At 41.5% G+C, this 576,716-nt stretch overlaps 5 protein-coding genes across 8 annotated transcripts; 2 read left to right on the forward strand and 3 right to left on the reverse strand.

Annotated features, from left to right (window-relative positions):
- Positions 1 to 32,213: 32,213 nt before the first annotated feature.
- ZIC5 (Zic family member 5) lies at positions 32,214 to 38,939 on the reverse strand. The gene is given in 4 exon segments (XM_056328690.1): positions 32,214 to 32,894; positions 37,588 to 38,467; positions 38,470 to 38,536; positions 38,538 to 38,939. Coding segments are annotated over 4 exon segments (1,737 nt in total). The 5' UTR covers positions 38,873 to 38,939; the 3' UTR covers positions 32,214 to 32,439.
- Positions 38,940 to 48,003: 9,064 nt separating this feature from the next.
- ZIC2 (Zic family member 2) lies at positions 48,004 to 52,775 on the forward strand. Its single transcript, XM_056328635.1, is given in 6 exon segments — positions 48,004 to 48,313; positions 48,316 to 48,623; positions 48,625 to 49,026; positions 49,028 to 49,097; positions 50,834 to 50,997; positions 51,196 to 52,775. Coding segments are annotated over 6 exon segments (1,434 nt in total). The 5' UTR covers positions 48,004 to 48,090; the 3' UTR covers positions 51,463 to 52,775.
- Positions 52,776 to 72,178: 19,403 nt separating this feature from the next.
- PCCA (propionyl-CoA carboxylase subunit alpha) lies at positions 72,179 to 381,842 on the forward strand. The gene is made up of 26 exons (XM_056329081.1): positions 72,179 to 72,312; positions 86,834 to 86,964; positions 88,771 to 89,519; positions 97,357 to 97,434; positions 101,021 to 101,068; positions 101,161 to 101,229; positions 136,188 to 136,301; positions 137,812 to 137,865; positions 171,241 to 171,372; positions 178,158 to 178,194; positions 184,144 to 184,222; positions 194,977 to 195,079; positions 199,764 to 199,858; positions 207,173 to 207,323; positions 217,767 to 217,910; positions 219,458 to 219,532; positions 224,707 to 224,775; positions 225,608 to 225,683; positions 237,146 to 237,256; positions 246,378 to 246,480; positions 269,930 to 270,032; positions 308,581 to 308,679; positions 322,227 to 322,280; positions 365,381 to 365,521; positions 377,989 to 378,066; positions 381,500 to 381,842. The coding sequence occupies exons 1-26, from the start codon at positions 72,179 to 72,181 to the stop codon at positions 381,566 to 381,568; spliced, it is 3,096 nt and encodes a 1,031-aa protein (XP_056185056.1). The 3' UTR covers positions 381,569 to 381,842.
- On the reverse strand, positions 381,669 to 413,625 carry GGACT (gamma-glutamylamine cyclotransferase). Its single transcript, XM_056329121.1, has 2 exons — positions 413,505 to 413,625; positions 381,669 to 385,412 (listed from the first exon to the last, which is right to left on the reverse strand). Exon 2 carries the CDS (start codon positions 385,393 to 385,395, stop codon positions 384,922 to 384,924), a length of 474 nt encoding a protein of 157 aa, XP_056185096.1. The 5' UTR covers positions 385,396 to 385,412; positions 413,505 to 413,625; the 3' UTR covers positions 381,669 to 384,921.
- A 2,442-nt stretch (positions 413,626 to 416,067) lies between these two features.
- On the reverse strand, positions 416,068 to 475,198 carry TMTC4 (transmembrane O-mannosyltransferase targeting cadherins 4). 4 transcript variants are annotated; one of them, XM_056329118.1, is made up of 18 exons: positions 475,097 to 475,198; positions 472,563 to 472,778; positions 467,525 to 467,640; positions 465,245 to 465,461; positions 461,250 to 461,337; positions 447,199 to 447,296; positions 445,090 to 445,182; positions 440,391 to 440,552; positions 439,414 to 439,616; positions 436,517 to 436,688; positions 436,301 to 436,432; positions 428,715 to 428,794; positions 428,435 to 428,542; positions 428,170 to 428,311; positions 427,393 to 427,507; positions 426,782 to 426,894; positions 420,154 to 420,223; positions 416,068 to 419,638 (listed from the first exon to the last, which is right to left on the reverse strand). In XM_056329118.1, the coding sequence occupies exons 2-18, from the start codon at positions 472,722 to 472,724 to the stop codon at positions 419,487 to 419,489; spliced, it is 2,223 nt and encodes a 740-aa protein (XP_056185093.1). In that variant the 5' UTR covers positions 472,725 to 472,778; positions 475,097 to 475,198; the 3' UTR covers positions 416,068 to 419,486. The 4 variants fall into 4 exon arrangements, 3 of the variants coding, with proteins under 3 accessions (XP_056185093.1, XP_056185094.1, XP_056185095.1); XM_056329119.1 differs by lacking the exon at positions 475,097 to 475,198 and adding an exon at positions 474,442 to 474,462; XM_056329120.1 differs by lacking the exons at positions 440,391 to 440,552; positions 475,097 to 475,198 and adding an exon at positions 474,442 to 474,462.
- Between the last annotated feature and the right edge of the window lie 101,518 nt (positions 475,199 to 576,716).

Here is a 576,716-nt window from a genome sequence, read left to right on the forward strand (position 1 = left end):
TATTAATGATAGGGAAGGGTTTGTAATTGCAGATCTTGCGTTTGGGATTGGGAACTGTAGCCCTGCTACAGCAAAGACCCCCCTGTGAGGTTTTCACATTGGAACTTAGGGGAAAAGTGAAAAAGTAATTACCAGAGCACAACACTGAAATGTTAAAGCACTTATTCTTTCTTTCAGCGTTCTGTTTTAAAGGGGGAAAACGGGCAAAATGGAAAATAAATTACTTTCAAATAAGTAGGTTAGCACCTGAATGCTGGTGCGCATTTTCCCGTCTTTTTTTTTTTTTTCCTTTTTTTTTTTTTTTCCCCTCCCCAAATTCTAGCAATTATTTAGCAGGTCATTTGCTTCTGAGCCTACCATCCAAGCAGCAGAACCGGGGAAAGGGAGGGCAGGGAGCCCTCGGGAACACAGGGGCACTCCGCCTGTGAGGTTTGAAGCAAATATCGCCAGGAAAGCTGTTCAAAGCTGCAGTTTGAAATTTAGAGGGATTTTTGTTGTTGTTGTTGTTGTTGTTGTTGTTGTTGAGATTGATATTAAATTTTTTTTTCGTTTCTTTTGGGTTTTGTTTTGAAATCGGGGCTTGAAAGGAAAAGATTGTTTTGGTTTCCTCTTCGACACAAGCATCAAACGATATTTTAGCAAGGGATGCATTTCACAACCACAAATCCCTTCCAGGAACGGCATGTTCCCTGCCGTATCGAGAAGTAACCCGACACTGAATTTTAACTCTGGTTAAGGGTCCCTCCTTGTTTCTTGGGCTGCTTCACTTCGCCTCTCAGCTTCACTCTTCCGAAAATCGGGATTTTTGCGTTAAAAACACGGATTTTTTGCGTTTCAAACACAGTGCTCCTTTCCTGACTTTCCTAATCCTTTCCTCCTGTGATTAACAGCAAAGGACGGGTTAGCTTTAATGGCACCTACTCGCGCGTATTGTTTTAATTGTGCTTTCAACGGAAAATAAATGTATCTGGTGGAAATTAGGCTTTGAAAACTTTCTTTTTACGAGCCAATAAAACGGAGTATCTGCTCCTCAGGCAGTAATTTCTGATGGGGGGGGGGGGGGCAAAAAAAAAAAAAAAAAGACAACCCAACTTGGAGCGCATTCCGTCTATCCCACCGCTCCAGCCCTCTCCCACCTTCACCTCCCTCGGGCTGAGCGTGCGGCAAAGCCCGAGGCAGGGCTACTTTTTAACCACTATTTAAAAATTTTAAAAACGTGGGGAGAAGGGCACGAATTGCCGGCGAGGGCAGCGCATCGGTGCCTGTTTCTCGCCGGGGCTGGGGAGCGGGGGCAGCCCGGCGGGGCGGGGGGGCGCTGCGGGCCGTGCCGGGGCGCTCCCCAGCCGCGCGCCGGCCGCAGGGGGGACCCCCCAGCCCGGGGAGCAGAATGCGGGGGACACCTCGCCCGGGGAGCAGAAGCTGCCAGCGGCCCCCGGGGAGGCGGGGTGGGGGTGGGGGTGTAGGGCGGCCCCGCGCCTTGCTGGGCTGCTGCCCGGGAGCGCCGGGCACCGAGGAGAAAGGGAAAGGGGAAGGGGAAGGAGGAGGGGGTGCCTTAATCCTTAACCACACCCGTTACATCGCACGCCACCAGAACGGTCTCCTCCAGCTGCCCTTACGCCCACAGCACCCCTTCGGCCAGGACCAGGGTGCCTGTGGAAAGGCCACCTGCCGAGGGGTGCGCACAGACACAGACACACAGACACACAGAGACACAGACAAAGAGACAGACACAGACACACAGACACAGACACACACAGACACACAGACACCCACACACACACACACACACACCCACCACCACCCCCCCCCACACACACACACCCCGTGAGCACCAGTGGTGCCTGCAAGAGCCAGTGAAGAAATTCGTGCCCTACGTTTCCATCACACCTTCCTCCCCCTCCCAGTCCCCGCGGGGTCTCCTCCTCCACTCCATGCACCCAGGCCTCCCTTCGCCCCCCAGCAGTGGGTGGGGAACAGGAGGGGCCTTTCCTCCCCACTGCCAGGGATGCAGGGAATGGGGTGCAGAGCCAAACTGTCCTGCATGTGCCACACAACAAGCAGGGGAGAGATCCGATACCCTCACTATGTTTGGGATTATTGATTCCCAAATTAAGTCTGAAGCTTCCAAATCCCTGCTAGTGAAGCCAGTACCATAAGGTGCTGCTCAGAATAACATCTTCAGAAATGCAAGGGACCCAACTCCTGAAGCTGTTGTAGATGCCAGCCTGCTGAAGCTGATCATCCTGGTGAGAACAGGGGTGCTGAATGCCTATGCTACCTTCTTGGCTTCTGTAATGTAGTGTGGCTCCTCGTGGCTTTGGGTCTTATGCTTATAATTTTATTCCTGTTTCTGCTAGCACTGCTAATGTTATTAAAGTTAACTATTTTATCAAACACACGCATTGGTTCAGAGTTTTCCAAAGTGAAGCTTGCTGAAGGTAAAAACCTTGTCCCTGTGTGAGACATGCCTGCAATAGCCTAGAATTTATGGGAGACACATTCACGCTGCTGGGAAGACCTGGTCTAGGCTTCCTGATACCTGACTTCATTCCTGGCTTGCTTTTGCAGTAGTCTCTAATATATGGCAGTGTTTGTGCAGGTCTGGTACACTATGGGATGCCACTGGAAATGCTTCATGTTAACTCTTCATGTCCTGTCCTGTGTAAAAAGGCAGCTCAGATACAATCAGTGGTGCATGTAGCGCTGCAAAATCTGACCATCGCTGACAGCCCTGCCTCCAGTTTTGTCTCCTAGAGGCCTGTGGCTGGATAATACAGAATTAAATACTTGCAAGTGAGGGAGAAACCAGCAGTGCAGAATGTGCAAGGACTTTCCAGTTACATAGCTGGTGTTGCTGTGCAACAGCACAGGTGGGAGCACAAAACCATTTCCACCCTCCTTCAATCATCAGCACATGGGCCATCAGTGAAGGGTTTGTATTTCACTTTTAAGGTACTGAAAGAAGGTCCCCCAGGTCCATGGTACGTGGTCAGAGTGCAGGGAAGAGCTGTGGGCTCTGCCCACAAGAAGCCTTGGGAGGACCTCACCCTGCAGAGGCTGCCAGTCCCCGCGGCAGTGCCGTGCCCCCACCTCTGCACTCATGTGACTGCTGGGCTGTTCACCAAAGCCCACCTGTTTGTTTGAAAGCGTTCAGGCATGTTCAGCTCCACATCATGATGCTCTACTCAGAGACCACTTAAAATAAATAGTAGGCAGAGACATCTATTGCTTTCTTTACAATCTGTTTTGAAAAAACAGTTCCTCCTGAAAGAAAAGGCCAGCCCTGTACTAACAGCAAAATCTCAGTTGGTGCAGTTCTAAGATTTGCAAGGAATTACAAAATCCAGAGGTGAACTGGATTAACCGACTTCACCATATGGATTAATTGGTGTCTAATATTTTGTTGAATATTAAGGACATGCCAAATTTGCAAGAAAAAGGCACACAGTAAGTTCATTAATAAATGTAAATATGTCTTTACATTGTAGCTATATTAGGCAATTCTTTCTTCAATCTTTAACTAGCATTTGTTAAAATAGGTGTGTCAGGGCAACATGTACATTGCACGTTTGCTGTCAAAGCCTAGGGAAATAAGTGTCTTTGTGTCTTAGTCTTCCTGAAGCACGCACGTTCCTGAGTGTAGGCAGACAGAGAAAATTGGAAGGCTGTCCCATTTCATGTGGAGGGGAGATGTAAAGATCTGTGCTCAGTTCCTGGCCTTGCTCCCCCCTTACTGACATCAGTTTATGTCAAGTTTACCAAAAAACCCTGCTGCTGTAACACTCGATTTGAGAGGCGGGGGGGAAAGGATAATAAACTTTTTTTTAATTGCTTCCCTGGCTATAAATTAGCATGCATCGGGCTAAATTTTTTTTCCATGAACAAAAGCACAATTGACGGCAAGGCTTAGGGAAAGTAGGGAGGGAGCTCTGAGCCCCAAGGCTCCCCTGCGTATTGAACCTGAGCAGGGGGAGGCCTTGTCTGTGCCCAGAAGTTGAAGGGCACTGAGAACTACAACAAAACAATAGGGATTTTTATGTTTCACTGACTGTTTTTGCAGCTGCATCTTCCCCCCTCCTCCTCTCCCCTCCATTATTTTATGTGAGAACCAAGTATGAAAATAGAAGCCATGGCTTTCCCTCCTGCCAAAGCTGATGTGCATAAAACCAGACCAGAAATCACCAGAGATCTAAGGTTAGTTATATGTCAGTGTTACAGGCAAAAGCAGAACTTGTTTTGTGCTTCTACATTGTATTTCATTTCTGTTATCACAGACATAAAGGCAGGGCTGAAGTCCACCAACTGCATTGCGAGTTCAGCAAGATCATCTTTACATCCCTGAGGCTCCTGATGGCATTTGAGGAAGAGCTGGCAGAAGCCACTGAGTTCTGCCTTTGCAGCTCCCCCTCCATGCATGCCTCCCATCTGGCCCTAGAATAGCTGGTAAAACCATCTCTTCCCATGGTAAAAGCTCATATACGGCGATTTTTCTCTGGAGCTATCTGTGGGAGCCCTTACGCTACTTCTCTGGTGCATCCAGTTACCAACCTGAACAAAAAGCTGACTACAATAAGAAGTACATGTGCATGGACCACAAGCTGCAGAGCAGATGTTAACAAAGATATAGCCTAAGAGGTGGGGAAATACTGGTTGGAGAGTGGCTGAGAAATGGCTGAGGGATGGGGGTGGAGAGGACAGATGCATGCCTGTCCTCTCATACTCCACAGTGGAGTCACCCCTTTTCTCAGCATCCATAGGCAGAAGCATAGGCAGAAATCAGTTTAATTTGCAGCAAAGTGTGAACATCTTCACTAGTAAAACAAACAAGATACCTAATTGACAATTAGTTGCACAATGAGGTAAGTCACTAAAGGAAAGGGATGACGTTTCTTTAGGGCAGGCTAGGTAAGCATCTGTCACAGGGCCTTTGTGAGGGAGGTGCACTAGATGAACCCTGAGGTCTTTTCTAGCATTTTTTTTATGCTGTAGTCATATTTTTTTAACGCTATAAAATGTACAGAGATGTAACAAAAAAGGGGAGAAAGAGGAATCTTAGAAAATTAACAAGGGAAGAACAGAAAACTTACTTTCCTGCTCTTATACTTTGTCAAGCTGTGCTTGCACCTTAGTCTCCTGCCTAAACATCTACACCAATGGACAGTTTCCCCCTTTGAAAAATACTTTTCTTTTTCCTTCTTCCTTTTCTTTTTTTTTTCTTTTCTCTCTTCTTTTTTTTCTTTTCCCTTTTTCTTTTCTTTTGCTTGCTTTGCTTTGCTTTCTCCCTCCCTCCCTTCTTCTCTCTTCCCTTCTCGCCTTCTTTCTTCATTTCCTTCTTCCTTTCTTCCTCTTCCTCTCTCTCTTCCTCTCTCTCTTTCTCTTTCTCTTTCTCTCTTTCTCTTTCTCTCTCTCTCTTTCCTTCCTTCCTTCCTTCTTTCCCGCCCTCTTTCTTTCAGTAAGGAAGGCCTACAATACTGCTATTTAGAGAGATGAAGAATTCTGTATTTTCACATGGAGCCTTCCTGAGTTCTTCAATGTTCTTCTTAACTCAGTGCACCATTGCCTCATGGACCAGGTTGTGGTAGGCTGGAAAACCCAGGGTACGGTCTTCTGAACAGGCAGGTACCCCACTTCACCCACCACACATTCCCTTGAGGAGATGGTCTGTCTCCTGAGGTACTTTCCCTTACATTTATAAGGAGCCATGTGTGACAGGCCCTCTCCCATGAGTGTGTCAAACCTCCCTCCAACCAGAAATCCCAGCAGATGCTGAAGGTGTGACTGGGTGGTTGTAACTCCCAAGGTGTGTTTCCTAACAGGTACCAATTTAATCTCCTGTATCAGTGATACAGCAACGAATCCAGAGCACTAACTCTTTCATGACAAGGCACACTCCTCCTGCTGCCATTCAGCTTCCAACAATGTTTATATCCTTTAAATTTATTTTTTTTAATTTGGTATCCTATTTTAAAATAAATGTACCCCAGATGCAATATCATTTCCAAGAGGCAAATCATTCTTTTCTCACTGTATTATAGAATGGAGCATTTGCAAAAATCCTTAAAACTCTCACTTTCAAATAAATTTCAGACTAATGTCCTGTTATGCAAGGCTCTTGGTTATTTTGTTGGTATTATTTTGGGTGGTTTTTAAATTGGTGTGTTCTCTGCTGTTACTATTAGAATTGTACATTGTTTGCAGATCTGTGAAATGCTTTAAAGGGATCAAGCGAAATGCTTTAAAGGCAGCAACTGAAATGACAAGCATTGTCCACATTGAAATTTATTTCATCCAAAACAGTGTCCTGAACATCCAGGTGGTAATAAGCATTTTTCAACCACGTACAAACTGTGAATTGTATTTGAAATTAAATCTCCGCATTAAAATCTGCATTGCTGAACCTCCCGCTGGCAGCCACCATTCTTCTGAAAAGGGACATCTTCCCTGGCACTGATGAGGTAGGAGTTCTCATGTGGCTATTACTGAATGGTTTCCTATTGCTCTTCGATATCAGGACTTTATAGCAACATATACCTAAAAACTACAAAGGCTGCAAGGTGTGTCAGGAATACAGAAGGGAGACGTCTCAGGTTTAGTAAGTATAGACAGTTTTGTCCTGACACACAAGGGTGGAAACCGTTTTACAAACCTCTATTAAAGCAGCATATTGCTGATGTCACAAATTATGTCATTTTTCAGCAAGCTGTTAGGTAGCAGCAGGATACTTAGAGGTCCCAATCTGAGTTCACAGCTTGAGGCCTCATCATCCATTGAAGTCAAGGAAATACTCCCGTCCCCTGGCCCTCTGTTTACAAATAATATATCAAGAATCAGGATGCCCACAAATGAACTTTCAGGCACTGAGCTAAAGGAAATATGGTTTTGTGTACATATTTATAGATATAGATATACATACACACACACATACCTAGATACTACAGATTCATCTGTATGTATGTGGGCATGCTTGCATTTCTGTGTAGCACAGCTGAAGTCTTGCAGTTCCTTGATATGCAGAACTGAGTCTTCATGACAATTCTGCACACAGAACCCCCACCAAAGTTAGAGATACCCACATAGAAAAGGGGTACAAAATACTCCCATTCATTTTCCTTCTTAAAATAGTGAGTTTTTTTTAATACCTAGTGCTTATGTAATATGAAAGAGCTCTGATTTAATAAGAGATTTATCTATAATAGAGTTCAGTGGATTGTGCGAAAAATAATAACAGGAATGTCTATACATGTACTCATTAGTACAGCAGAACAGCTTGTTGGAGCATCTCCTCATCTCTTAGATGAACCATATTTACACATATATGCGTCTTTCCTCCCACTTGAGTGGAATACACCATCATGTTCTTCTGAAAATGCACGTATACCTGGGTGACAACAGCTTACCTTAGTAAGACATAAATTACATAGTATGTGGCCCAAGATTGTGAAAGAGCCCAAGAGAAGGAATTAAATTCAAAGCTAACGGTGCCAAACTCATCAGTGGGTGCTTTTACCCCCACCTCCATGTATTAGTGGGAGCCAAAGACAGAGTGTCGAGGCACAGCTTTGAATTTCCTGAGTTTTGCCAGTGTGTTAACATCACTCCCTTAACAGAACGAGGATACTGGCAGGGAGATGGATTAGATGGCCAAACAAGGCATTTTTATCCCTGTGCTCTCTCCCTAAACTGATTCCAATATTTTGCTGCTTATTTACTGGCATAGTTGGCTGTAACTTCCTCTACTGGAAATGATATTACAGGGTTGGATTAGCTTCTCCTCTATAGTGTATCCCTGATTCAATTACCACTGCAGCTATCCCCCACTATCTGCACAATAAATGCTGTTGCTTACAGAAACATGATTACAGGATTAGAGTTATTGGGCCCTCGCCCAGACGAGCGCGGTGACATAGCATAGCACTGGCACCTCTGAAAGCTACACTGACCTCAGGCATCTCCACATCAAAGGCCACGGCCACAATCTGAGCTTCATTAGCTTTCAAGGCTGAAGTTACAGGAGCACTACTTCCTCAGCCACTAATGGGAAACACTCTCCTCCATTTGCTGTTGAGGTGTTAAAAGTTCCTCTTAACATCAGTTACTGAGCTACAGCTTCACTGGTATCCCAGTAAAATAAAAATGACTTGTGGAGTGGGAGCTGAGTTCAAATTGAAAGGCTCTGCTGGACATCCCTTGCCCAAGCAAAGGGCACTCACCGGCGCAGAGATGCTTCAGGAATGAGGACTACAGGAGGAGGTGGACCCCAAATCCCAGACCGGGAGCTACAGTGAAATTCCTGCAGCTCCTGAAGGGTTTCATATGGTTGTAGCCAACTGTTTAATGACTGAGGTAGCCGAAGGACGCTCTGGTTTTCATTTGTAGGATGTGATGCAGTTGATTATGCAAACAGGGAGAGCTTGGCAGCTAGCTGCAACTCGGAGCACGTGCATCATAGGGTCTGCACTCACCATGAGAAACCTGTGAATTGTGGTGATAACTCCTCTAGCCCCCCTGCTTGATCTGCACCTACAAGGAGGAGACTTGGGAGGTAACACTTAATCCCACAGAGAGAAAAGCTAGTCAGAGAGAGAACCACAAGGTGGCAAAGCACTGGGAAGGATCAAACTGAATTTTTGCTTCTAGCACACGCTTCCTATCTGGAAATGTCTCTTAAATTTTGGTGTACCTCCGTTCCTTTTTACGCAGCTGGAACATCTCTGTCTTGTCTATTTAGATGATTTTACGCAGCTGGAACATCAGTAATTCCTCTGTCTTGTCTATTTAGATGATGCATTGTGGGACACAGGTCACCTCTTACCATGTTTGCACAGTCCTAGCACAGTCATCTAGGGCTTGCAGTCATTACCTTAACTGAATAGTAATACATGAAGGATGAAGGTACATTATCAACTTGCACAGAGAAAACAGCTTAGTGGGGAGGTGGCATGGAAGAAGCCCCAAAGTTTCACGATTCTCTGTCCAGAAGGGAGGAAGAAATACTTGTTCCATGAAAATACTTGAGAATGGTAGGACATAGTCCACCATGGTGAGCACAAAGAACCAGGAACTGGCTTTATATGAGAAAGAAATGGCTGAAATAGATAATTTGTATTAAAGGACCTCAATAAGATTTAAAAAAAAAAATAAAAAGAGGAAGGTAGAAGAGAGGCAGAGGGTTTACAGTGAAGGGCTGGCTTTTCTTTCTTCAGTCCCACCAGCCTACTGTGGTGCTTTGCCTATGGGATTGTCATTTCTGGTTTTAAGCTGGTGCTGAATAGAAGTGGCTTGCCCACGGGCCTCCAGGCTGGGCCAGCTGGATAAGGTGGGCTGGTCAGGTGTTGCCAGGGATAAGGCTAAGGAATTACAAGGCCGATTTCTGGAGCTAAGCTGCTCCTTCTCTTCAGGAGGTAGGGAACTTCCCCAGGACTGAGGAGCTCCTTGCGGCTGGAAGATTTAGCAGGCTCAGACATTAGCAGGATCACATGTCAGCTCCGGAGTTTTCTCCGGCTTGCACGTTTGATGAAGCTCAGAAGCTTGCTTCAGCTGGCAAGGTTAGCTTAATCGCTTGGGTTTGTTCTGCCCTAAGCAGCCTGTTCATGTTGTCAGAGCTCATTTCAGTTTCCCAGGCTTTAGGCTGAGTTAGGAACTAAGGCACAATTAGAAACCAGAGTAAGAAGAATTCAGCTGATTTTAAGCTAAGCACCTTTTCACCACAAACAGAGATTTACAAAAAGGCATTTATTTCCTAGGAAGTTGTCATTGGATTTCCTTTTAAATTAAATTACCATCATTCAAAGAAATAGGAAGTTCCTCCTTGTGGGTACATTTTTCATGAATTACTGATTCTTTCCAGGCTTTCCCTTTGCCACATGCCCAGGGCAGTGACCCCTGGCTCAGGTACTGTGACAGCTCTCTGACCAGCCATGGTTTAAGTATTGCAGCAGCCACTGCTCTTACCACAGAAATCCAAGCCCTTCGCTTCACAAACTCGAGAAGTATGTGATGTTAATCAGAAGCACTCACTCCCTTCACTAAGATCAGGGGTGGTGTGTAGGCATAGACTGACCCAGGGAGGGTAAAGAGGGCTCTCCTCCCTGTCAGCACCAGGACCTGCAGCCCTTACCGTCATTTCATATGACACACACACAGCTCTAGAGTAATTTTAATTTTCATTATTTTCTTATCTATCACTTTGCGCCAGGGCAGCATGTGAAGTGTGGGTAGGGTAAGTGGACATGTCTTCAGTGTGACTCTCCTATTGTTGCTAATGATTATTGCTGTAACCATTTCAAGGTGCTCAAGGGTCTGTGGGAGCCTCCAAAGCCTAGAAAGGTCGACAGGAATTTCACATTGAGGGGGCCCCAGAAAATACAAAGTTTAAAAGATTCAGAAATGCAGATTTCTCAGATGGTCTTAAATAAGAAAATAAAATGGGGGAAGAAAACAGCTTCTCGCTTCCTCTGGCTTGCCAGCATGCTTTGATGGAAAACAGGGAGGTGATCTCGGGAACACTCACTCCAGCCTCCTGTTCATAAGTAGCAGGAAGGGCTGTCAAACCTGTCAAACTCCTTGAGCTCCTGGGGTTTACAGACTTCTTTCAGCTACCCCAAGCAAAACCACAATCCCATAAAGAAGCCTTTTCAGTAAAACCTTCTGCCATTTGCCTGAAGCCAACAAATCACTTGTTTTTTAAAAAAAAAACAAAAACACAAAACTATTTCTCATTTGGAAACATCCCTTCCCCCCATGCTCACTCTCTCCTGGTGCCCTGAGCAATGGCCTTGCAGCAGCAGTTTGCTGCAGAAACCTGCCACCGCAGGATATGTCAGAGCCCAAAATCTGCAGTCCTTATAGAGACCAAAGCCTCGCTGGTCCAAGAGTCTGGGTTCGGTAAGGACTACAGAAATGACCACCTGGCTTCAGTCAGAGCTCAAGGTCAGCATAGGATGGCTTGCATTCAGTCCTGTCCCTTGCCTCTTGGTGGACTTTTCTGAGCTACTTGGCTCCAGCTAGCTGCCAAGGTGTGCATCCCCCATTGTTTGCTGAGAGGTCCAGAAGAGACACCCAGGCTGCCTGGTCTTTGCCCTTCCTTTCATTCACCACACTGCCTCATCCTTTCCTGCAAGCTGCTGGGAAAACCAAAGCTCACAGATCATTACCACCAGACCCAGCCTTTTCACTCATGCTACACCTGCTGGCTGCTGGTCTCCACACTGACCTCCGTCCCTACCCCACCAGCATATGGCTGATGAAGAGCTGCGGTGCCACTGGTCCAAGACTCCAGTTGGCCATAGCGTGAACCTCTGCAGTTCTCAGGACTAGTGCTAGGTTACTGTGCCTAATACAGTGATGGGGGAAAAAAAAGTAGCCTCGAAAGAAGAGGGCAGATGCGAAGCAGCAGCCACTTTTGGAGGCATTATTGGATTTATTTGAATAGAGTTGCAGAGGCACATTCTGCCTTGAGTGATACGCCTGATGATAGGGTTGTCAGCTATTTTTCAACGTCATTCTGGGCTTGTCCCAACTGGCATATGTCTTTGGCAATTATCTGACTAGCTATATGTCAAATCATATTCTTTGATTTATAGGTGGCAGATCAGAGGACAAGACACCATCATTTTTTCATGTACTTGCTAAGAGTAACAGAATCATGCTCAAAGTCCATCATGGCAGAACCATAGCAACACCATAATAAATAAAACAGTGATTACTCAATGGGAGCAAAAAGTGGCAACTTCAAGATGCAATTTATTCACAATATGGGAGACGTGCTCTGGCAAGAATTAAGCAGTCATCAATACATGCATCATAAGGGCAGAAGTATAGCAGAAGCAAAAGTCTGTTGACAACACAGTAAACAACGATGTCATGAAGGCTGAAGAAAAACTTAAAACAGACCCTGAAATACAGGTTTTGGAAGCTGGCACTCAGCCTATGCTATGAGCTGAAGTCTTGTTTCATTTTGCTTCTATTTTGACTTAGCATACATAAATCCACCCATGACCACCTGATTCAATGCTTGAAAAGCCCAAACCATATTTAAGGTTTAGTTTTCCAAGATGTGTTCATGTGGAGCAAAGAGGGGTTTTTTTCTACATCCTTAGAAATAGCTAAAGACTATTCAGCAGAGGCTGCAGTGCTCATACTATGTGAAAAAGGAACAGTACATGGACAATATTAGCCTTGTTCTTCTCCAGCGTGCAAAATAGAAAACAAACATAGAGCTACTGACTCCATAAGCAGGCCCCTTAATAGATGCATGCAGAAATATAACAGAAAACATTAATTAATCTCCAGTTCCCTACCCAAGTTCCCATGAAATGGGACTTCTCCATGGCAAAGGGGCAGAATACATGTGCTTCAGGATAAGATTCATTCACAACCATAGATTTTATCCAGAAGTGGAGCATAGCCCTATATATTAAAAACCAGTCACAACTACTATACTTTTTGATTTTATATATGTACATATAGGAAAGAATATGAATGTAGCAAGAACAACTGACAAGAATATTTAAGATGCACTGACAAAAAACTGTTGCCTGTCTTGAATCTCTTTTCCCTTACGTTACATGCTTTTCTTATTTAAAAACAACCACTGCAGTTTGGGATGGATAATGGCCACCCAGCCAGGAATCCTGTCTCCAAGAGTGCAAGGATGACTAGTGAAAAGGATAAGGGCGTGCACTGACACTTCCCATGCACTTCTACAGCCCACTCACCTCCTCCATCTGTAAAGGACAGCAAGATACCGCAGCTCATTGCACTGTCTCAGACCCTGCACCAACAGTCATCCATATTTTGTAAGGAACAGAGTCCTTCCAAAAAGTGCGCAAAATTAACCATTAGGACAAACTGTTTATCTGTGACCTGAGCAAATAAGATGAGTAGCCACTCAGACACAATCACGTGGAAATCTGTGAAGTTTTTGGATGCTAAGTCACATTTTTTAGTATATCCAAAAAAGTTGGAAAAGGTTTCATAGTTAAGACAAAATGAGCAATGTCCTCAAAATTGTATTTATGAGAAAAAAATAATCCACCGCTTTGCCTCAGGTTCATGCATGTTGTACTAAAAACCGAGGGGTGACACAAAGTGAATTAGGGGGAGGCAGAACAGATCTCAGGACTGTTCACTTTGTCTGGGAAAGCACTGACAGGATACACAAAACGGATGCACACTTGAGGCAGCCATGCTGGCTCCTGCTCCACTGCAAAGAGAAACGTGTGCCACATGGAAGCAGAAAACATTGGCAGGAAAATAACTTTAATTTCCAAATTTGAAAAGAAGTATTGCAAGCAGGAGGAAAAAAGGGGAGGAGGGGAATAACATTCACCTGGACTCTCTCATTTCACTTTCAGGCTTTGACCCTATGTTTGAAAGTGATTGATTTGCAAAAGAAAGCTTAAAGGCAACTTCTGAATGGAAGACAGGGAAAAAGCATGTGTCCCTATTACCTGTGGGTGCTGGAAGGAGCGAGGACTCCTTGGAGGAAGGCAAAGCAGCTCTCCCATACCAGTTACTAGCACAGAGACCTGGCTGACATTATAGATTTATATGGCGTGCATACGTAGTTATATACATACATACTGGGAAAAGGCAGTGGAAGAAACCTCAGCTGTAACAGGCACCCTACAAATGCTCATCCTTATACATTTCTCCTGGTTTGAGCCTTGTGTCAGCTTAGGACCCAGGAGAAAGACAAAAAGGCATATTTACATCTAGCCAGCCCCATGAGAGAGTGATGAAACCTTACGAGACATTTTGTCTCATCTACAGCCTTCCATGCCTGTTGTCATTTGCCTCCTAAGCCTAATGGAAACCTGCCCTAGACAGTACGTTTGTTGTTATTGTTTTAATTTCCTTGTCTTCTATTTATTTCCCTTGCCTCTCCAGGGCTGTTCAGAGGTCCCATTACTTCCTGCTGACCAGGGAAGGCTATGAGAACAAATAGTTATAGTGGATTAAAATACACACCCTATCACAAGAAAAACAGAGGGAAGGGAGCAGGGGACTTGCTTAGCAAAGGGTGGTGGAAGTCGTGGGACAGAGAGCTGCCAGAAATGTTGAAGTGGTGTTTTATGTCAAGACTTGTTTTAGACTTGATCTCTGCGAGGAACAGAGCTTCTGAATTCTTCCCGTGGCGGTACTGCAACTTGAACCTGCATATATTGAACCAGTTCAGTGTTTCCTTTGGATGTCAAACAAAAGTTTGTTTGAAAAAATGCAAATGATAGTTCTTGGCAGTGTGGGTTCTCCTACCCATACTGGTGGAGGAGCCAGTCTCTGTTACAGCAGCAAGAGGCAAGCTTGCACACAGCATGCTTCCCCTCTGCAGCAAAGATGCTACTTTGACCACCATCTTCAAGGAAGACAACATTTTTGCTAAAACAATGGACATCACTAGCCCACCCACCCCACCCCCCATCTCTAGGGCAAATGAACCCTGTGGTCCATGCTTGACCCAGGCTACAGCAGATTGTATCAGATGTATTTGGAAACCTTCCTTTCTAGCATCTGTTAAAAAATTATTAGCAGGTGCTGAAAACTGTGGCCTCCAACCCAGAGACCTAGAGCCAAAATACCGGAGGGGAAAAAAGTCAGTTCTTGACAATCGCCTGACTCCAGGGTTGGACAAGCCAGAGAGACAATCTGCTGCTACAGGAGATGCCAGATCAGGGGAGGGAAGTGGTAGCACCTCATGCAAGTAATTTTTTTTCTTCCAAGCTACAAGTGGCAAGGGCCAATTCCTTGCCTCTGTGAAGTTATAAGCCCGGTGATCCCCTCTGGTTCCATAAAAGAGTTAGACCAGCTTGCAGCTGATCAAAAAAGATAGGCTACCCCTGCACCACCCAGAATAACAAACTGAAGTCATTTAACATTTGCTGTGTAAATGGCACACTGCTATGTATGTATATCCCGGTGAACACAGGAGAATAAATTCTTATGTGCCATGTAATTACACACACATTCATGTAAAAATGAACTGATATAAAATAAATATGCATATAGCTATGCCTATGCCTATTCCAGCCTCCACTACAGGGTTATTGCATTGCCAATGTGTTGACATAAAAATGCAGTTTTATGGATTACATCTAAATAGAAATGTGTGAAAAGGGATTTTGTTTTGGCTACAGCCCAGTCTCTTAATATAATTATAATTACTATTTTTACTACTACTGCTACTACTACTACCATAGTGAATTGGGAGCCCCCTTGGTTCTACCTATGGTACAAACAGCAAAAACTATGACCTAAAAACCAGGAGAGATGAAAGAGGGAAAGAAGACAATGTGATTTCTCCAAACTGGAGTAACAGGACAGGAGGTGGAGTAGGAATCACCTCTCTTCATTTCAAGCCCCTGAAGTGGCCTGGGCCTTCTCTGCCACAGTTTCATACACGGCTTTCTCAGGGAAGATGAGGGGGGAAAAAAGTACTTCACTGATGCAATGGGGAGAGTGACTTTTGTTATGATTAGGGTGGCTCTGCTCAGCATTTTGAAGAAGAGATGGAGGGAACCATCGGTGCAGGTTGTCCTGAGTGGTCAGGGCTGGTGGCCAGTGGCTGTCACCGTGGTGGCTGCTGCTGGACAGTCTCCCTGTGACACTGTGGGCCACTGTGGCGGCAACCATGTGACAGAGGTAGCAGCTTGTTCAGGTCACAGACACGCTGCTGAATGTGTGGAGGTGGGACCCGAGCAAGCATCTCTTTTTCCCCTTTCTTTTTTCACCTGCCTGCCTTCATTACAGCCATAGCATGAGTTGCCGTGCTCTCTTTCAGCCTGAAAATCAGGAGTACGGCTCTCCTGTTCACTCCTTGACAGTTCAACCATGTAGAAGAGTTTTTAAAAAATCTCTCCAAGGACAAAAAATGCACTTTTGAGTGCCATTTATGTGTTTCCCAGATCTCTTGTAATTTCATGCTGGGGTCTGCTGGGTGCTTTATAAGAAGCCTCTAGAAGTGCTGCTTTCCTTCTGATGCTGATCTTAAACAAGACAGGCACACAGGCCATGCAGCCAGGAAGCACCCCCACCATGGCCATTGCTTTATACCAGCCATGCTTGTTCACAGCTATTTTCTCCCAGCTCTGGGGCCCAAAAAATGAAATAAAATAAAATTAGAGCACACATACACCCACCAGAAAGAAACATTTTGAGAGGAAGGGGCAGAAAATGTGAGCCTACCCAGCAAACAGCAGTGGGCTCACGAGGACTAGGAAAGCTGTTTGCCAGGAGGCCAAATGTTTTGCCTGCAGCTCTGGGAAAAGAGATGTTATTTGGTGCTTGAAATTATCTAAAGAAAACAAAGGATGACTGCTACGTGCCTGCCCATGATAGTCCAGAGCACTGTGCTGTTTTCAGATATTTATGCCAACCAAATGGCAACAAAATACCAGAGCGTAGATCGGGGCAAGCTGGTTGTACACAGGCGTGCCTGCGGGACCAGCCTCCAACGGCTCGGCGTGCATTAGCTAGCACATTGAACCCCAAGGAAGGCAGGACATCATTCTGATTATCTCCGTTTTACAGGTGTTGAAAGGGAGGTTGGGGAGATCTGCCACCAAGGGGGTCTGTCAGAGCTGGGATTAGTGCTTATGGGTCCCAGCTCCCAGCCCCGTGCATAGACCATGCCTCTTGGAACAGACTGGGGGAGAAGATTTTTATTTTTCTGACACACGAGAGGAAAAAAACACCTTCCGGCTTCCATTAAGGGAATTATTTCTTCCTACCAATGCCATGTTGATTTGTCTTAAGGGCACTGTTAGGTTTAGCTGAGTTAGAAATCTATATTGTCAATTAAAATTTAATACTGTCCCAAAGAGACCCAAAAGAAGATAGGCTTTTGCAAGCAAGAATAACCAAGTTTGCACAATGGTGATCAGCAACAAGAAGCATCATTTAGGAAGGAGTGCTTTAAATGCTTTAGGTCTGTGTCCTGCTCTGCTCTAAAGCTAATGCTTTAGGTCTGTGTCCATGTAGGCACATATATCAAGCGATTTGCACACGTCCAACCAATAAAACCCGCTTTGGTCTCCACTACCCCCAAATATAGCTCTCATTTCAGACCTTCTCTTTGCTGCCATCCAGCATCAATCCTGATCTGAATCCCTTCGACGTCAGGAGGAGCGGGAACATTTCCTACCTCATTACTGCCTTTCAAAGGCAGCCACAACCACAGAAACCAGACCTCAGGGAAGGGGGCAGGAGGGGAGAAAACCTCTGCACACACAAGCAGAGCCCCACCTGCCAGTTAGCCTCTCTCCTTTGTGCTTTGAAGAGGCATCTCACCTCTAACAAGCGAAACAAGTTTGTTGTGGAGGCAGATGCAGTTAGTAATTCTGTCTGTGCTTCCCTCACCTCTGGGCTGACAATGCCGTGGGCCCAGCGCTCCCTCCCATGCTACAAAGAGAGTCAGTCCTGAACCAGACCGACTCCCTGGCATCCCTGGCTCCTTCCAAGCTCTGCATTTCCCAAACCATCTTTTAAAAATGTGGTGCTGGTGGCTGAAGAGATGGTTAGCCAGCAGCGACTGGACCATGGCAGAAATGCGAGTTTAGAACCTGGTAACACAGCTTTGGCTCAGAAAGGTAATAGAACCCATTATAATCTCTGCACTCAAAGGCAGACTTGAGGTTTAAATAATCTTTGATTGCAAGATAATGTCCTGAGTGTGTTTCAGCCTTACTGAAATTTAAGGTACGATCTGTTCCTGACCCTTCTCGCTATGGGAGATATTCTCCCATCGCCCTGCTTGCTACTTTAACACCGCCTCAGTTAGTTAACACCTGCTGGAGAGACAGCAGCATCTCTTGGCAAACAAAACCTGCACAGTCTCAGGAGTCAAAATCTGAATATGTATAGAGCACGGAAGTAATCATTAATGCATAGCACGTCCCCTCTGGTCATTTAAATAAATTATTGACACCAGCATCGCCAAGAAATGAACCAGGTGCCACCCCAGCCGTTGAGACCCTATAGGTAAATGTAAATTATCAGAGTGCTTTGAAATGCTGAAACCTTCTGAAAATAAAAGAACAATCACGCAGTGCTGGTGCTAAAGATGTGTGCGTGCACATACATGTCTGTGTATGTGCGTGTGCATGTATGCACACCTTAATGTTTGCACACCACAATGTTGTGGCCTTAATCATTTGTTTCAAATGGCAGATGAAGGATACCTATAACATCTATATGTGTATATCCAAGTTTTGTGCTTGCCATGCCAATTCCTACTGTCACGTAGTTTACAAATTGCTTCTGGAAAAGTGTAATCCTGGTTTTACCTCTGTATTTTAAAAATCATTTCCCCATGTATTATCTCTTTGCAGCTTTATACATTTATGCTGTACCCTCCAAATGCCTCGACTAGAATGCTATATCCCTGAACAGAAATATATTCCCCCCTGCTATTTTTCTGCAGGAGCCTGGTTCATTCAGCAACAAGGAAAAAATAAGAAGGATTGTTTTTAAATTCCCCGACGTGCAGAGCTCAGACAAGCCACAGATGCAAATGTAGAAAGCAAATCTAGTGTTGGCATTGGGGAACAGCTGGGTTCACCATGCTTGTAAGCAAGCACTTTTATTTAGGCATGGTTGTAAGCTGCCATTTTGATATAACCCCTGGTTTTCTGGACCGAGTACACTGAATCTGGCACGACACATCTACTATATCCCCCCGCAATACCTAGCCATCAATCAAGCACCCTCCGCTAGCACTGACCTGTGCTCGCTCCCAGAGCTGGCAGCCACGGACAAGCCTGCACATCCATGTCACCAACAGTCCACGCATCCATCCCTTTTGTCACTGGGGAGCACCAGGGCCCATGCCAGCCCAGCAAAAGACACTGCTGCCCTCTGCGAGTTGGGAGTTCGGCGTCAGCATGGGGGATCCCCAGCTGGAAGGTGTCACGCCACGTCAGAGCACGGGCACTGCCCCAGTGGTGCAAGGATAGAGATGGGGTCCTTTTCTCAGGAGGTGAAGGTGGCCCTCAAAAGAGAAGACAGAAGGCAGTATACAAGAGGTGCACATCCCCCTCCCCTGGGGAGGTGACAGGGGCTGCCTGGGGACTAGCGCAGGCTTTCTGCACATTTGTGGCCTTTCAGCATTACCCTTTCCAGCCCTGTATCTGGCCTGGCTCTGCCCTGCCCAGCCAGAGGATGGGACACATGTTCCTCCCCAGCTGGCCAGACCCATGGGTCCTCTGGGGAGAAGAGAAGCTGCAAGCAATGCTTTTGGCAGGGCAGCAGGTAACATAGGCTTGACCTGGGCAAGACAGCATGATTTGGCCCCATCTCTTCTGAAGCTCAGAGCAATTTTTAAAAATAAAATCTTTCACAGCCCCACTTTTAATTTTATTTAGATCAAATAATTGTAAGATTCTTAGTTCCTCAGCAGATAGGCAGCTGAAAAAGGGATGGAGCAGTGCCTTGACTCCTAGGAGACTTGGGATTCAGCTTCTGAAGTGGCAAAGTAATAAAAATAAAGTAAACACTACAAAACAGGACATTCACATAAAGCCACATCTGCTGTTAAAGGGGACCTTGCAGTTACCCTGGGCCCTGGGCTCTGCGCAGTGATAAGGGGTTGGTTGTGCCCTTGGACAGCTCAAGGGAGGAGGCAGCTGAATGCCAGCAGCATTGCCTTCCTTTCAAGGTTGGTTTTTCTTTCCCTATATCCTGGAAAAAAACCCTGTGGATTTTACCCTCCTAATGAGCATGATCTGAGGGTATTTGGATGAGATCCGTGTGTGTGTGGAGGGGAGCATTGGGAACCAGGTGTGTGTGTGTGCACGTTTTCTGAGTCTAGCGGGGGTTTAGTTGCAATTGCAGAAATGGTCTGTCTTTGGGGAGAACACAAAGCAGAACTGGAGCAGCCACGAGGCGGATAAATTCACGCTTTATGGTGGCTTACAAAACAATGAATGTAGTTCTATTTACATGGCTATAAAATGCTGCTAAATCCTTGGCTTGCCAGCTCATGAACATCTTGGGGAACTGGGGCTATTCACCTCCCTGCTTCGCTACCCCACTGGAAGAGGTCCATGCCCACAGTTCCTTTTTGTATTTGGGCTTAAGATCTTCCCATTCCCCCTGCCTTCTGTTTAAGAGCAGTGCGATGCAGGATTGCATGCACCCAGCCCAAAGCTTCACCTGCGAGCCCTGCCTGGCAGGCTCATACCCCTGGGAAGGTCCCAGGTGCCACCTGCAAGTGTCAGACCCCACCAGTACACTCCCAGTGACCAGGGCAGGTTAAGCTCAGTCCTGGGTTATATTTCTCTAAACTCTGCAGGATGCACTAAATGGCAAACGCATCTGGCACACAAACATTGCCAACTAGAGAATAGAAACCTAAGTCCTAATGAAGTAAATGGGGGGGGGGAAGACACTGGTAAAAACCTGGGCAGATTGCCCTGAGCCCTTGGTCGGGTGATGGCAGAGCATGAAATAATCCAAGGTTCCCAGGGACTGCATGATGAACAGTTTCAAGGGAGACTATTTTTTTCCCTGTGCTAGAGGAGAGGGGGAAAAAAGATCCAAGGGCTGTCCCTGGTGGTTAGGCACTCCTGGGCACGGCTGTTGCAGCCAGCGGCTGGTGCTGCCCTGGCTCACCACCAGCAAACATGCAATCTGAAAAGCTGCTCTGGGCAGAGCCTGCCTCTCTGCCCGGCAAGAAATGAGACCATAAAAACCGAAAGGAAGCCCCCTGTGAGGGGATCTGGGCTGGGGCAGAACCAAGGCAGCAAGCCCGTACCTTTGGTCTGCCCTGGCCCTCAGTGAGCCGGGGCTGGGACCAAGCCTGCGCCTACACCTGGGCTGGATTGGGTTGGTTTGTGTTTGGTTATGGTTTTAAAAGGGAAGTTTTATATCACCGTGGAGAGTCTGCATTTTTGTGGTATTCAAATATTCCTTAATTAGGTGTTGTCTCTTAGCAGAATGAAAAGAGGGCTTTTATTTCATTTCACTTTGCCATTTTAATTTACTCCCATTCGTGTTTAATAACTGGGTAGGGGAACATTAAACAGCTGCTGTAAAATATTTGGTAGCATGGCCCCAACTTTCAAACACTATCTGCCACCCAGGTGGGTGTCCAGGCAGCCCCTTCCAGCTTTGGGAGAGGGAAGAGCTGACTGCATTTGTCCCATTGAACCTCCTTTCCTCACCCATTTCCCACGGGAGGCAGCATTCCTTCTCCTTATTAAAGATAAAGGGTCAGCTGCGAGAGGGTGCAGCCCCCAATAAATGTATATTAACTCCCTGCCACGAGTAACAGCGCCAGCTTCAGAAGCTGACGGGTTGCTGGTCCGAGCGGGCATGCCGGGGGGGTCCAAGCAGGGTGGGCAGGGACAGGCAGGACAGGCACGGACAAGCAGGATGGGCAGGCACAAGCAGGACCGGGCAGGCACGGCCGTGGCCGGGCAGCACGGGTCTTGGGGCAGCGCGGGCTGAGCCCCCCCCCGGACACTGCCCGGGGCACCCCCTAGGACACCCCTCCGCGGGGCCTGGGGACGCCGCTGCGGCCGCGCCCCCGCTCACCCACTTCGGGGCTGGGAACCTGCCCCCGGCACCGTGAAGCGCCGCGGGCACGGGCAGGACTCGCTCCTGGCCACGGGCAGGTGCCGGTGCCGCTGCCCACCTCCGCCCCGCGGCGCCGCGCACACCGGGAGCGCGCCCGGACGGCTCTCCGGCAAAGTCAGCCGCTGGGCTGCAGCGGGGCTGGGCGCTGCGGGATGCTTCTTTCTCCCGCCCCCCACGAGCGATGTGGATCACCCACGGGATCCGACGTGCACCCAGCGCAGCCTTCCCCCCGGGCTGTGCAAAGCCCAGGGCTGCCCCACCATTTCCATCGCCACGCACTAAAAATAGCATCCCGCAAAACGTGCCGGCTCCGCGGCCCCACGGACGAAGCTGCCCCGGGGCGGGACAGGGCAGGAGCAGCCCCGATTTGGCCGCCCGTCCCGAGGCAGAGCCGGACACAGCTCCCCCAGCCTATGCGGGGGGAAGGGGGGGCTAGCAGAGTTCCTACCCCTAAAAATGCCTTTTTAACCCTAGGGGTCTGGGCTCTCCTCAGCTCCTCCCGCCGGCAAGAACAGAGCTGCTCCTCGCCTCCGCGCAACCTCCGCGGCCGCGCAGCCTCGTCCGCCGACACACACACACCCCACACACACCCCTAAATTCCCATTAATCGCGACTCCGTCGCCAAACACGCCCTGCTCGGCTTTTCGGGCGGCTGTTCTCGACCAGGCGAAATTGGCTATGTTCGATTTACTCGCTTAAGCGCTTTAATATTAAAAATAAGTAGAAATTAAGAGCGCGCCGCGTCCCAGCTGCTCCGCGCAAGTACAGCACCTCTCCCTCCTCCGAGTCTCAGCTGATTTATTTTTTTCCTCTCTATTTATGCGACTTCGGGAACCTCCTGAAACCTCCGGCACTTGCACGATTCCCGAGCGGTGTTTCCCAGTTTTTCCGGGGCCCCCCCCCGCGTGTTTTATCACCCGTGTCCGAACGGCCCCGCAGCCGCCGCGCCCCAGCTCTGGGCTGGCGGTGGGTGCACGGCGGTCCCCGCCCTGCCAAAGCCACCCGCACCCCCGCTTCAGCCCTTGCAGCTGTGGGGGCTCCGTGCCTCGCTCCCCCACGGCCCCGACGAGGGTCCCGACGGCGCGGTGAGGGGCGGCTCCGCCGCGGGTGACATCTGTGCCCTCCCCTACACCTGCCTTGGCCCGGTCCCGGGCTCTCGGTGCGACGAGGAGGGAAATGAAGGATCGCTCCCCCCCCCCCGCCTCCCGCCGGGAGGACACGGCCCAGGAAGTACCGGCGGGTTTCCGTGGGGAAGGGCCGGAGGGGAGGGGGAGCCCCTCGGCAGGTGAATAGCCGAAAGGTGAGAGTTCCTAAGGACCAGGAGTAGGGCTGTCGCCAGGGCCGAGAATCGGTACCCTCCCCATATAGGGCTCTATACAGCCCTACCCCCCCACTCGGCCTTGGGTTTTTCCGTGGATCCCTGTCCTGGTGCCCATCCGCGATGGCCACGCGTGGGGCGGATGACCCCGGCCGCTTGCAGGTGCGCTGCCGCCTCCAACGGGGGGGACTTCAGCCACCCCCGCCCTAGGCTGGGAGGGGAGCGGGCGGCGGGCGGCGGACAGCTACCCCCAAAAACTGTTCCCGTTCCCCAAAACGAAGCCCGCCTGGCGGGCGCTCCGCAGGGAGCCAGGCCAGCTGGGGGAGGAGGGGGGCTGCAAAACCCCTCTCCCTCCGGGGCTGCCCGGGGTCCCTGCCCCTCACCGCGCCGGCGGGCCCGGTCTGGGTGCGCGGCGGCAGAAAGGGGCTGGGGCTGTCACCTGGGGGCAGCCGTGGGGCGCCCCACGCGTGGAGTCGCCTCCCCGCGGGGGGCCGCGATGACGAGGCGCCGGCTGCGGGAAGAAGCGAAGGGGCCTGCTTGGTTGCGGGGGGCTTATTCCTCTCCTACCCACCCCGGCGGCGCGTTCACCTCACGTCCGAGGCGGCTTTCCCTGCCCACTCCGTCCCTGCCCGAAAGCCCCCGGCCGCCTCCGCGCCCGCGGAGCCCGGCCCCGCCGCTTCCCCCCCCAGCACACCGACGCACGCCCACGCACGCCCAGCTGCGGGCAGCCGATTCGCAGCTGCAGCCCTTGTTTCATGCCCTTCAAGCCACCGAGCTGCTCCCTTTTGTCCTGGCTGCGGATGACCCATTTCCTCCCTGTCCCCCCCTCGGCCCCGACCTCCGTCCCTCCCTCCCGTCCCTCCGCCCTCCGCCCGGCCGCACGCCCCGGGAGCCGCCGCGGGCCGCGTTCCGCCGCCGCCTCCCCGCGCCCGGCTGCTCGCAGCGGGGCCGGCGGCCCGGGGCGGAGGGGGTGGGGGGCGGACGGGGAACCGGCGCCTCGTCAGCGCCGTGTTTGTTTTCCTTTCCCCCCTGAACGCTAGATTAAGACGTGAAGATTACACTTTTATTGTGGCGGCCGAATAATACCACGAGTCAACACACACAGCAAACAAAAGTGCTTGTAGTACATGGCCAACCCCGCTGGGAACCGGGCTGCGGGCTGCTGCAAAAATCAAGCTCTTCAGTGCTAATTACAAATAAATGATGATGTGCTCACTAAGTAATTGATTTAATGAAGTTCCTATGAAACTATTAAAACCGGGTAGAGGTCAGGCTGGAGACGCCCCAGAGCGCCCATTGTGGGATGTTTAACTCCGCCAATCTCCTCGGAAAGACATCGGGGCTAATAGGTGAAGTCACAGCTGGTTCGGGCTGACTTTTGCAGCACCGGCGCTGGCCTCCCCAAACTCGCCCAGCGGCCCGCACCAAAGTTCGGGGAGGCGAGTCCCCTGGCACTCCCCCCGGCCCACTGCTCCCACCCTCAACCCCCCCTCCCAGCATCCCCTCTCTGGGGGAGGGGGGGGCTGCTCGCCCCCGCCCCCCCAGCCCGGAGCCCCCCGGCGTGGCGCGCCCCACCCCCCGTCCCCGGGCGCCCATCTCCATCCCGTCGGGGCTGCGCTGGGTACTCACTCGCTCGGCCCGGCCGCCTCGCTTGCACCTCAACCAGGCGCCTCCGCGGCTCTCCCCAGCCTAATTAAAGAGGGGGGAAGTGGAGCTCTGAACTTGTGTCTACCACTACAGGGCGGCTGTAATTCCACCACCACCCCCCCGGCCCCCACACCCCCCCACCCCCCCCTCACACTCACACACACACACTTCTTGAAGAAACTTAAGCTAGGATGCCAGGTAGGGTGCTTGGGAGATTTTGGCAAGGTGCCTGGAAGGGGATGTGTGCCCATTTTTTCCTTGAAGGGTTTTCTTGTTTGAAAGGCCATTTGGAGCGCTTTAGACAGGCTCGCCGTGTGAAAGGAGGAGGAAAGGGGCAACACAGACATAAAAAAAAAAAAAAAAAAAAAAAAAGAAGAAAATCCGGCTATTGGGTTTCCCAACCCCACACTCGGCTCTCCCCTCCTCGCCCTTCGGGCTGGGCAGAGCGGAGGTGGCCCCCCCGCCCCACCCCCACCCCATTTAGGACGGCCCCTAACGCGATCCGAGTTCTGGGCGCACTTTGGGGGCAGTAGGTCCCCGCTGACCCCCGGAAGGAACCGAGGGCACCTGCCCGGGGACCCCCCTGCGCCCCCTTGCTTTTAGCACCTGGTGCCTTCGGCGGGTTGCAAACGAGTCGGGGGGGGAAAGTGGAGCCGCCCCCCCAGTTTGCGCCCCCGCTGTTGGCATTTGCTGAGCGCGCAGGCGATGCCCCACCACGGGCACAGCCCCTCTCGGCCTCCAGCGCTTTCGGGGGGGGGGGGGGTGCTTCGGCGGCCGGGGCCGGGGCGTCCCCGTCCTCCCCGCGGCGGGGGGAGCAGCGAGACCCTAAATACGACAAGATGTATGCGGGGTGAGGTGCCCGCCGGTTTTTCCCACGGCTGCGTGTCGTCTCCGGGGCGCGGCTGCCGGGGGCTCTGCCCTGGCCGCCCCCCCGCCCGCACAGTCGGGGTGTCTCGCACGGGGCCGGGCGCGTTTGGGGGGGCAGCAGGTGCCTGCGTGCGGCCGGGGTACAGCCGGGAAGGTGCACGGCCACTCGCCACGGCTCCCCACGCAGCCACGCGTGGGCTCGCACACGGGGCGGCCACGGGACCTGAGGCGGCTGCTCCTGTTCGCTTGCAGGATTTTGGGGAGGGCTGCGCTTTTTTTTTTTCCTTTTTTTTTGTGGAAAACGATTAATTTGAAACAAATTAAGCTCGCCCGCCTCTTGTTTGGCAAACAGGCTGTTGGCAATGTGCAAACAAGCTTTCACCCCGGCGCGGTGCCCCCAGCCCGCTCCCTGCCGCCCGGCTCCAGCCCTGGCCGCCGCAGCCTCCCCCTGCCCCTGCCCCTGCCCCTGCCCCTGCCCCGCCGCCGTCCCCTCCGAGCCCTACAATACCGCTTGATTACTATCTCCCCGTTGCCCTTAATGCACGATCCGGGTTTCTCTTCAGCCTCGAAATAAGAAGTGACACATGCACCACTAAACCAACGTGTGGGGAAAGCTCGCGGTTGAGAGGGGCTATTGACGGGAGCGCTGCAAAGAGACAAAGCTGGGGGCTAGTGGAATCAGATGCAGCCCTTAATTAACACCATCTTAAATAGTCCAACAGGCACTGAAGACAAAGTTGAAGAAAGACTTTAAGGCTGAGTGCCCCTCGACAAGCTCTTTTTTTTTCCTCGTGTCATTCAATATTTAATGCACTGTGCTTGTAATGCTACTACTGGTGCTCCTTTCTCAGCAAGTACATTATTTTTTCACGGTGCCCATGGCCAGGGAAAACCCTTTAGGCAAAGAAAATCAAAATGTTTGTTGTTTTGGATGACTTATAACTCTTGTTTAACACAATCACTTTCAAGAAAGTATAACAGGCGCAGCCTCTAAAGCAAACAACGAAATCCTTGTGACAGAGTCGGACACAAAAAGCACATTGTGTTATGGACTATCCCTTTTCTCTCCTGCTAGATGGGTGCCTGTCTGAGGCTGAACACCACGATGCCATTTTACTTTTGAACTATTGTTTTTGAGTTATGCCATGTGGTCAAAAGGAGAAGAAGGGAGGTTGTTTCCAAGCTCATAAGACAAACGAGTTGCCTTTCACTGAACTACCCCAGAGCTCCTTTAAAACGAGGTTTAAATGTCACCTCCATGTTTTTAATGGACACAGGGCTTCAGGGGCGACCCTTCAAAGCGCCTTCGTAATAAACGACCCTTATTAAATATGTCTCTGCCTGGGAAAATCACTTGGCAGAGGAGAAAAAAGGGGGAGCGGGGGTGGGGGAAGGGGAGACACGGCTCAACCGAAGGAGCCCTGCCGCCCCCTGCTCCCGCCGGGGCCGGGCCGGAGCGGAGGAGCGGTCCCGCTGTGGGTGCCTGCTGCCGGGCGGGGCGGGGGGGCCGGAGGCGGGGGGATACACCCGCCTCCCTCCCCCCCCTCGTCCCAAACCCCCTTTTCTCCCTCCGGCCCCCCCCCCCCCCCCCAAAAAAAAATAAGAGGCTGAGTGAAAGGTTGGGGTGTTTTCCTCCTGACTTCTTTTTGTCCTTAGGAGAGCGGCGTCTGCGAGTCTGAGCTGGGAAGTTACTGATTTGCAGGCTGCATGTTAAGGCAGCCCATGTAAGTAATTTCTGCGGGCATCCCGGCAAAGGAGAACAAATCGTTGACAAAGGCGAGCCCTTTCAATTCAGCAGCGTCGTTAGGGAAACCAAAAAGTATTCTTCCTATAATAAGTTCCACTTCAAAGGATTTCTCATTCAACGGTGACTGCTTCGCACTTTTATTAAGTCCGGGCTTTTTCACTTGGCGGAATCATCTGTTTGGTTATTTTTCATCGTGTTTATTTTTCACCATTCACACAGTACTTGTATTAAATAAACAAAGAACAATCACTCTGCAAATAAAAGTGCCTAGGTGGGGAGGGAAAAAAAAAAAAAAAAGAAGGGGGCAGAGGAGGAGAAGAGCCGGAGATGGAGCTTCTTCCCCGCTTGTTTGTTTGTTTGTTTGTTTATCTGCTGAAGTTGGGGAGGGGGGGGTCCTAAAAAAGAGGAGGGGAGGGGGGATTGGGAGCGAGGCCAAAAAATATGAGACGTTCTGATGAAGTGAAAATTGACTGCGCTAACACGGCATGAAACTAAAGGTCAATGCAACTGTATCTTAATAGAGTGTCTCGAATCGAGGTGGACTATTTTAAATGCAGCTTGCTTTTGCTGCGCTCATTGCCATAGCAATCCTAACGCTCCATGTTGATGTACCATAAAAGCAGTAGTTTGAATTTCAAAGAACCTGCCTTTGAACTTCTCCCTGCCTGATTAGGCACTTGCGTGGTGTGTGTGTGAATGCGGGAGCGTGGTTGTGTGTGCCGGCGGGACGCGGGACGCGGGGGGAGCCGGGCAGCGCCCCGCCGGGGTTTGGGTGTCCGGGCCAGGGGGGAGCGTGTGTGTCCGTGTGTGAGTGTGACTGTGTGTGCTAGCACACTCTCTGTCCCCTCCTGCTCTGCTCTACCTGAAAATATTGGGGGGGAGACGGGGGGGGGGATTGCTGACAGTCTACCCTCCCCGGCGCTTCACAACTCCCTGGCGACATCTCTAGCAGCAGGAAACACGCAGGGGAAAACCCTGAAAATCCTTGCCTCTCCCCCACCACCCTCCGAAAAGTAAAGCAGCAGTCTGCCCCGGGCGGGAGCCCCCCCGCGCCCCGCACCCCCCACCTCCTGGCCGCAGCCCCGCGGCTCTCCGCCGGGAGCTCCCTCGCTTATCCAACGCCACCCCCACCCCCCCGCAATGCCATTTCCCACACTCCCGAAATTTCTTAGCCCCTTCAAACTTCGCTACCGCCGCTCCAGCCTTTAAAGGGCCGAGCGCCAGCAATAGTGTGTGGCGAGATGTCTCCCAGCCCCGACTACAAAGGTAGATGATTTAAACAGTGTTTGCTAGGACCACGTTTCGCCTAGGAAAAGATGAAGTCTTTGATGATGGCCAACTCGGTGTCAATAAGTGGCTTTCTTTGAGCCATATTCAGATGGGAACGTCTTGCTTGCCAATTGCCATAGAAATCCTAACACACCATGAAGATTGTCCAAGCGCCAAGCCTTCCGTTCTGGGCTAAATTACTTTGAAGTGGGGCAGGACGTGCACTGGTCAATGTTAACTCTATAGGGCGGGCAGGGAACACTAGGAGAGGGAGGCTGGGGGGGGAAAGCAGAAAATAAGAAGGGGAAACTTGTTTTAGACACTCTATACAAGGTTCTGCTCATTGTCAGATATCTTTTATCTTTTATATTTCCCATGAATGATTCATGTCTCGGTGGCTTTGTGTTGCCCTCCTTTTCACAAGAAACTTCATTAGAGAGCTATAAGTTTTCCCATTGATTGGAGCCCTCATTTATGAGTGTTTTTCTGCTTCGTATGTTGGTTATTGTCATTCTGCTTGAAACAACTCTTTGCAACCTGTTTCACCTTTACCACATTTAACAAAACTGACTTAAAAAACACTCTAACCTTTTGGTGAAACTGTTCTTGACATTTTGACCAGTCATTTTCGAGTACTGGTAAATTGGGGGGGGGGGGGGGGGCGCGGGGGCGGGAATCATCCTGGGCTACTTTTTAAAATTTTATTTTACTAAAAATGAAAAAGAGAAAGAAAAAAGAAAATACTCCTGAAGGATGCTGACACACGACTCTGCCAGGAATTTTTCCCATCAGCGGGTTTCACTCACTTTTCCTCTCTTGAAACGAGAAACGTGTGTCCTCGCTCAGCTCCTGAAAACTTTTTTTCCCTCCCTTCATTCCAGTGATCTCCTGGCGTTACTTCTCGCCTGACCTGACTCTATTTCAGAATAATCTTCTGGCATACAGTTTTGCCACTATGTCTTCTACTGAAGAGTAGTGCTATTTGAGTCATTGGTATCTGCAAGAGGAGACAACCAGGAAGATGCGCCCCCCCCCCCGGCAGAAATATTAACATTTTAATTGATTTGATACTTTGATTAGCTGTCCTTCAGAGAGATGAAGAATGTGCCTGTAAATGCCTGACTTCTTTCTGTGTTTTATCTAGCCATCAGTTTCTCCACCTATGTATCTGTCCCTCTCTTTCCCCTGTGCATGGCAAGCCAACAGCAGAGCACCTAATTGCTCCATGATGAGAAAGCAAGGCCCCAATTCTGCCCCCCCCCCCTCCCCACGCCGTTAGCCCGGATGAGTCCCAGAGGCAAACACCCACGGGAGCAAAGCCCGCAGCCGGGGGGGGCAGGGACGGCTCGGCCCGCAGCATCCTCCCTCCGAGTAGCTGCAAACCCAAACGTACGCCCGAAGGAGAACCGGGTTTACTCACGTGTTTCGCCGGGAAAAGCCGGGGTATCTCAGAGCCGCCCCCAAATCTCCCGGCGCTCCTCCTGCCGCGCTGTGAGGCTATGGCTGTGTCTGAGCCTACCTACTGACCCTGCGGGGGTGGGGGTGCTTTGGTCTGTCTCTGCCCCTCGTCTGTCAGTAAGGCACATGCAATACATAGAAATAATATTTTTATTCATTTGCATGATAATTTTCTTTTGCTTTTTATGGGGTTTACAGAGATGAAAAAATTTAAATTAGTATTATTTTATTTAGGAGGTATCATGTGTCATAAAACTGATGGGCAAGTGTGTGGCCCTGCGTGTAGCAAGTACATAAAAATAGTGATATATCCCCCCGAGCCATAGTTTATAAACCCTGCCATGTAGTAATGTATAGTGCAATCTGTTGTTGAAAAAAATGCATAAATTAAAAAGTTCGTTTATAAATCAGCACCAAAATATCTCTAATAAGATTACATTACATAAATTATTCTTTAAAAAGTCCATACCTTACTTTATTATTTTCTATTTATTCAAATGGTCTTTGAAAAACGAATAAAAAGCAAATCGAGTGAACTTTAAAAAATTATTTTCTATTCAAGTTTTCTGTTTGTTTTTTAAGTAACACCTGCTTCTTTAGATCCAACACAACAATATGAAGACAACGTTTAAAGGCTTCCAGAGTGACAGCACCATGCACTGTACTAATAATATAATATCTCTATGAACTATATATATATATATATCAGCACCAACACACCGCACGGAGGACATGCAGGAAGAGTCTGTTTCACATTACATCGTTCATTCAAGTAAGCTGAAAAATAGAATGTGGTTTGTTTTTTTTTTACAAACCACAGCATCATAAACAACAACCTATCACCAAAAATTAATAAGAGAATTCTTTGGTGTGCTCTGTACTCTTCCGGGGGTGGGGGGAGAAAGAAAAAAAAGATGATGTCAGAAAATAAATTAATTCGACTGTACAGAATAATCGCGTTCACATACACGTTATTAACAATGACAAGACGACATCCACCATTCACGGCACACAAAACACATTTCCACAAGCCCTGGGGGAGGGGAGGGGAGGGAGGCTGCCGCTTCTCCTCTCGGGGTCTCTGAGGAGGAATTAGTGCTCTTTAGTTTATTTGCGCCCTGCTACTGATGGACGGACGATGGGCCGGGGTGTCGTGTGTGTGTGTGTGTGTGTGTGTGTGTGTGTGTGTCCCGGCCCCACAGCCTCTGTGCCGCTGAAAGGGGGGGTGGGCGAGTGGGCACCCCGACCCCAGCCCGCTTCCCCACCCCGCCCCGTTTCTTTCCCAGCAGCTCTGGTCCCCTCCTCCCAGGTGACTCTGCCCGGCCACCACAGAGGGATGGTGAAAAGCAGGAGTGCACGCAGGCACTGACTGGCCTGGGGAGAGGAAATAAACCTTTTAGATACATAAAATCTCCCCCACGTACCTCCTTGCCCCCTTCCCCTCTGGCGCTTGCCGGGCCTGGGGGCCTGCTCCCCCTCCCCTCCAGCCACGAACTGGCTGCACACGGGGCTGGAGGGAGCAAGAGGCAAAGTCTTCCTCTGCGAGACGAACTTCAAAAAAAACCCCAACAAAACAACCAGAGTAATAATAATACCAACCCCAAGAAAAGAGAAATTCGCTGTCAGTTTTTGTGTGGGTTTTTGTTTGGTTTTTTGTTTGGTTTGTTTTAGGAAAAAACCAAAAGGTATCACAGTATTGCAGTTGTCAAATAGCAGCGGGTTTCTTTTATTCTCTGGCTATGTTTTAGGAGCCATACGCATACAAACCATGGAGGAGCGGCAAGGGAGTGCTGCATCTTTTGTCTTTCCTTCCCTAAATCGTTTTCTCATGGTTACAGCTAAGGGAGAAAGAAAGAAGGCTGGAGAGAAAATGCTGGGTGCAACCCAACGAGACACCACTCTCTTGGGAGAGACACCAACAATTACAAAGGAGCTGGATGGTCAAAGGGGCGGGAAAATGCATTTATTTCATTTTATTTTAAGGAATGTGTAACCTGTCCTCGACTGGCTGGAGCTTCAGCAGGTGCTGCTTTACAGTCAGGAGGCGGCTGAAAACCTGGGGCTTTACCCAGGCTGAAGAGGAGGCACTGGGGTGGCAGCTAAAGTATTTAAGAGCCACTCCAGGGAATGGCAGGTCTCTGCCAGCTCGCAGCCTTCCCCCAGCTCACTCGCTTGCCAAGAGCAGTACGGCATGGACGGGGTGGGAGCTGGGCATCCCCCTTGGCACTGTCCCTCCCTGCAAAGTGTGCGGCTTGGGTTGCTGAGATGGCCCAGCGTGGCGTTATTAATGCTTTTCCTTACCAAAAGAAAAAAAGAAAAAAAAAAAAAAAAGGTCCGAGTCCCTTTAATTAAATTAGTTACCGTACAAACACCATAGGGTTTCATACACGGAATAAATAGCGCGAGTCAAACCTGACGGCACTTCCAGGCCAGCCCCCCGTGCCAGGTGTCTGCCGCTGCAGCCTGGGCGAGCGCGGCGGGGCCTGGGCCGCCGGCAGCACGGCTCGGCTCGGCTCGGCTCGGCTCAGCACGGCACGGCACAGCTCGACACGGCACGTCTCTAGGGAGCCGTTCTGCCCCTCGACGTCCTGTGGGGCTCGTCCCCCTCGGAGGCCGGGGAGGTGTCGCGGCTGGAGGGGGTGCGGGGCCGGCGGGGGGCCCCCCCGGCCTGGCAGACGTACCACTCGCTGAGGTTGGTGACCGGCGGGGAGAGGGCGGCGGCGCGGCCGCGGGGCGGCTCGGCGGCCAGGTCGGCCTCGGGGGGCAGCGGGCCGTCGGGGGGGCCGGCCGCCGCGTAGCCCTGGGAGCCCAGCGGCGGGGAGGGCGGCGGGGACTTGCAGTGGATCTTCATGTGCTTCCGCAGGGAGCTGGGGTGGGTGTAGGACTTGTCGCAGCCGCGGATCTTGCAGTAGTAGGGCTTGTCGGAGGTGTGGACGTGGGAGTGCTTCTTGCGGTCGCTGCTGTTGGCGAACTTCCTCTCGCAACCGTCGAACTCGCACTTGAAGGGCTTCTCCCCTGCCGGGATACAGCAACGGCACCGTTACCGGCGGGCGGGGGCACGGCCCTGCCCGCCGCAGCCCCTCCGCGGTGCGGCCTGCGGGGGCGAGCAGCAGGGCAAAGTCCCCCCTTCCCTTCCTCTCCTCCCCGCTCCCATTCTTCCTCCCCCCTCACGACAGTCGTGACACGCCCGAGGCTTCCGACGTTTCCCCCGTTTCGCAAACAGCGCGATGCGGCTGGCAGCCCCGAGCCCGCAGCCCCGGGCTGGCGGCGGCAGGGCTCTGTTTGCCCTCTGCCGCGCTCCCCTCGCACACGAGAAACCTTCATTACCGCCCTAATGACCAAGCCCAAACAAAACCTCTCAATGCCTGTGCCTGCCAGGGCTGGCGTTTGCCGGCAGCCAGGCTCGCCTGGCACATCTCCTGCGTAATCCTTTCCCAATGGGGCACTATGCTGGGGGAATAATTAGCTTGGGGGAAATAAAAGTTAACACCTGTTTAAGTAACCCGATAGAAAGAGGGAGCACCCAGCAGCCCCGTACTGGGAACCTGCAGGCTGGGGGGACCAGCCCAGGCACTGGCGGTGACAGCAGCGAGCTGCTGTTACTGCAGCGGGTTACTTCGGGCTAATTTGGGACTAAAAATCTCCGGCCGATCTATTTTAAGAGCTTTACACGTTGCTTAACAGTTACGGGGGTTGTGAAAATTAGCCCGGGGCGCGTTTGCCTGGCGTAGCTTTCACACCCACCCACACCACCACCATCACCCTCCCGACTCCTGACATACCATACCCTGGGACATATATGTTCTGGTACATATCGCCGTGCCCCGGACCGACCCTTTCCCGTAGTTCCCGAATAAGGCTGAGCAAATGCCTACTGCTGAGAGACCGGGGCGCGGGGGGTGGTGGTGGAAAAAGAAGTGCCAGATCCCTGTGCTGCACGTACTGGAGCTTCTTACAGCAACTTTTTCTTTCCCTGCCATGCTACACGTGAGCCCGGCGCAGACAGACCTACACTGATAATATCACGACTATTGCGACTCGAGTTAAAAATGCTGTTGGTTTATGCATGGCTGATATATATTTTCAGATCTGTTCTGCTCTGAGCGCTCAGAAATAACAACCCAGCAGCTCTCTCGATGAACATTTTCTAATTTTCACCAGGCGATTTTTACTGCTCCTTCCGTTTGTAAAATCGTATCACGTTTAGCAAAATAATAATGGAAAAGAAAACTATTTTTTATTTTTTCAAACTAGCTATTTCTCGGCTGTTACTATAGAAATATGTGCCTCTGCATCCTGTTTACACGTCAACTTTTCCAATTTCAACCAGCTTACCTACCAGCGAAGTGGTAGCACTAGAAAGAGAAGGTTTATTCTTAAAGTTAAAAAAAAAAAAAGCAAGAAAATTTATCCCGTGGGTTTTAAGGGGAATTTTCACGTGCACGGAAACCCCCGCACGCTCCCACTTCCACCAAGCTAAATCTCAAGTCACTTCGTTTGTTCAATTTTATTTTTTTTTTCCTGGAGAAACAAAGCAAATCTACCGGGGGGTTGGAGGGTGGGGAGGGGTGGGGAGTTGGCCGGGTTATATCTGTATTACTCCAAGGATGCAGGCTCACAGGTCCTGCTGCCGGCAGTGGTCCGCAGAGCCCCAAGCGCAGCACTCCCGAGAGATGCTCCGACCCGCCGGCCCAAAATGTGTCCCCCCCCCCCGTAGTGGCTTTAGGGAAGTACCTTTCCTTGTGAGCTCACGCATGGGCACCCTGCCGGGGGCTGTGCACCCCTCGGGGGGGAGTGGAGGAGAGGGGGAACCCCTCTTCCCTAGCCCCTCCAAGGAGTGCACACCCCCGGGTAGCTCCTCCTCGCCAGCCTCCGGATCGCGACGATCCAATTCCACCCAAATCCAGGAGCGGGGAAGGTCCCGGACTGTCCCTGGCACGCTGACGAGGGCGTCACGTCAGAGTTTAACCATTTGTAGGTGGTTTCAACCCAAGGAAGGTGGCGAGTTGCCGGGCGCCGTCCCTTGACTCCTCTCGGCAGCAGCAGTGCCGGCGGCGGCACGGAGGGGCTTTGGGGTCACTTTTTTTGGGGGGGTGGGAATCCTCGGGGGGAAGTCTGGCGATCCTGAGCACCGTCTCCGGCGAGGGGGCAGTGTTTGGGGGGGGGGGGGGGTGTTGGGGTGGCACTCCCGTTCGGATGCACCAGGGGTGGGGACAGCGATTTGTCCCCAAAATGGGTCTTGGAGCTGCAGGGCATAGTGTGCAGCTCCCGGGGTGACGCTTTCGAGCAAAAAGGGGGGAAAAAATAATACAACAACCAAGCAAGCAAACGCCTCCTGAATTACCGACATACTCTTCTGCCTGCAGGATTACCAGGAACACGCAAAATCCCCTAATGATACGATCACAGTGTTATTATTTTCCCCCTCCCCCCAAAAATGCCCATAATAAACGAATAGTTTGTAAATCTCTCCTGCTCCCAGGCTGAACGTGAGTAAATTAAAGCTGAGGCGGCAAAATTACAATAATTAATCTGATAGGGATGGGCAGAAGGTTTGGAGTCCCTCATCCACCCGAGGGCTGTGCGTGGGGAAAGAGTCACGTCCCTTTGCCCTCCCGAGCTGTCAGTCGAGGTGGGCTGTTGCCCCCCACCCCCGAGGGCTGCTTTGTTGCAACGTCTCCTTCTAGGTGGAGATAGCCTTCATGCGTGGGGTCACCCGTGGGCACCCTCCCAGGGGATGCAGGTAGCCCTTGGCTGCAAGCTCCTCCAAGTCTCCTTTGCAAAGGGCCACGTCCCACACAGGGCCTGGGGGCAATCCTCGGCCGCAGCTCTGAGCTGCAAACTGTGCCCGATACATAATTAGGTTATTCTGGGGGGCTCCTTTTCCCGCTGAATCCCTCTGCTCGTGTCGTCGTCCCCGCCCCCCGTCCCCCTTCCCCCCCCCGAAGCCTCCCCCAGACTCGCTTTTTCCTCCCCTGGAAGCTGGAATGGAGGAGCTGAGGAGCCCAGAAAGGTCCGCGGTGAAGTTTTGTTTTCCAAATCAAGACAGATGGGGAAGGCTAGATAACAAAAACACGGGCCTCCAGCATTTAACTCATTCCGCGGTGCCATTAACACAACAACAACCACCCCCAAAAATGTGTCAAACACCCCCCCCCACCACCCGGCAGGAGAAATCACCCCCCCGCCCCCGACTCTGGGCGCAGAGAGCTGGGCATCCTCAGGTCTCCGTAGCTACATATGGGTTCATGCCTGACATATTCTGGAGATAAAAATCTATAATCCTTTCCGCCATGGGCCATTTGGTTTTACATCGGAACAACACGTTGCACGGTCGCCGCTTTTCTCTTCCCGAGCAGCACACAATAAATCAAGAAAGCAATTACGGCAACTCCGCTTCCTTAAGCGTCCTCCGAGGAATAGTATTTGTCTATCACTATAAATCCCGGCTTCGTTCCTTTTCGGCAGAGTTTTTACCCAGCTCGAAATGCGTGTTTCGGGGGTGGCGAGGAAGGAGGAGAAAGGGAAAAGGAAAAAAGAAAAAAAATAGAGAAAAAAAAAAGCCTCAAAGGCTCAAACACACCCCGACCCCCTCCGGGAGCCCCGCCTGTCCCTCGGGGCATCCCCCGGGGGTGCGGCTCCCTCCTCCCGCAGCTCTCGCTCCGTTGGGCAGCGGGGGCTGCTTTGAAGTTTCCTCCTCAGACCCCCGGAGAGAGGGATGCGTCCTGCGGCAAGCGCCTTCCCCCCCGCCCTCCGCCCCGGCTCCGCGTCTCCGCCGCAGGCGGAAGCAGCCCGGGCAGTACCGGCAGCCTCGGGAGCGGGGTCAGTACCGGTAGCCAGCGGCGCCAAGGGCAGCCCCGGTAGCACTGGCAGTCCTGGCTGTCCCGATAGCAGCGGCGGCGCCGGCAGCATCGGTAGCCCCGGCAGGGGGGCACACCCGGTAGCATCGGTAGTCCCGGTAGTAGGTGCAACCCCGTAGCGGGGGAAGCCCCAGCAGCGCCGGTCGCAGGGGCAGCCCCGGTAGCGGGGGCAGCCCCGGTAGCTCCGGCAGTACCGGCAGCCCGAGCGCCGCCGCCGCCCGCAGCGCAGGGGAACTGCGCCCCCACGAGCCCCCGCGGCCCCATCTCCGCCGGGCCGAGTGTCCCCCGCCAGTCTCCGGCCCCGGCGGCAGAACCGGCAAGAGAAGCAGAACCGCCGTCCTTCGGGGGGGGGGGGGGGCGCCGCGCAGTTCTCCCTGGCTGCGGGGTGAGCCCCCCGGGGTGCCCCGGGCAGGGGGCGGCGGCAGCTGGGGGGGGCGGCGGCAGCTGGGGCGGGCGGGCGGGCGGGCGGGCGCTCGTTCTCTCCTCGCTCCTCCGCCGGGGCTGCTGCTGATCGCTCCCCCGGCTCTGCGCTATTCGTTACCCGGTGTATTTATCCGGTGGTGCCGGGATGTGGGGAGGGGGTGGGGAGGGAGTTGCCCAAGGTACGGGGTGGGGGACAGGACACGTGTGTGCAGGGCAGAGGGGCCGGGTGCGTGTGCGTGGCTGTGTGTGCGTGGCCCGTGTGCTGCCGAATTACTTATTCATGAAAAAGTCACATGTCCGGCGGTGCGTAGGAGAGGAGGAAAAGAGGGGGAAAGAGGGAGGAAAAAAAAAAAAGAAAGAAAAGAAAAAGAAAGAAGAAAATCCTCACGGCGGCGGGGGAGGGGAGGGAGGGGGGGGGCACCCACCTGTATGAGTCCGTTTGTGGATCTTGAGGTTTTCGGAGCGGGCGAAGACCTTCCCGCAGCCGGGGAAGGGGCAGGGGAAGGGTTTCTCTCCCGTGTGCACTCGGATGTGGTTGATGAGTTTGTATTTCGCTTTGAAGGGCTTGCCTTCCCGGGGACACTCCTCCCAGTAGCACACGTGGCTGCTCTGCTCGGGCCCGCCGACGTGCTCCACGGTGACATGGCTCACCAGCTCCTGCATCGTGCTGAAAGTTTTGGAGCAAGGCTTCCTACCGCCCGGTGGCGGAGGCGGAGGCGGAGGAGGCGGCTCCCGGTCGATCCACTTGCAGATCAGCTCTTGCTTGATGGGCTGCCGCATGTACCGCAGGAAGGCCCCGGCCGCCGCCGCCGCCGCCCCGACGTGGGCATGGTGGTGATGGTGGTGATGGTGGTGGTGTGGATGGGGGTGGTGCGGGTGCCCGTGGCCGGCCGCCGCCGCCGCCAGGTTGAGGTTGACGGAGCCGTAGCCTTGCAGCGCCGAGGAGGAGGCGGCGGCGGCCCCGTAGTGCGCCTCGGCGCGCCCGTAGAGCTCCCCGGCGCCGGCCGACAGCCCCAGGCGCATCTGCCCGTTGAGCGGCGGGTGGCGGCCGGCGGGTGCGCCCTGCTCACCGGGCGGCGGCGGCGGGAAGGCGGCGTGCGCCCCGTCGGCCGTGCCGTAGTTGCCGGCGGACGAGATGAAGACGCCGTGGGGCGGCGGGTGCGGGAGGTGGGGGGAGCCGGCGGGCGGGTGCTGCTCGCCCAGCGCCCCGTGTACGGCGGCGGCGGCGGGCAGCTCCCGCCGCAGGAGGAAGTCCCGGCCCGCCGCCCCCCCCGACGGGTAGCCCGGGAGGGCGGCGGCGGGCGGCGCGTAGGCGGCGACGGTGGTGGCGGCGGCGGCGGTGGCGGCGGCGGCGGCGGTGGTGGCGGCGGGCGCAGCGAAGGCGGCGGCGGCGGCGGTGAGCGCCTCGGGCGTGAGCTTGAGGGCGGCGGGCTGCGCCATGTGCTCGGGTCCGAGCGGCGTGAGGGCGCCGCCGGGGTCGCCGCCCGCGTCCCCGGGGTGGAGGTGGGCCCCGTGGTGGGGGTGGACGTGGTGGTTCCCCAGCCCCGGGAAGCCTGTCATGTTCTGGTGAGGATGGGGCTGAGCCGCTGCCAAATCCGCTAATCTCAGTGTCGGGTTCCTCTTGCTCAAAGGGGGCTCCATAACGACACAGCCAAGCCCATCTACGCTCGCTGTTGTTATTTTTTTCCCTCTACCCGCCTTCAAAAACATGTATATATTAAGCGGCTCTTTAACTTCTTTTGTCTGCGCTCCTAACTCCGCGCATCCCCGGCCCCGCTCTGGCCGCCCGCGATTGGCAGAGCCCTCACCACACTTCAGCGGCGCGGTGGGAAATACGGCTCGGACACGGCACCGGAGGGATTGGACAGATCCCGATGATTGGCAGCGGCTGGGGCCGCGCGATTGGCTCCCTTTCAGGCCGCCGGCGCAGCGGGGATCCGCCCCCGCCGCCCCCCCCCCCCCACTTTCCCCCGCACCGCCCCCCGAAGTTGCACTTGCAAAACTTCGCGCGGGGCCCGACGGGGCGCACGGGCCCCCCCCGGGCCGGCAGCGGCCGGCAGCTGCCGCCCCCCCAGCGCTAGACGGGGCGCCCGGCTCGGAGGCGCTACGCCACAGTGTTTACGTTTGCGGGGCCGCGGGATTTCTCTCCTCGCCTCCGAGCAGCCCACGCGCGGCGCCGCTGCCGGGCTGTGCGCTCGGTTTCCTTCCTTTCTCTCTTATCTTCTTTTGTTTTTTTTTTTCTTTCTTTTCCTTCCGAGGTCCATCATTCATTCGTCGGTGAGGCGGGAAAGCGCGCCCTGATGCAACGCGCCCTGCCCCACACCCACGCGAGGCCCAGGCTGTGTGTACTCACGCCCGAGGCCGGCGGCTGAAGGCGACACTAGGGGAAGGCAGCCAACGTTTTCCTGAAAAGAAGGCGGCGGCGTAGGGAGGGTTGGGATTCCTTTCCTTTAGAAAATAAATGTGTAAGCAGCCGGGGTGGGGAAGAGCAGCACATGTTAAGAAGTTTTGAGAGCCTGCGCTCGCCGCACCCCTGGGGGCTTCCTCCTCCCGAGGTGCCCCCAGACCCTTCCCGGGGCGCCCCGTCCAGAAAGCCACACGCCCCCACCCCTTCGGGGGGGCCGCCAGCATCCTCTAACTCAGCCCTAATTCAGGAACGGTAAACGAGGGATGGAATCGCCGCGGTTACACCGCCCCGGAGCATCAACGCCCCCCGACGCTTTGGGATGACGGGGAGGGAGGGGGGCGGTGGGCTGGGAAACGGGGAGGTCTCCGGCTGGGAGGTGTCTGCCAGGAGCTGCTGCCCTCGACGAAAAAGCAGGAAAAGTGGGGGCTCTTCTAAAAAGAGGACAGAGGTGGGGGACGGGCGGGGGCAGCGATGGGACCGCCCCCGGGGTGCGAGCTGTGCTGATCCTCGAAAGTGAAGCGCTTCGTGGAGCGCCAAAACTGCCCCTTCCGCACAAAGGAGGATGTTGCCGTTTGGGGGTGCCGAAAAGGCAGGGCCGGGGGTTTCCCTGCCAAGCAAAAAGGCGTGGGGGGGAAGAGCACTGCCATGACTTTTCTCTGGGACTGCGGGAGCAGAGGCGGCTTTTATTGATATGTCATCTGCTTTCCTTAGGCTGCTGGTACTCCTGGGAACGCCCGGCGCTCCCGTGCTCCTTGGAAAGCGCAGGCAGGCTGCCTGCCCTTCCCTGCCTGCCGGGCAGCAAGGGACGCTCTCCGCCACGCCAGGAGAGGAAATGGGGCGGGGGATGCCAGCGGACCCCCCGCACACACCTCCCGGCCCTCCCCGGCCACCTAATCCCCTTGGCCAAGCCACATATGCTCGTCCCCGCCGCCGCCCTTCACCGAGCCATGTCCAAAGGAAGCCCCGTGCCGGCCCGGCATTTCCTGGGCCAGGCTCCAGCCCTCCCCCCTGCCCCCCGCCGCTACTCACGTGGGGAAAACTCGCAGGATTTGGCCCACAGCTGCCAAAAGCGGGGCAGGGGCTGTAGCGCAGGAGCCGGCCCCGCGGGGACCCCCGGCTTCCTCCCCCGCCAAGGGGGAGCGAGACCCGCCGGTGTCCGTCCCCCCCCAACCCCACTACCACCTCCTGGAGCCGAACCGATGCTCCCCGCTCGCCGGGCCGTGGTGGGGTTTTCGGTGATGCTGCAAGGCAAGGAACGAGAATAAATAATCCCGGGGTTTTAAAAGGGGCTGCTCGATGGTTTTATGGCACAGTAAAAACTTCTCCTCGCAAACTAGCCGTACGTCTATACGGGTATTTATATACGTATATTTTGTATACGTGCATCCAAACAGTGCCCCTCCTCCGCTCCCCAAATTCTGGGCACGTTGCTGGACCGAGGTCCCGAGATGTAACGGTCTGATGGGAGATGCTGTGGAGGTGATGAACAGTATCGCGGCTCGGCAGTACCTTGCGCACGCCTCTTCATCCCGCTCTTGTTAAACGCAGCGTGATACGTATCTGTCATCGATTTAATATGTCTTAATTCAAATATATCCCCCCGATCAATTTCTTTTTATGAGGGGCTATAAAACAAAGAAAATATTTTATAGCTGGGTAATAGGCAGCTGACCTGCGACTGTGGGGAGGGAGGGGTTGGCCGAGACTCACGTGGAAATTCGCCCATTTTTAGGACTCGCTGCAAATGCCGGGAAGCAAAGGTGCCCGCCCGGGCCGGGACAATTTTGGACAGTGCCAGCTCCAATGGGGCCGTGAAGAATTTAAAGCCCATCAACTCACCGACCCCAGCCCAGGCCCAGGCTGCCACAGTGCTGGGGGGCTGGCTGCACTGGAGGGAGGCGGGCGGTGCCCCCCCCAGCCGCCGGCAGCGCCCGTCGGGGGTCGGCCCTTATGCCCCGCTCCCGTGGCGGAGCCGGCTGCAGGGACCTCCCGCGGTGTCCCGCTCGCCGGCAAACCCGCCAAGGGACACCGGGGGAGGCTGCGGAGGCGGGGTGGAAGCCTGGAAGCCCTCAAATATATTTCTTCAAGGTTCCTCCGTAAAACGAGTTCGGGCTATCGGCTTTAGGTGTTCAGCTGTAAAATGCGCTGTAAGCTGCATTATGTAAATGTATGCTAATGATCATGAACACCATTTACAAACAATCGTCTTTAATGCACGTCTTATTGATAGTTAGGGAGCGGGGAGCAATATTTTACAACGTCTAAAACATTCTTCTGGGGATCCATTAGCAAGTGAGCGCGACTGCCGCTTTCCTCGGCAAGACCTCCAAATCTCCCCGAATCTGCCAAAATAGCTTACCACCCGACCGACCCGGCGCGGGTGGCTTTCTTCGCTCGTGGAGCTGCCTTGTGGAGGAGGGGGAGCCTGTGCCGCGGTTCCTACCGCGAGCATGCGTGACCAGCGATGGATTCGGCCAGGAGCAGGGGGGAGCACCCCGAGTCACAGCCAACACTGGCGGGGAGTAACCCCGGTACCCCCCTAAGCGTCCCGTCGGGGGGATAGCACGGAGGCGCCAGGACCCCGGGTGGGGAAGGGGTGTGTCATGGCTGCCCACGGGCACGGAAGGGGTGATTTGGCAGCGAGACTCCTGGCTCCTCCTTTCTGGAGGGGATCTGGGACGGATATTTTACGCCCTTATTAAAATAAACTACTCCTGCGCCCATAAAAAGCCTGGTTCTCGTCGCCCCATGCACCCAAGCGGGAGCCTGAGGGCTGGGACACGGCCCCGAGACGGTGCCGGCATCGTGCCTGCCATCGGGGCTGCCGCGGCCGTCGGGGCTGCCGGGGCTGGGCCCCGTCGCACGTTTGCGGGCTGGGGGACTTACGGGCAAAAGTTTCGGAGCTGCCGTTTCCAGTGCGCCCTTCGCCAGGGAAAAAAGTGGACAGACCATCCCCGCACATCCCCTTCGGCTATTTGCTCAAATAGGGACAAAATAAGAACAAAAAAATTTACATCCTTCAATCCCTCTCTCTGTGTATAAATATATATGTAGATGTTTATGCATACAGAGAGAGAAAGAGATACAGTTGGCCTCAGCAAAACCAGGCCAAATTTTGCTCTGCGCTCTCTCTCTCCCCCCTTCCCCTCTCCCTGTAGCTAAACGTCACCGTTGGAAGAAGCTGTTGAGATAAATCAAATAGTGACACTTTGACGGCTTTACTTGTATAAGCAATATGGTTACCATATGGCATTGTTATTTATGAATGACAGCATAAATTGTATTACAAAGTCCATCGCGCTTTATTGGGAGGCTTCTCCCCTGCCTCTAACGTTTATACGGGCATCTCCAGACGGAAAAAGGTGCATCTAATAAAACTCGGCGGTGCTGCGGCAGACCCCGTTTTGGGGGCGTTGCGCCGGGGCTGTGCCGGCTGCGGAGCGAAGCGCGCAGCGGGGCTGGGCGCGGGGCGCGCAAAGTACGCGGCGTTGCGCGTCCCTCGGCCGCAGCTGGGCAGGGCAAAGCCACCGGCTGCCGCTCGGCCGAGGTCCCCATCCTGGAAACCGCCGCCACGCTGCTCCCCGCCTCACGGCATCGCCACCGAGAGCTGGGTTTTATACGGCATCTTTTTTATATTTACATATATATATATAAGTGCAACTGAGAGAACAATAAATATTAATGGTATGAAAGCGAGGTGCTCCTTCCTGCTGCCCCCGCCCTGCCTAGCAGTATGGTGGGGTTTATTTTGTGTTGTGTTTTTTTTTTTTTTTTTTTTAAAGGCATTTAAAAGTTACAGCTTTGGCTGAGATTTTCATTATTTCCCCTTTTTCTTTTACATTACTCTGCCGGTAGAGTCTGACAAAGAACTTTTGTCCCGAAGTGTGTTTTACAGAGGGAGGCTACAGCACAACACATGTGGTCTTCACGGGTCATAGGTCGAACGGCCTAGAAGTGGCTCGGATCGGCACCATCAAAGGTAACCTGCAACTTAATATCCTGTTGATGAGCTTGTTGAATTTATGAGTGTCTGTGATACAGACAACGGTGCAAGTGATTCCGCTCAATTGGCCTCTTCTTCCCAGGGTACGGGCCGGCCACACGCCCCCCTCCCCACCCCGCACCTCGTCCCGTTGCTCCGGGGAGAAGCAAAGGTTGACTTTTGGGGGAAAGACCCCCTCTTTCTGCCTGGCCGGCCCTCTCGCCTCTCTTTCCCCGGCGAGGCTGCCTCCAGCCGCATCCCCCCGCGGGCAGAGCCCCCGGCCCCGCCGCAGCCTGCGCCCCTGCCACCGAACCCCCCGGCTGCCCCGAGCGGGGAAGGGGGGGGGGAAGGCGCGGAGCACCCTCCCCATCGCCCCCGGTCCGGGGCCGGTGGCACCTCCCGGGGAAAGGGGCTCGAAGGCGAGGGCGGTATACGCAGCCCAGGGGAAGTGAGAAATTGCTCTCGCTAGCCCCTACACCCCCCAACCCCCTCCCCAGCCCCGCTCCCTCCGCATCAGCAGCCGGCAAGAATAAGAGCAGAGCAGTTTTAAAGAAAATTTCGGAACACTTACGAGGAGGGGAACGCTTTCCCGGGAAGGCTGACTTTGCTCTGCAGGTCTGGCACCTCCAGAAACCTGTTGAAAAACTTCTTTCAATAAACCAGTTTAGCACTGACTCTGGGGTGACCGCTTGCCTCCGTCTCTCGAAAGCCCCCGCAAGCCGGAGGCTGCGTGTCTGGCGGTGGCCCGGCGAGTGAGTGCGGGGCTGGCTACTGGCGCCTCTGCCCTCCCCCCCCGCCCCCCCCCCCCCCCCCCCCCCCGTTACCCTGTGACATGGGGGAAAGGGGTTTTGCGGTTCGGAGGGAAATAAAGCACTTCTTAGGAGGGACGGCGACATGACTTTGAACTTGGATCAGCTCCTCTGTTTCCTGCAGAGAGAGCAGGGCTGCAGCCCTGAAAGAATAGCAGAGCGCGGCCAGCCCGCGGGGGCTCCGGCTGGAATTCACCGCGTCCCCCCCAAAGCGCCCCGGTGCCGGCGCCGCTGAGCGGGCAGAGAGCGGGCGGGAGGCGAGGGGGCAGGGAAAGAAGGAAAGGAATGGAAAAAGGGAGAAAGGAAGAAAGAAAGAGAAGGAAGGAGTAAGAAAGAAAGGAAAAGAAAAAAAGGGAAGGAGGGGAGGAGGGAAAACAGGAGGGAGGGAGGAAAGAAGGAAAGAAGGAAGGAAGGAGACAGAAAGGAGAAAGGAGAAAAAAGAGAAAATAAGATAAAAGAGAAAAGGATGAAAAGGTAAGGAAGGGGAAGAAAGAAAAAGAAAAAGAGAGAGAGAGATTGAGAAAGAGAGAAAGAAAAAGAAGAATGAGGGAGAACTCCAGAAGGTAGGTATTTGTATGAACGGTCACCTTTTTTTCCTTTCTTTTTTTTTTTTTTTTAAACAGTATTTATAGCTGAGAATTTTCCTAGACATTTTGGTTCTTTTTCAAATCTCAGATGTAGAAACTTCTTATAATTTTTGAGGGGGGGGGGGCGGTGTTAAATAATAATAAAAATAAGTGTATTCAAGGGTCTGGTTGTCCGCACGATTTTTTCACTACTCGGGAAGCAGACGATGCAGGAGACCAAGCTTTCCTCTCCAACTTGGGCTCTCGAAATCCCCAGCAGCGGTGGAGGACACTTCTCAGACCTCCGCCTCGGAAACCTTTCAGAGAAGGAAAACAGAATTTGTTCGCGGTCTGTCCCTGGAAGCCTGGGGGGTCAGGACAAGGACAGCATATGCTCCCAAGCTGCAGCCTGGGAAGGCAGTATCTGGGGAGCAGACACTCCTGCCTGCAAAGACAGGACCGAGTGACGGCGTGGTGAGGAGAGAAGGCTGGTGGCATCAGAGGTGTAGCTCTGCATTAATATTCAGTTATTCTTCTAATGCCCACTTCGGATTAGAAGGAATCCCTTCTTCCCAAATCAAATCCTCGCCTTGTTCAAAAAGTAATGTCCGGTACTGACACATTTCAGCCACTTTCGGATCGGACAGGCTTGGAAATATTTTAACTATTTAGTGGCAGCGATGGGAAAAACCTTATTTCGACAACCCTAGCTGGTGGGCAGTGTTACCTTTCCTCCCTCCCTCCCTCCCTCCCTCCCTTCCTTCCTTCCTTCCTTCCGCCTATCTATCTGTCTGTCTATTTGTCCATCTATCTCTTGCTGTAAAAGCCGTGCTCGGGCGCTGGGTCCAGGTTTGAGCATGTCTGCGCCTGATGCGGGATTTAATGCCGTGATAAATCACAGGAGGAATGTCGCAGGGAGAATTTCGAAAAGCCCCCCACAAGCACACATCCCCCTGTATTTTGGCTTGCCTCTCCGCCACGCACAGAGCCGACGCAGATCGAGACGCAAGGTTAAGTGCAGGACGCTTAATACGACAAATGTTCTGTCGGGTTTTAATTTTTACAAAGCCTTATTTATTGGTGAGCTGCTGGCCCCGAGATGATTATTTTTCAGCCACTACAAAACAAACCAAAGCAGGGGCCAGACATGTATTTACTGGAGGGGGAGGGGAAGGGGACTTGTTTGCTCTGTGTGTGCGCGCCGTGCGTGTGTGTGTGCTGGCTGTATGCTTTTTTATTCCTGCCATGTAAGAATTCGGTTTCCAAATAACAATGGCAGGGCAGGTTTTGGGGTTGGGGGTTATTATTTTTTTTTAGGTTTTGTTTTTGTTTATTTTTCAAAAAAGGGAAGAGACCAGGAAAACTCCTAAAGCATCTGCTGTCGTATGAACATTCACAACATATGCAGACCGACTCCTCTGCTCCCGCACAAGTGGTTTAAAAGCCCAAACAACCAGGGCGACCGTTCCCTCTTCTATTTTTTTTTTCTTTTGCCCTCCCAGCCGCTGTCGCTCCGCCAACGTGACTTTTATTTGATCCCCCCCTCGCTCTCTTTATCGATCACGGGCTTCATTTGCTTTAGCCGAAAAGGGGGAAGGGGCTGCAGGATGGGCGAGTTCCTCCCTCCCTCTGCCACTACACACACACACACACACAAAAAAAGAGGCAGCCCCCCCTCCCCCCCCAGCCCCCTGTTTATGTTTTAAGCCCCTCGCTTTGTTTGTTTGCCTCCCGAGGCAGGATCGCATGGCCAAGCGTTCATCGATATTTTCCGTGCGTGTGGCTCGCCGCACCTCTCTCCCCGCCACGGCACCCCTTCCCTTCGCCGCGGGGGAGGCGGGGGGGGGCATGGACACCACCACCTCCCCCCCCCAAAAAAAAAGCAGCAGGCGGTGCCGGGCTGAGGGCGGCCACCGGCGCCGAGCGGGGCCGTGCCGGGCCGTGCCGAGCCGGGCGGGGGCCGGGCGGCCTCGGGGCGAGCGGCGGCGGCGCGGCGGGGCGCGGGGCGGGCGGCGGGGCGGGCAGGGCGCGGGGCGGCCGCGCCGCCATTAGCCGGTGGCCGGGGACGCCCGGATGGACAGGGCGGCTCGGGCCAATGAGCGGGCGCCGGGAGAGCGGCCGGGCGGCGGGTAAAGGCGGCGTTGGGAGAGGAGCCGCCAGTGCGGGCGGGGAGAGGGAGCGAGGCCGGGGGAGGGAGGGAGGGAGGGAGGGAAGAAAAAGAGGGGGAGGAAGGGGAGGGGGAGAAAAATAAAAAGCCGCCGCCTCAGCAGCGCCCACCGAAATAAACAGAGGAGCGAGAGGGAGCGAGGGCGCGGGCGGAGCGGGGCTGCAACTCCGCCGCGCCGCTCCGGCCCCGGCGCTCCGCGGCCCCTTCCCGCCCCCGCCTCCCCTCCCCACCCCCACCGCCGCCCTTATTGTTTTTAATCCGCCTCCGACACCCCCCCGCTCCCCTCCCCACGCCCCTCCGCGGCGGCGGGCGGGGGCGGCGCGGCGCGGGGCACCCCCCCCGGGTCCCTTCGCTCCGTGGGAACCCGCGGCTGCAAGTTTTTCTCCGTGAGAGACACCGCTAATGCCCGGCGGAGGATAAAACGAGAGCAGGGGCCCGGGGGCGGCGGGGGGCCCGAGGCGGCGGGGGGGGGCCGCGGCCCACGCGGGGAGCGGCGCGGGGGCCGGCCGGGCGGGGGTCGGCGGCGGTGGCATCCCGGGGGCGGCGGGGGGGGGGGGGGGGGGCGGCGTGTGCGCGGTTGTGTGTGCGCGCGCGAGTGTGTGTGTGTGTGTGCGTGTGTGCCGCAGGGAACGGCGAGGCGAGCCTTGCCCCCCCCCCCGTCCCCGTCCCCAGCCCCGTCCCTCCCCTGCTCCCCCTCCCCTCCCCTGCCCGCCCCCGCCTCAGCTCCTTTAATACACTTTGGTTCTCCGCTCGCCTTTGGACTCTGCTCTGCCTGGCTCCGGATACGGCTCCGGCGGCGGCGGCGGCAGCGGCAGCGGGCCGGTGCGGGCGCGGGCGGCGGAGGCGGAGGCGGGGGGACGCGGCGGCTGCCGGGGGGAAGCGGCGCGGAGCGGCGGCGGCGGCGGCCCCGCGCCGGGCCGGGCGGGCGGCGGTAGCCCGGCGGCGGCGGTAGCGGGGCGGCGGCAGCGGCGGCGGCGGCCCCGGAGCGGCGCGGACCATGCTGCTGGACGCCGGCCCGCAGTTCCCAGCCCTCGGCGTGGGCACCTTCGCCCGGCACCACCACCCGGCCGCGGCGGAGATGCAGGACCGGGAGCTGAGCCTGGCGGCGCAGAACAGCTTCGTGGACTCGGCGGCGGCGCACATGGGCGCCTTCAAGCTCAACGCCGGCGCCCACGACCTGTCCCCCGGGCAGAGCTCGGCGTTCACCTCGCAGGCGCCCGGCTTACCCCCGCCGCCGCCCTGGGGCCCCACGCCGCCCACGTCGGCTCCTACTCCGGGGCGCCCTTCAACTCCACCCGGGACTTCTTGTTTCGCAGCCGCGGCTTCGGGGAATCGTCGCCGGCCGGCGGGCAGCACGGCATCTTCGGCCCTGCGGCCGGCAGCCTGCACCACCCGCACACGGACGCTCAGAGCCACCTCCTCTTCCCGGGCATCCACGACCAGCACGGCCCCCACGCCTCCCAGAACGTCCTCAACGGGCAGATGCGCCTGGGCTTGCCGGGAGAGGTGTTCGCCCGGTCGGATCAGTACCCGCCAGGTCTCCAGCCCCAGGACTGACCCTTACTCGGCGGCTCAGCTGCACAACCAGTACGGCCCCATGAATATGAATATGGGCATGAACATGGCAGCCCACCACCACCACCACCCAGGTGCCTTTTTCCGCTACATGCGGCAGCAGTGCATCAAGCAAGAGCTCATCTGCAAGTGGATCGACCCCGAGCAGCTGAACAACCCCAAAAAAAGTTGCAATAAAACTTTCAGCACCATGCACGAGTTGGTCACCCACGTCTCGGTGGAGCACGTTGGGGGACCCGAGCAGAGCAACCACGTCTGCTACTGGGAGGAGTGTCCCCGGGAAGGCAAGCCCTTCAAAGCGAAATACAAACTGGTCAATCATATCCGAGTGCACACGGGAGAGAAACCCTTCCCCTGCCCCCTTCCCCGGCTGCGGAAAAGTTTTCGCCAGATCAGAAAACCTCAAAATTCACAAAAGGACGCACACAGGTAATTCGGGTTTCTTTCGGCAGATTTCTCCTCTCTGCCCGTGCCTATAGATGTATATATATATAAACAGATAAGAGACTCAGAGAAAGATGTAAAAATGATGGGAGTGATAAAATCAGGATCACGTTTAATTTTTTTTTCCCGCTCCGTCATCCGGCTGCGTTTGTTTTGGTTTCTTCCTCACCAAGCATCCCACCCCCACCCCCCGATTTCGAAAGGATATTTTACTGATTTGTTTTAATTTACAATGTTGATGCGTGCCGAGGCTCGGCCGTGTCTTTCCACAGAAACGCAAAAATACAGCGCGAACTAAATTCTGCCGTCCTGCTAAAAGACAGCAAGACGTGTGGTATATACATATATATATATACTATATATACATGAAACGCCTTATAGATTTGCAGTGCGCAACGTATTTGCATATAACTTCAGCGCTTGTGAGCGTGGCTTTCGTGTGTGGATACCGAGAGAGGGAAACTATATAAATACGTGCAAAATCCGTCATTAGTCCAAAATCCCGTTGGAAGTGGCAAAACGTCCCTTTCTGGGAATGCTTTCCATTAAATTTAAATGGTGTGAGCAAGGCAATAAAATTTTCTAATTTAAAAAAAGAAGTGTTTTTAAAGTCTCACTCGAGGTGATTTAAGGTGCTTTTGCAACAGTTTATTAAATTATGTAATAGGGACCAGAGATTTGAGGCTCGGAAACTTCCACCCAGATCAGGTGGAAGAGGGCGAAGGAGCCCAGACTTTCCCGATGGAAAACCGCCTCAGCCGAAGGGTAACGAAAATAAACGCATCCTCCCGCCTCATCTATTATTCATTTACTGCTCCTGCCGGCTCCAACCGTGCCAGACTATTTCATAAAAGACGGCCAAATATTTTAGCGACTTCCACTCTAAATATTTACCCGGAGAAAGGCTAAAAATCTCGAGGCCTATTGTTTTCTCAAGTGCTAAGCCCGATGCGAGGTGCGAGACGAGCTTTAACAAGGTTTAAAATTTGAGAAATGTATTTGCATGAGATGCCCGCACTGAAGTCATTGTGTCTGAGCGGATGTCTTTAAGAAACAATTTAGGTGCTAATGGAATTTAATGTTAAATGCTTCCCCCTCCGAAGGCGGGGGGATGTGGAGTTCTCACCTCCAAATTACTCTCCGGCATTTGGAGTCCTGGCAGCCGGGAGAGAGAAATCCCTATGAAAATTAAATGAAGTATTTTACAGACGTTTAGTTTTCCCAGCGGATGTGCGTTTATCTCGAATATCCATACACGAAACAATCTGCCCGGCCTTAAATCTGTCGGTAATGGTTTCCAGTTTAACAGGATAGCGGATTTGGTACCGAGGCGAAACGGCTCGGTGCTTGCTCGCTTTTTTTTTTCTCTTCCCCCTTCCCCCCTCCCCCCCACACTCCCTTTTTTATCGCCTTTCTTCTTCAGTCTCTTTCGGGGCCGGCTGTGTGTCGGCACCGGTCGAAATAAAAGCAGGGAAGGTGCCGGGCCTGAAGTGCCCGGGGGAGGTTCGATAGGAAAAGCGGGCGGGGGCCGGGCACTGCCTCACTGCAGGGCAGCGCGGGAGCGGCGCTGGCCCGGGCAGTCTCTCCCGCTGCGGGCAGCCGCCAGGCAAAGCGGCTGGGAGCGGAGGCCCGAGGGCGGCGCGGGGGAAGCCCGGGGGAGGCGGGCGTGGGGCTGCGCGGGCGGCCGCGCTCACCCCCACCGGTCTGCTGCTGTCTTGCAGGGGAGAAGCCCTTCCAGTGCGAGTTTGAAGGCTGCGACCGGCGCTTCGCCAACAGCAGCGACCGCAAGAAGCACATGCACGTCCACACCTCGGACAAGCCCTACCTGTGCAAGATGTGCGACAAGTCCTACACCCACCCCAGCTCCCTGCGGAAGCACATGAAGGTACCTGACCCCGCAGCCGGCGGCGGGAGGCGGGAGGGCGGCCGCCCTGCGCCGGGCGCCCCGTCGGGGCGGCGGGCGGCGGGCACGGGGCCCGGGGGCGGCGGCGGGCCGGGCCGGCGGCGGGGGGTGCGCCCGGGGGGCGGCGGCGGCGGCCTCCCCGTCCCCCCTCCACCCGGCCGTGTTGCCTTTGCCCCCCAGGTGCACGAGTCGTCCCCGCAAGGCTCCGAGTCCTCCCCGGCCGCCAGCTCCGGCTACGAGTCCTCCACCCCCCCGGGGCTGGTGTCCCCTAGCGCCGAGTCCCAGAGCACCAGCAACCTCTCCCCGGCGGCGGCGGCGGCGGCGGCCGCAGCGGCAGCGGCCGTGTCCGCCGTGCATCGGGGCGGCGGCGGCGGCGGCGGCAGTGGCGGCGGCGGCGGCGGCGGCCACAGCGGCCTCTCCTCCAACTTCAACGAGTGGTACGTGTAGGGCCCCGCCGGACTGCTCTGCACGGCCCCGCCGCGCCCTCCCCTCCCCGGCGGCGGCGGCGGGCAGGAGGGAGCGAGCCCGCCAGAGACGCGCCGGGAGATGCCGCCGCACCCGCTGGCAGCGAAATGACGGCCGAGCTGGATGGGGACGGGGGGCCTTTACCTCCCCACACCCCTCCCACCTTCGGGTCTTTTTTCTGTTGGATTTTTTTCTTTTCGAGGACATTTTGAACCAGCAAAAAATAAAAATTTTAAAAAATTTTTTCTATAAAAGTACGTGCCGAAAAACGTAAGAGAACGAGTAAATCAATAGAGGAACAGAAAGGGGAGAGAGAGAGGGGGGGGAAACCCACCCCAAACGCCACCGACACACCACCCAGCAAAAAGCTTCTCAAGCCGGCGGAAAGAAACTCTCCCTCCGGAGCCTCCAGACAAAAGATCAGAGACTCCAACTCCCCCGGCCCCTGCGCCTCCCCGCCCGGAGCCGTCAGCGCCCTCCTGCCCCACGAACTGTGTATATAGCGGCCCTCTCCTTCCTCCGGCGAGGTGGGGAACGAAGTTTTCCTGGATTCTTGGTGTATAGAAGTTCGTCCCGTTTGTAAACCGCGGATTGGTCCCCTTCTTCTTCTTTCTTCTTCTTCTTCTCTTTTTTTCTTTTTTTTTTTCTTTCTCTTTTTTTCCCCCTCTTCCTCCCTCTCCGCGAAAGTGATGGACTTGTTTTCCCTCGCTCCCCCTCCCCACCTCCCTCTCTCCTGCTTTTTTAGTTCACCCCTTTAAAAAAAGTAACGTGGAAGAAAAAATGGTTTCTTTTGTAATTGTGATATCTTGAATATTGTGTTCCTTTTTAAGAGGCAACTTGATTGTAAACTGCATTTCAGCTATAGACTGGGGAAGAAATACCGTGCCAAAGTCTCCATTCTGTTACAGACACACACGAACAACGCTTGTGAATGTATTTTTTCTGTTAGCTGGGTTTACATGTGATGTTTTAGTGCTTTTGCGAGTTCAATTTGTTAGTTCCTGTTCGAAAGATTGTGAGGAAAAATAAACGTCGTGCCGTTAGCTTTTCCGTAATAACACCCTTCCTCCTGTAAATACCTGTTACCATATTTATCCATTTGTAATTAAATTATGGTATTAACTTGCTACAGAGGAAACAGTATTTATAAAGAATGTTTCTTAACTATAAATATGTACAATTGTGAGCATAAACTGTTTCAGATTTTTTATTTGAAGGTTTAAGTGGTTTCATCATTTCTTGTGATATGTTTTGAGAGTAATGCATACAGAAATATAATAAAACGTCTTGAAACTGCACGAGCTGTTTCCTTTTTACGCCAAGGGCTCTCGAAACCTGCTGTAAGGCATGCGAGGGGCTGAGTGGCGGCTGCACAACTAATGCTTTTAAAAAATCCGCCGGTTACTGGAACAGGAGGATTTCTTCCAGCTGGGCTCGCTGTCCAGAAAAAAATCTTTTGGGGAAGCCTCTGGGCTAAAAGAAAAGGGTGAGCGTTTGCATATTCCCCAAATGACTTGCAAGGCAGGATCTCCTTTAGGAAGAGCTTTACACGGCAAGAGCGCAGCCTCCTTCACCTTCTGCCGGACTCGGGCTCACCCTTCTACCCCCGGTGCGAGCGTGGCTGGGTACCCCGTTGCCCTAGAGGGTGACAAAGCAGGACGCTCCGGGACGAAGGCGGAGGGGCACTAGCCAGGCGCTGAACTCAGCGCAGCGCTCCTTTGAGCCGTAAACCGTGTCCTTCTGCGCCTCCCGTGTTTTTGGTATCCTCCATCTCCCGAAGAAGAGAAAGTGGCCATGCCCGAGAGCTCACATTTCCCTTCGAGCTTTCTTTCTCTTTCTTTCTCACTCTTTCTAGCCCAAGGAACGGTTTGGGTTGTCAGCTGTGCACAGCGAGGGATCGAGAGCCGCCGGGCGATGCTTTCCCGGGGTGCTGGCCCAGCGCTGCGCTCCGCGGGCGCCGTCGGGGCCCGTCCGGCGGAGCCGCCTGTTTGGGGCTGGCAGGCAGCGGCTCTCAGGGCACTCCCCGCCGCACCGGGACACCCAAGGCTAGTGTGACAGCAGCCGGTAACGCGTGGAAAAAGTTTGGCCTTGCCAAGCCACCGAAATACGCCCTGAGAAGAGGCAGCGCTGTGAGCAGGACTCCGAGCGCCCTGCGGTGGCTACGCTGCCTTCAGCGGCAGCTTGTGCAAGCGGGGAGAGCCCTTTGCTGCTCGCACCCGGCCGGCCCCATCGCCACCCCCCCGGACCAGCCGTCGGGTTGGGTTTTAAGGGCTTCGTCCCCCGTGTTCAAACAGCAGTAGAGGTGTCCCGAGCCGGTAGGTGGGGAGGTTAGGGTACACGGGGCCCTTCTCTCTTCTCGGATGAGGTGGGGGTTACCTACACCCAGGGGGAGGGGAGGGAGGAGGGAAAGACCCCCCCTGTCCCGCCGCTGCCAACGAAGTTTAGATGTGGAGCAGAGACGGAGGTCTACCTCTGCGGCCGCGCCCCTCCCAGCACGGCCATCCCCGCGCACACGGCAGGCTCCTCGGGTAATCAAACGGCTATTAAAACCTAATTTATGTTCGGTAATAATATTACGCCAAAAAAATATTGATTAAAATCATTGGCATATGCCGCCTGCCCCTTGGAGAGATCCGTGGGAAACGCAGCTGCGAGGATCCCTTTGTCCTGCCGGTCTCCCCGCAGCCGAAAAACCAAACGGGGGTCCCGCTTCAGAGCCTGGCGAGTGCTGCCAGCCCCTGCCAGCCCCGGGCAGCTCAAATCCCCTCCTGGGCCCGAGGCCGCACGGGCAGCGCTGGCCAAGGGCGGCGAACCCCGCTCCGGGGTCCCCGCCCCGGCTCCCGCCCCGGTGGGCTCTGCCCCAGCCGGCGAGAAGCGCCCCGGAGCTGGGCTCCCCCTTCGCCCTCCCCTCGGAGCCGTCCTGGCTCCGGGGGAGCCCCAGGGGCGATCCCAGCCTCCACCCCCGGTAGCGGGGATGCGCGGGGTGGGCAGCCCCCCCACCCTAAAGGGGCTGTCCCGCTCCCGCCGGGCAGGGATGCCTCTCCTGCGGCAGGCCTGGGGAAGGGGACGCGGCGTCCATGGCCGTGAGCAAGCCCCCCTTCCCTGTGCTCAGCGGGCTGGCCCTGAACTTGACCCTGGCTTTGGCGCATCCAGCCCGCTGCCCCTCTCCACCCGCCTCCCCCGGGCCCTGACCCCGGCCCGGCCCTGCCACGCTTAAGGGAGAGCGCTAATTCATCGGGTTCAGGGGTTGTTTTTTTCTGGGGGGGAGAGGGCAGCCAAGACCCGTCTCGCAGCCTTGTGCGCGGGTGGCCCGGGCTCAGGGACCGCTGGCCCCGGAGTCCTGCTCTGCACCCCTCCTGCCCCCTCGCCTTCCACCACCTCCGTCCCCGTCACCCCAGTTCCCCCCTTCATCTCTCTCCCTTCGTCTCCCACACTGAGCCTGAGCTTTCCAAACCTCCCTGCCCCGACCCTGCGGGCAACCTGGGGACCAACCTGGAGGGAGGCCGGGGCTTGCCCCGGCAGCCCCCACCGATCCCCCGACCCCCGCCACCTCTCCACCCCCATGCCCTGCCGCAGCCGGGGCGGCGTGCCCCGGCCGCCCCGACGGCGCTTCCTCGACGGCTCCCGGGTCGCCCCGGCCCCCAGCCCCCCGCCTCCGGTGGGCAGTGAGGGGCACGGCACTGCCCTCCCGCCGGCACCCCGTGCCCAGCTGCCGCAAGACCCACTTGGCCGGCTCTCCTCCGGCGGCGTGGCTCTTCGTTTATACCGTGAAAAACAGCGTGGAGCGGCGGTGTTAGTTTTTATCAGGATTACTATTAATCATAAAATTCACTCGTAACTCTGCCTGGAGACCCCCTGAAAAGAGGAGTGATCTCCCTGGGAATTGTTTGCTCCTCATGCGCTTCTCCCCAGCCACAAAAATTGAGGCTCTGTCTGTAAAACTAGCGGTGCTGCGCCCCACGCCCCCGCACCAGGAGGGCAGCTCGCCGCTCGGGGCTCTGCCCCGCCGCTACCTGCCCCCGCCGCCCGCACCGAACGAGACCCTCCTCGTCACCTGGTCTGGCCGCTCTCGTGGCTTTGTGCTGCAGCCGCCGGCGGCAAAAAACTAAACCCCAAACCCAAAAGCAAACCAACTTCCCACCAAACAAACAGAGATGACAACAGCCAAGACCGAAATAAAACCAACTCGGGCAGCTCTCGCCCCAACCCGAGCGCCGAGCGGCTGCCGAGCTCGGAGATGCCGCTGCCGGTACCGGTACCGGCGGGGCTCCGCAGCGGGCAAGGGGTTGCCCCTGCCCGGCCAAGCCCTCGCCGCGGGCAGCCGAGGGGCAGCAGCCCGGGCTGCAGCCGCTCCGCTTGGCTCTGGCCAGACTTCCCCAAACCCCTAACAGCCTTTTAAGTTTCCCCTTTGTTTTCAGAAACTCGTACACGTTTCCTGCCCGCTATGAAGACATAACAGGCTCCCCCAAACCTCTCCCCAGCCACACGTGCACGCTAGACGTGCTCGCGGGCACAGCGAGGTACGTATATTTTCCATCTCCATGCATGGTTGGTATTTTTGGTTGGTGTTTTTAAATCTCGTGGGTCTCTTCACACACACCCTCTTCCCCCCCCCCCTCCCCCCCCCGCTTTTTTCTTCCTTTCTTTCCTTTTTCTTTCTCTTCTTTTTTTCTTTTCAATTTCCCCAAGCCAAACAGCCGGGGAAGGAGCCGCATTTTACCAGCAGAGCAAGCAAAAACTGTTGTCCCACCCTGCAGGGCACTGTGCCCCCCTCCCTCCCAAAGTGCAATCCCTCCCCAGTGCTTTGGGGTTTCTCCCCCCCCCCCCCTTTTTTTTTGTGTGTGCGTGTGTGTCCCGATCGGGCTGGAGGATTTCTCTGCCTTTAATATTTGGGGAGAAAGAAAAGAAGAACAGAGAAGAGAAGAAGAAGAAGAAAACCGGTGGAGGGAGGACCTTCGCCAGAGGTTTCATGTCTTTAATACTACTTCAAAGTGGCTGCCCGACTGTTGTCCCGAGGAGAGGAAGCGCGGCACCGGCCGGACCGCCGGTCCCACTTCCTCGCAGGGCAGGAAACACGAGCAGGTTCCCCGCGCCCCTCGCCCGCGGCCCCAGGCGCTCCAGGGGCGCCCGCGGGGGGCGGCGGCGGGGCCGGGCGGCGGCACTGGGCGCGGAGCGGGCTCTGCTCGGCCGCCCCCACGCCGCGCCGCGGCCCACGCGCGGGAGCCAGCTGTTGCGTCCCGGAGGGGCAAGGACCCTCTTTTGGTGTTAAAAAGAAAATAATCGGCAACTGGAGGGGGGGAGGGGGGTGGGAAGTGATCGAGCGCCAGTCGGTGACCGAGAGGGGGTTTTACACGCGTGGCACCGCGCCTCGCAGAGGGCTGGGGGCGGGCGCGGGGGGACCCGGGGTGCCCAGCCCGCGGCAGGCGGGGTTGGCCGCCTCAGGACGGGGCCGCCCCGACACCGCCCCGCGGGGCTCCGCCGGCCGCGGGTGCCGCGGGGACGCCGCAGGTCCGTGGGTGGCCGCGGCCGGGGCGGCCGGCGGGAGCGGGGGCAGCGGCCCGGCCCGGAGCGCGGCGGACCCCGGCCCGAGTGGCGCCCGCGGGAGACGGGCTCGGTGCGTGCGCGCGCCGCCGTGGTCCGGGGCTCGACATACAGTGGTCTGAGGCGGGGGCAAACAAAAACAGCGAAAACCCCCAACAACAACAAAAAAGAGCAATTTTCCGTCGAACTCCTTTTTTTTTTTAACCTTTTTTTCTTTTTCCTAGAGCACTAATTCCTCTGTATGGGCAAGCAGCCCTTCCCCTTTGATTCTTAGTCACAGCCCCTAGATTAAATACCGGTTTTAATGAGAGCCGTGGCTGCGGCCGCATTAGGTGATGATAGTTATGAAGACGATGTGACCTGTTTTGATGAAGACGATCTGACCTGTAGGGAGAGAGGGAAAGGTCAGCCACATGCAGTGGCCAGATTTCTGCTCGTTCCCGGCACATGCTGCTGCAATATTGATCCGCGGAGAAAGATAAACATAAAAGCTAGATCCTATGTCCTGAATACTAATGAACGTGGCTTCCAGATTTTAATTGTTGTTGACTTCTTATTTCCACCGTAAACATTTGCTGACCTCTGTAGGGCAATTCCCCCCAGTTTTATTTTATTTTTGTTTTGTTTTATTTTATTTTGTCTTATTTTATCCTATTTTGTTTAATTTTTTCCAATCACTGAATGCCCCTCCTGTTGGAAATCTTTCCGGCAAGTTACTTTCGCCAGCAGCCAAGGCGCAGCCCCCAGAAAGCCACCGCCCGCATCTCGTTTCCATGAGACGGCGCAGCGAAGGCAACCGCTGCTGAAAACGGGGAAAGCTCTTCGGAAAGGCAGTATCTCGACCTGGGATCCACCTCTCGCATTTCTGCTTCAGTTCTCGCTCCATTCCTTCGCAGCATAACGCTGCAGATGACACCGGAGCTGTTAGGGTTTGTTGTAGGTTGTTGTTTTTTGGGGTTTTTTTTTACCCCCCCACCCCCTCCGGACCGTGCGGCAGAACCAGCAGTGGAAGCTGGAAGAGAGCTCTCCCTTCAAAGCCTCCCCGGTTTTCCAGCTGTTCCCAGACTAGATACACCTACGGCAGGCAAGGAGAGACGGGAAAAAGCCGTTGTCTCGGGGAGAGAGGCATTGCAGAGGCGCTCTCCCCCTGCCCGTGCAGAGCAGCCTGGCCAGGCAAGCGGGGGAGGCTCTTTTCGGAGGGTTTTCGCTGCGACGGTAAATGGTTCAGGATGACTCGCTGCCCCGGCTGCCTCTTGGCAATTATTTTTTTTTTTTTTGCCCTTGGAGATGGTCAAAATTAGCTGTAAATCGGGTAAAGCAGCCAGCGAAGCAGCTATCCCCAAACACGCGCTTCAAGTTTCCGTCGCTTCGTGGAAGAGCTAGAGTAAGCACCAGCGACTATATAGGGGCAATTAACTGTATCAGGCTGACATTTAAGAAAATGAGGGAGATATTAAACTCCTAATTCCCGTCATTACAAATAATTTTCATGAAGGGAACTTCTAAAAGATTTTTTTTTCTCCCTTACACTTTCCAGTCTATTTTTTAACCCCTGAGTGATTTACTACGTAAGTAATTTTAGAGGATGCAGTTTACGGCTTGAGTTATTAGACCGAACACCTCTGGCTGACACCACAACACCTTTTTTTTCTGCCTGCAGCTGTGAGTCACAACCCCATTTTCATACCAAACTGCTGCACATTCCTTTACAATATAGACTTCCTTCTTGCAAAGATCAAACACGCTCCGGCCAACGTGTTTATTTTAAAATACAGGAAAATTAAAACTAAACATGGACTTAAAAGAAAAAAACAAATGCATCATTTATTTTCCTGCTGTCCCTCCTACTAAAATAAAATAAAAATAAAATAAAATTAGGACGGAACGGTGTAGACCACTCCAATAAAAGAATACAGTGACAGAGCCAGAACAGTTGATTCCGACTGGAACAGGAACGGATCCTTCTGTTTGCTGTTATTTATTTATGTATTGTGGCTATGGTTTTAATTATATGTGGGAATGTCAGGCCAAGATGCTGTAACCGTAGCCTCCCTTTAACACACTTTTCCGATTTGTTTAATGCCAGCGCTACAAGGCTAGAACAGGCACCATAAGGAAAATGGTTTCAATATTCTGTTTAAGAGCTTACAACAGGGAATCCCGGAATTACAGGAAAACCTGCAGGCCTGCTCCGTGGAGGTGCCCGGCAGGACCAGGCACCTTCGTGCTCCTCGGCAGGTTTCGGGGTGCGGGGAGGGAGCGGAGGCGGGGAGTGGGGGGTGGGGAAGGCGGGAGGGAGAGGTGCCCGGGGTCATTTCTACCCAGCAAAGCGGGGTTTTAAAAGCCTCAGCGGCGCAGGCACTGGGATGCTTTTTAATTCTGAGCAGGGTGAAGGTAAATTTAATCTCTGCTCCTCCCGGTAACCTACTGCCCACTCCTCTTGGGTCTGAGAGGGGGACTTCGCTGCAAGTTCTTCTGTTTCCATTCCCTGGGGTTTTTTTGCCCCGGAGGAGTGTACCCGGTCGAGCTCGCGTTGCCCATCATCTCCCCCAGCTCCTCCGCCAGGCTTCCCCCGCGTCATGGGAGTGATGGGTGAGGCAGGGGAGCGGGACGTACCTGCTGCCCGCATTCATTTACCTTTGGCACGCATACAGAGGAAAAAAGATTTTTTTAAAGAAGAAAAAAATAGGAAAGAAAAAGCAAAGCGAAGGATCATTCGCTTTAGGGAACAGATCAAATAACTCCCTCTCTCGCCCCTCCAAATTACCCCCGATCCAAACGGCTCCGAAACGCTGAGCAAAGCAGGCGGCGAGCCCACACCGCGCCCCGGGGCTGTGCTTGCGCAGCGCGGGGGGCAGGACGTCCCCCCTCACGTCCCCTGGGCTCAGCCCCCGGGCCAAGGGCTCTCCGACCGCCTGCCGTCGCGGCCCGACATGGGCCCAAAAGTGCGGGCGGGAGCGGGGGTTTCCCCGCGGGACAGCCTCCCGTGCCGGCAGGCACCGCCGCCCGAGCCCCGCGCCTCCCGCTGCTTGCCCGCACCTGCCCCCGCGCTGCCCGACGTGCGCGCCCGCTGCCTGCCCGTCGCCCCGTCGCCCCGCGGGGACAGCCCCGCCGGGACGCGCGGCATCGGGGCGCGGCGCTGCCCCGGTCTGGACAAACTACACTCGCTAAGAAGGGGGACTGTGGGTCCCCCCCCGCCCAAAAAAAACGGGGGGGGGGGGAGGCCGAGGTTCTCGTTTTCAGCTCTTAAATCAAAGCCTGGGACTCGGCAGAGACGGCGAAGAAACCCGCGGAGGGCCCGCTCCGCGCGTGGAGGCTGCCGGCGCCGCTCGGGCGCGCTTGCTAACGCCGTTTCCCCCCGCGGGGTGTCCCGCGGATGGCTGCGTCCCCAAGCCCAAAGGGCAACGCCGCGGCAATCCCCGACGGGATGTGCGCCGTAGGTGCCTTGGGACCCCCTCGGCCCCCTGAGCACAGCGGCCCGCCTGGCCCTACGGTCCCCGGCCCCCTCGGGAGACTCTTCCCTGCGCTCCCGTCGAGGGTCGAACCCTGCACCTCACTCCGCGCTTTCTGCACAGCAGCGGCGCAGGTCCCCCGAGGGATTTGGGGTGTCTGCAGCAGATGGGCAGTCTGTCCCGGGGAGGTGGCCGGATCCTGCCCCTTCTGTTTCACCCGGCCCGTGCCTTTGCTTTAACGGGCTTGTAACAAAGTGGCGCGACACCGCCACGTCTCTCTTTGACAAGGTGCTTCGTGCGTACAGATCGGGTAGGGATGCGCTGAGCGGCTGCCAGCTCCGGGCGGAGAGTATCCATGCTTAGCGGCCAACACACGCCGGCTGCCTCCCGAGAACCTAAGGAACCTAAGCCTTCTTAGGGTTTCAAAGAAAGCAACCGAGAGGTGGCTGCGTTTAATTAAAAGCATCGACGAATCGCTGAGGCAAGGGGAACCCGGGTTCAAGCGGTGCTCTCGCGGCTGAAGGGGATTTGACTGGCAAGTCCTTCGGGCTGCTCCCGCTCGCCCTGACGGCTGCCTGCTTGCCCGGTATTGGGGTGAATGAATGGTAAAACCCAGAGACGGCTCTTGCCCCGAAACCCGATGAACGCAATTTTGCAACGCGACGAGGAGCTTAATTTCTTTTATTTTTTTTGCTGGTTTGTCCCCGTCCGGGGAAGAACTGGAAGCGGCTCCCCGTGGCAGGTTACGAAGGGGATGGGCATCCTGGCACTTCCAGGTTTTGGTCACCGAGTCCGGCGACACGCAGCCCCGCAGGCAGGGGAACAGCCCCCGCAGAGCGCCCAGAGCCAGCCCGCGGCGAAGGGCGCGGAGCCTCCCCCGGCGCGGTCGCCCGTCCCGGGCCCCGGTTCTCCCGCGTCGGGGACAGCGGGGTCCCCCCCTCCGCACCTCGGCCGGGCAACAATTTCGCTGCTGGGCGAGAAGCAGGACTCTCACCCGCGGTGCCACCGGGTGATGGGTGCCTGAGCCCGTTCCCGCTCCGGGGCACCGGGGCGTTGCGGACGGCTCTTCCCGGCGCCGGGCATCCCGGCATTTCGGCAGGCACCCACCGGTGGCGGCTTTTGAACGTCCGCAGCGCTGGGGACTCACTGTACCGTCGGGCTTTTGGGCAGGCTGTCCCTGCCGCCGGGGCGACTCCGGCAACGAGGGCGACATCCCCGGCGGCTGCCCCAGCACCAGCTCTCGGGAGGGACACGCGGGACACGCCACACTGTGCCACCGCTTTGTGAAAGGCGCCTGCCGGGCTCCGGAGCCTCCGGGTAACGTGCCCTGGTTAATCCCGGCCACTCGCTCCCTCCAGCTCTTGCAGCCGTAGGGACGTGAGCAAGCAGGGCCGCTGCTCCCTCCCCGGCCCTGGCGTCCCCCTGAGCCCCCTCCGCAGTGCCCCCGGTGCTGGGGGCTCCTCGGAGCGCCTGGCTGCCGCCGCACGCCCCGGCGGGGTCCCGTACACGCCGTCCATCGGAAGAAGCAGAGAACAAGGAACCTCAGGGAGGTGCCGGCGGGGCTCTGCGGAGGCCGGCGCGGTGCCCCTCCGCCTCGGGCTGGTGGTGGTGGTGTTTGCGAACACCGCGCCAAGCAGCAGCGCGGGTCGGGCGGCGGCGGGGGCTGCCGGGCAGGGGCTGCCGGGCAGGGGCTGCCGGGCAGGGGGTGCCGTGCGGGGGGTGCCGGGGGCTCAGCCCTTCTCCCCAGGCACGGTCAGGCTGAGAGGCCGGCCCGGCGGCTGGAGTCCGGGCCCGCGGGCACCGCATCATTCACAGCATATCTACGAAGCAGAGAGAGAAAGGAAGGAGCTGCCTCTGTTCCACAATACCTTTTTTTGGTGGGATAGATTACATTCACAAGCCCTTCCACGTTAAAGCCCTTTAATTTGGTTTCTATGGCTTGCATATTCGAGGCTTTCCAGGGGTACCCACGCGGGAGCAACCCACGTAGCGCCCCAGCCCCTCTGCTGCCCCTGAGCAGCGGCTCTGCGCAGCCCAGCCTGTGTGCCAGCTCCGGCTCTGGCTTGCTGGCCCTACCCGCCCTAAAACACCCACGGAGACACACACCTGCTGAAGACACCATTAAGATTAAAAAAAAAATGATGTTCCACTGCACAAAAGGTACTGTAAAATGTAATGGCAACCGGTATTGGAACAGTTATGCAGAAAAATAAATTTTCTTTGTCTATACAGTGGCAACATTTTCTTTCCAGCGAAGAGAGTGACAAGCAAAAGGGGCAGAAAATGACGTGGAGGTGCAAAGAAAAAATCTCAGCGTCAGGTTCTTGCTTCCCAAGCAAAACTAACTGACCGCCACTACCAGCCAAAAGAAATCTCATATATTTTATTTGCCTTCCACAGACTTGTATATTTAGCACATCTTTTATTGTCCCACCGCGCTTCCAGAAAGTTGCTATACCTTAGCCTGAAACCACAGGCTGCAGCGTCAGATTTTGGCAACCTCCCTTCTGCTACAGCTATTAAAGGAGATTTAGCCTCCAGTAGAATTCATTCATCCCATCACTTATGCCAGATATTAAGTGACTAAATCAGCTGTTGGGGTGGTTCCTTGTGCAGCCAAAATGATCATCTCTCATGTGCAGTCCACTAGAGATATCACCACCTAAGCCAGAACGACACTGACGTACCAGAAAATGAGCCAATTGCATTAAGCAACGATTACATCATGTACAGCTCATACCAGTTTTGCTATTACCGAAGAACAGCAGAAGCTGTGTGAGAGAATGAAACAGCAAAAATTCTGGGTTTAGCCCAAGTTACAGGCTTGAGTATTGAAATTAATGGGTATCTTCTTAATCTTTCATCCTAATTTCTGCAGGAGATGAAGCAATGGAGATAATGTAGGGATTTTTGTCTTTAAAATATGTTCCTTTAATACCCTCAAATAATAATCCTTAAATGCATTACTTCTTGCCTTCACAGGGTTTAAGTGGATTTTAAATAATTCCTAGACCTTGCGCAGTCCTTTTATGGATAAATACCTTTTATCCTCTGTACCTGCATGTATTTTGCTAAGTCTCATGGTGGGCTGCATTAGAAATATCCAGATGGGCAACACCAGCATCTGTGGTACTATCGGGAGTTGCTGAACAGATAATTAAGGAGTCAAGAGGCCATGGTGGGGAACATATAGCAAGAACAGATGAACTTTAAGAACAAACAGACCGTTTAAATCCAATATTCCAGAATGGCAAAGACAAATAGAGGTGCCCCAGCAGAACTGTTTTCAATGACTGGTTTCTATGAAATCTCAATAGTGTTATGGGCATACCCCGTTTGCTTGAGAATATTCACTTTTCTCTTGGTTATTTGAGTCTTTGATGTATGCTCAGCTGATCCATCCTGATTTCTTGCCCTTTTCTGACCCTAGGCACCTTTTGTCACTGCATGCCTACATGCTTTATACCCAGCCTCCATATGCATTAGAGCCGTCTCTTGGGCAAGCTGACAAAATGAAACCTCCAGGTTTATTTCAGCTGATTTGAACTGCTGCCAAGGCAAGGGCCACACTGGATCTCATGGGCATAGATCTAGTAAAGAACAGAACACTCAATTGCCATTTATTTTCAGAAGGTATTTCTGCATCTTCTTAAGGCTGAATTTTATGAAGACTCACCCCATCAAATCCTAGCCCCAAGCCAGTTTGGTTTTACACATACCTGTGAGGCAGTTTTCCTTCTACAAAAAAAATGCCCAATGGTTTTAAATCTAGTATGATTGAATGCTTGGTTGTGATCATTGTGAAAGGGACCTGGAGTTTAGCAGCAAAGTAGACAATCAACTTTTGTTTCTTTTCAGGATATGTCTTAGTAAAGTGGAAATGTTTCTATAAAACAAGGACATTTGAGCTCTTGTAGAAATCTAAATAAAATCCTGAATTTTATAGGACTATTTCAGCTCCATGCAAGATTGTCCTTTGAGACATAGCCTCATTCCTAGTATGCAAAAGAAAACTGGATTTTAGGCTTCTATATTTATAGAATTAACAGATCAGTAAACAAACATAAATTTCAACCAGTTCCTCCAAGCAGATGCCCAAGCCACACCAAGTACTGTGAGAAGTGGTCCTCCTTGCTAGGTTTATGGGCAGCCCCCAGTGAAGAAGCCAGGTACCAAATGGGGATAAAGAGTAACCAGGTTTCTGTCCCCAGGAGGTGGCTTCATCAGGTCAGGATTAAGGAAGGTAGCTGAGCAGGTTGGAGTATCTTGCAGGACTGTCAGTCCAACACCTTCCAAGAACAGCAAATTCACACCCACAAAACTATACATAAGGAAAAACGTGTGATAAATGCAGCATATGAGCGAAAAACCCACTATGTGCCTCTAGAAAAAAAAAATTGTCTATTTGGGAAAAATAAAAAGCATATGCTTGAAGCTGTTATCGTATAAACACATGCCTAGAACATGAACTTTTCCAGCATGCAGATAAATTGACTTGTCACTCAACGTAGTTTCTATATACTGAAATTTAAAGTAATTAGAGGACAGCTGCTGGGCTCCATTCAGAAATATTTGTTTTATTTTTATAACACTCAGGATATTTTCTATATTTTCCGAGGTATTAGATTTCAGTTTGCTACAGTTAAATGTAATAGAAATTTCTGTAGTCATTATTGACTGCAACTGCCAACACACAATTTGAGAATTAAAGTCCAATGTGGAAAACTGGCAATGGATATTGAAAACAGTTTGTGCTCATACTTCACCTTACAACTGATGGTTAGAATGAAGCTGGTTTTCGAGGAGTTACAAGGGGAGACGCAAGCTGGTTTCAGAGAAAAGCAAACATCCACAGACACAGCACTGTGGTCTGCAGTCAGTGGCACCAGGGAACTGGTCTGGTCTCTGAGTTTAGGCTGGGTTGGTCTGACAGGGACAGATAACTAGAATTTAAAGGTTGTGACAATAGATTTGGTAACACGTGATGACATTCAGTATATCCTCCTGCATTAGTGTGACTGCTCATTCCTCCTTAGGGACAGAATTTTCTGATTACTAAATTGGCCTGCATGATCCAAAAGTGCTCTTGCCTTCCCTGTGGGCTGAAACAAATTGTTGCCCTGGGGAGGAGGAACACGGGGGATAACTAACTCCCAGCCCTCCTTGCCTGGGGCCCTTTGGTGCTGTACCAAGCACAGGGTGGCGAGATCCAAAGTACAGCCCTGTCCCAGTGCTGGACAGCAGCTTGACCCTTCTGCACCAAACGGCTTGAAACTCTTTGCAGCTCTGCATCCATATGATCTGGTTTTCCCTTCCCTTCCCTTCCCTTCCCTTCCCTTCCCTTCCCTTCCCTTCCCTTCCCTTCCCTTCCCTTCCCTTCCCTTCCCTTCCCTTCCCTTCCCTTCCCTTCCCTTCCCTTCCCTTCCCTTCCCTTCCCTTCCCTTCCCTTCCCTTCCCAGATACAGAGGCTCAGGCCTATGACTGAAGTTGTAGGGGACTCTAAAGAAATCTTGGTGCAAGAGAAACCTGCCCATCACCATCAGGGATGGCATCATCTGGTCATGGGATTTAAAAGAGACCTGAGCGTCTGTGTTCCCAGTGGCACTGGAAATCATGGCATTGCCTACAACACTGAGGAGACCAACCAAATTCCACCTAGATGCTTTTGTCCCTGGCCAAATTGTACTTGAAACAGTAAAGGAGAAACATTTAACTTTTTCTTGCTGAGGAGGCAGGGGCAGTGTGTGGCTGTTGTCCCACCACTGGCCAGAGCTCAGTACCTTCCTTGTCTGCTCCTCAGGGACCTCTTGGGTGCTGTAGTCTGAGTGTCCCCTAACTAGCAGGATACAATGAGCAGTACTTGCCTGGCAGCATCTCACTGCACTGATCCTACAGGAATCGCTGTGCTGTGACTGCTGGTGGAAAAACCATGGCAGAGTTGGGGTCCCCAAGCATGCTGTGCCCCTGGGAGCCTGTTTTGTTGCGTGGGGTTTCCCCCTGGAAATCCAAACCCACCTATACTGGAGAGGTACTCAGTCACCTCTCAGGAACATGGGTGATGAGTCACTTAAAGGCTGGAGACTGCCTGTAGTAAAATAATACAGCCCTTCTCTGACGGCAGCAGATAATCCCTGTGAGGCCACTGGACCCATGGAGTTGGGTTGAATCTCCCCCTCTCAAAGATACAGTTAATTTTGAAGGTACCAATTATTTGGGAATCTGCCAGAGCATTTCTGTCTTCCAACATTTACAAGGATTGCCAGTATTCCCTTTCTGGTATCTTATATTTGACTATTTCTAAGCTAAATAAAATCCACTTTAACTTACAGAAATTTATTTTAAAAACTATGAAATGCTACCATCCTGCAGAACCAGCTATAGTTGCACTCAGGGATACAGACAGAGAGCAGAAGCAGCGGAGTCAGGCACACATTGCCCTTCCTTCTGCACTTCAAGGGGTAGGCTACAGATAATCCAGATGCCCAGTTCATACAGAACATGAAATTATCAGCCATTGATAGAACTGACAAATAACATCATCCCCCTGATCCTTTGCAGTGAGGTCTTTTCACTCTGCTGCTTTGAGATTGAATGAGAGACCCCAATATGAAGCCTGGGGCCTCGTGTCTGTACATTTCCTGTAGGCGATGGGATGCATGAACGGTAGAACAGTTTACCCTGCTTTATTGATGTAGTATTTCAGCTTTAAGGTCTGTAGCCTCAATCCCATAGTCTCCGTATTTCACAGGATTTTAGAAACACTGATGAGAAAACACACATTGCTGTGAATCATATGGCAATGCACACATAACCTGGCTCACGCCTGAAATCTGACTGTGTATTGTGTATACTTAGCTTGTTCATATACAGTTTATACAGTAAGCACAGCAGCAAATGATTACTGGTGTCTATTATACTTAAGGTTGCCAAATATTTTCAGTTTAATCATCTTCTTTCCTGTTTTCATGTGATCAATTTTCTTAAAAAAATACTCTGTGGCTTCAAATTTCCTCTCTGTGGTTTTTGCCCCTAAATGATTTTCCTAAGTCTTTTTTTACAATGTTCTTTCATCCACTTTTGAAGTGGTGATGGTTAAAAAAAGGAAAAAAAAAAAAAAGAACTTTTCCACATAGACTAAACCTCCCAAACCGAGAGTCACAGCAAAGTTAACATGGGCATAACCTGCACCAAAGGCCAGTGTCCTCCAGTCAGATTTTGATTAATTTTTCACTAATTTTCACTTGTTTTGTAGTAGGAACTTTTCATTTTGGGAAAAAAAATTAAGAGATTTGACTGGAAAGGCAGATAGTTAGCATAGGTTGTCCTCAGCCTGAAGCCTCCAGATATATTATGCTCATTAAGTGTCCCATTCCTCTGTCTGCATTTTTGTTTCTAAGAAGCAGAGCTTGTACCCTCTTTAGGATGAATAACTTGGAAAGAAGGAATTTACAAGCTCCACGAGTTTATTGGTTCCAGATTTCTTTCCTTTCTTTTTTTTCCCTCTGCACATAATTTGAGATGCCTTTTCCTTAAAAGTTTAGATAAATATGTTGAAAACATTAATGCATCATAAAGGTCATAAGATTAAGCATTCAAAAGTCAGCCAACTTCAAGAATTATTACAGTGAGATTTGCATGATCTACATCCATCTCAAAAGACATAGCATCAAGGACAGCTACAAACTTACTCTGGCATTTCAGTCTGGTTTCTGAGCTGCCTAAAGAGTTCATATCACATTTAATCCTTTGAGCAGACATAAACTAGAGAGAAAAGATTCTGTCATGTTATCAAAATTAGCATAACACTCCCCTGACCTTGGTAGGCAAGGCATGCATAAAATTGCGTTAACGGTGCCCTGTCACTGTAACACTGGCATTTTCAGGTATGTTCTCAGCCATTTAGAGACTGGGCTTAGACAAAAAAAATCTATTACTTGTTGCAGTGGCATAAACAATTTCAGGAAAATAAATAGACTTCTTCGTACATAGCAAACTAGATGAATTATGCTTCAGGGTGGAAAAAAAAGCCCAAACCAACAACAAAGTTGTTATAACAATGGCTACTAGGTATATATATTTAGTTAAGTTTGTCTCTATAGATCAGTTCTGTTAAGCTGAAACTCTGAACCAGTTATACAGACTGGAGCAGGCTGGGAGGGACTTCTCCATCTCTCAAATTAGGATGGCTACTCTTCCCTCTTCTCATTTTAAGGATTTCCAGGACAGCAAAGCTAGGACAGCTGTGAGGAATTAGCTCTCCTTATTGCACTGCAACTGAGGACTTGGGCTGCAATGTCGCTGTTGGAAAGGGTGATTAAGCTCAATTTTCCTCTAACCTTTATTTTCTAAGAAAGCAATTGTCAGGACAGATAAATGCTTGGTATGGCTGTGGGTAAAACCTAACCCAACCTAATCTAACCTCAACTTTGTTTTGGGGTGAATCTTGGAATTAAAATTGCTCCATGTTATCTCACCCTTAAACAGGACTAGATCCTGACTCCCCACATGCCTGAGAAAGCTCTGTTGGAGCACAGCAACAGCAGCGGGAGCAAGAAGCAGACCAGCTGCTAAAATCGGGAAGGGTGAAGAGTATTTATTTCTATGACAGACATCACCTGGCTGTTATCATGAGTAGTAACATGAGAGACAGGTCCTGGGATGTGGTGGTAAAAATCCTCCTTCTCTGAAGAAATAGCCTGAACTGCTAATTTACAACTAAGGAAAAAACTATGGTTAGGACTAATTTTTTGAAACACCGCACAAAAGTTGATGTTACTGTCTCAGATCATCTGTAGGCACATCAGAAGCTTGCTTCAACCAACTCTTAGATTAAAAATATTTTTTTGTTTTCTGTACTGCCTTTTGCTAAGGCTTGTTGTCTTAAACAAAAAGAAGCCAGTGTGGCTTTTCGATATGGATTTTTATACTTGCCCACTCCACAGCTGCAGTACTAGGATATTATTGAAATGCATTTTTTCATTATTCCTAATATCATTCAGATCTTCCAAGAACCATCTAACATTTTTTCCGTATCTACTGGAAAAGAAACTGCAGGCTGGGAACATCACAGCATTCAGTTGTATTTTCCCAGATATCATTTGCATTTGCACTACATGTAAGGACTAAGAAAAGGGCATTGGTATCTTCCTTAATTCTGTTTATATCAGAATGGAATTATGTTTCCTACTTGACTGCATGTTGTATTTTTTAATAATTTCCCCCATCCCCCCGCAACAACTGTAAAAGGATAAAGAAATAGGCAAAATTACTTAAATTACTTATATGAAGCAAGAGCAGTGTTGCCTATGTAGGAAAAAGACACATCTCTATTCATAGCAGGTTTTAAAGAAAAGTTAATTTAATTAAACAATGTACAAAATAATAAATGAACCACAATGCAGCTTGGACGGTATTACTGATAGAGAGGTCAGCTCTTCTCCTTCACTATTTTTATCACATCTTCATGGTACTGAAAAATGTCAAAACCCTAACATTGCAGCTAGAAAGTCTGCTGCAAGGTGTTGTAAGGGGAAAAAACCCCGCACAAACTATTAGAGAAAATCCATCCCTTGGGAAATCTTCTAAGGAGGCAGGAGCTCCTCTCCTTCCAAGAGCCAGTGTCCTCAGGGATCATGTAGCACTCAACGCTGGATGTTTTATGGTCGCCACACCCCACCTGGCAATGGGTTTTGGACCGCAGCGCTGGCAATGGGCGCGGGGTGAGCTGGCTGCTGTGTTACTGAGCGCAGCACGGATCTGACAAGCGTGGTGTGATCCAGAAAGGCGCCTTATTGCTTCCTGAGTGGGTCTCACCAGCAGATTAGGTGTCTGGACACATAGGGGTGTTCCAAAAAAATATGGAGTGAAATGCTTAAAATTAAATGATTAAATGCAAAAGGCAACCTTCCAGACCCCCAATATTGATCAGGGACCTCCTCACAGCTGCGTTGGAAATGCTGTGCTTTAGCCCTCACCCCTCATTAGGGCTTCAGCAGCCCGATCTGCTCTGATTTGAGAGTCTGAATTTGTTTTCAGAAACAGTCTGAGTGATAAGGGAGAAATCTGAAGTGAGGTGGGCTGGGAGCTGCTGTAGGGTGGGGGGGTACAGCACAACTCTCCCGGGGAGCCTTGTAAGTGGAGAGTGGCTGAGTGGGGGCCACATCCTCTACCCCTGGTTTCGGCAGAGGCAGGAATGCAAGAGTTATGGGGCCAGAAGGAAGGCAGGCAAGAAGAAACATCAAATAAAAGCCTAGGGGGTAGGGCAGTCAGCCAGAAAAGGGAAGACACCTAGCCAAATACATAAATAATCCTGGGAAGCCGGAGCAGAACTCGGTAACTCCCCAGTGCCTGCAAGCCTGTGGTTAAGGAACTGAGACTAGATATTTTGAGGCAAAGGACAGCCTATAGCCTGGTGTCCCATCACTCTGACTATGCTGTGTGTATGGCACTACATGCTCTTGTGTGCAACAAGCATGTTCAAGGGCTGTCTAGCATGCTGGTGACGTCAGGAGCATACAATAAGTTTTGCAGGTAGGGGTTTTTCACATGACTTCTTAGAATAAGGCACATTAATCACATCCAAGTCCTATGCTGTAGTGCTTTTCTGAACCTCACCTGGGTACATGCACAGTTGCAGTGTACACATGTATATTTGGAGTACATGCCTGGAGATATAATAAATCAGGAGCCTCTCTTGGGCAAGAGGATGCAAATCCTGGTGTGACATCTATGTCCCGTTCTCACCCATTAAGGATGATGTTGCAGTTTGTGTGCTACTCCAGGACACGGTTCCCTATGCAGGGAAACAGGAATCAGCTTATGGTAGCTTCTCCAACTGGACAGGGACTATAGCTAAGCTATAGGCTGAAATCATCACCCTAGATCAGTGAGGTGCTCTGACCATCCTCTGCAGAAGATGGCCTCCAGCCATGCTGACTGCCTTGCATAGGGATCTAGATGAAGAACAATTCTTTATTGAAATCACGTACCTGTGCCATTTTTATCCCCAGTGCAACGGTGGAGTAAATAATTCCAGTTTTGTCTTACTACATACCATACAAGCAGAGGCCAACGTATACTTGAGGAAGCAAAACCAAGAAAGTGTATTTAGCTTTCATACTGAGAATTTCCCGGATACAGCAAACTTACCTTCTTTATTTTAACATGGTGTTAAATATAGAACCTGCTCAGCTAAGAATCTGGTGCATTAACTTCTGAGTAGCTGTAAGCAGTAGACTGTAGGTGCTCAAAAACCCCTTGTGATAGTCCTACTGTAATTTATGGTAGGGGGGAAATACAACACACTCGGAATACTCATTTTGGACTTGGGGGGAGGGTTATTCTTTCTTTTCTGTAAAGTAATATACATATATAAAATATAAATATAAATTAAATTAAATATAAATATAAATAAAAATAAACAAAATTAATTCCCAGAAAGGTTGAAACCTCTACTGCTTTTAACTCCAAGGAGTCAGTGGCAGTGGTCTTCAGACCTTAGCTGGGTGTATACTGAAAGGCAACCATATGTTTACCTTTAAGACCTATTTCAAAATATGCCATTTAGCATCTCTTCCTGTAATTACATTGTTTCACAAAAAACAAAGACTATCCACCTGAGGAAAGTAAAAATGACTGAAATAAATGGCAATGAGTAGGTTTATCTGACGCAAGAGGGTGACATATATGTGAATATTTGTCGCAGAATGGAGGCAAAAAATGGTGGAGGCAAAAACATAGAAATGGCAATACAACAGGAAACTGCTTTTTCACTAACTATGAGAAAGTTTGCAAAAGCTATTAAGAGATCAAATGTGGAAAGTACTAAGGAAAACACAATGTAAGCATATTTTATAGACAAAGATCTTATTGCCATAATGTCCTTAAAAATTGTAATACCCTGAAAACAAGAAGTGTTTTAGATGCATTATCTTAAACCTTCAACAAATTTTTTAATAAATTCAGAGGGTTATGTAGGCTACAAAACCTCTGTATAACAATAGCAGTATATGTACTGGGGGAAAAAGCCAGAATTTTCTGCAATAATATTATATTGGCCTTTGTCAATGGGAATTATGGTGAATTAACGGAAGGATGGGGCCCATATTAGATCTAGAGGAAAAGGCCATTTGTGAAAGAATTAGAGCTGAGACACATTTAATTCTCTATATAAGTAATATGAAGTTAGCTCATGTAACACCATTCAAGTCCATAAGGAGCAGACATGGGCAAATTTGCTGACAAGAGTAAGATCTTAGCAGAGAATGACACAGACAAGTACGGAAAATGCTGCATAGTAAGTTTTTAAATTGATGTAATCCGAACAGTAAAGTGTTAGGGCATAAAAGGCACAATCTGGTCCTGTAAGATGTTACAAATAGATGTGCTCCTTCACTGATTTTCCACATGAGTTGGTGGTCAGAGTGCTTAGTGTTTAGGAGAAGCACTTGGCACCCTGCACAGCTGCGCCCTAAGCACATGCTCTGCTGCCCCACTGCCCTGAACCCCACGTGGTCCTCAGGATGCATGGCTGTTCCCCACACAGCTTAGATCCATTCTCAGCACGGGGGAAGAACAACAATTCCCTCTTCTGCACAAGGTATAATTTTCAAGGATTGGTAGGTCAGCCAAATCTCAACCAGCCTCCCTCGGATCACTCACAGATATTTTTCAATAAAGAACTATTCTGTCTAACTTTACCCTTTTACTTCCCAGCCCTTTTGTCCATAGGACAGGAGAACAACAGCTTCCAATTTTTGTAAAGTAAAAAATATAGTATTTTTGTAAAAAAAATTTTTCTCTGTCTTGAGGCTCAAGGATTGTCTTGATCAAAAATCCAGTGAAGATTGCCTTTGAGCAGTCTGTGAGAAAACAGATTTTTGAGTGGAATAGGCCAGAAAGTTGTATGGACTAAAAGGCGGCGGTAACATGAGCTATAGCTCTGCTGCATCAGCTGTAATAACTCATCATTGACGTTTGGTCTTTGAAAACGTATTTTCTTGTCCACTGCAGGCTAGAAGTGCGGACTACAAACAATGTTTAGTGAAGACTGGAGACACAATACTACTCCTTAAGTAATGCAATTAAGAACAGCTGAGGAAATAAAACATCCATGTTTAGAGAAGAATATAGTGAACTTAATGTGATTAAAAAACCATCAAATTCATCTTGGTCATCTTCTCAGACAGAAGCCCTCAAGCCATCAGCATCCATGTAAAATTTAGGATTTAGGAACTGAAACTATGAGGGATGCAATCTTTGGCCTCTGTGAGGGTTTAGTTCCTAGGTTATGAGCACTGTGGTTTCAGAGATAATGGAACGTGTATATTGCACCAGCAGATGAAGTTTGAAGAACAGGGCAAAAAAAAGTGGAAAAGAAAACAAACATCAAAAGAAACTGCAGTTCCATATGGTAGAAAACTGCTTGGACACACAGAAACCATCTGTGTAGTCACCTCTGTGAACATAATCACAGTGGTGAAAAAGACAAATTTGAATATTTTCCTCCAGACTCCCAACCAGAAGTTACAGCGCCCAGTCTGTGTGGGAAGCCGCACTTGTTTTGGGCTGGTTATATTCAGGTGAGACCGATGGTTGCTATCCCCACTCATCAGCCAGGGCTGTTGAGAAAAACAGGTGTTTTGTGGGGTGCAGCAGGAGCGGGGCTGCCCCATGAGGGGGCCGGGGAGTGGGGTGCTGCAGGGACCCTAGGGCTGGCTTTGACCCCTGATGGGGTGCCGTCCCACAGGCGCCAAAAGCCTGTGACACTTTTGGGAAGCAGTGGGCCCAGGAGACCAGCTCCCTGTGGTGCTGGGCCCAGCCATGGCTGGAGTCAGCACAGAGACGTGGCTGGGATGGGGCACGGCTGAGCCAAAACAGGCTCCAGTGCCCTGGGTGGAGGTGGTGTGCATGGAGGTCCCTGGCAAGCCTGTAGGGCTTGAAAATGCCCTCAGGGACCGGACACAGAAAGTCACAAGTCAAACTGGAAACATTAGTCTACTCAAGAATTGGAAGCATTTTGGGTAAAGACACTCTTTGGGGCAGTTAGTGGAGTAGAAATGTGCTGTGCTGTCATCACCACCTGAGGACTTGCTAGCACAGCCCAGAAGAGGTTCAGAAAGGGAAGTTATAGGCAGCTGAGAGCAAGGAAACTGCCCACAGACCTTTCATTTTCCCCATGATTAAGGAAGCAGGATCTCTTACATCATCTCAAAATAACAAATATACCATGGCATCGCTGAAATTATGGAGGCCATTATTTCCTCACCAGCACACCAATGCAAGCAAGCTCAGGTTTTTGGCTGGTTGCTCTGGTTCCCAGTCAGGGGACAGTCCACCGCAGCTGTGCAACCCAACACCCAATTCTGTGTGTGGATCTCTGCTTTCCACTTTTGAAAACTCAGTCCAGATTTCCTTTAACTCTGGGGCTTCATGAGCTGTGGCTGTGTTTTTGAATACCAAACACACTGACTGCATTTTGGAAGGGTCTCACTGTAAACACTCTATGAGTTTTTCTTGCAGACTTCATTGTTACAAAATTACAAATGACGTGGAAACGAAAACAGGTCAAAACCAATTACAAACATGCAATTTCTGTTAGGAATCCATTTCTCATCATATGAACTCATTTTTTGGGAAGCATGCCAAAGTATTGTTTTGAATTTATGTCCATTTTTACCAACGTGGGATTACAAATATGAAAAAGATGCCAGAGCTTATTGAAAGCAAAAGAATGCGGAAACAAGGACAAACTTTTGCTTAAAGTTCCTATAATGTATTTGGTGTCTGTGTCTGTTACTGGTTGTATGAGATATTCTGGACATTCTTAATTGAAATCCCTATAGGGGTGTGATAAAATATCTGGTATTAAAAAATGCCAACAATCCAAGTAATGCATATCCAACAGGTAACAAAGATACCATTTAATGGCACAGCCATTAGCAAGAGCCCTCATTAGAGGCTGGTACTGTCCCGTTCCTTGCAGATGGAAATTCATCATCTGATCTGGCGTTGCACCATGTGAGTGTGGAGACCATGGTCTGACCACTTCACTTTCCTTCCTAGATTAAAACTTACCGCTATTAAATCTTCCAAACCGGACACTTAATATTTCTCAATGGAGCAGAAGTCCTTCGGTTGTGAGTTCTCCTACCACCTTTTTATATATACACACACATCTATTCTGAAGTGTTCCTAACTCCTAAAAAATACTTTATCTAAATATTATATGTTGTCAGTAAAAAGACTAACATACTAAAATATCTCAGTTTTCAGAAGCTGAAAACTACAAAGATACCTGTTGACACATCTTCCCTGTGGGTACCTTAGGCAGCTCAAGAGCGAATTTAGAGTGTTGTAAACTGGAATAATTCTATTGATAACAATTGAGTCCTTGCATCAATGTAATTGGTATAAAAACTTTTTGCCCCCTTCCAAATAAGTTTTTATTTTTACTTTAGTTTAGACTATGCTTTACAAACGCTTGTAGAAGAGATTAGACTATGAAGGACTACTTGTGTGATAGCATTATTTGCAGAAGGGTGCTGTCGACAACATAACATTAAGCATGGGTGTAGTCATCTCCAAGGTCTAATATAGAAAGTTTCATTTTTGTTGAGAACTGCTTCTATAAGGGTGACACTACAGAATGCCTTGGGGACAATATCACAGTCTCATCAGCACCTTTCTCAGACGAAGAACGCCTGTCCCTGTTGTTCAGAAAACTATGATGATTCTGCCAACAGCAGATATATTTAAGCAAAGTGATGGGTGCTGAGGTTTGAGATGTAAAAGTCCTGCAAAACACGTATCTGCCTCTTGTCACAATTATAAAAGGGCTCCATGCTGGGCACAAGTCTCTCAGAGGTCAATGGACAGAAGGATTTGAGCCAGGGTCTCCTGTTGCAGCCTGAAGGGATGGAGTGGTGGAAGCTGTGTGGCTGGGCCACCGCAACATGGGGCTGCACCCACTTCCAGACGCACCCCAAGGAGCTGTGCTGTCACTTGTCTCTGAGCCATTCCTGCAGTTTCCCTGCCACTCAGGTCTCTGAAATGTGTGGTGTCCACCCTGTGGCCCTCAGCCCCATCCAAGCCTGCACGTGGGGCTCGTAGGATCACAGTAGTTGGTCCTCTGAGGGGGGACATTTTAAGGAGCAAGGTGTTCTCTTGTGTTTATCAATATATTAGTCTGCAGCACTTACTCCATAGCTGCATGCACTATATCAAGCAAAATAATATAACAACCTTTTTATGTAATACACCCTAAGTAGCAATTTGGTATTTCCTACAGGCTTTCTTGTCAAAACCTTTGGCTGATTTCTACTTTGTTCTCTCTGTCCACAGAATAAAGTATGGTATTGACCCGAATTGTTTCTTGTGAGGAATAAACAGCTAGCGTTTATACGATATTTTAAAATGTTACATGCTGATTTGGTTAATAAGTCATGAACTGTACTAGCAAGAGCAGGATGAAAACCAGCCAAGCCTCTACTATACAAAAGTACTGTACTGTGCACCTGCACACCTGCACACCAAGCAAGATTTATGCACTTCACAAAGTGGTAATATTTTGGGTTTAGAAGCTGCATTTGCTTTGGCCACAATGATTTTGTTTTGTTGTCCTGCTAGTATTTTGAAATTCATAAACAAGTCTCAAAACAGATTTAAAGCCTGCTTTAAAGGAGTAGTTCAGTGGCAGAAATCAACAGAGCCTCTGTCTCCATATATCTTCCGCAGCACTCAGCCTCTTCCCTGAGGTGTTGGACTTCAGACATGTTTTATTAACATTCTGGAGTTGTACCCTCCTGACTAACCAGCCATTAGCTGGCTCACTGATCCTTAACTGCAGATCACTCTCTCTCTTATATAGGCTGCATTTCCCTTAGGTTCCAAAATAATTAGTCTCCCGGCTATGGATGTGATTTCCGTTTAAAGGAATGCAGAAGAAGCACCTCAGCCACTGCTGGTGAGCATCCTTATTCACGCTACGCTCCTCCTCTTGTTGATATTCATAGAGCACCAGATTCTAGTTCTGCTTAATAATTAGGCTAATACCAGACACACTTACATTTGCCTTCCAGCGCAATTTTCGGCACAGTAAGCAGGGAGTTGCACGCACAGAGCTCCCATAGCAACATGTTATTGTTAACCAAAGTTGTGTGCACAGCTCCATGTGCTAAAAATTCACCGAGGACCAATTCAGCTGTCAGATACACAGGGACAACTCCCACGGGATGTCAGTGGAAGGTTCAGAGGGCAGAATAATTTTGTAAAAATATAACTGTGTGTTATGGTTAATAGTCACCCAGAGTTCTGCTAGGTCAGTACTGTGAGCTGGCCTGTTTTGGACCACAGAGATAAAACCCTGCATTCACTCTTCTGTCAGAACTGAACATGAGGGCATCATCATTACAAAGATTTGAATATCGTTCCTCAAAACGTGCCCTTCTGTAAAGTGTGATACCTCTATCCCAAGGAAGCGACAGTGCTTCCTGATGAGCTGTGTGACTGCAATCATCACTTTGAAGAGCTAAAATGGAGACAACCTGCTCTTTATTTGAGAATACAGAAAAAATACTGCAAGTGATGTCAGAAGGAGACAAGAGAAGCGCAGTGCAAATACTTACTAAACAATATAATAAAAATATTGTCTTCCATAGCGTATACTACCAACCTCTTCATTTAGGGGAAAAAAAAAAGGCAATAAAAGTGCTGTGCCTGAAAAGTCGCTTACTGCATAGAGTAACAAAGACCTTCATTAATTGTTTTAATTGCCTTTTAATCATATTATGCCTTTTGTTTTGGCCTTCAATTTATTGAATGTATCAAAAGTAATCAGTTGCAATAGACTAAAGAAATTTTCTTACAAAAAGGATAGACACCCAGTAAGGGACTTTTGCTTCTCACACTGCACTGTGTAATTTTAGAGACTCTAGGAATATGTTTTAAATCAGGTTAGTAGACAATGTGAACCAATGAGAATGAAAAATGAATGAGCAAAAGGTGATAGGTCCCCACAGAAAGTACTGAGTGATTTCAGCTCCCCCTGCACCATAAGCAGAGGTGTGAGGACTGTCCGCCTCCTCAAGCTGTAAACGTTAAGAGTTCAGACAACTTACTTGCAAATACGGCAACGTAAATTCAATGTGTAAATACCAATCTTGCTTTTGAAAAAGTAAGCTGGAAAACATTTACTTTTGGAGATAGAAGCAATTCTCTGTCTGTCTTCATACATGTGCATATACCAGGTCTGATGTGTCTATTTCTTGCAAGTATGACTGGTTTTCCACTCAAGCACATGAAACCAGGGAGGCAGTTTCCTTAGCTCCCTGGGAACGGAACACTTGGGCAATCTACATACTTACTTTCTTTCCTCCTTTATTTTATTAAATTCCATCTTACTTGATAAGTAATTTTAAAATGTCCATTTCAAGCATTTGCTTTGATCTGTCTTCCTGGTAATTAAATTGCCTGCCTTTAAATTGCCATCACTTAAAATAATCCTAATTAAGACAATTTCCCCAAACTTCAAATACACATTTTGAATTCTAATGTGAAAAGAATAAGTAATGATCCTCTGTGTATTCACTTTAACACTGTCTACTTTTCCCTTAGAAGGAAATTGATTTTCTCACCTGTCATGTTAACTAAGGGCACAATCCAGCAAATTCTTACTTCTGCAAGTAGGTCTTAGTCACACAGCAATTCACTGGAACTAATTACAGGATGATTTGCTTATGTGAATAAGGATAGCCTGGATAGGATCATTTGGATAAGTATGTGAGTGTGTACGTGTATTGAGTAAGTGCAAGCCTGTGCAATAAGCATTTCATATTGACGCTTTAGGAGATGTCCCCTGTGAAACGGTAACTGCAGTTCACACAGAAAGTGGAAATGAAGATTTTTGTAGGTTGAAGTGAAAAAGATTGTCACGGATACATATATATCTACAATGAATTGCTTTTGATCTGTATCTAAGTAATTTATGATCAGATGATCTGGCTGTACCTATTTCAACTCTTGAGAGAACCCAGTAGTGCTGGCAAATACAAAGGGACTAGAAAATGCTTGTATCTCATAAAACATAACTAAAAAAGATCAGTACTTCATTTTAACGTACTATAACCATCCCTGTACGTGGTGTTTTTATGACACATGTAGAATACTAAGACAGAAGAAAGCTTGTGAGCAACTGTGACCATCGGGAGAACGCGAAAAATATATAACCTGAATGCCCAGCTAGTAATAGTCTCTGGAGGCTGTGAAACAATTATATGTGACTATGTTTACCTCAGCCTTTTATATTTACATATCAGAATGCATGTTGGAGGGTTTAATTGTGAGGTTGTTAAAAGTGAAAGTCCTTTTAGAAAACCAACCCATGTAATATTACAGGGGAAAAAAAGATTTAAAAGTCTTTTGTTCAAATGGAAATACAGAAAACAACATGTTGTTTAAGCAGGATTTTATTTTCTTCTACTCAAGTGATGAAGAGGCTTTTGTAAAGAAAGGCTTTCATCTTATACATGCAGTACTCCATCACAACATAATTACCCTAATTTGTATTCCACTGTAGAAATAGGCTTTTTCAGCTTAAACAAATTAAGCAACAATCACTAAGCATACATGACCAGCATTCTTTCAAGTAACCCGTTATCAGTTCTGGCTACAGCTTTATCTTGATAAAATGGAAATCCTGTTTTATTTTCCTACTTTTCCCCCCAGGATTATGCCAGTCAAATCACCTAGAGAGGCACTGTGGTTCACTGGCTGGAGCGAGGGACAGAGTATCCAGAGATTATTTCCTACAGCCTTGCTAAATCATTATGTGAGCTGGGTCAGATCCTGACTGCCTTTGGGCCTCCATTTAATAGAGAACCTAAGTACACACTTAACTGAACACGTGAACCATCCAGCCACACTCAGAAGGTCTTTTAAACAGCTGCCTGTGCTCCCTGCTTTTCTGCTGCTCTTTTCCTCTGGCTTTGGTTGATACTACGTGTCCTCATGGATGCCAGGACAAGCTCTAACCCAATCTGTATTTACATTGTTTTCCTTTAGCTACGTAACTATGGTTGTGCCTGCTCTTTGTACACATTCTTCTCATTACTAATCAAACTCTGACCTGGTGGATCACTACCAAGTGAGGCTTTGCCTTCATCACCTTCTCCTTGGTCCCTCCAGGTATGAGCCTATGGGGAGTATAATGGGCACTCCAAAATGCTGGACAGGAGCCAAGGTCAGGACATCAACCTACTCTGTCCCACCGGCGAGGGGATGAGTCCTGACTCCACTGTAGCGATGCTGCTGGCCAGAGAAGGGCAGGAGCAGTGGGAGATGCTGCTCTGAAAGATTTTGAAGTACCAGCAGTGTCACAGCAAAACCAGGGTCTTGTTTTTCCTCCCTGCTGGGTCTGGATGAGATGAAGTCTCACTGTTGTCCACTGTCCAAATTGCAGCTGCAGCAACAGTGTCTGGCTCCACGTGGGCTTGCCAAGATCCTTACAGGAAAAAAAAAAAAAAGAAAAAAAAAAGAAAAAAAAAGGAGGAGAAATGGGGAGAGGCAACGAGGCCATCCCAGAGCTGTGGCAGGAGGAGAAAAGGAGGTAACCTGTCTGCTTACGAGGGAGTAGTGGCCAGAATTTGGATGTTTCCCCAGGCAATAAAAAAGATGCTGCCTTCAGATCCTCCTCCAGCCTTAACAGAGGCTGATCCACCACATGGAAATCTTTCCCAAGTAGGTAGCTCCCAGCAGGAATGAGGTGAATGGGAAGAGACCATATCTATCTCCAAAAAGAGTGGGAACCATCATTGCTCCTGAAATGCTGGAGAAACAAAATTCACCAGGCAGTCATGTTTGTTGAATAGCATTTTATCAGCACATTTGTTGTGACATCCTCTGGCACAGCTGAGATCAGCTATCAGAAACACAGGAACTAGCAGCGGTGGCTGGGGAATACCAAATTCCTTGGATGTCTCCCATCTCTCTCTTTCCCAGCCATCCCTTACAGGACTTTCCTTTCTCCCGCAATCCCCACAGCATGTCAGAGAGGAGCAATCACAAGGCTGCCCCACAAGGGAAGGTGAGCTGAGGGTGACCGCAGCACGGACAGGGCAGTGCCCTCACTGTTAGGGCACAGTCCCACTATGACTGGGTAGGGCAAACAGAGCAAGGGTTGTGATAGCAACAGGTCCCATCAACACTCCTGCAATCTTCAGACAAAAGCAACGTAACAAATCAGGCTTGAGGTCAATACAGGAAATCCAAAAGAATCAGGAGCGGTGAGGAATAGGGCTGGGCATGAGCACACTGGTGCAGCTCTGACTGGCAACAGGTGCCATTGACAGTCCAGCCATCATCAGGCAGAGACGAGGTCACGAGCTGGGTCCGAGGTCAATCCAGAAAATCTGAAAAATAATTCAGGAACAGGCAGCTCAGATCAGACTTGCTGGTCCAGACCTGAGCTGACATGGGGTCCATGGGCTGATGGTAGGGTGTAGTGAGGCTGACCAGGACAATTAGAGCCTTGGACCCCAGCAGAGCCTTCCTTAGTCACTTCTCTGGGTTATGGGTTGAATGGATAACAACTCTCCTTCTCTTTGAGACAGCAGAATGAGAGAGAGAGAGAGAGGGAGAGAGAGAGGAATCAGTGGTGGTGGTGCTCCTCCCTCAGTGTTTAACATCTTATTTGTGCTCAGGGGCTCCTGAAATCAATGCCTCAAAAGCTGGTCTTTGTTAACTCCACTACCCTTTGAACTACCAAAATCCAGCACTTTTAGCGCCATATGGTGAATGTGTTGTCATCACTGGATCCAAGGAGGAATATGAAACCATGGGCATTGAGAAATTGATACCAGAGGAAAGCTGTAAAGACTTAGGGGGCTTAAATAGCCTTCACAGGCAAGTGGGGACCAGACAGGAGTATCCTCCTGGCTGATATGAGGATTATCACCTATGTGTCATATGTCATGCCACATACAGAAGATACTGATCATGCTGAGGGAAATGGGATGGAATAATGCACACAACTGAGACCTCTTTGTGTCAGAGAGAGCTGTGACTAAATGAGCGTGCTGCTCGGTCTTGAGATTCAGCCTTCTTGAACTCCTTTTCACAAGTTTAAAAATCCCAGTGCTTCCAGCAGAAACCAGAAGGAGATGGGTATGAACATACATCTTTGCTGTTACAGCAAGACAAGATGTGACCCACTGGAGATTGTTTCTGTTGCCAGATCTGGGTGCCGCCATCAGGAAAGGATCTGAGTGAATACATTCTCTCAGGCCTGTTCCCTTTTCTTCCCTTGGTGTTTCATTTCTGTCTCTGTACTCAGGGGGGTGGTTGCTCTATGTACCCAAGAAGAAAGCTTCTTTTCCTCTCCATCAAACCAGCTTGCCTCTCTCTGCTCCAAGCTTTCATGCCATGGCTGGAATCCAAACAAATGATTTAGCCCTGCTGAATTTATTGCCTCTTACAAGGAACTTCATCATCTCCTTTAGCTTGTCCATGCCCAGGAGTAGCAAATTCTAAAAGCAATCTTAAATTTAAATGTACCATTCTGTTTACTGAGCAGTGAACCTTCAGGCAATAAATACTACAGCAGGAATTCACCAGGACTCTGTTACGGCTTGACAGCCCAGACAGCCATTGCGCAAATCTTTGTTAGTCCTGACAACATGTTTTTTTTTAAATCAAAGGAATTACAAATTTGTTTTTAATCTTTGGGGTTATTCTTAATGCCTTAGAAAGGACCCAAAGCTGTTTAAAACTGTATTCACATTACAAGCAGGGAGTAAATTTCAAACTACTCGTCAAGCCCATTGTCACTCCATGTGAACAACGCTACAGAGAAGAGGCTCAGCAAAATTTTTGTCAGTGTACTGGAGTTCTTTAATGCGTTTCAGACAAAGCAAGTGCTCTGGACCTCCCTGATTTTAGAAGTCACTTCCCTGGTCCCTGGACAGATGACCCTCCAGCCATGCAGAACCTCTGGAGACATCATACAGGTGCTGAGCAGCAGTCCCAGTGATTACGCATTTGTGCTAACTCCTCCTTGGTCCTACAAGTGTGACAACTCCAGGAGTTCATCAGGAAGGCTCCAAGCCAGAGCTAATTTCTATGCAATGGAGTGAACAACAGTGTGAGTTTGTGTTTGCTCAGACCTTTGGAGCCGTCACACTTACCTGGTTTTGTAACACCCTTGTCACCAAGTCTCTTGAGGAGGAAGTAAGACTTTACATCTGCGCAGTCAGAGTCCTCCCCAGCCCATGAGTCTTTTTGAGTATTTATTTAAGGTTGTATTTACCTCCGTGCTACACTGGAATACACTTTTGGGTTCTTTTAGCACTTTCTGTGAATTTCACATTCTCATCCCTTTCCTTCTTGAACAACTCTCTCCAGCTGTCTGGATCTCTGCCACTTTGATGTAGCCCTGCAGAACCTCCAGTCCACGAAATCACAGGAAAAACACAATTCCCACAGAGACATCACTCCATGGTGTCAAAGCAGTTGTGATTCCTGTTCTAATCTCATAAGAAATTTCATTAAGCGCTATCACTTCATCACATCCAAGTGTGACGCCTTCCCAAAATGTGCACGTGCCCTCCTTTGATAACTACTGCCATTTAGGGCTGTGTCTCACAAACTGCCTGAAATGCTCTGCAAGTCATTCTGCTTCCCAGCCTTAGCCTGCCCTCCTTGCTGCAGACTCTGTGCAGACTCCAGCTAGCTCTGAGGCAAGCGGTGCTGAACTCCTAGTTTTTACATCATGCTTCTGTCAACAAGCTTTTAACATCCTGAGGATGTGAAAAAGTTAAGAGGTGGGTCTGATCCAGCTCATCAGACTAGAGGAAGCCAGACATGGTCCCCAAGACAAACGGACTCTCGCTCTGCTAATGTGGGAGCTCTGCATGTTTCCCCATCAGACCTGTGTTGCAGTGAGCAGCTTCGTCAGGGTGTTGGGGCACTGACTGCATCAGTGGGCCTTAACAGCCCTGAACAGCCGCACCTGGGGCCTCCACCGACAACCTCCGCCCCTGGCCCGGGATGTCCATTTAAGCTCAGGCCTGAGCCTTCAGCCTTGCTTTGAGCTATGCTGGTGGAGGTGTTTTTGTCTCCAGTCCTATCTCTATTCCTGTTTCCTGGCTGGACCTTGGTCTGCTGCAGCAGCTTTGTTTCCAGCCCTTTCTCTTGCTGCTTCCTGTGACAGGAGTCCCAGAACAGACCTACACCCGAGTCATCACCTTGCCTTCAGTGGTCTGGGGCTGTTGATGGACATCCACACCAGCACTCAGAGCTGCCCATCCTGTCCAGATCCTGCAGGACTGTGCCCTCATGGTAAGGGCTCCCTGAATCACCCCTGCCTGGGCTCTGAGGCTCCTCTGGGGTGGTCAAAGAGCCCTAGGGACTGGATGGCTAGTGAGAGGTGAGGTTTGGGCTGACTAACAGCAGGAAGCTGGGATGAAGCTGAAGCTGTTGGTGAGTCTTAGCAAAGGTAGGACATACAAGCCATCCCTGAACACTTCCTTGGCTGGGAGCAGGGTTTGGGGGATGAAAATGGGGGCTTCTAGAGCAGGCTTTGAGGGTGGGGGAGGAATCAAATCATCCCTGAGACCACGCTGTGGTAGGTGAAGCCTCAGGCCTTCCCTAAGGAGACCCCAAAGGCTGGAGGGCTGTTAAGTCACCTTGGAGGCCAGCTGGAGAGAGGAATCCGGCCACCCTGGTGGAGCCTGTGTGGCTGGGCAGGGGTGAAATCAAGGTATCTCAGAGCAGGCATCCCTAGGGTGGGGAACAAGGCATCTGTGAGGCCAGGGGCTCAGGTTATCCCTGAGCAGCCTAGGAAGCTGGGGAGAGAAGCTGCTCCATGCTGGGGAGCACTGGAGGCTTGTGGTCAGAGGGGTTGAGGTGGAACCTATGATAAACCACAGGGACTTGGGGATTTAAAGCCTTCCCTGAGCAGCCCCAGCAGCTGGGGTGATCCAGGCTGTCCCAAAGCAACTTTGAAGGCTGTGTGGTTGTGGAGGGTCAGGTTGTCCCTGGGGATCAAGGGGATCACAATGTCCCAGAGCAAGCCAAACTGACTTGGGGATTAAGCCACCCCTGAAGCGAGGCAGAGAATGAGGTCAAACCCCTCTAAGAATGGGCCAGGGGTGCTTGGGTTGTGCCTGAGATGCTCCTGAGGCCAGGGAGATTCAGGACTTCCCTGAGGAGACCTGATGGCTGGGGGAGGTGAATGATGCTGACCAGGAGGTTCATGCTCCTGGAGAAATGCAGGCCACATGGCATGCATGGATTTCAAACCACCCCTGAGGTCAGAAAGCCAAGATAAGGATCAAGCCACCCCTAAAGCATGTGTGTCTGTGGTAGGGTGACCCCTGAGGAGCCTTAGAAGGGGAAGGATGTTCCTGCCACCTCTGAGGAGCCCCAACAAGCCCCAAAGCCTGGGCAGCTGGGCACGGGGTTGAAGCTGAGGTGCCCCAGAGCAGTAGGGAGCTGGTAACTTGGACCCCATCTCGGCTTCCCAGTGTCTGTGGCAGGGCTTTGGGGTTTCTCTGGGGTGCCTGACAACCCCCTGGCCTCTAACTTTTGACTATTTTAGGTGAATCTGGCATGAAGGATCTTTCCTCACAATCAAGATTTTTCTGTAGGTACTCGACAGAGATGTACGGAGATATTGACTTGTCTGACTCTTAAGGCTGAATTTCTGTTTCTCACAGCACATTGAGCAGAATGCTGATAGAGGCAAAGGCTGTTTACAGAATATATAACAGGTACTTCAAAGAGTTTTTCTGGCTTTGAGTTCTTCAGTCACAGGCTTTTGTGCATAACGCATTTCATGTTCCATAAATCTGATACAATATATTCCTTACTGGGCAAAGACAGAAGGATTACAATTACTTCAGTTTTCTCCCTGGGTTACAGCTTAAAATCTAGGTGATGATACAACAACTTATGATTCCTGTCTAAATTTGGAGTTATGTTAGAAGACAAAGGTAACTTTCTGTTGTAAAGATGGAATTGAGGAAATTCTCAGCATTGAAAGCTACAGTTCCTCAGGATCCCTTCGAAATTATGAGAGCAAGTTGCCCAGTATTCCAGTCTCTTCTAAACCTGCTTAACTTTGTGCATGTGAATAGCTTTTGTAACTGAGGCAGGACTGTATATTGAGTTATGTGCTTAGACATGCAGAACTAGATCTTTGTTTTTATCCAGACTTCTATATCCTTTAATTATTCTAGATATTTTATTTTTGCAAATTCATTTTTAAAACTTCTTTAAGCAATGGTGATGTATGTTAACCTCTTTTTTTTGAAATGTTCAGTGCTAACTGTGTATAATCTTGATCCCTTAGCTTCCTTTTCTTACAGAAATGAAATTTTGTATTTTGTGTCCAGTACCCACTTCAGTATAGAACAGGCAAAAAGACCATTAGTAACATTTGTCAGTCAGAATCGAATCATACTAAAAGCAGAAAGCTTCATGAAGAAAATGGAAAAAGGTAAGTATTCTTGAGGTTTTTTCCCCAGTCCCTTCCATATGCGAGGAGCCTTAGCTTCACTTGGAAACGGGCTTGTATGAGGCCGTTTCTCACTGTATCAAGTTCTTTATGCACCCAGCTGGCTGCGAAGTTGCTCCTTGCTGCGGTGTCTCTGTGTAATCCCAGCCAGTTTCCCTTTGCAGCTGCAGGGGGGCTGCTTTGATGTGCCTCTGAGGTGGCTGCCTATCCCTCTGCTGGGGCCTGCAAACAGAATCTCCTCTGTAGAGGAAAAGAAAACACCCTGGTGATGCCATGTGACTGCTTCATGCACGCTGGAGGAACTGACGTCAGTGCCTCAGGGTATTGTTCTAATGCAGTAACACAGTGTTGTGGTGTATAACTCTGTGCATCTAGTAGATCTGATGTAGAGCCTGCAGTGAAGGACGATGGGGTCTGTACCTCTGCTCTTGGTCTTTCCTATTTTCAAGACTTGCCACGTGTACTGAAGGAAACCTGCAGTCTCTGCTTGTGGCTATCAATTGCAGATCTGGTCACCTTGTTTAAACATACTGAGAACAGTTTTCTTGCATGGTTCCCACTTGTGCAGTTGTAGGCACTGTTAATACAGCAGAACTAATGCATAAACACACAGCAGAGGTGATCCCTTGCTGATTTCATTTTTGCAACTCACTTGGGAGGATAAGGAGAGAAGTCATTTTTTGGCATACCTTTGGCATGCAGCAGAGATGAGCCCAGCGTTCCCCTTTCTGTCACACCTTCCACCTCTTTTCACTTTGAATGTAAGTACTGCTATAAGAAGTTAGTGGTGTCAAAACCAATAAAATCAGGCCACACTTTTTGATATTATGTGTAAATGTAAGTAGGAACTTGTGTCCCACCGAGGGGACCATGCAGCTAGAGTCCTATGAAAACACCTGCTTTGGGTGAACCCAGTTGCCCAGCAGTTTTTCGTGGCACGTGGGGATGTGCCAGTTGTTCTGGGGCATCCTGGCTCTTGCTGTGGGATATGAATGTACACGGAGCCTGAGAGAATTTACTGCACTATAAAGGTGAGATAAAAATGTAAGGGTTGATGTAATGTGTGAGTTGAGGGAGTAATGTACCCTGGTCAAACCTCTCTGAGAGTGGTTAGTGCTGATATACATTCATCTGACTGTACAGGAAATATCCTCTTACCCTGCTCAAGGACCCACCTAGGTTGTGTCTAAAGTCTGAGGGATTAATTCCTAATATACTATGTATATTGCCTGTACAAATTTTCCCTATTGATGAGTCTTTTCTTTTTTTTTCTTCTTTTTTTTTTTTTTCAGTCCTCTAGCCCTATTGGGACCTTGTGGTAAAGCACGTCTTGGATTAATTGCAAACTGCCCATGACACACTCCCTTTCCTTAGCTAAGAATAATTGTCTTCCAGCTTCAGAAACTGTTGCCTCACTCTGCTACCGTGCCGAGGATGAAGAGGCGGCTCAGGTTTACCTTCTTTGTTTCAAGAACACTGTTTAAAGGAAATGCTGTTGTTCCTTTGCCTTGTGAACACAGATCTGACCATCTTGGATCACATCTTTCCGCGCTTCGGTGTTGCCGGTAGCTTGATGCCTGGTTTATTTCAACAGAAGTCTGAGGTGGTAGCAGTGATGCTTCTCGCGCTCTCCTCACAGTAACACTTCTCTAGCGTTTCAAGGATGGCAGTTTACCGGGGGATTGGGATGGGCACCACTCTGTCACCTCCGCCAGCAGAGCCGGAGCCCAGCCGCGCAGGTCGTTTCGGGAGGCTGATCCCGGTACCGTGTGCCATGGGGCCGAGCAGCCGGAAGCTCCGCAGGTGGCGGGAAGCCGAGGGCCCGCAGTCCGTCCCGACCCGTAGCACCCCTCGCTGGCCGCTCGCAGGGCCGCGCGCTGCTCGCCCGCCCCTCAGGGAAGCCCGGGGAGGGGCGCGTGGACCCGCCCTCCGCACCCACCGGCGCGCACGTGCTGCTGCAACCGCTGGCTGACGGGTGGGCGGGGGCAGCCCCGTACGTGTGCAGGCGCAGGGGTCACCCGCGGACGGACCCCAGCCCCCGGCGCTCGCCTGCGCGCACTCGCGCGGGTGCCGCTCGGCGCACGGGGGAGACGCGTGCCAGTGCGAGACCGGCACCTACGGAAGCACGCGGCCCCGCGAGGCGCACGCACCGCGCCCGCCGCCGCACACTCCCGGCGGCAGCGCACCGGCGCAAACTCCGCTGCGCGCCCCGAGTCGCGTTTCCAGCGGCGCGCCTGAGCGCGCAGCCAGGCCCGGGCGCCCAGAGGCACGCGCGAACGTGGCCGGGCGGCAGCGCGCGCAGCGGCGGGCAGCCGTGGGGACCCGCGGGCGGGGGCAGCTCGCGTGCGTCTCCGCCCCCGGCAGGGCGGCCGCGCTTGCTCCCTCGCGCCCGCGGCGGTTGCTCGGATTGGTTGCGGGCGGCCCGGCCTTCCGCCGCCGCGGGTGAAAGGGCGGCCGGGCCGCGGCGGCAGACATGGCGGCGGCGCTGCGCTGGGGGGGCCGCGGGCGGCTGCCGGGGGCTGCGGGCGCTGCTGAGGGTGAGAGCCGCGCTGGGGGAGGCGGGCTGACCGAGGAGCGCTGGGAGTGCGGAACTCGCCCCCGTTCCCTGCGCGGCGAGGCCGCTGTCGGGGGCGGTCGAGGGTGCCCCTGTGTGCGGAGCCCCTTCCCCCGTGAGGGGCCGCGGGTGGGGCCGCCGGGCGGGCGCTGTCCCCCTTGTGCGGGGTCGGGGGAAGGCTGCCGCCCCTCCTCGGGAGGGCTGCGGCCGGGGTAGTCTCCGTTTGAAGGGCTGGGGCTGCCGGCGGGCACCCCCGGCTGGGTGAGGGGCCGCCGGGGAGCGCGACGTGTTGCTGTGGCGGTGACAGGCTGCCGGGTGGGCGGGGAGGGGAGGGGTGCTGGCCCCGGCGGGGAGCCGGCGGGCCGCGCAGCCGGGCGGTGGGCACCGGGTGCTGGCTGGAGGCGGTGGTTGTGGTCAAGCTGTAAAGGCTGGGCCTGCGGTTGCTCAGGGCTCGCAGTCTCCCAAGAGTTTGTTCCTTGGTGTACCCCATCCGTGTGTTGCGAGGAGCGCGGTGGGTTTTTTTGGTGTTTTTTTTTTTTGTTGTTTTAAATGTTTTTATTTAAACTTAATTTTCTGGTGCTGGAGAGGGTTATGTGTTGCCTCCTGTTTACTTCAGGCCTCCCCCTCTGTTAAAAGGGAGCTTACCAAAACTCGGGGTAGAGTGTAGCTTTGTAGTAATAAAGTCTTGGCATGTAAAAAAAGGCTACTGCTTTGTGAAACCGTGGTCTCTTCCCCCCCCTTATCTTTTATCCCAGATACTTGTGGATCTTTCAGCTGTCACTTAAAGATTTACTGTGGTTTTTTAAGTTCTGTTTTTCATGAAAATGCAGTAGACTCATTGCAGAACTATACTAATGTTTTTGGTGAAGGCTTTAAAGTTACAGAAGGCCTTATTCCTTAGACTATGGAGTAACTTCACTGAGGTAGTTACTATGTTTTATTCTCTATTACTTTTACAGATCGTGTTAAAAGAAAGAGGAGATTATTCAGGATAAGAGCAAGCAGCGTTAGCACATGGTGTTGTGTAACAGTTGAATGACACTACAGTTAGCTTGTTGTGGGAAAAGTGCAAAATATCTCTTAATTGCTCACAGTAGGAAGAATTTAGATATTTTTTTTTTCTGAAAAGGAAAATATGTGTGTAGTTCTGCAAGCTCCAGTGGAGAAGAGTAGAGCAACTTGCAGAAAATGTTTGCTCTGTATACCCCTGAGGGTGTGGGATAGGTTTCTCTAGAAGTGTAACTCCATACCAATAATGTAAAGGACTCCTCGTATGTCTTTAGGAATCATGTGAAAGAGGTGGTTTAGGTGGGCAGGGCATTTTGAGGAGGGGTTAAAGAGGGGAAAAAAGGATGTTCTTTACCTAAGTATTTTTCCTTAGGTATTATGCATAACAAACCTGTTTTCCTGTGAAGGTGTACGTGACAGAACCTCCTTGAAAAACAAAGAAAAAGAAATTTGATTGGAGACAATGATTTGGAATTAGCAGAGAGCTCCATGCTGTTTGAAGACTTTATTTTTGGTAGGCATATACACATGTATGTGTTCATGGATGTGGAAGACTTCAGCTCTTTCTAACATCTCAAGGGTGTGATCTGACTGCATCAGTGTAAACAGTATAGAAATGTTATGTTAATGAGACCTGTGTAAAGGAAAGTATTTTTATAGCTAGCTAATAGCACTTGTGGCTTGCTTAACTGCAGTGATTTCTAGCCCTTAATTTCTGTGTATGAAAGTTAACTTCAAGTCATCAGTATATTGGAAAACACTTAATAAAACAAATTTGCATAGGAATTACATTCAGAGGTTCTTTTGTGGTTTGCTAATAGAGGCAAATACAATTGATGTCTTCAAACTGTAATGTGCTTGGAGCTCTTACACGCCCACCTCCTACCCCCAAGGGCTAGTAGCTAGTGAGTTGTCTAATTTCTTTTGTCCCTCTCATGTGGGAATTGATAAAGGACCTGAGAAAGGACAGTGTAAAAACACTGAGCTGGGGATTCAACGATTTCCTGTGTTTCTAATCTGACGCTTAGCACTTCTATTCAGTTTTTATGCAGAATTTGTTCTGTTTAGAATATAACAAAAAATTCATTTTGAGTGTTTTGCACTTTTGGAGCTGGGACAATCTCATGTTGAAAGAAGGCTGTAGTTACAGAATGAGGATGAGATGGCTTTTGATATTTCGGTCTTGAAACTTCTGAGAGCTGTCAGACTTTTTTAAATAATGTAGAAGAAAGTGATAAATACTATATATCATGAAATGAAGAGTAAACTGCTGATATGGATTTTATCAGTGTTGATCAGTTTTCTAATCATTGAACTAAATGGATGGAAATTTTTTCTGCCATCTGCGACCTCATAAGTTATCTGTGCACCTGCCATTTTTTAAGTCATGGAAGTTATCTGTACAGTGGGAGTTCCTTGCTCTCTTCTCTGACATTATTTCTAGTGTGCTTTTTCCTCCTGTTCATGAGCACAGAACCATTAGGCTGATGAGATAGTAAGATTGGTATCATCTGCCATTAGGGAAGGGAGTTAAAATGGTCACCAATCTGGAAAGGTGAATGTAGCCCTAAACCTCTGGAGCTCAGTGATTTTTTTTTTTTTTTTTTCCTAGTATGTAAACTACAGATTTTAGTACTGACAAGCACTCTTAAAGCATTCCACAGGTATAGATTTCTGGTTTTCTCCTTCCTCCCAGGAGGGGCTTTTTGGATTCTGTAGACAGTGTGCTACGCCATCTACTATGGGCAATATCTTAGTTCTGGAAGAAAAAGTTAAGAGTTCATTAAAGTTCATGTTGAGTAAAAAATGTCAGTCTTGTTCTGAAATACTCTGTTTGTGTTAATTTTCTTGTCCTGTCTGTCCCGAACTTGGATTGGTGGTTGCTGCATGATCATTGCAGTGCTGTGATCTAGTTCACAGGCACTAGCCTTACTGGAGCTGTTCAAGCTGCTGCCATGAGAAACTGTTCCAACTTTCTGCAGCTGCTAGGTCTTGATCACAAACTGTTCCTTTTGAGCTCCTGTCTCCCTCCAGCTTGTGCCAGCACTGCTGCTTGAGTATCTGGGTGGATAAGCCAGACTGAAATCTGGCTGAGAACACATTTTTCCCACTCCTTGTATCTTTTCAGCTGGATGTATTCCCAGGTCTGGTTCAGTGTGTGACTATACAAAGTTCTGGGACTACTGACACAAAGGAGAAGGTACTTGGGTGTAGGAATGATTTAACTGGAGGGGGGGGAAGCTTTACATGCATGAGTGTTTCCCTGTTTGTAGTTTCTCCGTTGTGCTGGCAAATATGAAACATGGATTTTTTTTCTTCTTCCTCTTAAAATTACCAGTGGTTCTCAAATTTGGTATGGCTGAAAGAACTGTTATGTATAGCACAGTGTACCTTGCAGAAAGAACCTTGTACTACATCTTTGTTTGCAGTTGGCTTCAGGAGGATCTGCTTATATTTACAAGTGCTTGGCTGTTCAGCACTCTGAGAAAGTACAAAGGAAGGGAAAGTGCTTTATCGGGGGTGTGTATGTAAATACAGAAGTGTTATGTTTGCTTTCCTATTTACAAGATTTGTACAATCTTGTATTAATAAGCAACATTTTCAGCTTTGTAGGTTAAAAGCCTTGCAGTCACCTGAAGGTGTCTGCCTCATATGCTTTATACATAGTCTATCACTAGAGGTCCATAAACAGAAGATAATCTGATATGTCAGGTGAGTTGAAATAAAAACTTATTTGGAAACAGTTGTATAATCAGAATATAGAGGGGGGAAAAAAAAAGACACTTCATGTTTAAAGTCACTTGGGAATACTTAATGGCTAATGGGAAATACCACAAGAGTAACCCCTTTATGTTTGCAGTGTGTCTTAAGCTTGTGTCTCTGAAATGTAGGGTCAAAAATCTGAGTAGGATTGCTAGTGGAAGAGAGAAGGAAGAGGTAGAATTTATGGCTAGTGAAAATAAGTATACTACTTTAGCTGTTGCTATTGGGCATTGCTTACTGTATTTCCTAGTAGTGCTAAAATATACATTCCTTTCCATATTAGACTTCTTAAAGCAGATGTTGGTATATGGTGCTTTTCCTGCCTGGAATCTGGAACTCTGTCTCTAATTCAATACTGAGACCTTTTTCTACCTGTAAAACTTAGTATCAATGAATTATTTACAAGATGACCATCATGGCAGGGAAATGTCTTTCCTTGATGAGGGGCGTATTAACCTTTAAAAACACACATGTAAGTTATCTCTAAATAACAAGTTAACTTTCTGTTTTGCTGTTGTGTGCTATGCCCTGAAACCCCCTGAAGAGGTTTCCTAGGGCTGTACTGGGTCCCTGGGAGTCAAGTTCTCTGCTAGGCCTCAAAGCGATAATGTATGATGAGCGTACCCTTCTACAAATTACTGCATAGTTTGATATATATGAAGTTATGAAATAACTGTTACAGCTATTCGGTTTTGAGCACAGTGTGGCTATTGTGCAAGTAACAGATAAAGCAGGATACTTTTCCAAAATACATTACTAATGCTTTGTGTTTTTTGAGGATTCAGTAGAGGTGGGGAAACTCCAAGCCAGGCTTAGAAGTTCAACTCAGAAGTTCAGAGGTGAGCTCTCATAAATGAACAGTCTTGAGTTCTTGGGCTTTCAAGAATCAAAAGCTTTATCAAATTGGAGTAGCAAGTCATGGCAAAAATAGATTAGACCTGATGACTCTACAGCTCTCCCCTAGTTCTGCAAGATACAAAGAAGTTGCTAGGTCAAGCTGAACTCTCTAGGCTCTGTTCTGAAGAAATACTGATGCAAGGTGTAATACCTAGAGCATGTGGGGTTTTGGGGAGGCGCCAATTAAGAATTTGGCTTGGCTGGGTGGATGGTTTGACGGTTCTTTGGAGGTTTGGGTGTAGCTTTTAATGAACCTAACTATAGCAGGAGCTTGGGAGCCCAGGGATAGGTGACATGAGTAGCTGTTGGTTTGGAGATGGTAATTTAGTGGTGTTCCTTTGTGGCCCTAGCTGTGGATTATTTGCAAAGTGTCTGTTTATTTTTAAGTATTTACTCAATTGCTCATAATGGCTAGGAGCAGACCTCTAAAGAGACTTTTCTTGGAGTGGATTCTAGATTAAGGAAGCTCTTAAACTTTAGTGTATATTGGTAGAGATACATAAAAACACCCATAACCCTTTCTTTCCAGAACTGTGAATTAGAGTTGGAATTTCAGTTCTGAGTTGAGCAATATGCTTGATTTGTTTTAGGAAATTACTCCACATGTGTTCAATTCAGGGCTGAACCTGGTTCTCTGATTCTAGTGTATATGTGTGAGAAGAGGTAGTTAAGTTTTTAAACACAGATGCATAATTAGGTTAGGCTATTACAAGATTTTTTTAATGTGAAATCTGACCAATTCTGTAGTGTAAAAATGGTGAGTGTGGTTTAATGCTTTTCCAGCTTTTTAATTGCTTGGTAACTTCAGTTTTTCTGTATAAAATGTTTGAACAAGGCTTTTTTTCCAAGACTGTACATGGCTAAAATTCTGAAACTTTGGAATTAATTTTCCCATTGTAGCCTTTCCTTCCAGTCTCAATCTGTGGCATAGCTTTTCTGGCTTCTCATATGCATTCAAAACTAGCTTTGTATAAAAGGTGTTTACAAGAAAGTTCAGAAGCTTTTCCTCCCTTCCCCCCCTCCCCCACAGCTGACTGCAAGTATTTAGATTAGCCCCACTGACCCTTAACGAGCACTTTCTTCAATGAATAATATTAAACTCGGCAGAGTTGTATGGTGGGTTTTTTTTGTCCTGTGTGACCTTCTGACTATTTGTTGTCCCACAAGCTCTTCTGTCAATAGTGTTTGAGGGAGGGACTCAATATGCTTAACTGCGTGTACTCTGGATCAGGAGAGTATACTCTGCTGCTTCTCATATAGTTGTCCTTGCTCTTCCTTCTGACAGGGTCTAGACCCCCATACAGTCACCAAAGGTGTGTGTAACGGACCTGCTGTAAACTTGGGATAATGACCAGCTGGTAGATATGGTTGCAGCTGGCAGAATTCTGTCCTTAACTGTATTTTCCCTCTTTAATGCCCAAGTCACACCCTTGGATGAATAATAATATACCTCTGCAAATAAAGAAACCTCTGGTGGTTTTGATTCTAGCACATCAAGTAATTTGCATTTCAGGTTGTTATTCTGGATTTGGTTTTTGGAGAGTGAAGAGAAGAAAATGAAAGAAGCAACCCCCCCCTCCCCCGAAACAAGGAACTGAATGGGAGAGAAAACTGTTGCTTTCCACTGACTTTTTAGTTCCAGCATAATTAAGTTAATCTGTATTACCTGGGACAGTGTATGCGATGTCTGCCACTAGTGATTGGCATTTAAATCGTTCGTGAAGCTGTAGCAGCTTTCTGTGTGTGAGCCTCAGTCTGAGCTGGTATGAGGTAGTGCACTCTAAGACTTCCTTTAATTCTGTATTACAGGGCTTATGTTGAAGTATGTTGTTTTTCCTTTATAACACTGTAATATCAGCTGCACTACAAATGTGATGCCTTTCTCAATCCTGGGTTAGTTTCTGCTTACTGTGATGCAACATGCAAAGGATCTTCAGACTGGATTTGGGTGGAGGGCTGTATTGTCATTCCAGTTACTGCCAGCCACTGGTACTTCAGGGCCAGTATGAGCTTACAGTAAATGTAAAGATAATTGAAAAATTGATGTAATGCTGTATTCATTACTGTTGTGGAAGGGGCAGCTGGATTGTCTAATTAACCTCTTTATATGAGCATATACTTAAATGTTTTTTGGTCTGCTTTCTAATGTAGTCTGTCAACTTGGTTTGGCTTTTTTTTTTTTTTTTTTAAAATCTTCTCATAGGAGAGCCTTTACTTTCTACTACTTAGATTTCTGCAACTTCTGAAAACAATTTTTTCAGGCAGAATTCAGTTGTCAGTCACTGCTGTTTTGTACTTCCTACTAGATGATATTCAGTATTAAGGCTTTTCAGACTTTTTGATTCTGATTGGGTGAGCAATTGTAGTTCTCCTAGAGCTGTCTGCATTGATGCAACTTTGTGTGGGATCATTTATTGGTCTGATTATTTTTGTTTATGGTTAACTGTAACTGCCATTATGTTGTCAATTGACTTGCTTGACAAGTCTCCTCGATACATTTGCAAATCTGTTGTATCATCTATCATGTTATCTGAAATAGCACATATGCTGCTTTTTCCTCACGTCATGCAAAATTGTTAAACTATAGCAGCTGACTTTGTAGACATTGGTTCAAAGCAGAAGTGTTGGAGAAAAGGAGAAAAAGGCTTCTTTTCCTCAGACCACTGTCAGGGGTGGGTTGTGGTGGGGAAGACTGGGAGCTGAACTAGCATCTGAAGCCTGTTCTTTTGCTCTCTGTACTGGCCCAGTCCACTACCTCCTCTATTCCCAACAGCTCCCTAGTGGTGAAGGCCTCTTCCCCACCTCTGGGGTGTACAGACACAAGCATGCATACACTTTGACAACTTTTTGGTAGGTATTTCTTGGAACAAGAAGGAAACTATACCACTATACCATCTTTAGTGGAGAGTTTAATAAAAATAATTTATACTTAAGCTAATGACTTCATATCTAGAGATTTTGAATTTGTTTTGGTTACTGTTTGTTGGGGATGTGCTTGGGGGAGGACAGATCTTTATAAACTTTCATCCGCTTGGTGGGGGAATGAAAGGATATGGAAGAGTTTCCTCAAGATGTCAGTATATGAACTGTTTTTATCTTACTGGAATACTGTAGCAGGCGAAAAACGTTTTAACTCCCTCTTTCTTCTTTAGTGTGAAACACTCTGTTCAAGATGGTGCATTATAACTTCACATAAACTGTATTCTTCTGTGTATGATCCAAATGAAAAGGTAAGTAGTATGGTGCATGTTTTCTCTTTAACATTTTACTGTAGTACAGATGTTTGGCTTTTAAAGGAAGTTGGTTTTCAAGTGCATACCTTAAAGGGTTGGATAAATGATTGAGCTTGGCCTGAGCATGTTCTAATTGTGAAACAGTTACTAATATTTTGCATGGTGGGAAGGTACACGCCTGTTAAAGCATCTGGGAGCTAAACTAACCCAAAGCTTTTCATGGAAACAAAAGTATCTAGTAGTGGCAGCATGATTGTTAGGAGATCTGACATGGGGGTGGGAACTTAAGAGGTCGGATAAAGATGGGCCTTTAAGGCCTGCAGAGACAGAGAATAGTAAATCCTCATCTTGGGACTTGTACAGTAGCAATCTCAATTTACAGTATGAGCCAAGAAAAACTTTTCTCGTGGGAGATTGTCTTGGCACAGACTCTAAAGTAACACACTTGGAAAAATAATGTGGATGAAGGTACACTGGTACTGAAGGGCAAGAATGCCAGCAGTTCAGCACTGATAGTCTTGCCCTTATGTACCAGTGTAGAAGCAATTAACCAGGAGTGAAACAGTATTAGAAAACAGGGAAAACCTGTATGTACCTAGAAATGTGGCTTAAAAAGAAGTCTTCTGAAGAAATCTATATCCTTAAGGTTCTTGCTTAATCAAGGTCCCCTTCCTTTTCTAAAGGCATAGTTACGTTTAGACAATGTAATTGGCTATTTAGTTTCTCTTAAGTAGGAGCTATGTTATTACAACCAGTGGCTACTACAGATAGTTTAAACTCTGTTCTGCTTTTTCCATTCACTGCTCCTTCCATTGTCTCTGTAATGACAAGACTTTCATATGAAACTTATTTAAGCTAATAAGTGGAAATTCCATAAAAAAGAAATGCTGCATGTTACTTCAAAGCAACATGTGATTTTTTTTTTAATATGCTGGACTTGAGGCTTGTCTTTAATAGACGGAGCAAGAGTCCAGTCTCTCCCTATTAGTGTCTTTACTGCAGAATTAGAAAATTAAAATGAATGTCAAATATTCTTAACTTCTTGATACTGAGGGTTGTCTTGCTCTTCAACGGATCACATTATTTGATTAATTAAACAACCCATACATACCAAGAAATAAGTTGATTATGTATTTGGGTCATTAAATCTTTCAGTGTTAAGTATTTGGGAGATATTTTTTTTATTTCCCTGCATGTCTGTATGCCTGAAAAGCTTCAGGTGCCTAGAACGCTGGAATTTAGATTCGGGAACAATTTGTGTGAGCATGTTGAAACCTTTCAGTTTTTTCACTGAGTTTTAGACTAAGTCCCCAGCTAAAGCTCTTCAAACAAATTGCTTACTCCTGTGGTGTTCTTACAATATTTGTGCTTCTGATAATTGAGCTTGCTTAAGGGTGTCTGAAGATCTGTCTTTTGAGTGGAGGATGTGTGTGCCTGGGTACTAGGCAGTGGTACGCATTCCTCAAAAGATCTGGCTGAATTTACTGTATAAGCTTGCTGCAGCTCTTACCTGGAGGGTTTTATCACTTAATTTCTGTTTGTTGTTATCATGTGGTAGTATTTTTAAACTAGTCATGTGATGCCAGCTCAGATCTGACTTGGAAGAAGTAAATTTGGTCAAGGGCACCTTGCGTATGGCTGTCTAGAGTAGGGGAGCAAACAACATATACCCTAGTCTGTTGATAGCAGTTCCTATTGGAGTTTTGCAGTGTTTCTTCCTCTCCTCTTACACCTGTTTCCCCCTCCCCAAATTAACTAATGACTGTGGGGATAACAAACAGTTTCATTGTTGTAGTGGCAATACTTCCTCTCCCCCAGTCCCTATGTGTCCTGGTTTAACCCTAGCTAGTAATTAAGTACCTTGCGGCTACTCACTCACTCCCTCTCACCCAGAGGAATAGGGAGGAAAATCGGAGAGGAATGTAGAACTTGAGGGTTGAGATAAGAACGATTTAATAGGTGAAGTAAAAACTGTGCACAGAAGCAAAGCAAAACAAGGAATTTATTCACTACTTCCCACTGGCAGGCAGGTGTTCAGCTATCCCCAGGAAAGCTGGGTGCCATCATGTGTAACTGTTACTTGGGAAGACAAATGCCATGTCAGATGTCCCCCCTCTTCCTTCTTCGCCCAGTTTATATACTCGACATCATACGGAATACCTCTTTGGCTAGTTTGGGTCAGCTGTCCTGGCTGCGTCCCCTCCCAATGTCCCGTGCCCCTCCAGCCCTCTGGCTGGCAGGGCCCAGGAAACTGAACAGTCCTTGATTTAGTATAAACATCACCCAGCAACAACTAAAATCATCAGTGTCCTGTCAGCATTGTTCTCACATGAAATCCAAAACACAGCACTGTACTAGGTGTTAAGAAGAAAACCAACTCTATCCCAGCTGAAACCAGGACAACAGGGAAAATTGCGGTTTGGTGTAGGGCAGGGAGAATAGCTATCAAATGTCTTGGGGTATAGTTTGATAAACCTAATCTGGTATGACTGCAGGCTGCCCCTGAAGGGGATAGTCCTGCTGGTTCCCTGTCCTGTTTTTTGATTTGGAGTGTGGGAGGCAGAGTAGGACTGTTGGATTACTGTTTTCAACTGATGTGTGCTGAAGCTGAGTCCCTGCTAGGTCTGATGCATGGAAAGCAGTGGGAGTATGTAAAGCAGGATTGTCCCTTTCAGTGGCAGTCTGTATTTACATCCAAGTGGGTGCAGTATCAAAATGCACGTGTGTTTAGTAATAAGGCCAGTGACAGCAATAACCTTTACTCACAGCAATGAGATTTTTATGCTGAGCAACCGTGCTCCTCCACTACTTTTTCTTAATGGGAAGTTTTTGTCCAGGGTGTAAATCTTACTGACTTCTGACAGCTTGTTATCCCTTTCTTACAGACACGATATTACAGTGTTAAGTGTACTCCAGTGTGAAATGTGACAGTGAATTTCAGGGGCGTACTGAGTTTGATTTGTGGTTCTGTTGCACTTTCATTGCTACTTAGTATGGGTGTGTAACAGTGTCATGGCAACGCAGCATTTTGTCAGGTTCCTGGCATGGGGTGCAGCTACAAGGAGGGGCAGGGCTGGTGCAACTTGGCAAGCATGCCTCTGCAGGGTATTGGTCTTTTACTCTCCGTACCCTAGGCAGAGAGGAATCTCTGCTTCTTATGATTGGAATGTCTTTTAGAGATCTTCCATGACAGAGGAGTACTGTATTCCAGTCATCTGTGCTGATCAGAGGCACTGACCACTGTACCTGCCAGCATGTCTCTTCCCTGGACTTGACTGGCTCCTAGAGCCTCTGTAGAGTTCTTGTTTCTGCACAGTGCATGGTGACGAGATCCAAGGAATGCTGGTGTGAATAGTCAACACCTTTTTCTTGTGAACCTGTGTGTGTGATACGAACAGTATGGTATACTAGATCTGCTATATCATCATTGTAAATCAGCAGAACCCTTTTGAAAGTAGGTGATTTGAAGAGTTACAAGCTTATGGATAAGTTGGGGTTTTAGTGGAAGTGGAGGAGAAAAGCATGTTTCTGAAGGGAGGAAACCTTGTGGTTTTTTTATCTTTCATCATTTGTTTCCCTTCAGACTTTTGAAAAACTCCTTATTGCCAACAGAGGAGAGATTGCATGCCGAGTAAGTATGTAATCTTTTAAGTTTTTTCTTTTTGTAGTTAATTCTTGAACTATTGGTATTCTAAATACTGATAATTGTCACTTGTGTGTTAGGTCATCAAAACATGTAAGAAGATGGGGATTAAAACAGTTGCCATACACAGTGATGTTGATGCCAATGCTGTAAGTACTACTTGAATTCAAATGGTAGATGGGATTCTTAATAATTCAACAAGACTTGAAGCTTTTATGCAGGCTTTTTGATTACTGTGGTGGGCATGTTGGCAATTCTGAAGTATCTTTGTATATGTCCTTTTCCTCCACGTGCTTGAAAGAGGGGAGATACCAGTGGGGGGATGGATGGGGGACACACACACGATTGGACAGCTATTTAGCAGGTATTTTTTGTGAGCTTTATTGTGTTTTGCTCATGTAAAGGTTCCCTTGCTCTTTCCCTGGATTAAACTAGATAGTACATCTGGTAGATACATACACCAAGTGTGAAAGTGGCAGCAAAACCTAAATTGTGGTTTGCTAATGTACACAAAAAAGGCAATGAAAAGCGCATCTTAAGAGAAGGTATAAACTTGGTCTAAGTTGTTCTTGTGCCTGGTACACCCAACTCACTGTTTCTCACTTCCCGGAGGAATGACCTCTCCTACCAGGTGTGCTGAACAGGCCTGCTGGAGGTGCTCTGTTTGAGGATATTGAGGTGTCTTGAACATTCAGCAGCATGGCAGGAAGGTGGTAAAATGGCTGTCTAGACAAGTGAAGTATTTGTCTAGCTACTTGCTTGTTTCCAGGTCTTGTAGTCTCTTCCATACTTTATTTTAGAAATACTTTAAGTCACTGGTAGCAAGAATGGGAAGGTAATTTCTTTGTGCTATAACAGCAAGTGTAGTCATATTTGCATATCCTTGTTGACTAGAAAGAGCATAGTGTTATTCCATGCCTGCAAGAACTACATGGAAAAGGACTGGGGGTGCCCCCATGTCTCAGGATGGTGTGTTGAAATCTGTAAGGGAGGTAAAACTGTGTTATGATTTGATTGAAGGGGTTCCTCTGACCAGCTATCGGGAAAAATACTTGTATTATATGCAGGGCAGAACTTGTGGGTATAGGGGGTGGGTTGCTCAACGTTTTAAAACTGAAGCATGGCTGAGGGAATCTGTGAAAGTAGTTAGAACTTAGATGTTTTCAGAATTAAGTGAAAGGCAAGAACTGTTTTGAGTTTTGGACTTTTGACAGTGCTTTTGTCTGAGTCCTTTAATGGTTTATTCCTACATGACCAGCTCAGTTCATATAAATAGGCTGTAGGTAGAATGAGGGGCTGAAACTGGATTTTCTGAGGCAGGACAGGTGCCCTACCACTGGATTTCTATGCCAGGTAATTCTTTCTGAGGTGACTGAAGAGTATACTTGGTCTGGATCTGAACTGGTAGCCATAATTGGGAGGCTGTAGTAGCTTGTGGGTACTCAATGGACTATGAAATGAATTCTTAATGGATGGGTGTCAAACAATGATAAATTCTAATTCTTTTGGAAGCTAAGGGTTATGTGGATATGAATACAAACTACTCTGTATGATCTGTGATCCCTGTAGTAAAACTGCAGCGTGCTGATAGGTACTTGTATTCCATCTTATGTATATAGTATCTGCTGTTAGGATAAATGGAATTGTTGTTTTGCAGCACTGCACAGCCTTGTTCACTGACACGAATTAATTCTGAAAATAGACTAAAAAAGCTCTTTAAAAAAACCCACATGTTCTTTCACCAGTCTGTAATAGACTTGAGAAAATGGATTGGTCTTCTCTCCAGTGTGTGGATGGCTTTGTTTATTGTGTGGACCCCGCTATGAGCGGGAGACTAAGAAAAAAGTCTGAAAGTAGTAAGTAAAAACAGAGATTGAAGAACGTGAGGGAATAAGAATGATACGAAAAAGTACAACTCATGACCTTAGGGGAAAGGAGTACAAAATAGTGTGTTACAAAGAGGAAATTGAAAATGTCTACTCTGCTTCAGTCTACTGTTTTGGCTTTAAAATACAAATAGGGTCTTTATTTTATCGTAGTTCATAAGAGAAAGGAAATCCAAGCTGGTATCTCAGAAATGCATTAATATACTCATAATGGTTCATAAAGATAATGTTAAGTGTGTTAAATGAGACGCTGATGTTTTGAGCTCACAGACCAGAGGTGAGGCTCTAACAAATGCTGTAAGGGTGAAATAGTGTCTGCTTAGCTCTTTGGATCCTTGTATAAAAAAATTGATCAAACATATCTGTACAAGCTTAAGCATTAGCTGGGCATGAAGAAGCTCCAAGTATTTAAAGGAAAATGAGAGAAAGGCTACCTGAAACGCTGTTCTGCCTGGTTAAAATAGGGTAGTGGTGTTAGGTCTAAGCTAGTTTTTTTGGTCTACTTAGACGTGTGTTGCTTGTCTACCATACATCCTATAATTACTTTACCTTGAGTGCTTGCACTGGGAAATAGTTAACTAATGTCGTCTGTCTTAAAGACTTGGATGCCTCCAGTTATTCATTGTTTGTGGGAATGACCTGGCCATTGCAGTGATGGGTATGACTGCCAGTTTGGATGATCTTGATAGTTGAGTCCAGGGGCCAAATTTTTTGACTGTGTCCTGGTTTTGGCCATGAAGTAACAAATAATCTTTGCCCTGTGTTGTTAATTTGTCTTCAGGTTCCACCAGCCTTCTTGGTTATAGCAGTGATAGCAAAATCTCAAACACGCTGAAATCAAACTTGGGAGCTGACGCAACCTGCCAAAGGAACCTCTGTCCTTATGTAGCTGGGAGAAACCTGTTTGCTTAGCAGCGGGATGCTGCAAAAGAGTTGTGAATATCCTTTTGATTTTGTGCTTGACAGGATTAAGCAAGACATCCCTTGGTCCCTCAAGACTTGTATCGCAAAGGCAATGAATATCGTAGGCCACTACCCTGATGCTGCTGACTATTGAACCAAAGGCAGAAATAAATGTGAAGTTACGCAGTTGAAATGGTTGCCCATCCCAAAGCTGTTTGTCTTCACTAAAAATAGTGGGACCTGGTTTTAAAGTGACTAAAGTAGGTAGGGATGGTTTATAAAAATACTTTTTATTAAAGTGTTTAGAAATAGCACTAATTAGAGTAATAAATTTTCTGTTTAGAACTTGGATAACCTTTGAGATGCAGTGATAGCCCCTTATTATATTACCTGTCATCTGCGTAGCTACTTGCTGAAATGTGGGTAGAGTGACAGTCTTAATACTAATTTGTTTCTACAAATATAACTGTAAAAGGAGGGCAAACCAGACAGTCTGTTACATCTCTCTGGCTTTCATTTCTGTCATGCTGGTTGAAAAGAGAACTGAAATTGAACTGGAGCAGGGTTCATTGAGTGTGCTCAGTAAATACTTAAGGGGGGGAAATAATGAGATAACTAGCAATTCAGGCTCTTCAGTGATAGCTTCTACTTTATCCATTCAGTATCATATGCGTGAATGACCCAGGCAAACATTTTCACTGGTGCTTTAATAGGAATGGTACACATAGTCTTAAAATCATTGGTCTTTGAATCAAGACACTGTAAGACTCACTAGTGAATAATCTTATCCTAGAACTTTATTTTGGGAATTTTTTTCTGGTTGAATATTCAACTTTTCACTTTTAATTTTAAAATTCTCTGAAATCCTTGTGGACTTTACAGGGCTGAATAGAGGTGATTGGAATAGCTGAAATATGTGTAGACCTTCAATGAAACTACTTTTTTCTTGTTCTTCAGACTTGCTTTCTGTGGAGCACCATGGGAAATGTCTTGACTATACTGCTAAAGCAATATTAATTTGGACATACCTTTCATTAATACATGAAACTAGTAACTAGACCATAATAGTACAAAGGAATTTTCATTTCAAGGAATTAAAACTTTTCTGTTTTGAACAGGAAGCAGCAGAAAGGACTGTAGAAATTGGGAATGTGGCAAAAATAGAACGACCTGCTGAGCACCAAGTAAAGCTTACCTGAAGAAGAAAAATAGAACGAAATACTGTTTTGTGCTCTTAAATTTTAAAAATAGCCAAATATCTGAAGGATTTCTGTAGGGAAGGGAATTTTAACAAAACTTAAAAGGATGTGGGTGACTTCAGAGACTTTTGGGTGCTTGTGTATTATTGCAAAGTTACAGGTATCTGGAAATGGTATTGGATTACATTTACTTTTGTGGAGGAGGAAGGGGGTATGAACTGGGGAAAAATATTATCTCCAAAGTTAATTGTGCTATGGAAGAGAAGTTGCTGCTTTAACAACTGTCCTGAAATAAAATCATTGTGGTGGTTGGGGAAAACAGCTTGACAAAATAGATGAGACCCCCCCATAAAGCATACAGTTGCTCATGTGGTGCTGAATGTGTTGAGAAAAATTGGCTATAATGGATGCTTGTAGAGTCTTGAAAATGCTTGATAATACTTTTTATTACATTTATTATTTTGGGGAAAGCACGGGAAAGAAATAGTATACTGTTCAAAATGCTGATTTTTTTTTTTTTCTAACTTCAAGAGTTCAACTTGCAAAACACTAATTCTTTACACTTGGATAGGTAAAGTGGGGAAGGACCAATAGAATTTGGAAATTTTTTAATTAAAACATCTGGTGGAATTATTTTTGGGGTGAGAAAACAAGCAAAGAAGTTTTGGCTGAACAAGAGTAATCGTATGTACTTTTTCCCCCTGAACTGATTGGAATAGAGGGTTAAGATGAAAGAGCCTCCTCAACCATAAATGTAACACTGATGGTGCAAACATTGTCAAGGAAAGCTAGAGAACTATTGTAATGCCTAATGTAATCAGCTAAAAGTATGATAAATGAAGAACAAGCTTTCACTAATTGGATCTGAACAAAAGAAGGTATAGCATAAAGCAGTGAATGAGATATAATTTTACTTGGCATTTTTTAACACAGCAGGGATTCTATGGCCATACGAAGCAATGAACTATAAATGACTGAAAAAAATCCCATGGGAAAGTAATGTAAACTATTAAAGCTTTACGGAGTAGTGGACGGTTAGTTGTACTTCTTTAATACAGGAGTCTTTTTTCTCTCAGTCACTTAAGACTTCAGGTATTATTGTATTAAGTTGCTTTAAGTATAGACATCTCCAAATGTTTTTAGCTTTTGCAGATCATCATCTTGTTCTGCTAGATAATATAAACCCAAAAATGATACAAATGCTTTTTGAACAGTTCAGCTGTTCTCTAGAAACTGTAGTCTTCCGAATGAAGGAAAATGGAAAATCAAATTACCTAGAAATGGAAGATCCACGTTCCTTTCCTAACTTTGTTTGGTTTTTTTAAGCTTGGAGTCTGAGTCAGTATTTCAGAAGGAACTTGGAAAATGTGGTTTAGGGAAACTGCAAAGCAGGTTAAGCTTGTAAGCTTCTATGTCAAGTCTGTATTGAGATGGATGAATTTGAGTGAACAAGTTGAACTTTTGGCTGAAACAAAACTTAAAATTTTGCTGAAGACTTCCCTATAGCTTAATGTGATGCTGTCAGGTTCTTCTGTTCTGGAGAAATCTAGTTGGCAAAAATATTGTTGGAGAATTTGGCCTTTAAGTTTTAATGTAAAAAAAAATCATTAGAAAAACAGAAGTTTATCCAAAACTGAGGAGTGTGTGTGTTGTTTTTTTACTTGTAACTAACTTACAAATACAGGGCCTTAAAGTTTGTCCAGACTCTTAATTTACTCATTGTTTTGCTGTTTACTTCTCTAAAACATGCAAAACTATTCTATCTGCTACAAAACTAGAAATTCAGTCATTTTGACAGCTCATTGCCTCCCAGTGGCACTTCAGGAGTTTGTGCACAGATGATTTGAGGAGAGATCTGTTCAAGTACCTATATAAAAGGGAAACTCTAATATTTTAATGCCTTGTTTAAATACTGTTGTCTGGAGTATATTGGACTCTGCCTCTATGTACTGTCTGGAGAAATTCGCTCTTCATAAATGGTGGTGTTTGCAAGGTGTGCAGAATAGGAATGTACCAGATCATACCAAGGAAACATTAGGGCCAGGTCTGCACTTGGTGTTTTGCTCTTCTTTCAATGTGTTTACCTTTTTGTTCCAAAAACAAGGCAGCATGTTGCTTATTTCTTCACAAGAGGTGGTGGAGGTGATGTTACTATCCTGTCCCCTTGCTTTCTTGTGTGTACTGAATAGTTGTGTAAAGCATAAGAGATGTAAGTGGTGGTCATCCTGTGAAGACTGAAACACCTCTGTGAAAGGAGCATGCCTTTGTTCAAAACTGTAACTTGCCTGATAAGTGTAGTCTGCCTTTTCTTTTTAAAACTGTATCGTTGCTTCTAAGAAGAGTGGATTGGTGGAAGGTGCTATTGATGAGGAGATAATTTTTCATTGGCTATGAGGAGCAATGCAAGCATGATCTGCAACTTCTAAAAGTTGAGGGGGCTCGTCAGGGCTCTAGAGTCCTAAAATTTCAGCCTGTTCTCCAAAGACTGGCTGCATCTTTTATTCAGTGGCAGGGTGATGCAAAATGCATATATGACCTTTAGAATGGGTCAGACTCCTTTTGTGTAGTTTGAAGGCTAAGCTGAAATGTCACTTGTGTTGGATTCTGGTTGAAACTTAACATTGAGTAGGAGAGGAAGGGTGTAGAGTGGAATGTTTTAAGTATCATGCTGCAACCCTTTTGGGGACACTTCCTTGGAGGTGGGAAGTACACATTGGAAAGAGGGAGTTGAATCCAGTCTTTTGACCTTTGTGGGGTGAGTTATTTAATTACTAAGCTGATTTATTTGGAGGATCAATGCATGGATTAAAATTAATTTATTGGCATAAAGCTTATCTGGGGGAGGGGTTGTTATCAGAAGTTGTACTGAATTGTCCTTGGGGCAGGAAAATGTGGAAGCCCAGTCAGAGAAGTTGGTTGTGACTTAACTGTGCAGGTGCTCAGTGCTGTGGAGAATGAAGCAGTGGTTCTGTGGGTGCTGATATCAGTAGGTAGGGTAACAGGAGTATATCTGTAGAGTAAAATGGTTCATGCTGAAGGCATGGTGTCCTTGCTTGCCTGCCTTTTAGCATCTCTTACTGGTTCTAGTCTGGTGCTGTGGGCTTGGTGCCTGCTAGTGGTGGCTTGATGTGCTTGCTGGACTACATCTTTTGGTTGTGTTTTGACTGGAGGTTATCCAGTTCTTGTGCTTTGAGACAGCTGTGTGTTGCAGGCAGATGTGTTATGAGTGGGGATGAGTGAGAAATTAAATTAAAAATTGCAGTCCTGATTTGAACTGAAATGCTAATGTACACTGAAGCCACTCTAATTGCGTGCATGGTACTGACTTTTTGAGCCCTTTCTTGCTCTAGTACTCTTCTGACATTGTGCTGGGCTGTTTCAGTGCTCTGAGCATACCAGACACCTTACTGGTCAGGTTAGTTAACTTTTTTCTACTGATTTAGTATGCTGAAATGTTTCAGTGGAATGTCTGACAGATGCTGGAGCTATGTATGGAAGCAAGATGAGTTAGCTGGGAGTAGGTCAGCCATCAGTTAAACTGACTTCTGTTGCTTTGCTGGCTGCAGGGCTCTGACACTCTACCCAGGGCTTTGAGGTTTGGAGAGATGTACAGGCGTCTTGGTGATCAGTCTTAGCCGAAGCAACAGACTGAGCAGGGCTGAAGTCCCTAGGCTTCACTTGTTCTGAAGACTTGCTTCTTGTTCTTGGGTGGCAGGGAAAGAGCAGCAGCTCCTTCCTTTGAAGCCACGGGTGCTTGCTGAGGGCACTGCTTGAACTACTGTCACTGGCAGCTCTGGATCAATGGCTCCTGCTGCCATAATGCTGGCTCAGACTTATTGTGCTTATTACAGTGAATTGCCCCAAGAATCTAAGTGGGTGTACACCTGCTGGAGTCTACTTTGCTTGTGCTGACTTCTAGACCTTTCCAGAGGTGGTCGTAGAAAGTGCTGTATGTAGTAGTCTTTAGGCAATTAAACATCGTCAGCATGATCAAAAAAGATAGTTATACCATGTTCCTCTGAAAGAGAGGTGATACAGTGGCTGAGGTTTCCTGCTGCCTTGTCCCCTTGGAGACAACAACAGAAGGTCCTTGGACCTCTTCTCCTTTGAGGTTTGCTGAGTGCTCTTGTCTTTTCTTGGCTTCATCCTTCACCTAGGTCCTCAGCACCAACTGTTTCATTGTGCAGATTCACATCTGTTGTTCCTTTGCTTTACGTTGTCCCAGCTGTGCTATTTGTTATCAGCTGTGGTTGTGGATAATCAAGGATGATCTGTTTTCAGTCCGTATTCATGAGCAATGTTGTTTGGTAATAACATTTCTTGTTTGTGTGGGTGTAAACACAAGCCAGCAGGCCCTGGGCGGAATTTCCCTTTAGTGTTAGAACAACTTCTAGACCGAGGTGGACCAGAGGCAGATTTTTTGTGAAGAATGTTCACAAGTGCTTGGGAAGTGGCTTTTTCAACTGATCTAAGACTGCACAGCCTACTAAGAGTAGTTCTCTTTCCTTCTTACCTTCCTATCTTTTGTGTACCTGACACTTCTGTTGGCGCTACTGTATGTGTGGCCTTTTGTTAAAGGGATCCAGGCTGCTTGTCTGTCTGAGAACACTGACGAAAATGAAAGAAATGTAGATCAGTAAGCTGATGTGACTCCCTGCATAGGTTAATGAATGTTACAGCTATTGCCATCAGGGCACATGGTTGGGGACCAGGAGAGAGTACCTGATTAACCTTTTGAGAGGCAGTGTAGATATAGTGTCTTGAGTTAGTGTGAGCCAGTGTCCCTGATACCTGTTCCCTTCCCTGCTCCCTTTGCCCTATATCCCCCACTGGTGGAATATGCGATGGGACTGTGTGAAGAGCTGGATCAGGAAGTGGAGCCATCTGAAAAGATCCTTGTAAGGGGGACTGTATTTAAAGCCAGGTATTTTCCTTGATTGTTGGCTGTATAGCTGGACAAACAGCTACCAGAGTACTGTGGGGTCTGTGTCTGACCGGCTGTGGTTCCATGGATGGGATCCTGGTGCTCTTTTTGTAGGGAGAGGTGTTAAACAAGGAACCAAATTACATATGAAGTGTCTGAAAGATGGAAAAACTCAAGTTTGGAGACTTTAAAGTGAAGGTGTAGTAGGAAGAAGGAAGGAAATGCATTTTGCTGGGTATAAGGTAGTAGATGCATATGCCACTTCTGTGGGTGTTGTGGTTTTAAGTTGTGCTCTTTTCCTTGTTCTTAAAAAGCATCTGTCTTTCACTTGTTTACTTTCAACAAGGTAGCACTATAAATTTAAAAAGCATGTGTTTGAGATGCACTTCTACTTATTACTACTGAATTGTCTGTAGGAAGCAACTAACATCCTTTTGATAGTTTGCAAACACATGGTGATGGTTGTTTAATTAAAAAACCCAAACAAACCCCAAACCTTTGCTCTGTCCTCCAAACGTGTCTAGTTTGGGCCTGAGGGGTGAGTCTGGAGTAGAATCTTCATTTAAAGGCCATCTCTGGGTAACAGGTTCTTACTGTGAGATTAGCATGAAAAATTTGTCACCTTCAATTTCCTGGAATGAATGGACTCTTCAGAGTTGAATTTGGAGGTCATAGGCCTGCGTTAAAATAGTAGACAGAGACATTTAAAAATATATTCAAATATTATGAAAAAATTCCTCTTAATTTTTAAGCACTTGCTTCATATAAAAATTATTTTCCACTTTTCTTCTGGGGACAAGATGCTCTAGATAACTAGACAGTAACTGCCATTTGTCCTCCAGTAGGAAACTTCCATATTTGTTTTCCTTTAATTAGTATGTCTGCATACATACAGATGTTGTCCTACTAACCAGACTGGTCATGTCTCACAAATAAGTTTCCCTAAAATGGAGTTTTACTGTGATGGCCTTGATTGAAACTCAGGTTTCTGTCATAGGTTGACAGGAAGCACGTTTGTATATGGATAAATAAACAAGGACTGAAAAATTAGATTATGTAGGAGTTGATCTGAATTTATATTTCTTGTTTGTAATAGGCCTTAAAATACCAAATGATAGGATTAAACTCTTATCCTATCCTGAAACTTTTCATGTCTCTGCCAACATGAGTGGTGAATATTGTCACATACTTGATTTTTAGTTTGGTACTTGTCTTTTAGTGTCTGGCTAAAGCTTCATCTTTTAGGTTGGTATAGTCAGCCTTGAAGCCTGATTTCAGGTCTTCATTGGAAATTAATATTGCAATTCTTCTAAATGATAGTGTCAATTATAAATGTTTGAAATTTGCTTCCAAAAAGGAGTTTTCAGAAATATCTTACAGCCCTGGTACTTTCTTCATTATTTTTCATGATTGATATATATCCTGAAATACTTAAAAAATAGTACTGGGTAGTTTGACTGGTTTTGATTAAAAAAAGCAAATAACATAACAAAAAACCACACACCCCCCAAACCAAACCCCCCAAAAGTCTCTGTGAAAAGACACCTCTTGCCTCTGAATGACGTATTTTAAGAATTATCACTAAAGTATACATTCATCACATGGATCTCACAATCTTCACAAACTTTACTTAAATCAACGAAAAGAATCCCCCACAGCAAAATCAAAATAACATTCTTGCAACACGAAGGAAAGTGCACAATTTATACACAGTCTACCCCTTGTCCCTTTATCACAATTAAACCAACACATTCTCCACAGTTGTTCTGCTCTTGGCTCTCTAGCTACATTCAATCCATGTTTTGCCTATTACCTCTCCCAATTAATATCCTTATCTTGAATTCCTTGTGCCCCATGTTGGGCACCTGGCATCCACGTGCCCACCAAAGCTGTTTTATTGCTTCCCCCTCCTCAGCTGGATGGGGGAGAGGAAGTGTAATGAAAGGCTTGTGGGTCAAGATAAGGACAGGGAGATCACTCACCCATTACTGTTATGGGCAAAACAGACTTTATGTGGGGAAATTATTTTATTACCAATCAAATCAGAATGGGGTAATGATAAATAAACCCAAATCTTTTAAAACACCTTCTCCCCCTGACCCACCTCCCCCCCTTCTTCCTGGGCCTAGCTTCAGTCCCGATTTCTCTGCCTCCCCACCAGCGGTGCAGGGGAGTGGGGGTTGCAGTTCATTACATGTGGTCTCTGCCATTCCTTCATCCTCACGCTCTTCCCCTGCTCCAGTGTGGGGTTCCTCTCACAGGAGACAGTCCTCCATGAACTTCTTCAATGCAAGTCCTTCCCATGGGCCGCAGCTCTTCACACACTGCTCCAGCATAGGTCCTAGGTGGGGTTACAAATCCTGCCAGCAAACCCACTCCAGTGCAGTCTTCCTGCAGGATCACAGTCTCCTTCAGGCACATCCCCACCTGCTCTGGTGTGGGGTCCTCCATGGGCTGTGGGTGGGTATCTACTCTGCTGTGGACCTCCATGGGCTGCAGGGCACAGCCTGCCTTGCCAGGGTCTTCACCAGGGGCAGGGGAACCGCTGCTCCAGTGCCTGGAGCCCCTCCTGCACTGACCTGGGTGTCTGCAGGGCTGTTGCTCTCACATCTTCTCACTCCTCTCTCCAGCTGCAGTTGCCATTGCACAGTTTATTCCCACCCCCTCTTCTTAAGTATGTTATCCCAGAGGCAGGCTCAGCTTTGCCCAGTGGCAGGTCTGTCTTGGAGCTGGTTGTCACTGGCTCTGTCAGACACGGGGGAAGCTTCCAGCAGCCTCTCACAAAAACCACCCCAGTAGTTCATCCATCCGTCCCCCCCAAACTTTGCCATGCAAACCAAATACATCCCACCTGCCCTAATCCAACAAAAAACAAATCAACCCAACTACCCCCTGCACCCCCCACCCCTTTATGTATCTTGTTTAATGTAAAGGAAGAATAGTAGTCTGTGTTTGGATAGTTGGTGCAAGGTAATAGCTGTGCTTCCTGGTGACTTGGATTGATGAAGATGTGTGTATTCTGTTTAGATACAGTATCTTTTTTGGTTTCTGTCTCTGTCTTGATGTGCTAATTGTACAATGCTGTGAGTTTTGTTCCTTAATGTTAATTTGATGTATGGTGTTGCATGAATTCTTGTAGTCCTGTTGCAGCTAGTATTTAGTATTTGTTTACCTGTTGACCTGTAATATTACAGACCTTGTAATGTAGGATGTTGGCAGTTCTTGAAATGATTTTTAACGTGGGCTTAGTTGTTGATAGACTTGCGATGCACTGATTGCTTGTGAAGGCATGTCATCTCCTTTGCTTTCTGTAGTAATGGAACATCGCTGTCCAGGAAGCATGTTTCCCAGATTGACCTTTTATAGTTTTGTTCTCATCCTTTTTACTCTGTATGTAGTTTCCTGAAGCATTATGAATGAATCCTGAGAAGCAACCAGAGATTTAGTGTGGCACTGGCAGTACCTGCTGGGGGCACTGACTGATAGTGCTTTGGAAGCAGGGAGTGGGAGAAAGGGGGCACAGTTCTTCACATACCTTCTTCCATGTAAGCAGTCTGAGCTTACCGAGCCTTGCTAAAGCTGTTACGTACTCTTCCTTTTTCATCTTCAAAGACCCTTTTTTTTTTCCCATAATACAAAAATCTTAGTCTACGCTAATGCCTCTCCTAGAAAGCCTGTTAAGAAATCATAAATGTGTTTTGTATGCCTTTGCATTTTCTTTGTCATCCTAGACTGTAATTGGGTACTGTAGCTCTCTTTAGGTGCATGCAGCCATCAGTGCAATGAACACGCATTGAGCTTGGGTCCCACAATAACACAACTGTTGGAGAGCCCTGTGGGAGAGAATTGTAGAATCATTTAGGTTGGGAAAGATGGTTAAGGTCATGGAGTCTAACTGTCAAGGAGTGAGCAATGTGAATGGAAGCTGAGGCAACTGTGAATTGTGTATAGATAAGATCCCAGTTAGCAATGTGGGATGCTGGTGCACAGCTGGTGATTGCAGTTGGTTTGTGTTGCATAAGAACAGGTGTGACCAGGTGATTTTCCAGCTCTTGTTGGTAGGCACTTTTTGGCATGTTCTTATCTAAGTATGTTACAGGCACTTTCTCAAGGATCAGGTGACCTGTCTTAGTACAGGTACAATGCTATTTCTTTACTTACCTTGGCAGTGGTTGTCTCCTGAGAACAACAACAAAACCAGAGGTGCTTTTAAGTTTCTGCTGTTGTGTGGCTTTGTTTGTCATGTGGTCCCACACATTATATTACTCTTCCAGGTGTGTGAAACTGAGTAATTGGTATTTGGGCTAATCCTTTCTAATGCTCTGTTGTGATGCTGAATAGTGGAGATCCTCAAGGATGTTGTTAAAAGGCTTGTTTTAAGTTCTGTTCACATGAATATGTAATGGCTGGTTAATAAAAATCTGTATGCCTTGGTATTAAATTGTTTTGAACAGTGCAGGTGCATCTGACATATTTCTATCAGGAATTAATTTCCTCCGCTGATTTAAGACAGTAGTAGAGTATCAAAGGCAACTTGAATGAAGCTTTCCTTTCTAGTCTTCTAGAGAATACAGAGTCTATCCCCTTGGAAATGCTTTTGGTTTTGTTTTGTGTTTCACTATATGGATATATAAACATTTGAACTGACCCTGTTTCTCAGTATGTGTGCTTATAAGGGAGTGGGCCCACGTGCATGGTGAACATGCCAGCTTAGTGAATACAAGGGAGCTCTTCTGAGTTGTAACCAGACCTTGGGTAGGGACCCTGTATCAAACTGGGATTCTGTGCGTTTAGCAAGAAGTCAGAGGAGCTTAAAGCTTGTGTAGTACAGTTTCTTTCTTTGAAGGAAACTTTTAGTAGGTATTTGTTCTTAGACAGTATCAATACTACATTCCCAAAGGATGCTTTAGAAGTAGTGTTAATTAAATATCAGGGACTGGTTTCTTATGATACTACCTGCAAAAGTTGTCCCATGGCCTCATTGTTTCCTTATTATGCCATATTGTAAGCATGAAAGAAAAGTGGCTTCAAGTAAATGAATGTGTGTTAATTATCAATCTTGCCAGCAGTCATGAATTAATATTTGAAATGCATGGAAGGAGCAAGGTTGTGGTCTTCCATGTCTCGGGCTGTAGCAAATGCCTGGTGCTTCTCCTTGCGGCTGGGGCCACTCAGAAGTGTGAGGTGTGCTCTTGTCCAGGCACTAAGTTGCAGGTGAAGGATATGCAGGGAAGAGATGAGCCAGACTGCAGGATCAGGAAGGACAAACAGACTGAGAGGTTCCTTGCAGAGAACCTGCGGAACCAAGAGCTTTGTAAGAGACTGTGCTTGAGTAAGCAGAGGATAGAGACCCTTAATATAAGGAAGGCTGTGACTTCTGCCACTAGGCTATGTTGTAATAACGTCTGCCACAGACCTGATCAAGAAGCAGGTGAAAATGGTTCTAGAAAACTGGAGGGAGCCTCATGGAGCAGATCCTAGTACTCATGTGGGGTTTTAATCATCCTGATATTTGCTGGAAAGACCGAGTGAAAGCAATTGTCTGGAATGTGTGGAGGATAATTTCTTGACAGAAATGATTGAGTTAACTAGAGAAGATGCTGTGGCTGGACCTTTTACAAAGAGGGAAGAAGCAATCAGGCATAAGAAGCCTATGACCACTGAAGTGGTGAGGTTTAGGTTCCCAAAAGCAGTAAGACAAACAGCAGAATTACAACCATGGACTTCAGGAGAGCAGTTTTTTTGGCCTGAGCAGGGATTTGGTTGTCAGGATCCCATGGGAGACAGCTTTGCAACTTGAAGTGGCCCAGGAAAGCTGGTTGATACTCCAGGATAGTCTTTGCCAAGCATAGGAGCTGTCTGTTCTGATGTGAAAAAGGCTGAGAGAGTATGGCAGAAACCTCCCTTGGCTGTATGGGGAACTCTGGCAAACTTCAAATGCAGGAAGTGAGTATACAGCAGGTGATGGGTTACCAGGAGAGAGACTTGCTGGAGTGTGCAGGGGCATAACTAAGGAAGCCAAAGTTTTGCTGGTGTTGGCTATACCTTTTGACTATATACTGAAAGATGTGAAAGGGCATCGGGAAGTTTCTGTGTATTAGGAACAAAAGAAAGGAAGAGGAAAATTCGGGCTCATTCTTCAAGGTACCTGATAATGGCAAAGGGTGTGAACAAGTTTGAGATACTCTGTGCCTAATTAGCCTTGGCCTTGGCCTTTCCTGGGAAAGTCCACTCAGGCCTCCTAGGTCCTAGTTGCCTAGTTGCAGTGCCAGATGAAATGTAGCCGTATTCACAGCAGGGAAAGATCAAGTGGGTATTATGTAAGTGAATTTGACATAGAGAAGGCCGTGGATGGGCAACTCAGGTGCATCTGAGTTGAGGGAATAAGCTGGTTTCACTGTGAGACTGCTCTCTCTCATCTTTGTAATGTCAGTAATGTGGGAAGTTCCTGATGACTGGAAGGAGGTAACTGTTTCTTTGTTCCAGAGAACTACAGGGAAGGAATTGGAAAAAATATGGTATGAATTTTTTTAGAAGCCATGTCTTGAAGTATGAGAATGTGACTGCTGTCGGTCACAAAGTGAATTTATGGTGGCAAATCATGCCTGGCTAATCTGGTAGGCATCTTTGATATGACCAGCTTCAAGGGTGAAAGAGAGCATTGTTTGTTAATTACCTTGTTTTTACCAGGGCTCTTACTGGTGTCCTGTAGCATCTTAGTAGCTGAATTTGTGAGGTGGTCAATCTAGCTAAACTACAAAGTGAGTGAAAAATTGGATCAGCTCTTTAGATTTCACATCCAACCTCAATTATCGATCGCTTCTGTGTATTTTTTTTTTTTTTGAAAACCCACAGGGCAAAGGGAGAGCTCATTTTATGCAAATAAAGCAGGAAAAGTTAATTTCCATTACGCTGTCAAAAGGGCAAATACATGATTAGTCAATAGTCTTTGGCTATGCAAAGTGAAAGAAGGAAGCTATCTCTTTCACCATTTATAGTGTCATATTTGATGAGAAAAGGAATGCCTCTTCACAGGTAAGTTGAATGCTTATTGTGGAAGTATGACCTGTTTCTTTACCTGTGGGATTTTTTTTTTTATTTGCTTTTCACACATGGCTGAACTATCAGGTTCAGATTTGGGGAAGCTTTTTTTTTTCTAAGTGAGGATTTTCCTTGGCAGATACAATTACCAAAACACTGATGTTATTCTGAGAAGGTAAAAAAAGTTACGAGAGTCCTTGAAAGTCTCCAGTTTTGTCTCAGTTTTAATAAAAGTTGAGTGTAAAATTTGAAGAATAATGTCCAGAAACTTAAATAATAGCTCGTTTATGACACACTTTCCTACATAATTTTGCTGATATTGTGCTCAACATTTCTCAATTTTGTGTATGTTGTATTTGCTGTTTAAAAGATCTTCAGTTGAGCTTTTGAGTGATGGTTTTGTTCCAACATGCACAGCTGTTGCTCTTAACTAGCTGTTCTGGGTGCTACTACTGGTTCAGTATTGGAACTGTCAGTCTCCTGGAAATGCTTCTGAACCCAGGAAGAAGTTAATTTGCCGAGCCTGAATTTCGTTTGGCTTGTTTTTGCTTAATCAGCGAAGGAGTTTGTCTTGACTTGAACAGCAAGCGTACTGTGTGGGGTGGTTGCTGGGGGCCGCATCTCCCTGCTATTTCAGATCCGCCCCCTCTGCTCCAAGGCTGTTCCTGAACATAACAGAGGTGGCTGAATCACCTGGCCAATGTTTGCACTTTGTGGAGATGAGAAGCTGGTACTTCGAATGTCTTGGAGACTAAAAGCAATCCAGTCTTCCGCTTAGAAAAAGGGGGAACCTCTTTAAGTACTGTGAGATTCCTGTAGCTTTAGAGCCCTGGAAGATTTGTTGCTTGGTGCTGGAAGTCTGCCCAGCTTGCCCCAGCTGTTAGCGCCCTCCTAGGCTGCTCATTTAAGTCTTCAGAGGCTAAAAACCTTATGTATGTAGGAGGGAAGGAACAGTGGTTGGGGGGTTGCCTTTGAAGCACTGTTGCTTGATAAGGCCAGATGCCAGTGTCTGGAACCTTCCTTTTTGTACAGGAGTATGAAATACAGTATGGTTGGGCTTGGGCAGCCCCACTGTCTGCCATAGTCACCTGCTGCTTGGCACTTGAGAAACCATAGCTGCACATTTGTTTCTTCCCTTTGGCTTTCAGCAAGGTACTGCTTTTCTTTCTCCTAATTTTAAGATTGATTGAAACTTTGAACTATTTATGTATTTGCTTGTGCTGTTAACCTTGTTAGGCATAGAAAAAATTTTTGAGAACTGTGGAAGCCACTGTAGCATCTCATGTACTTTTGGTTTGAGAAGACACTTTTTATGCTGTCTGTAATACTTGATAAATTCAGCAGTTGGTGATCCTTTATTCAGTAACTAAATGCTGAATTCAAAGCTTTGATTTTTACAAGACTGTAGTACTAATAAGGGTTTTGATATTGTATTTTGACATTTTAATGATAATGTTCTTTCCGATCTTTTAGATCAATGTTAACTTTTATTTGATAAAACAGGAGTATGTAAAGGGTCTGTACCTACCTTAAATATGTCAGTCTTCTCTCTAAATATGAAGTTATGAGTATAACGTGAAGGAGATTTTAGTTGTATGAATGATTTATTTTTTGGTAGTAACCTGAATTTTAATGGTAAGTCTGTCTTTATTTTCCTTGTCATAGTGTAATTTGTATCTCACTTCTACTTGCTGAGTGTTTTAAAGAGTTTTGAGAATCAGCCTTGAGTATGGGTTAAATTGAGCCTGAAGTTTTCTCATGTGCTGCTTGTTTATTATCTGTGGAGCTCGAGATTGACAGATAAACTTGTAGACTGTGAGCTCTGCAGTAGTGACACTTGTTGACAGCAGTTTCCCATTTACTTTTTTCTGGTTTTGCTTTAGAGGAAATACTGTAATTCTTCTGCAGGTTAACTTCAGTAACTTCAAAGATGTAGTTTTTATGTGTCTTAACATGTCCAGCTCAGTATTTGCCCAGTACTAAAGTTTGTTTCTGTGCCAGATCATTGCTCTTTCTACAGAGAATTTTCTTTTGCAGCTTAGCTAACAAAAAATAAGCATGTGTTTTTTTTCTGTGTGAATTAGTTTTGACAGCTAATCTTTTAAATTAATAAGATTGAAGAAGTAAGACTGCTGTGTTAAAAGATTTTTTTTTTTGTGAAGCAGTTGTTGTAGACCTAACAAAGAAATTTAAAGTTTTTGGTTTGAAGATACACTTTGTTAAAGAAAGTCTTCAACTGCTAGAATGTCGTATATTTCTATCAGCTGAAATAAAGCATACAATCACTATTAAAACTTTCTGCCCTCAGATTTCTGGGAGTAAAGCTAACATTAACTATCATTGTAAATTAATTTTGCAGACAGGTATGCATGCCTGTGCATTCTCTGTACCAATGTTTTTGCAGAAGAAATTTGAATTGTATGACTTCAAGCAGTTAAACCAACAGTGGCTGCCTCAAGGTGCAAACAGTCAGATCATATGCTCTTAAAGAAATTAAAGGTGTGGCAAGTCTCGGAGGAAGGTGTCTGTTTTTAAGTTAAAATGAAAACTTAACACACTTCTATGTGAAGTTCATAATTGAATGATATTTCTAAAATGTTATTACTTGGAAGCTGGTTTGGAGTGGTATTTTTTGGTCTGAGTTGCTTGCTTTCTTTCTAAGTGCTCCATTTCTGTAACCTAAACCAGCAGTTTCAGTTATTTGTTCCCTCCTAGCAGCCCTTCTCTAAATCTAGGAAGGAGAGCACTTAGGTTGCATTCAGTGGGGGGGAAAAACCTGTTCTCTGGCTTTGCTCATAACTTTACACTGCTTGATGTGCTAGAGTGAAAAGATTGTATTTGACTTTCAGACTTTTTGATTTTTGAGGGGAAAAATTCTTTGAGTTCTGTTGTCCATGCATGTGGTGTTCATTCCTGGGCCAAAATATTGTAGAATCAGTTATCTATCATAGGGTTGGTAAGGTAAACTTGATTAAGCCAACCTTAATGTAAATTGTGCCAAAGACGCTAGAGGTGTCAGTGACAGACTTGGGAGTGAGAAATCAGTGTGCATGTGTAGACTAGAAGCTAGCTTTTGTTAGGTTGGGTATTTTGACAGGAAACTTGGGAAGAACTCTTGGCTTTTGAACTTTATTAGTGATCCACAGCTGCTCTGAAAGGTAGACTTCCAATAGTGTGTGTCAGGTATGTAGTGTAGCCACACCGAAATTACTTCATTGAGGGATTTTATGGAGCTTTGAATTTCTGTTGTATTTACTTTTACTTATATATTAGAACATGTCCTCAGAGTTTCTTCTTAAAAAACGTTATGCTAACGTTATCTGAACAGGAGCCTGTAAGTTGCTGCCTGTCTTGTGTAGCTCCACAGGAGAGGACACCGAAATGGGACAAGGGTTTCATGGTGAGCCTGTGATCATATATCAAACAGTCTGGGGCAGCGGAGGATGCAAGAAAGTGTATGTGAGGGTTCCTACCAGGTTCGGACTCAGTCGTGTGGCCAGGCAGTCAAAGGATGCTGCACCAGCGTGCCTGTAGCAGTATTATCTGTACTTGCTAGAAAGCACTTTGCTGCTCTGACTTGCATTGAGTATTTTAAGTGTCTTTGGCCAGAAAAATACAGCTGAATGGTAGAATGTGCATCTTTCTACTTTCTTTATTCTTTTGTTGGTTGTACTTTTTCTGTTTGCTTGTTTCTATGGTACTCTACTCAATTTTTGCTTTTTAGTTTGGACTGTGTTTCTTTTCCCTGGTGGAACCACACATGGTTGTGGAATTCCTTCATGCTTTCCCCCCCGTGTTCTTTCAGTCTTGTTTTTCTCTGCTCCCTCCCATCTGTTCCATCAGTGATTGATCATATTGTTCAATATATGGTGTGTCATTATGCAGGTTTACTGATAATGAATGATCTACCTTGGGCAAGAAAACCAAGTGTGTTTTAAACTTAGGAGGTGGTGGTGCGTGTTGTTCTCATTCCTTAGCATAAAGAACTCCTAGACTTGCACTAAGTAGCAAATGCTGGGCATTTATCTATTGGAGATTGCTTTATTTATGTGTCTAATTGGACTGAGAGAGCTGGAAGGATTATGATACTAATTTGGAAGCAGGAAAAGAGGTGATCTTTTCTGAGAAAGCAGCTCTAAGTCTTTATTTTGCTGCTGAACTGGTGATCACCCCACCCTGTTTTGCTGTTTATTGAAGCAGGGACATTGTTTTATGACTATCTGCTTTCTGTCATGGAAAAAGCAAGCTTTGCCTGTGTCAATGAGTTTCAAAGCTAGCATTGCTTCTTTCAGAACTCTGCATGTATTTATATTGTTTCAGCAGGAAGGATGCTTAAATCATGAAACGGAGCTTTGAAACTTTAGATGGCTTTATTAATTTTCTTCTTAATGAAACCTACCTGGCCATCTCCTCCCCTCCAAAGAACCTAGGGTTTTTTTTTTCCTCATGTGAACCTTCAAGATGAATTGCCTTGCTTTCAGCATGTCCTTTTCTGCCAGCCTGTATACATGTGGTAAAATATATGAATATTTGACATTTACTGTGTTAAAACAAAAAGCCAACAAAATTCATGAAAATCTCAGAGAGCTGCATCTTACCCAGGTGGCCTGCTGTTTGAAATATGACTCCTGGTGTGTATTGTACTCTTAGCCCTAGGATTCAGTAATGAGATTGAGTGGTATCTTGCGTGAGCACTTCTGGATGATTGACAGTGAGGTGATGTGAATCATCATTTATCAGGATATTATCATGCCTACCCTTGATAATTTCTCCCTGCTGTCTGGGGAGGTGGTGAAGACAGATAGGACTTTGTGATGTCAAAGTAATTAGTGTGTGTTGGTTTCCAGCTGAACAAACTGGAAACTAATGATCAGGTAAATGAAGATGAAGTGCATTAGTGTAAGGATGAAGGTGCAAGGACCTTGGGGAAGAGCTTATCAAAATTTCATGGGGGTTATTTGAATATCTTACAATTTGTGCAGTTGCAAGCAATATTTAAAACTACTAAAGGATACTTCTGCAACAGTCTATTTACATGTCCTTTGTTGATATCTCTTCTAGTGAGAGGGTCAGCACTAGGGTTAAGGACATCAGATTCTGCTGTAAGAACTGGGAACTCCTTATGGTTTTCATAAAATCTGAGTAGTGATTTTCCAGTTAATGGCAGCAATTTTGAGTTAGATGATGTTAAGGAATCTTAATATACACTAAAGTTGTTGGGTTTTCCAGTGATTCTTCCTGTTTTACAGGGGGGAAATTACCATTAATTTGGCTTCTGCATATTTGACCCGTGACTGACTGGCTCCTTTATATTCTTAAAATATTTATTGTTGCTTGGTACATCTGTAAATATCTTGGGTTCTATTGCAAAGTCTGCATATTTTGTGATCCTGCAGCAGGCTTTTAACAAGCATGGTAGTTTCTTGGTGCAAGTTTTGAAAATTTTATGCATGGGTCATTACTGAAATTTTTGTTGATAATCTAGAAATCTGTTTTATGTAGGTATGTACAGCTATGCTGGTGTTTCAAATTATGCTTAATGCACAAGACCAGATAAATATAATTGCCATACCAACAGCAAGTGATCTGAGGGTTTCTGTGGTTAATTTTCTCACATGTGATTAGATATTGCTAATTGTAATTAACTGATTGATAAGTTACCTGTTTTACATGCTTGTTTTTCAATTATTAAAATGGTAATTTACTCATTGTCATTTATCAGTAAACTTGTATTAATATACCTTGAAGAATAACGTACCTATGACAGCAAGTTTTATAATTAAAGCCTCATGGCAAAACTATTTGTTTGATTAATTTTTATGTATACACCTTTTCTCTTTTTATTTCAGTTGCTTCTTTGGTGAAAGCGAGTGGGCTAGAATCCCTGGCAGGAATTTGTCCGTATTAATATGGCTCATTGGAGACATTATATTTAATTGGAGAGCCTGCGGTACAGTCGCAGGAGGCTGAAGGGAATTATTTAGCATTAGCAATGGCTCGTCTGGGAGTTGTGCACTAATCAAGGAGCTTGTGTGTTAACTGTAGGGATGATGGGAGTTATGACGATTATGACATGTGAGCACATGTCTGTATGAGAACTGGACAGGCAATGAGTTAATCAAGAAATATATTAAATGGCTCCCATGCTGCTTCATTATTACTCTACAGAGTGTCTGTCAGATTGTGTACCTTAAGAAAAAATAAAATGAAATCCAACAAATAGATATTTTTACAGGTCAAGTTAATACCACGTTTTTAACAAAGAGCTTTTACTCCTCTATTTTTCAAGTGAATATGTGCTTTTAAGTGCTGTGTTGAAAAAGAGTAAGTGAATATGTGCTTTTAAGTGCATTTAAAAATGTACCTCTCCAATCAGCACTTTCTTGTATTTTGTCAAATGTTTGCTTTCAATTAATATAAATTGTTTCACATTTTCAAGTAGATGTTTTTAGCATCTTTAAACCTTTACATAATTAATAGCTTGCTAAAATACCAATTTATTTTTAATGTTAGCAGCTTAGCTTCAAAGAAATAAAAATGTTAATTTTTTCTACCATCAAGGTACTCCAAACCTTGCAAAGAAAAAAATCAAACCCAACACTCCTAAACTGTAGTGCTTGGACTGTTTATATGCCCGGTAGACAGGTTCTGTGCCCAGCATGGTTAGAGGCATCTATTTCATATCCATCATGAAATGATCAGTTGTGCTGGAAAAAGTCATATTTAGAGGAAATGGAACTAATAAACTGAGTTCACTTAAAATTGCATAAAACCCATAAACCATCTGAATTGTATCTCTAGACAAACTTACCCAGAGCTACTGGACAGGTGAACATGTGCACTTTTCCTGCTATTGCAAGCACTGCCAAATTTAATGCAACTTTCTACCAAACTGTAACCTTCATGTACTAACTTAATTAAAGCAGTATCATGGCTAGTACCCAAAGTGTTAACCTGTAGGAGGTTGTTATTGAAATCCATTATCTGTGGAGTCAGTATTAGTGGTCAGCAGCCGCAGAAGTAAAACTGCAAGTAAGACCCTCCCTTGGGTGCTGTGAGCTCAGCAGGTTAAACTGTCAAAGCTTCTTAAAGGATGGATAGTTAAACCCCCTGGAGTTATAGGTAAACCAGTCATTTGCTGTCAGCAGGAAATATGACTTTATTTAGCAGGTTGGAGGGGGGAAAGAACCCAAACCTAAATGCTAACAGGAAAGAGGATTTAGAAGGAACTGTTGTATGAGCATGTATGTTGCTGGCTATGCAGATTCCATGCAACTTGGAAAGATCTTTTTAAATTTCTAGGCTTTTTTAAAACAGGAATTTACTTATATAGAAGTTTACTCCAGTGTCTTATAAAAGTATACATAAGGTTGAGCTAATTATTAAACCTGTGAATATTACCTGTATTTTTTGAGGAATGCAAAGCTTTGTACTGTTCTTAGAAATGCGAACAGTAGTCATCTTACAGAAACAGTTGTTTCTTCCCTTCAGTGTTGTGCAGGTGTTGCCTGTATAGAATGTAATTATCTTTTCATTACACTAAATATATTTGACATTGACCAAGTCCAATACGTAAGATGTAAATATGTCTTTATTAGAATTTGTTTGTATAGGCCATAAATATTTACGATACTGTAATTGAGCTAGTTTGATAATGGTACTTTCTGTATTTTCTAGTTTTTACTTAGTCTTCAAAGGTGAAGATCAAGAGCGTTTGATTTCGTACTTGTTCAATTGTTGCCTCAAAAAAGAGAATCCCAGAAGTGATAGCTTGTTACAGAAGGGTGTGAAATAGGTGTGGGAGAAGACCTGACACTTTGCTATAAACTTGGTGGAGAGGAACTTTTTAGTGGCCTGTGAAGAATGCTTTTTTATATATCAGGACCCATTTTCTCAGTACATGCAATGTTTTTAGACTAAATCTGCTCGATGTTTTTGAAATAATATTGTCAGAAGATTTATTGGGATACAGTAGAGACTAAGATTCTTCTTGCTATCCTTGAGTTACCTTCAGATGGAAAAGTGTGTAATGAGAAATCAGCGAAGGACTATGGAAATGTTGTCAGGGAAAATACTCATTAACCTAAAAAAAGAAAATTAAGGATTTTCCTGGGGTCATGTTAAAACAAAATCTTTACAATTTGAGATGCAGCTATGGCAGAACTCTGAGGGCTGTAAGAAAAAGACTTGTTGAAAATATTTTTGTCAGATCATCTGGAAAAGGATGGGGCTTCATGAAGTCTGGTGTCAGCAGCCATGGTTGGATTGTCCAGTGCTGGTATTGACTGTGAAAATCCTGTTTAGACAGTCTGGTTTTCTTGTCCATTCCTGCCCATTTGTTAGACCATGCACAGTCCTCCTTACACGTTTGGTGAGCTAGCTGCTTGTCTAGACAACCGTTTTTCAGGTGTGTGCGTGTACTGGGTAACACCAGATACGGACTTCTTCACTTAATGTATGGGTAATATGTTTGGTCTTGTAGAATATAAACATAGAAATTATCCTTAAGGAGGGAATGGAGGTTAGTATAGTGGTCTAATGAGCAGTAAATACCTTCTTAAAAGGTATTTAAATGGCATACACCATAAGATGAAACTGCAAAATAGTTTTTCTGCCTAGTTTAAGATTTCCTGTGCAGCAAAAAGTCTTGTGCCATGTTTAGCAGTCAGCTCTGGAACTTTTCATCCTGTAACTTTGTTCTGCTGATCTTAGTTTTATTTTTTCATTGGAGGCCCTTGGCCTTGGTTGTTATCTAGTTTGATCCTCTTTTATGGAATAAATTTTCCCCCATGTAATTCTTTACATACTTTAGGGACTTCTGTGATTACTTCTATCTAGTGCTAAGCAAAATCTGCTTAAACTTGCTTTGAATACAGGGTTGCAAATACTGACAGGCTCTGTTATAGACCCTTTAAAAAAATGTGAGTTAGGGCTAGCACTTTGTGGTGGGTTGACTGTGTTTTATAACAAATCCTGCTCTGTACTCTCTTACTATATTTGTTGTAACAGGACCAAGTAGCTGTCAAACAGATGGCATAGTGATACACTTCTGGCATGAGCAGGGATGATTTATTGCTAAAAATCATATTTTTAAAAAAGGTAAGTCTGTTCTGAAAAGTTATTTAGCAAGTAGATTTCATGGGATCTCTGGCTTACTGTGTTCTGTGAGTTCCCAGAGTAAGCATGCTTTGTGCTTTTTCTCCGTTACAGTTTTTGTAGTCCATCTTGACATCTGCCTCTTGGGATCTCAAAGCTGACTTGTCTTTCAAAAGAAGACTTTTGAGGGTAGAAAACTTAGGATGGGTTTCATAAAGAGGACTATCTTCAAAGTTTTCCTATAATGTAAAAAAAATTTTAATACACAGTCAGAAAAGTAATTTTCTTGTAGAACTAACGAAGCATAATTTAAAAGAAATTTAATATTTACGTGAGTGGAGTTTTGAAGGAGAAATGCTCTACTTTTGTCAATGTCGTGTAATAAAGCGAATACTTAATAAAGCATTTGTAAGTACTAAAGATTCTGTTCCTCTTAAAACATGATCTTATGCTGGACATGATGATAATTTTGAGGTTTCATCACTGAATTTTTGTGGCTTATTATAGCTACTGCTTTAGTACTTAACCCAAGTGAAAAACCCTTACTCACTGGGTACTCCACAGTGGTTAAGGGGTGTGTGTATGTACACGTATATATACACACACACATATATGCATGTGTGTTTTTCTATGATACATACAATGTATTGTGAAGACAAGGAGAACTTTCTATGTTTTAAAAAAAATTGCACTGAAAATTTCTCATTGTTAAGGTATTCTGCATTCACCCACAACCTGTTTTTTGGGGAATTTTCTTTTATAATTTATTTGACCTTTTAGATTTGGTTTCATAGTATGTCTAAATTTGTCTATTTCTGAAAGGACTGTTTGTGCTCTCCTGCCCCTTCTCATTCATTCACTGTATTGGATCCAGTGATTGTCTGGATAGGAGATGGTTTAACAGCTGATCTGACAGAAGGTTAATTTCCCCTCCCCTTAGATTACTTTTTCATTGGGGTCTGTTCACTTCATTGGGGTCTGTCTCCCCAGTATTGTAATTGCTAGAGCTGAATGTGGAGGAGAATCAGGGGTGGGATCATCCTTTGAGTGGGAACTTGTATTTGCCTGAAGTGAGGCTTACTGTGAAACTTCCTTCGTATTTCAATATGTGGTTCGTTTTGGGCCAGAAGTTAGTCTGCATTGGGAAGAACTGTAGGGTCTGTATCTTCTGTGTATCTTCTGTTTCTGAATCTTTTTTTTTTTTTAAAAGGTTAATCCTCCACCTATTGCTCCAGAATATGTTGCCTTGAGCTGATGTCCATACATCTCCTGTCACCTTTCTTTTAAATACTGTTGCATGGTTGAAATGCTAGGTAACTGTGAATTCAGCTTGCTGTTGCTGTGGGCTGTTTTCTCAACCCTGGAACTGATTTCAGGGATCCTTTACTTTACATCTTTGGATACTGGAAGCAATTTCTGCAGTCCCGTCCATCTGTAGGCAGGCAGGTTTGGAGATTAGATGGGAACCTAGTCTGAAAGGTTGTGTACTGTGTTCATCCATCTGAAAGAGGAACTCTGAAATAAGATGAAAATGCTAGATAGGACCATGCTACCAATGCATACTATATGTTGCTTTGTAATGTGGCTGAGTTTAAGCTATTTTTTTATGAATCCCATATGTCTTCTGGGATATCTAGCTCAGTTAAGAGCTAAACCTCCACTATATGAAGTTTTGTAGTTGGCTACCCTTGCTAACACATGATACTGTTTTTCTAGCCCTGCCTAGCTACTAGTTTTCCCATCTCCCATCTGTCTTACCCGTTTAGGAAACAAAACAAAGAAACATGCATCAAATGCATTCCATGATGAGCTTGTTTTTGGGAGAGGCAGGAAAAAGAAACAGCATGAGAAAGAACTGTCTTATTGCTTTGCTAATGTGCTTAGAAGCTGAGATTCCATTAGGGAAAGGCTGACATCTGGGTACAGATGTGTTTGAAATGCAGAAAGGCTACTAAAAACACTGTAGGGCCCTACTGTTTTTGTTAACGTCACAAAAAGTTAATCCTTTTTCTTAAACACTTAAAGCTCAGAATCACATATACTGCAAACATGAAACTCTAGTATCCACACAGAACATAGTGGTCTGCTTTAAATATGATGAATTGCTCAACCCTTGCAACAGATGGAGGCTCTTGCTTTGGCAAACACATTTATTAAGTATCTTCCCAAGTTGTTAGTGTATGGTCTGAAGTAAGTGTCTCCTATTTCTTCTGGAAACTTGCTCTAGTTAATGTACTCCAAAGTAAAAATAGTCTGCAGAGATGTGAGTGCAGTTGCTAGCTTGCAGATGGTTTCTTCACAGCACCCCCTAAATCAGCAGAGATTGGAGTGGTGGCTGTGCTGCCTCTGATCTTCACTTGGGTAGCTGCCCCATGCTAGCAAAGGGAGCCACAGGTGGAAGGAGACAAGAAGAATGCTTTTCTCTCAAAACTCTGAGAAGTGTTTTGCTATTGATGTAATAAGTTGGAGTTGAACAATGGGACATTGTGTTTTTTCCCTTCAGATTCCTCTACCTACTGTTAATCCTGCAGTTCATCCAAAGGTAGATTAGTAAACAAGTGGACAATTGATCTACCTTTGCTCACTTCTTGTTCAGTTATTCTAGCAATTCCTGGTTGGTGTTGACTAAACCATATGGAAGGCTGTGATGCAAACCAACCCTTTAATTCTGCTAAATTTCCAATAGCAAAGGGATTACTCTTATTGGTTATTAACTATGACAGACATTTTTTGTTTTCTAGAGCTGTAAGCAGGTTTTCCTTTCCAAAAGAAGAGCTGCTTGAACTTGAAAAGAAGTTAAGCAACCTCTTATTTGCACTTGGTTATCTGCAGATAGATCGATAGGCTAAAGGTGTATTGTTTTAAGAACAATTTAATTGTTCTGAATAGAGGCCTGTAGAAATAAGCTCTCCTAGAAAAGGTCCAGAAAAACATACTATAGAGACAAGTGTCATACGTGCAGTTTTCAATGTCTGGCCAAAAACCCCACCACCTTGTTTTAGTCAGCCTTAACTATGTGGTCTTCCCAATGTTCAGCTACTCAGAACTGAAGTTTAGCCAGATCTGTGGCCTTAAGTTTGTATGAGGCACTAAACTAGTTGCTGGTTTTGGAGGCTAAAACACAGTAAGCACTTAAAATACGGTTCTGATGGAGAGGCCTTCTTTCCCATCAGTATTCCAGAAGGTGCTTCACTGGGAAGTGAAGAATAAGCATATAGGCATTAGGAGCTAAAGCCATTCTGGAAGACTCTCCTCAGGATTCTTGTTTGTAATGTCTTCAGGACTCTGGAGGCATTTCCTTCCTTGTCCCAGCAAACAAAACTCAGTTCCAGGGTATCACTGCATGACAGCCTTAACCTGGTCTATTTTTCACAGTGTGAGTCATCAGGCCTCTAGATACAATGGGGAGTCTTCTGTTGATGAGGTTTTTGTCAAGTAATATTGTGTGTCTTTTTAGCAGTCAACAAAGTTGCAGAGCTTTGTTCATGGGAGAGAGAATTTTGAGATTACTTTTTATTTTTTAAGGTTACAAAAATAAATTCATGTTTACAAGTGAGAATGCAAACAGATAAAAATCTTTATATGTGTTGAAAATTGCATTCTCTTAGTCTTGGTTAGAAATGTGGTCTTCCTTGCCTGTTGGGTGTTTCTCTCCTTTTAAAGAGTGTTCACTTAAACCCGGATCCTTCCATTTTAATTTTAGTTAAAATCTGGAATTTTGAGGCCACTAGTTAGTGAGGCTATTGCTGTCTTCAAGTTTTGACTGGTTGGCAAACTGAAGTACAAGATAGAGTAGAGGAAAGGGTGCAAATTTTTAAATTTTTTTTTCATGGTTGGTATCTGCTAACCCAGGATCTATTCCTACGGATACTAATGGATGGGCTGTTTTGAGAGTCACTGTAGACTTGAAGGGGCCTGTAAGTAAATACCTTTCACCAAACCAAATGTTTGAAGGTCACTGAAGGATTGTTTTACCTCAGTCCTCACATAAGTATTTGTGGGCCATCAAATTAAAAACCCAGAAGTTTTAAAATAGGCTTGTAGAGAAATCTACTTATGCTGACTCTGTAGGTTGACTTGTTTATCTGCATAAGTTTTTATTTAGGTTTTTGAAATGCTGAGTAAAAATAAATGTGGAAAATGCAGGATAGTTATGTCATTTATGGCTTTCATAGTTTTGCTTTTCATGTGGTTCTGAAATATTTCCATTATTTTATTTTAGGGTTAAATGATGTAATCATATGGTAATATTTCTTTGCAGATAACACTTTAAAGGCTGTATGAGTATCACACACTCACTAAGAGCACAGATTTATTGCATTATTGGTGTGGTATTTTAGCATGAGGCTGCTAAAGACACTTAGGTCAGATGAAAGATGTGTTTTTGGCAAAGCAGTAAATGTCAACCTTTTTTGCATCCATTTGATTTTTTTTTTTTTTTTTTTTGGAATTCAAGACAGGTTCAATGCCACAAGCTTTTTGTTCTGTTTTGTCTGTCTCTCTTGGCAGTGGTGCTGGCGAGATTTGAGGTGGTGGGTTTTTTTAGCTACCTTACAAAGGATTTACTCATTAGCCCTATTTTATGGGTTGAGCTAATTGTGATTTGTCTTGCTGAGCGGTATTATGCAGTTTGGGCCAATTAAGTGAATCCACTTACACCAACGGATGTTGTTCCAGTGTGTAATATTGATTTGAGCTATAAAAGGAGAATGACTTGTTTGATTAGATTGCTTTGTCTAAACAATGCTGGAGATGTTTTATAGTGTACCAAACAAAAGTGTTCTCTTCAGTGAGTTTTTTTTAATTGCTTCTTGGGTTTGATTAACAGATATAACAGTTTCCCTATATATAAACTCTGGAATAGTACAGAATAATTGGGAAAAAATGCATCTTGCAAAACAGTGTAACTGTCTCTGCTGCATGGGTATCAGCTTGTGTTGAGACCTGGGGATGTGTAGGGTGACCTACTCTGAAAAACTGGGACACTGGGGAATCCCAGACATTTATCTCCTCGGAGATGGAGGAGTGTGGGAGGAGTGAGTGTGTGTGTGTATGTGTTAATTAAGCATTTACACTGAAGTAAATGGCATCTGTCACATGATAAACATTAGAAATTACTGAAATGTATAAAACAATCTGTGTAAACTCTGCAGGTAATATTAAGCACTCTGTTAGGAAACACATGCAGGTTTGTGTTTTTTGTTCTTCTGTTGGCTCTCATGACAAAGTCAGCCTTTAGTTTTTGAAATCAGTCGATGAGAATCACTCTAAAACAAATTGAGGAGAAAAACACTTCTGTCATGAATCAGATCCATAAGAAGGTAACAAACTCTGGAGTCACTAAATAATTATAATGTTAGGGATCTGTAAATTATCCGCGTGTCTTTGATTGGTTTATAGATTTCATATGCACTGAAAATAAGTGTTTTAGTTCTTTGCCCTGAAATAGTTTTTCCTATGTTCTGTTTCCTTACCAAGAAATCTTTTCTGTGTTTAAAAGTCGAGGGGCATATATATGTAATTGTGACTTGTTTATAATACAGATTTCAACTAGCAATCTGCAGCAGCTGAATGACTCCTGGAGGAGGTTACCTTGATTCTGCTGTGTTAAACAGAACATCCCTAGGAGTGCTACGTATATTTTAGGTAGTAAGCTGTTAATTTTGTTATCTCTAAATGATTATTGTTTGAGTTACATTTTTGATTAAGGGGGTGATTCAGTAAATTCAGAGTATGACTGGGCAAGAGAGCATGCTGCTGTCAAACGAGTACATGTGCCACCCTCCAGTGTAAAGGAGAGCTAACAATCTAGGTAATTTGGGTACTTCCTAGCTCTGATTCAGTGTAGTCCTTCTAAATCTGATTCTCCCGCAAAGTGGCTACTGAGTATTTTGGTGGTGCTTGTATCCAGAATTTTGGGTTATGGGCATTTTTCTCTTCTGGGTTATGATGCCAAGCCCTGGCACTAAACCTGGTTTATAAATCCTCTTGAAATACCGAAGCGTAATGTACAAGGAAGATCTCCAGTTGCTGCTACTGTTATTACCCCTTATTGCACTCTGTACTCTGAGAGCTGCCACAGCCTGGAGTGGTGCTTGGAACCAGTCCAGGCCAAAAATGGCTGGTTAATCAGCCCTGATGGACTCCTTGCTTTATGTGCCTATTTACTGGAAACGTGGTGAAGAAACACAAAGCTGTTCCTGTGTGAAGATCTGGCAGGTTTTACTGGTTTACATGCCTTGCTGTGAAGGTGGCTTCTGGACCTAAACTAGCCATGGAAGCAGGTGGCCATTTTTGTGCAGTTTGCTTCTGAATTAATAAGCTCATTGGACTTGAGCTAGTTCTTGTATCTGTATGTGGTCATGAAGAATTGTACAATAAAATAATTGTTGTATTTCACATTGTGTCCAGTTGTCTTTGTACCTTAATCCAAAAGTAGTTACGCTACTTAAGAGTATTCATTCTAATGTTCTTTTGCTAGGGCTCCTTATTTGTCCTAGATGCAGAGCTGAGGAGGCTGTGATGGGCTGATCGCATGTTTGTGGCTAATTGGGGTTTGGATTTCCAAAGGTATAACAAACCTGTGCAGGGATTTGGAGGACTAAATTTAGTCTGTATTTTTTGAATTAGGTGGAGGTTCTGTAAAATGATGATTCAGTAAGTTTTGGTGAATCTCCCTTATTTCTGTTGTTGCTTCAATATAATTAGCCCTTATGAAATAGACTACTTCAATTATACAACTTTTACAGAAATTAAACTTTTACATTGATGTGTCTTGTCACATTTCTAGTTTTTTGTATTCTCTAACATAACAGGTCCTTGTAGCTGTTTGAAATGTATCTTTTGAGGCAAAGGTAGCCCAATATGATTAAAACTTGCAGTATAAACCATTAAGCACTTTAAAGTTTGTCTGCTTTTCCAGCCTTTGTTGTTATCCATTCATGCTTGAGATTGCAGGTCAATTCTAATATTTATGAAGGAATTGCATTTCTTCAGGAACCTCCTGGGACTTGCTGCTTTGTTTTGTTGACATTGTTTTTGTGAACTAAAACAGAAAAGGGAGAAGTTAACTTCTGAAGTTTTAGCTGTAGTAAATTTGGGATAAATTTTGAATACCTAGGATTGTGTGGTTTAAGTCAAGCACTTAAGTAACTCTTGAATTTGAAAATTACATTTGAAACTTAGAGTGCTTGAGGAAGGGGATTTGCTGGATTCTTTGGACTGTCTAGAAATATTGCATTATATATCAGCTTCTGCAGAAGGTTTAGTGAATTGTGTGAATTATGTGCTACTTGGTAGTAAGCTGAAAGTTTCAGCTGTTGCGTAGATCCAAATGATTGCTTGTGAAAGTTTGCTAGTAATTATGTTTCTATATACTGTACTGTAAATTCTGTAGTGTATTTGCATTATGGCATTTGGGGTATTCTTAATGAACTGCAGTGCAATGTGAAAGAAATACTTAGAGAAGGGAGTCATCATGAATTACTAAGAAGAAACAGATTTCTGTTTCCAGATTATATGTGGTTTAATCATACGTAGAAAAAAGTAGATGGGAGATGGACCCATAGGTTGAAGAACTGTCACTGGAACCTGAAAATCTGGAGATTGTGAACTAGTAGGGAGGAATGGAGACCTCATTCTTAAGGTATTTGCTTGGTGCTCTATGGCAGTGCATCAGGTAACATGAATGTGATATGGCTGCTGTTTTGTTATATCCATGTATGGTATGTTAGGGTATGTGCAAGGCTGAACTGGCACCAACCTTCAGTAAGGTAAGCAAGGAGAAATGGATTTGCTGGATTACAGGGGAGTGGGGGAAAGGAAGAGTCAAAACTCCAAAGGGTTGAAGTGGCAATGAAACATTTCAGAAGAAGGGAGAAAATGGTGGGGGGAAATTTCACAAGACTGTTTATACATACACGGTTTTGCAGTATCTTCTATGGCTGCTTCTGGTACTAGTAGGACTGTTGGTGTCTCAGGGTGAGAAGTGTGTGGGTATGGAGTTTTTCTCTTGATGCCTAACAATACCTAACTATATTAAGTTAGTCCTTTTCTGTAAGGAAGCTTTTGGTTTTGTAAAACATACATGCTTAACTATGTTTAAGTTTGAATAACTTTGTTTAGACATGTAAACCACATTGGAATTCAAAACAACAACTTTAAGCATGTAGAGTGATCATGCAAATAAAAGTATTCAAGGTCCATGCTGTTTTTTGTACTTAGTGTGCCAGGAGGGATGACAGACAGGCTAATCTTGATAGCATTTGATCAAAATAGATTACTGACTTCTGTTGCTGTGGTATACTTGCTAAAAAGCATTAAAATCCTGCTGCATGATTGTCTGTGCTAGTGCTTTAGGGGTTTTTGGGTTTTTTTTTTTTTGTTTGTTTTGTTTTGAAATGTGAGGCTAATGCTGTAGTGGTAAAGTAAAACCATTGTGAAGCAATAATCCAAATGTGAAATGCATCTCAGTTCTAGGAGGTTATGTGAATTCTCACATACTCAAGTATACAGCAAATTCAGAAGCTATTTAAGAGATGCCCCCAGAAAGAAACTTGGAATTAGGTGGCAAGTTAATGTTCCTTCCTGGTAGTAGGATTAACTTTTGCAAATTCAATAAAAATGAAGAAAGAAGTAAAGCATTTCGTAAGTGACTCTTGTGCTTCTTCTGTGTGTCTTGCTGTACTCACATGAACACTTATTGCTCATTGCATTCTTCAAAGTAGTTTGACTAATGCTTGTCACTGCTTCTAGATGATTTCCCCCTGCCCCCCCCCCCCCCCCCCCCCCCCCCCCCCGTTTGTTCTGAATGAGCCAACAGAATATGTGGGTTACATTACTGCTAACCTTAGTGTGTCATAACTGACAGCCTTCATGCTACCTGTAAATAAAGTTTATTTTCACAAAAAATAAAATTCCCTGTTCATAAACTGCAAATACTTTGAATTTCACGTGTGAAAACTTGTTTTCTAAAAGAATGCCCCCTTTAAACAATTTATTGTTTCGCATGCTGAAGATGATATAAAATATTTCATAAAGGTAACTTAAAATTGGTAAGCATTGGAAATGTCAAACTGTCAGTATAAATGAGTCTTACTGACACATAACTAATACAATCTTACACAGTTTGAGCAATGGCATGCTTTCTTAAATACAAACTGAAAGGGAGCTTACAAAAGGAGAGCAGAATGAGGAAAAACTGGTTGTTCTGTTTCTTGGATCTGTGTGTATCTTTAAAGGAAAAGAATTCTGAACTCTGAAAACATGTTGAAGACCAATCTAATTAAACTTTTGTAACTTTTTCTTCAATTTAAGTGTGCATATGAATTGTAAGTAGACTTGAGACTTCAAACCTAACTTCAAACTTCAGACCTAGCTATTTTATTATTCCTGGTAAAATATTGGAAACGTTTGTCCCTTTTGTATAGTTCAGATTTGACTAAAAAATGTTTGGCAAATGCATATAAATGAGGATACAATGGATTAGGAATCCAACATGAGCCTGCTTAAATAATTCTCAAGATTTTCTGGTTCACGTGTAGTGATATTGAACTCTTTAGTCATAGGCTTTAATTTGTGCATGGTGCTGACCTGATGCTGTGCAGGGACACTCACTGCATCCCTTCATTCAATTCACTCTAATTATCCCCAACTTCCTGGGGAGCCTGCTTAGAACTGGTCATGAATGTTTGTTATTAAGTATTAAGATATTAGACTACCCTGGTTACATGTAACAAAGTAGTTTTTAGTCTGAATTTACATATAGATGATCAGTATAGGAAGCTGAAATTGCATTTGTCATGATGTTATTTAATCAAATTCAAAATAATATATTGGAATAATAAAACACTTTGACAGTGACTTAAGCTTGGAGTTAAATGAAATGAGATTTATTGTGTGAGTTCTTGTATGTCAATGTCGGTAATTTCAGTGTGTATTTTAGAGTGGTTATGGTATGTAAATTATCTTTGAAACAATCAGATTTGTGTGCATATTTCAGGGTGACGGTAATTATTTTTGCTGGGAGCATCTGTTAATGCAGAATATTGCCTCTTCAGGTTCATGTGAAAATGGCGGACGAAGCTGTCTGTGTTGGCCCAGCTCCCACCAGCAAAAGCTACCTCAACATGGATGCCATCATGGAAGTCATTAAGAAAACCAGAGCCCAAGCTGTGAGTCTGAATGAGTCTATCTGCTGCAGCTGTTTCATATATAGAAAGCAGAAAAGCCAGAGTTTGTATTTTTTTTTTTTTAAGGTGTGGGGGGGAAGTGATTGAATATGCTATTCCAGTTAGTTCATGTCACATGAGTTAAATGTGTCTGAAATCGCTACTGGAAATCAAAGGCTTTGTAGCATCTGGCAGCACTGGTCGCTGATCCTGCAGGTGGCTGCTGGATTCAGCTTTCACACCAGGGAGCAGCTTCAGTTCATTTCCAAATTTGCTGGGGGAGAAAAAAAATACCAATTAGTTTTGAGCACTAACCCTTTATATGCCATAATGGCTTTTTTTGAATGTTTTACAAAGTGTGTCCAAAAAAGGTTTTGCTTAGACATAGTTTGAATCACTTTCTAAGTCATAGAAATGTTATTTGCAGGAAGGTAAGGTAAATGGAGCATCCCATGATTATTTTTGTTTTAGAACGTTCACAAAATGCTTGTTAGCTTATATGTGTAAATGTGGGCTCTTCTGCCTTTCTCTCTCCAAATTGGCCGGAGATTCTAAAGCTCAACAGAAATTGGCTGGAAAAACTAATGTGTAGTCATGTTCGTATGCCTAATCTTCTTTGTTCTGTCAATGAAATAAACTTAATATTCAGGGGTGCTGTACACAGAGCATTTATTAAAATAAAATTTGATGGGTGTATATGAGCAACACTAATTACCCTGGAACAGTTTGGATCAACATTGTAATTTATTTCAGAGAAGATGTTTTGGTATAGTGCTTTCAGGGGCCAAAAACTTTCCCATAAAGAAAAAAAACTGTCTCCTTCCTTCTGAGTTTCTGAATATGGAACTTAGTTTTTTAGGGTCTTTAAAAGAGGGGAATAAAATGGCTTATACTTTGTCTATCAGCGTATACTGGATCAAGAATCTTACGTGAATGGTGAAAAGAAAAATGAAAACTTTCTCACATTCGTCTCAGTTACGCTAGGTGTATATTGGGGTGTGAACAGCAAACTAGGCACGCAAGGTTGTATGACCTAAACTAATGAAACAGTAAACAGTGTTCTCCAGCAAGGTTCACCGGAGTTAGGAGCCTTAAGGCTGCTGTTGTAATCAGTGTTAGAAATATTTGGGGATGAGGAGCATTTTATAATGGCTACTAAGAAGTGCGTAGATGAGCGTATATGGTTAAATCTGCAGTGAGATAAACGTGGCAAAATGGAATTAAAAAGAGCAGAAGGCAAACACCAAAGGGAGTGTGTCCATTGCTCTGCACACAGCACCTTTCTCTCTAGTTAAGTAAGGAATGTTTGTTTCAGAAATGGCAGTTCAACCAGCGAGTCTTTACAGCTTGATGTAGGACAGAGAAATGAGTGTGTTAAGATAGTTTCAGAATGTATTAACTAGTTTAAATGCTTAGTGATCTACTTCACCTTCCTCAATATTTGAAAAGGTCCTAGCAAATTTGGTGTCAGGCTTCAGAACTCAATCAATTTTTATTTTTTTCTCCCCCCAAGGTACACCCAGGATATGGGTTTCTTTCAGAAAACAAAGAATTTGCTAGACGTTTGGTAAGTTATTTCTAATTATTTGGCTGTCAGTGATGTCCTAGGTGGCATATAGTCATTCCAAGGTATCTGAGGAGTCAAGATACTTATTCAAGGCAGATCTAAAAGATACCTTAAGATAGGAGACTTCAGTATGCTTTCTGTGCATGTGGTTTTATTGCATTTGAGGGTGTAATTGCAGACCCTTTTCCTTTGGGAAAAGGGGAGGTGCCTATTTGTAAGAACTTTACCAAGGATGTAAGAACCTTTTGGCATTTTCACTCGTGCCTGTACTGTTTATGAGGCTGAGCTGTAAAACTGGGTCACTGAAATAATCTAGGTTAAAAGTATCTGGTTTTAAGTGATCATTTTGGTGATTCATAGCACAGCTGGTGAACAGCTGTATCAGCGGCCCTGAGAAGGTGCTGAACTGCATTTTCAGGATGGGAGTAGAAAGCTGTTTAAAAACTGGCTTCTCTGCTGGTGGTCATGCATTGTGGAGCTGTGTTCTCTGAAAGGACCAAGAGAGTCAAGAGGGTGCTGTTTTCACTTAGTGTGTGAATTCATAAAAATTATTATTCACAACCTCTTTACCTCAGTGGAGTTTTTATTTATCACAAAAATAGATATATGGCCTTTTTACTGATTTTATTTTTTTGGGAAAAATTTCGTGCAGCTGCTTATAAATTTGAGCAGTGCTAGGAGAAAGTTATATGCAAAGTGTTTTAAGCAAAGTCCTGAGTGGATGCTGTGTGTGTAGTCACTGCATATCATGTGTTTTTATTGTCTGTTGGTTTCACTGAGAATAAGTACAAGCACATAGTACACTGAAATTTCCAGTAAAAAGCTGTTGCAGCTACCAACTTTGTTACAGAGGTAAATGAACCATACAGCTGAAAAAAACCTCAATCATTTTACAGGCAGTAAGATAAATTTGTTGCTTGTTTTGAGAGTAATTTGCACCTTTTTGATTCGGGGTAAAAAAGACAGATGAGGAATATGCTTCTATAAAATGATAGCTCTTTAGTTCTTAGCATTTGTAGAATAGCTCTTGTTTCCACATCTCTTCCTTGATTATGTCCCTTTTGGTTTGAGTTCTAATTGTAATACAGACCTTTACTGTTTAGTTGGTGTTAGAGAATACCACCTGTTCACTAAGGAGACTATTTGGGAATGAAATCTCAAGTTTTTATACTTCATAGTTGCTGTGCTTTTTTAAAAGCCCCCAGATAAAAACAAATGTATATTCTGTGTGATGATGAGTGCATCCTGCTGGTTGCTGGGTGGTGGTGGTCATAAAGTTGAAAGGAATTCTAAACACTTGGCGTTTGCCGGGATTTACCAAATCTAGGGTAATCTCTTACATGTTATTTTCATGCAGTTGGGCAGCTTCCTTTTATCACTGTTCTGCTTCATGTACCAGAGCCTCTTTTTTTAGAGGGAAGATTCCTGGCTTAATTTATAACAAACTGTGTTCCCACTGGATTAGACCAGCAGGATAACTGGCTTTAGTTGACAGTTCCTGTTTTTTTAATAACAAAAAAATTAATTGAACAGAAGTGCTTGCTCATGCTCTTTTGCTTTATATTTTGCTGCCAAACATTGAAATTTGATAGTTATTACTCCAAACTGGGTGCATTTCCTAGTAATCTCCAATTTGATGTAAATTACAATATTGGTGACATGACAACCTGGAAGGCTTTTTTTTGGTGGGATTAAACTGAAATGGAGGAAGTGCAAACATTCCTGTGATTCCCCCCCCCTTCCCATTTCTCATCTTTTCACTCAAATCCTTAGAATAGTGAATTCCTGAAATAATGTGGTGACTAGAAACATGTTCAAGTTTGGGTTGGTGCTACAGTCTCAAAATAGCTTTTAATTATGTTTGAGAAACCTGGTGTATTCCCTTCTCAAAAAATACAATAAAACAAGGTAGTTCTACTTTGCTTTCTCAAATGCACTATTTAAAGTCTCAATTAAGGCAGAATCATGCTTCCCTTCATGTCAGTGGCTCTAGAATACCAAACCCCTCGTGAGAATTGGTGAAACAACCTGTTTTTTTATCGCTGAGGGCTGGTTATGTTTTTTTCAAGACACCCCGATTAATATATTTAGGAGGAGTACTTGCCTGCTGTTTCTTTTCTTTATTAAAACCTATAACAAATGTTAGAAAACTGTTGTGAAGTTGTCAAAGATGTGTTTTTATTCTGTTTCCTTTCTCCCTTTCTCTTCCTTTTCGCATACACTGTTTTGTTCTTTTGTACTGAAAGTATTGATGAAACTTGTGAAACCTGGGCTTATTTCCTGGTGTGCATCTGTACTTTTAAAACAAAATATCTAGATTCAGAAATAGAGAGCTACACTAAACTTACTAAACTTGCCAATCTGTCTGTAAGAGCTGTAATGAGCTCAAAGCAAAGCTTTGTCTTCAATTAACATGTGGAGGGTCAGTTCACATGTAATCCCACTGTGTGTGTTTTGAACAAAAGCATGGCTTTTTATTCATTATTGCCTAAATGACTCATGGAATAGCACACTGCTATAGACAGTCCTTGTGAAGAACTTGATGGATACATTTAGAGTATTGAAAATTAGTAGTCTTCCCCCCCTCCCTTTAGAAACTTAATTTTGTTCTCTCTTAGAATGGGGGAGAGCACAAATAAATGATCTGTTGTTTCCAAAACAAAATTTGAAAAAAGCAATCAGTGGGTGAATATCTGGCATGTTGTTTATTATGATCCCATAAAAAAGTTGGTGCTTTCAGCCCTCTCTTCATGTGTATCTATTCTGGTAGCTGTTGGTGGCTGACAGAAAAGGGATCCATGGAATTTATATCAAGTGAGTCTGTCAAAGGTTACCTAAACCTTAAGGTCAGTTTCTTAAAGATGGGTATTTTAATGTGAAATCTTTTGTAAACCTTTTAAGCTAATGCTGATAAAACTAGTTATTATGTAGAATAATAAAACATGGGTTTGTGCAAGTGAATCTTACTTTGCATTTTGATTTTTAATTCAGAAATTTGAGCTATCCAACTTGGAACTCTTGCCGTGCTTTATAAAAATGATCTGTACATTGGAGTTGTAAAATATAGTGTGTAAGTTGTTACTTACAGTTTATGTATGCAGAGATATTTGCATGTAAGCTGTTTGCTTCCTTCAAGAAATAATTCCATAATATTCAGTATTGACACAAATCTAAAGGTGCAGTTAAAATCTATTGCCACACTGGAAAAGAAAAAGTAGTGTCTTTGCCAGATACTATGCTGAGCTGCAAGAACAATTTGTTCCTCCATGCTTTAGAAGAATTTGCTAGTGACCTCTGTATTTATGTTAGCTTGTTTAGTGTTTCCCATTATATAAAATTAATGCAGACCCTTTCTGAGAAGCTCTATAACCTCTATTGTCTGCAGCAGGTCTTTGAAATTCAGTAAGGAGAAAGCTCTGAGACTAAGATTGAGCCTTTTGGTTAGCCTGTTTTTGAAAGATACACTTTTCTGAAATTGCAATTTTCCTTTCCTTGCTTGCAAACCTCTAAGGCAGGTGTTGTGGCGGGGGGTGAGGGTGCTGAGTCAGGTCTCTTCACATGTCAAATACTTTGGGATTGGCCCATGGTCCCGGTGCCTCTTTATTTCCTTCTTTTCTTACCTGACTGAAGGGAATGGGGGAGAAAAGAGAGAGAAAGCAACTGTGTGGCTGGGTTATACAGTCATTATTCCAGAGTCAGTGCTGCTTCTTGTAGTCTATCTGATGTTAGCAGCAAGTAGGAGCCTTACTTCTGTAGCTGAGGTTATGTGTGTTCTTGCTTCCTGATAATGGTTGGAAGCTTGACCCTTGGTGCGTGGTGGCTTGGTGTTGCAGTTCCTTATAATGGGATCAGTTTTCCTCTTTTTAATTGAAAGGAAAACACAAATGAACTTCCCCTTCCCCTTCTGTCACAAAAGTATCTTAAGAAGCTACTGGGTAAATTGGCTAAATGAACACTGTTCCTTTTTAAAGTGTAGTATGAACAATACCAGTTTGCAGGATTTATACTTTCAGTGTATTTTGCTCTCTTGCACATATGTATATGATAGAGCTCCTGCTTTCATTGGTGTGCATTGTTGTGTATTTTCTTCAAGAAACCTGTGGAATTTGTGCATAACGTAATCTTCAGATGGTAAGAATTAAGTTTAGAAATGCAACCTTTATCTGGAATATTTTTCTTGAATGCAGCCTTGACAATACTATCCTGATGCTCTGTTTCTTGATGCAGACAAAGCCAGCCACCAAAAAAAGCCTGAAATCTCCTCCTTGTGATAGAAGCCATAAACATGGTGGGACAAAAGTATTCACTTTTGGAATAAAATATGGACCTTCTTGGAGTTCCTAGTGGAACCTGTTTTTTTATCCATCTTTTGTGCCCTTTTAGCAGCTACTGTTTGGCATGACTAAGGGGAGAACAAAGCAGCAGGCACTATTTCTCTTTACCTTTGAAGCTAGATTAACATTCTTGGTGGAATTAAAAAAAACCAACAATGTATTGTCTGAAATAAATGAGCAAACAATGTATATGGAAATGATTGCATGTTTGTAAATAGCTGTTAAGTTTGAGATGGAAAAGGTAAACCAAAAACTAACATATGTCATCCCCTGTAAGGGCACACATCTGACATGTGAAGAATTTTGTGCTGGTGGATCCATAACCCTATGCAGAGCTAATTATGGGATTAGTCACCTGTTAACTCTTAATGGCAGCAGTGTTTCCTCACTGGCTTTGTTATTCGTTAGCAAATTCTGATGCTCCTTTATCGTGATTCAGTGGACATAACATTTTTGAGAAGCATTTGGTATGATTTTCATGCTGTTTCCGCATGCATTAGTGCCCTACCTGCCAATTCACGTGACTGGTTAGTATTTCTGCTTTCCAAATTGCAAAGTGGTGGTTGAAAAAGGCAGCTTTGGAAATGCGGTGTTAAGAAGCTACTTATGGCAGAGAGTGTATCCTTCAAGGAGTGGGGCAGACAGAGCTGTTAATGTGGGTTTCTTAGTCTGTTCTGCAATGCCTAGCATGTCTTTTTCTGCCTAAGTGGCAAAGCGCTTACAGCGCTGTCTGTGGTGCCTTAAGGTGCTTTGTCTGATGTCTGATGGAGACTGTGCCTTTGCTGGGTAATAAAGATTAGGCAATGTACTTGTCTAGGTGAACAAGTCACCAATTTTCCCGCCTGGAAAGCTGTGCCTGTGGGACTGTAATGTTGATGGGTGACGGCTTACCGTCTGAGGCATAATGCTTCTGAATGTTATTTGTATTCTTGTATTAATCACAAGTAGGCTTTTTTCTTGGAAAAAATCTGAATCATCTGCAATATCAGGTTGTGTGAAATCCATGGAAGTGATAAATACTGCATGTATTAAGTCATGGGCAGTATTTGTCAGACGTTACTTGTCCTCTGCTAGTGCATGTGAGCTAGAAAAATGACATGGAGTCATTTGAACTATCTGCTTAGACACTTCCTGGTGTGAAAGTAGGAAGGCTGTATTACTTTGTTACTGTAGAAAATGTCACAGAACTTTGCTAAAAGCATACGATGGGTTACGTTATCATCAGTGTCCGGTTTGATTGCCTATGCTACAAAAATTGATACCACTTCTGCTCTGTTGCAACTTCCAAATCTTTTATCTTGAGGAGCTGCTGTGTACAGCTAGAGTGCTTTTCTTGAAGTATAGGCTTCTGTCTAAACTTGAAGTCTCAGGGTGCATATCCACAGGTCTTGTGAATATGCATGTATTTAAAGACGTGGGGTGGTCTTTTGGGTGGCTTGTGACAGAAATGTTCTCCTTCCTTTTGAGTCTTTTGCCTAAATGCCATAATCTTAGTGTGTGGTTTTGTTTCTTTTTCTTGATCTGCTGATCGGGCAACTTCCGTTGACATGGCAGTCTTGACCTATTTGTATTTGTTTTTCACTTAGAATAAGCCTTTATTTTTAACTTGTGTTTTTTTATAGCTGTGTATTTTTTTTAAAGTCGCTTATGTTGAAAACTTGTAACACATGCAAGTGTTCTTGGAAAAAGCACAAACACAAAACCTCTTGATTTAAATAGTAATGTCAAGCAACTTGAGACTCTCAGTGGATGAAATGTGGGTTTGTGTGAGTTCTGGAACGATTTAATGCTGTGCATGTGATTAAAGAATACATTAAGAATGATTTTTGCCTATCTGGACTATCATAAGTCATTTAATATTTCTCATGAGATGCCTTTCAACAGCAGCGCTTTGGCACACTTATTAGGGTGTGTGGTTCTGCAAATGAATGGTTTTTTGGAATCCCGATTTGTAGAAATTAGTTATTTCTTGACATGCAGTGTCACTGCAATAGCACTTACTTCCAGGTTTGCTGGAATCCTTCACATTGCTTCTGAAATGCTTTGTTCTGTCCTCTTTCTTCCGCTGTTGCTGTGTCTGGTTGTAAGAATAAATCTTCTTGCTTTGTTTCCACAATTGCAATTATATTAATTGTATATAACTGTGTTTTTCCTCATTGCAATAGCAGAAAGCTTGTGAGTGTAATGCTCTATAATTTTTATATAGGTAACACTGTTTCCTTTAACTTTCTGTGGTTTTATTCTACTATTGATTTGCAGTGATGCAGACAAGCTTGTCTGGTTATGGTGAACTCTGTCCATTCTGAGCAAAGGTGATTTGTTAGTTTGTCCTGTTTGTAAGCTAGCGTGGTAACCTTGAAAATGTGATGTCCTTCTCTGTTTCCAAATCAGTTTTAAATGGCCCATTGATACCAGTGGAGTTGGATTAGACTTGAACAGTTAAGAGGTGCGAAGTCTTTGAAATAAGAACTTCTGTTGTCCTGTGGATTTTAATATACTTTTGTGGCAAGGCAGGTGTGAAGATTCAGCTCAGAATTCAACAACAACAATGCTTCCTCAATAATCACTTTTTTTTTCTGCCTACATTTTAAGAAATAATACATTTTATAGTGATAGATGATTTGTGTTCAGCAGTTTCACATTGCAGATTGGACACTTAAGGGTTTCTATATATTCTTCCTAAAATATGCACATCAAGGAAATTAATTCTGGCTTTAAAGATGGATGCAGTTTAGTGATTGAGTGGATTATTTTTTTTTGTGTGTGTACCACTACAGAGCTGAAATCTATTGAAACAAGGATGTTTGTGATAGAACCATTTTCTCTCCCACAGTTCTTACTGTTTAATCTTTTGTTCCCTTCTGTAGTTGAAAACTAAATGCAGGAAGTTATGAACCAAAATCTGTTTACTGAAGTTACACTACTAGCCAGCAAAGATGGCTTCTTACAGCATACTGTATTTTCATACATAAGGGCTTTTGTTACTGATAGTGGTGTGTTACACGAGGAGGGATATGAACATGCAAGCCTTTCATCCTAAGGCTAGGAGGTAATTACTTTTGAGGTAAGAGGAAAACTTTCTCAATTTATTTGTAGAATTTTGTTTAGCTTGAAGACACTTATCTGTTGCAATAAGTGATGCTCTGTGTTTTTGTGTTCCTCTGTTTTAGTGACTCTCTAAGAATGAAGATGGTCTGTTGAGTCTTCATTCCTAATTCACACCCTTCTTTAGTTGGCTTTTTGTGTTTGAGTTTTAGGAGGGTAATGTCTCCTACTTTCTGACACTTTTAGATCAGATTCTGATACTTGACCTCTAATGGATCTACTGAGACTGTGAAAGAGCTTCATGAAGGGAGGATCATGACTGGCAGCTCTTTCAAAGGCCTGTGAGTGATTTCCACGTTAGCTGAAAGGCTTTTGATGAACATGTTTCTAAAGATGACCTATTATCCTGGATTGGTCAGAATTTTTTGGGGCGGCTTTGTTTTTCATGGTATGTGACTGTAATCTTCAGGAAGTATTTTCTTGAAGTTAGTACTTAAGATCATGTTGAATTATCAGAACTTGATCTTACAGTTCTATAAACTTAGATTTTATCTTATGCTGCTGTTCAGTTCCTTTTATATTGTTGTATCTGTCTTGTTCAAAACTGTTCTGTAGGTATTTAATATGTCTGCAGTATGTTTTATTGCTGCTGTAAAGTGGTCAGATATTCTGAATAGTTGCTACAGCAACAAGACTTAATATACTTGTTTGTTCAGCATACCACAGGATTCACTTGTTTGAAAATCACTTCTTGGGCAGGAGGTTGTAGTCTAGCTTTTCTGTGGTCTCTGAACTGTTCCAGCTGCTTCTGCGTGTTGAAGCCACTGTCATATGCCAGATACGATTGGTTATTGAAAGTGCATTGAAACATGGGAGAAGTTCAGTTTTATTTTTTACTGTTGCATAGATCCACCAGTTACAGAAGCAGCGGAAGCTGTAAGGGATGCAAGACAAGCTATATTCAGGCATGTCAGAATTAAGTAAAGTTTTGCAGTATTTAAACTGTTTAATTTCACTTGATAACTGTTTAATGTCACCTCTTGGCCAGTTTCATGAAACTTAAATTAAAAATGGGGTTACTATCAATGTGCATGCATTCCTGATTGGACATTTCACACATTTGTCCAGCTTCATAATTTTTACATCAGAATTGTGTAGAAAGCATATACCTGCTGAACTCACTGTTCAGAGGTCAGTTCTTTAATTGATACTAAATTATGGCTTTCGGTACACACAGGGTTAAGTGAAAAGTTTGCAGTAATATCTAGTGAGCTTTTTTCCTTTAATGTGCTCATTAGCAGTGGCAAGTCCAGGTTTTAGCACACGTCAGTAATTTACATTTCATTGCTGAGTGGCTGCCCTTGTTCAAGAGTTGTTTCTAAGCTGATGAATATACTTGTGTTGGGAATAAACTGAGTAGAAGAATTGAAAGCCAAATACCCTGCCAGGCTTTTCAATGGGTGCCGAAGTTTCTAGTGGGTCACTGATTAGTAATGCATGGAGTAGCAGGGAAATGCAAAGATGATGTCTAGAAAGGTTACTTCAGGTAGGTTTTACCATCAAACTCCTCTCTATCTGTAACTGCCTTTACAGTCACTCTCCTCAAAATTCTTCTCATGGCAGGCCTTCTCCTAATATGAGAATGTGGTACCTTAGATAGACATCCCAACCAGCTTACTTTTTGAGAGATGGCACAGGAGAGTAATACTCGTGCAAGGAGTCCTAGAAGCAAATGATCTTAATGGGCTGTACAGTTTCCTGGTATCAGATTATGATGATGATGGGGATCTCTGTAAATATTTGCTCTTGCCCTTTTTTCTTTCTTCTGCTTCATCTGATACTGACTTGTCTTAGCTCGAAGATGTGTATTGTTCACCGCTGTAATGGCAAATAGATGTGTGTTGGGATGAAGTAGCATTGTGGTTGGCAATTAAGATGCAAGACAAAGGTTACTAACTTTTTTGGGGAAACTGATGCTTTCATGTGGCAACACCATAGTTTGGTAATAAACCCAAACAATTAACTAAATGTATTTGTGGTGGAGTGATATTCTTGCTATTTTTTTCAAGCTGCTCTATTTTCAGAGCACTATGTGGAAACGTATACTGTGAAATTATACTTCCCTTTGTAGAGAGTCCTGCATATATTTTCTGTCCGAAAGGATAGGTATTGCTAAATTTACATATGTACACGGACAACTAAGCATTTTTATTCCCGATGCCCGTTAGGATCATACTGACGTGTTCTTCAGAACTCTAGCAAAAGAGCACTGGTGCTTACTCTTTCCCACTCTCTCTGTAAGGTATTGTGAACACTGTTTATATTCAAGCTACTTATTATACAGTTTGGGGATGGGGAATGCATTAAACATTTAGAATGGGGGAAAACCAGCAAAAGATATTCCAGAACGTTCTTGTGAATAAAACCTGCCAGTTCATTGTGTAGGAACTTGTGAACCCTTTTATTAGCCTATCTGAACATTAGGTGCATATATTTAAATGAGAATGTTTGCAGAAAGTAGTCATTTGAATATTTTTCACACGCTGGAAATATTTTCATAGCTGCCTTGGTCAAATTTGGAATTCCTATTGTTAATCTGCAAAATAGCTACTTGGGTTGTCTGGGAAGAGCGTTGCCTTTAGCGCTGTGCTAACACGTTGAAGGAATCTGAAGTAGTAATTCAGAACCTCAGTTGACTGAGACTGTGACTAGACAACAAATAGTAGTTTATGAGCTAACAGGTACCAACGTATCTATAGATGTTGCTGGAAAGGCTTTTTTTGATTATGAGCCAAGACATTTTTGATGGCTCATAATAAAATAACTGGGGAAAATTATGCTTTTTTTTTTTTAATAAACATCTGTCAGATACTTTGCCTTGTGGTTAGGACACTTTAATGTTCTTTACTCTTTCAAAAAGCTGGAGTTAATCACAGCTAAGCATGGAAAAGACATTGAGCTAGTAAACCCCCCCCCCCCAACAGTCAAGAAGGTGTCTGAGTGGAGCTTCCACAGGAGCGGGGAGAACATTTTACACTTTAAACTTAGAATGGTTTTGGTTTCTTTTTTTCAGTTGCAGCTGCATAAAGTATTTGTAGCTTCATGTCTTAGTGTTGGACTGTGGTTCTGAATTGATCAAAAAGGGAAGGGGTGAAGAGTGCTTTCAGTTAAGATTTCCTCTTGCAGATTTATGGAGGGGCAGGCTTCTGGGATGGGGGCTTAGCCTCTACTGAATAGGTCCTCTAGCTCTGACCTCCTGCTGCCTGGCTGAATGTGCTTCGTGATGGCTGACTAAACAAATGGTGGCTATTGTGCATGCTGCTGCCCTTGTCATTTAAGAAAGATTAAGTTGTACTCTAAGGCACTGTCTACTGTATGTACTTCTGTGCAGGGCTGTGCAGTTCTTAAAAGGCAGGTGAACTGTTTGGTTTCTGGATCTTGTGGCTTTTTGGTGCTTTGATCCTTTTCTTGATTGAGCAAGAGTTGTGGCTTGTAGCTACCTGTGTGTGATCTGGTACAAATGGTTTATAACTGTGAATGCTAGGGCAAAGCTGTTACTGTACCAAAGCTAACTTTGAGTAGGATAATGATTCTTTGATCTTTGGTACAGGATCTGTCCTCAAAATGTGAAGGATATTCCTACAGGTTGGTTGTTTTGGGTTTTCTGGGGAGGGTTTTGTTTGTTTTAGTCTAAACTTTGAATTGGCTTTTTATGGAGCGAGAGGCAGACTTGTGTCAGCCAAATTGGTGTAGTCCATAACCATATCTGTCTTCAAGGAGATTTTTGGTAGCAGGCGTCTAGAAAATTCAACACACATGCAGCCCATACTGCAATGTTCAAAGGATACTTCTCAAGTTGCTCAATTTAAGTAATAGGTGTTGTGACATATGTGGTACTTCAGACATAACTTCTGTGTCCCCAAACTTGATTAAAAAATTTTTAGTCTGAGAGGACAATAAGTACGCATCCATCAGTTTCTGCATCTTTTAGGAAGCCAGAGAGTAACATCAGTAAGGGATACTGCAGTCTCTTATTTTCTGTGTATATTTTTACTGTTCTTTGCAGAAAGAACACTTTAAGATGGTACCCAACTAAAACACCTGAATTTTGTAAGACTTTTACTTTTATTCATTAATTCTATTGTAATAATCCAGATAAATAATTCCTGTAGCAGCCATATTATACAACTGTAACCTTTTTTGGTAAATGGCTGTTGTTTTTTTTTTTTTTTTTTTTAAAGACTTGTAGTGGGCTACCCGAATACTGTGTGACCTTTTACATCTACAAAAGCTGAAAATGCATGTATGTTGTGTATGTAGAACATGCTTCTTAGCACAGAAGGGCTCTCATGAATCCAGTGTGTAGATGTGCTTTTCAAAGGCAGGCAGCAGGTGTGCTGCAGAGTGGTGCTTCCACCTGTCCCACCCAGAGAAGATCAGTTTAATTTGCTCTGGCTGGAACGTATAAAGAGTAAGTTCCCTGATTAGATTTTTTGGCAAGGTGTCTTGCTGGCAAGCTGTGCTTAATCTTAGGGTGTTAAATTCAAAGCCACCGTGCTAAAATAACATTGGGCTTTTTAAAAGCAGGTTACCCAAAAGATCAAAATGCCCAAATGAAGACTCCTTTCATTTGGGTTTCTCGTGTGCACATGCGCGCGTGCATTGACACAGTTTTGCATTAGGTAGTTGCTTGATTCAGTGGGACTCTTGCCTTGCTTAAAGGCTCAGTATTTCTTTGTGTTCACTCTTCAGCATTTGGCTTCAGACAATATTCAGACCTTGCATTGGGCACATGTATATTTAATTTAGCTGTCAGACTTTGTTCATCTGTAGCATATTTGTCAATTTTATGTATTATAATGCAGTTCTCAAAACACCTTGCTGCTCTCGCTTCCCTCCTGCTCAGCTCAGCTCCTGCTATTTCCTTGCATGCTGTCCTCCTTTCTTTTCTTTCCGTGTTCAAAAACGTCTTGGCTTTTTCATCTAGAAAGCATAGGGAGGTCAGAAGATAAGTGGCCTTATTTTCAGTTATTTCCAACTGCAAGGAGTAATTTCAGATAGTCCTGTTTGGATCCTGTGTCCAGTGGGTGGGGCATGCTCTGGTTCTAATGAGTTTTCATATCACCTGACAGCTAGACTCTCCAAAATTTCCTAGAAGATTGTGCAAATTGAGGCTTTCAGTGGCTTATGAACTGAAATATGGGTGACTTTTTCGTGAGAATTAAGAAATTATTTATGATAGAACATATTTAGTGTGATACAACATGGCTTCCATTCTGATTTCATAGTTGTTGATTCAAGTCCTCCAGCTTCTATGTGAAACTCTTGTCACCTCATTTTAAATAACAATTTAAACAGTGTTGTGGCTATTCTTTCTCTTAATTCTTTACTGAAAGTTCTAGCTTTTTGCAGATGCTTAAAGAGATTCTTGTGTGAGGAATACTTGGAGTGGAAGACTGAGTCTAATGAGATTTAGAATTTGACAGAAGTGTATTCAAGTAACAGCATTTACAAAGAATGAGTAAGGGGCACTCTTAAATTCTGCTGTCATATAGGCTAGCTCTGCCTCTCCACTGTAGGCTAGCTTTGCCTCTGTGCTATGCCTATGCCAGAAAGTGTGTATGATAACAAATTTATCTACAAGATTCTGTTATACTTCAGATGTTAATATTATGTTAGGTTGTGCGGTAGATTATAGTTGTACTTTTTTTTTTTTTTTACAAGAGCCTTTTTGTGTTTAGATACTTCCAACTATACAAAACACTTTTCTAGTCATTTCAGGGCTTGATAACTTCAGGGTTCATTGCCCCTGTACATTTTTCAAATTATTAGCTTCCTAATGCTTACAGCTTTAATTTACCCCCTACTGATATCCTTAAATGGGTTTTCAAGAATTTTGAAAGTGGACTACTATAGTTGTATTTCAGTGTTGGTCCTGACTGACACAGAATTTCTTAAGTAGCCTCCACAATTAAAGGGATGGGAGGTTCAAACAGCTCCTACGGCAAGAAGCTAAAGATTCTCTTGAAAATAAATTTGTATTTGGTTTCCTAGAGTGTTTTTGCTTTGCTTACTTCTGATGATTTGCATGTTGCTTTTGTGAGTGCTTTTCCTCTCAAATGTAACTTAAATGTATTAAGTGGGGTATGTGTTCTTGAAATGTAAAAATAATACTAAAACATTTGCTTTTGTTTGGGGGGGAAAAAAAAAAAGATAAACATCTGACATGCTGCATGCCTCACAGCATAAAAAAATCCATAAGGGGCAACTTAAAGAATTGAGTACGTACATTGTATCCATGGAAGTGACGTTAACTACATATTTACTTATTAAGTTTTGATTATATTAAGCATATAATTCATGCTATTGTTTTAGCTTCAAGTGCCAGAAAACTACAGAACTATTTTTTTCGAATTTACAATTTGCATTTTCCATTACAGCCTAAAATTGAAGTAGCAAGGATAAAGTATCTGCAGTGTGTTTATAGGTGAACTGAAGTCTATGCCACTTTGAACCATTCAGTGTTCTGCCACATTTCTGTGGTGAAAGTATTGTTCATGATGACTTCAACACCAGGCATGATTCCTTTTGCAGTTAAACCCAATTGTTATCTTTCCCTCTTCCCCCGTGAGTCTGGCTGTGGGTTTTTTGTGTTGTGTTCCAGTCCGTCCCGTGCCCCCCCCCCGCCATGGTTTTTGACTGCTCTGTGATTTAGGGAAAATGCACAAATCAGTTTTCACAGTTGATGTTCCACAGAACTGGAGTCTAGGAAATGTGAGGCCAAGATTTAAAACCAGGTAAAGAGCAGCAGAAGAACAGAATAGGAAAAAATCCCCCAAACCCAAAACATCCAGCCCTGCCCCCCCCCCCCCCATTATTGTCTGTATTTTAAGATTCCAGTGCAGATAATTTCTGTGAAGTCTGCATTATCATTCAGTGCAGGAATGGTTTCCTACTGAATGTGTGACTCCATGAATGAAATGTTTGTAGTGCCAGGTATTCTCAGTGTCATGTAATGGCACATCAGTCTTGATACACAATACTATAAAAATGCAGTCATTGCAACTGCCTCTAAAAAGCAGTGAAAGAAAACTGTCTTTTTGAATGATAAAATACTATTCCCTTTTAAGGAATTTCTAGTGTTACATGTTTTGTCTTGCTCAGAGTACAATAAAATTCGATGATGGGATTCAGTTCTAGGAATCGCAAACCTTCCTAAAATATTTGGACAGAAAGGCTACTACAGGGATAAGTTAGAGGAGTTGAAATGGAGATGGAACTTGGCAAACGAAAAAGCTGGATAATGATTAGATTTCAGCACAGACAGATAAAACTTTGTAGCCTGTGTTCCTGTGATAGTTGGATCCCATTATTAAAATTAGTGAAGTAAAATGGTTACTATTAAGAGTTTAAATTTAACTTTTGATTGCCTGTACTCTCCTATTTGATTATAAGTGTTTTGATCTTGTATTTCCATAAATGAGAAGATAGCTGGAGTTTGTCCTTTGTTACTGTCTTACAGCCTGAAGTTTTATGTGCACATTGGACCACATTGAAGATTACGGTCAAAACTACAGGTGTCATTTTAATATAGTAACTTTAAGGTAATTGTGCCAAAACTGAGATTAATCAGGTATGCTGTACAATTGCAAACTACCAAAACCTGAACTTGAGTCTTAAAATTGTCACAAAGCTCTGGATGATGACTTAAAGGTCAACTTTTGAGTGTGTTGTTGTTTTTTTTTTTTTTAAAAAAAAAACAACATGGAAAATAACTGAGATTATTTTCTTTAGGCAGGAAAGGAAATGTTAGGCATCAAGCAGTTGGTATGTCTTATTGCTTTTTTGAATTGCATTAAAGGAATTTAGCGTTTAGCTGCATTGTCTGCATTGTAATAGCCAATAATGGAGACACTATCTTAAAACAAGGATCCAGTCTGATCTTCCAGGGGTTTTCAAAACTGCTCAAATGTGTCATGGTGACTTAAAAAACCAACAACTCTGAGCTGTTTATATACTGTAACTTCCCATTACTAAGGCAGCTGGCATTTGCTGGATAATAGTGTTGTTTCTGTAAAATAGTTAAGGGTCTTAATTATCCATGCCTTTTTGAAAAATTACACTGGCTATTATGTGAAAGTAAAGTAAAATGTAAAGTATGTGAGGGGTTCTGTATACTCCTATATGGATTACAAAGGTGTGTCATAATATGTACAAATGGTATATGTATTCAGACTAAGAGAAGACTGTTTAATATATTAAGCATTGTGAAATTAATCTTTATTCAGAGATTAAAATAATGAGTTCCAGATTTATTGTGAAATTGGAGCTCCATATGAGTGAGTAAAACAGAAGCTGGCCTTTCAGCAATCTATCCAGCCTGTTCATGGAAAGGTGTGATAAATGGACCAATGTGAGCATCATCATAAGCCAGTAAAAGTGTAAAACACCTTAAATATGTATGCTTTAATAAACTGGTTGAAATACAATATATTGGAAGAGGATCTTGAGATCTGTAGAGTGAATTTAGTTCTGATTTTGTGACCAGCAAGAACCCTTACATGAACCATTCATACACCAGCAATTAAGAGATTTGCTTTTTGCACAAATACTGCTATGTTTTCTGATGTAATGTTGAAGAATAAATAGCCTTGAAAATGTAGTCCTGAAGCTGAACAAAAATTTGCTTGAAAGCAACTAGATTGTAACATCAATCGCATTTAACACTTAAATGACACTACATTTTTTATTTAAGTGTGTAGTAGTGGAGATTGCAAAGTACAGTAAATGTAGTTATATTACAGTATCACTAATGTCTGTTGTTGACTTCATCTGTGTTAGAGTGGAAACCAAAGAACCTAATTATGCTCACCAGATCCCCATTGTGCTAGATGTCATATACACATGTGTAGTGTGCCTTTTTTGGCTTCGTCCAATTCTGTTAGCATCTGAAGGAAAACAAAAAGGAGTGAGCTAAAAATAAACAGGGAAGAAAAGCCTGGGGCTGTAAATGGGGAAACCTTGATCCCTGTACCCACAAAAAAATCTCAGCCCCCACCACTCTCTTGAAAATGGAGAAATGCAAGCAGTCCTTGTGGCTGGGTAAAGCAGTATTCAAAAGTACGGGCATTTGTCCCTCTTTCCTGAGTTACCTGTAAAGCTTCTCCAATGGGAAGAGTCTTGTGCACTTCATTTATAGTGATTTTTCAGCAGAAACCTTGTTTGAAGTGTGAGCAGCAAAGGCTAAAAATTTTCTACCTTTAAATATTTACGGTGCATTATAACCTTAAGGGACTACTTCATGTAGCTTTTACTTGTTTTCTTAAATGATAAGCTCCTGATATTAATTTATAAAAACCTACAGGATTAGGGACTGGGTGTCTGGACTGTAGTTCTTAAAATTAGTTGCCTGGGAAAGAGTGACAGTATTGGTCTTGGTTTCTGTGTTTTTGGAACTTCCCCATCCTATACATAATATTTTTGAATTCTTTTGAAATGTATTTATATTCAGAGTGAAAAACATGATTTATTCCAGACATGAGTTAATGAGTTCCTTATTTTTGTATTTCTTCCCTGTACTGAAAATCTTAGGAGCCAGGATCTTTGTTCATTGTTCCCCAAAAAGCCCATTTTACACACCAGCTCTAATTCATAAGCTGTTTTTTGTATGTGAGTGTCTTCTGTCAATTAGCTCATTTCTTTGCATAGCTAGTATCTCCCATTGTCTTGTACTCATTTAATTTTGATTTTTTATTTTTCAATTTATAATTTGTTGGCTAGACAAACATCAGTTTTATACAAAGAAGCTAATAAATATGCTCTTCAGAATGTGTTTTTTGTTTAAAAATATACACAGACTGAAATTTTGGCATGGGGAAAGGAGTGAATTTAACTTGCCTCTGAGCAGTTAATGAAATACTGTATTAGGATAACGTAGAGAGCGCATTGTGGCACCATATTTAAAATAACAAAGTATTTCACATAGAAGTGGTAATTCTTACTTGTTTTAAAACTTCGCAAAGCTAATCCTTTACACTTACAATATCGTGCTTGCTTTGCACCTGTTTGAGCCTTTTTTGTATGTCATGTTTCAGTGAAGGTTCAGGTACAGCCTGAGGAAGAGGCTTGGGGTAAGAGTTCTGCGGATGCAGAAGTGTTTTTCAGCAACAGCTCTGAAGCTTGTCAGAATCTTTAATTTGGAGCCGGTCCCTCCCACCTTTCACAAGATGAAAGGCATCCATGTTTGGGAACTGAGAAAAGATCTTTCTTTTACAAAGTGATTAACAGGAAACGTTAATAGTTCTAGATGCTTCAGTGATGGAACCAGTTACTTTTTAGGAGGATGATACAGAGCTTGCATGGTAAATTCCTTTCTGTTCTAGCCTTTCTTCCTCCTGGCTGTGAATGTTTCAAGTCCTACTATAGCTCATGCTGGCAGTGATACCTGCGTTGCTCCTGCAAAGCAAGGAATGGGAGCCATAATACTGTCTTCCGTCTTGTGGATATTTGTGCAAAGGTGCAGTTGCTTAATCTTTATAAGCTAGTTATTATGCTGTTGCAAGGAGATGTTGGCCCTGGCCATGTATTCCTGCTGTCTCCCTTGTGCTGGAACAACTATTTATGTAGTCATCTAGAGCAAGCTTAAAAGTAATCCAGAAAGAGAAGTTAATGCTAGCACCAGAAAAATTCAATGGACTAGGTGTGAAAAATTAAAAGCCTGGAGATCAGGACCCCACTCTTTTGTGGCAAAATATGCACTAGATCAACTTAGTCATTGTGGTACAACACTTCTAGCCATTGGCAATTAAATTCCCTATTCATTCCCTCTTTGGCTGAGCCCATCAGAACAAACCTCTTGCTGCAAGTGGTTGTTAGCAGGTGACCACAAGGATGTTGAAGGGACTTTGAGGCTGTAAAATTGGGCTTTCAGGAGTTATAGCATGTTGGGGTTAGAGTTGTTGCTCTGGCATCCTCTGTGCGTGTGCACTGGGATGCAGTTCTCAGTTACTGATGTAGTTTCTCCTTGCCTCGTTGCCTCCCTTCTTGGGTGCAGGAGGTAGGTGGTGAGCAGGGTGGCAGATTCTGAAAAGGTATGTTTAAAGCAATTTGTTTCAATCTGGGATGTGTCCATTACAGAAGTCCTATACAATGTTGATGGGTGTGAAAAAAGCAGGATAAGAAACTTTGTTTATGTATTTGGTGCTCCGGATAAAGTTACAAAGCCACTTTCTGTAAATGTAGCCTTTTGTATATACCTGTGGTTGCTTTTTCACTGCTGTTCTCTCAGAGTATGTTCTGGCTTTAGTTTTAAGGATTTTTTTTTCTGTAGCTTTGAGGAATATCATCTAGTCGTGCATATTTTTCAACATTCAATTCACAAGTGAAAATCCTGTTTGCTAAAAATTTCAAAGTAATTCTATCCCAGCAGATAAATTAGAGGTTGGACTTCTGGAATTTTTTGCATGTCACCATTTTCACATAACTTCACTGAAATACCCAGCAAAACTTTTGCTATTTTAGTACTGTGGTTTTATCTACCATCTTAAGTACTCCTGACTCATTGAGTTTGCAAGGGGGGGGAGGGTTGGGGGGGTGGGAAATAAAATTGGATAGTTGACTAGTGTCTGCTTATGCAAGTTTCTGTCCCCCCTTGCCATCCTCGTTTCTGTGGGGACCTTTTAAAAGAAAGATGTCAACTTTTCAGAAAGATTTTAGGTCCTTATCCTGCAACTGTTTAAGCATGCTTAATTTCAAACACATGCTTATTTACAGGATCCAGATTTGTTTGTTTAATTACTTTACAGCAGGAGTGAAGACTGTCCAACTCTTGGGCCCATCTGTTGGAAGAGAGGAACTTGGTTGTGTATGTTCCAAAAAGCTGTTCCACCCATAACCACTAGACAAAACTTACCTTTCAGATCCAGGGGTGGTGGTATTAAGGGATACCTGATAGATACTTTTGTCACGGTACCTTATCTTGAGCTCAGAATGGTTGTGGTTCACAGGGTGCTGGGCCACAAGGGGATTTTATGGATTGCTTCATTGTAAGTGTCTGTAAATTCTCTAGTACTACATATTGATACATATTATTGACTTGTTTTATTTATGACACTGAAATAGTAAGAAGTTGTTAGTCCAAAACTGTAGCATTGAGTGTTGTTATACCACTAGTACGTCACATTTTGTTCAATAGTTTTAAATATGCCCAATTTCACTCACTCTAGCCAAGAAGTATAGTTTACGCATACTTTTAAAATAGTTTGAAACTTTCATAATATGTAGTGGTGTTTATGATCATATGTAGTTCTTTGTTTTTATTATTAAACTGAAGGCAAAGGACCAAATCTGCTTGCTTGATCTGTGCGAGAATATGTGAGATTAAGAACAGGGCTAATTTGTATATACAAGTCTCGTTACTTAAAAGTTATTAAAATTTGGAGTAATTTTTTCTGTTAAGTTTGCCTACAAAAGTACCTGAGCCTTTTTTTCTAAATTGTATGTGAACATCCACATTTAAGAGGACAACACAGTCACACACATCTCTGCCCGTAATACCTAATGTAAACTTCAGGTAAGTGGAGGGAGAGCCTGTGTATGTTGACTGTTGGAACATACAGAAAACCCTCGAATTTTCTTAGAACACTTTCCAAAGGGGAAAAAAAATCAAATCCATTTTTCATTTACTTAAATGCAGCATATTGGACTTCTCTCAGTGGGCAGCTGTGAGAGCTAGTTATCTTTTATTACAGGGTAATTAGTCCACAGTTTTCTCCAAGGAACTGTGTGTAAGGTTTAAATAAGAACATCTTCTATTAGTAATACTACATGTATCCTTTTACAAATAAATGGTGCAGGTGATGACAGTAGTGCTTAACAGAATTCTGTGAATAGGTATCTCTTACTATGGCTGGCTGTGTTGTCTGATGATGTTATCCCATATGTACTAGTACTCGCTGAACTGATGGGAGGGCATCACAGGGATTCTACTTTACCATCCTCCCTCCCTCAGACTGTAGTTGCTTCTCCCAAGTGCTTCCATACCAGTGCTGGTGTAGGGAATTCCCTCTTGTCCCTGCTTGCCCCCAGCTGTGTCTTCCCAGCAGTGTGCTGTATCCTGTGGTGGCTTCCTAATACAATCGGATGAGCTTGTGTTTTGGAGATGGGAACCTTTGGATGGGATTTCTTTTGTTTTAAAACAATAATTCCATTGATCTAACAGATATTGCTTTTGTCTGCAAAACTAAAGGAGCAGCATACTTTAGTACAGATGTAGAAATACATGGCTAGAGACAGCAGCACCACCAGTAAAGAAGAAATATCAGTATGGCAAAGGCGTTGCTTTCTCTTAAAGAAACAAATGTTGTGAGATTCGGTAGGAAGATCCATATCCCTTTATCTCAGACAGTCTAAGAGGGTCTGGTCTTGTTTTTTAACAAGGGTTGTGCCAAGTTCTCTATACTGTTGGTTGCTGTAACACTTCTCACTTTGCGAGAGATAGTAATCTTCAGGATGTTCTTCACTTAGGGTTATAGAGTATATGAGTTTGAAAGTGATCTCCAGAGACCTAGTCCTTCTCTCAAACCAGGATCAACTGCAACTGGTTGCTTAGGGCCATATCTAGTTGGTTCTGGAATATCTCCAAGGATGGAGACTCCACAGCCTCTCTGGGCTACACATTCCTGTGCTGGACCACTTTTTCCCAGTATCCCTTGCAGTTATAGGTTGCAGCCACCTCATGTGTCAGTCATCACCATTGCCATGGCAGTACCTCTGTAACCCTGGCTTCTTGCCTGTTAGGGACTCTCTGCCACGGGTATCTCCAACCACAAATGTAATTTTCAGTCATCTTGCCTTGTTCAGTCCCGCCTGTACCTTTTTCTGAATGCTTTTCATCTGTGTACCCCATTTTATGTCTGGTGACAGTGTATTTGTTGACAGTTTTTACTGCTGTTACTGTCTCTTTTAGGGACTGTCCCTCAAAATCCTCTAAGCACCCCTTGCCCCTTCAGCTGCTTTTAGCTGATATGGTTCCCGAACTGATGGCTGCACAGCTACATGGATGCTGTTTGCAGTGTGAGAGGCAGGAGTAATTGAGACCTGGGGTGGAGGTACTGTACTTTGGGGTCACTAGTCTGTGACAGGTTACTATGACCTATGGAATAGCATCCTGTGCTTGGCGTTTTATAATGGCTTTAATCTTGAGGAATTTTTGCCCTAGTCCTGTCCTTCATTTACTTGTATGGTTGTTTTTAGTAGCTGCAGGGTTAGTATACGCTGGCTTTGGTAGAGGACAGCGTGTTGGTTCAGTGAATGAAACCTGGTTGGCGGAGCGGGGGCAACGAACTAAACGGCAAACCAGACCCAACAAACAGGTGTGTGCACATGCACTTTTTTGTTGCTAATATGATTGATTTACTGCTTGTTTAGCTCTTCACTAATGTTTATTAATGTGATCAACAGGTTTATATTTATTTATGAATAAATATGCCTATTTCTCATATGATGTTGTTTTTTGAATGTCAGAAATTAAATCTAGTGCTGTTTAATGGCTCTCTTCTTGTCGGGAAAGTAACTCTCGTTTACTAACAAGATGCAGATGCTTCCAGTTTTCAGAAGTGAACTTGCTGGTCTGCTCTGCATGTTGTAGTATAGTTTTTGGCATCTTTATAAACTCTGAAGGTCTTGCTTATCGGATGTTTGAGGATGGCTAAATCTACTGAAGAAACACCACCTTGTCCTGATATTATCGATGGCAGCTATTTGGCAGGAAGTAAATTAGTAGCCTTTATGTGAGGACAGGGAGGATCCTAAAACTACATCAGCCAGCTAAGAAAAGGGAGCTAGCTGTGGGTGGGTAGAATGGAGCTACCCATGTTAGAATTTGGTCAGGGCAGTGGGCTTAACAGTCTTGTTTTTATGAAGGGCATTGCTTCTTCAATGCCTTTTTTCTTTGTTACAGTGTTTGAGAAATGACCCTTTTCAATGTAGTTGTGTGCTTTGCTCAACTCTGTTTCTCAGTATGCAGAGTGGCTATTAGGAAGATGATTCTAGGGTCACTTAGCTTCCCTGGCTATCCAAACCAGGGGTACTGATGTTTAAAATGTCAGTAAATTCAGGGTGGCATGAGCTTGGGCAGTCACCTTAAGTTTTAATTTGGTCTCTGAATGTGCAGCATTAATATAATGATGGTCACCTAACTCTGAAAGCATTATAGAATGTCTGGAAAAATACCAGACTTTTTTTTTTTTCTTTCCCCCAGAGTGTGAATTTTTTCTCTCCAAGTTCTGATTTATTATTAAGTTTTTTTTGCAGTCATACAAGTAATATCCTTTGGCTGCAAGCTCAATGTGTCTTAATAACGCAGTGCTAATTTTTCATTACTTGTTCACTTCTAAATGTATTCTTATGTCTCATCTCTGCCACCCCCCCCACCCCCCCAAAAAAAAACAACAAACCCCAAACAACAACCACAAGCTGAGGCATTGCAGGTGCACTTACAAATCAGGCTAAATGCTTTGTGTTCTATATTCCTTTGCTGAGCTTCGTAGAATCTTCAGGACAGGAGAAATAGTATGGCTGTATTAAAAAAAAAAAAAAAAAGTCTTGTGCCCATGCCTTTTCTTAATCTGCTCTAACATTCAGGTTTTTGAACTGTTTATGTTATTCCCTTTGTCTTCCCTACCAAACTTTGTTTGATATGGAAAATTTTGTATGTCATGAATTCGGGTCCTTGGTATGTGGGGTATTGGTTTGGCTAGAAGGATGCTTCCCGTGTTGCTCCCTCTCATCGATCTGTCCTGCTTTTTCTCGATGAGCGTCTGGTTTTCATTTAGAGTGATGTATATTTTGTGTTAAATGTCTCATTGAGTGTTCTCCACCAAGCTGAAGACTTTTTCCAGACTGAAAGCCGAATGGCTTAGAAAATAAAGTGCTGCTAACTTTCTCTACTGAATTCAGCACAGTAATTGCAAGTGAGTGCTTTTTTCTACTCCAAACAAATTAAAAATGCTATGTAGGTTGAATCCTAATTTCAAAAAAAATGTTGTCAGTTAGGAGATGGAATACTCTTGAAGAATAAGTTGTACTTAATTGTATTCTGAAATAAAGTAGCTTAATAGTGTTGTTTGGCTCTTTGTCTGTGGTTCAAATTTATTCTTCAGTTGGTAAGATGGAGTACTACGTAGCACATCAAGCAAGGAATCTTTCTTACCTTCCTAATGTTCAAGATGACTTTGTGCAACACTGGCACATTACATTTTAGACTTAAGAGTTTGTATTAATGATTAAACAAATGCTGCTTTGTACACCAGGCAAAATCTTGTGTGGTCATGCAACCAATAGAACTTTTTTGTGTTGCATGAAAAATGAAATGGTCTTTGTGAGGCTAGATGATTGAGAAGTCTAAGATTATACTTGTTAGTGTTTGCCATTTCCTTTGTGCATACCTGATTTTGTCTCTTTATCTTCGTGTAATCAGCAGCTATATCCATTTCCAGGATCTAATTGAACGTAATGAAGAAAGAGGTTGGGCTGTTAAGCTTCCACATTCTCTGCTCTTTGTGCTGCTCTTGGTGCTAAAAAGAGATGAGTTAACATAAACCTGAGTAGGCTGTTTAACCTTCTTTCTCTTCTGGAAATGTAGATGCAATAACATTTGCAGCTGAAAAGGCTCATTCGCAGTTTCTAATGTTTAAGGATGCAAATGAAGCATTTTGTCTTTTCTGTCGCCTGGAGGTGTTAAGCAAGGAAACAGAAAGAGGTTTCTAGGATTAGTTCCACAGATTTCTTTTATCATGTAAAAATCAAGGGTGGTTTCAATGCCATGAAGTGAAGAAAAACAATATGGAAACCATCCAGGGAAAATTCTTGAGTTTGGTTTATTTCTCCCTAAATTTTCTGGCTATTTGTTACTACTTATAATACTCAACTTTTTGCAACACATCAGGGCTAAGTTCCTGTGTGTTGGGTGGTGTGTGCGTGTGAATGTTTTACAGGTGATGAAGCAATTCATCGTCGACAGTGGCATGTCATACAAACTGTATGTTCAAGTTTAGTTTGTATTTGAGAAATGCTGAAAACTTGCATAACTCAATATTGCATTTGGCTTTTGGACAAAGATGTAAAATAATATATAGACCATATAAGGCTTTAAACTGTTTCAAAGTGAAATTATCAAGTAGAACTTCAGCTTGGTGATCAGATCTAAAGTGAAAACTTGTAAGAATAGTTCCCCAGAGGTGGTACTTGTTCTTCTCACAGTGTCTTGTAGCTTTAAGTCCTTGGAAAAAGCTGTTTCTGTGCTTCTTTTCACTTGCAAAGATATGACCTGGAGGCTGAATAGCATTCCTCCCCCCACTTAGAAGTGTAATATACACTATGAAATGTTTGGTTAATGAGGCTTTTTTATTTTAAAATGCAGAACTAAATCAATGAAAGCACACTTACCCTTTGTACATATAATCTATTATAGTATGAGTTCACAGCTTCTGTCTTGTTCAGGAGGATGCCTACAGATTAGCCTGATTCTTAAAGTTTTGACTTTGTAAACTTATCACTTCTGTGGAATTAAGGGGGAGATGACTTCATTCAATAAAACAAAAGTTTATTTAAAAGTTATTTGCTGTGCAGCATTTGTGCTTAAGGTGATGCTGACCATCTAATTTATTCTGACTACTCTCTGGTTATGCAGGAGGTCACACACCTTTTCTGAGGTGCGTGCGTTTTTGGGACAGTGGAGTTAAATAGCCTTAGATTGTGTTTATACTGGGTCAGCAACTGTGCCTTTTGTTTAAGCTGAACTGCAGAGTCCTCTTACAGATCGATTTCTCTCTTCCCACCTCCAATATTTGAATATACATCAATATGCCTCTCTCTCTCTCTGATACATAGATATATGCTGTTCCTGCATTCTTTTAGTATTCCTTCCTATTAAGGAAGGCATATTTGGGGCCTGTATAAGGCCTGCTTTTATTTGGTCCTTCAGAAGTGTCCAGTCACACTGGTATCTGGTTAATGTATTTTCATGGCTCTGCATAGTTTAAACTATACTTTGGAGATCAGCGTGAACAGGTTCACACCAGGATTAAATAATTGGGTAATATTTCTTAGAATAATGGCTTAAAAGGAGTTTGTTAACACATCTCCCTCCCCATGCCAAAGGTTTAACATAGAAACAGGCTGTGTTGGTTTATTTCCGGGTAAATTAAGTGTATTCTAGTTTTCTCTTTTTTGTGGTATTGCTGCCCAGCAGTCATCTTTTTTCTTACTTAAGGTAATGGTTGTGAAAATGCTTTAGTGTTCTTTAAATTGTTTTAAGAAGTGAGACAAACTTCTTGCAGCTGTGTTCAGTTTCAGGTAAGGCTTTTTTTATTCTGCTAGCTTTTCTTTTTTCTAAAGAAGCACTTCCAATGTATCAGTTTCTCTTATAGTATATTTGAGACACAGGGTACAGATATTTAAAATGGCACAGTATAGTGTCACAGGTGGTGACATAGCTCATTTGGTGGGTCTGGCCTCTGAAGCACAGTGTGTTTTGGAGCCAAGTAACAGTAAGTTTTTATTTCAAAGTTGAACTTGGAACAAGCGATGAGGTTTGGCAGGCTGGGCAGCACAGTTCTGCACCACTGCCTCTTTCCTCTAGCAAGTTGCATCTGGCTCTGTCACTTTTCCAGTTGCCAATTAACCTTTTACATCCGAGGCTAGTTGTTATCACAGTCTACCTGCCTGCTGCTTATGCAACTCAAGGTGATTGTAACCCAATCTTTCCCAAACCCTCACACAAAACAAAAGCCAGATTTCCAGAAACAACTACAGTAGCCAAAGACAGGTGTAGTTAAAGTAGATGCTACAACCCTTCTCCCTCTAGCATATTTATCCATCTGCTTATACCGCATATGGTATTCACTTAAGAGATGCTGTGCTGTTCTGTTGTAAGCCTGTACAGAAGGCTGTAGTTTGCTTTTCTTCAGCATGGGTCATTTTTTTAAAATACTTGTTCTAATGAAGGATGCTACTGTACTTCTAAGTGTTGTCTTTTTTCTCTTGTGTGTGTATATAAATGTGTGTGTATTCTTTTGGCTTCAAAAGTTTTGCTTATTTCATTCTAAACAAGACTGGAAGAACTCTTATTTGCTGAACTGCTGGAGAGTTACTACCTTTGGTGTAACATGACAATGCCTAGGCATGTTGCTGTTTTAAGCCTTTTCCAGCTTTAAAATAAGTCTGCACAGAATGAACTTCTCTATTTGTTAGTACCAAATTTACTGGTTGATGCCTGGGCAGATCATTGGCTGCTCCTCTGTATGTTCTTTATTCTGACTTTTCAGAATAGCAGCAACAGGGCCCAATTGTTTGAAGTGGTAAGTTGTTTCTGTGCATCTAGCAGAATATCTACCACATTCTGTTGTAGAATGTTTTACCAGTTCGGTATGTCCTAGGTTGAGTGGATGCTTCTTATAATACATTCTTAGAGTGTATTTCCTGGGGGGATTTCTTCCCAGTGTTGAATGGACAGTTCCTGTATTGTGAGGTGATGTTACGTCCCCACCTCTTTCAACAGATGTCAGTGTGCCTGGTATTTTTTCTGGTAGGACTCCTGAATCTCGTTTGCTTTTGGATATTTCATCTGGCCACTTCAGCTGGATTTTTTTCGGTTCTGCTTGGTTATTTTCTAGGTTGTTCAAACCCCAGTTAGACCTTGCTTTTGCTGCCAGCTCTGCTTGTCAGTCCTGCATTTAGATCATGTGACTTGGAGACTTTTTAGCTCAGCTAGCTATTCCAGTCATCCTTGAGCTGTACTGATTATCTGCTCTGCTTTGTGTGTGGCTGCAGACAGCTGCATGTACAGGTCTATTTCTTTCTTGTGGGCTGTAGATGAGAGACCTTATTTGTGGAAGATTCCAATTTTTCTGGAACTCTGATACTGTTTGTGATTACCAGTCTACTTCTGCCCCTTCCCTTCCCCATTGGATCTGCCTCTTTGACTGCCTCTGTGTCAAGAGGGCAGAAAAATTAAGGCAGACATTCCCCAGTACAGTGGTGAATGAATTCGTCAACTGCATGTAAGTATTTCCTGGAAACCTTTTCCAGATTTTCCTGTAAAGAAAACTTGAGGGTTGGGACAAAAACCCTTGGAAAACCAGACCTGTAACAGTTTCTACTGGAGTTCTTATCTGTGGACCTTCCTTCATAACCTCATTCACCAATAAGTTCTTAAGTGTGGCAAGTTGTTAGCCACACATGCTGATTTTGCTGTTATCTCACTGCAACAGAATCTTGCTTCTGCTTCTCTTCTGCCTCTGAGTTGTTCCACTACTTGACAGCACATGTCGGAGAGCTGGTTCAAGCAATGGCTTTGATCCTTCAAACTTCAACTATTCTGTGGTTCAAACAGAGCTCCTCAGAAAAGCAACAACATGCTTTCTTTTAAAACAAACCTTAAAACAGAAATGCAGACTCGAACACGAAAGCAGGCTGATATGGCAGCTTGCAGACCCCCTGCCCGCTGCACACCTGAGAGTTTGAGGATATTCCTTCACCCAAAAGAAGGTTCTTGTTCCCAGTTGTGTGATTCAGCAACTTATGTGGTCCTTCCTTCAGTGCCCATTAAGATTCTCTGTCTAGCTAGTTTTAATTCATGAAAGCAATGGAAAACACTCACAAATACCCCGTAGGCTATCATCTGCCATGTTGGTCAGCTAGGTCAACTGAGGAGTGCCAGAGCCTGCCTTAGAGAAAGGAGGGAAATAAAACTGTGGAAAGGGATGTGCAGGAGAGGAAGAAGAGAGAACGGGGGAAAAGCAACTAGGTTGGCTCAGGTACTTCTCTGGTCACTTAATAACACTGCAGGCTCTAAGCCTACCCAGTCAGTGGTGCTGGAGTTAAGCTCTTTTGTCCTGAGTAAATTACTGTTACTGTCTTCCAATAAGTAGCACCCTGAGTTTGGGTAATCTTGAAGACGTCATATTTAAGTCTTGAGTTTGAGAACATATGATTCAATGTCTGTATGCAACAGATCATTTGGGTTCTTCTGTAAACTTCATCAGCTTGTTTAAAACCAGCTCTTTGTTTACATAGGGAAGTTTATTTTCAATAAGGTAGAGCAGCCACAATTGCTCCTGAAATCTCTCCATCCTTCTCAGCCATTTCTTCTTCGGAGATGGGAAACGTTTTCCTGCAACTAGCCATTTTGGGTACCAGGGACTGAAGGAGCACAAAGCCTGCATTATTGCTGTTGCTTCTGTGTGGTAAGGTAATTATAGGGGCTTTTGCACCTGGAAGCAGCTGGGCACTTGGAGTGTGTTTTGCCACATCAGCATGCTGTGAGTGGAAGAATGCCCTGACGGAATGATCTGGAAAGAGAAAATACAAGATTCTTGATAGCTGTGTTTTTGTACATGGTGTATCTCCTTGTTGGTTGGAGCTGCTTCTGTTAAGCTGGTGTTACGTGCAGATTCAAATACCTTGGCTTAAGCGAGGACACAAAAAAGTGTGTTAAATTGTACAGTACTAATGTGTAAAAGACAGAGGAAAAGTTTTAGTATCACTTGTTTTGTCTAAAGCTGGGTTGGAACTGCTCAGTCATTTCCTGCATGCTCTGGGAAGCCTGGCAGTGAGTTGGCTTGTTTGCCACATATTCATAAGCCCACAGAAGAGTATATGTTGCCAAAGGAGCTAGCGTGTATAAAACTTCATTATGCAGTTTTCCCTCTGTCATGCTTTCTGTCTTCAGTCCTGCTTATGCTGTCACTGAGGCTGAATCCACTACTGACTGTGTAACACGGTAATTGTGAATCTCTGCATTCATAATTTCCAGGAAGAGATGCAAAAGAATCTCCTCTTCTAGGATCAGTCTCTTCAGCTACCTCAGGTCCATAAGAGTTTGTCAGATAGACGGGTCCTTTCCAAACTTTGGGAGTATGGCAATTCAACACTAGCATAGGTCTGTTTGGGCCCACTCTGTTCCCAGAGCAGTCAGACATGGTTGACAAGACATGTAAAGCTCAACCACAGACTTCCCAGACGAATTTTCCAAATCTTATCTTTGCTTGTCCTACTTCAGTGTTGTTTAGTTTTTGCTATATTTGGGGTCCTCTATTCCCTGAGGGTAGAATAAGGTTTTAGTCTGGCTTAAAAAAAAACGCACCAAAAACCAAAACAAAACCAAGGGGAATTACCTGCTTGTGATTCTTACAGTACTAAAATTAAACCAATTTATTGCTGCTTTCAAAAACAGGGCTGTTGAGAAAAACTCTTCAATATCTACTACTTAGACAAAGAAAGAACTAACTTTCTTGGCATAGAATATATTCTGACATTGTTTTTTTATAAAATATTCAGTATTGTTTGTGCCTTTGCATATGCAAAGTAGAGCAGTGAATACACAGGTATGTTTCTAAAGAAAATGCTGGTGCATGTTTATGGTGAAGCATGATATGTTTCCTTCAGCCAGATAATTAGTCTTCAAGGCTGGAGCAGCTGCTGAATGTGTGGAGCAGTAAGAGAACTTTTGGAAGAACTTGTTTGAAATGGAGTGTGTAAGCTTGTGTCTGTATAGTAGAGGTTCTAGTGCTTGCTGCTATGCTGGCAAATCTGTGTGGACTGTCATCAGGCACGGGAAGTTACTCTGTCACAGTTTCACCACTTCTGTGTGTTATATAAAGTAAGGATGCTAATGGGTGAGTGCTGATAAGTCTTTGTGGGAGCCGAAGATGTTATTGCTACTTTCTTTCTTGTGGTCTGTTTTTAGTGTCAGGCAGTAGAGTTTGAACAGGTCATTTAGTACATTACATGTGAGTATTGTCAATGGAGAAGCTGGGGCACTTTTCTGGTGATGAGTTGAGAAACTTTGGCAGAGGTCTTGAGCAAACATCTTTGAGTGATGGGTTCTTAAATTATTGTGGCAAAACTTGCAAGAGTTTGTTTGGTAGTGCCTTAAGCTGACAGTCTTTTTTGTAAGCTTAGACAAAGTTAGTTGCAAGTCATGTCAGAGAATACACGCCTTTTTTGTGCAAGAGATGATTTGACATACTGGAAACTGGAAACCAATAGATCTCCCTTGGTTTGCTACCTTATTTTTGATTTATGGATGTTGCAACATGCCGAGTTATATGGTTTCAGGAATTGTGTGATATCACATGGATGGAGTTAAACTATTTTGTTTCACATTTTGTTGCTGGGAAATTACTAAATGTGGCGACTACCCTAGCTGACTAACTGTATAGGGGAATAGCTGGTGGTAATAAGCTGCTGTTTGTTCACAATTAAAGAGCAGTTCTGTGTGAGATACAAAGATTCAGAGCAGTTAAAGCCAAGAGGTACATGGGTAGACAAGTGCAGTTTGCAAATTCTGGACATTAAAAATATACATGGAAAAAAGACAAAGATGTAGGTTGCACCATGTGATATTTGCATTAATTTGAATCTGCTGCACATCTAGTAGTTAATTTTTAAGAAGTAGTATTGCTTGTACCCACATGGAATATTGCAGCTCTGTAAGATTCATGTATCAAGTATACTGGATGCAGCAGATTAGTTTCTTGAAATGACCTGGAGTGTTCCTTCTCAGGTGGTTCATGAATCTCTCCTGAATGGTGCTGTTCCCTTCTTACCTAACTACCTGTTTGGACAGGAGCAGGGAGTGAACCGGGCACTTTGAAAGTCCATACCACAAGTCAGTGAGAGGAGACAGTAGGTCAAGCAAGATGTCCCCTACATGCCTTTCACTGGAAAGGCAGATGCTTGCTGATGCCATGAATGTAATTCCCATCCTCACCTGTAACCTCCAGTTCAAATGAAAGTTTTCTTATTTTCTGACAGAAGAAAGTCAGAGGAGGAAAAGAAATAATGTGAGAGCAGAGCGTTGGAGATAAATTGCAAGCTGGAAGTATTGGATGGTCTGTCAGGGCAGCAAAAGTTTTGGACCTGCTCTCTTGACCTCTGGGGATTGCATTGTTTTGATGGTAGACTTTGAGAAGAGAGTGGGGAGAGGAAGCAGCATGTGGTGAGGTTTTGAAGTAGTATTGATCAGGGTGCAGATGGCAATGTTATGGCTGAAACTGTAGAAACATGGTGTTTCCACACCACAGGGTCCACAGGGACAGTGTAATCTCCAATTGTCAAGTATGTAAGTGAACCATTTCCACGAAGCTTTTTGAGATTGGAATACAGTCTGAAGACAGCAGGAAACTCTGCCCTACCTCCAGTTGTATGCAGGCACCTATTTAAATCTCTCGTGTTAGGAGGAAATGAAATACCAGGTTTCAGGTTGTAATCTGCTGTTGTTTCTGAAAGTGTCAGCTCAAAACATTGTTACTGTGGTTTTCCATCTAAAAAATAATGAATTCCTTTAGCATCCAGATTATTTGACACTATAATATTAATAGATCTGCACCCCTGTGTTGGTCTTCCTATCCCCTCCTCCCTCCTATTGCAGTCTTCCCAACTTTGTGTTTGTAGACAGCTGTTCATCAAATCAGTATTACTGAGTTGCTGAGCTAATAAGCCTACTGTAGTAGAGAAGTGGGCTGAGATAAAAACCCAGATGGTTTGTTGTGAGTTGAAGCTAACAAGCCTTTGATCTAGCTGAACTGATGGCTCTGTGTTTTGTTTGGGTGTCTTTGCACTGAGCTTTCTAGTGTGTCTGTAATACTTACCCGATTCCTGTTAGCTGGCATGATAGGAAGTTGTCTATGCAGAGCTTCTGCTATGACACTCTTCCTGCTAGGAAGCTGCAGACAGTAAGAACGGTGACTCCCAAGCATGCTGGAAGCTCTCAGCCCTTACAAGACTGTGAATAGGAGTACATTGTTCCTCAACTTCAACATATTTTTCCTATGTCTGTTCTGTGGTCATGCACTACCATCTCAGAAACACACAAAGCTTCAGCAAATTACTTTTTATTGTTAAGTGACTAGATCTGTAACCTTAACATATGTAGCACAAGTGTATGTCAGAAAGACAAGATATTAAGACACAACTTCTGATACAAGAAATAGAATGTTTGCCATTGTGTTACTGTTGATATTAACTGCCCATTGGCTGGAAACAAGTTTTTTTGAAGCATTTTACAAGAGTCTTAGAATTGGGCCAAAAAATCTTCCACCAATGAAACAGTTGGAAAAATTGTGCAAGGCTAGTGTGCTTATTCTTATGACGTGTTTTTCCTATGGTACAAAAGATGTTAAGTTGCCTGAAACATGCATGTACTCATTGATACATCAGTAACTTCCAGTGAAACAGTTCTGATAGAACTGCCTTTAGCAGCTCAGTGTAGTGCTGACCCTGGAGAGGTTTGGAAAAAATGTCTGTGTAGTTGATCACTGAAGTCTATTGCTGGCATAGAGAAACAGGAGGAGGAAAAATGCAAATCAGTGTTCTACCTACATATTAAAGTATTAAAGTTGAAGTATTAAAGTATTTTATGTTAACCTATTTCCACATTAGTATTGGAAAAGAGAGTTGCCTGAAAGAATTGGGGAAACATTATTTTACTTATTGCCTTATTTTCAAGATCTTTAAGTTCATTGAGTAAGAGACTGCACTTTTAATTTTGATGTTTCATCAGGGTTTGGTTTTAGGAATGCATAATAGAATTTTCAACTGCATTACAGTTTAGCAAGCATATCTTTGTAAATCACTTGCAGCTATTTCAATGGTGAGTTAACTAGCCTCTGTTTTCTCAAGGGATATTTCTAACTTTCAAGCTGGAGTACTTCCACTTTCAGCTATTTTTCTTTGGCCTGGCTTTGATTTATACAAATGCTAATTATAGGGGCTTTGAATCTGTGTGTATACATAGTTTCACAAGGTCATACACATTTTTAATGAACTGGCTGAAATGCTGCTTATATATTGCTAGGTTGTTACATAAACAGATCAGTGTCTTCTAAGCATTTCATTAATTGGCTCAAAAAGAGAAAAAAAATTAATAGCAATACCTGTGTAAAGCTGATTTTTAATTTAGTCTCTTAAAGTTATAACTTAATTTTCTTTGCAGGCATCAGAAGGTGTCACCTTCATTGGACCTGACACACATGCTATTCAGGCTATGGGAGACAAGATTGAAAGCAAATTGTTAGCCAAGAATGCGAAGGTCAACACAATCCCTGGCTTTGATGGAGTAGTCAAGGTGAGAAATCATTTAATTATTGTCTGCCCACTGTAAGAACAGTGTCTGAATCAAAGTACACCTATTGAAGGTCTGATGCAGAATGTAATTATAATTTCAACATGTTTTTCAATAAGATGTAATTAAAAATGGGGTACAGATTTTTACTAGCAAGAGACCTTTGGAGAAGCTAAAGTCCTTCATAATAAATGGTGTATTAAGGACTAATTCTATGGAGTTCCTAAAAGCGTTGCTTTAAATTTAATGTGAAGGCAGGTAAATGTGTTAAAAATCAGGTGTGACTCCACTACACGTCTTTACATTTCTCAGGTGATTACTTCTTGTTTGCCAAGATCTCAACAACCCTAAGTTAATAGTGATGAAATTTCCATTTTATGGATGTTGGTGTAGGTTTCCATGTGTTGCAGAACTTGGGGTGAGGATGTGGGGAAGCTGGCGACTCTTTATCTGAATCTACAGCTACTGTTCTTCATGGGGTTTTAGAAGGACCAATTTCCAAGAGTTTTCTAAAAATATTTTGGTTGTTCCTTTATATTTTGTAAGGTAAAATAAAGTATGTTTTGGTTTTGATTTATTTTCTGTGGTAGTGATTAAGTATTGGGCTTTTACAAGCTTTCCTGTGTGTCTTCATATATAGTCTGTGTTAACGTAGGTAAATAAGCTTTTTTCCTTTAAAACCTTCATTGTATACACCTAAAAATTTGGTGTATTACAAAATGTTGACCTCCTGTGTTCAAATTTTTTGTTTGACATGTCAAGTTAGATTTTTCAAGTGAAATTTGAGTAAAACTTCAAGATGCATGAAAAAAAGTTTGTTTCAACAGCAGTGTAATGTAGCTTTAAACATTTAAACATAAAGGGAAAGCTTTTCAGGTTTTATTTATGACAGTTGATATTGGCTTGATCATCATATATCTTATTTACATGATGAAATAGGAAACATCAAGATAGTTGGGAACAACTGAATATATTGGTGGAATGCAGACAGTGTTCTAAGGAGCAACATATACCAGGGCAATGGTGTTCAGCATTGTGTCAGCCAAGTTGGATTTTAAGCTCTGTTAGAAGGAAAAAACCCAAACTTAACTAAATGAGAAAGATGAATAGAGTGCAGAGGGGCTAAGTCTCCACAAAATTACCTGTTCTGATGAGGATGCCTTGAGAACTTGGCTAGTGAGAGAGAACGATTAAATAATGAACTAGCTGAGGTCCAAACACACGAGATAATTCTTCAGTACTTGTGATGGAAATGCCTGTTGTGTGTAATATCTGGCAGTGGGATATGCTGCAACAGGTAAAGTGCAAAGACTTGTTTCTTTTCTGGAGGGCTCTGTAAGAGTGTTAGGCTGGCATTTGTGGCAATAGTGAAGTCTGGCAGTGATAAGTTGAGCGCAGCATTCTTTCAGGTTTATGTTGCATGTTTTAGCAGTCCTTGTGTATGTGGTCCTTTAGTGCTCATAAGATTTCACAGCAGCCAAGCTGTTGTGCATAAGATCCTCTGTTCTGTCTGATATTCTGTATATTATTCTAGAAATCCTGAAAATAAGTTCTAGAAGAACATCTAATTAGGAGATAACTTTGAATTAATCATCTAAAACCCATAAAACTTTTTCTAATGCAGAATCAAATACTCCAAATGCTGGGTTTATCAGAGTTTCAAGTTAAAATTTATGTAAGGATCTGTTACTCTGCTAATATAAAGAAACAAACCTGGCGAAGTAGGATAGTGGTTAATGAACAGATAGCCATATAACCAGTGAAACTGAGCTACTTACCTGCATGCACTTGCTTCTGAGACCTTTAGTTGCACTAGTGTTTGACAACTATCTGAAGTTCCTGACACAAAGTGAAAGAACATGAGTGTTCTGGTTGCCAGTTGGCTATATGCGACGATAGTTTTAACATCAAGTGAACTGGAATGTAGGATTGAGTTGACAACTCCAATCCTCAGCTGTTGAAAGGAGCTATGCAGTAGTTGCTTAATCCTGAAGTGTCCATATTGTATCAATTTCAAATACCTCAGCCTTGCACTAGTTCTGATTATTTGAAGTGTGTTGATGAAAAAGAGCAAGAGATTAAAAAAAACCCAGCAGTGTACCCACCAAATAAGAAAAAGGAGAGTCTACAGACATTGCCAGTGTTGCAGTTTCGATCAGAAAGGGAAGATGAAAATTTTGGGTTAACCAGTGCTGTAGTTACAAGTTCTAGGAAATAAAACTTCTGATAATTGATGTTCTCGTCCTTGCTATGGATCTAAATGTGTGCTTGTATTTGTCCTTTGATCTTCCTGTGATAATGTCTTTTGCTTGGATGAATACTCGAGTAATTAGGTCATACAGTATGCCTGATCTTTTGTTAGAGCTTGATGTAGTATTTTGACAATTCATACCAAGATGAGAAGGGCAAAGATGTGTGATACCAGGTGCAATCAGAAGAGAACACACAAGGAGTTGGAGACTGTATAGGATTTCTGCCATTCTTTGAGAGACCTGCTTTGGTCACAAGAGTTATGAAGCTTTCAAAGTCTTTTGAGGGCTCTTTTTCTTGAGAAACAAAATTTTTAAAGGTCTTAGGAAGCAGTTAAGGGTATGCTTGATACTTGAGTTGATTATAGAGGTGGCTTCATCTTTATAGTGGAGTCTAATAAAACTGGAAGGAAGCTGCATTCATGCCACTGACAATGCCAGAAGTTAAGAAAGATCAGTTACATGTATTCTTTGTGGATGAATAGTTAAAGTGGACATAGAGTAACAACTTCTAGTGCTTTGTTATTCAACTGGGGACTGCAATGAAAATCTTTGTTCTTGAAGGGTTGTCTTTGTCCAGCACTTGCTAAATAGTGCTGCAGATATGTAGGCCCTTCATGAATAAAGGGTGTTTTCCCCCTCTTACTTATGTTGCTTAGCACTTAACATATAGTAGGCGCTGGAGTTGCTAAGCTTTTGTAACAACATTTTGGAGAAGTTGCATGCGGAAGAATTCCCAGTGAGTAGAAATTAAATTAGAAATCTAAGAGAAGCAAGCCCTTCAACAGTATACTTAAGGACCTGGAAGGATTGAATGGGAGGATACTTGGCACGGTAGACACAACTAACTGTTCTCATATAGGCAAACGCTGTATCAAATATGAAACTGAGAATGGAAAGATGTGGAGAGGGTAGTTGGACGAATAGTAATTCTCATCCCTGGTTCAGTTTCTCAGTTGGCTGGGGCAAGGGTTATCCAGCCTACACATCTAAGGAACCTGAGTCTGGTGCTGTCAGCTAGAGAGCCAACAAAAGCATTCAAAGGTAGTTAATTTCAAAATCTGTAACTACAATTAGTTTCCTAAAATCTGATTGGGAGAGAGAGTGAGTGGCGAGTAGTCTTAATAAAAAGAATTAGTGTTGATCTGTGTAAGTAATGGCTAAAGTTAGAGCTGAGATGTCTGCAAATGAGTAAAGAGGAATTAGTGACAAGAAGAAAGTGGAGGATGAGTATAAGGAGGTGCCATGGTGAAAAAGTGGCAAAAAAATGGCAAGGGAAAAAAATTTTTTTTTTTTACATAATTTCACCACCTGCAGCCAGTTTGGTTTTATGGGTAGTAGAACACAGCTGGATGTAGACCCAGAAGATAAACATCTCTGGGTGTCTACTAAGTTTCACTGATGTCAGTAGACGTGTTGAAGGTTTTCAGCTAGGCTGTGAATTTACGGTTAAGTTTCAGGTATCTGTTTTGGCTGTACTCTTGCGTTTGGGGTATTGACATCAGTATTAAATGACCACTATTGCTGGAGAAGTTGTTGGAGACTAGACGTGAACAGGAGGTTCTCTAACCCCAACACCCTCAGCCATGAAAACTATTATGAAGTTCTTCATAATTAAGACAATGTTTTAAAGCTCTAGGATTCTCTTAAACACTTTGTCCTGGCATTCCTCTACATTAGATTAGTTTTACTTTTTTGTCTCCACCTGCTGGTACCTGGCGAAGAGGCATGACCATGAAATTAGGAGGTTAGACATGCTTATGCTAAATGAGTATTTTTATGAAAACGCTATGACATAATGCTATAACTCTTACGATTTTTATAAACTTGTACCATTACTTGAACGCTTTTATTTGTACAATAAAAGGTGGTGCTAAAATCATATATTTCTTTACAGTCTCCAGTTTAATTTGGGAAAACGGTAGTGTAGCTAATGTGTTTTTTGGAGGAAACAGCAGTAAATCAGTGAGGACTTTTGCTTTTAAATGATTCAAAATGCTTTTAGTACCGGTGTGGTTGTGCACACATTGGACTTGTGTGTTATGCAGTGTCATAGCATTCAGTTTTTTTGTCCTCCCCATGGCAAATGTTGTGTATCTACCATAAGCTGTTTGCACCACAAATCTAAAATAACTGTCCTAACTTTTTGAGTACTCAAACTGCAGCTATATTTCTGTAATTTGCAGGTGAAATGCATAATACTAAAACATACTTTCTTAAGGGGAAAAGATCAAAAGACTTAGAAGAGATTTCAGTGTGTCTGTTGCTTATTAATTTTTGTTTATTAGTTTTTTAAAAAGCACAGCACATTTTTGTTTTCTATTTCAGAAATGCTCACTGAGGGATAAAGAACTGTAGGATAAGTTCTTTATTGTAGGATATATTATTCTTCACTGTAGGATAAGAACCTACGCGTAGGTTTTTTTTTTTTTTTTTTTTAATCGTAACTTTGGGTTCTTATGTATCAGAACTGTAAAAGAAGCAGATGTTGAAACAGTGTAAATTGATAACTGTGCTGGGCAGATGACTTCAGTCTGCTCAAGCCAGAATTGAGACAATTAGTGCTGCTGATATGATGCCGCTTATTACTTAAAGTTGTTGTAGTATGTAGGTATAAAAATACAGTGGCAGTGAAAAGTTCCCCTCTAATGATTTGCAGCTTGTCTTCCTGTGGACTGCAGCGTATCAGTTAGCCACTTGTTTGCAGGTAACTAAGTAAAAAAAAAAAAATTCCCTGTTTTCTTCCCCCCTCTTAATTCTGTTTTGCAAATATATGAGTAAATTTGCAAGAGAAAAGAAATGTAAAAGTTTCCTTCTCGACTATAATCGTGGCTCTTCATCAGTCATCACTCTTCCTGCATTTTGTTCAAGAGGCTCTAATTGTCTGCATTTGGCAGGTTTAACACTTCCTGACAGAGAGGCTATTAAGGGGAAGTATTCTCGCATAACTGTCACAGGCAGGAACAAAGAACCTTCAAACTCAATGTGTGGAAACCACTAACATTCTTAAATGACCCTTTTCATGCATTTTATCCCTTTAAGCTAAAATTTGGAGGGTGCAGGGTCATGGAAAGCAGCAAGGTGTAATAAAACAGTAAACCCTGATTTTTCTTTTTTTTTTTTTTTTTGGAGGAGGGGTTTCTAGATTTATCTCTTGACTTAAAAACAATTGTTATTTGGAAAAATCTCATTAACAGATGTGACTGGAGTAAAAAGACTTAAAACTGATGTTGCTTTCAGGACTGCTTTGAACTTAACAAGCACCGATTTGTGGAGCAGACTAGCTAATGAAAGGAAATTAAATTTTCTGACAACTTCCCCTGCCAGCCCCCTTATTCTTCATGGGGCTGTTACTAGGTACTGAAGACTTTTAAAGAGGATTTTGTTTTATTATCGGACATAAATGAACCAGGTATGAACATTTCTTATGTGTGGTGGTTTTTTTTTTTGGTTTTTTTTTTTTTTTTTTTTAGGTTCTGACCTGGGTGCTTTTAAAATGGATTGTCTTGAAAGCTTTAAAAAGATCAGGTTTCATTTTAATGTTCATAAGTCAGCCCCCATAGTTTCAGACACACTTAGCAGCTGGTGATTTCCAGACATTACTGCCTTCCATACAAATTCTTTAACGCATGTCATGGAATAGTATAAATATTAGCAAATTTGGATGGAATTTTCAAACTTAACCTGCTCCACTGGAATTTAGCCCTTTTGCTTTCTAATGGCTATCAGTAGAAGATATCAGAATTAACTACTGCAGGAGAAGCAATTTGGTTATTAAAAAGTGTGGAATTCCAGTATTTTGGTTTTTATTCTCTGGGTTTCTTAGTACTTTTTTCTGTACCAGGCTATAGTAGTGTGTCAGCTGAAGCAATATGTGGCATCAATAAAAGGATTTTTCTAATTGTCATACTGCGCGGACTCTTAAATGGAAACAATTACGTGAATCTTCTAATTTCAGATACAGCTTACAATGATGCGTTTAGGGTTTATTCTGTCTTTAGATGTAAAAACTTACAGAAGTGAAATACTTGTGTTCTTTTTTTCAGTAGACAAACCCCGTTTGTCTTTAAAGAAGTTCTGCAAGATTTTTTTCTGAACCTGAATCACTTCCAAACAATAGAGAATCAACTCCCCCTACTGACAACAACCAGAAAACACAAGAAATACCTGTGAGGACAGAAACAAGCTGGCAGTGGACAAACTTTAACGATCTGATTTATGGTCCATTATTGATTGTAAACTTCTAAATTCTAGCATTAAATTCCTACAACTGCAGAAAATCATCTTGCGATCCTGGTTGTGTTTCCTGTCAGCTGATTTCTCATTGCTTTGAGTTTCTCAGTATACTAATGATGAGGTAGAATTTACATTCCACTTATGGTATTAATTTTACATTCCTCTGGCTGAAAAGGGTCAGAAGGTTGTAAAATCAAACATTAAATGAATCAGAGGAGACAGTAGTGCAATATATGACTGCCCTCAGGACATAGTGCAATGGCTGATGGGATTAACGTTGGGTCTCATTTCCTGCTTTTACAGGATGCAGATGAAGCTGTCAGAATTGCAAGGGAAATTGGTAAGTTCTTAAATTAGCTATGGTGGGATTTGTGTGCCTCTCAGCAGACATGGTTGACTAAATTGAATGTGTAATAAGTAATCCCTATAGAACAAATAACGTTTTAATAGTTTTTAAGTTCCCTGTTGCTTATAGGGCTGGAAGAATCTAGGCGTTAATGCCCTGTGTCTTAAATCATCACATTTTAGCTTTGCAAACTGGACTTTACAGAACAAGTGCAGCCACAATTTGTGGAACGCATGTAATATGCAATAATAAGTAGCTCACTAAAGGAGTTATTTCAAAGTATATCTGCAATTGAACATGATAGTCAGAAGTTAGGCATGGTACATTTCTTTTTATATAGAGGCTGACAGCAGTGATACTAGGGTGATGTGGACTGCAGTTAGTTTGAATATCATCCAGAGCACCAGCCTTTCCTCTGTGCTTTCTGGAATAAAGTCACTATTCAGCTTCTGAGTATCTTACAGAATGGTGAAAAGAACAATCAGCAAACTGGCTGGGACACATCTTAGTGAAGGTTAAGTTTAGTATGTGTTTAATGAGTTTTGGCTTTTATTTACTAAAGCTTAATATTAAGGAAAATATTAAACCATATGCTTGAAATTCCACATTTCTTAACTGCTTTCTAGAAGAATTTCATTAAGACAGTAATAGATTTTTCTTAGTGGTGGGTTTTGTGTGTTTTTTTTTTCTTCCTTTTAAGAGACAGTAACTATGAGATGCTATTCAGGTTCATCATGGTTACATAATTCAAAGGCTATATCTGCATTTGAAGCTTCTGTTACTGATTGAGCTACAAATACATTTTACCTGTGTCAAAAGCTACAGCTGTGCCTTATGTGCCAAATAGAAATTGGGACTTGCACTACTGCAGATGACTTTTCATCACTGTAATATCTTTCCACTTCAGGTTTAAGTTGGAGTTTTTACCCTGCACTGGTTAACTGCCCTGAAAACCCTCAGTGTAAGCTTGGCTGGCTTTTTAGGCTGACACAATTGAAGTCAGTATTTCTGTGGGTCTGCCTTTATGTACCTGTTGGGAAACTAAGTGATTACTGTCTTGGGAGCAGAAACAAAAGGAAGAGGTTATCAACCAAACTGGGACGTTCAGAGGAGAACTATAAATAAAATCGGGTTTTGTCCTTAAAAAAAAGACATAGCATTATGACTTTATTTCTGTTCAGTTTCATTTCAATAATCTTTCTTGCTCTTGTTTTTTGAAGAGTTCCTGCAAGTATTTTAAAATATTTTTGATTAAGGTAAGTCAGAAGGCATTCAGTGGCTTCCTAGATAGCAAAGATAAATTTTAAAGGCTTAAGTTTCTTCTGAGGTCTTCTGGTGTTCTGTTGACTGGTTGCCATCTTTGATATCAGTAGCACTTTGGAGGTCATTATATCAAGGCAGTCTTAAATGTGTAGATATTAAAGTCAATTACAGACAGCTGGTTGGTGCTTTATCTACATGGTAAATTCTTAAACCATTTTGATACAACAAAGGTTTGTACTATAATGCCATGTAGTGAAAGAAAAATGTCCTTTTTAGCTTTTTTCCCCACACATTTTGACCAGTTGATTAGTTTGGTTAAACTTCTGTCTGATCCTGACTACTGATCAGAATAAAATCCAATGATCTGTAATTTCAAAGGATCTAAAATAAGATGAAATTGAAGTCTCTTATGTATATAATGCTTTTGTCTTTATATATAAGGCACTTGATATGCAATCAAATACTTTCAGATTATTTTTAATTTCACTTATGCAGAGCCTCAGTCTTCCAAGGATGCTTAAGTAATTATTAAAACTGAATTTCATTGTGGATCAGCCAGTAAAACTCTAAAATGTTGTGTAATATTCTCTTGCTGTGTGCATTTTCTCCTGCCTTCTCCCTGCTACGTTCTGGCCAAAGATCCAGTAGTAGTGAAGTGTGGCACTTCAGGGTTGAGACACCGCCTTAAACTGTTCCAGTGACTATTACTTGTGAATACAAATTTAAGTATGGGAGTAAACCCTACCTTTTGCCTCTCATTTGAAGATATGGTCTCCCAAGTTGTCAAGACAGAATATGACAGAGGTATTAGGCTAAATCAGGAACTGGACGAAGTTCAAGCACAAGTTGCTGTATAGGCTCCTTCCTATATAGTTTCTCTTCTCTATTGATCTGTGTGGGCAGTTCTTCTCTTGTGATACTTTCTGTAGTGCTTAATCACATTGGCTCTTTCTCCCTGCTACTTCTAAGTCTATTTGTATGTTGTACATGCTGGCTGCTTGATTTCTGAAGCGGATGAAACTCCAGAAGGTTGTACTTTTCAGTTTGAAAGGATTGAACAACTGTGAAGTGCAGGCAGTTAAACTAAACGAAAGTCTATACAAAACTGAAGAGGCGCAAAACATGTTTTTGTCATGTTTCGTTTGACATGGGTTTAGTTAGTACTAGATTTTCAATAATGGATATTGAAAAGAGTCTGGTATTGCCACATATGATATTGCTTAAACTGTTCCTGCACAATGCATTTGGTGGTCTACTACCTGCAACTTCGTAAAAATGGTTAAGTGACATCTAAAACCATGGTGGCAAAGGGTTGGGACTAACAGCTGTGGGACACCAGAATTTGTTTATTCCTTTTACCATTCAGTTTCTCAGCATAGTAACTGCTCTGGAAACAAAGTAGTCCTGACCTTATAGTACCTATTTAACAGCAAAAGTATGCCTGATGATCTTCAAATTTGACAGCTTTTTACGTTTTTGTCTTTGAAAATCTTTTCCAATCTCTCCTTCAGAGGCGTTACAAGAATTCAAAACTATAGAACAAGAGTAGTTTTTATTCTTACATGCAATTTTAATTTCATGTAAGTTGGTGTAAAATTTGAGGGAAGGATCAAAAACCTAACACCTACTCAAAAATACACATGCTTTGTGATACTCTTAATTGCTGTTGTCATGGGTCCTTATAAATGCTACTAGAAATTGTTCGCATACCTCTCCCTTCCCACAACTAATCTAACCAATCCATGTGTGCATACTGCAGCAATTTTGATTGCTGCTGAATAGTGCAAAAGTGGTTAGGAGAATGGTAAGTAACACTTACTGATCCCAGCATCCTGTACCCAATATGTATGCAAAACTTAGATTCTACAAAGCCTTTCTTGTGCTAGCACACATCATTCTTTGGTACTGGCCAAAGAACTGCTGTTTAGCTTAGCTCAGTGCCCCAGAGAGCAAGTAGAATGTAAAGGCATATTTGAACAAAAGTTCAAGTGCCCTTATTTTCAGGCTGATCATTGTCCTAACTTGTAGAGGTCCGTTGCAAAGAATTTTTCTTTGTCAACCTAGAAAGCTGTATGTATCTTTTAAAAACAGGCTTTACTTTGGATTTTTTTAAAACTATTATTTTTAATTTTTATTTTTAACTATAAATGGCTCTCTGGAATCTCTAACTGCCTTGCATACAAGTGTGGTCGACATGTAATCAGTATATATTAAAGGTGGGCTGGGGAGGAAAGCAAAGTGGTCCTACACTTGGTGAGTGACATCAGTAAACCATGTATCTGTAGCATGTAAAGACTCACCAAGCCTCACTGCCAACATGCCTATTTTGCTGTTGAAAGAACAGTAAATTAGGACTAGACTGTTTACAGATTTAAAATCAGCAAGCCATTCAACAGACTGATATTAGACTGAAATTGTTAGCAAAATTGATGATGATTTTTGTTGAAGTACATGTAGCACTGAATAAGATAGATTAGGTGATGGAAATTGCCATAGTGAGCTTGCCATAATAAGGCTTAAAACAATGTTTATTTCAGAATTTCAGACTTGCATCCTCTTGAGTTGGAGAGAGTCTCCAGCTGATGATAGTGCTGCCAGAGGTGTAAGTTTGCTAGTGTTACCTGGATAAATCTCATTTCTTGTATAAAAATCATACAGAATATGCTTTTTGCTTTATTTCAAGATAGGCAGTGACTTGTGTAGGAGCCTGGCAGTTGCCAGGGATCTGGAAAAACAGCTACAGCATAGATACATTCTACTTGTATAGCTAACTGCATATACTGCATTTCATGAAAATGAGTTGAACTTGACTGTTTGCTGCATGCGATCTAGAGTTATTCTGCACATGTCTTTATTTCTGGGATTGTCGAGGCCTTGCAAATACTTACTATAGTTCTGGATTGAACCCATTGTTACACTGTGGCTCATCGCATAGCTCTCTGTGGGCAGCATCAGATATTTCATAGGAAAACATAAGAGACAGTCTAGCAAGCTTATTTGCATGGCTCTGTTGGTCTTATTCTTATACCTAGTAACTAGAGATTACTTTCGACTCTAAAGCATGAGGATTTATAGCCTTTTGGTCATCCTTGCCTGGAGGATCTTGATTTGTGCTCTACATGTGCTTATCTATTAGCTTTCCATCACGTGAGTGCTCTGTAGCATGAGGTTTCATAGTCTAATAACATGTGATGTTGGAAACTATTTTATTGATTTTTGCTGTTTTCCTGTCTTCCAATCAACACTACTCTTGTTTTTTATGCTTGTGTCATGTCACCTTCCCTTTTTTTCTTTTCTTTTTCTTTTTTTTTCTTTCTTTTTTCTCTGATGTGTGTGTGTCTGCTTCAGTCTTTTTAAGTAAAAGATTTTCCAGATCTTGCTGGTTTTAATTATCTTCTTCTGAACCTCCTTTCAGTTAAATGGCTTTGGAGGGGGAGGTGGGTGTACTGTATCGCTATCACTTAACAGAGCAAGAGCAGATTTACATTCCAGAAAGAAACTGTAAATGTTAGTTACACATATAATAGCAGGCTTGACCATTTCTGCTGGGAACCATATTCAAATGTCACTTTCTGTCCCCAGATAAAAGCAGTCTGTAGAATGTATCGTCAGTCTGCAAGGACTGATGGACTCTTCCCCGGCCCGCTCCCGCTCCCCGCCCCCCCCCCCCCCCCCCCCCCCCCCCCCAACTACCAGCTGGTGTGATATTTGGCTTAATATTATGATTTTCATTAAGCATACTGGAGGCAAAAGGCTTGAATTTTTTTTCTATCCCAGAAACATCAAAAACTTTCTAATCAGATCTTTAATTTTCAATCTTCTGTATATATATGCTGGAGAAAAGCAAAGTTCAATGATATGATTAAGAAATTATTTAGGAAGGTGCTTTGAATTAAAATATTGTACTGCAAGGTAAACAATCATTACTAAACCTGCTTTTAACTGCATACTGCTTTACTGTCCTTTAGCTTTCAGAAAACTAAGGTCCTGACTTATAGTCACATTAAGGTATCTTGTTCTGAAAGTAAAATATTACCGCTTATGCACAATGCTGCCAGATTTACGCTGCTCATTTTTTCTTACTACTTGTCAGTTTGGGGAAAAACCTTTTTTATTGTTTAAAAAAAAAGTGTAGTAATTGTTTTCTGTGATACTTAATATTATACAATAACTTAAGTAGCACAGCTCTTGAAGTGCTCTGTTATTTAAAGTGTACTACACCGGAAATGTTGGTAAGATACAGGTTTTCTTACTAAATCTCTTGACTAATAGTTTTTGAAGATCTCATGCTTATTTTTGGTAGTAATTGGTTTCAAAAAATTATCACAACATAGCTTATTTCAGCAGTAACAAAGAAATAAAATTTTGTTCCTAAAGAATTGTGAGCTTAAAAAGGTCAAATGCCTTTATTCATAAATCACTTCGCTACTTGGGAATAATTAATTCAGTGCTTTTTTTTGTTATAAATGAAATGAAGAAGACAACCTTTCTTGGCTTCAGAAATCACTGCACTGACAGCTAAGTCCTGAAAAGACAAATCCTCTCCTCTCCCTCCAAACAAAGTGTTTTAATAAACGAAGTTATTGTCTACTGGCATTATTGGACATGTGGTCAGTTGTCATGTTCCTCTGACCAACTGAACAAAGTTTGAACTTCTGTCTAATTGTTCCCCGCTGTTAGGCTACCCTGTCATGATCAAGGCCTCAGCAGGTGGTGGTGGGAAAGGCATGAGAATCGCTTGGGATGATGAAGAGACCAGGTGAGATGCTGTCCAAAAGCTTGCCTTGATGAATGCTGCAGTTACCAAAGTCCCATTAAGCCGCTGTGAACTGACAGTTGAGCAGATACGAAATGTTAGACAGAGAAACTGGATATTATTTGGTTTTCTTCCTCTCGTATAGTGAGCAGTATACTTTGGGAGTTTGCATGTCTCTCTGTAAAAATAATTTTTGCATAAACCTTACAGAACATGGTCCATTAATTTGAGTAAAAAAAAAATAACACTTGCAACTGCCTTTAGTCCAATGATAGACTGTAAATAAAATGTTGCTGTATGCCTTTCAGAATGTTGATTTATTAATTGTCTGTGGTAGAATATTTATTGGCCCGGATTCTCAAACATTCATGCATGCCATTAGTTCTGTTAGAGTTGATGAGACTGATTATTCATGTGTGGAAACACATACGGTGCTTCCAGAATGTACTCTAATAAATTTCATACTTCTGTGTTTAAAATACTTGTCTCAGCAAACTATTGTGCTTTTGTGGGTTTGAAACAGTGTTTGTTTAAGGATGCAGGCATTTTCATGTCTTTTAATGGTTCTCTGAATCCCTAACACTCCACAATGCTTTCTTACTGACTTGAAGTTTTACAGTCCATTCTCTGCTAATATCCTGGCAGTGAGGAGTCTCGTTTCAACCCCTCATGCCGCTGATGTTACAGAAAAATGTGTTTTGGGATTTTTCAAAGACTTGTAACAAAAGCCTATTTGATCCAAAATCAGATAACCTTCTAAATGTTTTCTTTTCCACATGGAGAGAGCAGCACATATGCTGGAATCAACTCAAAGTACAACTCAGATTTTCATTAGTTTTAGTCACCTGCAAGATTCCCTTGTCATATTTTTGTGTTCCTTGTTAAATTTTTGTTTCTCAGAAACTAAAAACTCGAAAAAAGAACAATGAATAGCTAGCAGTTAAATTTTAGATTTAAAGAAAACATGGTGGGTTTTTTTTGTACCTTGCTAACTGTAGCCCATTTATATTCAAATCTCAATAGGAAAATAAGGTTTTGTACATTAGAATGAAGATCTAGAATAACCTGCTTTCTTACAAGGATGCTTTGTTCCTACTGCTTTAGAATCCAAAATTACTGCCTTGATCTTGTTCAGGCAGCAGTTGCATCTGTTGGACTTGAAAGGAAGGCATTAATTTAATGCTTTGCTCGGGAAAGAGCAAAGGAGCTCAATTAAAGTAACTGTTTAAAAATTGAAAACCGGATCTAAAAATCATGATTGCAAATTCGTTTTGGAGAAAAATTGTGGTTGCTGTTTAGAGAGTCACCTGATAGAGCTGATTGATATCAACAGAAACTAGCTAGGGATGTTCTCTTTTTTTTGTATATTTGCATACAGAATTAATTTAGTGATATTACTTAGACCCAGTGATATTTAATAATATTAGAGATGCTTGCCTTGTTTGTGGAAAGCCCTTGAAGTGCTGTTCAGCTCCTTATTTGCCAGTGGTGGCCTTATAATAATCCTTTTGGTTAGTTATGCAAGCCTTGTCTTTACGGTGTAATTTTGTAGAGCAGTATCTAAAAGGTGCTAAGAGAAAGAACACCTAGACTGAGTCACAGATCAACACTAGTTACTGATCTTATATCAAGGAGGAAAGCTTATTTTAACATTTACAGGTAAGCAACAACTAAGGCAAAATAACTGTTGCAGGAAGGTGAAGGTGAGATTAAGAGAACAGGAGATAGAAACTGATTTATTTTGTGTTTGCACGTGAAGTATTGCATTTGGGTTTCTCTCATAGTCTGTCTTGAAGAAATTCTGTGAGGTTGTGAAGTATTTGTTGTACATGTCCATTAATTGCATTACGGAGCTAAGTATTCTTTTTAATGGGTCTGAAGAAGAACATCCAACTGAGTGTTTTGAAGGTGATTCAATTTGTTGCTGACAAAACTTATCTGATAGTTCACATGTAGTTAACATGAAAAGTTGTTGACCTCATCTGTTGTCTGGCTGCATCAAATCCATGTAATCTTAAAGATAAACTAATTTTCAGCTATTGGCAGCTCTGAAAAGCTGATATGTGAATGGCCTTTTCCATTTCAGGGTTCACAGATGCAAGGTGAGTGTGAAGAATTGCTGATAATATTTTGCTTTGTAAACTTGCTTTGGCTTTGTCATGTGGGATTAATTCCAAATGCCATATGAAAAAAACCAACCCTGTCTATAAACTAATATTGTTTGAAACATACTTTTCAATTTTCAGGGTAGTTGAAAATCTTTCTTGTCTCAACTGACTATGTATAATATTAAAAGCAGGCTTACATTATTGTGTGGTGTGACATGGAGGTAGCCACTGGAAATGGAAAAGACCGATCTGAGTTACTTAATTGCTACAATTACAGAATTAATCACTATGGTAACTTACTGGTGCTTCACCTTTCACATCTCTTAAATATCCCCAATGATGAAGATTTTCTTAGATTCTCTAAATATTTATGATATTATTCTATCTATAGCTAAGTTTTCTGTGACTTTCAGCTAGTATTTTGAACTGGAAATACTAGAATAGTTTTACCATTGTTAGAATTGTTTTCTTCCTTGAAATAGCTCTTCATGTGCATTTAACTCTGGAAGGTTGCTGTGTTGTCCCCTACCTCTTTATCTGGGTAGGGCTGCTGTTGCATTTCTTCAGATACGAATCCCTCCTAACTCTCACTTCTGTTGCTTTTTTCCAAACTTCATAGAATCATAGAATCATTTAGGTTGGAAAAGATGTTTAAGATCATCAAGTCCAACCATTAACCCAGGTCTGCCAAGTCCACCACTAAACCATGTCCCTAAGCACCACATTTATACATTTTTTAAATACCTCCAGGGATGGTGATACCACCAACTCCCTGGGCAGCCTGTTCCAATATATGACCATCCTTTCAGTAAAGGTTTTTTTTCTAATACCCAATCTAAACCTTCCCTGGTGCAACTTGAGGCTGTTTTTTCTTGTCTTGTCACCTGTGAGAGGAGATCTGTCCACAGACTCCTTCAGGTAGTTGTAGAGAGCAATAAGATCCCCTGAGCCTCCTCACCAGACTAAACCACCCCAGTTGCCTCAGCTTCTGTTCATAAGACGTGTTCTCCAGAGCCTTCACCAGCTTCATTGCCCTTCTCTGGACACGCTCCAGCACCTCTACGTCCCTCTTGGAGTGAGTGGCCCAAAACTGAACCAGTTTGAGGTGCAGACTCACCAGTGCCGAATATTGGGGGACAGTTGCTTCCCTTGTCCTGCTGGCAATGCAAGCCAGGATGCTGTTGGCCATCTTAGCCATCTGGGCATGCTGCTGGCTCATGTTCAGCCAGCCAGCACCCTGAGGTCCTTTCCCACCAGGCAGCTTTCCAGCTGCTCTTCCCCAGGCCTGCAGTGCTGCGTGGGGTTGTTGTGACCCAAATGCAAGACCCAGCACTTCTCCTGATTGAACCTCATACAGTCAGCCTCAGCCCGTTGGGTCCAGCCTGTCCAGGTCCCTCTGCAGAGCCTTCCTGCCCTCAAGCAGATCAACACTCCCCCCCAACTTGGTGTCATCTGCAAACTTTGTGAGGGTGCACTCAATCTTCTCGTCCAGATCATCGATAAAGGTATTAAACCAGAACTGGCCTCAATACTGGGGAACACCACTTGTGATCAGCTGCCAGCTGGAGACAACGGTCAAGTTGTAGTGTGGAATTCTGTGTACAGTTCAAGCCACTACCCCATATCTGAAATTAAAATAACACTAGCTTTGCTCTAATGTAATCCCATGTCAGTTGTCTTGGTTTGGATAAGTAGAATTTAGGATGCACTTTCTTCATGTAATAGATATCCACTTGAAATTATGTTAAAAACAAAGTGCAGGTTTCTGGAGAGTGGTTTACATTGAATTCGGGTTTGTAGATTCTTCACAGTCTGGGAAAGTTCTGCTGCTGTTATGTGTGTGGAGGTACTTCTGTCTGTAGTTGATCATCCCGGCTCTGGTCTGTATATGAAGAGCCTCTGTGCCTGCATCCCAGAGAGCCTGGTCTGAAAGTGCTTTCCAAATATAGGCAACATGAAGTTCACGATGAAGTAGGACAAAACATGACTAGGGTAGGTATCCGAGTATCTGCAAACATTCTGTATCATTCCTTCTTCGATTGCGAAGAAACTGAAGGCTCTCTTGGTTTCAGTATGCTTATACCAATTGTACTTGTTACTAAGTCTTTAGGCTTCCTGGCTTCAAATGGTCTGCTGGCAGCTCTGAGAAGGAATTCACTTGAGGACCCTATCTTCTCCAAAGAATGGATTAAAAAAATTCTGCAGAAATTGTGATGAATCTTTGCACACAGATGCTGGCATATAGATTCTGCATCAGAGGTCATCATACTAGAATTACTGGCCCTTGTTTTAAATACTATGGATATGCAGATAGAAATTGGTTTATCTAGTTAATAGCTTCAGCTCAAATGTGATAACCTGTAAGTTGGAAATTTGTACTGAATTATCTTCTAACAATTCCCTTTTGAGAAATTTGGAGCTTTGTGCTAGCTCTGCACACACCCAGTTGTCTCAACTTCTGTAACTTTTCCTAGAGATGGAAGTTTTGCATCTTGGTAAGTATCTATTTGCAAAACTTTCAACAAGGCAGCTTCCAGCAACAGATATTTAGAAAGATGAAAGTTTTTGCCTTTTAACTTGTAATCACAGGAAAACATAAATTGTCTAGTTACTTCAATTCTTTCTTGATGCTTATGCCAATTTTACGAACTCAAGTCAAACATCTGCTCTCAAATTCCAAGAACCTCTTATAATTTTTCTTCGGTGGTCCTATGGTACAACACTGTCTATTTCCACTGTTCCACAGCTGTTGCTGTTCATTGGAATGGTACAACAGGATATGTGGGAGAACTACTAGAAAATTTGCTTTTGTAGTCTGCAATTATTTTGTGCAGTTTGCCACCTTCTTTCATAAACATCTGTTGAAGTATTTTTTTTCCCTGATGTTGTAATCTTCTAATGGCTCTGCAGGAATGAGCAGTGGAATAATTAGTAGCAAACCATTTCTGAATCCCCAACCTCCCAAGGCAAAGAAAATATGAAGTGTGCAATATGAGAGGACAATATTTTAAAAAACTAAACAGCATTCCCTATTACAAGCCTGTACATTAAATTTTGTTACTTTCCCAAAGCAATGCATTTGGTCTGTCAGACTACTCTGCAAAAATGGGTGTGTATGGGTCTGGCATCCTTGGTCTGTTGTGCACAGGTATGTGCTGTAGAAGTGTTCAGGTAAGGGGAAGGAGTGAATTGGATGAGTGAAGAGCAGTGTTTCCTAAAAATGGTCTATTTTTTGATGTTGTTTTTTTAAACACTGATTTCCATGCCAGCTACATGTGTAAAAATATGTAAAATGCTGTGACTAGGCAATTCTAGTTTTTGTAAATTTGGAGTCAAGCTGAAGCAAACGATACTGGTTTTGTGTGTAAAATCAAACAACATTTAAGTATGTATTGCTTACGTAACTTATCAGGCATGGTTTTAGAGGGATTCTACTGTACTAATGGTTATCAGACATCTGTTTTTAATTAGATAGCCTTTCTAATTCTGGCCTTAACAAGAAAAGACTATTTCCTTTTACTGTTTTCTGATACTGGAAAACTGAAATATTACAAATGACTGCAGTCTTTTGATAGTATCTGGCTGCCTTTGAAGAAGGTGGTGGTTTGAATTCAAGCAGCAATGGTGATCTCAGAGCTGGAGGCAGAAAGTTGGCATGGGCTATCTTACTTCAGACAACCACAAGAAAGCTTGTGACAAGATCAGTAAATACTTTTATATGACTTACACTTCAGTGTGACTAAACATAGTGTAGGGAGAGAGGGGAGCCTTTCAAGACATCCTGTTCTTCCACTTATAGAATCATGCATGTTTGAAGGCACCTAAGGACATCAGCTCATCCACCTTCGTTCTCTGAATAGGATCAGCACTCAGTTTGAAGGTGGTTGCTTAGAGCTTTGCCCAGGTGTGTCTTGCAGTGAGATTCTACTGCCTTTCTGAACAGCCTGCCCTGGTTCTCAGTTCTTTCCAGTCATTTTCTATTGCTTACATCCAGTTAGAAACTCCCCACTTCAATTTATGGCCACTGTCTCTGTTTTTCTGCTGTGCACTGCAGCGAAGGGCTTGGCTTCATTTGGTTAGTAAACTCCTTTTTAAGTACTGGAAGGCTGCTATTAAATGTCCACTAGAGCCCTTGTTGTCTTTCAGGTTCGCTCTGACCATCTTACTTGAGCTTGTCAACATGTTTAGTACTAGGAGTCCAAAACTGGGTGTAATATTTCAAATATGGTATAAGAGGTGCTGAGTAAAGAATAATTGCTGCTCTTGGTCTGCTGGCTGTGCTGCAGTTGATACAGCCCACTATCCAATTAGCCTTCATTACTGTCATCACAGTTGCATTGCAGCCTGTTATCCACCAGGACCTCCAATTAATCTTAAAAATAAGTTCCACAGCCTGTACTGATGCGGGGCAGAGAGTTAGTCAGTGCTAGGTACAGGACTCTGCTTCTGTTCTTGTGGAAATTTATAAGATGCTTGTGACTCCATTCCTCCAAACTGTCTAGGTCTCTCTAAATGCACCCTTGTCTCTTGAGTATATTGATGACCCTGTTTAGCGTGGTCCACAGGCTGCTGGCAGTATGTTTCAGGTCAATGATAAAGAGGTTAAACTGGTTCCAGAATAGTTGTTTCCTGGAGGGATTCCTTTGTTTTGGATTCCAGGTAGAGGATGTGCTGCTAACTTTGAGCCCCATGATCTAGCCAGTTTTTGACTCATCTGGTTGTGCACTTATGTAGACTGTAATGTTCTACCTTGGAAGCAATGACGCTGTAGGAGGCCATTAAGTTCTTGCTGAAATTGAGTGAGATGATATCTACTGTTGTCCTGTATTTCATAGGTGTAGTAATAGAAGACAAGCAGACTGGTCAAGCGTGGTACTGTTGTTAAATTCAGTCTGATCTCAGTCACTTTCTCATGTGTCTAGGAATAGCTTTCAGGAGATCTTGCTCTATGACTCTTCCCCAGAGTCAAAGAGAGGCTGACCAGCTTGTAGTTCTTCTGATTCTTTCATGCTTTTCTCGAACTTGGATGCAGTATTTGTCTTCCTCTAGTCATCAGGAATCTCTCCTGACCTCCAAAGCCTTTTGAAGATGACAGAGCAGTCTCACAATGACACAAGCTACCTCTCATAGCATCCCATCTGGTCTCAGTGACTTATATGGGTCAATTTCTCAAGAGATCCTTGATTCCATCCTCTTCTGCTACTGGTAATTCCTCCTCTTCAGCCCATCTAATGTCTGTGTTGAGAAGTTCTCCCCAGCATCCATCAGAAACCTCCCAGCTTGCTTGTGGTTTTTTTGTATTTTTTTTTTCCAAGAGATATCAGGGAGGTCAGTTTCTGTTAAAAAAAAAAAAAAAGGAACAAATAAACCCAAACCACCAAGCAAAAGACCACCCCTCCCAAACACCTCCCTCACCAACCACTAACAAACCAAAAAACCCACCCTTTCCCCTCCCAAGCAACCCACAGCCCCCCAAACCCCAAACCATGTAACACTCGAGGTCTTGAAAACTTTGTGTTGCTTGAAGAAGAATTTGTCCACTTTGTCAGCTTGAGCAGATGAACTGTTAACAAAATTGTGCTGTAGTATTACCTATACTGGCTGGCCTCTTCCTTGTTGCAGACCTTCCAGTTCTTACCCTCTTGCCCTTTCCCAAGACGACATCTATATATTCGAGGTGCCCTTTCATAAAAAGGGCAAACTTATCCTGCTGCTTGGTTTAAAGCCATTCTTTGCAGCATTGCAGTTGTGTGACCTGTCCCACCCTGCAGCTATTCTAAGGATGTTGCAGTTCTGTGTCTGCATGCAGGCTCCAGCCCGTTTGTTTCCTTAGCCACATGCCATCATGAAAAACTGCTTCAGGTGGACCTCTTGGTTTTTTTTATCTCCCTCCCCCAATGCCTCTAGGCTTTGACTAGTGTGCAGCTTTTACCAGCATGACCCACTCACCCTGTCCTTGAGGAGAGGCAGTGGTGTTCTCTGCCTGCCTTAGGCATGGGCACGGAACTAAGCCTTTCAGCCCCCAGCTCCGAGCCCAGCCTGGGTAGAGACATCTGACGTGTGATGCGTACTCCTGCAGCTGGGGCTGTGGAGACACCATAAGTACTTCATGGTGCCATACTGTTATCAGCCTACTGGCTCTGTGGTGGTGTATGACTCCAGGTGACTGACCTTGGTGGCATGAGTCATCCTTGCAGCAGGCAGCTATGGGCCCCTTTTCATCATGAACCAGTCTTACCGATCTATGAGTTGGGAAACAGCTAGCAGAAGCTAAAGGAAGCAACTAAAAGCAGCAAATGCGCATATAGGAAAAAACCTGAAAACTGCCACTAAAAGTTACTGAGAACCTAAGAAAAAACTTCAACAGAAAATCTTGCCTGAACAAATAAATAGCTTGCAACCAAAATGCCAACACCCCCACCTCACCCCTACCCTGCTGTTAAAACTACCTCTACCACCAACTCCTCCTTATGAGAAACTAACAAAAGTATCTCCTGTCAAAGCCCCTCTTAGCTGTTGCTGTTTGCTTGCTCCTTGCCCCTTGGTCCACTGCAGGTGGCTGGCACTGGAAGGCTGTGGAGGTGGCAGCGTTAGTAGGTGGTTAGTGTTTGGAGTTTGGGTCTGTTGCAGAGCCTCTGCTCAGGAATCTTTTGACCAGAGTGCCTATTTGCTTTGAGTCGTAATGTAGAGGGTATTAGTGATGGTCTTATAGGTGAGGTACATCAGCCTGAATGATTGAGTCTTGTCAAACGTCACGGCTTGATTAGGCTGCAGGCAGCATGTTGCTTGTATGGTAGACCGTACCCGGGCCTAGACAGGGGCAGTAAGCTCATGTATCCCTGCGCGTCCCTTCTGGGGTTAGCGTGGGCAGGAAAGTTTTGAACTTGGTCACACATCAGTACAGTTGTGTGGGAAACGTCTCCCTTGCCGTGAGGGTCTGTATGGCTCTTGCTTGGTGAAAGGATAATACTCCAAATACAAATTATCTTCTAGCCTAAGCAACTTTTTTTTTTTTTTTTTTTTTGTAAATATTCATAGAGACTCAGATCCATCTCCATTTAGTTAGTATGATCTCTTCAACGAAGGTGAAGCATATACTTACGGTAATTTCTAATCTCTGAACAGATGCAACTGCACAGGTTTGTAAGATGCAGACAAGGTCAGAATACTTGACTGAGTCATTCCTGTTAAATATAATTTAAAAAGATTTACAGGTGTATGGATTAGATAATTAGGCACCTGACTTTTTTTTAACAAATATTGCAGTTTAGATTTCTAATTAGCACATACTTCAGTGAAGGAAAAAGTCAGTTGTGCATAAAACTGTCTTGACAGAATGGTTACAAAAGGAAACAAAGCCTTTGATATAGGAGTTAAAGTCACTCTAAATCTGCTTCAGTAAGAAATACTGTGTCTGGCTATTTGTTACCTCACTTCGTTTTTTTTGGATAGATCAGGTAGCATACAGAATCACAAATCTCTTTTTATTAATAATTCAATATATTGAGGTTAAATATGAATTTAGGAAAGATTGTGTATTGAGTATAATATATCAAAATTGTAATGTATATTATTTAACAACCTTGAAAGAAGGTGAAGAAATACTTTTAAATATACATGTTTCTATATTGTAAATTTATTTACCTCATGGTTCTATTGTCTGGGTTTTGTTTGTGGAATTAAACTAGATTAAAGAGATGGAAAGCACAGAAACTTCAACTCACCTATGATGTAGTTGTTTTTCTGGGCACAATTATCAGGGCCTCTGCATTACAGTAGTCAATCCCACAGAAATTTACCCCAGACTTTTCATATGTAACAACATAAATGAGACTCATATTCCAGTTAAAGACCTTGTAGAAAACTTCTGTGGGGCCTTTGGGTATACTTGCATCACGGTGCATTTCACCTTGAGAAAGCTGTACATGAAGTTGGTTGTCAGCAGTTATGCCCTATAGGAGTAATCTTCCTGCAATGAGAAAGTTAATAATATAGTATCTTACAGCCCTTATTTGTTTGAGTAATTACATACATAAAAGAGAAAAAAAGAGGGAAGTATACAGAATATTCGAATATAACGCTCCAGTGCAGGAAAAAACTAGTAATACAACTGGCACACTCTGTAAAGTGAAGTGTTGAATCTTCAGGTTGTGTGTTTAGTGATTGAATTTACAAGTTCTGCAATATTATATCTGCAGTTCTTTCACCTAAATAACGTGCAACTAATCTCTGCTATTCTTAAGTATTAAGAGAGCTGTGTACCTTAAATAATAGGTTCACCTTTACTTCTGTGTAACAACTACTTTGTAATTACTGGTTTTTAAATCTCTATTACTTCATTACTTTGGCAGAAGAAAATGTTAACAAAGAAAATTCGTATGAATAATTGTTGTAAATGCCCAGACTCTTTAAACACACTGAAATTCTCTGTGCTTTGAGAATGGGTTTGTTTGGGTTTTTTTGGTTTTTGTAAGAAAAAATGAAAGAAGGGGTACTCATTAAAGAATCAAATGCAAGCGGTAAAATTTGGGTTTTGGATTGTGTTGATTGAAGTCTGCTAGAGGACTGGAATAAGTGTTTTTTCTGCTTGGATACTTTAGAACTTAACTTGTAAAATACAAATTATTCTTTTTGTTTTCATTATTTAAGGGAAGGTTTTAGATTTTCATCTCAAGAAGCTGCTTCAAGTTTTGGTGATGATCGCTTACTGATAGAAAAGTTCATTGATAACCCTCGTCACATAGAAATCCAGGTTTGTGGTGGTGTTTTTATTACTACTACTATTAATTATTGGTCATTTATTTTTTAGTAAGGTTTGAACTCGTAAATTAATCAAAGCTCAAAATGTTTTAAACACTTTGCTAAAAAAGGCCTAAAGTCTTGTGTTTTCCTGTGTCTTGGGCCATTGCTGAAAGTACATGGCTATCATGCACAATACAGCCTTCCTGTTTTTAGTCTCTAGCCTTTCTTTAGCAGGAAGACAATGAACTGTGCTCAATTCGTTGGGGAGGAAAAAAAAAAGTTGTAGGCATCTGTCCTGAGGACTGGAGCTTGAACTCTGGATCCTGATTGCGGTGCTGGGGTGCAGCAGAGGATGTAGGAGTTAAAGCACTGCTGTGCTTAAGACTCTTCTTGCAAGGTCTGGGTGGGTTTGTTAGTACTTGGGATTCTGTGCTGAAGTATCTGATGTTCCCTGGAAAGTCAGGAGGATTTGTGTCCCATTTTGGGCAGTTTGTAGTTCAAAATCAGGTATATTTTTCTTAACTTCTGGATTGCGACCATTTATATCTTTTATTGGATCTAGTGTTAAGCCGTATGTGCTAATGTAAAACAACACTTGTTTGAGACAGACTCTTTAACAAAACTATGATTTTAAAATTTGTGTTGTCTTTGATCTTATGTGGGTAACTAAATTGGGTTTCTCAATAGCCTTGAAATAATCTGTCCTGATAAGAAATCTGTATGGAGTTTATCTGTTTCCTCAACAGAAATTTCATGTATTTTTGTCCAAAAGATAAACTCTAAGTTGTGGCAGTAACTAGATCAGGTTGCTCAGAGGCCCATCCAACCTGACCTTGAATGTTTCCAGGGATGGGGCATCTATGACCTCCCTGAGCAACCTGTTCCAGTGTTTCACCACACTCATCATAAAAAATGTCTTCCTTATATCTAGTCTAAATCTACCCTCTAGTATTTTAAAACTATTACCCCTTGTCTTACCACGACAGGCCCTGATAGAAAGTCTATCCCCATCTTTCTTGTAAGCCCCCTTTAAGTAGTGGAAGGCTGCAATAAGGTCTCCCCAGAGCCTTCCCCAGGCTGAACAACCTCAACTCTCTCAGCCTGTCCTCATAGGAGAGGTTTTCAAGCCCTCTGATCATCTTTGTGGCCTCCTCTGGACCAGCTCCAGCATGTCCATGTCTGTCTTGTACTGAGGACTCCAGAGCTGGACACAGGTACTCCAGGTGGGGTCTCTACAAGAGTGGAGTAGAGGGGCAGAAATGAAGAAGAAATAGTGAAATGAAGGAACAGTCTGTAAAAATGAAATTTAACCCCCAACCTGTTCTCTTCTAAAGGGTCATGGAAAGACATATAGTGAACGTTTAGTTTCAGCATTGATCTTAGGTTACGAAAGAGCTCAGGTTGCTGGACCATCTTCCTATATTCCCTTTCAATAGCTAACAATTTTTGCTTACCTATGTCTTTTTTCCCCTTTTTTTTAAAAAAAATATGCAATTTGGTACAATTTAAAGATCTGTTTCTTTCAGTGCTTATAGATTTGGGAGCTTCAGCAGGTTCCTACTTACTCTTTGATGGCTAAAGTTAGATGAGATTGATTCCTCTATGCTTTCATGAGTAGGGGACAGATTTTGCATTACCTTGATTCCTTTTAGGTTTCACAAAGGTTACCTCAAAAAAATTACGCATCACTGTATTTAAGAGCAGTCAAATAATCTTACCTAGATTAAACAAAATAGCTTTGCTATTAATAATTTATAGTTTTATTTATAATAAGTGTACAATGAATGTTGTTTTCCTTACACAAACACTTTGATGGTACGTTTTAACAATATCATAGCATAGCATTTTAACTTCATGTTCTAATCAGCTTTAGAATGTTGACCTTGGTTCATTTTCAAACTGCTAAATATACAAACAATTTGAGACCAGATGCCAAATATTTATTAATTTAGCAGTAATTTTTAAATAGAACTTTTTTTTAACATTCTCATATAGCTCCAAAGTGTTGGTACTTAAAATTGTTAAGTAAGGGGTTTCCTGTGTCTAGCTATAAAACAATCACTTTGTAAAACATGAGAAAAGACTAAAACAATTGACAGGAAAATAGAGTCCAAATAGACTTCATACTTGAACTGATTTGAAGTCTTGTTCTCCTGAAATATCTGATATAAAGGATCTGAATTTAAAGTAAGAGTACATGGAATGTCTAACTACTACTTGTTAAATAGCTATCCTACAACTGGAAATAGAGTTTAGGTGAATCATGTAGGGGAGGTTGTGATACATTCTATTTAATTATTTTGACATATAGATATACATAGCGTATACTAATGTCATAATCATCTAATCCCACAAAACAGGACATTTTCTTTTAGGAATATTTAGAAAATGAGCTGTAGCTGTGACGTGCTTTTGGTGAGATGTGTACTGACATCTCAGGTTACCTCAAAGGTGATGATTTCAACATTTTAAAAATGTCTTTTGAAATATAATTGTTTTATCAGAAACTAAAGAAGGTACTTCATAATGAAAACAGTGGACCCAAAATGAAAGTAAAAGCCTAACACTAGATGTGGTTTGGCGTATTCTATTCGTAATTACATTTTTGTAGTAAATATTCATGCATGTCTCTTTTTGAGCTATATTAACTGATAACAGAAGAACATTTAAGATCCATGTTGAAGAAATTAAGTAGGATACAAGAAATGTTCTGAAATTAAAGAAAATATTTACTAGTTGGTTTGCAAAATATTTTACTATCCACTTCAGGAAAATACAGAGGGAAAGAAGAAAAGCACAGGAACTCATTTTTATTGAAACATTCTAGGACTTTTTGGTTTGTTTATTTTGGTGAGGCTGAATTTTGTGATAAGCTGTAGGCATTCTAACAGTGAAACAGAAGTGCTCATAAGGAATTGTTCTGCTTATGGGACAGTGATTTTTTTCCGCTGAGTACCATGGTATGCCCTAGAGGTGTTCTTTTAATAATAAAAAAAGGACAAAAAAAATCCAATCCAAAAATCTTTGTCTCTTCTAAATGTGTTTTTGTAGAGCTTTGTGATGTTCAGTTCTAGAGTGGATGAATTAGGGCTCTGGTAGGAAGTTGCTTTAGATGCTGCTGTGTTTTTGCTTTGTATTGAGTCACCTGTTACAGAATGCAGCAGTTGACTGGAGTGCCCTGAAGTACCCTGGTGCTGCTGCTGCTGCTAAACTTCCCCATAGGCAAGGAATAGGGTTCTGGTTTAGGAAATGACAAAATCATTGGTCTTGTAGAACTCTCCAAATAGGATTTTTTTCCCTAGAAAGCTCCATAAACTTATGGGACCACAACAGAATTTCTGGAGAAAAGGTATGTCCGATCCTACAGAGTATGGAGCACTCAGGATCTGATGCTGCACAGTGCATGAGTTGTCTTCGTGAGTTCAGTGCCTGGTTTTCAGTCACATCTGCCCGGATTATTCACACATCAGCAACATAGATGCAGGAATTCATCTCACTTAGTGCCATACTTGCTCTGTGGTGCTAAAAGTAATGATAAATAATACAGTTTGTTGTCAGAAATGTAAGTAGATATGGTTGAGTTCACGCAGTTTGAGGAAGATTATCTCCTCTTTTATCTTGTTGGTTTTCAGTATAGAACTGCACTATTAAAGAATGAAGCATGAATATTGGCACAGGCTCCCACAGGTCAGAGTAGGAAGATAGATGGAAAAAAATGGATTAGAGGGAAAATTTTATAAGTAAGAAAGAGAGCAGGTGTGGTCTGCAATGAAAGAAAATGCTCCAAGGGTAAGTGTAGGGTATATCATCGTAAAATTGGAAGAAATCTACTTGAATCCTCAAATCCAGTATCCCGATATTGGAAGTGGCTGCACTGTACAGTCAGTTTTGAGATAGAGTTCCTTTTCTTTCTTTTCCTTCCGGTTTGAAGTTGTAGAATCAAGTAAGAGTTCTGTTATGTTGAACTTGTGTTTTCTCCAGTGTGTAATTTAGGTAGTTGGATCTGGATACTTGACTGTATGCTTAACTCTCCCATGAACAGAAGATGCGGCCAAGGACTGTAGATAGATAACACCAAATTTTAAAGAAATTCCTTGAAACTACTGCTTTAATTTCCATTGAAGGTACTGAGGAAGTAGCAGATTATGTTCTCCTTAATAAAAGATCTCAGAGTTTCTGAAGATTTTTTGCAGCTGTGGTTTGCCTACTAAGAAAGCTTTATTAGCTATTGTTTCTGAAAGCCCTTGTGTATAATTCAGGAGCAAAATTTGTCATGCTTTTGAGATTTTTCTCTCCTCTGTTGACACAAGATATTGCTTAACAATATGCTTCTGAGTAATTTCATTATGCAATACCATTTACAAATGCTAAAAATGTATTTTAATCTTATTTCTGTCTTGATTTCTGATTTTTGAACTTTTGGGAGCTTCTCATGGACTTTGAAATGAGTGGGTTTTTTTCCATATATGGATTCTGTATAGAGGCTTTAAAATAATCTTCAGAATTTGAAGGAACATGTAATTAGTATTTCATACACAATTAATTTTCTACACTATCATTTCCCCCCAACCTTTATTTCTAGATTGGAAAAAAATATTTTTAAATTAAACTAACTGAATGCTATCTAATAGTTTAATGCCAAAAGGCCATATGCATGCATCTGGTTTGTTAACAGCAGCACGTTACTGTTTCAGGTTTTGGCAGATAAACATGGTAACGCCTTGTGGTTGAATGAGAGAGAGTGCTCCATTCAAAGAAGAAACCAGAAGGTTGTGGAGGAGGCACCGAGGTATGTACACTAGACTCTTGATGCAGCTTCATAGTTATTGAAAGCATGTTTGGAAGGCTGCAGATTTTATTGTACAAATGCGAGCAAATTTTATTCTATTAAGAGCCACAAAGAAAATAAATGTTTAAGTTATAGTCATTTGACTGTAATGCAGCTTTGATGTTGTATTTGAGGGTGTTTTAATCTTGCTTCATGATGTCTTGCTGTAAGAAGGGAACAGGTGTTTTGTTTAAACTTTTGTCATCATCTTCTATAAAATGGATATAGATCTTACCAATCTAATATGTGGTATATGAGATGGCTTTCTTAATATATCTTCAGATATTTTTCCTTTTCTTTGCTGTTCAACTTTTAGATTTAAGAGTAAAACATGGAATAAGTATTCATTTTACCACAGAGGCAGGTATTTGACTGTGGTATAGTAATTGCGAGAGGGCCACGTAATACTGTTTATTTCTTTTTGAAATGGAACATGAAGTACTAAATACTTTGTGCTACTTTTAGTACCATTCATGGTAGTGAACTATAGATGTAGGTGTCCAGTAACTCAAAAGTACTAAAAGATCTTAATCCCACTGATTCCAAACACAGATGAAATACATTACTGCTGTGCAAAGAATGGTCTTGCTGTATTTTCTGTTGTGGCATTCATCAGAGACTGTGTAGAAAAAAAGGGCAGAAGGAAGTTCTAATTTCGGAAGACCAGACAGAGGTATATCACTACCCATGGGAATTCCCAGTGTAATGTGTTCACCAGCTGGGATAGGTTTGCCATTATTTTATAGCACAGTATGTGATGCAACAATTTAGAATGTAAGGAAAAAGCACATCATTCAAATGATGGTTATGTAGAGGCAACATACAAGTTAATGTTGGATGGTAATTGTGGGACTGGCACTGTTAGTGACCTAGATTTTAAACTAAACCCCAAAGTTTAAAAATAAGGATACAAACCCACTAATGAATGCTTAAATAGCTCTTGTTCCTTCCCTGGTAGTGGTTGTGGACTTCTTGGAAGCCTTATGCCTGAAGATCTTACTATATTTTTGTTTGTGAAATGTGAATACTTCAGGTCCCAATATAACGTACATGTGCATATACATATACCCAAGCACTAAAGAGAGGAGAGTCTTTTGCCCGTAGGAGTACTTATAAGGTGCTGCCTGCCACTGTTTTAACTTTCTTGGGATTCTCTGTTGGAGTTGCCGTTAAGTTTTATCATCCTCACCTGTAACTCTACAAAAGTGTGGGCAGGTCAATGCTTTCCAAAATCTGACGTGGAAGCTCTTCTTCCTTCTTGTTGTTGAATGTTTTGGTCTCTGCCAGACTTTTATTGACAGCTTTGGAAGCCTTATCTGCTGTACAGCCACTTGTGGTTGGCTGCAGAATATTTGTTTACAAAGGCTTACAAGACTTGCAGATAAGCAGGGCACTAACTTCTGTGGGACGCTGTAGAGACCCTAAAGCCTGAAGTTAGCCCTTGCTGGGAATGCCTTTTCAGTTAGTCTCATTGATTAATGACTCATGGAAACATCTTTTCTTGTACAGCTGGGAGGAGGGAATATACTGTCCTTTTTTTCCCCCCTCCTATTTTAAATGGTAGCTGCCATTGCGGCCATTAAGAGCTCTGAGACAGGTTAAAGCGCTTTTTTTTTTTTTTTTTTTTTTGTCTTTCATGAAGTCTAGGAGATAGGGATGCTATGGGCTAAAATGTTTATTTGTCTTCTGTACAATTTAGGGCTTTTGACTCTGGCCTCTTCCGATTTACTCTTTTCCAATGATGGTGTTTTCCTAAGTATCTAGTTTAAGAGTATGATGTTTTTGAGGGCCTTCTGGCTTTGAGAATAATCTCTATGATTTTCTTAAAGCTAAGTCTGCAGCTGTTGAGCTTATCATTATGGGATCATTTCATGTTTGAATCTCCAGTTTTCCTAGGAAAGTTCAGACGAGTAAAAAAAAAAAAACCCACCTGTCTTTTGAGGAAAGCTCTTGAGTTCACACCCTGATGAGGTTACAGTATTCAACGGAGCCCTGGTGTTTGCAGTGGTCAATCCCCCAGTTTCAAACAGGAGACCAACAAACTTTGCTTATACCATTTTCACATAGTCATTTGTCCTACTCTGTTCTAGGAAGCACAGACAATAAGACACATCTGATCATCACCAGTTTTTTAGTTAGTGCTGGGCAAAGTTAGTGTTACACACAACTTGATTTACAGTGATTTTCTTTGCTTCTAGCTTCATACCTTCTTGGAAGATGCTGTTGGCTTCTTATTTCATCACAGAGGCTGAAATTTAAACAGATGAGTAACATTTAATAGTTTGTTGTTGTTCCTTAGTGTAGTTACTGTTTCTCCTCTGCCCAAACTCTCGTCTATTTGATTTCAGAGACCGTTGTTTCCAGACAGGGTACTTCGGCAAGAAAAAATGCATGAGGGTGTGTTGGTATTTTCTTGTCTGCTGGAGTGATTAATAAGGGATTCTTCCCCATGTGGGGAAACAAGGCCCATAGGCTTATCAGCAAATCCATTGATCCTTTAGGATCAATCTCAAGTAAATGGATCGATGGAAAGTAAATATACAAGAGTCTTAGCTGACTTCTTATTCAATAACCAGAGCTCAAAGGAGTGCTTAAACTTCACTTTGGTGAGAGCAGGTGTCCTATCAAACCATTTCAGAACCTGTTAGAAGCTTTTTAAAGCACCTTAACTTTTGCCTCACCACTTGGTTGAAGGAATGTCCAGCTGTTCAGAGGCACATGGTTATCTGTACTATTTGATGCCCAGAGTTAAGGTTTTGGAATGTTGTTAGGAGAAGTACCATGCAGAGGCCTTTCCACTCACTGTGATCATCCAGGACTATCCTTTGCTGTAGCAGTCAGAGATTATGCATTTGATACTCCATGGCATACTATTTAGAATCACTGAACCATTTAGGTTGGAAAAGACCCTTATAAAATCATTAAGTCCAGCTGTTAACCAATGACTGCCAAGTCCACCACTAAACCATGTCCCTAAGCACCACATCTGCGAGTTTTTTAAACGCCTCCAGGGATGGTGATACCACCAGCTCCCTGGGCAGCCTGTTCCAATGCTTTACCACCCTTTCAGTGAAGACACTTTTCCTAATATCCAGTCTAAACCTTGCCCTGGCACAACTTGAGGCCGTTTCCTCTTGTCCTGTCACTTGTTACTTGGGAGAAGAGGCTGACACCCACCTCACTACAGCCTTCTTTCAAGTAGCTGTAGAAAAAAGGTCTCCCCTGAGCCACCTCCTCCCCAGGTTAAACAACCCCAGTTGCTTCAGCTTCTCTTCATAAGACTTGTTCTCTAGACTCTTCACCAGCTCCGTTGCCCTTCTCTGGACACACTCCAGCACCTCTACATCCCTCTTGAAGTGAGTGGCCCCAAACTGAACACAGTATTTGAGGTGCGGTCTCTAGCTATCATATCTCAAAATGCTGGCCTTCAGCATACTGGGTGTTAAACCTTCTCTCTACATCTTCAGGCCTTTCCTGGACATGTAATGATGGAACAGTGCCCTACCATTGTATTCTACTGTGTACTAACATGCAAGATCCCTATTGGCATCCACAATGACCAAGTCTTTAGAACTTACTAGCTGTCTGCTTATTCTGCTTTTCTGTCTCTACATTTCTCCAGTGATTTCATGTCCTTTGTGTTAAACCTTAGTATCCAATATTTTCAGAATAAGATGATTCTGAGGACAGTCTCATAACTATTTCCCAAAACTTCCTTGAGTTTAACCTCAGGCAGGAAATAATTTTTTTTGTTCGGTTGTTTTTTTTTTCTTTCTAGCTGCATACATTCGGAGTTGAGATTGCCTTATCTATCCTAGATGTTAGTTTGCGGTGTCTTTTTAAGAAAGACGTTCTTTCAGTTTCAGTTCAAAAGACAAAAATGTTTATGTTTCTGCCTGTGACAGAAAGATCTTAAGAAGCAGGAGATTTTAGAGGGAGGCTATGTTATCGTGACTGCATCAGAATGCAAGTGAAACAAACTCTTTTTGTGACCTTTTTTGCATACTCCGTTGTTAGCTTCTCTCAGGAATGTTTCTGTACCTGGAAGGTGCACACAGAGCAAATTCTTTCACTTTCACCAAGCATTAAATTCTCTCTGAAAGATCTCAATATGATGCCAAGAACTTCAAGATCATATTCTAGATTAACTGCTAAGTTGCTACGTGAAGCCACCAACAATTTGAGTGAATGTATGTAGACAAGAACTTAGCAGAAAGGTATGTTATTGAACTAGACTCTGTACAAATTCTCCTTAGAGTTGTGCTGCAAGTCTGTATATCAGACTCCACATCTCTCATCAGTTTGTCTAGGAATCCTTGAAGGATTTGGGATTAGGAGAAACAGCGAACCTGTTCTGTTTGTGACTCTTTACATGATTCATAGTTGGGTGCACTTTCAATGTGGGGGCAAAACTGTGTTCACAAATACTTTAACATATTTACACCTGTGGTGTGGTAGTACATGACCTCAAAGGAGAATATTTTTTGTAGCTAAGTAACTTTTTTTAAACAAACAGTATGCCTAACTATTTCCTAAGAGCAGGTAAGCAGACTCTGACATTTAGAAAATGAAGATGCTATTCTCTCCCAGTATAGTGGTACCTTCAGAGGAAGGGTAAATGTTACTGACTTTTTTCTTTTTTGTCTAAGCTGAGCAGTAAATTTCTACTGATGGTGCAACTGTTTATACTTTTCAAAATATCAACCTTATTGACGAGTGAAAGTGATGGAGATATTTTGGGAGACATTACTGGATGAACTAGAAGTAGACAGACAACATCTTGCCCATGTGGTTCATCTCTTTGGCTGTAGAAACAATGGCACAAACCAATTGTATTGTCTTTGATCAACTTTATGATAGCATGACAAAGGTGTTATGAGTGAAATGTCAGGTCTGATCTTATTTCTTCTTTTTGGCGCTTTTATCTTGTGAATCCTTTTTACTTTGTATCCTTCATGCTGCCATAGGAGTGATTAGGTTGAAAGAAAAATAGTGTGAGAAAAATACTACAATTGAGGTTTGAAATGCTGTGTTTTCAAGTGATGCCTAATTAGATTGGTGAAAAGTTATTTCAGTTGTAAAAGGTACATTGTTAAAAAAGGGAGAAACAATGTATATGAAAGGTAAAGCAGCAGAAGGGAGCAGGAAAACTTTGGTTAATTAACCTAGCTGATTGCAGGGATGATGCAGTCATTTTAGAGCATAAAGCTTAACCGCGTGGCAGAGATCAAATTTAGCAATGTGGCACCTGTGTTCCATAATTTGGCTACAGCAGGCGGGGAACAGAGAGATCTCAGACCTACATTTAACAAACATAGGGAAGACACCACTGTAATAAAGGGGAGTAACTGTCTTTCATCTGTATGAGAAGTAATAATGGTTATTCTAGAAATACAGTATGAAGCTGATATTGAAAAGATTCTGTTCCTCATAAGCCACTCATTAACCTTTCATGATCAAAGCCCTGCAGAAAACCTGAATTGAATTATAAACTGTTGATTTTGTGTAATGTATTATCCTCTTATTGAATCAAAATAAGAAATATTATTAAACTCTTTTACAATTACCAGTGCCTATTTTTAATGGGTACAGTACAGTTTTGTGTGACTCTTGTTTTTTCCTTTGACTTGGTGTAGGATCTGATAGCTTTCTTGGGATCACACTTGACTTCCTTTTCCTGTTGATCCCATTGCTTGCCAAGAAAGAAAGAAATTTTTTTCTGAATTCTGAAAATGCCTGGGCTACGATCTATCGGATTCGGCCTGATGTAGGGGAAGGACAGAGGTGCTAAGTAGCACTTTTCCCATGAAGAAAAGGATTCCGTTGTCTCCTGGTTTGCCTTGATATTTCCTCACTTTTTGTGTCATTTCAAATATGGCTTGTTGTGGCAAAAGCCTCTAGCTGTTCTGTGAGTTCAAGTCTCAGTGAAAAACACCACAGTAGACTACTGAGAGGTGGGTCCTGACCCATCACTGGCTTCTGTACCAAGCGCAGTCCTAGGCTCCAGATGGAGCTTTAACTGACTTTGAGGGGGATACTTCAGATACGTGGAGGCTCCTGACTGCTCCTTTGCAGATTTAGGGCCCGCTGTTGGAAGAAACCTCAAGAAATACGTAACACTTGGTATGTTAGTAGCTTAGAGGTAAGGTGGGAGTGACTTCTCATTCCCTTACAAAAGTATTTTTAAAACGCTGGCTGAGTTATGTGCCTAATGTAAGTCACCACAGAAATATAATAAGTGTATTTGTAAGCTTATATAAGAACAGCAGCTTCATGTTGTCTTTCACTGAAGGTCAGTGTATCAGGGTGAGGGGCAAACAGTTTCACAGCTTTGGTGGAAAGCCACAGAAATTTCTCTAGCTCTGAATTAACAATTTGTATAGGTTAATCTAAATCTGAATTTGTGGTACAGAATAGAGTAACAAGCAGAATATGTACCTTCCTGAGTCTTCCTAGACCAGCAGAAGTGTCATGTTGCTCTCCTAGAATGAGAAGGCTTTGCATTTGGGTAGTGTTCACAGTGGCTCCCAAGGTGGTAGCTGAGCTGCTCTTTGCGTGCCCTTGAGTGTGTTCAGGATTTGTGGAAAGGAATGAATTGCAATTAACAAACACGGATAACTACTGTCCAGCTTTACAAGTAAAGCTGAGAGAGGAAATATAGGATATGAAGGTTTAAGTATTGATAGTGTCAACACTGTGTTAGTTGAATATTATGAATGCTCAGATTTTCCTCATTGTACTCTTACTCATGTAAGAAGCCTGAGTAAATACTTCATTAATTTTCAAAGCTTCTTTATTGCATAGAATATCAATGAAATGGCCACGCTGTTCTATTTCAGAGTGAGAAAACAAATTTCTCTTGGATCTCCTGTCTTGTATTTTGGCTTTCATATTTTCATTGGATGGATTTTTTTAGTTACTGGTTTTTTGCAAATAGATAAGACTTCTAAAATATCATGGATTTTTATGTATTTTCATTTAACTTGCATTGTTATAGATGTCAGTGTTCTAAAAAGGTTGTGTTCTATTATGTTATATTTTAGAGAATACTGTTATTTATCCTGAATTTCCTGTACTTTAGCAGTAATTGCAAATCCTGAAGCATATCTGTTCAGAGGTAGTATAAATGTAAAGGCATACATCTGACAGTCTTGACATATTTTCATAACTTGAGTAATGATTCTGTCTGCTTTTGGTTGTAGTTTAAGCAGAAGATGAGATGATGGAATTGTTATTATTATTTAATTAAAGAAAGGCATTGTTTCTGTATTGTAGCACTTTTTTAGACCCTGAAACTCGAAGAGCGATGGGAGAGCAAGCAGTAGCTCTTGCCAAAGCAGTAAAATACTCCTCTGCTGGAACAGTAGAATTCCTTGTGGACTCCAGTAAGAATTTCTACTTCTTGGAAATGAATACTAGACTTCAGGTAAGAAAAACAGCCCTTCAGATTCAGAAAAGTGTTATTTAAAAAAACAAAACATAACCTCCTTCCATACTTGGGGGTCTGCTCCTGCGAAGACTTAAACATAACTAACTTGATGCATGTGAGCACTTCCCACTGAACTGAAAAGATCTACTCACTTAAATAAGCCTGCGTATACAAGGCTTTGCAGCAGTGAGCCCTTGCACAGCACTCAAGTAAGCGTTCGGAGCTTTTGCTCTTTGTTACACTTGACCTAAAGACCTTGCAATAGAGGTCACTGTTAAGTGCCACTGTGAGTTCACAGTAAGTGGGTAGCCACTGTGCTCTGATGCTTTTCCTCACTGGTCCCTGAAGTTTCTTTTTTGTTTTTTTTTATACTTTGATTGCTTACTGAGTTTCTCTAGGAGGGTGATTAAAACTTTGTGTGTATATCACAAATAAAAACACTAGCAACCTGCTTATGATTGAAATTGTGACTAGAATGCAACTGTGTAAAAAGTGTGCTGACACCATGTAGGATCTTTGTAGCAACCATTGTAGTCAGTAGTAGATGTTATAATGTACCCCGCAAATGAATGACCAAACAGTGTTTTATGGAAAACTCCCTCTTCTTCTTATTTGACTGTTATAGTGCATTTCTGGTCATAATCTAAGAAAGCAGGCACATAACCTGAAGTCTGTATTTAATCTTTGAAGGCAGGGAAAAAAGTTCAACTTGTAAGCAAGTAAATTCCACTGTCTTTATCCTCCTTTTCTCACTTTGTTAAATAATGCCAGAAAGGCTGAAGTGTGTAATCAAGCATCAGAGTGATGAGCTTCTCATTCTATTCTAGCTACATTTTGTTAGGGATGTGTCCTGCCTGCTGCTCTTACATATAGGAATGATAAAAGTGTAAAGAGATCCTCATAATTCTGACATCTTTGCATGACTTCATATAAAGAGCTGGGTAAATTTATGCTTTAGATAAAGAAGAGAGAGAGGATTTGGGGATGTTGCAGTCTTTCTCTGCATCAGGGGAAGACTGCTGGTAAAATTTTCCTTGCCTTGCCAGGGCGGCAGTGTTTTTGGAATTAGTTGTGACAGTTACAGTTCACATCCTTTTGCCAGGAGTTTGTTAGGCAAATCTGGTCTACCTTGGATTCTGTTAGAGAGGGTGGTGGTTAATGGCAATGTATAGTTCATTAAAACATTACGAAGAATTTATGTCTCTTTGGTCATGTTCTTTACATTTTTCCCAGTTTTGTTGGTTTTGAGAGAACATTTTTTTAATGACTCTCCATGTTCTTGTGTACACAGAAGAAAATTAATTTATAGTTTTCTGCATAACCCACCAGAAGTTCAAAAACATTTCCTTGCTGTAGTATATTATTGCCCATCAATCTCTAAATGAAATTCGTGATAGAGTATCCTTGGAGTCCTTTTTGTAATTTGTTTTTAAGATGGGATCTTTGCTGTTTTGTGGTGCCTTCTCCCTGCGATTCCTAGTGGTGTTTAAAGTCCCAAACCTCAAACTTGCTTAATTGTACAGGTTTCCACATACTCGGTAAGAAAACTTTCACAATTCCATCTTTAAGGACTTTCAAGACTCCTTTTGAAATGTAACTTAAGCAGTTTGACAATCCCCTATAATAGCAGACTCATTCTTTCCAACTCTTAAATTTACTAATCTTAAATTAAGAATACTTGTTTAGATATTCTTTGATTCTTCTAGCCTGACTGTGTATTGTCTCTAATTAGTATTTCAGCTTGAGGCTGGAGAGTAGTAATTTTCTCTGATTCTTCCCCAGACTTACCCATCTGATCTGTCACTTCTCCCAGGTCTCAAGCTTTACTTTCTGTTCAGCTAACAGTTATGCAACTAACATCTCGTGCTTGCTCCCTTTTATTAAGAGCCAAACATAGAAACTCAAATGAAGCTTGTCCACATTTAACTTCACAACCAGGAGAGTCTCCAGATGTCCCTGTATTGTTTCAGCCTTTTTTCCTTTTACATCTCCTAACTGTGAACAGTGACTAATAGGTTTACTCGCCCTGTTTCTGCTGAATGCTCCACAGTTGGAAGAACTTTCCCAGATAATGGGCATCTGATCTGTAAGTGGCGCTCCTAAGGTCTTTGTCAGTGTGCGTTATAGACACAGCTACCTGTCAGCATCATCAGAATTTGTCTACTAAATTGCACAATTTCCTGTGTCAGTTTTAACGTTTCAGCCATCTCTAATAGATCACTGTACCTTTTCTGCATACATACATTTACATTTTAGATACAGACTTCAGAATATACTTGTGTAAACCAAACTAAAGCATGTCAAATAATTTGCACTGCCTGCTGATTTCTCCCCTCCTTCCCTTTGGTGTATCTATCGGATATCTTCCTGTGTGTTTTGTAAATTATTTTGCAGTAATCGAGAGTTGTATTATTTGGTCACATTTTGAGGAAGGCTGTCTTTTTGGGCAACTCTTTGGGAATATACCTTTTCTGTTAAAAAGTATAAATAGCACCTTACAGGAAGTTTGTATTTTATTTGATGTTTGTGTTAAGTGTTGCTGCAATACAGTATGAGATTGGAAAGCAAAAAAATGTTGGTGAATCAGCTCCATTGTGTCTCTTGTATGCCACACAAATCTGTTGCAGATGTTTTCACTCCTTGCAAGTAATTCAGCTAGAATGATTTGATCTTTGCTGTTGTTAATATCCTCTTTGTTGTATCTCCTTTTCTGACATCTTTCAGGGGCTAGGTGGTAAGTATGAGACATGAGACTGGGTAATTGCATAGCAAAACTATTTACTCTTACTTTCCGCAAGAAAATGTAGAGATGTCTGCCCTAGCAGCTACAGGAGAACTTCTGTACATTGTTGTTTGGGGCACTTTTTGGAGTGGTTTTCAGGCAGACAGCACTGTTAAGATTGTTGAGACAGACCAGATGTTGAATATCTGATTCTTTATAGCTGCTCATGCTGCAGTGTGCTTTGTGTTACCTAGTTGTCACCAGCCTAATCAAGGGCAGCCGTAGTCCAAAATATCCAAACAAGAGCTTTGAAATAAATAAGAAGTTTTTGACCCCTTAGATTAATGGCCTTTTCTAACTTCCAAATTGTGTCAGAATCTCATTATTGCACTGCCATCAGAAATTCTGACTTTCACCAGAAAAGTCTCTTCAGCTTTGCATTGGCAGATCAGAAACATTCCTCTTTGACTTTATAGGAAGAGTGTGTATGGTCTGTAAATAAAGACTGTCTTTTAATATATGGGTATGGTGTGGCTAAGCTCTTTACATGTGAATCAATTAGTGACAGCAAAGGGAAAATATCACATTCTAGAAGTTTTGAGTCCCTTGAAATGAGAAGCATCCCTTGTTGGCTTGAGAAGAACTGAGAGAAGTAGAATGAGCGGTGTGGAGAGAGCACTTACCCTGAATACAGTTTGTGTGTTTGTCTCAGGTCTATTCCCAACCTTCTGCCTCCCTCATGAGTTCTGCAATTTAAATAACAAATAAGCGCTGCCTGCCTTAAAATGTGACCAAATTTGCTTAGAGTAATCCAATTTAAAAAATTGTTTGTACAGACTGTATTCAGCACAGTGGAGTTGAGAAATACAGTAGTTTGAGTAGCAGTGTGTTTTTCTCCTCATGTGACAGTTTGAATATTGTTGTCAGAACTTTTTGAGGGTAAAGGTTGATTTTGTAGAATACTCTGTTGATGCATTTGTAAGAGATTTATTGAAAACAAATGGTGTTTCTGTATGATTTTATTTTACAGTTAATTGGAGTGAGAGTATTTTAGTTCTTTTAAAGTAACTTGATTCTAAGGCATAAGGTGAATGTAAATAGGCTTCCATACACCATAAAATATCAGCCAGTGTTAAGATTTTTGTTCATTGCTTTCATTCTTTTCATGAGATTTTACTGACCTCTGGAAAGTGATATATTCCAGAACGTTGAATTTGTACAAAACCGGCTGTGCCTAGTGTAAAAGCCAGAGGAAGTATCGTTACATGTTTCTTTATACCTCCCTTTTCATCAGTTTGTCCACTCGTGAAGGTATAAAAAGCATGACTGGGAAATGTCTAGATGTAGAAATCCTGTTGGTGATTGTCTAGAGCTCCACTGCTTATAAAGTGCTGGTTCTAACAGTCACTTAATGGTATCTGTATTCTGTTGCACATGATTAGGCAGCACCTGCTACGTGTTTGCTCAGTGAAGGAGGGAAGTGTTGGAAAATATTGCAGCTGCACTATATAAACAGTAGCAGCAAAATACAAATAGCGAAGTGATGAGCTGAGTCTGTACTGCCAGCTAAAATCACACAGAGGCGGTGACTTTGGTATCCATAGCGGACCCATGGGATGGCAAGCAGTAGTTTTGCTGTCTCTGTGTTGTGTAGCTGCCTGGAGGATGAATTGTAATAGATGGGCAGGAATATGGGAGCAGTGAAAGGGGCTGTCAGGAGTCAGAGGAGTAGATTTCTACAAAGTCTGAATGGTGAGGTTTCAAAGTGAAGTCTCAAGTGACTGTTTTCTGCTGTTTGCCGAGACTCTTCATATTTCTTAATACTGGAATCTTGTTTTACTGTGACACTTTGCTTCAGTCATTTTAAACAGGCTAACGAACAGTGTCAGATGGTAAAGACTTTCAATTGCTGCTAACCTGGACTGAATCTGAACTACTGACCTAAAGGTGAAAGGTCTCTTATCCCATTACCAATCCCCTAAGCCCACCAGAATCCATTCTGCACACAGTTTATACCAGCTGTTCATGGCCATTTTTAGAACCGAAAGAAAAGGTGATTTTGCTGCCAAACAACACTTCTTCACACAAGAGGGTCAGCCGACAACAGTTAACCAGATTTTTGCCACATTCTTGCCTCCTAATGCAACTTCCATTATGTAGCTACTGGTTGTCTGCTTTTCGGGCTTCCCAAAAGAACTACAGAAAAGCATTGCTAATTGTTGTTGACAGAAGAGAAGACATTGTTTGTGTAAGTCATTGAATCTGAAAGATGCTATTAACAGTGCTGCTAGGACATGGAGTGATATCTGAGAGACAACATTGCCACATAGCTAGCATAAGATACTATGCAAAAAGTAGAGAAAAAGGAGGCTCCCCTCCGTTTTTAATAAACAGAGAAACAAAAGATCATTCCTTGAAGGGTACATTAGTTCCTTTCCTTTGGTGAATTTGATGTAAAAGCAAACCCAAGAATGGCTGTGGTGTGACCAGAGCCACCTTGAACAAAGTACTCTGAGAGAGCTCAAATAGAGCTGCTGTATATAGTGAAAGCAGGAATTGCATCTTTAGGAAAGAAAGTGTAGGTTTTGTTGGTGCAGGTTTCTTTGTTTTCTTACATGAAGTACATAGCAGAAAGGAAATATTGTAGAATTACTTATTTGTGAGATTTTTTAAAGTGCAGGATGTTATTTGAAAAAGTTATGCTGAGATTGTAAGCTAATTTGTTTATATCAAGTGTGTGCTGTTTGTTTAAAACACACCAGATTCAGTATTCCTAGGCTGTGTAAGTGATTTCTTACCTGTGTCTGTCCAGTACAATACAGAAACAAGTCCTTGCAAAGAAAAATTAAGAACTGAATCAATGATTGTTGGAAGATAACTTCATATGAGGAAGTAGATTATTTTTTCTAAGTTATTATATACTATGGTTAAAAACTAGTTGGTACCAAGTGTCTGTGCATTAGTTTTTACTTGTGCAACATCTTACTTAGGAAACAATAAAAGAAGTTTACCCGAGCAACTTAGTTGATGGAAGTTTTTGTAGTTCTGGTTGCACGTAGTTCTTTGATCACAAACCAATAAATCAGAAAATATACTATGTCTATACAAAAAGACAGCATGGGAGATTGCCTGTTACGTATTCCTGTGTGCTTTCCGGTCATGCTGTACACTAATCCAACCGTGGTCTGTTCTCTAGCAGCCTTTCTGAAAAGCTGTTTTTTAGTATGTGCTCCCAAAGCCCATACATATGTGAACTATTTTGTAGAAAGAAGATGTGACCCCAGAGGAAGTGCTCCTGCTCATAGTAGTCAGGAAGCTGGCATGCCCGAGGAGCAGAACATGTGTGCACCTCTGTTGCTGTTCAGTTCTCTGAAATAGAAACCAGGCTTACTGAAATACAGGTGGTTGAGAAGCGTCCATAAGCTGGTGGGTTTGGGTCAGTTGATACTGGATTTGGCTGTGGCAGAAGAGCCTGTGGGATTCCAGGTGAATCATGTTTCCTGGAAACTGAGGTGTATGTTGAAAGTTAGTTTTGAGATTATTTATCTGAATGTAAAGGAGCATATGGCACCAACTAGGGACTTACAGTAGTAGCAGTGACATAGGCTGTAGTTTTAGGTCTACTGAAATTTAGATTTTTTTGGCTGCTGTGGTCTGCTTGAATGCTCCAACTGGTGTGTGAGTAACTTGATGCCTTGTGCACACAGAGGCAAGAGAGCAATCCGTGAGAGTATCTAGAAGTGTTTGCTATTAGATGTGGGTACCTTGATGGTCTTGAGAAAAATGTGCCATGAAATTATTCCCCTGAATATAAGGGGAGCAGTCATTGCTAATTTAACTCTTAGCTCCAACTGTTCATAAAAACTGCATGGCTCTTTTCGTAGCTGTGGGTGAACCCCAGTATGATAAAGCTTTAAGACTACCAACAGTCAGAAAACAGGAGGAGAATTAGCAGCCTCTCTGTACTGTTCTGGGGATAGATGCTAACTGGACTGTGATTCTTGCAGGTTCCCCTAGCTCTCTTGTACTGATTCACCATCTATAAACTGGGACATTGTTATCTTCTTATAGGCTTTGCCACTAGTGTCTCTTGCTGTATAAACTGGAAGAGGTTAGGGAAGCAAAAACACTTACAATGCTCACGGGGAATGTGATTGCTGTGAGAGATGTCTGAAGAGCAGATCCAGTATGAAGGGGAAACACTTTCCTTTCACCCTATATGGATATTGCTGGCCATAATAGGTATGACTTTGTGGGCTTGAAAGCACAAATACAAGTGGCATTTTTTAGAGAAAGGCGCGTGTGTACCACAGAAAGCAAGGAGTAAGACTTTTGAAGGAGGTATGTACCATATTTAAGTGTATTGAAATGATGACTTGTTATAAATTGTTGATCACCAGACTTGGTGTAAGTAAAGAAACTGGTAGTAAACATGATACTTTGGGCAGCTAAGTAGTTGAGTGTTATCACTGATCAATTTTTCTGCTTGTCCTGTTGAGAATAAGGTAGAGTTGCCTTGATGTAGCTATGATCTGTAGATCGCTTGCTGCAGACATGTCTGGTTTTGTCCATTGTGTTAAGAATAGTGATAATGTGTGAATTTACCAACTATCGTATAACCATACCACCATTGGCTCTTACAGTGTTGACTGGGGCCTCACTGACAAGATCTTCGATCAAGTAACTACAAAACGGAGCATGGCCCAAAGCTAAGAGTAGATAAATTGGATGTGATTCAGCTCTGTTTGTGAGCATGCTCACATTCATCTCTTGAAAAATTCAGTCCTTGACTTATTGTCCATAAAATGGCAAGTAAAGCCTAAAATTAATAGAAAAAAATACAACAGGCAGGCAAAATAAGACCGATGCCTGAAGTAGAAGGCTGAAAAGTAAAAGGGGAAAAGTATTTAAAGCCTAGGTTTTAATAGTGATTTAAAAATAGGTACAACAATTACCTTAGTCAAATAGCCAAGGCAGTTATTGTAGAGCTTTCGTAAGTAGGGAATGATGATGTCTGTGTTTTCTTTTTCTGGGATGTGAGGGAGAAGAGGGGTCTAATTTCTTCACTTCTCTTACCCTCATCCTTTGCTTTGTAAAAGATTAGAGCTTTAATTTCAGAACCTGCATGTATCTCTCAGTGGGTGGATTCTTGCACATCCAAAACCTCCTTGCAGGGTGCTTGTTGAACCAGGATATAGCATTACTGCTTTGTTAGTGTCCTTTTGTACTGTATGCTTGAAGCACATTCTGTATAACGCTAAAAATACTGAACCACTCCAGCTCTCATCTTGCCTAAAGAAAACTGCAAATGCTAAAACAAGTGCAGTTTGAGCTGTGCACTTCACTGAAAGGTTTAAGTTACAGATAAGTGAACTAGGATTTCAAGGTTAAAATTCTTTTCTTTTCTACCCCATTTTGGTCATCCGATGGTCTTAGTGTATACTAAAATGCATTTTAAATGTATTTGGTACCCCAAAATTAGCAATATGATTGGGACTGTCTACATTATGCCTGAACAGCACTAGTTGAAGCACAGTCCTAACAGAAAGCAGAATAACTTCTCCCCACCCCAAAAAAAACCCTCAAAAAAATTTCCTTGTCATATTTTCTGAATGCTGTTTTGTGTGCCAGACACAAAGGGAGTATTTTGAAGAAACAGAAGAAAATATTGACCAAGTCAAAGATCTGTATTGAAGAATGGATTAAATAAATGTTTGTGAGTCATAAGAACCAAACAACAAAAATATTTTTCTTTCCAGAAACATTCTGTCTTATTTTGATCATCAACAATAAAGCTGAAAACAACAATGAAGCTATTGAATCTGGAATGCCAATTGCTATCCAAGAAAAATGACTGTATAACTAAATAATGCAAATATCTTTGTAAAAAAAAAAAAAAAAAAAAAAAAAACCCAACAAAAAACCCCCAAATACTTTATTTTAATTATCTGGAATGTTAGAATTCCAAATGTGTTCTAAAGAGTTAATTTTTTAAAACTTAAATTCTGAAATAAGAGAATAAGTTATGCTGTCCAAATAATGAATGTTTGATAAGTAACTTTATTAAAACTCCCTAAATTTTAATAGAGAAACTTCCAAGTCTTAATAGAAATTGAATTGCTTCTATTTAACACTGCAGGATAGATGCTGAGATGTTTCATAGAATCTCAAAATACTGTTATTAAGCTTGACATGCTGGAGAATATCATGTGTTGGGTAGAATCAAGATTGAATCCCAAAGGTACATCCTTAAACTGTATAATCAGATTCCCATTTCAGTGTCACTTTTATCCTTCAAAGAATAGGTGCTTGTTTCAGTGATGATTTGTCATTAAAATTATGTCAAAACGTCTTAAAATGTTGTTGAAACTCTAAACAAACTCACAGCACACACAGGGCTAATTATGGACACCATCTGTTTATTTTTGCAAAGCTTTTTTTCTTAAAGCCCAAAGCATCTTCTTGTTCTGATAAGCCACAAGATAATTATAATGACTAAATGTTTTGTGTAATACTAGTGTACTTGAAGGAAGAAAGGCAAGTGATTTGGTCATTGACCAGTTCCTGTGTCACGGAAGTACATAATATGACATTTCATGGTAGAAGAAATCAGTGTGAAGTGCATTTTCTTAAAGTATTTTGGCCCTTGGAAGCCAAACATTTTATAATAAAAATGGCAGTTCTGTCATAACTTCTGTTGGGAAAGTCTTACAGCTGTCTCTGTGTGAAGAACATGCTTTTAGGGTTCCTCTTTTACTCGATCTGTATGGTGCGCCCTCCTATCTTTGGGTGTTTTCTTACTGTACTATGTCTAGTTAAAGGCTTTTTAAAGTTAATAAAGGTGTCCATTTATATCCCCATTTCAAGGAAAAAGTGCGTGTGTATGTGCATATGCGCGCACATGTGTGCATGCTTGTACGCACATGCCGGCTTAGTGTGAACGACGGGTATTCCCATGGCAGCATCATCCAAAGCCGTTAGCAGCAATTTGCTGAGAGCGCAGAGTGACTCTGCTGGTCCAGCCCAGCTATTGTGCATGCTAAGCACTAAACAGATAAGTCTGGAGGGGGGGTGAAAAATTGAAGGATCCATCTGCTCATTTCTGCTACACTGCGCTGATGCAAGATTACGCTAATCTGGTTGCTTGTCAGGACAGGTTAGTGAAAGCAGGCGAATGGGTGAGATTTAGGGTAGGGTAGTTCTATGGAAAATTGTAAGCAGCTCCTGTACGTGCCATGTTAAGTGTAGCAGAATGGGTTGATTATCAGCTACTTGGAGATTTTCAGTTAAAATATATTTATGGCTACAGTGTGAGTCTTTTCAAAACAAAATTGAACGGGAAAAGCTTCTGAACAAAGAAGAATGAACTCGTCGTCACCAGATGTATTTGAATTTGTAAAATAAATTAAAAAACACCACCACCCTGCAAAATCATAAACCCTCTTAGCTGTTCTCTATAGTTTTCCTTTTCTACGCTGCTCCTAGTTATTGCAATCTGCTAATTTTTTTGTTTGTTTTGGGGTTTCCCTGCAAAGAAGGTGGTTGCTGGAGTTTGTCAAGTAGCAATTTTTTTTTGGGAAAAAGACCAAGATGGGAATGTATTCTTTGTGTGCTCTTTGGCTGGTCTAAGTTCTTGTTTATCTGTGTTTGTTTATGGAGAGGGATTTTTTTTTGGGTTGTTTTTGTTACCTACTGACTGACAGTTCTTGACCTTGCAGGTTGAACATCCCGTCACAGAATGCATTACTGGCCTGGACTTAGTCCAAGAAATGATCCGTGTTGCTAAGGGTTACCCTCTCAGGCACAAACAGGCTGATATTCCCATCAACGGCTGGGCAGTTGAATGTCGAGTTTATGCTGAGGTAAATGAGTGGTAACGGGGAGGAGGGTAGGTGGTTGAGTTGTGGAGTAGTAATACCCAGGTGTGGATAGATGCCAAGGGGAAGTCAAGGAATATCATATGAAAGTCAAAATTTGGAGTATATAACACAAACGGTTAATGTAGAGCTCTTGTAGAATTTTTATTTTTTAATTGAAAATAAAGCATGTATTTCAACTTAGCTTTTCTCCAAAAATCAAAATTAAAAATGGTAAAAGAGATAACTAAGGGGTTTTTTTTGAGGAGATTTGCTGTATGTTCTGTTCACGTTTAATGATGCAGTGCTAGAGTTAACTTGCTACAGTTAACTAGAGTTTCCAGGTTTCTTAACTTGTGTACTCGACTTAAAGACAATTGAAAGGCAATAGCTTACAGAATTGTTGTACTAAAATATTTTAAAAGGTTGTTGAGAAAGCAAGTTATAGGTCTTCTGAAACTACAGTTTATAGGACAAAATTTCAAAAGTGCGTTCCAGGACAAAAACCTTATAATTATGGTATGACTCCCTAGCTCACCTTAAAAAAGCTTCCTAAAATATAAAACCCATTTTCAAGCGTGTTTAAGACATTTCAAGGTAATGTCTTATTGCTGTCATTTTTGATACGTGAATAACCAAGATTTATTAATGAAGAAAACGACACCTAGCTTTCTTAATTTTGTTTTGGGAACGTTTCAGGTAACTGTGCTCTTCCAAAATAATTCAGAACCTTGATGTTTTTTTCCTCACTTAACTATTGTGGCTTTTGTGACCCATGGCATCTTTATACTGTTTTTTTCTTTCTCGTGACAGCACATAATCTTGTGCTCTTGCTCTACTGATCACAAGTTATATGAACTATTTCGATAAAGAATATTTGCCCTGTGATTGGCATGGAAGCTATTCTGAATATGAGTATGCTTTACCCTGTGGTAACAGATGATTGGGCTTTTGGTTTGTTTTTGTTTTATTTTGATGTTGTTCAACTTGGATTCCCTCACATTTGTAAGTAAGTAATGGATCCAACTACTATGCCATGAATTTGATTATTCTGTAGGCCATATATTATTTGCTGTCCTATTAAGTTTGTGTTGGTATTGCATTATGGGGGAGATTTGCAAAGGTACAAGTCAGTTTGATTTCTTAAGATAATTTAATTTCTAGCTGACCTTTTTATCTCTGATTTTTTTTTTCCTTATGCTTTCTTCTGAGCTCCACTCTTCTGAATACTTTCCCATCCTTCTTCCAAGGCACAATGTAGCAAATAAAAATCTCATCTTTATATGTTTTGGTGGTATACTGTAGCTGTGTGCAGAGCACTTCTTTATTGCTTTTTGACTGCAATGCAAGAGAATTTACGTGCTTCCAGTTTTTTTATTTGGATTTGTCAGGGTTATGTGGATGAAGAAATGTACTTCAACACCAGTAATTGTGGGGAAAAAAACAAAGTCATTCCAGCAGTGGTTTCTGTTAAACTTCAAGATTTTAAATAGTATCTTCTTCATGTCTGTAAAAGCTTAATGCTTTCTCATGTTTTCTCAAATTTTTTTCAGGATCCCTACAAATCTTTTGGCTTGCCATCCATTGGTAAACTGTCTCAGTATCAGGAACCATTGCATGTGCCAAGTGTAAGTGACTTCGTTCTGGTTTTCATAGCTGCTGAGTGTCTCTTTTATAGACAGAGTCTGTAAGTACTCAGCAGCTTTGTAAATTAGACCTTTTTTCCAACTTTTTGCTGGGGGTGGGAGGCACAGGACATGGCACTACTTATTTATGCAACCTGAAAACCTGCTTAAAAATGTACAGTTCCAAACTGTTTAAAAATGTTCAGGTTTGGTATAACAGGAAAACCATTATATGTTGAAACACTTTATTACATTAAGTAACTTTCAGCTTAAGTTTTTCAAACACAGCTTTAGTAAAAATACCATGGTGATTAGAAAGGACAGTGAAATTTTAAGTCAGTGCTTTAAGCATGGAGAACTGGGGACACCAGTGAGAACCTGCCGGTGCTTTCGGTTTAGCTTTGTAGATTTTAAAGAGGAAATTTGTTACAACGTTTCAGGATACAGTTGAGCTATATGAAACGGCTGTTTATCAGTGTTTTCTGCGATGTGTAAAGAACAACGACACTGCCTTTCTGTAAAATCAAGGTAGTCTAAGTTATAAGTGCACATATACATGACACTGTGTCAGTGGAATGATGAGACTTGTACTATCTGTGAATATGATTATTCAGTCTGATTGCTTGCACGGAAAATCGTGAAAGATTACAGGAGGAATCTTAAATGTGGAGATGTTATTGGATATATGATTTATTTTGCTTCTTAAATTGTTTTTGCCCGTGTATTTTCTAAAGGGACCTGACCCTTTCTGGTCTTCAAGGCTTCATGCTGTGTTCAAAGCCTGAAAGCAGAAAAAAACTGTGAAGATCTAAAAGGCATTATGTGATCTTAAAGAGATGAGGGAGAAAGGTATCATTGGATGTATCTAAACTTTTTTTTTTAAATGCAACAAAGAGTATATTTAATAAGAATTTATAATGAATACTCCAGTGGTTGTTAGAAGTTTTCACCATGTTGTAATAGCTAACAGGATGTCAAACATTTTGCCCTTGCAAGTTTTTGCAATTTGCAATTTTCCAAACGTGAGACCTGTTGAAAGTACAAGTGATAATGGACAAACTATACCCCCTACAGTCTTTGTCCCACCAAATCTTTCTTCAATTAATGCTGCAGCAGGAGTTTTATGTAATAACATTTGCGCTTGTGAGCCATCCATACAAAGAAAAAACAATTAAAATGCCTTAAATGTTCTGCTTACTGCTGTTATTTGCTTGTGTGAATGTTGCATGTCAGCTAAATGGACCACGGAATAGATAAAGTGATTGGGTGCAGGAGAGTGCACACTAAGCTTTGTCTATCATTATTGCTGGGAGCAATCAAATTGATGCCAGCAGGACAGTAGACGCGTTGACAGCTGTAATTATGTATCTCCATGGTGATCACTTTTGGCCTGTCATGGAGGCCCATGAGTCCCCTCCCTTGCAAGCATTTAATCAGATTGGGCTGTCACTTGTCAGGTAGACAGGGAGGGCTGGGAGTTGTGCTTAGGGGGAGAGGTGAATTGAAAATGAAGGGTGGGAGATGCCTGATTGCTTCACATGGTCCATCGTGGTACCAAAGAAAGAAATTTTAATTACGCTGGAGGCTTCAGAGCAACGGCTTGAGGAGCTCATACGGACTGTCTAGGCTTTTCTCTTTCTGTTTACTTCTATTGTTGTATTAAAAATAGCTGTTCTATTTTTATGTAGACACTCATGGTTTGGTGTCTTAATACATATTTTCTGCCACTGTGAAACTAATTTCCCTCCTGAGAATGTCACGCAGCTAAGAACAAAATTAATAATGACTAAAAAAGTTCAGCATTACAGGCCCGTTGTGCCACAGTGCTTGTTTTCTGCATTTTAGATTTTAGAATTGTCAACAAGTTGGCTTAAAGAGTTAGTGGAGGCTTGTAGTGTGCCACAGTGAGTTAATCTTATGGGCAAATGCCAAATGCATTTTTGATCCATTTCTTCTGTGTTTCAGGTTAGCTACGATTGTATACCCATGCCCATGTGCCAGCCATTCAAGCTGGTGGAGCTGGTATGCATGGCCATGTGAGGGTTTTCGCTGACCCATAGATTGGAATATACTGGCTATTTTTGTGTCATGTAGCCTGTAATTTCCTTGGTACATGCTACTTGTAAATACCAATTTTTTTTCAACTTTGATAATGGAGCTTAAGATAGGTACCCACAAAACCCCATATTGTGATAGAGCGTTCATGTTCGATGCTCTTACACAAGATAGTAAATGTGCTGCCATATCTGAAGAGCTCCAGCATTGTTCTTTGCCAGTCAGAGTCATTAAAAGACCAGACTGCTGATCATACCAGAAACAGAAGACTCTTGGACTCTGATATAGCAAAGAATGGAGAAATACTAGGACCTGTATGTGTTGGTGAGTGGAATTTGATGCGTTGATAGTTCATTGCAGGACTGGGAAATAGATTGTGCTTTCGTCCTGCCCCCACTTAAGCAATTTTTTATCTTTCAGTTTACTGTTGTCCTAGTGTAATAACACATAATGATAGTACAGCAGCCAGCAATGGAAGTGGTGTGGCTGTAATACCAACGAGCTGTAGGGTATGGTGGGATCTTGAACCTAGCTTGTCTTTGGTATTCTAAATAACAAATAAAAGAAAGGAAATATGTTAAGCAGAAGTAAATGCTGGAGGTCTAGTAAGTATTGCTATTGTTTATCAAGTTGAGCACATTATAGTGAGTGTCTGTTGAATTAGGGTTTCTTTTTCATCCAATATTTATTAAGTTCTGTCACACCATATAGTTTATAAAATCACCTACCGTTACTAGGCTCTGAAAATATAAGCACCACAGGGAGAATTGAAGATGGTAAATGTATTTCTTCTCTGCTGTCAGTTTTTTAGTCATCTTGAGTTTATTTTATGAAAATTAAACTTCTACAGTGGCTTCAGATTTTGTTTTTAAAAAGGAAATTATGCAGTTATTGAAGAATTTCAAATTCTTACTGTAGCTTTTTCATTTTTTAGGATGTTGTACTAAGGAAAAAAATGTAAATTATATAGTGGTATGTATATGTGTTGTATACGAACAGAAACATAGAGCAGGCAGAGCATGTAGCTGTAGCCTCAGAAGCCTTACATTAACTTTAAGGTCCAACTAACCTAATTACTGGGGTATGAATTATGCACTTAGCATATTTTTTTTTCTTTGTCAAAATATGATGTACATGTATAAATACTTACATGCGCATGTACGCGTAGTACCCTTGAACACCTGTAAGTAATCCCTTTATAAGTGCTACTTCGGAGACAAAAGTCACAGTACAACTCAGCTGCATGTCGTGTATGTATGTCATACTTCACGTCTTCATATATGCATTTTTTTTGAGCATTACAAAAAGTATCATGGGCAAGGGATTTATCTGGGACTGAGCAGCTAGATTAATTCTTCTTCATTTGAATGGGACTTTAAGCATAGACATCCTGGGAGAAAAGATGGTTTAGCAGTTACAAGAAAGTGGAGCTGGGAAATACGCTGTGTGTTTTTTCTGTAATCATGACATGTCTGAACTACCTTTTCATCAGTAGCTAATGTTACATGTGCCTGCTATGGGTAGTGGGGGGCCTAGTTAAGCATGGGTAAAGCACATTGGGATAAGATGTGATAAAAATGCTACAGAGGGTGCTACTGCCTTCATATATGAATAAATATGCTATACAAAGAAAAATATAGAAGAAATGATGATGCATAAATATGTAAGTGTAAATACATAAATACAAATACGTGAATAAGTACTTTTTTTAAAAATAAAAATAATACAATGTCATAAAAACTAGTCAGTGTTTCTTACTGAAGAAAGTGAGTACAGCTGCTAGGGTATCTTTTTATGTCATTTGGATAATAAAGTCATCATCATGCCCTCATGTGGATTCTGTAGACAAGAGGTTCTACATGTGGTCCCTTGATAATTGCCTAAATTAAAATATTAAAGGCCTAACAGCCGTTGCGTTGACCTTTTCCTGCCTTGCTGCAGACAGATGAGCTGCTGTTTATTACAAAGGTTCCTTCCCACAGGTGAAGATTTAAGTGAGATTCCAGGACCCTCTTTCTCACCCCCTTTTCAATGCAGTATATCAGAGCCCTGCTGCTTCAAGAGCTTTGATTAGAGCCCTCCATCCTTATGATCCCCAGAATGCGTTTATCACTCTTGAGTTATTTTGATTAGTTTTTAAAAAATATTTCAGATTCCAGTGTTCAAAAGCAGCAATTTAATAAATATTTATTCCCCAGAAATTGCTCATTTGAAAAGTTTTATATGGCTAACCTCATTGCTACAGTGATGAAATCAAACTGAGAGATGAAAACAAGAATCAGCAATATACTAACTAACTTGTTGGCTGGTTAACAGCAATCAGCCTCTTCAAAAGAAATTTTTGAACTTGTGTTATTTTTTTCCTTGAATATTGCAGAATCAGAGCTTTAATTGGGGCTGTGTCCTTACAAAGCAAAGCCATGGAAAAAGCTGTGTAAACATTAAAGCCTCAGGGGAACAGCAGCAACAGAAAAAAGAAATGTTTTACAGTTGAGAGGGTGAGGCAGAGAAGGAAAATGTTACAGACATGAAAACCACAGGATCAGTATTCCTATGGAGCTGATAAGCAGAGCTCCAAAGTTCATGCTGAATGCTCCCTACTTGTATTCCTACTGGAACCCTCGGAAGGGCTGTAGGAGAACATGGGGGATGTGATTACATATAGATTCAGAAAGGATGTGATTATAAGGGGCATCCTTCATGGCAGGGATCAGTCAGAAAAATAATTACAACTGTATTTTATTACAGGGACTAAATCTGAATAGAGTATGTTCGGAGTTGAAGTTTAGAGTGTGTAACAACCTGAATTGTTAGATCAAATCTCATGTGTTTGCTGTGCATTCTAGGAGAACAAAAGAATTTTGACTATCAAATGAAGATTGCAGTCGTGCTTCTTTTAAAGGAGAGGATAACTTGCAAGTGTTTTTCCTGGTGGGGGAAAAAGCAAGCTCCCCTTCACGCCTCCCAGCTTCTCTGAAAACAAATCTTCAAGGGGAAAAAGTATACGCAATAAGCTTCATGGGTGTTAGTTTTAAGCCTGTGGGGTAGATTTGATCCTCATGTTGAAAGTTGTTTTTTTTTCTTTCCAATGTATAATTATTTTTACTTCTTATTTTTTAAAGGTACGTGTTGACAGTGGCATACAACAAGGAAGTGATATTAGCATTTATTATGATCCTATGATCTCAAAAGTGAGTTAATGATTTATTCTTACCCCCCCCCCCCCCCCCGCCCCCACCTCCAGTATTCTAAAGGTATGAAACACTAATTCTATACATGATCTCCTAAAGGAGGGAAAGTACATTAAAGGATTGGCAAATCAGTGTTTTAAAGGTGCTAGGCATAACATGCCTCAAAGGAATATGAAAAAAGTGAAGGAAGATGTGGAATAGAGGAAATTCAGTGTCACTTCTAAACAAAAATTAATTGGTAATTAGTTGTCCTGCCATTTCTGATTATTAAAAGGATTCTGATTTAAACAGTAGCCGTTACTTTCAGACTTAGGTGCTGTCAGTTTATCTCTTTTTAATGTAACCTAGCCAGAACAAAAATTTCAATAATTCTATCTTCTAAAAAGAAGCAATGGAAGAAACTGTTGATAATGTCTCTTAGTATTAGTTCTTATTCATCAGTAACATACGGTAAAATTAAAATATGACATTACAGTCAGAGTTCAGTTGTCGAAAAAAATTCACACAGATCTTAAAAGTTGGTTGGGCATTAGGAGTCGGGAGATACCTACCCTCTCCTGTAATTTTCTGCGTACCTAAAGAAGAAGAGAAAGCTTGTTTAGATGCTTTAAATTTTATGAAGGAAAAGTGATTGGCCATTCTTTCATTGAATGGGTTAAGAGATCTTAGTTTTCAGAGAGCCTCAAGCACAGATACAGAAATGTGTGGGAAATACTTTTGTGACTGCAGAAGTTCTACAAACCATTTTCATTTAAAATGCTAATTTAAATCCTAAAGACAAATATTATCTCATTTGTATGTGACTTAAATACCTTTTTTTTTTCTTTTTCAGCTTATTACCTATGGCTCTAATAGAGCTGAAGCACTGAAAAGAATGGAAGAGGCTTTGGACAATTACGTAATTCGAGGTAACTACAGAAATTTGGGTTCCCAGTGTGATAGACTGCCATCTATTTCAAGAAAACAGCTTGAAAATGTAGTAATTAGCAAATTGAGTAAAGTTCCTGCTTCTTAAGTGCAAATTAAAACAGGAAAAACTTGTGTTAATTAAGCTGAGAAGATACATCAAATCTAAAGAGGCTTCATTTTTTTCTCGGTTGTTTTTGCTTGAATGTTATGAGAATAAATATTTAAATAATTTCCTTAAACTCATAAAGAGTTTTCACAGAATGGTAGCATTTAATTTGTTTATTATGTTGTAGAGGGGAAAAAAAAGCCACTGCACTGTAAAAAATTTAAAGTACTTGCCATTTTATAGCAGTTTAGTACATTGATTGTGGTTAGATAACATCACAATGCAGTATTTGATTGTATACGTATTTTTTTTCTTTCTTTCGAGGTAATTGTTTAGGTGTGAGGCAAATACAGATGTAGGCTAATGATCAGAATGTGTTTCAGCTTTTGCTAACCGACTGCCTAGGAGAAGCAGTCTTTTCAGCCTTTCCAAACAGCAGGGGTGAATCAGTCATGACCACTTTAACTCCTTTTAAGTTTTAGAGAGGGAAGTCATGGTTTGTGTGGGAGAAATGTTTATATTTCCTCTGTGTCTTATGAAAAATAGGAAGGACAACTCAGGATAGAAGGGGGGAAAATTGGATTTCTTATCCATTGTTTTCATGGAGGCGATTAGAGAAGGGAACTGTAATGTGGCAAAAATCTTTGTTTTACCCCTTAACTGTGTGAGTCTTTGGTAGAGGTTTTTTTTTTTTCATTACTAGGTAATACACTTGAAGAACCAGAATAGGTGGGAAAGCAACTGTTGAAAGATTTGCTGTCTTTGTTCCTTGTTTTGGTTGCTGGACAGGTTGTCCCATGGTTTCAGATGGGAGGAAGACTTGGAACGCTTATTTAATTCCTCCCCTGAATGGCTGGGAGGAGGAGCAGGAGAGAACTCATACAGTAGACAATCAAGAGTGTTTCTGTAAAACTTGGTTTAGCTTTAATGCTGTCTGCTGAATACTACAGATGCTGTGTCAGACTCAGAGATTTATCTGTCTAAGGGAGAACAAGCATCCCTCTACCAGAGTGTAGCTAGATAGGTGGTAGGATTTGCCATTGTAAATGAACCACTAACTTTAAAGTGGATTTATGCTGGTGCAACTTGAGCCATTAGACAATTTCAGTACAATGTGCTGATGTAAACCCCTGCTGTATAACAGCTGAGTAAATTTATGAGAGAAAAATGTATACCGCTGTAGCTAGACTGATGTGAGATGGAATTTGTTGATGGGTTTTGTTGTTGTTTTGAATGGAGGCAGGCTCTGGATTCAGTCAGTTGAATTAACAGCAAATTATGTTAGAAGAATTATATTTAATGAGAATATTGGAATTGTGTTGGACATCGTCTTTTGCTCTGTGCTACAATGTGGAGTGGAACCTGATTGTTCTTAGGTGTTGTACACAGATGCATATGTACCTAATAACAGTTCCACAGACACATAAAGACCTGCAAAGGATATGACACCTTATATCTGAAAAACACTAATTTGCATTCTTCGTGGTTTTTACAGTCTTTTATTAGTATGCATGTATACCTTTAAGTGTTCATACCTGAAATCTCTGTAGTATTTCTACCTGTGAAAAATCTCTTTATTAAAAACAATGAGAGAGGTAATATATGAACTACAGGAGGCAGTGCATTTTTTTTGTTTGTTTTTTGAAGTATTACAAAGGACAAATTTTAATTTACCACAAGTTTCAAAAGTAGATGAATTTCCAGAACACATATTCAGTTGTGATAGCCAGTGGTTCCATTTGAAAACCAACAGGATTTCTGTGTGGTTTTAAAAAAAATGGTATTTTCTTCTCAGGGTTTATTTAAAATAGAACTCATGGACATTAAAATATCTCTTCTCTTGCCTAGTGTGAATGATTCTTGATAGGGCAGTTTGTAGAAACTGTAGAAACAGTTTCTACAAACTGCCCTGTCTGTAATGATCTGGACTGCACTGACGTGCATTATCTCCTTGTTCAGAGCAGTTGTCTCTAAGTTCAAGTAGGCTTAACAGGTGATGGAGTAGTAATATATTTGTATTTAAATGGACAAAAATAATAAAACATCAGAACAGTAAAAGCAATTGCATGCATTTATTTCTAAAATGATTGTGTATACTTTCCCTTTAAAATGTTGGCTGCTATGTAAAACAACAGTAAACCACCTTGATCATATGCAGAAGTGCCTCATGTGAAGTCTTCTCCATAGTTGTTAGTAGTAGAAGACACAGAATATTTTTTTACGTAGTTTTGAAGTTACTTGGTTTTATATTTGAACAGAGAGCCTCTACATAACTCTTTAGAGATCACAGTCTCCCCGAATAGTGCACTCCGTATTCCTCTTCCTGAACACAGCCTCCCCCACCCCCAATGGAAGCAGCTTTTATGTTTGCTTTGTGTTTGAGATGGTGGTTTTTTTCCTGTAAGTAGCAAGTCTTTTCTAAGCTACAAAGCATTTTGGCTAAGCAATACTGGCTGAAGTCAGTGTGAATTGTACTGGTAATATACACTGTGAGAAATTAAATTTAAACTCCCAAGAATTGCAACATTTCTGTAAATAAAAATGCTCATTCAGTCACATAGGGAGGGAATGGGATGGGGTGACTGGGTAACAGGTCGAGGACCATCTAATGGGTAGCTTTGGGACTGCTAATGGAAGATGGAGTCTTTCCCATCACTTCTGTGTCACCAGTTCAAAGCAAGTAGAAGTTGGTAAGGACTTTCAGTCACTAATATTTTGATGGTTGCTTGCTGACCTGCATGAAATCAGTGGTCTATATCTAGTTCGTAGAAGACAGATGTCCTCTTGGAAACAAATGCCACCATATAATGTCGTTCATGGCAGTCCCAGCAGAGAATCCAGGGGCTGAAGGGGCACACTCACCCTCCAGGAGGTGACTCGTCCAGTCTGGGCTGAGGCATGCTGACAGTCAGAAGTGCAAATACTTTTTCTGCTGCTCCTTGTCTACTTGCTGTATGAGCAGACGTTCCGTTTCTACTGCAGTGGCTTTAGGATATCCAGGAATTACCCCATTCCCTTTTAGCTCCATTCCGCTTACAGGGAACAAGTCCCCAGACTACAGTCTTTACTGACTTGTTTTCTAGGACTAAATAATACCTGGCCTTGAATCCATGATTCAGCTGTCCTTCCCAGTTAAATCTGCCTGACAACATCACGAAGGAAATTAAATGAATTAAATTTAAAAAAAAAAAATCAAATAAAGCAGACTTAGGCAAAACTTGAGTAAATCATATTTTAAGCAACCAAGACTGCATCATATAGTGACTGTAATAGCAGTATCTTGATTATAAATGCTGAATAAATCAAATTGTGATATTTGCAACAATGCTGTGTTCTGAAAAGGCCTGTTACCTTACTGTTTTTTTACAGGCTGACAGCTTGCACACACTGAAATAAAAAATTCTGCAATCTGCTTGGTAGATGCTAACAACATGACTAAACTTAAGATACATTCAGTGTAGTTGTGGGAATGTAATCTGCATCTTATTTCCTGTGTAATATGTCCATTGTTAGTGGGAGAAGGTGAAAGTCTAGGATAGCACTTCTTTGAGTGGTGCATTGGATTAAATGATCTCTTGTGGTCCTTCACAGTCTAAATTACTCTGATAGGAGCAGACTTCTCCATTGAGAACTGGTCTGAACTCAAAATCTCAGCTGAGGCTTCTGAATAAGGAAGGATCTAATTCAGTAACATTTTTATCTCTGGGTCTTTCATTACAGGTTTGGGGGTGATTAAAGGTCAGGATCTAACCCAGATTTGTCTCAAGCAGATATACTTTCAGTACTATCCAGTAGTTACTGGAGAATTTGTGAATACTGGAAAGTTGAAGATGTCAGTCGTGTAGAGGCACTGTTGCTTATTGGGATGAGGCATGAATTGTTTTCTGTGAACATGTATTGTCATTAGTGGTTCATCTTTCATTTGTTTTATGCCACTTTTCAGAAATTTAAGGGTTTATTTTTTCTGTTTAATTTGAACAACAGAAATAGTGTATTGAAAGAATACCTTCCAATGAGTCTACTGTATGTGTAAACATAGTGTGGTGTGATTTCCCTCTTCTCAGTTTTTCTAAGATTTTAGCACATGTTTGTCATGTAATTTATGAGGCTGGATAATCTGTTCATTTAAAGGCCTATATAAAACTCAGTGTGAAGTTCTCGAAAGTTTATGTATGAAAATTCTCTTTACCAATTTAAGTAAAATAAATGGACATTATTTATGCGGCAAGTAGAACCGATTATCAGTTCAGCAGAGGTCTGATTGGGCAGGTAGCTCATATCCTTGAGTGCATCTGTAATCTTTCCTTTGATATCTGTTAGCTTTTTATATTCCCAGCTGATTTAAATATAAACCAGTAACATGAAGTTAATAGTCTTTGTGTAAAGTCAGCTGTTCTCTGTTGAGATTCTGCTTGTCGCAGGGGTAGAGGAACATTAGACCATTTGGGAGAAAGAAAAATGGAAAAAGGAGCATATGAGGAAAGAGGAAGCAGCAGATAGAGCAAGGAGGACTAGAAACAAGGGGGAAATAAGAGGGCCACCAGCTGTCGGAAGGAATCTTCCAGCATGGGGTGAAAGAGCAAGCATAGAATAGAAAATGGAAAAGTGGTAAATAGCTGTGGTGAATATTTGAGGGGAATGGGAATATGGAAGTTAACGCTCTGATATGAATGGAGACCTGCCAGAACAGTGGCAGCAGAAACTGTAGTCTTGAGTTTTTGTGACTATAAACACACTAAAAAGCACCCAACAAAAAACCCTCTTTAATTTTAGTATTTTATCATGTTTCAAAGACAATAATTTTCAGGTACAAAGGTTGTTACAATAAACTTGAATTAAATCCAAACAATTGCTGAATTATTTTGTCTTTTAACTTAAAAGATACTGCTCAATGGCAGTGATACTTGTAGGTTTTATACTCTCCTGTATTCTGATCCCATACAGATATGCACGTGCATTCATTGGTATTGCAAACAAAACAGTATTAGTGTGTAAACCAGTTTTCCTGAAAAAAAAAAAGCATATAGTGTCTGTTCTTAAAAAAGAAGGAAACAGGGTTTTTTTTTTCCTGGTTGTGCTTTAAAAAAGTGCTGCAACAGGTTGGACAACTGAACTGCGGATTCTCCCCTTTGCCTAGCATGGGTAACGGGCTGGGAGTTCTGCAAGAGTCTTTGTGTTCTTGGAACCTTTGCAACAGCGACCAGCAGGTTCCCAAGTGTGTCAGTGTGGAAATGGAAATTGGAGGAGGCAAAGCAACAGACTTAATTCAAAACCACTAGAAGGGACCATTGCAGGATGCTTGGTAACATCAGCTTAGACCATAGATGCTGGTGTGAAGGATGATTCTACTCCTGTTTCTCCTCTCCTTTTTTCCTTAAGTTAGTCCCAGGGGAGGCAGTGGGAATGGCAGCTTGTCAGTGGGAAGTTATGTGGGGTGTAGTTTAGGAAGGGCTATAGGCTACTGCGCTATGAAGGAGAAAGAGGGAAGGGCAACTGGAGTACTGGCTGATCAGGTAAAAGAGGGAGGCGATATTATTGGTGCAGGAGAAGGGAAACAAAATAAAGTCCTTTGTTTGTCAGAGGAGTTTTGTTTGTTTTTTTATTTTTTTTTATTAAGAAAAAGAGAGTTGTGGCAGTGAAAAACTACAAGAAATGCAGTGTGCCAGGCTGAGGAGGCATTGAAAGAGAAATGCTGTTACTCCTAGCCCTTATCTACGATGTTGTCCTGGTGTTCTGTTGCCCTTCTTCAGTGTAAAGGGGTGGCTGAGGAGAGGGTGATGGCGGGATGGCCCTCCATTTTTTCCACATCTTCCTGACAATGGTTGCTTAACTTCTGCTTCCAATTATTCTACTCATTCAGTCATACGTGTTTGCTAGCACCATAAATAATGGACTGCTTAAATTTTATTAAAAGGTTCAGGAGTGCATGCAGTACAAAACTTAGTTTCAGTTTGAGCTAATGTTTTTTACAGTAGCATATCAGCATGTATTATCTGCTTTCCTCTCCCCCTTCTTTTCCCACTTTATCCTGGTCTATGACTTCTGTGAGCTACAGACTTCAATATCTGAAAGAATTAATGTTTTAATTGAAATACATGTTCAGCTCTGAAGGTCAGTGATGTGCTGATCCTGTGTGAGAACTTTATGTGAATGTTTGTGTATTGAAATTACAAAGCTAAAAAAGCCTTTCTCGCTTTTGGGATGGGACTTTGTGTGCAGATAGCCTGCTCTGAAGTGAATTAAAGCAAAACACAAGTTTTGAAAGACAGTTTTGACAGTTGAATGTGGAGGATTTTAGGGGATATTATGACAACTTTTGGAATTGCAGACATGGAGGCTAGCTGGGCAGTAATCACGGGCTTTGAATTTTCTGTGCAAACCTGTGATAATGTTCTTGTTTTAAGTGGAGAGTAACATAATCAGTGCTTCATAATGCTCAGTGCAGAGCTTGGTTAATAATGTTTTTTAATTTTTGGTTAGAGAAATCAACTGGGATGCCTCCTAAACCTCATAGCATTTATTCTTATTCAGCATTTAAATTGATTGGTGATAATTTAGCTTTGCTGTCTTTTAAAAAAAGAGCAACCTCTAGTACTGTACTCCACACGTTGTTTTTGCAATCAGTAAGTATGCAGATAAAGTTCTTTCTCTTCCACTCAGCACAATTTGAAATTGTCAGCAAGTTAAGTCTATTCAGCTGCTTATCTACAGAGAGGCATGTAGGACTCCAATTAACTTTACATGGATAAATGCAGATTTGTGTTTGCAGATGTCAAGATGACAGAAGCTTAATACTGTAAAAAGGCCAATCAACACTGAATATGTTTAGTGTCAATAAATATTTATAGTGAAAACATTGCCTATGGTTTTTTGCCTCGGCGTTCCAATTTCTGATTTTCAGTGAGTAGAAATGTGGTGTAATATCCTGTTCAGAAACCTGCTATAAAAATTTTGTTTTCTATAAAATTAATTTTGTTGTCTTTTTCTTCTTTGTGGTTTCTTGGGAAGACAGTTTAAGAGTAAGGAGGCAAGATAAAGAGACAGGCAGTATGGGGAATAATTTCTTCTGATTATAATTGTATTTATTTTTTTTAATGAGGGCTTCTTCAAATAGTGGTTACTAATCAGCTATGATGAACATTGTGATTAGTGTTCTCGTGTACTCATTAGGCAATAACTACAATTTAACTGGAAAATTAATTGAACCTCAGGAATATGTGTGTGTTATATATAAAACATACAAATATATGATTCTTTGAATTTCATTAGATCTCCAGAAGTTAAGTGCCGCTCCTCTCTCTTACAAATATATTCTGGAAAATAGCGTGTCAAAATTTAAATACAAGTAGTACATCTCAAATTGAGCTTCTACTGATGTAATATTGTGTGAAGGATACAGCCAAGTGAAATAAACAGAGATACAAGGAACATTGATTATTTTTTATTATATTTTGACTTAGAGAAAAGAAGCCTATAGCTGTAACTGTAGTTCTGCATCAGTCTTACCAGTGTAAAAAAATGATGCTGAAGTGAAATTTTGTTTTCTGGAGGGGAAACAAATTGATATAGTGTAGGATTTTGTTTGTTTGTTGGAAATGTCATGGCTTGTCAGGTTAACAAATGTGATATTGTTCCTGGCAGACTGCAGACCTGGTCAAGAAAAAGAAAAATTCCCTGAAAACCACTGCAACATAAATACAATATACTTCAGTTTAGTGTCTAACTTCGCATGAAATAAGCACTGCCTGTTAGCCTCTGTTTGATCCTGTGAGAGTGTGGGGCTAATGTCTGGCCAGTGTTTTGGAAGCAGCAGGTAGTCAGGAGCAAGCTGCTCTAGGGGTCCATATTTCTGCAGCCTGGCAGTTACTCGCACACAGATGGAGACCTTATGAACTTTGACAGAGGTCATGCTAAATTGCAAATCTAAAACTTCTAGACACTGGTACTTTTTTTTTAAAGCCACATGATTTGGAACATCACTAAAGGTATCAAATCAGTTTTGAGAAGTAGATCAGCCATGCAGTCATTGCTCACATAATGTCTATGGGGCCTGATAAAGATAGCCTTTTATGATACTTTAAAGGGAAACTTGTGTATTAAATTGTTAAGTAGCATATGTGAAGTATGTATGTTATATTGCTTCCCAAACGCCTAGGCTTGTCTGTTCTATTGAACTTGTTAAAGGAATTGTGTAGCTTAAAACATTGCAGAAACCTCTGATTTTTTTGATGCACATGAGTTGGAAATAATCAAGATACTCATGGTATTTTTTTGATTTCACGTCTTTTGGAGCAGTCAGTTGAGACACCAAGCTCTGTCATCTGTCATCAGCCATCATCTCACCAGGGTTCTTATGGCAGTTTAGGAAAGAAAAACATGAGATGATCTGGTTACACATTGTAGTGTGTTTAAATCCCGGTTTCAAAGTCGGGGAGTATTGAAGAGCTCCTCTTTGTCTTCTGATTATATTCCTGAAGCTGTACTTAATAGATTAAAAAAATCTCTGTGATGTTTCAACTTACTGTTCAAATGGGAAAATTTGGGGGGGATTTTGTAGCAGCCAAAGAAAGACTTTGTCTCCAAGTTACAGTAATTTAGCGTAAGATCTTTTGAAAAATTTTTTGTTTAGTGGAGATGAAATGTGAGTTTCATTCAACGTTTATGAAATCAGAGTCCATGAATGACTATCTAGGTCACAGACAGCAAGTAGGACAGTCCTCTTTTAATCAAACGGTCAAATTTTTATCTTGTCATCACTGAACTGGTTGTGTAATGTGCTACTTAATGGCTCATGAACTACTCTTTAAAGCTATGACTTCATGATTCAGTGAGGCTGAGCCTGACTCTCACTCCATGTGTTGAAAGTGGTTTCAGTGACGGCCACACAGAGAGCTTGAAAATTCACACCAGCAGCAGACTGTAGGGGGAAAAAAGCTTTGAAACTGTTTGAACTGGTCTGCATATAAAATAACAAGAATGTTATTCATGCTTCTGAACTGGAAAAACAGAAAGTAGGAGCGCAAAAGAATCTTGTTCTGTAGCTAAAGCAATTTGCAGTTGCTGTACTGCTAGTGTCTTTGAGATCTTGATAGAGGAAAAAAATCTGAATAGCTTAATTTACAGTTGAGAGACCTGAGTTTCCAATGAACTCTTATTCATGTTAAACTAGAGGTATTAGAAAAAAATGTGCAAATAACTTTGAGTCATGTCATCACTGTATTAATCATAATAATTTGTAAGTAAACATATCTAAAGTTGAATTTCAGAATCTTGTGCTTTACAAGAGATATGGGTACACAATCAAACTTTTACAAGATAAACTGGTTTGTGATGTGTTCTGCATTTTATACTTCATGGTGCATATCCAACACCAGAGTTCATGTGACCTGGCAAATGCAATGTGATTTGGAATTGCCTGTTCTTCTGACACTGGGAGGAAAGAATGTGAATTACTTTGTATTTCCTGAAGGGTGAGAATGTGCACACTGCACAGCTGAGGTTGGATAACCTCTTTCCTGTAGTAGCGTCCTCATTTATCCATACCTGGAATGGATGCGACAGCTGCAGCCAGCACTTTACAGTTTATGCTTCTAAATTGCATGTCTATTTTAGCTTCTTCTAAGAAATACTAATATTTATGAGTTATATTGTTTGTAGTCATGTTGGGTTTGAACTGTTGTGGCTCTTCAAATTTTCTTTTACAATCTCTTTCCAAAATTGAGAATGGAGTTGAGATAAAGATGACGTTTTTCTCTTACCTGCATAATTTTAAGCTTTCCTTTTCAGAAATGACCTGTGTGGTATTCTCAAAAGAGAAAGTACATTCTCTTTGGAAATTGTTTGGAGTGCAGTAACCAGAAGATAATTTAAATTGTCTGGGCTTTTTTTTCCTCAGGGATTTTTTAACCTGTCCTTTCCTCTCCTACCTCCTATAAAGACTTCTTTGTATTTACTGTTTCAGTGCAATAAGTTTTAATGACCATCGTATTCAGTGCTAAACTGCAACTACTTCTGGCAAAGTTCGGTTTGGCATGAAGTTACTGACTTAGTTACACAGCCCAGTTAAATTCAAAGAAAAAATAAAGCTTGAAGGATATAAAAAAAGTCATCTAGTCCCACTGTCTGTACTAAGGTATACCAACTATATCTGCGTTCTGATAGATGTTTCTTCCACTGGTTTTTAAACTTCTTTTCACTGACTCCAGAATATCTTCCTAGGCAATCTTTTTTCCAGTGTTAACTATCCTGACTACATATCTTGTGCTGACACCAACTCCTGATTATGTTTTTTCCAGCCTGTGCTGGAAATGGGATATGGTTTATTCCTTTCCTCTCTGAGAAAACAAATTAATCTTTTACTCATCTATGAGGAAGGGGTCGATGACTTACTGTTTTGTGTGCAATTACTGGACTGACAGTGGCAGCATCTTTTTTGCTGTGTAGCTTTAGATTATGTTTGTTAGAAGTGTCTTTCTTTGGTACAAAAAGGTGAAAAGAAGGGAAGGAAAAATACAAAAGAAAGAAAGAAAGAGAGGAGACAGGCTGAGAAGTGGAATGAAAGGAGATGAAGAAATTTAAAAAAGTATAATATTCAAAGAAATTAGATGACGAAGGTGGCTATAAGGGGTCTATGATAATTAATTTTTAATTAAAGAAATAAATTAGGGTGGGGTGGCTATATGCCTAGCAGAGTCATGGAGTGGTGCTAAAGGGTGAACAGGGCATTTGGTAAAAGAATTGGCCAGGCATAGTTGGATAAAGGTACTTACAGAGCAAGGAATAGATTTCTTTGTTTTGTAAGTTTTACAGGAGTCTGTTATGACTTAAAAATGATTAAAAGTTATAAACTTTTATGTAAGTGATAAAACTTTTTACTCTCATTGATTGTTGTGATTGGGGATTAACATGGCGCATATCTTCCCCATGAGTGTGTGTATATGAGGTGGCAGGTTGACAAGGTAGAGCAGGGTTCATTGGAATTGAGCCGATACATGCAGTCATGACTAATCTGTCATTTCAAGGAGATGCCTCTGGTCTTGCCTGTCTGCTGGGACTAAACCAAAAGTCTTTTGGTAGTGGTTGCTGTCATTGACTTAACTAGGTGTTTGAATTAGTCTTGATGAGGAGAAAATTTGGAATGTTTACTTCTTAACCAAGTGTTTAAGGAGGGTACCTTGAGGCAGGAGTGGAACAAAACTGGTAAATCTGCATTGATTGCATCAGTATTGTGGTCTCTAAGTTGTAAACAGGTATTTATTTCACAAACATAAGAGCTTATATTTTTGTAAGTTGTTTCCTACTGTAATGTGTGATTAATATGTTTACCTGATTTTGTATTGATATTTTTGTTTTCAGGTGTGGCTCACAATATTTCTTTACTGCGAGAAGTGATCATCCATCCACGTTTTGTTCAAGGAGACATCAGCACTAAATTCCTTCCCGAAATCTATCCTGATGGTTTTAAAGGTTTGTTCCATTTGGGAATATTTCTTTTTTTTCTTGAGTGGTGGTTTTTCTGATGATTATTCCTTTATATTTATAGGCTGACATGTTCCCCAATCAGTCTTTACTTTTCCCCCCCCTCAAATGTATCTGTACATGCGTGCAATTAAAATTTTAAAATAACGTATAATATAATTGAAACAGTTACTGTCTTTACTTTCAAGAAGGTGAAATGCTTACTCCTAGTGACAAAATAGTAAAGGCAGTACATCCAAAGACAAGAAAAAAAATTTGTAGGTGATACATAAAATAAACATCAATTCAGCTCTACCACGCTCTTGTCTTTTATTACAGACAGTACTTCTACTGTTAACTGAGGATAGGGTTTCTCTTTACTCAACACTGTTGTTTCTCCAGTGAGTTTGTGCAGCATCTTTTGGGACCCTTTGTATTCTGTAGCATTATCTGGAGGATCTGGCATTTTATCACATGATTTCAGGAACCTGGTCTTTAATGCTCATTACACACAGTAATGGGCATCACCTTGAAATTATTAACTCGTACACTAGGTTAACATAAACACAAGTGTAAATGTTTCTTTACAACATCCTGAACAACTCAGTTTTTAAAATGCATAACAGTAGGTAGAGAAATGTAAGTAAACAAGTAGATTGGTTTCCTTTCACAAGGATCAAATTTTAAAAGGTTGTCTCCTCTCTCAGCTGAACTGCTGCAGATGCTTTCTTGACTCTGTCCTTCCATACGGGCCTCACACCTCAGCTGGCATTCATCAGGCAGAACTTCTTTCTTATTTAAAAAGAACCCCAAAAAACAACCAACCAAAACCCAAACAATGCTTATAGCTCATCATTCATGTGTCCTTTATGGAGATTCCTTTCTCCCCCATTCATCATTAGTCCAATGTGGCACAATCATCCCACTTTGAAGACAACACTGACAGACTGGCAGTCACTGGACATGCTTGGCACCATGCCAAATTCTAGTCCCATTAAGGAGCAGAACAGATTTTTATTACCTCAGGACTCAGCGTGTGAGCTTGTGGATGAATATTCTTTGCACCAGAACTACTTTGTCATGATGTAATTGGCAACTCTATGTGATACAGTCTTACATGTGGTATTACTGCATCCATCTTGTTATTGGCTCCTGACTGAGACCACAGCAACAGGAATTAGTCACCTTGGGTGGCAGTAAGCTTGTGATGGTTGAAGCTCAGATGTTCCTTTGTTGTCTTTGCTAAGGTGTACTTAACTAATCTTCAGGTAACTCAGCTGGCTTTCATCCAGCATAGACTTGAGGGTACTCTGATCTGCCATGAAAGATCAGTGCTGCTGATTAGCTGGTCTGTCTCCCTTTTTTGGCACTTTAATACAGAATCCCATGTCCTGTCTCTTTGATGATTCTGGGACTTTTTAGGCCCTTTCCTGAGTGGATTCAATTCCATAAGCCACTATAAACCTGCATTTTTTATTGTTACTGCTTTTGTTGGGGTAGTTTTTTTGAGAGTCCTTAGGTCGACATAGTTCGTGAAGGAATCTGGTGAACTTCAGCAGATGTGAAAAGTGAGTGGCTGGGAATGGGGGAGAAAGGTGAGGATGTAAGATATTAGGTTTATACCATGTGGTGAAAAGGCAGCCACACCTGACACAATTGGGAACAACAAAAACATAAACCATTCTGCCCTTATTGGTGATAATGTGTCTGTTGGGTCCCTTGGTCACTTGTAAGAAGCTGGGATCAGTTTTACTGACTCAGGAGACCCCTTGCTTTTTGCTTTGTATTTTTGACTATGGAAAGGCACCCTCATCTTTTGTTCTTTTATTCTTGTTTTAATATTTTGTATGGCAATGTTAACCTGTATGTAATCAGTTAACTAATTGCTGGTCAGCAAATTGCAGGATAACAGGAAATTTGTTTTGGGCTATCTGACTTGAACAGTATATGCACATATTTGTGTGCACATACACACATATAAATGGCTGATTAGTGTCCCAGTCTGAGGTAAAGAGTAATATTGTATTAACACATTCTTAAAGATGAGCTTTTACTCTAGACACCAGAAGACAGAAGAAGAGACATTGTCACAGTTCATCATAGAAACTAATGAATGGCATGTGAAATGACTAGACTTTGTTCCTGCTGGATGAAAAGTAGTAGTCTTCTTCCATGTATCAAATACAAGCATACAGTAGCCTTCTTAATGATAAAAACATGCAGATATCATTATTGCAAAGCGTTTGTATTTCAGGTCAAGAATACTTATTCATGAATACTGATTCAAAGCTCACTGAAGTAATTGAGAGCCCTTTTAATGATGTAGTTTGCACTGGATCAGAACCTTCTGGCTTAAAAAAAAGTCAGTGAGTTGAATCAGAGGGTAGTTTTTTAAACTGAAAAATATTTCTGCAAATACAGACTCAAATGGGAACTACTGAAGGCGAACAAGGGTGGTAGGCAAATGATGGGTAGAAGCTCAGCAGGAGAAACAAAGGCAAATTAACTTACGCAATTTAAGTCCTCTACTTTTTCAACTAAATAACCTGGGGTATACTTTGCTAGGAGAATTTGAACATTAAGCAGCTTCATATATCTTAATGTTATTTATAAAAGACATGTAGCTGTAAAAAAAGGTCTGGGATAATCTGAAAATTTAAGAGGAACGTGTAGCCAAAGTGTCTTTGGAAACACCTAGAAGTATGTGCCCTTAACAGTAGGAATCCATACCAACAGTGTTTTAAATTTGGAAAACTTAAGAAATAAAAAAAAAAAAATCAATGAAGATAGGTGCTATGTTAGTGCTTGAGCACAATCTGGTATGTTTCTTTTGTAAACTACACAATTGGCACTGTTGGTCTACACTGATGATTAAGTAATGAATGTTGGCTGTGTTCTTTCTGGTGACTGCATGAAGTACTGACCCATTTCTTATGTGCATTTTTCTTCAAATATAAATGTTAAGTTTAGCCTTCTTAAGAAGAATAAAATAAGCAATGCTTTGTTTTCCAGTCTCATATTCAAGGGTTTCATAAGTCCTTTATTAGAAGGCTTTTACTATAAGCTAAGAAAAAATTAATTATTAGAAATACCTTGGCAGCTTTTCCATTAACCTGTGATGCCCACTTCAAATTACATCTGGAATGGGAATGTTTAGTAATTTCCATGATTGGGCTTTAAGTCTTTTTCTTCACTTCTTTAAATAAGCATTCATTAACAAAACCAGTTTGTGTATTGCAAGTTATTTTAAAATATTGCTGTGTTGAGATTAACCTTGCTCTGCATATGATTGGTGTGGGAAGACAGCTGCTGTCGTACCCCTCTGTTGTCTATATGAGGGATGGATGACTAGAATGACTGTTGGCAGTGGGTCAGCTGGAGTGGGTTATTGCTCTGAGCACACATGCATGTTTTGGGAGGTGTGTGGATCTGAGGGTAAGTGCAGCAACACTGATTAGGTCAGGTGGCACAGATACTTCTGTCTTAGAGTGGGCTCCAAGCACTTTGCTCACGGAATAAAAATGTTTACCAAACTTGCAGGAGTAGTCCGTACTACTAGATAGAGTATTGCCAGATGAGCTGTTCTCCTACAGCTTCCATATGCTTCTGTACTTCCTAACCTGACTGGTGAGAAAGCAATATATTATCTATTATCCCTATTTTATAGGCACAGAAAGTATCTCTTTTTTCGCAAAGATCCAAGAGGAGTGTTTGAACAAAGAACAAATTAAACTTGAGGATCCTTGGGTTAGTATCCTGTTCGTTGGAGCATTCTTTGTGGTTCAGTCGGTTTCACAGCCAGTCTTTTCCTGGATAACTGTTTCAGTATCGAGACCTTTTTTAAATGGTCCACTCTTCCTGTTTATTAAATGATGTCTCAAATGCTTGGGCAGTCTCTTTGGGAGAGGCATCCTGCGCAAAGAGAAATGGGGCGTTTTCCAAGAGATTATTGCGAAAGTCGTACCAAAACACAGGGGGAAAAATAATTCACTTCTCTTCTAGGATGTTTACCTCATTTGGGGGGAGAGGAAGAGCAGCAGTTCTGATGGACAAACCTTTATGTTAACTGATTTCTAATACAGAAAGAAAGAAAGAGGAAGCACCTCTCATGCAATTGTGTATTGGTTCCAAAGGCTGTGTGTGAAGTGAAGGCTCTTGGATACGTTGTGTTTGTCATAATTATATGGGCTGGAGGAAATGATTACTCTGCTTAACACTTAATAAACCACCTCTGGAATACTGTGCTCTGTTTTAACCCCCTTACGCATGTAAGAAGGATGTCAATAAACTTGAGTAAGTCTAGCGAAGAGCCACCAGGGTGGCGGTGGGATTTGAACAGAGGACCTGTGAGGAGAGGCTGGGACAACCAGGCTTGTTTAGCCTGGAAACAAGAAGGCTTTAGGGTGGCCCTAATGGCAGCCTTCTCGTACCTCTTGGGAGGGTTCCCAAGAAGATGAGGCTAGGCTCTTCAGTGAGTTGCACAGCAGCAGAGCCAAGAGGCGGTGGTCATAAAATGGAGATTTTCAAGATCTGACTGCACAAGCCCTTGAGCAACCCAGTCTGAATTTGATGTTGGGGTTGCCTGGTGGGGAGTGGGGGCACAGTGAATAAACTGAAGACCTCCCAGGGTCCCTTCAACCTCAGTCATTCCATGGTTCTGTTATGAATGAAAACACATTGGGACTGTAGAGATGACTTAAATATATGTCTGGAGACTTCTGTTATTTGCTGGAGGGGGCAATGCAGCTTTTCCTGACTGTGTTACTGTTAGAAAGGAGGGGATGATTGGTGTTGATTCCGTTCATCTTCTGCACACTGGAATCTAATTTTTGTTTTAATTTTATGAAGCTACTGGATTATAAAAATTGAATTAACAGCTTGTTTGATTTTCTTCTTTCTGACAGGTGAAGCTAAGAAACATTTCTTGTCTGTCACTAATCTCTTTATAATTCAAAATAGTAGAGGTTTCCTTTCTGTATGCTGTAGCATCCATCCTGTAAGTGATTGCAAGCTCTCTGAGAGACATACTTCTTCACTATTCTGAATGGTTTGAGATTGCAGGTGCAGACAATATTGTCTGGTTTTTTTTACCATGGATGGAGCAAAGCCCAGCTGGACTTCAGAAGAAATTAAACTCTTTAATAGCATCCAGCTTTGTTTTCTGTCTACTTGGTGTACATGCCATTTCTAATGGTCAACTTAAAAATCCATTGGGGAAAAATTTGAGCCAGAACAGAACCTAGGAATGATATAAACAATGCCTGTGTTGATATGGATCTGAATTACGCATTGCACTGTCTCTTACCCATTTTTCCTTTAATATTTATTCTTCCCAATCAGAAAACAGTCACTTTTCAACTATTAAGTAACAGACCAGGGTACATAACCAGGGCTTGTTTGATTTTGATTTTTTTTTTTTCCCTCCTGTAATTGATAGTAGGAAACACATTTCTAGGACAAAATGCAAATGAGACTGTTATGGGAAAAATGACCTTTTATGTAATTTAATTTGAAGGTGGTTATGTAAAGTAATTGCATGAACCTTTTTGACTCAGCTTGGGGGATACAGGGATAATATTGATTTAAGCAATCATAACATAGGGAAATGAGAGAAAACGCTTTTTCCTTGCCTTCCTTCCAACCAGGGTTCTGTCATTTAGTAGTAATAGATGCGTGCGATCTAGTTTTAAATAATATGAACAACAGTGCTTCCACTCCTTTACTTGTGACTTAATTTTATAGCATTTAATCCTGTTTTATGTTCACCTTATATAATTCAGCTCAGTGATGATAGTGGTAATGCAGAAGTGTATCCCTGGTTATGCAGAGAGATTTGGAAGCCACCAGCTCCACATTTTATGGTGGAGACAAAATCTCTGTGTAGCCCAGGAGTCTGCAGTGATGAGTGTAGGAAAGAGCAATGGCAGAACTTCCCATGTTGGAAGCTGGGGAACCTTTGCTACACTTATTTTACACCCTGTCATGGCAGCGCTTGGATAAATGCACCAGAGGTAGCTTTGTTACTTTTAAGATTGATCTTCTGCATGGTGAATGTGAAAGGCTGCATTGTTAAATCTTTATTGATTGTGAATATTAACTTATACCTCAAGACACCCAATTGAAATCCCGAAGGGTAGCTTCTAAAGTAAAGTAATACTTGGAGTGAAACAAAGGTATCACTATCTGGAACATTTGTGTATTTCCAAATAAAGTAATGTAATTGAAAGTTTAACTGCAAAATTGTTTAAAATTCTGCTGAGCACAGCAGCAGAGTAAGACCAAAAGGCAAGGGAGACTGGACTGGAGTTCAGGGAACTGAGGCAGTACGGACAGCAGCCTGTCTTGGGTAATAAAGGTAAACTGCCATCCTTAGGAAGCAGCCTTTAATCAAGTTTCCCATGTATGCCTCCAAAGTTATGCTAAGGACGTTCTGTTGGTACTATTGTATCTTTATTGCCAATGACCAAAACCTAATTTTGGTATGTTCTTGTTAACAGTTTATATTATCTCCCAGAAATCTCACACTGGATACTGCAGTCATGACTCGTTTTCTGCTTGCCACATCTGTGCCACAACTAATACAAATAGTGATGAATAGGGGAAGCAGATAATTTTTTTTTTTCATGTTTGTGATAGTAAAGTGGTGAATGTAACTGTTGATCAGTTGTTAACCTGTTTCAAATTATTGACCTTTGTTCACTATTTGGAGTTTGATTTTTATTGAAGATACAGGGAGAAAATAGTTTTCGCAGCACAGCAAGCGCAAAAGCAGTTATTGATTTCATCCAAGATGAAGGTCGTGCAATAAAACCTTCATATTGGGATCTTCCTGGGTTTACTTTGTTCCTTTATATGAGTTGATATTACCAGTGTGCGTTGGAGCAGGTGGAAACATGCAGTTTTGGTCACATGGACTTGTCATGGGTGTTAGGCAGGGTGACTGAAAAGCAAAGGTTTTAGGATAGATTCCTGATGTATCTTTAGTTGAGATATGTAAACAAATCATAAGTTTTAGATACAGCACTTTGGAAAAATGATCTCAGAGCTTCTTCACTGTGTGTAAACAATTGGAAAATTGGCACATTTCAGAGCCAGATAGTTGATGTTATTACATTGTATAATTATGTAAGGCTTATATGTACACATATGTGTGCCTGTATACACAAATAGTACAAAAGTTCAGCATTTTTTGACTTTGGCTTGTCAATCAGTTTTTCTACTAACTGGCAAAGGAAAGATTGAGTTTCTTTCTCAGGTCAGTTCCTCAACCTCTCAACATTTGTATTTCTACATTAATTTGTTAAGAGTGAAGACAGTTTCCATTTCAAGGCAGATGAATAAACACCGAGCAAAGGAAGTTGCAGTAATCTTTAGCCAGAATACATTGATGTGGACTAAATTAAAAATGGATTGATGCAGATTTTCTGGCTTTTGTTATTTTTAAATTTACATTTTGTGGCCTGTGACAGCTCCTTTGTACTGTTAGCTGGAACTGTAATGCTTGTGTTTCCATCACTGTGGCTTGATTGCATTGCTGAGGTGGACTCTAAGCAGCCTCTTTACCTATCCATATTTAATATTCCCAGTGGAATGGTGTGTCCTGTGCAGAACATGTCCTGTTTTGAAATTGTGCACTTGTTACTGTAAAGTGTGCTGCAGTCCTTTTCAGAGGCCTCCATTCTGGGTTTTCTTGAGGATTGTATTAGTCTTATTTTATGCTACTGATAGAAATTGTTGCTTGCTAGTGACCAGTACCGGGGAATGTGAATTGGCATTACATGCAGTATGGTGGCATTGATGGGAGAGTGGAGATGTGGAAGGGAGCTGCGTTGACTGTTTCTCTGCTGCAGGGCTGGAGTGCCCCCCTGGGCAGAGTTGCTCAGGGAGATACAGCTTTCTGAACCCCTTCCCCCTCTCTTTCCCCATCCCTTCATGTGAAATCTGTACTTGCCATAGATGGTGGTATTTGCTGTGATACATACACATAAAGCACTTCTTGAGAGCTGTGTTGTAACTGAGTTTAGCTAAGTCTTTCAATCTTAACCTTTATCTTTTTTTTAATATTATGTGTTCTGCTACACTCCTCTCTGTACTTTTGAAACACTCTTGATTTCATTGGTGCAAAATCTCGCTCCTGAGGGTAAAGTTTGCCTCTTCTTCTCCATGACAATTCAGCTTTGCATGTCTTGTCCTCTTCTACATCAACTTTAACTTCCTGCCCCTGCCTTATGGACAGAGTACTTTACTTGTCCTTTAGTGCTCCCTCTCACATCAGTTTTGACTGTTCTGCTTCTCTGGTGACACCAGTCTTGGCCACCTATTTGCCAGCTTTTCATACCAAATCTGTGTTGTGCAGTTTCTAACCTAAAGAAGAGGAGGGCAAAGTTCTGTCACTGTGCTCTGTCTTTTAGCCTGCTGAGTGGACAATTTAATTCCTCGTTAACCTTCACTTTCAGGAGCAAGGCCAGACGGGAGAAAAACTATTTCCAACCACCTTGGTTTGCGTACCTTTTTGTCCAAACCTTTATTAACTTGCCTGCATTCAGACTGTAGGCCACTTCGAGCCATTTTCTGCTTATGAAGCGCCAAAAATGACTTTGACTCCGTTAGTTGCAAACTAATGCTTATACAAATGGCACTAAATGACCCAGGGTTGACGCGTAGTTTTATCCCTGTTTATTTCTGGTGTTTATACTGTTGCGTTATCTCTTTTGTTTGGAAGATCTGTAGCCTTTGCAAGGTAAAGTACTGAGGAAGAATGCTGTATATTTTGAGTAAGTTCTAATGTACAGATGGATTCCTTACCAGCATGAGACACAGTATGTCAACCAATGACATTTCTGTAACAAAAACAAGATGCTGCAGCATCGTTCAGTTTGGGGTTTTTTTAGTTGTCTAATTGTTTTTAACAGAGGTACCAGTGTTAGCAGTAGGGCTAATCTGTATGAAAACATGTGATTTAAACTCTGAAACTCAGAGCGTCTGCTATGCTAAGCCTCCTCTTAGTTTAGAGCGAAAAAAATGTGGGCTTCATGTATAAAGACTGAGCAGTGTGGGTAGTTGTTACTTTTTGTCTGTGTGGTCTGTGTTATCTTAACTTTTTTTTTTTAAACTAATTTCTGAAAACTAGGACACAACTTGACAGATCTTGAAAGAAGAGAACTACTGGCAACAGCAGCATCTTTGTACGTGGCTGAACAACTGAGATCACAGCAATTTCTAGGAACTCAAAGGTAAGTTCATTTCTAGGAACTTAGATGTGCTGATGCATTTTGTTAATGGCATCTTCTCATGCACAAGAGACACTGGTGAGAAACTGCATGGCTTCTTAATATAGTCTTTTTTCTAAATGCAAATGAGCTGTGGCTTACATTTCCCTACTCACACAAGTCATATGTGATTATTTTTATTCTACATATTAGCAAACTAACAGGCACAAAAATGTGTTACGAGCCAGTACAGTAATTAATGCGCATCAGGAGTTTCATTAATGCAAAATGTTGCTGCATTAGTAACTAACCACAAATTGAGCATCACAAATTTCCCATGTGCCCATTTGAAGTGATCTAAGCACTTTGGGATAATATGAATATTCAGCTACAAAGCTTTAAAATATTGTGGATTCATGAATAATTTGCTACCTTGATGAAGAACCTTAGTAGTTTAGGGTCTAATTCTGAAAAGACTTTCTGATGGTAAATGCTGGAAGAGCCAACACCTTGGTTTAAGTGTGGGGTTTTTGGTGCTTTTGTTCCCTACTCCCTCATTCTTTTGGGATCATAGCTGCTAGTAACCTCGGTAGTACTGTTAATTGGCCAGCCATTGCAGTAGCTTGTGTTGAAATATTAAATCACTACTTTTTGGAACAATGTGGTTTTTTCCTCTAGGATATTTCTAGCTTTTGTTGTCCTCTGGCCCATCACTGTCAATGCCTTGAGACCTTGTATTAGAACAACTGAATTTGTGAAACTTGCTTGGGTAGTTGGTGTTTGCAGTAGTTGCATACAGTGAATCATAACTTCAACATGTCTCTTTCTTCTTGCCTCACATTCTTTAATGTTGTTGCGTGCGTGTGTGTTTGTGTGAGAGGGAATTCAGAATGCAGGATAGACATTATTCACATTCCATGCCAGTGGTTTGACAGTGTATTCTATTACTGATTTTACAGTGGTTAGGAATAAATCAAATGTGGTTTCAAGAAATCTTTATTTTTATTTGTACCCGTGAAGATAAATAGTACCATATGGTGTTAAAAAAAAAGTAAAAAAGAAAAAAAGAGACACTTAGGGCAAGCATAACGGCTTTGTGATCCATAGCATATGTAGGGCTAGGTCATTTCTTGCCTTATGCACCTATAGGGGAAAGTAAAGCACCTTTTTATTTCCTTCCATGAGTTATATCCTCTATAGCAAATGGCATAAGGAGAAGAACAGACACTTGAAGGCCACTGTTCTCTAAATAAAAGATGAATGAGGGGAAGTGAGGAGGAGCCTTGATTGTAGTTTTTACTGGCCAGTGTAGGAAGTTAAGTAGTCTGGTACTGCTATTGAGAAGTAATGGATTACTTTGTACTTAGAGTAAGGATAGGAATTGTTGATTTAAGTAGTGATTCTTGAAAGTGCTGTTCCATTCCCTGCTCTAATTTGATTTATTTTTTTTTCCTCTGACCTGTGAAACGTTCTTACTTGCTAGAGAGAAAAGGAGTCCAATTTTTGAAGGATGTTTTAATGTTTTCTTTCTATTGCAACTATTTTCTTTCAATACTAGGTGTCTGTGTATCTTAATAGAAAAGATACATATAACTACTTTAACTGAGATACCAGATATGTAAACGAAGCGTTGCATTGAGCAATCAAACATGGGCATTCATGTCTCTTTGTGCTGCTTTAGGGAAACAAATACACCCCTGCTTTGAAAAAAGCTAGCTTATTTTTGGAGTCCTAGCCCAATTCCCTCACATACATCCCTCCACTCTGAGCAGAGAAGGCAGCAGAGTCTGACCACATGAAGTTTGTAAGACTAGAGTAAGGTCTGATTTTTCTGATTCAGACCAGATTTCAGTGGTGAAGCTAACAAATCTTCTCAGTACAGGGAAGATCACTTTCTCTTGCCATGATGGGGTGTACTTATGTTGAGCTCAGCTTTCAAAGGATGGTCTTTTCTGTCTGCTGAGGCATATGCAGCTCTGGAATGAATCCTTCAGAAGTTGAGCCTTAAAATTTTCTCCAAGTGGTGGCTGAGTGTGGTTCATGTTGAATAGGTCGCGGTTTCAATCCACATACATTGTTAAATCTACTTGTTTTTGTGATAGTAAAGCTGTGTGTTTGAGGCCAAGTAAGGACAAGATAATGCAGAAAGTCTTACTGGTGAGTAACTTCTGAAGAAAACCAAACCCGATAATGATACCCTTTCTGCAAAATCATGCAGCTTCTTCAGAGGAAAAGTCAAAGAAAGGCAGAATGAGGTCAAAGGGTTGTGCAGTCTCCTGGACAGTGTTCTCCATTCCTGAGAGCAGTTAGTGGACTCCCTCTAGAGGAGACTGAGGACCGTGGAGCATGGAAGTTACTGCAGTCCCATCAAGGATCCTTCACAGCATGTCCTTGATTTATCCAGACAGCCTCTGACTTGTTTTTGAAGGTGTTCCATGTCATGGGTACGTTTTAGGGAGCAGGACTGTGGCCATAGAAAGCATATCTTTATTGGTATGACTGCAGTCTGTTTGAAAAATATTAGTAAACAAAAAGTGCAGAGTAGGAACCTGTGCTACTGGCAGCAAATCAAAAAGGCCAGTTGTGATCTTGGATGCAGTTCACTGTGGCAGAATTGGGCGTCTGTGTGAATTTTAAATCCATGTTGGAGGATGTAAGCAGATTAGACAGACTGTATGCTCCAAAGTTGATCCATAACATTCTCCTAATGGTTTGGAAAAGTATGTTGACATGTTGATCATAATTTTCAAAATTTCAGCTCTCTGGCACGATTTATGTTGACAGCATTTTTTTCTTTTGCATGCACTGAAAACAGTTTTTGTGTAAGGAATTGCACTGAATAGTATTTTGAAATCATGCATTATTTCTTCTAAACTTGTCACAGCTGTGAAATAGATAGTTTTCTGCTGAACTTGACTTATATACTTGTCTTTGGTTTTGGTTTGTTTTCTTTTCCCATTTGGGAGCCATATTTATAATATGCATTCTTTTCACAACAGCAGGGGTATTTTGGGTTCCCTTTTTTCCCCGTGATTTATTCAGCCCAAGGTCCGGATTGTTATTCTTCTAGTCAGATAGATAGAAAGAAAGAACCATGCTTGGAAGTCTTCACAGAAGCTCCACCTTTCACTATCAGGGCTACTGAGACTGTAATTAGAGGAAATGCAGCTGAGTGAGATTAAGGAATCGGTCCCAGCCTGCTCCTCCCTTGGTCTCTGCCTTTCCTCTTCCTCCCCCAGGTATGCCAGGGGGTGATTTTGTGGTTTCTACTCTGGTTCTTCTAAAATGACCCGTATTGGTGTTGAAACAGTTTAATAATACTTTATTTTAGATTATTCTGACAGAGGCAGGTGAAGTACTCATGACAAGTGAAATTATTCTGAAAGAGGTACAAGAGTGGGAACGTGTAGCAAAGAGGAAGAGTTGAGCAGAGGATGGCTCGTAAAAGGGATGCAAAGAGTGGGCATTAGCTCTGTGCCACAGATCAGACTAGTAGCACCTTCACGATGGGGGTTCTCCTCTACGGTTCATGGTATTTGCAGGGGTGTGACTGGAAAACACATACTTTGCAACCCTCTGGGTGACCGAATTATCAACTGTAAGGTTCTTGCTGGAACACGCGCTGATGATCAGTGAGCTATTGCCTCATTAGGATCAAACACCCAACTTTCTTCAGCTAGATTCAATTAGACACGACCCCTGTAGTGGAGTTCTTTGTTGTAGTAGTTTCTGTGGCGTTGAGGTTAATACAGGCCACAAGCCGAAGGCCAGTTTGCCTTTCCTGTGTTAGAATAAATTGTATTATGATTTGGGTGGAGCACCCACAGGTGAGTTTCCACTGTCTATGTTGCTGTGTGCCCCTGCCCTCACCAACAGTCTCCTAGGATTAATTTGCTAACCATTAGCTAGAACAGCTGCTGGAGACATGTACATGCTCAGAGTTACAGGAATATAGACATTTACTTTTATGATGCAATTGAATATTTAGAGCATTTTCTGTCATTTTTAAATTTTATTTTATGGTTTGCTGTTTAACCAGTTTTCTTGGGGAGTGGGGTGGTTTGTTTTTTGTGGGGGGTTATTTTTGCTTGTTTTTTTGGAAAGATGATTAGCTAATGAAAATGCCTGGTATTTTGTGAGCCAGTTACTAATGTGAATATTTCACTGTGATATCCAGATAATAGGGGCACGTTTCCTACAGGAAAGAGCCATGAATGATTGATGATTGTTTCATTGTTCAGCTTTCAGTTATTTTACCTAGGACTTTTCCTACTTATTCCATAGTCCAGTTTATTGTGAAACTGGTGCCACCCACAGCTGCTGAACAGATTTACAGCACCTAGTAAAATCCCAAGGTCTCCTAGACAGAACTCGATCTTGTTTCAAGTGGAAACATATTTTGGCTGAAGTGAATCCAGCTTACTTTACATCTGTTTGATGTAGTTAGCCTTTGAGACCAAAAATGATGTTGTACAGTTGAATCTTCACATTTTGGCTTCAGACTTGTTTTCATTAGTGGGTTGGGAGGGGAATAGGAGAGTGACTCTCCAGGTGTGGCTACATCATGCTATCTCATGGGTCTACTAATGTGATGTTTATACTTCTAAACCCAATTGCCTACAGCACTTCCTATGCATTGCTTGTGTTGGCTGCAAAGGGTATTTTCCTAATTTTTCTATGGGTTTTACCCTTTCATCGTTTATGACTTGGAAAAAACCGGTGAGGCTGTATGCCCATATTACCTGATACTACATGCATAAAGATGGTAACACATTGGAAGATGTTTTATATTGCTAGCAAAAAACCTGAAGGTTTTTCTTGCTTGTGTATTTAATAAAGTCGACCGGGATTAGGGAGTCTGGAGTTAAACTCCTGACTATTCTTGTGGGACTTCAGAGAAGTCTGTTAGATTGGGCTTCAGTTTACAAAGAGACAAAATGGCCTTAACACTTCAATGCGTTATTGAGGTTTTGTAAATGTTTATTTATCAATATTATGAAGTATTTTGAGACCTAAAATGGATGATGCTTTATAAGAATAAAATAATAGTTTCACAGGAAGGGTAAGTGTATAGTGAGAAATTACAGATAAAATACAAGTGAGTTTTTGTCAAGTTCTGGAATAGCTAGGCTTTCTGTGTTTTAAAATTCTGAAAATCCTGGGGTCCAGTGCAGTGAACATAACACGACCGGTGAACCACAAGAACAGAAATGGGTATATTTAGCTTTTTATTTATTGAAGTATTGTAGGTACATGTCTAGATTGATTTAGTACTGATCTATTGATGTAGATCCTGCGGTACACTTGGTAATGATGGTTCAGATGCCTGCTTTGCCTTGCCTTGGCATTATTAGGGCAGTAAGGGAGCTGCTCGGAGAGCAGTGGAGTCCCACACCTCTCAGGCATGCTTGCTTTCACATAAACTACACCTATTACCCTGCTGGAGCCTGGGACAGAGCCAGCTATTTGTCAGCCTAGGGCTTCCCCATATGGACGAAACGGTCAGCTGCCCTATAGGAGAGCTTTCTGGCTCTCCTGCACTGCTGGAGCAGCACAAAATAAGGTTATGTTACATTAATTTCAAAAAGAAGGAAGATGATGTCAGGAAAAATCACTGGAGTCATCTGAACTGGCCTCTTGGAAAGGGGGAAAGTTCTTACTGGCAGCACAGTCACCGGCACTGCGGAATTACATCAATTGCATGATGTGATTCCTCCCCTGCCCCCAAACTGCAGTAATAACATGAACAGTTATTGCCGGTACAGCTAAATATTTATACTTTGCCTTACCCTACAAATACCGTCTAGTGTGATATAAAGATAAAATACTTTGTTTTCATTTGGTAAGGATGACTTAGTCCAGCCCACTTGCAGCTTTCTTCATTCCCTCGCTTTGGAGTTATGCAGTCATCCTTAGCTCATGAAAATAACACTGTCTTATCCTTACTGTTCTGGTCCCCTGGTCAACAAGTCAAGCATTCTTTTCATGATTTACTGTTATGCCTTTGAAAGGCCTCCATATGTTTATGTAACTACTGCAGCTTCAGACCATTATTCCACTGTGTGTGGGGGGCTTTTTCTTCCCCTCCCCTCCCCCGCCCCATAGTCTAGCCAGGTACTAAGACTTTGTTCTCCCTTTTTTTGTGTGATACCCTTGTTTATAATGGGCTCTCCTGATTGTAACAACAGTCTCATGTCTTTAGGTGTTACTTAATGTTGTTCTTTTGACCTGTCATATATAATTATTTAAATTTTTTTTGTAACCTTGTTTTAATCACTGCTAAACCAGCTGCCCTATATAATATTTTAGCTGCCTTTAGAAGGGTAAATAATACCAGATAACTGAGATTGCTCAGTTACTTATCATGGAAAGAGGATTGTATGTGCTAGACACAAACAAGTAGATGCAAATATATGAAACGGGTAGATTTGGACAGCAGAAATGAACTTTTATATAAAGTACAAAAGTTGAAATGAGACACTTCAAAGTAGAATTTATGACTGTTTCTACAGAATGTATGTGTCCTATTTGTTCTTTGATTGGGTTAAATTAATAGAATCAGAATTAATAACTTAAGTAATATAAAGTATTTATATAGTTGTTTGAAAGCAGAGCCATTGTTCCATATGATTCATGAACATAATTACAGAAACAGAACAGTTTATATGGGAAATTTTCATAGCCTGTTATCCCTATGTCAATTGTAGGGATAAAGGGGTCCTGAGCACTCAGGAATCCATGCTTCCTCAGTCTTTAGAATTGATAACAATTTTGAAATCATAAATATGATAAAAATATGATTAAAAAAAGATAATAAAAAGTTTGAACCATGCTGCACATCTCTTGGGAAGGTCCCCAAAGCACCAGTATGCATCTTGCTGAGGTGATTGCTGGTGGGAAAGCCATTCGCCAAAGTAAATGGGTCTGGCTAAGTCTCTGTTTATTTTTTATTTTCACCATGTCTGCTGGGAAAACAGCAGCTGCTGTAGGAGCTTTATAGCTTCTGTGGCTACTTTTCACTACATATTGAAACTTGTATTTATGTAGTATACATATGTATTTTCTGTTGTGTTGCCATATTCCTGGCCCTTTTCTCATCCATGCTTTGCTTCCAACCTCTTCTTCTGCAAGATCCCCTCTTTACCACATGACCTCTTTTTCTTTCCTTTACTTTGATCCCTTTGAGCCCAACAATTCTTTCCTCTCATGCAGGTTTACACCTCCTAAACCTGTTCTTTAATATTTGCCTTGTGTGTAAAAAGTGTGCGCATGAAACCATAGAACTAACAAGGTGTGTGCTAATCGCCACATGCTCCCTCATCATTTTACAGCTATTTTTAGCATAGGTTTTCCTCTCCGTCTGTATATTTATTTGGAGTTTTGAAGGGCAGAAATGAAGTTGTGTTGGAGATTTTTATGGAAGGGCAAAGTTTTTTCTTTACTTTGTGGGACGCTAAGCTCAGTAAATGCAGGTGTAACTGCATTCATGTGAGAAGTTTTATTGATGTTTCTTTCCTAGGATTACTAACATAAAAATGATAAGCATGAACGTCAGCACCTTGCCTTGTGAAGTTCCTTGAGGCACTGATTGTGTCCTCCTGTTTGTTTATGTAGTGTATAGCTTATTCTGGATGCTGTTGCAGTAGAAATGTTGTCAACAAAATATATGGGAAGAAAAAGTCTTTCATTCGATATTGTCTGCATACTTTTACATGTATGTGTCTTGATTTGTCCATTCTTTAGCATGCTCGCTTCATTCATGGTTCACAAAGGCTGTAGTTAAATATAAGATATTGATTGAAGGGATAGATAATTCATTTATACCTTTGTTATCGAGTATTACAATTTTCAACCGTTTCTTTTTTCCTTTGATTCAACTGCAAAAGTGGGATGGGACACAGAATGGCCTCATTATTGTAGGAGTATTTCTCTGTTCCCTGCAATGATTCCAAAAGCTCTTGCACACTTCATCAGTATTATTGTAATTCTTTGGCTGCAGGATATTTGGCAGCTGTTGCACCCCACTGGCAAATCCTATTCAGACTTCACTTCCATTCACCATTGCCATTGGAGAATTGATTTCTCTCTCCTCTGCTCTAACCTTTCCCAATTCATTTTGGATTGTTCAATGTGAAACATTTTAATTTCATATCATACAGCCATTCAGCTCACAATCCTTTTTTAACCTGTCACCAGGGTAACAGCATAGCATGCTTTCTTTAGGCAATCAAGATTTTATTTCACATGCTTAATGTTGCATTAAATGTTTGCATTTTGTTTAACCCTCTTAAATACTTTGAACTGTGAATATATTTTGCAGAGTAATGAAGTCTGATTTCAGTGTCAAGACTTCACAGAAATTGCCTTACTTAAAATAAAAAACTAAGAAATCAGAAGATGAATACAGTAATGAGAAGATTATTAATAAAAATCCCAAATGGCTGAAAGAGGCAAGCATGCATAGAATGGCAAAAATATTTTTCTTCTGGCAAAACCTTCCAGAAGCTTATATTACAATTTTTAGACCTACACTTCAGGACTACTTTTACCTGTAAGTGCTTGTAATCAAATAAATGCAAATATAGGATTAACCATCCAATAACATGACTTTAAGAACGGAAATGTCTTGCCTTTAGATGTCAACCTGCTTCAAACTGCTTGCCAGATATGTGTGTGGAACTGTAAGCTGAATAGCAAGTGATTTATATACACCAGAATTAGAATTTATTGGGATGATGCAGTTGATTAAAGAAATACAGAATTTTGAAGTGTCTGTTTTTTCTGTACATGCAAATCGTCATGGCATGAAAAGCAGGCTATACTCATTTTATTGGAAATAAGAATAATAATGAATTTAGAGTATGTTATCATAAGTGATTACAAAAATTAAATGAAATGGACATCTCCATATATGAAAAAGTGTTGATGTCTTTCAACTGTGACCTTACAGAGCAAGTCCTGCTTGGTTTGGTAAAGGAATAGGACCAGCTAGGTTTGTCCCCATTTGTTTAGCTGGAATTTAAAAAGTCTGTAGGAGATGTCCTTAAAACACCCAGATTTTCATATCCTACGTCTATGATTATAATTACGGGGTTTTATCTGTCATTTTCTAGTCTATTATGTAGCTATAAAAGGGGGGGGGGGGGGGGGGGAGTGCAAAATTTATTTTAACATGAGTGAAACTCAAGAAGATGGCATTGCAAATAAGCCCAGACTTTACTTACTTACACTGAAATAAACCCACTGTAATAAAAGCACTAATAATACACATTTTAACACATAGGAATACTAATTTTACAGTTTCTTATTTGCAAAATACGTCATATATTTGTAGCATTGTTTTAAAAAAACAAATACAGAGTGTTTGCATTGCATTACTGTACTAGCTGAAGTGTTTGAGTTTGCATTTGATATAGCTCTTTTTGGGGAGATGGCTGCTTATTATAGATCAGACCCATACAGTTGACTTTGTTAGAATGTTCTTTCAACAGCATATAACTAACTATACAAGGATAGACGTGCAGTTTCTTCTATTAATTTCCAAGCTTTCTGTCCACTTTCCTTTTTTCCCCTAGTTGTACTATAAGCTACCAAATATTATTACCTGCCAAAAGAGGTTTGGCAGTGTTTTGTTACTGAATTTTGCAAAAGGAGCCAAACATATGGTAACAGTTAATTTATTGGTTCTTCTAACCTCAAGGGAACTCTTACAGAGAGCATATTACCTTTTTATCTAACACATTTTAAATAAAAGAGCTGTGGTTTGACATTTGATATGCCAGTATAGAAGCTAACATTCAGTGCGGTTATGCTCAATTCAGTCTTGTTTAAGGATAAGATTGAAAGTGTAAACATACAAGATTGAGCTAAGACTTCTTTCTTTTCAACTTTTAGAGAGGCAGGTCACTTCTGCTTAGTTTTAGAGAGTGTGTGTGTGTTTAATTGAAAATATTGAAGAAACATTTTCACAAGAAAAATGAGTCTTGCTTTGTCTCAGAAGTCTTGGAGAGCTCTTTATTCACTTTCTTGTTCAGATATTCCTGGTATGTGCATTAACAAGTGATAATAAAAAGCGCAGTATTTTCCATTTCTTTATATGTAAGAACACAAGCCTTTTTGTTGCTTTGTGACAATGCAGATTTGTGTGATTCTAATGGGAGAAGTATTTGAGAGGTTACACTGGTAATTGTGCTGCTTCACTATCTGGGAGTTGAATCTCATGGCTGAGATTTGCACAACTCAAAATCAGTGATTTACATTTGAGGTATCGCTCTTTCTTCCACCTTAGATGCTCTATGTTTTTGTCTTTGTAACCTGGTGTTCTGAACCTTAAAACTGCATGGGTATGTCATCGTATTTCAGAGAGCATACTTGGGATAGATAGCGCCTTAAATAAAAAATATCCTGTTTTGTGTTGGCTCATAGTAAGTATTTAAAGGCCTGGATATTTTCCCCTGAATCTGTGTTGAGAACACTCATATGACTGTTCCTTTTGTGATTATGGACGAATCTTTAATATCTTCCACAGACCATTCTTTAGTGGTTTACTTCTCTGTGTAATTAGATGTGGTGCTTGGAGTTTGTTTTGGCTGTGGCTTCCCTTTAACATGTATCTTCAAAGCCTGTAGTGTGAGAAAGACTGGGCAGGAAAGAACAGCGCAGGACCCGTTCTTTTGAAAGCAGGGATGTTTACCTGTTGACTTAGAAAGGAGATGATGACAGGTCCTTATCCTGTCTCTCGGTGGTGCTTTGTAAAATTGGTCTTGCTGTAGGTAGTAGTGTGATGATAAAAAGAATTTATTTGCCTATTGCGTTCTAGATTTAAAAAGCACTTCAGAAAAATCTGGCGTATTTGTTAAATTTTATCCTTCTCAGGCTTTATGCTTTTGTCTTTACCCCAGTGTTGTGGTACATATTTCTGAGGCTCCTCTCTCTGCCATGGGTGGTGATGCCTTGGTCACATAGTAGTGATTTTCTCCAGGCCCTGCTGCCCATTCTTCTGCAAAGCACTGAAATTTAAAGCAGGTCCTCATCTGGCTGCACCCAGCCCTTAATGTGCTTAGATAAGGGAGATGCCATAAACCAACAGCTTTTCTATGTTCACTTCCTTGAACTAGTGAGAGCACTTCTCATCTAATTCCTACGTTTTCCCCACACCCTGCTGCAGCAAATCCTTTTTTCTCGTTACTCTTATCCTCAGGCAAATCACAGTCATTTTAAGATGTTTATTAATATTAAGTCCACTTTATTCCTCTATTAGTTGTGATTTTTCCACTCTTTGATCTTGGACATTGCGTGTCTGTCTCTACTACAGGCTTCGTTTTCACAAGTTGTAACACCTATTAAGTGAACTGTTCTGAGTGACTTGAGTGAATCTCCATTCCAGTGATTTCCAAAGTTGTGCTAGTCGTATGGCTACTAAAGCTTCAGGCACCTTACACTGGGTATTACATCACCATTCCACAACTCTCTTAAACTTCCTCAGCTTTCAGTCATCTGTATGTGTCTTCCCTGAAGTAAGGGTTAGTGAGAGCTCATAGCATTTTGCTGTTTCACACTTCAGAAAAGTTGGATTGCCGTGAGAGATGCTTGTGTGCACAGCCTGTAAAGGGAGCACAACTCTTCAGAAACAAGGCCAGCTCGTCTCACACAGGAAGGCCCAGAAGGGCCTGCAGTCATTTGCATTTTAGGGAAATTATGTTGGATATGGAGGAGACGTTTGGCTTAGAGAAAACATGGCTGTTGTGTGTGAGTTCTCTCAGCAGGAGAGCACAAAGGAAGGGTTGGGGTTGAAGGCGAAGTTGTGAGAACCGTTTCTGAACATCTTCTGAAGGTATCCTCTCTCAGCTGCCGTACACTACTTCTGAAGTTGTATTTTGAAAATACTTTGGCTCTTCCCTTGCTATTTGGTTTGTTTCTTTACTGTTTATTGATAGTTTTCTATGTAAATTTTCAGGAGATACCGGTGGGTATAGTTGCAGACACTGGATCAAAACCAGTAATGTATGCCATGTCATGTTTGTGCAACAGCTTTACTTTTACATTTTCTGTTCAAAATGTGTCTGTTTTTTCTGTATCAGAAAAAATAGTCTTTTTGAACATCCTTTTGACCACAGACAAATTGTTTACTCATAGTTGTTTATAGAATATGAACATTCACAGAAAAATAGTTTTACATATTAGCTTGCTAAGAAACAGTACTGTATTTTTAAACAATGTGCCATCATATTCATTAATAATTGGATGTGTAAGATCTCACGTTTAAGAAAATGTGTTTTCTATAGCATATAACAATGTTCCTATATTATACAAAGGTGTGTATTATATATATTCTAAATGGGTCATGTTATTTATATATATTATGTGTGAAAAATGTTTTGAATTTAGGAAATTTATTTCTTTGCCTTGTGAATTATTGAACTACCTTGATTAGTGCTAATTGTCTTGGTGAAAGGCAAGGAAGGAGAAAGATTTTCTAGTTAAGTACGTTGTAGAAGTGTGACTGCATTCTTGTACTATTTTCATACCTTATTTAACTATGTACTGTTGATCATTAAATATTGGAGTAGATGGGTATTTGGGCCACCTAGTATGGCCATTTTTATGTCCCCATGGTATATTGATCATGGTTCTTCCAAAATAAGCAGAAGGAAATCTAAGTAGAATCCACTTTGTGTGAAACTTCATGTGCAGTTGTGTTACTGCCACTCCTTGGGTCCATCCCACCTACACAGCCTGGCTTCTCTACTTCAGCTTTAGTCAGCAGAAAGCTTAGTGGGCTAAAGTCTCTTCTATTAATACCGAGATGAGGCCCTAGTTGTTACCAATTTTTTTGTCCTTCACAATCAACCCTAGTTTAACTGATAATTTATTCTGAAATTCATTCACATCTGATGCATATAACTTCAGCTAAGTAGGAAAACGGCACACAATTTTTTTTCTTACTGGCTTTCTTCTCTTTTACTTTTGAGACCGTAATATGAACAATGACAGGGTCCTATTAAAAGGATGAAAATATATGGAGGGCAGTAGAGATTTATCTTTTGAATACTCGTGACTTTGTTAAATAACAATTTGAGCCTGGGTTTCCGTGGCCCAGATTCATAGTGCCTAAGTAATGTAAAAAATACAGGTAAGCGTCACCTAAAGGTGATTCAGCCTATCTGAGGTCTAACTCGTTGTGGAGAGGCACCTTTCTCTTTCCATTATTATAAAGGGAGAAGATGGTTAATACCAGGTGGTGAAAGCTCAGTGGTGCAAACTCTGGATCTAAGTTGAAAGTGCAGTAGAAGAACTATTGAAGGCAGTGAGTCACTGGAGCTCTGCTATTTGCTATAATTGTCCAGACATGGAAAACTAGTACTTTTTGAAGATATGCATGTTTTATGTTTTTAATGAACTCTTGGGGTTTTTCTCATCTGATATTTTTTTCTCTCTTTAACTTAACAGAATTAGTGGCATTGATTTTTTTCTGTAGGAAGCTAGTGCAGAAGAAATTGAGAACAAAGCTTTAGAGTCTGTGAAACATGCCACATTTTTTATATGTTAGGGAGAGGAAGTAGCTGTCACATTGCCTGTTGGAAACTGGCTTGAGCACCTCTAGCCTAATGCTCTAATCACATTTGTCTGTGGTTTGGTGGATACATCATTGATATTAGTGCTGTCACTCAGCACTAGTTCTTGTGTATGCCGTAAAGAAGCATCTCTTTGAAAAGCTAGTCACTGTCTAGAAAAACATATTGTTGCAAATCAATCACTGCTCTTGGTCAGTTTCTGTTTCTTACACTATGGCACATAGGATGGCTAGTAAGGGAAAATCTGACCAACCTTTTCTGGGACTGTGCACTGTGCATTCTATGTGTTACCTGAATTAAGTCTCATAGAGGAGAAATCAGAACAGATATGATCAGTACAGCTGTATTACAAAAGTAATCTCATTGGCATGAGATGGTTAAGCTCTTGGATATACTCTTTTGGTTCTGTTGCAACAAGTTTGCAGGAGGTGGCAAGTTCTGTGTAATGGGTGAGCTCTTAAAATACTCTGGAATGCTGCTGAAATCTGGTACAAGCATTGTGTTTTCCAACATGCACAAAAAAATGAGTAGACTTCAGTTTGAAGTTAACAACCTTTGGGATATTGCATATGTTAACAGGCTTCAGAGAGACCAAGTCAAATCATTGGTACTACCGACTGGCGGAAATTCCATACTTCTGGCAATATAATCTGGTTGGTTCTGAGGAGGCTGACAGATCAAAACGGAACTGTGATAATAGTTTCATTTAGGTCTCTCACCTAAACCTTAAACACAGGAAAGATAGCATTCAATACATAGTTTTTAACAGTAACATCAAAAAGATATTTGGAGGTGATGTTCTATAAGAAGGGATTTTCAGTTTGACTCTAATACATTTTGTTGATCGGTGGTTTTTTTTGTTGTTGTTCTAAGCTTAATATAGTGTATAATGTTTCCCTAGTTTGCACACTGTGTGTTTTGCACTGTGTGCCTTGAAGGCTGCTGTTCTTACTTGCAGTGCTGTTGCCATATTTCCTCAGAGGCGGCTTTATTCTGATGTCTTTCTTTTTCCTTGACTGTAGTAGTTGCCTCTCACTCCTGAGCTGGTGCTGCATTTAGTAAGTTGGGCAGGTGCTGACAGGTTTCACTGTATTTGGTCTTACAAACTTTATTCTTTAAAGAGGTGTTGTGTTTCAGTAAGATGTTACTATTGCCTTTAATGGTGGGTATGACAGTCTATGGGTGCAGATATTTATCTCTGAATAAGAGATGGGTTAATTTGTTTTTTGGGGATTAACCTTGTAAATTACTGATAGTTGGAGAATTGGGGATGTGTTCAAACAGATGATACTATATAACAGGACAGAGGCAGCACTGGAACGTCAGGCCAAGATTTTTTTTCAACATGGAAGTTTTAACTCTGGTTCTAAAGTATGTATTTTCTTGTCAAAATTGGCAGAATGATTTTTCACATGTGCTGCACTGTGCTGTGTTCTTATTGCTTTCAGCTGTGAGGAGCTCGCAGTTGCTAAGCACTTTTTAACATAACTCTCTTTCACTGGGGCAAATAAATAAGGGGGCTTGAGCCTGAATTTAAGTATCAAGTTTTTGTTTACCTTTTAAACTATGGCACAATATCTAAACTAAATACTGAGCTTATGGTATTGAGGGAGTGCAATTGCAGAAATTGTCATTAACATTGAAATACCTTTATGTGAATAAAGGATTCTTCAATATTTAATCTAGCTGTCATTAGTGTGTGTACCAGTACAAGTGAATTTCTAGTTGATGATGAGGAGCTGTTACTCTGGCTGTATGTATTTGACTTATGATTAGTTCTAGTCCAGTCCTGTGAACTGAATGTGCATTTGTAGCTGAAGTATGTTGGGTGTAGTTCTGGAACCTGGCTTCTGTCTTCCTTGCATCAGACAAGAACCTGGTTCCTGTGTCCCGAGACTGTTCTGCACTGTGATCCAAAGCAGTGTGTAAGCGCAGACAATTGGGATAATTTGCTTTGAGAACTACTCCCAATCTGAACTAGAACACTGATGTTCTCACACCCACTGTACATTGTCCTGATCACTTCTGAGATACTCTCCAGAACTGCTGAAAAAGTGGGTGAATAACTGAAATTCTAAATTCTGACAAAAGGGGTGATGGATTAAAGCAGCAAATGTATTTTCAACTCAGGTTTGCAGTGGTCAGTGGCAATTTAGTTCGAGATTAGTAGGCTACAAGTCAGGGGTGTTTCACTCCTGGGATGACTACAGCAAGCCTAACATGGAGTTTTCCTCTATATTTCAAAAAATAGTGTGTGGAAAAGCGTCTGATGTGTAGTTGTAAAACTGGATGACTATTAATGTATCAAACTTATCAGTAGGTAATCTTTCAATAATTTCACCTCCATTTTCATATTAGCAGTTTAGAGATTCCTTGCTGCCTATTTTTACCATGCACAGGAAATGTGTAATATTCTAAACTTAATGCACAGTGAAAAATAGCACATTAGTACTGGGCACAGCCATTGTTTGAATGGAGGTACAGGAAGCAGGCTGCCCAACAAGCAGCTACATCCCAATACAATCATGTTATATGGAAGGATATAACTGCTGCTGGATGATGCTGATAGAAGAGCTGTAGTCCTCTCTACTGCATCCCAGTGAATTGTTCTGAAGCTCTTATAATCATTAAAAGACAGTGAGATAATTATTGTGAGACTATTCCTAAATATCGGCACAAGAAGAGAAAATGTTCGAGAAAATGCAGGAAAGTTTGTACAGGAAATGGAGTTTGTCATTTTCCTTTTGTGGAGCGTGTTATTATTGCGAGCTTTTCCAACTGCCCAAAGTAAACTCTTATTGAAAATAGAGGGTGTTAGAGAGACACAAAGTAGTAAAATTAAAAACTTTAATAGAAGAGAAATAGGCCAGAATTTTTTTTATGACAAACAGATTTTCAGATTTTTCTTTCTATAACAATTTCAGCACATGGAAGTTAATACTGTTGACTGATCTGATTTAAAATGCCTTCTTGCAAGTAGTTCTTTCTTTGGTAAATAGTTTTGCTGATATAGGAAAGATGGTTTGAAACAACAGATTGGAAGCACAGGCTTGTACATTACATGGAAAATAAATGTCTTTTCTCTGTGCTTTTGAACACATGATTTGAATCTTCCTTGCTTTGCATCTCACAAGTGCTTGCAATGAGACAAGGAGCAGCATCTCTTTTTATCCAGCATTACTGCTTGTGCTGTTTCCTTTTTCCAAGAGAAACCAAATGCTGAAGTAGACCCTGGCATGTCATAGGAGGGGAAATGAGTTTCAGATATCATGTTTTAGATTTATTTATTTGTAATTTTCAAGGTATGCTGGCACCTGCTGAAGGGCTGGGCAGTCTGACCCTCCCCTGAAATTGAGAGGTCTTGGGCTGGACTTAACATGCTCCCAGGATTGCCTTGTGTTTCGTCCAGTTTGTTAAATGCAAAGTGCGTAGAAATTTCCTGGCATGGGACCAACTGCCAAAATTCTTTGTCTCAGAGGATGCATCATCAGGCTGCAAAGCTGCATTTTCTGAGTCTCCATGAATCTCTCATTCCTTCCTGCCATCAACAGGGTAGGATGATGACTCCCCTAATGCCTGGGCCCTGGCTCTTTCTCTTGAGAGGTGGGAGATAATGTGAACCCTCACTGGCTGAGGGAGACCTGATAACCCAGAACTTTCATTCTTTGGATATGTACATGCTGCAAGCATGAACTTGTTACAGCAATATAGGCAATAGCAGTAATCTTGCTTCCTTTGCCTGGTACGCTTAAAGCTAAAAAAAGCCATAAAAGATTTTTTTGAGCAGCATAGAATTGTTGATGTTTGCCTGCGTGCTCTGAGCACACATTTTCTTTTTCAGGTGATGGAGACAGCTTTGGCAGAGGAGCCCCTAGTTCCCGCCCCCTGCCAGGCTGCCGAGGGAGCTAGCTGGGAAGCAGTCCGGTTACAGTGACCTCTTGCAGGACCCAACTGCTGCACACTTAGGAGTAGAAAAGGATGAGCCAGGGTGAGCTCAGGTTGTCTGCAGGGTTACTTACTGGTTAAATGAAGATCAAAGGGGTTGAGCCATACACACTTAGATCTGTGTAGCTAAATTCACCCTAGATTTATAAGATCTAGTTTTAACTGTTTCAGTATTTTGCCTTGATCTGGGGTTCCCTTATTAAGGCACTGGAGGTTTTTATTGGGCACTTGATTGCAGGCCCTTAGGTCAATGCAAATCGCCCAAAAGGCTTCTGTTAGAGGAAAAGGAAGCACCCAGATGTACACTGTTTTGAATCAAAGCACAGTGCACTCTGTAGCATCCTTTTAAAACGGTGCTTTTTATTTTGTAGTTTACTTTCTGTGTAACTGATTTTTTTTCCTGTGGTCACTATTCAGATAGAGTGCATGGCTATAAATATGCATATTTTTTATTGATCTAAATTTAATATGTAAGAAAATGTAATGTAAACCCATTTTGACATAACCCGTGAGTAATTATTTCACCCTTTGTCTGATCAGCTGGCACACAGGCTAGTAGTGGTTATAATTTTGTATGACATATGCAGAACTATAATTTACTCTAATGATGGTATATTTTCATACTCTAGGTGAAAAGGGTATATGTATACGTATGCACAGATAAAGCAGAAAAAAGGAAACCCCATTTTTATGTTAAAGTGTATGTAATATAGGTAGATGGATTAATCTGAATATATGTAGAAAATGTGTGTGAATAGATGTAGAAAATACTTCAAATTGCTGAATAAAATATTCCCAGATTCTTAGGTTCCTTTCACATAATTTTTAGTTCTTAAAATAATCCTGTGAAAGTGCTGCTTTTATCTTTTCTGTGCAACGATGAACTTTTATGTTGGAAAGTGCTGAAAGTACTCAGATAGTAAAGCTTAGATTTTTGTTTTGTTTGGCAGTACACTTCTGTTTAGAATTCTTTTAATCTATCCATCCCCTGCTTTTATATTCATCTGATAGTTGAAGGTTCTGTGAAGGATATTTCTTTGTATATGAACTTATTAAACCAATAATGCTCAAAAGCGTGAGATTTACTTCCCCTTTTCCTTTTTTTACATCATAAGATAGGCTCTTGTTTGAGTTGTTAAATTTCTATTTGCCTTTCTTGAGTTTTTTTGGGGGGAGGGCAGAGAAAATAAGAAACAATTTATATGGTAGATCTAAAGTTTCATTAAAATTGCTTATGCCCTGTCCCAGGCATTTTAAGTGGGCCATCTGTCTAAACATCTCTCCATTTTTTTCTGATCATTTCCTCGACTTATTCATGAGCCATGGGAGGGCTCCTTTGTAGTCTCCATGTAGCTGGTTCAGTCTACCCCCACTGAATACATCTATGTGCTTGCATAACATATCTTTTCACAGTGCTGGAAATTCTCTGAACTTGGTTCAGATGAATGGCCCACTTTCTGAAGGTCTTTTTTTCTCCCCCTGCAAAGATTTGTATGCAGAAACTGACCTTGGTGGCTACAGAATCCAGCACATTATTCTTGATCATTTTACAGGCCACCTGCGGTGAAAGTTATGATGAAGGATTTCTTAATGATTCTTTGACCATTAACATTGTTTTAAGTCAATATTTCACTTTTATTTAACTGCTGAATAGGTAATTGCACAATTGAAAAACAGCTTCATGGAGTGTCATATAATGTGGTTTTCAAACACTTATAATCTTTCTTAATGGGAGAATTTGTTACGATAGTTTGGGATTTCTCTGTGTTTACGTAAAGTATTATGCAGCAAAAATATGAGAAGTGAAGAGAGTTTTAAAGTTTTTTTTCCCCCCAGATTAGAACTCACATTTTGAATTGGAACTAAAAAAAATCTATACTCAATTTCCTGACCCTTTAGGAGCTGGTGACATTTATCATAGCTCATTACATCATCAACAGTAATCAGGAGAGGGGAGTTTATTTGCCAGAAACTGCAGAAAATTGTAGTTTTATTGAGTTCCTTCTATCTCATTGGTTGATGACAGTCAAAATGGATGGGCTGGGGCAGAGTTATTACTTGACTTGCTTTTGTGAACGTCTGTTTTCTTTCATTATTTGTTTTTGACTAGAATAGATAATAGTTTAATTAGTGTCTGTTTTCCGTGAGCCCAGTAAGTGTGTGTCAATCTAAAATTCTTAGCAGCGGTCTGGTTTCCTCACTGAAAACTTGCAAAGAAAGCAGGGGCTATAATTGCTGCATTATTATAGAGTATCTCCCCCTCTCTCTCTCATGGCAGTTGGGGATAAACGGGACGTAATACACTGTGCAATGTATGAAATAAATTATGGGACGGTGGCATCATCTGTACTTAAACAAACAGTGACAGAGGTTAAAAATAAATAACCAAGCAGGCAGACACCGCTGTTTCTCTCTCACGCAGTTTACACTGTTTTGTAAGTTCAGTGCTTTTTGAGTAATGCCGTTATGACTTAGAGCCAGGCTATGACCATACTGTTTGTGCCCCTATTGCTCGTGATAGTACCCTTTAGAAGGCAGTATAGGGTACAGAGGTTCAGAACTGCCCGTTTCTGTACAGGGGGTTTCATAACATGCTTCTTCACCTGCCTCCTGTCACTGTGGCCACAGTGTTGCTGCCTTTGCTCTCTCCTCTTTGTGTGTGGTACTCCTGGCAAGGGACAGCAGCGTACAGCTCCCTGTGGCCCTGCATCCCATTCACATGGTGCTTGTCTCGCTGCTAAACTTGTGTCTCTTCCTGCAGCCAGTGATCTTTATATGTAAATAAAGTAATTTTTTTGACATTTCATTTGCCAAAACTGGGAGAAGAAAGCGAGGGCATGTTGAACCCTGTGAAAGACATATTGTGTGGATTCTAATCTAGGGTTGGAGGGGAAGTGCCTGAAGTTTTTTGTGTCTTTTCTGATGGTAAAAATGACATTATTTTTTCTTTCATTATTTTTTTTTCTCTGTAAATAGAGTATGTCAGATTTCAGCCCAGTATGTAGAATTTTTAAAAGTTACACGTTTTTTAAAATAGCCAGGAGTTTGGGAGGTTTTCCGTGAACTCTAGTGGAAAATATATTCAGAAGTCCAGATGTTTTCCCTTTGGAGGACTTAGAAGTATTCTCAGCTAAGGAAGCAACCTTGGCCAAGAGCAGAGAGATTATTTCCCATGCACTGAGACTTCTCAGGCATTTAAAAAAAATCCAAAACACCCACAAAAAAAAACCAACAACCAAACCCAAACAAAAAAACCCCCACCACCTCCAAAAAGCCCCTTTCTTAGCCTGATAGAAACGTTTGCATTTCTAAAGTAGTTCACAGACTTGAGCAACTTCCTTTCCATAGCCAAGCTTGGACTTTGATCCTTACTTTTGGACTTTGTGATCTTTACTAGTACGTAAAAACCCTACAACCAACCCTCTGAGTCCCATGAAAATGGAGTCTACTGCAAGATAAATTATTTGAAAGAAATTTGATTTTCATGAGCTAATGTCCATATCTGTCTTTGTGTAACAGTAGGTTACAGTTACAAAGCCACAGGCATTTGATTAGCAAGGCTGAAAAATGTCACTGTACAAATGCATTTAGCAATTCCAGGGGGGAAGTACAAGTTGCTATGTACTTGGTATTAGATGCAGCTCTGGATCTTGCCCTTCTGACCACCAGTGTTGCAGAAAGAGGAATTATATGCCTGTGTGGCTGTTTGAAACCCAGGCAAAGCAGTGATCATAGTCATGCCTTTCAAGAGGCATGCATCCTGTTTGGAGATACACTTGACAAAGCTCAGCAAGACAGGACTGAACAAAAATAATCCCTGCTGGAGAACAAGACTGTCTTTCCTTTGATGGCCAGCAGCCGGATTCATGAGGTCACTTCCAGTCAAATGCAATATGAAGCAGAGCTGTGCCAGCAAGGTTAGAGGGAATCTCATGCCACCAGTGAAGTGGATCTACTAAGCTGTGTTTGAGATGAGATCTTACCTCTTACACGAGAAATATGAAGTTGCTATAAACTGCTAAATCCTGTTGGTTATTGCAGTGGAGTGCCAAGGAGTGTTTAGCCAGACCCTGCCACGTTCCTCCTGACTGGTGCGCCGGTACCAGGAAGTGCAATGAAAACATCTCTCTGCTTGCTGCCTGCTACCTGTGCAGGAATTTCCTGTTCCTCCTCTTCAGGAACTCCCCTGTCTGTCGCATTTCCTATCAGCCAGTCTAAATGTTTTGGTGACATACAGAAATTTCAAGGCGAGGTGCTGAGAAATGTCATTGAGCCCAATAAGCCATAGATATTTCCTCAGATTTGTTGTTTTGACAATTGTCACTGTGTATTAAATGTGAAAGGTGACACTTGGCATCGTTAGTATGGGAACAGGTTATTTTCAATATGTTTTCATGAACTTTGTGCATAACAATAGTTATGAGGTGAGCCAAGATGTTTGGTGAAATCTGGTGTAGGCCTTACTTGGCTTGGATCCAGAAGTAACTAATGATAAGTATGCATCTACTTCTCTAGCTAATAAATTTAGTGTTTCCATTTCCCTTTTTCAGGCTTGTTGCAAGGCACAATTTTTGGAAACGCCTTGCTGATTAGGTACCTGAACTTTTACTTGCTTAGATTTCAGCTGTCTAAAACCCCAACCTTCTTAAAATAATTGTCAAAATTGTTAGCAAGTTAGTGTGTTAACCTTGGCTTAGGCAGCTAATTTCTCCTGTGGCCTCTGTTCTGCCTGTTGATTCCACAGGGAACCTGAGCACTTCCTTTGGGGAGATGTTCTTCACTGGGCACCTGAACCCTCAGGAGGATACTCATGGCATAACACAGAAAGACGTGTTTCCAAGTTTTAAGGCTCTGAAGGCTGCAGTAAAATGGTGTAGTAAGCTCTATAACGTACAACAGATGAACAGTGTAGCAGAAATTATCCTTAAGAAGATACCTAAAGATGATGAACTTATCTCTGTGGATTTCTGACAGAGAATCTAAACACCTGTAGGAGTTGGTGTGGGAGAAAAGCTCTACCAAAATAAAGTGTCTTTGTTTTAATGGAGCTTAAACTTCACCTTCGTACTTTCTCTTTAGGCTACTTGGTGCTTGCTGATGCTAATATGTGGCCACCACTCATCAAAACAGTTGTAGCATACCTTTGGACACTAGTTGTTAGAACAAAGTGGAAGAGACTTGAGAAGTCAGGATGCGGGAACTGAAACAGAGTATACATTTAAATAGCCAAAAATTGTTTGTTTACTTGTTTCACTCTGAACTTCCAAGAATGGAGACTCAGCTCTTACTCCTTTGCTGCCAGGTGTGCTTCTTTAAGCTAAAGTTGAAAAGATTCAGGTTTCTTGTATTACCTGGTAACTAGTGGAGCTAGAAAATGCTGCAGGAATAGGTATAAACCTACATGTGGGTTGTGATGATGTATCATTATTTTTTCAGTTTAAGGGCTCTGTGGATGAGATACTCTTTAAAATGTGTATTAATTATAACATTACTTCTCTTCCTTATTTGGCTGAATCTTTTGTCTGTAATTGGTCTTTAATTAAGGTTTACAGAGAATGAGATGAAAGAAATAGTGATTATATTTTGCCCTGAAAAAGACTGCCCCAGCTATCACTGTTGCTATTCTCGTGCCAACCTGCTTTCTCATCTGCTTTTCATCCTGTTTGAGCTAATTCTGCAGCAAGCTCTGGCTGTATTCAGGAGCCTCCTGTAACTTTATCAGTGTACCTGGTGTGTCAAGGCAAATCTAGAAAGAGAGTGTATTTTCTCCTTATATGAGATTTGACAGAAAAATGTATTTAGTATTTTTTTCAATTATGCTTCCCAACTGTGTGTATAGTTTAATGGTATTTTGTGTACCTCTTGACCATCCGGTGAGGGAAGTGCTTCTGGTTAAAATAGGAGAAGCATGAAATCTCTGTTAAAAATTCTTCTTCTGTCTGTTTCTTTTTTAGAATTCCTGTTGCTAAATCAAAGAGAAGTACCTGGGAGCTCTCTGTGCGTCTAGGAGATGGAATTTACCTGGTTGCAGTTTCTAAGGATGGCTCATCATTTTCTGTAAGTTCTGTTGTTTTTTTCTTAGAAATTTGATGTATTGAGTCAATGTATATTCCCCTTGACACCTACTAAAATTTTCTATGTGTTCAGTGATCCAACATAGATGCTTGTTTTGTCTTTAGCAGGCATTGCTGTAAATTACAAAACAGGACTCTCTGTGTTAATTAAGTAGTGCTAGCTTGCAAAGATTTTTCTCTGTTTGTGCCTGTGGAACGTTTTTGTATCTACTTGTTTATGAAATCATTTTCTAATTAACAACCCTGTTTAGTGTCTTGTTTAGAAGTAAGGTCTTATGCTGCCTTGTAGATATGAGAGCAAGAAAATAAGCGCAATGTCAACAAAAATTACATTACCTTGATGTTATGTGTAGTTAGTGATTACAAAAAACCCAAACAGATCAAAGAATCAAGCAAGTGGATTGTGTAATTGTATTGCAGTGGAATTATTCAGCACCTCAGCAGTAAAACTGTGCGTAGTCATAGTAAAACACTAATGTTTCAAGATGTGCCTAGGTCACTTCAGATGAGTGTGTGTAAACTATTGTTTTTACAAATATACTAAGATAATTACTTAAGCACTTAATGTTGTCAACTTGAAAGGCAGACAGACCATGACAGTAGAAGAATAGTAATGCTGTGTTCAGTAGTTCAGCTGTTCAGCAGAATAATGCCAAGATGCAAGCTGGTTGAATTGATTTATAGAAAGAGCTACTTTTAAAGTCTGTTAATGGTAGTTCCACAACCAAACTGAGATTTTTTTTTTTTTTTTCTTTTAAATAGACAGTTGACTCGCATAGAACCTGTTGACTCATAGGCAAATATTTTCCAAAAGGCCAGTTTTTCTTAGAATCATTTGAAAAGCCAGGACTATGAGGAATCTCAGAAGTCCTCTGGTTTACTTTGGACAGCTGTTTACTCTTCTTACGTGTCTTTATTGAAGAAACTTCTGCAACATCTTCTCCATGACATTTTTTATAGTCATAATGTTCCCACTTATGTTGCATTTAAAGAGATTTCTTTGAAAAAGGACATTTAAATTAATATTTCACACAGTGAAGACAGTGTTGTCTCACTGATTCACTTTTGCTTTGCTCTGCTGAAATTTCAGTGTAAGGACATGATTTTCATGTCTTTTTCGGTGATTGTTTTCACTTCTGTGAACTGAGGTAATGAAAACCTAGCCTTTTGTAAAAAATCTTTTTGTTGGCCTAGGTGGGGCAAGATGCCTAACCTTTACCTCTGTCACTCTTTATTTTACATATACTCATGATGAATGTGAGAATATGAATAGAGAGCAGGGATACTTTCTGTTCTATGTGGATCATAGGTGCACTGTAAAAAGGATATGGAGATGAATTGTTGTGGTCAGCACCTTTAAAAATTTTCTCCTGCTAGCGTACTACTTTAACTCTGAAAGAAGGTGGTCATTTTAGTTGTAGCGTTTCTTTTAGAAAGAATTCCAGGAGGTCTTGAGCAACTATTTACTCAGTGCCTAATACATAGTGTTGCTCCATGGCAGTGACACTCACCCTGCTTGTGGAATGGCACTTCAGGAGCGAAGGCCATGTCTGCATGCAGCTTTTTACTGAATTAAATTTATTTCAGGCCCTAACAGGCATCCTGTGAACTTGGATACAACCTACTGCTCAAACAAAAAACATCTCTGCCAGATTTCAGCCCAATTTAGCATTGGATTGGCACTGGTTTGTGTGACAGAGATAGACCTTCCCCAGAGTAGTCATTGCCCCCAGCCTTTCCACCTTTTTATTGCAACCTTGCTGTGTAACAGCGGTCAGCATGGAGCTGCCTGCTGCTGTGAGAAAGGTAAAGGGTGGCTGCTGGTGTCTCTGAGCGTTGCGTAGGCCCTTTCTGCTGTGAGCTCTGAAATCTAATTCCCATAGCTGAACCTCCTTGAACTAGGAGTTCTGTTTAGCACATCTAATTACACAGGCATGCATCTGTGGACGTGTATTCTTTGAGAGAATTACTTCAGTTTCGTTTAGTTACCTAAACTCTTGCTTATATTTACTTACATAATTCAGTGAAGATACATCTTTAAATCAAACTGAGGAAAGTTTACAGACAGAAGAGGCCTAAGCCTCCTTTTTTGCTGTTGTCTCTGTTGATTGTGAAGGTAACTAAACATACAAGCCCATATGAGAGTCAGTCCTAGATTCCATTTACAGCTGAACAGCTGAGTTGTAAACTGCACTGTGTTTCTCCAGGTGGTACGGACTCTGAGAAAGGATGCTGAACATGTAATGCCGTTGGTGCTGATTTACCATTTTAACACACAGAAAATCATTCTCACCTATAGCACAGTCCAAACCCATCTCTCAGTTTAAATGGAACTGCTAAACAGTTCTGATGTCTTGCAGCAGTATGAACGTTACAGGGCTGTAAGCCCAGTTTAACGAGGTATATATGGACTGATTTCCAGTCCTTCGGTTTGTTATTCAAAAAATAACAAATGAGGAGGTTCCTGCTCATGTCCTTGTGTCCCTGCAGTATGCTACTGCTGTTACCTTCTGCTGCTAGGTAAGGAGGCAGGAGCACCCCCAGCGTCATGGGTGAAGAGGTGTGTAGGCAATAGGGAGGAAGTAGTGGTGCTGGGTAGGACAGGCTGTGTGCCCTAAAGGTTGGGTCAGAGGGATTGGTGACAGCAACTGTTGCGTTCTGATTCTACCCTAACCAAGCCTGTATACACGGGGAGAGATAATACCTTATTTATTGGCATCTGGAAATTCCTTAGCTGGTGAAATAAATCCCAGTACGTGGATTTCACTGTGCCCAGAGGTCTATCTCACTTAAACATTGAGGCATAGTGTATTAGGATTAACTCCTGAGCTTGGATTTGTAAAAAAGTAGGTAACTCTTTTTGAATACCAGGGTTGTTCAGAGTTGAACCTATTTTTCATTGTTACTGGATAAGTAGCCTAGGACATGTTATTCTTTATTAATAATTTTATTTTTGCTGGGGTTCTCCTGTGATTATATTGCAGACAAGAGAATATAGTAAATACAGCACAGTTAAAATTCTTCTGGATTATTATTGAAAGATGTACAATGGAAAAACAATAGCCTTGAAACTTCAAAGAAGAAAAGCCAAAGACCAAGAATGAGAAATCTTTGTTTCTGATCAGGAGGTATAACAGAAAAAAAATGGGGAATTTCAAAGCTTTCTTTATTAACTTTGCTGTCAGAAACACAAGCCTCACTTTTTGAACCTCTGCATTTACTTTTTGTTATTAAGTGGGTGTGACATGGGCTTCTGACTTTGTGGGTTGTGTCCCCTTGTGGCTTGTGACAAAGATAGCTGAATCTGTGGTGCAGTTAGATAGCCCAGTGGGAGGGCCACCTTCACATTCCCCTTCAGAAGTTTACTCCTGCTGCAAACTGTGCATTGCAGCAGCAGTGTTTGCATCCTGATTTACTTTGTTTACCACTGGGACTCTTCCAACAGTGACTCCTTTCTTTTTTCCTTAACTCTTATACTCTCACCAGCCGAAACCTCACCACCTCACAGTGTGCAGTGCTTTTGCTCTCTGTGCAGGGAGTGAGAGCAGCAGGCTTCTCCATGGTTCCCGCTGTTTGTGAGCAGATCATTCGTCAGCATCTTGGTCTAGGGGTCATCTGTGGTTTTCTTCGTTTATCATGAGAATCTTAATGAATTGTGCAGTGTTAACTGCTCTTTGCTGTTCTCTATTTTTCAGGATTTTTAGTTCTGTAACCATCTGGTTTTAACCACTTCATTTGTAACAGAGGTCCTTGATGCAAGAGGCCTTGTTTCCCCAAACTGAAGGACTTAAAAGATGTGGTCAAGTGCGAGCAAGACTGTTTGCCTGAAGCAGTGCAAACAAAAATACTAGTTTTCTTGTGTCCAGTGGAGGTTAAAAACTTCTGTTAAATCATAATTTGATACTACTTCTTTTAAAATAGAGTAGCTCTGCTGTTATTCTGAAGCCAGCAACATATATGTTAATACTGAAGTTTCTATAAAATTAGTGTACTATAGAATTTTCAGTATCAGACAGTAGTTTCTGGTGATACCCTATCAACATAAAAGCAGACACTTTCACAATTAAAAGGATCTAATGATCTGACTTGAGAATTAAAACGTAGCAATTTTGGTGAGATCTGCTTGCTCGTGTACCAAGAATTTGCCAACTAAATTCATGTAAGTGTCATTTATTCTTCTTTTTGTTCTTTGACCTATATATTAATTATTAGAAGAATATTTAAGCTAACTGCTTGTCATATATATCCATTTAGTTCTTTGGAGGACAGATAGTCAGGTTCTGGGCTTTGATTAGTGTTTTTCTTGCGCTTAAAATTTTTCTTCTCATCAGTGGAGTTAAAGATCTTACAATCAATATGGCTGCTAAAATAGAATTTGAAGGAAGAATACCCTCTGTTACATGAGACTAATGTAAAACAGCAGCAAACATCCCAGAAGCATCCCACCACCAAACTCTGGAATCTTTTGTTTAGTTCAATATCAGACAGGAATCTTTTTCATCATGCCATTTTCTATTGCTAGTCCATAAAATTTGTTTGTTTTTATGATTTCGTTGATACAGAGACTTGATCCAGTTTTGCTGATGAAGGTTACAGCCTGATCTTTGTTTACAAAGCTTGAATGTTCTGTAGAGTACCAAAGGGTGGGAGAGACAAAAGCAAACGGGAACCTACATATATTGAGAAAACCTGGTAGCTGTGTGGTTTCCCTGCACTGTGTGAAATTGAACCTTCAAAGCCAAATGTCAGCCACCAAGGATGCTCTGGATCCATGTGATGGTGGCTTTGTTGCCTGTTTGCAGACTTCCTTGCCTGGCAGCTCACAGCCAGTGTGGAGTTACTTTGCTAATGGAACAGTATACTGGGTGGGAGCTGCCCTATCCAGCCGCACTGCGAGCATGTGAGCAGCCCCTTAGCCACTGGTGTGTGTAGAAGTTTCGTGTCATGGACAGCCATGAACTGACTTCTCCAATGGTGATGGATTTCATGTAGGTAATACACTTAAAATGTATAATAAAAATAATAGCAAAGAATTTAAGTGGCCTAAGCAAGGGAGAACATAAATACATTGGACCACGTATCCAATAATAAAGTTCAGTTTATTGGGTCCACCACTATAATTTTCAATCAACAAAGGAAATAAAGGTAAGTGATTATGTGACTGTAGTGCAATCTTTTCAGTGCTATAACCTACCCTCCTCACTTCCTTCAATACTCTTCAGTTCTATTTTTCTGCTATGAATGTCACTTGAAATAGACAACTAAAGAACAGTTTGTATTAATATCTTTGTGGTGGAGGAGGTGGTAGAAAAGGGATGGGCCATCTTGATTTTTTTTTACACCTTGGCTTTGCCAAAAGGAGTGATAGAATGCAAAGGCTCAACTGATGAATACCAACAGTAAGTAATTACATTTTAGGAGGTACAGTCATGTTTCTCTTTGTTTGAAATTTGTTGCTCTATGTGGAGACTGAGGACCTAATTTTAGTTGAGCAAGAATTTGTAGCTGTATTTTATGTAATAAACTGCATTCTTCAAAACCTTTTGGCATAATCCATTTTCTGATTCTTTGCTATAGTGTAGGAATCCTCTGTCTTGAGTATTCTTTACAGCAGATTTGCATGATTTCTCTGCACTTTCTGTTAGGGTGGTTCATCTATGTAGTAGATGCATACTTTCCCAGACCACTTAGCCTCATCTTCTCATCTGTTCAGTTGACAAAGAATTTCCAGATGTTTTCAGTTATAAAGTAGCTTCTTACCATTGAAGTTGTGGTGAATGAAAGTTGTTTATTTTTTTAAAAAAGCATAAGGTGAAATAGTTCAGAAGTTACTTTGAGCAACTGGAAATTTGATATATTTCCAGTGGGACCTGTATAGGTCAAATGCTGAATAAGAAGAGTAGAGAAAGCTTAATTAAGTTTTTCAGATTGCTACTAGAATGGGCTACCATTTATCACAAAATGTTGGACCACTTCCTAAATTCAAATTTAAGAGCAGGTAAATACATTACAGGCATGAAATCTGTGTGAAAAAATAGTGAAGCTTGTTCAGCCCAATGAGAAATTGATTAATGAATGTTTTTAATAATTTTTAGGAAAAAAACAATGGTTTTTTTCCCCACCTGTCTTTTTCATGAGATGTGAAGAATTTGTTAGCTATCTATGTAGGTGGAAAATTGGCCTATGTACCCTCTTAATATTTGCAAGAGAAAACCTATTGTATAGTACATAAAAGAGTAAAAAAATACAAATCTAAGGCATTACTGTCACCGTTATTTGAATACATCCTGTATCATCAGCATGGAGTAGGTAAGATATCTGTATGCTTTAATTTAGTTAGTGAATCATGTATATCTAGTTATGATTAAGCTTTGACTTCAAATTAAAATGTAATAAACATTTAATTAGGAGAATTCTTCTGTATTCATTTGCTGTAAATTTTATGACTGAGGGCTAAGTTGATTTAAAATTACTTTAGGAAATATTGTCTTTGTTTTTTTAATTCTCTGGGGGAAGAATAGAATGCCTAAGAAGAAATATCACTGAAAAATCAAACTAGATGCAGCTGAAGTATAAAAAGCATCAACTGTAAAAAGGTATAGTATAATATAAAATCAGAGCAATGACACAGAAAGCTTCTGTAAGCAAACTTAGTCCACATTTAATTCCTTGAACACAAATGTGAATGGAGTGGGACCATAATTCAATGCATATTAAGTTTTGTCTTTCCAGTAGTCCATGTAGTAGAAAGGTAACATTGCCCAGCCGTATCAGTATAAAATTACTAAATGTGTTAAGAGAACCAGTAAAATACCAGAATTATTATTACTAGTATTTTACATTTCTAGTATGCTTCAGGCACATAACAATATATAACTAACTGGTCATATAAAAGAAATATGAGGGCTGTATTAATAGGGATGAAAAGCACGTACCTGTAGGAATTAATAAGAGCAGTAGCCAGTAAAGATACAAATGAATGTATATCCCTAGAAGCAGTAAATTAAGATTTTTCTGATTAGTCGAGTTCTAAATATATGATGTTATAGATCAGAAAGTTAGATATGTTATATTGTTATACGTATGGAATAAAATACTCTGTTATTACAATGCCCTGTATTAGTTTGAATGAAGTGCCAGTGCCAGTGTAAAGGCACAAGTGGAGGGGGCAGCTCAATTAGATAATCCTGACAGCTGTAAGCACAAAACTTTTCCTGCCTTTTTCCAGGCGGTTTATGTTTTGCTTGCAGAGTAGTACATAAATTCTTCATTGCAGTACATGTGCAGTTGTGCAAATAAAACTCTTCATTAGCAAGTTCTATAGGTCACATACTATGGAATCTATCATTTTAGAGGTTGTGTACCTACTTTTTAAATTCAGGTTCAAATCCAGAATATCTTCTGTTTGTAAGACTTAGATGTATTCGTATAATGGCATTTTAACGTGGTATGCATAAGCTAGCCCTGTGCTGAGAGCAGAGCCATTTCCACCCTTGCAAAGCAAGGCTGTTATCGGTAGGCTATAGTAGTGCTCCTACTTGTTGACTGACTCTGTGGCTTTATTGATCCTGCGCTCCTTTCTGTGCAGTGGCAGATTTACTGGAAGGGTAGAGGATGCCCCATCATATGCTGATGGGATGGGGACAGTTTCTCCTGGGAGGCAAGCACTCTGCGCTTGAATCCTTCAGTCTGAGGAGAGCATTGATCCTTGTGTTCTGACTCTGGGCAAGTGCTTTAATTGCTACGTTTCTGTGGCTGCTGACATCGTGTTTTTTAAATGAAAGTGGCCTTGGCCTCGGTATCTTGTCATGAACTCAGTGTTCCTGGTATGCATTTCCACTCTGCTGCATTGAGTCTGTCAGAGAATTTAGATGCTAGGATGTTAGATGAGACAGAGGTAGACATACTTAGGTAAATATTAAGTATACTCATACAAAATTTGTATGTACTTACCTTAGGTGTGCTTGTGTACTAAGCAAAAAAAGAGAAGCAGAGTGTGTCTGAGTTCTGTGTTGTTTTATTTTTTTAAATGCCATACAGGTTTAGCAGTAATTATGTGCAAGGGACTGGTACAATAGGTGTGTATTTGCTTTGTAAAGAGAGATGGTTGGTGTGGGTATCTTGGATTAGTTTATTCACACAGTATTCTATGAGCATGTAAAGAAAATACCTACAAGGTTGAGAGGTAAAAATAACGTGAAAAGTAATGAATTAATTGTGTAGTTTTAAGTATGCTCTCCCCTCTGTGTCGGGCCAGTGTAATAGCTTGGTTATAGTTGTTTTTGGAGATTTGTAGTTCTGCTACAAAACCCACGGTAACATATGGTCTGGCACTAGTATGTGGCCTACAAGGAATGTTTAAAAAGAAAATACAGTAAAAGGTCTGAAATGCTAAAATGTGAAGTATTTTAAAAGCAAGCATGGTCAGTTTTTATTTTATTTTAGAATCTGACTTCTCTTCATTGTTTTAAAGCATAGTTCCTTAGAAGGCAGAGAAGGAGCTAGATTTTTACAATGGTTAATTCTAAATTACCTAATGAAGAATTCCCCACACATGTGGCTTCATAGGATGAATTCCTGTGGTATGAAAAGGGACGCTATGTTCTGCCATGGGTCATGATTCAATGATTCCAGGAATTCCAGTGAACAAAAAACTGAAATATAAATTAAATACCTGTAATGATACAGAGCAAAATATACCATCTTCTTTCTTCAAAAAGTCTTGTTTCTGGCATAACAGCATTTAATGCATCCTGCCACCCTTCCAGTCCTCCTGTGGTCTTTCAGTGTAAGACTGCAAACTCCTTGGGGTATGGGTGTTCAACACTTCAGATCCTGCACCACAGTGTTCCTATAATTATTTTCTAGTTTCTAAAAACAATGCTTACATGAGCATCACTTGGATGCCTTTCTTTACCATTGATTTTTGCATCCAACAAAACTGGAAATAAAAAGCCCAACCAACTCCTCCCTGCCCTCAAACCCCCCCGCCAACTTCCCAAGCCCCCTCCCCAAATTTTGTGGAATGAATAGATTAAAAAATGTTGTGAGCTCCTCCTGCTGGTTTAGCAGTAGCAATAGTTACATTTTAAAACATACTAATGTAATGTTAAGAGCCTACCTTATTACTACAAAAAGCCATAGTTAACTCTGCAGCTCCTGGATGGTGTTTCATCATTAATTCTGTTCTCTTGAGCAACTCTCAGCACATTTAATATTCAGTATGACATTCTACTTTGGGATCTCATGATGCTTTGGCATAGAGGGGGGAACTATAAGGTCGTTGCTGCTTTGAGTTGCTTTCTTAGCTCTAAATGTCTATGCTGCTTTTTTCTCCCCTTTAATTTAATTTTTAAGTAAGCCAGACTATTAACATTACTTTAATGTAGCTTTTATGGCTTATGAAAAATAATACTGCTGTAGTGGATAGATGTGCGTCAGCTGTGACTAAATGTTTTGATGTAGTCTTCTCAAAAGATAGACTAGAAGAGCTTTCCTTTGAAATATGTGAAGCAGTTTTAGACACAGCTTCTCAGATGGATCTAATTAGTCTTTCATACGGACTGGATGTCCGTTTGTTGCAGCTGAATTCTCATTTCATTCACCCATAACTAGAAACACCTCGCTTCAAACGTGTTTCTTCAAAGAAAGAAGGGTTTAGGGTTCCATGTTTTACTGCTTTTTGATGTTGGTTTCCCTTTAACTGAGAAGACCTTATGTTTATACAACTGTTATTATTAAGAAAACATAGCTTTGTTCGTGAGAGTTCATTCAGTATCAATGTTGGCTATTGGTAGAAGTCGGAGATCTGTGGAATAGATCTTGCTATAGGAGACTAGTGGGACAGCTGTATGTCTGGCTATTAAGCTCATTGTAACGAAGATTTCAATTCAAGCAGCATGTTCTAATAAAACCAGGGAACCTCGGGTGTGGGAGGATGAAAATTAAGATTAGAGGTACAATCATCAGTGTCATCAGTGGGTAGCAGTCCTATTTATTATTTATATACAGTAGTCACTGAGGAGACATTGTGCTCTGTACTGTTCCCCATTTAGGCTATGTTTATGTGGCACAGTTCAGTACAGCACAAAGGAACCTGCGCTGACCAGCCTCGTTTGGGCAGTGCTCGTTCATGCAGCTGTACTGCTCCCAGTTGAACTAACTTGTTTAGAGCTGGCACGGGCAACTCCATGTGACACTGCATTGTGCCATGTTGTAACACCTCTACGAAGAGTGTCACAAAAGCTGTAATGATAATGTCTGACTGATCAGTGTAAAATATTCAGCGAATGATACTCCGATAGTGCTATGGTTGATGCTTAAGGAAAATGAGTGGAAGGAAGGGGACAGCTGCTGCGCCTCTTGTCTGTTCCCCACTGGCTGCTTTGAGGCCGTGGTGTCCTTTGGACTGAGGGGGGTTAGTTTGCAGAAAGAGGCTGATGGTACTGGCTTTGCTTCTCTGCTTCTCAGCAATGCAGCTGAGCTGGTTTTGCCTCTGGTGCTGCCATTCACCTCTCCTCTTCCCTGTCAAAGGGCGGGCAGTCCAGTCCGGCTGCCTCAGATGGCACCTGAGACACAGAGAGTGATGTGGTGGGCTTGGGAGCAGCCTGGCGTGAGCAGAACTGGCTTTTCTGCAGGGTTGTCTCTTCAGTCCCTGTTACTTGTCCACATCAGTAAGTCCAGTAAACTGCTAGGGAAATCTTAACTGCCATACTTCTGCCCTTAGCCCCACCCAGTCATTTCCTCCATTTGCTTCTCACTATGTCGTCCTCCTTTCTTAAATCCTCTGCTTGTCCACAGGCAGCTTCATGTTCCCAGTTTGTCCTGCCAGAAAGTAGGTCTGGGTCTGCTGTGCGGTCGCTCACATTCAGGTTGGCCAGCCCAGCTGCTGGGTGACAACCAAATTGTCCGTGTCCATCCAAGAGCTGAATGGGGGCAATTCTTTTGTTCTCCGTGCAGCTTCCCAAAACTTAAAGGGATTTTAATGTGTTTGGTTAATATTAAATTAAAATGTATTTTAATATTGATTTAATTTAATATTAAAATTAAAACACTGACCAGTCAGTGGGTTCAGAAGGTGAGTGTCTGGTAGGGATTTAGAGGAGGGACTCGCAAATAGTGCATTTTTGTTAACCTCTTTTTCCTTTTGAGTTCAGGCTAAAGGTGCTCTTATTGAAAGGGTTAAGAAAGAGAACAAGGTTACTCTGAATGCAGGAGGGAAATGATTTTAAATTATTAACAATGAACTGCATCACTGTCTGTGGCTCATATAAAGAATAAAAAAGGAACCTCATTTAAATAGTCATAAGCTGCTGCCAATACTTTATTTCATTTTCCAGAGAAAATCTACGGATCTCAAGGACATACAATAAATTGAAATCAACTGGAATCCAAAATAGACCTATAGCTCCATAATTCTAGAATTATTTCAAGTAATATTATATGCACCAGTCTTTATTTCAAAGGTGGTTGTTGCAGTTCCAAAATCACCTAGATTTAAGGAATGCCAGAGGTCAGGTATGCATTAGCGTATCTGTGACTGAATGCAGAATCCCTTTGCTGTTCAGTGTGCTATATATGCCAGCTCTGGGTGTTTCCCCTAGTTTATGCACCGATGGGGACTGTTGTCTACAAACATTTGCTTCATTTGTTATGGGAATGTAAAGAGAGGCAGTGCACTAGGGGAGGGCAGGAAGAGAAGGGTCAGTCTTGTGGTTAAATGGGGCTGTGTTCTGACTTCTATCCCTGCCTCTGCCCAAGCCTTTCAGAGGTGCTTTGCCAAATCTTTGGAACTATATTTCCCATATGCAGCCAGTTCTGCAAGGTCTTCATTTTCTGGGCCTCAAACTTTACACTAGAATCAGTCGTGGAAATGCTGAATACTTATAGCTGCTGGGGAGATCACTGCTGTCAGAATATTTAAAGTTACAAAGCACTCTGCAGTATCAGGTGTCACGTGCATTATCTATTTAGTATGGTCTTTAAAAACTGTAATCTGTTGGTGTCTCTCACCTCTAGTAAATGGTGTGAGATGAAGAGAATGTGGTGAAAATAAAGGGATGTTTAACGTGAGAAGAGTGGGATACTATGTGCTAAGGGAGACATGAAAAGTGTGATGAAGATGACAATACTCTTCTCTGTGGGCTAATACTTGAGTGGCATGCAGTAAGCCTACCCGAACAATTTGGAGACTAGTTTTTTTGCTGAATATTGTTCAGTAATGTGTCAACAGTATTTGAATCTGTTGAAAATCCATATACAAAGGAGATGAAGCCAGGTAGTGCTTCATATCTCAAATTTCATCAGTTTGATGTTCACAGTCACATAAAGTTGTGTCTGAATTTAGGAACTCCGTGTGTATGTGAAAGAAAGAGAGAGAGAGAACTCCCTGTATTTTTATGTAATAGTTCTGTTCCCCCCCTCCACCCCCGCCATTTGCTTTGTAATGTAATGCTGATACTCTGATGATTTGTTAGCTGGGTTGTATACGTTAAGGTCATTGCATGGACCTCTGCAGTGAGCTGAGAGTGTAATTGCTGGTAAGATTGCCATTTTCTGTGCAGCACTGTAATAGCAATGAACAGTAAAGGTCAGAAATTTGAGTTTTATTCCAGACTCCACTTCTAAAGGGTGGTCAAGCATTCAAAGGTTGTACCTTCTGTGTGTTTGCTTCTTTCTGCTCACTGCTACTAACGTGTCATTTTTCAAGTCCTCCCTCTTCTCAGCTTGTCTTTTTGTTCTGGTTTCATTCTTGTGGCTAGTCCTAGTTTCCACGCCTCAGTCTTCTTGCCTGGTCCATGCTCATTGTCCGGCCAGTCTGACTCTCCCCTTTGGACTTCCACATCATTTGGCAATCAATCTTGTTCTCTTCTGCAGGGCTTTCTCCCATGTAGCTGTGCCCTTCTCCACAGGCCTCCAGGCTTTCATCCATGCATTGGTACTCATTTCCATTTTTATCTCCCAGAGCCTCAGCATTGTTTTTGCTTGTCCTGTTTCTTCTACCTTACTATTTGTCTGGTACTCTTTGCCTTCACCCTGTGCTTCTAGCCCCTTCTTCCTTGCACAATCAGTGCATGCTTCTGTCGCTTCCATCCAACCATTGAATTAGGTTTCATGTGTTTGTTACTTCAGATTTCTTCATTTTTAGTATTCTTGCTCATTGAGTGCCCCACATTTCTTGCTCCATATTTTCCTGTCTATTTTTTCTGCACCTCCTTCACTGATACTTCCAATTTTTGTTCCAGCCTGCTTTGTCCAGTCATGGGGCCCTCAGCATCCATTTTTTCTTGCTTGTGGGTTGTTTATACTGCTGCTTGTTCCTTTGGTACTCAGCTCTAGCAGGAGTAAGCATTGAAACCACAGAGATGGCAGTCTTACTAGGTTTGTAGTTGACCAGGTATTCTGAAATCCAAACCCACAATTTCAGGGGAAGCAGTGTCCAGCCCTAGGCTGGTACATGTTAAATACAAGAAGTGTCTTCTAGAAATGTGGCTGTGAAGTGTGGTGATCTGCAGATATAGATAGGATTTGTTTTTTTGAAATGCATAGAACTCGTCCAAAGTTATGCAGTTTGCAGGAGGATGGTAGAGGTGCATTCCAACAGTTGTACTTCCCAGGCAGATTTTCAGGCCTCTGTTCCAAATCATAAAGGAGATGTTGCAGCCTTTCATAGAAAAGTCAATAGAATTTAGTAATGTGACCAAAAATGTATTCTTGTTCTGTGTCAGAAATGGCTGCATATTTCTCTCTGAAATTTCACCTTTCTAAAATCACTTCTAAAGGACTGTTCAGCCTAAATAGAGTTCATCTGAGTTCTAAGAAACTGAAAATACAAAGCGATGACAGGAGTCATCGGACAGCTAAGGCTCTTCCCTTCCCCCTCATGCTGTAGCTCTGTGTCCCAGACCTGTGCCGTTTGGCAGGCTCTTCGTCTGCTCCGCCTGTGCTCCTTCTGTCTTCATTCCAAACTTGTCTTTCTGTTGTGGCTGCCCTCTTGTTTCCACCATCTAACCTCTATCAGCTGTTTCCTTTATTGCTGTAATCGCTGTGTATTTTCACACAGTGACCTCTTTGTCACTGCTGGAGCAGCCCAGCTGTTTGACGCTAACAGACTAGTCTGCATGCACAGTTTATCCTGTTTTAATTTATTTTCTCCTAGCTGATAGGGGAGGAGGGAGGTAGTTTAATGAAGAGTACATATGGTTAAACTGGCATCTTTATTTTGATGATGGTGAACTTTGAATATTGTTAATTTATACTGAACATATTTTTGAGTAATTTAGGATCTTTTATATTCATTTTATCATCTAAACTCTCAAAGGAAAGCTGAGCTGATGGCCAATCAGCATAATAGGAGCACAGAATGGTTTGGGTCCGAAAGGACCTTTAAAGATCATCTAGTCCAACCCCCTGCCATGGGCAGGGACACCTTCCACTAGACCAGGGTGCTCAAAGCCCCATCCAACCTGGCCTTCAACACGTAACAGGCAATAAGCAAGAATGAAGATCAGTTTTGTTGTTTAAAGATAACAGCGATGAATGACGAGAAGGACAGAGATAGATAGTATATCCAAATCTGAGGAAACTGAGAGCCTGGGCCTCCTTTTGTTTAACAGTTAAACATACAGAGAACAAAACTAGCCAGACTGGGATGCCCTTGAACAAGACAAGCAGCAACTCTTAAGATAAAAGAGAAATAGACCCTCTGCCTTACACAGCTAATGGATGTTTCCTGGCCTTGGCACAAGAAAACTTTCTGAAATAGGTGAGTTAGTAGGAATGGAGAGGAAAAGGGCCAAGGGATGGTCATTGTCAGCCGCAATCAATCTGCCAGTCTACCCTGCCAAAGTCTATGGTGAGATCAAATAAAACATGTTGGCCAGTTGTGGGCTACATCTGCAATTCAATTTGAACCAAAGGTGATTTAAAGTTGCTCAGGTTGACCCTGCGGAGTAGAGATACTCATTACTTGTTTTACTGTAATTTATGTCATAAATCACATATGATCACATAAATCACATAAATTCACAACGTGTGGCTTTTCTTTGTAAAAATGTGCTTGAAACAAGTGAAGTGCTAGATGGCCTTAAGAATGGGTGCTCGTAGGAGTGCTACGGAGTGGGATCTTTGGAATCTTTTGAACAATTCATGTTCCCTACAGAGGCTGTTTCAATAGGGAAGGGTGTGTCCCAGAAAGTTCACTGTTAGTAATATAGTGGTCCAGAATAGGTGGGAAATTGTTTTGAAAATGGCAGTAGGGAGTATGTTCAATGTTATACACATGACTGAAAAATGCCAGAGATTTGGAACTATTAATCTGCTTTACTAGGTCTGCCTAGATCTTTCTGTGGATACGTGCTGTGGGGTTTTTTTAATTTTTTTTTTTACTCTTCAGCTAGAATTTTTTAATGGTCTGCATTACTTTATCATTTTAGCAAGTTTACTTCTGATACAGTTAGCTGGAGTGATTAACAGATGAAATGACTTCAGAGTATAAATTCTCATTTGGCCTTCTAGGTTATATTTCATCTCTGTTGTATGCCTTCCTAATTACCAGCATATTTCAGGACTTAAAATTAGAATTTTAAAGCATGTATTATTCATCTTCTCTGGATCAGAATTAACAACAACATAGTCTGACATATTATATTATTTCTTCAAAATCTGATAATGTTGTATTTTCTCTCTTTTAGGCCTAATTATCTCTTTAAAATATTAAATAAAAATTGTTTTAATCCCCATGATGTAGTTTGTTAGATTTTTCAATTAAACTATTGTTGCTGGTTTTTTTCTTTTTTTTTTTTTCCTTTTTTTTGGTGTTAGAACAGCACTAATCTGTGTTGCATTTGAAGTGGAATGTAGTGGTCCAGCTCTGAACCTGTATCAATGGTGCCTGTCATTGGTGCCAGTACTGAAGAAAGCTTAATGCAGATTTTGCAATTTGGTCTTATCCCTAGGGAAATGTCTGAAGAGTAAATAAAAAGCACGGGTAACTTTGGAAACAATAAGATTTAGATACAGCTTCATGACTTGGGTTAATCTCTGAGTGTATCTTACTATGCTAAATCTTTTTTCTTGTGAAGTAATGGCATTAAAACCTAATCTGTGCAAAGCACGTAGAAGATTAATTAACATGGGGAAGAAAAAGAGATGTCTGAGCCTTTCACCTGTAAGTTACCCTTTATCTCCAGCTGAGTTTGCCAGCCTTTAATGCTGTTTGTCATCTTCCCCAACAGGTATCTTGGTATTTTTTTCCACACTGCCCTTTATACTTTGAATGATTCCCGTAATGCCAATACCATGTATTAGTCTGTTATCCTCTTCCACAAAAGGCTTTAAATATTTGTTTGGCTTGAGCAAAAAACCAGACACACTCATTTAACTGGTGTGTGCTTCCTTTTAGAAACTATTAATTTAGAAATTTTATCTTCATTAATGCACCCTTATTCCCAAGTTTAAGGACGTTGTAAATACAGAGTTAAGCCCTATCTATTATGATGCGTTTCATATAACTTATTTACAAAGAGGGTATTCGTTTTTTTCTGCTAAAGTAAACACACACAAGGGGAGTTCTACATATAGCTTTGAATTTGGCTTTATGGTGCACACTCGTGGGGGTCTTTACCTATGCAAGTAGCCATCTTGGTTTGCCCTGTTTGATTTGAAGGAGTGTAATGTGTTGTGTGTACAAGGACTCTCTTAACAAATGGTTTCCTTATGTGGTGATCATTAGGACATGATGGAACTGTCTTCTTTTGAATGTTAACTCATTAAATTTTTTGCTGATGATAAAGATATGTGATTTTCAAGAAAGGAATGGCAAGGATCATTTTGTTTGTGCCTCTGTTGTACACTGATGCTTCTTGTATGATTTCTACATGGATATTCACACTTGTATTTTTATCATTAATTTTTTGGTATATGTGTTTACATGCACACTTCTATAAATGTATGCATCCTATTTAATCATATTTTAGTGTGTTATTGAAAAAGCATGGCATTATTACTGTTTCATGGTATCTTAAATCCCTCAGTCAGGGACAACTGTAATTTTTTGCATTCTTTTCTTTCTTCTTTCCCTGGTTTCACCTCTTGGCCTTTCTAAGGAAATATGTTTTGTGTAAACAATCTCTTGGGTTTGGATAACCTTGAGCTTCAGTGCTGTAGGAATTCTGCCCTGAGTTGCATGCTGTCCTTTAACTTATGTGGAAACCTTACCCATTAGCACACTTTGTTGTGGAAAACTAGGACTTTTTCTCCTTGTTCCAGTGTAAGACATCTGTGTTTAAAATAGTAGGGATAATCTCCATTTCGATTGCGTGCGTCCAAAGCTAAGAAATATTTCTTGGACTAATAGTGGTGGTTGGAGTATGTCTGTCTTTAAAAGAAGTGTTTTTGCCACACTAGAGATAAGACACACTTTTTTTTTAATCATTCTGGTCTTGAGGTTTTTGTTTCTGTAAATTTAAGGGTAATATTATGGTTCTGTTAAATTGTCTGCATTATGTTGTATGCATGCTCCACAGGAAGAAACTGTTTTTTTCTCAATGTACTTCAACATGTAAGGTCTTGTAGGAACTGTACAAATGCATATAAAAAAGTATATACAATGCCTACCTTAGTTAAAGCATGCCTGAGTTACTATCTTTTTCCAGTTCTTGCCACATTCCTGAGCGACAATGAAAAGAAAGTCCATTATAATATTTTAAATTTCTTGTAGGTAGTGTACTTTGCTGGCTCTGTGCCAAAGGTGAGATCTGTCCTGATCACTGAAGGAGCTCTTTTTGGTGGCTGGTGGCTGTCTGCTGGCATCTGTCTACCTAACGTCAGCATCCATACGTCACTCTGCATGTATAAATGCAAAGAGCACAGTGCACTCAACACCCCCTTCTCTGGTCTGGATTGAGTCCTGGGAACAGGAAGAAATGGGTTCTGTCAGAATACTTAGAGTTGAAGACTCCTCCTTTTCCTCTTCTAGCTTTCTTAGCAGTGAGTTTATTGGTAATTCTTTTTGTCATCTAGGGCTGAAACCATAGTGAACGTCTAACAAGAGCTGCCAGGCCTTTATGTTAGGGAGCCTGTCAGCAGGCAACCATATGCAGAGAGCTTGGTTCATTCCACGTTAGAAAGGGAGCTTTACCTGGTTTGGGTTGAAGGAGACCAACCACACTGTCACTATCGAGTGTCAGAAACCTTTTTTTGAGGAATAGTATGTTCCTAGTGTGATAGACAACACAGCAGCATCACCTATGTCATTTCAAGATAGGACAGATGGTACCTGCTTGTAGAGAGAAAGCTTTGTCTATGAACTGTTTGCACCAGAAGCAGGCAGATCTCCCATGCAAATGGACCCGGCACTGAGAGGCTGGATTAAGGGGACTGGAACAGTGTTGTGACCACATTCAGGAAAATCTTAAGCCTTTGGAAGCATGATGCGAGTTCTTTTTTTTTTCCAGGGGTATAGAAGGCTGGCAGACTCCTCTGCTGCAAGTGGTATTGTAACTGTGAAAGTTACTGTTAAAGCATTTGCTGTCAAAATAAATCTATTTTATTTCTAATAGGAATCTGGGAAATGGAATAAAAATTTACTCTTTGATGGTAGGGGCACTGTCTTTTGCTATCCCTGTAATTCTGGCAACAACTCGTAAGAGCCGCAAGTACTTTCTCCTATAACTACTACTATGGTTTTGTGACTGCCTAAACTTGAAGTGGAACTAACCTACTATAGCTTATGTCCCAGCAGATGCTTGTTAATGCAAGTCTCAGTTCAGCTGTGTTTGACTGTGCGGGTCCTACAATGAACAAAATTAATAAAACAATTTCATTTTTATGGCTATAACAAAGCAAGATGCACCTCAAGAAAAAAAGCATCAATAAATAGGTGTGTCATTTGATGTACAGAGTTTGGAATTACATAAAAAGATGGAATAATTCCAAATAGTCCCTATTTCCTCACATGTCAAAGTCATAGCAACAGATAAAGTATTTAAACCAGGATTCCAATTGATAAAGCTGCATCTTGGCATTCTCATATTCACAACTAGGTTAACTAGGTGAGTAAAGTACTTCAGACCTCTATTTTCTGTCTAGTTGACTTGCTTTATTCAGTATTACTCTGCTTCTGAAGACATAAGGTTCCTTTCTATACAACACAATGATAAGGAGGATTTTGCAAGTTTGAGCTTTATTAACTGAGCTAATACCTTCAGCAAGAGTACAGATAACAGAATGTATATCTGTACTGAAATGTGCTGTATGTTCAGTTTTTATCATTTATAAGGCAGTTCTGCTGTGTTTTGTCTGGAAAGAAAATGTGTGAAGGAGAAAAACTTGGCACATGTTTGATATGAAATGTAATACTAGTGTATCTGTAATGTGGAGTGGGTTTTTTTTGAAGTAGCAAGTAGTGTAATGGCTTGATACCCTGAAAGAATTAGAGAATTTGAAGAGGGAGATCCCTCTTTGTTTTACGTTATCTGGCTGTGCAGAGCAAAAATGTATGAAAAGTTTCCATTGTGAGGTGGCTGAAATTATTTTATCAGAAAATATCAGTGCCTAGGGCCTCACGCTTAATGGCATCAAGGCTCATTCAACCTGAGCAGTCCCCACTTCATGGGCAGGAAAATACTAGATTTCTATAAAGAGATGTGCAAAGCTGTAGAATGATGAAATGTTGCAATTATTAACAAACAGAAGACCTGTAAACATAATACAGTAACTGGCAGCTTTGTGGGTAGAAAGTTCATCAAGCTCCAGGGATTTTGAGAGGTTTTTTTCCCTTAATCATAGAATTCTGCATATTAATTTTCCCCAGTCCTACTTGGCATTACTCTCATTAGACGCCACCTTTGTTGTGGTTATAACAAGGAAACTCCCCACAGTGAAGATCAATGCATAGCCAGGTAATTACATTTTGTATATATATTAACAAGTCTTGGATTATTTTTGTAGTCAATAGGTGCTGTAATGCAAAATAGAGGGCTTTCTCAACTTAAAAACTCTCAGGTTTTAAACTGTCTCTGTGGAAAAAGTGGAGATCATTCATTGTAGAGAACGGGAGTTAACAGTAAACCCAAATGATGGGTGCTGTATCTCATGGGCTGTGTCGTCACAGAATGAGCCTGTCTGAATTCAGTTTTCATAGAATTATTATTCAGGAACGTGCCAAAATTTTTTTCAAGACTGATGAGAAAATCAATACATAAAATATATCTGTTTTGCTTTATTGTATCATCATTTTGTAGTTCTAAAAATTCAGTGTTAGAATTCTAGTGTTTCATTACACGTTTTGGGCTGTGGCAGCTGGTCTTGTTGATTGTGCTAGGTATTTTGACCTTTCCCAGATACTTCGCCTGTGAGCTGTCAAGGTGTGTATGTGTGTCAGCCTTCATAGCTGGCTGTAATGAGTGTGGTGGCTTTGGAACTTGGTGTCGATAGGTAGGCAGAAAAGTTTTGTTTCCTGAAGAGTAGAAAAAAATAGGCAACTTTAGTTGTCTGTGCTGAAGGATTTTTACTGTTAGTTATTGTTTCTTAATATAAATCAGCAAGCTCAGAGATCCTTAAGTTTTCCATTCTACCATCTATTGACTAGAAAGACAACAGACATCATTTCAGCTTACCTATTACAAAGTTACCCTTTTCTGCTTCTCCAGCCCTTCTCCAAAGCTTTTCTGTTAGGATGCCTGCAAAACACTGAGCCAGAGGTTAGGCAACAGCTGTCCTGTGGCCAGTGTTTATCATACCAAGTGGTGCCCTTGCCAAGTCACTGTCTTGTACAGGCAGACACGAAGCGTTCATGTTATGGGGAGAGCTTAATTTGTGGATTAGGAGAGGTGATGGGTATGGCCAAGCACAAACACTCAGTTTTCATGAAAATAACCCTAGCAGGTAAAAGAAAAGGTGAGGAGACCTAAACCCTGTATTTTTGATTGTTTTCCCTTAGTGATGTATTTTTCAGTTTTCCTTAAAGAGTGTTTGACTGTCCCCAGCCAGTAGTCAGGGCAGAGGGAGGATGGTTAAGCTTAGTCCTCTAAACTTGTCCAGTATTGCCTTAATCTTGGGTGAGTGTGTGATGATGTGTGACAAATGATTCGCTGTGCGTACCGAAGAACCAGGCTAGGTCTGTAAAAGAACTCAGTGTTGTATGCAGATGGTACGTTGATCTTTAATTCCTGGGGTGCCTTCATCAAAAATCCAGGATTAACCTTTAACGTATCTGAAAGACTTCAGAGGTGCCTTTTTTTTTTTTTTTTTTTTTTTTTGGCAGTAAAATTGTGTAGAGGGTTGCTGCTTCCATGTGCCTGGAGTTTCCAGTGTCGTGCCTGGGCTGAAGCGTTGGCATCCCTTTCCTACCTATTGCTGCTGACACAGGATGGACTGGGTGTTTCTGCACCTGCCTCCTTTGAAGGTCATACACTGGCACTGCCACCTGTGGACAAACAAACACTACCAGCATTGAGTTCAGCGTGAGAGCTGGCAGCCACTCTCCCTTCTGCCGGTCTCATGTAGTGGGGAGCAATTAAAGCCCTTCTTTTGTTGATGCTTTACTGGTGCAGTGAGGAATACAAGATTCACGAGGCCAGAGACTGAATGCCTGCGGAGGAACATAGTTGCAGGCTAGCTGTGAGGCTGGAAGAGGGGGAGCCTCAGCCCTGGCTGCTACTTCTGGGACTGCTTAGAGATTTTATCCAGTGGCCGGTTTTGACACAACTGAGTAAACACAAGATTTAGCTTAGGTTATATTATCTTCATTAAGTATAGTGTAGTATGGTAATTAGAATCCCTTTTGCAGAGTTTATGTACTTGGGTATTGCTGTTGATTTATGAGTGTAAAACTTGTACTTGCTCAGCATAAAATTTTAAGAATTGCCCGAACTAAATACCTTTTTTTCCCCCCCTTAAAAATTAAATATAGCATCTATGTAAAATATAACTTCTGGTTTATATCAGCTAAAATCAGCTGCTCCAGTTCTTGCAGTCTTTCCAGTTCTAAAAGGACTACCCTTCCTGCAGGGGGATGAATAATGTAGGTTAGCCTGTTTCTGTGGGCATTTATTACAGCCACACAGAACAGTTCCTGAAGAGGTTTTCTATTTCTTATTTAGCAGCAGTGAAAATTGCAATTATTCTGTTTACTTGGCTTGCCACTATGGCAAAGAGTGATTCTTTGGACTGTGAGGAGGAAATGTTTGTTTTCTCTGTCTGCTCCTTGCATATGCTCTCCAATTATAATTAAATATGAATATTTACCAATAAAACGGAGCATTTTTTGAGTTAGGTTACACTGATTTTTAAGATCCAAGATATAGGCATAGGCAACCCATATTGTGTTTTGTATAATGATATACTTTATACAGAACTAATAGAGTAGCAAATCAATAAAATATCACCATGCACGTCAGATGAACATTATGGCTGTAAATTCTTCATCAGGAAGAATCTGTAGGGGGAAAAAGGAAACAGAAAGCTAGATCAAAAGCGATGTGGGGAATTAATGTGGAGAAGATGAAAGGGAAGGAAACGAACAATAGGGTTGATGTAAGTGGAGGATTAAGTAAAGCAGAAGCAATCATTTTTTATGGGACAGATGAAAAGAAATTGAGAATAATTGTTACGGGAGGTGTAAGTAGTGGCAAGTTGAAAATGACGTATATTTAATGGCCGTATGAAACTAGGGCTTGTCTGTGATTTGTACTATTATTCATTTCCAAGAAGTAGCTTCCTAATAGCTCTTGTAGTATCATGTGCTGTTCCATCAATTGCATTCACAAAAGCTTATTGGATTCTTTTGGAGGTTAGAATACCATGCTAGCATCATTTGACATTGTTTAGCTCCCAATAACAATTCTATTTAAATATTTGAAGCCAGCCAAATCTTCCATTCACATCTGCTGACCCTTTGTACATACAACACTAGGTTAACTAGCTTGCTTAAAGGCGTGTTTACAGACAGAGCTCATTGCATGTTATCAGCTGTACCAAGTAATGGGAAGTTCTGCAGCTTACTCTGAGAGTGCCGAAAATACAGGATAAACTGAAATTCTTGATAGGGCAAAATTATATCTGTTTTTCAGCATGCTAAATGCTGTTGTTAATGTCTTAGGATTAAGGAAAGCCTGTCTTCCAAAATCATGCATAAGGCTGATGCACAGCTCTGTTACAAGGAGTATTTTGGGAAAAATCGGGACCCTGGGGCATTGCAGTGTTTCTTTGCTGTCCTTTGCTGTATCCCACCTCATGCAGAGGGTAAAGGAGCCCCAAACCCTGGCTCTCAGATCTTGGGATTGTCTCAGTCCCTCACAGTGCAGTAGTACTGCAAAATATCTGTATCCTTGTGCTTGGGAAAGACAGCAGAAGAAAATCTGAAGGGACAGTCCTACCTTTTCCTTGTCTTTATCCCACAGCTAGTAGGGGAAGCCCTGACCAGTGGGATGGAGGTGGCATTAGTTCCCAAGGGAAGTTTCTTGTTCATTGGCTTAAAAGATTCTTCCTGACTCATCCTAATTTTTCCTCCTTAATTCTATCCTATTACTCACACCAGTCAAGAGCTATGATGATTAGACCTGTAGAAGATTTTATTGTTATTGTTATTCCTGCCTGTCCTCGGTTTGCCAAAGTCTATCTGTAAGTCAAAGCATTGGACATGGTGGTGTCAAGAGGGAAGCAAGTGGTGTGGTGTGGTGTTATGTAGGTCTGTCACCAACAGTTGGAACACTGACCCGTTCAACTTCTTGCTGTCCTTCAAAAGAGCATCTTCAAGCCCTCCTTCAGTCCTCGTTGCTAGATTTGTCACCACCTTTTGAATAATGAAGCCTTGAATGATGGATACATGATTGTACCAGGCTCTTTGTAGTCCTCTCCCTACCACTTGTATTATGTTTGACTTCTAATGTGCAAAGTTAGCTTTATTAATGCTGTTTTCTAGGTAGGGACCCTATACAGACAGGGACTGATTTCCCTGCCCTGATACCATGTCCCTTGCCTATTTGACCTGGGGTTACATTAGCTGTTTGGGCTTGTTATTGTATCCCAAATTCATTTTTAGTCTTCTTTTAACTGTACTGGTTCCCCCCCCCCCCCCCCCCAATGTGTCTGACTTGCTTTTGGAATTTTTTGGAAAATGTTCACCTTTTAAGCGGTTTCTGTGTACTTCTTCATTTTTCACTTTGACTGCTTTGGCGCTAGTACTGTATTACATTTCCAGTTTATATACTTGCATAGAACCTCTCTTTTAAGCATTTTTAAAATATCAGGAAAGTCTTAACATTTTTGTTTTGGCTTTGCTTTGTTTCATTGTCATTCTCCTAAATTTCCCACGAGTGACACTGATTCTTTGAATTTTAGGTGCAGCCTGCTGAAAGTCCTTGTTCTCCAAAGAATGCCTTGTGCGGTTATATTTTCTCTTATTTTTTGAATTAAAGCTTGTACAGAGCAAAATGTGATCTTTTGTCTTGTACCTTCCAGTGTCTCTGATGCTTCCAACTACGACTTGCTGTTACAATGTCAAAATTAAATCTTGCTTCTTGGTGAGAGTGAATTTCACACTTCTTAAAAGAAATTAGGAAGATCAGCTGATTGCTCCTCCATATCATGTCACCGGAGATAAATTCTAACTGTTTCTACACTGTATGCATGTAACGGTAGTAATTAGTGGAAAGATTTGAACTGGCTTATTGCTTTAAGGGCAGGGATGGCCTCGTGAAAATGGGAGCAGAATTAGTTCAGAGGCATTGCATTCCTTGCATTGAGCTCTTCTCCTGTCTCTTAAGAGAACAAGGAAATTCTCTTATGGAGATTTTCCTCTTCTTTGATCCCTGCCTGGAGCATCTCTGTGTTCTGATGTGGTGACCATTTTAAATGACTGGGATAGTGGAATCCTGATATGAGTGTATGAGGGTCCCTGTCCGCTATGTAGGATGTTGTAGTTTAATCCCAGCCAGCAAATAAGTATCACAGAGCTGCTCACCTCGTTTACGCGCCCCCCCCCCCCCCCCCCCCCCCCCCACCTCAGTGGGATGGAGAGAAGAATTGGGAAAAGGTAAAACCCATGAGTTGAGATAAGAACAGTTTAACAACTGAAATAAAGTAAAATAATAATAACAACAGCAACAACAATAATAATAGTAATGAAAAGGGAGATAACAGAGAGAGGAATAAAACCCGAGAAAAACAAGTGATGCACAGTACAATTGCTCACCACCTGCTGACTGATGGCCCCTCCTGGCCAACTCCCCCCGGTTTATACACTGAGCATGATGTTCTGCAGTACAGAATATCCCTTTGGCTAGCTTGGGCCAGCTGTCCTGGTCTGCTCCCTCCCAGCTCCTTGTGCACCTCCTCACTGGCAGGGCATGGGAAAATGTAGAAGTCCTTGACTTAGGGTAAGCACGACTTAGCAGCAACTAAAACAGCAGTGTGTTGTCAGCCTTATTCTTACATTAAATCCAAAACACAGCACTGTACCAGCTACTAGGAAGAAAATTAACTCTATCCCAGCCAAAACCAGGACAGATGTTTTCTGCATTTACTGGGCTCAGGAATTGGGCCCTTTTTTAAAAGTGTTAGGGAAAGGTAGGAAAATGTTACTATCTTGGGAACTGCTAGGGCTTTGAATATAGAAGCATTATGATCCACAGGTAATCTTCCTGCATTTTCTCATCTTTGTAGTTTCACTGATGTTTTGTGACTACATTGGAGAATATGAAATGATGACTGTTAGACTGAAAGATTCTGTCTTGTCTTCTAAGTTTTTAGAAAAAAGTGATAGAAAAATTAGGTTAAGAAGTATTAATGGAATTTCTGAAAGATCCCCAAATGTGTTTAGAGATAGCATCACAGTACAATTCTATAAAAGGTAAGCCTTTTGTGAAAAAACTTCAAAAAGAAGTCTATGCATTCCCAGCAGTATGTAAACTGGCAAAGGCAATAGAAACTGCAGTGTCTGGATGCCCCATCCATTGCTGCCTGAGAGGCAGATCTCATGACAGCGTAGTATTCTCTGTGTGTTCTCTTCTAATCTAGTATCTGATATCTAATCCATATATCCAGAATTTCAGTGTTGTAAATATGCAGCTCCATATGTGGTCGTTGCATGTTTTACTTAGGACAGTGTAAAACTTAATCTATTCTTGCTGACAACTGTTACAAACATGCATATTTTCGATTTTCCAGAAGTCTGAATATTTATAAGTGATTAAAATAAAGAGATTGTTTAGCAGGTGCTGACTACAATTTTGTAGTTACACTATTGTTATCATATCATGAGGTTTCTCTGTTGAGGAAATTCTCTTTGTTTAATGCTAAAGGATGTAGGTAATCTGTCTGTAATGCCAAATTATTTCAGGGTGTGCACTTCACTTTTTCCCCTACACTTACGTAGATAGGAAAACTGAATGTTCCAAACGACTTGTGGAACAGTTTCCATATCAACTTTTATGTGTTAAAAATGTAATTAAGATTGTTCAACCCAAAACATAAAAAAGAACTCAAATTTAATTTATATGGTGTTTTTGAAGGGAATATTGTTTCTTATTTAACTGGTTCTATTAGCACGGTGAATTTGTGTTTATCCTGGTAAAAGTCAGTAGCAAGCCACTGTCACCTATTTAAATGTAAGTAGCTGGAACCATGAGGAAATGCTGAATTCAAAGAAGTGTCTATTCACAAGCAGTACTTTTATGCTTTTTGAGTGAATTCACGGTAATCAGTTTATTAACATAAACAATGCAGTCCCATTAACTGCTAAGGTAAATAGCGTTGGATGTAAACATCTTTCTGACATTGCTACATGACTTGATTTGTTCTGCTTATGGAAACACTTCAAAACTTTTCAGCATTTCCTCCTTTGTATAAGTTCGCAATATCTTTTCCCTGCTGTGTCGGCTTTGCATCCTTATCCCTTGTGCACTGGCCAGTGTTCTTCCCTTTTCCGTTTGCCATTGACATCTCTGGAGTGGTGACATTCTTACTCCCTTTCCTGGGCTTATTTTAAAAGCTATTGGAGGGGTTTCTAAAGAGGGAATATGCCTACTATTACTCCTGGTAATTCCTTACAGTTCTTTCTTTTCCCGTGTAAGGTGGCTGGTGTGTTTTGGTAAAAAAATGAGTATTGTTGTTTTGGTGCTGGTCAAACATGCCCAAGGGAGACGATTCAAGTGTGTGGTTGGGGGAGCAGGGAATGACAGAAGGGATTGGGTAAGCATCTGATGATGCTGTTATTTCTGAGCAGCTTCTGGAAAGTCATCAGTGAAAACACTTGCTTTGATTTTGAAGTCATTTAAATTGGAAACTAATCAAACAATGGGAATGGGTTTTCAGGTATTTTTTATTGCATCTAGTCTCCTCTTCCTTAATGCTTATTTTTATTTCAGAAATGAAAGTAGCTTTTTTATCTTCTGGTTGTAAGAAAGAAAAGATCTCCTACAACCACAATTTTTCTTGTACTTGGGATATAGCTGATCTAGCTGCCCTTTTAGTATTTTCCTTAATCCAGTGGATTGATAAAGCATGCAGAAGTGTTCCCTTTAGCTATTTGATTGAAAGACTTATATTGGATCACAGATTATATCAAAATAGATTTGGCTTTAAAAAGAATCAGGTTTGATTCCGTGATACACTTACTGTCCTGAAGCATCCGGGGCAGTTTGGGGAAGATCACAACATCACATATTTTGCATGTAAAGCTTTTAGTGTAAGTGGTGAATAACCTTGGGCTGGAGATCTCTGAAGGACTTGTGCTGACCTATATCCTGTTGTGACAGCTGAGAGCAGCAGGTTGGAACTGCTGGATGAAATCCATACCCAGTTGCCCACTGTACTTTCTTCTTGTCACTACACAATGTCAAATCAAAGACACTTTTTTCTTTTTTTTCTTTTAGCTGTTGCTTATTCTAGCTGTTTACTAATTTGAAGAGAAGATAGCCTTGCTGCCGTAGTAGTGCAATGGAAAAAGTAATTGAAATCAATTGCAAACTCTGTCCGGTGCAAACATCTACCCACCATTAGCTAGGCAGAGGTAGAGTACAACTTCCAAATGTAACAAAGTGATGCTTTTCTTTCTCATTAGTTATTTTGGAGCCTGCTGATTCTGTTGGATCTCTGTATCAAGTTGTAAATGGTGTATGAAATAAAATACTTTTCAGTTTATGGATATGGTCCTCATGATTTCAGATTGCTGTGGTATGCTTTGTTTAGACTGGACATGGGTGTCTACCTAAGGCATAATTCTCAGTTTAGAAAGGAGATAGAAAGGAGACCAGTAGGAACTAATTACTTTTGTGTTCATGTTAGGGATATGTGTGCATATGTTGTTCTTCCTGTTTGTTTTTTTTTTTTTAAAGATAATCTTCCTAACTTATATTTTTGATGATATTTTTCCAAATAGATATCTAGGTAGTGGTACTGGGAGTTCCTTGATAGCCAACATAAATTCCCACCCCTCTCTCCCAATTAATAAAACAAAAATTAGAGACTTGAGTGTTTTGATTGACTTGTCAGCAGCACATTGGCAGCCAAGGCAGGAATTCATTAATTCTTGACTCTAAGCTTGAGATCCAGCTTCTGGTGATAACGGGGTCTCTATCTTAAAAAGTAACCTGTTCTTAGCTTGTGTATCCTTATCCCATAACTTTCACTAAATGAATATATGCATTAGATGAATGCTTTCATAAATAAATAAATATATTCCAAATGTTCTGTATCTAAAATGGTAATACGAGTTTGTCATGTTTTGCAGTGGCACTTTGGTATTATAATGTCATTCTACTCTTTGAGAATTTATACTGCCAAGTTGGGATAGGGCTTGGGATCCCTGTGTGCCTCTGAAGTGAAAGAATGGAAACTGCAGCTGAAAGTCATTTAGGAATCAGGCTTGCTTAGTGATTTCAGTATTCAGGTATGAATCATGACTGAAAAGCTGCTAAACCAGCAGTGTCTACCTTATCACTCTTTATTTTCCTAATGTATTTTTAACTCCCAGCATAATGCTCTCAATGACCCAGAATCTGTCATGGGTCAGTATGCTAGACCCCTTTTCAAGACAGAAAATAAGACTATCCCCCACACATTATCCTACTGGCCAAGGAAAGTTGGAGTGTAATGCAATTTTGCAAGTGCCTTGTCTGCATGTGGTATTAGCAATCCTGTTTGAACCACCTGCACTGTTTTCCAGCCATCTAGAAGCAATACCAGCCAGGCTGGAATGTATTTAGCTAGGCAGAGCTAGGGTGTTTGTCTCAGTAGAGCAACTGGAAAAGGGAAGCAAGGCATGTTCTTTCTTCTTTTCCACACTGATCCTATAACAGTAGAAACCTGTATTCCTCAGACTAGCTGTGCTTTTTGTGTCTGAAGCTGTTGCCAGGAAATGTTGATGATTTTTAATAGCTGATTTATTTTTTTTGCTGTATTTTTAATTTTTAACTTTAGTGGGCTCAGGTTACAAATAGGAAATGTCATCTTAGTAACAAGGACACAAAGAAAACTGTAGTAGTAAACTAAAGCATTTGCCACAGTGGAGTGTTTTTGTTGGGTACAGCCTGTCTATGGTTTTCCAGAGATGATCACTTCCCTGACGGATGCTCAGAGACAGCCCTTGCTGATTAGAGGTGATAGAGGCCATCACTTCTCTTGTTTTGTTTTGATTCTCTTGTTAACAGGTGTTGGCTCCTCAGCTTGTATGCTCCTTTCCTTGGTCGATAGGCTGGCATGCTCCCATTTCTAAAGTGAGATATACCAAAGCAGCTAATGGTAATTTGCATCTATAAGAGCTGCTTTAAAGGAAAGAGAGATAATTTGAATGTGTGCACGTGTTTGCTTTATTCTAGTGGTTATGGGCTATTTGCTCTTCTTGTGATTAAGGACTGCCCATTCTATGAATGTGCTTAATACTTTGAAAACTTGAAAGGAATGATGGCACCCCACACAATGTCAAAATGTCCATTTGAAGTAAGAGCCCAGCAATTCAGATCTTCTGGTCTTGTTCGTAGCACGTAAAAGGCTGCCTTGATGATACTTAGAGCAAATGAATTTCTCTCCTGCAGTCATGCACTGAATAAATTGCTTGATCTAGTGTGGTACAAAAGGACATGATCTATAAATAGTTAACAGAGCTTTCTTCAGGACAAGTGATCTATAGACTGGAACTCTCTCTTGGGGTCTTTTAAAAAAGTGCTGATATGAACAAAAGGAAAGTTTGTTTAAAAAAAAAAAAAGAGGCCTTTTTAATGAGATTGAGACTCACATACTTTAACTTCCTTTTGAAAGCATCTGGCCAACCACTTCAAAAGTCCAAAAAGCTAACCTTACGGTCACTTGAAGAAAAGAAGAAAAAAGGTCAATCTGTTAATCTGATGTGACTATATTGTCAATAACTACAAGGTGAAAATGCAAGCTAAGCCGACTGGTTAATCTGAGTCAAAGAAATTGCTGTCATATAAGCATTGGTGAATTCAGTTTTTATTTGAAAGCCACCATTTCAGGCTTAGAGGAACTTCTCTTTGTGACATTTTTATGAGTTTGTCAGTACGCTGCACTGTTGGCCACAGGGTCTCTCTGTCTTATTTGCTTTTTCATGCACTTTTTTGACAGCTAATTCTGCAAGGTTTTAGACCATTGCTAATAGTCATAAGCAAAACTTTTAAGACATTTTAGTGTGCTAAAGGACTTACCAACATCTACCAACTTTGGTCATGTGGCATTCTCAGAAGAAAGCACAATTTCATAGAGAAGAGCCCAGTCATCTTGAAAGTGGTGTCAGTGTGGATTTCCCTGGAAAAGCCTGTATGACCTGTGCGTGTATAATGAGGGTTTTAGTGGCAGTGTTGCATGCAGGCCAGGGTGGCGGTGGCGGCAAAGTGACTAGTGCATGTCACTGATGTAGGTGTGAATCCTATCAGTGCTTTCAGATACATGCTAGTGTGTGTATGCACCACAGCTAGCACAAGGACCAGCACCAGCAAGTATGTATGTAGTGTGTAAATATGACTGGGCAGAGCTTAAGGAGCAGAGATATGTCTGTGCTTGGGGGCCAGAAGTATCCTTCACTAGAGTGAGGAAAAGACCATCTATGTTTCTAGATTTGCCATGAGTTTTGGGAAAGCAAGTCGTTCTGTGCATACAGAGAAGCTGAAAGTCAAGTGTCCAGACTGTGAAATCACTTGGCAGGTGAAGGCTACTGACTTAATTAAAAAAAAAAAAAATAGCATGGTGACAGCACGTTACAGACCACCTGATCTAGGTGAGGCAGCAGACTAAGACTTCTTTCAACAACTGGAGGGAATCTGTGTCACAGAATGTGGTCCTCATAAGGGGCCCTGACATCTTCTGGAAGTGCAACATGGTGGGATGCAAGGAAGAAGAATTCTGAAGAGTGTTTGGAATAACTGGTTGATACTGGTACTGGATAGTGAATTGGTATTGACACAGCTGGATCTGCTATTCACTGTCAAGGAAGAACTGGTTGAAGACATGATAATAACAGCTTTGGCTGTGGCAACCATGAAATAAATGATTGGCGTTGAGGATCCTGAAGGGAGTGAGGAACATGATTAGCATGGTACAGACCCTGGACTTCAGGCTCGTGGACTTGAGCTTATTCTTTGTTTATTTAGCAAGTAGGGAGAGCTCCATGGGAGACAGGTCTAAAGAGCAAAACTGCTCAGAAATTCTGGCAGGTCTTTAAGGACAGCATCCTCTAAGTGCAGGAATACTCAGGAAATTAAGCACCTTTATCAGGAAAACAGCCTTGTTAAGAACAGGTGTAATGGCAGAGCTCCAGTGCAAAAAGGCAGCATATGAGAGGCGGGAACAGGGACAGGATACAAAAGAGGAATTAAGAAAAATTGTCTGGGCATGGAGGGGTAGTGTTAGGAAAGCCAAAGCTTATAGTAGTAAGGAATGTTAGGAGCAACAAGATCAACTTCTACCACTGTCCTAGTAATAAAAAGCTGAAAAAGGGAAATGCTGCATCAACAAAGGTATTACGAGTGATTTGATAACAGCAGGCACAGATAAACCTGAGACACCTAATGACATCTTTGCTTCAGTCTTCAGCAGCAAGGTCTCCTAGGCCTCTGTTATTAGTGAAAGAGTTCAGGGAGGAGGCCGATGCAGATCAAGTCAGCAATTGGGAGAGTTTAATGCATGGGAAGCTGTGGGACCAGACAGACTCCATCCAAGAGTACTGAGAGAGCTGACTGATGCGGTAGTAAGTCTGCACTCTATACCTTTGAAAGGTCATGAAGGTTGAGGGAGGTCCCTCATTACTGGAGAAAAGCAAATGTTGCACCAGTCTTCAGAAAAGACCAAAAGCAAACCACATGGAACTACAGCCTGTGTCAGCCTCGCTCCAATCCCTGGGAAGTTCATAAAGTGCGTTCTCTTGGATCACGTTTCTGGGCACATAAAGAAGGTGAATAGGGAACAGTCAGCATTAGTTTACTGAGGGCTGATCAGCTGAGAGCCTTCCGTGATAAATTGACAGGATTTGTGGACTAGGAGAGAGCAGTGAATGTCATTTACCTTGACTTTAGCAAGTCTTTTGGCACCATCTTGTACAACCAGATGGATAAAAAGCCAGCTGAGTGGTTAGGCTCAGTGGGTCATGGTTAATGGGTTGTACTTTACTTGGAGATCACCAAGGGTCTGTATTGTGACCAGTCCTGTTCAACAACCTTATCAGTGACCTGGAGGAGGCAATGGGAGCGCACAGTCATAAAATTTATGGAAGATGTAGAACTGGGGAAACTGCTCAGTACGGTCAAGGGCAATGCTGCCACCCAGTGGGACCTAGACAGGCAAGAGGAATGGGCTAATGGGAATTTGGTGTAACCAAATTCAGTATCTTTCTTGTGGACACAGTTATTTGGATGTGGTCTGAGTTTTGGGTAAAGGGGTCAAATCACTTCCCTCTGTTGGCAGAGTTAACAGAGCGCAGGGCACTGTTAGCTGCCTTTGCTGCCAGGGTGTGCTGATGACTCATTCATGTCCAGCTGACGTCTGCCCACATCACCAAGTCCTTCTCCCCAGAGCTGCTCCCCAGCTGGTCAGGTCCCAGCCTGTATCATTTCAATGGGCTTTTCCTTCCCACATGCTGGACTTAATGATTAGTCTTGAATGTCACAAAGTTTCCATGAGCACCTTCCTCCTGCCTGTCTAGGTCAGACCTGACTTAGTGCATGTGAACTGTTTGGCCCACTTGTGTGCCATCTGTAAACTTGACAAGAGTACGCTTTGTCACCTCTTCCAGGAAACGACCCTGAAAAACGTCGAACACTTTATGGGTAATCGGACCCTGGGTCACCGGCAAATATAGTCCAAAGAAGAGGAGAAAAAGCACATACAAGAAGGAGCTTAATTAATAAGAACTGCCCACATGGGAAATCTTTATGGGTTTCTTTGCATTTATGAATGACCACATGCGAAGTACTGTTTGATAGTATTTCCTAATGTGGCAGAAATGACTTCCTTTTTATTCAAGGTACTTGAAGACAATGTTGAGGGAGTTAGAGAAGATTGTATAGGAAGATCAAATAATTGTCAGGACAACTCTGCAAAAGGACCAGAAGTCCTTACAGCCTCCAGGTGGCTGGTAGTTTCCATGATAAGGAAGTGTGTTGTGGTTATTAACTTTGGGAATATGCAGAGAGATGCAAGGTAGTGTTTGAGCTCTCTTGCTGACTGGGAGAGAGTTTTTTATGTTGAGGACTGGCAAAACGTTTTACAAAATGCCTGGGGTTTTGTGCATCATGCTTCTAAAGGAAGCCTTAGACTCATTAGCCCCATAAGACTTTGCTCACATTCCTAGGGATATGTGGGTTTGCAAAAGGTAAGGGATGATAGCTTTGGCAAAAGATAGCTTTCACTTGCCTTTTCCATTCTGCATGCTTTTCTATTAGCTGGACAGTAGATTAAATGAGAATTTCAGGAATTTTGTGCAAATTGGAAACCAAAAGCCACTTTGGCTCGATTTGGCTTAGTCTGAGATAATTGCAGCCTTAACCGTTACCGAATACTCCTGCCTGCAGCTGAACCTTCTATTGCCACACCATGCTATGAGTCCTCTGCCTGCCCCCTCTTCTGCACAAGAAGGAGTACCTATCCTTTATCTGAGTCATAAAAATGAAAAGAATCTCCTTGCTATTTTGGCATGGGTGGTGTTGTTTAGCAGTGATGGAGATGAAGAGGCTTCTGCCAGAGACAGTTACTTTTCCTAGAGAAGAGGACATCTTTACTCTGTGTAGGCTTGAGAAAAGTCCTCAAACATGTATACTACCTCATGTTTACAACAGTGATGCTTACTACCATTTTTCCTTCCTTGCAGGATGATTTTAAGGTGTCGGTTTGTAGAGTCCTTGCTGCCTGGTGGATGTGCCTTAGATTTACAGCCAGTTGAAGGGATTGAGTCTATGACACTGAATATTTGTAAATCTTCTGTGAACAGTAATGTCTGTTTTCCTGAAAGGTAACATCTTCATGTACAACTGTCTTGATCAGAGAAGGATTTCAGCAAGGCAGATCTGCAGAGAAAGATTTTTCCTTTGGTTGATGTGATTGAGTAGAGAATGCCATTACTTCTGCTGTAGCAAGAGGTGGAGTTAAGGGGTGTAAGGAATCAGGGTAGGGGTGGCCTAACCCAGTAGTTAGGGTCAGGACCCCAGGCCAGGAGTTAAACCCAAAGCATCAAGTTGAAGTCCAGTTAAACACTGTGCTGGGAGGCAAAATTAGAAACGTGGGCTTAAGTCAGCAGACTTAAGTTAGTCAGACTCGAGGCTGGCATGAGGAACCTCAGGCATAATGTTTTGAAGCATCAGGCAGAAAACAAATGCTTGGGCTGCCCTCCAGTCTCCTGGAAAACCACCTTCATTTCCAGGAGAAAAAAAGTGACATGTGCCAGATGTATGCGAGACTCTGCATTAGTAAATTAACAGGGCTATAACACTCAGGCTTGTGCTGCCTTCTTTAATTGCCTGACATGCATATAGAATGCCAAATGATGTTCTCTAAAGGAACTGAATGCAGATTATGCTTTGCAGCTCTGTGCACTATTGGTTAGCTGGTACCTATCATGCTGAACATCAGGAACTCAGTCCACAAGAGGTGAAGGGGCTGCTACTTGTGTAGTTCAGGTGCATGCCAGCTAAAGTCTGCAAAGTTGTGACAGTAGAGTAAGCTGTTGACCTTTTTCTAGCATCGTGTCTTGGACTTGTCATTCTTCTTTCTGAGACCTCATTTACAATAGCTTTTGAATTGGAAATAACGGTAAAGAGGACCGTGGCTGCTTTTATCTTTTATGCCCTTACACAGGGACAGACAATCCTGTTTAAAATAAAATAAAATTCACCATCCACATTCATGTAGTGTAGCAATGGTTCAAACCACCATAGCTGCTATAGAGTAATCCCCCACACACAACATGCATATGCACACATACACACACGTGCATACGCTTGGAACTGAGTAGTTGTGGCTAAAGCTAGACTAGATAGCTGTGGTGTAAAGCACAGTGTGACCCGCTGCATGAATGATTTGATGGGAATATCCCCCCTACAGTTCAAGTTTTGGTATCTGTTGAGTGATGATTTGTTTATGGTGTCTTATGAGCACAGAAACGAAATAAAACAGGAAATTATCAATGCAACTCTTCATTAGTCATCCCTGTGTCTGTCTCTGCACCCCCTTTCCCCCCCAAGACTAAAGCAAAAAGACCCTGGTTTTGTTGCAGCATTTGTTAGGTTCTGTTATCATATCAATTACTAGAGGAAGAATGAGGGCAAATGCAGACTTCTGACAAGTTCTTAGAATATCTTATCTATTCCCCTACCTCCATCATCTAACCTTGCACAGCTGTTGGCTGCCAAGCTGCAGAAGGAAAATTTGTGCCATTAGGTAAAGCATCAGTTTAATTTCAACTCCTATCTGTTGTTGGGTTCTTCTGTTGGTGTTTTCCACCCCACTACCCCCGACTTTCCTCTCGTTTGTAGTGAAAGTAACATGCTCATTACATGATAAATGTTACCCTCCGTCCCTGTTCATTTTCTCTGATGGCTTGACCTCCTGGCTTTGTCATCCTACTTGTTGGAGCAAAGACGGACAACTCCCTTGTGATCCTCTTGGCTTCACATCATCTTCCCCAGTTGCACACACTATGGTGAGCCCCAGGTGAAAGCAGTTAAGAGCCTGTAGCGCCATTCTGTGAGAAGACTGCTGCAGTTTATGGGGGTACACATTAGTTCCAATAACACTTCCCCCCTTCCCTGGCCCTTTATTCTTTCTTGAACGGGGAGAACATAATAGAGGCAATATATTGTCTGCAGGTTTTTCTACTGCACATAAGTAGCCATAGTGTTCCTAGAGTGCCACGGTTTGTTTAGACCTACCATATGACTGCTTGCATCTCTTCTTTCAGGGTGGTTTCCACCAGAAATTTTTTGATACCAACGTAATCTGGACTCAATGATGGCTAGACTTGTGTAGACCCTTGTGAGGGACCTGAACAGGTCATTTACTGCTGTGACACACTTGGTTTTCTTTTGTTCATCTGTACAGTGACAAAAGAGCTAATGATTAAATTGAGTTTGTTGTGGAGGTATTGACTTGCATGTTGCCACTGGAACACCCTTCACCTAGGACTATAGGTCTCAGCTAAGGTTTTCTGCAAGGCTGTGTGTAAATCCTGCAGTGCAACAAACATGTACGGTTGAAGTTTTTTTGGTGGCCAGTAGTCTGGTATGCTTTCACACTGTCTGCTCTCGTTCCCTGGAGAAACATGGTAAATGTTTTCAGATGCAGGTTCCAGCGCAGACAGTCTTTCTTTGGTTATAGTGATAATGACAGACAACATTTTAAATAATTGCCTTATCAAAGTTCAGTTGGTAATCAAAGAGGGTTGAGACATGGCACCAGATTTGCTTTTTCTCCATTTGGAAAGTCTTTTCCAGATGTTTCTGCTGTTCTCAATAAAGACTGTATTTGCTGAATCAGGTTTGCTGAGAGCGAGCTAGGTTCACCAGCATGTTCCAGCTGCTTTGCAGTGCTCTGGCAATGCAAACCACCTGCAGGTCTGGTCTAACTCAAGCCAGGTTTGTGGCTGGTTTGCATCACTGGAGCAGTGTAAAGTACCTAAAGCATGCCGGCTAATCTGGCCTGTTGGTGAAATATTATAAATGACTTGTTTTTCTTCATGTTCTTTATGTGTAACTTTATTTCTAGTTAAAGCCTGTTGAAATTGAGTAGATTGCATCACTAAGACAGATTTTGTGTTTGAAACTGAAGTCTATAAAATCAGAGTTTTTTTAAGCCAGAGATTTTTTTTCTTAAGAAAATTCTGAAATAAAATTATCAAATTATACAGTTGCTTGTCTGCACTTCTCTGTTACGGGTTTCTTTTAAGTTACAGTTGCCTGTTCTCATGATAAGGTGGAATAATGATTGGGTCTGAGATCTAAAAGAATAGGCTTTATAAGTTTTATTTTGTGAAATCTGGGTTCAGCTTTTATTTTAAATGCAGTAATTTTCCTTTACTGAGAATGTATGCAATATTTGTGTCATTATCAATATTACCTGTAATTTACTGATCAAAAATATTTTGGAGATTTTGAGAGAGGAAGGAAATCAGCCAACCATTATTTTTCTTCTGTTTATAGTAAAATATATAACTGACACCATATTCACCAACCCTGGATAGCATCATGAGCGTTCAAAACATGCCACAAATATCAGTCATTAATTATATTAGTCCATGTATAGTAATTTTTTTTCATAATCCAGCTCTTTATCTGAGGCTCTTAGTGTTGAATGCATGATGTGTGCTTTTAAACAGTATCATACAATAGAAGAATGACAGAAGTGTCATTACAGCTACTCTGATCTATACTTTCTTAAGAACTCAGAATTTTTGCTCTTCACCTAGAAACATTTTTGTATAAACATCATGGGATGATTTTTTTTGAAAAAAATCTTTCTTGGATAAACATTGGCATTCAAGTCAGAAATTGTATTCCTCTGATCAGCCGTATATTGGAAGAAAACATGACAGAATTTGTGAAGTTTTTCTGGACTTTGAGGCAAAACACTGAAGAATTAATTACTGCCTCATATTAATTAAGATAACAATGCAAAACCCCTTCATTAGAAGCATAGGAAAAGTTCTTCCTTGGTCCTTGGAGAGAATATTATATGCAAGCCCTGTTGTGTGGGTTGCAAGGTGTCACTGGAATTTATATGCATTACTTGTCTAATTGCAGTAAATGTAGCATGTCCAGATAGGTTTAAAAGTTGGATGGCTGTTTGTTACTTGCTGGAAATCACTTGAAACCTTGCTACTCAGAGGCAGCTGTTCACAGGTCCTTCACCTCTCCCCAGAGATAGCTGGAAGACTCTGTTGTTGGACCCTGTCTTTTATGGCAGAAGCAGTAAACATGACAGGTTGTTTGGGAGCCATCTGTTTTAAAATGGTTGCTGCTTTGTATGCAGTAATGAACTTGAGATCAGTTTTCTGTCTGTCTTCATAGTAACAGCCTTGTTTGGTGTCACAACAGGTGGAAGTTGATGGGATGAAACTAAATGTGACCAGCGAGTGGAACCTGGCTTCACCCTTGTTGTCTGTCACCATTGATGGCACTCAGAGGACTATACAGGTAAACTCACTGGTGCTTCGTTTGTGGAGCTGAGATTACCAGAAGCCTTTGGGTATATAAATAATACAGATACATGGCGTCTGAACTTGCTGCATCATAAAACCTATGTGACGATGTGCGAATAGTATAATCTTTCTTCTTTGAATGCATCCAGCACTTGCTTCAGTAGAGTGAACTTGTCTCAAAGTTACTTATCTAGGGTTTTGAATATCTTTCTTTTAAAGAGAAGTTGCTTATTTTAGACAGAAACTTACCCCGCTTTCTGGGATCTCTTTTTTTAATGGCTGTGAGGAGATAGAGTTTCTTAATCACTTAAGAAATAAAAAATGGCTTACTGTAAAAGACCCCAAACAGTCTACAACAAAACCCAAACAAACAAAAACCAACCAAAACCCACATGGGGTCCTGCAGTAAAATTATTCTCTTCCTTGTGTTTGGATCCTGTGTTTTTTCCGCTTTTGGGCCTTTGCAGCTTGAAAGTCACAGGACAGTGAACCTCCCATGTAACACTTTTTAAATATACTTTTATGAAAAATTATTAGTTCCATGATTTGAGAAGAAAAATGTAGAAAATGTCCTAAACTTGTGTGGCTCTAAGAAAAGAAGACTAAAAAGATTAATGTAGTTGTATGTTCTTTCCTTCTGACTGCTAAGGTGTTTGAAACCAGCTCCAATCAATCAGGTGTGCCTTTAACTACCTTGTAAATTTTCTGAAGGTAATGCCAGTCAGGATCTATATATTTGCTGAAAAATCATTTATTTTTAAACATCCATTGATCCTAGTAATAGTGAAAGGCAGGGTGAAAAGAAACAAAAAATAATCAAAACTTCTGGAGTTACTGAAAGTGTTTTCCTACATAAAACATTATCTATCTCCTATACATTTATCAGTGATACAGTGATAAAATTTCTGACAATTTACAGTGAAATATGTGAATCTATTTTTTCATTTTCACTCCCAGTAAATTACCTAACTGGAAATACTATTTTTGCTTTGAATTTAAAAGATTGCAACTTTAAGATAAAAAATACTGTCTCTTTCAAGGTTAGTGTTGACTAAGAGTGAAATTTTCATTACGTGCCCTAGTAAATTCTGGGCTTAAGTTTTCTAGATTTCTTGGAAGGCTAATGCCAGCTTCAGGACTTGTGTATATCTTAAAATAATTTTCTATTTTAAAGTTTGTTTTTATATTTTAATACTGGTCCATTTTGGTACTGTTTTATAAAGTACATTCCTAATTTTGAATAGGAAACAATACTGATGTATGAATATATAAAATCCATTTAGGAGAAAAGCATTCTATTTAGAATGGATAACTATTCAGAAGGCCTCGTTGCAAACTAGTAACTGTATGGATGGATACAGATCTCAGAGTATAACTTAACAGTAGTAAGATCATTTAACTAAAAGTGCAATATTTGAGCTGGCACATAAAATTAGTTTCAAAATTAATGATTGTGATCTGAGCATGCTTTCTTCTAGGAGCTGAGCCAGCAATAGTTACTTGCACTCCCTGAGTATGACCAGACTGTATGAAATACTGCAGGGCTAGCCACAGCAATGAGCTGCCTGCGTGGCATCTATCTAACAGAATGTGGAATAAGCACGTATGTTGTTTCTTTCTCAGATTTTATCCATAAGTCTTTACTTTTAGCAAAGAAACTCAGCTTAAAAGTTATTAATCTTTTAGTGTATAGATGTAAATTTATGGGAACCTTAAACTTGATCTCTGATATCCGCTCACTGGAATCTAAATTGGTTTTTTGGTTATATATTTCTGTAGACTTGCCCCACTGCAAGAACCAAATTAGACAAGTGTATTCCTGTAGGTCAATTTGTCTCCAAAAGCAATTGACCCCTGAGTCTTGAAGTATCTTCTTTCAGCAAGACTCAGCCCTAGAGCCATTTAAGCAACAAATATGGATGAATTGAATAATTCCAGCTGTGCTTTATTAATTTTCAGCCAATCTAGTTTCTCTTCATAGTTGGTTTCATTCTTCTAAATTTGCTCAACCAAATACAGTCTTTGTGAACATTATATTTCTTTGAAGGTTTGATTTATGCACCTTCAGCTCGATCTTGCAGTCTGGCCCCAATCCAGCAAAGCACTTAAGCATAGAAGCAGGAAATAAATAATTTTAAAATGTTTTGGCTTAAAATACATTTATGTAAATTATAGTCTAGACATTCAAATTGTTGCATATCTGTCGCACATTTAAAAATAAGTAATTAAGCATTCTCCTATATTTCCACTCCTCTGCTAAAGGCTCAACGTGTATTAGAGCAAAGCAGAGCACCAGCCCTGCCACAGAGTTAAGAAGGGCCTATGAGTTTAAAAAACAGGTTTTCTAGGACTATTTCTAGAGTACGGGACCTGGGAATACATCTGACCACCTGAGGAGAGGTATGTGCCCTGGTCACAGTCTGTCTAGGGCATATCAGGGCACAGCTAGGATGTGTGGCAGCCCCCTCCCTCCCGCTTTTGTTTCCTTGGCAAGGAAGCCCATCTGTGTGCAGCAGATGGGCGCTGCGGAGTGCCTGGCCAGGTCCCCAGATGATAGAGAGACCAGAACCCTGGGGTATACTGCAGGTCCGCACCGCCGCAGCACGGGGGCTCTGAAATCTCTGTGCTGTGCAAGGTGATGAAGTGATGAAAACTTGGGATCATATGAGCAAGAGACTTCTGAGATACAGTCTCCAGGGATGAGGGTGTGGGCAGACCCCATAGCATTTCTTGAAGTACACAGATTTCGTCACGGGTTGTTGTTTGTAGTAGTTTTGGCTAATCCCAGTTTCTCAGCATTTTCTCCACTTGTAACTAGATGCTGCCTATCATTTGGGGAAGCTGAATTCAATGCAGTGAAGCGTAGGATTTTGTTCACCAAGCACATTGATTTTTGTGTGCAGAAATATGTTGCCAAAATGGTTTTCCCTACCTGCTTCCAAAGACGTTAGTGGCTCAGAATCTGACTTATACCTAACTACTGTGAATTTGGGCTGTGCCTTGGCTGAAAATCAGAGAAGTAACTATAGGTATTTGGTTACAATATGTCTTCCTGAGGATTCAGATTTGAAGGGATTAGCTGTTAATAATTGAAAACACATTTAAAATACGTTTATATATAAAACATTATTTGAGTATGGTACAGCCTTTCTGGCCATATTTATAGTAAAAATAAACAAATAAATGAGGTGCTTAATGATTCTTGTGAAGAGTGACTGGAAAAGAGGAGGCTGATTGAGTTGCAGAAAAGAGCCATAAGAACTCCAGTGGAAACTGGGAGGGGGAATGGTAGTTCAGAATGGTATCCTGGAAAGTAACAACAGCTGGGGGAAAGGCAGCAGGCATATTTTAGGCCAATGAGGGCATTTTTATCCCTCTGTCTCTGCTCCCATATACAAGTAAGCTGGATTTCAGTGAGCCTGTGCCTGCAGAACTCATCATCTATGACCTCTTCTCTCGCCCTGTGCATATAAACTGGGGAACAGGTGGAAGGAGAGAAGAGAGGAATAAGCTGCCTTTTCCGTAGGGCTGAACATCATCTTCTATTCCCTTATGTAAATCAGAATCTAAGGGGACCTCAGGATAGATTGATGAATCCACGAAGTCCAGCAGAAGGACTTGAACCTAACTGCAAGTCTGTCCTTACTACAGTCAGGTTCTGAGTAGGTACCCGCTACTGGGACGCTGTGCAGGAAGATCAGATATCTGCAGAGACATAAGGTTGCCCAAGGGAAAAAAAAAAAAAAAAAAAGCATGTAGGAGATCCTCAAACTCTCTTTGCTTTGGCACTACTTGTGTTTGGGCAAGTTCTCTACAACCACACCACCGACCATTCAAATTCTGAGGCTGCTCCACAGCAACACCACACAGACAAATTTTACAACTCCATAGTGCTCTTAAATGCTCCGCTTTCATTGATCCCATCATCAAACACTCAATCCATCCTTACATACCATTTACTTGCAGACAGTTCCCTATAGCAAAAGGATCCAAAGCCAGAATCATAGAATGATTTAGGTGGAATTATTTGTTACCATCTTTTGCCAACGCTTTTGTACCTCTTTCTCATATCATATATACCCAGCCTTTCCACTGACATATTGTCAGCCCACGCTGGTCTCACAGTGCTGCTAGCTTGCTGTAAGGAAACCTTCCACGCTCTGAAGATAGCGTAGACATTCTGCCTGGAGCCTGGAAAACTCTTTGTGGGTTTTGGCAGCTTCAGCAAAGCAATTTTACAGTGGCATTGGTGATGCCTTCTCTTTGTATTTCCTGACTTTCAGAGGATTGATCTGTGGTGAACTGAAGCTCTGTAGGACATAGAACTCAATTGGACAAGGTCCTGAGCAGCTCAATATTACTTTGACATTAGCTTTGCTTTGAACAGTGATTATGGCTACTTGATTTCCAGAGGTCCCTTCCAGCCCAACTGTTCTGTGACTGCTGGACATCCCAAACTCTGCAGTAAAAAAAGTCTTTATCGGTCACAAGAATATGTAATTTAAGAGAGTAATGGAATTACTAAACAAAATCATGCTCCTGTAAAGCTGACATCTACTGTGTCAAGCTTCAAGGTTTTTTGTGAACAAAATAGATGAAAATTCATCAGTGGAATTTTTTCTGCTTACAGTGTTACAGGGATTTCAGTGATGGCATCACTTTTTTTTTTCCATTTATTTATTGCATCAACAATTGCAGCAGGAGGAATATATTCTACATCCTGCAATATGACAAATTTAAGTGCTTCTCTGATACAATATTTCTTTTGATTATTATTTTGGTTGTTTCATAAAATGAAAATGTTGTAGGTTATGAAGCCTTTGTTCCTGGGAAATGTCTGACAGAACAAAGCCTATGGCCAAGTATTCATTTCCTTCAACTCTGTGGAGACTTTTTTTCACACACACATGTAATTTTTTAAGAAAAATTAGCTATATTTATTTATTTATTTATTTTTGCTGTTTTGAGAACTCGGGTGTAATCTGTGATAATGATACATTGTATAGGTTTCAGGTCTAAAGTACCATTACTTCATCACACTCATTTTCTTAAACCCTGAAAATTATTTTGGGGAGCTTTAGTGAGCAAATATACGTGAAGACTGCTTGACAGTCCATTCTTTAGCACTGTGCAATTACTGCACACACTCTGCTGTTGTCATTTACCCGTGATTTCAGGATTATTTTTGCTAGGTTGTTTCTAGAAGAGGGGCACACAATGATTTGCAAATAGGGCAGGCATTTGGGTATACTACATCTGAATAGCTAGCTATACTGTTGGGTAAAGAAAAGCCGGAGTGTAAGATTCCTGGTGTCCATATTGATTAATTGGTAGCTTACTCCCTGGCTTTGTTTCAGCCTGTTCCAGTTATGGCTGACCTAGAAAAATCTGGTACAGGTTTATGCCATGCTGTATAGACCTAAGCAGTGGGACTGAGGTAGTTATTGCCATTTGGCTTTGGCATCAGTCCGTGGCCCGTCTTTACTTAGCAGTACAGAAACACAGGCTGCTCATGTTTTCTTTTTTGCTCATCCAGCCACAGTCATCTGAGAAAATGGACTTTGGCCTTGAAACTCCAAAAATGATCAGTGGATATGATACAGAGAAATTGCTCTTTATCGCCTCAGTTGACACTCAGCATTTGAGACAAGTGCAAACAAGCTCTCAAATATCCATGTACAAGACAAATACAAAAGCCTGTGGCACATGTAGTATGCCTTGCTGTGTTTACAGCTTTTAAAATTATTTGGAAAGTATTAATATGTTTCGGTCAGGGCACTGTTATTGCTGTTACTTCTTTCCCTGCAGTTGCACAAAGCGAATGATGGATTTTGGCAAGTTGGTTATTGCAGCCTTAGTATTGCCCAATAATTGCTATGGCAGTGTCCTTCAGCTTCATTTGAATTCCTCTTAGTCCCTGTGTTGGAAGAGACAAGCAGTTCATGTCTACACACTGTGTCCATGCTGCTTGTATCCTCATCCTCACTCAGTTACCGCTTTTCAGTGCTGCAGAGTTGTTCCTTGCAGGGTGTCTTTACGTCTTCCTCTCTGAACATCTCCCATTTCTGTTATCTCCTTTCTGAGCTGTGGGGACCAGAACTGTGCTCAGTGTTAAGAGTACAGACAAAACCTAGATTTCTACCATAACTTCATAGTGTTCGCTGTTTATCTGTTCTCATTACTAATTTCTAATACTTATTTCCTCTGTTTTAACCAAAACCAAGCACAGAGCTGATGTTCATATTGAATTATTACTTCTGGCTGGTAACGGCTGGGGTGGGCATCATGCATCAGCCAGCATGCATGATTCAGTGCGTATCTCCTAGGTGTACTTGGAAAGACCTGGGTGATCTGCTTTAGCTAATTATTAGATAATTCAACTTGTTGAGTTTGTGAAAGTTCCTGTACAAGAAAACTAGTAATTGTACCACTTAGGTTTCATCGTTTGATCATGGGTGACTTAAGGTAGGACTGCGACTTCCTTTATTTCCCAAAGTTGTAGGGAGAGGGAAGCTGTGTAAAAACTGGCCCTTTTGGTGCTGCTTGCTGTAATTGCCAATGATGCATATTAAAACAAATACTACTTTCATGGATTCACCATCATGGGTGTTTGCCAAAATTGTTAAACTTACTGCTTTTTAAAATGAACCCTGAATATACTTGTAGCCTATACAACAGCAGTATGGCCAGTCCCTGAGTCATGAAACCTTCAAAATTATTGGCTATCCTTTACTGTCATACCAGAGTATTTCTATTAATGTCTACTTTAAATAGGAAGTACCTGAATCTCATGGGCAGTCTGCAGATGTGTGCGAAATCGTTTTAATTGAAGGCTGACTCCACACCGTTGTCCATGGTTCAAATGGAGAATGTGTGAAGGGAAGGGGAAAATTAAAGGAAATAAAAGACCATAAAATTACAGAGCACTGCTTTTTTTTTTTTTTTCTTCCTTAATTAAGCAGCAGAAGCAGAAAGCACATACTACCACCCCTGTCAATTCTTTCATGAAAATGAAATTTTTTTTTTTTCATCCAGGAAGGAAATGAGTGATCAGCTGCTATGCCAAATCAGCCCCTCTGGAATTTATTGTCTACTTTTCAGAGAGGTCTTCCACAATAAAGCTCTATCTACAAATGACAAACTTCTCCCTTTCTTTAACCTTATGGGATTAGTTATATCCTGCGTTGTTCAAGGGGTTAATCAAATAATGTTAGTTGTCACAGTATCTCATGCCATATTTTTTTCCAAAGGGGCTATAAATTTTAATGACAGACAATATTCAGGATGAATAACTATAAGGGTTCTGTATGTGTCCAAAGACCAAAGCATTGTATTCAGTTGTTGACAGACATGGTAGTTTTATGATATCTAAGCCTTGAAAGACAAGGAATAGTTCTCTTGAACGCGGTAACACATTCAGAGAGCAAAGAGGAAGGAAGAGGAGGGGCATCAAAGAGCGAGAAAGGGCTGTGGATCCTGCAAAGGCTCTGTCTCAGGGCAGTCACAAACGTTACCAGATCTGGAATCACATGGCAGTGTATTGCCTGCACACTGTCCCCCTGTAAGAGCAAAATGTATTACGGTATGTCAAAACAAGGGTGAATTTTCTAAAAGTTTTAGTAATTTTGTGATTTTAATATAAGAACAGCCAAAATTTAGAAGTTCACAGGGAGATCTAAATTCTTTATTATTGTAAGTAATTGTAAATAGCTGGAAATGTTGGGCTGAAGTAAACGTCCTTTAGATTCATTCTTTACCAACACCAAATAAACAGTCTTTCCTGTGGGTTGGTTTTTTGGGTGGTGTTTTTGTTTTGTTTGTTTGTTTTAAAGCTTCTCATACACGGCTTTGTAACAGCTACCTGCCTCAGAGGGTTAAAGGAGCACATGGACATGCTTGGAAGGTGCTCTATGTATATGTAATAGCAATACTGCAGTAGTATTAATATTAAATGTTTGCATGTCTAAAGCTTGGCAAAAAGAAGCAACAAGTGACATTAACTTTGGGTATCACCTAAAGAAATATTGGGAAGGATCTGTGTTTCCATTATTCTGTTATTGGGAGAGCAGAAATTCCTAAGCCATCTACTGAAATTGAATCCCGGGCATTAAGAGAATGGTTCTTTTAAAAGTAATAATGTGGTGCCTCAGCCCCTTAGAAACTGCACCTGCACCATTATCTGTGTGGATTGATGCCCTGTAAGCCATTCACACTGTGTTTAACATCTGTATTTGTACTGTTTGGGAATGGATACCATTTAGTCCCTGGAAAGGGACTGATGCAGCTTGCAACAGGTGCTCGGGAGGCCGGTTCCTCAGCATCCTGGCAGCATTCCTTTTAAAGGGAAAGACTGCTTCGTGCAGTGCCATTTACATCAGGCTTGGACATCTTTCACATGTCAAAATGCTTCATACACAGCAGGGCTTGATCATCTCCTTTGCTGCTGGGTGGATTGCTGTCCTTGGACCTGGAAACCTAAGAACCTGGAAAATGTAGACATGAGGAAGAACAGCGAACTGAGGCTTCATTTACTATAAAGCGTGATCTAAAACTTACAATGGCTAAGGGTAGAGCACCATACAAAATCGGACTGAGTTTCCATCTGTAGTTTATTGCGCTAAGGAGAGGAAACGATGGCACCACCAGTGGAGAATGCTAAACTGTGACAAAAGCAGAGTGAACCCCTAAGTGGAAAGGCTTGTGAGGCAGCAGCAGTCTGACAATATAGTGTGGTGCAGACAGTCTCTGATATGTGAGAAAGCTCGATCACATTGCGAGTCTGGGATTACGTCCCTAGTCTGGGTTTTTGCATAGTGGAGAGGGAGGGCTGAAATGAAGTTCTGCTTTCTGCAAAGGTTCTAGGAGGAGAAGGAAAAGGAGACTGATAAAGCCAAACCAATCCTCATATTTTGACAAGAAGATGACTTCATGGTTTCACAGCTACTTCTGCAGTTTTCTTCTCCTCTCTGACCCAACCATGGGACTCCAAAGATGGAAGTGACATGGGTGGGTGATGGAACTTTCCAGATGTCCAACCTACTTCATGTACACAAAATCTTACAGATGAGGTACTAGCAGATGAATCTGCTATACCTTTACAAGTTAAGTCACTGTGGTCTTTTCCCCTGACTTGCCCTATCGTAAGAGTAATTTGTTTTTTAATTAGATCTGTCTGGGGATGATTCTGGCCTGTATTTTGCTAGGTTGGATTTTCAGGAATTTATAAATATTGGCCCCAAAGTGGATAGTGTTCTGTTTGAAGTTTGTGGCATAAGATGTTTAGAATTTCTGGTAGCGACCAGTTGAAATGAAGTTATAGGAGTTGCAAGAACTGCATTCTGAAAAACAGCACCATGCTGGGAAACTGCAGTGTTTCACTCAAAATTTTGTCTGTATAGGTTTTCTGACCTTTTTTTTTGTTTGTTTTGTTGTTCTGTATAGTCTGATACTTGTTGTCTGACTGTTAATGCAGTCATGCCATGGCTTGAAAAAGTTGCAAAAAACATTTGCCAAGTGACAACCTGTACATTTTCTGTAACAAATGGTCTCCAGCTTTACTTTCAACAAATAAAGGCGTTATGTAGTAGTTGAAGATAAATATGATTTCCTTTGCCAGTTTGTATTCATTTTGACTTGACACATTACCTTTTTTATTTGTAAGCAAAGCAAAAAAATTGCTTTTGGTCTGTTGGAGTCTCTTTGTTTTGGTGTCACTCCCTCCCTGCAGCTGCTCCCCTCCAGTAGCTTGGGGAGCCCAAGATACCAGAAGATTTGTGGAAAATACTCTGAGATCTTGTTGTTGTCTAATAATGTTGGTTTAGAATCTCTTTCAGTAATATATATTTTATGTTTGGCTGAGCTGCTTTATCCTTGTTCATGTAAGGGTTGTTATCGTTTTTATCTGCAAGTGCTCATCCACTGCAAGCTTAATGCAAAGCTGATTGTAACCCTACTGCATCTTACGATGAATAGATCTTTGATACTCAACTAAGTGGAAATAATTTTCTATGGCAAAGCAGAAGAATTTAAAGTCATATCACACTAACCTCTGGTAATTTACTGGGATTTGCAGATTAAAACAGTTATTTGTGAAATGACTGTGGTATAGCATGTGCTTAAGATAGAGGAGGAAAACCGAACGCATTTTGTATGATTGTATACACGTCTATTTTTATATGTGTGCATAAGCATTTTGTTTGTATATACATAGCATATGCAGTATAGCATACTGTAACCTGTGTGTGTAAAAATACATATAATATTTATGTAACACTCACACCCATTTGACAGCTTTGAGACTGCAGATGGATTTTTTAAGTTGTGATATTTTTCCCCCCAAATTGATTTAGCTTGTTACTTTCTCATAAGGAAAAAAATTATACTTTTAACTAATATTACACTAATTAAGTTACTCTGAAGCTGTGTCAGTTGAATCAACCAGAAGAGCATCGGTTATATCTAAGATGACATAATTGATGCCAACAATGTAATTTTACTGTTCTGGCAGGTAAACATACAGTGATGTTTTGTCTTTGTTTAAATGGTAGACTTCCCTTGCTTTTTGGTGTAAACCTCCTAGTAAATAATTTGCAATTTATTAGGACAACAATGACTGCATATAATTAGCTATTCTCTTTTGTTACCTCTATATTTGATTATTTTCCTGCTATCACATGCAATATGAAACCATCTATTATGAGGTATAGAATATGTAAATATCTAACTTTACAAGAGAAACTGGAGACTGGTCCTTTTTCTAAAGAGGTGGAAAATAAAAGAATAATTGTTAACCATGTCCTTTCATTTTCTTGAAAACATCAATTACATTTACAAATCCCAGAAACACAAGCCCACCAGTGGAACAGAAATAACTCCTTTCAATATGCTTCAAAAAATCTAATCACATCTAACAGCTGAAATTTATTTACAACTGTAATTTGAAACATTAATTATGATAATGTGCTGATTCTTTTGTAACATGGTTCTCAAAAGCCTGGCAGTTCTCTTTTTGGTCTTGATGTAACATATGTTTTGTGACTTGGAGAATTTCTCTACCTTTCTTTCTTGGTTGGTTTTTTTTTTTTTTTTTTTTAAATATACCCAGAAGGGAAATTTATTTTCTATTTGTTAACTGTTTTCCTCACCTTCCCCGTTATTATTCCCACACCCCCGACCCTTACTGACTGTTAATTCAAGAGATTGATTTTAGTGCTTATACTGATTCTTAATGCTATGAACAACTGAATGTAATGCTTTGTATTTTGGACACAGCAAACAGTAGCAGTGAGGATTTACTATACTGTGGTACCAGTGTACTTCAACAGCGTCAGAACAGGAAAAAGGCTGCTTCTATCTTTGTCTTGGCTTGAGACTATGGCTTTAGAAGCTGTCTTCTTGATATACACACATATAGATATATTGGGCTTTATTAAATTGGTTATTAAATTATTTTTGAAAGGGCTTGGTTATTGCTATGCCGTCTTATTTAGTTGTGAGTAAAGAGACTGTGTGTGAGGAAATACTTTAATGATTTTGTTTTCAGTTGTGAAAAATAAGTCAAGTTGTCAAGATACCTGGCTTTACTTTGAAAGCCTTTAAAGAAAATGACAAAAGGGCTCTATTTTCTTCTTCTTCGTCTTCTTTTTTTTTGTTGTTGTTGTTTTGTTTTTTAAGTTGTGTTTTTCTGTGTGACGGGAAGATTAGCCAAAAAAATGGAATTTTTATTAGGACATGAAAAGGTCTCTAGTGACCCTTGAAAGCGGACAAAAGGGTAGCACAATAAGTGACAGAACTCTAACGAGGGTGGAGGGCATTCCAGGAAAAAAAGAAATTAAATCCTTTAATTTTTTTCGGCTTGCCATTTTCTGACAGCTTATCAAGTGGTTGGGACTTGTTTGTTTTGGCATGTGGTTCATTCATTGTAGGCAGCCGGTACTTTGTTCTTCTTTGTGGTTTTCCAAAACCTGATTGTGTTTATCCTAGACTGTGGGAAAAGTGTATATTCCTGTTTCCTTTATAAAAGTAAACGTCAGGTTTTGTATGAATTTTTTTTCCCTTATTTTCCATTTCATTAATCATTATTGTTGAAATATGTCAGGCTTTGGCACATCATCCTTTGTTTTCATATGATTGTACAGATTGCAGTGTCAGTGTGTGACCTGTTAAGTCAAAAAATAAGCATGTTTGGGCTGTAGTAATTATTACTTCATAAAGTGTAGCAGAGGAACATGCACCGTTATTGAAAAAAGACCAGGATTTAATTTATTGCTATTAAAATTGTTTTGGGGGATAGCTAGCTATTGTTGTGTAGCACTTTTTCACTTAGTCTAGAGAAGATGACTAAAGGGAACTGTGATAATGGCTTTTCACATACCTGCAGGTAGCTTTAAAAAGAAAGGGAGTAATCGGTGTTTCCTGTCTGTGATGGAAAAAGAGGAGAATTAATGTGCCGCAGTTGCAGTAAGGGTTGTTTTAGTCAGATATTAGGAAAAAAACTTCCAAATGATAAGGATGCTGAACACTGGGGTGAATTGCTTAGGGAGACTGTGAAATCTCTGCATTTGAAAGATTTTAAAAATTGGGTTAGATACACGTTGTTTGGGAGTGACACAGGTGTGTGTTGATTCTGCCAAGGGTACTAGACTAGAAGATCTCTCAAGATGATTTGCAGCCCTGTTCCTAGGATTCGTTGTCTTTAAAAATGCTGAAGATCTCTTCACAGCTCTTTGCAATTGATAAACACCTCAAGTCTGTGCTTCTGTGCTCATATGTACACCTGGCATTGTGTAAGTATGCTGCGTCCTGTGAGTAGAGCCCTGATTTTGGGTCTGTATGTACTACAATTTAACAGCAGGAAAAAAAAAAAGGAAGAAAAACCTCTTCTTGTGTATCGCTGCCTCCTTCAGTGTGAAAAAAGAATACTTTATGCATTTTGCATATTTAGGTTATGGATAATACTGTGTTACATCAATAATATATTTTCTTTTGCATTGTATTGTGGCTTACTGACAAGGTAATATTTGAAGACTGTTTAATAACTTCAATCAACTCCTGAACCACAGTAGGTGACCAGACATTTCATAAGGTCATTTTTTCCCTCTGTTTTCAAAGTAGCATCACTGGAGGTTTGCATTTTAAAAAGAGATTAAAATGTGTCTCATTAGGAGAGAATGAAGATAATACTAAATGAGAGTAACAGGAATGCAGAATCATAGACATTTAGAGATGGCAGAAGTCTCATTATTCATGACATTCATCTTTCTGCAAGCCCAAGGTTGTTCCGTGTTGTACTTGGACATACTTGTTTTCATTGTTCTTCAAAAATAAATTTTATTCACTGAAACAGAACCAAAATATGTGCTGAAGCATGAATTAGCTTTCTAGTACGGAAACTGTTGAAGGAAATGGTTTTATTCTGTTTCATGTATAGATTTGTGTACTCAATTAGTTTTGATTATTTTACAGTGTTGTGACACAGAAAATGGAATGGTTTCAAATTCTGGAGAAGCTTCTAATCTGTTTTACATCTGGTTTTTTTTTCAGCGGCTTTCTCGGAATGCCTCTGGAGATACAAGCATTCAGTTTCTAGGCACAGTGGTAAGTATGTATAACTATTGTCAAGAGTTATGTTGGTAGAAGAATATAATGTAAACAGAAAATAGGTAAATTACGCCGGCAGTACATTTATGCTTGTATATGTGAAGGTTCACATTCTGTGTAAATATTCTGAGCTTAACAGGTGGATTTGGGCAAATTTCTGAAGCTGACTTCCAAGGCATGGTGCACAGTACCTGCATTCCACATTTCAATTGAGTCAAGTTTGCTTTTGTTTCATTTACAAGGGATTTAAGAGTAACTGAGTGTAGCCTTGTAAGCTTATTGCAACATACTCAGGTTTGATCCACATCAGAATCAAACCCACTCTTCCCCACCCCCTCAACCTTCTCATCTCTGTTGCTTCACCATACCATGTGTCCTCACATCCCACAGATGGGTTGGTCTTAGGAAAAAACTATTTAGTAATGGAAAGTCTTCTGTCCTTTTCTCATTCTAACGAAATGTGGTAACTGTTTTTCTCCCAGATTTTTTTTTGCTGAAGTATGCCTAAAATCCTAATCAGATTTTATACCATTAGACAGAATTTACTCAATAAAACAGATTTTTTTTTTCACCTGCTATTATCTGGAGCAGTCACGTATAATATAGAACCCAAAGTTTTGTGTTAGGTGATGGATGCTTATAAACATATGTGATGGACACAGCTTCCAGTTCCATGATTTGCATGATTAAAATGCAATCATTGAATTTTTCCGTGTTCCTTATGCACCTAAAAATAGTTGTGAAAATGAAATAAAATTGCAGTATCCTTTAAAGTAAGTTGTTCTGGTTGCTGCCAACAGGCTTCCCTGTAGTGACATTAACAGTGAAAAGCCTAGGAATGAAACATTCCCTTCAGAATTTAGTCATAACATCTCTGTGCACTGTATGTGTTGAACAAAGCTAGATTAAGATTGCATATGATAATGCTTTTATTCTACTTGTGATTAGTTCGTCTACAAGTGCTAGGAAGCCATTTTTGCAAGGTTATAACATGGTAACAGTGAACAAGAATACCTGTAGACTTGCATGTTGTTTTTCAGAGATGAAAAGTGCCCCTAAGATTTTTTGTTTCTATAAATACATATCTATATGCGCATATACCTTTATTTGTCTTAATCAGTGTCAAGCAGAGTGGCAGTTACAAATAAGACATAACATAAAAGTTGTGTTCTACACTATTGGAATTGTAACAATGCTTCAGCTCTGGAGTTGCATCCTGCATATGCGAGATTACTGCTAGCTGACTGATCTTATAGACTGTGTGAGAAGAAAATAATTACTCCAAGTAGATAAGATGCTAACAGAAATACAACTTGATAATACTGAGAAGATTTTAATTGATCTGTAAGTGGGTGCTGTAGCAGAGAAAATTGTGATTGTGTATTTGGTGACATTAAAAATTTAATTTGTTTTTAGGTTAGATGAGAAAACATTTCATGTTCATATGTTAGAAGTGCTCTGGAGTCTCACTCATACTAGAACTCTTGTGCTGGGCCTTGTGCAACGCAACAGAGTGTACAGTATTGATGTGCTTTTAGCTTTAAAAAATTGATGAAGAAACTTTTACTAAGTACCTTATGTGTATTTATTGGATCTTAGTTACTTTGGGAAATCAGGTATGTGATTGCAACTGAAATTCTCAAGAGGACTAAACAGAAAAGACTGTAGTACTCTGCCCATGATTTTTTATTTAATATAAATTATGCACATGTCTTGCTGACGAAACCCAGAGAGAGCATTTCAGTGAGCAGGGTAGAGAAGCAGTAATGAAGTCTGCTTCCCAGGGTTTGCTCTGATACCAGTTTGTTCGCAGAATCCAAGCCAGAGCCTGTACCTGTGCTCCTATCAGTTCCTCTAGCCTACTGTCCCCTCCTTTCCCCTAAGTCCCTTTACTTAATTTGGTGTTCGCTCCTTTAACATCCTTGTACTCTTCTGATTTCAGTTTAATACACTCAGCCTGGATAATGGGGGGTGGGGGGGGGGGGGAAGGATGGGTTTTCTTTACAATAATGCCCCCTACAAATTGCCTACACGTGTAGATACAGAGTCTGTATGTGTGTACCTGTGTGCGTATGTGTACATGTTCACAAATGTAAATGTTCAAAGAAAAGAACATAATCTTAATTCTTAGAAACGTATGTTGGGTTCACCGTTGCGTATCTCTTACTAAACCTTTGCTAACACAGAAGTGTGGTCAAAATAGTAAGTGTTCAAAAGGAATATTTAGCAGCAAGAAGCTCTTGATTGCTCATTATTATTATAATGTATTGTTATGAGTGTAATAATCAGCTTGTGAAGTTATTGCTTTGCTCTTTTTTTCATAGTAGAAAATGTTAGGGATAGCTTTGAGCATTCTCTGTTACTTTGGACAGGGGCAAATGTTGCTGTCACTTCAGTGGTGGCAGGCAGGGCAGTGCTACTGCATGTAGGCACTGCTGACCTCTCCACCAGCACATATTTTTAGAACCAGCCGATCGGGAGCGCACAGCTCCCTGGCTTGTCAGGAAGGCATCAGCTTCAATAAAAGATACTGGATTTTTTTACATTGGATGGTAGAAACAATTCTGCTGCTGGTTTTTGATAGATCACAAGCCCCTGTTTCAGGAAGCCAGATGACACCGAGGAGAACTGAAAGGTATGCTTCTCTATCAGAAACATCCTTGCTGTCCCAGTTAGCTAGGTGAAGGACAGAGAAAACTACATTACAGCAGAAAGACAACAGTTTGATATGAATTCTGCTGCATAACAGATGGTAAACGTGTAGACAGGACAAATGCTTCTGTGTAGCAGCATATTTCTGTTATTTTAGAGGAGAACAGGAAAATTCGTGTTGCTTTCCCCAGTGAAATCATAGCTTTGGGTGAACACTGTTAGCATCATTTGGGGGGTCTGTGTGGATCTGTAATCATATTTTTGTTTGTTTGTGATCATGAGTAGAAATTATTTGCTACTTGAGCATTTTTCTTTGAATTCTAGTGGCATTGGATAGCTTGTTTTCTGCATTATTTTTTTTTTTAGAGAGTTATGAGTCTTAGATCTGATACAGGACTCATGCTATTGGAGGATGTACAAGGATGTTTCTGCTTGAGGAGCAACCAACTTCTAGCAGTAAGAAATAGTTGTTGAATAGGAAGCTACACTGATTTAGTTTAATTTTCTTGGAATAACATTTTGGGTCCTGATTATTTCAGAACAGATTATAGATCATGGCATTAATTGAGATTTTACATGAGTTTTTACTAATTTTTCCTCTTTGATGAACATGACTAGATATAATGTGCTGATGGAGTCCTGCTATTTTGCCACTTTACACTAGAATTATTCAAAGTGTATTTATTAACAGCATTACCGTAACACCAAGGCACAATCTTACTGGGCTGTATATTGTACAAAGAAAAAGGAAACAAGATAGCACATCCTTCAAATTAATGTCCAAAACCAAGAGTGCCAGGAGGCAAGGAGACAGGCAGTCCTTTATGGGTTGTCTCATGTGTGTAGGTAGCTCACAGAAGTAGATTTGCAACAAACATAAACAATTCTGTGTTGGAAAAGACATTTAAGATCATTGAGTCCAACCCTTAACCCAGCATTGCCAAGTCCACCACTAAACTGTGTCCCTAAGTGCCACGTCTGCATGTCTCTTAAATACCTCCAGGGATGGGGACTCAGCTCCCTGGGCAGCCTGTTCCAGCACTTGATAAGTCTTTCAGGGAAAGAAATGTTTCCTCATACCCAGTCTAAACCTCCCCTGGTGCAACTTGAGGCTGTTTCCTCTTGTCTGTCCTGTCACTTGCTACCTGGGAGAAGAGACAGACCCCCATCTTACAACAGGTAGTTGTAGAGAGCGATAAGGTCTGCTCTGAGCCTCCCTTTCTCCAGGCTCAACAACCCCACTTCCCTCAGATGCTCCTCACAGGACTTGTTCTCTCAACCTAAAGATCTGTATGAAATAAAAACGTACAGATTTAGATTTACATACAAATAGTAAGATCTAGACTTGGAGCTGCCGCTTCAGCCTCTGCAGTTCAGGAGCCTGTATGTTTGAGTAGTCTTTTCAGAGGACCAAAGTCCACCCTTTACTCCTCTCTTTCTAGTTCACCTCCGGTTTCTCTCGTGTCTCTTGTCTCTTTGTTCCACCTTCTGCTCTTTTATGTGAGAGGAATGTTTTTCGCTGACCCACTGCTGGCCCCAGTCATTTGCTGGTTACTCAGGCCTCTGTCAGCTGGACTTCAGCAATTAAAGATGTCTGGGCAGGCAGCCTTTAATGCTAAGAAAGCTGCAAGTCTATAGAGGACTACAGATTATTATGGAAGCATTAAACTTATTCTAGGCTGTGTTTAATGGCCTCTGTAAAATTTCAAACAAAGAAATGTCTGTATGCTCGGATAGTGAGTGGCCTGGCTTCATCATGTCCATAGTGTCATTGTCAGCTTTGGGCTGCAGGCCATGCTTGACAGCGATGTTCTGCTGGCCCAGTGGAACACTTCCCTCAAAAGAGACAGTCCCAGACTGCGAAGAGTCTCCAGCTGCAGTGGGGACTATCCTCTGCTCATCATTTGTGCCATTTCTTTGAGCTTCTGTTCTCTAACATCAGAGCAGAGATAATAACAGTTGCTTCTTTCCTCTGGGGGAGGATGAAAGAATATATATGTGACAGATGTTGGTCATGTTGCTCAGTGTATCACTTGACAGTGTTTCTCAGTGGTGAACACAATATAGGAACCCATGTGGAAGAGAGCGGAATTGCTCTGGCCTAAGAATCAAGCTATCTTTAGGTGCTTCTGAGTTTCCTAGCACCATTTGCTTGGTTCAGCCTTCTCACTGGAGGTTTTTCCGTTGCTTCAGTCTCATTCATCCCTGATGGAGTGCATTTTGTCACCCGTGATTTACAAAAAAACTTTTGAAGTTTTGCTGAGGAGGCTGCTGTTCTCTCACAATCACTATTAGCCTGTTAATGCTACTCTTACTGTTCTTCAGCCTTCTTGCAGACCCATTTAAAATAGCTTGGAGACCTACTGCCTCAACCAAGTCTGCAGGTTGAGAATGGTGGGTTTAGGAAAACTAATCTCTAATCAAGCCCTGGCCATGCCTGTTAGCATAGTTGGCATATGTTCTAGTACAGTGGTCATCACTCAATATTAATGACTTCTTAATTATTCTTTAGCTACTTCCAGATAGGTTGGCAAAAGGATGTTTCATATGCCATCAAGGTTATTAGTTACGTATGTTTTTCTGACAAGCTGGTCAGAAATTGAGAGCTTTACGTAGAAGCATTCCTCTAAATCTTTGCTTCCTGGCTTACTGCATATTCATCATTTATGTACCTAAGGTAATCCTAAGAGCTACAGGTCAGTGTACTAACTTTACTTCTCACTGCTGATTCCCCTTTCCGTTCCCTCCTGCCATGACTTGTCTGCTTTTGCTTCAGCAGCAAACTTTCAACTTGTTGTCCCATTACTGAGGCTTACAAATAGTCCTGGAACTTTACAGTCTGTATATAACCTCGTCAGCTTCCAGACAGCTTCCTCCTCCTTTTTCTTTCTCCCTGCATTCTTGCAGAGACCGATTAAACAGCAGTAAAGATGGAAGCTTTGACTGTATGAGTCTGATTTAGCTCACAATGACAAATGTTTAATGACCTGCTTCTTTCACCCTTAAAATCATTGCACTTCGTAACAAGTTTTCTTCCTTTCTGCTTTTCTTTCTCTATGTGACACTTCTGAAACTAGATACTGAAGATTTATGCAGAAGTTTCAAACATGGGTTGAAACCTGCAGAGGTTACAAAGGTTGTGTTTATTGGAATATGTAGAGTATTAACCACAAGAAAATAAATACAGTCCAGTAGGTGTTTATTTTGCAAGCTAATGTCTTTTTTAAAATGTTTTTTTTTTTACTCTTCCTTTTCACAAGCCTTAAGATTAGGGTCCCTGCTGATCTAAAGGGAATTCTACTGTTGTATAGATTTTTTTTCTTTTCACGGACTTTCAGAAGGGCTGTGAACCGCAGTGCTTCTAGTAGTAGAGCTGTTGTCAGTGGCATTTCAGTAATGCTGAAGATGTCTCTAGGAAAAACGTGCATTTGGTTCTAGAAGCACTAATTTCTGCAAATTCATTTTGAACATGGGCAGTGAGAATCCTGAGACTGGCTACAACTGCTGTGGTATTCCACAGAAAGTGGCAGATTCATGCCACAAGGATTTCATGTGAAAGTATTGATACGCCCATTATTAGGACTTGTCAGGGAAAACTGTTCCATTTGACATGATGTGAATGATCAGGTGTAGTCACACAGCTACACATGCCATTCTCATTTCAATTCTGTTATATATTTGTATGTTTTAAAGCAGAAAGTATAGTGAATATATCAAAGCTGCCCATTGGGGGCAAACTCAAAAGCACCTGAGAGATTCAGAAATACCGGTGTTACCAAAAGTCATGTCCTAAAATCACTTATATTATTTTGGAAATCTTGCTCAGGATTCCTTTGGGGAGAGAAATAAGAAACTCCTTGGAGTTTCTTCTGCATTTTCCTTCTGTGACTTAAAAGAAACCAGAAGTGCCACAAGTTCCCACAGAACTTCTTGTAGTCTTCACCTGAGACCTGCTTGAGTGAGAGATGGCGGTGTCAGGGTGAAGCTGAAGGTGTGTATGTGCTTGTTGGATGGCCACTGTGAACATGCTGGCTGGCCAACTGGCTGCTGCCAAATTTCCCTCAGCTGGAGTACAGACTTAGGTCTCCTGCTTCCTTAACACAGCCAGTGCTCTTCAGAAGATTTGTTGAAACATAGTTATGGTTTCTTACAATACTTATAGGTAGTTGGACTTAATACCTTTTCTTCAAATTTGGTTGAAGTTGATCAGCATGTTAAAATAGTGTATGTGGGTGCAAATGGGATAATTAGATGGAATGAGTTGGGGATGAGGATTGAGAAGCAGAAATTTGGATTGCAAGCCTTGTTTTCCTTACAAAATCAGACTGGAAATGGGCTATTACATTTAGATTCTAATGTTTTGCTTTTTATGTTAACTTTAATCTTGGCCTTGTCTTCTGTTTTCAACTAAAGTTTTAATTTCTAGAGAAAAAATGTGTGCTAACATTTTAAGTAGGTCAGAATTCCCGTGAATGTCCTTAATGTTGGTGGATTCTGTAGTGCATGTGTTATCTGTAATGTCTTTGCTTATAATAAATTATGCCTATTATCCCTTGGAAATAAGCAAATGGAAAAAGAAGGATTTCTGAGTTTCCATACTTCATTTGATAAGTTTCTTACTGAGCTCAGTAATGCTTTGAGGACAAGGACTGAACTTGGTTGGTTAGCCTGTTGCTTCTTGGAACACAGGTGGACAGGTTACCCAGATGTAACTCAAGTGATGTCCTTTGGTAGACTGAGATTTACCAATGCTGAAATAATTATTAGTTGCTTTGTTTGGCCAGAGAAGTATTGTTTGGTTTTTTTTAACTGTATCAAGACTGTTACCTCATAGTGAAGATCTAGTGTTTTCTTCTGAGGATGATGTCTACTGCCAAGTAATAAACATATGTGTAGCCCATGTTTTTAAACAACTTTTTGATGGCTGCAACTTTGGCATATACCCAAGAACTGTTTAGAAGGTATTAATTTATATGGCTTTGAAGCTTAACGAGGAATCTTAATGAAACAAAATCATGATGAAGTTAGTAAAGCTAATTTAAGTCTCTGAATGTAAATTTTAAATGAAGTTTTTATTGATAATAAATATACTTCGTTTCTCATTAGTCTTATAGGCTTCAGTGGTAATATCAGTAAAATAAACATGTTTTACAAAGATTTAACATTAAAAATACTATTAATATGACCCTTGGTACACCAGCACAATTAGATTTCAAAGTGAGCATTTAGGATGTAACAGCGATTAATGACAACCATCGAAAACAATTTTGAACTCCATCAGTTTAACTCAGGAGGGTAAACTTAATATGATAATTTATCTAGTTGAATTGTATCAGCTTAGCAGGAAAGTATGCAAATATGTGACCCTTACCTAGAATCTAAATGGATGCTGTGCTGATAGATTTATCAGTTCCATTAAAGAACTTTAGGGAACTTTGGAATTTCAGCAATTGTTCCCTTGGAGGCTGAAAACCAAACCTGATCTCATACTGGGACCATTCTGGTCTGCATATTTCCATAATTTGCCTTTGCTACTAATATGACAGCAAGACGCAAATAACTGTTTCTAATAATATCAAATGGAGTTGTGGAGGACAGCATTTTAATGTAGTAAAAGACCTCCCCGTGGGGTTGTTATTGCCACTATAGAACAGCAGTTACACAGTTGCAACAATAGTGTCTTAATTGATTCGTTTAATTAGCAAGAGATGAAGCTTGTGCTGCATCTTGTCATCTGTTATCATGGGGGCGGCTATCTTTGCGTTTGTCAGTCTTTACAGTCGGGTTTAAGTAGAGCAAAAGGAAACTTCCAAAAGCATTTCAACTATAGAGGTGAGCTCTGGTAAGAATGTTTTGTGAGCGTGCTTCCACTCAGGGTTTCAGTATGTGGACACGTCTGGTTTAAGGATCAGCATGGTCTCTGGAGTAAGAGTTTATGACAAAGCATTGTTTTACTGGGGGAAAATCTTAATCCAGTGATGCTGGGCATTTCTAACCTAAATATGCAAATCTAAGTATTATAGGAATGGTGGATTATTTGGGGCATCACTATTGTAGACTAGATTTACTTGGAAGAAATAGGGTCAGATTAATGAAACCAGCCATCTGCCTTGTGATTGCTTTTTCATGGCATTTTTGTTTCCAGACTAGATAAACAATGAGTTACATGAGCACATGGTCCATGGTAAGAAGCGTGTGTAAAAGAGGGACTTTCTTTGTGGTTGCTTTTCCCCGGAGTGGTTATGAATACAGATACAGTGCTGTGCTTGCTTCTGGGAGATGAAGTAATTTTTTTACTCAGATCTATTATATTTACATTCTAAGGGTATGTAAATAAATAAATTTTAAAGGCATGTAAATATATTGGGAGCTTCAATTTCATTTTTCTCCTCTCCTTGGCTTAGTTTTGTCTTCTGTTGAAGGTTATTCTTCCTTATGGAAGGAAATATTTCTAGAAGAGGACAAACTTCTTGTTAAATGCTAATTAAGAAAATGAAGGTTATGTTGGCATACTTCCATTGTCATAGCACTGACCTAAAATAAGGGATCTCTTACTAATCTGAAATAAATTGGAGGGGGAAGCAAGTAATTCCGTGTATGCGAAACACTTGAGATGTCTGCTCCTGGTCTGTTTTTCAAATGACTGTGCTTTGGGGTATTTGTTTGTTTGTTTGTTTGCTTGGTTTTCCACTTGTGTGCTGTAGTGTTGGACATGCCATCTAATTTTGGAGTATGATGGTGCTGTCAGTCCGTGTAGCAAAGGGGCAATGTGCTGTTAGAGAAGGCATCTTCTTTAGGGTGATTTAAACAAACATTTAGCCCACTTGTCATTAAAGATCCCATGGTAATTTCCACAAGGTTCTGAGATTGCTTCACGTACTGAGAGTCTTGGCCAAAGTCCACTTTGTGTAATTACCTTCTGTCTGCACAAATCCCTAATGCAATTTTAGATGTGTTTGGTATTTTTCACTTCCTGTCCTAAATAGTGAAAATATTGCCACACACTGCTCATAATTACTGTGGGTTATATCCTAAGTTCAAATAAAGAGATTCCTGTAAATTACCTTAGTGAATTTGGTTTTCCTGTTGTTAAAGCACTGGAATATGTGACAAAAGATGAGTAAACAGTAGGATATGTCATTAAATTCACAAACCGATGAAATAGTTCTAAATTTTTGACTTTTCTATTTTATTGCATTTTGGGTGTCTATGAGCTAAAGTATTTCTGCTGCTAGGACCATCATTGAGGGAAAGGCTAACTCTCGGACCATGTCAGAGGTCAAACTTCACACACTGCGCAGTGCTTTGAAGCAGGTAGGAAGCCAGCGTGGGGCTCCAAGTGCTGTCATCACACGCTCAGTTGGCTTTTACCTGCATTCCATACTTTTTTGTTCCCACAACAGAAAACCTGGCCTGTGCATTTGTGTCTCAACCAAAACTCGTTTCAGTTCGTCTTCCTGGATGCCTTTCATGGACTCCAGAATAAGTGTTCAACCATGCTGTCTTTAAAATGGTCTGCTTCTGTGTTGTCTCTTGACAGAATTTATTGCGTTATACTTGAAGTTCAGTCCCCCTGTCTTCATCACCAAAGCCTTATATTACTGTGTTGTGTGCAACATTAAAGCTTTTTTCCTGATTTTTCATTTCTTCTTCCTAGTCATCCTTTCTTTGACTTTTCTGGTATATTCATCTTCTCTGTCTTCTCTCAAATTGCTTCTCTTGTGCATTTCCTCTGTATGTTTTTTTTAGGTATACTTGTTTTTTTGCTAGAAAGATACATGGGTTGAGAAGAGAGGTATTACTATTAATCTGACACTAACTTTCATGTTTTTCTGTAAGTAGCATTTAGGAGAAGCATGAGGATAAGAATAAACTACAGAAAAATGGCTATGCATCAGCAAGTCATACACCTACTGGAGTTACCATATAAGTATTACAGACAGGGAACACCAGCGACTCTTGTAAGACAAAAGGTTTTCCTTTGTCCCTATTGTGTATCTTAACAGTATCTGGGCCCACTTCAGTCATTGCTTGTAAAAGCTAGTATTAGCCTTCAGTTGATATTTTGAAGCTCTGCAAATGTTTTCCAGTGTTCATTGGAGGTTCTATGCAAATAACAGGAAAATTTACCGTGCAGAAACAGTTTGTTTCATTTTTTATGAAACTTAAGTTTCACATAAATTCTCTTGTATGTAAAGTACGCTGAAAATTACGTTAACGATATTTTAACAAATGTCTCGTATATCCCTGTTTATATGAAGGACAGCAGTGCACGCTGCCACAAACACTCGTACTGGTACAAACAGGCAGCCTCCATCTTCATTTCATTCATGCCATTGGGTATTTATAGCCCTTGCCCATCATAAGGCGAAGGAAGGTGAAGGGCAGAGCAGTCGTAGTAGGAAGTATCATGCTTGTGTGACCATCTCCCAAACACCAGTCTTATGTTCTGGAGAGGTGCCATGTTGGCAGGGTGCACAGGAAGTATTTGCATAGCAAATTGTGTTACGAGCAGCAGAACCACAACAAGGTTCTTCCTGCATCTGATGATAATTGTTTGATTGGGGGGGAGGGAGGGAGAAAAGGGAGGTCAGGGAAATGCAGATGAAAAGGAAAGGCCCACACTATTGTAAGGACAGTGAAAACAAACTGCCCCTGTGCCAGAGTGCTTCAGCGTATATGACACAGCAGCGCTGAGCGTGGCATGGGAATATTCCATTGAGGCTGAAAAGCCCTGTGGGTGGGAAAGCTGTGGTGATGTCCTGTGTTTCCACTGCTATGTCCTCCTCCTCCCTGCTCCAGGGCAATTTCTCCTTACATGCCCTCAGAACCAACTCTCGCTGCTTTCTTTGATGTCAGTCTTCGTATGAGGAAAAACAAAGATGTTTGAGTTTTAAAATACTTACATTAGTATTCTGTTACAAGTCTTTGGGCGTTCCTTGTTTTTTTGTGAGGGTTTTGTGTTATTTTGTTTTTTAATCCCTAGGTTTATCTTTTAGTTATAAAAGAGCTGCAGGGAAGCCTCCCTTAGCCTTGTAAGTTCCAAGCCCACTGTTAACGTTTAACAAATAGTCAGCAATCGGAACAACCCAATGTGGTTGCTGTACCTAAGCCAGATCTGGACACTGCATCAAGAAGATCACAGCTACATTCTGAAAGGCATCTCTCCCACAACCTGTTTTTGACACGCTAACTTAGGAAAAAAAAGAGTATGTACATGTAAGGGGAATATCCCTGCTTATGGCGTCAAATGGTGGCTTTTATGAGGCACAAACTGTACTAATTTCCTGAAAAGCAGAAGATACTTTCGAGATGTTAGGAACCATCCCAAAAGGCAAGAGAGGCAGTGAGTTTTTCCACCCTAAAAATATTTCTTACCACGCTACAGACAAGATGAAACCCTAGAACATTACTGTTTCCTAATTTATTTTAAATAGCCAAATAAAAATGCAATCTTGCATGTGAAGAACTGTACAAACATGCTTGCACTCTTGGAGAGGCCAGAGAAGACACTCAGAGTATTTGAGGTTGGAAGCAATGCCCCCAACCCCCACCCCCCCACCCCCTTCAAAGCAGGTTGAATTAGAGCAGGCTGGTCAGGTCTGCGTCCAGTTGGTTTTTTAATATCTCTACAAACTCCACATCTCAACAGTGTGTTCAGTGATTTTGCAAAGTCTTGGGTGTCCCTGAAGGCTTTACAGGGCACCGACACAGAAGTAATATAGATGTAGAAGATCAGTACAAGCAATTCCAGGTGTGTGGCGATACTGAGTGTAAAAGGGAATTATCCTTCTTTATCAGAGCTTGTATGACTGCACTGAGAAGTATCCAGTTGAGGAGAGGTCAGAAGCTCCATTTCTAATCCGAAAAAGGCTGGATGCTTGCGGTGGAGACACAGGTGTGTAGCAGAATGCACTGGTGGTGGTTTAGAGGTTTGAAGACCAAGAGAGTTCTGGCGGGTTGATGCCTCTCTTAACCTGTCAAAACCCATCTAGAAGGCAATGATGCCAGCTGTAGAGAAGGTTAAGAAGAGATTATCGCCAGAGGTGAATTGAACTTTCAAGCAGTCTGCCATTGTTGTCCTGAAGGAATAAAGTTTTTAATAGAAACATTTGTAGGGTGTGCAGGGAACAGAATATTAGAGACAAAGTTTCAAGCAAACAGAATCTGTATATGAAACAGAGGACTTCCCCACCCCCCATACCAGCCCAGTAAACACTTCATAACTGTGTTACTGTTAAATGTTAAAAAGTAAATGCATGGGTTTTGTAGATGTGAGTAAGTTCACCACTTTTCTTTGAGATGGTAAATAGATTATTAGAGGGAGAAAAAGTATGAGACTTTGAGAATCTTAGATGCATGCCTCAGTAATATGAGGGTTCACTGAGCAGGTAAGTAGTAGAACAATGGTATCAAAGCTGTCTTGATTATTTCCCTCCATGATCTGAAGGGTCAGTGGTTTGTTCTTGGCTATTTTAGTTATGGAGCTTTCCTTTATTACTAAGGTTATGATAGCTGGCTCATTTCCATGCAGGTTTCCCTACATTGTTATTTGCTGTGCTCCAGAAGCTCTACTTGTGGCAAACAGTGTCTTTTACTCTTCTGCCTTTACTTTTACCTCTAATCCTAGAGCACTTGTTGAGAGGCATAGGAACCAAAAGTAATGAGTTCCTTGGAATTCAGGAGGGAGTTTTTACAAGCACATCACTGAATGATCCACCCGCAGTGGTTCGTCTGCTGGGACTGTGCGTTAGCAGTGGTGAATTCTGAGCCTGAGAATGATGCAGTTTGTATTCTTTTCAGGTGTCTGTCTCCTCTGGGGAAGCTCCTCCAACTTTGTGCCAGCTCTCAAAGCATTTTTTCAAACCAGTGTGGTGTTTCAGTTTTGGTACGTTGCAGGTGGCATCAATTGGTTCCAAAACCACTTTTAGCAATTGTGAGACTGCTGGGAGGCCCCTCCAGCTGTAGAGAAAACAAACTGCTATTCCACCTTTTATTTTCTTCTTCCTGGCTTGTGGTTTGTGGTTCATAAAGTCCACTCCTGCTCTGCTGGAATTATGTTTGAACTGGCATCAACAGCATGAGAGATGTAACAACTTAACTGAAACATCTAATCTGAAAAAGCATTATTCTCACTGACAGGTGATCTTGCATTGCTGTGAGGCTGCGCTGTGTGCATGTGCTGAATTGAGTACTTAGCCTCAAATTACTGACAAGTCTGCTGAAACTGGGCACTGGCTGCCAAAGAATTTGGATGTGCTGGGGTTGGAGAATAGGTGCCCTGATAGCTAGTTGTGTTGAGTGGAAGTAGGAGAGTCTGAGCCAAGCTGTCTTCCTTGGGCTTGAAGGAAGCAGGGTGGACTCCTGTCACCATCAGTGCCCTGCAGTGTCATTCTGGGTAGTGAGGGAGGAAGGGCCTGTGAGAAGATGTAGTGAAGCAACAACTCATGGAGATACCAGGTCCTTGGAACTCCTTTCCCTTGCATAAATTTGGATAAGCAGAGTAAAAAGAGTCTGAAATGGAAGTCAGGCTGGAGGCTGTGATTTCCACCTATATTAATGTATAGAGTGTGAGATGTCTAACACAAGTGAGATGCTTGGTTTTATGCACAGACGGCAAATTGGATGTTGTATGTTAGTTTTCAGCTTCACTACAGACTGTCATACTCTTCAGGCCATTGTGGTTTCTCAGTAGCAGATGAGCAGCAGAGAAGTTCCCCTGCCAGAGAGCTTTGTACCAACACAGCTGCTTCCTAGGAACCTCGCTGTCACAGGCATGTTCAGTGTAAGGATGGGGCTGAAAGGCCTAGCAGCTATTGCAGTGTACATTCCTCTCTTGTGTCCAGACTAGAGCTGCTTCTCAGTTCCTAAAAGATTTGTCTGTGCCTGATAGCTCAGAACTAGACCTTCAGGGCAGAGTAACCCAGCTCTGTGCAGCTCTCCTGAGCTAAGCCTGAAACTGCTCTGTTTTGGTTTCGAACCATTTTTCCATTTAGTTTTGGGATTTCCTTATGTATATATGTACACATACATCTAAAAGTGATTTTAAAGTACTTTGGCTTAATCGTGTTTTTGTTCCCCACCCCCATGCTTTTATGTTTGAATGCTCCATTAGTGTCCATAACAAAGAGAGAGTAACACAGATGGTAAACATTTTTGCCACAGAACACCAGCAGCGAACACCGTATCACTGATTTAGGAGTCTCTGTACTGTGCTTGCTCAGCTGTATATAATCACTCTCATTTCCTTCCCTTGGGTTTCTGCCTGGCTTAGGGAGACTTTACTGGCATGTTCAGTGAGGTCTCCCTGGCATCGCCGAGCTATCGCTCAGTTCTTGTATATGCCACTTTGTGGAGCAAGAAGCTCCATGCCGGAGCTGGTGTGAGCTTTTGACTGGTGTGTTCTCTGATTTTCAGAAATGAATTTTAACCTCATTTAGAAATGAATTTTTATTTGCAGAAAATAAAAACCCTTTTGGGTGAGGACAGTATCTGCTGCCAGGCAGCCATAATGCTTTTGAACGCCTCCCTGATATAAAAGATAATAAACCTAGGGAACTATGATTAGCTTTGCCTGAGTGTTGTGGGATAGTTGCCATGGTGGAAGCTAGTGTGAGTTTGGTACAAAGCAATGACTTTTTAAAAGTTTCAGTTCTCATTCTGGGAATGATGATAGAAAGATGAATGCTATGAATTGGGGTTATTTGCTCCCCGTAGTAGTTCAAATAAAACTGTAAAAAAGTAATTCTGTTTGGTGTAGGATTTGACCAAGCCGACTAAGTGAGGTTCCTGTATTATCCTCCTCTTTACTTTTCTTTGTATGAACGAAATAGCAAACTTAGGCTCCATCTATCAAAAAGGCATGTAGCTTTTCTTTTGTACTTAGATGAGAGAGATAATCTCTAACTAAAATTTCACATTAACATTCTGCTTGTGAAATAAAAGTGTGTACTTTGGGCTGGAGAATTTTTTTTAAAAAACAAGCATGCACTAGAGTCTGTGTAGTGGTGGCCCATTTTGGTGACTTTGTTTACTGGTGTGTCTTTCATATCCAAATTCTTGGCTACAGACAAAGCATTCAAATAATTTTCTCTTTGTCAAAAAAAGAAGATGAAAATTGTCTGAAATTGGAGCCAAGTTCACATTCTCTGGAGTACCGTTTCAGCCTTTGGGAGGACCGTCTAGTGCAGAGTAACTGAAAACTCAAGCTAGGTTTGTTTGAACAACCTAAACTTAAAGAAGAGACAGCAAAACAAATAGTTTTTAATTCTTGTGCTTTTTATATTTACACTGGCAGTGGTGTCTTCCTCAGATAAAACGTTTTGATATTAAGCAGTTCCTCTAATTTTACTGGGCTCTGTTTCTTTTTATGGTAACACACACTGTGCAGGAAGGTCATTATGCAGGAGAAAAAAGCTGTCAGCATAAAAGAGAAAGTTAACATTGCACATGTCTTTGTTTATGGGGTTCTTGGAATGTGTTGTGAATTGAGCCAAATGATGGCTTAAACTATTCTTTTTAATATGCTGGATGGCCTCTTTGTACATTTGGCCAGTAGCAGGTACTTTACCTTGCAAGTACAGGTTGTAAAACGATCTGTGAAAACATCTCGAGTGTTTCCTTTGTACATTGCTAGTATTTGCTTTAAAGACGGTTTGTATTTTTGTACAGGTTGGGGGAATGTAATCATTGTTGCCTTCAGTTAACCCAACTGTGTGTGATAAGAGCATTGAAATTAATGATGAAACATGTATTGGTTGTGTGGGTAAAGCCAAAACTGCTGCCTTCAATTTCTACTTGAAATGAGGTTTCCTCATAAACTGACATGGGGCTGGCCAGGTGTTAACCATCTCAGGGATTCCTGCTGAACCAGTCCCACAGAGGAGTGGGGAAGGAGCCCTGAGGACTTGGGACATGAAGGATCAAATCAACAATTAAAGGATAATAGTGAGTTGGGAAGGAAAGGGAAGATGACTAGCCAGGAAGGATTAGCTTGAGTCAGGAACAAATTTCCTGAAATTACTCAAGCAGGTGCTTAGAGGGAGGTGGGTCAGTCTCTTAAGGAGTGGTTTTCAGAAGTGTGTGAGCCAGCTACAAGGAGGTCTGAGAGGCCAGTGAGGAAGAAACTCCACTGGGGAAGAGAAGGGATACTGCCTCATGTAGTCAAGGAGGGAGCAGTGTGCTCTTGAAACAAGGTTCCTGCTCTTCCCTGTGAGAGGGCAGTGTGTGTTGTACCATGGAGGAGGTTAACGTGCTAGTCCACAGGCCCTTTTCCACTGGGGCAAAAAGGAGTGTTTAAAGAGCTAATGTACGTATTAATGTGTTTTCTTGGTATAATATTACTAGATATTAAAAGCTAGACGTGCTGAAAGGAAAACAACTGATGGTTATAAACTAGAGAGGCAACTTCCACAAGGAAAACCAGCATCTCTTGTTAGACCAGCTGATGGTGTTGGGGGGGGGGGGGCGCTGGAAGGCAGCACCTACATTCTTTGCCTGTTACCTGCTGCAGCTTCAGTGGGGAAGGGGGATAAGTCTTGTCTGAGACCTTTCTACAGGCTCCGTCCGTGTACTTTGCTGGGGAGCTGGAACCAGTTCAAGGGACAGACTAGACGTGGGCATGGGTGAGAAGGGGGCTTGCAGTTTCTGCTCTGAAGAGCTGGCATGGCGTGATCTGTTGGTGGAGTGTGAGCGTCATCTCATGAAATGGCCTGGCATTAACAGATGTTACAGCTACCTGTGTTTAGATATTACAGCTACCTGTGTTTATTTTTATTAAAATATTCTCAGATGGATTTTGTTAGCTCAAGTGTGTGCACATCTGCCTTCTATATCAAAATGAGGATTTGTTTTTCTCATTTTCGAATGTGTTTCATTACACGGGATTCCTTTACAAGCCAAGCTGGTATTTGTTTGGCTGAGTTCATTCTGGAGTAGTATGGGAATGGACACCTCAAATGTTAATTTCTGATTTTTATATGCACTGTAACAGCTACATTATTTCTTTTGGGATTAGCATTCTTTAGGCGATGGTTTTGTTCAGGAGCAATTACATTGGTGTTCAGTAAAGCTAAAATTGTATGTTTTACTCTTCATAAAGTATATGTCAAAGCATTGGTATCCATTAAACACTTCTCTCACCTAAAGGAAGAAAGCAGAGTTTATTTGGATGACAGTGGCTTCCTCATACTGCCGGCTTCTGGCCTCAAGTATATAAAATTCCAGTGTATTTTATTGGACAAGGAAACTTCATGTTAAAAAAGCATTTTGCTTTGAATGATTTCCAAAATATATTGTTGAATTCAAAGTTGTGAAATGTAATTGCTTCTACATCCTGACAGAGCCGCAGGATCTGGAGTGGCTTAAGAAAAGTGAAGACCGAAGGCCAGATTTTCAGAGGCAACTTAGTCCCACTAAAACTAATGCAAGTTAGGCACCTAAATGCTTTTGAAATCTGGCTCTGAGCCTGTAGTTTTTGTTGCTGTTAATACTCTGGACATTTTCTTTATGCCAGCCCTTCAGTTCAACCCAAGGAACAGGAGAGGGATTTCCTGTGTCGGTCCGCAACGTGCTGTTTAGCACCGGAGCTAACCCCAAAGCGCGGGGCTGGGCAGTGCTGCTCTGGGGCTCGCTCTGCGTTAGTATTGCTCTAGTAGAAGTCAAAGTTTAATTGCTGATACGACATTTGACATTTGACTCCATTCTGAACTTACAAATAAATTCTGAAGTAAGGAGGATGTCAAAGAACAATTTTCCCTTCCCACCCCCCCCCACCCCCCACCCCCAGGGTTTTGGTGTTCCCTCCCAAGAAAGTAAATATCCCAGCAATGTGGACATCATTGAACTGAGCTTGTCGTGTAATCATAGTTTTATTTTAGAGGTAATAATACTATGCCATTTTTAAAGGGAGGAGCAGCCTTAGAGAGTCAGGCTGGAAAATAGCTAAAAAGTATATATTTTTTTCCATCAAATTATAAAACTGTACTGTGCTAGCTGAAAGCATATAATGAGTAGAAAGTGAGCACTAATCTATTTGGCTCTGTCTGAACCTTCATATTTCTATTTATCTCTGTGGGAGATTTTAATATTCTGCTGGTGTTATTTTATATTTTGCTGACTTTTAGGTTGAGAAATTGGCACTTAAAATCATGTTGACTGCCTGAATGCAAAATCAAGCTTTATGAGAATTAATAAAATCATGCAGTTATGAATCTTGGAGATGGTACTAGCTGATATAAATGGTGTCTGAAAATGATGTAATGAGCTGGTTTTGCCTTTATTTCAAAGCTCTTTTTCATACACATGAAAGGGTTTTGCAAAGGTGCATCTATATTAAGGCCCAGATTCTGGTTGTATTACTAGGAGAGGTTCTTTAATTGACCTAACCAATAATGCTAAAAGTATGAATGAATCTTCGTCTCAGCAGCTACTTTATTAATTGCAAATTAATGATGCCTTGTCCCCAGTTTGCCCTCTGATTTTCCCTGAATGCCTGCCTCCTCCCCAGTGCAATTCCAGGTCACTGTTATTGAACATGCAGTGGCTTTGCAGCTGATGCAGTGAGGATTGCAAACAAGTTGGAAAGTTGGGCATAGCTTGATTTAAAGTTTTGACACGTGAGGACACATACCACTGTTTGTGGTGTTGAAGTGCAGAATGTGCAGTGCTGAGGAATGCGGTATGTGAGCTAAGTAAACTGCAGCTCTTTGGCAGCTCAATGCATGGCTGGAAAAGCGTTTTTTAAAGTAATAGCCGAAAAATGTTTATTTACTCTATAACAAAAATGGAAACACAAAAAAGGTTGTAAAAATTAATGCAGCATTATAAATCAAAAACATATTGAAATCTGCTATGCAAATACAAAATTTAGGTAATTTGTTGTGAAACTTAATTGATCTTAGAGAAATCATGGAAAACTTTCATTAATTCCTTAATTTCTCACCGCAAGTTCCTTGTTAATTTTGTGCCTGTATTGCCAGAAGGTGAGTTGACTCTGAAATTTAGGCTCAGATTTAAACAGTTGGAAGAAATGGGGCATGTTACAGGGCAACTCATGAATCGGATACAGTTCTGCTTGGAGGTGTGAAGGCAAACTGCTGAAGAATCTTCAGACAGGAAAAGTCTTGGGGAAGCCAGAGCCTACAACCACCTCCTCCTCCATTTGACTTGTAGTCTTACTGAATTTTGAAGCAAACAGTTGGACAGAGGTGCTGAAGTGCTGAAGAGTTTTAATCTTACAGCTGTTCCTGAGGTTGCTCAAAATAAATGAGCAATTTTTCCAAATAACTTAGTAGGCTTATTAAAAGATTTGGGAATGGAACCACTGAAGTTGTCCATTCAGAGATATGGCTCCACATTATCAACTACACCTGAGAGCTGGTAGACCTTTAGGCTGCTTGACACATTTAAGGCCCTTAGGAAAGAAGTATATGATTCCGGGTGTCCTTATCCTTGAAAACATTTAAAATGTGACTTAAGGAGCACTTAAAATACTGACATGCTTTTCTAAGCTGAGGTCTGTATAGACATTTTTATCTTGATCCCTCATTTAGCTATATTCATTAGAGTTTTTGTTCCCTACTCAAAACCTATTTGAGTGAGCTCAATTAGAGGAGAATAAGACATAGCCTCTAGTTTATGTACTGCTTCTCCCAGTAAATTTGCATGTGAATAGGTTTCACAAGTAACAGAATTATGAATGCCCAAGGAAACTTTCTTCATTGATAATTTTATTTGCAGAGCCGTTTCTGCACTTCAATTCCATAGAAAGCCTGTAAAATCTCCTGCAAATTATGAGCTTACACTTTGTTTTTTTCCACCAGAGAAGAATCTCCAGAACTTCAGTGATTGCCACTGGTACCGATTTTACAGATATTCTTGGCACTGTGTCCTTACAGTAGAGGCAGTAACACAGCTACAGGCATGTTGATGGAGGGCATCAACATGAGTCAGTACCATAGAGTTGAGTTCAAGTCTACTGAATTTCAGCTTAGTGTGGTGGGAATACAGAATGAGTCACTTGCTCACTAGTATAAATCTAATAGGTCTATTAGCACAGATAAATAAAGGCTAGTTAGCAGTGACAGACTTCAAGTGGGAGGCATCTAGAATACTTCCATACCAAAGAAAGCATTTTATTGAAGGCTAGCTCTACTCTTTTGTGCAAAGAGAGCTTTGCTTTGGTTAAAAAAATACACCCAGATTCCTTATACATGTTTTAAAAGTTGCTTGTAGGTGTTTGTGGAAGGTGAAATGCAAAAATATGATGCATAATGGAAATACGTTGTCAGATGGACAATGTTTCAGAGATGGGGAAGAAAACGATTCAAAATTCTTTGATCATCACTCGTACGCTTGCCAGGTTGCACCTGAAAGCAGAAGGCAGAAGAAATGGAGAAAATGTGCTTACTCGGTGGCGAGTGCCTTGAACTCTGAGTTGTATTTTTGTGATTAGATTTTCAGAGATGGTAGATCGCTATTACTTTCATGCAAATTGATGGAAGCTGCAAATTCTTCCATCTTTCAGAAAACAGGATATTGCTAGTTAAGGTTTCTCCACTGTCTCACTTGGAATGAGTTACTTCTCTCAATGGAGGATTATTAAGACTTTTTTTTACATGAATTTGTCTGTAGCTTGCCAGTGACATCTTTACTATGCAGGCATGCATGGTGGCCCAGTGGGAGTTTCAGTTCACTTCTGATTATTTCCCAGGCTTTGGCCAGAGAATTTCTCAGGCTCAGATGGTTCTGAGCGATTGTTTCAGAGCAATCCCCTTCTTGACTGCACATCACTGCCAGATTTTCAAAGATGCAAATGCAGTATAATGTGTGGCAGGTCTGTCTCTGCAGCTGAAATATCTGTATTTGAAAAGGCAATTCTGTAAGTCTGGATTTGAAACTCACAATGATCTTGGTGATACTATAGAGAAAAACTAGTTCTTTTAGTGACAGAGAGGGAGAGAGACAAATGTTTTAATCAGAAGAACAAAGAAAACTGATGTGTACTCATTGGTAGCAGGATTAGTGGGGAGAATTTACCTTTTTTTTTAATTAAAAAAGTGAAAAATTAAGTCTCGCTGTTAGCTTGTTTCTGTTTCAAATTATGTGGCTGCATCATTACTTATTAATTGATACTATTTTTCTGTGCACAAGGAACTTATTTATTGTATTTATATAACACTGGCTGATGAACAGGGTGGCTGCTTACAGTGCAATGATATTGAAGTAGTTTTGAGTTATAAATATGTTTAATGATCCCTTTGTTGATGGATGGATTATTCCTCTCGCCGAAGGCTCACCCAAGTAGCTTAAGAGAACAATCTGAGTGTCAGTTTCACAAGTGAAAAAAATCCGAAAAGGAAAAGGAAGCAATTCATTCACAACGGGACATGGTGCAGAGGAGGATAACCTGCCTTCAAAGATTTTTGTTTCGAGTATTATAATGTTTAATAAATAGTTTACTTCAAAGGCCTTTGCTGGAGAAAAAAAAAATAAAATAAGCAGCTTTCCTGCTATTCTTGTTCACTGGTCCAGTGTTGCTATAAGTAGCTCATATCCTGTCCTCTGTGGTCTCAGGTGGTTAGCTTTTGTTTGGGAAGCTGAAGCTTCAACCAGAAGAGCTGTGCCACCAGTTAAATTATTAGGTAGTTGACAATATGTCTCGAAAATCAATGGAACTCATTGTGGAACTTGAGGGGGTGACTTTGGGAGGGGAGGAGGGGTGTCTGTATTATTTTGGGTGATGAGCAAAGGCAACAGATCAGATCATGTAAAAATAGAAGTTGCTAAGAAAGGCATCTGAAGTAAATTCTTCGCTTCAATCTTCCCCCACCGCTTACTTTTTTTTTTCTTCAAGCATTGTTAGAGTTTCATAGAGCACAAGTTACATTGGGAGGTCATTTGATCTGTCCTCAGTGTCATGATTAGCTATAACCAAACCCATTCCTGTTTGAAGTTTTTCTGACCTGTTCTGTATCCATGTTGGTATTTCTGTATTGTTTCTGCTGAATGTTATGCTTTGTATTTGTGTTCCATTGAGTAAAGAAATGACTCAAGGCTTAAAGGAAAAGGCTTGGGTGTTTCCCAAATACTTACAACTTAGGTTTTCTAGTTTTGGGCATGTCAACTAGGCTACTGTGTTGTTTTCTTCCATTGATTTTAATTCTGGGTCGTTTCGAATCATTTGAGGGAGTAGTGTTGTGTTGCTGTTACCCTTTTAAGCCTCACTGTGAGTTCCCATTGTTGGGGGCACAGTCTGGATCTGAAAACAAAACCATTCAATCCCTAAGGTAAGGATCAGAACGTGGAACAGAATTGCAAAGCTCCGGTTTTCAATTTGTAGTCCATTGCAGCTAAAACAGTGAGTGACAGGGCTTTGAAGAGAGCTGAGCGGTGAAAGCAAGGAAATTCTGCTGGAGCTACCTTCACTTTGCCCATGCTCTGAGGTGATTGAACACAGGACAGTTTTAACAGAGTTTAACTCATTCCTCTCCAGTAATCCATTTTCCTGACATCACATCTGGTGCTTAAGGTCTGGGACATAAGCATTAGAGCAACTTTCTCTGACTGGAGAAATATTGGGATGAGTCAGAGGACTACATAGCCTGTTTACGTGGCCACATCAAAGTCAGAAATTTCCATGGGTTTCCACAGGTGGATAAAAGAATATCCCACAGATAACAAATTTCTCCTCAGTGGAAAAAAGAATCAATATCCCCTCTCTTAAGGCCATATCTCTTGTTGCGTCCTGCACTTGCTTTCCAGTTAAATAGTAGGTAGTAAGGATATCAATGATCAATGCTTCCTCAAGATGAGATCCAAAATGCAGCCTCCAACAAAATGGCAAGAGAAAACCAAACATGTAAATGGGCTGAGGGGGATGAGGAAGATGCCTAAGGGATGTTTTAGACGCATCCTCTGGCCCTGATTTCAATGTCTTCCCTGTGAAATATCCCGTATTTCCAGCCATGACAACTCCAAGTCAATGAAACAAGCAGCATTCTCCTCAGAAGTTATTTTCTCTGTGAGGAAGATGTTTTTGTCACTGAGGATCGATGGGATAAAGAGGAGAAGGCCAAGTGCAATGACAAACAAGTTTTCCAGAAACCAGATACTGCAGTCACCTATCATGAGGGCCTCAGGTAGGCAAAATGCAGTCTTCCTCCAAGACAGAGTACGTAAGACATAATACTGAGCTGTCTCAAAGTCTGGTTTTCTATTCCATAGTGTGTGATCTACAGTAAGATTGTTTACTCTGGGTGGAGGAAAGCTGGTTTTACCAGGTAATCCAGATGCAGAAAAGTAGAGGTGATTCTGAGAATATTTTAAAGCTTCACCACTGATTCTTTGAGCCTGCTTGACTGTGCATTTTGTCATTCATTATCTGATGACTATGAAATACTTAGTCCCCACAACGTGTCAAGGAAGCAATTATCTCAAATCAGCTCTTGTTCAACTTACAGCTAATGAATAACTATTACAAACTAATCAGTGCTGTAATGGTAATTAGTAAAGTGGGTAAAATAACTGGAAATTAAAATGATTAAACGTGCCTGTTTGGAATTCCATGTTGAGCAGTCCGTAAATGATGTATGGCTCGAATCAGAAATAGTATATGGCCACTTGTGTATTTATGCTACCATGCCACTCAGACAAATCCTCTGCATTTCCAAGCAGTTGTTTGACAGAAAAAGACATATGCTGTGGTGGTGACCAGGACTGCCAAGGAGCTTGAGGAAAATTATGCCTTGTTATCACCATGGGCCCTTTCAGCCCTGTTCTCCTTGACTGTGCATGTGCTTACATTCTGCCAAACTCCAGCCCCACTCCTACATGCTTTTACTTACTCAAGGTCGCTGGTGGATATACCTTGTTGATGAGTCCTTATCTGCCAGCCCCACAGTCCTTTCCACATCTCCAGGTCTGATAATGTCTTCCTTTAGATAAACTGCCTGTAGAAAATGCAGAAGTTTTTTGTCTTAAGCAAACTCAGCTTCCATGGAGAAAAGCCATGAAACTCCCTCCTGACCATCCACCAGCAAATTTATGAAACAGTGACTTGCCTCATTTTTGCTTTTGTAACATAAGGGTCTTTATGAAGAGGTTGTTCCCATTATCACAGTGTAAAAAAAACTACAAAGCTGTGTTTCCTTTTAAAGGAGAGTGTAGTTATGTTTTTCTGTCCTGTGTCTCTTTTGCTAATTTTCCCTGAATAAGGGATGACATTTTTCAGAATTGAAAGAACAGCAGGCTGACTTTCACCTGCCCTGATGGAAGTGGCCAAAAATGAGACATTGCGATCTGAGATTACTTGGTCAGTAGAGATAATCAGATACTTCCAGGGGTGATGCTCTTCCATGTGCTTTTCTGCTTGGTCTGTAAAGGGGTTGAATTTCCTCGTTCTGACTTTCATGTGTGTCCTGTACCCAAGATAGCTGACAGCTATAATGCAGGACATACGGATGCCCATTAGTCTTCTAGAGCAGTACGCAGAAGCCAGGTAGGACACCTTAAAACATCCAAAATGGCAATGGTACCTGAACCTTACCCTGAGGGCTGGGTGAGATGGTACAGGAAGTTTCTGTTAGAGGCTAGAATTTACCAGGAGCATTACCAACAGAGCTTTTCTCTTTAATGTGTGACATACTAATACCGTATCTGAAGAACAAAACTTCCATTAGGATGCCTTTCAAAATGTATGAGAAAAGAGAAAACCTTGTTTTGTTCCATGTTTCATGTTGCTGATCACAATAAACCCCCCTCTGCTTAACTCCCCCTAAATACTTTCTTGCACAGGGAAGAGCTGTTACAACTGTAAGAGAAAAGGTTTTATAAACCTCAAAACAAAACTAAATTCTTACATGTGTATCTACTTAGGTAAATACGTATATGCACACATGTAAATATGTATAATTTGTATATACACAGTGTAGATTTATATTCATATATATGAATACTGTTTATGAAAATCAAACTTGCATGATAAAAAGGACAGTTCAGTGAAAACATAAATGAATCAGATGATGATTGTACTTTGATGTGTTCAGGTAGTAAGGTTCTGCATGTGATAGAGAAGCTTCATTTGTTTTTCTCTGTATGTAACTCTGTTGATGTGAATGTTAAATGAGTTAGTGGAAGTATAAAGCCAGTTAATAACTGGTATTTCAAATTAAATAGTCAAACATTGGGTAAATGAGGCTGGGAGGAATAGAAACAAAAAGAAAAAGCAGCAGAGAAAAGAAAAAGTATTCCTTGGTGGTGGTTGTTGACCGCTACGTGTTAAATTGCCTCGCTGCCCCACTGGCAAACCTTCAGTTTTATAAAGACTGTTTATGTTTAAAATCTCCATTCACCCCTTTCTCTGTAAATATATAAAAATGTGCCAATGTTATTCTAAAGTATTCTGCTTTTGTTATCTTGGCTCTTAACACAAAGAATATCTGAATACTAAATCGGTATTAAAACATGAGATCAAGTGTGCTATGGAAGTGCTTTTCTTCAGTGTACTTCCTAGAATTTTCTATAAAGTAAAAGCAGGATTGCTTGGTATGTGTAAAGGTTGAGGAACTTGCTAGGAAGAAGGAGCGGTACCTTGGTAGCGTGAAAAGTGACTGCTGCAGTGTGACTTCAGAAATAGTGCAAGCTAGGTTAAGTTACTCTAGGAAGAATGAGGACAGCCTTAAAAAGATTAAAAAGTTGAAGAGTTGTGAGGATTCAAGGGCACATTTTATGAGGGAAAAAGAACAACCAGAATACCAGCTTCTGCTTAAAGGGAGTGGTCACAGACAGCCATATCTTTAATAACTTCTAAAATCTTCTTTTCACACATTTTACTTTAAAATTGCCATAAATGAAATTACTTTGCTGAAGTCCCTAATTTTAGTTAATTTTGCAGTTAACAGAGGACTTATGTTAATCTCATTGACATTAGCTTTCAGTGTATGTAATATAAGTTTAAAATGATTCTTAGCTTATATTAATTGATACTACATTAATACCTTTTATTTTTTAAATGGAAAATGAGGTCTTGGGATATCCTTCCAAGAACTATAACTTTTCTTGTTCTCTTTCAAAAAGAACAAATTGAAATTCGTGCAATGTGCCCTTCACAATACGGTTATCTTTCACATGATACTCATGATGATTAAGAGCTCAGGCAATCATGTTTGTCAAGAGATGCTGAGAACCTCTGATACTTCTTCTTGAGTTTTCTCTTTCTCTGTATGCTGTCTCGTGCGGTATAACCTTGTCAGGGCATAATGATGTTCAATGTGCAGTGGTGCTGCCTGGTAATTTTTCAGATGGTTACTGTACTGGTGCTGACTATGAATTTCAGGTTCTCCTTATATGAAACCTAACAGAAGTAGTAAAAAGACCTAAACAAAACTCAGCTTTCACTTCAGTTACAATTCAGTCATGCCAGAAAACTCACATTTCTGAGTATTGATTGTGTTCATTTACCAAAGCAAAGTGCATTCATTGATAACTACCTGCTGGTATTGAATCAATCTTATGTGAAGCACGGGGCATTATTGTCAGGTAGGGTAAATAATATTGATTCTATTTCAAAATGAATACAGCATAGGAGAAATTAATTTGATTCTATGAAGTCATTTAATTATGTTCTATTGACTATATAAACAGTGAAGGTCATGTAATAATATGATATCATGAGGCAAGTTACAGCTGCAAGCTTTAGCAAGGTTACTCCTTCATAATAGCAGTAAACACATTTTGGTTTTGTTTTGTATTAAGGAAGGAAGAAAAATCCAATGCCTGTAATCGATCTTAAAGTAGGATCCCGATTGGTACCAAATCCTCTGACACTCTGTAAGCAGAACTATAGTCTTCACTGACCGCAGCAAACCAGGTCCTTGGTGATGTTATAGGTCAGCAGAATCTGAAGCTTCAAATATTATTCTGATGGATGTACTCTGCTGTCAAAACTCCTTACCTTCCAAAATAAGCAAATAATCAGGAATGGGAGAAGGGAGTTGCGTTATACCTTTTTGCTTGATGATCTTTCAAGCTATTTGCTCTGTGAAAAAGTAGCAAGGAAGGACAAGTGCAGTAAACACAACTACCACAAACAGGAGTAAGCCAGGGAGATAGCCTTGCAATTGCTCTTGCATCTGTTCCCCATTATAATGCTAATGAACTGTATTACAGTAAGGTTGTTAAACAGCAGCCGGTAAAGCAATGAAACTGTGAAACACAGAACCCTTTTTGGGTTACAGGCAACCGTGCAGCTGAGATTTAGTCATTGATCATATGCCCCAAACACTGTAGAATTAGTCTTGAAGTCTTAGTATATGAGAAAATAAGTTATTGATTATCATGTACGTTATGAATAGAGCAGGAGACACTGAGAATTCTGCCAGTGCCCTGTGACCTTTGTGTCAATTTAAATGTTTAAGATCAAATAACTTGCAACCGAATTGTAGCTGGTTGAACAGCTATCTAGAATTCAACACTTTTGGAAAGTGAAGTGAGGTCAAAAGAGCTGAGGGAATAAAACCAGGAGTCTGTATTTGAAAAGGAGGCAGAGGATGTGAGTAATATGACTGCAATTGGTGGATATAGTTTTATCTTGAGTAAAATTTGCCTGTAGAAAGTAATCCATAATGAAACAAAGGTAGATGAGTAAGTATCACTAATCAATGTTACAGAAATTGACATAAACATCGGTATGACTATATATACTTCTTTTTGACAGCAGTGCTTCAATATCATATATTCAGATGTCTTTAGGCATCAAGCTTAAAGGTCCAGAGGGTTTCAAGTGGCTATTTTGGCACCTACAACAAGATTCAAGTGCAATTTAGGTGTCTGAGTCAAAGAAAGTGATCCAGGAAGCTTAAGATCCAGTAACCTGCTAAGTGTCCTCAGGGCACCTAAAACAGGTTTCACAGCTGTCTAACCAAAGGTACCTGCATCTTCTCAGCAACCTGCTGTGGGCAACTAAATATCGAATGTTCACTTATCCTAACTGCGCTGCTGAAACAAAGTACTTAAACTCATCTCAGGTCTCCTGAGAGAATAGTCTCCAAAAAACATCTAGCATGGGTGGGCAGTGTTGAGTTCAACCCAAAGCCTGGCAGCTGTGGCCACATTCATCAAAGTTCATAGTGGTAGAAGGTAGAGATGCTCGCTTTCTGCAGCGCCCCTTGCTGCTGAGAGCACTTGCCTAGAAGGCTGGAGATAGAGGTTCTGTGCTGACTTCCAAATGACAGAATTAAATTAAATTACAGTATATTGAAATTGCCAAGTCTTGCGGTGGTAGAGGGAGAAACCTAGTGCTCGAGCCGTTCTTCTGGGGAAACAGATTCAGGTCCCTATTTTTGGAACTGTTTCCCTGTGTCAGACTAGGCAGCCAGGTACCTCCAGGAGCAGGGACCAGAAGGCAGTTTTCTCCTCCCCCGGGGTTGAGTTCCTTAGCCTTTAAGCCACAGAACCAGTTTTGTTCCTTCTTGTCCCCTTTTTCCACTCCTGACTGCATAGCAACCTGCCTTACACAGCAGGAGCGGTCTTCTTTGAGCACCCTGTACTCAAATTTGTAAATATTTAAAACACTGCGTCCATTTTGAAGTATGGAGTGTGGAGCTGCGTCTTGGTTGTCCTTTCAGTGTATCTGTCCTGCATGGTCATGTGTGATGCAGTTTTAGTTATCTACTGATGAACGTCCTCTTGAATTCAGCACCCAGAGCAGAATTGCCTTGTCAGCCAAATTCCAGCTACGCTGAATATGTTTAATTTAAAAAAAGAAAAAAAATAATTTTTTTTTGCAATGCACTTAAAAATTTTATTTGTAAATAATAAGACTGATCTGTTCAACTTTGATCTTGCCCCACTGTGAAACGATCTTGGTTCTATTTCTTTGCAAATTTGACATACAAACTGGGAGTCTTTAAAGCATCAGGATAAACTTGCATGTTTCTTCCTAACATTATACGGAGTAGTGAGAGTATTGTGATGGGTAAAATCAGTACTAGGTATTTCCAGTCTTACAACCCTTTCCTTCTCTTCGTCCTTATTTTACTTTACACAGCTATGTTCAGGAGTTTGTATTTCTCAGCAGCATTCTTTGTTGTTCCTAGTTTCTTCTCCTGTTCCTGCACCAGGCTTACATGATTATCGACACATGGACTCCCTCAGGTTGCTATTTATGCCAAGTGTGACTAACTGGTATGTTGCAGATAGATATGCAACTATGGCTGTCTTACACTGTTACTGCTAATATTCTTTCCAGTTGACTGGTTTTCACCTTGCGGCCAGTGGATCACTCCTGGTCATCTCCTGGGGTAGAGAAATTCACTGTGTGATTAACAACAGATGAGTTCAGCTTTCTTGTGAATAGTGAGTTTGTTTTTCTGAAGCAAGGAACCCACGGTTAAAGAAATACAACCAAGTTCACTAGTGACTGAAATGAGTGCACTGCAAGTTGCATTTCACTTTCTTTTTAAACCAGCAGAGAAATTAAACTGGTGGCCCTGGAAAATAGCTCTTGGGCCTAAACGAGTAGTAGCTGCAAGTGTAATAGCCCAGACCTACTGTAGGTTGTCTAAGCAGTCATTCTGTTGTGTTACACTCAGAAGAATGCTGGTGTGAGAAATAAACATAATTTAGATACATAATAAGATAGAACAGATGTATAAAATGCATCTCTAAAAGAATTCATATAATGGCAATTGCAAGTATATTTCCCAGGGCATAAAAAAATGATTATTCAGTGAAGTGAAGAGTAGGACTGATAAAATATTTATTCAAAGTCCTTTTTTACTCAAAGTCTTTGAGTTTCATTTGCATTTAAAGAAATATTCCTAGCTTTCTTTCTCCCCTGTTTTCATTAGGATTGTCTGAAACTTGATCACAGTTTCATGTGATTCTTTAATTGTTATGTCAAAAATTGAGTCAGGAGCAGAGATGAAAATGCAGAGATCAATATACTCCGTGCTCTGAATGCCTCACAAAATCTTAGTCTAATAAAAGAAAAAAATACTAAATCACTTTAACTAGCAACTTCAAAATATTGCCCTGAGGACAGAGATTAAATCAATTAAGAAGTAGTGGCCAAAGCTTACACACTAATAACTTTGGGGGTGGTGGTTATGAGTTGTTAACCTAGGTGCTCTAGTCCAATGTTTCTTTGGGTGATTGCATTCTGCTGCCCTGTCAAGTGTAATTGCATACGGTAATGTTCATCACTTCATTTCCAGTCCCAAATCCACTGAATGATGTTGCTGTTCACTGGTAAATGACTCACTTCTTACCTGAGCCTCTTAGGTGAGTGTTAACGGCTTTGGGCTAAGACAGCTCAGTTATGAATTGTCTGACATGTATTTGGCAATTATTAACTTTGTATCTGTGTGAGTGAAATATTTATAAATATAAGCCTGTTTTTGAGATAGCTGCTCCAATTCATCAGCACGCGTAAGTGATGTGTTTGTCTACATGAATGCTTAAAGCTGAAAATAAGAGGCTAGTCTCTCAGAGGGTTTTTTTTTCATTTTTTACTATCCATTTGATCTCAGATTTTCTGTTGTTTTTTTTCTGTCTGCTCAGCAATATTTTGTGTGATATGCAATGTCAGTTGAAAAAAAATATAGAAACGGTCTTCCCTGGAGCAGAGCTGGACCTGCTTTACTGACTTCTGGGTCACATCTGGACTTGTCGAAGGAAGTAGCTGTATTACTTGGTTCTGAAGAGCTGCAGTAGCAGAACTCTAAACATGTATTTTGAACCAGGGAGGAGGATAGAATATAAGTACCTTCAGTGTTAAGTGACAGATGATCAGGGGGTTGTATTGCCATGTTGGATTTAGGTACTGCATTTCTGCTTAAATGTCCTGCTTTGGGTATGTAAGTCTTCTGTTGGATCTAGACCTTAGATATTAGGAAAGATTGCCGTGTAAGGTTCAGATTATAAAAGCAGTCATCTGTAACATAAAAGAGCACCTTAAGTTGTATGTGAATAATGCTGTTAGTAGTCATAGATGCAACAGCATATTTCTGAATTACAAAGGTTACAGAATGTGTATGTATTGCTAATGTAGATACCCATCCTAATGCCATGAAATGATCCCTGGGAAGTTAATGGTAGGAAGCAGATATAATGCTGGTGCTGTAGCTGCACTATTGCTGAGGCTTTCATGATGATTTAGTATCCAGAATAATTAAGAAACATAATTAAAAACTGTTTTATTACATATCATAGAAGTTACTGAGTTTTTGTGGATTTTCATAATCTTTCCATCAGTCTTTTTTGTTAATTTTATTGCACCTGAAATAAAAATTAAGTTTCCTTAAACTGAAGAATGAAGAAGTAGAACACAACTTCCCTAGTATTATTTAGTAGTTTTTCACCTGAAGAAGACAGTAAGGATGAGGGATTCATTTTTCAAACAAACAATTTTTTTTCCAGGCAGGTATGTCCATACTAACGTGCAGTGCGGTACTTCGCTTAGTTCTTATTGAATTGAAAGTTCTCACTAAATTATCTTGGGTGAGAACATGAACTTAATGAAATCAGTGGGACCGCTGGCAGAGACAAGCCTAGGACAAAATCAGAGACAGGATTTAAAGCCTCTCTATCTCTAACCTGAACAGTAGTGCTACTAAACCCCCTGAATCAGTTGCCAGTCTGTGTAATTGCTGTGGTGTGAGAGCAGAGTGGCTAGCAGAAAGACATAGGGAAGATATTATCACACAGTTTATGCAGAGGTGCACCATCTTAGGTGGCTTGAGTTCTCAGACATGTAGTCACTCCTTTCTCACAGCTTCTCCTCATGACCAGCTAGGCTCCTGCTTTGAATTTTGAGTTTGCAATGGCCTTACAAACGCATCTGGACTTGCCCAGGTTCAAGGGGCTTCATATGTTAACTTCCCTAAATCCATATTTCAATCCAGAGAGCTTTATAAACTAAATCAAATCTCTGTAAAAAGGCCTTGGATTCCTATGCACATTTTTCTCTGGTGGTAGATGTCATTGTGCTACCTGCTGTACAAAACAAAACAGAAAGATGCTGTGGCTTACCAAGTAGTATTTGGAAGCACTCCAAGGCAAATTAACAGATCAAGCTCTAACCAGTGCTTGCCCAACCATTAGAAAACTTTGTAAGCTGTGAAAGAATGCAGTTTGCTCTGCAATTTTCTCCCTATGAAACATGCAGACTAAAACCATTTTCACAGTCAGTGGAAAATAAGACCTAGCTAAATGTTCTGTGTGGTTGCAGGTAGCCTCTCAGTGAATGGAAGGCTTCTGTGTTCTGCTTTTTCATCCGTTTGAGTGCCAAAAGTAGTGCTGAGCTTGAAGGGAAGAGGAGTCAAACATTTGTTATTCCCTGGCCACCCAGAGCGGGAAAAACATTGATGTCTAGAAATTAAGTGGCATTTGCTTGACATTTCTGTAAATCAATTGTACTCAGTAGTTGTGGGTTGTTGTTTTTTTTTTCCGGAGGGGGATGTGTTTTGCCCCAAATGAGACAGTGCTTTTCAAGAAGTACTTTCTTACTGAACTTACTGAATAACTTGGAATTTGTAGTTAACCAAAATGAACCAGGCTGAAAAAGCAGTAAGTGTCCTGCAGGTGTTGGGGTGCTATATAATTGGTACTATAGTTCTACATGTCATTTTTGGCTTTTCCCTTTTACAAGTAGTTTCCTTGGTCTCTAGTCAAACCAAACTCTACAGGTTGCTTTTGCGAGCCCTGTGCAGTTCATTATCAATATACTTGCTTTTCTATGGTTGTGAGAATCCATTACTCTCACAAGTTACCTTACTTAGCAAGACATACAAACAATCTGGTAGTCACCTGTGGCTAGTGCAGTTCATTGCAAACTTTATTAGTTGGACATCTGCGTAACTTTTCTCAGACAGGGAACTCCAGGACAGTTGAACCAAACTTCTCCCTGAAAGATGTTCAAAGTCTTGGTCGTAGCGATATCATTACCACTACCTACAGCTGCTTTCCAGTTATAAGAACAGGAGGGCAAGCGGCTACTAATGAGGCAGCATATTTTAGTTTTCAGAATACTGAGCCTTCCTAGCCGTTTTGTCTGTGATACAATTGAAATCTCAGGGCAAACAAATATTCGTTAGATGTAGGTAATGGAGGTTCCAAGTGGCAACACACTTTGTCTTGCCTGCTGCCACTGGGTCTGCTCCATCACTTTCTTTTCCTGCATGCATCTTATAACAGTGGTCACTGAAAGTTGATTGCACCTTTTTTTTTTGGGGGGGGGTTGTTTTTTGTGGGTTTTTGTTTTGTTTGTTTGTGGGATTTTTTTTGAGGGGGAATGTATTTTTTTAAAAAAACAAAACCAAAAACCTGTCCCATTTTGCAGCCATCTGCTTGTTCTCTGCTACATGATGAAGAGAGAATTACATGGATCTTGTCAGTGGTTACGTTTTCATTGTTATATAATAAGCAGTTCGGGTGTTCTTGCCCATTTAAAATTCTTGTAGAAGTAAAGTATTTTGAGGTTTTTTATTATTACTATGTGTTAAAACCCACTGTATTGTATAATGGGGTTAGTTATGTTTGACCGTGCTGTTTGTACGTAGCTGATTAGATACGTTTTTTCCTATTCCAGATCATATTCCATATTTAGGGGGTTTGATTTTGTAAACACTTAGGCATGTGATTTACCCTATACTAACGACGAGTCCTGATGGCTACGTTTGGCCTGGTTACATGTGAAAAAATAAGCAAAAGCCTGCAGGGGTGGGGCACATTTCAGAAAACAAGTAGTTGCTTTTTCTTCTGCAGATTTTTTCATGTATTTCTTCAACAGTATTTATCAGAGAAATATATGTTATTTCAGTAGGAGATTCTGGTGTTTTGAAACAAAAAAGCAAGTTGCTAATGACATAACTAAGCCATTTTCACAAAGTTGCAAGTGTTGTGGCAGGAACCTGTTTCTATCTAACCCACAGATGAGTTGAGGCAGTAAGTGTGCGTCATACGTATATTCTACATGTGGTACGCAAGGCGGTTCTCCTGACTTTTTCATTAAATGGCAGATATAAAGTAAATGTTTGAAGCATAAGCTGACCATATTTGAAGCATGAGAGTGATGAAAGTGATGCATTATGTCACTGTAACATATTGACATTATCAATTATGTGTTATTAAACAGCTTAGCTAACTGAATGATTTACCTTGTGTTTAACTGCCTTTTTCAATTAAAGGTAGCAAATGCTGTAGAACTGGGGCACAGTCATAGAAACCATATATTTTCTCCTGTTAACACCAGCACTGCTGACATGCAAGTGATGGGAGTGTTGGCGTTTTGCTGCAGGCTCTAATGGGCTAGTTTAAATGGTCTAAAAAAAGTGATTAATGATTAGGAGCAGGACTGTTACACAGCTTCACAGCTCTTTTCCTCAATGCGTTTCCATTTATGTCAACTAGCTGCACACTTGGGAGGTGTTATTTCAAAGTCGTCAGCACAGGGTTTTTTTTCTACTGCCATTTGTTTCTATTTCATAGGTCCCTTTGGTTGGCCAGATATAACTCTGTAAGCTTCAGTGATAAAGGAGGATAATTCACAGGCTTTGTATGCCTGGTGACCAAAATCTAGCTGTTGAACTCTACTGTCATTTCAAAACAGTGAATGCTGTCTGTAACATCTCTCTGCTGGCTCCTGTTTGGAGTATTGTGTTGGAAATAATTTAAAGGTTCCTCTCAAGGTAATTGAAGCACTTCGTCAACCAATATGTGATTGTCTTCTGCTATTCACTTGATTTTGTAGCAAGCAGTAATTTGTACATTAGTACTGCTTGTTTGGAATGGGTAACTGTCCACCCCTAAGCCCCCCTTGTATACATGGATAGACATATACATATGTATTTATGTATATTTCTTTGGGAACTGAGGCTGATAACCACTACTGCAGCACTTTAACCCACCCACCCCAGTAATAATTAGCTGCCATTAGTAGGAAAAACGATTAGTTCCACGAGAAAATTTAAAAAAGGTTGGAAAATTCAGCATCTCACTCTTTCTAATGAACCTTAGGACAGTGAGATACCTAGTAGCTATAATGCATTCTCTTTGCTCTTTTAAGCTAAGGCGGTATCAAACACTGAAGAGTAAGGGGAATTGGACACTCGAGGGGAAGATACCTTGTATTTTTTGGAAGTTTATTTCACTGTGCTAAAAGATCTTAGGGCTCCTGACTGAAAGTCAGCATTTGCTCTTAAGTATCCTGTTGTGAGTGAGGGAAATCTATTTTCTTAGAACAGGATGTTGAGTAGTATTTTAGTTGCTAGCCTTTCGTTTTGGCATTTTGTTAGTGATCAAAGTATGAAGCTAAGTCTTAGCAGTGTACAAATTTAGCCGAGTTTTCTGAACAAGAAGTTTTTAAAAAAAGTTTATATATTAATTTGGGGGCAGAGAGGAGATGATTAGAGTTGCAGTGACATTGGCTCCAGTATGTATCACTAGAGCCGCTCTTCTGCAGAGTAAGTTATGCCAAACAGATTTGTAGTGTCTGTAGGGAGAGGGGCATGGCTGGAAGGTGAGCATGTCACCCAGCTGGCTTGTCCTTGAATGTGGTGCTCAAGGTGGTTTTCTAGCACTTCTTCCTTTTCTAATGCTGGGACAGGACACCAAGGCTGAGGCAGGCACGCCGGAGGTTCCTTCTGTGTTTGTCCCCTGGCTTCTCAGTAACTTTGACTCGATTGACTTCAGCCAAATGTAGCAGAGGGGGAATGCTCCTAAAAGCTTTTTGTCCAACCCATTTTGTGAATAGAAGGTGTCTGGTTGGAGGAGGAACTCCGTGTGGTAGGGAGTGTGGGCAGAGTGTTTAGTCAAACTCACAGTTTATTTAAGGTGAGGGAATCTACACTGCGGGGTGCGGTTACAAATGCCCCCGAGACTGTGAGGCTGTTCTAGAGATGACAAACAACTAGAAACCCCATCAGTGAGAAAGCAGGCTTGGTTAGTCCTGGTGCTGGCACAGCTACTTGTTACTTCTGAGAGATTCTCCACTCCTGCTTGCACCGTTTGTGGAGGGAGGTTTTTCACGGGTTTTCTTGTCTCTGTATATGCATGGGCTATAGAACATCTGTAGTTGTTACTACAGGTGTGTAAAGCTGCTTCCCTTTTTCCTCCTTATTTGGGGATATTTAATTTATCAGTAGCCACTTGAATGTCTTGTTGTTTGTTTGTTTTTTTAGCACAGACACGTTTTCTGTTTTAAAGAGCTTGCATTTCTAGTCTGCAGATGGGTCAGGGGAACATCTGCTTTGGATAGTTTACGAGCGTTACTTATTAACTCAGGCTCCCAAAATCCGGGCAGCACGATGCCTATTCCCAGGGCATGCTTAGCCTGCTACTACTTGTCTTTTGGAAGTGTGTGTGGAGGATCATTACCCACGTGTATTCTTCAGTTTTCTGCTGGTCTTGGTTTCGCTACTAAGATTCTGTTCTGAAACTGTGATGTAAAATACATCTTTTTTCTAAAGCGTCAGTGCAGTGCCGCACTTTTCCCCCTGTAGTTCATGGTAGTACTGCTTGTGGGCAGGTTTCAAAGGAATCTCATCTCCATATGGTTTTACTTGATAATCCTTTATCCACCATCTTCAGCTCTCATTCCGTTGCTTTCTTGCCTGTGGCTACGTTTCTATCTCTGCATCAATTAGCACAGTGATTTATACAACAAGCAAGCAGTTTAGAGGTAATGGTACACAATTAACATCTCATTCCACCATAAAGGGTATGCTAAATACCCCAGTCACTGCTTTCTCTGCCTGGAATTGGAATAAGTGTTTGTCCTAATTCATATGCTATCTGATGTGAAGTGGGCCTGCTTTGTACGGCACTACACCATTAATCTAATTATAGATAGCTGCAAATGAAGTGCTGTCTGAGCACTGAGACTGAAGAAAATAGCGCTTTTGTCATTTAGCATGACTCTGTGAAGCAAGATCGCACTTTACATGGCAGCATGGCAAAATGGAAATCTGAATAATATTGCTGCCTGTTGCATCTTTTCTAATTACAACAGCGTTGTAAACACAACTGGGCGCGGATATAAATAGAGCTGTAGATACGCTGTCATGTGGGTTGTAGGAGAAAATCCTTAGTGTGCTGTTGTATTAAATGATGCATCCTGATTGACAGCTACCTTGAGACTGCGCTGATGGAGTTGTCAAAGCATTATGCTAACAGGCTGCTCCAGCGACTGCAGCTGTGGCAGGCTCCTCTGCTCGCACGGCTCCCTCCCTGCTCCCTGCTCATTTCACCTTGCTCGGCTGCATGCTAGCTCCAAGAGAAGGACATCTCCAAGCTTTCAGCCTGTACGTTTTTGATTCTGCCTGTTCAGCCTTAGTCTGAAGTGGAGGGAATATGTTTTTGCATGGCTTTAACCCTTGTTAGGTTTCTCTGGAGTGTTAATTATGTATCACACAAGGAATGGGAAGTGGGAAATGTGGCTGAATTACAATTCTAATTAAGTTTCTGCTGCTGGAGCGTGTATCCGTGGTGGTGAGGCGCCTCTCTTTTGTCTTTCCCTTTGGCTGCTACTGAAGGCTCATGATTTTTGTGGCTGTTCTGTTCTGTTTATTTGTTGGGGTTTTTTAACCGTCTCTGTTAGCGTGTTGAGTGTTTGCTCCTCCATTAGACCGAAAGTGCTGTTATTTTGTGCAGGTGTTAATGCCAGTCCTCACTACCACCCTTGGAAGTAAATTAGCTCTAGAACTCGGAGCTTGGAAAAAAGCCTCTGTGATTTGCAAACTGTCATTTATCATCTTGTTGAATGAGAAATCCTTGACTCTGAAAGAAGGTGGTGCCTGGCACCTTCGAGTAATATGGAATGAGTATATCGCTTTCCTGTTTCGATGCTGTGGTAATCTAAGCAAGGGTATGGTCCCGATGTTAAATGTACATCGGTTAACAAAAAAGGCAGCATGCTCGTTGTGTTCAGCATTGGAACGTTGCTTAGTCTTGCTTTGAATGAATACCGAATAACATACTCCTTGTGAATGTATGACATCAAACCGCAGGTGACAACAGCTAAGTGACTTGAGGCAGGGTGCAGATTAGGAATGTTGAAAGGAAATGATGTGATCACAGTTAATAAATTTCACTGATACCAAAAATGAGACTGCAAGGTTAGTGAAAATGCTGAAGATGCACAGTAGACAGTTTCTCTACTGAAATCTGAGCAACATGAGATTTTCACCCTTCTGACCAGAAGAATGACAGACGTTTGAAAAAAATGGCTGAACATTTAGGTAAAGCATACTGAAAATCCACATCTGGTCAGCAGTCCAAACACTGCCATAAGTAACATATGGGTAGTGATTGCTCTATAAAATCTCCAGTGGAGTTGGAACATTTACAGCTTCTGGAGACGTTTCAGGTGTACAGGGAAGATCATATTTAATAAACTAATGTGAGATGTAACAGAGTGCAGTTTTGAGCGTTTTACTGAAAGTTTACAATATTCTGTTGTACACGGAAAGAGAACCACATCTGTGCAAACTACAGAATTTGTTTTTAAACAAAGATGGGGTCAGATGTGCCCTGGCCGCCTTTTTTGTAGCAGCCAGTCTGCTGACTTGGGGAATCAGTACAGTATATATCTACAAAACCCAAGGTATAATTTTCACTGTGTTTGCTTTCTTCTCCCCCCATTACTCCATTGCACTGCTATTATTACACCTTTTTGTTTTCTTCTTTTTTGTCATGGAGATTTGGTTGTAAGAAGTAGTTTTGCATTACATAAACATCCAGTTCATTTGGTGGGGAGGCAGGACTGGATATTGTTACCCTTAGAAAAATATTCAGTACCATCACTTTTCCCTGCTATAGTTTTTGTCAACTAACTGTGGACTCCAACCGTCTTGTGGAAAAGAAACACCTGTTTTCTGTGCCATCAAAAGCTGTACAGCTCCTTTTGGGTACCTCTTTATTGTCTTGACGTTGGCTGGCAGAATTAGGCTTTGAAACCCTGCAGCGTGGAGCAGTGGCTGGTGACAACTACTCATCAGTGCAGATCTGATGGCTAGCAGGTTTCCTTGCTCTGAGAGTCCACCCGCAATCTATTTATGACTCCAACAGATGTTTCTTCTGGTTTAGGCCAGTGGAAACCTTCTGGTCCCTATTCCTAACCCAAACTTTACAGCCTACCCCAATTTACACCCCTTCTTTCTCCCATCTCCTCCTCCTGAGGATAAAGGAAGAAAACCTGAACCTCGTCTGCACATGGAAACTTCTGCTTTGTATGTTCAGCATTGTCCTCACTAAATCAAAGGCGTAGCAGCTGTGTTAATCATGTAATGAAAAAATACAGGGTATTCTGAATTGTCTTCATTGCAGCAGCAGCACTGGCAGGTGTTGTTTGAGGTAGTCTTCCAGAGGGTGTTGAGGCTTTGGCTGCACCTGGGTTAGGTGAACAGCCCCCCTGTGCGCGCGCACACACACACATACACACACCCAGCTCATCCCCAAGAGACAAGAAACAGCCTTACAAAGGGACATTTCTGTGGGTATTTAGTGGGGTCCAGCCAGCAGCAGAAATACATCAAAGGTAATCTTAAAGATGGAACCTTTCTTTGCAACTTTGTCTTTTTATATTCTGAAAAGGTCATTTGTGAACCAACTGTGCCAAAAAAGGCCTTTCCCCAGAAGTTTACTGTTGATATTTTTTACTTTTTGATTACAGTAACTTGCTTATCCCCCAAACAGACTAAAGAACAATAAACAAATACAAAAGGAAAAGGAACAGTTCATCAATAACAAAGACCAGCGTTTTAAAGCTTTGAGAGTACTGACTCTTACATCTCACTCCAAGCAAAGCAGGAGTCCTGCAGAGAAAGGAATCTAAAAGATACCAAAATTATAAAGATAGTAAAAACAATGTTTGCTAGGGATATTTTAACTTGGTGTGGAGAACTGAGCTTTAAAGTGCAGCATACAGAGGAACATCTTTTTTTCCCCCACTGCTGTATGTTGTGGAGTGCTTAGGGAATTCTGTGTTTCAGTCCCTGCGAAATATTGCAGCCTAGATGGATGCAGAAGGTCTAGCTTTCACTTCAATTTTGAAATTGGGCAGCTCAGAAGTGTTACATGTGGCTTAAAAAATGAAATGGCATCTAAACCTAATCCTTTGAAATCATGTCAAAATAGTCTCTTGCAAGAGGCAACAATACAGTCCACAAATCTAACTTATTTCTGTGTTCTTCCTTTTTTTTGGGTTTTTTTTTTTTTATTTTCAAACTCTGAGTACAAAGAAGACACTAACCATGGATACTGAAACTGTGCAATTTGGTGTAATTATATTCCCCCCCATAGATTTAATGAAGGACTTTTAAGTACAATTTATCTTTGATAAATAGTCCCTCTGCACAGAATGTTTATTAGATTGACAGCAGAATACACTCTACAAGCTTTTTTGCCTTGCCACTTATGACTCAGATGAATTTTAATAGGAGTAAAAAGCTTTTATTTGCACAGTAATTTCACTTAAGGATCATATCCTTCAGAAACTGGCAGACACTTGTATGTCTTGATTGCAAAACAGACACTCAAGAGTAAAGAAACATGCATAAGATGTTATTATTTGACTTGTCACACTGCTGCAATTCTATTTGCAACTTATGTCATCAAATCTCCTATAGGCATCGCCTCCCCTCTCCTTACAGCATACATGCAATTGTGCATACGTGCACGCATGTGCGTGCGCGCACACACACACACTTTACTTTTAGAAAAAGAAACTGCAAGGGGCACGCTGCATTGAATGTAGTTGCTTGTGCAGGGAGAGAACTCGCTGTATTTTGGGTTGGAGATGTGTGTGCCACAGCCTTAATTGTCATGATGATGCCTGCAGGAGGCTTGGAGTTAGAGCAGCTTTTTGCATACAAAATGGTGCAGGTTTCCCTGTGCCATATCGGTTGTAACCAAGGCATGTGTCTGGGAATGGGTTCTCAAAGCTTTGGGTTCCCCTTACAGCTTCAGGGAACATTGGTTGTGGCATTTTATTACATTTACTGGGGTGGCAGTGGCAGGGGTTTGGTTCGTGTAACCATTTGCTTGTATTTCTGGTTAGAAGCAGGTATTTCTAACTGAATGGCTGCACTGTTCGTTGCACGTAACCCGGCGTGTCCAAACGCCATTTATGGAGGATGATAATCCTCTGTTGCGTTGTTTTAATTTGGCTTTGAAAGCTGCTTTTTAAAGATGTCATTGCAGAGTTAATCGCCTTTTGCATGTATTTCTAAGTACCTTGCTCTGCTCTCTACAGAAGCAGAAGGTAGAGTCCCCCTTTACCTTCACCATAAGGATATCGGATTTTTTCTGTCTGTGTAAAAATGAAAAGTAAAGACATTTAATTGTTAATAAAACAATAGCTAATTGTTTTGGAGGAAAACATACTGTTCGAAGCAAGGTGTTGAACTTTACATCAGCAAAATACACATTTGAATTGTAAATGCCGTTCCTCCAATGCTGATTATTAAAACCTTTGTTTAAATTATTGATGAAGTGCGGTGCTGGTCTTCACACAGTTGGCCTGGGTGAGGCAGGAGTTTCACGCAGAGACCGGCTGCCATCTACTGGCTTTTTGCATTCATTGTCAAGTGCACTGGGACGAAGGTGAAGGCCATCTGTGTCGGTGCAATGAATTATTTGTCAGTGATCACAAGTTTTTGAAAACCGAAAGCCCGCAGCTGCGATTAGTGAATGCTCATACATGTTTTCCGAAAGGTTTTGTTCAAAGCGGTGCTCGCAGACGCTTGAGAGTCATCATATTCTCTTCCATTTCTAATTGCTATACAACTAGAGAAAACATTCTTTTTTCTCAAGGTAGATAACAGCTGCTGAACCGTTTTTATTACAGATAAAGTGTGTCCAATACAACCACAACGCTCCATCATTGCGTCTGCGCATGAAAAACTGGAATTGAAATGGGTTAATATGTTTTAATCGCAAAATCTAAGCAAGTTATTGACTTCAGATGTTGAATACATAATAAAAAATGTTTAAAAAGTAAACATAATGTTTAAAACCAATCGTGTCATTGAAAATCTGGCAGACTTTCCCAAAAGGTCAATTTCCAATTCAGCACAGCACTGGAAATGAAGCCCTCAATTTTCCTTATCCATGTGCATAACGTGCAATAAGCATAAAGGTATTTCTGGTTTTTAAATTTGTATCTCCCCTCTTTAGCCCCAATTGTTAAATGAACGTGGCACTTCTTTACTGTACTTGATTCTTTCCTTTCACGCAATCATTGCTGCGGATTGGGGTCGCATATTTTTCTTTCTACATCCTGAAAATAAAACTCTGAAAAAAGATTTCAAACAGTGATTTGTTAGACACTCCTGTGAAGAACAGATAACAGAAGTAGTATATAAAAACATGCCATAAAATATTGCAGGTTATGGAATGGAATTCACCAAGGTGCAGTTTTCTAAAACATTCCTCTTCCTATTCTTTAGTACAAATTACAAATACTGACGAAGGTTGCTGCAGAGCTGAGCAAGTACATGCCAGAGAAAGCAGCAGAGGACACCTCCAGCATTTTGAGATCTCCCATGCCTGGAGCAGTGGTGGCAGTTTCTGTCAAGCCTGGGGATACGGTAAGAAATGTGATCTATATATCTGCATTTTCATTATATATTCCACACAGATTTCTCCTTGGTGCAACTGAAACTACAGGTCACAGTTTGGGTTTTTTACGTCACCTGTAGAATAAAGTATGCTGAAGGATGTGTGCTGCTTTTCATTTGAGTTACAAAAGCTAATAAGAACAACAATTCAAATTAAACTGGCTTTAAAGGGAAAATTTTCAACTGGGTACAAGTCCACAGCTGAAACTCTACAAATAGCTTGGTTTTGTTTCACAAATGCCTTGGCCGGGGAAAAAAATTGTGTTGTATGTGCTTATATGTGCATGTAAATATATGTAAGTATATATATGCTGTTAGTGCTAGTGGGAGGGGATTGTTGATTTTCTGCCCTGAAACTATGAAAATATTACTAAACACAAGGGACAGAAGATATTTAACTTTCTCTGCACCCCTGCACGCACCCACCCCCCACCCGCTGTTGTTTTTTTTTTTAAGAGTCCTTGTGTTAGCATTTTGCAAGACACATGAATTTCCTGAATTGGGAATTCTATGCTGGGGATTCCCAGCTTCTTACGGCAATCCTTTTGTCCTGCAGAAGGAATAAACTTGCCATACAGAAGGGCAACAAAACATGCTGTGGCTGTCCCGGGGTTTTCCAGTGCTTCTTACCTCACATTGAGCTGGAAGCAAATGTAAATACAGTGTTTAGAGTTACATATAAACACCTACTTGAACTCAGCTTTGTATGAAATTCTACCACATTGTATCATACATTGCGGACACAGGAATATTTGAATCAGATTGTGCAGATAAAAGTACTGTTGTCAGTTAAATGATGCCATAAACACGTATGTGGCACTTAGATATAAACAGCAAGCTTTAGTCACAGTCTCTGTAATCTATGGCAGTGAAACCTAGATTTTCTTAAGAGATGATGTGGAAATGGGATCGAGATCTCAAGTCCAAAATTAGCACTGCACCTAGTGTGATGGTCATCAGTCGTGCTGGTAAAGTCATTTGTTTGCTTATATCTTGCTATGATGCCACTTTTGGTTTTAGAATATATGTTTTTTTCTGCTTACAGAGAGGAGGGAGTCATCATGTTAGTATTAAAGATCTGTAGGTGCAAATGTTTGGATTAATGAAATAAAGACATTTCTAAGAAAATAGAACTAAGTGCAGCTGAATAAAAAAGAGCAAGAGAGAAATTCTTTTAGCTTCTACACTTAGTTTTCTGGTTTTGTGATCTATACATGCACACACACACTGTTTATACCTTTAAAACCAGCAGTAGTCAATTAAAATTAATCACTGTGTCATTGTTTGGACAGAGAAATCTGTGATTTCTGTGTCTAGGCAGTACGAGTAGCTATGTGAGGGAGGTCTTAAGCAAATACTTTATTTTTTGCAAAGAATGAAGGGAACCATTTTTAAGGCAAGAATCTTGAGCTTTTTAAAATTTATTTAAGATTTTTTTGACAAGTTAATTTTGTAAAATATTACCAGCCTTTTCTTGCCCTGAAGAACAGTTCTTGTCTTGAAGGAACAGAACCAGTGAAGAAGGAGGCCAGAGCCAAAGGGATTTTAAGTAAATAAATAAATGAACCTCCCTCCACAAATCCACAAGTGGTGCAGTGCATCAGAGCATAAGTTGTTAAATAATGTGTGGAGATTTCCCCCCCCACACACACACTTCTCTCCTGCAGCTTTTTGCTGGAGGCACTGAGTGGCAGAGCATTTGAACGGCGTAATCTACGTTCTGCTGACCTGAGCTTGTCAATGCTAATTGTGTGGCTTTAATTGCGAAAACACATTTGCGTTATTGAAAAGGGTTTAACTTAAATCCTTCCTTTTCAGGACTAGTGTCAAAACGTTAAAAAAAAGCAGGGCAGGATGGGAGATGAGGGTAGCATCAGCTATCGGCACTGAATAAGCAGTGGGATGGTGTGATTCAGATTACATGTCTTGGCTGTCCGTCAGTAACCAGCTCACTCGCTACAGCTGTTCAAGGCGTGATGGGCAGGGAACTGTAGCTCCCTGATAAATACAGCTCTTTTTGTTGCACTGCTTGGGAAAACTCTGATTTCTTTAGCATGCTGGAGAAATGGGAATTTATGTAGCTCCTGTTCTGTGTTCGCAACTGGGTTTGGCACCTCAGATTTGCACGGTGTGTGGAAACAGCACAGCTGAAAAATGGGTGAATGTGAGGTAGTTGTCCATCCTTCTACTCAGGTGTTGCTGCTGCTGCCAGCAATAAAGCTGCCTGGTTATTAGCTACTCTGAGATTGTTTTCTCCTAACCTGTGGTCTATGCTAAACAACATTAACGCAGCACAGCCCCTGCAAGAGCGCTGAGCTCACAGAGAGATGCTCTCGGAGCGGGCAGTAGCAGGGGGAGCTGGGCTGCCATACCCCTCCTTCAGGTGTAACTTTACAAACGGTGGAGAAACTCCTAGAGAGAGACATCTCATCTTTGTCTGAATGGCCACACTTGCAAACTCATGTTTATTGCCTGTGGTTCAGCTAAAGGGCATCACACCCGGTCAGGTAAAGCATATGGTGTTTGTTAGTCCCTCTCTGTGTCCTTAGCCAAATGAGAAGGCAATGCTGATCTTTGCGTTAGTTTTCTCCACTCGATGTGTCATTGTTTTTCCTTAAAGCATGGTGTTCTCATTTGGCTGCTGTTGCTGAAAAATACTTCGGTCTGATGAAGCCCCATAGAAGATTGCGTGAGCATCCTCTATCCAGCTGGTCTGATAAGCAGTTTTCAATTAATTTTTACCACAAGATACTGCATATACAAGAAATTTACTTTGTCTCGAAGATGTTCTATAGGTTTAATAACAGTGGGGAAGTGCTGTTTGTCATGTAGAGAGAAGCAGGACTTGCAATGCTGCAAATTTTTTTAGCTACTTTCTTTATTTTCCTTCATGTGATCAGAAGACTGTAATTAGTTGTCACTCAGTTATTCCTGGAAACACAATGGAGGCACTCAGAAGCTGAAAGCAACATAAACAACAAAAAAATTTGAAATCTGGCTGGCTGGAAAGAAGGCTAATATTACTTAGGGAAAGAAGATTTAAATTTAGCTGATGTTCCTCACGATAACGCAGTCACATTATATAGGAAAGGTGAGGGTGTTTGCACGTTTATTTTCTAAGTAAATTGTTAACGATGAGTGTGTGCATTAGGATGAAATTTGGTTTGGGGAGAGTTACTTTTTGGCCCTTGGCACCATGGGGCACCAGAGAAACCACTGGGCTTTGAGTCCAGGCAAGGGAGTCATTCTGTTTCTGCTGACACCGATGGCAGCACAAGCTGCCCTGCTAGCACACAGCAGTATTTTTATGCCAGAGTGTGGAGGTGGCACTGCACTTGGTTTTAATCTCACCACAACTACCACAGCACCATAAAAACTGCTAAAGCTGCACAAATTCACTGCTTTACTTAGAGGGCAGGAAACAGGCAGTCACTTGCAAGTATTTCTTTTTGCCTTGAGTTGCTTGGCTTGGTTTTTGTGCATGTAAGGTTCCGTGCATTTGAGTTGCAAGAGCAAGGAAAGCCCAAGATCCTAATAGTTGAAGGGGTAAAGCAGTGTTGTCATGCCCCCTTTAAAGCAAGCCACCCAAAGTGCTCCCACAGCTGATTCCCACTTCGGTAGTCTGAATGCTTCCAACAAAAAAAGACTAACTGTCCTGATTGCCTCGGAGCCTTTGCTATATTTTCACCTATGAATAAAGGTTTTGCTTTTTCAGTTTTCTGTTTGTCAGAAGTGCAAATATGTTTTTCTTTTAGCTGTATATTTCTATTGGTTGTTTTTCTTTTTTAATTAAATTAGGTAGAACAGGTGGCATTATTAATCCAAGAATCGGTCAGTAAGCTAACACCAGTGCTGGTGGGCTAAATCACTTTAATGATTCCCCCAGCCATAAATATGTAAATGTAAAACACCTCTGGGTAAACACCCCAGTGTTATAGAATCTTTGTAGGACTATGGCCAAAAGAAAAGGGCAGTTAGTTAATTTGACCTAAGTTTCTAAATTTCCTCTCTTCTTTCCAGTAATTGAACGATTACCCTAGGGTTTGGAAGTTATCATTATTCTAACCTCTCTTTAAATGGACTTTTCTCAGATCAAAATTTTTTATGATTTCGAATTGATGCTAGTGTAGCTATGGGTATTGATACTGCATAGAATGTTTTTTTTTCTACCAAGATGTCAGCTGTTTAATATATATGCTAATTATCTCACAGGAATTTCAAAATTGGTAACTCAAAGGCTGTTTTCTTAGTTGTATAACTTACAAAAAACATTACTGTCAGTGATTCCATGTTTTAAAAACAACCGAGGAAGATGTTTTAAGCTGCATTCCAGTTCTTTGAAACTGCATTCCTCTTCCAGGTCAGTTGCATCCACGTTACTTCAATTTCTTTTGTTATTCTTTAGAAGAGTAGTTTAAAAAAAAAAAAATTCTCCACAATTTTCCATTTCACGAGTCTTAGAAAGTTCTTGCTATGGGAAAACATATGTCTTGCTTGACCTCTACTGCTGAAATGCTCACTACTAAAAAACCAAACCCAAACAGCTTCCGAAATCCTGTTTCTTCGTGTATTGTTCATTCTTGTGAAAGAAAAGGTGGAGTTATAAAGATACCTGTTGCTGTCAGCCAGCTGTGTGTTGTTTTAAGTCATATTTGCCATTCAGACCGCAAAATCTAAAAGCAGTTAAATAATTTTTCTTACACTCATCCTTACACTAGTTGGAATTTGTAACAGAGAAATAACAATCAAGAAAATATTAAAAATGTATTTGCTTAAGGAACAGTTTCACTTTTTATTTAGACGAATATGGTATCAATAATTTAGTAAGATATTCTTAAATATTTTTTTCTTGTGTGTGAACATTTTTTTTCTTCTATTGTTGTTTTTCCTTTTTCTTTCCCTTTACCTCCTTTCCTCCCTCCTGTTCTATAGCAATCTCAGAGCAAACAGAAACTGTATTTTTCAGTTAAAGGGAGTTTGTAAACTTGCCCAGATGTGGTCACGAGCCTCATGCAGTTTTTATGTTTCTGTGTATAAAATATTTTTTTGGGGTGTATTTTTGTTGGGGGGGGAAATTATTGGTAAACAGGAAATGAAAATGTTTTCACAGTTGTGAAATTTGAAGAGCAAAAGCATTTGAATATTTCACCATTCTTACAACACGAGGCTTCAAGTAATAATTGTGGTTACATTAAAAAAGCCCTTAACTATAGTAGCTACTCACAACATATTTATGTAATTTTTTTATTTGACTTGAATAGATTTTTCTTCTATTTTTTTTTTTTTACACAATTGCACAGTCTTAAGATTTGTGTTCTAGTATGGTGTAATTAAGAATGAAATCTTACTCCGATGATGAGGTACAAATAGTCAATATTATCAGAGTTTCCTCCTAGGGGAAAAATGCTACCATCCTTTGAAAAGAATTAATAGTTTGGGTTTGTGTTTGGGTTTTTTTTGTGTGTGTGTGTGCGCGCGCTTTGCCTTTTCAAATGATAAGCAACTTTTTAGCTGTTACTGAAAAAGTTGACTGATACAGATTGGTGTGATGGAAACTAAGCCTTGTCTGGGGCTGAGTAGCACAAGAGTCGCCCCCAGAAGTGCTCTGCCTGTGTATCACTTCCCCAGCACGCTGAGATCTGGGAAGCAGTTGGGGAAGTGTGTTTTGGATAAGTGGGAGTGCAATGACCAGTGGTGATTGCTGTCAGGGGGACATCACTGACCTTTGGTTAGTCAGAGGTCACAAAATTTGGGATGTGTGATCTTCGGGTTCATTCATTAAAGGAGTGTGGCAAAAGAAGTTTAATAATGATTTGTCAAGTACTATTAATTGCTGCTAATTATATTTGCAGCTCTGTAGCTCCGGTTTCAAAGTTAATTTAGAAAGAAGGGAAAACCTACACTAATTATTTTACATGGTAATGGACAATGTCAAGGAATTTCAATTGCTGCTGATCCAATTCCTCTTGATTTGTTTTCCTGTTGAATGCTCACTGCCAGATTGCCAACAAGTCAGAAAGAAAAAAATCTGGGAAGGGAATGATAGCAGCATGGACTAAGTTTAAACAACAAATAAACAAACAAAAATCCCAGGATCTTCATAAGGGTTTTAGATAGTGAATGCACACTTAATTCACTGTTCAGTGGTTTTACAGAAGATGAATGTTTGTAATTATTTTGCAGAAGGTGACAAGAGAGGATAACTGGATTTCACATAGCACCGTCTTGCACTGTCCCTTCTTACTTACAAGGCTCAACAGGGACACAAGTCGCAGCATAGTGGAAATTGCGAGGATATTTACTGGTGTCTTCCCAAAGCTGAGAAAGGAGACATCAATAAAATCCAATTCTCACTTCACTTTTAACCAAATCTGAGATCGTTTGTGCTTGGGGCCGTCATTGGTTTTTTTATTCCCTTCAGCTCCAAGAGCCTTAAAACTGTTATGCATCAGAGCACCTGTGTTCTAAATATAATGGTCTTAAAAATGTAATTGAGGGATTTTCACTTTTGTAGGCAAATCAGCAGGGTTGATATTGATCCATCTTTTTAGGGAGCCACAGTGCACCAGAAGGTGATACTGTAGAGGGCCCCGTAAACCCTCGGAGCCTTCTGTCTAATTTGGCAGAAAAACACAGAATGTCGGACAACAAAAGAACGATCCGATTCCATAAGAAATCTTCATCCCTCCCACCCCCTTTTCACAAGATTAAAAAAAAAAAAAAAAAAAAAAAAGACTTAATTTTTTCAGCTGCACACAATGATTTGGTGCTCACTCTTGCATTGAAACAGTTGCTGTCAGAACAGGCAGGAAACAGTTTTCTTTTAATTGCTGAAATCATTCGGAAGTGCTTCATGCACGGCTTCTATACAGCAGATGCTGTGCATTAATTGGCCTGTGTAGGGCTGACCCAGGGTTCCTTGCAGCGGGCCCAATTTTAGGCAGAGGGTTTAAATAGCTTATTTCTTATTTAGTATAACCTGGCGTACATTATGAGTGCGCTTGCACGTGGGGTATTTCATGGTCTGCAGTTTCTAATGTCATGTGGGTTTCAAAACCTGTGTTTCTCTGGTAATGTACTAGCAGCAGGTAAGCTCTAAATACCATCCATCAGGAGCTAATTTTTTATCCAGATACTCCAATGACTGATGAACCTGTCTTTTGTATGAATGTTCAGCACAGGAGAAAGCCATATGCCCCTGGCACTGGTTCCTATGCATTCTTTACAGTTTGTAGGGAGGAGATAAAGAAAAATCCAAACCCTTACATTTACATGTCTTTTGTTTAGCAGTTAGCGCTTTCTAAAATAGCTTTTTTTTTTCCTCTCTTTTTTTTAAAAATTTTTTTTTTTTTTAACAGTGAAAGGAGATTTAGGTCTTTTAAAACAATCTGACTACCACTACTCATTTTCTTTATCAGGAATATTACTGCACACCCTTAATAGAGAACCTTGTTTTGCTACTCCCCGTCTGTTCAAAACAGACCTTAGCCCATTAGAAGGTCCTCCCTTGTGTGGGAAGACCACAGCTGTTACTGTAAATCTCATCCAGTAACTGTATCACCCCCATTTTGTGGCTCTGAAGGATGAAATTGAGAAATGGAATACTGTGCAGTCATCCTTTACATCTCCAATTTTAGGCCTTTGCACATCATTTTCATGCTTTTATTCCAAATCAAACAACATTAGTGAGCAACACCACCCTGTGCTAAGTGCCTAGCGTCTAAGGCAGCACCTATGATCTTTTGTTTTTGGAGTATTTAGGATTTGGAGGGAAATGGAGGTTTTGTTGTTTGTGGATTTTTTTAATGTTACTTTTTTTAATTCCCTTTTTTCCCCCCTCTCTTCCCCCCTCACCAGATCTTTCCCAATCCCCAGAATTTCTGGGAAGCAGAAATCCAGATGGTAGCGAGGAGCCTAAGATGGAGGACAGTCTGTTATGCCTCCACAGAGGAAGTGAGAGCTCAGCACAGTTAACAAACACAACTTTAAAGAGGTTTCTGTTTCTTTAAATCCTTCCGAATAAAGTGGATCTAACTTCTTATGAAGGATATTGGGGGCTTTAATCAGAAATAAGAAGTGGTTTAAATCATTAGCACAACAAAGCAAACTATAAGCTTGAAGATAAAAGTCTCAGGGGAAAGAGTCCTCTGAAAATAAATGGGACTTGATAGATTTCCATATCATTTATAACTTCCCTTAATTACACTTGGAAGACTTGCCAGTAAAACTGGAAAATTGGCAGCCTATATCCATTATAGTAATTTTGCCGACCATGGCAAGCAGCTGGCTTTACTGGATTTTATTTCCCATCACTCACAATTAATCATCAGCTGGAGATGTCTGAAACTCCTCAAAACGTAGCAATACTGTGTGACATTCAGGCCTCCTTAAAATGCTGAAATCTGCTGAGTAAATGGGCCGAGTTCCCCTTCCAGCGAACTCATTTTGGTGCAAGGCAGGCTGCCGGTTAATGAGTGCCACTTCGATAATCGGATGCGAATGTGAACCCTGACCTCATGTCAAAGGAGAGGACGCAGCAAGCTGGATAAAAGATAGGGGATTCAGATCTGCAAACTTTACACCAATTAGACAGAGAGCGGGGAAATACATCAGTGCCGATTGGGTTTATCAGAAAGACTTGTGGGGCTTGTGACCATTTTGTAAGCCTAACATTGAAGACGTCCTGTCACAATCGTTAAGGCTTTATCAGATGATGCACAAAAGTCTGAGGAAAGTGTACCATATTCACAAAGATCCCATGGCAGCCATGCCCTCGGGTGCGCGCTGTCTTTTTGTGTTTCTGAGTTTTAAAGAGACCTATCTGGAAGCGCAGTTAGGCTTTGTGTTCCTCCTGTAGCTGCAATGAAAACGGCGCGGGGTTGCTGCTTCTCGAACTCTACTTCCACCCCGTGTCGTGAGCTGCTTGGAATGGAAATGACTAGAGACAGTTCCCTGTCCTGTGTGTAACCTTTCAGCCAGCGGAGAAAACAACCACTGCGCAGTCCCCGGTTAGTCACACAGTGCTGTTGACCGTTCCCAAATTCACATCGGAACTCTTAGCAACATCGAGATGTTCAGTGCCCTCCTCTTCAGTGATTATTTTCTCCCTTCTTTTTTAGTTCTTTCTTTCTTTCTTTTTTTTTTTTTTTTTAAATCTTTCTCCTTTCCAGTCTGCGGAGAACAAAACTGAAGACCTGCTTCAAACTGTGCCATGCAGAAATAAACTACCAAAATACAGACTGCGGGTCTAACAGTTAATCACTCATTTATTTTGATATTCCAAGCAATGTAAAGGTAGCATACATGTCTGTAGCATAACTCTGTGAGAAAGATACCTTAGTTTTATTTCTTTTTTTATTTATTTAAAAGGAGTCCTTTTATTTTACTTGGTTCCAGTCAAAAAGAAGCCCTTTTATTTTACTTGGTTCCAATCAATCAGATTTTTTGTTTGATTTTATTTGCCTGTTTTGACAGATCGGGGTCATCACTGAGACCTCTCTAAATTGAAATGTAAAGATGGTGGTAAACCATCCACTGAAAGAAAGAAATTATACGATGAAAATGCAAGGTTAAGAATGGTCCAGATAAATCCTTAAATAAGTTAGAAAGCAAGGACTTGTACACATCACTGCAGTTTTCATTTGCCAGCTAAATAACAGGCAAAAGGATATGTGTAATTATGGAATGAAAGAAATTGGACAATGCCCAAAAGACTGAAAAAGAGAAAAGAGAGATACAAGTGCCTAATTTTAGGATTTGTCGCTTTGCAACACAATGAGTGGAGCTGTAAAGGTTTAACATAAGAACAGTAATTAAACTTCTGTGCTTAAGCGACACTTTCACCAAGGTAATTTTCAACAAATTGCACATCATCATAAGTACTGACACAGCATTTTCACACATGGTACCTGCTGAAAGTGCCTCCTTCCTCACAAATTAGTAAGACTAGATGTTAGCTGGACACTTTGTCTATGTATTTCATGGGTTGGGAGGGTTATGTCCTTCCCGGACACCTCTTCCTTTGTCATTAATCCAGCAGGTGTTACATAAAACACAAAGACTTTTATTTTTGATAAAGGGGAGAAACAGAGGAGAAATTCAGATTCATGGACGTTTCCATCCCACAACTACTAATAGTTGCTGGCATTTGAGCACTGTACTTCAGGTCTGCAGAGACCATTCTGCACTTTTCCAGTGGATGTATTTCCAGAACTCTGTTTAGATAATTCCTAACTGCTTAATTTGCATTCCATCCAACTGATGAAGCCATGTTGCAGTTGAATTGCGCTGTGGCTCAAGAGAAGAGTTTCTTGTGCCCTTGAAATTAGGCCACCTGGTTCAGATCTGCACTCCTTAGCCTGTCAGTCTTCAGCAATCTTTAGTGGCCCGTGTTCTTAGTGTTCTGATAGCTGAGTTTAACCTAAGGTTGGGAAATCTGTTTCTGAAATACACTATAAAAAATCCTCTCCAGCAATCATTCTTGCCCTTTTTTTTGGTTTTTTGTGTGGTTTGTTTTGTTATAAATAGAAGCAGATATTCATAGCTTACTCTTAACCTCAGAAACGTCTGGGAAGTTCAGAGCAGATGGAGGGAAAAGTGAGTGGTGAGACAGGGAGAAGAAGAAAACAAGCAGGGAAGGAAAGAGAGCTGCTGGGACAAGGCTACAGGCAGAGAGCAGGTGTGGAAGGAAGGAGACAAAAGATGGGGAAAGGGAATAGAGGGGAAAAAACTGGGGACAAAGAGCAAGTTTTGGATACTATTCACTGAATTTGACACTGCTAATGACTTAAATGCTTGCCTGAAGCTCAGGGTGCAATTTTTGCAGGTGAGGTGTTGGGTGTTGGTTTTTCTCTGTATCCGGTTAGTGCACCGTGTTCCCATAGCCAATGCTTCCCTTATTATATCCCAAAAGCCCGTCGTATTGCTGTTGGCAGTCTGTTGGAGAGAGGGGGTTTGAGCACCTTTTAACATAATGGCTTTTCTTCTGTTTTGCTCAGAATCCATAGGTAGACATCAACGTTTTTCAGTCATTGCTGGTGCATGCTTTAGAAGAAAAGCTTTATTTAAATTTTCAGAGTGTACCTCATGCAATGTGCGTTTGATCTCTGGCTTCACATCTGTCTGTTAGACAATATATTCCTCCAAAGTGCTATGCAGTTGTTCTTAAATATGCATTATTAATTTTACATATATTTAGAGAAATACATCTATGTGTGTATCTGTATGTATAGAAACAAACACATTTTGAAGGGGCTGGCCCATGTAACAAACACATAAACCAGATCTCTGCAGGTCACAAATTATTCTCTTTAATGAAACTTTGACATCGGAGTGAAAGCATCCCAAATTTGCTGGGATAATGAGTGAACGGCAGAATACATCTGCAAAATAACCTGATGAAAAGACTTGCAGTAGGCACTCAAAGCCAGGTATCCCAAAGGGGGTGGACCTGCACGAGTCCTAAATACTGGCACCTAGGGCCCGGCACCCTTCCCTTTCCAGCGCATATCGTCTCGGAGGGATGGCTGGCTGATGGCTGGGTTACGCGAGGGATGAATTCTGAATCCTGTGGGTGTTGTACAGGCAGCCCCCCAGCCGCTGTAAAGCCTTGAGTGGCCGTTTCCACTGCGCAACGTGGTCCAAGGCGTTGGAGGGAGAGTCTGACTGGGAGGCAGAGGGAGCCCAGCAGAGCAGCCCAGTGAGTTACTGGTGACCTTGAGCTTGCGCATGCCTGTTAGCAGAGTGCAAACAAGCAGAAAGAGGAAACTTGAACGTTTCCTTTTCAAGAGCTGTCAGCTGCAGTGAAAATTATGGTTTTGCCCCCGCGATGTGGATGGGAGGTGGTGGTTCCTCGCGGGCGTGCTCCCTTCCCTCAGATGGAAGCCATCAGCCACCATCCAGGTGCTGCTATGTGCAGCGGTGTGACTTTCTGCTCCATGTTAGCCTGATGGGTATGGCTGGAGCTTCCAGCCTGTCCTCCCCTGGATACGTGCCAAGAAACTTTTGGCTTCTGGATTAGGATTAGTATCCATGGGATCTGTGCCAGGGAAGCAAAGCAAAGGCTCCCTGGCCAAAACGGCACAAATTAAATTTTGCTCTGGATTTAATTGATGTTGAACTGTGGTGGATGTGAAATGTGAACTGTGGAAGTTGGAGCTGAATGGATGGGATGGGGGAAGAGCCTTTCAGGCTTGTCTGGGGTGGCTGTTTTAAGCAGGCAGTTCCTTTCCTCCTATTTTGCTGCCAGTTTTGTCGAAAGCAACTGTGATTTGCGGTTGTGGCTTGTATTGTGGTTGTGTAGCTGGCTGATTCGACTTGTGCGTTGACAGTCTTTATAGCATTTAATGAAATAATCCGTTTATTTTCCAGAAGACTCATACACACTTAGAGCATTTCAAATCCTCTATCCTCATTTCGTACTGCTTGAATTTTACCAGGTTTCAGAAGGTCAAGAGATTTGTGTAATTGAAGCAATGAAAATGCAGAACAGTATGACTGCTGCTAAAACAGGCAAGGTAAGCTACCTTGGGTCACTTAAAACCATATGCAACTTGTCAAATAGGATAGAGTTTAAAAAGGAAAAAGGGAGGATTCTGGTTGTTAAGGAATTAATTCTGATTGTTTTAAGTCTTTCAAAGTGAGGTGTCTTTAATTTTTAACATTTGCATCTGCTGTGAATGCTGTTAAGTAGTTCCGAGCCTTAGATAGCACAGCAGGAAATAGTTTTACTGGCTTCAGAAATTCATATAACTCTTTTTCTCCTAAATAATTTGTTTTCTGAGATGTTACAATGCCAAGCTGAATTGAAAGGTGTTGCACATTGTTTCTCCAAATGCCATCTTTCCAGAGAGCAACTGAAGAAGAAAGATCTCTTTGCCAATTAATTCATTAAGGGCAAATAATTTGACATTAAAAACCCGCTCAGAACAAGGCATAGAAAGTGTCTTTGTGGGAAGATAAAAAGCAATTTTTAAATTATTGTGGCTGTTACACATACATATATTTATACACATTTTATATTACACATTATATGTTTTGTATTGCATAGATCTGCGAATGTGTTGAGCTTTGCAAGGCTGTGCATTGTGGTCCCTTGCTTCTGAGGGATCACTGTTGCAGTCCCCGAGCTGGGACTCTGCTGCAGTGCAGGATGTACCAGAACCTATGCTCTGGCTGGGGAACTGGTTAAGCTTATATGGCAAGGGTATGCCTTAACTCCATCTGGGCTGGGGACTGTCAGCCCCCAAGTCATGACCTCAGTGAATCTCTGTGCCAGATTATAATTCACAGCCTGAAACCATCACCTAGACGTGGCCCCTGATCCATTCTTTTCAAAGGGAGAGCAGAGTCTGGATCTGGATGATGTATTCCTGTTCTCATGTCTTCTAGCCTGTCTTAGCCCTTCTCTGCCTGGGGACAAGCCCCGCTGCTCGCCCTGATGCACTGCCATTTTGCTATTAAAAATAACAAAACAAACCCCAATGCAGGATCCCTTAGCCCAGAGGGAGGCAGCAAGGAGCCTGACTCTCCAGCAGGGACGATGTCAGCCACTGGCAAGATTTGCTGAGATCTCAAGATGGGTCTTGATGCCAAGGACTGTTTGTGTGTTTACAAGAAAGGCTTATTTGGCACTGCACTAAAATCGTCACTGAGGCTGGGACCCAGGGCTTGCCTCTTCCAGTGCATCTAGTGCAAAACTGGGTCTCGAGGGAAAAAAAATTGCAGAGAGAGGAAGAACGTACCTTCTCCTGTTGCTCTAACATTGCCACTTTATTATTTTGTTTCATGCATTAATTCCTCTATAATTCATTTTCTCATTTGATTAATTTTTCCCAGCATTTAGTTTTTCATCTTTGCGTCTTTTGTTTAACCCCTTATTGCTGCTCTTTGCATCTGCTGTTTTTAACTAGTATTTGTAATCAAAGTGCCGTTCCTTCTCCCACCCACCCACTTTTATTTTTTTACTTTAACCTTCCTTTTCCCACCAAGGTGTGCTGCAACCCATGGGCCTGTTCCATAAAATCCTGCTTGTACTTCTCCTGATAATAAATATCTCCCACTCGCTCTGTACAGATGCCATGTAAACCCCACGTTTGCTTGATTAATCCTTCAAAGTGGGATGTGAATGGTGCACGGGCCATTCAGTGGGCCTGATGTGCACCTTGCAGTGTCCCTTTGGCGTCTCGTTTTAATATTAAGCAAATTATTTGGTTCTTTAGGATTTTAAGGACTTGAAAAAGCAAAGAAGTTTTGGGCTGTGTAGAAAGGAGGCTGCTAAAGAGAATTCACTCTGTTCTGCAGTGCAAAGTCATGGCTCTGAGTGCTAAAATAACTTGGCCCCTCCACAGGAATGGGATGTTTGGCACGGGCTGTTCGTCCACGTTTTGATGCTTTGAAACTCAGATCGTTTGTCTTCAGCTGGAAGATGTTCCCGTTTCCATCCCGGCTGAATTCCTTTTTTGCATCAAACCCCATCTTCCTGTTTTTGTAATTGTGAAAAAAAGTGGCTTTTTTTTATCTACTTTGAGTTTACCGCAGCTGCAGGTGGTTAAAAACCGAGGGAAGGGTGGGGAGGAACTGGTGTGCCTCCCGTCTGCGGCAGGGCAGCTGCGCCTGGGTCAGAATGGGAGCTGGCCCCGCTGCGGGTCAGGAATCACTAGGGAGTTTGAAACACTAGTCAGCTACAATGTTTGCTGAACCTTGCCTTTGTAGAAAAAGAAAAAGGTATTCTTCACACTGCTTTCACCTCTTGAAAGATTGACACTTGGGAATCGGGTAGGCTGCCTAGGTATTGATTTAGAAATAAAGCCCTTTTTTGTACGTCTGTTGGTGTCTTTGCCCAGGTACAGCGTTCAGCTTCGTTTCTTGAGCAATGCCGTGAACATGCCTGTGCTACAGAACCAGATCCGCTTATAGCTCACGTGGCTTTGGACTGTCAAACTTGCATGTGGGCAGTCATGTAGCTGTAGTAGCCCGGCATTTCAGGTGTGCTGCAGGTTTCCTTTAGGAGCCCAAAGTAACGTTTGATGACTAAACTGAGCTAACTGCTGAACCAGGTTTTGAGCAAGGATTTGGGCATGTCGGCATGAGCTCTGAATTAATATTGCAAGCAAACTGTACTATACACCTTCAAGTATTTTCTGCAGCTCCATGTGCTGAAAGGGTATTCAGACATGTTACAGCCTTTTATAGAGGAAATGAGGGCGCTACTACAAAATGTTTGTGTTTTAAAATTCAGGAATCTGCACGTGAGTATATAATTCATCTACAGGTGTAGCTGCATTTATTTGACAGTGGTAGCCCTTTTCCAAATTCAGTTATGTTAAAGAATCCCAACTCAGATTTGAATCAGTGTGTCTCAGCTGTCTGGGGATTGAGGGAAACCCACTTCATGGCTGCAGTCCTAAAATTCAGTTATACTTAAATCTGTAATGCGAGAAGTACTGAAATATTTCATTGAAACATCCAAATGTGAGTGTTCAAAGAGTCAGGCTGTCCTCTAGAAGATTTGAAACTTCAGTGGTAAATGAACAGCAGTGCAAACATGTGGAAGAAAGGTGCTTTTTAAAAGTGCCATCTCCATCTGATGTTCAGGTCTTCAAGCACCTAAGTCATAAGAAAACCAGCTAGTGGTAGGTACCTAAACGTGTTGATGGAGTTGGACGTGATTTGGTCAAGCACTGGAGCAGCGCTGGAGCCTCCATTCTCAGAGATACTCAAAACTCAGCTAGCTAGAGTCTGAATGCTGGAGGTCGGGCTGTCAGCCTCTCGAGGCCCTTCCAACAGAGATGCATCTGTGATCCCTGTGGACCACCACATAATGTTGCATAGTGGCCATTTACCCTGTGTGTGTAGACGTGACACTCTACATAAGCAATGTCAATCGAACCATTTACTTAACTATGCTATTGAGGAAGGTTTGAAATTATTTCTGCTTTTGGACCGTAGGTGAAAGCTGTGCACTGCAAAGCTGGTGATACTGTTGGAGAAGGAGATCTGCTGGTGGAACTGGAATGAAAGGTTGCCTCTGCACCACTGATTTAGCTAAGCCTTTATTATTTTCATCTGTAAAGTAAGATTAAGGCAATTCAACACAGAAAATGGACAGTCCTCTGCATAAGATTTTATACAGGCATATTTATTATATCTGGTTAAGACAGCAAACACAGATGTTAAACCTTGGCAACAGATCCCAGATTTTTACTTCCAGAAATACTTGTACATAACCTTTGTAATTCTTTGATTTTTAAGGATCAAATAAAATCAATAAAATACCATTTCTGCTTTTAAACAGGAAAAGCCTCTTTTTTAAAAAAAGAAATCGCAACAAAAGCCCAAATCCACTTTGTCTTCGCGGTAGTATCACTGGTTTGAGGCCCCAGCCAAACCGTACAGAATGGTTGGTAAGGGTGAAAAATTAACCACTGAGTGAACTGAGCAGTTTCTCTGCACTCAGTGTAAGCACTGAGCAAATACTGCCAATGGCTTAAATTCTGATCAGATTTATTGTAATATTTTGAAGTCTTTGTACAGACTAGATTTACATTACAGGTTAGATGTTGTATTTTTCTAGTGCAGATTTTCCCCCACGTATCTTCATTTACAGTTGTAAGGGAATGTTCTTCTTCTGTTCAAATTCCATACTCAAATTTCCCCCCTTTATCTTTTCTATTGATTACTAGATACAAGTCTTTATGGAAGGAGCTGGCGCTGTCCTCGAATCCCTTTAGCAGCCCCAAGGTATTGCTAGAGGCACTTGCTGTCCCTCGGGCCAGATCTGCTCCTGAACTCTTAGAGGAAAGGGAGACCAAGTGCTGATCTTCTGTTGTGCAGAAGCTCTTACTAAAGACTGAAGAACTACGACTGTTCATAGTACAAGACTATATCCTGCTGGAAAAGCTGCATTTCCAGTATGGGAAACCAGAGAGGGCCTGGAGAGAAGGAAGATTTAAGAGACTTGAACAGAAGTGAGAGGGCTGGTGACTTGGTCAGAACAGTAAGAAGATGTATTTCTTTTCTTTTTTTTTTTTTTTTTTCCTTCTCACTCAGGAACTCCATGCCACAGGATTGTGTACATAGCAGAAGTTTACTGGGTTTAGAATATTAGCGTGTGGTTAAAAGAGGCTTTTTCTTCCATTAATTGATCTAGCTTGGTAAGTCGGCTGCCTGGACGCAGTGATGCCTCTGCAGCTCCTACGCACTGTGAGCATCATCTCTGCCCCTGTGCTCTTGCCTTGGTCTCCGCTGCTGCCCACTGCTGGGCCAGGACACGGGGCTACTCCTGCCTTTGGTCTCACCTCCCACAGCTGGTTTTTTACATACCATTCCTGCTGTGCCTTGACCGCTGCCCCAGACAGGAGGGGGCCTGCTCTCATTTTCTTGCCTAGGGTGTGCAGTCATGCTACTTCCCAGAAAAATAAACCCTCTGGCCAGAGGTGCCTGGACCCTTTACTGGAAGGTGAAGGTTGAAAACAGCCTGTGACAGGGCTGGTGACTCATGTTCAACCAGAACAAAGCTTCACCGTTCTGCTTGAGACTGATGGTTAAAGAGGCATTTTTCGTGTTACTGAGATGCTGCCAACTGCATTGTGTGGCCAAGGGGGAATAATGTAATACAGGGATCTGCTTTGTTAATTAGTTTACAAAACCCATCAAGATGAGTCAGGAGAATGTTAGGGTAGTACCTGCCCTCCAGGAAAAGTAATGCTTTTGCAGCTGGAGAAACTGAGGCAGGCACCCTGCAGATCTTCCTATAAATTTCCTTAATCCCATTTTGTCCCTTCCAAAAGGAGCACAGTTCAGCTTCTGCAGGTTGCCCTAAACAAAAAACAAGTACTGTAAAGAGCCACAAGCATTCTACTTAAAAACTACTTCATGTGCTTACTGCAGCAACACAAGCTTTTTGTCTGTTCTTCTAAATGAGATTCAGCAGTGCTTACTACTGATAAAGTTTAGGCTGATTCCTTACCCTGGATGCTTGGGCTGATTCCCTACCCCGGGTCTCCTCTGGCCATCACAGGGCTTCTGGCAGTGGAGCAGAAGTACAGTATTGTTCTTAGTGGTAGCCCTAGTACAGTTAATTGTACTTTGTGGCTCACTGCTTGGCATACATTTCCTGCTTGCATCCCTTTGGCAATTTTGTATACTGTACAATCATCTATATATACCAAACACTGCAGATGAAGAAAAAAGATAAGGCACAGGAGCATAACAACGAAAGCCACAATTTTCCCAGATTGTACAGAAACCAGCACAGTTGGTTGGGTCAGGGGAACAATAGTCTTCTTTCCATCTTTTTTTCCCCCTCCAGTTTAAATGTTGCAATACTCACAACAGAGATCCTTTGGATATTTTTTATAATGTATATAAAATCTCCATACCCCCCCCCCCCCCCCCGAAATCCAGTTTGCATATGGTTGCAAGTTCTGCATTAAAGTGCTTGACAAAAAGACAAAAAGTCGCCTTGATAGTAAGTGTTCGCAACAGCTGCATCCGCTGTAGCGTGGTGGGCAGCTGAAATCACATTTACTTTTCCTGGTCCCCAACACCACCCCCAACCCAACACCCCACCAACTCCTACAGGCACTCAGTGAACTGAAGTGGTACCTAAAGTGCTTAGAATGCTATATTAAAAATACAGTTTTGAATGTAAATTCCCTTATACTCTTTTAATATTTCTTCACAGTACCTTATAAAACTAAACATGTTTTAAAAATGCTCCTTTCCAGTTCAGAAAAACATTTCAATACAGAGTAAGAATAGTCTTTAAATTTTCTCTGTTTCTCCAGCAATTTCATATTTGTCTCGAAGCGCACAGTATCTATATGGTCACCTCTCCCTGCTTACATTCAGTAACCTACTAAACACCATTACAAGTCAGTATTACACACGAGTTGTGCTTTACTTTGTTTGCAGACATGATTTTTCTTTAATCACTTTCAGCTATTAGTGCAATAGTGTCATCATTATTCCACCCACCTTGGAGAACTACACAAGAAAATTTGTCAATTCATGAAAAAAAAAATAAAAATTAGTCTCTTCCACTGCCTGTCACTGACCTCAGTCACACAGTGAGGTGAAGGCGGGGATTGAGAAAACAATTAGACCCCAAAACTGATGTGCACAGATACAGTTATTTTATGCCTCATGCAAACCCAGTTACTCGCAGCAGGTTAGCGGGGGTGAGGAGGGTGCTGACTAGCCGGGGGGCAGTCCCCATCTCTGAGCCTACAAGACTTCAACTCCTGGGTTGGGAAGGTTACAAGAGATCCTGCATTTTAATAAAAAGGTATTACAGCTTTCCTGGAAGGGTTACCGATCAACACATGCTTAGTACTATGTCTTCAGCTGGGCTACGTTACCTCCCATTTCTAATCCCGGCTTTCGCGTAGGACATAGGAGAGGCCGTGTTTCCCCGAGGAGTCGTAACTGTCATGGTAGGGGAGGCTGACCCACTCAGGCGGGTATGTTGTCGTGCTGTACACGAAGCATTCCACGATGCCCTCGGCAGACGCCTGCGCCTCACCCACGCCGCCCTTCCCTTCCCACTCCACCACCTCGATTTGCATCAGGGTGCGCTGGTACATGTCTGGGCAGCCTTCAAACTCATCCAGGAACTGCAGCATCTGGTCGTCAACCGAGTAAATCTCCCCAGCAACGCGGTGTCCTGTCCCCGGGATGTTCAGCATGTAAGGAATGTTGTACTTTCCTGCAATCACCAGCGGGTACTTCTCCACTGTGCGGCCCCTTCCTTGGAATTTTGCTAGTCCCTTGGCCGTGTTGATCATGTACTTGTAGTTGGGCTGGCCTTTCTTAAGCGTGCCATAGACAAAGACACGAGCCATCGTACCTGCAAAAGCAGCTGAAAGACAAAGGCATACGTTACACACGTGGATGCTTTGGCCAATGCAACCATGCCAAGATGTGCCGTACACTCCAGACTGTTCGGGCACGTGAAGAGGTGGTCTTGTAGTCCTACACCACATTTAAGTATCACACCAAATTCAAGGGTCTCTTGAAACTTTTCAGTCAAAGTCGGTAACGGTGAAAAATAAACACCAGGAGAAAGTCAGCCTTACAGTTCTTTGCTGTAATCAGATTGCATCCCATGGTTTCTCTAAGGAATCCCCAACCTCAGCCAATGCGTCCCTGAGCCTCTGGGAAAAGCTCTAAATCAATCTTTTCTTCATTTTCTCTCTCCCTGCTATGGGAGCCGTGCTGCAAGGCTGTGGTGGTGTGCTCAGCAGCACTCCAAAAGCCACCCAGGGATCTCATCCCTGCGATGGTAACAAACTCCACTTAGCACATCCTTTATGGGGGAGGAAAAAAACCCCAACAACAAAAAAAGCACTATGGTTCAGTTCAGCTATGCAAACTTTGCTATGCTGCCGCATCACATTTATGGTTTGACTAGCCCAGGTCAAGCCTGGTTACTAAAACGCAGGAGTGAAGCCACAGCTTGGTTGTTCTCCCTCGTTGGTGTGTGTGGTTGTTTTTTAAAGCCTGAACTGATGGACTTGGTGACAAACTACCTGGGACACCCCTCACTGTTGCCTTGGGGTACAGTTCAGCACCCCTGGGCAATCACCTGCTTCCCTCCCTCTTCTGTCCGGGATCTCCCTTCATCACTGCAGCGTTCAATATTTGAGAACAACACTGTGTTCAGTAACAGAAGAGCCCAGTTGCAATTTGGAAGATCAAGTGTCTTCTTGTTTCATGGTAAAATAAAGCACAGTGGCAGGAATTATCCAAAAGCAAATGAATATGTTCCAACTTCAGGTCGTGTTGCATTGCAGTTGCATGCATTTGATAGTATTTTTTCAAATTGTAACCCCAGCATGGTCACAGTCTTAATAAAAAAAGGGAAAAGGAAAGCAAGCGGCACAATGCTGGGAGCTGCAGCAAGCTAGCAACGTCCAAACTGGGACATCACCGAGACGCACAGAGGACCCGTCTGTCACACAGAGGGATGAAAAGGCTTTCACACCAGACCTTATAAGCAAAACGAGGCATGCCAGAGCGGCTGCTGGGCAAGTTTAACCTGGCGTCGAGTCATCTCACAGACACACTGAAGCATTTTCGGTAACCCCAGTGCCCAGGGCCCGCTTGCTGACTGACAAAAGCCGAAGAACAAATTGCGGCACCCACACCCCATGTGAGCGGGTGCTTTCTGAAAGGTGCCATTGCCAGCGCAAGGACAAATTTGCCCTGCTCCTTCAGGGGAGGGGAGTGAGGATGGCTCCCCTCACTGATAACCCTTAGGTGACACACCTCATTCGCAGAGCTGGTAATGTCTTCACAGACATCCCTCCTGTTAGAGGGAGCTGTACACGTTATTTCCATTTATTTACCTCGGGGTGGGTGGGAGGGGAGATGCGGTGTTTCAGCCCCAACAAAACGCAGAAATAGCAGGTGACACCATGCGCCTCCCCTCCCCCCAACAGATACATACCCCAAAGGGCTAAGCCACCTGAAGTAGCCCCTCTGAACATGGGCTAGCTAGCTCCCTCTTAAAAACAGACCCCATGAACGACCGTTTGTTTTATCTGTGAGCATAAAACACTCAAAGTTAGTTTAAATGGGATAAAAGGCTGCCTTTACTGATAGGTAGGGGGGAAAAAAGGTACCTTCATAGTTCCTGGGTTATTTTTCACGCTGTACCACTTATCCCCCATAGTTTCTGCAGGGCAGAAGCAGTTGTTGCACTGTTTGATGGTTTCCCACGTTTTGCCCTCCATCACTGGCTGGGCAGAGCCTGCCTCACCCACAGCCTCTGGCTGGGCTAGGCACCCAACACAGAGGGGCACATGCAGCTCCTTTTGGAAAGAGGATCATTAAACAGTGTATTTCAAGTTTGAAAAAATCTTTAAAAACAGAATGGAAGTAGAAACAATCTATTTTCTGCTATTTACTCTTATTTTAGTCAACTGTTAGATCAGGTCAGTTATCCAAAAGGGTAACATTGCTGGCCAAGAGCATCATAATTTAAAATACTCAGTAGCAAAGCAGTTTCCCCCTTGGTGAAGTGAACAGTTTTTCTCTGTAACGGTTTTCCTTCATTTACTGGCAAACTGCTTTCACTTATGGAAAAAAGACCGTGCTGCTTCCCCCCCACCCCGTATTTTACCAGATATACTTCAGTGTAATTTATCCTTCAATGACATAACTGAGTTTTTTTGGATGCAGCTCGTTCCCTCACAATAAAAAGAACATTAATATTCAGTCGGTCTGACTCCCTTTTATAAGAAAAATCATTACCTTTCAGACTGTGTTTTGAATAACAAACACAGATCCTTCAGGAAGAAACTTGTCCCAGTGGGGATTGAGAAAGGATCAGAGTTAAGCACTGAAACATGCAATTAATTCCCATTAGGGGATTAGGCCACTCATGTTCACTTTGAATCAGAAAAATGAATTGTGAATTAAATTGTTCACAACCAAGAGGTTACTTGTCAGAGTTAATAAGTTAAAAAATAAAAAGAGAAACCTAAAATGCACATAAAAAGCTCAATAGCGAGTGGTGCATCTGTAAGAAAAAGATACGCTTCATTTCCATGAAACAAAAGCTCTGTCCCTACTGTACAGCTGGAGATAAGCTTCCAAAAAGTTTGCATGGAAGAGCGTTACCACTCCTGAAAGCGGTGAAAATGAAATACGTGTTTCTGATGGTGCAGCAGCCGGCTATTCGGAAACGTTTCTGCTGTAAAGAAACGCACCCATCATCCCAGTGCAGGGCTTAGAAAATTCAGCACCGCCACAAGACCTCGCTAATCCAGGTTTGGAGAAGTTTCTGATTTAGCATTTGAGTAGATGGATTCAGCAAGCAGTACAAATGGAGGTGGAGTGGGAAGCCAAAGTTTCAGCCACAGTTTGTGCAGAGCTGTGGCTTGGTGGGCAGGTGGTCCCCGTCTCACCGCTGTGGACCACAGCCACCCTGGCGCTCACACGGGATGGGCTGGGTGCAATGACTTCTTCTACTGAAAAAAAACCCCAAAACCACAAAGCCAAGCCCAGAGGACCCTGTCTGAGGCATGACTGAAATAAACTTGGTAATACTATTTTCTGAACATCGCTCCATATAAATAAGACATAAAATCCCCTGTGCAATAACGCTGGTCTCCTGTGCAGTGTGTTTTGCGTTGCAGAAAGGCTGTTAGATATATTAGCATAATTTCTAGCACTCACATAGCCTGGGCTTTCAAAACATTTTTAGCCACCTTGTGGCAGGAGAGTAAAGAGCAGAATTTTATTTGAGGGTCATTTCACAGACTTCCACCACAGCTGAAAAAAGTAGTAAGTGGCATCCCTTCGCTGAATCACCAACAAGAAGTTGCTTTTTCTCATTAATCCAGTTTGACACTTCTTACTTACACTAAACCACCTAAGAGGAAAAGAAAACTCACCACAAACCAACCAACCTCCCCCCACCCTGACTCTATACTGAGAGTATTAGCTGCCAGGCCAAAATAAAGCCATTCAGAAGGTACTTTCATGAAATATTCATGCCACAATCATTAAAATTTAATGGCATGGGGAAATGCGAGTGAAATCGGTATGTCATCTTTTCAAACTATTTCTTTTAGCTATGAAAGATGACCTGCCGAACTGCTCGTGGGATCAATTACTAGTTGCTTCATTATGCGAGATGCAACGATTGGGAAATAAAATAACTATTTCAGGATCACACAGGCAGAAGGTGCTGTTGGTGATGCAAAGAAGATTTGCCTTTTGTCTTGTCTGAAACCATTTCAAATCGCTAGCAATTCTATTGCATAGAGAAACTTCATTAGATTGATTTTCCCTAAATAAAAGTGGCTTTTAACCGGCACGGGCCAGCAGCCCCGGTGGCCAGGGCTGCATCACCGTATCCATGGCTGCCCTCGCCTACCGACGGAGTTTCGGGTCAGGGCTTTAGTTTTCCCTCTCAAGACCCAACAGCTCCAGCGTGGTGAGAGAGGGCTGGGTGGCCACGGGGCCAGCCGCTGGCTCATTCAACACACCAACAGACGAAGCTGAACTGCTGCAGCCAGGATCTTTGCTTCCAGGTTGTGCCCAAAACACGACCTCGCTTCCCAAGTAGCAGCAGCCTCAACAAAAAAAATCCTTTCACCACAATTCAGACAATTACAGGATCCTACCAGTTTCTTTTGAAAATAAAGCAAGAAATAGGGTGTGCGTTATGCTGGCTCCAGGGCTGTTTGCGGTCATGGTAGCAGTGGTTTTGGATTTTATTTTGTTGAAACTTATTTTCCCAGCTCAAAGTATCCATTTCTCTCCCTCCATACAGTAACATTGTTTTCCCTTGAGAAAAATTCTCTGCGTTGGCTCAGTGACCAGATATAGTTACACATTAATTCTTCAGAAGTTTCAAGAAACTGTAGGAAACAGGTGAAAAAACAAAATGCCTTGAACTTTAAACTTGAGCCCAGTCTGTTTGAATGAAGTGAGTTTTAAGGTCACTCTTCACTCAATGCTAACTTTCAAGAAGGACTAACATGCCAGAGAGGACTCCTGGGACCGCATCCTGTTGGTCCTTTGATGCTTTCATTTTGTTGCTTGCTATTTTCTTTATACCAGAGACAAGGGCTTCCTGCCTGGGCCGACCCCTTTCCAACCTTGCTGAATACCTCGGAAAAAGTTTATGGCAAGACACCTTTCTTACATTAACCACAGAGGCACCAGTGAAACGATGGCTCCTTTGAAATCAAGAGGTTACGGTCTCCTCGCAGCGGTCGGCTGCTCAGAAACTGAGAGGTGCTGGTTTGTGAAAACAAACAAAAGTATTAGAAGTAACCAGTGCCACACTGGACGCTACCGGGCACTACCTGAAATGCCATTTAACCTACTTTGCAGACACTTTTCATTTCACCTCGGATAGTCTACACCCCCAAACAAACAAATATGCTTGCACTTAAGCTGGAGTATCTTGGAGGTATCTTGGAGTATCTGCCAGGAGGCAGCACGAGGATGCCCTCCCCTCTGGACAAGCATCAATCACAGTGCTGCTCACGTGCCTCGTACCCACTCGACATCGCAGCAAACATTTGCCTTTTGTCTGTCTGAAACCATTTCAAATCACTATCAATTCTATTGCATAGAGAAACTTCATTAGATTGATTTTCCCTACTACCAGAAAGAATTTAATTCCAGAAGTGACTGTTAGAAGGAGCTACAAAGACCTCCCAAGTGACAATCAGATAAAACCATCACATGCAAAAAGATGCTGAGGATGCAATGCAGAAACAGTTGTGAATAACATCACCGTTAGATTAACAGACTAAATTTCTGGACAGTGCAGAGACAGGAGAGGATTGCCAGCACAATAGGAGGACAAGAAAAGGAGGATAAGAAAAGGAGGATGAAGAAAACTGAAAGTCAGTGGATGTGGACAAATTGAATTGGGGGCAAAAAAAACCCCAGTTGTCCCCCCAAGAGAATATTATATCAGAATTATTAAGTATTGACTGTTTTGTCCTAATATTAAGGAATATTGTATGAGCCTCAGAATATTCTATCAAGGTCTTGCTACCACACTTCAGAAACCTGTGGACTACAAAACTAGTTAGAAAGCGCTCAGGGCAGAGCACTGAGTCCAGGACTGTTTTTTTGGGGCACAGACTGACCAAGCAGGAGCTCAAACAGGAGCTGATGAGATGGGGCATAATCACCTACAAATATAGGTAGAGGTTTTATAAAAGAGACAAGTGGTTCTTCACATACGTGAATACACAGCTGGCCAAAATTTCTGCATGGAATAATTAACATGGGTAGAAACAGCTTTCTAATCATCAGAACAGACAGGGCATGAGAACAGCCACAGTAAGTCACCATAAAAAGGCTTGAAAGCCCAGTGTCCCCTGTCCAAGGGTGATCAACAGAGGACACCTTAGCAAGAGTGCAAGGCCAGGACAAGGCAACAGTGATGCACTTCCAGACTTGGCTCCAGACCCTTCCTAAGCCAGAGGCGACAAGTGCTGTGGTGCATAAAGGCCCCTTCCTCCTGCGAGCTGGCATGGCTGCTTTCGTGGACAGTGAGGAAGGGCAGCAGCAGCCCCTCGCCTCACCTCCTCATGGGTGCAGGAGACACAAACTGCTTTGGGTTTTTTTCCCTGCCACCTGCTCACTTCATCTGACAGCTCCTTCTCTGAGTCAGGGCTCTCTGTGCACTGCCTCAGCACCACCAGATACTTTTTCAGCTGACAAGTCCATGTGTATTTAACAGAATGGACACTGCTTCTTTCTTGCAATCATCTTTGCCACCTCTTCCTCTAACTTTTCAGGTTCTTTTTTGAGATAGGGAAACCAGAACTGAAATATTTGAGAATGGATAAACCACAGATTTATACAGGGATATGAGGCATGTCTCCTGTTTTGTTCATACTCCTTTTCCCCAATGCCTTTTGAGCTATTGAGGAATGGACTAATGTTTCAGAAGAATACAGTGATAACTCAACCATCTTATTCTTGAGTGGCAACCAGAGTGAGAAGTATTTACTGAAAATCCAACAGTATTGAAGCCTTGAAAACTGGAGCCCTTGGAAAACAGATATTTGTCCAAACTATCATGGATGCTACAGTTAATCTTGCCTTCGGGAAAGGTAGCAGACTAGATGGCTTCTCAAAATCCCACTCAGCATGGTATGTCCTTGTGCTGCTATTTCAAGTACCTGACAATTCATTTAAATGACATATATAGAAATGTCTTATCCTTGCATCTTCAGCATAGATGCTTAAACTGTTACATCTACACAAAAGGAAAAAAAACAAAACAACCCCAAACCGGAGCATTAACTTTAAATGCCAGATTGCTGTTACAAGAAAAAAGTAGAAGAAACCTTTTGATTGGGCATCCTTGCTATGCCAGCCCTGTTCCTGGTACCGTTTCGGATGCTACCGTGAATTTGAAGTGGTTTCCATCATTGACATGCAGAGCATAGCCCAGGGTTTCAAACCGCCTACATCCTGAAACTCAGGACACAGCCTGCAGCTTGGATGGGTTCCCCGCGAGGTCAGCACACTGATTTACATGCCAATACCCGGAGCGGTCAGTTCACTGTTTTGGACCAAGAAGAGCATCCCAGGGCCTGCGAAACACGGCAAACACTTTGAGTACCTAAGCATGGGAATGTATTTTTCTACACAGAAAAGATGGTGAGAGAGAGAAGGGGAAAAGAGAAAAGATGGGGTCTTGGGCGAGATCGCGAGGTGCCTTTCCACAAGGGAAATGGGGGAGCGGCTGCACAATGATGCTTTGTGAGGAGGGGAGACGTGCCCAGGTCATGGCACAGCACCGTCCCCTCATCCCTCAGGAGTGCGACTGAGCCTGGAAAGGAGATGTTAAATAAAACCCCATCATTCAGCCATGGCAGCCTCGGGCCGGCAGGAGCCTGTGGCTCCAGAGGCCATCTTTCTTGTGCCTTTGCTCCAGTGGCACGGAGGTGCCACAGCACAGGGCTGCTGGCGAGACGCGCTCTGCCCAGGCGGGACTCGGCAGGCCCCCTGCACCCCGTGCTGCCTCTCAGGCCTCGAAGTGTGGCCGGCTGGGTGAGACGGCAGCTGGACACATAGCGGGAGGCTGCTCCGGCCAGTGGCTCTGCCGGCAACAGCTGGATGGCTCACTGGGATGAGCTGAGGAGCCAGAGCCTTGGAGCACCGTGCAGAGGGGTCGCTGGAACGTGATGCTCCTCAAACCTCGCTAAAACCCAAACAAAAGTGCAGGTGTTCAGGGAACAAAATCTGCTCTGCTAAACAAGCCAAACCAAAAGTCCAGGTGTAAATCTGGGAACAGCATATTTCCTCCAGAAACCACCTACCTACTCCAGTGTGGACCAGCTACTGAAACACAAACGTCTGACCAATGTGGCAGAAATAAAGTGCCAGGAAACCTCAACAGACTGGTTTTTTTCAGCCTGTGATTCCCTGGGAAACTACAGGCTGCTTTTAAGGGCCAAGGAAAGGTAATTCATACGCATTTGCAGCATCCAGGTATATACACACAAGGATTTTTTTACACCGAGTCATGCTTTGCTTGTAAAGTGTTAGGGGCCACAGAAAAAGAGAGAGAAAGGTTAAAACCAGCTGTATTGGAAGAACCACCAGATTTAAACACAAATGGTATTTTAAATATTCACCCAGAAAGGGTAAAGATGGTGCAGGGTAATGGCTAAGCATGTTTGCTCTTCTGAGGTTTGTAAGGGGTAGTGGAGCATAAGGTATACCTATACCCATAGACTATATACTAACATTAATGCTTTTTTATGTGCATGCATGCCACTAGGTAGCATTGGAAGAAGGAGAGGCCCCTCCCTGACACTTGGAGGACCACAGCTGAGGTTACTAAGGGTGCACAAAAGGAAAAGTGCAGTATTCATATAACAAAAAGGAGAATTGCAGAATCACTGGTTTACAGCTACAGCTCTGAAGCTCTGGTCTGGAGACAGCCGTTACACACAGTGGAAAATGTGAAAAGATGAAAAAATTTCAGCAGATCTTTCTGTGATACACAGAAATATTCTTCTTCCACTTTATTTAATTTATTCAGGTCAAGTTTTTTTAAAGCTAAGAAACATACTATGGGGTTTTGGGGGATTCCCCCCTCCCCTTTATTTAAAAAAAAAAAAAAAAGAAAGAAGGGAGGCTTGTACCGTCTTTTCAGTCTATGAATCAAATTTGTGGAAAAGCATAATATTTAACATGCGACACACCAGTAACAAAATCAGCTCAACAGGCTGCCCAGGGAGGTGGTTGAGTCACCAGCCCTGGAGGTATTTCAAAGACATATACATGTGGCACTTTGGGACACGGTTTAGTGGTGAACTTTGCAGTCCTGGATTAATGGCTGGACTCCAGTCTTGAAGGTCTTTTCCAACTTAAATGATTGTCTGATTTCATTCTATTCTAATTCACTAACTGCAGTTATTTTATTTGCCTAATTAATTAAATGTATATGCAAGTCTTTCTTTGATAGTCGATGCATGTAGTTTTATTTAATAAAAAGACTTCTTTTAAAGTAAATTTCAGCTTGCAGCTCAATATAAGTAAAAAATAAAACCCCAATCCACATCTCAGGAACAAATCTTGGCACCATTTTCTAATATAATAAAAGGTAAGAAAATACAAACCAAAACAGAACACCAAAACAAAACTACAAAGAACCATGAACAGATGTACATAAGTACTTCTCTCACACCAAGGCATACCACTTCTGTTTAGAAACTAGTACCAAGTTTACTACAGAAAAGATAAAGCCACAGATTATCATAAAAAGAAAAATAATGAGTTATTTCAACTGTCCTGGTCTTGAATTTTGTTGTCCAAGAAAGACTTGCAAAGTCCTGCAATGAAATCTGAAACATACCTCCTCCTTCGTCAGCTGGGAAAGCATCCTTATCTCAAAGCAGATCAGTAAATGTATTTACTATTTTTCTACACAGGAGAAACAAATGCATATTCTGGGGGCACCCAAAAAAGCCTGAAATGGCACTCAGCAAGGCACCAGAGTAATTGCTTTCAGATCCAGAAAACGTACTGACCAGAATCTCAAATATCCTCCCTGGCTGGTAGAGTCAGAGATAAGCAAGAAGACAAGAAATTCCCAATTTGTTTGTGCGTGTCCTATAAGGATGTGTTGAATGAAACGCTTACTTTCAGGTAAGGAGTAGTTTGGTCTCTGATGCAGAAACAGGTTCTGTAGTCTGATGCAAAAGTTATCACAGGTCTGTATTTACTGAAGAATGAGGAAAACCAGCTACATAAGCCCTTAAATCTTCTCCTGGAGCCACAAGAAATACTGACGGAAATAATTCCATATCTCTAATTAGATATACATTGGCAATTGCAGAAAAAGGTACTTTAGTTTTATGATAGCACATAGAATTTAATCTAACTGAAGGCCACCTTGGCAGTGTCCATGATGCCTGGAAGGAAGCCTTACTGAGAGGCATCTTAAACCGGAGGTCTGGCTGTAATAGGAAAACGTTACATAATACTCATCTGAATTATATAGACATTTGTATGAGACAGAATTATTTACAAATAAAATATTCACATAAATGAAAATAGCTTTATACATGCTGTGCACCTCTTTTCAGTGACCTTTGAGAAGGAATGTCTGTTACTAACTTGATTCTGTTCTTTCTTTATCAAGTACTGGAAGTAAATGAGAAGGGGAATAACATGCAATGCGGTTCTGAGCGCAAAGAAGCCAGACCAGTATAATTAAAATGACTTCCTTCTCCAAGTATAACACAATGGACTTGTAGTCAATTTAATAAAATTAAATAAAATACTTTATTTAATATCTCCAGACCAAGCCATAGGGAAGAACTGTATATGAATCAGCAGTTAGTTAAGGGAAGATCATAACAGACTGTATTAAAATAAGGAAAAATTAGCACAGACAGAAGCTATTGGTCATATTCCTCAGGAATCAATGTTCTTTTATTTATTAGTGGTCTGCTACAGCAAGCAGTTGAGTGCCTACCTCATCTGTGCGTGATGCATCCTGAGGAGGACTGGTTCATGCTACAGACATATTAGATGGCCTATGAATTATGTAATTGAAATAAGATGGCTTTTAATGATACAAAGTGCAGAAACTTACGCTTAGGGACCATCACAAGAACTTCTGGGGACTCATCATTGAAGGCTAAGAAGGAGCCACAGAATATCTCAAGCTGGAAGGGACCCATAAGGATCATGGAGTCCAGCTCCCTGCTCCTCACAGGACTGCCTAACACTAAACCATATGACTAAGAGGTTGTCCAGATGATCCTTGAACTCTTGACAGGCTTGGTGCCATGACCACTTCCCTGGGCAGCCTGTTCCAGTGACTGACCCACCACCCTCTCAGAAGAACCTTCTCCTAATCTCCAACCTGAACTTCCCCTGACAGAGCTTCATTCCGTTTCCTCATGTCCTGTCGCTGGTCACCAGAGAGAGATCGGCACCTCCCTCTCTGCTGCCCACCTTGAGAAAGCTGTAGACTGCAATGAGGTCACCCCTCAGCCTTTTCGAAGCTGAACAAGCCAAGTGACCTCAGCTGCTCCTTGCAAGCTTTGCCCTTGCTGCTGCTCACCATCTTGGCTGCCCTCCTCTGGAATCACTCTAATAGTCCTTCTTATATTGAAGCACCCAAAAGTGCACACAGAACCAGTGCGGTGCAGAGTGGGACAGTCACCTCCCACGACCAGCCAGCGATGCTGTCCTTGATGCACCCCAGGACAGGGTTGGCCCTTTTGGCTGCCGGGGCACACTGTTGACTCATGTTCAACTTGCCGCCAACCCAGACCCCCATATCTCCTGCAGGGCTGCTCTCCAGCCTCTCGTCCCCCAGTTTGTAGGTATAACCAGGATTACCCCGTCCCAGGTGGAGAATCCAGCACTTGCTCTTGTTGAATTACATAGGGTTGGTGACTGACCAGCTCTCCAGTCTATCCAGATCTCTCAGTAAGGCCTCTCTCTACCCTCGTGGGAGTCCACAGCTCCTCCCAGTTTAGTCTCGTTGGCAAACAACGTACATTTGATTCCTGTGTCCAGCTCATTTATAGAAACATCAAAGAGCACTGTCCCTGAATCTGAGCCCTGGGGAACCCCGCTGGTGACTGGCCACCAGCCTCATGTAACCCTGTTTACTATAAGTCTTTAAGCCTGACCCATCAGCCAATTGCTCACCCAAAGTATTGTGGGCTTGTCTAGCTGTGTGCTGGACAGTTTATCCAGAAGGATGTTGTGAGAGAAAGTATAAAAAGCTTTGCTAAAAATCTAAACCCACTACATCTACTGGCTTCCCTTGGTCAACTAGATGGTTGACCTTGTCATAAAAGGAAACACTCTTGTATATTTTGAGTGATCACAGTATGAAGAGTGAATGAAACCAAGCTGTAAGCCAGGAGAAAATAATACTCAAGAAGAATCATGCTTATTTTGCAGTCCTCAGAAATTCACATGCTTGTTTTCCAACCATTCCCATTCAGAGATTTCCCTCTTCTCACATGAATGAGCACATGAATGTTGGAAGTAAATACCAGCACAGGACATCGTCCTTGTCAGCTACAAGAGACACCTGTGAAAGCCACCAAGATGACATGGTTGTAAGAGGGTAGCGCAACTGGAACAAGTATTTCAAGGAAACACTGGAGACATGACAAAGGGTATCAGTCAAATCTTGTTTAGAAAAATCACAAGAATGTGACCTCATCTGTACTCAGAATGAACAAGAAGAGGTTCAACAAGGGCACAGATAGGAAAGTTGTTCATTTCCTTGATCACTATTTTATAGGGTTAAAAATAAAGAGAAGGAATACAAATACAGGCAAATACAGGCTGTGTATTTTACAATTGTGTTAATTGCATTATCTTGGGGCAAGCACCTATTACGTTTTTTCTGCAGCTACAGATGTCTGTATTTAATGATTTGAAGGTGGTCCTATGTGCCTAAAAGTTTCCTATATTCCAGCACCAGGTAAACTTGTGAAGGATTTTACTTCTACAAACCAGGTGGTTTCCATCTGCAATATGTTCCCGCATCATGACAGCATATAGAGTAGCTGAACAAGCATGTCCTTTTTTGATAAAACCAGCATTCTAGGGACATAAGTCTTCCAAGTTACTTTGGGTGCACATCAGAGCAAACTCACATACTTTAAGGCATTCAGATATCTAGGAGAGTATTCAACTACACCTACCCAGCAATCTAGACTTCGTGCTGGGAGAAGAGGCACAGAGGGAAGACAAGGCGGTATCGCAGTAAAGAGTGTTCTGAATGCCTCAAGCTAGAGCTTAAGCAGTCAGTTTGGGACTGGAGCAGAAACCAAACAGAAATAAAGTATAAATCAGCATATCTGCCAACTAGCTTCAGTATCTCCCCACAACCACCTCCTCCCACACCTCAAACATGAGACAGAATTATGAGAAAAGAGCATGGCTAGAGTGGCTACATTAGTAGTAAGAGCAGACCAAAGGGGACGCACCGATCTCAGCGGGAACAGGGTTACTGCCAAACTAGTATCTGCTGCCTGTACCGTGGGTCATGAGAAGTGACAATGGAAACACTACATTCGCCCTTCTCCAGGGTTTGCTCTGAAATGAGAAAACAATACATACCTGCTGCAACGGGCTTTATTTTATTTCTCTGCTTTATTGGGATCCCATCTTTCCAGACAGGTCCCAAATACCCAGTACTATGTAAAGTATCCTCCAGTTCACTTCCTTATGCTTTACTTTTTCCAATTTCAGTGTCAATGAACAGGATGAGTAGGACAGGAAGAGCAAGTTCTAAGACTTCTCTATCCTAAGTGAAAAGTTTCTTCTTCCACTGGGATCAACAGACATTTTCAACACATTCCTCCTCTCAGCACAAACTGATATATAATATAACCCCAACTGCTGTTCTTGTTTAGCAACTTTCCTCCTAATTTAAAGTAAATTTATAACCACCACTTATAATTTATTTTTATGCCACAACTAAAGAGAAGAGCCCTCACTAAATATCACGGAGAAGTCAGTACCACGCTTTAAAGACAGACTGCTTCCACTGAAAGGTCTTGGCTCACAGCAGCTACGGTCTGTGAGTTTAAAGTAGTACTGTGTGAACAGATGTACACCATCGCATCAAATACATTTTGCAATGGAAAACTGAGATCTATCACTGCCTTCCCAACATCACTGCCGCCTCCCTCCCCCCCCCCCCCCCCATCATGCAGTACAACAGTCCCTGGTCCCTGGTAACTGCCAGTCCCCAAATACAGGAATATGTTATTATTCCGAAACCTGTTTCACTCAGATTTGACAAAAAGTATCTAGGGACATTTGGAAATCTCAGTTAATTTTACTTCTGCATTCTTCAGTAATGCTAAACAACTAAAGAAAAATCAAATAATATAATCAGAGTTACACTAGATGTAAATCAAGAAACAGTGCATTACTTAAGACACAGAAAGAAAAGAAACTGTAAAAGCATTTAATTTGGCTTTTTGATATGGCTTAAAAAGACAGGTAATGAACAAATCACTTCTGATTTTCAGCAAGTGAACATTTCTTTTAAAGTAAGTAACTCAAATTATCAAACTACAAGCCTTCACTAGTTCACTGTTTACAACACAACAACTACCAATTAATAAAGGCATGCTTCTGAATACATAATGCATTACATTTTTTACTTTCAACACCTGGTGTCACCAGAATAACGCCGTATATTTCTAAAATGCTCAGCAATTGTATATGCAGGTGCTTTGATTTTAGGGCAGTAATACTTCAAAAGAAGTGAAACTATAGACAATTATGGGAAGCAATGCACACAGACAATTTGTGGTTAATTGATACATTATCAGCTAACTGACCATGACAGGTCATTTTAAATATGAAACTCAAGGTGTCTAAAAGCCTTCATCCCTCAGTCAAGGTCAAAAAAGGCCTGAATCAAAGTGAAAACTCTGCTGTATCTCTGTATTTTGAGCAAGCTAGATCCTATACCTGTTTTGCAAAAAGGCTTTCACTGGTGACTTCCGCTACATCAGAATTTAGCTAATTGCAATCAATTTTTGTACTGCCTAATCACTGCTTTTCAGTCCAGTCTAGGGCTGTATTAGTTTGTTATTATGACGGTTCCACCAAGAATATACAGAGGGCAGTGATTTTGATTGACTATTGTTTGGAGCTCCAAGACACTAAATAAAAAGTTGAATATCAAAGAAGATTTAATTATTGTCTGTCTCTCCTTCTTTCCACTCTATCAGCAAGACTAAGCCAATAAAAAAATTGATCAATTCATGGAAAATGCAGTCAGAATTGGTGACCCTGTATTTCATTAAAGTAATGAGAAAGTACTTGTATATACTTGCTTTAAACTTTAGATAATGGGCATAAGAGAATGAAAGCTTTCTCAGCTTTTGATGTTTACTTCAAAACTCAAACTGAATTACAGCAGGCAGTTAGATCAACTGGTATAAGATTTAAGTTGTGCTTTGGTTTTTTGTTGTTGTTGTTTGTTTTTTTTTTTTAATACAGCTTTTCAAATAAATTAGTGAAAGAATCCTAACTTTTGAAAGAAGACTCATGAGCTTGTTATGCAACAAAGATTGAGAATACTGTATTATAACAAATGAATGCAATACTTCAGAATCAAAAGATTCTGAAGTCTCAATTTTGGAAGAAAATTCTGTATCAGAAAACAGAGGAAGATGTGGTCAAGATATCTGTAATTCATTTCGTAAAAACACATTCAGACTGACACTTTCCTTCCACTAATTATGCTTGAGTTTTCCACAGCAGACTTTCCAAAAGTCGTATTGTCTTTCAGTATTTTTTCAGTAAGATATAGGGACTTCCATTGGTATGAGTTTTCAGGTTTTAGTGAAACCATTGTGGATTTTAAAGCTGGGACAGAAAGGCTAAGACTGATACAGGAATTATTTTCAGGTGAACACATGCCTAGGATCCGTAGCTAATGTTTGGAGGAGTGTGCTCCAGCAAGGCACTTACTATGTCTCAACTGATTTGTGGGGGCAGCTTTTTGATGACAGAAGATAAAATCACCTAAAAGGAATACAGGCAAGCAACACAACCTTGAATACTGCTATCAAGTAACATAACCCCATATAAAGAAAAAAAAAAAAAGTAATAGAAAACAGAAAGAAAGCTGAAGCCTGAGAAGAGGGATGCTGAGTCATTAATAAAAAGTAGCTCTTCTCCTAATTGCTTGATTTAAACAGATGTTAACATAAACAAATAATTTTTAAAAGAAACTGCCTAAGTCTGGTGGGCTAACAGTTAGACAGGTTTTACATGCATGATTTATGTAGTATAACACCACCACTTATTCTCTCCACCTTCTTCAGCATTTCAGAACAACAACAACAAAAACAAACAACAAAAAAATTAAAACAAATGCCAGAAGTTTTCTGTAAAACAAAGTGTCAATTATTTTAGGACTCCCTAGCTCCTCATCCCTTTTTAAAAGGTAAAAATAAAAAAAACCCCACACAACAGTTATTAAATGGTCTTTCTCCCATTTTCTCCCAAAAGATAGAAGCATTCAGTGGTCACTGAATCAGAATGTGCTTAAACTGCACATGAACAGGAGCAGAAGTACAACTAGTAAAGTAAAACAGAGGTCAAAAAGGTTTGTCTAGAGCTGCTCAGCAGAGCAGCCTGACATCTCCTGCCCGACCTGCGCTCTGTGGAAGAGGTTGAGCACCTTTTCCAATGTCAGTTGCTGTGGAAGAAAGAAGGGATGCAGACCTTATAGTAATAAAACCTAGTATTTAGAATACACACAGAAGTCGTTTCTGACAAGATGTGCAGGTGCTGAAAAGCAATCATTTATCTTGATCTATACTAGTTACCTTGATCTTGGTAGAACTTTTGACATTGTTGCTCGTATTCCCACAAGCAAGCTAGAAAACCATGATTTAACAAGAACTGTTGGTATGTAGGTAAAAGACTGTTTAGAAAGACTATTTAATATTTACCAGAGGCTCATCTCAAACTGGATATATGTACAAAATTTGTTATATTCATTCCAGTAGCAGGGAAATGCTGGTAATGAAAATACTCAAAAGATGCAGGTAGTATCACAATGCAAAAGGCTGTGGACAAGGCTAACGAGACAGTTGCAAGCCCCTGCACAACCTCTGCTCTGCAGCAGCTGTTCAAGTACAGCCAGTGCAGAGTTCTAAGATTAGCCAGGAATAATCAACTATATAAACAAAATCTGGGGAAAGATTAACATAGCAGCAGTTCTGCAGAATGAGATTTGGCAGTCACAGCAATCATGAACTCAACATGAGTCAACAACGAGGTACTGTTGGAAAAAATATCCAAATGTTTATGTACAAACTACTGCATGGTACGACATGTGAACATCATCTCCTGCTCTGTTCTGGTCACAAACTGAGTAGTATATCCAGCTTTGAGCACCACACTTCTAGAGAAATCTGGTCAGCTGAGCAGAGAGGGGACAATCACCGGTCAGGAAACCACAGCCTATAGAGGGAGGGAGGGGAGGGAAGAACAGAGAGACTGTACTGTATTCACTTATTTTAGAGAAAACAGGGCCGTGCCTTTAAGTATATGAAATCATATTGTAACAGAAAAATAGAGACTGTAAGCTCATTTCTACATCTACCAGGACAGAAGGCCCAACAAGCTTAAATTCCAAAGACAGACACTAGGAAAGGTAAGCACAGTGCCTAGGAAGAACCTAGACCATCCAGGAAGGCTGGGAGTCCTTTATTACTGACTATCCTCAACTGCAAGTCAGTCAAACCTCTATCAGAAGTATCAGTACTACTGCCAAACTCGCCTTTTGCCAAGGAACTGCATGAAACAATCGCAGCTCTTCTTTAAAAAGTAAAAATAAAAGGCTCTTTATTGGTTCATACGCTATGCATGGAAAGGAGCGCTAGACTCATGGAGACTGTGATGAACTGATTCTGTGGTCCAGTCATTAGACTCCCACTAACTCAAGAAGATTTCTAGATCCCACTCCCTGCATGTTTATAGATGGTACGTTATGCAGTTATTGATTTTTGAGGTCTATTTCCCCAAAGATCAATAACCCTGAAAAGACAGAATGAAACGTTGGATTCCAACCCACTCCCACTCCAGACAGCTGCCCCCAGATACACTCAGGGATATAATCCTGAGGCACTACACTGAACACGCTCTGACACAATGAGTCTTGCATTGCTTTCTGCATGGTGATCCAGCTTCAAAAGGCCAAACAAGACCAAATGCTCCTAAGAGAAGTGGGTAAGAGCCCCTGGGACAGAAGGCATGAATCTTTCTGCTTTCTAGGAGATGGCACAGTCCAAGACAGCTGTTAGCCCTGACACTGGCTTTGGCTGTATCTGACACACACAAGGCATGTCTGTCTAAAAGGCAGAGCAGTGCCAGGCCAGCTGTACATCTTCGGCCGATAAAAGCACTGAAAGAAAGCAAGTGCGGGAACAACCTAGGACTGTACCGCCACCGCCTCAAGAATAGCTGCACAGCTCACTGTTACCATTCCCTTGCTGAAGCTTCTGCTTCTTAGGTAGAAAGCTACACACACTTGTGCCCTTCAGGGTTTCTAAGATAGCCATCCTGGTTTGTGTACTGTATGTAAAGGCAGCTATAAATCTGAATCCATAAAACAAGCCTCTTGGCTTTGTCTATTTTTCTTCTCAAACACTGTCTTCAGATCACAGATATAAGACATTTTAATCCCAAGTAGTTCTGAAATCATTGCTATTTATTACAGATTTTTAGAATATAAATTACATTTTATTTATAGACATATGCTTTATTTGTTCTATTGATAGCAAACTGGTAAGATAAATCACTTTGATACAGAATAACTGAAAATCTATACTCTCACACAGTTTTCCTTCAAGCTGTCAATGTTGCAACTTTAGGCAAGTTATATTGCTATTTTTCTAGACATACAGGAAACAATCTTGCACACGCATTTGCTCACAGACTGTTTTCAGCGCATGTGATCTCACCAGAGCTTCACAGGTCAATCGTTACACATACACGCATACAGGTATAATCCAGAGCAATGCCATAGGTTTATCAAAAAGAACAATGTAAGCTAATACATGTTTCTTGGAAAGATAGTTAAGTGATTATGTCATGGTACCTCAGACAAAGGTTACATCTGCAGCAACTCTGCCCACAACACAGAAATAATCAGAGCTGGGATCCGAGAAGAGCTGTCTAAGTAAACACTAAATTTGTGCATGTGGTTAACACTGTGGAGTTTTTACAGATCATAAAAGTATAAGATTACTTAGGGAATTTATTCCTGCTAAGAGACAATAATTAAGGCTAACAGTATTTTAATTAATTGATAACTAATTGGATAATTAATTAATCTTAAGGCTGTCTGCTCCACTGTCACTGAAAATATTTCCTAACACTTTTCCCTAAACACACTCCCAAAGCATCACTACTACCTAAAGTAAAAATCCAGCTGATAATGTAGGTGGGCTGACCGGGCCTCATGGGCCAGCACAGAGAAATGGAGAGGGGTGGGGGGGAATGTCAAAGAAATAATCTATCCCATATATAATCTCAAAAATTAGTCCAACAGGTTCATTTTTTACTTGTCTGATGTGAAACCAAATTACCTGATTTGGCAAGGTCATGAAAGACAAATTAGCCTAAAGGCAGTATCACCTCCTCCTTCCTTCTAGTATCATACCTATCAGGTCACATGTCTGCTGCACCACTCTGCAGACCACACTTACAATCAGGTTACATCAACATTGATGGTCAACCACAAAACCCAATAAAAATTAAAACATATTTGATGAACCTAAAACTGAAAGGTCAATTGTGGACCATTTTTTGCCTGTCATAAAATTTACAGCACAATGTTCTTCTATCAAAAGAATAACTATAATTAACAAGATTCAAAACTGAAATTGATCATGTCAATGAATACACATTTCCTATATTCATAACATGATTGTGATAACAATAAACCTCTGCTAAAGGCTGCTGAATTATAGATCTTAGTTGAGTTTCCACCTAAAGCAACAATTTAATGGGACTTACAGATAAGAATATGACTACAATTTGACAAATTAAAGAGATTGAATAATTGTTTTGATATACAGAAATTAGGGAAAAAAACAACCTTCCCTGGGTTAGTAAATTCATTGTGTACAAAATCAAAGATACTTGATGCCACCCATTAACGTAGTAAACTGTCATTAGGTATACTTAATTAAAAGCTACAGTAACTACTAGCACTAAAAGAACAGATTAGATGAGCAGATGGATCCAGATATAATTTGACCTAAATTCCTTGATATTTTGACAAGGTACACAAAGGTAAATATAAACAAGAATAGAAGGGAGAGGAAAAAATAGCCTGCCAGTATATCTCATTAAGAAGCCTCATATAGAAAGATGAAAAAACACAACTTTTCTCTCTCTGCTCACCTGTTTGCTTCTCTAGGATGTTTTGTTTCTGTTAAGCAGGTTTCCTGAAGATTCACATAACTACATGAATAACCACATTACTGAGAAATTTATTATGTCTGGAACCACCATCAGGAAATAAGGCCCACTGCCTTAGGGCAGTTTAATCAAAGGAAAGAAATCATTAACCTAAAATATAATGTCAATTTCTTAAATGTTGATTTTCTTTTATGCTCATTCTCTCTTAAATTTGACTCCTGTTAGAGAAAACAGTTAAGAGAGCAGGTTTCTACTGCAGAGCTGGCAGAAGGCAAAGATTCTTCCTTCTGACCCCTTTGTATCACCTTCCCCAAACACACTCTTCCCAACCAGATAAAGTTCCTAAGTGTATAACTTTGTATTGCTTTTCATGTTTGAAACGAGCTTCAGAAAGCTTTGCTAAGATTTGGCTGGATTCATATCCTCAAAGTTTTCATAGTCAGTATATTTGAACTACATCACAGCAAGCACTGCAGCCTTGCAGCAGGTTAGTGGTTTGATGTGTGAAACGTGTATGTGTATGGTAAGTGTCCTGCTGGGATTTATTCCCTATGCAATTTTCAGCCAAGGCAAAATTAAGCCTGGGCCCCCACTCCATAAATTGCATCGAAACATTTCTCTCATTCATATAGTTTCTCAGTTATTTATATGTTTTCCTAATATAGCGCAGGCTCAGTCCTGCACAATCCCATCTAAATTTAATTTATTCTCCTGTGCCCACATCCCAACGTAATACTTACCAAACAGTACCTCCACATCTCACAGGCAACACAAGACAAAGCAGCACTCAGCGCTGCGCTAAGTGATGTAGTTTTAAAGCACTGCTTCAAAGTATACGTTGCCACACTCCATACATGTGCTGTACTCCGTCCCCTTTCAGTGAAAATACTACGCAACACTGAGCTCAGATTCTCACTTATTCTACAGAAAAATCTAAGTTTTGATGGTTTCACTAAAATATAGCCCCAAAGAAAATCAATAGGAATTGATATACACTCTTGAACATACTTAAACGTTGACGTTAACTCCAAGATTAATTTTCCACCTAGTAATCTCTAGTAATCTTTTCCCTTCACTTTTCTAACCTCTGTAGGCTTGTTGCATCCTCCTTAGAGTTATTCCTTTGCCCACAATAAGTTTAGGCTTAAGTTGTTCTTCAAATCACAATCTTCCTTGAGCACCTGTGCAGGCATGCAGTCAGGAGCATAAGGGAACCTAATGCCTGTATCCTCCTTCTCCTCCTCCCTATAAATCCAAGACCATCACACCCGAGCCGACAATCATGGCAAGTAATATTTTTGTTCTTCATCCTTTATCTGATCACCTGTTTCCAACTGCTATTGCTTAAAGCTCTTCTTCAGTTGCTCCCAATTTTTCCACCCACATATTCTGATAGAAGGTCATATCTGATCACGTCCTATTGTGAGATTAGATTCAATTTCAATAATAAAAAAATCGAATCCAGTAATTTTCTCCTCAGTTTGTTACTATGGATGCTTATGTTACTAATCTCCTTCTCTAGCCTACTAATATTTCTCTTCCTTTTCCACAAGCTTTTCACAAAACCTATGAAGGATACCCATTTTTCCCCAGACTGAAACACTGACAAGAACCTGTTGTCCCGCTGCAGAACAACTTCTTCTCAGTCCAGGTGAGCCGGGTTGGGTAAATCCGTACAAGAGAGCACAGTTTGGCATTCATTCCACATATTGCCAGGGTACAGCCCTGTAAGCCCTTGAGCACAGGAAAATAAATAAAAAACAGAAGCCAGAAAAACGTCATCACAAAAGAGGGGCAGGAGTTACTCGGGAGGACAAATAGAAGGCTGGATCCTAGCAGCTCGGAGATGGACTGCATGGGGAAGAGCAACTACACTGGATCTTCCAAGCTAAAGTCAGGGAGATCACAAATAAGGGGCCAATATCCCTTCACTGGACACCTGTAAAGATATCGACACAGAACCAGTTACTTTACTGGGCAACTTCTTCCAATTGCACTTCTGGAATTGCAAACCTCTTTTTTGAGCCTGCAAGTTTGCTTTCCTGCGATACCAGTTATTTTGTAACTTCTAGTTTAGGAATTGCAACTACAGATGTTACAACAATGGTTAAACAGCCTTGAACGCTTCCCTTCAATTGTGAAGCACACACTAAGTGCTATCAGCATCTGAAATGTTTTATTCCAGCATCCACAGCGAATTGTGGGTCATGCAATTACTTAAAATAACTTTAAAAAGACAAAGCTAAAAAAAAGAATTAGAACAGTTAAAAAATAAAAAAACACCTCCACTAGTTAAGTGGATTACAGCTCCAAGTGGAGTCCTTTATGTACTTTGGCCTATCAACCTACCACCTCCTGCTACACCAAAACAACTAATAATTTCTTCTAATGAAGTTATTAGCTAATGTAATTCTGTCATGGTCTTACTCTCATAACTAACAGGAATCCCTTGTTCATCACTAGGTCTAAACGTCATCCAAAACCACCACAATCACCATTCTTCCAACACAAAACCAAGATGAGACCCTTACTTCTCACTCACTCCTTACAGTCTCACTTCCAATATCATTTTTCTCAGCAATGTTTTGAAGAAAATTGGTTTATTTCTATTTTCCTTCTAGCTTTCTGTATTACTGTATATGTGGACTGTGGGATATTCCCCAATGGGAAATAATCTAACATGTTACCTTTGATTTCTAGAGAAATTCACACATTCTGAGATCCAAGCAACAACAAAACTGTTATTTACAGAACTAGCAGTGGATAGAATACATAGACATAATTAAAATCATGTACTGGTTTTAGTGCTAAAATTCAGTATCCATACTGTAGCCTGTTTAATACGCAATTAAACAACACAGACTTGTGTTTAATGTAAAAGAATCCAGAAAGAATGCTATTAATAGCTTCTTAGGAGCCAGAGGGTAGCTTTCACCTCATTTAACTTTAATTTCCTAAAGTTTGGATTCTAGGATGGTCGTTCAGGCTTCAGCAGTTGATGTAAAGAAATGCGAGCTGAATCTCTCGCCACCAGCTATACGTGAAACTCACATTTCAAATGCAAGTCTGTCACCTGAAGTAGTAGATGAAAAAGGGGGGCCGTGGTGAGGTAGAAGCCCTCAACTCCGATCAGTACTGTGTCAGTAGAAACACTAAAACCTTAATTATTCAAAGTCCTGTACACAAACTGGTCTGCCTACCAGAAGACAAAACATATTAAATGACATATTTCATTAGATATGTAGGCAACTCTTAGTCCCCGTGATGCAGAAGGCAGCAGCAGAGGTACAGGTTGATACCCAGGATATGGAGAGATACAAGAGAAAAACTATGGAAGATTAAGTCCATATCAGCCACAAAAAATATTTTGGAGAAGTCTCTTGGGTTACCATTCCAAAACGCTTTTCAACCTGTCCATGATACTGTTACCAGAAAGCAACAGAAAGCCAACAAGTATTCCTGAGACTTGTGGAAAACAGAAGTAACAGAGTTTTAGACCTGTGATGAGAAATTAACATCTGTGTCTCCTTCCTCACTAACAGGAAAGCTACAACCCTCGCTGCTGTTGGAGAGCCAAGACTCAGCAAAAAGTGCAGTACGGCAGTGAAGATTATACTGGTGCAATCCATGTTTCCTCCGACATCTCAACGACTTACCCTACTAACCCTTTCCTTAAGGCTCACGAATGCACCTTGCTGAAAAAAGCAAGCAGCAAAGGTGGTGAGCACCCTGCGCTGTGCTAACGGGAGCACAACCAGCAGATGGAGGGAAGCGAGGGTTGCCTTTTATTTGACGCTCATTGGACCACACCTACAATCCTGCATCCAGCTTTGGGCCCCACAGTACAAGGAAGATCCTGATAAACTGCAGTGAGTTCAGATGGTCGCAGGGCAGGAGCACCTGCTCTGTCAAAAGCAGCTTAGTAAACTGGGCCGGTTCGACTTGAGAGGAGGTGGCTTTGGGGTGACCTAATAGCAGCCTTCCCATACCTATGAGGAAGTTATCCAGAAAATGCAGCTAGGCTCTTCATAGCGGTGCACGTGGGAGCTGGAGAAATGAGAGGTATAAACCAAAATAGGAGAGGCCTCGACCTGAGTCAAGGAAAAGGGTGTTCATGATGCAAATATTAAAGCAAGCTGCCCAGAGGGGTTGTGTAGGTGTTGCCCCTGAAGGTTTTCAAGACACACCAGATAAAGCCCTCAGCAGCCTGCTCTGCCCACACAGGTGACCCTCTGTTCAATAAGGAGGTTGGACTAGAGACTCCCGAGGTCCCTTCCAGCTTGAGTTCTACTGTGATAAAAGTTGTGGGACCGTATCAGACTAGACAAAATGAGTGGAGGGACAGAAGAAAAATAGACTTGTAAATACTCTGGTATTATTTGATAGGACAATACTGCAATTTAAATATGTGCTAATACAGCCACTCTCACACAACTGAAGCCTAGCACAGGTGGCATGATCTCCCTCACAGTTACAGCGGCAACACACAGCACTGGCAAAAGGCAACGCTTCAGAGAAGGGATGAGAAAAAACAATTCTATGGCCAAGAACTTCTGTCAGAATGTCAGCAATATGATGTTAACTCTGGCTGTTAGTGAAGAACATGAGCATTTAGTCAAAAACACTGCAGAGAGGTGGTTATGTGGGAAATTCCAAAGAAAAAAAAAGGTCTCTTGTAATACAGAGAAATCAGGAGTTAAAGTGATATTCATTATGTTTTCTCAAGATGTTAAGAGCAAATAGCTGACACACCTGAAGAAATCACAACGGCCGAAAATCTTAATGTAAAGGGCATTCTTGAAAAACACTGTAATGGTAAATCAATAGAGTGTTATATTATCCTGGTATAGTCTGTCCTTCTTTAGCATTAATTGGTTTTTGGAAGTGAGGAAAAGAACTGTATCTGACATGGTCTGTAAAATGTAATTAAACTTTTGGAGTGAAAAAGAGCAGAAAATTCTAAACAGCTACAGATTTTGATTTAAGAACAGTGATTTACTACTGCTTGAACAGTTCCATTTTTGAAGAAAAGAGGTGTTAAGCATACACTTTAGAGAGACAGTGAAAAAGGTATTAATTTGCAAACTCAATGACATGACTACATCCACACTTTTCCCCTGTCTCGTATTAAATTATCTATGTAGTACTCAGCCTCTGTCAGAAAGCAGCAAAAAAATATCTTTAAAGACGGGGAAAAAAAAGATAACATCAGTTCATATAAAAATGCATCTTATCATGGCATGTGTTCTCTGCTTAAACAGTTCATGACCCTTAAAATGTCATGCAAGTTTCACATTCAGTTCTACTTTAATCAACAGAGCTATGAAAATTATTTGGCCAGGTTCAAGTTCAAAGAGCCTATGCTTTTAAAGCATGAGAAGCATACTGCAAGACTTAACAGGAATAGAGTATTTTTTGCTATGAATGTAACTATTAATGCTGCTTATGAGTACACAGAAAAATAATTTGGCTAATCCATCAGAGTATGAGTGTACCAGAGCTCCTAGCAGAAGGCAAATGCCACAGCATACCCCTGGAATTTATTATTTGCTTATTTCACTTCACAATACCTTCATGACTGCACCTTTGTGCCTGCTGTACCTACATTCACAAATTCAAAACGTATATCAGGCAGTCATGCAACTTCAGTTCCCCAAAGCTCCCCAAGAAAAACAAATGCAACCATACGAACAGAACAGGCAAAAATCGTGGTTCCACCAGCAGTCAGATGAAAGTAATTTTCTAAAGGAAATTTCTTTTGAAGTAGGTAGTTGGGTTACCGTTGGGAGTTATGAAAACATACAGACAGTTGGAGAAGCGTTGGTTGGAAGGGACCTTTGAAGGTCACCTAGCCCTGCCTACCCCTCAGAACAGGGCTAAAGCCAACACTAGACAACACTTTTTCAAGCGAAGAGGCTGTGCTCACTGTAACAGTGGGTGGGAGAGACAGTAGGATGGCCGGTGCCTGGTTTCTGCTCCGTATTCTTTGGAGGCACCTAGCTTTCCACATCAAAATTACCTAAAGGAAAGCATGAACTGACATGATGATCCTTTCTAAAGGATAAAAAGCAGACAGTGCAGTAAATAAAGCATTCAAAGCAATGTTTCGACCCCGAATTGATATGAGAAAATGATCAGCAAAACCCCTCTGATCACACATATAAAGAAGTTGCCGGAAGAAAAAATTTAAGGAGCAGATGACATGACAGATTATCAGCAACATGACACTCTCTTCAGCGACTGAGCAAAGCTTTGCTCAATATTCCAATGGTCTCAAAACAAACTCATAAACAAGCTCAAAGAAACTTGCAAAGCTGATGCAGTACAGCACAGTAATTTGGAAAGTAGGAGCAAACAGGCTGCAAGAACCCAAGCAAAAAGAAGTACGACACATGTATTAAGCAGGTAGTATTTGTCAGCAATATGGTGCGGATTTTAAACATTAGCAATGTATGGGAAGGCCACTTTTTTAGACGTGTAACAGCCTTGACAATTCAGGTTTTGAGACAGTAACAGAGACATCTCTTCTGTTTAGCTTTTATTTCCCGATGGCAGCAGAATGCTGTAATACACTTTGGTAACAAGACGTGTTAGTTTCCACATGACTTTGACAGCTACGATGAAACAAGGGCAGCAGATGAGTGCTACCTGAGGATATATACACTTTTAAAACAGAGAATGTGTATACAAGGCTTTTCTCAGGGGGAAGTGAGAAGCAAGATGGAAATATGCCCATTTTTCATTCTGACATGCGAAATTTAAAGCTTCTCTTAATGGCCTATGTCACGCAATGAACAATTTTAATTACCAAGAAATTGCTTTTCCAGGTTGACTGCTTGCTTAAACTAGAGAGTATATAAAACAAGTCCATTCTCCGCTATTCTACATGAAACAAGGTGGTCGTGGTGATATTTATATTTGTGCCTCTGTACATTAAGCTCTACATAAGTTCCCACCTCGGTATTTTTAAAGCATGGCAAAAATTACAGAGGTAGCAAATTAAAAAGCCCTGAAGCAAAAAATGAGGAAATTAATTGTCTGGAGTTAACAGATAAACGAACCTTATGTCAAAAGCAAAAGGTTTACATAAGTCTAAAATGGAAGGGGACACTGAAAAAGCAAGAAATGAAAATACAGTGGAACTAAACCCTTAGGAGGATAAAAAAAAAAAAAAAGATTAAAAAACCCCTATGCAGTCCAGGCAACGCAGGCAAAGAAAAATGCTCCGAGGCATTATCTTGGAAGCATTAACTGCCCACGCTTCTCTCCGTCCGTGATACCCGGAGCGTTTGCTTTCTGTCCTCTGGTTACTTGTTTCTCCAGCCCACACCAACCCTTGCAAGGTAAAGCCCTGACGATAAAAAGAGCGGCGAACACTCGTGTCCCAACACGCCAAGCACACCTGAGCACCGCGCCAGGGTCCCCCGCCTCGGCCCGCCAGTACGGCCCCGGGCGCGGAGGTAGGGACGGCGGCCCCGGGACACGTCCTGTTACCGAGGCCGGCGCCTGGCCGCAACCGAGCAGCCCCGGACACGCCGCCGGAACCCGGGCCCCCGCGGCGGGCAGGACCGCGCAGGGCCCAGCGGGGCAGCCCCCAGCCGGCGGCGGAGGGCGCCGAGCCGCTCGCAGCTCTCACAGGGCCAGCGCTGCGCGGCGCCCTCCGCCGCTGCCGGCAGGCCCCCTCCTCCCGCCGCAGAGCCGGCAGGGCTCATTCGCCGCCGCTGGCAGCGGCCGGGCAGCGCCTGGGCCCAGCGGCCGCCGCGGGGACGCGCCGCCGCCCGCGGCTCCCCGGTCACCAGGAGGCTCCGCGGCGGCGATACCGGAAGCGGGGGGGGGGGGGGGGGAACGGGCCGGGACACGCGCACGGAGGCGGACCGGCCGCTCGAACCGCGCGGGGCCACCGCGTCACGTGGCGGCGAGGGGAGGGGCGGGGCCGGCCCGCTCCGCTCCGCTCTGCCCCGCCCCGCCCTAGCCCGCGTGCCCCGCGGCCGGTCGCGACACTCACTCGCCAGCGCTGCCGGGTGTCTCGGTGCCTCCGCGCCCCCGCTCCCGCCGGCAGCCGCCTCCTTCTGCCCGTCCTGGGGCGCCTCTCTGGGGAGTAGGCGGCGGGGCGGGGCCGGCGCGGGGCGGGGCGGGGCCTGCCCGCCCTCCCTCCCTCCCCCGTGGGCCGGGGCCGGCGGGGGTGAGCCGGGGTTGTTGGCCCGAGCTGTCCCGGGTGCGAGAGGGCGGCAGCGCCGTGCGGCGGGGCGGCGACTGGGCGCGGAGCTGGGCGGCCCGCGGCAGCAGCGGCTGCAGGCGGTGCGGCGGCCGCGCTGCCCGGGAAGGGCCGCCCCCAGAACACCGGCAGCGGCAGCAAAAGGCACAGCCGCAGCGCGGGGCCTGCGGTCGGGGCCTGCGGTCGGGGCCGTGCCGGGCGCCCAGCAAGCAGCGCAGCCTCGGGCCGCACAACCTGGCGGTTCGAGTGCTGTTACAAACCATCGTGTATAAACGCCACCGGCCGCTCTGCGGAGGGGTTTCGGCTGTAGGCCGAGGCGGGTGCCGAGGGTTTACAGCCGGCAGCGTGCCAAGCGGCCGCCTCTTTCCCCCTTCTCAGGCAGGTTCCCACTTCCCAGCTGAGGTGCTGCTTTTAGCAAAGCGCTGGGACTCCGCGCAGCGGGATCGCTGTAAGGAAATGGATACACCGGTAGGAGGAACCGGAGTCAAGACACCCTTGTGCTCTGCTCCGTGCCTCGACGCCAGCCCCTCCGTCACGAGTCGGTCCGCTGAAAGCCGGGCTGTGCTCATGTTACAGACTATTCCCTTTCCTACACAATTAGCGTTCAATAATTCTCCTGTAAAGCAGGGTTAAGATTGCTCAGTTTGAGGCAGCATCTCCTGCTTTTCTTCTTTCTTCCGTATTTTGTTTTAGAGGTTGAATTAATCAGGTATTCCATCACTTTGGGTTTTTTTTAGACATACGGATTCCAAATCAATACACTCGTGCAGAATCAAGATTTTGAACTGTTACTCTAAGGGTAAGAATGTCCTCCTGTATATCACAGTACCAGGCTACCACACCCATTGGATTTTCTTCCTAGCTTCCAGCAGACCCCCAAAATAAAAACATACTACAAAAATAAGCATTATCACAATTAAAATCTATGCAAAACAATAGCAAAATGCAGATTTATTACATCGCTCCATTACAAATGTATTTACTTCTTGCTCAGCTGAAATTAATTGGAACGTACCCATGGCAATCTAAATGATTAACACTACATTAAAAAAGTTCAACAGCAATCGCAAACTACCAATTTCAATATCTGCAGGGATTTTCTAACAAAAATACTTAATTTTAAAAGCCCTGAACCACTTGACATGTACCTGACATACACCGAACACCCATGCCACAATGCACATGGCTCTTCTTTGGAGCTGCAATATACGGTCCTTTTTCCTTATAGCACAGGGTCCAAGTTTCTGTGTTTCTATTACACCTATGTACAACCACTTCACATTATGATGGAGCCCAGGACACTGCCTAAAGTGCCCAGTGGTACCTGCTGCTTATGGTGGTGCATGACACAAGTTTTGGCATTTATGTTGCAGAAATTCAACCACGTGATCTCCCTTTTATTTCTAGCAAATTTTAGTCTTTTTGAGTTAATCATACCCTCATAAACACATTTGGTAGAGTCGTATCAAGAGCTGTGGAAGTAAGCATTGTTCAGTGAAAGGGCCAAGTCAAGAATCATGTGGGAATCTACATGTAATGATAGGTTTGTAAATGTACCTATGCTCACATGGAATGTGGAACAAGCAGGAACCAGCAAATAAATATTAAGATATTTAAACTAAAAAATCTCACTGTATAAAATGGGATACGCTATCACATTTAACGTTATAACAGCTACAGCTTTAAATAGCGACTTTAAGAAAAAAAAATCTCACCTTTGCAAATTTACAGTTGCTTTGGATTGCTTTTAAAATAAAGTGGAGGACACGAGAAGTCAATTCAATAAAAAGCTGTTACTATTTATTGCCATCCTAGACAAGCTAACAATGAATCGAACTGGACCTGAATTTTCTGTTTCCATAGGTAGATTTGACATTTGGATACTTTATCAGTCACATAAATTTAACTGTCTGCAGAAACCAAAGCTCTCTTAATTTGTCTCATCCCATTCCCTCATCCAGCTACTATAACTCTGTGACTCTCAAGGCAAGTTCCTGCCAATTTGCTTCAATGCTAGTCTTTTAATATTCTCGGAGCAAATAATGTACGAGAATGCTGGAGGTGTATGGGACCAGATTACTTAAGCTGAAAGCAGTAGTGAGATTTTCTTCATATATATGAGCTGATCATCTTAGTTATCCTTTGAAGTTAATTAAAAGGAGTACCTGCTTCAAGTATATGATACCTTACATCCTAAAGATGCTTTCTTTAGTACATGAGTCATGTTTCAGATTACCTGTTTTCTTCCCTAGTGACTATACAAAGAAACTAGGATGCATAGCTCAGATGCAGGTATCTCAAATATGAAGGAAACAAGTTCGCAGTGAATAGGCCCAATATTTTTAACAAACTATTCAAAAGTACTAAAGATTTTTATTTCTGAGTGTCCATAAACAAACGCACAACCCATATCTTCAAAGTTTAAATCCCAAGTATGAAATTAAATAACAGAAAACTTAATGTACATGGTATTGGTCTAAACACAAGAGAAACACGCAATTAGGGAACTCCGCTGGAAGTTTTTTGGTGAAGAAAGATTGCCATCCATAGAAGTCATTGTGAATATTTTTCAGACTCCATTCTGTGCACTGCATCATTCTGTATTTCTCTCCTCAGAACTGTATTTGAACAAGCAATCTTTGAAGAAAAAAAAAAAAAAAAGGTATCCAGGTTTCCTCAGTTTCACTAGAGAATCAAGCAGGCCAGCTGGTAAGAAGGAAACTTTAATCTTCTGTAATTATGGTGGAATAATGGTGGAAAGGTAAAGTGGGGAAAAAATGGTGGAAAAACAGACAATGTAACAACAGCTACATACAAACCCACTTTTTTTTCACCTTTGTCTCTTCCAGGTTGTGTGTTCTGTACTATTCCAGGAGTCAGTTATGAGGTATGAAAAAGCAAACAGCATGTTAACATTATAACAATTTTAATAAAACACACTGTACTATTTGCACTCTCAAAATGTTTCTGAAAATAAAGTAAAAAAAAATATTTAGCATTCTTGAAAGCCTCAAGGATTTTTTTATTAAATATCAGTTTTGTTTTTTGCTTCTTTTGAACCTAATTCTGCCTCAACATTACACTCAGACCTAAGTGTATCCTTGTTATAACCATCACATAAGTAATCACATTGAATTTCTATAGCACTGAAAATGATACAAAACAAACCCTCAGAAAAATACATACAGGTAGCCAGACAACTAATCAAGAATAAATCATGTTGTCTGTTTTGAAGAGTAAACACCATTTTTATACCAACAAAACATCCAATTTGTTGGCATATCTCTTCCATCTAAGACTCTTGAGTAGAAAGACAAACTGACTTCCACACAGAAATTCCTACAACAACTTTGGTTTACAATGACCTAGAGAGAATTCATACCCCATATGTAATATTGATCTACTGGGTTTTTGTAAAGCTAATATGGCAAGCAACAGGGAAAACTATACATGTGAACTTTATGATGAAAATAATAATTTAAACTCAGTATGTCATATTCCAAATATACAGAAAAGACCTGATTATATTAGACACATTTATATTCTGCTATAAATTAGCTCATCCAGCCAGATTCCAACTCTTAACACCTCACAACTGAAGTAGCTAAGTGTTCTCTATATCTGATGAATACTAGGCTATGTATGGAAAGCTGCAAAAATCTGCTCTTTGTACTGAAGGGTGTATCTATTTCAGCAAGTTTCAGGTAGCAAAGTTGCTACAGACTAAACTATGCTGGTTATTAGAAGATGACTAGCCATACTGGTGCAGCGTTCTGCTGGATCAGTACAGATACTTATCAAAGAGCATGTTTATATCCCGCAAATATATTCAGAAACTAAGTTCTGAAAAAACAGAAGAAATGGAAACAACTGCATCAACCTAGTACTCTATATGAATTAATGAGTCCTGGTGAAAAACAGGCTATACTTGCAGGAGAGGAGCACTGCAACAGCACAAATACCTGTCTCTGGTACATCAACTAAAATCAGTACGGCAGCATACAATGTAATGTAGGCATATTAATTCATTCAAAGACAAACCTGTGGACAGCACCACACTACCACACTCTTAATAGCTATATTTACAGTTAGTTTGACAAGAATATTACATTAAAGTAGCCGCACTACTTGTAGTACCCAAACTAGCTTTGTCAGAGGATGCTTTGGTAGCTTTGCAGTATTGCAGCGTGCTCTGTAGATACACTTGGTTCTTGAAACAACTGTCATTTCCACGCAAATTTATAATGTAAAAGTATCCTATTGTAGGTTCAAAACATAGGATATATGTAGAATGGTTACATGATGGTCAGATGGCAAGGTCATGCAACATCCTGTCCTATGGCAGGCATTCCCCCAACACTTTAAATGGTTCCACACTGATATGAGTTGTATATGCAGAACATTACACAATCTCCTATACAATAATCATTGGACAAATTAGGAAAGCTACAAATACTGCACTGATCAATTTCTTCCTGAAGGACATGGCTGGAAAGAATAAAGGCATATGAAAAGAAAGGTAAACATCCAACAGCAATCTTCCAACCTTAAAAAACCCCAAACAAAACCCACCACAAATAAATAGACATATGACTAGCTCCTGAAGAAAGAATGTAAATACTAGCACAAGACAAACAGCTCTGGACAACCAGAGTTTAAACATGTATTAAAGCATAGCACATTTTCAAAAGTAACATTGTATCAACGTATACCCACTCTGATCATCCCATATCAACCTAATCAGTTTATGCATTAACAGCTATGCTTATTTAACTGCCGCTTCAGCAAACACATGAGCCAGGGGAGACAAAGGTGAAGCTGAGTTCCTTCCAGTTAATACATCAACAGCCAAGGTCAGGTCCTCTGCCCAGTTAACTTTTTCACAGAAATTCTCTCCTTATTCACCAGCAATATAGAGGCTGAAAGGTATCATGTCCTTAAACCAGAAAGCACTGAAATGCCTGAGAACACAGGAATTAGCTGCTGTAGCTGCTACACTGTACTCAGACCACCGACCTGCAGGAGCTAAAGCAATTCTGAACTGGTGCCCAAGCTGTTTGCGCTAAATGAGGCTGCCTGCAAGAACAGAAACTCTAGCTGACTCCACTGCCGCGTCACACTTCTTTTCCCTTTGTTGCTTGTCATCTTAACCTGAGAGTATTTTCTTTGCTCAAGCATACCTCAGCAGTACACGGGCTGACAAATATTTACGGTCAAATCTTTGTCCTCATTCACTCCTGTACAAATCTGATACTTCACAGGGTAGAGCCAGAAGCAAGAACAAGGGCATAACTCAAAAGCTGGAGAGAATCCACCCTTCCACTGGCTCTGCAGGACCGGCAATAGAAAGCAGTAATAAAACTGAAATGGACAGATATTCTTCATACTTGAAAAGATCAGGATTTAAACAGGAAATTACACTTTTTAAAGAATCACTTTCAGAAATAAAACTGCCTTCTGATATTCATCCTGCTACTAAAAAGTCAAATTAAGATATCAAATTACAAGTGAAATCTATGAAATTCCATCTGCATTGCTTTCATATACCTATAAAAATGTTCTAAGGGGCTTTAAAAGCAGTTCAAGAATAAAATAACATGATCCCTCCGCTGAAATGTTAGGATCTGGAGGAGGGCATAATTGGGCATTCAAGTGTATGGTGCTGGTGGTGTTATTGTTTTTGAGAAATAATGACTGAATCCTTCACATGGTCAAAAGTACCCATGTAACATTAATCATAAACAGCATGCACGGACAACCTGAAAAGAAACATCAGGCACCGCTTTTCTTTTGCAATTGCTCCAGTTTTCTTCTTAACAGGTTGTAGTTTTCCTTGGTCCCAGGTGCCATAGGATCAAGCTTCAGAGAGACTTCATAGTGCTTCTTTGCCAAGTCAAGATTCCCCCAGCGATGATAAAGCACAGCTGGAACATCAGTGAGGAAATACATTAGCAACATCATTGAATAAAGTGCAATCTTGCCAATCACTTGGAAAACAACATTAAAGCATTTGTTTCCAGTGAGGGTCTCTGGCTGGCTAGTGACACAGTAGCTGCTTGTTCTGTTGCCAAATGCAGGAGCAAAGCCTGGGAGCAGAACTGGCATGGGAATGATGAAGGAATGAATTACATTGCAGCCATAAATGGCAGCTCTTATCTGGTGAGCTCATTGTGGGTTACAAGCATAGCATAAATGAACCAATTTGCAGACACTGAAGTGCGGCTACCTCTGGGCTGGATTGTGCAGCCCTCTTGATCTGTCATATCGTGTGACAGCTTTTCTGGTTTAGTGCCCTGTTCTTCTGGCTGGCAGTTTTTCTAGGAAGTAAAATAGAAATCTGCCCAGCAGGAAGAAAGCTCAAGATTGCTTTTTCTTTTTAAACACAATGAATATGAAGCAAACAAACAACACAGCTGATAAGAGTTAGGAAGGCTCTTACCCAAATTACCATGATAACTGGCAGCATTTGGATTGGCTTTAATTGCCTTGAGGAACAAAGCTTCAGATTCCTGAATAATTTAGAAGAACAAGTCAACAGGACAGTCTACTCTTGTAGTATATAAAATAATGCAAAATTTACCCAAGATTGTAATTAAACCCCCTCCTGAACTATGCCATATCTATATGATACCACTATGCATATATTCTGGGCCTGCGTGATCCCGTAGCTCAGGTGGCTACAGCCTCCAGAAAACAGTAATAATGGTACAAGTGCGTGCCATGCTTTCACAAGCTGATATTTTAGCAGAGCGCTATTAAGCGCTAGTGAAGTTTGCAAAGCAGTTTGGTTTGGTTTTGGGTTTGTTTTATATTCTTAGTTACAATATTTTCAAACATTAGCTACTGAAGTTTTCCTTACTTATTCAACCAAGGTAAAGATAATATAATTCAGTGTCTGAGCAAACTGCTTTTAGGCACCCTTCCCTTTAAAACAACTTTAATCATTTAAAATAGGGGCATTCCAGTACACCCCTTCCAAACAGATCTTTTGACATGGTTGTCAATGAAGAGTAGCTGCGTGCCTGTTACTTAAAAAATTTTCTTTTCCATACTCAAACTTGTAGTGTTTATTCTTAGGACTGTTGATATCTGAGGACTTAGAAAACCTGAGCTCTCTCACCAAATATTCAGAGAACAATTCACAGCTAAATTTATCCTCTTAATGCAAACATTTTGATTTTCCCAAACTAGCTACTAATATAGATACCTTTGTTTCAGAGCATATTTCCTGCAGAAGTTTAAGAAGATACACCCCTCCAATCCAAAGGAAGCATATTTCCTCACTTGAATGCAAGTTTAGGTATTTTAGAGAGTGAATTTTATATAGATTTCTATGCTGTGCTATGTTTTAGGGAAAGTTGCCTATTCAGTTTCAATGCAAATGACCTGAAGATAAAACTACCTCCATGTGGCAAGGTTTCCGTCTGAATGCACATACTTGCTGTCTGAGGTACGTGAGAACAATAACCTGGGGAAAAGGCCTTTCCTTTGTACTAAGCTTTTATTACTTACATCCACAAAACACAACACGGGCTCTACTGAAAAAGAAAACCTGTCAGCTAGATTTTTGGTTCCACCATCTTCTTATGTGAAGCATGAAGTAAGTCTCTGTAAAGGTCCCTCAGGCAGACAAGAAATTTCTGATGTCAAGATTGAGTCACTCAACTTTGAGTTACTTAAGAGCTTCCTGGTATGTCCAAATTCGAACCCAAACTACATGCTCCTTTCAAAGCATTAGCTTCATCTTCTCAGGTCAAGGAAATTACAAACCCTAGGGTTCTCAACAAATACTTTTGCTGATACTTGGATAGGAGTGAAGAAGGGAACAAGATGTCTGGAAATTCAGGGAGTATATGAGTCCATAGTGCAAATTTTAGCATTGCTTTTCACTGGCATAGGCAGCAGGTCCAGTATTCTCATACCCAGACTATTAAGTTCCTGGATACAGTGGTCTCTCTGAAACCCATAATATTCAGTGTCTTCATTAATGTTTTGGATGGTGGGACCAACTGCACTTTCAAAAACTTTACTGATAGCACCTAAGAGAAGGGAGTGGTCAATATACTAGAGGGGAGAGTTGCTATTCAGAGGGACCTGGACTGGACAGAGAAACAGACTAGCAGGAATCACAGAATGGTTGAGGATGGAATGGACCTCTGGAGGTCATCTGGCCCAGCCTCCCCGCTCAAGCAGGTACAGCTGCCCAGGGCCATGTCCAGGAAGCATCTCCAAGGATGGAGACTCCGCATTATCTCTGGGCAACCTGTGCCAGTGTGTTTGGTCACAGTCACAATAAAAACCTGTTTCATGATGAACAGAGGGAACATCCCTTGTTTTGGTTTTGGTCCATTGCTTCTTGTCCTGTCACTCAGCACCACTGAAAAGTGCCTGGCTCCATCCTCTTTGCATCCCCCTTCAGGTGTTTATATACGATCTTCTCCCTGAGACTTCTCTGCTCCAGGCTCAACCTTTCCCCATAGGAAATATGCTCTAGTCCCTTCATCATCTTTGTGGCCCTTTGCTGGGTTCTTCCCAGTATGTCCATGGCTCTCTGGGAACTGGACACAGGACTCCAGGTGAGGACTCACCAGCAGAGAGGATCACCTCCTTCAACCTGCTGGTAACACTCCTAACACAACCCAGGATACCGTTAGCCTTCTTTGCTGCAAGGACACATTGCTGGTTCATGTTCAATGATTCTGGTATTCACCATGATACTCAAGTACTTTTCTGCCAAGCTCCTCTCCAGCTGGGTGGCTCCCAGCATATACTGTCCTGGGGTTGTTCCCCTCCAGCTGCAAGGCTTTGCACTTCCCCTTGTTGAACTGCATGAGTTTCCTACCAACCCATTTCCTCAACCTGTTTAGGTCCCTCTGGATGGCATCATGACCCGCTGGTATATCAGCCACTCCTCTCAGTTCTGTGTCATCTGCAAACTGGCTGAGGGTACACTCTTCCCCATCACCCAGATCAGTAATGAAGATGTTGAACAGGACTGGACTGCAGGAATCTCACGAAATTCTACAGGAGTAAATGCAAAGTCCTGTATCTGGGATAGGATAACCCCACACAAAAGTAAAGGCTGGGAGGCAACTGTCTAGGGAACAGCTCTATAGAAATGGATCTGGTGGGCCTGGTAAGACAGCAAACTGAATAAAACCCACCAGCACACCCTCACAGCAAGGATAACCAACCACATCTTGGGCTGTATTAAGTAGCAGTACAGCCAGCAGGTCCAGGGAAGTAATCTTTCTCCTCTGTTAGCACTTGTGAGACCACGTCTGGAGTATGTGTTTTTGTTGGGGCCCTCCATTACAAGACAGACATGAACATACTTTAGTGAGTCCAGCTGACAGCCACCAAGATGGTTAGGGGCTAGAGCACAAGATGCACACAAAGCGGCTGAAAGAACTGGATCTCTTCAGTCTTCAAAAGATGATGAAGGGTAGACCTTATTGCTATCTACAACTACTTGATCAGATGATACAGAGAAGATGGAGACAGACCCTTCTCACAAGTCTGTGAGATGGGATGAGTCACAATGGATGCAAGCTGGCATATGAGAAATTCCAATTAGATAAAAGGAAACTTTTTTTTTTTTTTTTTTTTTTTTTACCATAAGGGTGGGTCAAGCACTGGAAGACTGTCCAGAGAGGATTTAGAATCTCCATCCATACAGATGTTCAAGATTCAGCTGGTGATTGCCCTGTTTGGGTCAAAGGTTGGACTAGATGACCTCTAGATGTCCTTTCCAGTCAAAATTATAATATGATTATAACTCAGTCACCTAAGAAACACACTGAGACTCAAACATTTGGCAAGCCTAGTGGTGTTGCAAGATAACCTCCTCATTTCATGCCACCATCCAAGCCTAAAAATAACAGTGGATTGGCACTTGAAAGCATGTAGTTATCAGAAGTCCTACAAAGTTGTGTTTTTCCCCCTGCAAATTTTAGTATTTTGATCTAGTAAGTAAATATCTGCTTTCTTCACTGGGCAGGTTAACAGCAAAGTGAATGATGTGTTGTCCAATTAATTCAGTCTTATGCCTAAAAGTTGCCACCTACATAAAGGAAAAAAATACCTAAATGTATAGACTCACCCTTTAACTGAAGCATGATGGGACAATATGTGCAATGCATTCCCAGAAAATTTAATGAAATAGATTCTCACAGTTGGCTGCCATTACCATGGATCTTCAACTACATGCTGAAAACACTTTTATTGCCACTACTTTGCTCAGCAGCTAGTAGAAACATACTGGCTGATTAAAGGCTATTTGAGGTGCATCATATTCATATTACTACAGATATATGGAGTAAATATACATTCCAGTACAGCAGTGATATTTCAAATTGCTGTATCTTGCCAAATCTTTAAGTCTTGCCAAGAAACTTGCACACTACATATAGCGAAGGCTTTGGGTAAGCACACTGCATTCCATCTGCTGCCAAGGCCAACAGCACAAAACTGTAGTCTGGCTTTATTTCAAATATAAAAAATGCTGAATGGTTTCAATTTATTGTACTTTTTACAGAAAAAGCATGGATGTATACATAACAAAAATACAGCATACATTTTCAAAGAACTAAGGATAGCTTGGTTCTTCATCCATTGTGACAAGAACAAGAATTTAAAGGAAAACTCTAACTTGGTATAACAGATGTTAATTAAAAAACAAAACAACCCCACCAAAACAACCCATCCTTTATGTGCTTTTGTTTCTGGAACAATAAATAATTCATGAGTAGATACAAACAGAAATAAAGGGTTAGGGTTTTTTTCAGTCACTTAGCAAAACCATCTTCTGCTGAAAATCAAAGTGCATTTGAAACTGAAGAATACTGTGTGCTTATTGGAAGGAAATCTCTCTTAACATAGTAAAACCTTTTCGACTCTGATTACTACATGCTTTCAAGAGATAACAAAAAACCCAGGACAAATCTTACTTTATGGCAACTGAGCCAATACAGTAACAACTTTTATACAGACACATAACATGTAACCTAATAAATGAAATGCCTGAGGTTATACAACACATCAGATACAGCCAGGCAGCCCTCTGAATATTACCTCCATCACCTTGACAGTCTTTACCCTCCCCCTCCTTCTCCCCATCCCAAACACTCAATAAAAATCCTTAGAGCGCCATCCATTTCTATGTTTTTACATGGCATGGGGGCAGACAAGAAATCTGACTTTCCCGTGCTTTTTATAAGTCTTTTAGCATTCTCCCATTTAAAAAACTCTGTATCTCCTCTTTCCAGGTGATGCAAAATACAGTTGCTGAGATCATAACCTTTTCTAAGTAAGTCCACTTTCCAGTTCCCTTAATTTGCTCTCCCTGTTATAACCCATCAGTTTCAAGTGACTAGTTCAGTCCTTTTGCTCTGTGCAAACCTACTACTCCATACTGAACTATTAAAACACTCACTGGCTCCCTGCTTTCTTCTGCGGGCTCCACTGCTCCTTCTGCTTTTTTCAGGATGCTGACTTGAAAGCTTCACTTTCCTCTACTATCATTTCTACTTTGTCTCCAACACATTCCCCTGCAGCAAAATGACCTTTCAGAGCTAGCAATCAAAATCACTACCTCCTTTTTATTTTTTAAATCCACCAAGACAGACTTGTTTCTCCTACACCTGGAGAAGTTTCATAGCTTGTTTTCAACTTATTTTTCCTACTTATTTCCTTATAAATGCTCTTTATTCTGTCATGCTGCATTCTGCTCTTGATGAATAACTATACAATTCTCTACTCTTTCACAGTCATGACTCACCAAAATAATGCTAGCAATTACCTCCTCTATAATCTCATCCCTTATATGTTCTGGATATAAATTTGTATCCTTCTGGAACTTTATTAAACTAATCTAAAACATATATTTTATAACAGTCTTAGGCAGAGAGAGAAAAGAAATAGAGCATATAGAGAAAAAGGTCTACATCCAGTCTACAGAAACAGTAATGGAGCATCTAATAGCATCATTAACACAAATAAAAGCAAGTGCTGGGTTGTCACAGGCCCTGGCTTCACATGTGGACAAGGTCATGACTGCGCAGCTGAATATGACTGTAGCAATTTAAGTGGACATAGTAACCTGTGGAAAAATGTGTCTATTCTGAGAAGTTTCACCTCATGAAATCTTCTTACTTGGTGTATACTGAGGATGTTCCTTCGGTGCTGCTAACATCACTACTCAGAAAGCCATAAAACCCCCGAAAGCCAGAGTTCAGTAAATGTTTTTCTGAGGAATATGAAAAACTTCCTTGATCATTAATTTGTCTCCATCACATACATAAATCAGTGACTATAGAGTCAATTAAAACAACTAAATATATTAACTGTGTATGATTTATTCTCTAACAGCTCATACAATTCCTTTTTGAAAAGAACTCATTCTCATCAGTTCCATTAGATTTACCACTACTACTTGTAAATATAAGTAGGTAATGCTGAGGTACCACTCGCAGGCTGGTCCACTGCATCCAAGAGGAAGTTCAATACATTGCTCAACGCATGGACTTTTACTCAAAGTATTCTGAGATTACCCAAGTACCTCATCCTCAGTCTGGGGTTAGCAAAATCTATATATATCTATTCTAGACAGTGTCAGAAGCAAAGAGGCTACAATTCATATTGGGTAATGGTAAATCTTGCTGCCTTTACATACCAAAAGCACAAGGACTAGCATCTCACATCTAATTTTAGTTCCTGAACCAAAGCGTCTAAATCAGAGCAGGCTCTCTCTACCGGCAGGGAAGCAATACAAGACCCTAACTGCCCTCTAGTGTGCTTAAGAGCCTATTCCTCTCCACTGACCACTGACATCGTTTAGGGCAGCAACATTCATAATGCAGGCATCTAAAATAAGGTGGGATGAACTTAGGCCAGAATCACACAGCAATACTGGGACAGAAATGGGCATTGAAACCTGATTATCCAAGTCATAGTCCACGATGACCTCCTCAACCACTTTCTATGAAACATTTACGTAGAGCTTAAAAAGGAAAAAACCCCACCAAACAAACCCAAAACCCAGCACTCAGAAAGCTCTAGTTACCTACCTTATATTTTTGCGATTTCCCCAGTACATTTGCCAATGAAAACATAAGTGAATGATCATTAGGTATCAATTCCAGGGCCTCTCTTCCAACTGCTTCTGCTTGAGCTAGATTGCCTGGGAGCCCATGCAGTGGAAAAAGAGAAGACATCTTTTAACACAGTCTTATTAGATACTTTTCATGCTGCAAGCACGAATATTGTATAAATAGCTGACTACATGTATTTCTAAAGAAAACCAGGTATCTCTCTCACACACACATGTCAAATCCCACAGAATAAGACAACAGGAAACCTCCATTTTGTTTTCAACAGGTAAGAACTTCAGAAGAGCAACAAAGCAAAGATTCAAAACTTCTGAAGTTTGGTCTATACAAACTTCAGTAGAAACATGCTTGCACAACGATAGCATTTCAAATAAGGATCAGAAAATCAATTTATGGGCTGGATTTCAAGTGATGCTTTAAAACCACTGAATCAGAAGGGATTTGTATATTTATAGAGAGATTCTGGGTAGCCAAAGAAGAGGCAGAAGTCCTTTTAGGTAAATAAAGATAAAGCTTTCAGTTTTGCTAGACACTGAATTATTCATTAAAACATTCAAATAGGCTTATACCTGTGTTATCAAGCAATATAATCATATTGTTCCAAGCCAAACTATGCTCTGGTTTCAGAACTGTGGCATTCCTCCATGCATTCAATGCATCTATATGGCGATTCAAATCTGCATACTAAAAAGGAAGAAAACCCCAGTAATTTCACTCTGATTTGCTTTACTTTCCTATCATGCACTAAAGACACCAAAGAGTTGTTAATGTCTCATATCTTTCTAGCATAACTTGTTTTTATAGACAAAAATAAGAAATGTAAAAAGAGTACTATGGTAGTATGGAGGATAGAGTGCTATATACTATTTTTACCCTGCTTTTCTCTGAAAGCCAGACTTGTTTTCAAATATGCATGTACCAATAGGATAAGGAGGAAAATCAGCATACAATTTAGAAATCTACACAAAAGAATAAATAATTACTTTATATAAATATTTGCAAAATCTAAATGGAGGTTTTTTGGCATAGTTATACTACCTAACAGCATAGCAATGATTGCAAAACAGTCTGATATTGCAAAATTATTAATCTCTCTTGAACAAAAAAGACCACAATATATTTTTGTTTATACCTCTTCAAATGAAAAAGTAGGACTACCAAAGGTTGTATGGAAACAAGTATAATGCGAAAGCAATAGGAAAAGCTACCAAAAATATGAAATCACCCTGAACTACAAACCAAGCAAACTGGAATAACTATCAACATTTAACAGGATAGCAGAATTTATATATATACATACACACACAGATTCCTGTCATGTCTATAATTTATTCAAAAGCACTTACCAACCGCCCTAAATTGTAGTAACAATCTGGATATTTTTTCCTGTGTTTAATTGCTGTCCAGTAGCTTTGCTCTGCTTCTTCAAACCTTCTTAAACTGTTCTGTACTATTCCTAGATTCATCCACGCAGCAGCAAAATCAGGCCTGGGCAAATTGGGAAAAAAAAAACCATGAGAGAGGACAACTGACCATTTGGAACACAAGATCCTATTGCATAATTTCTGCTCAGTTGTTGCAAAACACTGATTAGCATTGTTCTAAACATACTGTATTTGTACAGCCAAAGACAGCAACTCCTCTGCTTCTTGAAGCTCATTTCTTTCTTTCAGAATATTTCCAAGGTTGTTCATGGCATGTACATATTTAGGATTCAACCTAAAATTTAAATTTTAAGAGATTATTATTATGTATAGGACATGTATTACTATGCAAATCGCTAGCTCTTGCAATGCTGCAGATCATGAAAATGAAGACCTAAGCATTTTCTTCATGTTAAACATGAAAGCAATTTTAGCATAGATCATTAAAGCAGTAAAATTCCAAATACCTTACAGCTTCTCTGTAGTATTTGATTGCAGCACTTTGATTTCCTTTGTCAGCCAGGTTTTTGCCAACATTGTAGTGCACCTGAAAACACAGATGAACATTCTACCAGCTGCTATACAGTCAGATATTTTGTGGAGCCAAGTTGCTAAAAATTCTTACACCAAATAGAAACAGTCCCCACTTGCATCATTCAATGCTGGCTTTTGTTGTTGGTGGGTACTTAAGACTGGACAACATATACAATGAAGACAGCAAGACAAAATATGAGGAATAAATTAATAAATCAGATTACCTGTTTCAGCTATTTAAGAAAGATTCTTAAATATCTTAAAAATCAAGAATCACTTCTTGATTTTACAAATGAGCCCACCACACCTTCCACAAGACTTTTTAATATGGAGACCTCCTGTTCTTCATTTCATTTATGTGTTAGATATATAAGAGAAAGTCTGACTCAAATCAAATCCACCATAGCAGAAGAAACACTACAGCAATGTAAGTGTTGATTAAACTTTGCTTTCACTATAGCATATACTAGAAGAAACAGGAAAACTAAGCTCCAAATTTCGAAAACAAACAAAAAAGTATCACACACATACTATTATTGTCTTGGGATAAAAATACATAAAAGAACATTTCTAAAATAGAAATAATGTGCATAGCAAAATGTTGGAGTCCTTGCCTGTTAAAAATGGGAGAATGAAGGATGGGTCTAGAGTTTTCACATATGGCTACAGGGAAGAAAATGCATTATCTGAACTTAGGCAAGGACTAGATAGGAATAAATACACTTCATGACATCTGAGTTGGAAGACATCTCAAATGCTACTTTAAGACAAATCTCAGAAGACGACGTCAGAAAAAACAGAAAAGTACTGTGAGTACAGACTCCTGAAAATAGATTTCTCAGCAACTAGATCAGAACTCATTATTTAGATGACCTCACTATTTGAAAACAAATTATATATACTTCATCTAAAACAAACACACATTGTAATTTCTTCCATACTTTGAAAATCTAATTCAAATAATTTCAAAAAACACTATGCAGGAATTACTTCTGATTAAAGTACAAAAAGATAGGTTTGTAATTCATTTAGATAACTCTAATTCACCTCCTACAGTCAAAAAAGGATTTTATCTTATATATCCATCAAATTAATTGGCAGAATACCCAAGACCTATTGATCCAGCACACATAATTTTGTTCGAACTCAACTGTTAGGGTATTTAATCGTTGGATTCTATCTCTATATGATTGTGACTATGCAGTAACATACCATCCACAAATAAAGTTGAGAACATTTTCCGTGCTTTCTAGAATGAGTGAAAAAGTAGTTTCACTGGTTACTGGTTTTACAGAGAGCAAAGCTTACTAAGCATACACAGAAGCAGCTCCTCAAACTGTAAGACATAAAATAGCACACAATTTCAGCATCCCATAAAAGCACTTCTAGCACAGCTTCCAAGAAAAAAAAATATCCAGGCACTTCCATTGTACATTCATAAAAATATGACAAGGCCCATGCCAACAAAGCAATGGAATGATACATTTATATCAAGACATAGCCATTCCTAAGTGACTGTGGGGAAAAAAAAATAAGGAAAGAAAAAGGCAGAATAGCATTGTTTTCTCAGGAATCATTACAGTAAAATGTTTCTTAGGACTGAATTTATTTATATATCTCTTCCAGAAAATTTTCAGCACACTATAATAAAGTTCTTACCAAACTGGATTGCTCTAATTATATATGCTGAACTTTACAGACTCAAAATTTATTCTGAGGAAATGAGGTTACTAAACTTTGCTGTTTTTCCAGACAAAAGATAAATTGTGGCAAAACAGAAGAAATAAGAAAAGATTTCACTCAATAACACATATTAGCCCTCAAAATACCTGACTTCACACTTCAATATCAGCAAACAAGATTACATTTCAACTGATTCAATTTCTTTCAAGAAGCTTTACAAAAGTCTTTTTTATTTTTATGTTTTACAAAAGTCATAAGCATTACTGAAAAATTAAAAGACTAGGGACAGAACATATGAGAAAAGACTTGGTATACACCAACCATTCAGTGTTTAACATCAGCAGTCTTATGTTAGGAAACAGTCTGCATTTCACTTTCTATTTTTCTCAGTTTTTTAAAACATGTATCTTCTTCATATCCATTTCTATCTCAAAAGCAACAGCAGCAAGAATATTTTTCTCATGTAACAGAATTGTGCAGACTGCAGAAATCTGATAGATTATCAATTCTCTTAAGTCAAAACATTAAATAAAATATTAAGTTTACCTGTCCATCTTGTGAACTAAAAATATGTACTATAGTCTATTAAAACCAATAGCAAAATCATTTAAATAAACTATTAGCATTTTTGATGGTGTATTTTTTCTGTCCTCAGATAAAGCTTCTCATGAAAGGAAACTACGTTTCTCTATAATACCCCCGGAAAATGAAGAGCTCCTTGTTACATGTAGGTTTCCTAACTTCCCTTCAAGTGAAATTGTAGCTTTAGTTCCTCTGAATATGGTGGTGACAGAGAAGAAGGGAAGAGAAGAAAAACTAAAACAAATGTACCAAAAGAACTCCTCAGCCTACCACAAATATAGTATGGAGGGAAGATTTTCCTTTCCTAATCAAACATTTAAGAGCAGACACGGCATTTCATTATTAAATGACTGAAGATATATATCAACTAGAGTTATGTATTCCATTATGCCCACATGCTCCTTTATCAACCCTAACCAGGTAATTTACAGTAATAGCTCTAAAAGGAGCTATTTCTCAGGGACGCATAGCAACACAGTATTCTCCAAAATCAAGGCAATTAGGTAAAAATACCCTAGGGTGGAACCTAGTTGATCTTACCAGACATGTGCTGTTTAAAGTTAACATAAGCATGGCACCATAGCCTAGCCAAAGAATTGGCTCTATGCGTTTGTCTGTTTGCAACACCTCAATTGGCCTAAGAAACCAGTGTAAAAGAGCAAAAGCCCTGTATATTATTCTATGTTAGACATACATAGTGCTTAAACTCTTAAGTGCTTAAATGTATAGGTACATTTAAATGAGCAAGAGAGGAAAAAAAATATTTTCCTGTAAAAAAGCAAAATTACTGTCAAACTGATTTTTTAGTTTGGTGGTTGGTTTTTTTAATCTTCTTCAAATCAACGTAGGAAGAAACTGAAATGTAGTATCATCTTTTAGGAGGTAAACGCCCTCAGCAGGAGCACTACTATTATAAACTATTTTATTGTCTCTTCTAGCTGCTTATAATCACCCTTTCAGCAAATATGAACATTTGCTGAGAAGGATGGAAGCAAAGCACAGATGTCAAAATTTCTACAGAAATGTGCAGATGCTTCTGTTCAATGCCAGCTTATTTCAAACAATTTTTTCTACTACTGAAATTCTGTTTTTAAAATAATCTTCACATTTTGTTTGTGCAGCTAATGTTGTCTAAAGGTTCTTCTTCATGACTATGCTTGTATACAAAAAAATTGACATCTAAAATGGTATCCGTGTGGGAAAACACTGCAGATAGCCTCTATAAACACAGGCCACAGTACTTAAGGTAAATTCTGCAGAAGAATTTGGTAGGTAAAAAGGTAAATTCCCCTTTTAATATATAGCACAGAAAAAAAATGTCTTAATATCTAATGGAAATGCTCTCTAGATCAGCTTCATAAATCCTTAAAAAGCACTAAATCTTGTTCTGTTACAAAGAGGTTTTACAAGACCTTTTAAGAAAGTATGAAAGGTAATCTCACAAACTGTTGTACATTTTCAGTATTAGCATAGCTTGTCTTTAGGCAAACTGTAATTATTACAAGTTTGTCAAAGGATCAAGTACAAAGTTACTACCCTTAGTATGTATGTCAAGGCAGACTGATTAGTAACACATTTTGTCGTACTGCAACTTCCTTACTTATCATTGCAGAAAAGTTGCTACTGAAACGGGTTCTTTTCTATCCTTTAGAGAAAAGCCAGTAGCAAGGAGACCACAGAGATTACATACAGAATGTTAGTGATTTACAATCATTTAATTTATTTCAAATCTAGGAAAAGAAAAATGGTGGCTATTTCCCATGTATTTAACAATGCAATTGCAAATTTTATTTAGATAATCAGAGGAAGTCATCCAGAAACACAGGGCATCTCTGGATTCTTAAAAACTGACACGGCTTTGCTAAAAGCCAAGAAAACCTGGCACTTCCAACAGTGCCAACACTTCAAACAGCAAAAAAAGGCAGTCAAATGAGCATTTTTGGGAATAATCTTTAAAATTAAAAGAAACAATGCATAATGACCTCAGAAGGTGAAAAGCGATACAGCAATGTCAAGAAATTGTGAACAGCCGTAGGGCAAAGGCAAAATCTCACACAACCTTATGTATCCACATCTGCTCTAGTTGTCAGGACTTCCTTTTATCATCAGTGGAAGGAAACATACAGATCTAGGGTGCAGTCCTTCTGGCCTATGTCAGTCATTTAGTCCAAGGTGATGATGAACCATGTGCTAAAAGGGACAGCTTCTCCTCCCCAGTTATAAAAGTAGCCCAGATGACTTGCTCAGATTTAGATGTCTGAAGCTAAGGAATAAACCAAAGCCAGCAGTCTGATACGGTGAAAGAGTAGTTATGCTTTTATCATAGCCTGTAATTAGATATTTCAGCACTTCAACAAAGCACTCCAGGATATACTTGCAACATAACGTCAAATGTAAAGACACAAAATTGGATCCAGTGAGCCTTTTAAGCCAGCAGCACTGAAATATTCCACATTCATAAACTACCTGTAACATATAATCAACATATCAGCAGAAAACAGTCTCTATAATTGTTCACAAAATTTGCCTTAGTAGAAACACCACAGGCCTGGTTCTAACTCATACTAGTGTATGTCACTAATGAGCTCCAGGAATTAAGTCTATACGGTATGAAAAAAGGTGGTAAGAGGAAATAGAATCAATACACATGGACCTTCTGTTCAGCTAAGAAAAATACTGCCAAATGTAATCAAAATGTATACTGTTTCAGCCTAACAACCTTTGAAACCAACTTAACTGCAGGACCATGCAAGTTCAAATGTGTGACATATTCCTGGACATGTTTAACCAAGATCTGTAACATGCTTCTCTCTTGCTCCTTAAAAAAACTAAAAAACCAAACCATATAACATATATATTTAAAATATTTACAATAAATAACTTTTAAAATAATTTCAAAAATATTTAAAATATTTAAAAATCTGTATTATAAACCTTTTTTTTTTAAAGTAAAAATTTTTATAACTTCATTATAGTACCTGCTCATTTCCTATAAGTTTTAAAATCACTAGGCAATGTTTATCAAAGCTGATCCTAAATTTCATCCTCTTGAGCTAGATGCATCCGTCACTCAAGGGGGCAGATTCACTAGTATGCCACCAGACAATCTGATTTAATGCAGTTTCCACACCTCCATCTAAAGAGATGTTTAAAGAAAATGAGTCCTGAAATTAGAGATGGCAGTGCTGTAACTACTTGTTACTTAGCATTAAGGTAAGTTTACTGTACGCTGCTCACATACAGACAATTTGGAATTGAAGAGACCTGTACCACAAAACCTGAATGAGGAGCTGCAGCTTTTGTTGCTATTTGGGAGACAACTGGAGATTCTGGAATGCTGCTACATAAGGGAAGTAAAGCATGATCACATTACACATATTAAAGATGTTCCAAAAACAACAGGAAAAAGTTATTATCTGCATTTTATCTTTTGGTCTGCATCAACCTCCCACTGAAATAAATGGGCCACTGAAATAAAGTCCTGTGGAGTAATTTTTAAAGGAAGCCTGCGATTTCAAGACAACAACAGAAGATCAGAACAGAACCTAGTTCCAATTCTTACATTTACCTTGTGACAAATTGAGTAAATATAGCTGAGTTCATAAAGAAAAAAAAAAAAAAAAAAAAAAAGACTGGCTCTTATACATGGACTCTCTAATGCTGTTGCCTAGAAAAGATCCCTACTATTGTGACTTCAAAGTTACTCCTTCAGCAAAATTGGAATGCGAGCCTACAAAACCCTCCCTGTTCACATCACCGCACTTTCCATTTGCACAAGCTGTCACTAGCAGCAATACAGCTCAGGCATGTCTACATGGCCCAATGTTGACAAACACAAGCTCATTTTCCCTGTACACTCATTGGCTTTGAACCAGCTGCATTAGTTCAGTAGCTTGCACACAGCTTATCGGCTCAAGCACAGCACTGTGCGAACACAGCCACACAGCTTCCCAGGCAGACATGGCTTGAGTCCAAGGAGCTTGGAGCACAGGCAAAGAGTGTGGATCTGTCTAAAGCACTCTTACCATGGCAGATGGATGGAGTTACACACAAAGAAACAGATTGCATTTGCTCCATTTATAGTATGCACTTGTCATCCAGAAAACAAGATATACTGAGGTCATCATTAAAAAGAAGATGGTTGCTTACCACTGCCACAAAATACAACAGCTCTTTTTCTATGTACTGAAATCCAAGATTATTGAAAGACACCATCATGTTGTAAATACTGGCCATAAATGTTTTTTACAGCTCACTGCTGCATATTAGTATCTACTGGAATACAAAGCATATAATTCTCTTTGCAAAGAAAGTTGAGCATTCACAGGTTGCTTTTTAAAATCTGTCTTGATCTGTATTATCTAGATACCACTTTAGATTACAGAAACCTACTCTTTTAAAACATCAATGTATTTTCATTGACAAGCTGCACCTTCCTGTTCCTAGGCTCTTCAAAGAGAATCTCTTGTAAAATTCAGACAACATCAGAGCTCTGTGGTATGCTCCAATAGATCACAGTCTCAGCTATCAAAGGGCTGCTGCGGAGGTCACCTCTATTAGCAGGCTGGATTCAGTCTACTATGCCAAACACTGGTGTTCAGCTCGGTGAAACATCCTGTCCAGTCCCACCCTCTCACTTGTTCCTTCACTAAGACTTTGGAGGGAATATTGCAGTTTTCCTTAGTGCCCATGTCTGAATACTCTAGCCCATTCAGCCGCTGTAAAAGAGCGGAAGCGGGAGCAAAGATTTTACCCTGATGGATATGCTGCTTTGCCCCTTAGCTGTGTTAGCTATATATATCACTGGAAGGTACACAAAAAGGATTCTGAAAATATCACACAGGCATTATTCAGGTGAACACATTCCTACAACTTACTTTATTTTTTTGTATTTTATTGTAATAACTTGCAATTATATGCACAATTGTTTTAGTAGATTTTATTAGCTGTACTTCCAATTTGACTGGATGCCTTTACTGAAGTGTATTCCTCCTCCTCCCTCCCCACTCCACTCCCACCCTCCAAGTTCTGAATTACAATATTGTAATTTGCACTGTCTGGTATTTTAACTATGCTACCACTCTAATTTAGGTGTCTGACATGTCAATGCCATATTCTTTCACCAAGCAATACTGTGAATAACATTGTACCACAATGTATTAACTATGCATAACACCTTCTGCATCTCACATTTCAAAACACTTAAAAAAAAAAAAAAAAGAAAAGAAAAGAAAAAAGTCCACAAGTGACTTACTTTTGCATTCAGAGGGCACACAGACAGTGCACTCCTAAAAAGCTGTTCTTCTGACCTCCACTGACTGCTGCGGAGCGCACAGCGCATAACATTTATCAACAAGATTCCAAGTACTGCCACAGTGAGAATTTTCTTAAGGAAAGAGAGCCAAGTTAAGAAACAAACCATTCAATTGAAGCACTTCACCATCAACGTTACTGATTGTTTTGATGGTACCTTTTTCTTGGCTTGCTTACTCAAGAGACTAAATCCATATGTAAACAGAATACAATATCCAATACTGGGGAGGTAGATGACTCTCTCTGCAATAACAAATCCTACTCGGAAGAACAGATTACTTGCAGGAAGAAAAGGGATAATAAGAAATCCAAGTCCCAGTGTAAGAATTCTGCAAACAAGAAACAGATTCTCAAATTAACCACAAATCTTAACAAAAGTATCTTTTCCACTTAACATATAAACTTCATTTAAACATTGTATAAGGATGTGTGTATGGAACAGGGCATTCAAAAGCAGCCTTTGAGAGCTAGTAACAAAATCAGCTTAAATTTCAGTGGTTTTGACACTGCATTCCATCAGGGACTTTCAAAATCCTAGCTATAATTTCCAGAAAAACAATGTTCATGCTTCCAGGCCAGAAAACAGCCTCATTACACATTAATTACATAATTCCTATTTAAAATACACTGGCAGAAAAAGTAATGGTAAAAAGCTACCTGTCTATTTTTGGAACCAGTAAGACAGTAACAGGGGGAAAATGTAGGTCACTGTTAAAGAAGAAACTTAGGTACATATCCTGCTAAGAGAGTGTTTTCTTTCCTAACAAATACACCAATAGCAGGATCCTTTGTGGTTAACCACTTGAAAGTTAGTAATCTACACACTTTCTACAATCAGCAGAGAAAGGCACTTCTCAAGGACAGTTTGTCTTCCTTTTTTTAGGTATCTATGTTAGGATGAGTAATCCTCAGCAGATAACTTTATGGACTATACAGAGCTTAGACAACTGAGACCACGTACTTTACTTTTACAGAGCTGACATAAGGCATTAAGAACCCCAGGTCTGTGTCAGGTTTTTGTTACAAAGGCCAAGGAAAAGGGGAAACATAACGCCCATTTTTAAAAAGGGGAAAAAGGAAGACTTAGGGAACTACAGGACAGTCACTCACCCCTGTGCCCAGCAAGATCATGGAGCAGATCCTCCTGGAAACTATGCTAGGGCACATGGAAAATAAGGAGGTGATTGGTGACAGCCAACATGGCTTCACTAAGGGCAAATTGTACCTGACAAATTTGGTGGCCTTCTAGGACAGGGTTACAGCATTGGTGGATAAGGGCAGAATAACTGACATCATCTACCTGGACTTGTGCAAAGCATTTGACACAGTTCTGCATGACATCCTTGTCTCTAAACTGGAAAGACATGGGTTTAATGGATGGACCACTCAGTGGATAAGGAACTGGCAGGAGGTTGCACTCAAGAATTGTGGTCAGAAGCTTGATGTCCAAGTGGAGACCAGTGAGAGCGGCATTCCTCAGGGGTCAGTATTGGGACCAGTGCTGTTTAACATCTTTGTTGGTGACACGGACACTGGGATTGAGCGCACCCTTGGCAAGGTTGTGACAACACCAAGCTGTGTGGCACAGTCGTCGTGCTGGAGGGAAGGGATGCCATCAGAGGGACCTTGACAGGTTTGAGAGGTGGGCCCATGCAAACCTCATGTTGTTCAGCAAGGCCAAGTGCAAGGTCCTGCACGTGGGTCAAGGGCAATCCCAAGCACAAATACAGGCTGGGCAGAGAATGGATTGAAAGCAGCCCTGAGGAGGACTTGGGGCTGCTGGTGGATGAGAAGCTCAACATGAGCCAGCAATGTGTGCTTGCAGCCCAGAAAGCCAACCGTATCCTCGGCTGCATCAAAAGCAGCGTGGCCAGCAGGTCCAGAGAGGTGCTTCACCCCCTCTGCTCCTGTGAGACCCCACTTGCTTTCAGCTCTGGGGCCCCCAACATAAGAAGGACATGGACCTGCTGGAGTGAGTCCAGAGTAGGACCTGCAAAAATGATCAGAGGGCTGGAGCACCTCTTCTGTGAAGACTGAGAAAGTTGGGGTTGTTCAGCCTGGAGAAGAGAAGGCTCCAGAGAGACCTTATAGCACCTTCCAGTACCTACAGAGGACCTACAGACAAGCTCGGGAGGGACTTTTTAGAAGGGCAGCTAGTGACAGGACAAGGGGTAATGGCTTTAAACTGAAAGAGGGTTGATTTAGATTAGATATTAGGAAGAAATTCTTTACTGTGAGGGTGATCAGACACTGGAACAGGTTGCCCAGAGGAGGTGTGGATGCCCCATCCCTGGAAGTGTTGGATGTGAAGTGAAGGCCAGGTTGGATGGGGCTCTGAGCAATCTGATCTAGTGGAAGGTGTCCCTGCCCATGGCAGGGGGTGTTGGAACTAGATGGTCTTTAAGGTCCCTTCCAACCCAAAGCATTCTATGATTCTGTGACTGAGCTGCTGAAAAAATTGAAAGAACTGAGAAATTAATTCTACAAAAAATCCAAGGGAACAGAACCTGAAAACTTAAACAAAAGCCCTTAGAGAGACAGAATAGTTTACAATACATTTTTTAGTTCCTTTGGGTAAAGTATAAGTTGTTTCCTCAGTAGATACTATCGGTCAGCATTTTACTTTTAATTGTATGGCCATGGCCAGCATTTCTACCTCCTTTCCAGGCACATCTCTCATTCACTATCAGGAGAAGATTAAAGAAGATGATGACTTCTAAGAAGTAGGGACAACAACATACATAATTTTCTACTCTGTTCTGAGATCATATTACTTTTTACCACCTACAGTGTTAAGGATCTCAAAATGCCATTTCAGGAGAAAAATAAAGCAGCCATCCATACCTCCTCCTCCAACTCTGTTTCCCACTAGTCAGTGTACAGTGATGGGCCCAAATTGGGATAAAATGGTAATGACAGCTATAAATATTTATTTGAACCACATTTGCTAGACACTGGTTTCCACTGAATTGTTAAAATTACCAGTAGTGGATTTAACAAAATAATACTGTACTCAAGTTGGCCAGGCATTTAAAATTCATCACTGTCTCTTACCTTCTCTTATGGCTGTCTTCTGAGCACAGAGCTTGGCATATCAGACCAATTAGGCAGAACCAAAGTGCTGCTAGTGCAATTATCCTCCAGTCGCTGACAGATTTAATGAGGGGTATGCAGCCCATTGACCAATCAAAACACAGCCACCAGGGACACAACAGCAACCATGCATTCAACGAATAGTAGTAATTATAGTTTACAGCCTGTCAGTCAAAAAGAAAACAAACATTTATTTGATACTAAACTTAAGGGGGGAGGGACAGGGACACACGAACAACTTCAGTTCTTCTCTCTGCTACCATTTCCCTCTCACAAAATATATCTTATACAACAAAGAGGCCTTAAATACTGTTAGACCACAACTAGTTACATATCCATTTATTTTACAGCTGTGAAATTATTTTTTTAAAACATAGCTAGGTGGCTCTTCTATTCAGAACAGGGAAATGCAATTCTGTGCTGTCCAACCAATATACACGTAAAAAGAATAATCTCCTACAATAGGTGAAAATGTCAAAAGACAGTACCCACTGTCTTTCCCCTTCATTCTCCATCCCCAGAAAGAGCCTTAATGCAGTCAGAGATATAAAGCCAAGACATACTCCAAATGCACCAGACCAGGACTTTGTTATTTTCCTCAAATGCAAAAGAATAGATGAAAAGTCAAGCATAGTACATGGAAAAGGAATGAAAATTAGCAAAAGCTAAATCCTTGCTTGCATGGAAAAAATAGCGAGTAAACAGAAATGTACTTCAATGTGTGCAGTGTATGCTAAATTGAATGCAAAGAATATACATGATACACTATTTTAAAAAGTTGCAGAAAACCATCACAGCAGCACAAGTGAGGGTGACTCATCTTGAAACATAAAGACTGCCCACTTTATTGTTTCTTTGAAGCACAGAAAAGAAAATTCAATTTGATGACAAAGACAAATGTTCTAAGCTGGCCAGAAAAAAGCAACTTCATAACTTACTCTCACAAACAGACTGTCTGCAAATGAAGCTGGGTTGTCTACTTCAGTGAAAGCCGGTGGCCCTGTGCCCATAATCCTCCAGCGTATATAAAGTATACTGGCCCCGCCAGACATCAGAAGAGTTATCCTGAAAAGCAGTCCCTTTCTTAACAGCCCAGCATTCTACAGAAAAAGAAGAAAAAACCCTTATATAAACCCCATTATTTTGTTCTCTTCCCCACTGCATTCACATTCTTTTCACCACCACTTCAGAAAGAAGAGGTTATTCCTGTGCATTTTTTATTACAGTTTTTTATTATTTTTACAGTTACTAGAAAGTTCTCAAACTTTACTATGCTTTCATTGACTAATTGCAAAATATTTTTTTGCAAACATTTGCATTTGCTTCTCAATCAGAAAAGAAAACTTTTTTTATTCAAGAAGCCTCTCTTCTATAAATCCTCAGTAACTCTATAGCTGATGTAATTTCACCAATTTCTGCTAGGGAATTTGAGCAGAATATAGCCTTTAGTATACGGCATATTAAACTGATCTATCTTTTCTTCTTAAAATGGAGGACGGTTACTTTGTGAACTTTGTTTTAAATAGCTATATACAGTTGACTGCTCATCATGGAAGGTTTCTGTCCACTTGGGTCTCTTCAGAAGTAAAATTACATGCATATAACAAGAAAACTGCAGAATTAGAAAATGGGAAGAATTAGAAACCAAATTGAAATTTTCACAATTGTTAACGTGATTAAAAAGCTAATGACAGACAGGCACTGAAATCACTTCGGTAAGGCTAAAATTACCCAAGATCTACAAAAACATTGTAAACCACGGTACACTATAGGGATTCTTTCAAGCTTCACCACTACAGAATGGAAACAGAATCATCAAGTAACTGTAACGATATCTCTGTCACAGTTTTGAGATGCAAAGCCAAGCTTCCAACACCCTACCCAGCTCGCAAATGGTGACTCAGATAGGAAACGAAGGATCCAACTTCTCTCAGACCCCCTGTATTACAGTGCTGCAGGGCTGCCATAGAGCTCTGAAACCTGATGGCTGAAATTATTCTATGCAGCCTCAACAAGTCATTAGAGAAGCAGAAGATGGAAGGTGAGAGTTTCCCTGAAATGAGAGATGATTTGGGCCACTTTTCCATTCTACACATCCGAAGATTAAAGTGTCAGTACACTACAAATTTTTACATGGCAAAGTTAACTGGATCGTAAAAATAGTCATATATGATCTCCAGTATTAGCTTTCCTTTATTCCTACCTTCCTCCCTTAGAGTGATAGGCTTCTATTACCTTTAAAAAAACACCTGACAGTTATAGATGATCAGTTCTATGTCCTCCATGGGAGCTGGCACACTGATTATTATTATCTATTATTGCAATATGCTGATTAGCAAGCACCATCATAATTACTTAGGAGATCAATATTAGTTATTTCTGAGTACAAAAAAAAAAAAAGTAGGCTTGCACAAAGACATCCAACAGTGCCCTGGCTGAAGATATTTATTCTTTAAAATGATGAAAAGTTAAGTTTAAAAGCAATATTCAGATGGGGTTTTAATATTGTAGTTGACAAAGTCATCATAAAATATTTAGCTGAATGCTTAAAGATAAAGAAGTTTGTAATGTTGATTTTATGTAAGTTGCAAATGGTTTTATACAAGTTGTGTTCCAATGGTTACTTCCAACTTACACATCTCGGTAACCAAATGAGGACTGTAGGAAAACCATTCCTAAAAAATGTTTTTGGAATAGAATTGTTCTGTGAAGGAAAACCATATAATGACAATTTATAACTGCCTTAATGAGAGATTAACTACACAAAACCTCTCATATCCCAGGCTTCATTTCATTTCACAGTACATGCAGCTTCTTAAAGGCCAGATTTCACAAATCACCACAAAATCTCTTAGTAGGCAAAATTTTAGAAGTGTAAGAAGTGTTATTTATCATATCATCTTTGATTTAGTTGACTGAAATCTGTCTCAATCGAGAAGAAAAAAATCTGCAAGTAAGAGAATTTAAGATCTGTCTTTCAACAAAACAAACCAAAAAATTCTTAGATACACTTCCACGAAAAGAGCAGAACAGATTTTTGTACATGGCAGGAGCTAAAATTAATTACTTCTAATAAAAGAAGGCAGCACATCTGATGTTTTCTTCTCCCAGACAGAGCTGTTCAAAAGTTACAAAACAGAAACGTAACACTGAGTTCTTCATGCTTAAAGAGTAATCCTCAATAAATACTTGACTCTGACACATTTCACAGAATCATAGCACACTTTGGATTAGAAGGGACTTTTAAACACCACTTAGTCCTACCACCCCTGCCATTGACAAGGACATTTTTCACTAGATCAGGTTGCTCAAAGCCCTGTCCAACCTGGCCTTGAACATTTCCAGTAATGGGGCATCCACAACTTTTCTGGGCAACCTGTTCCAGTGTGTCACCACCCTCATTGTAAAGAATTTACTGCTGGTCGAACACCAGAACAGGCTTTCTAGAAAAGCGGTCAATGCCCCAAGCCTGTCAATATTTAAGAGACATTCGGAAAATGCCTTTAATAATATGCTTTAGCTTCTGGTCAGCCCTGAACTGGCAGCTCAACAAAGTGATTGTTATACATCCCTTCCAACTGAAAATGTTCTATTCTATCCAACCTAAATCTTCCCTCTTTCAGTTTAAAACCACTGCTCCTTTCCTGTCACTATAGGCCCTGGTAAAAACTCTTTCTCCATCTTGCTTATAAGCCCCTTTTATATATATTGAAAGGTCACAATAAGGTCTCCACAGAGCCTTCTCTTCTCCAAGTTGAAAACCCCAACTCTCTCAGCCTCTCTTCATAGGAGAAGTGCTCCAGCCCTCTGACCATTTTGTCACCCTCCTCTGGACCTGCTCCAACAGGTCGATGACTTCCATCAGAGCTGGATGCAGTATTCCAGGGTGGGGTCTCACAAGGGCAGAGCAGAGGAGCAGAATCACCTCCCTTGACCTGCTGGCCACATTTCTTTTTATGCAGCCTAGGATATGGTTGGCTTTCTGGACTGCAAGCACATGTTGCAGGCTCATAGCCAATTTTTCATTTACCAGTATCCCCAAATTCTTCTCTGCAGGGTTGCTCGTTGCTCTCAATCCATTCATCCCACAATCTGCACCGATACTGGGGACTGCCCCAACCCAGGTGCAGGACCTTGCACTTGGCCTTGTTGAACTTCATGAGGTTCACATGGGCCCACTTCTCAAGCCTGCCAAGGTCCCTCTGGATGGCATCCCTTCCCTGAACTGCATCATTCCTCAGTGTAATGTGCAAACTTGCTGAGGGCGCACTCAATTCTACTACCTATGTAATTGATGAAGAAATTAAGTAGTGGTCCGAGTATGGACCCTTGAGGACACCACTCATTACAGTTTCCACTTGGACATTCTTTGGGTTCTTTGCATGTGGACATTCAGCCAATTTTCCTTATCCATCTAACAGTCCATCAGTCAAAACCACATCTCTCCATTTTAGCAGCAGAAATGTCATGGGGGACCATATCAAAGACCTTACAGAAATCCAGGCAGATGGTATCAGCACCTTTTTTCTTGTACACTGATGCAGTTACTCCATCATAGAAGGCCACTAATTAGTCAGGCATGATATGCCCTTGGTGAAGCCACATTGGCTGCCTCTAATCACCTCCCTATCTTTCATATGTTTTGACATAACTTCCAGGAGGATCCATTCCATGATCTTGCCATACACTGATGTGAGGTTGACTCACCACTGACACCAGGGTCCTCCTTATTACCTTTTATTTTCATCACTTTAATTTTGAACTGGCTCTGCTTCAGTCCCCTACAGCTCTAGACTCCTTCAACGCTAGTTGACATTACCCTCATTATACCACAAAATTCTCCAGCATTTCTATCTGCTGCCTGAAATACTCCTGCACCCTTCAACAGTTCATGGTCAAATCTACTGTCTCAGTTCTAGAGATTCCACTTTCACCAGTTTCACCCTGAAGATCCTCACTTCACTCTGCAAAGGAATTTAAAAGCCCCATAGGACTTGTGCTACTCAGAAACATGAGCAAGACTTCTCTGCAGTGAAACCACTGATCGATGCAAAGTACAATGACTATTTCTTTGCCTTGCTGAACCTTGGATAGGAAAGGCAAATGATTTAGCTGCTGAACAGTAGTGATGTTCCAGCACGCTGTTAATTTATTTGGCTGCTATCAATCATTCACCTGAGGCTGACTGTTTCTGTGACTTGCTTGCCAGTGCAAATACTAGTTGCCACATTCCACTTGAGCCAGTACTAGATAAAATGATACACACAAAAGTTAGAAATTCAGTCCTTAGCAACTATCACTGCTTAACTCTGACCAAACTGTGTTAAACAACTATTTCAGTTGTAAAGCTACTGATCCTGGAGAACTTGTTGCATCAAGCAGTCAGCTCTTCCACACCACATTTTTAACATACTGTTGAGAGAACCGTGGAATGGATTTCACTATCCAATGCAATTCTAATGCCATCCCATTACTATTCATGTTGCTGTAAAAATGTCACAGCACATTGCCTTAACTAGACTGACTGAATTTTTTTTTAAATTCTCAACAACAACAAAACTGTCAGAAGTTGTATCTTTGTCTTTTAGTACATGACTGTCTGAATGGCCAGAATGAACAAAACCTCTGAGGACTCACCTCCAATGACTTGTCCTTGTGTAGTAACTTCTGAATAAGTTCCAAAACATTTAGTTTGTTGATCACCAGTGCATCAAACACTGCATTTAAACCCTAAACAACCAATAGAAAAATAAAAGCATGAGATGGAGCAGCTAACCACAATTATTTTTTTTTTACATACCTCTTAAATTCTACTTGTACCATGAGTTATTGTACACCTAGAGAGATATGTTGGTAGTAATGATGGCAGAATGGTAAATTGAAAACCTAAGCTCAGATGAGTAGAATGTCATGTTACTGTAATGGGGGTTCTCCTGCTACATGGAATAACTCTTCAGGAAATACCATGTACGAGCAAGCTAGACCCCATATGCATGGTCACAACACTATTCTGCTCTGTCTTCTTTTCCACATGTTCTGCAGCTTAAGTACTGTGGTCAAAAGGGAAGGCTTCTGTCAGTAAACTGGAGTTTTTTTAAGCCTTCTACTTATTTTTTGCTGTGCAGCATAGTATCTTTTGACAGTCAGATTCCAGAAACAGTATTTTTAAAGTACATAAATTGTTGTAACAAAAGCTCAGAGATAATTAACAGAGGTATCAAGCTTGCTTTTTTTGTAATTACGTCAATATACACAGTGGAAGTTGCTGGGGCGGGGTGGGGAGGGAAGCAAAGTGACATCAGCCACTACACATAAAATTAGAGCATATTCAGTGCTTTTCAGGACTACACTTGCATGTACTACCCACAAGCAAGCAACCAAAATGTGTCCAGGGTAATTCCATCGAGGTGACCAGCAAAATCCCTTCAATGTTTCAGCAATCACCAACCATGACAATCCTTGAATATTTAGCCTATATCCTACTAACTTTGGAAATTACCTCAGTGTTCTAAAGACTAAATGGAAAAAAGACAGTAAAAATATTTCCAGGTGAGGCAGAGTACACTGGGAAGCCACAAGTCTCCTTCTAACAGTCAAAGGAAGGAGACAGAAAATAGGTTAAAGGGTGGAGTGGCTCCACATAGAAAAGCATCCTAGCAGTTAAAAGTCTTTTGGCTCATTCGCATGGACATAGGAAGGCAAGAATCCTGCTGAAAATTACATTCAGCCTACAAGCAATTTTTTTAATGTGTGGTTTATTCCTTCATCCCTCTGACCCATGTCCCTCAGCACAACAATAAATATTGTCCTAGCAATGCAAGAGCAAACAAATAAAAAACACAGATCCGATCACAATTCTGTGTCTGCTATCTCCAATAATTACTTCATACCACTAAAGGAAATACACCATATTTTAAAAGAGAATTCCTTTTGTTTTCCTTACAGACATATTTGAAAACTGTATCACTCCACAAACATCTACCCAAAACCAACATCCTAAAGCAAGAAGTTTTCGGTAATTTCTCCTCCCTTTTTTTCCTAGCCAGAACAAGAGGGTCCCTGCTGTAAAGAATTCTTCTGATTCTGTTGCTTTATCTATGTCAGTTAAAACTATGGATCAGATTTATTTATAAAGATATATCGCTATATAACAGGTAAAAATCACAGATGCAGCATTTCAGGTGGCTGATTTGGTCACCAATAACAGAATGTCTTCACTGAAGTAATAAAAAGCAAGAGCACAATGAACGTGAACAGTAACTAAATCTGTTTGCATAAACAAATCTTTAAATAAGGGACAGAAGGAAAAGACTCGGTATTAGAAATACATAAACAATGGCCCTACTTCTAATTACACCTGAGGGTGGAGATTTTAAAAATGCTCTCCTCCAGTTATAACTTTGTTCATAAAGAGGTTTGTAGGCCTGCTGTCTTGACCACTAACATTCAAAACAAGGCCAATGAACATGATATGCATCAAAACTAACACTATAAATCTTCTAAATTTTGCAAAAAAATTAACAGATACAAGCAACCTGTTTACAAAAGATAAAATGAAGAATTCCAACAGAGCTGCAGGGATACAATCAAGGGAGATCTAGTAGAACACTGCTTTTTATCAGCTTTTCTGAACAGAATAAAAAGGTGTGCATGCAATTAGCTGTGAAGAAGATTTGTCTTTGTAAGCTTTACAACTGCTCCTGACAGATGCTAAGGTCAAAATTCAGTCAATAGGAGGATTCTTACCAGTATTGTAATTCCTTGTTCTTTGCACAGCATGGCTATTGCCCCTAGGATTACACTCACCAGCACCCAGAATATAGAAAAATGATGTCCTTCCTTATCTGTCAAAATAAACCATGCCATTACATTAGGTTTATATATTTAAGGGTAAAGTTAGAAATATAAATTAAATTTAGAATTTAAAAAATATACAGCATTTCATATCACAATCTTTTCTATCAGTCAAGATCTGGATACAAGACTTAAAAAGCAAAGGGCACTTCCTGCAATACGCTGGCATTTGTCCCTTTATTGCAGACATTTTCTATTCTCAGAGACATTAGAAATTTCCCTATTTGCTAGACATTTTAGCCAGATTAATTAGAACGGCAGAAGCTTCACATCGTTTCCACAATTCATGAACTGCAAAGGTTAATTCCCAATATTTAGACACATTTATCATCCTTAGCTAAAGCTCTACCATGACTGTCCACTCTTCGAAGCTACTGTACGAACAAGAAATTCTTTCTAACGGTTGCACATGAAGTGTCACACACGCAAACTGTTTTAACTGTAGTCGAATCTACAAAGGCACAATGAGCTGCTTCTCCAGGGCTGCTGCATTTAGCAAGTACCTCATGTCATTTCATTAGCACTGCAATGGAATGCCATGGAGCTCAAAAATTTTAGCATCTGAGCAGAGAAGCAGTTAGTTCTTGCACTCAGGAAGCAGTTTTACAGCAGGGTGAGGAACTCTGGGGTTAAGAGATCAAGAATAACTGCAGCTTGTACTCAAAAAAAGTCTTTAAAGCCTGCACCATGTAGCTGATTTTGGGTACTACAAGCAGGCATTTCTGAGATTAATATAACAATAAGCCCTACTTCAGCCAAAGTATTATCACACACAGTACATGGGTACTTCACATAAAAACATATGTGTCACAACCTCTACTCCACAGGTGCAGGAAATAGAGGAAAGCACTCTGCTCATTCAGAGGCAGTTTCTTGATTCAAGCAACATGGGCTCTACAGGCATCACAAAAATCAATCTTTGACTTGGTATGTGAAAAAACAAAGTTGAACTCTACATCCATTGACTGAATCCCTTTCCTACATGCCTTGATCTCTAGAGCAGTTCTTCCCTACTGCTAATACAGGTCTGACCCTTAGTACTTAACAGAACTACAGTAACAGCCTATGGAAAGGGTAAATGACAGAATTAAGGCAAATGTCACCAGAAGTAGGCATCTACACCCAGGCTGGTATACTAGGCTTCCTTTCTAACTGGTTGAGAGATGGGGACACCTGTAGGGATTAAGTTCCTAATTAAATGCAGTTGTCCACCTTTCAGAAGTAGCTCGCTGTCTCCACTGATTATAAAGGGAAACCAGTACACAGTCTTAGATGTTGCTGGGCCAGATACGAACCATGACCAGAAGCGTGAAAAGGACCTGCTGACATTGCCTCCTTTCTCATTTTGAAGCAGACTACTTCTTTTGTGGCAGAGAGAAGTTTTCATAAAAATATGTGAAAGAACAGGTTTTGAGGTTGTTTCTAGTACTCTTTTCTTCCCTAAGACTTAAAGCTTCAGCAGAATGAGCAGTAAGATGTGAGATTCATCACTGCAATACTTGGCAGGCATTTGTTCCTTCTCCTTCCACTCCAAATTATGTCCCCACAGGTGAGGTAAGACTTAACATCAGAGGTGCAGATGTTATAAAATTAAAAGAAAGCCTTATGAAGGAAAGAAGTCACACATCTCAACACCACCAAAACAAAACATGGAAATACAGAATACATGATGACTAAACTAAAGAAACATTGCAACTATAAGAAAATAAAAAATAAAATGCAATGGGGAAACTCCGGCTCACACCAATTATACAGAACAACTGAGGGCTGAAATTCATGGAGGAAGTAGCTTCAAAATTTGTTCTAAGAGTACTACTAAGAATAAAGGGAATCTGTCCTAAATACATCTTCTTGAAGGAGGTCTTTAACTTTTCAGACTCTACAATACAAGACTGTTCAACCAGTACTTGAAATTCAGTGTTGGGACTTTATTTTTTTGGGGGTTGTGTTTCTTTTGTTGTTGGTTTTTTTTTTTTTTAATGTAGAAATAAACTAGCTGAGAGAATGCGAAGATGGAAGGCAATTGATCACACTCACAAAATGACAACTGGTCATTCTTAGTAAAAGGAAGAACAGTAAACAAAGCCAATGGACTTCATTGAGTTTACTGAAGTATACATTCTTCTACCGAGAAATTTCTTCCCAGAACGAAACTCTGGTGGAAAGAATTCAGGATAACTAAGCACTTCTCAGAGAAGCAGTATTCATTACACAAATACAAACTATCTTAACACGGATGAGTGGGAAGTATATGTAGTAAGAGACCAGATGGTGATTCACAAATGCTTTAGTGATGCAAAATGTAAGAGTAATAGGAAAAAAGGAACTAGGTCAAATTATCAAGGACAAGTATAACAGCAGCGCTCATAGAGGAAAACTCAGAAAGGTCACACCACAAAATAAGAAAAGGTAATGTATGTAAAGAACAAACCCCACAATTCCATAGATATATTAGTAAGAAGAGCAGCAAGGAAGGAGTTATTCCAATACTCCATGGGAAAGAAAATGGACAATGCCAAGAAAACCAAAGCGTTCTATGACTTTTTGCTTCATTTTTTCACAGGGGTCAGCTGCAGTCAGATAGGAAGGATACGACTAGCAGAAAGGGAGCAAGAACAAAAGCAAAAATAGTGAACTACAAGACACAGTATTTATAGAGAAGGCAATTTGTTTTAAGTTGCAACAATTGGTTAAATTTACTCCAACAGGTCCTATACAACCCAGAGTAATCTCAACTGTCACCTCTGAGGAATCACGAAGAAACCCTGAGAATCCAGAAGCTTGAAATAAAACAATGCTTACATGCCTACTGTTCAAGAGGAAAAAAGATATGAAAAGGTAAGCTAAAGAAACAAAGCTAAGGTGACTGGTCAAAATTACTCAGAAAAAAAACACTTAGCCAAAATATTTTCTAGGTGGTCCTCTAAAACATAAAAAGATATGATTAATTGTTTGCCAAAGACATATTTTAGCCATTTTTATAAAACTAAGTATAATTTCTGACTTGGACAGAAAAAAAAGGGCCTTCCCAATGAAAGAAAACCTGTAAACATCCTATACCTTGAGGTCACAAGGGCTTGAGAATACCATTGGGGACAGTGTGAAATACCCCAGAAAAAATATGGGCCGCAAGAAGTTATTCTAGAAAGGGTATAAATAACAGCTAGAAAAAGTACACTAAGAGTCTAGCTCATTGTGAAAAATTAGATGCATTCTGGATTGGGCCTTTCCTTCACCTGGCTCTAATAGATCATTTAAAAAATTTGGATGATGCAATAAGGAGTATGCTGATTAAGTCTAAAGGTGCTGCCAGGCAACAGCGATGAAGCATACTAAGGAGAAGTCAGATTTCCGTTGACAAACTGGATAAATGGTCTAGTGAAAAACACGTGATAATTCAATGCCATTCAGTAAGTACACATTCAAAATTGTGCAGAAATAGGTTTATCTTCTTTTGAACATCCCAAGTCTCATACACCAGGAATGTCTCAACATGTCAAGTGTAGCCAAGCTTAAGTATGGACTCTCAAAGACAGGAAAAGCACCCAGCAAAAGAGAAGTAATAAAGATCTTATGGGAGATGGTGTCAAAGGCCTGGACTTTTGTAAGGCCTTTGACACAGTCTCCCATAAGATCCTCATAAAGAAGGTCTTGATGTACAGACTGGACATGCAGACAGTGAGGTGGTTTGAAAACTGGCTGAATGGCAAGGCCCAGAGGACGGTCATCAGTGGCACAAAGCCTAATTGGAGGCCAGTAACTACCAGTGTACCCTAGGGGTCAATACTGGGTCCAATCCTGTTCAACAACATCATTATTGATCTGGATGATAAGGCAGAGTGTACCCTCGGCAACGGTGACAGATGCAGATGACACCAAACTGGGAGGAGTGGCTGATACGCCAGAGGGTCATCATGCCATCCAGAGGGACCTAAACAGGCTGGAAATACAGGTTGGTAGGAACCTCATCGAGTTCAACAAGGAGAACTGCAAAATCCTGCACCTGGAGAGGAACAGCCCCAGGCACAGCCCATGCTGGAAGCTATCCAGCTGTAAAGCAGCTTGGTGGAAAAGCACCTGAGGGTCCTGGTGGACACCAAGTTGAATGTCAGCCAGCAATGTGTCCCTGCAGGAAAGAGGACTAATGGTATCCTGGGCTGCATTAGACAAAATATTGCCAGCAGGCCAAGAGACAGGATTCTTCTCCTCTCTTCTGCACTGATGAGGCCACACCCGGACTACTGTGTCCAGTTCTGGGCTCCCCAGTACATGAGAGCCATGGACATACTGGAGTGAGTCCAATGAAGGGCTAGTAAGATGATAAAGGGGCTGGAGCATCCCTCTGCGAGGAAAGGCTGAGAGAGCTGGGACTCTGTAGCCTGGAATAGAGAAGGCTCAAGGGGAATCTCATCAATGTACATAAATACCTGCAGGGAGGTTGCAAAGAAGACAGAGCCAGGCTCTGCTCAGAGGTGCCCAGTGACAGGACCACAGAAAATGGGCACAAACTGAAACACAGGAGGTGCTGTCTGAACATGAGGACACACTTTTACTGAGAGGGTGACTAAGCACTGGCACAGGTTGCCCAGAGGGGTTGTGAAGCCTCCCATTCTTGAAGAAACTCAAAAATCATCAGGACAACTGGCTCAAGGTGATCCTGCCTGAGCAGGTCGGCTCAGGTGACCTCATGACCCCTTCCAACCTCAACCATTCTGTAATCCTGCGATCAAGATCTCCTCCTGAAAACCTGGATCTCTCCTTTGTTTTCTTTTGCAGCCTCCAAAGGTCAATACAATCATATAGAGAGAGTTGTAATGTTACAAACATTCATCAGATATTAAACTTCAAAGAGAAAGAATTGCAATTAAGAAACATTTTATCTTGTGCTTGTTCCTGGGTAAATATGCACAACATGCCGCCCACCCACCCCCCCCCCCTTCCCAGCTGCAGAAATCTCAGTAAAGTAGGCTGGAAAAGTAGATAATCATTCAGCAATACCTTCAATCTTTTTTTTTTTTCTTTTTTTAGTAACAGTGATTTGAAAATGTAAAGCACTGCATAAGTGCTAACTATTACCATGAAGTACACACACGCCAACAGAAGTAATTAGTCTAGCAAAGCACATTCCCCTAATATGGCTCTACCTTCCACTAGAAAAATCTTGTGTCAGAAAATGAAACCAATCTTCTGCTGGCACCTGTGCCTGGTTGAAACTGGTACACCATATTGTGAGTGGGCATTGTGCCACTAACAGATGGACAAAATTGTAAGCATGCCAAAGAAATGGAGTACTTGAGTGTTTTTGTGTTTGGGTTGGGTTTTTTTTTGGGGGGGGGTTGGTGTGGTTTTTTTTAAGCTAGAAATGTGTAGTGTTTCTATACAAAACCAAAAAGCATTGCTCAGATGGTCCCTCTTTAGGACTACATTAAGTCTGAAAGCTGAGAGGATTCAATGAAATACCTATATAAACCATGATCAAGCCTTGAGGGCTCCTCCATTTAGACTGCTAGACTCAAGTATAAGCATCCCTAGAGCTAGGATGCATACACAAAGCATGCAATTGACTGATCCTAAATTTATGAGCAGCACATTGGTGATACACGTCAACTCTGTCTTCCTAAACACTAATCCTGTTTCGAGAGACCTTATTTTGCCATGTCCTAAACCCACAATTCAATGAAAACAAATTCCTTAGAAGTTAAGGATATGAAGAAAATACTCTGTTTAGAGTACTAAGCTTAGTCTTACTTTACAGTCAAACTAACAATATCCCAAACAATTGTTACCAATTCAGACAATTACATATTTGGCTTCTCTTTCTTCAAAACTAATTCAGCAACTTAGAGCTCAGCCAGGTGACAGCTTGGAGCAATTTCAGAAGTCACCATCTTCAGGTGAAAACCAGTAATTGATTCTGTGGAAGCACCTACTCCTTTGAAAGTTGAAGCAAAGTTATGTTGAGCTTCTGCAGGAAGATTTAATTTTTAACTGAAACAGGTCAGAAATGCTCATATATTCCACTCATGTGCCTTGTCTGTGGGGATGGTACCTTCCAACTAAACTACTGCAAAACTCATCTAACCAAGCTCTAAGATTTCCCTGCTTGTGAATTGCTATGCAAAGTGGGAAGAATTACCTAGTCTTAAAAGATCACATAAGAATCCACTGTCAGAATTAACTTAAGCCTGACATCTCCTTGTGTGTCTCCAAATGTACATACTACTGTAGCTCAAGCTAGTGTTTCACTTAATAATGGAACCACAAAAGCAAGTGCCGTTCCTTAACATATCCAAGTATCTCAAACTCATTACATATAGTACCTATAGGCTACAGTGAAGGTATCATCTATCCCAGAATTACACCATCCCCAAGCAAAAAGGTAGCACTAGTTCTAAAAAAAAAATAATAAAAAATTGTTAGTTTCTCCACAGACAACTATTCCCTCCCAGTATGTTCAAATACGAACAGTAGGGCACACAGCTGAAAAAACAGGGCCCATATGATTAATAATAGTAAATACCTCTTGACCAATTGCAAAATAGCTAACAAATTCCCCGTATCTTAACAACGATCTCTTTCACACAGGGGACATTTTCAATTTGTACGAAAACCTCCACAATACAAGCCTCCAGTATTCCCAAAACTACATCACTACAGTCTGCTTCACATGCTTTATCAAATTAGTGATGAACTAGTAGATGATTAACAGGCAACTACACAGAACAGAACAAAACAGAAACACACAACCAGAACAAAGTAATTTTTAGAAGTCATAGCATATGAGCAAACAGTTGATCCCCTATTTAATAGCCAGGTCAATATTATTCACACAAAACAAATCTTGAACTCCTCGTTTTGTATCACTGTGAGATCACCAATGCAGATGGCAAATACATGCAACTGGATCACTGTCAAAGTTGAAGACAAAGGAAGGCAAAATGAATACTACAGCAGTTTTAAATTGCCTTATGAATTCCCAGAGAAGCTGCATTAAAATTCAACAAAGTTAATAACCCACGATTCCCTTCAGAACATACCTAAAGAGTTGTCAGCTCTTGCTGTCTCCAAAGCCTATGCAGTGGATTTGTCCCCACAGCTGTGTTTTAAAACAGCAGGACAGAATGAGAACAACAGATTAGTTCCTTGCAAATATAAATGTTATCCTATCAAAAATGGTAACATCAAAACCTGTCTATTGGGGAAAAGAACTGGAACTGCAGAACTTCAGTAAGACACAATTATAGCCCACATAGTGTGTTAAGTGCTTATACTTTAAAAAAAAAATAAAATTAATGCTACAGATTCTGGCTAAAAGAAACTGTCTACCCAAAACCACAAATAAACCACGTCAGGCAAACAACCTGCAGTATTATCTTGAGCTTTAAAAAAACCCCATTATTTTCCTTTGTGGTTTGTTGGGTTTTTTTTCCTCCATTCTGACACTGATAATTTTCTGTTCTGATTGTTTTCAGTATTACATATACTTTTCTGGCAGTACCTCCAAATACTCCTCAGACATTTTATGAGTCCTTATTCCCAAGCAAAAAAATTTCTTACATTCATTCACTTAGACACCAGCTGAAGACAAGCACTAAGCAGTCTCTCTTCTATGACTTTTGACTCCTTTAGAGAAGGCCAAAAATGACAGTTCAATAACTATATCTATGCTAGTGAAACACAAACAGATTTCTGGAACTCGGCTGTGCACAAATTTCACTTTGCATTGTAAGAATAGTCAGGTTCTTTAAGAAAGACTTGGATAATCTATCTATCCCGATAGTAGCACTAGGATGCTGCTGGTAACAAAACAGTATATGTTACTGAGGACACAACTATATCGGTCGCATCAACTCAGTCTTTTCAATGTTCATTGTACCCTGATGCTCACTCAAAGTTCATCAGTAAAAGCAAACAAGCACCAAACACATTTTGGTAATTATATTCAAAAGACAATACAAATGCAGCCCACAAATCCCGAGGCCTTACAGTTGTACTCTTTTAAGTACTCCAAAAGAGTCATGCTACCATGCATCTATTAATAACAATTTTTTAAAAAATCCACCTATGACAGCTCTCCTGCTGCTTGTAAAAAGTCAGTGACTTAAGTGCTATATACACGTGACAGCCAAATCCAGAAACAAGGATACATGCTGTTGACCTAGGGTTTAGGGTCATGCTTGCCTTAGACATAAAAAAAATGTAGCAGGACAAAAGGAAATGGGATGTTAATGCAGACTAGTAGATCCCACTTTTCTGTAGGATTATCGTAAAGCAGCTATATTTGATTAGAAACATAAGCTTGATGCAATGGAATGCACAGAGGGTTTTTTTTTTGTTTTCTTCTCTTTCTAACAAAGACTATTCCACAAAGACAAATCAACATCTTGGTCTGACCCAGAAAGGGTATTTTTTCTTTGCTGCTTAGGAGACATAGTTTAAGTCTGTTCTTTAAACTATATATGCATTTTTTTTAAACACTTATTCTTTACCTATATAGAGAGTGAGATCAGCTTAGATTTGGGACTACATTTTTGCTGTCTGACTCCCTTAATCTGTGCAGAATCAAACTCAGCTACATTCGGATAAAAAGGTCTTTATTCCTTATTTATCTTATTATTTGTGAATGGCTAGAAGAACTGTTCACAAGGGAAGGAAATTCATACCATCGAAATGGAGGCACCCAAGGGTAAAACTTCGTATTTACTTTAATACAACAAAACCACTGAAAAGTCATGCTCTACTATGACCACTTCCCCATATTGGTTACCTTTTCCTAAAGCCTTTCACACAAATACAGAACAGCCCACTCTAGAAGGGGCCTCCAAAGATCATCTGGTCCAACATTTTGTGGGAAAGGGCATCTAGATGAAATTACCTAGCACCCTGTCCAATTGCATCTTGAAAACCTCCAGTGATGAGGACTCTGCCATGTCTCTGGAGAGGTTGTTCCAGTGATTGATTGTTCTCTATGTAAACAAATTATTATATCAAGCTGAAATCTCTCCCAGTGCAACTTGTACCCATTGCCCCTTGTCTTCTCCATGTGGGTCCTTGTGAAGAGAGAGCCTCCATTCTCTTTGTAGCTGCCCTTTCCAATAGACACTACCCTTTCCTATACAGACACTAATGTTCAAACAGCTCCAGCTTGGGCCAACCTTCCCTCCCAAAGGAAAAAATTACAGCAAGGCAGAAAGTGTTTGTGGTGGTTGGAGGGGTTCAGCTAGAGATGTGGAGAACAGGACAGCTATTTGCGGGAACCACGACAGGCTGGAGAAATGGGTTGACAGAAGCCTCTTGAAAATCAAAGCACCATGCAACAGTCCAGGCTGGGGATTGCCTAGGTAGCAGCTCTGCAGGAAAGGATCTGGAGTTCCCAGCTGATAAGTTGAAGGTGAGTCCGTAGTGTGCCTGTGCAGCAATGAAGAAGGTGAAATGCACGCTGGGCTGTAATAGCTACAGCATAACCAGCAGGTCAGTGAAAGTGGTTGTTCTTATGAGGCTACATCAACTGTACTGTGTTCAGTGTGGTGTCCAACACAAGAAACACACCAACAACCCGGAAGTCCAGTAAAGAACCACTGAGATGGTTAGGAGGCTGAAGAGCACAACATAGGAAAAGAGGCGGAGGCAAACTGGTCACGTGTAACTACCCTACCACCCTTGATTTTTGCAGCTCACCTGGCTAAGGTCCGAAGCAATCTTATTTATGAATTTAGCTCTGTTTTAAGCTGCTGGACTAGAGATGACCTCCAGGGTTTCCTTCCAACCTAATTAGCTCTATGATAAAAGGCAGCTAGATTGCTCCACTTTAGCAGTTACCTGCACTTCTGCCCAATTGAAGTGACAATGGAAATGAACCTTAAGTTATAAGCCTAGTCTTCCTAAGCTTCTACACAAATGAGAGCTTTCGGTACCTCTACAAGATGACTGCAAGTGCCTAAGATAAGCTATTCCTCTCACTGGCGATCAAAAGGAGTCTCTCTTTTGAGTGACTACACAGAAGGAGCAAAGATAAAAGGCTTTTAACTTGCGTGACCAAGGCAGATGCTTAAGGTGACAAAGTAGGGAAAATTCCTGAAGGTTCAGCCAGTAAAGCCTGAGAATACCACAACATAATGGACACAATGTGAAATAGCTGGCTTATGAGGCTGGGGATCACATTTGTAGGGATACTGGTGGTGGAGACAATCTGGGATTCACCCCAGAGTACTGAAGGAGCTAGCAGATGTCACGGCAGGAACCCTCTCAATCATCTACCACAGGTCTTAGGAGTCTGGGGAGGAATGTTATTCCAGTCTACAAAAAGGGCATGAGAGAATACCCAGGGAACTACAGACCTGTTAGTCTAACCTCAGTTCCTGGAAAAATTATTGAGAAGATTATTCTGAGTGCTGTTGAAAGGCATTTAAAGAATAACGCAGTCATCAGCCACAGTCAACATGGGTTCACAAGGGGAAGTCCTATTTAACTGATTTGATATCCTTCTACAACGTCTCCCACGTAGTGGATGAAGGGAAGGTGATGGATGTAGTTTTTCTGGATTTTAGTAAGGCTTTTGGTATTTTCCCCTCATAGCATCCTTCTGGACAAGTTGTCCAGCTGTGGGATAAGCATGTTCACAGTGCACTGGATGAAGTCTGGCTCTGAAGGGCAGAGCTTCAAAGGGTTGTACTGAATGGGGCTACATCTGGCTGGCACCCAGCCACCAGCAGTGTTGCTCAGGGTTCAATTCTAGGGACAGTTCTGTTCAATATATTTATCAGCAATCTGAAAGCCGAAGTTGAATGCACCATTAGCAAGTGTGCTGATGATACCAAACTGGGAGGTGCTATTGACTCTCTTGAGGGACAGGAGGCCTTGCAGAGGGATCTAGATAGATTGGAGCATTGGACTATGATTTGTGGGATGGAATTTAACAAGTCAAAATGCTGGATTCTGCACCTAGGATGGAGTAATGCTGGGCACAAATATAAACTGGGAAAGGAGTGGCTGGAGATCAGCCCTGCAGAAAGGGACCTGGGGGCGCTGGTCGGCAGCAGGCTCAGTATGGGTCAGCAGTCTGCCCTGGCAGCCAAGAGGGCAAACTGCAACCTGGTGTGCATCAAACACAGCATAACCAGCCGGTCAAAAGACACGATTATCTGGCTGTATTCAGCACTGGCACAGCCTCACCTGAAGTACTGTGCACCACAGCTCTGGGCCCCGCAATTTAAGATAGATCTTAAAGTCCCTCAATGCATCCAGAGGAGGGCAACAAAGCTGGTGAAAGGGCTAGAAGGAATGTCTTGTGAGAAGCAGCTAAGGACCTCATAGGCTTATCTAGTTTGAAGAAAAGCAGGCTCAAGGGGAACCTCATTGCTCTATAGAGAGAACTTCCTGAGGAGGGGAAGTAGAGAGGGAGGTGCTGATCTCTTCTCCATGATATCCACTGATTGGACAGTGTGGGAATAGTTCAGAGCTGCATCAGAGGAGGTTCAGGCTGAACATCAGGGGAAGAGTTTCTTTACTGTGAGGGTGGTCAAACATTTGAACAAGCTTCCTAGAGAGGTAGCTGATGCCCCAAGCCTGTCTGTGTTTAAGAGGCATTTGGACAATGCCCTTAATAACATGCTTTAACTTCTGATCAGCCCCAGGTTGGTCAGGCAGTTGGACTTGATTGTTGTACATCCCTTCCAACTGTAAGTCTATTCTATTCTTTCTATTTAAAAATGAATGATTTTCACAGCAAGGCACATCCAAGATAAGCAGTGAATCTCACCCAGGCATTTCAACATCAGTTTTCAGACTAGAACCATTCCGATCTGAAACGTCTAGGTTTTTGGCACATTGCTCATCAGTCTGCAGCAAATCATGTAAGGTTCACAGGAAAGAAATACTCTGAAGCTTGGGCTCCTCCCTTCAGGCTCCATGCAAGATCTGCTAAAGAACTTAGTGCTCCCCACAGTGCTGGAAGTTACTTTTCATTCTCTTGCTTAGGACATGCCAGATAGGATGTGCAAGAACCTGAAATTGTCACCAAGCTACCCAAAATGAGGAAACTGTTGGGAGAGATACAGGTATGTAACTTGGATACAAAATCCTGAGTACAAATAAAGTCTAAGTTTCTTTAAGAAGTCACTGAGGGAAAAGCAGGCAGTGAAGATGACACCAAACACTGAAAACTGATCTGAAAGACAAAGTCTACAGCTGTGCATGTAGACTGTAGTTTTCCTGGGCAAATCTGCTTAAGACACATAGCTCTGATCCTATTACGATGTAACGTCCAATAAAAAATACTAAGTGCTGCTCAGTATCTTGTCTTCACAACACTTTCTTCTGTATCAATGACAAGAATTTCAGTACAAGAATACTATTAAAATGACACTGACTTCTAAAAGCTATCAAACTGACACGAGCAATCAGAATATCCCTAACCAGGGCAGATGTCACTTTTGTTAATCATCCCTGATACGTCCTCCATAACAAAATAACGACACAGTCCTCCATAAAAGTCTCCAATGGTCATCCTATTTGGTCATCCAAAGGTCATCCTATCAAGAATTTGGCTCTTGAGTTCTTCAAGCAAAGATTATTACCCCTGCCATATAGGTTTACCTGTACCAACAAACTGGAAAGTACATAGCCAATATTTTGAATTGTCTGATTTGCTCTAGCACCAACAGAAGAAACATCAAAGCACAACTGTACCCAGTAAAATAGGTGAGAAAAGAATAAAAGAGCAAGCAAAACCCCAAGGCAAATTTTCATCAAGAAATTATTAATCCAGTTGAAACAAAAGAAACCTACTCAAAGGGGAGAAAAAAAATATCAGAAGTGAACAGGAATCACAATAAATACCATTTGAAGTGGTGAAGTTCACTTATGGTATAAACTTATGGTATCAGCTGTAGAAATACACAGCTGTAGAAAATAGTTGTAAACAATCTAAACTCAATTAGCAGGAGCTATTCACACCATCTTAGAGCTCACTGTGGACTAATTTACCCCCATCAGACTACACTAAATTCTATGATAGTCATGGGACTATGTTGTTAAACTGGAGCACCTAAAGCCAGCTCAGGTACCTCTGTAATACACTGCCAGTTCTGCTTAAACACTACAGGCCATGTCTATTGAACTGACATTATACAAGCTTTTCAAAATACAGCTCCTCATGGGCTCACCAAACGATTCCTGTATTTCCTGTGATGGGGCACATTCAGGTACCAGATTGCATGTCCTGTATAATTCTTCATAGTCATGAATTCATGTATTCTTGAGTGTTTACTGAACAGAGCCCCTAGATAATTTCTCCACAGCTGTATTTGAACTGCCAACCTGCATTCTGATCAAATAATACAACAGATCTGAAAGTTCACTTGAAAAAATATCTAGAAGAGAATTGTTCCTGTTAAATACAGCTGTCTTAAAAAAACCTCTAGGAGTAACACTATATTTAGCACGTATATGCCAGCACTTGCATATTGCAGGAACTTAGAGGGCTTACTTATATGAATAATTCTTAAATATTCATTAAAAATACAAGTAATGTTCCTAAAGTTTTTTCCCATTTAAGCCACCCCAACATAATGGCATAAAGTGTACTAAAATATTTAGGAACATATAGGTTTGATTCCTTTCTGAAACACTTACTAAAATATCTCCTTATGCTTCTAAACAATAAAACATTTAACAATTAAGCCTATTACAAAACAGACTTTACTTAAAATAAATTCTTAGTGTTTAACGGGAATTAGGGACAGCAACCCTTCCAGCTCTTCTAACAATAAATAAAAGCAGGTCTGGTGTGGTTGAGTTGGTTTATTTTAAATATTTTACGAGGGTATAAGCATTAACAAATTCAAACCACATCAAGCTGACATTTATAGTTTTGCTGTACTTCACTGAAATATATGAATGCAGAAAATACAATATAAAATCAAAGGTGCAAACAGAATGCTTACTTTCTCTAAATGCTTTACAGTAGCCAAGGAATGACAACAAAAAGAACAGGGCACACAGTAGGTCTGCTCTGCCAACAATCCCAGCAACCTTAAAAAAAAAGAAAAGTTTCAGATTACTAGATTTTATTAATAGGAAACCTGAGATAAAGGTACACACACATATACAAAGTGAAATGTAGAAAAGAATATCACTGTATCAGGTTTTTTTTTTCTTCTTTTTTTTACACCTGGTTTACTGCATTAGGTATACTGAGTTTTCTAAGCCACATCCTAATTTTGGTTGGGTACTGCTTAGTATTAGCTAGGTAAATTATATGGCTTTAATTTATTAAAAACTGAGTAAGTAATGAAGAAGGACCTCACTGAATAAAATGTAGACTAGGCCCAATTCCATCTGGTTTTTGGATCAGGTTGCCTTTCAGTAGAACTTTTAGCAAACATCCTGAACACCAACAAAACCAGTAGATCTGCTGAAATGCAAAATCAAAACTGTTCACTTTCAGAAGACAAGCTAGCCTTTAAATTGCAGTCTGAATGCTCAGGGAAAATAGCTTCCAGCCTGCAGAATCAGGAAGAAAAAAATAAAATCCCTCCTCTGGCAGTTTTTTGTGCTATACTAATGGACTGCATTCAAACTACCTCCAAACTCATCTTGTAACAGAAGCTGCACTAATGCAAAAGAAAATGATAAACACGTTCTGGGACTTCTGTATTCCAATCTAAGCCAACCTATTTAAATCAAGAGCATTCTCACAGCCACCAACAAGCTTTGGTTCAAGCCCTTAAACTGTATTTACAATAACTTGCTGAGACACGGCATGATGTATTTTTGGATCTTAATTCCCCAATTACATAAGCATCAGGGCACACCATGATTTTTTTGTGGGAATCATGACACAGGGTGTTGGCAGAGGACTGTACAGGCCCTAATGCTGGGCATATGTTCTAGTGAGGTCCCAGAGAGCAAGGATCATGGAAAGACCCCTTACTTTTCAGTTCAGCTCTACTTCCCGGAATATTGGGTTCCATGTTTCCAGGAGAAGGTGTACAGAGAGGCCTTTCCAAAGAAGGACAGAACAGCTACCGGGGGTGGTGTGGGTGGGGGTTAATCCACTTTTTGAGGTGATGTTTCAGGAACAAAAGCAGAAACTTTGGTTCTTGTAGAGTATGCCAGTAGTCCCATTTTGTGAGTAGAATGGAAAGAGGAAAGTAAAAAGATAAATTGTATCTTCATTTTGTTTAAAGGCACCTGCTAATGCTCTCTTAGGAAAAGGGCATTTTTTTTCTGTCAGTCTGACATGACAGAACAACTATTTCTACATAATGTCATAGAGAAAAAGACAAGCATGACAGTAGGACTGAATCCACTGGAAATGTCTCTCCCACTTTGCCCTCAGCTTCACTTGAGCACCATAAAAGCAGAAACTGTTGGACTCCTAAATTCAGTTCAGAAAAGACTTCTTGATTTATCCAAAGCCATGCATTAACTTCCCTGCTTCTTCTTCTATCATATTGAGGAATTATGAGAATTAACTCAATAGCTCTGGAGTGCTTTGAAAGGTGAAAATAATGAAGCATCATTCTGTTTCAGGAACTGCTCTCAGCTAATGAGATAAAAATAAAGGTGAAATGACAATTTTGAAAATAAATGCCAACTTGTTACAACAAAGAGATTAAGGGGCTAACAACACACATACGGCCTCAGATGACTCCAACAATACAATGCCATCTTAAATGCAAAATCAGGCCTATAGTCTCTGGTAACGAGGTAAACAAAAAAATGTTTTAAATTAGTATAACGTATATTCTAATGTCCATGTTTCATTTAGTATTTCATCACTCAAATGTTACGAAGAATAAGCATTTTTTAGACAGAACGAACTATACCACAAAAGTGTTTACTTGTAGGGAAAAAAAATTATAATGACAGATCTTTTTTTTTTTTTACATTGGTACTGAAAGCATTAAACTTTTCAAGGGCTGTTGTACACGACAGTTTGTTTTGCGCTGTATATACCAAAATCCAAAGCAGCAACAGACAGACTCTTCACAATTTTATGTCAAAACATGTCATCTCATTTCAAAACCAGGATATCATGATACTTAAAACTCACAGATTTAAAATCATGAAGAATGCTTTTTGAGGAGATGCTGCATGACACACACTTATGCTAGAACCATAGCAGTATCCTGACTGCTTCAGTGCAGCAATATTTCTGATTCACTGCGTAAATGATTAGAGGCCTTTGTTCCCTCCTGGATCTTAGAAGAGACATGGTAAATAGGCATGATACTTTTTTTCTCTTGTTCCAATGTTTCGCCAAAGCAAAGTCTTCAAACCTTGCATATGCAAGCAAACCCCATCACTTGTAATTTATTTTAGGGGACCACGGTCTTGTTAACATTTACCTGCTGATTTAAATATATTTTTAGAGTCAAATGCAATGAAGAATAAAATTATGGATATTGATAAAGGAATCAGTAGTAGGTCTATTGCAAAGATAAGGCTCAAGGTAGATTTCTCTTTAAATGGCAGAACATCAAAAGCACTGAAGACTTGTTTTACTTCACTCTGGTGTCTAGAATTGGTTTTGGGAGAAAAAATACAAGGGGCCCTCCTGACATCAGCACAACACATTCTCACAAAGAAATTATTCTGCAGGTGAGCAAATACCAGAGAATGATCGGCAGGATGTTTTAGCCACACTGCCAAAAAGGTGCCAAATCACCAATGCATAACTTTGCACCATTTCTAGGTTTCCAATACATACAGGGTCCCCAGCCAGCTGAGAGGCAAGTATTTTCATAACTTCTTCCCCATCAATGATGTGCAAAGCAAAAGAAAAAAGCCAAAACCATAGCATATTGTGAATAAATGAAAAAATCAGTGCCACATATAGAAAGAGGTGCACTGAAGATTCAATGTTGACTAATAGCACAAAGTTTGAAGTTCAAGTTAGTACTTTTTCAGGAGCTTGGTCCTTCCAAACTGAAAAAAAAAACAAACCCAACCAACCAAACAAAAAAAATTCCTGCATTCTGATTATTTAATTTATCCATTATTACAAGATCAAGCAATCAGGGACCATATCCAGCAAGCCCACTGGTATAAGGCCATAAGATTTTCTTAGCTATGAGTACAAAAGAGGTTTTTGAGAAAACCATCTCTTCTTCACTAGAATTTCCACACAAAGACTTTGATCTTTGGTCAAGTATTGTAATTGGTTGCTGTGCATGTGCCATGTTTCTGTTCTGCATCTTTACAGCTTCAACTTCCAGCCAGTGTTATGCTTTTGTCTGCACTCTTAAAGGGGCTACTATTATCAAATCTGTGTTCCCCATGTACATAATTACAGACTGTGATAAAAAAATCCTTTAATCTTCTCCTTCATATTAAAAATATAAACCCACGGAGTTTGATCTCTCATGACACAGGATGATTTCCAGTCCTTTAATCATTTTCATGGCTCTTCTGAGCTCCCTCCATTTTTCCCAGCATCCTCCTTGCAGCATGAATTCAAAACTTCATGCAGTATTCTAATACAGTCACACAGAGTTCACATAACGCCCTTAACTCCAATTTTCTATCTCTCTTTCTCTCTTTTTTTTTTTTAATCAAAGCAAGTGGAAATGAACAGTGGTTATGCATTTGTATTCAGTTTATCTTCCATTCTCCTTGGCTGCACATGAGCTAATGTTTCTAGTAATGAATTCTTAATCCAGTAATTAGGAAAACTCTGTAGTTTAGGGCTATCCTTCTTTAGTTATTGTACTTAAATGATTTAATTTATCTTCCCTAATAAGGTCCAGCCCTGTGGAATTACAAGCTTTTGGATGTACTAACCATAATATTTGATTGTTCTCATGTGCCAAGAGAAGCGTTAATAATATATAAAAGCAATGTGTAGAGTATAACACTATGTCAGAATTAATTAGTCAAGATGGTCAAGAACCTCTAAGATATAAATTGTTGGAGCTAATTATTTAGTACTTACACATTCGGTGTGCACTGGATGTACAGCAAACAGCAAAGCAGCTAGAAGAGATGTCTTTGGAGCCAGGTTTAGCCTTCTTCCTTTATTACTGAATTGCAGTCCACCCAATAATATTGAAAACACATCAACCATCAACACTGAGATAGTACAATGCAGTATTATATTGATGACATGGAAACCAACTGGGTAGAAGCCTCCAGCAAAAAGGTAATTAATTCTATATAGAAATAAAAACATTAACCATTGATGTAATTCCTAGTGTTAGAGCCACGCAAACAGAAAACCTAAATAACCCCACAGCAAGATCATACTAGAAACACACAGACAAAAAAGGGGCTGAAAAATACCAGCAACCCCAGCACACGTGGTAATTACCACTTAGCCACCACAGTCAGCTAGAAACAATGTCCTGATCTTTACTCAAAGGAATTCAGATGGGGTACCATATTTGGCATAATATCTATCCTCTCCAAAGACATATGTTGACACTATTATGTTAATCATACCTATGGTTACTTAAACTGGCTTTTCAGCAGCAACATAAATTCAGTGTTGCAATGCAGGAGTGTCTTGTGAATAAACAACCCAGCCTGCTGGGGGGATACCCTTGGGCTTAAGAGAAACTATGTCCAAAAACAACCTGATGAAATTGTTTTATTTAAATCCACACAGTAAGGAAATTAATATGCACTGAGAGCATGATTTCCACTGACAAACACATCCTAGCATTTGGACTGATGATGTGGAAACCATCTGAGTACAATCAGTATCAACCCAGCAAGTAGTCAGTTAGCACATCTTAGTAACTAATTTGTGAGACTGGTTAGAGAGAGGCTGCATGCAAGTTGTAGAACCAGGAGGACGTATGAGTCAGAACTCAGTCTAAACCCTATTCATGACAGGAACTCCACAGTAAAATGGAGAGGGATAAGAAAAGGGAGAAACATCTTGTTATTATATGTATACTTTTATCAGCAGGTGAGACAGACAGAAACTTTATTTAGATAGGGGGTTTTATATAGTTCATTTGGTCAGTCTGCATTTGGCTTAAGTGAAATCTATCACAAAACTCCAGCCTCTCATAAATATGGTAGACATAAAAGTTGGAGATTAGGGAAATTAAGAAAACCGGTTTCTTACTTGTGAAAATAGTATTTTATGGACCATCTCCACATGCTTATCTATATGTTCACATATAGTAAGACTGTATCCCGGTTTGCTCTTTACACTAACCAGGATGTTAACTTACTAGAGATGGAATATAAAACAGAGACCTTGAAAAGAAAGAAAAGCATGTGCTGTGTAATGCACTGAAAGTTTTAATAGGTTTAAGACTCTTATACCTTCTGTTAAGTTGCATATTTTCCCTGATGAAAATGTGAAGAACACCCAACAGACTGAAACCCACGGTGCCAAGTACTTAAAACACTGACACTGCACTCAAGAGTCAGTGGCTTTGCTTGAATACGAGGACTAAGAGGGGAGTACTTCCACAATCACTTAGTCCCCAGCTTAGACCGGACACAACTGTAGAACCACTGCCAGGGCCCCCCATCTACAACACTGAGTTGCATGAGGAAAATAAGCTTAAGACTGAGGCAAAGATTGTCTGCATCAATGTGCCAGATTTCTACATGGCGTACTGCTTGCTCAAATCTTTGTGCAAAAAACACAAGCTAAGCAACTACAGAATTCTCATAAACTTTTAGTTATATGAGGAAACCAGCAAGTTTATATATACAGGCAGACATCTCTCTCATTAGGATTCTCAGACACAAACACTTACTTGGAAGTTAGAATATCAGGGGAAAGAGGTGGGAAGACTATTCAGTGACCTAGCAGCAAAAGGCCACAGTAGCTTGATGCTATTTATAAAAAAAATATTATTTGACAGGTCACCAGGAAAGCAGAGAACAGAAACTACAGTACCAGTATAAGTAGCAGCATGGCTAAGTGAAAGGAACATACACCTCCTAGTCCTTTGGTGATGTGACCTACATACTGAACCATACTGCTCCTAGTACCAAGGTATATATAAAAGCATAAGATGAACTGATATACAGATTATCAAAATAATGTATACTTTGGGAAAGAAACAGTTTGAAAATTAAAACTCAATTTGAGATTAAGGTAGTGAACAGGAAAACGATATTAATGAAAGGTATCCAACTACCTACAGATGCTTTGTCTCTCCCCTTTTCTGTTGCCTCCTCCCTATAATCAATTGAGTCAATATATGTTAAAAAAACATCAGACCTCAAACAAAAAGACAAGTCTCACCTGAAAGTTAGGACAGTTAGTGGTCGATATGACTTATGACTGGTATTGCTGCTGAGTTTGCTACCCCAAAAGTCATGATGCCACAGGTCACCAAGTGGGGTTTCTGCCCTGAGGTCCTGAAAGGAAACATCATAAATTACCAGATTCTTAACATTTCTGTTTTGTTCAAAGCAGTTAAAACACAAACAAGTTCAACTAATACAGGCTCATGCTAACATGGACATAGCAGGTGTTTTTGTTGGCTCATTACCAACATTTGACAAGATACACAAGTTTGCAATGAAGGTCACATCTTAGCTGCCTATCATCATAAAGGCCAAGATGCTTGGATTCTGTAACTAGGCATAACTACATGAAATTTAGTAGAGCTATGTGTATTCATATCAGTTGATAATCTGGTCAATAGCTGAGGTATGAAACACATAATAAAATCCTTCACCTCATACTTTTGTTAAAAGCCTTTGATTTTAGGTCTAGGTTATCTCGCAAAGGAGGGCAACTACAAAGTGCCATAAATAGCTATTTTTCTACCAGTGTCAGTAGCACAATTACTAATGAAAGCAAGGAGACTGAAGATAGAAAACAACAGACAGCTCATTTTGAAACCTTACTTTGCACAGGATGCTATTCAAATACATTTTTAAAAAAAATTCTTCATACATGAAACCAAGAACCAAAATCTCCATATACTGCTCTAAAAGATTAACAGCAGAAAACAGAAAAGGAATGAATTATTTTAATTTGGGGTGGAGTAGGGGATTTGAAAAAAACCCACCAAAACACTGCAAAGGAAGAGTCTATTCTTTCCTTGTATCTTAAAGCCATGCTGATAATGAAAAAATCCAAATAGCCTAGACTATCGAATGGAAAACATTCACTTTGGAGAAGAAAAAAGGATCTTGGCAGCATCTACTTTAGTCTTCTGTGAGGACAAGCTGGGAAGCCCATACTGACATATTCATCTTCTACCTGCGCCTCCTCTCCCTGTTTCCCTGCGGCAATTAAATACCAATTTATGCTATAACAAATGTGCAGGTTAAATACACTTAAGACAAAACCTCAGAACAAAATTGTACTAGCAAATGCACAGCTTTCATGCAAGTGCTGGTATTACACTTGCAAACAACCACAAGTTACTCTACCCCCACCCTCTCCCCTGAAATTGTTCAAGAGACCAGCAAACCAAAGCAGATTAACAAGCCAATACAAACACAAGTAAGCAGACAAACCAAGTTGCTAAACCCATGAAAGGGCTTACAAAGCTTGTTGTCCTAAGTCTTATTGCTCCTACATCTCCATCTACCTACAAGATTCCCACATTACAATACCCTTGGTTCACTAACTCCAGTTCCTCTCAAATGCTGCTACCATCTCACTTGCTTCTACCACCTCCTGTGGTCTCCAGTGCCTTCCATCTCATCCTTAGCTAGCATTTTTGGCCTGCCAACAAGACAAGAGAAAACACATACCACCGCTAGTCCCAAGGTACAGCCAAATGTCTGGGTCATACTGACTGACTGCTGCTAAACTGAATTTAAAGTAACTCAATTTTTCTTGCTTCTCTCTTCACACATTCTGACTTTCATCCATCCGAAAATCCAGGAGGAGATTTATTTCTATCACTTGATCAAATTTTTCCTGTATTAAACAACCAGTTAAAAAAAACCCAAACACCAACAAAAGGGGAAGTAGGCTACAACCCCTAGCATACTGTCAGATGAAGTGAATCATTCTCTAATAGGTTACTAATCAATACGAAGAAAAGACAACAGAGCTAACACTGTAGTCTTTGAAAAGTCCTCTACTGCAGCTGTCAATTAAGGCTTTCTCAGGGAAAATCTTAAAAACCAAGACTCACAGGGGATCCTATTTGGGCTTAAGAATTATCAAGGTGCAAAATTTCTTTACTTGCTCACAGATGTTTCTACTGCTAAGCGGTATTTCTTTCCTCTGCCAGGACTGCAATTTTGGCCTGAGGCACCTAAATTCCTGTTCCATTCCTCACTGGTATGCACAAACCCTAGAAGTCATAATTTGACTCTCAGAGCAGGAACGCACTCAACCAGCTGCCCACTAAATCAATATAGCCTGCTTTTCCAGGGGCAAGTTGGGACTGGGCTGTACACCAACATCTACTGAAGTCTTTGTACTCTGCAGGGGACAGCTGTTAGTGGGCGTTGTGGCCCTCAGACTGTTTTTCCAACCAACAGCACTGCTCCTTATGTACATTTGCCAAAGAAAGGGACTATGAAAGAGAGTTTTTTTAGTATTAAAATCTTAAAAGTATGTCTTCTATGTTACAGATGGTCTTCAATAACTTGAGATGGGAAATATATTTGAGATGTGCAAGGCTAGATTCCCTTTCCGCTAGAATCAGTCTTCTTTTGTCTTCCACAGGAAGAATGCAGGAAAAGCTGAATACATGGAATTACTTAGTGATTAGATTACACTTCCACATGACCTAAAAATCTCCAGTCACGTATTTTGCTCCTGTATCCAAGTTCTGTGAGAAAAAGTTTCTTATATTAATTTTCCCACTCAGTGGACTTACCCTAAAACAGGAATGGTTTTCTCTAATAGACACAGCTGTTTAAAAGTTATGTATGATTTTCTCTTTAAGAACTAAAAGTAGATATCAAAGAATGTCTAAATATTTGATTAGCAGCAGCTTACAGACAGCAGACTTCAATACTTGAAGAAAGGTCAGTTTTTCTATATAAAAGCTTATGGAACGGACACACTGTGTCTGAAGCTCCTTCTAATCCAACTGTTTGTCTTGCCAAGCTAGTAAATAAAAAGTCACTGTTGTGCACCAGTTAAAATGATAGGAAAGCATCTGGAAAACAGTCTTAGAAGCCAGTAAAATCTAACAGCAGAATGGTCCATGATACGGTAGGCATGGGGTCAACTAACGATATAACTTTCACTGAAATAAAATAAAGATTGGGGTGGTAGTGGAAGCTAGTAAATTAACAAAAATGTTACTGTGTGGTACTCAAGAAAAAACTGGTATAGTAATGCTCAGTAAATCTACAAAATTACTTTACCTGCTGTCTCTCCTATGGAATAGGAATAAAATATGCTGTACTTTGTTTAACAAACTGTGCCTTTGCTAGATGCTCTCCCTCCCCATTAAACTGGTAAACTCACTGTCTCTGCATTTTTCTTGTGGATTTTGCATTTCCAAATATTCATAACACATGTAAAAATGATACTGTCACAAAAATCTAAATTAATTTACAGGGAATAATAAGAGGATTTTGATGTGAAAAATAGAACAAGCATCAGTTTTTCAAACATACAGACTAGGTATGAATTAATCAGTTTAAGCAGTTGGTTGAACTTCTCAGCATTGCCAACAGCTATAATCCTGGTGCAGGTTGTTGTGTTGCATAGATAAATTGAAACATTTTGAAAGTAAAGACTGGAAGAAATGGAGAAAGATTACAAGTGTGGAAACTGCACGTGAACAAAACAACATGCCTTGTTTAAACATCAGTCTTTGTTCACTCTTTCAGGAAATGAAAATATTATAACTGTGCCGCAAATAAAACTTTGCAGAACGAAACATTGCCAGAAGCTGTGTAATCTGAAATATAATGCTTCTTAAAACTAAAACAAAAGGCACTGCAGGTTCTTCATTTGCCTACAGTATCCTCTTAGAAGCGCTGAGATTTATTTCCAGTTTGGCAGATGTATTTCCCCCCCATATATTTATAACTTAAGGTATGATAACTTACACAAGCATAATACAAATTTGTCTAAGGAAACAATAATTCTGTAGGATTCTAAAAGGCACAATGCAATAACTTGCCTCTAGAGTCTTGTGCAAAGCAAAAAAACGTGTGAATTGCGTCCTAGTGGTGTGAATCTCCAGATTACCCTCCTTGTAACCCCATGGCTTCAGGAAACAGAATCAACAGATGATAGTGATTCTTTTTACCCCGTGCTTCTCTTTCCGAACATTTAGAAGTACCTTCCAGAACAGTGTAAGAGCTGTAACACCAAGACCCACCCACCTCACTAACTGCTACATGTGATTCGATCAAGTGTCTCAGCAATTGAAGACACTCAACTCTTCAAAGTCAAAGGAATCTCAGCTAGAGGTTTAAGTCACATGTTAATATCTAAACATTTCAAGGATTTTTCATTGCACATGTGCCCAGATTTATAATAGAGCACACAAACACACTGCCTCTATTTAAAAAAAACAGTTGTCACAGGAACTTTAAGTGGTGAAGGAGCATTGGAAAAAGAAGCTTTCCTTGCTCCTCTAACAATTCTATTCTATAAACCACAACTGGAGACCGCCTGCGCCCTACAATCACTTAGTGATGCATTAGGTATCTTGCAACCAAAGTTTATTCATTGGGCTTATTCATCTGTCACCCGGAGAAGATAATGAAAAAATCTCCTATTAACATCAATGGGTATTAGAAAAGTCTACTGCATACTCTCACTGACTTCGAAATGAGCATAAAATTAGATCTATAGCCAGTCTTGATGTACAGGTACCCTGTGAATAAGCATTACTAAATATCATATCCACATGTGCAGCAACCCTAGATAATGCTTTCTTAGACAAAGTCCATTTGGTATGGCAAAAAGAGCTCCCTTCCCCTTGACCGGACATCAACACTTGTTAAGCAAAGCATCTCACTTGCAAAAGAATGAAAGTGGACACATTCTGTGGGGAAAAACAAAAAAGGCTGTTTAATTTGTTCACTCTTTAGTTTGTGTATTAGAACTGATGTTATTGAAATAGCTTTAGGAATAAGATTTTGTTAATCATACTTATGCTTCTAGCTATTTAATAGAGCACTGCCACACAGCTTGTTTGTCAACCTTAAATAAAGCTTACTTTTAAAAAACCCAACAAAACAAAACTGAAAAATGAAGTTCAAAAAAAGGCATATTAGAAAAGGAAGGTCTTTACTAGGATGAATATTTTGGGCCTACTTAGAGCAACTGTTATCATTACTTCTTTTCCTATGACCATTTATGTCAAAGGGTACGGGGGAAAAGAAGAGAGACAAACCTTATTGTTGATGATGGCTTCAGAATCATCAAAGACAAAATCTCCATCATAGCTGTTAGCAAAACAGAGGAAGGAAATTAATGCCACAACCATTTTAGCCCAGTATGATGGAAGAAGGAACCATGATACGTCATGGTCCAGATTAGATTCTGTTTGTGCCATTCTGTGAAATGCTTGTTCCAAGTTGAGACCTTCAGCATTATGTTGGTTGCAAATCTGAAAGAAATACATACAAATGGACAGTTATAGTTGCATTTCACTAAAAAAGAATTTTAAAACAGAGAGTTGGGTTGGGAGCGGAGAATGAAGTTTCATGCAACCTAACGTTTTTTCTCTCGGTGCATTTTGTAATTACTGGAAGATATCTAAACATAATTTTGTATTTCAAATGTGGCAGAAAGGCACAGTTTCTCACAGTTGGAACACAGCGATAAAGCCAAGAAATTCTTAGATTCTGACTTAAAGCTTTGGCACAAGTAAATTCTAAAACCTTGAGCGAATCACTGTTTTTCTGTTTCTTACTGTTCTTTCAGAGTATAAAAAACAGGGCATAATGGGGACTTTATGAAGTTCTTAAGAGAATGATAAGCACCATAATTTCCTTCCGAGTGTGAAAACCAAACATCATCAATTGCAAAAAGAGCTCAACTCTCTTCTATTAACCAAATTAAAGGACCCAGTCTTACACGTAGCCCATACAGGGAATTCTTACAAATATCACAGGTAGATGCATACAGATAGCAGTTAATGGACTAGGCCCTAAATCTCAGCAATTCAAACAATGAGACAACAATGAGACGCATGCTATTAAAAACAAAGTAGCATTCACTAGATCACACTGCACAGTGTGTACAGTATAGGCTAAATTCCACCGCTGCATTCAAGGGCTTATGAGGTAGTTGAGGTAGATGAAAAAGACCACGCAACTCAACAGCACTGAGCGATACATCAGTGTGGAGGCAGGAAGGCTGGAGGTTTACCCGTGAGCCACCTCTGCTGGGAAGGGTCTCTTCTGATGCTCCAAAGCCAGCCCTCCGCCTGGACAGCTATCCTGCCCCTGCTTCTCCGGCGCTCCGACAGTATTGTGACTGGTCTTATTATCAAGTGCTTATTATAAGTGGCTGGGGGGGGGGGGAAGGTCACCGTAAAAAGCAGGGCTGAATACAAAGTTTTTACCTGTAAACCCCAGGAATGTTATAGGCACATACAGTAGCCCTGCTTCACACGTTCTTCTTACTTACTGGCTTTTTTAAAGTCAACTGTTGCACCCCTGAGAACATTGCATTTAACATCTTCATACCATCTAAGAAAAATCTCCAGTCATTTGGCTTCTCGAACAGACTCAACCATTAGAGCTGCTAAGGCAACTGCTTTGTAGCTTTTGCCTGCAACGCTAAACCCCAGTCTCGGGGCAGTCCCAGCCTCTGCACACACATGCACACGGGCAGGCCGTACCCCTGCCACACCAGTGCCCCTTCTCGCTTTGGGGACTATAGAGCAGCGCCCCCAAATTCGGGTAAAGTCACTAATACGGACCCACGCAAACCGAGAGAGAACGGAGCTCCTCAGCAGAGCAAAGCAGAGCAGCCACTTTAAGAGCAAAACCTTTTCTCCGAGTAATTCACCCTTGTGCTCTTAGTTTGTCGAAAACAAAGACTAAAAGCAAGGCTATTAACCAGAGCGAAACGTATTGCATTGCTCGTAGCAGCGCAGATACAGCACCAATGCCCACTACCGAAATAAAACATTTAATCTACTCAAAATTCATTTTGCCCTGAAAGTTTCTCCCATTACGCTTGCTCTATTTATCTGCTGCACATCTGCTGCCAGCGCGCTCCCTGCGGTGCCGAAGCGGCGGCCGGCCCGGGGGCTCCCTTACCGGGACGACTCTTTCACCGAGGCGGTCTGAGCCCCAGCGGGTGACCGCAACCCCCCGCCCAAGGGCTCCCCCGCTGCCGGCCGGCTCACACGCGGCTGCCCAGCGGCGGCAGGAGGGCGGGCGGGGAGACAGGGCGGGCGCCTCCGCCACGGCGGCCAGCCCCGCCGCCCTCCCCGGGAAAAGGCGAGCCCCAGCCGCCGGCCGGGCGGACAGCTCCCCGGCACCGACCCACCGCGGCGGGGCGGGGGCCCGGCTCCGGCGCCGCTTGTCCCGCCGGAGAGAGCCGACGCGGCGAGGAGGCTCGCACCGAGGGTCACCGCGGCCGTGCGCCGAGCCCCGCAAACTTGAGGGCGTCCCGGGCGCCCGGCGAGCAGTCCCGGGGAAGGAGCCCGCCCGGGAAGGCGGCGGGCGGGCAGGCAGGGCAAGGCTGGAGGGCGGGCGGGCGGGCGGGCGAGCCGCGCCGGGAGCTCCGCGGCAGCCCTGCCCCACTCGCCGCTCCCCTTTTGTCCTAGCGGCGGCCCCGCCGCGGAGCTGTCCCGCCCCGGCCCTCAGCCCCGCCGCCGCCCCCGCCCCCCCTGCGCCGTCCTGGCCGACTCCGCCAGCGTTGCCGCCAGCAAGCGGGGCGAGGACGGGCCCCCCGCCCCCCCGGCCTTACCTGCGAGGAGAAGGAGCCCGCGCGGCATCTCCCACCCGGGTGCGAAACTCTCCCGCCCGGCGCGGCACCAGCCGGAGCGGCCGGCGGGGGAGGGGCCGCGGCGGCTTCGCCTCCGGGAAACATCCTCAGAGCCCATTGGCTGCCTCGCCGCCCCGCCCCCCCTTCGCCCCGCCCCTCCGGAGCGGCTCCGTGCGCCCATTGGGCGGTGGCGGCGCTGACGCGCGGCAGGCCGGGCCGAGGGAGCGGAGCGAGGCGGTCACTTGCGCTGGCGGCGCGGCCGGTGCGGGCCGTTTCCCCTCCGCCCGAAACTCCGCGCGCCCGGCACAAAGGCGGCGGCGGTCGGGCGGGCTCCCCCGGGGGGCGGGCCGCGCGCGCCGCTCGCCACCTGCGCCGGGTTCCCAGAGCGCGCCCGCCCGCCCGCCGGCCGCCGCTGCCCCCGTGTGCGTGTCGTTGTCCCGCGCACCTGGCGGGGGCCGGGTGGTGGTGGGGCGGCGGCCGGGGCGCGCCCCCGCGGCCGTTAGCGTGACCGTTACCAGCCGGTGAGCCTGGCCCCGCGCAGCCTGGCGGGTGTGGGCAGCGCGCCTGGCCGTGCCCTGCGCCCCTCGCCCGTTCCTCCGGGGCGAGGTCCCCGCCGCGACGGTCTCACGCGAAGCGAACCCCCCCGCCCCCGAAAACGGGCTACAGAGCCGGGGGCGCGGGGCGTCGCCGGGCGGGGGGCGCCGCCTGCCGCCTCGAGCCCGCCGCCGCCGGACCCTGCTCCCGGCGGGGCCCTGCCGGTCCGGCTGAGACCCGGTCCTGCCGGGCTTGTCGCGGGATGCTCCCCGCAGGACAGGCGTGACAAGGCAGCAATGAGAAGGCTTGGGGGTTTTATTTATTTATTTTTATTTTTAATGTTTTTACTTATGAATATATTTATTATTATCACTTTATTTGTGCATTTCTTGTCATGGTAAGAAAGTGTGATTAAATGCCGAACTACACCACCAAATGTTCAGCAGAAGCTTCCCTAGAAACAATAACATCTTAATATACTGAAATGGGATGAGAAATCCTGGCCGTGAGCCAGGTGGACACATATCATTTGGAGTGGGATGTTTGAGATGTTTGCATTATCAAGTGTCATGTTAACAAGGTGGGTTTATAGCTGCCTTGGGGCTTTTAACTCTCAAGTAGAAATGCTGCTTTGGGAAGGCTTTGGTGGGGGACACCCATTGTTGTCTACTTGACACTTGCTTTGAAACATCTGCCGCCACAGCGTGGCCAGCTAAGCTGCTTGTGGGGTGGCAGCTGAAACAGCACAATTTCCAGGCTAGTATATTATTCAAGTATATATGAAACTCCTGCTTTTAAGGTGGTAGTCTGTAACTCACCCTTGTTTTAACAGCTACCACAAAGCGTCTGAGATGCTTCTGGGATGGGGAAGCAGTGGAAAGCCAGCTATCTGCTGTCACTGAGCATGCAAAGCTTTGTTCATCGGTCACAAACACTGGTCACTGACCCCTTTGTTAAAGGAATTAAAATAAATACACAAAGACCGTGACCTGCAAACCAATAAAGTGATCTCGCCCATTCTGGCCTTGTCCCCAGCTTAGTGATGTAGCTGGGTATAATCAGTAAGCTTTGTATGTTATTGTTTACAATCATAAAATGGTTGGGGTGAGAGATGTCTTTATGGCCTTTTGGTCATTTTGCCTTATAAATGCAAAATAAAATGTGAGATAATCTATAACATCATGCTTTCTAGGTTTCTACCCCTAAAATCCAAAGCACTGAGATTTATATCGCTTTCTAAAAATGGCTGGTTTGCCACATTAGTTGATGATGAGTAAGTACTCAATGACTGCTCCATTTCCTGACTGTTTCAACTTACACCCCTCCAATAACTATTATCAAGTCAAATTCTTGTCAGCTATCCTTCCAGTCTTTCTAAATCCAACAGTCTTCCTGAGATCATGATAATTTATAGACATTTTAAATAATTTGTGTTTACTAATGGAAGGGCTCCAACTGAGAAGAAGGAGGCCCAGTTTAGAAGAGGAAAATCCTTAGGAAAGGCAGTCTGTCATGTACTTAATCTTCTATAAATTGCAATGAAGTAAATGAAATTTCTGTTCATGCTTAAATTTCCACATATGTAAGAATTTATTTTAATTTAAGCATATGTAAATATACATAAGATTCTGTGAATCAAGGTTGAGATTTGCCTCATCAGACTATGACAACTGCCAGACCTACACTAGTTAAATCACTTTCACATTTCTGTGCTGCGTTTTGTTCTGTAGAGGGTTTGACTTTACCACATTTGCTGAGGTATTTATTTCTACTAATGGCCCATTCACGTCAGATCCTCGTCTTAGCAGTTCCTTTGCTCACATCTCTTATATAGCTGCACATCCTTGATCTATGCTTTATAACTGGAATTTTATTTGTTCAGTGTAAGTCTGCTGATATCATCAGTTCTGGTCAAATTTATATATATATATCTCCACAGAGCCAGATGCACAGATGGTATAAATCACCTCATCACCACTTATGTCAATACAACAATACTGATTAACATTTCCTTGTGAACTAGGCAACATATACAAAAGCTCCTCCTTACCATTATTTTCCATTTTTAAATAACCCTATTTCTTAAAGTTTTACTATCTTGCTTTTTGTAATATAGCAGCTTTTACGATGACCTTCTGTTCTGTTTTAATTAATGTGAAGAACTGCAGAGCAAATACCTGTTCTGGAGAGTTCCCTAGTTCCCTCAAAATCTGATTCAAATCAGCTACAGTTGCATAATTTATCTCCAGTCTGCTTCTTCAGAGGGTTATTATAGCCATTCAATTTAAAACAGTTCCTAAATACACTATTTTTTTTTTTTAAATCTGCAGTTTCTGGGAGGGTATGTGTATGAAGTGAGTATCTCCTTGCTCTGAGTTTTCTCAGCATGCTAAATTGATCTACCTAAGTGGCTATTGCATCCTTATTTTTAGCAGCCTGACATTGCAGATCTGCACAAAGGCCAATCTTTCTTTTGTAAGAAAGGAGTATGCAAAAGACGTATTTCAAGGGATCAGCACTTGTGAGTATTGCAGTGACTTTGCAGACAAGAGAATAAAATGTTGGGTACTGTGGTAATGAGGGATTCAACCAAAATGCTTCAGAAGCTTAAAAAGACTGACAGTCTTCACCATAGTTGTTTTTGAAACAGCTGCATCTTCCCCATGGCCTGGATTTTGCCATCATAAATGTGGGTGTGGCCATGGAGCACAACTGCTCATAACTGTAGGTAATCAGCTGGTCACTACCTGTTGCATGGTTGGGGTTTGCATACACATTATATATACAAATATTTGCATATATAGTACACATATTTGCACTCCTATTGTTAATTGGACTTTGATGGTCTCTTTCTCTAGGCAAGTGTGTGCGTGTATATGTACACATATATGTATCTAGACACAGGCAAACTCATACGCCTGTTGCAATTTTAGCCTGGATTGACCATAAGTCATAAACACAAAATAAAAATGAAACAGAAGTTAAACAAGATTGTTGCAAGAGGACTGGAAAGAATGAAGCCTTGTTTTCCATTTTTTCTGTGTTTCATATTCCTGCACCTTCTTGCTTGAATAACTGCAGTTCCCCTCATCACCCACATAACTAATCTTCATTAAGATCCCTTTATATTCCTCACTTAGCTTTTCGGCTTGCCACCTGTTCCAGATTCACTTTATTCTATGACAGACCAGAGCTATAAGTGTGTTCCCTGGTGAGCAGCCTGCCCAGACTTCTCCGCCAGCCAGCCACCACACAGAATTAGTGACAGCTGGATCTCTCCATGGGAGTGTCTGCAGGGTTGCTGTGATTTCAGCAGCCATTATGATTTTTATGAAACATGCAGGAACTGAACATCCTTGAGGCCCCTGTACTTTGACAACTCTGGATTAAGGGGGACATAGGTTATTAGAAAAGCATTGACAGGCAGACCCCAAAACTTTATTTTTCTTTAAAATCAAGGCTTCCAGTCAAGCGTTAGATCTTTCAGCCATTCTACTGTAGACATGCTGCTGTAGACATATCCTTACTCACTCATTGAGAATGAGCAGATCCGTTGAAGAATCCATGCAAGATTTAGAGTAGATTTCAAGGATTATGGCTCAGTCTTAAATTACGTTAAAGTATGTACTTCCCTCAAATAGGTAGCCAAGAAGTATCTTTTTAAAGTAGTGGTTAATTCTGAAGGTGAGAACTATGCTCTGCTATACAGGCGGTTATGAAACGTGTTCTTGTCAATATAAAGTGAAAACATTGTATCAGGCCAGACACTTGTGAATAACAAAGAATCTGCTATTCTGTTGTTCTCTGAACCATAAGAATCCTCATCCCCGCTCTTCACTACGGTGCTTTAAACATAATGCAAGATATACCTTAGCTTTCATAGGAAAAATAAAGCACTGTCTATCAATAATCAAACTAAGCCTTTCAGGGAGAGTACCAACATAGTTATGCCAACTCATTAAAAGTTCAGCATGAAGCCTGAAGTACTTCATTCTGTGCATCTGCCTAGTTTTTGTTATTTTAGAGAAAATACAAAGTTTTCACTGAACTCTGATAAGTTTTTTCCTTCTGCCCTTTCTTTACCAGATACTGAAATGAAAATAACTATCTGTGTTTGACACAAAGAAGCAGAAGATAAAAAAGAAATTTTACATGAAAAGTGGAACCCTTAAATAATTTTCAAAGGTACTCAAATTTCCTTGCTAAAATTATTGCAATTATTTATGAGGAAAAGGCTGGAGATGTAATCAGAATGATTGCATGTGCTAACACTATACAATTTAAGAATATTTCCAAGTTTTACATTTAAAAATTGTATTGTCCTAATCAAAAGGCTGTACAAGCATCTCTGCTGTCAGAATCAATTTGTAATTCATTACTTTTGTCCTCCAGTTAATAGTCTTTTATCTATGACATGCATATGCGTATAAATATCAATAGGCACTTTTAAAGACTGCTGTGTCTGTCTTAGGGTTAAATTGATTGGAACTTTATTGCACGCTATAAAAAATTGTATTGGGCAATACATTAGAAGATTAGGGAAATTATAATCTACTGGAAAAAACAACAACAGCTAAAGTAGCTTCTCTTGAAAAGCATTTGCAACTGTGGTCAGAGAACCAGAACAATTATTTCCTTTCCTTGTATTATGTATTGGTCCTTTGTTCTGCACTCACTTTGTCATTTGCCTAAGTGAAATGTAAGTGCTGAATATGGTAAGTCAGTCAGATGATGTCATTTTGTAGTGAGTAATATACAATGATGTTGTGAGGTACAAGAAACAATGGATTGGGGCCTGTACCTTTTTCTGTGTAAAGGTTCCCTCTCCAGCTATTTTTAGCTCTTCAGCTGCGTGTCTAACCTTGTCTTTCATTCCATTTTCACAGACCTACTTATCTAACAATGGGTTCCATGGAATCCTGAAAGTTCATCTACATGTAAAGAACTCCATGACCAAGACCTATACTTAAAAAGTCAGAGGGAAAAAAAGGGTCTTTGAAGCTAAGCCTAAAAGTAATAAGAGAACTCTGGGGAAATACATACAATGAAACACTATAACATCATGAAAAAAAGAGAGAAGATAACAGTGCATGATTCATATGAACTCAGTTTATAACTCACAAATCAAAATCTGTTTTGAAAGATCTTGGAACTGCATCAGCATTTGAGGCAAAGCTGGTGAGCAGCACGATCCAACAGGCAGACATTAGACAAAACCAAACTGCAGACCAGGACATCAGACAGTAACACTGCCATAAAATGCAGAAATAATTGTAAACTATTCTTGTTACTGGTATTTGTGAAATTAAACTGTTACCCTTACTAAAATAATTTTGTTTCATAGACAGGTTTGGCTGTAAGCATGAGATCGTACAGTGATGCTTCCATTTTAGTGTCTACCTAAGAAAGCACTGAGAAATTTAAGACGTATGAGTTACTGTGGGGTGTTGTTGGAGTGGCTGCTCTTAGGTAATTTCCAGCTGTGATTTGTAAATAGTACTTTTCTTTCTCTTCTTGCTCAGGGGTAATTATGGCTGTGTAAGAAATTTAAGAAGGAGTAGTTTATCTTTTTTTTTAATCTAGAGTGCTTGGCAAAGGAAAGCATCTCACTTCAGAGGTGGAAAACCTGAGGACTAATGAGATAAAGTCACTTACCTATGATTGCACAGCAATTCAATGGCAAGAACAAGAAGCAGAACCCAACAGAACTGGTTGTAATTTGACATTTCCCTTCCTATGAGGAATTGTGAGCGTCTGGAAAAACTTTTGCTGAGCTGACAGATGAAAGGTAAAGCCTCAACATTTTCATAGGACACAAACTGCCTTCTCTTTCTCCTGCCCATCCAAGAGAGCTCCATCTCAGGAGAATCAAGACTGAGTTTTTAGCTAACTGTGCATCTTCTGGAAGGCTTTTTGTCCCCTGGAAACCAGAGTTGATAGGACATCCCTGGACAGGCTGCCGTAGTCTGAATTCTGTGGCTCTCTCTGGCTCTCTAACTAGGGAGAAAAACGTTGGTTCTTTTCTGTATCCCCACCCTGACTTCAGTTCAGTCATTCCTGGCCTTGAAGATTTTTGTCCATTATTTTGAATGTTTCCTGTGAGGAAATTGTTCAGAAAGATGTCATAACCAGCTTTAGAACCCTATTCATGTTTTTTTTAAACTAGCCCCTTATTAATAAGTTGGTCTGCATAGTATTTTATCTGTTGAGCACCTGGCTTTGTACAGAGCATGTCACATTTTCTTATTCTTCTGTTGTCTACTAGCCCTAATTAATTTTTTCCCCCTGGTAAGCTAGGCCATATGGGTCAGACTCGCATTGTGATAGATACTATACAAAACCAGGAAGGACAGAATTCCTGCCCCAAAGAGATCATTCATGCCCCACAATTTTGCAACATTTAAACAGGTAGAGCAGCATTTATTTAATAACATTTAACAGCTCTTGTAAGGAGTAAGGCAGGGCCATCCTTCCATTGGTGGTGTTATTTTGCACGGACACAGGCAAACTATTTGTGTGCTCTTCTGTTCTGATACTGCTACAGAGCTCATTAAATATCCTTCTTGCAAGAAAGGCCTGAGGGCTATTAATTACTCAGTTTTCCATGTATAAAATGGGCAGAATGCTGCTAATCTGTTGACAAGTCTGCAGGAAGCTGTCCAACTGTGAAATGATACTGAAAATTTCATTTTCTCAGAGATATTGTCATCTCCTCACTTTTTTTTTTTTCTAAATAAGTTAGGAAGGCACTTCTCATTACCATGGAGACTAATATATTATTGCAAAGATTGTAATTGCAAGCTAGTTTCAAGGTTGCAAGTGGATTTTCCAGAAATCAGGTCAATTGATGAAGTACCTGCACTCAGTGTCAGCTGCTGCAGTGCACATCACTTTCATTTGGAGTCTTATTTACATTCCAAGCCCTAGGGCTTGGCTGCCAGCAAATCAATTGTGGAATTGTTGGACTGTGATAGATTCTGCAACAGGATAATAAAGGAAGAATAACTTCACTGAAGGGTAAACTTGCTTGCATCTACCCCAGGGTATCTCAGAGTAGCAACGTGTATGCAGGCAGTGACTGCAAAAGACTTGATGCCCCACAGGATCGTATGTTGGCTTACTGGTAGCAGATTGTTCTTGTAACCATAGCACAAGATAGATGGCTCAGTGCATCACAAATCAAGGCCTGCCTAATAGTAAGCATCTTTTGCAATTCTTCAGTTTGATTTACTGAGAAAGAGAAAGAAAGAAACAGAGAAACAGAGAGAAAAACAGAGAAACAGAGAAACAGAGAAACAGAGAAAGAAAAAGAAAGATAGGGAGATCTTACTGCCTTTTTTCCTCACTTATTTTCTCAACACATCACAAAAAAAAAAAAAGGTTAATTAATGTAAAAAAAAAAAAAAAAAAGACAAAAAGAAGAAGAAACGGGTCCAGTCTGCAAACTGGAAGTAAAAATATTAACAATGCACTTCAGTCCCACTCCCTGAGGGACGCTTTCAGCAAGTTTGTCTCTGAACTTTCTGTAGAAATCTTCAGGCAGAATGCAAAGACATAAGAGATTTCTTGACTGTATCTTGGTGGAAGGACATAGGACATTTCCACTCTTGTTTCTTACTTTTGTATTTATTCCCTTCCAAGTGAGTTAGCAACTTCAAGAAATTCTTCCACAGATGCAGTGACCTGCACGCTAGGAAATGATCTAACATAGTCCAGGCACTCGTTATTTTTAATAAAGACGTTGTTGGCTTTTAAAGAACCCTTCACAACCCACATGCATTTGGAGCATTTATATGTTTTTCCAGTATCCACTTGAGGACCCAGTTCTGAAAAGTGCCAAGTGCTCCTGTGTGTGTTAACTTTAGTGTGTGTAGTTCTACAAAAGCGGATCAACATTTCTGTGAGGAAGATTGGAACTGGGCAGAGCTGTAGCCCCAGCTAGTATCTACAGACAGTCACATTATCTTCTAAAGCGTCCTTTCCCAAATGCAATTAGTTTGGAAACATTTTTGTGAGATATCAGCTGTCTCTGAGCAAGTTTGCCGTGTTTCATAGCATCAGGCCTTGGTAATGCCATGTCCCTACCTCAAATGTCAACAGTCTGGTGTGTCGGAAGGATGCAGTCCTATACTCACTTGGCTAAGTTATGTCTTGGTGCAATACTATAAAGAGATGTCAGAAAAAATCCTTGTGTAGCTTTAATGATCAAACATTTATCAAGGAGCAAATTAGTCCAAAAGGAGAAGTTTTTTCTTTCTACAAGACTGTCATGGTGTCACTAACAACAGAAATAAATGCAGATGAGGAGCCTAATATAAGACCATAAAACCCATTTGATTCAAAATGATAAAACAAGTTTAGCTCTATTACTACTCTTAAATTCTGGATTTCACAAGAACTGATACTGGAACTCCATATTCTGAAAATGTATTTTAAAATACATTACTTTCTTTGTGTGTTTTATTAGCAAATCACGTTGGCTGAAATACCGGGCAGTAGTCAACAAATGGTATACTGAAACATGAGTAAGAGTTATATCTTCTCTGTTTAGCAGAATGAGAGAGAAGGGAAAAAGTAGAAGATAAAGAGAAAAAAATTAAGACCCAAGGCAATAATTATAGGAGGCAATAATTCCAATTATATTGCCCCAGAAAGTTCTATAACATGAATTTTTAAACATACACTTCTGTGCAGTTGTGGTCCCTTAAATATCTGGCAAAAAATTAATAGCTGTTGACTGCAATAATAACAAAATTATTTTTTTTGGTGTGCAACTCACTTGTGCTCATGCCATTGATTTTACAATTCCTTCAGGAACCATTATTTTATGGTTAGGTTTACCACATCATGTTATGGAGACTGTTCTGATCATAATCTGTATCAAATCCTTGAAGTACTAGCCTAAAGCTGGTTCATACATGATAAGATTTTTTTTAAGTATTTATCCATCTTGGAAATAAAAAAATCTAACAGTTTTGAGAAAGAATTTCTAAAATCCTTTTGAAAAGGCTGCAGGCTTCTGAATAGTAGAAAAGTATTTGTTAGGATTGTATGGGATCAAAACATACTGATATAGTTATACCAGTGGTTTCCAATGCTGTTGCATGCTCAATAGTTTTGGAAAACTGATTTCAGCTTCTTGAGCAGTGAAGCTGCTGGCAACATTCATGTGCACTACCTTCACACATCATTGCATCTCTCTTAAAGCTGGGAGATGAGCAATAAACTCCTTAGTTTCAGCTTGATTTTTATCAGTGCAGCATTACCCTTTCCTACTTACAGTCTTGATTGTCTAATGAGGAAAGAAAAATGAACATGTGGGGAAGGGAGGAGGTTTTCCCAATGGCTTTTGCTCTAAATTCCCCTATGTGGCTCCACTGGCTACAAGTAGAGACTAACGAGATTAACCGTATTAGGCTACCATGAATTCCCACCACAAAACCAGAACTAATTTTCTGAATCCCATGCAAATACACCTCTAGGCCATCCACTTCTATTATCACCTTTGTTTTGGTTTGTTTTGCTCTTGAAGGTATGTTGAGATCTCAAATTAAGCCAATGACAATTTGAATTGTCTAATTCAAAAGGTACGTTTCTCACAGAAAGGCACTTTTCTGCATGTTGTCATGCCTGTGGCATTATATCACTGGTAGTAATAACATCACTCCTTTTTCTTGTTTCCTTACTGTATTTAAATCGTGGGATGGCTTATTTTAGAACAGCCCTCATCCCAAATATGCTGATGCTAGATAAGTTGCTCTCTGTGTAAACCCATTCCTTGAAAGGGCCAGCTCTCACCTTCAGCCTGACAGAAAACAGGACTAAGTGCTTGGGTGGACATTTGGCAAAGCTTAACATTTCCACCAACACATCACTAATTTTTATGCTAAAAATTTCAGTGAAAACAGGCCAACCTGGAGTAAGTTCAGTGTGCAAGCCATTTAATTGTTTTATTTATGCAAAAGTATTTGCATTTTATAGAATTAGTGGAATTATCAAGACCCAGTTGTTGTCTTCCCTGAAACTAAGATTTTAAAACATTTGGCCTAGATAATTTAATTACCCAAATAAACAAACTACCATATAAACTGTCCTTGAATAGTTCTTATACCTACTTTTCTTACAAGCAGCAAAGGAAACACATAAACCCATATGAATATAATTGTTACCAGCTATTTTCTACATCTTTAAACACAGAAGCAACAGTAACAGTTTGTTACAAAAACAGTTAGTTGAGGAGCTGCTTTCTGCAGGTAAATCTAGATCTTGTAAACACATATGTGTTTTGTTTAGGCATTCTAGGGTCTTCCCAAGGGTGCATCACTGTCACTTTACACAAGTTTTGGTTCAGGGGAGATTTAGAGTGTCAAAATTGCCTGCTTTAGATGTGTACACCAGCTTCATCTTTGTTGTTGATGATTCTTGGGTTTTGGAAGTAGGAGACCTTGTTTTGCCTACTAAAAACTGTAGTGAATTATATTGAATTATATATTATTGTTTTTTAAACATGTGAAAGCCTAATCACTGCAAATTCATTCAGTATTGTTTGACAGTGTGTGTTACTAATAATAATTAGGTCATATTTTAGCAAGAAAAGGTTTCTCATAGGAAGTCCCCAAGTGCCACTTAGGCTGGTGATGGTATGTACTTACTGGAGAAAGACTATTAAAGTCAATTGGAATACTGGAGAAAGTCCTTATCAATATGATAAGGATAGATAAGGAATCCACACTCAAATTTGGGAGATTTAAGTAGTATTTTAAAATACCATTTAAACACAGATTTACCATCATTCTTGTATCCCCTAAAGTTAATTACCTCTCTGATTTGAGTGTGCCATATAGCAGGGTGACAATTACCTTTTTTTTTTCATAAATTCCCTGCTGGAAGGGTTGTATGAAAGCACCTCTTGGGTTTTTGGTTTGTTTTTTTTTTTTTTTTTTCAGGACTACAGGAAGGAAAAAGCAATTGATAGTGAAAACAATGTTCCTGTTTCTGAATTCAGCTTGCTGTTTTCTGCATTGGGTTTATTGTTCTGAGTTCAGCCCTGTGCCAGTTCAGCAAAATCCCATCAGCAAAGATTATATACATAAAAATAAAGCTAAAAAAAAAAAAAAAAGTTATTTTATTGGTATAGACCTGTATTAATGTATGACATGAACCGAGTAATCCCTTCCTGTACTGCTTTCATAAGGCTGAGAAGAAAGGGAGAAGGCATAGCTTATCAGAGGAGGACAGTACTTCAGGAGTGTAATTTACAGCAGAATAAGGTACCAAATAGGTAAAGCAGGTGATAGCAGATTAAGTGTATGTAAATATATGTATGTGCATAGACATATTTATACACAGACATGCACACACATATACCCATATATACTTTTTATATATATATATAAATATATATGAGTGAGTGACTGTAATGAACTGCTTAAAACATCTTCTGTGGAAACCTGCTTGGAGGGGAATAAGAGCAGCTTTTTAACCACCTCCTGATAATTTCATTGTTATTTTTGAGCATTGGCCATACTGCTGTTCTTTTCTGTTGTATTCATATAGTACACTGCAGGTTTTGTGACTTCGGCATTTTTACATTGTTTTGTGGCTGTCAGAATGCAATGTCTGTTACACAAGTGTATTCATAAGACTGCATCCATTTTTAATTCTGACTTGTTCAGCTTTAGTAGAAGTCCAGAAGGGCTGTAGGGGGAACTTTTGCACAAATGTATGAAAAGCCAGAGAACAGTTTTGACTGAAGTCAGATTTGAGTAAAGCATCGTGACTTGGTTTCTCTTTGTATATACATATACATATACATATACATATACATATACATATACATATACATATACATATACACATGTTTGGTCTATATTTAATTTTTTTTTGTTATAAAAGCAAAACACAAAGTTGAGGCAAATCCTGTTCAATCTGAAACAGTGCATCCATTCCCATGGGCTGAGGTTTTCAAAGACAGCTTTGATAGACTAAATACAGAGCAAAGGCTTATCATTTTTGACTTTTAGCAGTATACTTATGATGGAAACATGTGACAACTATATACATTATTGAACCAGCTAGCCATGAAGCTATTTTTGACAAGTACCTTTAAGTATGGCACGTATGCAAGGTATTTCTGGGGCTTCTCCCAAAAGATAACCTAGTAATTTATAGGGATAAACAAAACGTCCAGCCACCCACTAGATGGTGACAAGGAGCATAGTTAGGTAAAATCGTATTTACAGCAGTGTATGCATTACCTTTTTAGCAGCAGAATCTGATTAACCTGCCACCAGATTCTCCCCCATATGTCATCGTGAGAGCTGCTGAATAGTGGGAAAGTGGTCAAGGATAATAGACTTGCCCAGTTAGCCGTGCTATAGAGAAGCAAGAAAAGGAATAGTTGTGGGGTGCAGGGTGGTGCTAAACGGTACAAAGTGCTACAGTTGAGATACTCCTGCAACAAAAAATTTCCCAGTGGCAGCTGTGTTATCCTGGTGAGTTAGAATACCAAAGGAAAGCTGTGCAGCAGCTGAATTGCCTGCCTGTGTCTTCCCTCTCACTGACCTGTGCTGCATCTCATTAGTTGCCTTCAGGAGTGGCAGGTGAGGGCCCTCACAGATATACAGTCAAAACTGTCAGCAGTGGATCCAAATGAACTCGTTGCTAGAAGGCATTATGTACAGCATATCTAGAACACAATGTTCCTTATTTGTTGCCAAAGGGGTGGTGATATTAAGGGAAGTGGTAAGCAGGAGATGATCTGTAGCTGACTTCTGAAAAGGTAATGCTGAACACTGAAGGCACCTTTACCATCTGCATGCCCTGTTATAAAAACAAAGACAGCTACACAAAAGGATTCTGGTGTTCCACATACCCGACACATGTATCTGCTGCAAAGGGCTAGTTTGTATACATTGCTGACGGATTTGATTGCCTGTTTGTGAACGCAGCTACAGAAGTGCTGAGGGATCAGCAGAATTTAACAGCAGAATTTTGCTTGCAGTTGTAAATAGAACAGCAGTACCCCCAGCACGGTATGTGGATCATAAATAACAAAACAGCCTACAAAAGCTGCCCAGGAGGCAGAGTATCTGCTATTGCATTTGGTAAGTATTGGCTGCTGCAACCACTGACAGAGGCTGAATATAAGCAAAGTCAGTCTCACGTTGTTTCAGGAAAAGGATGTGCATTGGTAGAAGACTTCTTTTGCTGTAGTCTATATGAAGGATAAAATGTATAGTGAATGAACACAAGGAAATATATTGTACCTGAAAGTACCTTGCTTTAACTCTAAAGAAAATGTTTGTTGAGGGCTCCCAGGTTTTTATTCAATAGAAATGACCACAGTAAACTTCTAGGTGTATGTAGACATGTAAAATTTCCTCATCTGTCCAAGAAATGTGGAAAAGCATACTGTCTGAGAGTGGTACGTTCTCACTATCAAATGATTAATTAAATAAGTGAGTTTAATTTGAAAGAAGGGGAGCATGTTTGAGACAGAAAGAGCAATGGGAGACTATGTAACAAAGAGGGGAGGATTTTTCTGACTCTGCTTAATATACCTGACTAGACCACGCAGTCTCAGTCCCCATCGCTCCAGTGAGTGACTAATAGAAAGCTGGATACTACCCTCCTACCATTCACGCAACATATTTTGGCACAAGTGGAGCTGAGTGTGATTTCACCACTTATCCCATTATAGGATGCTGGGTCGCACACTGTCCCATCTTCTTCAATAGATGCAGCTTGTAGCGAGCTGCATCTTTAATCTGGATTATGCCTCATCCCCCATATCATTGCGCATCCTGATCTTCTCACTAATGTAGAATCTCTGTATTTACCCCAGCTTTGCCGTATGGCTCTTTCTAGTAGAAAACCCTTCCAACATTACACAATAGCTGCCATGTAAATTCAGTCTGCTATGGTCTGTCCGTGTAATGATTTCTTTCCTTTGTTACACAAGGAAGTTGCTAACAGAGTGCCCCTATCTTTTTTCAAGCCTTATAGCACCAAGCTTACCCAGAAAAAACGAAGTCTGATTTTTTTAAAAAAATCATATTTTTCTTTGTATAGTTTTTAAATCACCAGTGATAAACAGAGCAAGCAAATAAAAGGCTCTGAAGGTTGCTTGTCTGGAACATCTTATGTTCAAAGCCCTAGTAATGTTTTTCCTAGCCCACAATTCAAGTAGAAAGACTGTCCTGGTTTCAGCTGGGATAGGGTTAATTTTCTTCTTAGTAGCTGGTGAAATGATGTGGTTTGGCTTTGATGTGAGAACAATGCTGCCAGGACACTGATGGTTTTAGCTGTTGCTGGGTGATGTTTGTACCAAGTCAAGGACTGTTCAGTTTCTCAGCCCTGCCAGCGAGAGGGCTGGAGGGGCACGGGACACTGGGAGGGGACACAGCCAGGACAGCTGACCTGAACTAGCCAAAGAGGTATGCCATACCATGGGACGGCATGCTCCGTACATAAACCTGGGGCGGTTGGCCAGGGCTGCCGATCGTTGCTCAGGGACTGGCTGGGCACCAGTCAGCGGGTGGTGAGCATCTGTATTGTGCATCAATTTTTTTCTTTCCTCTCTTCCCTTTGGATTTCATTCCCTTCCCTTCTCCCTCCTTTTCATTATAATGGTTATTGTTATTACTATTAGTGTTCTTTCACTTTTATTTCAACTATTACATTGTTATCTCAGCCCTCAAGTTTTACATTGCTTTCTGATTCTCCTCCCCATCCCTCTGGGTGAGGGGGGAGTGTGCGAGTGGCTGCGTGGCACTAAATTACTGGCCAGGGTTAAACCATGACACCCTTCTGAGAAGACCATCAGACAACAGACACTGGCAAATTTATGTCACTTGAAGTGGGGTTCATGTGACTGAACACACATAGCTCTTTATCTACATCTGAGCTACTTGTTCTGGGCTTCTTTATAGTCAACAGGAAGAAAACCAGACATCCCTAGATCCCCAGATTTATTTTAGAGATTTGCATTAATAGAAGCTGAATCCTAATATAAAAAAGTCTGTCTTAAAAAATACTTATCAGTTCTCAGGGATGAGATCCTTCCACAGAGATTTCAGGAGCCAGCCCCTGACAAAAGGCTCTCAGTGTAACAGATTTTTTATTTTTACTTAAAATCTTAAATACACGATAAAATAAGCATATTAAAATTAAAACAATACAATTAAAACATTAAAAATGCATATCTTCAATACTATGAAATGCATTAACAGTAATTATGACAACAATAAAAAGTGAGAAAAACAAATGAGGAGAGAATAAAAGTTTGAATTAAAAGTGTACATTTTACCCAGCGTATCATTATTAGGTAGTTAAACTATTGTGGAGAAATCTTACCTAATTTGCCTAAGTTTACAGATAAAAGCTTTAAAGAAGGGCTTGGGAGAGTCTGTAGGTAGAAACCTACAGCATCATCATCAGCATGAGCACTGATGGAATAGCAAAGAAGTGCTGCTGCAAAGCATAATTCTTCTTTTATTGTTTTAACCCTGATATAAAATCAACTTAATATATATAATAAGATATTATCAATACTAAATTATGATCGTTTATATAATGTAGATGACTGAATCTACTGATAATACTAAACTGTCTCACTCTTACATCAGCCAAATGTTAAAAAGCACACTTGTGAATGGACTGGCTTCTGTGTTTTTGCTCATAGGAAGCTCTGACACATTTCTTAAGTGTGAATGTTCTCACTACCAACGTTTTCTGGTCATCTGATTTCCTGTATAAATTTTTTATGTATGTATTATTAAAGTGCTACTTATATTATTAACCCATAGTATTTAATATAGTAGGGTCTGATATATCAATTAAGATTTATTGGTGGGTCTACAGAAGCCTCCAGACGCTGCACTTCATAGCTGCCACCTATTTCTTTAATGCTTCTGAATCAAACCACAAATCCAAAGCCTTGAGGGCCATTGAGGGTGGTTGAATGGGGAAAGAAATCCAAAAGAACTCCACATCATATCAAAATTTGCAGTTCAGTCTCATCTCTCATTTTAACACCAGTTACATCTTGAACATCATTTACTTTTCATCTCAAGTCCAAACCCCTGTGGATAATTTCAACTACCCGAGTTTTGCACTCCAACACTGATCCAAAATCCATTGGCTTCAGCAGGAGCTATTCAACTGACTTTCAAATGAGCTTTGGATCAGGCCCTCAGTAAATATGGATCAAGTACAGTGGAAAACAGTTTCCTAGGACATTGTCTGCCAGGATTCGCCATTTACCATTACATTTTGTAATGATAGTCTCTTCAGCTTTTCTCTCAGAAATTGCTTCAGATCAGTTGAAAGGCCTATTTCTCTTGTTAATAAAAACACATTTAAAATATCTCTGGCAATCTGGCCTGCTGTTACCAGCTGCAAAATATGCTATTACATTATGCATGATTCTTGACTGTTCAGAGTAGGAAAAAACCCACCCTACTATAGTCTATTAAAGATTTTAATCTTATGCTAAATGTTTGCACTTTATTATTTTTGATAAATCTGGCAATCTAGGGATATTTACACATTCATAATATGTGTTGTTAATAAAGATACCTATTTGGTATTAACAAAGTCAATTTGAAATTAATTTACTAAGCATCAGAGAGATCATTTTCTAGTGCATCTGTTTGCAAAGGGGTTTCACATTAAAGAGGAGTCGGGTAGTGGAGATTGCTTACTGCTCTGGGGTCATGGGTTACTGAGTAATTTTACGTTCTCCCCCTTTCATGTTCACAGATTTTGATAACTGTTGTGATTCACTGAACGTAAAATAAATGATTTACTGCATTTATTACCTTCACTAATTATTTGAATTTTGATTCTAAAGGCACACAATGGAGGAGTTACATATGAACAGTGCATACTTTCAAAAGATATTCAGTAATGAATCTCTCATGTTCCAAACTTCTGGCATTGGTTGGGCTTAACTTTTAGAATATCCAGCACTTTACTAGAAAATGTAAAACATAAGTATAAAGACAAGAAGATCAGTGTTATATAATATGTAATTGTGTATAAATAAGCACATAATAATAAATAAAAATTAATAAAATAGACTAGAATGAATAGACAGAAAATGGAAATAACTGCTTTTCAGATAGAAGCAAAACACGAGGTTGATTTATTCAGGGTGAAAGCATTGAGCAACAATAGACCTACTAGTGTAACATCAACAGTATGCAAGATAAAATTATGATGGAAAGAATAATTTGTGACATAAAGGTAAATTAAAATGGTATAAAATTCAGTAAGTTTTTCCAAGGGAAGTTTATATCAAAATAAATTTATTCATTTTTTGGATAACAGATTTCATGAAGCAGAGGTAAATGGAAGATCTAATTTGTTTGGTAACGAATGATGGGATTCATCTGACTAAATGCACGTGTCTGCTCTGGAGACTTTTATTTCTAAACCAGTCACCCCATGCTCCCTTTTTAGCATTGCCAAAAAAAAAATAAAAATCCCTTTTAGCTATGATTCATCCTATCCTAAAGGAAATGTCTAAAATAAGTCACTTGAATCACACCTACTAGTGCTTACTTCTCTCCATTGACTGTAAAGTAAGCCAGGGGTGACTAGCTGAGCTGTAGATGACCACCCTAAAGACATCTGAAGTTGAATGGGAGTAATCCCATTTATGGGATCCCAATTATGAGACTAATTTATGAGTAAAGCATCCTGAAATTATGCCTGTAGGAAGGTGTTCATTAATATGATGGAGGTACAAACCTGAAGATAGTTAGGGAGCTGTTTAAAAAGTTGTCAATGGGCAATGTTGAAAAAAGAGATGTAATGGGTTGAAGGGAGCTACTAGAAGCATTATTCATGAATCAGACTTGGAGTGGATCTTAGTATTTCTTTTAATGATTTTGGCATGAAAAGTAGGATTGAACTAACAATATCTGATATGAAACTGGGTCTCACTGTCAATACAGGTCTAGGATGTCATACAGGAAAAATCAGATAACCTTGAGAATAGAACAATGGTAATGAGATAAAATTTAATATAACAAAGTACAAATATTGCAGTAAGTGAAAAATCTGAAAATATTACCTAGGTGCCTAAAGTGTATTTTGAAAGAAAATAGATGTCTAATTTTAATAGAAAAATTACAAACAAAAAAGTGTTAAATCCTCCCTGTGCCTAAAAAAGCAATAGATCTTCCAGTTTTCTACTGAAAATGAATTATATGCCTGAAGTTTTTCTATTCTGCATAGTTAAGAGTACTGCTACTGTGGCTGAACTGAACATTTGGGAACTTATTGCCTGCCTGGGCTTCTCTGGGAGTTACAGTCTAAGGTCCCTGAAGACTGCAGTCTTTCTAAGCATTTTCTAGTTATACCTAACAAATTAACAGTCAGTATTGCTGTATTTCAAAATCATCAGATAGAAGCAGAACAGACAAGCCTATTTTACGGTCAACGACAGAGTTGCTTGCATGCCTGAGAGAGATGCAGCCCAAAAAATGCAGAACTTAACCATCTGGTTATGAGAAAGGCACTCTTCATTCTGCAGGGGTGGCAAAGAACGCACAAGTCAGTGAGGCCAAAAGACTATCCTAGGAGTCTCTTGCTTGCCAGCACTGGTTTTTGCCAAGGAAACAGAACACCTAGATCTGGCTTTAAGTTTATTTTGCTCTTTTTTAATCATGACTGCTTCACTCAGGGAAGTGCTGACAGGAACTCAGGTGACTGTGATTCCAGGTCAGTGCTATTGCTGCTTGGGTTACTCCCTGTTACTTGCTGTCCCACCTGTACTAAGAGATGAGGGATTAAGGTTCCCTTCTGCCAATAGGCAGTTAGAAACCTGAACCCTTGTTGCTGTGGGTAAAATAAAATTCAAGCGTCCTATTGATCTGGTAAATGTTCTAATAATTAACCTGTTCCTGAAGTCAGGCAAATTGTTTCGTGGCCATCTTTTCAAGCTGACAAGCCAATGGCAATGAAAGTAATCTGTTGAAATGTTGCCCAGAGAGGTGGTAGATGCCCCATCCCTGGAAACATTCAAAGTCACGTTGAAGGGGGCTCTGAGCCAACTGATGTAGTTGAAGATGCCCCTGCCCATTGCAGGGGGGTTGGACTTGATGACCTTTGAGGCTCCGTTCCAACCCAAACTATTCTATGAGTCTATGTATACAGAATTCTGTACCTGAATAGCTGTTTAGAAACTATCTCTATGCCGAGAATGTCATTTGTGACTTGTTTCATCTCAAGATAGATACCTAAAAGAGACAAATTAATCTTTCTGGGAGTGCTTATTTCTCTCCTTTAAGTATAAATGGAGCCTAGCTATCTCACTGAGATGTACATTTTATAGGTAAGACATTACAAGTCTGCATGGGTGTAACAGGTATTTTAGTGCAAACGGTGTTTTTCATCTCAGAATCCATTTCACAGCTGACCATATACCTGCATTCAAAACCTAAGTTCTGCAAAATACACCATTCCTCTCACTTGGCATTGCTCATAGTACAGTTTAGATGTTGCTGCTGGTCCACTCAGTAGATCGGCTGTTGCAAAGCTCACATATCCCATATGCCTTTTGTATAGACTGCAGGCACCTGACTCAGCATTTTTGAGCTCACTCTTAAATTCTGTGGATAATTTCTAGGTGATGGAGTGCTGAATATCTCATTGCTTAAGACAAATGAGCTGTCAGGAAGCCCCAGCACTTTTGAAACGCAGGGATCTAGTAACTAGAAACTTAGCCCTGGTGAGAGTTCGGCCAACAGCAGATGGTGAATACTCCGTACTACTCCGCCATGGCATCCCGTCCTGGCGTACACGGTACAGAGGAAGAAGTGCAGACACCTGAATGTAAAACTCTCCTTTGTAAAACTCTCATTCCTGCTTCTCAGAAGAGATGAATCCTACTTTAATTTACAAATTGTTAACATGAAGCATCAGCTTCAAATTGATGAGCTACAGTTCTGTGCCCCAAAAGTTAATTGGGAGGAAGCTAACCTTTCCCTTTTCCACATCAGACTCTGTTTTCTTAAGCAGAACATTTTAGTGCCCTATTTTTTGTCATAATCTTTTCAGTGTCAGACCTCATTTTTTCAATCAGTCACCTGCAGGCAGTAGGGGCAATGATTTTGTTGTATGATGTTTTACGAGAGCGAACAAAGAATGATTTCTTTTGTATGACTTGTATTTCAGAAAATTCTGAAAACTGAATGTAACCCAGGAAGTGAGCATACAGAAAACATGGGCTCTGGTATTTAAAACAAAACAAAACAAAACAAAACAAAACAAAACAAAACAAAACAAAACAAAACAAAACAAAACAAAACAAAACAAAACAAAACAAAACAAAACAAAACAAAACAAAACAAAACAAAACAATACAAAACAAAACAAAACAAAACAAAACAAAACAAAACAAAACAAACAAAACACAAAACAAACAAACCAAACCAAAAGAAACCAAACCAATCCTTCAACAAATTTAAAGGCAAGTGTAACAAAACCAGCACAGGGAGGATGATAATTTATGTGTCTTTCTGGCTGGTGATTCATACTCATCCCTGCTGGGTATATATTTTGGAGAAGAATTTAGAATACCTCAAGCTCTTTTGCTCACTTCTCATCTGTAACACCAAACAACCCTACTGTGTGTTTTGGTTTGGAGGAGGAGGGGGTTCTGTAGCTCTGTGTGAATGCCTTGGATGGGGGCCAGCTATCCCTGCAAGAATAGAAATAGATTATATTTAATGACATTTTCTTCTTCTTTTTAACTCCACACCACTCCTGACATTGTTACACCAGAGTTCAGAGAAGCAAGGTGCCTTTTGTGTTATGTTACAATGGAAGTCCAGTTAAATTTCTTTTTCTTCTCCACTGTTGTTTGCCATTTTATTTCCCTCTCACCACTCATCAGTTTTTCAGCAAGGTGTAGGTAAAAATTTTAACATTGTTACTCCGATCAGGCCTTTTGCAATACCTGCTATTCACATGAATTCTGAAAATTTGGACTCTCTGCAGGAGAATGGACTGAAGCATTGGAGAAGGTCAGTGAAACATCATTTTTCATTTTATACTGCTACACTGACCACAACTGCTCTGCTCTCACCTTTTCTGTGGTAGTTGCTCTTCACTGCATTAAGCTGTGGACCTCAAGCTGACAGAGGGAGCTGAACTTCCAGAAGAAGGTGAAGACACAAGCTGCCTGCTGCTATCATCAGTTGCAGGGGAAGATAGGTTGTTCCTGGCTGTGGGCAGCAGATGTTCACTAAATAACTGCCAAAACAGTGTTTGGGGAAACAATACATGTGTTACTTGGCACCAGAGTATTGGGAAAGCCAATAGGTTGCCCGCTTCTTCATTCAACACGGTGACATCAGTGAAGTGAAAGATGAGCGTGTGCAGTCCCAAAGTCCGGCAGAGAATAAAGACCTAGGAATGATTTCCCAGACCTGTCAGTTGTGCATACTGCGCAAAAGCTGAATGGAAATTATTCCAAGCTAGTGTGGTGCATGTATAATGCATGGAAAAAAACCCTTGAAGTCTTATTGTACATATAAGAATTACCTGTTGTTCTCTGCTGCAGGAGAGTGCCCTCTCCCTCCTAGATAACTTCTTACTCTTAAGAACACTTAAGAATCACAACCGTGTTTTATCCATGTAGCTAGGAAATCACTCTGGTTCTGTTCTTTTATTCATGCGTGCCGTGTCAGAATAGAAAGTTGTAATTTGTTTAAGATCTTCTATCAAAATGCTTTTAAAGTGTACTTGGAAGTAAAAGGTTCCATTTGGCTTCACTTTTTTAACACCACTATTAAACCTAAAACTGGAATAAAAACAAATCGGTTGGGCTGTAATATTTAAAGTGCTAATAAAAGTTGGAAAACTTAGGTTTTAATACCCAGGGTGAGTACTGCAGAAGTTTCCAGGCAGCAGCTAACCTTATGTAACAGCTCTAGGGATTTACCTTGTCTCGTAAATGAAAAAAACCCCAACTGTTCAATAAAAGTTGAATAAATAAAATTAAATAAAATTTGAGATTTGGCGTTAACACCAAAGGTGGTCTTCTAGCTTCAGAGTGATGCAAAAGTAGATTCACCATCCATGCTCTTTCTTCTGTCTCAGTACCTTAAATGACTTCATGTCCCTCCTTAATACAGCCTTGAGAGGGCATTGGACATACTTTTTTACTTAGCAGTCAGTTTGAACTTTAGTCAAAGGGTTTTTCCTTGATTTTTGTAACCTTGTCTTTGTAGCATTTCACCAGGGGCAGTCATTATCAGGACAATGGCAGCAAAATAAATGTCAACGCTTACCTGACAAGCCACAGCCTTTCTGAAGCTGCCATAGCAGGTTTCTTCTAAAATACCTATCACGTTTCTTCCAGTTATGATCACTTTGAACTGTATCAGTGCCCCAGAAATCTCTCAGTAGTCTAAAAATATCCAAATGCTCCTTCACTAAATATTTTGTGCTTCATGCATTGTGAAATGAGAAAAAAATGTTAAAACCAAAGAAACATGCTTTGTTTTCATTCTGAGATGTTGCACCTAAGTGGGGAGGGGGGGGTGTCTGCATTAATTCAGAAGAAAGTTGTGATTTATTTTGCCCATCATAAGTTTATAAAAATCAGTTCTTTGGTCTGTCTGGGTGTCTTGTGGACCAGTGGTTCCATGGGTGCTGAGGACCTGGAAGCTGAGAGGGGCTTTCCATGGGGCCAGCAGGTCAAGGTCTCCCTGGTTGGGACTAGTCCCACCACCCAAGGCTGTGGAGCAGCCTGAGGGGCTGCCAAGATGGGGCAGGTGCAAGGTAAATCCAGGAAGGCAACCCACAGGTCAGGGTCCGGGTCTGGGTCCAGGTCTGGACTGGTAGTGCCTGGGGCCAGGCAGGGGCATGGCTGTGATGCAGCAGGGGCTGTAGCTCGGGCAGGGCCCAGCCCCAGTTTGTAAGTAGCTGCCTGGTGGAGGGGGTCAGCCCCAGGTGAGACCTCCCTGCAGGGATGTCTGACAGCCTCTCCAAAACATCACCAGAGGGAAGGGGCAGCCTCTCACACTTTTCCTGGGGAAATCAGCAGGACCAGGTGCCCATACACTAAATGCAAGTGATATGGGGAACAAAGAAGAAGTATTAGAGGACTGTGTGCAGTTGCAGTGTGATGACCTCATTGGGATGGTGGAGATGTGGTGGGATAGCTCACGTGACCAGATGCAGTGGATGCAACAGATGGATGGAGGCTCTTCAGAAAGGAAAGGCCAGGATGGCAAGGAAGGGGAGATGCCCTTCATGTGAGAGAGCAGCAGGAGTGCGTGGAGCTCTGCCTTGGAATGGATGGTGAGCCAGATGGGAGGTTATGGGTCAGGATTAGTAGGCAGACCAACATGGCTGATGATGTCTGTAATAGATCAGGAAGAAGTAGTGGTGAGGCTTTCTTCAGACAGCTGGAATAAGCCTCATGTTCACAAGCCTGGATTCTCACTGGGGACTTTAAACACCCTGATATCTTCTGGGAGGGTGACACAGCAGGGCCTGAGCGATCCAGGTTTCTGAAGTGCATTGATGACAGCTTCCTAACACAGGTGATCATGGAGCAGACATCAGTGGGATGTGCTGCTGGATCTGATATTCACAAACAAGGAGGAATTGCTTGGGGATATGAAGATTAGGGGTTGCTTTAGCTGCAGTGCTTGTGGGATGGTGGAGTTCCTGAGGTTCCTTCTCTGGGTTTCCTCTAGGTTCCTGAGGACTGGAAGGAAGCAAATGTCACTTCTACCTTCAGGAAGGAAGAATTTTCTGGATTCAGAAAGAGAATCTGGGGAACTGCAGGCTGGATGGCCTCACCTCAATCCCTGGGAAAGTGTTGGGAGCAATGAATCCTGGAAAACATTTCCTACCATGTTAAGGACAAGAAAGTGACTAGGAGTAGATAGCATGGATTTATGAAGGGGAAATCTTACATCATAAACCTGATAGCCTTCTATGATGAGCTGATGGCTCGCTAGACAAGGAGAGAGTAGTGGATGTTGTTAATTTTTACTTTAGCAAGGCTTTCAAGCCTGTCTTCTGTAACACCCTTGTAGACAAAATGATGAAATACAGGCTAGATAAACGAACAATAATAGTTCAGTGGCCTGAAACCTGGCTTAAATACCGATTTCCAAGTGTTGTGATTAGCAACACTGTGTCTGCCTCGAGGCCAGCAGTGTACCACCATTAATACTGGGGCCAACAGTGTTTAACATCTTCATTAATAGCCTGGGTGGTGGGACAGAGTGCAGCTTCAGCAGATTTGCAGATGATAAAAGACTTGAAGCATTGGTTATTAGGTCTGATGGTTGTGCTGCCATTCAGAGGGACCTCAACAGGCTGGAGAAATGGTCCAACAGGAATTTCATGAAGTTCAACAAAGGCAAATGCCAAGTTCTTTGCAGAAAAGGACTCTCAGGTCCTGACAAACGACATGGTCTTGCAGCAAAGAGAGCCAAAAGCCCCCTGGGTTATGTTAGGAAAAGCATTACTAGGATATCAAAGGAGGTACTCCTTCCTCTCTAGGCAGCACCTGGAGTGCTGGGTCCAGTTCTGGGCTTCTCAGTAGAGGACACATACGGACAGACTGCAGTTAGTTCAGCAAAAGGCCTCAAAGTTGGTTATGGGGTTGGAGAATCTGACATGTGAGAGGAAGCTGAGAGAGCTGGGACTGTTCAGCCTGTAGAGGAGGAGGAGGTTCAAGGGAGATCTTATCAACATGTATAAATACTTGAGGGGAGGGTGCAAAGAAGAGGGACCCAAGCTCTTTTCTGTGGGGTCCAGTGACAAGACAAGAGACAACGGACGCAAACTGAAATAGAGCAAATTCCATTTAAATGTATGAAAACACTAATTTCCTGTAAGGCTGGTCAAACACAGGGACAGGTTGCCCAGGCAGGCTGTGGGGTCTCCATCCTTGTGGACATTCCAAACCTGACTGAACATGCTGGAGGCTGTAGAGCTTCTTCAAGTTGCCACGTATCATAACTTCTTATTCCACCAGTGCCATCTACTGTATGCGAACCAGAAACAAACACCTCAGGAAAAATGATAATTTGCAGTAGTACAGCTTTTTGCGTATTTACTAAATCATTGCATTCTGAGTCGAGGAATTGCAAAGAACAGATGCTAACTGATACAGCAACTCACACCCTACCGAGAGAATAATGTGGCAGTCCTTGCTCTACTTGCTAAAATATATTTAAATTTAAAATAGCCTTGCATTGTTTCATTTCTCTGTGTTATAATGAACATTCATTTCACTGAATGATCCAATAGAAAAATTGGCTTTAGTTTTCACCCAAATTTCCTGAGGGCTTCAGAACAATAAACACTTTGGCTACACCTATTGGCATTTACTGCACCACAGGGATATGTTCCTCCCATTCTGCTACATTAAGGAGGAAGAATATTATCACCTACATATCTCATTGTTACTTCCATTACAATTGCTCTCTTGTGATGCAATTCAGAAATGAGGCATTTTTCATTAATGTAGTTTACCATGGAAACTCGTGCGAGATAATCTACTGCTGCGTCTATCAGTAGTAGATAGGACTTTGTTCTCAGATATCACTGTTTCCTGGCACTGTGTTGTTCTGACATGCTCGTGGCTGCAAATAAGGCTAAAGCACTCATGTATGTGCTCATGTATGTGCAAGTATGTGTGTGTGTATGATATATATCTGTGGATCTATGTGCAAGCATGCGCATGCTCAGACACACAAACACACATGTGTATATAGAAGTATGTGGCCAAGGGAAGGTTATGCTAGCTTGATCCTCCAGCACAGGCCTGGTCTAGAACTAAATTGCTCCGCTGTCCCCTCTTCATGGTGGGAAGAGCTCACAGGGACCGTGATGTCACCTGCTACCACATTGAAAGCTCAGAAGCTTAGCAGAGCTCCCTCTACCCAGCCTGGTGTAAGTGCCAAAAAGCACAGGTAGGGAAAATGCCTTGTTTGGGTTCAATGAAAATTTTGTTGTTACCTTAGGTGTTTTTTTCACTTCTTCTGACTCCAGTGAGGGAAATTAAAAAATAATGCTTGGAATTTTCTCAAAATGCTTTGCTTTGCTTTTTCAAAACACACACAGATTGGTCGAGCATTATTCTTGGGCTTTGAAAGTATCTGCACAAGGCATAATTTCGAGTGAGTTTGACCTGGATTGGGCTTGGCTAATATGGGCCTAACGTAATGTAACTTCAACCTTAACTATGCTGTTGTTTGCATGTAGGGTAAGCTAGATGATTTAATCCTATTGGATCTCATCAGTTATATATCATTTTAAGCTAACACTTTTTTTTCTCTGTCTACACTAGGAAAAGGTGAAATTCAAAACAATTCCAAACTAGTGAAACTTGGGCTATCTGTTCACAGGATACAGAACATCAGTGGTGCAGCTGGGAATGTAAACATGGAATTAGTGTAGTTCCTTAATGTCAAATTAATCCTTCCTATATAAAAATTGATACCAGATGATAGCTTAATTTAAAGTAAAATAGATACAACGAGAGCACTAATGTTACATTTTCATCAGCTAATGGATAGCAGACAACCTCTGAGCAAACTTTTAAATCTGTCTTTGCTGGTTACAGATGAAGTTGTCCAATGAATAGCTGAACAATGGAAAGATGGGGTCTTTGGTATAGATTTGCACCCTTCATCCTTTCCACAGGAAGCATACGCATCTTTGCAAGTTCCTGTGCCTACCACTGTAGATGTCCCCCATCTCCCTTCCAGTTTCCACATTCACAGTACTGTAAATATCCTTGACATCTCCTTTAATGTTTTCTACAGTACCTTACTATCACTAATAAAAGAAGTGTTTATGAGAATTATGAGAAAATGACAACTTATGATGATAAAGAAGGTCTTAAAATTATGAGCCGTCTGTAATCTGGTGCACAAAAGTGTTTGAAATTGTAGCTCAGAAAGGTGAATGCTTCTTGTATGTCAGTGGCTGGCTGATGCTGAAACCTGAAAGTGACAAATTCAATGTAAATCTACTTAAATATTTAATTACTGACTTTTTACATTCTATTAATCAGGAAACATCCTTCTTCTGTAACTCCTAAAAGAAAAAGCTTAGGGACAACTGAATATAACAACATTTATTTCAATGTTTTACTCGATAAAATTGCACTTGCCAGGAGTTAGAACATTCACTGTCTCCACTTTCCACACAGAAATCATGATCCTTGCCATGGATCAGAGGTTCAGGCTTGCTCATGATACAGACCCCCTTGCCCATATGAGCTTGCCCAACTGGCTTAAAATATATTCATTTACTTGTCTCTCCACTTATTGATTTTGAAGAAGGGTAGTTGTTAGTTTTGGTTGGTAGAATAATCCCTCACAAAAAAATACAAGAGTGTTTTTTATCTTGTATTCTTGGATTCTTCTATCCTTAAGGAACCTGTGACTTGCTATGCTTTAATTTTGGTTTATTTTAGGTTTCCTGTGTGCTCACAATGGCCCCTGTGGTGCTTATACAAATCTTGTGGGTGAGAATTCTCATTGTATAACCTGGAATACAGGAGTAGTTTTCTGTCCTCTCCCTTTCATTCTGGTATGATTTAGCCCCCTAGCAGTGGCTGAAGCCTACTCACAGTACATGTATGGTAAGGTATTTCCTTCATAGCTGTGGTGGTACCCTGCCATCGTTGGCCTCATAAAAGAAGGCTAACCCTGCAGTTAAAAGGGGAGTAGGAAAAGAGGAGAAATCTATGTTCTCAGATCCAGTCAATTGAAATATATTACTTCATGTAGCTACAGGATGATGAAAAGCATTAATTTTTCACAAATCACTTTTTCTAATCTCCTTTTGTGGCCTACATCTTATGCACTCTTGTAATTTCTTTTAATAAAATTATAGTTTAAGTGTATGGCTTTGCACTGTTACACATTTTTTCCCTTTTTGACATATAACACAGGGACATTCTCTGGAAACAGAAGAAAATGGTTTCCTAATGCTGTTCGCAAGATTACTCCTGTTTTCAAGGCAATTTATTAGAGGCACTTACATTCTCTTCTAATCTATCCCATCTCTGGCTGGCAATGAATGCCCACATTGAATACAGTTATTGATCAAAAAGATTGTAAGCAAATCCAAACTATGGGTTTATTAATGTGACTTGCCAGAATGGAAATAATGAAATACATTTGAAAAAGTAGATAGTGGTGAAAAGCCTCAAGTCTGTGTGGCCTCTCTTCTATGTAGGTGCCCTGACAGAGGTTTATGGGTCAAACAGGGGTTTGTGGGTCAAACCTAAGGCTGTAACATAGATCAGCTATTGTGGTTTTGACAAGGTCATAGGATCATAGAATCATTTAGTTTGGAAAAGACCTTCAAGATCATCAAGTCCAACTGTTAACCCAGGACTGCCAAGCCCACCACCCAAACCATGCCTCTAAGCACAACATCTATATGTTTTTTGAACACTTCCAGGCATGGTGATTCCACCACCTCCCTGGGCAGCCTGTTCCAATATTTCACTACCTTTTCGGTGAAAAAATTTTTCCTACTATCCACTCTAAACCTTCCTTGGAACAACTGTTTCCTCTTGTCCTATTTCTTGTTGTCTGTGAGAAGAAACCAACCCTCACCTGGCTGCAACCTCCAATCAGCCCCCACCTGCACTGCTGCTCCCTGACTGCCCTTCTCAGAAGGGTGGCTTTAGGACTAATCCTCTCATCCTCATTTATGGAAGCCTTTGTCCAGGTCCATTTTCCAGCAGTGGTGCTGCCTGTAGGAACAAAAGCTATTGTCTCAGTAGAGCACTTCTGGGAAGACAGTGTACTGCCCGTCAGTATAACAGCTTGTGAATATATCCAGAGAATCATGAGCAACCAAGTGAGGTGACTGCCATGCATTTCCTAAATACTTGGTGGTTGTTACTGATCTTTGGAAGTATGTGCCTGGGTCATCAACTGGATGTGCAATGTCCGAATTGATTATAGAGATTTCTTCAAATCAGTACCTTGATTTTCATGGGAATATCTTTTCATGTCTCTAGAGAAAGGGGCTCATGATCTTCACCATTTCAAGTCAGACTATCAGGGTGCTTCTGTGAAGCTGACTATTATTAGCTCCATGCCAGTGTTTCTTTGTTGTAACTGAAGCGCAACATGAATGAGTTTTCTAGACTGAGCTGATTTCTTAGGAACTGTTTTTACAAAGCATCACCTTTATTGTATAACTTTCATCAAAAGGATCAAAAAGGAGGCAAGCAGCTCAGAGATTAATCGTTCCTTGTGAACTGCTCTGTGTACTTGGCTAAAAGCAGCTCAGCTCTCACCGAACCCAGGGGTTCTCTATGAAACAGCACAGCAGAACTCGTAGGTTGAACGATGGTCCAGATTTTCAAGAGTCAGCATGACAGCAGTGGAGGAAGCAATGAATGTAATTCTCCAAGGGTCATTTCCCTGACTTTTACTTGCTCTACCAAGTATGCTTTTATGTAGCTTTGTATGTATGGGAGGCATTACCTTCCAAATGAATAGTATTTTGTGGGTTATTATCACTTCAACCCCCTGAAAAGGTAGGCTGATTTTAAGAAAGCAGCAGCTACCTATAAAGTTTTACTTTCTTCTCTTGTTTTTTTCAGGGTTTTTTTTGGTTTGGTTTTTTTTTTTTTTTTTTTTTTGTTTTGTTTAATCACTTATAGTGCACGAAAGCGTTCTTTTTCCTTTCAAACCAATATAAGTGGTGTTTTTGTGTGTGGTAAGTGTACCAAGACAGTATAAAATGTAAGAATGACAGCATCATGTAACCAATAAGCATGCCTCTTACGTTCCCAAGTTATAAAATCAGAGTAGCTTATTTCAAAGGAGGGAAAGAAAGAGGGAGGGGGAGAAATAGAAGGTTGTGATGTGTCCTTGTCTTCCTGCTACCTGGTGTTCCCATTTCCCATGTAAGTAGCCTGAACTGGGGGATGTCACATTGGGGCACCTGTAGGAAGAGTGCCAGCTATCTTGTCTGCCTGACATGATCAAATAACATTTTCACAAGGGTAGGTGGGGTGGGTGGAGGCTAGCATTAAGTAAATATGGATAGACTGAGTTTCTGCTCAAGGTCATACCCTGTGTGGCTGTAGAGACAGGATCTGTTTTCTTCTGTTGTAGCTGCTCCAGTTTATAAAATGCGTGCAGAACTGAATCCAAGCCCTCGCTCTAATTTATATTTAGAGTATTGCTGAGGATGCTAAGGTCCATTATCCTCTTCAGCACCTCTTGTAACTAATTTGGATTTCCATGTCTAATCCTGTTTGTTTCTTGTTTTTAGGCAGCTTGCTCTTCTATTAGAGCTCCTCTGAAAAGTGCCTGGGCATAGGCAGACTACCTCAAGACTGTCATGGGCTTGTGAAATGTGGGTATTGCAGCATTTAATATTTCAGTGTTCCAGTCCCTCTGTAGATTTAATTCCTAAGCCTATAGTCCTTAGTGCTTAAGTTTTTAATATAATAGATGCTGCTTTATGACAAATCTGGATAATGACATATCTTGGAAAAATGCGTATTATCCATAATGAATCTTCTCATCTTTCATGCTCATTAATTACTTGCTGAATTCTCAAGGGTCTAACTAAGAAAATACTTAACTGACTGGTAATGCAGTGGCCAGCATAAAATTCATTACTGCTTAAGCATAACATATTGATCTCCAGGGTATTCTGTGAATAGTATGTCTTCAACATTTTTTTCAAAGAGGCTACACAATGGCTTGGTGAAGCAATTAATTTACCATTTATGTTTCATTCCAGAACAGAATGTTTTCATATTATATTTTTGTAAATGGAACCGAATAATTTAATCTTGTATCTATTGTTAAAATTTAATAGTCAAAACAAAACAAAAGCTCTACAGCCCCAGACACCTGTCTGGTTCTTTCAGTGTTCTATATGTCTTAACATAAATGCATCAGTATATATTATGAGTAGATGAATGAATAAATTAGAGAAAACATACTGTCTGTTTTTCTGTAGCTCATATTTATTGCAATGATTTATCTGATCTCCATAAAATGCTGGTTACTGCTGCTGAAAATACTAATTCTTCACAGAATGAAGCATTCAGCTGCTCTCATAGCTCTAGGCAGTTTTTTTCACATCTGAATGCTATGAAGATGCACATGATTTATTTTATGTATGGGAACACATACCAGAGTCCAGTTTTAAGAATGTTCCTTACACCCTGTTTTTTAGGGTACCTTATATGGCACATTTCCTATTGAAATTTTGGCTTCTGCTCCAAAGCACTAGTTTTGTTATTTGTAACTTATCTAATATACTGCTGATTAATTCATGTTTTTTCTATTCACATTACAGATTTTAATTGCCAGTAGTTAGCTGGTAAGGTATCTCAGCATGCTAAAGAAGTCCTAGGAGTGTAGTTCAATTACCAGGGCTATTGAGCATGTCAGAAATTACAAGGGGAGATGAGAGTTTTATGGTTCTGGAGCTCAATGTGACAGGTAATAAGGTTGTTTCTGGGACAGTATCACCTCTCACAACAAGCCATGTGTACCAGTATTGTCTCATCGCTGTAACGGAGAAACTTGTATTGTCCTTTTCTTTTGCACTGCTCTGAACATGTAAGCTATTAATTTGCTGGTGTGAATATTCACACACCATCCAGTGTTTGCCCTTCTAAAATATACACTGCACAGCTGCACAAGGGCATGGAACAGCATTCACTTTTTACATTACATGGTAAAAGTGAAAATGCATACAATAATGTACAGAAGCCATTACTTTGTCATGAATATGTCTGGGAACAGGGAAAACCTAAGAAAGAACTTATTCAGGATACTGTTGGGACCAAAGTGATATTTCATTAGAGACTGCTTCCAAGTTCTTAGATGGATAAGATTAAGGAGACTTAAATTACATGGCATGAGCTACTAGCCAGCTGCACTGTAATATTATGCAAGGGTTTTGATTGCTTGAAGAAGCAACACTCTACACCATTTATGCTAAGCTTTGCAATCTGGTACTGTCACTTGTGTTAATGCATTAACAGTTTGAATATTTATGTTGACCCATGCAGCTGCAGTTTTTGTATTTTTGGATATGACAAATGAAGCATACTCCTATAAAACTGCATTAACTGTAAGGTAATGATACTTTGTCCACTGCTGAAAATCTACCTCATATGCTGACATTTGCTAGGTAACTTAGGAACTCTCCTTCTGCTATATGTAATTTAATCACTGGCATCAGGTGACTTTAAGGGGAACAGAGAAACAGAATTAGTGGCCTGTCTAATGAATAATTGGGATGAGCTTTACATACTTCGTTACAAATAAAAGGCTATTTAAACACTGCTGTATCAAAATGGGGCCAGTCATCACCTGGGCACTGTACATAGCATGTCCCTCTCTTTTCTGTTTTAGTTTTGATTCCAAGTTTTGCTAAAAGAAGGTGAGGACAACCTTGTACTACTATTTTTGCACCTGTGAGGTTTTGGCGCTGTCAGGAGTCTGTGCAGCATTAGCACAAGCTGAAACCATGCTAAACATTACAAGTAATCACTCAGTCTTTTTTGCAGCCCAGGCTACAGCACAGATTGCTTTGGCCACAATCCTTTCCTTATATTGCATGCCTCACTGCCAGACTACCCTTCATTGCAGTGCATGAGTGAGACCTGGACAGAACTGGTGGACAAAAGCTGCATCACCAAGCAATAATTTCCACTTGCAGGAATAGAGGCAGATGTTTGATAGCACTCTTCTACATCCACATCATCGGAGCCAGAACATAGGCCACGATCAAGACCATGAGTCTCTGTGTACCTTTCATCCTTTTCTTTTTCTCTTTGAACCAGGAGCTTTTGCGTGCCTTTCTTTTTATACTGTTTAGTGCCTAGCCCACCAGTTGCATGGTAGGTATCTTACTGCAAACAGAAGACACTTACCTCAGACAAAAAGAAACCTGTTCACTATATTCACAACAATGGTTCCTCTGAAATTGATGGGTATCTCTTCATTTTGGTCTTAACGCACAGCTTGAAGCTAGCTTGTATCAACATGTCTAAGTGCATACAAATATTTGGGTGTGAGTCTCACCCTTTGGAGGCAATGCTTTACCTGCTCAGGATGCTGTAAAAGCTAACATTGTGTTTCTGTGAAGCACTGCCATCTGGCAGCATAGCCGGTGATATAAGAGAATAGGTTTTGGCTCATGTGGCTGTATCTGTTCCGTACTTGACAAGTTAGAGCACAGCATCTTGTGAAAAAGGATGCTAAGCTCAAGTAAGATATGACATGCACTACCTTCACCTTTATACAATATTCTGGCCATTGCCTGTCATTTTAAGGCAGCTTGAGGAGAAAACAAGAGTCAAGAAGTTCCATCTCGGGCAAACATAGTGTAGGGTTACCATAGCTTTTCCTGTAACTTGTATCCTCCCTATTTCTTTTATGCTGACACCTGGGATGGCATGAGGCATAGGCCAAGTATCTGCCATTGACTATCTACCTTCCCTTCCCTCCATGGATCCTCCTGGAGGCAATTGTTCAGATCTTTGCCTTCTGAAATCTGGGTCATTAGTTTACTAAGTGCCAGTATTTTCTGTGCCAGCAGTTTTGCTAAATTGCTCATGTTTCATGTTATTTTATTTCATATTATGTTGGACAATGCCATTTCAAACAGAACACAAAACTGAAAATCAAATTGCCAGCATTAATAGCTCTGTGCTGGATTGTTGTTTATATGAAGAAAAGACTTTTCAAAGAGGGAAGAAGCCGGGCGAGTTTTCACACACAGAGCTTCTGCTACATTGTTCCGGTGAAAGGTAGGATGGGGAAAAGGTTTGCAGTGCCCTTGTGAGATCTGGGCTCCCAGCTGTGCGTGAGGTCACCACGGGCTTGAGCTTTCCAAGCAGAAGCTCAGGCATCAGTACTCATTTCCTGACACCTTGCTTTTTTTCCTGAAACCAAGCCACTCTGCTCTTATCTGTGATCTTCAAATGGGAACGTTGTTTGACCCAACCAATAGGATCATGGTGAATAAATCAGGTCTCCTATGGAGGTACTGACAGGGTCAGCTAAGGGCAAGGAAAATACAGATCATATCACTTGGCCCTAAAGTATAATTCAATCTTAAAACTTCCTTATTCACTTACTTCTTTGCCCCTTCAGAACAACTGTTTGCTGAGGCAATTGGATAAGACCTCAGTACTTGCATGCTACGGAGAATTATAATCTTGGTGGTTTATTTCCATTAAGCTGACTATTGGATGTAAGAATATTTGAATTAAATTTCCAGTATAGGAAAAGAAAGAGTGATTTATTTCCTGCACTTGTATTTTAGAGATTTTACTGTTTTTCTTTCACTCTTAGTTTTACACAGCCTCTTTCCCCTATAAATTATTGATTTTGTAGAAAAATAACTGCTCTGCTGCCAGAAGTTAAATGTCTTTGTTTGCCAGTCACATGAGCTGGCCCTCAGCTTGAGTTCTGAGAATCGCTCAAGTAGAATTTATGAACAATAGAATTGATAGTCTCTTTTTGCATGAATACTTGCCCATGTGGGTAAAATACCCAGAGAGTAGACTTTGAAATACATGCGTATGTTGAAACAAAAAACCAGAAGTCATCCCAGTGTCTTGGCAACTGTCTTTTACCTTACAGCCCGTGCTCCCTGATGGAGGTTTGGCTGCCTCACTTCAAGTGTCCTGGGGAGCGTGCAGATTGCTGAGCAGAGCCAGCTCTTCACTGTTAGTGTCACAGGTCGAGTAGCAGCACTTTGGAGGAGTAGAAAACCCAGAGGGAAAATGAGAAGCAGGAAACTATTAGGGTTGGAGTGATGGGTGGACAAAAAAACAGTGACTGCACTCATATCGCCCCTGTATTTTAGTAGGATATTGTGCATGCTGCAGGTCTCGGTGTGGGTGAATCTGGGTCAGATGGAAAGGAAACTGCTGTGTTCAGAATAAAGCACCTTGCTCAAACAGAAAGGAAACAATATAAAAGCACAGGCTCGCTCACACGTGTGACATCTGTGGATAACTGGGAAGATTTCTGCCAAGATAGTTTTACTTTACAGCTCACCTGTCAAAGTGTATGTGTAGAGTGAGTAACGTTAGCTGCAGAGAGCCTTTCAGTCATCTGAAAGTGGGGAAGACGTGCAGAATAAATCTGGCTATAGTTATACTGCGAGTGAAACGGGGAAAGCAATGAGAAAAGGAAAATCAACCCTACCTACAGACTGGCTTGGCTAGGGGCCAGATCTTCAGTGGAATTGTAATAACATTGAAGAGTCTCCACCTTAGATAGATTATAGAAGTTTCTAGCTGGTAGAAATTTTCCTTTTAATGATCAATTTGAATGTGAGAATTTTCTTTTACTTCAATTCACACTCACTTCCAAACTTCAAGCTTCATCTTCCCTGCTTTCAGAGCTGTTGCTTATCCAAGGTTTTTGTGACAGCACCCTCATTTGCAAAGTCCATCTCCATCTCTCTTGTCTCTCTGCTTAACCTCTTCTTTAGAATCGATCTAAAACTTAATTTCCAATTCTTTCCTTGTTTTGGCATTATTGACAACCTGCATCATGTTTGCCACTTGCTCCTTCAGACTTTCCTTATATCTTCTGGAGTATGGCTACACAAATGTTGTGGTGGTGCACGGTGCATGCCTTCACAATTTCATAAGGTGACATTCACATCGGTTTTGAGGTTCTGTTGCCATTATTCATAGTAGCTCAGATTCCAGTCCGTGAGGTATTACCCGAGTACTGGAGTTGTGTTTGAACGGTTTCTCTCAGATCATGGTGAGTGAGTTCAGAGTGTGGGTCCCTGCAGGTAAGCCACAATTCACTTCCTGCCTTACTTTGCAACTGCTTCTTCATGTGCCATTTCAGAAAGTAAATCATCTCAAACTTGGAAATTATTTGGTATTTAGACAACTGCTATTAAGACAAAGTTTCCCGTGGCATTTATGAAGCAGCTCTTCCTTTCATAAATTACTGATTTTGTTGACAACAAATTATTATCTTGCCAGATATTAAACCTCTGTGGCTGCCAGAGACTTGAGCTGGATAACAGCATGCGCTCAAAGGGTCACAGGGATACAAAAATATTGTTCAGCTTGGAAAGCTTACTGAAGCACTGGCAGGGGAGGACAGGAACTCGCTTTCTTATTCCTGTGGAAATACTGGCGCTCCAGCCTGTGGAGGAAGAACAGGGACTACAGATCTAAATGGGTTTTGGTGCCAGATTTTTATTTCTCAAATACCCCAGATAAGCATAATCGTGACAGAGCCATCTCTGACGGCGTCTTGGTGCCATCGGTTAACATTGCCTCCCACTATGTTCCTGGAACCTCTGTCTTGATCCTTTGGTGCTGCTTGTGACCTTATAGCAAATGAAAGGACACTTCTGCTAACTTCATCAGGAGGACAATTACCAACTGACTGTCAACATTTTGATCAGCTTCATCATCCATGTGCACTCAATGTTGCTTCATATATACCCACCTAAAATTCCCTGTTGCTCTCTCAAACTTGATAACACTTCCCTAAGCAGCTTCCAATGCATCCACCCCCTTGTCAGTTCTGCTAAACACACTCAGCTGAGTCACCTGCACTTCATTTACTGTATATTGTGGGAGAATTTGAGACTATATTTGTTACAGCTCAAGAAAATGGAGTCCAGGAAAGAACTCTTAGCAGAGACGGGATTCATCTAATCTAATGACTGCCTCCTAAAATCTGGCATGCAGTCAGACCTAGTTCTATGAAGTGTCCTATATCTTCACTGGCAAGGACTGGCACTAGGTGATTTATGTCACCTAGCGTCAGCAACAAACCTACCTCTCTCCATGCTCGAGTTCTAATCACATAAGGATTTTTCTACAGTATTTTACTGTGAATATGCAAGTACCTCAATTGCCTCTTAGTATCTACACATTCTGTTAAAAAACTGCAGAGCTTTGAGTTTTCAAAGTGTTTTTCACTTTGAAAGATACAATCTAAACTCCTTACTCAGTTGTCACAAAAATCTGTGGAAATAAAAGGAAACTGCACACAAAAGATCAGAAGGTAGTGTAAAATGGACATGGTATAAAAAGAAGTACATCAGGAGGCTAAAGGACATGGCTGAAGGAGGGTAAAGGAAGAAAGAAATTTTTCTCCTACTTCTGTTTTTCAAGATTTCAGTATTTAATTAAACATTGAGTATAATAACCTGTAATAACCATATCCTGGGCTAATAAAGTCCTTGGCCTTCAGCCACAGAATCTATTAGTCCAGATTATACATATTACCTTATAAACAAAAGGTGCCCTCAAGTTATTATTATAATCAGGCTCTTGAGTTGTTAATTTCCACTATGGAAAAACTAACACAAATGTGTTCAGCTAATACCAAAAGCAGCAGAGTCAGAACGAGTAATATGATTAGGACCTTTCAAGATGAAAATGTCCAGGTGGATGTTGTGTTTGTGTACATTGTTTTGGCTGTTCAAAACAGAGAGTCAAGTATCGGTTTTCAAAGATATCGGAGAACTTCCATTCCAGTCCAAATGTTGAACTGAGAAGCTGTGGTTTGTGCTGGCCCTATTTCTCTGAGAAACATTCTGGTACTTTTCTGTGTTTGGATTGGCACAGCCTTATGATTTTGGGTTTGGTGTACTGTTTGAAAGAAACGGGCACTTAGACGCTCTTTCCCAGTTTCTCTGCTTAGTTTGCCTATCTCATTATTTAATATGGGCATGAAAGCATGATAAAATTCCTTGTGTTAAAGTAATGTATTTCTTATGTATTCTGATGGTGCTGAGGTCATGTATTAACTACAATGATCAGCCTTCCTCAGAGTCTTGGAGAAGGCTGGCATGCTTCCAGTCATATCTTGCTGTAGAACAGATGGATTTTGGCTATCCTTTATTCAAGCAGTTTGCAGTATGTTTTCAAATAATAAATCTACTTTTAGCGCCTATTACCTAGGAAGAATATTGGCTTAGAACAATTTAATGTCATAAGTAGAGGGCTGTGAAATTGCCTCTCCTCTGCAGTGCTATTTGTTTCTAGGCTTAAAAATGTAAAGAAGACAAATAAAAGAGAAATTATCTAAAAATTCAGACATAATTAAACCACACTAGAAAGTAATTTTTTCTTTGATTGCACAACAGGATATAATCTCAGTTCTTTTTGACCTAAGGTTACTACTGTCAACCAGTAGTCCCAGGCACTGCAAAATGTATGTTGATTCCTTTCCAAATGTCAGTGTGAGAACTCTGCAAACCTCACTGGCATCTACATCCATCGTTATCCCCCTTTTACTCAAGTATCGTTTGCACAGTTTGTGTCTTGACTCTTAAGAACAGGACCATAGTGAGGCTGAGTGATTTTAAGTTTCTTTTAAATGTTTAAACATTTGAGATTGAAGCTGTGCAGTTTGGTCCTTTACTTCACACATGATACAGCACAGTATAGCTGGGGAAAAAAGCAATTTCTTAAAGGCACTAAATCCCCACTAAATTCCACCAATAAATAGTGCTTTGGTTAAACAAACAACAAATATTTAAGAAAAATCCCTCAGCTACAATATTTAAATTCAGTAAGTGAAGACTGTGTTCCACTGAGGCTATACTGTTGCCAATATTAAAGTTACTTTAGATATAACCTTCCAGGCATATGAAAGAGGCACAACCCTCCTCCCAGACTTACCTGAATGTGAACACTTACACATAATATCCTTTGTCTCAGTCTTCAAAACTCTCCCATGCACACTTACACACATTATCCATAATTCTTTCCAGGACCGGTATCTGCCTCCTGAGGCTGTAGGAACTCTCCCAGATTTTGCACTCTGTTATGGCAATATCACCAGCTACTCTCAGGGTTACTCAAAGATTGCTTGCTAAACATTGGATATAAAAAGTAAATGTAGCATGAGTAATTTAAATCATTTCTTGCAGTCAAAGGCAGTAAGCTCTACAGATCGTTTTTTACTATTTTGTGTAGTAGAAAGAAACCCAGAAAAATGTCCCCTTATTCCTCAGTTCTGGAAGCTCACATTGTCTCATGTACTGAACTAAAGATTCTCTGTACTGAACTCCTTTGCCTAGCATTTTTAAGCAAACAAAGCATGTTTTGTTCCTACAAGATTCCCATCTTCCTTCACTGTTGCATATAACATGTTGGTTTATCTCCTCTACCATCTGCTCTTTTGTTATTTCTCTCTTCCTTTTCTTGCCAAACTGATGGAGGACCAAAATCTTTTTATGTCAACAATTTAGAATTATTTTTTTAAGGGTAATTTTATAGCTCATGCAAATAAGGAACTAAACTCCCTGTCCAGCAATTGCAGGTAGACCAGTGGGTACAGTGCAATCTCTGTATGCAAAGCCCATCAATGATCCCTGTAGCATTCTATTATAACCCTGACTTTTGTGTTCATGGACCATATATATCTGTCGGTAGATATTAAGTTTAGACTTAAAACATCTCTATCAGGCAGTTAATAAATCACTGACAACTAGAAATCAAGGGTAATATAGAAAGGGAAAGATCCTTGTCTGACATGGTCACTTAAGTATCTTGTAAGAATTTGCTGCTGGCTGGTTGCTGTTGGCTAAACCTGTATGGCAGGTGTTAACTTCCTAGCTGGCTTTCTCACCTTTTCTTTTACAGAATACACTAAACTGTGGGTTAGCTCCATGTACAAAGTCACCCTACCAGCAAAGGCAAAACTACAAAATTTATCTTCTGCCATCATGTAACCCAATTCTATATTCTTACTTCCATCAGTTTGCAATGTTATTTACTGAATGAAATCATTGCTCCTTACAGCACCAAGCATTTATTCTGCTCAAGTGTTTGCTTGTGTTTGCCAATGCAAGAATAATTTAGCAAATCTATGAATCTCTGAAAAAGAAACAGCTATGCTCAGATTCAGAAAGGGCTGTAGGCAGTGCAAATTCCACTCCCAGCATCAAGTTGCTTAATTGCATATGCTGCAGGGCTCAGCTTGGCCAAGCTTATGTCCATTTGAGTGCATTTAGCACCGGCACATTTTGTACTGGCACAATTTTCTTAAATGTGTGGGAACCCGACAGGGAAGACTTGCGCAGTGGGCCACAGCCCGAACAGACTCTGGTACCAAGCGACATGATGGATGCTTGTGCAGTAGCAGGGAGCTGAGCTGTAGCATCAAGCTACCACACTTCTTAGCTCAAGGACCCTATATATTTGGTACGGTTAGTTGGTGGGTCCCAGGTCTGGCAGCAACCTGGCATGAGATTCTGGTGATGATACTGGTGTGATCTGCTGATCCCCTGGTATGCGATGCTGCTCTCTGCCACACCTGCATGCTGCAGCAGGAGAATATAATCCAAGGAGTGGCATCAATACTGCCGTTACAAAGCCTTTTCACAAACAATTTTTTTCAAGGCAAGGGTGTGTCTTATGGTGCACCCTATTTCTTGATTCCATTTTGATTGTGGTTGTGAGATACTTCCAAGTAACAACTTCATTGAAATACAATACGGAAGAACTACAGGCAGCAGAACTTTGCTCCGAGTAATCTAAAATGCAGCTCTGACTTCCATTTGAAATTATCTTTCTGGGAAAGCAGTGGTTGTAGAAACTTATTTTTATGCAGTCACATTGGTGATTATTATTTTTGTTGCCTTCCAAAAGTGGGTTATGTTTAGCTTAGGTTTAGAAATAATAGGTGTAATATGTCATAAGTGGGTAAAACCAGCTGTAGTGTTTACTAAAGAATGTGAGGAATATCTCCAGAATATACAAAAAAAGTATTTTTGGAAGCTGAGGTTATACACTCTTAAAGAGTATTTTGAGATCTGTCTGCTAGAAGATCCTGCAAAATAATGCTGGAGTAGGCTGACCCTCCACAGGGTGGTTGTCATTCCCTGGAGATATAATGGCTACAACTAATCTGTAAGATGACTGAGAAAATTAAGTATTGATTTAAGGCTAGGTCTGATATTGTAAAGTGTTATTAAATTCAATTCAGTGGTGTTAATTCTACGTTTCACACTTTCTCAGAAGATTACACCATTATTTTAGTTTCCCAGCAACACGATTCTTGGATTCTTTTTACACAGAAAACCTTGTGAAAAAATACGAGTAAATAGAACATACACACATGCGTACCAAAAGATGTTTTCCTTTAAAAACTGGCTATGTTAGGACTTGTCTTTCCTTTGATTTTCTCATATCAGATTCACACTATAATTCTTGACTTATGTCAGGAGTGTCAAAGGTTACTTTCAATCTTCCTTTACAGTTTTACACTGTTCATAGACTGTTGTGGAGTTACATTAAACAGGATTATACTTCTAAACACGTCAAGGTTTTAGTGGTATCTCTATACATTTAAAAGCTGCATTTGGGTCTGATTCCTGGCCTGAAACCTCTGACAGCTGTTGCCTGCCATTGCACGTTAATGGTGAATCAGTTTGATTTTGCATCTGCTTGTGCTGCTTGCCCTTTCACTGTGGTGTGCCTTGCACCCTCGTCAAAGGTGGGACCAAATTCCGTTTCACAATCATCCCGGTGCACATCAAACTAACTAGATCACAAATCATACTTCACCTGACTGCCTTTAACATTTACCAGTGTAACTGAGTGACTGGTAGCCCAAAGAACAACACTAATCTGTGGAGCTGCTGGTGGCCTCTGCTTTGGTAGCCGTCTCTCCAGAAAAGGAGGTAAATGGGAAGTCCTGAGGCAGACCTCTGCCCTCGTTCCTCGGCTGTGCCCATGCTGTGGAAGGGGACAGGGCGAGGACCATTCCCATGCCGTGCTGCACTGCCAGCTCTCCGTCCCGCCGCCCAGACAGCCGTCCCCTAGCGTGGGCAGCTGCTTTCTCCCTGTGCTGCACCTGGGGGCGGGAGTCCTGTGGATTGAGTGTGATTGTCCTGTGACCCTCAAAAGCAATAATTATTTGGTCTGCTTTTTCCAGTTCAAAGAAGCTGAAGTAACGTGAGGGCTGAACCGCAGCTTTTCACTGTGGTATTTTTACAGCATGAAGCAAAGGGTGTGTTTTATCTGCCCTGGGATGTGGCCAAGGGTCTTGAGGGTACAGAGCCTGCCTGGGGTAGTGATGGAAGGCTGCATTGAACAGAAGGTGGCAAAACCAATGTGTGTCACCTTTATATCTATGTTGCATGGTCCTGGGAGAAAATTATCCCTTGGAATGCACCTGGGTGTTGTTCTGAAGGCAGTGATTGCCCAGTGTCCTGAGGCAGAGCTGGGGGCTAGAGCTGGGGAGGAGGGAGCCACTGATGGTCCCAAGCTCAGTGCTTAAATTCACTCCCTGGAAGATCAGGTGTTCTCCCTTCCCTAACAGCAGGGCAAGCAGTGGACTCAGATGCTCCTGCCTGCAGTTTTTTTCCTTCTCAGATCGAAACAGGAAAAAAATCTTTATTGTAAGAAAGACGCTGGAATTACCTCAGGTTTCCAAACTATGTCTATAATGCTTTGAAGTTTTTGCTTCCACCAGTGTGGCAAGATTTATATGTTTCTGTAATTCCAAAAGGCAATATAAATTCTGAAAATAGATTTCCCAGTCTCTGAAAGCAATTGTTATCTTGGAAGTGGAGACAACCTTGAATGAAATATAAGTGAGGAACAGAGCTAGGCAGAGAGGGTGAACTTCATCTTGCAAGTCTGCCTTCTGTTGCCGTGTGACCTACAGAGATAAGAGAGGGGTGAGAAAAAAAATCACGTTGTTCATGCTAAATTAGTCCCAAGATGCTTCTGAGCAAAAATTACTGACTGAACCACATGTTTTGGTAGTGATTAGGTAGTGTTTTGTTTTGTCTAATTTTATGTGTACCGGGAGCTGAAGTGAGACCATATGTTTTATGTGTTGTAATAACCTTCTCTTAAAATCTGAAGTGTTGGTGTTGGATTAAAACACTTGGCTTAAAGAGGGAGATAAATATTTCAGAGACATATTTCAAAGGAGACAGACAAATTAAAGTAGCAACCATTAGGAAAACTGTTACAATGTTAGAAGACCCAATTGAACATGTCAGCTGATCTTTTAAATATGGAATATTAATAAGTCCATACTATTATTAGGAGTGCATGTTATTATGAGGGTATCTTGGTATAAAGAAGCCAGCCATATAAGCAAATGTACTTTTAAAAATTACCAGAAATTGCTAGGAAAAAAGATGCTATATAACAAATCTTTATGCAGTGTTCATGCATTTGTCACCATTTTAAAAACACTGCTCTCCCTTCACAGCCCTCTGGATCCACGGTCATTAATATTTGGCATTTTCACAGCATTCCTTCAGAAAATATGAGAAACACATCTTCTATTAAAGGTTTTGCTTTCCACCATGAATTTCCTTTCACCTGATGCAAGCAAACCCATACTTTTTTCACCTGACCTTGTCTGTGTCCATCATTCACTTTACAGAGCAGTGTGTTTAACACCCTAGCTCGGCCGTACTATGCTGTAGTTCATGCACCAGAGGGTCATCAGCAGGTCCAGCTGCACAGAGCTGTCATAAACCTTACTGCTAGCCTGGCTGCTCTTCCTAGGGCAGCTCCTCAGATCAGCTTCAGTGTATTTCTATATTATTGAAATGTTCAGATATCACTTTTGCATAGGAAAAACCCCCACCCCATGATATACAGTGTGGCAGAACTCATGCTATATATAAGGAATCTCCAGGGAAATAGCTCTCCAGGTGGATGTCTGCTGGGTATCTAGTTTTCATCATTTATATACACAAATTTTCTTACACCATTTCCCAACATCTGTATGGTTTTTGTTGGTTGACACGACAAAGACAAAAACGGGGAAAAGGGAAGACTTCAGTTAATAAACTGACTAATAACTCAATAGTTTTTGAGGCCGGAGTTTCTCTTTGGAAGAGTTGGAAGGAGGCTGGAATGGAAGGGGCTGGACTTGGCTGTCCCCAGATGGCCAGATACCTAGTGCTAGAGCCAAGGTGATACAGGCTATCTGTCATCTCTGCATGGCACTGTCAACGTGACAGGTAAAACCCAAGGGAGACCTGTGTCTGTTTGGAGATGCAGATGCAGAGCAAGTGGCATATCCTGGAGTATCTCAAACGGTACTTTGTGTGGGCAGCTAAATCAGGCCTCAACAGTACAGGATTCCTCAAAGTATATTTTCCTCTCATCCTTGACTGGGAAGCAACACTAATGAGACTGAGGCTGCTACTTGTTTTCTCTCCCTTTCTTACTAATGGAGCCACTAATGGTTGTTTTAGTCCTGTAGTGATTATTACTCTGACCTGAAGCACAAGCTCATTGAGTGGAGTCAACTAGTAATGACTTTCAGTCACAAGTGATTTGAACAATTTTGAACCAGTGACCTAGCTGTTGAAGTGAAAGTCGCTATAATTATTCCTCTGAGCAGTTTTATTTTCTCTGAATTAGTTTGTTTTATTATTCTTCCCACAGTTTCATAAAAGAAACAAGAGTTCTATGTCTCTGAAGGCAAGTCCAAATTGATAGTTATTTGATCTCTCCACCTGTGTCTACTCATGAAATGGAGATGCTTGAGCTAATGGGGATCTGAGGTAGTGAATCCATCTACTGAAGCACTACATGCAGTTGAATACATCCCACTACTGACACGCTAGTAACTGTGTGTCCAGATCCACTCTGTTAAAGTCTGCAAGGAGTTCAGCTGCAGTGTTGCCACTTGCTGTTGCAGGTCTTTGGTGGTTCAGGTGTCTCTTCGCTGTGCTCTATTTCACTGTGTAGATGCGTTGACTGTAATTTGTCCTGTGCGATCCTATGTCATGAATCCTGCCCTACTTCTGAACCCATTTGTTTTATTAATGTATCAGGTCCTGCTGCACAAAATGCAGACTTCTCACATTGCCTGAGACCAGCTCTGACAGCTGGGTGTCACCTCATGTTTGGCCAGTTTGGATTCATAAGTTATTTGTTATCCTGGGAGTGGACACGGTGTGTGTGTGTGTGTGTTCATGGATTTCTGTGTTGCTAGTGTTCAAACACACAGTACTGCAAATGTGAACTTCCCATAAGCTACGTGTTTTTCAAAGAGGGGGAAGACTAGAATTTCAAAGCCGGAGGATTTTTTTCTGGAAATTAATTCTAGAAAGGTTTAGGCAATATATTAACTTCCACAAGTTGTTTTTTTTTTTAACCTTACCTTTCAACACCTCATAAACCAGAGGTTACCATGCATGAATGCTACTGCAGAAAGCACTGGCAAAGGGGTACAGTGTGAAAATTTTGTAGACATTAGGAATTTGCATGCACAGATAGACACTGTTCTTTCCCAGTGACAAACCATCAGCTTCCATCAGCATTACCTTCCATTTGGAAGGTACACTGTCTTTCTGGCTTATGAAATTCTTTTTTACTTGTCCTTTCTGGCTTGGGAAGCTGTACAACTGTTTGTAATGCTTTGTCCTGGCTTCCAGAGGAGTTTTTCATTGTTGCAATGAGGTTTTAAACCAGGGTCAGGAGCTCTCAATGTTCACAGAGTTCTTGACTTCTTTTGGTTTTTTGCAGGTAAAAAGCACTGACATTTCAAATGTAGATTCAAATGTAGTTTTCTTTCTGGTTAGTTGGAGATGGTCTGAAATGATACTTCATTTTATTGCTTTCCTTTTTATTCATTTCAATAATACCTTTTGGAATAGCTTTGGCTCTTCATTCTTTTACAGTTGGGTGAGCAGCCTGACACACACTTAACAAAGTGAACTTTAGCCACTTTCCAATGTGAACAATGAGGGCGTTAGTGAGGCCAGATCTGCCTGCAATAAAATGATGGAAGCCCAACAGTGCTGTGCAAACAAAGCCAAGGCAGTGAACCAGTTTTGTAGTTTACATGGAGAAACCACTGAATCAGAAAAATAACACTGTGTGTGGAACAGAAACTGGAGACCAAGGATTCCTCCACTGGGGCTGAGAATCATGCTCCCTGTTTCACTCTCCTTGTGCTGCTAAATTTGAGGGTTTTTTTTCTGCATCCGGGAACACCTTCAATGATAGAAATGAGGAACTTTTACCACACGTTTCTTCAGCTCAAAGTGATCTGTGGTACTTTGGGTGGAGCCTGGACATAAGGATTTCCTCTATTCAAGACACAGGAATTCCTGTATTCAAGAGGAGGATGGATGTGAGCCTGTGCATTTTATCTGCTAAATGAGTGGTCAGAAAAGGCAGATATTTTCAAAATTAATGCCATAGACTAACTTTGTTTTCCTTTTCATCTTATCTTACTTTTTTTTTAAATTGTTGTATTTGACTAATATGATGCCCTTCATTCAATCTGCTGCCACTTGGTAATACGCTTGGTGTCTTTTCAAACACATTAACTAAATTTACACAGGTACCTGTCCATTTCTAGCACTCTAAGAATGGCTTTCCTGGGTAGTATCTTTGTACAGGATGCTGTTGTCTTCTGCGCTACCCCAGCTCTTTAAAATCTTGTGTCTTAAATAATGTAGCAAATGTCAGTGGATTTTTGCTGTAAGTAGATTTTTGCCCACTTGTGTTGGGCAATTGAAACAGGTAATGCATTGAAAGTTTACATATGGAAATTGCTGTGTACAGAGGATCCACTCAAAATGTGCATGTTTTTAGGATTCTGTTTGAATATCATGTTGTGAAGAACTGTTGGCATCTATCCACATTCAGTTCCAGGATGAAGAATGGTCTGAAGTGAGAAATGCCACAGATTTTACAAAGCTTGTTCCTGTTGCTTGTCATGCCACATAGTCTATGATAGTTTTGAAGTCTGTGAAGTCTACAAGTGTAGTCTATGAAATCTACTACAGCCTAGAAGTCTATGATAAATTATTCATGCAAAAAGAAAAAGGACGTGGCAGCTTGATTTTACAGAATCTTTATTTATTCTGTATCAAATTCCTTGTGTTTTTACACATTGGGAAAATTCATTTGAGTAAATTGGTGTGTGCTCATTTTTCAAGTAAATCATGTGGTGCAAGGAATTTTATTTGAATATTAACAAAAGCACATGATTACTTTTGTGAATATTCATTAACATCAGAAGCATTTTAGGCTTTTTTTTTTTTCCCTTTTTTTTTTTTTTCTTTCCAATAGAGGTCTTTTAAACACCCAAGTGCCAAAGCAACGTAGCTGACCTTCTGACCTTTCAGGTCCCACAGAGTTTTTGAATCAGTTTTCTGGCTTCAGAATTCTCATTTCATATATGTATACTTGTACATGTGTATGTGTGTGTGACAGTTTATGCAGACTAGAGTTAGTACATTTCATTAATTTAGGTTATTTTTCCTCCTTTCACCAATAGTTGGGAAATATTCATATTTACTTCATTTATTTCATTATTGTAGCAAAGATGTGGATGTTTTAGGGAAACATGCATGTCATCACTGGAAAGGTGGAAGAGAGAAGGAGAACAGAGGTGGCAGCAGAATTGGACCAAGGAAATTTGAAAGCCAAGGGACGGGTTGGAGGTAAAGAAAGCAGTGCCTGTGATGCTCATGGTAACTTTGCATACTTTCATTTAATTCAAAAAGCTAGATATCAACATCTTAAAATGTTTTTATTTTATACTAAAATCATACTTCAGGACTTTTTATGGTCTTTTAATTATCTAACAATTTTTGAAAAATGAAACTTTTAATATTTTGAGGAAAGTATCTCAGAAATAATTTACCTAATGAATTCCCCATGTAAAGTTATTTTACAATGAAATTGTCTTCATGCCCTGTGAATTAAAAAAGCCAAGATTCTGCCCAGAGGGAATTTTTATTGTTAATCTGACTATCTAATTCATTTAAAATTAGCAGTTTATAACTGACACTTCATTAAATTGGAGCTCTATATACTGCTAAAGTTGGTGCTTCAAGTTGGTTAGTCAGGACCTGATCCTGTAACCTCACTTATACAAGTAATATTATAAAAGTACAATCATTTATTGCAAATATGAGGTTTCTGGGTCTACAGAATAGTATATTTTAATTAGTTCAATAATTATCTGTAAATGTTGTTGCTCTTTTATTGCGTGTGACTCTGCTTCTGGATTTAACTGTATAATTCTGCACATGTATTAGTCCTTCATTAACAGTCACAATAAATTGTGCAGCTGGAGAGAGATAATTGCATCTATGGGGCAATGCAAGATAGATATGCCGGTTCCCTGAGGTTATGATTGGTCTATAGGAACCATTCTCCCTTGAGTCTTTTTTTGTTATTAGCGTAGAGTCTTTATTGTAGGAAAGACTTAGTGTAATGGAAAATTCATACTTGCAGTTCAAAGACTTTTTAAAAAGTTAGGTGAGAAGAGTTGGGGGCAAAATAGTTTAACTCCTTACATGCCACACTTCCTTGTATCGGAAAGTACAACAGAGGAAAAATTGTTCTAATGAAACATCTACTGACTTCTGCTAAGGATGCTATGTGCCTCTGAATGTGCCTATCCACCTTTAAGAGTCTTGCCACCAACTTGCCACTCAAGTTCCTCCATCTGAAAGTGGGACATTCTCACAGGGAATTATGGAAGAATGATACTCATTTCCATTTGGTGTCAGTGGAAATGCACAAAGGGAAGTCAGATCTCTCCAGAGTATTTTACTGAGCTTTTAGACATATTTCTTATTACAATGAGATAGGCTGTGACCCTCATGGATACAGATTTTATGCAGAAGCTATGCCACCGATCCTGGTAGATTTGCAAATGGCTTACACCAATGTAGCTGCCAATGATAATTACCATGGTGCACAAGTTAAGTAGGCTGTCAGACCAGATTGCATAGAAAGGTAATGTAAAGATTCTTTCATGGGTTCACTCATTCTTCTTATTTCTGTAACTGAAATGGAGATAAATTTGCAATTCGTTCAGGAGGACAAACAAATTTGGCTGTGATCTTGCCATCACTATACCATCAAAACAAAGAGGTTTTTTTCTGGAATAAGGTTAGAATATCATAGAATATCCTGAGTTGGAAGGGACCCAGGAGAATCATCGAGTCCAACTCCAGACTTCAGACAGGACAACCTAGAATTTAAAGCATGTATCTAAGAGGGTTGTCCAAACACTTCTTCAACAGTGACAAACTTGGAGCCGTGATCACTTCCCTGGGGAGCTTGTTTCAGTGCTTGACCAGCCTCTCAATGAAAAACTTTATCCCAATATCAATCTGAACTTTCCCTGATGCAGCTTTAAGATATTCCCTCACATCCTATCACTGGACACAAAAGAGGAGTTCAACACCTCCCTCTTCGCTTCGCCTCGTGAGGAAGAGGTAGAGAGTAATGAAGTCACCCCTTAGTCTCCTCTTTTCTAAGCTGAACAAACCAAGTATCCTCAGCCTCTTCTCATAAGTCATGCCCTCTAGTCCTTTCATCATCTTCCTTGCCTTCCTTTGGACACTTTCTAATATTTTTATATCCTTCTTATACTGTGGAGCCCAAACTGCATGCATTACTTGAGGTAAGACCTCACCAGTGCTGAGTATAGTGCGACAATCACTTCTTTCGATGGCTAGCTATACTACACTTCATGGATATGGCTGGCCTTTTTGGCCAACCAGGGCAAATTTCGGATTAATGTGGAATTTACCATCAACAAAACCATAATCATAATGGTAATAACCCGTCCACTGCCTTCCATGATAGTTGACACCCATCCTTAAATAGCATGGAGCAAGAGTAAGCATGAAGTTAAAACTGATGGCAAAGTCCATGTCGCAAGACCATTCAGCAATGCACCAGTGGCCACTCAGACTCCAGGGCTTTATTCAGGTTCATTGTTGATATTGGTGACTGAGGGGACTAATCAGGGGATGACTCCACTTCCATCAAATTACCAAGTATGTGTGCTATGTTTATGGCACTTGGGAAATGTGTAACCTAGTCATATACAACAGCTCAGATCCCTATTTTGCAACACTGGGAAGAGTAAAAAATACTGAAACCCAAGAATAAGCAAGGTTCTGAGGTATGCCCTTGTAGTTTTAGTAAACAGAGGTCTGCAGTAGGATATTTTCTTTATGATTTCCTGGCTGTGCTGGGATACTTGCCAAAGCTAATATTTTGTTGAAAGATACAAGAGACTTTTAATTAAATGTTCAGGTGCCAAAAGGTTAGGGTAGAATTGTTCTTTCTTTCCAGTTTTTGCAAAAAAGACACAGAAGGAGCCTATTAATATTACAGAAGGAGTGAACACTTCATGAAGGCAGGGAGGAAATGTGGCCTAGCAAATAAAATAATTCCTGAGAGGACAAAAGGCATTTGAATCTTTGGAAAAGTTCTTCATTATTAGGGGAATTTTTATTGGCAGACTACTTGGAACCATGCACATAGCAGCTTTATGCTTTAGGACTCATGGAAGTCATGAATAAGTTAAGAAAAATATTACAGTTTATTTAATCCTTTTACAACTCCATAAATAAGTGTCAGATTTGTTGAGAATTATTGATTTTTTTACAGTCTGTTGAAGGATTGAGTCTCACCTTTCTCTGTCTCAAGCACAATGTTTCACCAAAAAGTTATATTTGTACATATCCAGGGGATTAAATATTGGGTAACAAACAGAAGCACAGTTTATACTTGACAATGTATGCAGGTAACCTGCATTCGACACATCTTCAGTTGCAGTTGTTGATAACCTTCATGAGAATATTAAGGGTTTTTTTTGCTTTATTATCTTTGGAACATTCATATAAAAACTGCTCTAAAAAATACAGCTTCAAATGTGAAGTTTCCCTCTTGTTTTCTCTGCTGACTTGTACGAAATCTAACCTTTTGAACTCACGCTTCATTACCTCAGAGGTGCACGAAGGCAAATCTCTGGAAGTTAAGGCAGGCATTGGTTTATTCCAGAATCTCTCTCATTCTCATAAACTTCTTACACAATGCACAAATATTCCCAGAACTGCACAAAAGGTTCAGGTCAGCTGGATCAGTTTGTCTCAGACACTGTTTTGAGAGGTGGGAGGTGTTGACATGGTATTTGATTATGTTTCCTCATATGTGGATGGCTTCAATCTCAACTTTTTTTCACTGGAATCTCACAAAAATATTGGATTCCTTACTTCCAAAACATCTACTGCCCCATTGTTCTTGAGGAAAGTCATTCTATTATGTCTTCATTTATTTTTTTTGTGTACCTGGCTTCCTGATGACATTATGGACGAATCTCACATTTGCTTCACATGAAACTACTTTACAAACTTGTTCTTCTGGTTTTTCACACATCATTTCACAGAAGCACAGCACAGATTTTTACTTATCTCAGCATAAATATCAATGCTACATGTTTATCTTACTTAAATGAGCAGTTGCATTTGAGGAAATAGAGAAATGGGGACACTATAACAACTTCTGTGCAAATGGCTCAATAGGGCATGGTACCCACCACTGCACTTTTAGCATTGCTTGCTTGCTCTGGGAATGACTGGCAATTTAGCTTTGGTTCTTACTTCCCAGTGGAAAAAAACAAAGAATACAAACCCAGTTTTGTACTTTGTCTATACCTCCACAGACCTGCATAGTATTTTTCTTTTTGTTGATAAGATGCATTCTTTTTTGAAGCAGCACTAGAGGGAAGACCCTCTACTACACATTTTGAAAGTAGGTTCCTAAATCTGTAAATGGTTCTTTTCCAAATCCTAAGAAGATAGTTCAGTGCAAGAGTTTGCCAGGACATTTCTTATGGTGTTTATTCCTGTTAAGGTTGTTTCTTCTTTTTATTGTCTTCTGTTGGATTTTCCTTGTTCACCACTGATACTGATTAGCCTTATCTGTGTAGAAACCTCTACCAGTATAGGCAAACGTGACAAAATCTGGCCTGCAGTAAAGAACAAGTTATTCAGAAGAAAAAAATTCAGGTGATTGAACTAATCAGACACTAATGACTGGGTGCCACGGGTAGTAACAGTCGAATGTTAAAGAATGATTTATTTATCTCAGCCTCATGAGCAATACTCAGGTACATGTGTAAAATTAGATATTGTATCATCAGTCCAAAGTTTAAGCACTGTGTATAATGCCCATGATAGCTGAACAACCTTTTGACAATTGGGTGTTTATTTGGAAAATGAAAGCTTATTAAAAACCTTAGAAAAAAGAATGCAAAATTTTTGTTATGCACTTTATAGTCATGGTTAACAAATCAATTAACATGTTAATATGTCAGTAATTCCTATCTGAATAAAGCTGGCTCAATAATTGTTGCAAGACATCATACATTTGTATTGCTTCAGAGAACATACACTGTCTGAATTCTACTTGGGTTCATTAATTCCGTTCCACTTCACACATAAATATGGTACTTGACACACTGTCCTTGGTGATGTATAATAGCAATTTGCTTCTGACCTCAAGGTCACTTCCTTTTTTGCGTACGCTACAAGCTGAGATTTCAGGAAACCTATATGAATGCTTATGGTAGAACTGGTGCTGTATAACCCCTGTTGCTATGTGATAAACAGTTAATTAGTTCTAAGGCTATTTTGTATTATAAAGATACAGAGCTTTAAAGGTGTATTTGCTGTGCTACGTGTATGCCAAACTTTATTTGATGGACTGGAAGGAGATATCTGCCTACTTCCTTATATACCAAAACACTTCATACCCAGTTCAGGCTACTGTTTGCAGGTTTAAAAATTTGTAATACTGGTTGCTGCTTACTTCCAAGGCCGGGGTTTCGTAAGTGAGTAGGCTCAGACTAAGGACATGGCTCAGAGAAACTGGCTGGAAGGCAACTGAAAACCCTTCACTGGGAAGAGGGAATTGTTCACCACAAGAAGGAGATTTTTATAACCATCATAATTAAAAATAAGGTTCTGGTATATAACATTTAACTCTCATACTCACAATTCAGTAAATGCAAAACCCTTGCATGAGCTTGTAAGCTAAAGAGTTGGAAGTGCGCTAGAGAGGAGAAACAGACTCTGTCATGTGGCCTGGAGCGATGGCTGGCAGCCCTATCCCAAAGGACATTCCACATACATAGAAGAAGGAGGGTAGAGTGCTTGTTCCCTTCCCAAAGACTGGCAGTACATGTACTGGTTGCAATTTCTATCTATCCAGCAGAAAAAAGAAACGAATAAGGCAACTGTCTGGTGGGTAAACTTAAAAAGCTAAGGACAGTGGGTTCTGTTATTAATTATTTAATCCTACTATGTAATAGATGCTAATAAGCAGGAGAAGATAATGTTAGTGAGAATCATGCATGCTGGTGTGTGAGTCTGTTCCACTTTATAAGTGATAGAGATGAAATTACAGTCAGTGGGTCGAAGAGTCATCAAAGGAAAAAAATAAATAGCCAAATGAGAAGGCTATAACAACAGCCTTCAAAAGCCTCCCACAAAGTTAGATGTTTTTTTTTGTTTAGATCACTATGTCCTTTTAATCAGCTCTGTACTCGCCTTTGGTTTCGCAGTTACTCCCTGCCATCCAGTCCCAACACATGCAAATGACCCCTCCTTAGCCCTTCCAGGGGTCTTCCAAAAGGATTTTCAATTAGGACGCAGGATTTGGAGCAAAGGACTGATGGTTTTGTCTACATTTCAGAAGAGATGTGACGTGATGGACCTTTTCTGACAACCGAGCAAGGGTTCTTAAGGGTCATCCTTGAACTGCACTGCTATTGAGAAATAGTGTCACAAATAGTTCAGATGGGTGAGTTCATAAGGGGTGCATCTGACTTCTAGGTCTGTAGGCCTTGTGATTAGTCAGCTGTACTGACTAAATAAAATTTGTGGGATTTTAAATGTTTTAAGGTATGAAACCCCTTTTGTCATATGCATTTCAAACCTTTTGTGTTTTCAGATATTTTATAAACTATTTAGTCAACTCAGCTTTGTGCAGTGAGGCTGGAAGCCTGCTAGAGTGGGATTGGGATAGAGACAATTTGTCCCTGATTTTTCCAGCCATATTTTTAATTATGGTGATTATCATAATTCCAGTATACTGATATTCCAGTAGTATGAAATTGGGTTTATAATGCTAGACCTGGATATGCTTTGGTCTGTGAACATGGAGCCTTTTGTGATTGTGGATGTGTTAAACTAGCAGCCTAAAAGACAGAAATTGATGATATTGTTCATTTTCCTGTATTGCTCCAAAGAGAAATAAAATCGAACTTGCTGGAAGAAGCTGCATGGTGCTGCTCTCTTGTCAGTGTGCACACTTGGAATGCCATGGGTGGAGAATTTTAAGGGTGAAGAGCTGAGAACTGACCAAAAGATGAAATGGTGGGTCAAAACCACTGCTTGAAGACCAGACCTTTGTCACTAGAATGACTCCATACCTCTTTTTGCTGCCAGAGATTTGCATTATTATGGGTATGTCCCAGAAGCCTTCCTGTTTGTTCTACCAGTTCTGCTCTACTGAACTCTAGCTTCCTTTGGTCTTGGAGGGTTTTACTCCCATTCTTAGCATGTTTCATGGACTGCTTATAATTGGGCTATTCCTTGACTTCGTACGAGTAATGTATGACAGAGGGAAGAGGTTACATGCCTGCCTGAATTGAAGGAGGTTAAATACCTGAAATGGAGGATCATGACTCTTAGACTCAAAGAATGGAAGACTTTTAATTCAAGACATTTCAAGTTTTATAAAATGAGAGTCAAGATGCAATCTGTAGAACTGATGATGCACATAGCCTCTAACCTGTTTCTAAAAATGTGCATTATTAGAAAAGAAGTGTATTAGGAATTCAAAAGAATGGTAAGTCACATTGATTAAAAACAAATGTAGAAAGAGCAGGAGAGGCAGAGGCAACCATCCATGTCTGCCTTACACCCTTCTTTGTTTGATTTACCCGCTCAATGGATTTATATTTTGTGTGTATTTTGGGGATCTCTAAAAATAGTGCTATAGAAATGAAGAATTACAAGAAGGTGCAGAACGCAAAAGAGCAGGGCAGAAACAGGATGGTGGTAAGAAAGGAAGTGGTGGGATTTTTTCAAAATACTAACTCACTAGACAGGAGTGCTGATAAGGAAGCTGGAAAAGGATATTCCCTTCTACCTTCTTAGTCTTGTTCTTTCACTCCTGATTTGTCTCTTTCTTCACATTTAAAACCAATACTGTCTGGCAAATTCAAGCCAAATTCTAGGATGAATTGCTTTGCAAAAAATATGCTTTTTGGCAAAAGCAGTTGAAGAGAAAAAAATTTTCACATGCTGTAGCTCGAGTGTGCTGCAGCAGAGGAACAGGAGAGTATATGTAATTGCTTGTGTATAATTTATAGACAATGTGTATTACACACATTGTAATCTGTATTACATACAACCATAGGAGCAGACACCATAATTGAAACAAATACATTTTGATAATTTTGTGTACTCTTAGGCAGATACAGAAAATATTTAGATATGAAAGATATTAAGCAGGTATAGATAATATTTAGATGTGAAAAAGAAGGAACTACTTTTGTTTTCAGTTGTTGCCTACCATGCTGAGACAAATCCACCTCTCCCTTTTGTCCCAAGTTGGTTTTCATAAACTGGAATGTGCAGTATACATTTGCAATAAGAACAATTAAAATTTCGTGTTGTTTTATATGTTCTGGAGTACTATGGTCTAATATTGCATTCTGCCATCAGTTTTCAGATTAAAGAAGATGGTGTTTAGAAAAGAGATTTCTCCAGTAGTAATATTCAAGATGTCTTTACAGGGAACGTGAGGACTATTTAGGACTGTAATGGTAGGAAATGGGAGGTAGCATAACAATTTGTTTCCTCTGTTCTTGTTTACATTCTTGGTGTTAAGCACCTGAGGTGAAGGAAATGAAATCAAATCTTTTTGAACTAAGCATTATTATTTCTGCCAGGCAATGGGAATGGTTTCTCAGCACGGTAAAGGATTCGCTGGTAGCTCTTGAAAGGAGAGAAAATTATTTTTTGGTTGCCCATAGATTTCCTGGCAACTCTCCTTAATGAAGCTTGTGGGCTTCTGAGATATCCCTTGAACTGGTCTAAAAAGTCAAATAATCTTCCCAGGTGTTCCTCAACATGGAAAGAAACAGAAAATTCTCAGGCTGGTGAGAAGGAAAATTTGTGGTAGTATGTGCTATGAATTTTGAGTTATCGCTTACTGTAAAAACAAAACCAAACCAGGAAAAAAAAAAAAGAAAAAAAAAAGAAAAAAATCCTTTCAAATAAAATTTTTCTAAACTACTAGTATTTTACCTGGGGCTGGAAACTATGGTCATGTAGAATATCGGGTATCACTCAAGTCCTTCACAGTTTTCAAATGAAGATTGTTCGCTGTGCTTTCTCCCTTCCAGTTCTGAGAGTGCCCTCTGTTTGAGCATCTTTCCAAGATGTGCTGCAGTAAAGCTATTTGGGAAATCTCAGAGCACTTTGTGGAAAAGTGAAGCCTCTTCTACCCTTCTCAGCGTGGTCCTGGTGCTGCTGCATCCCCTAAAACAGTCCTGAGGTGAGCAGGGTGAAAGATGTCATCCTTATTTACAGACAACTAAAACCAAGATGATTGCACAGGGTTTCCTTGCAAGTTGCTCACAGGTGTTTTTCCTGAACTCCTGGCTGTCATTTGAAGTCTACCCAAGTCTTTGTGTAAGCCTACAAAACAAGAGGACACAAGCAAACATTCCAGGATTAGTATTGATGGGCAGTTACAATATTGTTTACTGCCAGTTGAGAATTGAAACTTAGGAGAATGAATGCTAAAGGACTCCAGTAGGCCACGTGTTCCTTCTCTTCTTCATCATTTCTCTTTCACACCAATTCCAGGGAGGCAGCCTGCTGGTCCTGGGTGGTCTGCTGAGCCACTCGCATCTGGCTCCTCTTAAGGGAGTGACTCTTAATGAGCTGAGCACCTGGGAAATCAGAACTGAATATCTGGAGTGATATCTTCATTTTTTCATCCATTTGACATGGCAAATATGAGAGCCCGAGACTGTGACACTCTGCAGCCTTGGGAGACTGGTGGAGCTCACAAGCATTTGTGTTCTTCAGTGCTGTGCCATGAATGGCCAAGTCACTGTGGTTGGATCAGGGCTCTGCTGCTGCAGATTCAGCAGCAGCGAGACCATGCTCGTGACGGCTTTTCCTTCTATTAGGACTTTGTCTTTCACATTCACAGTCACAGCTCTGAGCAAATATCTAAATATTTTAAATGCAGCACAGCGTTCTGCCGTTGTGCCACTCCTGTGAAATACACTGTAGGGAAGGGCTTCATCAATTTTACAGTGGTCACAGCACTGGCAAATCACTGACAGAAGGAGAATCGTTTCAGTTTGCCAAAATGTAGACTTTAATAAGTATTTCCACTGATGAAGAGGCTCTGAAAAGGCATGGTCTTTTAAACACTTCAACCAGAGCGAGGAACTAGAGTCTATTTCAGTCATGCGTAGAAAGCAAACAACTTCAAATCCAAATACAATCAAATAAAAGTAGTATTGACCTCTTATCTAAAGGGCTCTTTACTTTCGTTCTCCTGAGGTTCAGTTGCTTATACTATGGGGTATTTGCAGCTCCCAGGGTGACCTTGGTTGGGCAAATCATTAAGCATCTGTGTCTCGGTTTTCCCATCACTACAAATGGTGATGATAACATTTATCTGCTGCACTGGGGCTCTGTAAGGCTTAATTAGATAACATTTCCAAAACGTTTTGAAAATGCTGTAAGATCTTAAATTGCTGAATGTTACCAAATTAACGCATGGGTGATATATCTGGCATGAGAAGTGTAATGAAAGAAGATGTTCTACTTGTGACTTAGATATCAATATGTCATGTTGATCAGGCACATCTGTGAACGGTACCAGGTTTGCATATGATGGCATATAGTTATGTGATCCTATATAGGAATGTCATCCTTAGTGTATTATGGATTACATACTTAGGCTTGATATTACTTTTGTGCTAATTTCATGCTACTGTAATTCCATCAATTTCAGCTACACCTCATTTATAGCAAAAAGAATAGAGGCTGTACAAACTCTGTATATGGTTTGCATTTGGCCTTAGAGGATTGGTTCTTGTCTTTATGGGAGTGAGTCTTTTCTGTTTTCATTTACTCTGTTCAGGGTTATGAGTGTTTGGTTGTTACTCTTACTATGGTGGATGGTAATTGCTATTATTAGTGTTTGTTGCTGGGTTATCTGGCAGAAACGCAAATGGAAAAGTGGGGCTCTGGAAGGATGAAATGACTGAATTAGTTGTTCTTCTAAAGCATGCTTTCAGTTTTCCACAGATTCAGATTTTGCTTCTATTTTTGTTCTGCTTGCACAGACACACATTATGACTAGTCCCTTAAAGCTTTAACAACACTTACTAAATCCATCGCTCTGCTTTGTGCTTTACATCAGCCTAGAAGGGTTGAAATTCTGGCAATCTTCACAAATTCCACACCGTGTTTTTCCTTGCTCTTGCAGTACATGACAATCTGGCAATGGCCCCAAAACCCATCAAAAACACTTTTTCATTTGGATTATTAAAACTATCAAGGATCTCTGTAAATATAGCTTGGAGCTCTTCTGCAAAAGCAGGAATGTTAAAAGATCTGAAATAACTACCATTTGCTGTAAACTGGATGGAGAGGAAAATGATTAGAAGGTGCCAGTCCAATGGTGCATGCACTCAGCCATCTGCTAGAGGGACAGCGAGCTTTGGAGATGGGAAGGGAAGGCTATTTTCCACTTCCCTTCACATTCGTGGCTTGCCATAATGCCGGTGCACAATGTTCTGATCCTGCTGTAGCCTTTCTTTTTGTGCCTTTTCTAAGTGAAATGCATTTTTTTGTGTGATGAGAACCAGCTTTCTGGTTTTGGTATATTTCTTGAATTCGTTAATGTTCTTCAGTGATTCAAACCCATGAATGAACAACTCTTCACTTACCTTCTGCAGGTGCAGAGCAACGTTTCCAACTCTGAGAAGAGCAGCTCAGTTAACAGTAGGATTTAGGTCAACTAGCTGTTTCTTCAACTGGCCTAGGTTGTACTCAACTTTTAATACTTTGTTAGCGGATTCAGTGCAGAATAGCTAAACCAAAATGAAGCCACTGGCAAAATAGTGGGAGAGGTTTCTTCTTTTTTTCGTCTTTTTTTCAAGAACTATTTGCCGTTCTTGAACTACTCAGTTGTCTTACAACTAAGAAAATCTGCATTTGTAAAGTCCACTGTCCTCTGGCTAACATCATCTTTGCTCAGTGCCTTAACCTTTGAAGTGCTAAGGGTCTTCTATTTGCAGCCTTATAGCCTGCCTTTTTCCATTGTAGTTCTCGTGCTGCTGCTGTTGTGCTGTAATTCTCACTGTTTTACATCTGCAAAACCCAGTATTATTGTTATGTCAGGTTTCTCATGCAAAGCAATTGCTACCTGCATGGAATTGGCTCTTTGTTACCTACTTTTCCCTAGTTTTTATTTTGAAGATTTTAGTTTACATCAGAGGAAAAAAAAGACTCGGTGAATAACAATGTAGATAATAATAATTTAAATAGCCAATAAGTATTACTCAATTGTGTGCATGCACAAAGATTGACAACAGATGAATGGGCAGCACCCACAGCTGATGAAAATGTTCTTCAGTCAGTGCTAATAGCGCAAACAGAGTTCTTGATGAAAATATCCAGGCTTATAGGAAAAGCATGGTGAAAAATCATCAGCAGCATTTTTTGTTCTTGATGGCAACCTTGAAGTCAGTGTATGCAACTAGCTGAAGACCCCATAAATAAAACTTTGTGCATATAAGCCTATCTCAACATCCTTTTTGTGACACTGTGCTAAATACATGCTAAGGCAGGATTCAAGCCCAGGATGATCTAGCTATTGGTGTGAGTCATCCTTTTCTTGAGAAAGACTGACAGCATTAAGCCTCAGATATCCCTAATTCTTCAAAAGGCTCAGACCAGCAGCCAAGATCATCACAGTCAGCTTCAGTACCCGCTGGCGCAAGAGGAGAACCACCTTGGACAAATTGGAAAAATCGAGCCTGTGGTAGTGCTTGACAACAATCTGTAGCAAAATATGATTTCTCTTACTGTAAGAGAAGGAGGAATAATCCGAGGGAGGATGTATTACAGAGCTAGTAAATTGTGTAGTTCAACCAGATGAATTCAGAATGTTTCCCCCTTACCTAGGTAGAGGAAGAACACCTTCCAGGTAAGTCCCTGGCACTGATAAACATTTCAACATGGTTGGTAAGTTAAATCAAGGATGATTTATGCATCTCAATAGTAGCTTTTGGAGTGTCATGTGCACAGCTGGACTCAGGATGAAAGGCAGACTGACCAGTAATCAGTTGGCAGGCCTGCACAGGTAGCCCAGGGCATACAGTAAAATAATGGAAGTTCCACTGCCATTTTAAATTGGGCATTCTGCCCTCATGGATTTAATAGGGATAGGATTCTAGTTTTTCTGTCAATGTTTGGTAACATGCTAGGCAGAATGGCATGGCAGGCTCCGTGTTGATTAGGCCTATCCAAAAGCTTACTGGTCTTCGTGATGAAGGGCTGGCTGGCTTCAAAATAGAAAAGTACATATACCCAAACGTTCACAGCTATTGAGACAAGAAGGATAGGTGATTTTGGTGCTATGAGTCCTGACACTGTACCCTGCCTACACATGAGTAATATAATCAGAATAGTTGCTGTTTCTATTTCCATGTTGGGACATTCATTATTTTTTCTGCTGATACCCCAGATGTACGGTTGGTTTGTCAGTCCTGTTTATCTAATGGTATTAGATAAAGTGCCTTGCAATATGCCAGGATGGAATGTGACTGGAGTCCCTTTGTGGCTCCACTGAAATTTCAGTTTACCTCAGATCTGAACCCCCCTTGCACCACCATGCTCTGGCTAAGAAAGCTGTTCATTTCTCCCATTTATTTTCTGCTTCACAGCAGACAAGTTGATGATCAGCTGCCCCTTATTTAAGTCAAGAAAAAGGATGAGCGTCACTTTTGGAGTTACACTCCTTGTGTTTTCTTCAATTTAAATGTCTCTTCTTCCCCCAGAATAAAAAGCAAACAGGCAAACCACCCAGATGCCAGTGGAATATTGTTGTAGTCAGAGTCCAACTCAGTCAGCCTCACACAGGGCACCAACTGTTGCAGCACAAACAAACCAGTAGGCTGCAACAAGGCTTTTACCATTGGCTAGATTCTACTGTCTGTGCTGCATCTCCTTCCTCCAGAGGTCAGACCACACTGCTTCTCCTCTACCCAACCCCCTCTCCCACAATCCTCAGGGCTATTTAACCACTTAGCAGGACGAGCTACACTTGCCCATCACCCATGTCAACCAACCCACTGCCTCTGAGGCAAGGCCACAGTTGTATGTTATCAATGTTAATTAACCCACTGCCTCCATTCCTCTACAGAGTATCTCTGGGAGTTTTGTTCTTCTCATCTTCCAGTAAGCACCATTGAAAACAGCATTTACTACAAGTCTCAGTGACGCAAGCCTATCTGCTTGGATTAGCCCAAGCCTGATCTACCATGCTAATAACTTTGGTCTTTTCATTTCATTGCCATTATTGCAGCATCTTATGCCTTCTACATATTTTTGTTTATAAAATATTGAATTTTAGTACGCAGACCCTTCTGCAAGTAAAACAGGCAGCAAAATGCAAACTCTGAAAGTAGATTAAGTGGGAGACAGGCAACAGGAGACATGTTTCCAAGTATACAGATATGTAGGGGTTTTGTTTGCATTTGGAGAAGAAATAGCCATTTCTCATTCTATTTTTCAAGCAACTTTCTGCTGATAGGTTTTCTTTTGCATTCATCATTTTTACTCACCTTTTGGCATTATTATTACAGATGACTTCACTCACCTTCATGAAAATACTTTCAGAGGATTCTCCTGTCTGCAAATTTTGTAACCCAGCTGTCCTAAAAGCCTCCCTTCTGAACTTCCTCACTGAACTTATTTTTGGAGTTGATCTCAAACTGTCGTCTATGAACAGTCTTCCTCTGTAGCTTATAAAAACAGGATTATCCATTACCTTAACATTTAGTTACCTTGCAAAACTGAATGCTTTGCATCTGTCCTCTGGGCCATACACAACATCTGGGAGACTCACTAGGTAATGTGTCTGAATGACCAGGAAGACTAATACGGGAACATAAAAAGCACCCATAGGCACTTTGCTATCCTTATTATGGAATATTATAAACAATACTTTTCCTGCTTGGGAAAAAAAAAAAAAAAAAAAGGACAGAAATTTAACTTGAAAATAATCTGTAATCTTGCTGTCTTTGCAATAAATACACTGCTATTCTCCCAAGCCTCAGTAAATGATATGTTATTGTCACTCAAGCTGACAGTTAGCAGAGGGATGCTGTCACCAGTAATCACAATTGCCACTGGCCGGGTGACAATGGTACAGCCATTACCCTCCTGTGCTGTAACTGTGGGAGGATGGATGGTTTGAGGTTTTATTGATCAAATTTGAGGCTTTAAGATAACTATGGTGATTGATTTTTATTTTTTTTCTATAGGAAGGAAATAATGCACCAATTAGAAAGATATTTTGTTGGTTTTTTTTTTCCCTGAAGAAGACAATACTATGAGGCCAAAAGGAAATTATTTTTTGCAATCTGTAAAATTAGTAGCCTAATTAAAGAGAGAGGCCAAGCAGCAAAAGAAGCAGAAGCTGTGGTAGACCTTGCAAGAAAATAAAAGACTGTTCTGAACCATCTATGTCTACAGGCTCAGGCACACAGAGTTGTGTTTGGTATAGCAGCATGTTCCCTTCTTCAGTTTTCTTGGCACATTGCTTTTTTTTTTATCTAGTGGTCCTAAATGCCCCTATCTTTTAGGGTCAATAAAAGTCTGAAACAGAAAAATTACCAGACCTTGAAAGAAAAGGTCAAACAAACTGATCGTTCCTCTGAGTTTTTTTCTTCAAAATCATGTCTAAACTCAGTAATAAAAAAGAAGCCCAAATCAGTTTGCAGCCACTCCAGGCTCAGGTCTTCTGCCAGTGTCTCTAATGGATTCCTGTTTGTCACGCATAGGTGTGGGTGTTTTGTGCTCAGGGACATGGTTTAGTGGTGGGCTTGGCAGTTCTGGGTTAACGGTTGGACTTGATGATCTCAAAGGTCTTTTCCAACCTAAATGATTCCATGAACCTATGAGGGGTTTTTACCCAACTTCTGTTACCTGGATGTATAAATGCAAGCAGATACTCTTTCAAAGTTTTTCTGTTTAACAGTCACTTTGTCTAAAACTTCTGTTACTAGAAGCCAACACTAAAAACCTGAGAAAGGTTTTCCTGCAGAGATTTCACATGTCCAACTTACTGTATCAATGGTGGAACTTTCCATCCCAAACTCTCCCGAGAGACCCTCATGAGCTCTCATATCTCTCCCTGATATTCCCTCCTAGTCTGATTTACAGCGGCCATACGTAGCCCACAGACAACCCCTCCAGCAGGTACCAGAAGCCTTCGGTTATTTATGAATGAGGCAGCACTGTGTCCTAATCCTGCCTGCACCTTCCTGCAGCAACAGGTAGCAGAGGGGCACAGCCCTCAAAGCTGTGACTTAATTCACCACTTTCAAACTGTAAAGAAGGTCTTTTTTTTCAACACTTCAAGGAGCTCTGCAAGAACTTGGAGGAACTTTTTTTTTTTGTTGTTGTTAGGTCTGGCAATTGATTTGAGTGGCTGTAAATTGAAGAAAATGTACTGATCGTACCAGGTGGTACCAAACCTCTTCCCTGTCCTGCTGGGGAAGTGAGGCTGGTATCACTTATGTGAAAGTGTGGGGGGACTGGACTTTCAGCTCTCTGCTTCCCATTTTTGCCCCACAAAATGAGCCTTGAGCCAGAATCACCGCAAAGTTAGCAGGATTACCTTGATGTCCTGTTCATATTTGTTCTGTTTTACTCTGTTTTTACCTTAGCATGCTGGCTTGCACATAAATCGGTCTCTGGCACACTCCCCATTGCATGACAAACCACAATTCTCCTATTTGGTCAGCTTGGAGATGCAGAGTCTGGCTTAAGACCAACAAATTAATTTATACTCTTATTTTGGGAATACAGCCACTTACCTATCACAGGGGAGGGAATGTCTCAGGAGGGCTGAGGGCATCTCCCTAGGTGCTGTTCAGCTAGCAAGCGCACAGCTGCTGTAGCTGCCTGCCTGGCAATGACTTTCTGTGTAGCCTGAAGGTAGAAATAAATGATATCTATGAACTATGTCACCCGGAAGAAAATAAAACTGATTTAGTTTATGTTTCTCCTGTAGATTCATCCCTCTTCCTGGTTTACGTCTGAACAACGTGAAGGTCAGTGTCTGAGTGGGATCGATTCACAGCTCTGCAACAGACTCCTGAGCCAAATAACAAACAGTGCAGCTTTGGAAGCAAGAAAACCTAAAGGTTTTGCTCTTCAAGAGGGTATGTGCATCTGCTGCATTGCTTAGCAATTTCAATAGAAGCTGAGGGAGCTGAGGATTTTGCAAAATGAGATCATGACACAAACACAAATGAGTGGACATGAGATGATTCAGTAACCCAGGTGTTTTCCTGCTGTAATCACTGAGCTTCTGATTATTCCCGATGTCTTCTGACAATTAATATAATAAGAAGTGTTTAATTCAGATAATGGTCCTACAGGGGCACTAATTCATATCTGAAATGCCTGTATGTGAACATCTGAGATGAAGCATTTTCAGAAGCACCTCCTCTCTGTTCTCTGCTAGTTTTTAAAACTGAAAATATGAACATTTTATGAATAGGGGTTTTCTATTTTTTTTTTCTTTTTTACTTCTGCCTTTGTCCATCAGCATCTAAAACCTGGAAAGCTGGGGGGAAACTAAATAAAAATCAACAAAAGAAAAATAAAATTTAATTAGGCCCTAAAAAGGCTTTGTTTACATGTGGGCAATCAGTTTGTTGATACCAGCTTTTGATTGACACATCAATATTGTTTTCTGGTTTTCAGACTGTTTACTCTTGTACAAATAGATCCTCCTTGCAGCCCTGGGAAGGAACTGCTAATTGACTCAATTTGTTGGAAGAGTGGGAGAACTGCAGCCTCCTTGCTAACGTGTGCCACTGCCTGGCTTTTTTTAAGCAGGGTACATTTTTTTTAAGACTGGAGATGAGGAGAAACAGTGGATTGACCCCAGAGCTTTGCCTCTGCCTGATGTGGTGCTGCTGAGGCTGGGGACACGGATCTTGCTTCAGCAACATTACTTGAGAAAGAGTAATTCCCAGAAGGTAGAGAGCTCCTTGCCACCACCCTCCTGCCAGGTGGACGGTCCTTGGATCCTCCTCGGATCTGCCTGCTGCACTCCCTAATTCCTCCTAGACACTAAGCCAGACAGCTTAAGGAAATTAACTGCTAGGTGTTTGCTAGCCTGTCTCGTATTTTCACAGGGAGCAGATTGGCTCAGCTGGCTACCTGATCTGCACGTAGTCCTCTGTCAAAGCATAGTGACAAGCAACCGAGTGTGAGCAAGGGAGGGTGAGCTCTTTGCCTGGCACAGCTGGGACCTGCTGAGGATGTGTCCACAGGCAAATGCAGACTCCTCTGGTGGTACAGGGGAAATATTTCTAGTGTTTCAGAATGAAGGTTTCTACACTTAGGGGGGGAGGGGAAACACAACTCACGAAAAATATTTAGAAATAGTGGAGAAGGAAGTCCCAGAAATAAGGAACTCTGCTGCAAAATTTTGTTGTATCCTTCATATTGCTCCTCAGCTCCTTCAGATCAAAGTCAATGTTGCTGAAGCTGCTTGGGCATGAACCCTAGGTGTACCGCTTAGGCCTGCCATAGCTACAGGGATCCAGCTTATAACTGTGGGTAGTGGGGTGGATTTTTCAGGGGTCTGAAACAAATAGGAAAAAACCTGTTCATTACATGAATGCACTGAAAAGATAAGAAAAGTAACACAGCAGTATAGTCAAAGTTTTGGTTTGGAAGCTCTGGGGCTGGGTTAATAACTTTTCACAGCATGTTGCCAAATCTTTCTTATCACAGTTTATAAAGTTGAACCATAAGACATGTGCAAAAGGAATTCAAAGGACATGCAGGATGAGTTTGAGTGGGAGAATAAACTTACAAGACCTGGTGAAGGTTAGCAAACATCTGCAGGAATAGCTGTAGGGAGACAAAGCCAGACCACCAAGGAAAGTACATACATCAAAAGGCAGAAGGAGGTAAGCCTATGTCAAGGAACAAGTTTCAGGTACACTGGGAGTAAATCCACAGCACAAAGACAGAAGGATAAGAGCATAAACATGCCAGAGTAAGCCAGTATCCAACACAGAGTTAGAATGGGAGAAGCAAGAAGTTGTGATTTGCAGAGTCGGGGGGAGTCTATCATACAAGCGTGACAGAGAGAAATGCTATCTTATTCCAAAAATAGAAGCAACATTGCCTAGCTTTAGGGAACAGTTTGCTGGGTTTCAGGACCTCATTCATGGTACTTCTAGGCAAAGCTCTTCCCCTGCTTAATTGTGTTGCATTGCATGTGTCTCTGTGACCAGCATAAGAAAATTCCGGATACTGCGTGGATGCTGTGGATACCCAGCACCTCTGCAGAAGCAGGAAAGCAGGAAACACCAAGCCAGGTCAGACCTGCAATCCACTCAACGCTCTGTGGTACCTTTCTCTATTGTCAGCACTGGGTGCTTCAAAAGGAGGCTTGAGATATGGCGAGCAGACAGACAGTGGGTAATCTCTCCTTCATAATATTGTTGTGAAGGATGACATCGTTGCTCTTCCCTTACCAGCAGTAAGAGAATCTAAAATATTATTTCAATGAAATATGATGTGACTTGTGACATCCACATTTTAAATGCTGGCATAAATCTGTTGGTGTCTCCCAATGGGACCAATAATCCTCAGTTACCTTTCAGATGAATTACAACGCTGACTAAGCAATGTAGATAAGCAGTACGCAGGTGTTTTGCTGTTTACCGATTAACATCTGCATTTAGGACAGCAGTCACCAGGATGGGACTGAGAACAGACATCACTGGTGGCTGAAGAAAAGAAGATAAGGGATACGGACATGTCACAGGTACTGTTCTTACCTGGGTAACTACAGGAATATAAGTTGGTGCCTGTGGTCCTGGACCTGTAGACACCAAGCTTGAGGTGCTGAAAGTATCCCAGCACAGGACTGAGTCCTGGATAAGAGCCAAATTGAATTTTCTTTTTATTTGCACTGGAGATACTGAAAGCATTGTTATTTAGCAGTAGAGGATTGACCAAGCCCTTGGGATGAGTGGAGGAATTCTGAGTGGTCTGAGGCATGGTTAAATGTTGATGTAAGCATTTTGCCCTCCCTTTCCTTTGCCTGCCTTTCGTAGTTGTTGTTTTAAAAGCCAAAAGAAAATTATAACAAGAAAGCAAAATTAGGATGCTTAACTCTGCAGGGCTGTGCTGCCATCATCTGAATGAATGGCAGCCAACCACAGATGTGAGCATCTGAAAACGTATCCTGTAAACCCAAAGAGCTAAATCTAAGAACTGGGAACTTAATAATTTACAAAGAGAGCTCGTGAATAATTTAAAGATTGCAAGAGAGACATTCCCTGGCCTGAAATTAGTTAGTCTGGTTGCCTTCTTGTGCTCATCAGGCTGGCAGCAGTTCCAGGGAGGGGGGTTGGCTGTTGTCTGTGCTTGTTCAGCACCCAGTGGAGCACAAATGTTGGGAGAAAATAATGATAGTAAATGAATGGGGCCAGCAGCTAAAAATCAGCAACCCCAAAATAGAAAGGGGAGCACTTTTTGCTGATTCGGGGAAGTGTAAGCCTGCCGAACAATCAAGGCAAGACAAGGCTTTTCTGTGCATTACATGGCCAAATGTGGGGCAGTTTTCAGAAAACACAAATGTCACATCACTCCCAACAAGATGATTTCCCTGATAATATCAACCCCTCTTCCAAGGCATGAGGCACTAGACTGCTTCAGTGTCACAACCTTAAGGTAAAAAGTTGGAGGTGGTGCCAACCCTTTCTGTCCGCTGGCTCTTGAGACAGATGGGTGTGATGGGCACTGCATGTGGCATGATGGTGCTTCAATAGAAGTAGGTTCTGGAGAGCAAAAAGGCCAGACCAAAAACTTTGAGTCTGGCAAAGTTGTAAACAACCAAAGAGTGGGGAATTTTATTTTCTTTTTCATGAAGTCTTGACTCAAGGTTTTGCTACCAGCATTGCCTGTAGTCCATTTCTCTTTCCTCAGAACATCAGAGGTCATGTTTCTTAAAAGCAAGCATACTTTTTTTCCTTACAGTTACAGTGTAGAGGAATGAAGCTGGGTTAATTAGCATTGATAATATACAACTGTGGGTTGGCTTCAGGGGCAGGGGGTTGGCCTATATAGATAAGGTGCAGCTGTGGCTGATTAAGTGAAGTGGTTGAGAACCCACGAAGACAGAGCAGCTGGGGAAGAAGCAGAGAGAGAATACTCACCCTGGATGAAGCAAGATGAGGAGAAGGCAGCAGAGGGACTGGCATGAAGAATGTGCTGGTATAAGATGGTAAAAGACCTTGTTGCAGCTGGATAGTTTGAAGAGTGCTGTGACATTACAGGACCACAGCACTCATTAGACTCAGCCCTCTTCCTCCCTTTCCTCTGATCCCAGCAGTAAGAGCATCACAAAACACCAGGTTTTGCCTCTGTCAAGAAGTATATCTACTTCTAAGTCAGCAGTGAGAAGATATCCCAGCATGTGAAAAGCATGCATTCTGTTGTATGAAATGTCATCTTTTGAATCCAAACTAAACCCAAATTTTAGACAGTTGCATTTGGTAAAGAAGCACAAGTATGCTGTTAGGAAGTATACTTGGTGTGTCCTGACTTCACTAGTTACACTTTACCTCAGTTTCACAGTTTTGTGCAAGGCTGTCACATCTTTGTGTGTGAGCCCGCCCGGTTGCCTGTTTTCCCTATTAATTATTTCTGGACACGTTTGGCAGCTTCAGTTGCTTTGCAAAAGGATAGACATCCTAAAGGTCATTGCATTTCTTTGAACTTCTTGAGAGTGGGTGCTGGTGAGAGAAGTCCTGTTGAGGCCGTGACAGTGTGACATTGTCCTTTACTGACACCATAAAAATTCAACAGGAGACCTGAATTATAAATGTCCCCATTCCAATAATACTTTCACTGGCGTCTGCAGCTTCTTAGGTTCCAAAGTCAGTCAGCTACAATATTCAAGTCCAACAGTAACCAGACTTTATTAGCATCTCACAGAACCACTTGTTCCTTCCTAATGTCTCCTGAAATTGGAAACTGAAATATTTTCTAGTTGCCATCCTGAATATATATGTGCTGCTGCTGCCCATGTGTGAGTTCAAATAATATCTGTAAAAAATGGCTGCCCTAGTACCCAGATAAAAAGACATCTTCATCACATATCTAAAAACATCAAGTGTTTTTGGAATTGTTTGTTATATAAATGTCACACAATACCAATAATATTATGGGACAGATGAATAAGACATGTAGGACTTGTTCATCATCTGTTGGCAGATAAAAATTGGAGTGGGTGGACAAAAAATAACACCTTCAGATGTTGCCTGCTTGATAAATATTGGGATTGTAATTGCATCTCTGGAAATCAGCTCTAAAAATAGAGTGAGACAAAAGAAAATGAGATGTGAATAAGAATTTATGATAGAGTTTTGTATAACGTCTCCTTCATTAGCATCCATCTGGACAGAACTGATTAAGTCTCTTAGCACATGTCGCTAGGCAGGAGAGACAAAGATGAAAGCATATTCAACAGCAGACAGCCAAGAAGAAGTAGAATGAATGCATAAATGCTGACAACCTTCAGGCCGCACTACATTTCCCCTACTTCACTTCTAATGGGTGCTGTGTCCTATGTGATTCACAAACATGCTGGTTTCAATCCGGACCTGCCTTGCCTGCTGTTCCTCTGGCTGTGTAGCAAACACCCTCAGAGGGCAATGCACAACCTCATCAAAGGCTCGATTCAGACAGGAGGACCGAAGTTGACAGAGACACTTCTAAAAGACCAGGGGGAAATGCATTCTGTGCAGACAATTAATTAGAAAAAGTGGATATAGTATTCAGGCTGCTGTTCTGAGCTGAAAAACAAACCAACACAGGATAGATTTTCAGGTAACAGGCAATTCATTATCAAACAAAAATATTTACCTAGAAAAGATATACTGTCCATAATAAGCTTTTTGGATTAATGGTTTTAATTAGCAGAAAAATAGGAGATTCAAACTTGAATCATTCTACAAAGATATCCCATGCTTTTTGTTAATGCAGGTGTTACTAACTTTGAAAAGAAGTCAGGCATGGAGTGTTGTTTTTTTCCTTGCAAAATCTTACCCTATAATACCATATTAAAAATCAAGCCACCATAAACAAAAACTCAGGCAGACTATGCATTATGAGTTATACAGGCTTAGTTTGAAATCACATAGATAGTTTGCCAGGCTTTTAGTAGGAAGCATCAGGAGAGTCACTATAAAACTATTTAAATCAGAGGAGGTTTCTACATTTGCAGCTTTACTTTCTAAAAAAGCAAGGTCTATGGAAACCATTTGCGGCTGAACACAACCCAGTATGAAGCCTGGAAGTCTGAAAAGTTGTAAAGTTCCCGAGTTTTCTCTGAAAGAAAGCTTTAACAAAATTTACCATCTTTACTGGATACCTGAGAGACCTCCCAGGAGAGATGTTTATTCAGACTCCTAAGAGAGAAAAGCTTTGTTTAGAGCTTATGTTTTCTTGTAGGCTACAAAGTGCACATGAAGAGGAACCCTGCTGGTGAGGAGGCATCCTTCTGTGCCCTGTGGGGTGTATCTGGAAAGCTACACAGGAAAAAGTAATTTTGAAGATCAATGATAAGGCTACTGAATGCCTGGGGATGGCTGAGCAAGAGGAGGATGGCACGGGAGCCCTTTCCCATTTCCCATTGGGGATGGAGAGTGTGTTACTGAGAATGGTTGATTGCCAAGGCTTCTGCTGCCGGGGGACAAGCTGAGCCAGAAGGTTTTGGAGTCCCTCTCTGCCTCACAAGCAACTGCTATGAAGGGTTTTATTAGTCCAGGCAGAGCAGCAGAATTTGGCTGCAAATAGCTGATCCTGTTTTGGGAACTCCAGCAGCTCTCCTTCCTCCTGGCTGACCCCAGGCATCTCCCCGGTGCTGTTCCTTTCCTTAGCAGCCTTGACAGTTTTCCCCTTCGGAGTGAGGCTGGCTTGCTCCCAGCTCTTCTCACGTAGGCTGTGTGCTAAACCCCACTTTTTTCTGAACAGTTGTATCTTGATTTCCCATGGAAACAAGCCTGGGACGATCCCTTCTTCAACCTGTAGGTCTCTCACCTCACTCTTAATAACTCTTGAACTCAGTAGCTGTTTCCAGCCAGTTTTGACAGAGGCGCAGAGGTCTCAAAAGTAATTATATTTTTACCAGTTTTATAGAAACAGGCAGTTGAGTAGATGCGAAATGGGAGTATGAACACTTGCAAATTCACCCCGGGTTTATATCTGATCCCTCTGGCTTATTGGCATTGCTGAATGTGCCAGCCCAAGGATCACTGCCAATATGTTCTGTGGGAAGGCATCACATGTATTTGTGGTGTTAATGGAAAGTTCTGTAATTTGGCAAACAAAAATAATATCAGAGGACACAAATGGCAAGAAACGGGAGGCTTTGTCACATCTGATGCTTGTGGAATTATTCTGCATGAGTGAAGGACCACTTTGCAGCCAACATTAGGAAATATATATATATATCTATTCATCAGTTCATCTCCAGTCTGTGAAGCTGTTAGCCAAAGTGTAGGGCAGGGGAAAAGGTTCTTAGCAGAAATGCTATACCAGCAACATGGTCTGATCAGTCCTGAAATGCTAGGTAGGTCGAAATTTCAGTGAGGTGTAAAATAAGGGGCCTCTGCATTACTAGCAGTAGATTTAAAAACAAGGGGGACAACGGGTATGTCCTGCACTGCAAAGTGTCATGACTCCAATACTCCTACACCCGCTGTATATAATTGTAAGGATTGATGCTCTAATGATGTATTTTACAGATGGCTTGTTTATGACACCATACATCAGGAGAATGAAACCCTTTAGACGATCTTACTGCAAATATCTCCCAGGCAATGGCATTCTGCTGGTATTTATTAGAAGATTTGATTGTACTCAGGATGGGGACTGGAAATTTCTGTGAGCAATGAGTGCTTTGGAACTATCTTTTTGCTATATAGAGACCTAAAATTGCTTAGGTAGAATTCCATAAAAAAGCAGCCCCTCCTTTATCCCCACAGTGAGGCACGTAGGCAAAATCATGTTACCATGTAGTGAGCTATTTACGATTACAATTTGAAAAAAAGGTCCCTTAGCTTCCCTGAATGAGCTCCAAACCTGTTTAAATGGTGGTAACTAGCTTGCATGTTGTTTTTTGCCTACAGTTCTTGTTGAAAATGATGTCTGCTATGAAATACAGATATCCTTCTGGCTTTCCCATTTCCTTACAAATCTCCAAAGCTGTGAAACCAGGAAAGTTTGAAGGGAAATGCTTTATAGCATTATGAATTTGCTGACATAAATACTTACTAATCAGAGTGATAAATTTCTGTCTGATCCAAGCAGTAAAATAAAATAAAAAGGACATATTTGTGCCAGCATATATCAAACCCCTTGAGCTGTGCTCCTCTGTCAGACTTCATAAATACTGGATCTGTCATCCCAATTCAGCTGCAGCACTACAGACAAGACAGTAGGAAAGTATTTATGCGATATGATTATGATATAAACTTCACGTCTGATTCTTCTCTCTCTCACAAAGTAGAATATTAGATTAGATGTTACCACGTGAGCATTGTAATCAGCCTTCTTTTCACTGACTTCTTTTTGATAGATGAGAGAACAATTTTGCTTATTTTACTTGAGCCAAGAAAAAGCTAATTATACTAATTTCTGAAAATGTGATGTTATTAAAATAGAAAGAAATGGTTCTGAATAAAATATAGCACTTAGAAAACTGATTATTTCTATTATTAGCAACAATGCAGATTCTCTCTGCCATAATTGTGGGGATACTTGAAAGAATTGGGCTTCTCATCACCATTGTGGAAGGCAAAGAGAAGGTGGCAAGCACCAAATAACTGCACTTGAGACAGATACACTGCATCTCTACCAGCACTACAACCTGTATGCCAGCTACTTGACCTAAGGTAGTTTGGGAGGGAGATCCTCAGAGAGGAGAGAGACAGACAGTTAAAGGCCTTTTCCCCCATTCACCTCCTTTTATCTCTTCTCTTGTGTCTTTTTTTTTTTTTTTTTTTTTTTTTTTTTTATCTCCATCCATCCTTTGACAGTAGAGCGACATGGTAATGAGCAAATATCTGGTGTGGCTGGGACCGTCATTGGGGAATAATTAATGCTGGTGCCAAATGCCCATTTATCAGAGTGTGTAGTTGCATGTGAGTACATAGGAACTCATGTACATGTGAGGATCAAGAAAAGTGACTAAAGATGCTTTTAATTCCCATGCTCTGTAACAAGACAGTAAACATCTGACATATTCATGTTGTTGCTCTGGTTCAGCCCTTTATCTTTTCCAAAGAGTTGTTACTATGCTAGGTTTCTTATAACTACTTTACGTGGGTTTCTACTGAAAATAATTTCTGATTTGCAAAGAGGCTGCATATTAGTTGAACACTTTTTGTTCTGCTCACTTTCTAAAAGTTTTTTTGAATGTATCCTCCTGGAGAAAGGCCGTGTTACATTATAGTGATACAAACAGTCAAAGATATTTAAATTGGCTTATAGATGAATGCAAGCAAATGTCAAGGTGACAGCTTGCTGTTGTTTATAGTTTCATCTTCAAATGTTGAACTATGCATTTAATCTATTTATTATGTGTTCCTGTGACCGCTTTTAATTTACTACCAACAATGCAAATGGTGCTTTCTCAAATATGTAGGCAATGCATCCTTTGAACAGCAAACTCAGATTAGAAGAACAATAAGAAAATAGTTGTATGTGTATAAGAAATAGATGATAGAGACTAAAAGGCAAAGCCAATGTTGGTTCAGGGGAAAAACAAGCTGTGGACATTTTGTTGAATGTGAAAATTGTTGAGATCAAAGGTGATTTACAGCACAGTTTTCCTGTAAGCATGTATGTCGCCTTTAAAGTTATAGTGTATATTCTACACCATCAAATGACTTTACAAGTTTGCTTTACAGTCACCAATAAATGTTCTTAAAAAAATCACAAAATAAGATCTGAATAATATAAATACTTCTTTTCCTTATTTATTGAGATGAATATTTGCCTTTTATGTATTTTAAATACAACTTGTTTAGAAAATTAACCTGATTTCATTTTCTAGAAGTGGGGTAAGACCTCCAAGTAGAAACAGTATTTTTCATTTCAGTCAGCTGAACTTCTAAAAAACCCATTTTTTTCAGCAAAGTTTATTTTTAATTTGCTAAAAATATTTTGAAAATCATTATTTGAAGATATGTACTCGCAAGCTGCTTTTTACCATTTTGTATAATGTCATTCCTGATCATGTTCTCTACAAAAACATCTGTAGTGGAAACAGAAGTCTATATACTATGATGCATTTATGTAATGAAGAGTATTCAGTGGCAACATGCACAGTCTGGACAACGTCACAGCTAGAACAACACATTTTTCCTACAAAGATGAAAATTACATGTGTCCTAGTACAGTATAATGATTTTATATTATATAAATAAAACTTTATTCCATAGGTTTAAGAGCACGTATGTGTGACAGCTTCCCACACAACTTAATTCCTGAAAATGACTAAGTACTGAATTACCACACTTACCGCCTATAATCTAACAGTCATTAAAGATGTTTTAAAAGGGAAGAAGCAACAAAAGATTCTGGTTTTTTCTGGAGGATGATCAAAATACACATCACATAGGGCACATTATCTTCTCTACAATAAGTGCAAAATTTTAATTAGCGACTCGATGTCAGTGGCTACAGACACAGTGTGCCCTGATTTGGTCAGTGACATGTTGGGCATCAGAAGCTCTTCAGAGTAGTCAAGCCAACCATTGGCACAGGATTTGATGTATTTCAAAGTGACCCTGCTGACTGTGTGTAGAAAAGGGGAAAGGCAAACCAAACAGAGTGGTAATTGTCAGAAATGCAGGTGCCCTGCATGGAAAAGGAGGGCACGTGGGATTTTGAACATGTAGCATGCACAGCAGAGCAGGGCTACGCTGCTTGGTGCTCCCATCTTCACTACCAGGGCTCAAACAGAGCAAGAGTCTATAAGATAAAAGAAAATCAGTACGTGGCAATGAAACTGAAACAATTGTGCTTTCTCTCCTCTGTGAGTAAAATGGCCATCATAAGGTCTTACACTCAAAGCACAGCTTAAAATAAATATATTAAGAAGAAATATTCGAAGCAGGTTACAAGAAGGTGGGAAGCACTTCCCTTTTGCTCTTTTGGACAAAAGCTGTGTGGAAGCAGAGTGTGTGCAAGCCTCTGTGACAGGAAGGGAGAGCTAGCAAGTGATGCAGATGGAGTGGTTTAGAAGAATTAATTATGGACAGAAGGAGATGGGCATCTGTAGCGGTGGCAGAGTTTGCTGGCCTGTCCAGCAGTGCTGATGCTGCAGTACTGATCCCCAGACGGTGGCCCGCAGATGCCTGAAGCCACTTGCCCTGCACCCTGCCCGCTGGCTGCGCCCCAGCTTCCCCAGCTGCCTGTGGGAGGACAGCCCTGATGCAGGGCAGTGCAGCACGACCTGGAGTGCTGGCACCCCAAGGTTTCGCTTTTTAAACTTGTGTGCCTCTGAGCTGGAGTTGCAATGCCTGTGCCAAAGGCCACCGGTGGAGAAGGTGGAAATGCAACCTGGGTTATGCAAATGGACGATGAAGATGAGGGTGGGGAGGAGAGGGTGTTCCTGGGGAAGCTGATTCAGTGGACAAGCTGACCCTCCCAAACAGAGGAAGGGGCTGACAGGCCCACCCAGTTTGGCATCCCAGCACTCGGGCTCTCTGGCTGGTTTCCTCTTATCCCCTCATGCCTGTCCTCACGGCAGCACACCATGTACTTGCAGGAGCTGTGTTTCCTCTGACTGATCTTGGACTGAGCTCCTGGCTCACCCATGACCGGCACCTGGGACCTCCCCACGTTTTGGTATTTTGGAGGTGCCGTGCTGGGGTCTGTTCTGCTTCCTGGCTGGCTTAACTGCCTCCCTGCCCAGACGACAGACCTCTGCACATGCCTTGTTTAGATGGTCCAGTCTCCCAAATGCCTTTTGGGAAACATAAGGCAAATGGTGCATCCCACCCTGTGGCAGAGGATTGCCGAAGGGCAGGTGCAGATCCGAGAGCTGGTTTGCCTGCTCAAAGAACCCACGCTCCAGTTCATTGTGAAAATCCAGCCGCAGTGGGTCTCTCAGGTAAGGCATCTTTTCTTCCCATGTGTGATGTTCTAATCCTTTGCCAGGAAGGCAGAAACTTTTGAGTTAGGTACCAACTAATCCTTCTAATAGCAAATTCCTGGCCACCGAGGCACCATTTCACCAGCCAAATCAGGGAAGTAGCAGGACCCTTTAACTCAGAAGAGAGTGCTAGCTTTGCTTACTTCCTTTTATTTCAACCCCTGTCAGGTGGAAGAAGATAAAGAAGAGCAAAATTCAAATACTTTCCCCCTCCCCTGCCCTTAGTGCTAAAATAAATAGAAAAATAAATTCTTGATAACTAAGCAGAGCTCCAGACTGGCTCTGGCAAGTCATTATAGTATGTAGATTTGTTTTCTTTATACACAAAACCAGAATCAAAATCCCATATAAGCTTCTTTTGGCAGTATCTGAAATTGCGTGCCTGATCTTTTTATGCAGCAATCCCTCACTGAAAATGCTCCTGCAATTTAAATGCTGTGTGAAGCCTTTACTGTTCACACTCTATGCAAAGGTCTAAGGGAGGAAACAGGAATTTATCTTATTGCAGTCATTAATGTGACTGTCTTCAGCTAAGCAGAATAGTACAGTGTTCCTGGTTACACAGGGGCCTCAAACTGTATTTTTTTATGGTTGCATATAAACTGGCCCATAATAGCATATCAATAAACCTCAATTACACTCAGGAAAATACTAAAAGCAAAGCTCAAGTGAAGCTCAATAAAGTCTACAGGCATATTAGAGATGTGCGGAATGGTGACATCCATCTGGTATTTTTCAGTGACTTCTAGTCAATTACTACATTTCATCGTATGTAATCCTCTTTTATCTTCTGTTCCTGCTGCTACAGTAATTCTCACTCTGCTACATCTGTGGTTTTACTGTGAATTTTTATCACTTATGAGTAAGTGGATCTTTTCTTTTTCCTTTTTTTTTTTTCTTTTTTTCCTCCACCAGCAGTTGTGGTGTACCTGCTTGGGACACCCCCCCCCCCCCCCCCCCCCCCAACAAAACCCCAACACAAGAAAAAAAGAAAGATTTACTTGCAAGAGAAGTGAAACACAAACCCAAAGACCTGTTCAGATATGGGCACATAATAATGAGCATGGCAAAGGTAACTTTCCAATCAGAACATGAATAGCTGAAAACATGGTGTAGGTTGAAGTGTCTGGAATGACATGTATTTTTAACAACCTCCTATGGTTTGATCATATCTGTGACAACCCATTAAAAAGAGCATTCTAAAATAAGTCATAATTGTATCTTTCTTGGAGAAGGAAGCTTTGGCTGTCATGTCCTTATCCAGAGATATATTCTCTATATATGTTAAAAAATACAAGGTTAAAACCTGCAGCAGCAGAGTTGATCTTACAGCACTAGTACTCCATGCTAGTCTAATCACACGCTAAGACCTACAAAGGCTCCTACTGATTTGTGTGCAGATGGAGAGGGTGCAAGGGAAAACCTGCTCATTTCACAGCCTTCTGCAAAAGACAGGCATCACATACACCTCTATACTGGGAGAGGCAGAGGTACTCTTGGGGCTTCAGACAGAGAAACCTGGCTTGGCCTGAATTCTGAGATCCTCTGTGGGAATGGTGACTGATGCATGGCGTCATCTTCACAGTTACCCCAACTTCAGGGGGCACTTCTAGACAGGTAATGAGGTGAAAGAGTCAAAATGAGAACAGAGCCACAAAGGGAAAGGATAGAAAGAGTGGTGAGAAATGCACGGGGTAGCCTTTCACCCTGGCTCGTCTGAAGTCTTGCAAGAACTCATTTCCATGATGTTTCTCAGGTGATCAACACCCCTCACAAGGAGAGGCAAGTGGAAACGTCACCCTGTGACACGGTCTTTTTCTAGAAAGATGGCTTTCCTTCCCAAGTACAAATTCCCAAGGGGCAGAGTTGCTTGGACATGTTTTGTTTGGAAGTGATTTTGCTGAAGATGAGATAAAAAAGGAACTAGGGCTCAGCTTGTTTAGCCAAGTGGAACAAAGACTGATTGCTCCCTCAAAGTACCTCAGGGAAACAGGACTCTGTAAGGCAGAAGACAAGGCAGAGAGCAGAACTAAGTAACATAAACAGGCTAGCACTATATATCATCTGCAAATTATTAGATTTATAAGCAGAGGAAGAATGAGGCTCTGGAGCAGCTTCCCAGTAGTAACAGGGGCTACAAGAGGCCTGAGTAGATTCAAGACAGAGCATTATCAACTGAAGAAAGGGATAAAGCGATGTGATTGAAAGAGGGAGGAAACAGGATTTGGTGGCGTAGGAGGCTCCTTTCAGGTCTGTACTCCTATGAAAAATGGGGGGTGTGTGTGCTTTAAAAACAAACAAACCCAAAATGCACATATTACCCTTACTTGAAGACATTAATTTATTTTCAGAACTCTTTCCCATTCTGGAGAGATGGATTCAGGGACAGGCAAGCCTCCTCTTCCTTCCCCACGCCAGACAAATGTGGCAAAGGCATGCTGCTGCCCCAAGAACAATGGTGCAACAGTACCTTTGGTGTATTCACATCTGTTAAAGCTCTGCAAAGCAGATTCTCCGACATCCCTAGAAATCCCTCTGAAGAGGCAATTCTATACTTCTGTTGCGGTGTTCTCAGGGCTGGACCCAAATGTACCCCTGTGTCACGGATCGGATGCTAGAACCAGGAGCTAGCCGAAGGACGGCATAGTTTCTCAGGCTGGTGAGCTGCCTGGATGCATGCGTTCAAATGTCACTTGGGTCCCACAGTAAGCAAACATGCAGCTGCCATGACAGAACTGTTAGACACTTTAAGTCCTGGTTATAAAACTTGTTGTGTATTATTTACTCACCGCCGACAGCTTGCTCTGCGCTGTGCACACAAAGCAGTGCACGCTCTGCCTGTGGGAGCTTTTGATCTCAGGGATTAAAAATCAGGTACAATCCGAAAGTTTAGGAGACACAGTCTGAATCTGAATTACTGGCTGGGTGCACCCAGCATCCTGGCCCACTGCTGTCTGGACTATGTCTTTTCTAATACATAGCTATTTGTTCTCTTTCTGTGGAAACGGAGATGCATCAATGGCTCTTGGCCTTTCTGGAGTTGGGATACTACTGGGACATGTAACTAAGATTCAGGACAAGGTCCAGCCCCTTAATCTACAAATAGTCTCAAGCAGCCAGTGAAGGCAGAAATTCCCAGAAGAACTGATTCAGTCATTCAGTGCTTGCATATAGCTTTTAAAACACATACACCAGTGCTCCTGTGTATTTGTTTTCTCAGCAGGTCGTTACCTGAGAATTGCTGTTACATGATGTACACTTAACATACCTGGCTCAAAGATTGCTCAGGTACCTTCATGACCTAGTATCATGCCTTTTGAACATATCAAAACTCAGTGTCTCCAAATGGCATCAAAACCAGCTTGAACAGAGAGCAGGGAGTGCCTAGAGTTAGTTGACACTAAATGCTAAAAGCAGGGATGTCTGAATCCCATCATTCTTCAAAATCTTGGCTGCTACTTTTTTCATGTATGGCACCTTGTTTATTACAAGAGCATCTGACCAGCGCTTAACGTGGACTAAGGCTGAAGGTATTCTTCAACCAGAGGAATGTCAGACCTTTACCACCCAGTTGGCAAAACAAGGACTGCAGCACTGTTGTAGATGTTCTCTCCAGTGGTCCTCACTAGGGTGCATCACTAAGTTGCAGAGACCAGGCAGCCATGGTAATTTCTAAAGACTGTGACAGTATTCAGGACACAGGGGCTGAAAGAGGATGGCCATTCTGTGTACAGAGAGCAGTGGATAAAAAATGTGGAAAAGGATGAAGGAGAGAGTTTAAAATAACTGATGGAGCATGGGGACCAAAGGACAGACAAAAGAAAGTGAAAGGACCTCGAAGCAACTTCATGAGAATGCTGAACCTGAAGAGCCTTAGCAAAAGTCGAAAAAAGCCAGGGAGCACTGAACTCTTACTGGCTGTGTGTTTTGGTCATGATAGATGAAGGTTACTGGGTCAAAAAGAATGGGATTCAGCTCAATGATAAGGAGATGCAAGTTCAGGTGTCTGTCAGTCTCTACACATGAGCTGTGAGTACAAGCTCGTGCTATATAGTCAGTGGAGGTCTAGGAGGAAGTTACTTGCCTATGTACAGGTGACTAATGCTTTCTGAGATGCCATAGAGTATCCAAATTACTTCTTTGCAGATGCAAGGTGGGTCAGAACTTACTGCATCTTGTGAGCCGGCTCAGTGACAAACAGGATGTCCCACAGTACCTCAAAATGGCACCAGCTGCCTAAGTGTAAGCAGCAGTCACGCACCTGGTTGATAGAGTCTGAGACATCCAAAGAGCCGTTTGTCTAACTCTTGCAAATGATGCTGAGTGTCTGTCTGGACATCACTGGCTCAGCTGAAGAGAAACTCAATCCACTGCGTGAATGTACACATCCCCGGTACCCTGGGGAATCTCTCCTGGGATCACTGGTGGTGCTCAGAGGCTGTCTCATGCCTCTCCCCACTCCGGTTACTCTCCAGGTTCTAGGAACAGAACAATCTCCCAAGCCTTGCTGCTTTCACCATTGTCAGGCAATATTTCCAATAATTATGCAGTTCTAACCCTCTGCCATACAACAAAACTAATCCTTATGAAGTTGTAGTTTCACTGAAATGGAAGACTTGCTGGTGTCCATTAGCAGCTTCTGACTGATGTAATTCTGTTTGTTTTGGCCACTCTTGGACTTTAATTACGAAATTAGAGGTTGTTCAAAATGCTGCGGTCTGACAGCCCACTGTTCCAGGTTTCAGTGATGAAATGCTTCCCAGTCTTCACTTTCTGAGCTGGCTTTCCAGCCGGTGTCAGGCCAGGCCAGATGAACAGGGGTATAAAGCAGTACAAAACTTGGTGCTTTGATTTCACAGTTCTCGCTTTATTATTTTAGGCCCTCATTCTTCCTTGTAACATATTGGGGACTAGAGCCACAAAAGAAGAAATTTCAGCTGTCTCTTTAAAAAAGGGCTCATCTTCAATGAAGATCTCCATTCTCCTCTCCTCTTCCACACGATGTCCATATATCATATTTTGCTTTCCTTCTGGGAAGGGGAGCCAGATGTGGTTCCAGCTGAAGAGGGCATTTCCCATTTTATCAAGGGAGTGAATAAAGAAGGAATGACAAATGAATGCCTTGAGTCCTCTGCTGAAATCAAACCTTTTGAGGCGTAACTGTGAAAAGTGTGCAGTGAGCTAAGACAAGCTACGAGTGAAAGCTAATGGCAGGGGATGAGGATCAAAGGCATCTAAGTTGCAGAGTCCATGCTTGTTTCTACCACCCATTTTGAGTCTTAGACACGCTGCAGCAGCTGGACTGTGCTGACTGTGGTTTTGATTTTGCAAAACCTTTTGATGCAGCTTTTGCAAAACCGAGCCAGAACAGTATGAGCCTGAGTTTGCATTTATCCAAGACAGCAACACCTGGATCGGGAAGGGAGAGGAGTACTTGGGAAGAAAAAGTTAATGTTTTTTTCGTTGATCTCCACACTAAACCTCACAAATGTGAGTAACATTTCTAACACTCCTGCTTGATTTTCAGACTATTCAGAAAGCCAGGCACCTTGTTTTCCTCAGTTTTGCATTTAATAAAACTTGTGCACATCTGTTAGAGGTCTCGATTCAGTCAAACTTGAACATATGGCAAAGCAAAGTCAATGAGACTATTTGCAGGCTTACAGTTAAGCGTGTGGTTGGGAACTTTGCTGAGTCAGGACCATATTGACTCACAAGGCAAGGTGGCACATAGATTGATATTTATTTGTTAGAGGGAGAAATAATTGCCTGGTTCTTTCTGGCTTTCTCTTTTTTTTTCTTTTTTTTTTTTTCTTTTTCTTTTAATGCATGTCTTTTATTGGTAATATAAAAAAACTATACTATAAACATAAATATAGAATTAAAAAAAAGTAGAAGAGAGAGATAAAATCCTGAGAAGTTATACTACAAGTGGAATAAAACTAGGGCAATTTTATTTGAAACTCTACTGAACAGCCATTTGTTCTCAGTTTCCTCTGAAAATTAACTTTCCATATCATACCTTCCAGAGTGTGGCAATTGAGAAGGTGATGTCTTATAATATATGTAATAAGAGATTTTTTTTAAAGTTTACACAATGTATGCATACTGAATCAGTGCAGTGTGGCTGATTGACATGGATCAACAGCAATTTGTTGTTTTTTTTTCATAACTCATAATGGACATGAAGACACAAATATTTATTCTCAAAGAGAATAAGGAGCTGTGAAGAAAGCGTATGAAAAAAAGTGAGAGAAGCAAAGAATAAACAACCAGTCAATTCTGAAGTGAGCATATTGGGATAAAAATGTTAGCTCAGCTAAAACAAAGAAAACAGGAGTGGGAGAAAGTGATAGCAGAGTAGAGAGTAGACACTGGGAGCCTTCAAATGTCCCTGTAACAGCAATTCTGTCATAGGAGCGACTGCTACAGGAGAGCAAGGAGTCTTTGAAATATGGACATGAAACCATGATGAGAGAATACTAATTATCTGTATAGCTCTGAAGGCTGTCCAAGGTGCAATAATCCTCTCCAAGAAGGGCAGGATGGAGCCCAAAGGACCCGCAGGGGAGGCAGGTTTGGCGTCCCTCTGCACCGCTTCCCGGTGCAGAGGCACTGGGGGAGGTCAGGTGCAGTGACTGTGCTTGGCCAGTCTGAAGAACCCTGATGCCCACCGCTCTGTGTGCCGGGTTCAAACACCAATTTCCAAATCTGTAACCACGTCTCAGAAGGGTTGTGTGCACCTGATGGATGGAGAAGGAGGGTATTGCACTCTGGGCAATGGAAACTTTGAAGAGGACCAAAGGTGCAGTGATAGACTTGTTCATGACTCAGGGAAGTGTTTGGTGGGAGGGCCTGACTCTCGACATGAACTGCTGTGATTTAAAATGGAAAAGCCCGGTACTCAGACCTAGCTGTAGAGCACCATAGCATTTGGGTTTTGGATGACATGGTGCTGACCACTCTGTATGTCAGGTCTGACAGTGCCATGCTGGGCCGCCGCTATTCCTCTCGGCACCAGGACACGCACATGGCAGGAGAAGCGTGGCATTGGTGTCTTGCTGAGGAGGAGGCTCTGTTCCTCACGGTTCTAGTTCCTGTCACTGCTTTTATCTCCTCTTTCAACTTTTGGCATGATCGAGAAGTCTCACCCACTGAGGAGGTGAGGGAGAAAGCAAGCTGTCATACCCAAGGGGTATCGCAGCAGCAAGTCTTGATTGAAGCATTTTATTTGCTGGGTCTTTTATATGTGTGTGTGTGTTGGAGCACGACAGAAAGCAGGAAAAGTAGTCTTAAAATTCTCAATTGAAAAGCAGTTACATTTTCAGGTTTTTTGGCTGGTCTCATTGGTTAACAAACTGAACATGAGCTCCCACTGAGATGTGCTGGCGGAGATCATGGATGAGAGCCAAGGAAGCGTAAACAGCAGGGTGTCAGGCAGGAGCAGGAGGTTGTATTGCCCCCCCCTTACAGCACCAGCAGGATCGTTTGCAGATTACTGTGCTCCGTGGTGCCTGTGCAGCCTTAAAAGAGGAAAAGAAAAAAAGATGATAAAAACTGGAGAGATTTTAGAAAGGATGATTTTAAACATCTAAAGGGATTTTAGAAAGGAACAACAATGACTACAAGTATGGAAATTATACTCTGCCATAAAGGTCTTGTGGAAGCAGCCTCTTCTGCCTGTCAAAAAAAAAAAAAAAAAAAAAAAAAGATCCTAAGCTGATCTGAGAGCAGCCTTTGAACACCCCTAGAGAGGGTGGGAGTATCTGACACTAGAGAAGTCATTAACCCCATGGAAGAAGCAAGAACTCATGTATGTGTTTGGACTACCAACTGAAGCTTGACATTTCAAGGGGGGTTCGCAGTTTTAAATAGCAAAAGTAATTAATCATTGGAGCAATCTGCCAAGGGATGTCTTTTTAATTCAAAACTGTATTGGCTTCAAAAGTATATTATTTAATTCAGGCAAGAATTAGCCTAACATTTTGTAGGAATTTAACCCATATAATCACAGCAGCCCCTGTGGCCTTAAAATCTATTAAACTATTATTTTTTTAAATCAGCCCAGGTTATCTTCCCTCAAATAGTTTAGTTGCTAACCCAATCACATCAGCCATCTTAAGGGGATTATTCATAATTATGGAGCAGATTGTCGACTCAAGGGAAGAAAGTTAGAGGTAGCGCTTTTGTTCCATTGTTTAAATAAGTCTGAGCTCTAGTAGAGTATAAGCCATAAGAAATGGCAGCTGTGTTCGGTGAGATCAGTCTAAAAGGAGGCATAGTATAGCAGCAACTTTAGGGAAACTAAAATTAAATTCAGAGGAGATTGTAAGTTAATGAAGCTTGTTTCAGAGGAAGAGCAGTGAGAGCACTTATCACCCTGGCCAAGATGTACATTGCATGTTCTGACTTAAAAAAATGAAAGCAACAACACAAAACATGCCAAGTCAAAACAAAACAAAAATAATTTCTTCACGCTTTATGTGAACAGACTATGGAAAAAGATGAGAGATATCATGTGACAGTCATGACAAAAATGGCACACTTTATAGATATGAACTCACAAAGTCATTTAGGTCATTGAAAATATAGTTCAAAATAAACTGAGCTATTTCTGAAGTGGATATAAGTAATGAAAATAAAAGTAATAAAAAAATGTCAGCCTATGAACTCTGGATTTGCAGTTAGAGAGTAGGGAACAGCATAATGTGAATATGTGAATAATTAAGATCTAACAGACACTTGTGGATGTAAGGGGAAAAGCTGAAAAGTGTCTTTAGATGTGAGTCTGAAATTGATAGACTTTTTACAACATACACAAGTCCTATACTTGTCATGGCATGCTTAATGTTTCATGTCTGGTGCTGAGTTCTACACCTAGACTAATATTAACGACAATATACATAGGAACTGGAGGAATGAGACCAACTATGTGAAAAAAACATCTTCTTGCCATTTGCTTGCCTTACTCAGCCCAGCTTACCACACACAGACCGTTGCTTACCATTCCCCAACAAGTTCACGTTTTCTATTTGAACTGTACAAACCTTTTAGGAAAAACTAAACCAAAGCAACTCCTCCTCCCCCACTTCAGCCAGCTGTAAGGCAAGGGTCTCAGGTGATTCAACCCACTCCTTCTGCAAAATAATGTACAGCCTTTGCATTACTTTGCAATGCATTTTCAAAGCGATACTAATTTATCTAGTAGGTCATGTAGCTTATTGATGCTGTGAGTTGCACTCACATGGTTAGTCATTTTGGTATCAGTGAGATTCCTTGAATGTATAATATCTACTCAGTGGGACTGAGGCTTCCAAAATGGGACTTGGAGAATATAAATGGCTTGTGCCCTAAAGCAATAGCTGCAATGCCCTGGTGTGTATTTGCAAAGTGTGACAGAGACTCCAAATGAGGGACACAAAAAAATTAATTATGCAGACAACTGAAATTGCTGAGGATTCCTTCCTTTAGGGGACATCATTCTTTCTGCTACCACAGGCTCATGATTATTTATTTCAGCTCATAATTTTCCATTACAAAAATGTGGAAAAGTAAATCTGTGCCAAAGGGAGAGGACTTTTGAATTAGAATTGGATGCATCTTCAGAAGGCGGGGGCATATGTGCTTAAAATGTGACTTGAGGGACAAAGATAGAAAAGACTCCTTGGAGGATCAAGCCTAGTCCCTTATGGGAACAGACTCTGGATGTGTCTAAACAGTAGTGCAATGGTGAGCTGCACCATATCCTGCTTCCCCGGACACTCACCATTGGGAAAGCTGCATGTGACCCTTTCTATTTTCAGGGGGCCAGCTTCCCTTCCTGTAGAAACCAGGCATGGGGATAGGAGAGATGGTGTTTACCCAGGTTTTGTTTGCAACCTGCAGCATGGAGCATGCCCAGCATGCACACCTTTAGCAGGGCATTGAAATGTACTTCCCCATCCCAGGAGGAAGATGCAGTGGTTGGCTCTTTGTCATAGGTGCATGAGTCCAGAATGGTCTGCAGAATGCTGCATGCCCAAGGCATTCCTATTTCCATATCAAAGATGCGTATACGCAAAATGAAGAGGCGCTCCACATGAATGTTACATTACAAATATATATGCAAACTTTATTTGCCCGTGCAGTGTTTAAACTGAGAATCCAAAGGATGCTATCAAAAAGGACTTAATATTTCAAGAACTAGGGAGACAAGAGCATGCAGGAGAAGGCTATTTATGGATTCAGTGGTAGCATGATCATTACATAACTCTCTGAATTGGGATAAAGAATTGCACTAATTCTTTGACTTCGGTTCTACTTTGAAACAGAAAAGGCTTGCTTGTAGTTCGTTCATGCTGTGAACTGATGTACAAGCTTTTTGCAGATAGTTCTGGCCTGCCTGAATATATTACCAGGTTTATTCACGTAACTGAGACCATTTTGACAGAATTGGCAATACTTTGTCTTCTGAGTTCAGAAAGATCTGAAAGGTCTGGCTTAGCAAGAGTTGCTTTCCCTGCCTCCCCTGAAAGAACTAAAGTTTTCTGTCTCATTCATAGAAGTTGAAAATCAAAATGATTCTTGCCCCGGGATTCATTCTCCTTCACCATTTGCTGGGTAAATTTGTGCAAAAATGGAAGAAAACTAGACAACATTGCTTTTCATGGGTGCTTTAAAGCCTGAAGCGGGAGCTGAAAGGGAAGTGCTAGAGAGCAGGCACACAGGCATCAGCTTTGTGTTCACCATCCGGATACCAGGATCACCTTTAGATACCTGTTCTTACAGAACATGGTTTGGCTAGAATATTCCTGTGAGAAACAGAGGCAGGGCTTTGATCTTCTCTGGGTGAATCAAAGGGAGCAGCTTGACCCTGTGCCTGGGCACTGATCTGCTGAGACCCACCTTGCCGGTGCGCACAATGGGTGACAACACGTGTGTGCAGCACCCAGGCCTGCGCCAGCAAAACTCACATAGTCAAACTGTCAAGGTCTCACTGAGTTAAAAAAAGCAGATATATAAAACAGTTTTTTGAATACAAATTAAAGAAGCATTAATCTTTACAGAGAATTGTTCCAGGATTGAAAAGTCTCTGTCAGACTCTCTTGCTGTAGATTTGGAAAGCTGGACTGGAGGGAAGTGAGACCTTCCACAGCCAGCGTGCTGATGCAAAATATTATTTGTCGTTAGTCACAGCGTTACTGCGTTGGCACTTAAGGATGCATTACAAAAGATTGTCCCTGTCTCCAGTGACAAGTCAAGAGACAGAATACTGACAGAGCCTGGGAGGAGGTGCAGACAGACAGGGTGATGTGAGAGGCACAAGGCTGCACAGCAGGTCAGCGGTGGAGGGGCGCAGGTCTCCTGTGTCCGTCCCAGACTGTGCTTCCTCCCCAGCTCTCAGCCTTGTGCCACCAAGAGGCTTTCTGCCCTTAGTGTTAGGTCTTAAAATAAACAACATGATAGCATCCCATATGTGGTCCTTGAATTAGTGCAGAATGGAAACTGGTTTTACAATCTCTTACATTGTTTCCCTGCTGCTGCTGTCACTTTTCAGCAAGATACCCCAGACAGCAGTCTGGCTCAGCAATGACAATTTCAATTAAAAACATTTGTTTTCACATCTTCTTAACAGTTTCCACATGGTGAGAAGTGCCTCCTCTCCCCATGTGAATTTTGGGCGTAGGACAGTGAACAAAGCATGTATGCTTCTCTCTATATGGAAAAACTTAATTCCACTGTGGCTTCATTTGGCGTCACGCTGTAGCAGAGCCAGGGTGCTGCACTGTTGTATATCTCACAGTACTAATGGGGTTTTATTAGAGAAGATTAGCCTTTTCCAACTTAGAAACAAAAGCAACTAACGTACAAACAAAAAAGGAGCTTGCATGGAAAGAGTTCGCTATGCTATCCAGCCTCTAAGTATGCTGTTGATAGCTTGCAGATCGTATTTCTGCAACATCTAGCATTAACTATGCTTTATGTTGGTGCGTGCAGTTTTAAATAAGTTGAGGTGTTCCATAGTTTAATATCCTGATGTTGTAAAATAAATGCACTTTTCCAGCTATTCAAGAGAGTGTTTTCACATCAGTGTGCTAGGGTTAAGCAAACAGTTGTGATGTGCTACAAATGTGTTCATTGACGAGCCTTGGGGTCGGGGCAAAGAGGTTTTAGGAAAATGATGGTTTTTGCCTACTAGCAACAAAATCCTTCTTCCTCCAAAAAGCCTATTTCCCCCTCAGTACCCAAGTCCACTATGTTTCACAAGTCACAGGAACGGCCCTGTGTTTGAAAATGATAAACAGATATGTTCGTGTTTGATATGAGAGGCAGGCATGAATAAAACTCTATTCTGGCATTTTTGACCTTGGAGGAAACAATACTCACTAGCAGTGACTGAAACCTATCCTAGGGTGAGACAGTAACCTGGTCCTCTCACTTTGCAGGATTGCTTGACACTTTTTTATGTACCTTAGCACTCTAGATACCTCCCTACTTAATTTGAAAGCCCCTCTGGTGCTTATTATTCATTGCCTGTAAACAGTCATCCTGAAATGACTATTGCTTTGGGAGATGGGTACCTACTTTTTTCCTAAAGCTATGTAGCTTCTAGTTTTTGGGCAGGTACTTGCTTAAATTCCTGAGGAATGACAGAAATGAATGACATTCAGGACAGGCTTGACCTGTGTCAGAATACGTCTCACCTCATGAACAGGGATCTAGCAGCTGGAGCACTCATCCAGAGTGGAAAAATTAAAAAAGAATGATCAAAAGGCCCAAGGCAAGCTCAGCAGAGGGCATGCCCTTTTCCAGCCATCACTGGAGCAGATGAGGCTGGGACACGGAGAAGGCTGGTGAGGAGGTGGCTTGCTGTTGACATCGTCCTGGTTCCTTGTCTAGCTCTGTGTCTCCTGCATCCATGGCTGTAAAATGGCCAACCATTTCCCAGATCACCCCAGGGAAGTACTGGTAGGTATTTATTCTCAGGAAGGGCACAGGCGGACACAACCATGACCTGATAGAGAAGCTCAATATTCCTGTTGTTTCCCTGTACTCTCAATGGAAACATTAAATATTTGCCAGAAATGGATTTCAAGTGCCTTATTTCCTTACATGAGAAATGTGTGAGAGGTGCTTTCCAAGTGTTTTGACAGCTATGTTAGGTAGAATGAGCATCCCCTCTCACTGAGCACTAGAAGCTTCAGCTACTGCTGAGACATACCTAAGCCAGACACCAAAAATAAGCAGACTGTGGAGAATCATGTTGTTTTTCTCTATTGCATCAACAAGGAGCACAGGCATTATGTTGCCTGTCTGTGCGAGTGAAGCAACTGTTCTTGTGGGACCGAAGTCAGGGACTTCTCAAGTAACATGCAGAGACTATATTGTTCCATAAGGATCCAGGTGATTTGTGTTCAGGGGAAAATAACCTACATACAGAGAAAGCGATAGAAAGAGGTAGCGAGTTGACTCTAAATTAAACTAGATACTTATTTTTAGGTTTTATACTTGTATTACGGGACTGCCTTCCTGTTTCAGGAGGACACTGTTCTGAGCAAAGAGAGAGTAGAGTTGGTGACTTAGATAGGGTAGAAATGGGGGAGGGGAATGAGATGAACAAGTAGGATGCAGAAGATGGTAGGGGCTGGCTATACTTCAAGGAAGGCTGAAGTGGCAGAAACTGGTAGATGTGAAAAAGAGAAGGGATTAAGAGATTTCCTCAAAAGAGAACCAGAAAAGCAAGAAAAAGCAGAAAGGCAACCAAAAAAGTGAATGCAGCCATACAAGGAGGAAAAATGGATACCTAGGTTATATGAAATTTGAAACTGCAATAATCAAAATCTTAGGAAAATGTCCTACAAATTGTCTTACAAACTCCAGGAAATGCAGTGCGGTTTGCTAAGCTCCTGAACTACCATCCCGAGGAAATGCTGTTGAACCCTGAGTAAGTCCAAATTTCATGACATATGCAAAATTAAAGGATATTTTCCCAAGCAGGAAGGCTAAATCAAATAAATAGTAAAATAATTTTCAAACTACTTTTGAAGTCTAGTTAATAGTTCTGGAGTTTTCATTCCAAAATATAGTACCTGAACACATATATCCTGTAGACCTGTGGTGTTAGTTACTTAATGTGGATATTTCTTTGTGTTATTTCTTTTTCTTCCACTGCAAAGAGCATGAGTTTAAACCAACATGTATATTACAGAACTTGCCATTTTATAGAGCTCACCCCAAAATGGGAAGCTCCCAGAAGCAACAGTAAACATAAGCATCTTTTTGACCCACTAAATATCTCCTGCATTCACTAGTACTGGAATTAGGATATGGTAAAACTGACACTTTGTGTATGACGGAAGTTTTACTGTGTGTGGACAGTGTAAGGCACAGCTGTGCAAGACTTGATGCAAGCCTGCTGATTGACTTTTCATTGACTTCAGTGGCCCCTTGTGAACATCCACCAATCAATAACTGCATAGATTAAAACAAGAAGTCTCCAGAAGCAAACACTAGAGAAGCCTGTTCCCATGTATTAATAGCAATTTAATCCTGGCATGAGAACAAATCTATCTACCAACTGTCTGAGTAAATAGATAGGCTTGCTAGAATTGTTGTTAATTTAGCAAGGCCGGGGTCATGCTAAAATCACCTTATCTGGCCAAGGGTAAGCTGTGGACTATACCAGTTTTCTCTCTTCATAATTTCTGGGTAAAGAGAGAGATGGACACTTCCAGAACCGTATTCATTTCAGGTAAGACAGATAGCAAAAATGCCTGAGATAAGTGAGAAGGCCTAGCCATTGAAGGTGCCTGTCCCCTCCACTGATCAGGTAGTTATCCTAGTCTAGATAGCTAATCAGTAGGCAGTCAAAATTAAATAATGATCTTCACCACTGGCGACATTGCTGTTACGCAAAGTTCAAGAGATGGAGTAGAGATACACATCACCCATGACTGGGAGACCGCTTATATGGGCAGCAGAGAGAAAAATCATGAATTTAAATGAATTGACAGCTTCAAATGTCCAACAGGCATTAAAACTACTTGTCCTCATTGGCCACCTGAGGAACTGACCTTGGTAGCCCTGGATGTTTTTCTGTCTGAATCACTCATTGGCTTCTTGACTTTAGATATTGCTACCAGTTTCCAGGATGTTTTATTTGGGCATCTGTAACAAGCAGTATGAAAATGGCCCTTAGGTATTCATAAAACAATAGTTTTCAGATGCCAAATGATTGTTTCTCTGAATGACATCTCTCCAAGTCACCACAGAGAGAAATCTGGACTGAGGAAGGACCTAGAAAGCAGATGTTATTCTGTACAAGGTTGAGATCTCTGTTTTCCTGGTAAATGAGGAATGCCCATAACTGAAGTTGGTAATCCATAAAATTCTGATCGATTTGAGTTCTGTCTTAGAAACCTGTGTTGATTAGGTTTTGTGGTTGACAAGATAACTGGAGAGTGAAAGGAGGCTTTTTCAGGCTGCTCATAGCTACTCCCTTTTCATGTTAACCAAGAGTGCATTATACTGCTAGCACTGCAGAACAAAAGAAAAGATGTGAGCAGGAGCTCTTGTCCCCCGGGGCATGTCCATCTTCAACAGAATGATTAATTAATTTCCATCATCACCTGCTGTGCTTTGTAACGTGTGTCTTGTTGTGGCTGCACAAGTTAGAAACAGTCTGGCTTGTCTGGCAAGATCTGAATGGGTATTTAATACTGAGCAAAATTAGTTTAGCTGTTTCTGTATTGACAGAGATATGTGGAAAGCAATGGTACAGCTGCTTTCAGCAAAGACACCAGCAAAAGCAGGAAAGGGGAGTGACTGTGAATGTACTCTAAGTCCACAAGAACTAGTCTTAACCTCATAGTGTGTCACAGGACTAATGATTTCTCCTTGTTTCAAGAGTGATTCAGGCTAGAAAAGCCAGAAAATAAGATACTCTGTAATTTTTTATGAGGATTGCCTCCTTACCACTCTCTGGTACATAAGGGTATTTGTTGCTCGTTTTCCCTTTGTAGTTTGATTTGTGGGGGTTTTAAAATGTCAAAACACAGTTTACCCGCTTTTTATATACTCGTAAATCCAAATAAATAATAAAATAAAAATTGGGCCATTTATTCAGTCACTTTTTTTGTGTATAACCTCATTTTAAAAATACAGGCTTAGCTGCAGGGTAAGCAATCTTTCAGCATTATGTTTCCAGTCTGTCAATCTGATCTAAGCTTAAAGGACTCATTCTGTTTTTTCCATAGAAACAAAACACTTATTCGACAGTAAGTATAGCTTAAGCCGCCTTACAGACAATATGCATCCCCGCTTCTCCATTATCATTACCTTTGAAAATTGGTCAGTTGTCAGCTGAATGGACCTTGATACCACGCACTTTGAAGGTTGCTGAGTGGCTCTTTACAGAGGATTTGCCAACACAGACATTGACAGACTCTGGAGAAAATATGTCAGGGGTGATTCTCATTTCACCTTTGTGGTGATGAAAATCATCCCACATTTACATTTATGTCTAAACCAAAGATTATATGCCCTTAATTATAACTTACCCCTCATCTCTTCTTTACAAGGTCCCTTTTCAATGCTAAAGCAGATCAATAAATCTAAACTTCCTCACTTTACCTCCAAGGATAAGACAGCCGTGCCCTGTTATACTTTTTGGACTTCATCACATTGTTCTCAAAGCAAGTTCTTTATTTCACCGGTACTAGCTACACTAATGTTCTATTAGTTCTTTTTTTGATATCACAGTTTTCTATAACAAGCCTCTAAGAGCTTGCGGGCTCCAGTTCTCTGAACACTGTGGAAGCAAAATTAATGACAACAATATAGGCTGCAAGATCTTAACTTGTCATTCTTAGAAATGTGTTACAGAAAAACTCTAGTAGGCAGAGCTCTATGAGGTAGCACTCTACTGAGTTGCTTACTGACCAAAACAAAATCTCATTACTTAAATCGTACCAGCTGAAACAAACCTAAAAACCTGCAAATATTCAAGATGTCTACTTTTATTTGTTCCACTGTTTTAGTCTTCTTTTGTTTGTTCAGGAAATAGAAAAATAATCCAACTCCTTTTGAAGATTAAAACTACATGCAGAAGATGTTTCAGCAGAAAAGCCCACAGCAAGTATTTGCCCTGGTAGATCTCAGTGGGAAACCTGGAGACTGGAGAAGTAAATATCCTAGAAATATTCCTAAAAGTAAAGAAATGGTGGAATTTGTTTATTTTCTGAGTTTGGTATAAGCAATCCATCTGTTATTTCTGGGTGGTCAAGAAGTTTATACTGGAAAGATTATTCTATAACCTCAAAACAAAACCGAACCACAAATATTTAAACAGCTATGAAGATTTTATAGTAAGAGCTATTGGAAAAAACTCTTTTTGGAACAGTGTCCCAAAGAAGGAGACAGATGAAAAAGTTTTAAAAATTCCTTCAGAAAGAGTTTAAACAAAGGCAGTGGGAAGTTGTCTAATATCTCATGTACTCAAAGTAATCTATGTAAATGCTGAGTTAAAAATGTTGATTGTAGTTGTGTGAGTTTACCATTTTATCTCATACTTTTCCTAAAATAGAAAGCAGAGCTGGACATGCACATATGAAATTAGCTGATTTTTCAGTATATTTTTCCAGCCAAGTGTCTTTTCCTAATTATCGAGATTTCCCCTTCCGTACTTATTAGTGAAGCCTACCAGCGAGCATAATCCTACTGTCCTTGTGCTGAGTAGTACCTAGTAGTGTCCAGCACGTCTAAGTTGGAAATAGCAGAAACTGGCTTAGAATCAGAAATGCATTCAAGCATCTAAGAGCATATTTGCACAGCTCACTGTGGTGTGGTGCACAAATCCTTCACCTGACTTCATCTGAGCTAGCTCCACACCCCAGCACTGCAATGGCCAGGAGGCATGGTGCTAGCCAGGACGCTGTGCGTCCTTCTTGGGACCTAAGTGATATTGGTGCTGGGTTGTCATATGTATGTAACAGTTTGCCCAGAGCTTGATTGAATATCTCTGTATTACATCCCACAGGAGAGATGTACCCTTGCCCTCCAAGGTAGGAAAGCACCTGTGATGACTGCAGACATGCTACAACATTCCTAATATCCTCAGCAGCCTCCAGAGGCAGGACCAAGCTTATTCAGACCTATATAACTAAAACTGAGTATGAAAGTCCAAAAAAAAAAAAAAATGTGGGGAGAAGTCTCTAGATGTATTTGCTGGCTTGATTTTCAGAAAATTAGAATACATTCAAAATCTGCTGATTTCAGGGGAAGCAACAGTTGAGAACACACTCTGGAAATGGGGCTTCACATAGCTTGGATTAAGTGTGACCTAAATATGGTTTTGTGCCCATCATTCTTTTCAAGAAAGCTATAAAAAACCCAAGAAGAAACAACAAATCCACAATTTAGGATCTGCTGGAGCTGTACATAGGAAAGCTAACTCATAAGGAATTAGCAGAGACTTCCACAAATACCAATCCGTGACAAATGTTTACATTTGGGCAACAAAGCTTAAAGGATATAACTTTAAATATCACTGGGGCTGTTGGTAGAAAGCATGAAACAAGTTGTGACATGTGGAATTTATCCACCAGGAGCCATAGAAAAGGTAGGTGTCTGCTCAGAGCCATTCATTTAGACTCATGCTGTAGACAGCTAAGAGTACCTTCCGTATCCCCCATGCCTTAGGTGCCTACATGGAATAAACTACTGTCTGAAAATGTCTTTATTTCTTCTCTGGCTATAAGGAAGACTTAAATAATTTGGTTACATTTGAAGCCTACGTTTTACCAGTTATAGATAGACAAAATAAAAACAGAAAAATAAAAGACTTGGAAAACATGTGAACACATAGAAAATAAAAAGTACAGAAATGAAAGGCATACAAAATGAACCCTATATAAAGGGTCTTTTTAGAAATACAGTTCTTATACTTAAATTTCAGAATGAAACCAGGAAACAGTAGCTAGAAGCACTACTAACCCCGCCCCCCCCCTATTTTTAGAGTAGTCATTCAGCAAACAAGAACCTTATGTTTAAGCAATCAACTGACCTCTACATTTATGATTTTATTCTTGCATAAACAAACAGATAGCCTAAAATTTTAACTATAACTTTGGATTATGCTTTTGTGGGTTTTTGTTGTGGTTTTTTTGGGTTTTTTTTTTTTTGTCTTTGGGGCATTTTTAATTTTTTTTTTTTTAGACATTGAGTCAGTGATTGCACAGCATAGACAAAGTGAAAGTAACCTGCAGCTGGATCTAAGCAGCATTGCTTCACAGTGGTATTTTCATGACAACCAAAAGTCTCCTGATACTTTGGAAGAAAGCAACTGGAACTATGCAACACCAGAGCACTGAAACTACCCATCAAGATATACTCTTTTGCTCATCAGTTGAAATGCTTTAACATAATCTCTGAGACTTGCCCTTCAGCAGATGATGTACATGATTGTTCACTTAGCGATGCAGTGACATTAAGTATTTGCATGGAATCTTGGTCTTGTCTTGATACAAAAGTGCCCTGGTTCTGCATGGGCAGAATGGTTTGCAAAATACCAAGAAAAAAATAATTTCACCGTAGCCTGTAACACTGGCTACCTCTGCTTTCCATGAATCTAAAGAGCAATCTTTTCAACAACGTCTGTGGAAGTAAGATAGAATCAAACTAGGTGGTAGTCAAGCTCTTATAGCCCTCTTACAAGAAATGTTTTTTGCAATGAATCAAAGATATGGAAGCCATATTGACTAAACCAGAAGGATTTCATATAAATATATGAATGTTAGGTAGTCATAGATGGCAAATCTTGTGTTTAAGAACCTGATGTAAAGAAAAACATCTGGTGACTTCTGATTCCTGAACGGTACATGGATTCTAGCTAACTGTAAATAACCATGAACAAAGAATATCTCAGTAGCCAATATTTTTCTCTGCTGGTATCAAATGAAATTCATTTGGTATCAGCTGGAGTTTTTATAGTGCTAATGGAAGTTATTTTCAGTTATCACGTCAGTCCATAAGTATACAAAGGCAGCAATTTTGCTAGTAATCTGGAGATCAGTTTGTATGTAGGGGGTACACTTTAGACTGTTTCTGCAGCGCAAGCTTTTATCTTAATAAATGTGGTGAATCATAAATAAAAAGGAAATGATAAAAAAAGGAACATTCAGCTGGGACTAAGGTTGCGTTTGGAAACATTTCATAGTGTGAATGTCTGAACTCTAAAACATGATGTCCAGTAAGCCCTGCGCTCATTGGGGAACCAATGTACTTGAGAACTAAATATGACTGATATTTTCCTTAGAGTAGTTCCTCTGATATTCCTTTAACATATGATGTGAGATATAAACTAGTCAGATTCTGCTGGGCTGCACAGCATACATATAATTCCATATTTTTTTTAATAAACTCATGCATTTTAGCACATATCAGACTGCCAAAGGATTAAGCAACCCAATAAATAAGGAAGAGTTTAACTCTGCTTTTTATAGCTCTCCCAATCCTATCAGCAATGCCAGTCTAATTGTGGTATGTTGATTAGTATTTCAACACACTTTGGGAAGACGCAAAATCACTCTCCAAAATTGCTCTCTTAGAAGAGCTTTCGTATCTCACAACTCAGTTACTCATTTTCTCTAATGACAAATTTAACATTAGCTAGTTAAAATTTATCTAGTGTAATGCATGCATAGTGCTTAGAAGTTACACAACATGGTGTGTTACAGCATGCAGAGACAATTTGGCTGTGCGAGAGAGTAGGGCCAGGCTCTCAAAAGGCAACGCTGCTGAGTTTTCTTATATTGCTAAAAAATGTCAGTGACTGTTAATGATAATGGCCCTTAATGATGAACTGAGCTTTTTATGATACTCATCAATCATTATAGCTATGTGAGATGCAGACTGCTGTGCTGTGCAGTGTTCCCTGGCATCCTGATGCCCCAGTTGTCAGACTGGGAGGTCTATCAGAGTACACAACAGTTCCATCCCTGCCTGACCACTAAAATGCCTTCCCACTGAAAATAAAGTCAAGTGTCGAGGTACATGATACGGACCCAAGTTTAATCTGTCTCATGGTTGGGACCCAACTGGAGTTTCATCAGACTTGGAAGTGGTCCCACATCCCACCCTCTGGCTGGAGTCCTGTGATGCTTACTGCAGCAGCTGCATGCTTTTTTCTTATACATTTGTAAAGGAACGGTATTTTAACTCACCATGTAATAATGTGTAATCTTTCTACATTAGGATGCCTGCTATTAATGCTGATAATGTAATGCAGCCTGTCAAACCGTGTATTTCAGGTAAGTCATGACCAGCTAATGAGATAAACATAAGCAACTGGCTGAATTTAGAACATATTGTAATGGGGTTTTTTAACTTCAACATTTACCACCTTTTTAACGACTTCCGGTAAAATTCAAGATATATGAAAGGCACACCCTCTAATTTTGTAAAGAATTAAATGAAAAGGCCAAAGTAATACTCACTACTGTTTTAAGATGAAATGCAGCTAAAAAAACCTTGGAGAAATCTAAGCTGTCACAGACTTTCAGTCCTTCAGGGTTTGAACACCCAATAATGGATCTATTTTTATGTAGTCTTCACGAGAGTTACAGGGACATAGATTGCAACCAGCCCCAGATTAACCATTTTCCATTTAGGTAGCAAAGCATTGCGATACAGCTCTTTGGTTATACTTTAATGGGAATTTTCTTTACCTGTGCAAACGGTTAAACATCAGCTCACATTCTTTTTGCTATTCTAGTAAAACCACTGAGCCATGAAACTTACCTGAACTGACAGGCAAAGGCAAACTTATGACTGATTTACGTAACCAAGATGACAGATGACATAATGTATTCCCAGTACTACTGAGATCGGGATCTTCATTGCCTTTCCCTTTGTGCAATTGGTTCCACTTCAGCAAAAGACTTCCAAGGTTGTTAAAAAACCAACATCACCATGACATTCCTACTCACTTTGCATTCATGTGCAGAACTGCAGTACAGAATTAGGATTCTTTTGGTGAGTGCAGGTGCTTTCACTTTCATGCTGAAGATCAAGGTGGTAAAGATCAATATCAGCATTGATACTAAAGAAAGCTGTTGAAGTGACATCCTGAACTACTTTAACTAACAAGTTCCTTGGATAGAGGATGGTCTGATCTATTCTATTCTATTCTATTCTATTCTATTCTATTCTATTCTATTCTATTCTATTCTATTCTATTCTATTCTATTCTATTCTATTCTATTCTATTCTATTCTATTCTATTCTATTCTATTCTATTCTATGCTATGCTATGCTATGCTATGCTATCCTATCCTATCCTATCCTATCCTATCCTATCCTACCCTATCCTATCCCATCCTGGACAGGACTGGACTATTCTTTGTATCAGCCTCACTACCAAAAAGATCCATCATTTTTTCAGGAGTGTATTAAGCAACAGTCTTAATAACTGTCATACTGAGATCATTTTTTCTTGCAATTTGTCTCTGTGAAAAGAATAACAAGAAGTGGTATGTTTATGTTGGGTGGGACATTTCTGGAGACTTTTCTTGTGCTGTGCCAGTCAACATCCATTTGCATTAAAGAAAGACACATCCAAGCAGCTGAGTTTTGTGATAGACCTTAGCTTCCATGTGAGTTCGGTCTATAGTGTTGCGTCATCCAGTCTTTTGAGAAAGCTGCTTGTCTGAAACAGTAAAACTTACAATAGAAAAGTGCATTATGCCAGCAGATCAGAATTGATACCTATGTATTCAGCTTGCAGCAGGATTGAAGAGGGGAAGCCTTAAAGAGGAAGTGCAAAACTTTCAGCCTTACTTGATATTTCCTGGAAAGCCAATGCAGAAAGCAGAAAAGTGGTTTTATATGATCATAGGATGCTGTTTTGCTGAAGATTCATGTTGAATATTCTGTACCAGTTGAAATCTAGGTTATTTCATTGCTTTTGTCCATATGGAAGTGATAAAGGCATTTATAGGAAAGGAAAAATCAATAGACAAAAGATAGGATGCAGTCTCCTAACCCCACAGAACTACTGGGTTGCATAGGACTGCTAATATAAGACAGCTTAGTTTCAGTAAGGAAAACAGGGTGGGGGCTTTAATTTGGATGTGAATCTCCCTCTCTGAAAACCTTTCAGAATGTTCTCCTCTGCTTTCCTATCAAATTGATTGTTTAGTTAGTAGTTGCAAAGTATATGTTGACTATGAAGAGAGTAAAAGTAAACATTGAGAGACATCACAAAGAGAGGTGGAATGTCCTTTTACTATTCATCAGGATGGATTTAAACTGTTCTAGCGAACTTTTTGAGTCTTACTTTCAGCTGGCACCACTATAGTTCATATTTGAGACTGCCAAACACTGCAGAGATCCCAGCAGATGGGAATAGTATTGACAGCAGCCAATCAATCACAGGGAGTGCTGTAGCTTTTCCCTTTATACCTTGTAGCCTACATCGACAACTGACTGTTTTCAGGTTATAACTTACACCGAGTGTGTAGTTAGCCTTTGCCTTATTTCTGTTTCTGCTTGCTTAGGACTGAGAAGCTGGATGTTGGGCTGACAGCAGGCTGAATCAATACCAGCTTCTTCAAGGATCAGCAGACAATTGGATGTGCCAAAGAAAAAGATGAGATTCCTCTCCAGAATGAATGTTCTGGGCTGAGACAGCAGAGGCTGGTTGTGGCTGTCTTCCAGCAGCCAAGAGACAGCTCAGGGGTGCTCAGTGAGGCTTCTCTCAGCCCGGGGTTGTTTCATGAGTGAATGAGTTGAGCGCTGGCAATGCAAGCAGGCTGGTAGCTGTGGTGCTGCCTGTGCTGGATCCTTAGTAAGGAAAAGTGATGTGAGGAAAAGAAAGAAGTTGCATGGTGCTTATCCTCTTTCCTCTATAGAAAGGCAAAACCGCATTAAATTTATCTTCACATGACACTCCTGTGTAAGAATTTACTGTAGCTGAATCAGGGCTGTTGTGTGATCACCGCTGAGTAAAAAAGGCAGGTGGTGCACAAAAGTGGGAATGGACAGTCACGCTACCCTCCATTGTAACAGCAACAATGGCTTTGAGAACTGTATTCCAAATACTAATAGACCATGCACAATACAATACCATGTTAAACCCCAGAATTTCAAGTGAGTAATTAGTGGCCCCAGGCTACCTTTCAAAGAAAGCTTCATTTACTGGTATGATTTTTCTTTCTGCAAAACTGTATTTGACACAGAATTTGTAAGAAATGCACAAATGATTCAGAAATGATTGAGGAACTCCTTCTTGTCCTCAGTTTTTCTTATGATGACTGACCCTAATTTCTTTTAAGTCAATAGGAAGATTGCTGTGCTGTCACTGAGAATCCTATAAACCCTACTTGTCAATTCCACTACGATTACTTGCAGATATTAAGGCTGAATGCATATTTGCAGATTTGAGCAGATATTTATCAAATGTAAAACTGTGGTAATGGTAGGAGAAATAAATAATTTGTGATTATTTTTTTTCTAATGAATAAAAAGAATATTTTTTATATCTGATGCAAAGCTTCAGTGGTCAAACTAAAAAAATACCCCAAACCCATGATGAAAACACTGAACGTGTTCTAGACCTGTTAAAAGAAGCAGAGTAAACCAGTAAACCATGAATATTGTAATTAAATTTAGATCAGTGATAAGATCTGAATATTTACAGTGCTACTATGTTGAAAAAACAGTATGAATTATTAGGAA

The sequence above is a fragment of the Falco biarmicus genome, chromosome 2 (genome assembly GCF_023638135.1).
Source record: "Falco biarmicus isolate bFalBia1 chromosome 2, bFalBia1.pri, whole genome shotgun sequence".
In the NCBI taxonomy this organism is placed as follows: Eukaryota; Metazoa; Chordata; class Aves; order Falconiformes; family Falconidae; genus Falco; species Falco biarmicus.

Bases quoted from the DNA above. Each gene is read 5' to 3' on its own strand.
- TMTC4 (XM_056329118.1), bottom strand. From the start codon at position 472,724: ATGGCACAAACAGAATCTAATCTGGACCATGACGTATCATGGTTCCTT. The intron at 428,543-428,714 runs GTATTTGGAATT...TTTAAATTTTAG, and splicing joins TACTACAGAGAAGCTGTAAG to GTTGAATCCTAAATATGTAC. The intron at 419,639-420,153 runs GTAAGAGCCTTC...CTGATGTTCCAG, and splicing joins CAGTTATCATGGTAATTTGG to CTGTGCTTTATCATCGCTGG.
- PCCA (XM_056329081.1), top strand. From the start codon at position 72,179: ATGGAGGCAAAAAATGGTGGAGGCAAAAACATAGAAATGGCAATACAA. The intron at 219,533-224,706 runs GTAAGTGACTTC...TATTTTTTAAAG, and splicing joins AACCATTGCATGTGCCAAGT to GTACGTGTTGACAGTGGCAT. The intron at 246,481-269,929 runs GTAAGTTCATTT...TTTCTTTTTTAG, and splicing joins CAATTTCTAGGAACTCAAAG to AATTCCTGTTGCTAAATCAA.
- GGACT (XM_056329121.1), bottom strand. From the start codon at position 385,395: ATGGCTCGTGTCTTTGTCTATGGCACGCTTAAGAAAGGCCAGCCCAAC.